A 576,716-nucleotide genomic window follows, 5' to 3' on the forward strand; every position below is an offset into this window, starting at 1 on the left:
TCAAGCCACAAGAGATGAAAAGAAATGATGATGCTATGGGACATAAAAGTATTTTGTTCTAATAGAGCTTGGAGATAAAGCAAAGTAAAATTCCATCTTCCCTTGCTAATAGTACATACTCATTTCAAACTCATTAAATAGCAAATATTAAATCATACATTTATTCAATTGAATTATTTTCACATGTAAAGTATGAGTATATATGCAACGTGGCATCATGATTCGTGGGTATATTATTTTAATTTTCTTCTATGTATTTCTTCCATTTAAAAAAGATATCCATGAAGTTTGTCATTCCTTGCTCCAAGAGATGTGTAAGGCCAAAAGCAATAACTAATTAAATATTATGCTGTCCTTTTATCTTTTAATGAGCATGAAAAAGTCTGTGTTGGTGATCTCCTGTCAAATGTCCTGTTTTCAGTCAGCAGAGTGATTAATTTTGTTATTTTTATTTAAAAAATGTGAACACATTTGGCATGCACTATTGAATTCATCAGTCTCCACTCCTGAAGGTCTTATACCCTGATGCCTCCCACGATAAAGTTCCTTCTGAAGATATTTGAGTTTCTGATCCCTGAGATTGAGGGAGCAATTGGGAAATGAGAGAAAAGCAGAGAGAGAGAGAGAGAGAGAGAGAGAGAGAGAGAGAGAGAGAGAGACCTAAGCCCTAAATGGGACTGCTGATCTGCAGATTACATGAGCTGTTATCTGTGATTTGTGCTGGGTGCTGGTTTGCATCATTCTAGGGAAGTGACAGGAGTTTGTGTATTGGGATGGAGAGGGAGAAGTAGGGTCTAGGAATGAAGTTAAGGCACTGCTGTGTAGAAGATTGAACTTCAGACACTAGTGCTCTCAGTCTAGGAAAACATTTCTATGGACCATTTAGCAGTGAATCCTGAAACATTGGACATTAAAGGATCATGCTGACTTGGATAATGATAAGTATGTAAAACTGTGGACATATGGAATTTAAGACTAGAGGCTCTTTTCATTTTCTGTATATCCTGTAAGCCTCCTAGAGTCACAAATATTTTGATTTAGAAAACTAAAATAATTTATTCATTTCTTATAATCCAATTTTCAAATAAATATTATATATGGTAAATATATTATTATATATTTATCCATAGAAATGTCAGTTCATGATATCTTCCTTCAAATAAGGGACTGCATTTCATGATATCCATGACCAGTGTTTATCGAAAGTCAGCTAGAATACTTCCAGTGACAGGAGCACACCACTTTGAGAGTCAGCCCATTCTCTTGTTGGAGTTCAAATGATTACGGAGGCACTCTACTTTGTTTTGAACTAAAATCTGCCTCTGAATAATTACCATCCATGGAAATTTCTTGTCATCTAAGCCACACAATTGACTATAGTCCCCATTTCCCATCACAGTACATCAAATATTTGAATTTACTTCTATGTTCCTTAGGTTTTACCTTATGTAATCTCATCCTTTCTTCATTCTTCATCATATCATACAGCTTTAACATCCTTCACTCTCAAGAACAATCTTATGTTTTATAGATACTTATAAGTCTCTTTCTTTAAAATGATGGCAAGAAAATGTAAATTAGACATTTCAATTTAATCCGCACACAGTAGAGTACAGTGGAACTAATGACTATTTAGATCTGACATTATTTTTCTGTTAATCCTGTTTTTTATTAAATTAGATTTGTTTTCCTACAAGCATATTACATTTTCAAAATCATGTGGAGCTTAATCATTTACTTTTTTGTTAGTTTTGTTTCCTTAATAGTGGTTAAGTCTTTCATGTCCTTTAACTTTGTAGTTGTTTCTCTGAGTATAACTAAAGTACGTCAAGTTTACAATTATTAATCTCAAAAAGCCGATTTGCTACATGGAACTAGCTTAACAATAATATTAACAGGATCCATCCTTTAGAATGCTGATTTTTCTAACTCATAGAAGAGCTTTCTAGCTCTTTTACAATTGTCTATGAGTCAACATTTAAGTAAGAATGCCTTCTAAAAGTTGTTTCTGAGTTCATTTTTAGTTGATATAATCTATCACAATCATCCCTGGTCTTTGAATCCCATCTGCTCTGATTGATCAGTGTTTGTGTCATGCTTATTATTAATTTTTTTTTTTTTTTGTATCATTTCTGTTTCATTTAAGGAACTGATTCAAAATTTTAATTTTAATTGGATGAGCCTAAGGAAAGAGTTCAGTAATACACTTCTAAAAACTGTATAGCAACAACATTTTTTTGACAGTCATATTTTTCTAATTATGAAAGCATCTCTGTAAAGTTTCTCATGCATGCCAGTTAATACTGAAATGTTCTCAAAGAAAAGAGCACACTTAAACTCATTCCTTAGACCTAAATTCAACTAAAATTTATATTTAATAAATTTTAACAAGACAAATTTTTGGTATGTTATACTTAATTCACTCATGCACATTCCATGTAATCACATCTTTCTTATGTTTTCAGAAATCATCTGTTTAATGTAATCTGGAATTTTACCAAAATGTATACTTGCATATATAAACATTTATATATGCAGAAGTTGAACAATCAAAAGTTCACAAATAATAAGCAGAAATTACTCAAGTGTGAGATTAATATTAACAATCAGTTTTTAATTACTAAGCTGTTGATGAAATTCTGGCCAGAAGTAGTCTTTCTAGGGTGTTTAACTCCATCCTTACTTTATATTATCTTGGCTGTAGGTCCTTAAACAACAAAATGCATTTCTACCTTTGTTTTATTGATGTGGATAAACAAGTGTCATGCCACTTATCTCAAATAAATTATTCCCAGAATATTTTATGACAGTTTAACACCCCTGGTATTTACCTGCACAGCAGTTAAGAACAGCAAACACATTCTGTTAGATACATTACCGTACTAAACAGAAAAAAACAACAACGAAGACAATAACAAAAAAAAAAACAACACAAGTAAATTCCTTATAGTAGAACAAAGCCTCATAGAAATGCTTGTTGGCATTAACATAGATATTTACTTGGAAGCCATAGGGTTTATGGGATGAGTTGAAACTAGTTTTGTACTGTAGTGTTAGCTACATGGGTGCCACATTCACAATTCAGTTCCTGGCCAATAGAATTTGTCAAATAGTGGGTTAATTTCATGACCTCCAGAGATCCACATTGCCCAAGAAAATGTTCTTACTATTTTCAATTATGACAGAAAACCTAAAATGCTTTTTCTTCCATGCTAAAATGTAAAACGTTTTCTCATTTCTATATGTATACATATTGGTATTATGATATTTTCACGTAAGTGTATGCATTTCTTTTATATAGAAGATTTATTCTTTGAAATAGTCATTAAACCCTGAGGTGTAAAAATCAAGAAGCAAAGGGAGAGCATACTGTAGAGTACACTTTTTCTCTTGAGAGCCTCAGATTTCCTTTGCTGTTTGGTTATACATCACATCATACCCAAAAATGAACTCAACAGGGATTAGAGACCTGACTCTAAGAGCTAAAACTATAAAATTCTTAGAAAAAAATGGGCGTAAATTTTCATGACCATGGGTTTAGCAATGACTTCTTAAGATATGACACTGAAAGTGTAAGACATAAATGATAAAAAATAAATAAATAAACTGTATTGCATACAAAGTAAAGTTTTGTGCTTCACACATTGTTGCCACGCAGCAGCCTACCCATCTGTCTCCTTGTACCTGCCCCCAAAGAAAGGAGAGTCTGTGAGAGGGATCCTTTCAGGGACTTTGCTACACCTTTGTGCTTGCACCTTATGTCTTCCTGTTTGGCCCCAGAAAGATGGCTGGTCAGCCAATGACGAGTAAGATTCCCCATGGGGGGGACAACTCAAGCCAGGCACAGTCAAATGGGGACTAATAGGGGAACCCATGGGGTTCATAGAGGTGGACACAGCCCCCCACTTTCCCCCAGCTAAGGAGAGCCTCTGCCTCTGTGGCTGCACTCCTTCCCAAAACCTGCAGAGGAAGAGATTCAATGATGTGCTCTCCATCTATTCATATGCATGTAGGTTTTGTCCCTTAGGGAAGTACAGACATCCTGAGACTTACAGTTCTGCTGCCTGTAGGCAAGGGTGATTGGCTTGAATCAGTTTTCTATTATGATGTATGGAATTCAGAGATCTTGAGATTGGCAAGCTTTATCTCCTTTACTTCCCCACCTAACTAATAAAAGCTAATGCATTGGCCCAATTAGGCATCCCAGCCCAGACTTCGAGAGGGTCCCTTGGCCCCTGCACTTAAACTCTATTCGTGGCTACTGTCTTTTCTTAACCCTGCGCTACCCTCCTCGCTCCCTACAACCCTCATCGTGCTGGACGTGACAATACATTATTATCAAGAAATGTGAAAAGACAACACAAAGGGGAGAAGCTATATGTCATATATCTGATAAAGGACTTGGGTTGAAGATTTATAAAGAATAATAAAAAGACCGAATAAAAATGGGCAAAAGCTTGAAATAGCTATTTCTCCAAACAAGATATCGAAATGGCCAGTAAGCACATGGAATGATGCTCAACATCATCAGTTATTAAGAAAATTCAAATTAAAACCATAATGAGATATTCCTTCAGACCTATATAGCATGCCTATAATCAAAAAGCAGACAATAACAAGGGTTATGCAGAACAACCAGAACCTTCATACATCGCTGGTGGGAATGAAAAATAGTACCACCACTCTAGATATAATTTTGCACCTTCTTAATACGTCACACAAAAATGTACAGTATGACCTAGCAATTCTAATTGTAGATATCTACCCCCCAAAACTATGAACATATCTGTGCATAAAAATGTGTATGTAAATGTCTACAGCACCAGTTTTTCGAAATAGCAAAAAACTGAAAACAGTCCAAATGGTCATCCACTTGACATGGACATACACAGACATTATACTAAAGTCTACATGTAGTATGATTTAATTTATAGAAAAGGTTCAGAAAGGCAAATACTTAGTTACAGAAAATAGATTGACATTTCTAGGGCTGGGAAGGTAAATAGGATTGGCATTGGGCATCTTTTTGAAATAATGAAATGATCTAAAACTGGATTGTGGTGATGGTTGTATAATTCTGTAAATTTATTTAAAAGCTTGAATTATACACTTAAAACGGAAGAGTTTCATTGTATGTAAATTATACCTCAATAAAATTGTTTAAAAAATTCACATCTTTAACATATTGAGAGCTTTCTCAAATCAAGAATAAAAATATGAATGTCCTACTGCAAATTCTAGTAGTCAGAATGGACAAAATATTTAGCCAATATGCATATAGAAACATTAATTCTCAGTAAGTTAATTAAAAGACACAATTCTATTTTATTTTACTTTCTATTTGCTCTTCTGTCAATAAACATAGAATTGGATATTTACAAGACTGTGGGGAAATAGCTCTAGCACAGGGGATGGCAAATGTTTTCTATAAAAGAAAATAGTAAATGACTAAATGATCTTATACAAAATACATATAATAAATAGTCTTTATCATAACTGCTCTGAAAGAAGCAAAAGCAATCTGTAAACAAATGAGTGTTGCTGTGTTCTAGCAGAACTTTATTTACAACAAATGATGGCAGGCCAGGTATGGCCCAGGGACAATAATTTGTTTGTAGGCACTTATTCTCACAAAAGAAACTCATGGAGATTTAAAAATGTTATTCCATGAGACAAATTAATGAAGTATCACAAGTTTTATTTGCCTCTTTTTAATACTTAAATTCCTCTTTATGTTTTTGTCCCAAGGGAAAATAAGCAGAGCAATCAGATATACAGATATATATGTGTGTATATATATATGTATATATATGTATACCTATTATATATATATACACATTAATCAATACATGTATACCATGAAACTCTATACATCTATATGAGTACTTATGCAATAAATATTTATTGGCATGGAAATATATAAATAAAATAATATATAAACATATATTAAAAATATAGTTGCATAGATTGTAATGATTCCATTTTGTGTAATTACATATGTATGTATCGATGAATGATTTATATACCTGTAGTGGCAAATATAGGAATATATGATTCCAATTTTTAATGGTATTCTTATTTGTTGGTATAATTCCAGATAATTAAATGTTTTAAATATTTTATTTCCTATGTTACTTCCTACAGTAAATACATACACCAGTGCTTAAAATGAAGTATTAAAATAAAAATCTGTATTGGCACATTTTCTTCAATGATTTAAAATATAATAATTTGTTCTTAATGATTTTGAAGTTTTACTTATTTGAAGTTTCTAGTTGATTAAACTTTTATGAATAACACTATGTCTTTACAAGAAAGTACTTGTCAACTATATGAAGTTCATAACACATTACTTCAAAATCAGTTAATTAAATATTCAAATTCATGTCTTAACTTAAATGTGACCGATTAGAAGCAATCAATTTTTAAAGCCATTTGAAAAGCCCTATTGGATCATTCTTTGTAAAAACTGACCTGGATCACTAAGTTATACTCTTTTAATTATAGCAACAACTATATTTCTGCTACACATTATTTTGTACAATCATTTATTAATTTCCCCCACTATCTTTCAAATGTCATTTGAACTGCCACATAAGCTGCAGAGTCTAAATCATTTTAATTGCTAAATTTCCTTCTCAGAACTACTTAAAAATAAAAAGGCAATTTAGGTAATTAATCTGTCAGTGAGAAAACAACATAGATAAAAGCCTTGATTAGCTAGAAGACACCTTATCAGACACTTCAGTTAACTATAATTTTGGGAACATAACTTCAGGAGGAAAAAAAAGGACAAATTTTAGATTTGGAAACAAATCAAAGCTTTGGAAAACAACTTGCTTTTTTGCCCTTAAAAGCAAAGCTTATCATTTAAATACGTTTTACTTCCTTTCCCAAGACTCAGTGAAAGATGACTTTAAACTCTCCTGCTCCTGCTACTACAGGTATTCAAAATTAATGCCTCCAGTTCTTAGCTTTGATCCTTGTCATCCCATGACTGTGCTTCCAAACTGTACCAGGTTCAGCACAGCATTGTTTCTTTCATTGTTTTCTCCTTTCCACTGTCAGTCGAAATAGAAAGGTAAACTGAGGGAAGCTCAAAATACCAGAAATTGAGTTCATTTGGGAATAGCACAGGAATTGCAATTTGGGAAATGATTGTGGTATCAAGCTACAGGCGAGCCCGTTGAGGGTTTAGGGTGGTTTTTTTCATGAGCAAGGAGTACAAAAAGAGGGAGGTCCAGCCAGAATGCTAGCCAGACATTCTTTGGCTTGAACATGGGGAGAGATTCTTGCTGGATATTAATTGGTCAGGAGATAAGTCTCAGTTTTTTCTAAATCAGGCATTTACCGGAAATCAGTCCCTCTGTTTTTAAGTTTCATTCGTCCGTGAGTGCATAGGTGGCATTCTCCATTTCATATCCTCCAGTTACATTTTAGATTGAAATTCTTTAACACACTTAAATTCTTTAACTATATAACTTGGCATCATCTCTTTCATCTTAAAAATTGTTCACTTCAAAACCAAAGTTCTCACACTATTCAACTACATGTGTCTTCTGTACTGAATTACCCAGCCTGTGTCGTTACTATCCTTTTCCCTGAAATCTGTTTTCTTTCCAACCATTGTTCTAAAATCTTTCTCAGGTCCCAAATGACTTCTCAACAACCACCTTCAGTGCAAAACTATGCTTTTTAATTAGAAAAATCTGTTTCTTCCAAGGAGATTTATATAAGCTCATGCAAACTGTTTCACCTTTCTGAGTCTTAGTTTTGTCATCTTTAAAGTAAGTTGTTATAGCTTTCATAGCTTTTTTGTAGACAAGTTTGAAAATTTAAGGCAGAAAAATGAATGTGAATCAGCTACTCAACAATTTGACATTATTAGAGCAGATATGGAATAAATAGTAAATATTATTTTAAATGTATTAGGTTTATTAGCATCTGAATGACTAGCATCTACTAAACACCTATACTATATTTTACCCATATTCTCAACTATGAATTTATCAAATTATGTCAAACCATTCTTGCAAGTAATCATTGAATTCACTGTGCCCCCCCCACATCATTTTTGAGGTTTCCCCCTCAAAAAAGCACGATTACTCCACAACCTTTCAAAAATTGTTTTATCTACTTAGTATAACATCCCACAATCTTTAGCACCGCACAGAGACATTTGTTACATGTTTTCAAAATAATAATCCTAAACCTTCACTTCAAAAAGTGTTCCATTGAAGTGGGCTACTATCAGTTTCTCGATTATGGCAGCCATCCTTTTCCATCCTCTTTGTCCATGCTGCCTGGAATCTGTTTTCTCCCCTCCCCCACTTCCTGCCTGTTTCAGGATTACATTTACATACTGTCTCAGCAATGAAGTCTCCCTGAACCCTCAGAGATTACTCTCTTTATAGTAACCACTGTAACTTGAATATATCTGATTTTGTGTTACAATGTTCTTCGACAAATGTTTAGCTCTCTCTGACCTTTTAAATGACACACTAACTGATGTATTGTCACAGTTGATTCATGGATGAGTCCACATTGGAGTCACTCAACAAATGTTCTTTGAGAGAAGGAATGAGTCATTTGATATTCTAGTTATTTCTAATGTGAATATGTGTTCTAAAACTATGATGCTGAAGTAATATATGGTGCTAAAAATATTTAATTTTTTTGTTGTTTATATGGTAGAGGAAGATTGCTTTAACCCCAACTTTTCATAGAAATCAGAAGATTGCATATTTTCAGAATTGAGTGAAAAACTGCAAACAGACATTGTTGTAATTGGCACAGTAAAAATATACAGTACTATGTAAAAAGTACTAGAAATGTATTACTTTCATTTTAGATGCTCCAAGAAATAGCCTACACTGATAATTTCCTAAATTTTTAATATGGATCTAAATAATTGGACAAAATTCTTTGGGTCCTCTTTTGTCTTTCCACAGTTTCTTAAGTTTAAAAAAGCTGTTTATTGACACTTAAAGTTTATGTGATGAGATTCCATGCTTGAAGTTATATAGGAATGAAAAGAACATCTCCCTCATAAGTCTTCTATGTTTCCCTGAAATCTTTCTGATGCTGTTGTTCTTTCTGAAGATCAGTTTATACAAGTTTTATTACCCACCAGGAAAATTGCATAAAATTACTAACTTCTCTTAAATGATCTTAGTTTATAATTTTGTTGTCATGGATGAGCCTTTATGAAATAGGAAATAAATGACAGAATGGAAACACAGAGGCCAAAGGAGATATACAAAACACTTTCTAGGACATTGAAATTAAGCTGTTACCTATGGGGATATCATGAGTGATTTCATAAACAGAGAAATAATATGATCAGATTAAGGAGATAATTCTAAATATGTGATACAAAACTTTTTGGAAGAGAGAGAGGGAACTAGGCAGCTTTATTGGCTTAAGGCTTTCACTGGAATTTCTCCAATTACTTTCTGTGACACCAATCTACTCACCTCACTCACCTTGCTGAAAACTCTCAGGGTCTCATTTTTGTTCTTAATATGAAGACAGATCTTAGTATAACATACATGGCTTCTTCTTTGAATTCCCACTCACTCATTTGAGCTAGTCTGGCATTATCTTTTCCTACCCATGATATCTCTATGCACAAAACCTTTCTGCCTCTTTTCTTAGAATGTTTGTGGGGACAGAGCCAGGAGTGCGGTTTCCAGGCTCTCGGCCTCATGTGGAAAGGTGCTCACTGTGGTAGTAAATGGCCATCAACTGTGATTGGATGGCCATCAGCTGTGGCTAGTTGGCCGTCAGCTGTAACCAGTGAGCCATTGGCCACTAACATAACTGCTAGCAGAAAATGGGGGCTAGCAAGAAGATGGTGGCTGAGCTTGGAAGCAGTGCAGTAAGGGTTGCGAACATTGTGGCTCCTGCTTCCTGTTTCTCCAACCCAACCACCAGCGAGAATATAGTAATGTGACTCCCCTACCTATGGCTCCATGGGTGTTCCTTTTTGGCCTCACCATATCTTGTGTTCTTATGCGGGGAGCGGGAGCAGAGACCTCCCCCCCCCCCCCCCCCCCCCCCCCCGCAGGCCTCCCCGTGTGACAGTGTTCTTCTTTGACTCCCCTCCTCCCCCTCACTCCTAACACTGCCCCAATCCTTAGAGTAGTTAAGTCTTCCTGTTCAGATGGCATAAAGGGCCACTCTAACCTCTTTAATCAGGTCAAAACCCCCTATCACAGATTTTCAAAAGCATCATCATCTCCCTTTCTCTTTCATAGTGCTTGCTGCAGGAACAATTTACATTTGTTTATATGGTTATTTGATCAATGTTTTTCTCTTCCAATCTCATTGTTACCTCCACTAGAACAGGGATTGTCTAAAAACTAGGATTGCCAGATTTAACTAAAGAAATTACAGGATGTCCAGTTAAATTTGGAATTCAGATAAACAGTAAATAATAAGGTGTGTGTGTGTGTGTGTGTGTGTGTGTATAAAATATCCTCAATGTTGCATGTTGCATGAGACATCTTTTGACAAAATTATTTAAATTATTTATTTGAAATTAAATTCAGCTTGGTGTCTTGCATTATATCTGAAAAACCTACTGGAAATGGAGCACATATTAGGTCTCAATGAATATAATGTGAGTGTATGAATGTGGCCTGGAATCAATTCATAGGACAATTGACACGCCACTATTTGCTTGATTCTAGTTTCTATTTTCCTCTACACATGTTTTGTTATATGTTGCCATTACTGATAGACTTAGTTTCCTCATAGTCTTTGGGATTTTACAAGAGTGATCTCAAAAGCTTGAATCTAGGGAAATTTACTTGGTTTTTAGTGACTTAACCTCCTTGGAGAGGTCATATGCTCTCTATATGCTTTCTATGACTGTCAATTATCTTACATCTAGCTGACTTCACCCATTTATAGTATATCCCTAGAAAGGGCTGTCTTACACAACAGAAATCTTATCCACAAAACACATGGCCTATACCTATTTCAAAGAACTAGTAAATGTTTGTGACTTGAAAAAAAATATGAGAGGACATTTTTAAAGTCAAAATTAACAAACGTGTAATTAAAATGACAAAAAAGTGAGTGTTTCAGTTTCATTAGTTTTTAAATTTAGCATTGATAAGAATGTCATTACATTTGAAAAGAATGTGCATGAAGAATGACTGCAGAGAAATCACAGTTCATTGTAAATTATAAAACACACGCAAAAATAGAAATAGCACTTCAATTTTTTCAATAAAATTTAAATTTAATGTGGTATATGAATTTATTTGATTTGTTTATATTGTGGAATGATACCTAAAAACTAGAGTGTCTATGAAGATCCTGAAGAGGATAGACTTGTGTCTAGAGGTCTGAACTTGAGAATTTTCAGAAACTTGTAGGAAATAAAGTTCAAAGAAAATACTTAGGAGTAAAGGTTATGAGCTCTGGCTACTAGTGCAGCCTTTATTTATGCCTTAAAGCGAACTGAACATTTTCATCACGCCTGATATAAAATTGTCCACTGAATTCTAGTTTCCCTAACTGGGTCTCTATTATCTCTTGCTCCTGAGTAAATTTATCAGTGGCCTGACCTAATATCCCAGTTTTATAAAACAAGTTGTTTATTCGTTTGTTGCTTATTTTTCCTGACTCAGACCCAAGTTTATTATTCCTGAAACACTGTCTCTCACTGAAAGATTTATATAATACTGAATATCTGCATATCAACTCTCTTTTAAAATATGTTTTATTCACAAACACATGGTAGGCACTCAATGAGTGTTTAATCAATGCATAAAGAATATGTTTTAATACTAAAGTCAGTCAACATTGATTTATATGATCTATTATTTTACATTGGTTCTTGGAAACCAATGACATGACTGCAATTATTGCCTATCATCTACTGTGCACTACCTACCAATGTGGATTTCCCTCAAGAAAACATCTGTAGACAGGTCAGTCACCTTGGTGTTAACTTCACACCACTAAGTTCCAGGTCTCTTCCATCTATACCTAAATGGGTCATGCCTGGCTGTGTCTCAAGATATGTCATATTCCATGGAACTGCTCTCCTGAAAACATTTTAAAATTATCCTTTCAGAGTCAACATAAGATAGCAGATGGATAATCTGCTTGAATGCAGCTGAGGTCATATATCATTAGACATCAGGGAAATTCTATATGTAACCAAACATCTGCATTTGCAAAATAGAGCTGAAAGCTTTCCAAAAAAATTCTCAAAGCCTAATTTCTTGCCAATTTAACATCTGAAAAAATGTAGAAAAGGTTATCGTAAAAAACAATGAGTGAATTTTTGAGCTGAAAGGGCCCTTAGAGATCAGCTTTTCCAACTCAGTAATTTCACAGATGGAAAAACAGAGCCAAGAGATGTTAAACATTTCACCGAACTTCACATAACTAGTTACTGATGAAAGTAGGATTGGAATGTACGTCTTTTGCCAGCGCTTTATTACTGTCCTGCCACCCTCAGCCTATTCAATTTATTAAATACTGTGGACATCATATATTGTAGACATTAAGGCTGCACTGTAGATGTGATACCAAAATTCCCAATCATTTTTAACACAGTTTCTGTAACCATATTGGAAAAATGGTAGTGAAACATATCTCTCATAGAAGCCCAGAGAATACTTTCTCCTGAAGGAAATAATATCAAGTTAAGATAACAAGATCTTTATAAAACAAATGTTTCCACTTGCATAATTAAATATATAGAGCTTCCCAGAAATGTGTTGGTGTGAGTTCACATTTGAATATTCCCTTTCCAGTTTAAAAGAAACATCCTATGAAATGAGGAAATGTGAAAAAGAGGTTCACCTCTCTCATTGCTGGAAATTAGGGTAGATCATTTTCTAAATGACAGAGCTATGAAGAATGTTTGATAGATACAGGTTAGAAGAGGTTCTAGAAAGACTGGTAAATAGTATGGCTTAAAGGGAAAGCAGGGAATATGATGCAGCACTGGGTGTTAGGTAAAATGGGGCAAGGACTGACAAATGGATTGGTGAATTTCATTACCTTCTGTTGTTCCAGTGGTTTTGAACATGGGTGTTCCAGTGTGGGAGCATTATTGATTGAAAGGTCCAATTGATAATTTGAGTTTGTGCCAGAGCTGCTAGAAATCTAGTAATGCTGAAAACAGTCCTGTATAACAAAGATCTGCCCCATATCCTGCATCCGTCTCACTTTGAACATTTTGTTGATTATTCATGTAGGTAAAACAGAATTATTAACAGATGATACTGGAACTTTAAGCCATTTTACCATAAATACAAAGTATTATTGAATAGTTTTAATACTCGATGAATTTTCCAGTAATGCCATTACTGTGTAGATCAAAAAAGGTTGTATCTTTCAGGGGAGGGAATGAGTCATGTCTCATTTGGGAAAACTATTTCTTGTGATATTTGGATGGCCTATGCCATATAATTGTTTCAGTCCACATTTCTAGCCATTGCATTTACTATGGCGCTACATTCAGATACAGTTAGGGCATAGTATTGTTTTTTTTAAATGTTTGTAGTCACAAATTTTGAATTCAAATAAGAATAATCTAGGGGAAGCATAAAATATTTGGTCATAAATGGGGCATTGTATGTGAACGGGTGAGCCACTGTTCTTCAGAACTAAACGGCATCAGTGTTGGCAAAGCTCAGAAGCCCAGCATTGGCCAAGGAACAAATTGTGTCCTCTTTGGTTCCAACAGCAACAACAGAGGAAAATGCTCTAGGCTCACATGCATACAGAGGCCAAGCAGGTGCTAGGGAGAGGTGACTTGGGCAAGTAGAAAACATTGGAAATGCTGTCCTATCACAGGGAGCCAACCACCCATCTACAGCTAATTGTTGCTATGAATTGTATTAATTCATTTTGGTGAAGACATTGATGCATCACCAAAATACCACATCAAGGAGGGTCTTGTGGCCCAGCTCTGTAGGTAGCTTTTAGCTATGAACCATTTCAAGCATTGCCTCAGTTTTAGACAGCTGCCTCCCCAATGTGATCCCACCTCAGGCAGTACATATGCAAAGCCTGTTTGAGGCAGAGTGTACATATGGAACTGTGTTTGGCCATTTTAGCTCTAGAGTATCGCATGGGGACACCTGAGGCTGTCATTGGGCTTAAATCTAACTTGCCTTGGATTCTTCCCTTCCACAGGTATTGATCCTAAGGGCACGCCCTAAATGACATTCTGACCAATAAAGTCAGAGTCTGCTTCCTAGAGCACCAAACTTGTGACATAAAGTGTTAGTATCACATGCTAATTTGAAGTGAACTGTCCTGATTTTTAACTATTGCCAGCTAACTTAAATACTCTTCCTATTAACACATCTGTAGGCTACATTTAGGTCACAGTTACAAAGACCATAATTCAGGATTTGCCCAAGGCAGTTGTCCCAGAATAAACATTAATAGAACCCCTTTTACTCTTGAATGTGCCCCAGCCTATATAACAAATGAATAGTATGATCACCCTTCTCTTAAACCATCAGCTTATCACTTCCGCTTGAGAAAAAGCTTCCTGAGGCAGCAGATCTCTACTAGGCTCAATTAGGTAAAATGTGTTAAATCAAAGAATGGGTCACTGATTGGCACAAACTGTTTAGAATATATTTATTCTTACAGCATGTTTGGCAGTCTGATGAAATTAGATGGAAAAGAAAAAGGCATTTCAGTGTCAAAATGATAGCCAAGCAAATCAAATCTGGCACAATGTTTTGCAAAAACCACTTTCTCAACAAAAGAAAGATCCGTATTTTGCTTTTGGGTTTTTTCATATTCTTGGCCTCTTCACAAGTCTATTCAGTCAACTCTAAATCCTTTAACTAAGCTGCTAACAAATCCCCCAGTTAGACATCTTAGATTAAGTGTCTAATAGTCCTTTAGTGTCCTGGAAACATACAAAAATGATTATATAGTAGACCTTAAAACAGATATAAACACAAAATGAAAAAAAAAATCAAAGAAAACACTTCATTGACTAAAATATAAATATTATAGACATTTTCATAAAACTATGTATAAATAAAAACAACTTATTTGATAATTAGTCAATCAGTCATTAACACAATTTGAAAAAAATTCCAATTCTTGATTCAGAGAACAAGTAAAACTGCAATGATGTAGTGTCTAGAAAACAATGGTGTTGACAGCACTTCATATCACAAAGTATGTGATGCAGATAAAGTAGAAATCAAAGCCAAATCTATACATTAAAAACATTTACTTTATTTTCTTTGAATAAGAATAAATGATCTAGAAAAAAGAATGAGAAAAAAAATAATGAGGAATTTATTTAAATATATGTAATTTGTGAGCTCAAGAGTTGCTTCTTTGAGAAAATAAAAATGAAAACACTCACATAATAGGAGCTACATATTGTAGATATTTGTGTGGGGGTGGTTTTGGGGAGTGTGTGCTTGCATGTGTATATATTTGTACATATATATATATTTGTGTATATGTGTGTATACATATATGTATACACACATATATTAGGAAAATTTATGTATATATGTATATATATATATATATACATACATACATAGTGGGACATTGAACTTAATCTAAGGCATGTTGAAGTAGCTGGCATGTAATTATGCTAGACTGTTAGGGGCAACTGATAAAGATTTATGAACACCAGAACATGAGACTAAGCCTGATAAAAAATTATGTGAAACAGGGTATCAGAGTAAGCTCAATGTAACTACTTTGTACAAATTCTATATCTGCTGTTTTACTAAAATTGGGATGATGCATGACAACTGAAGCTTTCATATAAATGGCGCTAAAAATCCCCTACAATTTTGTAGTTCTTTGCTGGCTACCTACATCCATTCAGGATATCTTGTGTAAATTAGCTAAGTTCTATATTAGCTAATAATATACTACAGTATATGTTTCAGACCATCTTGGCTGTATAAATATGCTGGTTCAAAATAATTTTTAGAAATTACCCTTTTGAAAATTTTATGTCAGTTTGATCTTCTCTCTACTGTTATTGTGAATTTTAGTAATTTGCTCTAAATAAGATTACCCATTTCAAAAAAAAATTAATTTTTTGGGGAAATTATACATGTCTTCCTCAATTTTTTCCCCCTCAATTTTCAATAGTATTAGCAATTACATTTATTTTTTTCTCTCTCTCTGTCACTTTCTCTCATTGGGGGAAAAAAATCAAAACTGAAAAGAAAGAAGCCAATTCATAAATATAGAGTTAGTTAATTTGCAAATTATTATTAGCTACCTAGCTAAGTTAATAAGTACCCAATAGGTATTTGCTATTACTAGGAAGAAACTTAGCATGAATCATATCAATATACTCGTATCAAAGAAGAAAAGCCATAATATTATCTTGACAGATGCTAAAATGTGGGCTTTATAACCATTGACATTTAGTCCTGATGAAGGCATTTCATAAAGGCTACCATGTACTAAACCAAATGTCTGCCAGACACCATGCAGAGCTTGAAATATATCGTCTCACTTAATTTGCAAAACAACTTTATTTGGGTGGTACTACAACACTGTGTACAGACAAGAACAGTAAGACTTAAAGAGGTGAATCCATTTATCCACACTTGCATAATAAATAATCTATTTGGCAAATAATTGGATAAGTAGAAATGGACCAGGAGACACGGATTGCTTTTCTTGCATTTTTATATACTTTTTTATCATTGGAAAATCTAAATCAAATTTATGAATTGCATATATATATATATATATATATATATATATATATATATATAATATCTAGGATCTACATAAACTGATATAAAAATCTTTATGGTCTAATATAAGTGAAGGAGCAAGAATATGTAAGTTATACCATTTGTGTAAAGAAAATCATTTTTAAAAGAAAATTGACTACTGAAATGTGAAGAAGTTTATGTATTGGAAAGACTACAGAGTATTATCTCATTTAATATTATTGCCATAAAATTTCTTTCAGCATTAAAGTCTTTTTTTTTTTAATTAAAGTTCATTTGGGTAACAATTGTTAGTAAAGTTACACAGATTTCAGGTGTAAAATTCTGTATTACATCATCTATAAATCCCATTGTGTGTTCACCACCCAGAGTCAGTTCTCCTTCCATCACCATGTATTTGATCCCCCTTACCCTGATCTTCCACCCCCCACCCCCCTTACCCTCTGATAACCGCTAAACTATTGTCTGTGTCTATGAGTTTTTGTTTCTCATTTGTTTGTCTTGTTCTTTTGTTGTTTTTGGTTTATATATCACATATCAGTGAAATCATACAGTTCTTTGCTTTTTCAGTCTGCCTTATTTCGCTTAGCATTATAATCTCAAGATCCATCCATGTTGTCACAAATGGTCCTATTTCATCTTTTCTTACTGCCGAATAGTATTCCATTGTGTATATATACCACAACTTCTTTATTCATTCGTCTATCAAAGGACATTTTGGTTGTTTCCATGTCTTGGCCACCGTAAATAAAGTTGCAATGAGCATTGGAGAACACTTGTCTTCATGTATAGATGTTTTCAGGGTTTTTTTTGTAGATACCCAGGAGAAGGATTGCTGGGTCATATGGTAATTCTATTTGTAATTTTTTGAGGAACATCCACACTGCCTTCCATAGCAGCTGCACAAATCTGCATTCCCACCAACAGTGTATGAGGGCTTCTTTGTCTCCACAGCCTCTCCAACACTTGTTACTATTTGTCTTGTTGATGATAGTCATTCTAACTGGGGTGAGGTGACATCTCATTATGGTTTTTATTTTCAGCATTAAAGATCATTGGCCCAAACTCTATCCCAGGTACAGTTGGAAGCCTTGCATCCTTTTGAATACCTAACAGGGTGTTTGGGGCCTTTTATTTCAACTGGTTACTTTAAGGCAGGATTGTAGCTTCTCCTCTATCCTAGAACTTTCTCATGTCCTTTGTCCTATACTTATTTTCTTATTTGCAAACCAAATATGAAAATAAAATGGTCCTTTTTGTTTGTTTTTTTTACTCAATATATCACACAATAATCTTGGTTTTAAAAAAGAGGTACTGAAAACTGTACTTCATCACAGTTAAGCATCTAATGCAAAATTAAATTTAGACATATTTAGATCTTCTTTTCTTAAAAGTAAATAACTATCTTTTCCATCAGGGAATTTGCAATTGTCATCTCTTCTAATTTGACTCAAGCTTCTTGTTATATAAATGAGCTCCCTCTACCCTCTTCAAATTCTTCTCTTCTAGTTTGTACATAAGTAACCCCCACAATTTATTCTTTTTTTTTTTCCTCAGAGACATTTATTCTTTGATTTATTTGAGTGCTACTCTAAGAAGAATCTTTCTAATTGAAATGACACACAAAATGTTTAGTCAACAAAAGACATCTTCTCTCTCAAGGAGAACTATGAGGCCATCTCAGATTTTTCTTCCCATATTTACATTAAAATAGCCTAATAAATAAATAGTTATTTCAAAAAATCACATTCTTGTCTCACAATATTTATATTATGTGGTAATTTCATTCAAGTACTATGGGTCCAAGATTATTTATTTATCTTTTTTTTTTTTTCACTAATACTCCACACTCAGGAAAGCCTGCTCTCACCAGACTTGTTAACCATTGGCAAGACATGATCTCTAATCACTTCAGTTTGCAGTAGTGTTAACTGAGACAGTTGAACTATAGGTATTCTAAAGATATTTTCAGCTTAAATGATGGAGGTTTCTTTTTACATGTACCTGGTAAGCAAGGGAAAATGAAAATAATTTACTTAACTAGTTACATTTATTTAATTTACTAATAAAGCTTTCTTTATGATTTGAACTATGAATCCCCAAGCCCATAAAAATTCAGTGCTAATTGTATTTTAAGAAGTTCCTTTTTACTTATTGCCACCCTGAGTTTTAATAAAAACAAGCTTTTAATTTTCAGGAGCATCTTTATAAGACACTTCTATTTGTAACAGTAATTCAAAAATTATATTTATCTGTGTGTTTTATATCTATATTTATATTATTTGTATTTATATTTATATTTATATACAGAGGGTGCCAAAAATTTATACACATTTAAGAAAGGAAAACTGTATTAAAATTGTAATACTCAATATATACCAATAACAAAAGATGAATACAAGTCACGTTTGACTTCTGCAATTACAAGATGTGCTCAAAGTGGTTACCATCAGTGTCAAGGCACTTCTGATTATGGCAAACTACTGCTTGAGCAATGCTGACCAAAGTGTCCACTTGTATACATTTTTTGGCACCCCCGGTATATATTTGCATCAAGTCTTGTGACTATAAAATCTAATCTACAGCTCTAAGTTGGGATTTATTTAGGGAGAGTTTAGATGATGGTGCCGTTTCATGAAATTGTGTGTCTCAGAGAACTCTTGGAGAAGAATTACAGTTCCTTGAACAAAAGTGAGATAGAAGAGTAAGAGAAAGTAAAAATAATTATTTAATAATTTCAAAAGAAAGACTATGGAGACTTTTATGGGATTAAATTAGGATTTTGAAAGTCACAAACAAAAAATACACTTTCAATAAGTTGTTTTTGTTCAAATACCAACATACATTGAAAAGAAAATGTAAAAAGAAAATGTACTGAAGAAGGATTAATAAATAAAAGCCATGCATTGAGAAAATTTCATTGAAATGGTAAAGATGAAGAAAGACAAAAGGAAAAATAACTGGAAACAAGAAAATACAGTATTTTATACTATTTTTTTCTACTGATTAACATTTTCACATGTCTATTTAATTAGAGGAGTCTAAATTCCTCCAACTAGCAGTATCATATTTTATGTACTCAAATTTGATCATACACTATCTTTTCAAAACAGAGCTTCCATTCCATCTTCCAAAGTTATATTGTTTAAATAGGATATACATTGCACCTCAAATCCCTTAGACACATAATTTTCTTGTTATGACATATTCTCAGACTTCACCTCTTTCAAAAAAAAAAATTCTTCTCAGATACAATGTACTTCCTTCCACTTTATAATAAAGATTCTGACTTCATTTTAATATTTGACTGCTGACAAATTTCAAATCCCTCTACTTCCCTTTCTTTTGCTGCCCTCCATTTGGGCAAACTGATAAGAAAACTCAGGTACTCCTTCCTCAGGAGGGCTGAAGTTCAAATCAATCAAGCCCCAGCCCATATGTGGAAACCAGCATCCCAATTTACCCCCACTTACAAAAAATCTAATCAGTCAAATCTCTATACTCTCTCAAGCCATTTATTGGATTTTCTTAGGGCCTGCCCAGCTCTCCCAAGAAAGACTCATTTTGTTGCCTCTTGGGATGTGTGGGTGACATCTTTAGTACTGACATTCAAACAGAATTTTGGGTGAGGGGGTCCATCTTGTTTCTATGTGGTGATTACAACACATCTTCATTTTTGAAATAAGACTTCACTGCTCCCATGGTTGAAACAAGTACAGAAGTTTCTTACCTAGTAATTTCCCCAGATGTATAGCCATGTTAGAAGAGAAACTTATTTTATAATAAGGAACAGATGGAATTGTTCATTTCCATATAGTCCCCTTTATTTTTTCTTAAATATTGAACATAATAATAATAAAAAAGTCCCCATCATGATGGCTATACTGACTAGGGAAGATGAATATCAGTTTAGCATATCAGTTTTGTTTCCACTTTCTGACTTGATGTGTGTCCTTCCAGGAGCAGTGTTTAGTTGTTTAATTTTTGTCCCCAGGTATATTTGAAATGGATTAGACAGATATACTAGTTACAAAAATCTAAAGCCATATTCTTTCCTAGATCCAAATTATCCATTTTTTCCATTCTCATCTTTATTTTTCCCAGGTGCAGGCTTAATTATGATTCACTGGAGGTTATACAATGATTCAAACGACCCTATAAAATTAATCTTAATAATATAATGTCAAAAACATTATGCCTCATATTTAATCATTATAAAAATTCTCCCATTTTAAATCCCTAGAAAGAAATTAAAGTAGAAAATAAGTAAAACTCCCTTAGAAACTAAAAACCAATGGAATCATCCTTGTTTTTTATTAGAGTTATCATCTTAACAAGATTACATCACAGGTCCAAATAAAGCAGTCTTTTCCTATGTCTGTTTCAGACTCAAAAACACAAGTGAAAGCACACACACACACACACACACACACACACACACACACACACACAACGTAGTCAAGAGAAATCTAGGGTTAAAAATATGACAAGTCAACATGTGGATAGAGTAATTTTACAACACTGAGAGGCCAATGCTCATCCCCTAGGGTAACATTATGTCAGTATGTCATGTTATTATTACTCTGGCAGGGTAACCCCAGGGAGATTGAGCAATGTCTGCATCTTAGGTAATGTCTTGGTTCAGAGAGCTCAGAGGACCTATGCCCTACCAGGTTCATCTGAGCACTAAATCTTTACAATAAATAAGTATGCTTCAATTATAAATCCAGTCCTTCCTAAAAACATTAGTTAGACTAAAATACATCCCAGTTTCCTAAGTTTGCCTTTCATTGTAATTCCTACAAATGCAAAATATAGGAGGCATCTTCAAAGGCTCCAAACTCCCTGCAAAAGTGTTCTCATCCAAGGAAGGTGCTTCCAGTTCTTTCAGAATCAATAGATGTAGCTTTACAGATACTGGTGCCATTTAAATCCTGCTAGGGTGATGAGACTAAAGCACTAAGGCCTTAAAAACAGTTAACACAGCACCAGTCAATTTAATCGTTTGATATGTTATTAGGAAATTCTCCATAAAAGTCTATAATAAAGTTCTATGTTTATTATGTTAAACATTTTGATAAACATATTATTTTCAACAATGTTAAATGAAATGAAGTTCATTTCTCCATAATAAAGTTTTATGTTTTCCAATATGCAAGCAAATGGACAATTTGGTCAACTTGAATTTCTTTTCAGAGTCCTTTCATAACCTTATTCATAAACTTGGCTCTTAAAATTTCCAGAAGTCAGCAATCTACATAGAGTTAACATAATTGAGTAGGCCATTTCAGTCATTCTCACTACTTAGATCACCAATACTACAAATTTACAGACTTAGTGCCTTATAGTCTTCCTTTTGTAGATGCAGTGCTTCTGTAGATCCTTTGGGTTTGTACATGAACCATAGTAGGCTTGGGTTACACAGATACTAGTTTTACCTTCAGCAATCTTTCTTAATAGCATCCTTATTTTGTTTCTAGTCAGGATATACACACTACAGTCCTTTTCTTTATTGTGTTGTCTTATTATGGAGTGAGTCAGTGCCTAGCTACCAGTGTTTCAGTGTTTCCAACATTACTGGGAGACTCTCCTCCTCCACAGCTATGACCATGGGTAGACTAGATCTATCTATGAGAACAGGATGTGATACTGCAAATCAGCATGCACTGTGTTGTGCAATTCTAACACAAAGGACCTATATTTTTTTGCTGAGAAAAATACCCTTTACTACTATTCCATTGAAACAAAGTTAGATAGGTTTCTTAAGAAAGTGTCAATGATAAGGAGTATCAGACAGTTTTGAATTCTTCTATTTTGATCGTTAGAATTGATGTGATTGCACTAATTTTTACTAATCAGGTTTATATCTAGTAATGAGACTCTCAAAATTGGGCTAGAGAAAACCTAGCATGAGGGAAAAAAAATGTACCTTTGTTACAGACTAGTTTGACTTCTTGGATATTTATGACAGTGCGGTTTAAGACCATAGGGGAAAAAAAATGATTCCAATGGGATTCTGATCTCCCCCAGACTTTGGGTCCCAAAGACCAAGAATGGTCATGAAACCTCTTTAGAGGTAATGTGAGTCACTAAACCCCAATTACAGGCAGTTTTCTTATAGTTTCTCAGACCCCTAGACTTTAACCATCTGCTCAAAATTTTTAAACCATTAAAAAGTTCCTCATATGCCATAGTTAAAAGTTAAATATTAAAAATATACAGTTTATTTTAAAACAGTTTTCTATTTTTATAATTTAATTGATTTTAAATGACTCTCAAATGATTTAATGGTGAAATAAAGTAGAATCATTTCACCAATACTTTTTAAAAAAATTGTTTTTCTAAATAATTATAGATACAGGATTTGACAGTATTATGTTACTTTCTAAAGACTGAAATATACACTTCACAACTTATAATTTTAAGCATTTACTTTCTTAGTCATCTTATTTTATTTCTAGAATAATCCTAAAAGAAAGACATTATAATTACTTATTTTTCATATGTACATATGAAGTTATGGCATCATACCATTATGATTATGTTTGTCCCATGAATTATCATGAAGAGTTATTTTAAATACAGATGCTGAACTTACTGATTAATGCTGATTATTTCATTTAGAATTTAAGTATTTTTCTTTTCTCTTTGTCTTGCCATCTGGTTATTCAAAGCTCTCAAAAAATGAGAATATGCAGAGACACAGGATACAAACTAGTTGGGGATATAAAACCAGTGGTATAGGATTTATTGGCACTGCTGTTTGATTTCTTTTAATGTTTTTTTTGTTTGTTTTTGGAAAGCTGGAGACAGATATATTGTTCAGAAAACCTGTGGCGGTTTTTAGAAATGTTATCAAAATCTTTGACATGCTTCTCATTGAGAAGTGGAATCTATGTCCTCTTTTTTAAATTCTCTCATGCAGTTTACAGCCTTTAGTAATAAATGTTGAGGAAATAACACTGAATGACTTCCTGCACTTGATCAAAGTAGACCATGCAACTTTTTTCTGGGTTTCCTGTATTGTCCATTCATGAGAAGCTCAGCCAAGGTTGCTCAGTAGGTAGAAAGTCCAACTACCTTAAGCCTGCCATGCTGAAACCACCTGTGTAGGCATTCCAGTTGGCAACATCAGCTAAGCTGACAACCAGCATCACTTAAGAACAATGAGATTGAGTCTGTTGGGTGGCATCAGCAGGAAAGATGCCAAGCAAGAACTGCCCAGCCTAGTCCTTCCCAAATTATTTTCCCACAAAATTATGCACAAAATCAAATTACCGTTTTAAGCCAGAAAGCTTTAGGGTTATTTGTTACATAGTAATGTTAGTCAGATCATCTGGATACCAACTCTGCTTCCTTTACCAAGATGAGGATGTGTCCATGTTTCAGCTGAATTTGATTCAAGAACCAATGCAAACATTTCAGTAATAGAAATGCACACAATGCATGTGTAAATTCTCTTTATAAAATGATCCTAACATCATTAAGAAAATTCGAGAAAAATACAGAAATTACCAAAAGGATATATTTAACTTTGCAGGTCCTCTCTCCTCTAGCTTGCACCTGTGGTCATACGAGAGGTCTTATTTGACCAGCTGAAAGAGAAGGAAAAAGTCTACATTTGATTTACTGATGTGGTCACTAAATATGTGGGTGCAAGTTGAATAGCAAAAATGGCTGCATTACATCCATATTTGTGGTGGCCCTGAAAGAGTGCATAGTGGAGAGAGAAGATGCGTATCAGTTGCAGCCCTCAGAACAGCTGCAACAAGAAAATGGTAGTTTATCCATGCACTTCTTTTATCTTTTAAACTTCTCTTCAGAAATTGGAGGCCTATAGGACCATAGAAAAGTTGCTTCCCAAACTTGTGCGGAGAAATAGTTTTGTGGGTCTCAAGTGCCATGAGAATGTGCTTCTCAGATCTGTGACTGCAGGGAAAGTAATTGTCAAGGGTTCCAGCCTATTCCTGGGCGATGAGGGACTCCTGTGATAGGCATTTTGGATCAAGGACTCACGATAGCCTTACCAAACCTTCTTTAGAACTGCACTGTAGTCCAAGTACTCTTTACAAATTATCCTCCAAGTCTTACAAAAACTTCATGTACTAGATAATATCATAATCATTTACTTTTAAGGACACCAAAAGCTTACTGATGTTAGGATCATTTTATAAGGTCACAAAGTTGGAAGTGGTGTTATAGCTGAATTTCCAACCAGAAAGTCTGATAATAGAGTTAAATACAAATTAGCTAAAATAGCATTTCCCCAATATGATTTTATTGAATCATGTATTATTTTATTTTATGTACCAAGAAAGCTAGAGTCTGGGCCTTAAGTGGAAGTTTAAACTGGGTGGAAGTTTAAATGTTTTATGGCAGTGCTTAATGCAAACAGGAAGCCTATTAGAAGTAACTTATTTATGCATGTTGTCAGTAACTAAACAGATGAATTCTGGTATATGCTATGATGAAATAGGCCATACTCCCATGCAGCAAACAATCATAGCTGTTTTAGAAAGAATATATTTAGAAGATATGTGTCAAGTATTTTCATTTTTGGACTGCATGTTTTAATTTGCATAGGAATGTTCAACCTCAATCAATAAATCAATCAGTTTTCAGTGATTCAACAAGCACCGAGTTCATAGTACTGTGCTGGTTAAGAAATCACATTAGCATGGCCACAAGCAATTAATTAGCCACATATAATGGACACTTCATAGCATGGCCACATTTATTTCTATGTAGATAGCTATAATGCATATACAGGTAACATTATATAGCATTTTTCTGGAGCACTGTCTTAATATTACCATCATCTAAAATAAATAATAAGATTAGCAAATCATTTTTAAGAGGCTTCTATAGATTTTAGCAATAAATGTTCTTTGTAATTTCTCTAGTAATAGTCTTTAAAATTTCTTTAGTAATAAATATTATTTGTTTATGTGTTTTATATAACTTTACAAATTTTAAGACATAGACTCAGAAATTATACTATCAACATATTTCCAGGGATATAAAAATCTGTACTTTGGGAAGAAGAAAAAGATGTATTCATATAAGTTTGACATATCATCCCCAGTAGCTAAGACACTCAAGGTTTCACGAGGAATTATTTAAAATTAAACTAATTGAAGGTTTTATTTTGCCTAGTATGCTAAGAAGATTAATGCAAGAAATTAAAATTCAGAGTTTTTTATTTTTATTTTTTTTGTTTCATTTTGTTTTTTTAATGAGAAATGACTTAAGGCAAATAGTTTTCATTTTTAACCGTGAACCCATAAATGAATCACGGGAAGAGGGGCACTGTTTTTTTCCTATGAGTGACCTACCACTAAGTACCAAAGTTTCGTCAATGTGCTTTCAAAATTGATACTATTTTCTTTCTTTTATTTTTAATTAAATTTATTAGAGTGACAATGGTTAGTAAAATTACATAGGTTTCAATACATCATCTATATATTGTATTATGTGTTCCTCACCCAGAGTTAGTTTTCCTTCCATTACCATATATAATATTTGATCCCCTTTACCCTCTTCTACTGTTACCCCTCTCCCTTTACCCTCTGGATACTATTTTCTTTATACATTGTTAGTTATACTAATGTTTTGTTTTGTTTTTTTTTACCTTTCTTCTTAAATATTTAATATGTCTGCCAGTTATGGGTAATCCAAGATGTATTTTTCCCTAAGCCTAATTTTTTTAAATGAGAAACATTTCTTTGAAAAGCCTATAAAGTATACACATGTAAATGTACTGTGGCAATTCTACAAAACTACTAGACATATGTTTCTCCAACAAAAACTTTTTTAAAACCAACAAAATTTATCTAATGATAAACATGAATTGTGATCTAAAATGAAAATAAAAATATAATCATTAATCATATGTTATTTAAAAGTCATGGGATATTAAAAATAGTGTTATAGTATTATTATTTCAAACAGAATTCCATAATAATACCTTTTAAATTAATATACATATAATTAGATGATTAAAATTATTAAACATAAGTATATATGAATAGTATTATTATTGTAATTTCAACATTGTCACTGTAAGTATAGCTTTGAGCTTCTTTCAGAAAGATGGAATTAAAAAATAATACTCAGGCACAACTTTTATTGCCTAATAGGAGGAAATATCAGATCACAAAGGAACAAAAACTTTTATCTTAGTGTTTAAAAAACATGGTCAAGGACTTGATTCTGCGGTTCTGGAATAGAAAAATATCCTCAAATATGTATTAAACAGCAGATTTTGATAGCACTCTTAGCTGTAAGTTGGGGCACAGTGACATAATAAATTTCAGTGTGTTCAATTTTGTAAGAAGAATCATGAATAAATCTAGAATAGAACTGGATTGCATGTACTTCAAACTGCCCTGCAAAAATATTTCTCTTAAACAGAATTTACATAAGAGAAAATAAATATTTTAGGGTTACATTATATTTTAAAGGCCTATCATTGCCAATAAAACTTATGTTATTAGGTTGGTGCAAAACTAATTGTGGTTTTTGCTATTATTTTTAACCTTTTAAACCACAATTGCTTTTGCACCAACCTAATATAATGTAAATATGCACATGAAAACATTTGGAAATCCCCAAAAACAGTTATGGGTAACTTTGTGATCAAAAATCAAGTACATCCTCAACTCCTACAAAAAAGATTTACTATTGAGCTACTAAAATATCATTATTTGCCTTTGATATTTTAGTCTACACAAAATTGAAGACATTGATTTATCACAGCATTAATTTGGATTAGATTTATCACAATTAAACCAGACTAACCTTTTCTAGAGAGACTAGGTAAACAACTTGTGAAAAATCACTATGATAGGGCAGCAAACAACTTTGATACTAGTTTGGCATGATATATATGTATCAGGGGTGCCAAAAAAAATGTATACAAGTGGACACTTTGGTCGATGTTGCTCAAGCAGTAGTTTGCCATAATCAGAAGTGTCTGGACGCTGATGGTAACCACTTTGAGCACCTCTTGTAATTGCAGAAGTCAAACGTGACTTGTATTTATCTTTTGTTATTGGAATATATTGAGTATTACAATTTTAATACAGTTTTCCTTTCTTAAAATATGTATACATTTTTGGCACACTTTGTATCTCTCTCTCTGGCTCCCTTTCTCTCTCTCTGGCTCTCTCTCTCTCTGGCTCTCTCTCTCTCTCTGTAGAGAGAGAGAGAGAGAGCCAGAGAGAGAGAGAGAGAGCCAGAGAGAGAGAGCCAGAGAGAGAGAGAGAGAGCCAGAGAGAGAGATGGTAGATAGATAGACAGACAGACAGACAGACAGACAGACAGATAGATAGATACCCTGTTTCCCTGAAGATAAGAACTAGCCGGACAATTAGCTCTAATGCATCTATTGGAGCAAAAATTAATATGAGACTCAGTCTTATTTTACTATAATATAAGACCAGGTCTTACATAATATAATATAATATAATATAATATAATATAATATAATATAATATAATATAATGTAATATAATACCAGGTCCTATATTAATTTTTGTTCCAAAAGATGCATTAGAGAGATTGTCTGGCTAGGTCTTATTTTTGGGGAAGCACGGTAGGTAGATAGATAGATAGATAGATAGATAGATAGATAGATAGACAGACAGATAGATAGGTAGAGATTATAGATGATGAGAGATAGTTTGGACTCTCAGGATTGGTTCTAGCAAAAAAACGTTTGGCCTGACTGATTTTTTCTTTCTCAGAAATAATGTGCATCTGAGGACATTTAAAAATCATGTACACAATATTTGTCATGGTAGGAAGCAATTTCTAAATGTAACTATAAGAAAATCAAGAACATGATTATGTAGAATTTTTTTTTTACTGAAGATCACCACCCTAGTGATATAGAACTTTCTTAAAAAAAATCTGTGAATGTCAAGTTTTTTAATACTGGGAGAAAAAATATTCTGTTGTGTCTCATGTAACATTTAGGTTGCCATTCACGGAACTGATTAAAAAGATGAAACCATCAAACAAACAAAACAAAACAAAACACGTGATCCTTAGTTTTAGGAAATGTATTAGGATTTGAAGATTTGATGGAGCATAAAGGTGTGAGATGCAAAGTCTAAGTGACTACCAAAACTTAGGTACTGAATAGGGGTGTGTGTGTGTGTGTGTGTGTGTGTGTGTATTCATGAATTCTATGAATGTATATATTCATTTTTCTGCTTTTTCCCTTTATAGTCTCTTGTTGAACACTAAGAAAGCATTTCTTTTTATCACAAGAGGGCTAACAAAGAATATTTCTCAATATTATCTCTATTACTTACTCCCTTCCGTATAATAAATGTTTGACAATTTTGCTCAAAAGTGACATAAACTTTTGAGTAAACTTTTATTCTGTGAGGACCGAGGTAAATGTTAGTTTTCAGCATGCTGTCTTATCCTAGATATTCGTAATTTGGGTTGTAAATATTTTCTTTTTTAATTAAAACTTTATTTATCTATTTATTTTCACTTTGGAAAGTATTTATATTCTCTGGGGTTGAGAGAAAGAAATTGAGTTAAAGGGTATTTATTCTGACACATTGTACTTGTATTTTAGAGTTTTTAATTAGGCAATTTTATCTATATTAAAAATCAGAGGCTTGCATATGGCAAAGGATACCATAAACTAAACTAAAAGACAAATCATAAACAAGGAGAAAATATTTGCCATATAAAGGGAAAAAATTTAAATCCCTTACGTACAAAGTAATCATAAAATATAATTTTAAAGCACACACACAGGTAATTCACAAAAGGGAAAATGAAAATGAATATTCAATCATGTATTCAATTAACCAAAATTCTCAAGTGCTTTCTCTGTAGCAAACTATTCTAGGTGCTTTCAAGATGGGATTTAAAAAGAAAAGTAGGGGTAGGGGTGGGGGTAGAAAGAGAGAAAGCTCTTGGATTCATGGAGTACTTACTGTTTATCAGGGAGGATTTAGGAAACAGACAATAAATAAACAATTGACTGTGTAGTGCTCTAAATGATAAATGTCTTGAAGTAAAATTGAATAGGGTGATAGGAACAGAGAGGGCAGAGGGGAGAAACATTGCTATTTTAAACAGTGTGACCAGATAAGACCATATTTATCAGGTGATATTAATTAGGGACCTGAAATAAGTGTGGGGGTGACCCATGTGGATGTCTGGCAGAAAGCAGAAGGAAGAAGAAATTCAGAGTCTCAAGGCGTGACCACGATTGCTTGTCCAATATGGCAGGAAAAGAATAAGCATATCGGGTAGAAATCATAGGTTTTGTCAGAGGTAGCTGAGCCCAGATCTTGTAGTGTTTTGCACACCATGGAAAGGCTTTGCTCTTGACTCTGAGTGCGATGAAAAGCCATTGGAGGATTTTGAGCTGTCATCATGCAGGTGACATTAAAATGCACGAAATTTTTTGAATAACCTGAAAGTGTGAGTATAGTAAAGAGGAGGTCTGAGGCCTGCCAACTATTAGAAGTCAGTGAGTGAAGGTGCTAGCAAAGGAGTTAAGAAGAAAGAAAGAGGAGTAATGTGGGAGAAACAGCAAAAGACACAGTTATGCCAAAATACCAAGCAAGAAAAGGGTTTCAGTGCGGAAATAGTTAAAATATTTCCAATTACTTTGATAGTTTAAGTAAGGTGAAGTCTGCTATGGAGTATGTGATTGGGCAATGTAGAAGTCATTGATGCCTTTCCCAATAGCTGTTTGAATGAAGTGTGAGAGTAAGAGCCTTTTGGGGTCAGGGGGGATTAAAGAGCATATACCAGGGGATCAAAGTGAATGAGGAGAGACTACTGTTTCAGGGAGGTTTGCTGTAAAAGGAAACAGGAATGAGAAGATTGCTAAAGGCGATATGATACGAATGGAGAGATTTTCTTAAGAAAGATAGTTGTTACTGTTTATATACAGATAGTCCCCATAGGTCCAATAGATATCACATAGAAAGGCAAAAAATGATGATGCAACAGACAGAGGGGAAAATTGTTAGATGAATATCCTTAGGAAGGCAAGGAGGGATGGGAGCTAATGTAAAAGTAGAAGGTTGGACTTAAAAAGGAGCAAAGTATATGTGTCAGCGTCCCTATAAGAAACAGATGACGTATTCAAAATAGAATGATTCAAGGAGGGCGTGTTCATATAGGTGTGAATATATGGAGACAACTGAAAAAATAGCTAAGCTGTTACCGACATCAGTGTAACAAATTTTGTACCGACAAAGTGACAAAATGAGGAAGGGAAATAGAGAATGCTGTCTAATGGAGAGGTGATCGATTCACAATGATCAATAAATCATAGTGAATACATGTATGGCCTCTGTTACTGCATTTAAAATGCATGCATTTGCTCTATATCAAGTTTTCTCAACCTTGTTTACACATTGAAATCACCTGGAAAGAAAACCTTTAAAAAAATCGATGCCTTGGGTGCTACCATCAGATTCTGATTTAATTGATCTGGTTCTGGCCAAGATGCAGGGATTTTTAAAAGCCGCCATGTATTTTTAACATGCAGCCAAGTTTGTGACCATCTGCAAGAAGCTTTGACCTTGAAGAACATCTATAATATTTTAGTCAAAAAGTAAATTGCATGTTAACTAATAAGTATAATTTGATTTAATATTCTTAAATTATAGAATAATAAATGCGATCAATGTATCTGTATATCACATATATATGATATATTGGTTAATGTGGGTGGAATGATGATGAAAGTGAAAGTAGAAGAGTTTTGGCTTTTGCTCTTTTTTGTCATTGGAATTAATATGTAATATGTATGTAGTTTGAAGGAAAATATGTAATACTATACAAATAAGTATATCAGATTGTATTAAAAAGGTAATAAAACAATTAACCAATAAAACACTCATTGACTAATGTCTTTTATTGGCTGTTTCTTTGAAAACATAAAATAGTTTGTTCAGTACATATTGATCTGTTTAGAAGGGTAACTGATCATTTCATAATCTTTGAATCTTCTTACTTCATCCTAAATATAACTATCTTTCTTCCCATTTCTGTTTATATTTTTAACAGTGTTTAGTTTGCTTTTAATTACTTCAAAGCAAAATTACATTGACTTTGCAGCCTGTATTCCATTCAACTTTACATTTTATTTCTACTTGGTATTTCAGTCTCATTTTTAATCTCTTTTAAAATGCGTATCTTTATGTTTTACTAAATTTTAATATAACAGAAAAGAGATGTATTCCATATTTCTATTTTTACTATTTCACATTTTCCTCTGTATTGAATATATTTTCCCTGTTTTCTACATTGCAACTTGATATGGCTTCATGTTGTACATACGGATGCACTTATGTGTGTGTTCATGTTTGTATGTGGGTATGTCTGTTTATTCATATTTGATTTAGTCTTAGCTAATGTTTCCTTAAAAGTATGTAAATTCTCCTTGGTTATCCTCAGTATTCCACTTCTCCTTTTTATGTTTCTCTTCTGAGAACTTCACCCTGAGCTCAGTTTGTGGAGCATTTGTATCTCTAGCTCAGTCATGGCTAACCAAAAAATTCTGTAACTGTGGCAATCCCAGCATACAGACCTCCTTCCTGGCTACTTTTTGTTTATTATGGTGTAGCCCTTCTGTCAAGGGCCAACTTTCAGATACTGTAACTTCCTACTTGGTCCATTGTCCATGCTAGCATCACAGCAGGCCCTGTGTCTTTCTTGATGTCACTGATCTCTTTGCTCTTTTCTTATTAGCCACGTACTGGGCCATCACAAATGACAAAACAGCCAAGGACTCCTAACCTGCTATGGCAAAATTCACTTGAAGTCATGTGGGTACAGGGTAGGATCCAGTGCTTCCTCCCCATATGTTCTGCCATTTTTAAGCCTTTTATTCATTTTGTTGCTGGAACATTTGTCTATTTGGGTCTCCCACTGAAGTTGATTGCCATCATCCTAGATTTGTTTCTCCAAAAGGTCAAGTTCTACAAGGAGTTTGACATTTACTTCCTGTCAAGGGCAGACCCTTAACATCTAATAACGATCTACTTTTTTAGCTATTAGGTTGGTGCAAAAGTAATTGCGGTTTAAAAGATTAAATAATTGCAAAAACCACAATTAATTTTGTGCCAACCTAATATAAACCCCTCTCTTATACAAAAGTACCACTGCTTTAAAATTCTACTCATCAATGATGTAAAACAAATTCTAAGTGGTGTGCTTAGTGCTTACTTCCAACTAAAGTCTTCACTCCTAAAATGTCACCTCCGTGATTCTTTAAACATACTTACTGGTCACAAAGTTTTACAGAGGAATGGAACTTATAAACCTGCCTTCATTATCTTTCTCAGTCTGGTTCAATGGCAACATATATCCTATCATTTCTGTGAGGGTTCTGTCATTTCTAATCCAATTTCATACTTTTTGATGTTTTACTACAATTATCCGCTTTTATATACCCTTGGATATTTCAATACAATACTGAAGGAAGGGATTGAGGAAAGCAGTATTACATATAGTATCATATAACTTGGAAGTTTAGAATTATCTTCACAAAATTAGGTTATTACTTTAAAATTCTAAATATGGATTATATTTTGAGACATTATTGAATCTTAAATCCTTGCTATATTCTTAGTTGAACATCTGCATTAAGTTGTTTATAGCCTGCTGGCTCTTTTCATAATTTGATTGCATATGAATTAACAACTCTATTCAGGTCACAACCAGAAGTAAACAGTTTTATTTTGATTTAATCACACTTCCTTAAATTGGGAAAGTGTTTTGGACTTACTTTTTACATTCAATAAAAGTTCTTCCTAATGCAGGCATTAGCTGAGAAATCGTGCCTATTTTAATACATTTCTATACTGACTGACTAATTTTATAGGTAGGGTAATGCTGCCACCACTTTTTCGGTGGCTTCATATAGCAGGAGCACTTTCGTCTTTGAGGAATGGACAATACAGTTTGTATGTTTGGGGGTGGCTTTCACACATATGAAAGTCACAAGGACAAAGAACCCTGCCAGCATAGTTTTACTATCACTTGGATCCTCATTATCATCTGTTCCTAACTGTAGAAGAATAAATAGAATGTGGAGAGGACACACTTGTAAATGGAATATCACAACAATTATACTCAGATTTCACTGACAAGGACAACTTCAAAGGACTGTTCATTGTCTTCTCACTGCAGAGCAGTAGTATCTTCACTAAAAAGCAAAGTCAAAATGAAAGCAAAATGATAATACATCTTAATATTATCATTAAGATATATCATAACTTACATACATCTGTATGTAAGTTATTTGATCATTGATGGCAGTAAGAGACTGCCATCTAAGAGGGTGAAATTTAACCACATCAAAGAAACCAGCATACTAGTTCTAGTATGCTCAGTAAAAATAAAACTGATCATGAAAAGAGAGTAGGAAGTATTCTGATAATGGAAGGTCTTGGTAAGAGAATGTGTATCTCATCACTCTTTTCATCTTGCACTTCTGAGGTGCTATGATTCTCAAAGAGAGATTATTCATGTCAGGAAAGAAGTATCCGTAATGACAACATTCATATCATGCTTCAAAGGGCAACTCTATTAAGAAGAAAATATCTTGAGTTCATTTAGTTCTTTCCTCTATTTCACAATCTAAATGACTGAGAAAAGTGTTCCTCATTTGACTAACCATTGTCACCCCAATACATTTTTATTAGGAAAAAAAGAGAAGTGAATCCTCAATTGGTTTCTATAATATCAATTATGAAAATGTTTCCTCAATATATCAAAAAATTCTTCAGAGTGTAAAAAGTGGTAGCCTCTAAATATTGGTACTCATATGTACTACATGCTCAATATAGATTTGACAGAATGAATCAAATATGGAGTTCAGTATTGTCCTACATTTGCAGATTTAAACAGAAGTGTGTCCACGTGGTGTTTAAGTGTTCCCTTGTTTTGAAAATGCCAGTGTTTATTAACTTAAAATATTTGTCATATGAAACTTATTTTTAATTTTTATATTATTATTATATTTTTGGAATACCTAGAGAACTAAAAAGATTAAAAACAGCTATTAAGAAGAGGAAAATAAGTTAACCTATAGAAATTTTTGTCAAATACACTATATTTTAATTAGATAAAATAAATTCTAATTCTAATTTAAATTTGCAACTGTTTTCTAGATTGCAAGCAATTTAACACTATTTTACTTCTAACAATCTTCCTCAGGGTATCTACATTTAAGAATTCCAAGTTTTAAAAAGTGATTTTTAAACTATTTCATTTAATTAAAGATACTCGCACAAGCAAACAAGACAAATTGAAAAATACAACTTCCTCCCACCAATTTTCCTGAACTAGAGACATCTTTTTTATTATTCTGAGATAATTTATACATATATAAATATATGTATGTTTTAAATGTGCCTTTTAAAAGAACAAGCTCATTCCTTCAAATGGCTCCATAATGTTCCATTCTATGAAGATACCACTAAATATTGAATAAGTTCTCCATTAATATGTTTTGTTTTGTTTTTGCCATTTTCAAACTTTGTGATTACAATGCAGATTAAATACTTCTTTTCAAAATGATCACTTTACACATATGCGTGGATATCTATAAAATAAATTTGTCAACAGTAAAATTTCTGAGACTAAGCGTTTATGCGTTTGGAAATTTTATTGTTGTATTGTTTTCTATCAAATGTTAAGTCTCAGAAATATAAAGATAAGTTAAATAAACTAGACACAAAAGAATACATATTCTTTCACTTTATTTATGTAATACTCAAAAGCAGAAAAACTTCTTACACCCGTCAGCAGAAAACGTAACGGTTAGCTTTGGGAAGGTTTGAAGGGGCTTGTTTGGGAGACAGCAAAATGGGGACTTCCCAGAGATTGGTAACGTTCTGTCTCTTGATTTGAGCGGTAGTTAAATGGCGCTGTTTCCTTGAGGACACATCGAAATCATACTTAAAATTCTTTTACTTTATTTGTGCTATACTTTGAAATGTTTATTAACGAGAAAATCATACAACATAATGAATTACATTAATTGATTAAGACAAAATTCTTTTTATATGCTTCAGAACCATTTTGTTTGTTTTATTGGGAACTGTATGTCAACCTTCTTGGCTGATATTTCTGTTATTTGTAACTTATTGGCTAGTTTATAGTATTTATATATTTTCAAGTTTATTTGAGATATAACTTACATAATGCTATGCATATTTAAAGTGTAAACTATGATAAGCTCCAAGAAATATATGCACTCATGAAAATTAGTTCTGTGCCTTTTATGTGGAGTCCTTTGAGTTTTCTACGTTTCTTCTGCTCCAGTCTTATGCCTTTTATTTCTTTTTCTTAGATTATTATACTGCTTAGGACTTCCAGTATTGTGTTGAATAAGGTTGGTGAGAGTGGACATTGTTTTATTTTATTAATCCCAATCTTAATGGAAACGAAATTCAGTAAAGTCAACATTAAATATGATGTTAGTAGTAGTTGTTACACTATTTGGTTTAAATGTCCTTTGTCAGACACTTCTATCCCTAGTTGGCAAAGAGTTTATTATCCTTTCTTTACTTTTTTTTCAATCATAAATGGATGTTGAATTTTGTCAATAATTTTTTTACAAATCTATGGAGAAAATCATAGAGCTTTACTTCTACTCTGTTAATATGGTGAATTACACTGATTGATTTTTGAATGTTGAACAATCTTTCCATTGCTGAAATAAACCCCACTTTTCATGCTGTGTTATTTTTTCTATATATAATTTGAAAGTTATTTAATAATACTTTGCTAAGGATTTTTGAATAACATTTGGTAAAATTTTCCAACGAGAACATATGGGGCTGGAAGTTTCTTTCTTGGGAAGCTTTTCATTAGACAATCAAAATTTTAATAGATATCTATTCTTCTGAGCTGATTATCTATTCTTCATGAGTGAACATTGACTGCATCTTTCAAGGAATTACTGGTTCATGTATTCTAAGCTGTAGACTTTATGGACAAGTTTTCTTTGTAGTATTTCCTTGTTACAATTTTAATATACTTGGGATTGTAGTGATATTTCCCCTTTCATTTGTAGTATTATACAGTTGTTTTAACTTTTCTAAGCAAATCAGCTTTTGGTTTGACTTTAACTTTTTGTTTTTAATTTCATTGATTTCTGCTCTAATTACTATTTTTTTTTTTTTTTTTTACTTTTGTATGCTTTGCTCTTCTTTGTCAATTTTTTTCTTTATACCATAGACTCAGGTTACAATATTGAGACCACATTTCTAATATAAAAATGTAATGCCACACATTTCCCCCTAAGCTCTACTCTAGTTGTATTCCATAAATTTTATTGTATTTTAAATTTCATTAATTTCAAAATATTGCTTTTCATTTGCCTTAAAAATTTATCTTTAACCTATGGGTATTTTAATGTGTATTCTGTCATATCCAGGTATTTGGGATTTTCCATGTTTTTGGTTTTTGATTTCTAATTTAATTCTGTTATGATACAAGAACATACTCTGTTCTTGTACCATAACGGAAGCTTCTATTCTTTTAAATTTCTTAAGTTTTGCTATATGGACTGGATTCTATCTTCATGTTATCTTGAAGAGAATGTTTGTGATTAATTAATTTATTTATTTATGTGTTTTCTATAAATGCCGATTAAGTATATAGTTTGATTTCATTTATTTGCAGATCAGTTGTGACAAATTGAATATGCTATGAAAGATATCAGTGTAGGAGTTATCAATGGAAGATGGAAATTTACTAGACGGTCTCATGAGGAAACTGGGTGATGAAGTGTTCTGTAGTATGAATGATTTTTGTTTATATGGGTCTATACATTTTCAAACTTACCAGTTTTCATACTCAAGATATGCACATTTGGCTGTTTTGCAAATTTGTCTGATTTTAAAAAGAAAAAAAAAGTTAAAGGAGACAAGTACAGGAGTTTTCTCAGACCTACTGAGGATAATATATATATATATATATATATATATATATATATATATATATATATATTTATGCATATATATATATATAATTATGCAGACTATATATATATATATATATATATATATATATATATATATATATATATATATATATAGTCTGCATAATTTTAAAAGGAATGGGATGATTTTTAACCTCTGTGTACTTATTAGTTGTTTAAATCTGTGGTAGCATAAGTCAGATGCTAAATAAATATCAATGTCACACTTCCTAGTTCTGTTTCAAGTTGAGCATCTCCTTTTCTAAAAATGTTATGACATGAATTCAAAGGAAAAAACAGTGTAATGTTGTCAAAATATAAAAAGGTTATCGGCATCCCATTGCTACTCTCAGGGTGTCACAGTGTAATAACGTAACCATGTTACATTAAAAAAAAAGAGTATTCTGATAATTACTTTTAGCATCAGAGAGTTATTTATTTGTTTTCTTTCTGACTTTACCTTGTAAGTTCTTTTGGATGATATATGGCAAGACAAATGTGATTTATATGGCATTATCTGTTCATCTCCCCATCTCTTAATCTATCATAAAATTTCATCTAGTTTACTCTTAATAATTCCTGATGGTTAAAAATAAAATTACATTTTAATGTTATTAGTTTAGGAACTGATGTTTATTAAGCATATGATATTTTGCTACCACTGTAGTAGCACTTTTTAATTTTATATCATTATAGCCTCACAACTTTATGAGAAGTTACTATTATTTCAAATTATAGATTATAAATTTGTGACTGGTGAAGGCTTAACTTTTCTATGCTTACACTGTTGGTAATTTGAGGGACTGATATTCAATGCTATGTCAGTAAGACTATCTTGTGTATGTTTCTATTACATTAGAGTGCTACAAAATATTCCCATTTTCATCTTTTACCAGTATACATTAATGGTATTTTTAATATTTATATTTACCTAGAACACAAAAATGGTTCCTTAATAACTATTAAAATCTCATTTCTCAGCAATCCTCTTCACTTTTATAAATCCCTTTATACACATTTACATATATTTGATTTTAAATAGTTCATTAGTATATAAAATACTCATATAATTACTTGGCTAGATTTTATACTGCAGAAAGTCCTGATTTTATTGTGTGCATAATGAATTTCAAGTTATAACTGAGGAATATTATGGACTCAATGTTGCATTTTAAAATTGCTTTCCTTCAAATTAAATAATCCCAGGTCTTCAAACAACTCTATTTTCAGGTTATCATAAGGCTATTTTTTAAAAAAACTTCAAGTACCTTATTAATATTTTGAGTATAATTTTAGTGAATCCACAAAATATGTGATTATTCAAAGCTAAAACACACAAGTTTTTAGTAAATTTATCTGTTCTATCTATACTCTTATCATAAATTAAATCAACTTAATTAGTTCTAAATTACTTTTTCTTTAATAAGATTTAATTTTTCAGTATAGAGCTAACATATTAATATGTTTTCAATGAAAGTTCTTATATCTAAGAAATAATTACTAGAACCAAGAAACTTTTTTTTCATTTTTTAAATTTGATTTCCTTGAAACAAGTGAATATACAGATTTAATCTATAGACATAATGTTTACTCCAAACTAAATAACATTAAGTTTGACTTTAAGTTTACTGTGTTATTGTGCAGTTGTTTTGACTTCCATATTCCTTAATGTGACTTTAAACCTTACAAAACCATGAATTTTAGGAACAGCTGATGATTTTATTCTTCATCGTATCTACTGAGCCAAACACATAGTATCATGTTTCCCCGAAAATGAGACCTAACCAGAAACTAAGCCCTAGCGTGATTTTTCAGGATGACATCCCCTGAACATAAGCCCTAATGCATCTTTTGGAACAAACGTTAATCTAAGACTGGGTCTTATTTTCGAGGAAAAACGGTGGGTACTTATCATTTCATGAATTTATAAATCTGTTGTACTTGAAGCAATGCTTACAAAGATCTAAAGTCGTATTTATCTGTTCAGCAATCTTGTTTTGTAGTGTATTATTCTATTACAATTACATATTTTACCCACCAAAGTTATACTTCATATCAAAAAAATAATAATAATAAGTTCACTATATTACTCTTGCCAATGTTTCTCCGGGCTTAAAAATCACTTGCAATTTGAATATACCTATATTCATGAGGATAGGTGGCTTGCAAAATTTTTCTAAAGCATATTCAATAAGCTGGCTTTATTTCCATGCATAATTTAAGTAGAAAGTATTTGTCTATTTGATGGTATCATGTAATTTTATGATATTTTAAGACTTTGCATCTAAGAAACAAAGCACTCCATGTATATATAAGACAACTGAAAAGATGGGTGAAGTAAATTCCCCAATTGCAAGTAAAAAAAATTTATAGTTCTCTCCACAAATAGTGGGTGCTTTGATAGTCCAACAATACATGGTGACACAAGACAATTCTCATATGACTACTTTGTTTTTAAATACTTAAAATATTAGGTAAAGAGTATTACTTGATAAGATCAAATAACTGAAAGCATAATAGGAAAAATTAAAATTTCACAGATATCTTTGTCTACCTGGTAAATAGCCACTAAAACATTTTTCTACTCTTCAATTATGTAATTAAACATGTTTATGGTAAATAGGAAATACTATCTATGTTTTCCTAACTAGTGATCACAAAATATTAAGTAAATATAATTTTGGTAGTGACATCCTTAAAAATATACAATAACTCAAGTAAGTATAAATTAATTTATAAAAAAGGATAGTTTTATATTTAATATAAGTTTATTTACACTATTTGCAGGAATGTTTTTTTCTTTAAATATAATTTAAATCAGTCATTTCTATTTTTTTGTGTAAATTTTTAATCTTGATCTAAGTTAAGTTTTACAGTCCGTAGCTAAAATTAAAATGTTTTCAATGCTTTGTAAATTCTATATGAAGGAGATGTAAGACTCAAACTTGAGTAAAATAAATGTAATTACAATTTCACAAATGTTCACTTAAATTAATTTTCTATGTCAATCAATATTAGCAATATATAATAAACATATGTGGTAAGTATAAGGAAACCATGCAACAAATAGTCCCTATAAATATATGAAGTCTTGAGAAATCATACCCATCTCTCAGAATACATATATTAGCCTGGAATTGTGAAGTTAAATAATATCTGGCAATATTAAGAGAAGAGTTAAGGTATAAAGGTGGTGTTGGTAGTCGTGTATGTGGTGGAGTTGGGGTTGGGGGTCAAATATGAAGGGAGTGGAATATCATTATCTGTATTGTACATAAGATACAGAATTAAGATGAAGTAATATTTTGCCTAATAGGCTTGTAGAACTAATTTTTCCTTGAATCCAATTCAATTTTTATTGCAAAATTTTTTTTTTCATTTAATTGCAGTTTCCTTCCAACACAGGGTTACAATTTCTTTCTCTACATTCCTGCACCCTTCCCACACAGCTTCAGGATATAGATTATACTTAGACCATTTATAAATAGTTAGATTTAATCAACAAGGTAAACATTCATATAGCAATTATTGCAAATTAGCCACTTTGATGTTAATCATTTCTGTTTGTGTTTCTCAGACTTCATTTTTTTATGTCTTTACCAGACATAGCTTTACTATCCTTATAAGACGCCAGCTTTTTGAGTCATGAACATCCGTTAAAAATAAAGGGGATCACCTTGAGCTCCAAAAATGCAAATCAACTGGAAAAACACCAGCTGGCCTTAATCTTTCAACATTGCAGTTTAGTCTGCCTCATGTCAGCAGGCTAGCAGGTATTCTTTTTATAGAAACAGGATTTAGCAAGTGTAGCTGCTGTTTCTTTCTTGTCAAAAGTGAATTTCTCCCTTCCCCAGCTGTATCTAAGCATACACACACACACACACACACACACACTAATTGCAAACAAATATACTTTTGGAGAATAACAGCATGTTAGTGAAAGTTACCAACTAGTATATATTAAAGACCTACTCTTTGATTTTGTAATAAAAATGTCTTAAAAGCCCAAATGTGATTTTCTGTCTTTTCAATAAATTATCAGTAGCAATAAGATACAATATAAAAACACAAAGACTTTGTTAATTATATACTGTTTCTTTAAAATAAGTGAATGCCAGGTAATGATCATGAAAGTTAACCTGAGGTTATGCTCTAGTTCAAAAATATTCAACTGCAATTCACTCTGGTAAAAAAAAAAACCTCAGTTTGTTCTGATTGTCTCCCTATCCATTTTTTTGTGTCCTTATTTTTAAACCTTATAATAAGTCACTGTCTTCCTTTCTATGTTACTGTGTCCCAAAAAAGAGGTAATATATGCAACCCAAAATAACCATTTCGTATAATAAGTAAAGGTTAAAACCATTTACATGGTGACTCACACAGACATCAAGTGCTGCGAATGTATCAGGCATGTGATAATGTCCACAATGTACCCGCACCTAAATTTGGGATATAAATTACTTTAATTTTTTCCCACGAAATGAGACACCATATGAAACTAAACACCACAGAACAACGAAACATATCTTTAACTACTTCTATTTTCTATTTATCCACTTATCTCCTTTTCCTTTGTTTATACCCTATGTTAAATCACCACGTCATAAATCAGATTGTTATACTGCTTCTTCCTCACTACCATTAATCTACAGTTGCCCCTTTTTACTTTGTAATAACTCCCATGAAATATTTTGACAGTTGGTCTCTGAATTTTGTGGGTTTTTTTTGTATGATAGAGATACGTTTTATCAGTGAAGATCCCTAAATACTTGATTTGTGCCAAGTCTGAGATGATGTGAAAATATTATATCTAAGCCCCCATTGTATGCCAGGTACTTTTCTAACTACAGTGGAAAGTACTGGGAAAACAGGCCAATTGGCGTGTGCTGTATTAGTTTTGCAACACTGTGTCCAATTAATGTGTTTCCTAGACATCAAAGAGCAAGCCCTTATATGCGAGGAAAAAAAGAACCTGTAACATAGGAGTCATTGTCTGTGAATATCCTACATTTGTTAATATTTCTAGTGAAGTTTAATCAAAAGAGGAAAATATGAAACAAAAGATACCCATAGTAAATTTCATTTGATTATAATATACCATATAGAAGTAGATCATGAAGAAGCATGCCAAAATATGAAAATTAGATGCCCCTATATTTTCTTTTTACTATCTTTTTAAATATGTGCAATGTTTTCATATTAGTTTGTTTGTAAAGTTTATGAAATATACCAAACAAAATATTAATTTTAAAGAGACATCTCTGTGGATTAGCATTTTTAATATATATTTAGATATCTTTTCCTTAGGAATTAAAACATTTTATGTGACTATAATTCCTTGAACATTTACCTAAACTTCCCCCCCCCCCAGTATAGTTATCACTTAAAGTATCTGTTAACTATTCATTAAAATTTTAAAACTTTGCTATATGCATATGTATTTATAAATATATGTACATACAAATCATTGTATAACGTCTCTACAATTTCATAAATAACAAATAGGAGACATGTCTTTTAGCTCAATATTCATCCAAAGAATTTTATATTTATTTATATTACATGTAGCTCTTTTTCACTAGTATTAAACGCTTTGTACACCAATATGTTAGAAAAAAAAGTTTACTTGTTTATTTACTACTAATCAATAATTAATTTGTTTATCCCCTCTGCAGTCATAAATAATACTGCAAGGAATATTTGTATATGGCTTCCTGTGTACATATAAAACATTATAGGAAATGTTTTTTAGTGGTGAACCCTCTGTCATAAACATCTGCAAATTTATTAGTTATTGCCAAATTGTCTCTCAATGTCTGTACAAAATTACATTCCCAATATAAATGTACGAGTCAAATTATCCTAAACTCTGAATTCTTGATGTTATACAATTCTATAAATGTTAATTTTGCTATTTAATTGGTGAGAAGCTATGCTTCATTTCATTTTAATTGCATTTCTCTGATTTTAGTAATTTTGAGTAGCTTTTCATGTTTTCATGTCTTTTAATTATCTTCTTCCACAAATTTTCTGTTTATATCATTTGCCCCGTTTCCTATTGATTACCTATTTTTCCTTTTTGGCCTTTCAGAAGTTATTTAATGTACAAAATAGTTATACTTTTAAAGGTTACATCTCACTTGTCTGGTCTCTATGGGTTTTCTTCTCATTTTGACATAAAGAAGCTTTTCCTTAAATTCTTATGTTGTTAAATATATCAATCTGTCCCTTTATGGTATGATGTTTTGAAACTCAACTAAATCATATTTCTTACCCTTGATATTATAAATAAATTGACGATGTATTTTTCTAAATTTTTTTTTTCTTTCATTTTTAGACCTTCAATCCATGTGCATTCTATACTTGTGTGCATGGCATGAAATAGGAACCTCAATTTTATCTTTTAATGGGAATAGCAATATCCTAGCAGCATATGTTGAATAGGCCATTTTCCCTACTAATCCACAATGCAAACGTATCTGTTGCTGGATTCTCTGTTTTGTTCCATGGATGTATGTATACATCTTTTTGTACTCACTCTTTGATAATTAGATATGTAGGTTTTCCTGGGACTACGTCTATCCTTATACGGTGTTTCCCCGAAAATAAGACCTGGCCAGACAATCATCTCTAATGCGTCTTTTGGAGCAAAAATTAAGACTTGGTATTATATTATATTATATTATATTATATTATATTATATTATATTATATTATATTTATTATATTATATTATTATTACATAAGACCCGGCCTTATAGTCAAGTAAGACTGGGTATTGTATTATATTATATTATATTATATATTATATTAAAGACTCGGTCTTATATTATAGTAAAATAACACTGGGTCTTATATGAATTTTTGCTCCAAAAGACGCATTAGAGCTGATTGTCCAGCTAGGTCTGATTTTTGGGGAAACACGGTACATTTCAGGTTTTTCTTACCACTTCCACAGATAATACACATTTTGATGAAATGGTAAGTCTGACATCACCTTATAAATTTATACATGTAGTTTATATATTTATTTAATTTTAGTGTGATTTTTTTCCAATTTGATTTATTTTATTAAAAACTGAGTTTTTTTATATACTATTCAATGGATGTGCAAAGTATATTTAACTATTTTTATTATTGGGAATGTATTGATTGTTTTTGTTTTCTATTATAAATAGCTTGAATTTTTATATATATGTCATTTTTGTTTAAATATACATATATAAAATGTATACATAATATATATTTTTGTATATATAACATATAAACAAAAAAACCAAGAAAGTTACTTATAATATAATTTTATATATGAATGTATAAGACTCTATCTGTCTATCTATCTATATACATATCCTATATATAAAATTATAGATATATAATTATTTACCTGTTACAGAATCTCCAAGTGGGACTATTAAGGCAAATGGTACATATATTTGATATATTCTGAAACAATTTCCTAATAGTTCTTGATATTTATAATACCACATACAACATATGTCAGTTTTAGATAAATTATATTGGCATTAATAATGAATTGACATATTAAAATTTTTTAACTTCGATGCATAATAGATAAGATATTGTGTGTATACCTACTCCACTCCCCTCAAGAGGACAAGTAATAGTCTCACACAGTAACTAGATCCTGCTCAAAGCCAAGGTTGCCTGGATAAGGTTGGATGTGGCTTCCCAAGACTGAGAGACCTAAAAAGAAAAAGATGAATATTCTGCTTTCCTGCTTTCTCCTTGCTCCCTTGCTGACACTCACATAAAACCAATAAAAATAAAAACAAAAAGGATGCTCTTTCCTGTCCAGAACTTTTATAAACACTTACTCTTATTTTTCCCTATCTTTTCCGTAAGAAAAAGAAAAGTCACTTTTTGCTTGTCAAATTAACAGATTTCATCTCACAGGACATTATGGTCTTTCAGGGCTCTTGACTATTTTTGGAAGCTCTTCCATTTCTCAGCATTGGGAAAACCATTATGTCCTGGTTCTCTTACTTCTCTGAGAGACTACAGCTTTCATGGTACATTATGGTACATTCTTCTTTCAGTATCCACCAATAAGTTTTTCAGGATTTTGTTCTCATTTCTCTTTTCTTCACATTCAAAGATTTTGCTGGCTTAAACTGCAATTTATATGCTAATGATTTTCAAATCTGTACCATTTGGTCTCCTATGTAAAATGGATTAGTGGACATAGCTACTTGAAAATAACAATAGTGACTCAAAATCAAACATGATTAAACTTTTAAAACTGCCTCAATGTCTTTTATAAGGCTTCTTATCTTATCATTCATTCTCTACCCCTGCCCCACCTCTAGTCACCATCTGCTCTGTTTATTCTACATTCCCAGATTGGTGAATGATTTAACATTTCACCTTGTCGCTCAAATCAGAAACTTGGAAGTCAGTCTCAATGATCATTTTATCCTGTATAGCTACATCCAATTAGTTACATTTCCTGTCATTTCTACATGTTAAATATCACTTCTGCTCTGACCAGCATCAGAGCAGAATAGTTAAAATTTTAGGTCATTTTTTCTCTTGTTTAATTATCTTAAGTTTTTTGTTTAATTTTTTATGCTCTTTCCTACCCATCCTAACTGTACATGTGCAATTCTCAAAAATTCCAACTTAATCACATTACATTTTCTCTGCCTGAAGTCATTTAATTAGTCCAAGCACACAGGTCCTTTATTACCTAATTCTTTATGACCTTTATATCATTTTCTCTAAATGCATCTTTATTCCAAATACATCATACAAAATGCCCAAATCCCTGACAGTTCAAAATCTTTGTTCTGGATTTTTTGCACATGGTTTACTCTGTTTAATATGCCCAATCTGATTTAATCCATCTCACTCATTCCTATTCTTCAAGACATGGTTAAAGCATCACTGTCCTGTAAACATTACTCGGAAACTTGTGTTCAATTATCCAATTTGCTTTTTAGCTTCTGTATTGGTCAGGGTTCTCTAGGGAAACAGAACCAATAGGATGTGTGTGTGTGTGTGTGTGTGTGTGTGTGTGTGCGTGTGTGTGTGTGTTATTGTGTGTGTAGATATAGATGGATGATACAGATAAAGATATAGGTATAGATATAGGTATAGATATAGATATATAGATTATAGATATTGATTTTAAGGAACTCAGTCATGTGATTTTGAAGGTGCAAGCCAAAATTTGAAGGGTTGGCCAGTAGGCTTGAGACACAGGGCAGAGTTGTTGTCTGAATCCGAAGCATTCTACTGGCAGAATTCCTTCTTCCTTGGGGACGGTCAATCTTTATTTTATTAAGGCCTTTAATTTATTGTATTAGGCCCATTCACATAATGCAGGATAGTCTGCTTTACTCAAAGACCATTGATTTAAATGTTAATCTCATCCAAAAACAGTTTCAAAGAAATATACAAAATAATGTTTGACCAAATATCTGGGCATCCTGGCCCAGCCGTGTTGACACAAAACCAACTATGCAAGTCCCCATTCTGTGCCTCTATTTTGTAAGTCTGTACAATCCTGGCTACTTTTATTCTTACTTTTAAATAAAAGAAGTCCGTAAGCATAGTATAACAATTAAATCATAAGGAAAGATTGATAATGAAAAGCAAGTCTTCTGTTCTTCCTTCTCTTCTTCCAGTCCAACTTCCAAGAGAAAATCACTTTTCTCTTTTCTGCTTGTAATACTACTGATAGTTAATTGCATATTATAAACAGTATTTTATATAGCTTTCTCTTGTTTGATCAACTTTAGATGTGGTCTCTTTGATTTCACACTTGGACTATCTTCAATAAAAATTGACCTCTCTCCAAAAATAATTTCAGATCCTCTTTATTTAATTTGTAATTAAAGCAATATGCTGGACTTTTATGAATTGGCTATTGTGATTATCTACCTTATAGGATGGAGATATTTGCACCTTTTTCTGTACTTCTCCTCTTCTTTATATCTTGCTATATCTATCAAATGTAATACTATTGTTGTACTGTCAAAATTTTATGGAGTCTGCATTCTTTTCTTTAAGCATAAAAAACAAACAACAACAAAAAAAAACTGTATGTAATTTCTATATCAGTATATCATCTATCCACATAGAAAGTCGGGCAGAAGTTATATTCTATTTGTGACTTAGCCTTAGAAGTCACATAGCATTACTTCTGTCATGTTCTAATAATAAATAGCGGGTCATTTTTACGACAGACCCACTTTTAAGGAAAAGGAAAGTATTCATCACCTTTTGAAGTGCAAATATCAAAAAATTACAGGCATATTTTCCAACCACTTATTCATTTACCATATTGTGAGTTTTATTATATGATAATATTTTAATTTGTGTCATAGAAATAACTGTTAATTTTCTTTCTAACAGCATTTCAGCATTTCCTCTATAGTAGAATTAACACATGAGGAAGAAAGATCCATTGCTATTGGCCATTCACATGCTCCTCCTCCAGAAGTCCGCTCCTTCATCTTCCAAGCTTGCTCTTTCCAGTCCCCCTACCAACCAGCAGAGTCTTTGGGCACTGCCTTTAGTCCCTAAATATCCTTTGAGTCATTTTCTCTCCACAGAAAGGAGATTAACCAGGTGTACTGACTAGAGCTGTAATCATATGGAGGAATAAGTCTTCTCAACAGTGTCTTTTAGTGTCACCACTGATTGTGTCCCTAAAGCAGTAATGGTCCATTTTCAGCTTGTACTTACATACCAAGCTGACACATTCATGACGTTTCATTCTTTATCAGCTAGTTATAGGATAACACTCATAAGGCCTTTTGTATGACTTGATTGAAGATATTAGTATAACAGTGATGGTGACATATGGTTTGTGTCAATGGTTAGTATAGTTTCCTTATGACCTCTAGATATGCTTGAGCCCAATGCTGAAAGTGACATCTACATTTCAAGATGGATTTGCTGTTGGGCCCACTTTATCTTATTATTTGCTAGATCTGGGTTGTTCCCAGCTCATGATGCTATTTCATCAGCAGCTCAGTATTCACTGGGACCCTATGCAAGTTGAAAGCTGCTTTGTGAATGGTGTAAAGTTCTTTGCTGCAGGGAGTATGACTTTGCTACCTTAGGGGGTGGCACTCAAATTTTCCCATTGAAGCTTTTTAGAGATTCCACGGCCTCTTTCTCTCCCACAAATACCTCTAGTAACTTGGGATCTCTTGAGTCATACGCCATAAGCATCAGTTTCTTGCACCTCAACCTGGACCTGCTGAGTCTGTCTCCAAATAAATATACCACAGTATAATCCCCAATAGCAGAATATACAGCCACAAGATATTATGCTTCTTTCTTTTTTCCTAGGATGTGAAAACTGTAATAAATTGTCCTTTACTTTGTGGGGAGTTTTCTAGCATGTTCCAGACCTTTGTAACCTAAAACATTTGCAAATGTGGGTGTCCCCAAGCCTTTTTAGTGTTAATCCCTCACCAGCTGGAGCTCATTTGTCTTACTGAGGCATCGACACTTGCCACTTGTTACTCTGTGCTTATCAGGTCCTATTAACAAGTATCAATATCGTGGAGCAGTATGATGTTCTGCACAACGTCCTCTTCTAGTCTGAGATTTTTATCACCTGCATTGTAACTGGGAAGTTCCGTTCCATAACTGAATCTCATATAGTCAACCCCAGCCTATCAATGACAGCCACAACTGAGATTCTCAGCGACAATTATGCACCATTCTCCCTCCTTTCCCAACCCCACTGGACTATTCCTTATTACCTTCCTCGAAAAAGTGTCCTCCAGGCCCCTAAAAGAGGCAGTGGCTGTTTCCTTGTGGTAAGTTGATTTTATTAAAAAAATAATTCCTGTACTTTCTATATGAGTATATCATATAGGCTGAACTCTCTTAGCCTAGTTAGCAGTCTGGGCTTCTCTACTTAATTTATTGTGGGCTATTGCTTTTCCAAGCTTACTAGGGCCTTCCCAGGATGACTCAGGGCTCTTACCCTATGACAAAGAAGAGTGTCCCATATGAGGAAACTCTCCTATATCCAGTTTTGTGAGAGTTTCAGATGGAGTCTGAAAATGTTTTGAGATAAAGTACACATTTTGTAAATAAGGTATAAAACTCTGTAGGTCCTGAATGTAAGAAAATGGTATGATACATATTATGGAAAGCAATAAATTAGGTGGTGGTTTGAAGAGATGTTAGCTAAAATTCAAAAAGTATATATTTCTTAGTTTACTTAATGATACTGATTTTTAGCTTATGACATATAGGCTTTTTATTCTAGTTTTTTAGGTCGCTACTTATTATTTTAGTATTAATTTAGTATCATTAAATAAAATTGATATTTTATTTTTCATTTCTCACTCAACTAAAGATTATTCTGCATTTATTAGAAAAACACATTCTGTTATCCAACCCCCCCAAAAAAGGAAGAGTCCTTATTGAATTGGTCGGTATCACCTAATTTTAGATATTATATACAGTCATGATGTAGCCTTTCCTAATAATGAAATTTAAGTTATGTATTCACAATAAAAGACTCCAAGAATAGATTGCCTTTGTTTTTTCTGTTTGTAAGGGCCCTGAATGTTGAGTCTTATTTAATTATCAAAGAGCCATTCATAGTGCATGGCTGGTAATGGCTCAGATAATAGAGTCTAGGATGTATGTATAACCAAGAAAATTATGCTTGTCCTCCTGATGTTTAATTATGCCATGATACCAATTTCTTCAATTATATTGTTCATACTAATAACTGAGTACTTAGGTGGCCATCATTAACTATTTAATAGTTTACTACTATTGTTATAAGGATTTAAGAAATAGAATAAACAATAGGTGGCTGGAGATCAACTAAAGAAGAGAAAATACATTAGAATTGGGGTGAAATTGCTAGCGTCAATCATATTGATGCAAATACTAAGTATGGAGATTAATTACCATAAGTCACATTCTTTTCTTTTTTCTTTACATTCATTCAGTATTTAAAAGTGTCATATATTACATGCCTCAGAGGCATTACATGCAAAATGTTTTATTATTTATTTATTATTCCATACAATAATTTGTATGGGAGTAATTTCAATCCTTATAAAAATAGGTGATATATATATATATATATATATATATATATATATATATATATATATATGCAATTTCATTTTTTCAATTTAATAGCATTTATTTTTAGGTCAGTTGTAGGTTTACAGAAAAATTTAGCATATGTATATTTTCCCCCAGGAATAAAGAGACTCACGTTATCAAATTGGCAAAAGCATCAAAGTCTTCCAATGAGGTGCACATTTTCTGCTCTGAGATATAAAGAGCTTGGAAGTCATTACTTCTATACTAACAACAGGAAAACGCTATGAAGATCAGTAACTTTTCTTGGACCCATCAGAGAAATGAGGGGGTGGATAACAGAATTTCTTTTTCTAATAAATACAGAATAATCTTTTTAATCTTTCTAATAAATGCCTACAACCTGAAATTCAAGGAGACCAGAAAATCCAGAATTGCAGCTCAGATCTGCTTATTGGGAGCAGGAGCCACTGGTGACATGAACTGGTAGAAACACTTAAATAGTAATTTTTGTGAATTGCTGGAGTCTGAGTATGGGCTAGCATGTGAAACAAAAACTCCCATGACTTGGAATCTTGGTGGGACCCTCAACACATTCATAGGATTTTCTCCCATCAACCCCACCATGTTCTTCTTGGAGTCAGGATCTGAGAAAAGTTTCCTGTGGCTCGGGCATAGGGAGAGGAAAAGTTGTAATTATAGTGATGTATGTCAGAGCCTTCCCCATAAAAACGGTCTACATTTCAGGGGAAAGAATTGGTGCAAGACACAGAATCCCTCTAAAGGGAAGTCAATAGGGAAGTCCAAAGTCAAGAGCTGAGGAAAAAGTAAGAATACTACAGAGATTCGAAGCCTCTGGAACCTATAGCTATAGCAAATATTAAACAGCTTGATTCCTAGACAAATTAACGTCAATCTTCACACTGGGTCCTATTTAACTCAGTATCTATTGTCCAATACCTGTCTGGCTTTCAACGAAAAAATTACTAGTCATGTCAAAAGGCAAGAAAACACACACACACACCAAAGAGATAAAGCAATCATTGAAACCAGAATTAGATATGACATAATGCTAGAATTATCCGACAGGTCATTTAAAATAACTGTGATTAATACACGTACGTAAAGGGATCTAATGGAAAAAGTGGGCAATACACAAAAACAGATGGGTAATGTAAGCAGTGAAATGGAAATTCTAAGAAAATGTCACAAAGGAATGCTAGAAATGTAAAACAAAGTCACTGAAAAAATAGAATATCTTTGACAGGCTCATCAACAGATTAAATATAGCTGAGGAATAAATGAGTGAACTTGACAATAGGTCAATAAAAGCTTCCCAAAATGAAATGCAAAGACTAAAATGAATGAAAAATAACAGAACAGAATATTTAAGAAATGTGCAATGATATAAAAATGTCTCACAATATGTAATTGGAATTAATTCACAAGAAAAGAGACTGAATTGATCAGAAGAAATCATTGAAGTAATAATGGCTGAACACTTCTGTAGTTAATGACAGACACAAAATCACAAATATAGGAAGCTCAGATAAGACCAAGCAGATTAAAGATCAAAACACACACACACACACACACACACACACACACACACACACACACACACACCGTAGGCATATAATGTACGAACTACTGAAAACCAAAAATAAAGAAAAAAATATTGACAAGAGATCCATAGTCCTAAATTTAATATTGAGAAATATTTTTTTACATTATTAAAACATATATTTTGTTAATTGATATTAAACATCATAGGTACAGATATAGATGTATTTCTGTGAAAGTAAAAAGCAAATATGCTTGTACATAGATATCCATAAAGAATTAAATCGAGAACAAGTAAATTTTGAGATTATAGTATATATTTATAGTGTATAGATTTTCCTGAAGAAGAAAGAGTCCTGGAAAATAAGTGTTTGAGAGATATGTGGATATGTGAGAATAATGAATACGCTATTCATGTTAATCAAATTTATTTTTCTCTTTATTAATAATATATCAAAATTATTTTAAAATTATATACATATATCTATGAATATATGTTCAGTGGAATTAGGACATGAATAAAAGTATCTAGTTTTAAATTTAAAAAAAAGGTTTATTCATATTTTCAACTCTTTACCTTATACTAATTTGAATGCTTAGAAATAAAAAATGTTATGTGATTTATAAACATTTTCCATCATAAAGAGGGCTTCTATTCTCATTAAAGAAATCAGTGATCTGTAGCAATATATACATTTCCAAATCTACAAATGCCTGATGACAGGGTATTAAACACATCAAATTTTAAGTTTATTAGGCACCTTTATCATCAACATTTTTCATTTCTTAATTTGTGATAATTAAATTTTGGTACTACTATTCTCATTCTCTAAGCTATTGAATACTTTTATAAATTCTGATTTCTTTTTCTTTTCTTGGTTTATCAGGATACCTTTCACCTTGTGTCGATAACATTTTGTTTCTGACCTTTCATTAGGAATACAGTACTTATGCCTAGCCTCATTCACTCACATATACATAATCCATTAAGTTTTCACCTGATATACTAGCTGATTGTGAGCCTCTAAAATACTTATAATTCTGGAAAGTATGTTAAGTTCCAACATATCCTTAAACATGGTTAGACTAGTGTGAAGAAAATATGTTAATGTCTCTCTGTTTTTGTTTTCTTTTATAAGACTATTTTATTAAAAGGCATTCTCTTTTTCTTGCATACATGGCGAAATAAAAAACTATTTAGATTCTTGAAATGTGGCAAATATCTTTCCCTAACAATAAATAAGCTATTTCTAACACATAATCAATCCTGTACAGACTTACATATATAGAAACAGAAATGATACTCTTTCTCGTATAGGGATGAGGGTTGATCCAATACAATATGAGCAGAATAAATCAACTTTCTGTAAGCAAAATCTCTAACAGATAATAAAACATATTAAATATCAATAAACTATTACATTTTTGTTAATTAAAATCCTTTAGAAATTCTTCCAGAGTAGGTAAACAATTTTGTGAATAACAGTATGTAGTTAAAATACATTCCTAAATATATGGACTATGATTATATAGTATTTCTATTCCTGTCATGACTGAGAATTACTTCTTCAATAAAAGGTATTGGTTTAGCTGACTAGATTTTTATTGTTTTTTTCGTTTTTTGTTTTTTTTTTTAAAAAGGACTTATCACCATTATTTATATTTGTCTGAGAGTGAGACATCAAAAATGACATATACACTTCCTTGGTTATCAGAGGGGAAGAATGGGAAAGGTGAGAAGCATGTGGGGATTAATTTCACAAAGTACAACAAGTAATACTTGGGAAAACTATTCAAACAAATTAATAATCCATTGACTAAGAGTCAAAAACTGTATCAAAACTATTTCCTTGAAAATGTACTTCAACAATTAATATAGTTCAGCTCCTACTCACCCATCCCAGCCATAGCAGCTCTATCTTCAAAATCCCCACTCTGATCTATCTCTCACTGTCTTTTAGGTCTTTTTAGCTTTCTATCACCAGTGAGTACATTCTGTATATTAAGTCCCTTATTTTGAAATAGCTGGTATGAGTTCTATGTTACTGATTGGATCCTGACTGATCTGTGGACTTTGAAGCATTTACAGTGGAGAAATTAGGCCTTTCTCCAGATGCGTAGATGGGGCCACATCTCACCATCTGGAGCACTGTTGACCTTCATAGGCAGACATGCTGAGTTTCCAAACTGCTCAGACATAAGGCAATTTCACCAGCAGAATCTGATCCCTAGTGAGGAGACATTAAGGAAAGTAAAATTCATCTATGGGACTCAGCAGCCACAGAGAGAAAGATCAAGTGTGCCACACGGAAGAGGTGGTTAATAAGAAATAAACTGCTAGAAGAGACAATGATGTTGCTCAGATATATATATATGAGAATTTAGGAGACTGCAGTAATGTATACACACATAAAAAGACTTTCTGATTCTCAAGCTCATGATTATGATCTATAAAAATTTAGTATTTAGCATGTTAGCTGATAGGGAAGAAGGTTATAGTTAACTTGAATTAGCAAGCTAGAAGACAAAGGGAGATTAATCAAAATACAGTGCAAGGGGAACACATGTACATTTAAAACAGATCTAGCACAATTAATATTGAGGTAATAGTAGTGTCAAAAACAGAGGAAATAACAAGTTAAGATAAGTAATATGATTTAAGTTGCTAACTGAATGAAATATAAAATGTTATTATTAAAATACTCAAAGAAATTTTCTTACATACAAAAAAAGATATTTGGATCTATAGAAAGCAAGTTTTCACCAATGTATAGACAAGATATATATACTCATAACTAGATATATGTATATATTGGGGTAATTCATAAATTCCAAGAACAAAAAGAGTGTTTTTTACAGCCACTTAGGAGTTCATAACAAGTTACATGAAAGAAAGAGACTGGCATTAGATGTTTTATTTCTAAATTAAAAGCTAAATAATAACGGGGAGAAAAAAGTCTTACAGAGACTAGTATAGCATTGTCAGAATCTCATACCCAGCTAAGATATTATTTATCCATCCAGACGAAAGAAATTTCTGTGGGTAAATATGAGGATACTAAAAATGTATATCCCTTATATCCTTTCTGAGAAAGATATTTTAGAAAAAATATCAGACTAGGTTGACGCAATCAAAAGGAAGCAAAATTTACTATTATTTATAGTTAACTTTAAATGGATTATATTAGTACCAAAGAGAATGTGTAATTGAAGAGATAAAAATGACTTATAAGGGGAATGAAAATGTTTCTTCTGTTATTTGTTAGTGTGCAGTGAGAATGGAGAAGTAAAAAGACTCAAAAGTTGTCATATTTTAAGACACTAGCAATGGAAGAATGGAAAAGTAAGTATAGCAGAAATCCCAAATTAAAAAAAAAAAAAATGAAAAGAATGCAAAAGGGGACAGATATAACATTGACCAAACAAACTAATAAAAGGTAAAATATATAAAATAAGTAAACATAAAGGTGGTAATATGAATAAAATCAAATGTATTAATTACTGCATCAAATGTACATGAGCTGAATTTTCCTAAGAAAAATAAAATAAAGATTATTGGAGAAGATATAAAAAATAAGTCTAATCTCAGAATTCACTGTTGCTTTTGTTGAATCTAGGGGATGGTTGTGAGAAAGACTGTGATGAGTGCTTGTAAATATTTTAAATCTTCTGAGGAGATAAAGTAGGATTTGGCAAGATTGAAAAGGAGGAAAATCGCAGCCTTCTTTGAATATGCTGAAACAATGTTTTCTCATTCCCAGCAGAATATCTGGGAAGACACTGATGTGGAAGGTGAATTTTAAGGTCACTTTCTCTATGATTCCCAAAGAACTAAATTCTTTTCTGGAGTAAGAACTAAGGAGTTTTAGATTCACCATGGGTGGATCTAAATCATTCAGAGCAAACTTCAGCAAGTTCCGCTTCAAGCTTAACCTAAATAAGCACAACCCACAAAGACTTTTCTCAATGACTGAATAAAGAAAGAAATGAAGTTGGGTTGACTTTTTAGCTCTATTAAACAAGTGGAGCTAGGCATAAATGGAGGTATTGAAACAGCACTGGCTGGGACAGATGGAGATTTGTTCCAGAAATTAAAATTCCTGACTTACCCTTTGTAGACTTTGGGAAAGCCAAATGGCCTCAGAATAAAATATTACATTGAAGGAATTCCAATATGCCTACCAATCAGCACTCACTCCCCTAATATGTCCCCAATATGCCATCCTTGGGTTCTCACAGAAAAACTGACTCTGGGGGGAAAAACAAAAACAAAAACAAAAAAACCTTTATATCAACACTGGAAAGTGGATTGCTCAGCATTAGAATGAAATATTTCTTCCCCACTAGGAACTTTGAAAATCGCATATCTCTTTACCATGCTTCTATGAAAAATGAAAATTCCATGATAAACTATACCCTGGGAAAGAATCTACAGGTTGTAATGCATAGGTAAGGGCTTACTGTTTCCCTGAAAATAAGACCTAGCTGGAACAATCAGCTCTAATGCAACTTTTGGAGTAAAAATTAGAATAAGACTTGGTTTTATTTTACTATAAGACCGGGTCTTATATAACACAATGTAAGACCCAGTCTTATATTACATAATATAATGTAATACCTGGTTTTATATTAGTTTTTGCTCCAAAAGATGCATTAGAACTCATTGTCTGGCTAGGTCTTATTTTGGGGAAAACAGGGTATTTAAAGAGTCTTATGGAATTGGAGAGCAATGAGTGAAGTTCTTATGGATGCACAAGAGCTTCAAAGACATTTATGTCTTCTTGTATCCCTCTGATATCAAAAAAGTTTAGCAACATTGGCGCAACAAGTTCGCAAACTTAATTGTCAGACCTCGTAAGAGGCTAATACGTAGCATAAGTTATTTTGGTGATTAGCAGCATCTGGAAAATGTGTAAATTTTCTTTACAGGAATATAAACTTAGTGGGGATAATGTGACATGATATTCTGAAGTGTTAATCTATACATATATTTTATTATGTGTTCCTATTCTCCTCCATCTCCTGCTGAAGCAAATGGTAAACTTCTTTACCCAGACAATCCAAAGGATCACCCAAAATGAAGGGAGGGAGGAAGAGAGGAGAAATAGGACACATGCTGGGGTCCTGAAGTAGATGATACTGAATCAGCAGATACCCAGAGAAATGGCTACACTGGAGCATAGTCACACTCACAATATTCTCATTTCCTATGTGTGGCATGAAAGGGGTAGGGAACTCAGTCCTAAAATGGAATGATAGATGTCTCTTCTGTTTATATTTGCAACCAATGAACAAAAGACCTTTGTTCTCACTCTATACCACCATTATCTTGGTGCCAACAAAATTCCCAGCGTCTAGAGGTAGGGGAGAAAAACACCATAAAAGAGATTGGTGTTTCCTCTAGCCTGGCAGGAGAGAAGCTTAAATCCAAAATCCAGTTGTTATAGTTAATAAATAATGTAACATTTCTTGCACACTTGATTCTTACAGACTGAGATTCATGTCCACTACACATAAGTATTTGAATATATTGGAGACAATATTGTGTTTAAAAATTTATGGAATGTTCAAATAAATTTATTGTGTAACATGCCCTGACAATATATTACTTTTTAAAAAGAAGAAATTATAGTATCCATATTATCTGACAAGAGTGCAATAAAGTAGAAATTATAAAAAACATTAACTAACTTACCTTCATATAAAGCTATTAATTTGTAAATTGTAATATGTATATATCAATTATCCTTTTATTATGAAGAAAATAACAAATGAAACATTAAATTATGTGAAAAAGACAAAAACTTCTACTAGTACTTATCCAAATATTTGAGAGACATACCAAAATAGTAAACAGAGCAAAAAATATAGCCCTCATTCCAGTTATTAAAAGATAAACAACAATATGTGAACGTGGTATCCTAGCATCTGTGGAAGGGTATAATCCTATTCCAAACAACCTAGTAAATCATCAATTTTCACCATATACTGACTCTGATTCATTTTCATGAAAGATTAATCAAAATGGTATTGTTAATTGGAATTGTTAATTTTATATGTCAACTTGTCTAGTCTAAGGCATATGCAGATAGGTGGTAAAACATTATTTCTGGGTTTGTCTGTGGTGGTGTTTAGAGAAGAGATTAGCATTTGAATCTGCAGACTGAGTAAAGATCACTCCCACCAATACAAGCGAGTATTGTCCAATCCTTTGAGGGCCTAAAGAACAAAAAGGCAGAGGAAGGGCAAATTTGCCCTCTGCTTTAGATGGGACATCCGTCTTCCCCTGCCCTTGGACGTTAGCACTCTTTGTTCTTGGGCCATTCTACTTGAAGCTGGACTTACATCTCACTGGCCCTCCCAATCCCCCCATTCTTGGGCCCTTGGACTTGGACTGAATTACACCACTGACTTTCCTTGTTCTTCAGCTTTCAGAAAACAGACTGTGGATCTCCATAATCCTAGCCAATTCCTATAATAAATTTCTGTGTAAATAAGATACTGGTTCTATTTATCTGGAGAACGCTGACTGAAAATTAGTGAGTCGATCCAAATACTCTAAAATTGTGGGGTTATCAGTATGTATACAATAACATATAATGAGATTTTTCTCTCACTGTTTCTCTCTTTCTTTTTTTTTTTTCAACCACTGAACTTTTGATATACTCATTAGAAATGCAGCCATTAAAGCTGGAGCCAGATGTTGACCAAACAAAGCACAAATTTCAAACACATCCTCCTTGTGCTAGCATTGTTCTCTGTCTGTGCTACTTTAAAGAAAGGGTGTATATTCTTCTCCTCATCTTTGTTGTTGCTTACCTCTTATGCATATATCAGCCTTATTATACCTTATCCCAATGCAAAACTCATGTCTCTATCCTCTTATACATTTTCTGAAAGTACTATAACATTTAATATTCCATTAAAAGACCAAATTCCATTTTATGGTGTTAAAATTTAAATGACTTCCCTATTCTTGCCATATTTTGTGATTAATATTGACAAAAACTTGGTATCCTAAATTTGATTTATCAATATACAATATTTACTCTAAACAAGCTAGTAAAGTTTGCATGACTTTCAACTGCATTTTACTATAATCAATTTTAATTTTACATTTTTAGAATCACCATTAAATTTATACAATTTATTTTTAGCCACTCTACAGGAAAGTTGCTCCATAATTTTAATATTGCTCCTGCATTTTTTTTCCTTCAACCATTTGATGCTGGTTAAAATTCACTTAGTCCCACTTTCTTTAGAGGGGAATAACATTAGGGTTTGAAATTTGACACTAGGTGTACATATTAGATTGTTTAAAGTGATATTTCGAAATTGCCTTGGTGATACCAGTGGCATTTTAGTTTTGTTTTTCTTTTTGAGTGTATGCTACTATTCACAACAACTCCACTCATAATAGCCCCAAACTAGAAACAACCAAATATCAAGATTAATTAACCTGTAAATGAATAAATATTCATTAACTTGTGGATAAAACAACACGGACCAAAATGGACTGCTAATCAGCAATGAAAAGTGATGAACTACTGCTGTGTCCAAAAATATTAGCATCTCAAAAGGATTGTGCTAATGAAAGCAGCCAGGCACAAAGACCACATACTATCTGATGCCATTTATGTGACACTCTAGAAAGTCCAAAATTATGGTGACAGTCATTGGATAGTGGTTGCAAATGGGAACATGAAAACTTTTTGGGTGATGGAATGTTCTATATTTTGTTCATGGTCCTTATTACATGACCATATACATTTGTAAAAACCTATTACACTGCATTTAAAATGGTTAAATACTGCATGTATATTATTCTTCAATAAATACAATTAAAAAATAAAGATAATAAGAAGCATGGAGGCCCCAATAATAGACCTGATTCCATCACTTGGAAGGGAAACTCACTTTAATTTTCTGAGCTTGAATTTTTTCTTTTGTAATATTTAGATAATACCTCCAATGTTAACTTTGTAGTTCTAAGTAGGCATTGTGATACAAACCCTAAAATACACAAATGCTATAGTCATTTTATTATATTCTAAATAATACAGTCTAATGCTTTCAGCTTTGTAAAAAGAAACCAAAATGGCTAAACAAATCGGTTTACTTATCTCACATGACAGGAAGTGCTAAGTGTGGTGGTATAGGCCTGGTATTCTTGTTCAAAGATGTTGCCTTTGAGGTAGACTCTGTCTCCTCCATCTTCATTAGAATCTTGGCTTTTGTCTTCATGCTTGTTACCTCATGGTCACAAGATGGCTCCTCCAAACCTGCGTATCATAGCCACCATTAAGTAAGAAGAAAGAGGAGGTGAAGAGGGAGAATGGCTTCTTCATCATAAGGTGTTGCCTTTCTATTAATATTTGGGAATTAAAGCCCTTCTTAATACTTTGCAGCAGATTTTCCCTCACCTTAGGTAATAACTGGTTTACCTGTGCACCACTGGGCCACTGGTGGCCCAGGGGAATGTAGTTGCCATGACTAGTTTGGATTAAGCACTCTTAAGGCCTTCTGTTTCTGAATTCAAGAGATGTCTGTGTATACCAGGAAATATAGGGCTTCTATTAGCAGGAAAGAAAGGAGATGGCTTTGGATAGACAGTGAGCTGGTATTTTCCCATGTACCTTTTGTTATTTCATGTGCATTGCTGTGTTCCCCAATGAGATTATAATAAATATCTTAAGAGAAAACCACACCAGAATTTTTCATAGGTCAGATCTCTTAACATATGCGTGGTGTTATGTACATGTTAAGAATTTTAGCTTTGTTTGTAAAGTCCTTTGTCCTAGATTTTCTTATTTGACTCTCACAGAAACCCTGTGAGGTAAGTATAAAGATTTTAGCCTCATTTTCCATGTGAGAAAGTTGAAGAGAGAGGTTAAAGCATTTCTAAGAAATGGTAGAATGCAAATTTTTAAAAAAAGAGACAGAATAGAAGCTCATTTGGCTTTAAAGCTAATGAGTATTCCAGGGCTTCATATTGCCTCACACTGTAGAAGCTGAGGAAAGACATTGACTGAAAGCTCAAAAGTTAAATTGATGCCTCCCCAAAAAGCAGCCACGAACTGGGGAGTTACTTGATGGCTCCAGCACTACTGGTAGTGCCATGCTAGTGTGAGTTGGCCAAAGGGAGAGTGCAGGAGCTCAGTGCATGTGGCAGTAAGGTCCTGTGGCATTCCACTGCCAGGGTTAGACACCCAACCAGCACACAGCAGACACAGGGAGAGTTTGAACTGGTGCCTCAAAACTTGACAGAAATGGAGGAGGAGCAGAAAGCCCAGAAAGCAGTGTAGAGCTGTTTGGGAGTCGGGGGTGGGGCAACCTGTCTTAGCTTATTTTTTAATTCAAAACAGGAACTTTTCTGACCGGAAATAATATAATGTGACAATTTTTCACCTTCAATTCCAAGATATTGATTCAAATCTATACAAAAATAACAACAAAAGAAATTTAAAGAAATTTGAAGAAAATTATTGATTTTTAAAAGCAAAATATAATGTAATAGAAAACCAGTACATGGTGGTCATGAAATGTGCCTCGGTGATCTCTGACTCCGTGCGACGAGTGTAATTGCCAAGGGCCCAGTTGCTCTTTGAAATCCCTAACCACTTTGCTGCTGAAGCCGAGCTTTGCAGGGGCCACTGCAAGCAAATGGCTGAGTTTGACCAGGGATACTAAGGCCTGTTCCTGAGGAAGTGGCACTACACTGAGGGGTGACTTTGGTTCAAGAACTCTCAGATAGCCTTGCTGAACCTTCCTCAGAATTGCACTGCTGTGTAAGGCATTCCCACCCAACCTTCCTTTCATTTTCTCCTTCACTTGAGATTAAAACTGCATGATGGTCTCAGGACTCTCCCAGACTCCCACCTCCTCCTATTTCCCCTTACAGGCTTGTTCCTAATGAATCTCTTGCACTGCAAACCCAGTATTGGCATCTGCTTCTCTGAGGACCCAAATAACACAAATATCAAATTGCTTCAGTACTACAGTTGCTGTACAAACGAACAAAAAATGTTTTGTAGGACCTATAAAATAAACACATATTTGGCAATTCTACAATTCTAGTCCAGGAAGAAAAAAAAAAGAACAATAAATGTAACAAAAAAGTACAGGTAATAAGAGAATTAAAAATAAGACTAGGAAAAATTTTATAACAATAAATTTAAACATTCATTTATTCATTCAGTTGTTACTGTGTTCTTCTCTCATTCATTCATTTCAGCCATAAGAGTTCTGACAATTAGGTTTGCAAACTTGTTGCAAAAATGTTGCTAACCTTTTTGGATGTCAGAAGGATTATTCATTATGAATTTGTACCAACTGGACAAACAGTTAACCAAGTTTACTATTTGGAAGTGCTGAAAAGGCTACGTGAAAAAGTTAGACAACCTGAACTTTTCACCAACAATTCATGGCTCTTGCATCATGACAATGCACCAGCTCACACAGCACTGACTGTGAGGGAGTTTTTAGCCAATAAACAAATAACTGTATTGGAACACTCTCCCTACTAACCTGATCTGGCCCCCTGTCACTTCTTTCATTACCTGAAGATAAAGGAAATATTGAAAGGAAGACATTTTGATGACATTCAGAACATCAAGAGTAATACGACAAGAACTCATGACCATTCCAGAAAAAGAGTTCCAAAATTGCTTTGAAGGGTGGACTAGGTGCTGGAATCGGTGCATAGCCACCCAAGGGGAGTACTACTTCGAAGATGTCCGTAGTGATATTCAGCAATGAGACATGTAGCTAGCACTTTTTCTAGGATGAGTTTGCGAACTTACTTGTCAGACCTCGTATATATGATATATATATACACACATATATACATATACACACACACATTTATATGACATATATACACACATATATAGCTTCCTATATATATAATTATGCTTATTATGTAATGTATATAATGACATATATAAATTGCTTGTTATGTCCCAAAGATTATCTTAAGCACAGGTTTAACAGCAGTAAGCAAAATAGACAAAAATCTCTGGCCTTGTAAATTTTATATTTCAGTATGGAAAGCAATCAATAAACATGATTAATCTGTATAATATTTTGCATGGCAAATAGTGGAAAAGGGTAAAATACAGTGGAGAAGGGATAAGATATGTTGGTGTGTGGGTGGGAGACAGTAGAAATTTCAGATAAGTGAGCTGAAAGGACTCATTGAGAAGATTATATTTAAGTATTGACATCAAGGAAAAGAGGGAATGGGCCCTGTAAATAGGAATTTATTGGGGAAAGTTCATTCACGGCAGAAAGAAAAGCAAAATGCCAAAAGCCTTCGGCAAAATCATGTCTTATGTTTGAGAAATAGCAAAGAAAAGAAGTGTCTTTGCTAGAGAAAACTGGAGGAGAATGAGTGTTAGAGGAGCTTAGGTCAGAAGGTTAATTGAATGTCAGATCATTTAGGTCTTGTAAATTGTAGGAAAATTTTGAAGAAAAACAACAACAAAAAAGAAGTGCTATGAAGTGATCTAGACTGCATAAAACCAGAGGCTAAACCAGGAAAAACAGTTAGCAAGCTATTCCAGTATTCTAAAAGAGATTAGGGTGGATTGTGGCAAATTGATAGCAATGCAGATTTTGATAACTCATCATATTCTTAATATAGTTTGGATTTAAAACTGACAGAGTCTGCCAATGATTTAGAAGTAAGGTATGAGAAAAATTAGAAAAATTAGATATATGTTCTTTCTTGAGTATGTAGACTCCTAGAATCATATTTAATGATTTGAACAATGAGAAAGAAAGAAGAAAATGGATGGTGGGTGGTGAGGGATAGGGGTGTTCTTCAGGAATTTAATTTTGGCTAGGGAAGTTTGAAATCAGTTTTAGATATCCAAGTGAAATTGTCAGTTAAACATCTAAGTACAATGTCTGAAGTCTACAGGAGATGCCTGGCTGAATATTATATTTGAGACATTTTCATTTCCATGCCAGGATAATAAAAGAAGCCGTCTTAACAACTAGAGACCATACAATTCCTCTTTCATGGAAGTATAGAACAACTTCAGTACCAAAACAAAATCACACCATTTAGGAAAGTCCATCAACACAAGCGCTGTTAATATATGGGAAATTAGGTTTCTTTTGCTCTCTCAGCCGAGAAATAAACATAATACATCAGACAATTCAGCGGTCCTTAACCAGGGATATGTTAGCCCACCCTTACCCTCAGAATTTTGACAATGTCTGGTGACAGTTTTGGTTGTCACAACTGAGGAAAGAGTGCTACTGGCATCTAGTAGCGTAGAGACCAAGGAAGCTGCTAAACATCCTACGATGTACAGAACAGACTTTCACAATGAAGAATTATCCAGCCCCAAGTGTCAATAGTGCCAACTTTGAAAAATCTTGGCACTTAATATATGAAAAGTTAAGAAAAAAACAACATCAATGTTCCTATGATTAGACTCTAAACATACTCAGTGTCTATCAAAAGAGGGACTATGTCCCTCAGGAGGAGGTATGAGTCACAGGATCCTAGACACAAAAGGTCTTTAAAAGCAAATGTTGAGTATGACTACCAATAAGGTCCAGAAGGAGAGGGCCTTGTCAATACACCTACTTCCTCTTGGTAAGGCCACCCATCTACAGAGAGGGAGTCAGTCAACTGTGTTATCCTGGATACACTCAGTTTATCTAACACACTTCCATTGTTCTGATTTCTTAGTCCTCAATTTATGTTTAGATTATGAATCGGTTTCTCATGGAGAATTGCTTACCATGGGAGAAAATACCCAGGTTTCCCGTCTCTGGTGACAGCTTAATTTATTAACCTAACCATACACATTGCTATTTGTATTATAATCTCTTATCCACACAACTTCACTTAATTAGGCAGGACATATTTTGACCTTGCTCTTATAAGAATTTCTGCCCTTATTTTGTGTCATTTTTTAAATGTTATTTTATAATCAACTGCAATATCTTGCATTGGTTAAAACAAGTCTGTCTTTGAAAAATACATCAACTCTCAAAGAGCTGAAAAAGTCACACTTCTGAAACTTTAATGCTAACATGAAAACTCTGGGACACACAAAATTCACCCGGGAAATAGATGTCACCATTTTGAGAGATTGGTAATTATTCTTTGATTTCACTGTGCCTTAACCCACGATTTTCCTTAAATTTCCACAAATATTTCTTTAAAAATCTATACTTTATTCATGTACTCTGTATAATACATGTTCTATCATGTGTATTCTACCATGGCTGCAGAGGAAACATTAATATGTTAGTAAATTTAAAATGCAAAAATATTAATGTGCACAGGTTATCTTTTCAGGAATTTTTCTCTGTTTATGAAAGTCATTTAAGATCCCTTGGCATTAATTGAGCTGTTAAATTTCTCAGAGGCATTTCAGTCAAAGCTGGTAATAATTTCACAGGTACATAATTATATTAAGCTTTTTCTCAACCGAGCATCTACAAGAGATGTGTTCTTTTTTGGGAAAATAGAAATAAAAAGGTGATGGCTCAACTAAGTTTTATTTCTTATTATTGTATAATTGCTCCTTAATCTTATCCTCAGCTAGTGGAAAAACCTATCTACTTAATTTTATTAATAAAGGATTTTGTGGTATCTGACCACATCTAATACATCTAATAAGAAGGTAGCATATAAATTTCCAAGCAATTTCAAGTGTGTATACCAAATATTAATTCAAGGATGTGAAGAAATTTATAATAATGCTCTAGAAACAGCTGGATCAACAAGCACTGTTTTTACCTATTATGTCAGCACCATGAAAATCAACATCGTTAAGTATTCAGTAGTTAAAAGAAGTGATTTCCCCAGCATTCATTTTCAAAACAAAATTCCAAAGCTGTTAAAAGTTGAACCAACCAGAAAACAGCAATAGTTTCTCATATGTCATTTAGATGAATGGTGGAAATACACACATAAAGGTCATTTTAAGTGTGTGAAGGCCAACACATTCATTTTCTCCCACAAATTAAAATTGTGTGAGAGCTCTATTGTGTAAAATTATATTTTTAAAGAGTATATTGTAATGGATCACTTATTTTTGTTTTTGTTCCCAACATCAGCTGGACAAACAAATGAAAAATGAAAACTGTTTGTACATAATAAATTCTTATGGATCAGATCCTAGAGATTCGAGTAATGGGAGTTAGCAGAGTACAGCACTAGGAATTCACTATTAGCACAGTGAGAAATTCAAGGCAAGCAGGTGCATCGTGGTAGGTAAACTTCACACCAACTAGTAGATACTTTTCTGAGCAGGGAGGACTTCTGCAGCATAACTCCTCCCCCGACATCAAACATCAGTCTCAGGGAGCAACCCCTCTCATCTTGGTTATAACACCTAGGAAAGTTGAAGGAAACTCTCATTATAAATTCGAGGGGAGCTTTACAGAGGCTCACCTCATGCCGCCATTTTGATCTGAAATCCTAATTTTCCAACCTCATTTTCCAATCTCTTTTTCTGTAGCTCACTATCTTTACTATCTTTTCTTCAACAATTTTTAGACCTTTTGGAAACAGACAACATATTGATTTCATGGATTTGTAATTTTTACTCTGCCCATTCTAGTTTATATCTTTTCTTGTCATCTTAAACTCAGTGATCAATCATATACTACTATTTACAGAGCAGTTCTCTCCATAAGCCCTAATATGCCCTGAGTAGAAACCAGCAGTGTGTTCTGAATCATAAACCAACATTAGCCTGATTGACACTACAAAACAGTTCCTATAGATTGACGGGATAACTGTAGAATTCCCTAGCAACTGAAACCTAAAAAAAAAAAAAAAAAAAAAAAAAACCATGATTGTGAAAATAAAGAGGATATGAAATTGCGTTAAACAGTATGGTAAAGACAAAGAGTACTGAGAGAACAGAGCATTTCCTCACTGGGGTTGGCCTAAACTAGTTGAGTTAGAAGGGAACTAGGAAATGATTAAGAAAGGGACCTGACAAAAATTTCATCCCACTTAATTTTGTAGGGTAGAATACAAAATTCAAATAAACATATTTAGATTTGAATACTGAATTCCATAAAGATACGGTGTGTTTTAATTATACCAATAACTGGCATCTGTTTAAAAATTAAAACTAAACTAAACAAACAAACAAACAAAAAACCATAAACAAACAAAGTGCTGGAAAGTGGTTTCAATTTACATAAATCTTAGGAAAAGTCATGCTAGTATAATTTCAGAAAAAAACAAACACGTGTCAACTGCATTCTAAAGTGATTAGGATTTTTAATTAATATTAAAATTTGTAAAGGGGAAAAATAACCAAGGAACAATAACAGCTTATAATAAAAACAGATTATATTAATATTTATTTGTACACAAAACTGCCAGAAGAAGTAAGCCATTGTAGGTAGCATATAATGCTTTTAAATTTCAATTTAATTTTAGCAATAAATATGCTATTAAAAAATTACATTTGATACCATGTAGGCTGATTTTTTTTTAACTCCATAACTTTTCCGAAGATTTCTTCAAATATAATACCCTCTCATTTATCTTCCTATACCAAGTGGGAGGTCCAAAAATTCTCCAATTTTATACCAAAGTACAAAGTACTGGGATGTACGACCCACGATCATTACTTCATAATTGGCAATGCAGTAAAAGAAAAAAAATGAGTAAAATATTTTCCTCTATATGTTAAAAAGTGTGCTAAATCATTTTTTAAATTTCAGCAATTATTATTTTTGGCTAGATTACTCTGGAGAGAATCATAGTTGCCCATTAGGTACCAACAAATATAGAAGTAGTAGGTAAGTTAAAAAAAAAAAGCCCCATCATTAGTGGAAGAAGAAAGCCTAATGAGAAATATGACCTGATTTTAGTTGATCTTAAGTTCCTTTTTTAAAGCCTTGCCACCTTGGACTGTGAATAATTAATAGCAAAAGTCTTCCTAAGCTTCTTCCTTCTAATGTCAGTAAGATGCTTGAATCAGTTAGTAGGAAGTGATTTCTTCTGTTTTGTTCATTTTTTAAATGCATCACCTAATCCAATTATTTTGTTTTCTAAGTTCGTGAGACGTCTTTTTTTAATCTTTCTGAAATTTCAATATTATTCTTGGTAAAACCACATAAAACTTAAATGAGTAAATAAGATCAATAGAATTATAAAAAAGTATTAAATGAATTAATGATTAGCCACCTTTGGGACTATTACTTATTTAATGGAAAGAAAAAAACAACAAAGATTGCTTCCGGGATGCTCAATGCCACAACACTTGTCATTCCAAGTAGCGGTCACACTTTTCAAAATATTGACTTTAAGTTTTGTGGTTTTCTTTAGTATTTTTTTTTCTTGATTATAGTGGGAAAATATTCAGTTTCAGTCTTACAAAAATTACAAGTGTAGTACAAAGAATTACTCTGTGCTCCTTATCTTGAGTTCCCAAATGCTAATATTTTTATTGTATTTACTCTCAAGGTAGATACATATATTTTTCTGAATCATTTGAAAGGAAATTGCAGATAAGAAGATAAGGTGCCTATTTATCCCTTTTGTTTTATTGTTGATTTCCTAAAATCAAGACACTTTAGTCCAGTTATCATAATCAGAAAATTAACATTTTAAGATAATAGTCTTCAGCATTTAATCAGATTTGACAGTTTGACAGTCATCCCAATAATATTCCTTACAGCAAAAGGAAATTCCAGATTAGGAGTTACATTTTGTTGTCATGCCTTTTTAGTCTCCTTTCTCTACAACAGTTTTTCTGTCTTTCTGTGTAATGAGATAGACTCCGAACAACACGTCAGTTATTTTGTAGAATCCCTTAGGCATGGTTTATTTTATGCTTTCTGATGATTAGACTATGCTGTTTTTCTTAAGTACCATATTCCTGATGTTGCATCCTTTTCTGTGCATCGTATTAGGAGGAACATGATTTTGATGTGTCCCTTATTGGTGATGGTCCAGCTTTGATCACTTAATTAAGCTGGTGTCTGCTACTTTTTTTCATTGTGATATTACTATTTTCCCATTGTAATTAAAATAATCTTGTGGTAGGATGCTTGTGGGGAGTGGGGAGCTTTGAGATTATGTAAATGTCTGTTTACTTTTCAAAATTGCACCACTACTTTTAGCATCCATTAATGGCTGTTGCCTAAATCAATTATAATTATGAGGACCAGATGATTCTAGGCTGAGGGCAGGAAGTGTAAAAGATACTCCTGGAATATCTTTGAAGTGACAGAAGGCAAGGTAGCCCTCAGAGATTAATTAGAACATGTCAAAGAACACAGAAGCCATTTAAAGAGACTCCACTGGCCAAATTTGGGACAATTTAGGCATCAAAAGAACTAACACTAGTAAATAACTATAATTCGACTAAATTCAGAATCAGTGAGACCATCCTGAAACAAATTAATTAAGACAAAGTTTTTCCTTACAGAAGACTCAATCAATAAATAGAGACAAAATGATGGAATTCAAAAATCACATTGTGATAAACGGTTTGATAAGGAGTAGCCTCAGTGCTAGGATTTCAGAGAAAGGGAGAAAATGCCATCGAAGTACCTAAAATCTGCAGATCTTGGCTTATGCAGCCACTGAAGGTGCATTTTGTGTACTTCACAATTTTTTAAAAAATAAATTTTGTACCAGATATAGATCTAACTTGGAATGCCATTCCTGGCATTGTTACAAGGTAGATACGGTGTAAACTTAAAAGCATGCAGAACAATAACCAGGAAGGCTGCTAATAGACTTCAATGAGAAGTCATTAAATATGAGAGTGAGCTTTTTTCCAATTTGCAAGATCTCACAAACCGACTAGAACTCTTAAAAGCATTATCATGCTCCTCCAGCTTGTGAGTTAATAAGAAAATATACAAGAGTAGAACTAGCCGTCTCTCATTCTATCCCCACAACGAGAAGGAGAACATTACTTCCATAGATAACAGGGATTCACTGGCCTTCACTGAGAACTCATTGGTTTTAAGGATCTAATCAAATTTACTAAAAACAGCAGTGTGTAGGACATAGGAGAGTTTCAGGTAGGTCTGCGTCTATATAAAAACAAAGCATATGCTTTGATCACCTGCTGCAAGGGTAAACAAAAGTATGTGTTCTTTGCTTGGAGAGACAAGTTTCTCATCTTTGCCATCTGCGTTTTAGAGAGACCGTCAGAGAAACTTTACTGCATTTTAAGAAATGAGTTTTGTCTGGCAGAAATGTACACTTACTAGCATGATGTAAAGCCAAGGAAACTCTAAATGCAGTTATGTGCACTGGGGTTGTTGGCACAGAAGAAGGGAGGAGAGACTGTGAATAGACCTTTGCCTCCCTTCTTGATCCAAAAGTTATAGGAAGCACTCGATATCAATGGTCTGATATTGGGCGGCAACTGAATATGGCATATATGGAATATGATTGAACCACACAGTGCCCAAAAAATGAAGTCAAGCAATTGATGAAAAGTGAATGACTGGCAGAAGTTAGTGGGCTAGGAACTAGAGGTATCATTGAATTAGAATGGTATAAAGAACTGCAAAAGAGGAAAACATTCTCCCTTTGTCAGGCTGTTCTTCCCTTTGCTGGTCACACTCTTGCCACAACATCTCCTTTCACCTCATCAAATACAACACAGCTTCCCCCGACTCAGGAAGCCTGCACATGCTTTCCTTTCTATTTGATATACTCCTCTCTTTATCATCCACTCATTTTCATCTTTGTACTTGCTTTACATCATTTAAACCTCAGCTCTAATATTCTGTCCTCTGGAATTCTTCTTTAACTAGATCAGATTTCATTAGAAGTAAGATTTAACTTAATACTTATAGCCATATATTGAATATAGTTGCAATTTAACATTTATCTGTCATTTCCTCAATTAATGGTTGCTCCCTCATTGTTGTATGAGTTCCAGGAGGTTAGGCAATATTTTATTATATTTTTTAGTTCCACTTTCTCAATATTCTCTAGGACCTAGGATATTGCCTGGCACAAAGTATATTCTAATTAATGGTTAATTGAACAAAACTTAGTGGGGGGATACTGAATGTGGATATCAAAAAGAAAAAAACACACACAAAAACTAACAAAAAAATCTGATGATGCATAGCCAGGAAAAGCACTCAAGAAAATAACCGCTAAAGCAATTTCATCTTTTTTCTGGATGATTCCTCTTATATCCAGGATATCTTTGAAGGAATCAAGTATGGAACATTGTTTTAAAAGCATGAACAAGAAGCACAGAAGTTTTAAAATTGTTTATAAGAAAACAATCCTTTATTACTAAAACACATTCTAAATTAATGTGTGTGTGTTACCTGTTTTAATATAACAATTTTAGGCAAGTATTTTAACTTCCTTTTTGATGAGATATTTCTGTTTCAGAAACACCAGAACATTTACCCAAAATCACAAGTAATATTGGTTCAGCAAAAACTCAAACCCATATCTTGCAAATGTATGTATTAGGTGCTAGATAAAGTGCACCAACATTTAGTTCATATAATTTGTTAATAGTACATTAGTGTATGGATCTTTTAATGATAACTTCTTGCTTAAATTGCACTTTATTTCACTCCCCTAAACATGCCAAAGGTAAACATAGCTAATCTTTTCACTTTGGTAGCAAAGGAAAATGAAAAAAATGCTAAATGTCCAGAGGTACTTTCATAACAAGTATCACCAATGATATTTGATTCACATATTATCACTAAAACCAGATTATATTTTAAATAATTAGTTTCTGACGTCACACTGAAATTTTAAAAAGAAATGTGAGATATCAGATTTTAGGGATTAAATAGTAAATAAAATAAATTAATTTTGATGTTTGCTAACTAAATTTTAATGTCATGCTTACTTACAATATGTGGGCATTCTACTATGTTCCTGATTATTTTATATCTTTATTCACTTAAGATGGGATACTAAATTATTTCAAATCTATTCCAGTGAAGGTATTTATTAAATGTTTATGTATAATGTATAATGACTAAGTCTTAAAAAAAATATATTTATGGAGGCTTGGTTGTTTCTTGGTAAGTCTATTATCTATTGAGGAAACAATATTTTGAAGAATCCAAGTGATTTTTAACAAACGAGCATTGTACTTATATAAGAGATCTGTTTTTCAGCAACTGACGAGTGCTGAATATTGGGAGAGAACTTTTCAGTTTTTAAAATAATTTATACACCTAGAAATGCTTTTTTTAATATTTATACAGAGGAAGAATTTTGAAATGACTTATAAAATATTCATTGTATCTCCAAATTTCATGCTTAGGAAAATTCCATTTTATCACTATGTAGTTAAAATGCATCCATTCTTTTCTATATTTACGCATTCAATTTATATTTTCCACATTTTTTTCTTAAGAAATCTGAGACATTAAGCCATCTCTTTGAGATATTCATACTATATTAAATTTCCATCTTCATAATTTATTAATACCCTACATTTGTATAATTCTCTTCACTTGCCCAGTGATTTCACCATATTTATCTCTTTTTAATCACAATAATTCAATTCGAAGTAGGGCAGAAACCTATTCCTCTTTACCTTTTAGGAAAGGAATACTTACAGAGATTAAGAGATTGTCCATGATCAGACAGGGAGTATCGTGGGAATCTTAACCTTGAATATAGTTCTTCTATTGAATCCAGGGATTTTGTCTGTTATCAGAGGCTCCTTCTTATTAAATTTTGTAAGGGCAAGTCTGCCTCACATCTTAAACTTGCAGAAATCCTTTTTATCCAAATAAGTTTTCAACTGTAATTCTATGATTAATTTAGAATCTAGTAGAGGTTATTTTATTGGAAATTTAGGTCTTTACATAATTAAGTCATTCACGTTATTTTTAAATGTCCAGGAAGTATAGAGGATAGAAAGAGTAAACATACTCAATCCATGTCCCCGATCATACAGGCATAGAAAAAAAATCGCTATAAGGAAAAGATATGCAGAGTACAGTGAGAACATGCAGAGCATCTCAGATTATCTAGGGAGTAAAGGGAGTCTTCTCCAGAGGTCTTTGATTGGATGGAGAGCTGTTCACCAGGTGGTTGTGCAGGATGATGAGGTCATCATAAATATAACAAACCACCTCTACAAAAGCATGAATGAATGGAAGGCCAAGGAAACAAATTTAGTTTAGTTTCATTGTGATTTAAAGGAGGATACATTGATAGTTTGTTGTATTTATTTTATATCATATATATAATTATGTTATTTTTCTCTCTCTCTTTAATTAGAAAGCACATTAAGGCTAAGGACTATATATTATCAATCTCTGTAATTTTCATGACACCTAATGCAGTTAAGTGCTTAATTAGTAAATGCTAAAGGAAGCAAGTGTTTAGGTTCATACTGATACAATAATGTGTTTATCTTTTCTGAATATATCTCCTCCAACTCTTCACTTATTTGAATTAACAAGTAAATTTTTATTTTTATTTTTGTGTTGTATTGATGTCCTATTTAAAGTGAGGTGTATTTATGTAAATATCCATACCATGGATAAGTGTGTAGATGATTTTATTTTTTCAATTTAAAATAATATAAATCTTTATTGAGTATCTGCCAGAGGGGAAAGAAATATGTAAGTTCCCAGAGGCATATGGAGATGAATAAATAAATGATAGCATTCTTGAGGAACTCTTCTGTCTGAAAATCCTCAAAATTGTCCATTATTTTGAATTTAAGCATGTTTAACAACTCAGTCAATACAAAGTTATGGTATGTAATTTGTCAATGTTGTAGCTGATTTTGTATCAATATAGTTAAATTTGAAAACTGAAGTAGAGATTAAGAAATCACTGTATATTTAAGTATGTTGTCAAGGTGGAAAAAAAGAGAAAAAACATCTCATTGAGACTGCATTTTTTAGCAGGAGCTGTGTGTGACAGAGATGGGGGCCCACATGAAATCTTGCTTTATTAGAATTTTTATATGTATTTGCTGTTCCCAAGCATTTTATATCATCTAAATCACTTACTAGAGTAAAACTGTGCATTAAAAAAATGACTGTGGGTGTAATTGGTTTCTTACACTAACTTACCTTTAATTTTGAATGCTAAACTGTCCATCCAAAACTACAGTTAGCAACCAGTAAAAGAGTTCTACTAGGAGAACCCCTTTAAGTGTCACTATAAAATTTTATTTTGCAAGATAATTGCTTACTTGAGTTGCCAAAAGCAATGCATTTTTCTAGGAAGGTTTCACAAACCTCTATATTCTTAACATGTTTATTTCTGTCATTTATAGTCAAAAGTTATAACTGTTTTCAAGTTTGCTATTACTTTGTTATTGTTAATGTTTTCAATCTGTAAGACTTCATTGAAACTTTTTCAGACTGGAAACATGATAGTATAGAGACAGTGGTCTGTCTCTAGGAAAAAGTTGCACTGCCAACAGTCTGCAAGAGTGAAATGTATTTTGATACCATATCAAGAATAGACATCTGTATCGGAGAAAGATACTCTTAAGGCCAGGATGATATCTACTAGGAAAGGATTTTAAGTAATAATTCTCTTCCCAGTGCCCATACTGGAGCCATAATGTTAAATTTCTTGAGAATGAGTTTGAAACATATACTTCCATTAACCCTCTATCTAATCATTGACTATTTTAATCATTGAGTATTTATATATGTCTTTATTAATTCTTCATAAATGTTTATTATTGAACATAAAAGAATATATAAATGCATATATGATTTAAAGAAGAATAAGAAAACTAAAACTTCCGTTCAGCACTCTATATGAGGAAGTACACATTATAAGTATTCTATATTCATTTATCTTATTTACCATGTGCCAGTCTCCATTTTCATCTCTTTTCTTCCTCCCCAGGAGTAGCAAAAATAACTTTCTGTTTATTATTCTTTTACTTTATTCAAAATGTTTCTCATACTTTCACATATACAGTATGTACTTTTTAATTTTTAACATACAAGTATGAAATAATTTAGTATTCTTTCACAATTTGCTTTTTTAGATTATTAAATTCCAACCCCTCTAAAGTGATGCCTGTACCTCACCTTTCATTTATTTTCACTGCTGTGGTGTAGTCCATTTTCACTGCTGTGGTATAGTACAAAAAACTCACAGTATTTTTATCTATTCTCCTGTCAATCGGCATTTGGATATTTGGGTGCTTAATGTTTGTTGCGATTATGAACAACAGAATCTGTTCTTTATATGTCTGGCATTACACAATCTCGTCATTAGCTGTTATATTCATCACAGATGTCACTATGAGTAAAAAAAAAAATACTTTATTAAAAATTATAGAAGCATTTTTGTCACCCGAAGAAGAAAGATGGCAATGGGAAGTCAATTCTTTATCAAACTGATAGCACATTAGTTAAGCATGTTAGAGTTTAATAAGTTTATTTTTAATTGGCTTTCTTCAAGGAATCACCACTGTGTATCAGTTTCTATTTTTCTTCTTGAGTTATAAATAAAACTAAAACCCATCTAAAGAAAGTGTTCTTAAAATGTCAGTCAGTGTTGAGCTTACCCCAGATTTCTTAAACTTTTGAGTGATTAACTATGAGCCTTGGATTTTGTAGTCACATTTCAAATGCATTAAAAAATAATAATAATAACCTTTATCTTACAAAACATTTTATTAGGCTGAATTCATATACCATCTCCTGATAATGGAAAATGATTCAATCTCTTTTCCTTCCTGAGTTTGTTTCTCCAACTATCTTTTCAAATTTGAGTCCCTAGTATTTATTCTAAATGCCCTAACCACTAGAGTGGTTTCATCGATCCTTTCAACAAATACTCATTAAATATCTTATATGCTAGATAACTAACATATGTAATATGCAAAGGATACACCTGAGAACAAAGAAGGCATGGTACCTGCAGTTGAGTATATATTTGAATTAGAGACTCACATACTATTCCAGCAATCATGCACATTGTAAATTCCATGACATAGAAGTACATAACAACCGTATAACAAGTGGCCTTATCTAGTGTGGGAGAATGGGAAAAACAAGAAATTAAACAGGAAGAGTATAAACAGTAAAAAGAGTACTTCAAAAAGTGGGAGCTATGTCAAGTGGGAATGAGTAGTGTAGTAGAAAGGACTAGAGGAACAAAAGCCAATGAAGCTGATGAAAGAGGTGTCTTTGTACTAGATAATAAATCCAAAGGTCTCCAGTCATAGTCCAGAGTGTTGCTACTATTTCCCCTGCTTCTGCTGCTCCTGCCCCTGACCTTGGGACCTGAACTACTGGTCCAACCCAGACTTCCTTGAGAGAGACCACGAACTAGGTCACTGCAAGCATGACTAAATTCAAAGTTATGCACCAGAGATTAAGTGCCTTTCTCACATTTAAAAAATATCTGGCAAATAAGAAATCTTAATCTCACTATTACCCATATTAACAACACATACTAGGTAGGCACAGGAACTTAGAACACATGTTTTGTTTCCCAAATGTCTAATCTTGTTTTTCTTGTTTTTAATAATTTTATCACTTTTAAATTGTCTTCAATTAATTTTTAACTGAGTCATCACAGAACATTTTGATTTGGAGAACATGCTTTATGAATGATTATGATATATTCTGCTCTTTTGAATCTATTGCCTTCCTATAGTTTCTTCTTCTTCTTCTTTTTTTTTTTTAACACGCTTACTTCTTTGAAATATTCTGTGAAATGATTTACCTTACTTATCAGGGATAGTGATGAGAATAATATGCCTATGTATATTTATACATTTTGTATGTCCGATAATGGAAGCTTAAATTTGCCTTGACAACAGAGACCACTATACACCTATGAATCATTTTAGTTTTGTAAATATGAGTCTGGGATCTACTCACTAACCTTTGGCAAATCCTGAACCTGGGGAATCCACTTATACATATTAAGATGTTTTTTTATTGTTTAATGAATATTTAATCATGTAATAAGCTGTTACCATTGAGGACACATACAAATCTACAAAGATTATTATATTGTTTTATACCACTAAACATGGAAGAGAAACCAGGGGTTGGGTCCCTGAACTTTGTTTTGAAAAGAGAGCAGCTATGGAGAAAAGATATTTTCCCAAATCATGGTGGAAGACTAATTTCTAAGAAGAGAGACATACAGTTAGAAAATTCCTGTGACTGGTACTTGTGATGGTCATTGAGGAAAATCTCGTATTTGTAAATTATGTTACACTTGAGAGGTAAACTTTAGAAAATAAACAAAGTCAGTGCCCATGCTCTGAGAAGCAAAGCAGTCAACAGTGATAGATTCTGAGATCATTTTTGTTAGGATATTGCAAAATAAATAAATAAATAAAGGTGACCAAAGAATTTGGAGACTCTTATGAAAAAAATTTGTACTACTGTATTATTTTGTGATCATTTTCTTTTCTATCCCTTCTCTATGTCTGGATTCACCCTTTACTACCCCAACCTTTCTCACACTTGCCTGGATCTATGAAAAAAAAGATAACTTCTGTGGAATTTCCCATTTTATTAAAATACAAATCAAGTTTCTAATTAAAATGTGCAACCAACACCATAATTCTATAGGCATTTTTCAGTTAAATTTTAATTATATTTAATTATAAAATTTCAAGTGTTTCCTCATGGGGCCATGCTACTTTTCATTATTAACTTGTTAAAGACGATGTTTAATAGTAATAAATCTTCCTACTCCCTTTGGCTCCTTAAGAGTAGCTTGAATGAAACAGCACTGGTTCCACCTGAAACTGACATTAATTCCATCTGCAGGGATCTCTAGTAATATGTACAAGTTTCTCAGAAACAAAAGCATCTCCTGTTTGGCTTCATATTTCTACACTGTCTTATTCTGTTAATGAGAAGGGAAGGAAGGAAGGAAGGAAGGAAGGAAGGAAGGAAGGAAGGAAGGAAGGAAGGAAGGAAGGAAGGAAGGAAGGGAGTAAGGGAGGGTGGGAGGGAGGGAGGGAGGGAGGGAGGGAGGGAGGGAGGGAGGGAGGAAGGAAGGCAGAAGGGCAGGAGGGAAGGAAAACTCTGGTTGACAGAAAATTCCTTAACAATATGTTTAATGTTTCTTTGAGAAACGCATTTAAAAAGATCTTTGAAAGTCAAGGCAGGAAGAAATGGTGGTACCATCCTTTTTATTTATCATCCATTCCGTACATTCCCTACTTCCTGGAGTCTGCAGTGCTTCCCATTTATGACTTGACCAGCAAATTGAATAGAAGATATATCAATTAAGTAGTCCAAAAGGGAAATTGCATAATATGAATAATAATTGTATTTTATGTAATCCTAAAATTAAATTTATCTATCTAGCTATCTGGCTACCAGTATCTATCTATCTAGCTAGATAACTAGCTATCTTCCTATTTTATAGATCTTAGAAACATGTTATAAAATCTTAAGATTTTATTTTAATGAATCTCCTGATTAGCCTTAGATCAGGGCTTATTGTTCTTGTTAATAACAGCAGCTTTTATAAATCTGAATCCAGTGAAATCCTATAGTACTTTTACTTTTTGTAATTTATGAATATTATGATTCTTTAGGGGGAGATTGCTTCTTTTTCTTTTCTCTACAGTGAAAATTTAAAACTGCTGGTACTGAATTTGCTCTGTTGCAGTTAAGGAGAAGAGTGGAATATGAGCTTTACTAGGTAAACACCTAACATGATAGAGCTCATTTTCTTATGAATTATGCCAAATGAATGGAAAAAATTAACTTAGAAAAAACATATGTCCAAAAAAGTAATGAATGTTTTTGCAAAATTGCTATGGCAAAAATCACTGATTTTCTCATTACACAGAAATAATAGAAATATGAGTAGAAATATTATACAAATATTTTCACATAAGATGCATTAAAGAGCTAAATAAAATATATTATATTTAATATGCCAGAAAAACTATTTTAAATAGAAAGTTAAACACTGCTTGTTTGATGTAAATATAAAAAAAATGCCTAAAAGAAGGATATGTCATCTTAGTGAAGTATAAAGAGCTCTACACTAATGCAAGAAATCTGATTCTGTTACCTAATTTATCCACTAAAGAGCCATGTGCTGTTCTGCAAAGCACATTCCGTCCACTGTGTTAGTTATGTCATCTGTGAGAATGACAAATGTTGCATTAAATGACATTTGAAGTCATATTCAATTCTAATATTGTGTTATTTGTGGAATCTTTTAGGTTTTATATATTGATATGTTTATAATATTTTTTACTTTTAATTACATTAAAAAGTACATAACAAAATTTTCATTTTAACCGTTAAGTGTGCAGTTTAGTCGTGTTAATTATATTCACATTGTTGTGTAACAGCTCACCAGAACTTTTATATCTTGCAAAACTGAAAATCTATATAAATTAAACAACAACTCTTCACTTCTTCCTTTTCTTAAGCCCTGATAATGGCTTATTCTTTTTTCTGTTTTCATGAATTTGGTTTACTATGATTACTTTATTTAACATAGCATAATGTCTTCAGAGTTCATCCATATTGTAACACATGACAGGATTTCCTTTCATTTTAAGGCTGAATAATACTCCGTTGTATGTATATACCATATTTTGTTTATCCGTTCATCTGACAGTGGACATTTGGTTTGCTTCTGCCTCTTGGCTTGTTGGGAATGATGCTATTATGAACACAATGTGCAAATAACTCTTCAAGACCCTGCTTTCAATTCTTTTGGATATACACCCAGAAGTGGAATTGCTGGGTCATATGGTAGTTCTATTTTTAATTTTTTGAGAAACTACCGTACTTTTTTTCATAGTGTTTGCAACATTATATGTACATTATATATTTTAAATTTATATTTAATTTATTGCCATCATCTGTATTATGGTTTTATTCCTTAACACCTAAAAATTTTAGAAGGAGAAATTCCATAAGCATTCTGGGTGGTCGTACCCAGAAATGACTAACGTTCCTCATAATATATCAAATCCTGTTACGAGGCATCTGTCTAGGAAAATTAACTGGGAAAGATATGAGAACTAATAAAGTTTCTTACCTTAGGTTTGCAGTTACTTATACAATCAGTGGAAATTATAAATTTCATTTTTCTATAATTTAATTACGTCTGGGTACATAACTATGGACGTAACAAAATAAAGGGGATTAAATATTCATTCCATGAATTGGGGAAGTGGGAACCAGATGGAGCTGAGCGTGATCTTTTGCCTTTCAAACTGTCTGTTTACAATCCTGAAAGAACGCTGTGTCTTTAGAAAATGAAGAGGGAGGTATCTATGCCTGTACATTCTAGGCTAAATGGTCCTGAGCTCCTCTGTCCCTTAATTGTTTACAAGTTGTGATAAGATGGATAGAAAAATCTGAGAAAGTGCCTTTTCCTTATTTGGTGCTACTATTCCAGTTCCAAATTCTCTCCAGGGACAGAGTTGCATGGTACAGTCCCTTGAGGGACTTCAGCTAAATTAATCTACTGACTAGAATCTGGATAAGAATGTGTGTTTTTAAAGCCCATGTTCCAGGAGGAATATGGTTTAAAGGGATGATGCCTTTTCTTTCTTTCTTTTCTTTCTTTCTTTCTTTCTTTCTTTCTTCCTTCCTTCCTTCCTTCCTTCCTTCCTTCCTTCCTTCCTTCCTTTCTTTCTTTCTTTCTTTCTTTCTTCCTTCCTTTCTTTTCTCCTGCTGTAAAGATGAGGTAAAGAATAAGTAAGACATATATTTATAATTCAAAATTGTATGGCGGTCTATACACTATGAAAAAATATGTACAATGGAAAGTTTATAAAGCATAGCTTTTTCAGTGCACATTCAATTCATTTTATAATTTTATTTAAATAACATATTGTCAAGAGTAAATATTTAAATAATATATTGTCAAGAGCTTATCGGTTTTTATGTACCTATATATTCACTCCATCAAAAATGATGCACTGTTATATATGTCAGGCATCGTTTTAAACCATAAGGAAACAGGACTAAAAGACACCTAGCTATCTAAAGAAGGTAGAAAAGACAAAATTGTACAGAAATTAAGAATGGACAACAAATATTACAATAGAATTGCTCAGATTTCCATGATTTCATGGAGCTAGAATACATACTTAAGGGCTTTGTGTGTCGCAGTAGTTTGAAGCCAACCATTTAAAGGTTTTAATTAGATATATTTAGGTTTATTTCAGAAAGACAGTTCTGGCAGTTCTTAGAGATTTGATTACAATGAGGTAAAATTGCAGAGATACTTGTTTGGAGACCACTGCAGTAATATAAGAAGTGATGACAGATTCAGTGTGAGAATGAGACAACAAATGTCAAATATATTCATGTGACCAAAATGGACATAAATAGTGATCATTATGGATGAGGAGAATAATACCAAGGGCAAATCAAGTATTCTTATAAATGTTTCTAAACAGCAAGAAATTGTCTCTCTATTTTCTGTGTCCAAGTTTCCACAGTTCCTTGTCTGTACTATTAAATTTACTTATCACAAAAGTCATTTCTGTTTGTAGACCCAAATTGCCAACAAAAATGAGTCTCTCAAGAGAAAGATGACAGTATATAAAACAACATGTAGCATAACTATTGGTAGAAGATATTCTTCTCATTACAAATATAACAACCACGTCTTAAATACCAAAGTGAAAAGGCCCTTTCATTTCTCTTTCTATTAGACTTCTCTGTGGCATTTAACATTACTGGTAATCTCCTTCTAGAATTTTCTCTTTTTTATCAGTCTCTGACCCCTAATAGTTATTCAATTATAAGAACCTCTCCACCCACCTCTTTTTTTTTCTTTCTTTCCAAATACCAATCTTTCCTCCTCTGTGATATGACTTTCACAATTTCAGGCAGTCTCCACTAAGATATTATTTCCTATATATTCTGTTTAGAGTTAATAAATATCAAGTTTATGTTCTTGAACCTCTTATTTTATTTTAGTCCTTTGTTTTCCCCTGTGTAATTTCAGGTCTACTCTCATCATTTCATTTTCTATTATTAGGCATAGACTAATGATTATTTTCTTAATAGTCTTATAACTTTTGAAACTAGTGTGTCTTTATAAATAAATTTTGGAAGTCTGTATCACAAACATTACTTATGTTCATTACATGTGACCATCAGCAAATGGCTGTTTCTCTACTGTGCCATGTGCAGTGTAGCACAGGAAATGGTTTTATTATTTCCTCAGATGGAATGATCTCTACCACGGAATTTCCCCCTCAGTGCATATGCTGAACTTGACTCATATACTGGTACCTATCAAAAACTGTTGCACTCAATCTCCTGCTTCATGATGTAGACATAAACCATTATGTATTTTGGGAAAGATCCTAGCATTGTTCCATGTCATGTTCAGGGCCATGATTTATGCAGAGAAACTTGCTGCAGAACATATGAAACTGGGATCGCAGTTCTGAACAATTTCAGTGTCTGGTATGGATAAACTCCTAAGAAATTTTCAACCAGGTCTATAGATCAGGTTTCAGTAAAGCACCCTGTTTATGCAGACATGGGATTGGGAATGTGATGTGAGGAAGGCATCATTGCCTTCACACAAATAATTTCTCTTAGGTACTGATTATCAGCAAAGGACTCCTCTACCCAGAATTTTAGGGTGTACTAGTATCCCATACTTCAACCTTAGAAAGCGCCCCTTAGGCCATCTTGCCCTCATAAAGCCCCCTTTTCCTCCATCATTCATAATATTCATGTTCTTTAGTTTGTGTTGACTCCTGAGGAGCATATATATATACATATATATACATATATATATGTATATATATATATATATATATATATATATCAAGTTTATGTTTTTGAACCTCTTAGAGATGTGTACACATTTTAAGAAAGGAAAAAACGGTATTAAAATTACGCTGGTGGTAACCACTTTGAGCACCTCTTGTAATTGCAGAAGTCAAATGTGACTTGTATTTATCTTTTGTTATCAGTATATATTGAGTATTCAATTTTAATAGTTTTTTTTTTCCTTTCTTAAAATATGTATACTTCTTTTGGCACCCTCTGTGTATACATATTCCACATAGGATTTCTTTCCATAGATCAATGAAGAATGTACTGGGTGTGCATATAGTCTGGCAACACAGGCAAGCATATTTTATCATTTACACATTCCAGATGACTTTGAGGGAAGTATGCAAATTTGTCAGACATTACAAATACTCTGTATATTATTGGAGAAGTGTCAAAGTAGCTTAATCTAGTGTAATAAAAATAACACAATTCAGAAAACAGAATCATGGAATGATAATCTCATCTGGAAAATACCTTAAAAATCAATCACTTATCAAATTGCCTGTATTTTTCCTAAATATCTCTATTAAATAGTTGTCTTGTTTGGTGTTGAGGAAATAAACCCCTTAAAATATATTAAATACAATAAGCCTTGCTATAATGTCTTCATTTGGTATTAATTTTTCTTTCTTGAGTTGCATAGAACAAATTAAATTTCACCCAATTATCGCTAAAGTTTTACAAGAGAACAAGTGTACTACCTAATAGGACTCCGATAATTAGTTCTGTATTTCTGTTTTGTTTTTAAAATGCTATAATGAGAGAATCCTCCAAATATCCATTGAGCTGCAGATATATCTATAGCAACTCCGTGTCTTATTCTTTCAATATCAAAAGTTTACATACCTCTTTACTCCTAATGTTGCTTATTTTTGATATTCTTTTTTGTGTTAACTGCACTTTCCAAATGTTTATTGATCGTATCAAATTTCAGCATTTAATTTTATTGATCTAGTCAACTCTTTGTGTGCATTTTGGTTTCTTTCCCATTTAGTTAACTTTATTACTTAAGCCTTTAAAAAAAATTTTATTAAGCAGTTACATAGCATTACATAGTCCTTGTATAGCACTGGCTCTGTGAGCCAATGATATCAGAGGTTTAGCAATATTAACACATTTAATCCTGCATCAGTTCTATGAATAAGATACTATCATTATTCCGTTTTTCTAAAAATGCAGAAACAGAGTCAAAATGAGGGACGTATCTTTCCCAATGTCTTACAGCTGGTGGAGCCTGAATTCAAATCTAGGTAGTGCAACCCTAGAATCCAGTATTAACCACTATGCTAGGCTGTGTCTTTTTCATTAAGTTTGGATTTTCATTATAACTAACACTACATTTTCTAATTAAATGCTTATTTCACCTAAAAATACAATTCCTTACTTTATAAAGACTGTATTAAGGCGATGCATTTTCTTCTGAACATCTCTTTGGCTACATCCATCATGACCTGGCATAGCTCTCAGTGTCCTCATTTATTACTGTCATTTTTGACTCAAGGACAATTTTGAAAGTTTTGTTTTTAATTTTGTGGTGTTTTTAATGTGATGTTTTTATTTTGTTGTTGTTGTTGTTGTTTTTAAAAATATTTGATATTTTTAAAACAGTTTTAAGTTCACAGCGAAATTGAAGGGAAGTTACGGATATTCTTCATATGCCCCGGCCCCCACACATGCATAGCCTCCCCAATTATCAACTTTCCTTATCAGAGTGGCGTACTTGTTATAACTGATGAACTTGCATTAGCACATAATAATCACCTAATATTTATAGTTTACCTTTGGGTTCACTCTGAGCGTTATACATTCTATGGGTTTAGACAAATGTATAATGATGTATATCTAAGGATGGAAGCAAGGGAAGTACAGAATGTCAGCCATGCACAGGACTAGAAAGCACATAATCCACAGGGAAGGTAGTAAGTTCTCCATAGGAGATTTTCATATAAAAAACATATTAATAAGTTAGTTATTTGGTATGTTTTAAAAATTAAAAAAATGAGAATGTTAGTGAAAAAATATTGAAAATTAAATGCACGAATCAACATAATTTTATTTTCAAAGAAAACAACAAAAAACTATTTCTAAAAAGAAATGCACAGCAATGAGGTATCACTACACATCTATCATAATAGCTAAGATAAAAAATACAATGGTAGTAAGGATGCCGAGAAACTGGATCACTCTACATTGCTGTTGGGAATGTAAATTAGTACAACTTTCTAACCGAGCAGTTTCTTAAAGCACTAAACATACCACTATGATGCAACCCAGCAATTACTTTTCTGGGCTTTTATGAAGATGAATAAAAACTTATATTCACAGAAAAACCCTGTACATAATGTTCATAGCAGCTTTATTTGTAGTGGCCAAAAAGTGGAACCCTGATGTGCTTCAACAGGTGATTAGTTAAACAAGTGTGGGACATATATACCAAGGACTACTACTACTCAGCAATAAAAAAGGATGAATTATTGATGTACACAACGTGGTGAATCTACAGGAAATTAGCTGAGTGAAAAAAGTCACTCTAAAATGTTAACCAACTGTATGATTCAATTTATATAATGTTTTGAAATGAAATGAAAAAGGAAAGAAAGGAAGGGAGGGAGGGAGGGAGGGAGGGAGGGAAGGAGGGAGGGAAGGAGAGAGAGAGAAAGAAGGGAGGGAGGGAGGGAGGGAGGGAGGGAGGGAGGGAGGGAGGGAAGGAAGGAAGGAAGGAAGGAAGGAAGGAAGGAAGGAAGGAAGGAAGGAAGGAGGAAACAGATTAGTAGTTGCCAGAGGTTAGAGCAGGGAACAGTAGAGGTGGGCTACAAGTTTAGAAATGGGTACAATTATAAAATGGCAATGCCAGGGATTCTTGTGGCATTGAAATTGTTAATTATCTTAACTATGGTAACGGAGCAGGAACCCACATATGTGATAAAAATCTATGGAAAATAACACACACAAATGAATACAAGTATAACTGGGGAAATCTGAATAAGATGGGTGAATTCTGTTCAGGTCAATATATTGTTTATGGTATTATATGAGAGTTTTGTAAAATGTTACCATTGAGGAAAAACTAGGCAAAGTATACATGGGATCTATCTGTATTAATTCTTACAGCTGCATGTGATCTACTATTTTCTTAATAAACATTTCAATTTAAAAATAAAAAAGAAATGTAGGCAGAGTTCACTGTCTCACTACTTAAAATATATTGCTATAATTGGGAAGAGTGAAGTATAAACTCTGTGTGTGTATGTGTGTGTGTGTGTGTGTGTGTGTGTGTGTCTGTGTAAGGGAGATACAAGTTATATAGCTTTATGTATTATATAGTAAGTTGAACAATAATATATAAAACTGAACAATAATTAAGGGATATATAATGATGTTTCATAGAAGTATGAAAGTAAATACTACCACTAATAGTTGAAGAAATTAAAAACTCCTATCCGTGGGAAAAGGAAATCTGGGATAGTGTTAAGAGAGGCAGAAGATAGCTATGTTCAATTTTAGTGTTTGTTGTGTTATTTTGATTTTAAAATTATATACACAAGTCATTGTACTTTGTTAATATTAAAAGTTGATCAGTGAAGACAATAAAAAGCTCATGTAAACATAGAATGAAAAAGCAGGTTGAAAAATCTGTTTTGAAGTAAATATCTGGATAGCACATATATACAGGTATGTAAAAATAAATTTATTATAAATATTAACTACTCGAACCTCTGAACAACTGCATTATAAACAGTTAATAACTAATCCATTTCATAATTACAATAAATAATACTTAGAATAAAAAAAAAACCCTTAGCTATGTCTTCTTGGTTTTGAATTCCTGGGTATATGCTTGTTCCTACTGTGTTTCCCCGAAAATAAGACCTAGCCAGACAATCAGCTCTAATGCATCTTTTGGAGCAAAAATTAATATAAGACCTGGTCTTATTTTACTATAAATAAGACTGGGTCATATATAATATAATGTAATACCGGGTCAATATAATAATATAATATAATATAATATAATATAATATAATATAATATAATAATATAATATAATACTGGGTCAATATAATATAATATAATATAATATGATATGATATAATATATACTATATGTAATATATATTATATTATAATATATACAATATAATATAATGTAATGTAGTATAATAGAATACCAGGTCTTATATAATATAATATATTATAAGACTGGGTCTTATATTAATTTTTGCTCCAAAAGATGCATTAGAGCTGATTGTCCATCTAGGTCTTATTTTCGGGGAAACACGGTAGACTCTTAACTTTCAAAAATTCTTATATAATTATTGACTTTGTTTTTACCAAAACAATATGTCTGTATTATAAATAAATGTAGATCCACACATTTGTAAACAATGTATTCCTAACATGTTTGAAAATAAAATAACCTTAAAGACAAACAATGGACTTCAATATTATGGGTTTGGGCAGGTTAAACACAGCAAGTTTCAAAATATTACTCCATTACTATCTCTGACTCCTGCATGGTCCACATTCCTCAGCTCCAGGAAACCCATTGTAGGTAATGAGTCAGGGATTATGTCTGTTTTGCTTATCATTACATCCCCAGGAACTATTTCCTGAAACATATGAGGTACCTAATAAATATTTATTGAAGGTTTAATAAGTTTCTATAGATAAAAGTGCTGTTTCTTCCTTTACTGTCATTTTAGAAAAACCTTTCCTATTCTAACTTTATAAATATATTCATGTGTATTTTATTTTTCAATTAATATTATTAATTTTATATTAACACCTTAACAAATCTAGAATTTGATATTGGTTTAGTATTTGAGATATAGCCGAGTACTCTTTTCCCAACAATGTAACTAGTATTTCTAGCACTACTTTTTGAAAAACTGCAATATCCCCACTAATTTCAAATGACACTCTTATGGTATATTAAAATAGCACAATTCATTATTTGCAATTTTGTAATTATTTTCGTGCATTTTCTAGTGTCAGTATCATTGTAGTTTTATGAAATGTTTTAATATAAGACAACTTCTGCTTTTTTCTTTAATTTTAAAAACTATTTAAATATGAATAAATGTTCAATGTCACAATTCAACTATACAAAAGAATGTAAAATGAAAAATTAAGGACTGAATTGTGTTTTTTATACAATTTTTTCCCACAGAATGCTTTCTGACTTGTTTTCTCTTTTATCCAATAATCATATTGGTACAATGTATATTATTATTAGCTTTTGCTAAGGTATATTTTTAGTATCTCTTTTTTTCCACCCTTTTGCATTATTTTATCTTGAATGAATCACTTACAAACAGAATGTAGTTGCATTTATTTTCTTCTACTAATACAAAGTTTTGTCTTTTAAAGAAACGTAGTTTTCTAAATGATAAAATTTGGACAATTAATGCTTTTGTATATTACCTTAACCTAAAACACATTCTATAATATTACCTTAACCTAAAACACATTCTGTAATTTTAAAAAAGTCACCTTATTTCTGTTATGTAAATTGTGACATCATTTCATCTTGTCTCCCAGCCTTTCTCTTTCTTGTCTTAGTATTTCTAAGAAAACTGACAGCTATGCAGAAATTACACCTTCTATTTCTTTCTCAGCATTCTTGAATGGATGTCATCCAGGCCAAGAGATTTGCAATATTATAGAGCAAGTAAGTGTTCTCTAAAACAAATCTTTTCTTAAAATCTCTCTAGGCTTCATATCACTTTTACCAATGTTGAGTCTGCCTTTTATTATCTTGGTAGCCATCTACCTGTGCAGAAAGAGCTGAATACTTGTATAAGTTTTTGCTCACATAGTAGCAATAAACCATTGTCATAAAGTAAAATGGGCTTTATTTCAGTATTTTTGTTTTACAGTAAACATAATTTAAAAGATCTTTTTATGTGCTTGCTTCGGCAGCACATATACTAAAAGATCTTTTTATGACCATTTAATACTTTTCACAGGGTAATTTCATACTAACTGCTTTGAAAAGCTCTTACAAGTTCATGTCTCTATTTGCTATAATTACTTTTGATTATCATGCTCTCTATTCTTTTACGTATTTTATTTCAGTAACTCAAATCTTCAGATACCCTTACTAGCTTGTTTTCTTTTCTCTTAGGATCATTTGGGTCTGTGTCTTCAGAATTTTATTCTGAAAACAATCCATTATTACCATTCATATTTTTCTGGGTGATAAACCCTGTAAATACTGAAACTTCAATAATTATTTGTGTTGTTATCGATCATATATATGTGTATATACATTTTTTTTTCTTTTGAAAGTTGTATGTTTGACCAGACTCAAGTAGCCAACTTTCACAATAATACATTTTAAGAGTTCAAACTGAATCTCTTCCAGACTTTCTGTCATTTCGACTTCACTGCCAGTCAGTTACTTTTTATTGGTTAGAATTAAGTACAGAATAGCAATTCCTCTCATCATTCTCTCTAGCTTCTAAGAGATTAAATTGACAGTAAAGCCAGCCAAGTATTTACCAGACCCAGCTTTTAACAAAATGAGTTTTGTGGAAGGTTTGGAAGATGAAATCCTACATTTTTATAGTATCCTCTGTTCCTTAAACTGAGTTTCTGTTTCTTTATCTGTAATATAAGATAGTAATACTTTTCCTTGCTAGTACATTTTATCAAGGCTAAATGAACTAAAGCATGTTGAAATGTGTTGAAATCTTTAAAAATGATCTAAAAATGTGCTATGGATTTTATGTTATTTTTACATTTTGAAAATGGTTTGTTTATTTGGACCACAAATCCTACAATGTCAGAACTATCTTAATTTCTTTCACCATGTGGAACATACCTAAATAGGTAGGTTATCAAATAAACAATTTGCTTTAGCATCTATCATACAATTAGACACACATAATTAGACCAATAATAAAGTTAATGGATCAATACACTGAATTAATATGAGCGATTCATTCAGGATTTATGGTTACTCTGTTTGTTAGGAACAATAAACATTTCTAAAGATATCCACCTCCTGATCCCCAGGACCTGTAAATACGTTAGGTTATGTGGCAAAGGGTAATAAGGTTGCAAATATTAAGTTTGCTTATCAGCTGAGCTTAAAATTGGGAGATTATCTGGAATATACAGGGAGACCTATTGTAATCACAAAGGTCCTTAAAAGTGGAAGAGGAAGGTAGGTGGAGTCAGAGTCTGAGAGATGTGATGCGATGCAAAGCGTTGCGATGCAAGAACAACTTGACCCACTTGCCACTAGTTGAAGGAAATTGGTCAGATGGAGGAAGATGACTATGAGCCGCAGAATATGAGTGAACTCTAGAAATTGAAAGAGGTCAGGAATTGGAGTTTCTCTTAGAACCTCCAGAAGAAATGTAGTCCTCACACCACCTGGATTTTAGCCCAATGAGATCCATTACAGATTTCTGACCTCCCAAACTGTAAGATAATTAATTTGTGTTGTTTTAAACCATGGCATTTGAGGTGTTTTGCTTCAGCAGTCATAGAAAACTGACACAATCTATACTAGTTTGTATTCTTTGCACCATTACAAAGTAAGCATATTTTTTTAAAAAAAGCACTGTTGACAAATACATGAATTGAGCAACCATGGTTGAGGGATTTGGAAACGTCTTTCACAGTTGTATTCTAAGTGCATTCACTTGGTAAAATGAACAAATGGGAGAGGCAAAACAATTGCTTACTGTATTTTCCGAAGCAGTTCCTTAAGATGATTCCTTTCTTGGCAATTCTCTTATTTATTGATATGAAGCACTTTATTCCTTTATGGACATCATAATCATTCAAAAGCTGAACATTCAAAGTAAGAAAATTCAAAACTTTTTCTTAATTAAGTAAATCTTTAAAGCATATTCTTTGATTATCACTACTAATAAACTAGAAGTCATAAAAAAGATTAAATCATAAAATGAATTAACATAAAATTAACATTGTCTTCATAAAATTGCATGCATAAATACATGCACAAGTGTACACACACACACACACACACACACACACACACACACACACACACGACACCCCAAAGATAAGTTGAGGTAGTTTCATGAAAGACAATATTTGATTATATATTGCAGAGATAAAGTTGCCAAGAAGTATGAGTTTTAATGCAATCAGATAAGCTTTCTTTGAAGACCAGAAAACATATTTTTAGAATAAATGTTTTCATCATTTAATTAATTTATAGTTTGTTGTTTCCTATATGTTTTTAAGGCACTCAGTTATACTGATGCTTTTAAAAGTTATCAAATATTTTGAGAGCATTTAAGTTGTTTGATGCATTTTTGTTAATTGACTAATAATCTGTTACCCTCAGTATACCATAAATTAAATTGAAGCAGGGTTCATAAGTGTCTGTCTTCATTTTTTTTCCTCTAGAGCCCAGGATTTTTGGTGGAGTAGGTGTCAATATATTCATTTAATGAAAAGTTTTTGTTGTAAAATGAGGTCCTACTTTACCACGGTCCCATATTTTCTGAACGTTCTGGATAGAAAATTTTCTATCTCACTAAAAAACACAAGGCTAAGTTTGTTCTATGTCAAATGACAAAACATTTAAAAATAATATTCTGTAGTTTCTTCTGGATGATATCTAAGATATGTATGTCAATCATCAGGAAAAAAATCCATATTTAATCTCTAAATTAAGGACTTCAGAGTGAATCACTGCATATAACAGGTTGTCATCTAATGCACAGATATGTAAGATTCCTAAGATTCTTAGGGCTCTAGGAACCAATTCAGCTTCTGGTGTCTTCTGTAAAAAAAAAAAAAAAAAAAGAGGAAAATATCTATTTTTAGATCACTAGGATTTGTACCCTTAAACTAAAATAATATTTTAAATTGATAAAATACCTTTTGAGATGTTAGGTTTTTAATGTATTTTCAAAAGTATTATAAATAAATTGGAAGGACAATTATGAATCAATGCAATTATATTTTTCATTGGAAGCTTAAAGTATATTTTGACCCCACAGACATTAAATAAATCCTTCAAGATGCTTATATTCAAATTACGTTACACTAAGAGAAAATGAAAATGGCAAAAAGGCATGCCCACATGGTGTGATTGCACTGTTAAAAAAGGACATTTTCATTTTGAAGCATCGTTACCACAGCAAAGTCTTTTCTAAATTCAAGGCAATCTATTGAGGAGCAGAAGAAATTAGAGAACAAAATAGCCTAAATATTTAAAAATGGAAGAATTTATTAATACAAATGGAATACCCCAAATATGTTTTTGTCTGTTACAATATTTAAATACTCCACATCTTTCCAGGGTCTGTGTATTGTATAATAATGTCAAAGTAGCCAGAGGAATAGTTCAAGAGAAAGAAAAATCCTAATTCAGCTTACTATTAGGTTGGTGCTAAAGTAATCACGGTTTAAAATGTTAAAAAATAATTGCAAACACTGCAATTACTTTTGCTCCAATCTAATAACACAACCAGTTTATGGCATTTTTACACAACTCATCTTTTTGACTAATGTCCTGTAAATAAGTGTAATTTATTTCCCCAAATTAATACTCAATTATAATTGATAAATGTAAATAATAATGTATGAACATATGTAGTAAAATAATGAAGAATACATCTGAAAATTTAAAGGAAACAGTGCACTTATCCTTCTGTTTATCAGACCAGAATTAGAGGAAGGTCATTCAAAAACAATAATTTACAAAAATTTACATTTAAATTTGGAGTAGTTTTTGAAGTATGTATGTTTTTAAAAAAATTATATAGAGAAATTCTTTAATTTTTAAAGAAATTGTGGAAGGTCTTACTATAGTGATCATATTGATAAATCTTCAACTAAAATGTGAGGTAATCTGATATTAATGTTGACTATCTTGTGATCATTGTTCAAGATGTGACATAATATATACTTAATTCTAATCTCAACTCTACTGCTATATAATTTTGCAGCCTGAGTATATTACTTCACTGGACTTATGTGTGAAATGAGGATAATTTTTATCCTATATATTTTTGGTGAAGATTTGAGAGAATATAAATTGCCTCAAATGGTATATGTAATGTAGCAGAATCATAGCATACATAAAATAGACACTTTATTGGTTAGATGTGACTCACTCAAAATTAAAGAATATCAATTCCATAACCAATAAGAATTTCATAGTGAAATAATGAAGAGACTTTTTTATTGAATAGAAAGGATCTTTCACACACACACACACACACACACACACACACACACACACACACACAGAACATGATACCATTTCAAGGGGCATCAGGCTTAGTAGTCCTTCAGTGAAATTCATCTAGATAAAGTATATCCTTAAATTCATTAGACATGAAAGTTTAAAGTTTATTTTTGGTGATCTACTTGGTAAACATAAAATGGGCCATTAATTTTGTTGTTGTTGTTGCTGTTGTTGTTTTAGGGAAAAAATACAAATAACTAACGGTTTCTAGCTTTAGAAATCATGGCAAATATTTCAACAGGAAACAGCCTTTCTATAAAAGTGGAATAAAATAATAATATTACTTTTTTTTTATCCCTAGAGCAATACAATTACCCAGATGCTCTTGGCCTAAACTCATTCTGAGAATTGCTTCATTGTTCAAAAGCAACATTTTGCTTTCTAACTGTCATGATTACTGAGGGTTTTGTTATTCAAATGTGAAATATAATTTTTTTTAAACATAAGAGCTTTGGCAGTTGGTTCATAATTTTGCATTGTTTCATGCCAATTCCATTTCATTATGTGAAAATTGTAACACTTACCTGTATGTCTCTTGGGATTTTAGAGTAAACTTGCTATATCGTACTGCAGTACATTTTTAGAAAATATTACTCCCTTTTAGTTTATAGTCCATTGCAGTTCAGAAAAAAAAATAAAATAAAACTAGAGGTTACAAGCAAAACACAGTGAAAAAATTAACTTTTACATTTGTTTATAGCCTGGGTCATTCTCTAATGCATTGGATTCAAATAGCCAAAGTTCTTATTAAATAATAATACTTAGGAATATTTTGAGAGCAGTTTAATGAGTAATTGAAGTATTGGGGGTGTGTAATTGTCATTCATATTAAGTTTATATATACAGTTTGTTTATAAATTCTAGAGAGATGGTAAACATGCCTAACACGCACACACACACGCACACACACTCACACACACGAGGGTGCCAAAAAAATGTATATACATTTTAAGAAAGGAAAAAAACTGTTTTAAAATTATGCTGGTGGTAACAACTTTGAGCATCTCTTGTAATTGCAGAAGTCAAACGTGATTTGTATTCATCTATTGTTATCAGTATATATTGAGTTTACAATTTTCACACAGCTTTTTTCTTTCTTAAAATGTGTATATATTTTTTGGCACCCTCTGTGTGTGTGTGTGTGTGTGTGTATACATATATATACGCACACATATATATATGTGTATATATATAATACACATATATATATGTGTGTATATATATATATATATAATAAAACATTATATATATAATTATAAAAAATATTTTATGGTGTCCTCATCAACATACATTCAGAATAATATGATTCCTAAGAGAAAATAAAAGATACATATAATTTGTTGATGATGTCTGTATCATTCTGCTAAGAATGCCATAACAAAATACTACAGACTGGGTAGTTTGAGTAACAGACATTTATCTATTTTCTTATAGTTGTGGAGGCCAACTTAAGTCAAAGTTAAGTCCAAGTTAAGGTCAAGGTTGGTTTCTGTTAAAGCCTCTCTGCCTGGTTTGTAGACAGCCATGTTCTCACTGTGTTGTCACATGGCCTCTTTTCTGTGCAGAGAGAGAGAGAGAGAGAGAGAGAGAGAGAGAGAGAGAGAGAGAGAGAGAGAGATTTTCGGTATCTCTTCCTCTCACTGTGTTGTCACATGGCCTCTTTTCTGTGCAGAGAGAGAGAGAGAGAGAGAGAGAGAGAGAGAGAGAGAGAGAGAGAGAGAGAGAGAGATTTGCGGTATCTCATCCTCTTCTTATAAGGATACTAGCCCTATTGAATTAGTGCCCCATCCTTATGACTTAATTTATTTAACCTTACTTACCTACATAAGCACCCTATCTCCATAAATAGTCCCATTAGGGGTTAGGGCTGCAAAATATGAATTTGGGGGTGGGCATAATTCACTCCATAACAGTGGCATATATTTTCATTTGTACATTTACTCAATTAATTTATTAAGGATGTACTATGAGCCAGGCACTCTGTTCAGTGCTATAAATAGCAGTAACCTACTTCCTCCTACATGGAACTTACAGTATATCCAAGAAGACTGTTGAATGTAATAAGTATTAAAGGGGGCAAATAATATAAAATTAAAATGTAAATAAGGGGGTCTAACTTAAAGTAAGTTAACACTAATGATAATCTCTGCTTTCATAAATCATCAGTCTAGAGGAGATAAAAAATGCTTTTTATACATAAATGTGATATATTTCATAATTTTTCAATTTGCATATTGTATGTATATGTAGTTCTCTCTTCAGTTGTAATGGTCACAGTAGTTGGTGGACCATGCAAATAGGCTTCAGCTCTTTAGTCTATACGAGAATTAACATTTGCTTAAATGTACAAGGTGCTTTAAATCACATTATACTGTTTGAGTTGCACAGAATATTATGCGGTGGCAGATGTAGGTGGTTTTCAAAAGAAGTAGGTCCACTTGAATAAAACTGGCTTAGGATAATTAAGTGACTTGTTAAAGATAAGTGGTAATGTAATTATTTAAATCTTTATTGATTAATAAAAATTTAGTTATATATTTGTTACATTATGCTGATTGTCTTAGTCTAATTTATTCTTTTCAGGGAACTGAGAGAAAAATTGTTAATATTGATGTTTTTTAAATATATTATCTCATATTTTCTGTACAGTTTTTGCACAATTTCTCATTTTGATTGAATTTCTTAGAGAAAATATATAAATAAAGAAACATATACATAAATAAATTTAAACTTAACACTAATACTAACTTCTTAATAGGGAAATAATTCCACCATGAACCCATCTGTTATTTGAAGGAAAATGAATCATCTAATTCCATTCTCATTAGATGTCTAAAACATATTCAAAATTACTTACAAGCATAGGGCATTACCATTTTGTTTCAGAGGGAAACTTACCACTAGAGCAGAATTCGAACAATTAAAATATTTAAATTATAATAAATACTATGGTAAACAAAGTATATGTGCCAAAGTGATATATAACAGAATTATCTCATAGGTTCTTTCAGTGGATTTAGGAGTTTCATATCTTAGAACGTTTACCAGGAATGATTAACATTTACCTAGGTGAAGAGGAAGTTAAAGATGGAATGATGGTTGTGTAAAGACCTAAGGGTAAGGGAAAACATAATATTAAAGCAACTGCAGTAAGTGCTGTATGGCTTACCTAAGTATTAAAAAAAAAAAAAAAAAAAGATGAGAATGATCAGAGACGGTACAGGAAGATGACAGTAGATAACACTTCCTGAGCACTGTGTGCCAGAGCTTCTTTTCTAAGACTTTTACACGGATTATCTCAGGTTTTCCACACAACAACCACAGAGATTTTTCAATAAATGTAATGTGCTCAACAACATATTATAGTTGGTAAGACCATGACACTGGAGACAGATGGCCTATCAATTATTAGCTGTGCAACTTTGGGGAAATTATTTAACCTCTCTGTGCCTTATTATCTTCATCTATAAAATGAGAATAATGACAGCACATCTATTTGATAGTTACAGTGTGAGGATTACATGAACTAACAGATGGAAAACATTTAGCTATTACCTGACATATAGTAAGAACAGAGTTCAATTATTAATGGTATTATTTTCCCCACTTTATATTTTCAGAAATTATGAGAGTGTTGTTTTTAAAATGTAAGTCAGAATAGTAATGTTCTCCTCAAAAACCTGGATTGGGTACCCAGCCACAAAGAGTAAGAATCAAATTCAGAGGCCGGAAAACATACCTCAGCTTTTACCATTCTTCTTCCTCTCTATCCATAACTTCACTGGCCATGTGGATATTCATCACACATCCCACTTCAGAACACTTATCCTCACTATTCTCTCTAACCAAAAAATGCTTCCTACAGATATACTCATAACTTGTACCTTTTTTTCTTTCAAGTTTTATGTGACAGAGATTTATATAAAACAACAAGGCCTCTCCAAATGAAGGGAATTCAACTAGACACACATGCAGCTTTATAACATATACAAATGATTTTCAATTTAAAGCTCTAGATATTCAAGGGGCATTTCCTTTCCAATTTAAGCAACTAGAAAACAGGAATATATATATGAAATAACTGTTCTCAGAAAATGGACAACAGAGCACAGGATTGTAATCCCTAGAAGAATAAATATAGTGACATGTGGACTATTATTACCATTGCTCTCTTCCAGAAGCAATTTTCAAACTGAAGGGGCAGGGAGAAATAATGCAATCAGAATTTAGCAGATTTTCTAAGTTCAGGAGACAGAGGTCAGAGTTTAAGACCTGACATGCCTGGAAAATGAGAGGAAGAATAACAAAGAGGAGGGACCTATACAGAGAAAGAAATCCTATAGATTTGCGCAGGGGCCCCCTTGAGTTTTTGCAGTACATGCCTAGGATGAAACTCTACTCATTTGGGCAAAAACAGACTAGAGAGTTGTAAACTTAAAAATTCCCAGAACTTATATAGGATAGAAGATGTTTGAGTTCCAACCACCCAGTGATCACAGGAGACAATCAGTACATCCCCAAAAGAACATTCCTTAAAATAGACTAAACTCTCCACGAAGTGGTGGATACATTAGAAAACTTTAACAAAGTTTTAGCAGGCCTGTAAAGGATCAAATTAATCCATGTATAACTTAACTGCCTATGATAACAGAATACAGCACTCTTTAAATGAAGACAACGAGATCTAACCAAGCAACAACATAACATCCGTAATACCTGTATTGGTCTCCTTGGGCTGCAATAACAAAATATCACAAACTGAGTGGTTTAAACAAGAAACATTTATTTTCTTGGAGATCTTGAGGCTAGAAGTCAATGGTCAAGTTGCCAACAGATTTGGTTTCTGATAATGGCTTTTTTCCTGGTTTATAGATGGACGCTTTCTTGCTGTGTCTTCACATGGCTTTTTCTCTATCTGTATGCAGAAAGCAAGGGAATTCTCTATTTCTTCTCATGACACCATCCTTTTGGATTATGGCCCCACCCTTATGAACTCATTTAATCTTAATTACCTCCCTAGAGGCCGTGTTTCAAAACACCATCACATTAGGGATTAAGACTTCAATGTAGTACCAATTTTGAGAGGACAAAATTCAGTCCCTAAAAATATTCAACATCTAACCAACCATGACAGCGGTCAACCTTTGAGCAGCAGCCAGCAAGGAATTCAGGTTCTCAGTTCACTAACTTGTGAGGAACTGAATCCTGTCAACAACCACATGCATGAATTTAGAAGTGAATCTTTTCACAGTGAGCCTTGTGACAATATCCCTAGATAACGCTTTGATTTCATTTTGGTGAGACATTAAAACAGTGTATCAGCTAGCTGTGCCCAGTCCTGATCTACAGAAACTGCAAGAAAATAAATGTTGTTTAAGAAATTATATTTTGGGAATTACAAGAAATTAAAAGAGAATCCCCCTTCTCTTGTGCTTCCTTCTGGTCACTCCCATCCAATGGTAACCACTCTCATGATCTCTTACCGTATAAACAAATGTCACTTCTTTTTATATTTTATAAAAATTGATTATACAGTGTGTATATTTATTTTGTATCTGGCTTATTACATTCCAATTGTGTTTAGAAAATATGTCCTAATGATTCATAAAGGTCATTCATATTCATTGGTGTGTAATAATCTACTGTGTGCATAGGACATAAAACGTTTATTGATCTTTTAATGGGACTTTGAGTACTTGATTTATTTATTTATTATTTATTTTTTGGACCTTGAAAACAGTGCTGTTATGAACATTTTAGTACATATAATTTTGTGAATAGGTATTACTTCTTATAGGTATATATTTTAGGAAAGCAATTTCTGGGATATAGAACATATACTTACCTTCCATATATATAGTCAGAGTGTATTTAAAAATTTACAGATCATTTTTTATTAGTTTCACGTGTAAAAAAACAGTGTAATAGTTAGATATTTCACCCCTCACAAAGTGATAACCCCCTCAATCTATTACCCCTCTGACATTGTACGTAGCTGCTATAATTCCACTGATTCTATTCCCTATGTTGTACTCCACATCCTGTGACTATATACAATTATAGTTGACATTCAATATTATTCAGCTTAACCTTCAGATGTACAGCACAGTGGTCACGCATCTACACCATCCATGACGTGGGCTCCCTAATAAGACAAGTGCCCATCTGACACCCAATAAATAATAGTTGTATTATAGTCTAAGAAACTAATTTTATAGAAGAAAAAACTGAGACCTATTGAATGTAAATATTCAAACTTTATTTAAGTATTTCAGTAAATTCTATGCTTGTATTTTTGTTGTTGTTTTGTTTTGTTTTAAATACACATGTAGTACCATATGACCCAGCAATTGTACTTTTGGGCATTTATCCCAGGAAAATGGTCACATATGTTCACACAAAAACCTGTACATGAATGTTCATATCAGCTTTATTCAAAATATTTCAAACTGACTGCACAGATATCCTTCAAAGGAGAGCAGCTTAACTATGTATGGCACATCCATACCATGGGATGCTGCTTAAAAGGAACAAACTATTGATACGACTTGAATGAATCTCAGGGAATTATACTGAGTGATAGAAAAGCCAACCCTATAAAGTTAAATACTGTCTGATTCCATTTGTGTAACATTCTTGAAACCACAAAATTATAGAAATGAAGAAAAAATTAGTGTTTACCATAGCTTAAGGAGTGGGTGAGGTAGGAAGAAAAGTGTCTCTCATTAGTAAAGGGCAACAGAAAGGACCCTTGCTCTGATGCAGATGTTCTCAGTCTTTCCTTTGTCAATGCCACCATCCTCTTGGTGATACCGTGCATTTTGCAAGATATTATCGTTAGAGGAAACTGGGTAAAAAATACACAGGGTCTCTCTGCACTGTGTTTTTCAACCGCATGTGAAAGTACAATTATGTCAAAACAAAAATTTAATTTAAAAAATGAGTATGGGTTCCAGTACTTAGCCTGTTGATTAGTGGAGAGTAAAGTTCAGATTTGATAAATGAATGGGCAATCAGATTCATGTTGCAAACCACTTAAAAATTGTCTGGAAACACAATTACATAATTTTCTTATTTTTAAATTTTCCCTTTCAATATTTTAGGAGGATTCTTCAAATAATTTTAGGTTTAAGAAAAGAACTAGAAGAATACAGAGGGAGAGCTGTATTATAAGCAACAGAGATTAGAAATCCTCCAAGAACAGGAAAATAATCTGTATAAAAATACACTATAAAATTATTTCTATTTGAGGAGCCACACCTCCCAAAAAAATTACTTTCACTAATTTAAATTCTATTCTCCCCCTTTACACTCCCCCAACCTGCACCACAGGGGAAAAGATATATCTAGAATCTCAGTGATAATAAAATAGCTGAAAATAAATTCTGAAAGCTTGTGGACTTTGGATTTCAGACCACTTTAAATTTTGTTTAAAAACACTGAAGACATTTTTACATTTATTTGGGTATTTATTTTATATTTATTCTTTATTATAATATCAGTATTTTTCATTACTTTCTCTTTTTATAAATCAGAAGTTCTTAACCATTTGGGGGAAGGGGTTATGGATTTCTCTGAAAGTCTTGCAAATCATGTGCCCCTTTCTTAGAATGTGTTTTTTTTTTTTTAATATATCAAATAAAATACATAGAATTACATATGGAAATCAATTTTATTGGAAGGTATTTAACCAAATGTTATAAAAACAAAATTATAACATAGAAAATTGTGAGCTTTAATGCATTCATTTATAAATCAACTCCACAAACTACCGTGATTTTATCATAATGAGAGTAAACGATATTTGTAGTATCTATAACAATTCTAACGTGATGTGAAATTATCCGTAATTTCTATTGGTGAACAGATAGCTCTAACACTACTGTTATGTGTTGTCTATATATATGATTTTTTAAAAGACTCAATTTAAGATTGAGTTAATAATGGAGGTAATATTCTCTTTTTTCAATCTAAGTCGATTAACTCTCTGAATTTTCTCTATGGATCCCATGGGAACCTGTAGTTTCCAGGTAAAAACCCCTATAAGATGTTTTGAGACTTCAAATTGTTCTTTACTCCAATGTTTCTGTTCCAATTAATTTTGAATCTGGGAAAAATATGTATAAGAATTATAATTATTTTAATGTTTGGTGTTTTAAAGGTGTCTCGGATGACATTTTCATGATTTGCTTTATTTTGGGGTCAGAGGAAACATTATATCCAATCTGAGCTCAAGTTTAGTAAATCTGATATACCCATTATCATTGTATGGTGAAGTTACATTGTCAAACTCAGTAGTTTAATTGTGATATCTCTCAGCAAAAACATAGAGAGCAGCATTCCTCTCCTGGATTTTTAGTTTCAAAAGCTTATTTCTTTAGAGTACTGAGAAGAGCTAGAATAAAGACCTGGGAGATTATATATTGGGGAAGAACAACTTCTTGTCAACTACCATCATCCCCCATCATATATACTTGCAATAGAAAAACAATCCATGGGTTAGAGGAGATGGGGAGATTCAAAAAGAAGTAATTGTTAAAACACTTGTGGATCCTTTTTTACTCCTGCTGGGTCTTGGGGTGAGTAGCATACATTCAAGACAGGTACACTAACATGAATAAGGTCTGAGGATCTAATGTAAAACATGGTGACTATAGTTGATAACAGTGTATTACATAATTGAAATTAGCTAAGGTAGTAGAACTTAACTGGAGGGGGCAGAATCCTTTTACAATGTATGTCAAGTCACCAGAATGTATACTTTAAATATCTTACAATTTTATATGTCAATTATAACTCAATAAAGATGAAATTTTTAAAAATATACGTATTTATAAGCTCTCAGAACAGAAACCCTTTTCCCATTTCACTAGTCAAATTCAGTCAAGACGACAAGACCCTAAAAGAAAATTGGCTACATCAGGTGTACAGGCAGAGGTGATTCCAAAATCTTTTCTGTGATCCAGCATGGTATAGGAACCAAAAGGGTTACAGTTTCCAAGAATAACGGAAAAAACATAATAAAATGACAGATAGAACCACTTGAGGAAATTTTTCCAATAGCCATGAGGATGACTAAGCAGCAATTTTTGGAGCCCATCGATATAATGATGGAAGTCTCTGCAACTGTCTTTACGGTCATTGAAATTGAAGACAAATAACAATTCACCACTCCTATCATGTACATCTCATCACTACTAGACAAGTCCCAGAGATCTCAATATAATTAAACTTATAGCCTTTGGGCCAAGTGAGCTTCAAAGTAAATCCAGTTGTAAAAAATAAAGAAAATTATACATCTTTTTTGCTGAGCTTTTGGACTGAGATGTATGCCCACTTTATAAGTAAAAGCTCATGTTTCAGGCTCTATCCTGCCAATTACTAACAGGAAATGAGTCTTTAGATAAAAATTTTAGTCCAAAGAGCAGGTATATTAACTTCTTCTCTGCCATCCAGAAAGCTAGGCCCTCGACAAATAAATTGAGGTAATATATGTGCAACCACTTTATATATAGGAAAGTACAGTGACAATGCAACTGTAATGTTTTTTCAAGTCTGTAAATTGTACTTTTTCTTTCAATTACTTACAGTGTATTGGAGACTGCTTGTAGTATGATGTAGAAATAAATTAAATGATTTCTGCCCTTAAGAAGTTTTCAGTCTACATAGAGATATGACATATGTACTCTCAATAGAATTTAATTGTAGAACAAGTTATTAAAGCATTAATTTCCAAGATACTTTATTCTGAGGGATGACAAGTCAATTTCAATGGACAAGATAGGATAGGAGCTGGCAATGCAGCTTAAGGGGAATTTGAATATGTGGAGTAGAAAAGGAAAGGAGCTTAGGTAATTCGAACTACATTAGCAAAGGCATCAAAGTTGGAGATAAGCATAGTCTATTTTAGGGCAGTGAGAAACCTGGTGTGTCTACATGAAATAGGTGAAATAAAATCATTAAAGGAAAACTAACATATTATTCCATATACAATCCAAAAGATGAGTTTAAAGAATAAAGAAACATTCAGCCACAAAAAGGAATGAAGTACTGATATATGCTACAATGTGGATGAACCTTAAAAACGTTATGCTAAGTGAAAGAAGATACAAAAGGTCATATGTTATTCCATTTTTCATGAAATATTCAGGACAAATAAATCCATAAAGACAGAAACAGATTAGTGGTTGCCAGGTGCCAGAAGGTGGAAATAGGGAGTAACTGCTTAACGAGTATGAGGTTTTATTTTGGGGTGATAAAAATGTTTTGGAACTAGATAGAAGCATTGGTTGCACAGTGTTGTAAAAGTACTAAATACCATTGATTTGTTCACTATGAAATGCCTGATATTATTTTATGTGAATTTCTCCTAAATAACAATAAAATGAAAAAAAGAACAAAAAATGAAGGAAGAAAAATTTCCAGAGTGGGCTAGTGAGCACTGTTATAGCAGAGTATTTAGAGGAACTGAATTCCATCCAAATCTCCTATCAAAAATGTTTGGGAAGTGGTTTCATAAACTAACGTGTCATATTCAGTGAATTCTAGCATTCCAATTGTACAAAAACACCTTTACTTGTCATCCCACTATTAGGTTAATTTCAACATATCTTTTAATAACTTAATATTTATCCAGAATTGCTCATTCTCAGAGTGTCTGTTATTACAGCCATTCTCCTAGAAAACAATACAATAAATGTGTCTCCCTTCTGCCAAATTCTGTCAATCACATTTTATTATTTATCCTTTCTTTTTGATGGCTTTTGTAGTTAGCACATCCTTCACTCTCATCTAGGACATCACCAGTTGACAATTCAAATAATCCTTCACTGGGTACTTCTCCAATGTTTCCAGTTACAAAATGTTTATTCATTGCAACTAGAATAATTTTGCTAAGAGTGCTATAAATTTGTTTCTCAGGTTAAAAAACAAAACAAAACAAAACAAAAAACATTGCAAAAGTAGACTAATTAGTGCACCCAGCTTCCTTGTTTCTTTCTGATGCGTAATCCTAACACAGAGCTTCCATCCTTAATGTCACTTCACAATTCAAGTTATCTCAAAACACCATGTTTAAGCTTTAAGCAATTTCAAAGAAAAAGTGTGTGGATTAAGATAGAAAAATAAGGACACTACCCAGTTGAGTCAGCTCTCTTTAGGAAACTCAAAAAATCTCAGATAGCACTTCTGCTTATAGCTCATTGGTCACAACTAAATGCAAGGGAGTCAAAGAAATAAAATCTTTTAGTCAGACAATCACTGCCCTGAATAAAATTGGAAATTTATAATTAAACTGAACTATAAAATGTCTATCAGGCGAGTGGTCAGCGATCTCTTCCTTTTGCATATTAAATAACATGTACATACTAAATAATTAAATATAGTATTTCATTTTATGCATTTTATATTTTATATCATGTATTATGTGTGTATGTGAAATATACCAGGCATTATGTCAGAAACTATAATTTTATTAAACAAATATTTGTTGACTGCCTACTGTGTTTCTGGCCTAGAGTAACAATGGAAAAGCAAAAGCAGACTGGTTTCTATTCTCAGGGAAACTTACAGTCATGTGAGGAAAAATTGTTTAATAAATGTATAAATAAGTATGCAAGTATAAATTAAGGAACGACTTTCTATGTGAGCATATAACAAAGAAATATAACATACACTCATCTGAGTAGAGCAGGTCCTGGAATAACATTTCATTCAACATCCCTTTGTTATAACATTGATGAGGGGAAAAAAAGAAAAAAGAAAAAAAAAAAAAAGAAGAAGAAAAGAAAATGAGTCCCAGCCAGGGTCACTGTCAGTGTGGAGTTTGCAAACTCTCCCCATGTGTATGTGGGTTTTCTCTAGGTACTCCAGTTTCCTCCCACACCCCCAAACATGTACATATTAGGTGAATTGGAGTGTCTACATTGTTTCAGTCTGAGTGAATATGCGTGTGAATGTGTGTGTGTGTGCACATGCACATCCTGTGGCAGAAGGACATTCTGTTCAGGGAGTCCTCACCTTGTGCCCTGAGATGACAGGATAGGCTCTGGCCACCCTTGACCCTGAACTGGAATAAGTGGGTTGAAAAATAATGATCTTACTTGTTTTTCTTAATCTTTCTTAAGTGTATGTATATCTCAAATTTACTTCAATGTTTGATATTAAAAAGGTTTTGGATCTTTATTTAAAAGTTTGGTCATATTTTTGTGACTAGAAAGATGCCATAGAAATTTAACTCTCGGTTATATCAATTCACCTACGGTAAAATTGGTTTCATTATATATCCTTTCATTTATAGTCACAGTTTCTAATAACCTATTCACAAATTTAAGTGACGACTTATTGTATTCACTGTGAAATTGACACTTGAGCTGACATGTGAAGGACAGTAGATGTTCAGTAAGTGGTGGGGATGTTTCTATGTAAAGAGGACAAAACAGAAAAAAAGAAAAAAACAGTGGAGGGAGGGAGTTATTAAATATAACTGGTGAGAGTGGAGTTAAAGGGCTAACAGTAGCAAGGTAAAGGAGGTTGGTGGGTAGACCATAACAGCATAAAAGGCCTTTCAACAGCGTTAAAGGAATATACAATTACCTAACAGGCACTGAGTGCCACCACTCCCTATGTCACACTTTATCGCTAATCCAGGGGCACTTTTTATAACTGCACACTCAGAATGCTTTTCTTGCTTCTGTATGTTCTTGCACTTCATGCTCCCCGTCCCTAGCCTGTTAAGCACTGACCACTCCCTCTCTGCAGACATGACTTGCCTAAACCACACACTTCTTTTTATGCAGCACACAGAGAACCTTCATGATGCCTTTCCTAACATCAACTGCATATCCTTAGTCATGGTTACAAAACTATCCTAAACTGTACATACTTCTACTTTAGTTTTGTTCCTTACTATTTTACATTTTTTGTTTTTGTATCTGCCTCCTGCACTAGACTTGAGCCTCTGGAAGCCAGGAATATGACTTACTCAAGTTTATTTCCCTTAGCATCCAGCAAAAAGGTTGGCACAGATAATACTCAATAAATACTTGATGAATGAATAAATGAATGAATATTGGTCATACTGATTTATTTTACTTTGTAAATCTAGTTCTAACATACTACATTATTGTACCAATCTGTCAGGGACTTCAAAATATCTGAGGAGAAAAATAGCATAAAATTGTACTTCTAAACTTCTAAATGTATTCTGTTTTAAGAACACAATTGAGATCGTTTTATGAAGCTGTTCTGACACTAAACTGAATCTCTTTAGCATGAATGAAAGCAAATTCTGCTTATCTTAGAAGCTGGATACTTAGGAATTTCTGCCAAATAAGTGCTTTGTTTATTAACCACCATTTATTAAAAACTATGTGTCCCTTAGACTATCTGACGTGGGGGAATTGTTCTTATCTACAGTGTGTATGTGCTGCAAAAGTAGATTCATTGAGAATTGAGATGACGGCAAACAAAACACCTTTATTTGGGGTTGTAGTAAATATGTTTACTTTGAAGGAACAGTTTTTGGTATAATTTCTATCTGCTTGTAATAGTATTTAAAAAGGTTCTGAAGTCAATTCTGTTATGGGGCGGGGAGTGGGGGGAGGGGGGATTTAAAACACCAAGCTAGTCTCTGTGACACAAGCTGAGTGTCCTATAATTTAACTCAGTAGTGACCCTATAATCTACCTGGAGATAGCATCGGATTCCATTGGATAAGTTTTCAGTCCTACAAGACTGTCTCCCTCCCCACTCCACATACCAGTCTCAAGCCCAGGTTGTTAACCTGTACTTCTGACCAACTGGCTACAGATTGGTAGTTCCCATGACCCCCTCCTTAGACTTCAGATGCCAGTCAAAAATCTACCTTGTTACCTGTACTTCTGATTAACTGACTATAAATCAGAGGTTCCCAAGATCTCCATCTTGCATTCAATTAATTTGCTAGAGCAGCTCACAGAACTCAGGGAAACATATTATTTACTATATCACTGGTTTATGATAAAAGTTATAACTAAGGAACAACCCAATGGAAGAGATGCATAGGGCAAGGTATGGGGAAAAGGCATGGAGCTTATATGACATTTCAGGGCATCTCTCTCGTCAAATCAGCAGGTACTCATGAACCTGGAAGCTCTCTGATCTTTTGGATTTTTACAGAGGATTCATTGCACAGGCATGATTAATTAAATCATTGACTGTTGGTGATTGATACAATCTGCACTCCCTCTCACCTCCCAGGAAGTTAGGAAGTGGAACTGAAACTTCTAACCATCTAATGACTTGGTTGGCTCCACTGGAAACAAGCCCCTATCCTTAAGTTTTCTAGGAGCGTCCCAAAAGTCACCTCATTATCATAACAAAGACACCTTTATCACACTCAACACAGGAAATTCCAAGGCAGTTTTGGAAGCTGTGAGACAGAAACTGGGATGAAGACTACTTACATATGAGAAACGTATTTTAGTCACCTGAATGGCTAATATATATTATGAATCATAATATTTCATATTGAAGTCTCATGCTAAACAGACTTTTTGCCATCACTCTGAAGGATAAAGTGTCTCTGAGAAGAGTGACACTTTTATGTGTGTCTGCTCCCTTCACCCCCAAAACTTGAGGACACTCCATATTTTTCCTCTTCCAGACTACTCAAGCTATTCTTTCCTCCAAGTCTTTCACTTTTTCTCAAGTTCTTGGATGGTTTGGCAACATTGTGCTACTGAGATACCTTGATCCTATGACTTTCTTTGAAGACTGAAATTGTTTCACAGGTTAAGCAGATAAATGTATATTATATATCAATAAATTCATGAACACCACATGTGGCCTAGAGCAGAGAAGGGAAGCAGGAGGAGAAAAAACAGTAACTTTTATCAAGTGATACTTCTTGGTTCTGAAGAGACATTTCCATTTGCATTATATAATTTTATCTTCTCTGCAAACCTAAAGAATAAGAAAGTGGGTATTATTATTTCCTGTTTACTTATCTGGAAAATGGGGATTTAATAATGCTAAACTCATATGGTCATTGTGCATTTAAATGACAGAGCATATGAATCATTTAGAATATTTCCTAAAATATAGTAAGTACCTAATAGATGTTGCTATTATTATATTTCCCATTCCAAAGAAATATCTTAAGGCTAAGAGATGTTTTTAATCTGTCCAAGTTAATAGGGGTTAAAGCGAGGATTTAAATTAATGCATTCGTCTCCAAACATAACACTTGTCTGCATGTTTTTCTCAAAAGAGAATGCCTTTTCTTATAAAGCTTTTGGAGGCACCTGCCTTTAAAATCAAATTTACTAATGATTTTTATAGGCAGAGCTGCCCATGATTTGGGGGAGGCTGGCTGGCAGCATTTGTATCTGATCAGGGCAATGCAGAGGAGATTGAATCCAAGAGCAGTAGATTTCAGCAATCAAGGTTAATGGAAATAATTTAGTTTGGACCACATTTTAATACTTGAATATCACAATTTGACTTTAATTAAAGCATCAGCTCAACTATAAACTATGACATATGCTTCCTCCCAAAAAAAACAGGCCCTTTGACAAAATATAGATAGCGTGATTCATTAAATTCCGTGATGAGGAGTTGGGATAAAATAGAGTTATCTATTTTAGAGGCAGGAATGAAGCATGATATTAGTGGGATGTAATAAAGAGTAGATAAAGGCTTATAAAGCTCTGTTTGATTTAGAACTTATTTTACCTTATCACCTTTGCCTGCATTTGTTATATGAAAAAACAACTGTGTGCTTATATTCTTTTTATTTTTTTAATGATCCCAATATACTCATACATTGTAACGTACCTGATGGAAAAGTACTCATTGAAAAGCAAATTGGTAATCCTATCATTTCTACAGGAAATATCAAACAGAGAGGGGAGTGAGTTATGGCAACAGCAAAATGGGAAATTATTCAGTTAGCTCTTATTATCATGTCTTTAACATTGACTATCAGAAAAGACACAGTTCTTAGACAAAAGGGATGACAGAGTGTGTGGTGGGAATAATGAATCAGTACTTCCAGTTCAGTGAAGAATATATTAATCAGCACTACAGCAGGGTATATAGTGTCTCTGGTGCAACAGATAAAAGTGAGCTTTAGGGGAAAAATATCCTATTATGTATTAGTATTATAATAATCAATTGCTGTACAAATTAGCTAATAATATGAATATATAGAGAATGTATAGAGAATGTTTTTGTTCTTTTAAGAAATAAATCTGTGAGAAGTATGTACTTGGAGAAAACTCCCTATAACTCTATGTTTAATGCTTTCTCTTGTACGATTATACATAAATATACATATATATATATATATATATATATATATATATATACATACATATATAATTTCAAAAATTAATTTTTTACAAATATAAACTTTAATTAAACACATACCACATCTTGTCATTTATAATGTAGTTTGATATATGACTGATTATTTTCAAACAGGTTTATAAAGATTCTTGGGTTTATAAAGATATTTATTTTGATGCCTTCCTTAGTTTGATGTAATTTTATAAGAATAAGAAAAAAGATAACCATTTCAGAGCTAACTGACAGCTTTATAGGACATGGTTAGCCATAGATTTTTGGTCAGGGTCTGGGACCTCGTTGCTTCTCTCCAGGGGATTTACGGTTTTTCAAAATGATGTTTGTAATTAGACAGAAACTTTGCTTAAATTTTCAAACTGGTATGTGCTAAATCATAGACTTTCTAAAATTGTCCATAGCTTTCACATAGGTCTATTAGATAGAAATGCTTTGTCTCCTCCTTAAATCATGATTTCTTTTAGACCTGATAAGTCAGCATTGTACAACCAACAGTACTCTCATAATGATCCTTTCATATGGAAACAACTGAAATGCCCATCAGTAGATGATCGGATAAAGAAATTGTGGTACATTTATGTAATGGAGTATTATTCTGCCATAAAAAAAGAATGAAATCTTAACCATTTGCAACAATATGGGTGGACCTCAAGAATATTATGCTAAGTGAAATAAGTCAGACTGAAAAAGACAAATACCATACCATCTCACTTATGTGTCGAATCTAAAGAACGGGATAAACGAGCAAACAAAATAGAAATAGACTCAGAGATAAAGAGAAAAAACTGATGGTTGCTAGATGGGAGGGGGCAGTTGGGAAATGGGAGAGAAGGTGAAGGGATTAGAAAGTAAGTAATCACAATTGGTAGTCACAAAATAGTCACAGGGATGTGAAATACACTATGGGGAATGTAATCCACAATGTAAATATTACATAAAATGCCAAATGGGTACTGGATTTATCAGGGGGATCACTTCATGGATTATGTAGATGCCTGACCACTGCGCTGTACACCTGAAGCTGAAATAGAATAATGTTGAATGTCAACTATAAATAAATAAATTATATATATATATATGGTGACGGGATATGGAGTACTATAGCACAGGGAAGATAGTCAATGGTATATAACAACTATATGCTATATTATACGATGTCAGAGGGGTAGTAGACTTGAGGGGGTGTTATCACTTTGAGAGGGGTGTAAATGTCTAATCATTATGTTGTTTTGAAAAAGAGTTATTCAAAATTGTGTTTGCCTAATCTGTATTTTACTATTGTTTGAAGCGCCATATACAGAATTATCTGCCAGATGATAAGGCTTTTATTCCTTGTGTCCAGGTCTCTGCTTAGGGTGTTTGGATGCATTATTGTTTAAAATGCTCCTTCTATCTGTGGTGTCACGACATTGCTAATTAGCTATTTGACTCCCTAGGAGGTTATAAAGTGTTGGAGAGGCTGTGAAGAAAAAGGAACCTTCATACACTGTTGGTGGGAATGCAGATTGGGAAGAAATTTTAAAAAGCTGGGTCATGTTGATAGACAGGAATTAAAGTCAATAATATAGCAAGAATCCCACATGCTGATAGATAAAGATAAAATGATTTAATGGAAAACCACATTAGATATATATAAAAGATATCCATGGAAGAGAGAACACAAATGAGTTTTGTAAACAAATCCCATAATACCAGAAATCAAGGAATCAATTCTCTTCACTAGAATTTAGGAAAAATGAAAAAATCAAGCACTAATGATATGCTACATTTTCCTGTATCAGATTTAAAAAAATTTAAAAATGAGAAAATTCTAACATGGAGGAACACAGTGAACATGTAGCTACCGTTTCTGCCTATGACAACATAAAAATTTGTCCATAATAGTGCTAAAATGTTAGTTTATAAACCACATTATTGTATCAATTCACTAATATTAAAAAAATTCATCTAAAAGAAATGATACCCTAAAATAAATCTGATATAGCATGGGATATATAAGTTAACTTATGATACTAGGACTGAGAGTTATTGAATTTATTCATTATGACATATTAGGTTATTGGTAAGCATATTGTGATGTCCTTGTTTGACAAAAGGGCTTAATTTCCTATTATTTGAAATGTCCAATGACCGAAAAGTAATGGTAAATTTTTCTGTAAAATATTATATTTATTCAGTTATTAAAATGTACCATAAAATATATATCATACAATTGACCTAAAATACTCACCAAAGTCAATGAGCAGATTTTATAAAATACTTTAGTCAGTATTAGTAAAATAATTAATAGAACAATAATCATTCATCAGTTTTCTCATGTTTAATACATTGAGCAATTTTACACAAAAATTTTGTACAGATATTTTGACGAAGTTCTATTTTTATTTTTTGTGAAGACTACTGATGTTGTTAAGGTTGTTCGTTTTCCAAAAATGGATAAATTTTAACACTAGTTAGCAGTTGGTAATGTAAGTCAAGAACACTGAAGTTTTTTGTCACATTCAGAGTATTAATTTCTCCTCCATCTGATAATAATTTTGCATGTAAAAAATAACACAAAACTATGTCAATTTGAAATAGCCACCCACACACCTTATGGAATTAAAATATTGTGTGGGTTTGAAATCATGAGTATGTTCAGTAAGCATGATCTCCAAAAGCATATTTTTCTTAAAAAAATATAATAATGACAGTTGTTTAAACCAAATGATTTGATATTTTAACGTCAGGAACTTGCTCAATAGTCTCTGGATCTTGGTGTATAGTGTTAACTAGAACATTTGGATTTGAAGAACATAACGTCTCATGGTAGTAAAATATAGTAACACAAAATTTTAGAATGAAGAGAGTACATAAAGTCCATTAAAAGCTATCTTTATTTTTTTGTAGCTTTGCATTGACGGATATTTTTAGGTGTATATTTTTGTTGTAGATGAAAAGACTATGTTCTCTACCAATTTAAACAGTACTTTACTAGCATATGGACTCAGTCTGAGATATAGGGTAAACATTTTCAGGATGCTTCTGAGAGCTAGTTTTCATATCTGAACAGACTTTTGGCACTGTACAAATGGGATATAAAGCATGTTTTACAATTTTACATAACTGACTGACACTTAAAACATGATAAAAATAAATTTGGGAATTTATTTCTCCCTTGCCATCCATTAAATGGGTAAAATTGTTTACAGAACATGCATGAGCCACTTGGAGCAATTTTCAGGATAATTTGCTTTTCAAATGCCCTTGAGTACTAACTGTTGCTTTTATATCTTGTTTAAAAGTAAAGGCAAGGGAGTAGTACTGTTATAAACATGTTCCATATTTTTCTCATTTGGATAATTTTCATACACAAAGCAATATTATAAGAAATAGAAAAAAAGGATTTCATTAACTGAAAATGAAATGTGTAACACTAAAAACAGAATGTTATGTAGTTGTTTAAACTTATTATCAGCATCTTAGTGTCCTTATTAAAATGTAATTCACCAGGTTTACACACTAACAACTAAATATGATTTATAATTTTTAAAAGATATTGATTACAATCTTCAGACATTTTAGAAATTTGTGATTCATACCATTATTTTGGAGAACTTAATGTCACTTTTTGTCTTATAAGAAGATAAATGGATTAAAACAGGAATTTTTAAAATTATTTTAATGTTTTTGAACTTGAATAAGTAGAAGTACCTTAATTTATTCCTCAATGACTACTTTTTCATCTATTTGAAATTATTGAGCATCAAGGTGTTTTTTAAAGGCAATCATTGAACATAGGACATATTTTTAGGTGGTATTTTCTAGATCCCTAGTACCTAATATGTTATATGACACTACCCACATTCAAATTCTGGATACATCATTGATGGATAGATACATAGCACACAGATGAGAAATGCTCAACTAATCAAGAGAAAGAAAACAAAAGATACTTTCACAGTAATTAAAGTGAATGTTCAAAGAGTACAAAAAAAGTGAAGATCTCTGGTCTACTTGTAAAGAGTTGGTTAAATATAATAAAATACTCACCATCTATATTAATGGTTGATAAGTCTTGAGAGGTCATTTTAGAGTCAATGTTATCAATTATTTTTAACTTTAATGAAATGTGTTCTGTTGGTTTACTTTTATTTTACATGAAGTTGGTGTTTTACTTTTTTATTGGATCTATTTAAATGTCATTAAATTTACTTTGATTTCTTTGTATTATTAAAGCTTTGTTCTTGAGTTGAAGAAAATTACTTAATTGTGTCATCTGTAAAATATTATCACCCAAATCACCAAATCGGCCCATTGACATAGAAAAACATACTTGCATATTTATCCAATGACTTGTTACTGTTTTGGAATCATTTGTCAAAGGAAAGCACGTAGTAGATGTTTGGTGAATGCTCTACCTTGGAAGAAGAGCCATAGGTAGCTTCAGATTCTGGTTTGTCTGCTGTTGAGCCACAGATTCAATTCAATTCAACTAACATTTGTTAAGCATTTACTATAGGGCAGACATTATGTACAGATTATATGGGAAACGCAAGGACGATGTGCATGCTGCTTTTGTATAGTTCACAAATCTTGTAGGCCATGTGGATGTGTAAACAATTAATTAAAATACTTTGCTGTAAGTGGAGTTTGTAATGAGAGGGAGGCTCTACACAGTGTGGTAAAGTACCCAGTTTCCCAGAGCTCAATTCCGGGCTGTACCATTTACTGGCTGTGTGACATTAGAAAAGTTACACTCTCACAACCTCAGTCTTTTGAGTAAAATAGGGATAATAAAAGTTTCCTCATAGAGATGTTGTGAGAACTAAATTAGACATCCACAGGCAAAGTTGCAAGCTCAATGACTGGTATACTCTGGAATACTGGGCTGCTTAATATCCAAACATTTGAGGATTATCTGATCGTCTTTACGTTATTGATTTTAGTTTTCTGTTACTATAATTATTTTAAATCTGTTGAGTAAATTTAGTCCCTTATGCAAATTCTTTCAAAGGAAAATTATGCGTATTTTGCAATTGTTTTCACAGCAACTTTATATACACATACACTCATACACATACACTCACAAACAGATATGCATATTTAATTAACTCAAGTTAATAACTGTGTTCTTCAAATTTATATCCTTATTTATTTAGTTTTTTACTCTTTCAAACACTGAACAATCTGTACAACTATGATTGTGTCTATTTCTTCTAAATCTTCGACCATGATTGTGTCTCTATTTCTTCTTTTCATTGTCAACTTTACTTTATTTTTTATATTTCAAAACTATGTTAGTAGGTACATCAAATTTTACTGGTGAAGAGATAAACATTGTTTAATAGCTGCATACCAGGGGATCAAGAATTATATTGAATTAATGTAGTTAGAAGAGATATCATATCACAGTTTACATTAATCTACTTTGATATCCAAGATGCATTCATTTTTGCCACTACTAAACATGGAAACAAGAAATTTAACATGTATTGTCACTGTGTGCCTTTCGAAAATTTAAATGCAGTACTATTTTCTGTCACTCCCTTAGGAATATTGTATTATTTATTGGTGTATTATTTGGTAAAGATGAGAAATTCAATTTTCTTCCACTTTGCTTTTTTAACCATAATAGCTTTTTCTCCATGTGTCAAAGAGTCAATGTAAAGATTCAATTTCTTATGATAGCTATCCCAACTGTACATTCAGAAATTGGAGAAATATTTTACTTCCATTGTCTCCCTAGTCATGCTGAAACTCAATCCTAGTTAAAGGCTGGACACAGTGAGGTATGGGAATATGTACAAGGAAAAACAGGCTTTTCCTTTTAAAATAACTATCTGAGGTGAATGGGATAAACCATCACCTTGTCATTTAACGTCAGAGGAGCTTCTTTCACAGAAAGCAAGGCTTTATCTTCTGGCAAGTACATATCCTCTGCAACCTATACTTTCCTGATAAATACAGAAAATTGTATATAAGGAACATAGAACTATGAATTTAACTGATGTAGTACTAAATATCTTTGAATTAAAAGAAATTAGAGAGATTCTTATATTGGGATACCTTCCTCTCATTCAAGTATGAGGCAGACACTAATTTGAAGCAGACATATTGTTCACTCTTTTATTCTCAGTGCTTGACATAAAATGAGACATAAGATAGTAAACATTTATGGAAAGAATGAATGAATGTTATGGCTCAAATGTTTTTGTTAGACACCATTTTATGTTTTTTAACAAATAGAACATTGTTTCCAAGGGAAAATGAATTTCAAGTTCTTAAGAAAAATTTTTTAAATGTACCTTTAAACACAAGCAACTAAAAAAGTTGAGAAGAAATTCATAATTAAGACCTTGAAGGTTTTAATTGAAAGGTAACTGAAAAATTACCTGATGAACACTATAGATTTCCAGTCCAGAAAATTATTTTAATCCTCTATACATAAAGTTATTTTTAAAATATACATTAAACATGCATTTTAAACTTATAATAACTTTCTATTTCAAATTTGTTACATCCAGAAATTACAATATACATAATTAATTTTAAATTTTGCTTGGGCATTCTTTTACTGGAATTGAGATATATTAGTACAGTAAGTCTATTATGTAATTTGCATATACCCTTCTAAAACATTAGAATGTAAGAGAGTTTCTTTTGTTTCTATCTAAAATTCTCCCCTTGAGGACTAGCTTGAAAAGAATGTGTCAGAAGCTATTGGTAAATTATTTTTGCCAGAAATATATCAGGAAAAAAATTCTTCTAGCAGGATGAAAATCATTACACAAGAAATCATTGCTCTTGAAAAAATGTTTTATTTTCTTTGGCTCATAGATAATTTGAAGGCCATACCAGAATTGTTTGGGATGGAATGCTTCCATACATTAGCTTATGGCAAAGAGTATTGGACAATGGGATTCTCCATATAAATAAAATAGATATTATCTCTATTCCCTATAGTCACAATAACCTCTCCACTCAATTTCATTACTTTAGGATTTGGTTCACAGTTTATTTTAAGGTTGTACTAATTTTTGTTTTTCTGGAAAGAAATTTTTAAAAGCCTAGAAAACCAATTACCCTAAATAGTTGTGCATGAACAGCTGTCAATCAAGTAATCAATGAACCAACTGAGAAGGTAAGGATTCAAAAGTTGAATTCAGTTCAAAGATCTGTAACAAAACACTAAAATTTGATTTACTAATTTTTATAGAACTTTAATAGCATTCTTTTTAAGTTCTAAATTTATACTACTTTTTATTGACAAAAAATATTTTGGATACACATTTAATTTATTAACCACATAATAGATTTATAAAATAATATAAAAATTTAGAGCTTTAAAGGAACTACTGAATTAATCTTATTCAATGCTTTTCTTTTACAAATAAAAAATCTAAGATCCAGTAAGTTTTCAGGACTTGACAAAATATTATTTGACAAGACCAAGAATTAACCTATGATTTCTTGATATTAGGACTCATGTCTGGATTCTTCAGGCATCAACTTAAAGGTCACAAAATTTAGAAATTATTCCCCGATTCCACAAATTACACTAATTGCTACAGACACATGATCTTTCATGTACCTATGTATCTACTACATTCAAAGTAATTGCCTAATTATCTATCTTTATCACAAGTTTATAAACTTGTAGAGCTGAAATTATCACTACCTTATACACTGTCTTATCCCTAAAACCATAAACCCGTTCACAAAACAGGAGTTTGTTAAATAATGTTTAAATGAATACATTCAATAAGAGATGGAAAAAAATCCAATTTACTAAGGTGGATTTTTAATAAACAAAAAATTTGAAACAACTGAAATATCAACTAGAGAAAGCCTAAATAAACTGTGGTACATCCATGCAATGTAATACTACTCTACAATAAAATAGAAAAGAACTAATATGCACAACAATATGAATAAGCCACTGATTCATTATTTTAAGTAAAATAATACAGCTATAAAATGTGACATGTTATATGATATCATTTACAACATTTCCTGAGAAGGCACAATTATAAGAACAGAAAACAGATCAATGGTTTTTAAAGGTTGCTGCTGGTGGTGGTGAGAGTGACCGAGAAAGGACAGGGAAAATTTTTGAATGTACAATTTTATGTTAGTAGTGATTATACTACTTTATTCATTTGGCAAAAGCTATGGAAGTGTACACACACAAAATTAGAGTAAATGTACTCTATGAATATTATCCCTCAGTGAAAGAAATGTAAAACAAAAGAAACATCTTTGTTATTTTACAATGTTTGTTTTAGAGGTCATAATAAAAAGATTATTTAATAATAATGATTATTAGCTACAAAATTTAAATAATATTGATTATTAGCTACAAAATATTGATTATTAGCTACAAAATCGATATTTACCGATGTGTTTTATTTATATAATTTGTTTTTATAGTGTATTATTCAGGGTTCAAAAGAAAACAAGAGAGAATCAGAAGAAAAGACATATTAAGAGATTCATTGCATGAAGTTGGCTTAAACAATTGTGGGGCTGGCTACACAAGTTCATAATCCAGAGAGCAGGCCATCAGGAAGGACAGAGTAGAACTCTCAGTTATGGGTTGAAGTTACTGTCTATAGGCAAAATTTATCAGGGAAGCCTCAGCTCTACTCTTAATGCTTTTCAACCGAAAGAATCAGGTCTACCAGATGACCTATAGACTCTAATCATGTGCACAAAATACCTTCACATCAATGTGTAGATTATTGTTTGAATAACTGAGAACTATAGACTAGCCAAGTTGACACATCAAAAGACGATAACAGCTTTAGCACTCCTTTGAAATTAATATAATGATTAAAGTAACAACCCTGTGTCCTAGAAAGAAAACTCTCGTTTATTTTATGCAGTTCTACTCTGGATTAGGAAATAATTCCAGAATTGTATTTTTTCCCCAATTCTAATCCATCATAATGTTGCACTTTCTCTCTGTTATTGCTAGGTATCTCCCCAAACCATTTAAACTCAAATAATGACTCTTTATCTTGACTAATTTACTCTCTGCTAAACATTGACCTTCTTGTGAAATTTGTGGTAAGATTCTTTTAGCATCATGTCTATTATAGCCTTAAGAATTTCCCAGTACCTATACGATGCAGAAAAAAAAGAATTTAATAATTGTTTATTTGTGTCCTTGATACTAACAAGTAAAATGTAATGGTTAAAATGTGTTATTATAAAACGATACCAGTGCTTATGGCTTCTAAGCTATTACAAAAATTCAACTGAGTAAATTTGAAGATCTAATTGACTTTATTAAATGATTCATGAGTCGGGCAGTATCCCATTTAACAAGTAAAAAGGAGCTCTGAGGAGCTGTACAAAATGAAAAACTTATACAAATAGAAGGAAAACAGGATAAAGACAGAGTAGATTACCTTATCTTCCTTTGGGAGATGGAAAGGGCCTATGTGGCAGATTACCTCATTGATGCTAACTAAAAAATTCCCGACTGACCTGTTAAGAGTGAATTCCTGGGGAAGGTCAAAATAGCCATTAGGTTAGGTACTAAGTATTGGTTTGGTGACATGGGCTTAGCATGAGTGACTCCATTTAGTGCCTGTTGTTTCTTTTTAATAAAACAAATGCAAGAAAGTTTCAGTCTCTTTTACCAAGGATATGTGCTAGAAGCTTTGTTCTTCTAGAATTCCACTTCAGAGGTGCTTATCTAATCCTAGGACTACTAGGCCACATAATTTATTAAAAACTACAAGTTCTAAACATACCTACAATAATAAAGAAAACTGGTCACTCCTCAAAAGGAATGTATCTCGTGTACAAACATTTTTGTAAATTTTTAATATCATGCTCATAAGTATTCTAGAATGTTTAAAGAGACAATTGTTTAGAACTAAACATGGTTTTATTACACTTTTTAAAGGTTAACATAAAAGTTCAATAAAATAGTAAACAGAAAATTAAATAAATTGTAAAACACATACAGGTTTATAAAAGCCAATATAATTTTTAATTTATTTGAAGGCTTGGATATGAGGATGCTGATAGAGTGTTCCCTCCCTAGATTCTATCAATAATAAGGAACAAGAAACAAACAAAAGAAAATTGAATTGCATATCTCTTTTTAGTAAACAATAAAAAGTTCAATAATTGAATCTTGAGAAGCACCAAAATACCAGGAAAAGAGTGTCCTGTTCTTGTTACAGTCATTAAACTCTTTTTCATTCCTCAGTAGATAAAATTCAAGAATGTTTTTATGATGTTTTTATAGATAGCAAAGGTTTAAGGACTCTACTAGTAATCTCAGTGTGGGAAAATGTTTGCATAACAGAACAAGTGAGGGGCATCTCAATTGGGGTGTCACTGGTTATAGTATCTTATGACTCTATTGTGTATTTCAACAAAAACATAAATTGATAATTTAAAAGTTAAAAAAATTGATTTTACCTGTTTAATATTCTGTAATGAATTGAGATGTTAAACAAAATATTCGATTAAAAAGCTTTCAAGAGGGATAACTGGCAAGAAGCCATGGGAGATGTGGATGCATATTTTGGCTTTTTGAAATCATGATCCTAAAATAATTTTATAAATTCCACTCTCTTCTAGAGTAAAAACGAGAATTTAGGGGAGAGGCAAAGAGTGAGAGGGTAGTTGGAAAAATTTAAGAAACTTCGTCTGAAAAATAATCTATCAATATATTTTCTATTATAATTTTATAGACTAATACTCCACAAAATTTCCATCAAAATGCTATTAATAACAAAGGGGAGTAAAGTGTACACTAAGGATCTGAGCAACACACCTTAAAATAATCAATTTGCCTGGGCTCACGTCTTATTTCTAATGTTTACTTTAATTTTTCCACTTCTTTAGTATGTGATATTCATCATGTTTTATTATAGAGTTTCACCAAACCTTCCAGCAAAATTTATACTCAAAGAAGATATGCCAATGTCATCCAATTGCTCTTCATATCCTTGGAGATATTCAAGCCCTTATTAAGGGGGGGAAGTCTTAGTGAAATTGTTTAATTTTGTGTGTATTTTCTTTTCTTCTTTGCAGCTGAACTTTTTATGTAAAATTATATATTCCATTACAGTATATGCTTTTGATGATTAGACTTTGGAAATTCCCATTGCAACAGAATGACTATTATCTAAAAATTGAGTCAAAAGACTTTAAAATTCAATGAAAATATGTACCATAACTCCTGTTCCGGATACTGTAAACATTTTTGCCATGCCCCAACTTATCCCCTTCAGCACAATACACATATCTTAGTCATTCAAGTACAATGGTATAGAATTGTAAAGTAAAAAACAGCAGATTTCTTGCTTCAGTTCCAATGTGTGAAGAGTGTGGAAGTTAGCATATCCATCTTTACAACAAGGTTAAGCTAAGAAAACTAAAAATGAAAAATAATACCTGACTTTTCTCAGACCAATCAGAGAAATGAGGTTGCAGGGCAAATTATCACCCTGAAAAATGGAGCAGGAGATGCATTCAGAGTCACAACTGAGATCTGCTTACCTGAAAAAACAAAAAACAAACAAAAAAAACACTCGAGCCATAAATTGGCAGTAACACTTAAATAGTAATTGTCACAGGCCACTGAAGTGTGACCGAGTGTAGACTAGCTTAAGAGTGGGAAACTTGTGGGGTCCTGCAGTCATAGGAAGGCCCTCATACTTTTATAGGCCTTATCTCCAATAATTCCACCAGTTTCTCAGGATGAGACTCTGAGAAAGATTTCCTTGTGGAACGAAAATGGGGAGCAAAAGAGTAGTAATTGTGAAACACACCCAGAGTCTTCTCTGTAACAAAAGCCCACTCTCTAAGGAAAAATAATTTACTAGAGCCCCCTGGAGAAGGGCATGTCTCCCACTGCAAGCCCCTCTACTCTTCTAACATTGCATAAGGAAGCATGGAATAGTCAGCAAGGATTAGGGTTACAAGAAACTATATTGGGAGCACTAGCAAAGGAGTAGGGGGAAAGAGAAACTAAACCTGTATCCCTAAAGAAACACTTGTGAAGGTCAGATCCCTGAGTCACAGGTTCACTAAAGATGGAGATTTAAATGAAAACTTATAGAAATCTTCTCTTCCTCCCCACCTTACCACCACACACCCACAATGAGTGCTCCAGCAGAAGAACAATAAATTATAGCTTTAAAAGCTGCAAGATGCAGACTTTCTGAGGAGGATTACTTAGGGAAGCCTAAAACGAGGAGGTGAGACAAAACCATGGACACTAGAGGAAGAGCGTCCCCATAGCAACCCGTAGCTACAGCAAACATTAAACACAGCCCAACTCCTAGCCGTTAACACAAATGCTAACACCAACGGCCTATTTACCTCAATTCCTATTAGCTGATATTACCTATCACTAGACATTATAACATGCCTGGATTTCAACAAAACAACAACAAAATCACAAAGCATGCCAAAAAGGCAAAAAAATAATACACACACTCCAAAGAAACAGCAATAATAAGACACAGACTCAGATATGACACAGATATTGGAATTACCAGGGGATTTAAAATAACTATGATATCACGACACCAAAAAAAATGGAAACTGTGTGAGGTGATGAATGTGTTAAATTAGCTTGATTATGGTAACCAACATATAGGTATATCAAATCATCACATTGTACATGTTAGTTATATACAGTTTTTATTTGTCAATTATATTTCAATAAATTTGAGAAAATTAAATAAAATAGCTATAACAAATATGTTAAAGTCTGTAGTGGAAAAATAGACATATGCTGGATGGGCAGTATAATTAGAGAGGTGGAAACACTAAGGAAAAACCAAAAGGAAATGATAGAAATGCAAAACACAAAAATGATGACTATCTCTAATGGGCTCATCAATAGACTAAACACAGCTCACAAAACAATGAGAGACCATGAAGATAGGTCAATAGAAATTTCTCAAACTAAAGTGCATATAGAAAAACACAATATAAGAATATATAGAACAGAACATCCAAGACCTGCAGGATTGTTTTATGAAAAAATATAACTATGTAATTGAAACACCAGAAAGAGAGCAAAGAGAGAAGAAAGCATAAGAAACATTTTAAGTAATAATGACTGAGAATTTTCAAAAATTAATGACACACATCAAGCCAAACTCCAGGTGAATGAAGTCCAAAGAACGTAACCAAGTAGAATATATACCAACCATCAACAGACTTAGGCATATTATATGAAAACTCCAGTAACCAAATGACAGGGGTTTTTGTTTTGTTTTGTTTTTTTAAAGAATCAGGGGATGGAGGACTCTTTTATAGAGGTACAAGAATAAGAATTATAGTGAACTTCTCATGAAAAATTAGGCAAGCAAAAAGAAAATGGAGTGAAAGACTGCTGATCTAGAATTCTATAAAGAGAAAAATTGTCCTTCAAAGTGAAAGAGAAACAAAAACCCTCTGAGACATACAAAAATTCATTGCCAACTGACCTTCTCTGCAAGAAATGGTAAAAAAAACCACAAAGTTTTCAGGCAGAGAAAAATGACATAGGTCAGAAGCAGGGATCTATATAAAGAAAGGAAGAATTTTACCATTGGATTTGTAATTAGTGGAAAAAATTTAGAAGGAAATATACTTAGTATAATGAGATAAGATAAAATGTAATCATAAAATGCTAGTTAAAATCAGAGAAGGAAATAAAAGAGGAAAAAATAAACAAGGAGTAAATGCAACAAAGGGAAAACACTAACAAAGATGTTAGCTATTAACCCAATTATATAAAAATAATTTAAATAGATTATCATTGCTTTAAAAAAGCAAGAATACACTACATATTGTCTAGAAGAAACCCACTTTAAGTATATAGTCTGGTACCTTGAAAGTAAAGAGATAAAGATGTAACATGATAACACAAATCAAAATAAAGCTAGTGTAGCTGTATTAATTTCAGACAAAGTAGACTTCAGAACAAGAAAAATTATCAGGGACAGAAAGGGGTGTTACATAATGATAAAAGACTCTATTATCCAAGAAGACAAAACAACCCTAAGCATATATGCAACTAACTTCAGAGTGTCAAAATATGTGAAACACATTGATAGAACTGAAAGGAGAAATAAACAAATCCACTCTTACAGTTGGAGACTTCAAAATCTTTCCTTCAGTAATTGATAGATCAAGCAGACAGAAAATCACTAAGAATGTAGACGAGTGGAACAGCACTATTAATCTACTTGAATTAATTGACATTTATGGAATAATCCTAGCTATTTGTCCAGTTGATTCGAAAACTTATGTCCACACAAAAACCTGCATAAGAATGTCTATAACAGCTTTATTTATAATTGACAAAAACTGGAAACAATCAAGATGACTTTCAGTGGGTTTATGGATAAACAAACAGTGATATATGCATACACACAATATTATTTTGTGGTAACAGGGAATGGCTATCAAGCCATGCAAAGACATGGATGAATCTAAAATGCATATTGCTAAGTGAAAGAAGCCAGTCTTAAAAGGCTATGTACTCTGTCATTCAATTTATCTGACATTCTGTAAAAGGTAAAACTACAGAGATAATAAACGGTGGTTTCCAGGGAATATGGGTGGGAGGAGACTTGAAATCATGAAGCAATAGAGATTTTTAGGAAGATGAAATCATTCTGTAAAATACTCTAATGTTGGGTACATGACAGTATTTGTCTCATAAAACTTTAAAGAACAAAGAATGAACCTTAATGTATGGAATTTATAAATCATTTAGGAGGTTGGAGATCCCAGGATGAAATGCCTAGTGTGACAAAGAAATATATTTGTATTATAAATGTATGAAAAATTCTCACTAAATCATGTGGGAAAATAGATGGTTACCTAAGTAATTTTGGAAATAAATTGAATCTCTAGGACTAAAGTCAAAATTAACTATACATAAACACTGTATTCTAGTTGATAAAGTTGTTTACCATTGGAGGAAGGGTCAACAATTCTGAAACAATTATATATGTATACTGGAATTGAACAATTAAGTAATGGGATGGCAAATAGTGGGCACTAGGTTTCTTATTGTTGGAGTGGGAGGTTACAAATAAGCAAAGAATTCCATGTAACAATGGATTAGAAATGGAGACACCAGCAAGAACTCATTTACTATAATATAGCTACCAATGGTTACACACACATTTATTCATAGACATTAGTATATACATGGGTTAGTATACATACCTATATGTCAGCTGAAAAGCCTAGAAGAAATGTCATTCCAGTAGCAATCGTCACACCTAGTGTCCAGGTCTTTCTTTCTAATAGCATCCTCTGATAAAAAGAACCAGGACTCTTGGAGTAATGGCTGATTTGGGCATTGCAGTAGCAAATATACAAGATAACCTTAGAACATTTTGAAGTGCAAGAATACAGGGAAGCACTAAAATACCTAACTAAATAAACCCCAGAACAGCACAGGTGTGTCAGAGGGACACAGGACCCACTGAAAGAGCTCCCAAGAGACTTTGGGGAAACAATTTGTATAATAGTATACATAAAGTAGTATTGCATTATAGCCAAAGTACAAAATGTATATCCATAAGTCCATACTCATATAAATGAATGCTTGAATAAATGAGAGAGAATAAATAAATCTTCCATGCCAAGGGACTGAAAATAATTTGTGTAGACACTCCCCCTTTAAGGAGATAGAACATAAATCCCCAGTCCTTAAGTGTGGGCTGTTCTTAGTGATTTTCTTCCAAAGAGCACACAATGGAAAGGGACCAAAAAAAAAAAAAAAAAAAAAAAAAGAGTAACTTTACAGTGGAAAAACCTAAGAAACACTACCTCAACCAGGTGATCAAGGTCAACATTAACAGTGAAAATTCATGTTGATAGAATATACTCTTGATGAAAAATGTGATGAGAATGTCAATTTTACCACTGTGGTCTTCCTCCCTCAAACCCATAATCCCAGTCCAATCATTAGAAATACATCAGACAAATAGTGATTTAAAATATTCTCCCAAACAACTGACCAGAATGATAAACTGACACAGCCAAGAGGAGGGTAAGAAGATGTGATAACTAAATGTAATATGGTATCCTGGATAGGATCCTGGAATAGTAAAAAGACACAAGGTTAAAATTAAGGCTATCTGGATAAAGTATAGACTTTAATTGATAAAAATGTATCAGTATCTATTCATTAATCATGACACGAAGACCATATACTGTAAGATGTTAATAATAAAAGAATTGGGTGTGTGATTTATAGGAAACTCTATGTTATCTTTGTAATTCTTCTATAAATTAAAATGTATTCTAAAATTAGAAAGTGTATTTAAAAATTATTACAGTTTTGTTTGCTTGTGAAAGTCATTAGTTTTTTTCCCCCCCCTTAAAATTTTAGATCACCAGGTTTGAGAACAGAGGAAGAAACATAAGTATACCCATTCTGAACTGTCAGTGCACGCAATATAGCAACACAGGGGAAAGTATACTCACATGTAGCATCAAACATACATTTCTCCGCCTTCCATCGAAGTGTGTTTATCTTAAAGAGCAGCTCAGAGTTAGGTCTTCAAAAAACAGCCCTATGTTGTCATTGTAATACAGCATAGTAATTGATATTCATAGTAATAACTCTAAAGTTATTAACCTAGCAATTTTTATTAGAATACTCTGTTTACTAAGTCAGTGAAGTATGTAATATAGTTAAAATTAATACGTTTTTAAAATTTTAAAGGTATTGAAAACTCACTTAACTAGAACACTTAAATCCCTAACAATGGCAGGTAAATTATTTCTTAACTGTATGGTAAATTATATGTCCTAAATTCCATAACAGCAACTAGGTTATATTTAAATGATGTTTCCATTAGCAAGTCTCTTAGGGATGAAGTTGCATTATACAAAAGTATATTCTTATTTGACCTTTTGCTGCAATATATTGCTTGATTCCTGATATCGAACTGTCTTATATCTCTGGGTTAATCAATGCGCTATTATACTCATGCATAAATTAATTTTTTTATTGCAACGTTGAATGAATGATACATTTTCTTCATATGGAAATATTATGTCAAAATGTTTTCTCCATTAAGCAAACAAAAACCTTTGAAGAGTTTATGTAGCATTGCAAAGGACAACTTGAGGAGAAAACTCACCTTCCTTCTTTTTAGAGTGATAGCTGAAAGATGTTTTAGATACTTTTACTTTTCATCCTGGAAATTTCAAAATATCATTCACCATTGTTTACTTATAGGTTAATTTATTAATTTAGTATGTCTCACGGGCAATCTGACTGTACATTTTTAACCCAAATCAAAGGTGCAAAATGGGGGTAAATCAATACTTCTTCACCTTTCGGTCAGCTTCATGATTCAGTATTTGGAGTATTTGCTAGTTTGAATCAATTTGTTCTTTATTGTTTTTGTTTTGTGTGTTTTAATGGGAAGTTAAAAGAGGATCCTGATATTAGCACTGCTAATATCCTAATGAGTATTCATTTTGTTCTGCCTTGACTATCCACATACTACTTTCTTCATTACTCTAGGAGGGAATTTTGTAGGAGACTGGCTGACTCTTCATTGGCCTATCTCTAGATCCTGTGTCCTTCCTTATCAGTTTCTTTTAGGACCTAGAAGCCATCCAGCTTGACATAGATCTTCTGGCTCAAGCATGATTTTTCTCCACAGCTTTTGCATCTATTACATTTGCATGAAAAATGCAAGTTGGATTGCAACTACCTGTTTTGTCCTAGTTGGACCCTTTCTCCTGCTCTTGACTCTGATTACTTTTGTGTTTTATTCTGTGAGTGTGTGAGCGTGTGTGTATATGTGTGTACTCATGTGTGCATGAGATCTGACACATTATTTTAATAGTTTTAATTTTATTTAAATTATCTTAGTTAATATCCTAGAATATTTCTATATGCTTCTTTATCTTTTCAATAAAGTATATGACAACTCAGCTATGTGCTATTCTAACATACTTCTTCATTAGTAATAGCATGGCTGTGCTGTATAACAGAATTAGACTAAGCCACAGTCACTAGTGTGTCATAACAGGTGGTTGTTTTTTTTTAATTACTTAAGTTGAAGAATTAAACTTATTTTGATTAAAGTATCTTAATCAGTACTACCTAATTCAGTACTACCTTTGGTCATTTGGACCAGTTTCTCAGCCCTTTAGCAATATTTTCCTTATGATTTTGATATTTTTCAAAGGTTCAACATTGCTTTTTTAAAAATCTCGTTGGTATGTCAGTTATTGCTGCCTCAGTTCAGAAAAAATCTGGATACCAATTTTAAAAGACAATAAAATAAACCAAAATAATACAAACACACAAAAATAATTGGACATTGTGATAAGTACTTTTTTGACTGAATGTTTTACTTTTAACTCATGGTAAATGAATATCTACACCTCTTAAGACATTCAATTGCATGAACTTTTTCAGTTCAGCAACAATTTCTCGATGATCCTTCTATATTTCTTAGATCAGTGGACTTTAAAATGAGCTTCTTAGAATGCTGAGCCTTTTATTTGGATAACTCTGGGTCCTAACTCCAAGCTTTAGTGGGGTCAGTTTATGTAGTATAAAGCTTCATTTGAACAAAATGTTTTGCAGCTAAAAATAACGCCTATATTATCATCCTGAAATTGACAAATAAACAGTGTAAACCAGAAACCAGACACTTGAAAAATACCTCAAGTATTTATTGAAAATATAATAGATCAGTCATTTAACCCATCAATCGTAACAGTTACTTGTAAAAATAACATTTCTATGCTTCAATATAACACAATCATATATGGGAAAATAAATCACATCCATCACACTCCATTCCACATGTATACCATTAGAGTGAACATACTAGCTATTTCTACACCAAATGAGGAAATCTTATGCTATGTAGTTCATCACATTTTACTCGAGAGCTTTGAAAATTTGTAGAAGCTTGCAAAGATCTAGCACCTTTATCTACCCATGATTATAAACCTGTGAGGCCTTTATTGCTTTTGCATTTTTAATAACACTGTAATAACTATGAGGAAAGAATCTCAGCTCCACTCAGCAGAGCAAAATTTTTTTGTCTAGCATCCCTGAATTCTGATATTGAGGCACTTTTACCTTTCCCTCCCTTCCCTTTCCCCCAAACCCATTATCATTCTAAATATCTGCATTCACCTAACTGGAAATTCCAGACCTATCTATTTTTCTATTCTAATGAATTTCTAGTCCTTGGATTCAGACCTCAAACAACTATGCCTTCCTAATTTTATGGATCAAATTTCCTGCATTTTCTGGATCTAGAATTTGACCTCTGATTACTTTTATTTGTGATATCTCATTGAATTTTCTTGTCTAAATAGTCTCCCAGCCATTGCATCCTTTGACCTACCTAATTCTATCATTACTTAGGACTTGCCATGAACATTCAATTTTATTTTTTGTACTGATAGCACAGTTAAGCATCCTATTTCCAATAATATACTCACTAACATTTTGTTCATTAGAAGCAGCTGGATAGAATTAAAAACTTAGAAAATTTGAAACTGAGACAATTCAGTACTTTTCATTTCTAGCATGTAAAAATCTTATCATGCTGGAAATATCCAAAATAATGCTTACAATGTAAAGTATTTTGGCTTCCATGAAATCAATTGATTTATGTAACCGGTGTATGTTGTTTTTCTTTTTGTAATTCTGTATTTTAGGGGTATTTCAGCTTTTCAATATATAAAATATGCCATCATCAGTGTCCTTAATTTTTCAATAGGATGAAAAATAAGGATATTACACTTATTTTATATATATTGACTGTGGTATAGCATCTTGTTGATTATACTTAGAATCAGATCATTTTGAGATAGAGTACTTTATGTGTAGAGAAATAATGAAGATAAATTTTATGCAAAAAGATATCTACATTCTTTTTTAACTGCCAGCATCCTTCATGTTATTAGCAGCAAATCTATGTTGTGTTTACTGTATGTAATAGTCAAAAGCTACCCCATCATATCATCAAACATGTAAGTGGCAAAGGTAGACTATTCTAATAGTAAAGTGACTCTTTTCAGAGATCCTTAAGATATTTCATTAAATTTTATTTTATGATCTATACATATGTATCATAAGATATATATTTATAATATATAAACTTTGCCACTAGAAACACAATATGATGTTCTATATAGGTGATACTCTGTTCCATTGGACAATTCATGTAACTATGGTTCCTGTTTCCTGAATTGGAACGTGAGCTTTATATTGTAGAGATCTGAATATTTTGTTAGAAGTATTTTGAGAGAAAAATATTGCAAAAACCTAGTGTAGAGTATTATGACTTGCAAACACAAGAAAACTACATTATCTGATCCTTTCACATATGAGGTATCTTCCGTTTCCTTAGGAGATTCCATGGTTTGGTTCAGTAATAGTAAAGATTTTATCTCCTCTTTAATTAAACTGCAAATTTCCATAACTTTAAAAGACGCAATGGAAATCATATGGGTCATTAGCTATTCCCAAAGTGATGTGTATAGAGAATGTCTCCATCTTCAAAGTATAAAAAAAAAAAAAAATAATTGTAATGATAGGAGTCAAAAATAGGTTTATTTTCCACACAATATTTATTAGAGACCATTTAAGTATTTTTTTCTAATAGTACTGTGTTCATACTGAATTCTAACAAATTATTAAGTGATCTGTTCCACAGAGTATAGAAGTTTTGTAAATTCTTGCTCTTTCTCTCAAGATTTCCAGACTCCCCCAAGTGGATATCTGAGAAATTTAGCCAAGTACCTCTAAATAACTCTGACTCTTCATGAGCTTTGATCAGTGCACACCAACTTTTTTTCTTTGTTTAAATTGAAGCATGGCATAAGGAAAATTTCCCTTATATGAATCTAGCACTCCCCTTTTCTATCCCTATAAGTTATCATTTACTCAAATAACTATTGCCCCTCATAAATATTTTTCCCTCTTTTCCTCTTTCAAAGAATAAAATCAAACAGGCAGATTCATTTAAGGATCATATTATGGTTTGTAGATCACTGCTACATAAAATTGTATATATGGGACATCATATATACGGAAAGTCTTGAAATCTTGACTTTCAAATTAACAAGACAAACACAGTTTACATACCAAAATGCAATTTGCTCTGATACAGGAGCATCAGAATGTCTGGAATCTGCTTTAACCAATTAAGCCATTCAAGACAAGAGGAAAATAAAGCCTTCAGCGAATTCATTGAAGGTACCATCTCCCAGGCTCCCACTGTCTGTTAATCGATCCTTTTAAGTGAGACTAATGAGTCGTATATGTACCTGATGGGATGCTCTCACCCTACAACCTCAGAGGAGTTAAAGTTACACCGAGAATCAGCTGGGTGAAAGGGAGGGCTGGAGGGCACCTCCAGGCCCACGTCTGCCTTGGCCCCTTAAAAACTATCCCCATGATCTGTCTTCAGGGAACTGAACGCCGCAGACCCCATTCCCTATTTTCCGTAAGGAGCCCATTAGTTCTTTAGCAGATTCTTCCATTCAGGTAGCTTCTAAGGCGAACGCTTTTGTTCGCTACCACTCACTGTAGTGGGGAAAGAACTGTAGAGAAATACAAAGCAAAATTGTGGCAGTAGCTTCTTTGCGACAAAGCATCCCTTTCCGTTCAGCTTTGGTAATTTAGAAGAGCCGAGGTTCTCAGGGGAGGTGGGTGAGGGGACCGCTAGGTCGAGGAACCCATAAACCAGGGGTCCCTGTTTTTTCCTTCTATTCACTTCCAGTCGCATCGCCACAACTCCCTCAACCCCTCTCAAAAAATATCAACACCAGCACTTATGATCTCTACGAATGGATGGTGGTGGTGTGTGTGTGGGGGGGGGGGCGTATTTTCTTTCTCTTAAGATTCTAAGCAGGACCCAGCCTCCAAACTAAAAATATATGGCAAATAAATAAAACAAAATAAGCCAAACCCAATGGGGTAACTATCTCGAGAGAGCAGTAGCTCTGGCACTTGCCAGGATACGCTGCAGTTGGAAACGGTTGGCTTTTGGTATTGAATTATTAATTTACTTATTCCCTCCTCGCCCCCTCCCCCAACCCCGATTGCCAAGCAAGAAATCTCTGCCTCTTCATTTTCCCCTCCGCCCCCACCTTATAGGAGTCTCCCACTTCTCGGCGGCCGGCCGTTCCGCCTCCCGCCAGCGGTGGCCTCGCATCCCTGGCCCTCTGCGGCCGCGGCGCTCCGCTGCGCTGCGCGGGGGGCGCCCGGCTCGGTGCGCGCTCCCATTCGCGCCCCGACCCGCGCGGCCGGGTCCCGGCGGCGGCGGCGGCGGCGGCGGCGGGGGGGGGGGGGGGGAGGACGGGGGGAGGCAGCGGGTGACAGATGTACTCCTCTGACAGCTCTCAGTATCAGCCCAGTGGCTCCCTGCCATTGGCTCAGTGCAATGGACCGGCAACGCCGCTCACTATAATAACACTCATGCCTGCCAGCAGCAGCAACTCCGAGTGCGGGCACCGAACGCGGGGGATGCTGCCGCCGCCGCCGTCACCGCCGCCGCTGCCGCTGCCGCTCGGGCGGCTCCTGCTGCCCGGCTCCGCTCGGCCGCCGCTCGGGCACTGACTCCCGCTCCGCTCCGTCCTGCCTGCCCGCCTGCCCGGCCGGCCCCCAGCCCGCAGAGCCCCAAGGCGAATTCGGAGAGAAACAGGCACTGAGAGAAAGCGCGGCGAGCATGCGGAGGCGGGGAAGCCCAGGCGCGCGCGGCACAGGGGTGTAGTGAGCCCGTGTCTGGAGGGCGTGCGAGCCAGGCGGCGTTCGCCTTCCCTCCGGGTCCCTAGCCCACCTCCCTCGGCTCCGGCGCGCTGCGGCTGCAGGCGCGGGGTGCATGGAAGCGGCGGCTGGGGTGGTGGAGGCGGCGGCTGCCCCATGGAGTGTTATTACATTGTCATCAGCTCCACGCATCTCAGCAACGGACACTTTCGCAACATCAAGGGAGTTTTCCGGGGCCCTCTCAGCAAGAACGGAAACAAAACTCTGGTAATCACTTCTCTCTCTCTCTCTTCTCTCTCTTCTCTCTTCCCTGTCTGTCTGTCTCCTTTCTAAAAGGGCATTTGGAGGATTGAGGTTGCGATGAGATTTTTGGAGGTGTCGCGATTCAATTTGGTTTATAATGTATTCATTTAATTATCTTGTGGGCGTAGGGTGAGAATTAGGTGTAGAAAAAGGCAGGAATCTTAGGAAAGCTGTACTCCCTGGCTGTGGTTGACACTTCAGTAACGCTCCGGACTCCACCTTACTCCATAATGCTGAAGATCACCACACTTTCTGCTTATTTGAAGCGAATTGTGTCAGTAGGACCTCTTTTTAAGGCAGAAAAAGAAAAGCCTTAACCCCAAGTGACCCCATAACATTTTTTTCAGTTTAGGAAGCTGAAGGTGAATGAGGATGTGAGTGCCTCTGATGGAAGCAGGGAACCATGTGGCTGGTGGTATGAAACAAGTGGCAGGATTGAGTGATGGGCTCGGAAGGAGTGTGTATTCTGGCTGTCTCCAGAAGGACTGGAAGCAAACTTGTCTGGTGAGAAGTTGTCAGTACTAAGCTTAATAGAGTGACTCCAGAACCCCATGTCGACCCCTTGTCGTTCACTCAAAAAATATTGGAAATAAGTGAGGGGCGATCATTGTGTTACGTTCAGAGGCACTAGGAAACAGGCTAGACAAACAGAACCCATGCAGTCGCTGGGAGGTTCTCTCTGGACCACAGAGCTTCATCTTTCAGCATCTTAGTAGAAAGAGCACTCCTGATTGGTGGGAGAAGATGTGTGGAGCATTGAGATAGTGCTGGATGATAGCTCTTACTTTTTCTTCCAAATCCCTTCTTACCTACAAAACCTCTCTGCAGAACTGACTCCCATGTATTGGTATCTCCTGAGAGGTATACACTTCAGTAAAGAGAAAAAAAAAAAAGAAATAGAGAAAGGCACATTAGGCTAAGTGCTGCAAGGAGAGTAAAGCCAGAATAAGGTGGTAATATGCAAATGTATTTATCACTAAATTCTGGATCTGTTAGCAAGCATCACCCCTTCCTACCCCCTTTTTTCCCCACAAAGTGGTTGCCTGTCCTGAGTGAGGAGAAGTTTAAGGACAGACTCAATTAATCCAAATGTAAATACAATATTCTTAATCTACTTTTCTTTATATATCTTAAAATATGATTCCACATACTTTTAAAAAATGTGCTGTGATGTTTTCCAAGAATGAAGTTTTCATCAGAAGTTTTAAGTGAATTCTGACATTGATATGCTGCATTTGATTGTTTTTTCCCCCCATGAATCTATTAGACCCCTCCTCTCTGCTCATTTAAGACTCAAAGAAGCAGAGTTAGTTTGTTGCTTTTATTATTGTTCTGGGTAAGATTGTTGTTGTTGTTGTTGTTGTTGAACAAAAGAAAGTGAAAATACTCTTCTGTGGTCTTCCTTACTGGAGTACTGTACCTCAGTACTCCAGTACTCCAGTACTTGGCCTACAGAGCAGTAGGCCAAGGCTAAGGGAATTATTGAGATTATTCTAGCTCGATTTATAAGACTCAACCATTAAGAAAGTAAATATTACTTTTTTGGGGGGTGGGACCTTCATTTTGAAGAAGTATACTCTGGTTTGTTTATTAATCAGATTTTACGTATGGGAAAATGCAAACTTATTGAACAATATCTCATCTCCGTAGTTATAATAATGGCGTAGGTGATAAAACCACACAATAGAGTTCATTATATATATACACATATATATGTATATACACATATATATACATATATATGTGTATATACATATACACATACATATATGTATGTGTATATATATATATATATATATATATATATATATATATATATATTGCCAGACCTCAACTTGTTAAAGTTTTGGTAATCTTTATACTTAAGTCAACCTTGGCTTTCTAACCATGGTTGAACTTGCTTATGCTGATTTGTTTCTTGTGTGTTTGAAATTGATTAGTTCTTTATCATTCATATTAACAAAGACTAGGTTAAAGCCTAGATTTGCCAGTGTAACTTTGGGATTAAAACGGGTGTTACAAAGGAACTGCCTTTATGAGATGAATAAATGTAAATATATACAAATGTCAGAAGGCACAAACTGAGATAAAAAGGTTTGGAAATAGTTCCTATCAGATTTCTCTTAGTTATAGTAAAAGAGCTTACCAGGGCTTCGGTTAATCCTTTTAAGTTAAATTCATAAACTGCCCAAGTTTGTATTTCCTATGTAAGAGATTTACAATGACAAAAATAATGTAGATTTTCATATATGGTCCAACTATATTTGAAACTATTACTTTAACAAGGTGATATATGTCATATGTTTGTTTCCTTTTGATGATTTTGTTCTTGAACAGAATGAGACTTGTGCCTATTCTTTTAAGTATAACAGAAGAGATTCTAAATATATTCTTTTTTTTTTTTTACTAAAAAACATTTATTCTTTACAGACATTTATAGTTACCTAAAAATGTATTCTCTATAGCACATAGGATTCCATGAGGACTTACTATAAGCTAAAAGTTACTACTATAAGCTGAAAACAGAAAACTGAACCTGAAACTTCTCAGAATTAGCAACCTTAATAAAAAACACAAAATAATCTTTAAAATGTATATTTGCTACATTTTGAATATTTTTGAGTAAGAATTTATGGTTTATCATGTTTTTATCCCAGTTTCATAGAATAATAATTATGACATCTTTTCTACCTCTTGTCTGATTTTGACACATTCTTGCTTTTTGAAATATGTATTAAATTAAAAGGATTTTAATATCTGCAGTATTTTTTTTTTTTTTCAGGAAAGCACAACTTAAAACACAAAACCATTCAGGGAAAAGGTATTTTGATTTTTCCAAAGAAGTTGCAATTACTTTCAATCACTGGATAACTAATGGATACCTTAAACATTTTAAAAGTTCAGATTTAAAAAAATGATTTTATAATCTTTAAAAAATCATTGAACTGATTTAAGATAACCTATAGTTGTGAACACAGTAATATTTCATGAATTAGAAGTTATTTGAGAATAAAATTACTTATAGAATAAAACACTGGTTACAATGACATTGATTAATTGCTTTAACCCTAAATCCAGAATGTAATCCTGCCACTCATATTGCGGAGACATTCAAAATGTGCAGTCCTTTCCATAGGTCCTATTAGACCACTCACACATAAAATTTTTAAAAAGTACTTCAAGTTTACTCCTGTTGTTAATCCTGACCCTATTCCTGAGATTTTAAATATATTTCTTTTGACAATTTTAACTGGAAATAAACAAATTTTCATTTTGAAATGTCTTACAAGCAAAGAGAAAGGTTCCTCTGCTTGTCATGTTTTCTGTTATAAATAGCATCATATCTGTGATGCAGCTTTAATTCCATGGAAAAATAAATACGCTATTATTTTATTAGTGCTCCTAAATATTTTGAATAAGTTATATGGTTGAATGGCGATAAATTGTTTACCTTTTATGTATATTCATTCTTTTTCCTTAGATTTTCCCAAACTACCATTGTGCATATAATTGTTTTTTGGATAAAGACATTTTGTTATACTTTTGTTTTGCAATTGGTCCACAAAATTAATTCGGCTTAATTTTATATTTTAAAACATTTAAATATATATTTAATACAATTTTTAATATATATTTAATCACTTTTAATATAGAATTTAGGGTTTTCCTTTGGAACTTTGGAAATCATTACTAATTTGTTCATTACATTCATTAGTTGGTCAGTATTTTTGTATCTCATAAGAGCATTATATCTGTTTTACTGACTATGGAATTCAAAAAGAATGAGTGATAGTTTTAAGTTTATACAGTGAGTCGATATTATAATGCAGATTTCCTGACTCCAGACTTCCTTCCTTTATAATTTATATGGAATCTGTAGGAATTTCTATGATAATATTCATATTGATAAAGAGATGGTATTGATGTCATCCATTGTTTAAAGACACTCTACTTGTCCACTTACTTCCAGGTATTTAGAAATAGTGCCATATTCACAGAATAATTTGAGTTCAAATTTATTTTATTTCTCATCCTTCAATATGCAAATATCAATAATTTCTCTCTGGCCTAAGCTCTGTTTCTATAGGCTGCCCTCCATTTCTAATATACTAAGTACCAGGTTTGGCAAGAAAAGAAGAATTAACTCATTAGTGAATTCTCAATATATTTGAATTCATTCAGATTTATTGAGACGCCTCGATTGGAAAGCACTATTCTAGGTTCCACAGGCTCTGCGCTGAGGATTATGCACTAAATAGTGTGGGTTAAGATGTATTCAGGGATGCTCCTGTTCATTTTGAGTGTGTTGAAAAAGTATTCACATATTTTGACATGTTTGCAGGGTTCTTGTCACTCAGAACATTTTCATATGTACTCATTTTGAAAAGTTTGAAAAAATTCTGAGTTTTTCCTTTGTATATATAGGAACTCACTAAAATTAGGAAGGTCTTTGAAATATACTATATGTCCTTTTGTTCTAATTATTATTATCTAATATGATATTATCATTCATGTCATTCCCTTACACATTTCTGTATCTCCTAGGGAATGTAATTTGAGAGATTTCTCCTCTCATTGAAGCCCATTTATGAGGCACATTTAAGACTTTGCATAAGACTAATGAGACCAGTTGCTGAATTAATGCTGATAAAAATTGTCATTGTTAGATTAATATCCTCAAGAAAGGTCAGGGGTGAGGGTGGATTAGAGTGATGTCTTAACACATTCTCAAACTTTCCCACTTTATAAACTTGTTCACATAATCAGTCGGTGTCTATTCTTTCAAGTTTCTTTTAAACTATTATACATTCAGTATTAAAAATCATGTCATGTGTCACTTTTGTGAACTTAAGGTATCATATATTCTTTGCTCTACTGTTTTTTATTGTCACAAAACTTCACAGTATGTGCATTTTCAGAACGCATTATTCAAGTAAGGAAAATAATAATTAAATCATTGGTGTGATGATCTACTTAAAAAATGTAAGCAGTATTTTAAGGCAAATGTTGTTAAGTGATACCCATTGTTCCAACACACCTTGTTAGTTCATCACATATTAATTAAGGTATTTTTGATAACTGAAATTCAAATAGTGACTAATGTTTTCACATCTCAGTTATTGATGACTACAACTACATTTTTATTGAAAATACAGACAGATCAGCAAAAGCTTTGGGGACCACCTAATCCAAAGGTTTCTTACGGTTGTATTCATGGTCAAATTCAGGCTGTTGAGGTATTTTGTTTAGTATGTACCATCTGTCAAAAGTTCAGAAATAACAGAAGTAAACCCAGTGAATTACTCAAGTAAAGTAAGACCGCAATTAATGTTGTCCAGAGGTTCTTGGAAACTGGGACTTAAAGCAAAACGACGTATAATGAAACCAATTTTACCACAGGTGAATTGATATAAATAGGAGCGGAGTTCCTATAGCGTATTTCTAGTCACAAAAATATCACCAAACTTCTAATTAAGGACTCAGAACACTTCTAATATTAAACATTGGAATACATGTGAGCTATACACGCATTTAAGAAAAATAAATAAAAGCAAGTAAGATCATTATTTTTCAGTCTGCTTCTTCCAGTTCAGGTCCCTGGGTGGCCATAGCCTATCCTGCCAGCTCAGGGCACAAGGCAGGAACCCACTCTGGACAGGATAGCCTTCCATAGCAGGGCACACTCACACACACACTCACACTCACTCAGACTGGGACGATTTACACATGCCAGTTAAATTAATGTGCACATATTTGGGATATGGGAGGAAACCAGAGAACCTGAAGAAAATCCATTCAGACATGGGGAGAATATGCAAACTCTGCACAGACAGTGGCCCTGGTGGGGAATTTATTTATTTATTTTTCTCATCAGTGTCATAATGAAATGACATTGAACGAAAGGATGTTATTCAAGGATCTGCTATAGTAATTAATAAAAGGTTATTGTGCGCACATCAAAAAGACAGTTTGCAAACTGGGAGTACTCAAACCAAAACATCGAATGAAGCTCAGGGGTATATTGTTATAAAGCACCTTATATAGTGAGAAAGCAGTGCCTTTATCCTTCACAGAGATTAGTTATAATATTAGAATTTTCAGTGGTTACCTGATCTCAGTCTTGGGAAACAGTTCACATTTTGCTTATGATTTCCAGAGTCATAAGCAAAAGTGAGCCAGGTCAAGCTAGTCTTGCAAAATAAGCTAAATTAAGCTTTGTTTATATGATTAAATTTGTTTTCTCTGCTCATGAGTTTTTTAAGGCTGGCCTCTGTTTGTTTTTTATTTTAACAATTCCCCCCCTTTTGGTCATTCTCTCAGCAAGCTAAGGTTATGAACAATCAGACTAGTATATCTAGGTTACCACCATTGACATATAGTCAGGCTGAAGAATCACACATTTGCTGTTTTCACTAGTTGTGTCATCAAACGGCAGGGACATGTAGTCATTGCCTTTATCATTATGTGGTTATTGTTGCTTTCATCCACTTGTCTGATCCTGATGGATACCATTTGGCTGCCGACAGTCATTTAAAACCCTCAAGAGTATACAATGCACTAGAGAGGTTAATATGATGACTATAAGAACAATAGCCAAGTATTGAGAAATTCCCCAGAGCAGATATTTGTAAGAGCCAAGACTTAACCAGTTAAATAACTCAAATGGGTTATAATCAGATTCAGGCTTTACCTTTCTAATTCAATCAATAATTTCTTTTGGATAATGTGTAATTCGGTTTCAATTTTATTTAAGTTATTTTCATAAGCACAACACGATTCGTTAGCAAACACATAGCCTCATGATTACTTAGGACAGGATGGACATGAATGAGGTTGTTTTGTTTCAGGAGGCTGTGTTGTAGGTGAGCTTCCACCTAAATTAGGCCTCTGTGTGGTGTGAGCAATCAGGTAATTTAATGAGAGGTATTCCTATGGAAACAAACAACAACAACAAAAAACAAAGGTTAATAGTTTGAGCAAAATATAAATTCAGTTTCTGAGTTTGGAGATCAGTCGAGAAAATTTCTGGACGTCAGGTTAGAAACAATTTCAGGTGGAATGAGGGCAAGTAGTGGCCATCAGACAGATTTTCTTTGTTTGTTATGTAACTGTCTTCGGTGATCTTTCTGAGTGGCTGCATTACAACAGGTATGAAGATGGTCCCACATACGAGCTATTGTGATGACTTCTCAAGTGTATATCAAGTTGTCTAGTGTTAGCTTGCATGGCCTCAAGAAAGGGTACTTTTCATAGTGACTCTAAGTCAAAATAGTGGGAGAAGATTGGAAATGTTAGTTTGGAGAATTCTAACCAAATATTAGAAGAAATTACAAGAATTTACGATTCAGTCCAGTTTTCAGATAGAAATCAAAACCTCACAGATGATTAATAGCACTAGAATCTGATAGCCATAAAGCTACATTATTAAAATATAATTTCCTCTTATAATCATCCCTATTTCTATCAAAGATAACTATAAAACGATTGACTTGTTTGCAAATTAAATCTAATTTTAATAAACTTGGCCTGATTATTTACATAAATGCAGCAAGAGTAGTAATTGACCATATAGGCTGTTTTAAATCTGCTTTGCTGGAACTTTTCATATGGAATCTCACATTGGACTTTCAAAAGCCTCTTGAAGCTATGAAGCAAAGCCAAGGACTTGTCTAATGTCCTGTTACAAGGAGAACAGATTCGTATTGAACTCATGCAAATACAAATATTATCATGAAAAATAAGAATATTTAATAAGAGTTTCTGAATTCTGGAGTGATCAAATAGAGATAAAGAGATAAATGTTTCGATCTTTGTGGCAAAAATATACTTTACCAAATTTCTGTGAGTTATAGATAGATTTAAAGAAAGGAGAAAGGGGGGTCCTTTAAATCTGGAATAAAACACAAAACATTAAATACAGCAATGTTTTAAATGAAGTCCTAAAAACTATAATTATCTTCATCAGTTGATTTAGTCTGTTGCAATTAATTTTTGTTGATCCGGATCTTTTGTTAGCAGTTTTATGAATTTATCAGTTTCCCATCAGAAATTTAGAACTTCTTACCCAGTTCACTGCTATGGTCTTACAGTTATCATAAACTTGCATTCTAGAGTACTTGTCAGGGTATTTTCCTTGAATCCCTTTGAAAATTAAGCATTTTTGCAGGAACAGTTTTGCAGAAGCATCAGAATAAAACAACTGAATACAAATGACAAAAGACTTAAAAAATTGGCTGGTTAAAGATCTGATTCTCGTTATAATGCCATTGACAAGGGAATTTGGTTATTTCTGTAACGTAGATTTTAAAATTGTGATTGATAACAGTATAACAGTACATATTTGTCCAGCAATTTCATATAAATATACCTTAGAGAAACTATAGCATCACTTATTTGACAATGCTTCCTATGAAACTTAAGCTATACACAAAGTTACATAGTTGTAAGAAACTTAGCTTTTTTAACAGAGAAGACTCAATTTGCTTAAATAATCAAAGACCCAGTAAAGACAAAGCAGAGAATCATTGTTTTCTAGGCAGATCACATTAAAGGTAAAGAAAAACCTTTGTTTATAACTTCGTATTAAGAGCAAAACAATAATTTTAGAAAACTTTGTTGTTTTAACAGAGATGAAACAAAATTCTAATTTTGCACCAGTATACTTTTGATATTAAAACATTTTTTTTAACTTAAATAAAACCATTCCAGTCTTAGCTTTACCACACATAAAATTCCTTTGTCAAGATTCCTTCTCCACATACCTTCTGCCACTTTGTATCTCCAATTAGGTTTTATCCTATTTTTTTTCCTTTCTTATTCAGGCACAATCATTTTACCTTTAGGACAGTATTACTTTTCTTTTATTTCCTTTTCTTTTCTTTCCTTTTCTTTTTTCTTTTTTTTTAATTTACCTAAACAGACAAACAAACATGTCTTTCATATCTTTCCTTATTTAAGACACATGTTCTATTTGCCTTATCTACATTTCAAATACAGTCATTTTCTTTCACCCTTATTGTTCTAATAGAGTCATAAAAAACTGTAACTCTCTTACAAATCAGCTTTGGCAAGGGTACTTCTACAGCAGCCTGTATTTAAAACAACAACAACAACAACAAAAAAAAAAACAGAAGAAAAACCAGCTTCCCTTTCTTTCTTCAGTCCCAGTGGCAGTTCTTTGGTTTTCTCTTGGGCCATTTACATTTTAAAGACGTGATAAGATTAGAGAGGCCTTCGAAAGGGGAGAGGGTGTAAAGTTGTTACTGGTGAAGAAGCAGATTTTACTTGTGCTGGCTGGGTGAGGAGAACGTTATGTAACACAATGTTTTTGTCTGTGTTCAAACATCATTGCGGAGAGTTTTTGTTTTTTGTTTCCCCCCGCCCCTCATTCCACCGAGCTCATAGACGACCTTGTAGACTGTGAAACTGTTCCTATTTGATAAAAGTACACTATGTCTTTCTCTTAGATCTAGATAAGTTCTCAGGAAGAACTTGCCAACAGGTCTCAGGGACTGCTTTTTTTCTTTCTCAGCAATGACCTGAGAATGGATGTTTGCAACTAGGAGGGAGACAAGACTTTCAGAAAAGAGAATTTCAAGGAAATGAGATCCAAAACTGGGGACTTTTAGGGATAAGGGAGGAAAGGAGGATGATCTAGAATGATCATGGTGGAATAAAGGGACATGTGCTCTAAACTGGCACATTAATATGAGGGAGATATAACGTTCACCCAGCTCTTGAGAGAGATACAGGGGGAACGATGTTTTCATGAGAGACAGACTTCAGTTGGGTCAAAAAGGTGAAGTGAAAAGTCTAAAGTTACAGGGGAGTCATTGATAATGGACATTTCTGAATTCAAGGAGATACAGTCCAAGAGTTTTAGGACATGTGGAAATACAGAGTTGTGGAATGAAAAAGGGCATAACATCATAGGAGACGGAAGTCTGGGGAATAAGGGAGAATTTGGGAGCTCAGGGCTTCTTGTGGCCACTGACATCATTGAGGATACAGGGTAGGATCCAACTGGTTACAGCAATCCCAAGGCAGATAGTTGCAGCAGGGAGTGGTGGAGGATGACAGAGCAGTAGGAGGCCTGTGGGAGCTCTCAGAGTTCTTGGGCTCACCTTTCACTCCTGTGAGACTGAGTTATGCTTGACCCTACTCTGGGCTTTAGAGCTTTCTTCTCATCCCTGCTGAAGTGTTACGGCAGAGGGCCATGGTTACCTCTAGTGTGCCGATTTCCTCCCATATTCAGCCAGTTAGGATTCAAAGTATTAACAATAACTCAAAGGTTAACCCATGCATATTGCCTTATTTATGCCCTTCAGACAGAAGATACATAAAGAATTCAGTGTGGAGTAAGTAAATTTTGTTTGGAGAGACTTTAGAAAACATCTGGAACTCTGGGAGTTGCCAAACATGTTAGATGGATTATGGAAAGCAGGAGAGTTTTGGGCAATAAGTCTCTGGGAAAGAAAAATTAATATAAGATCCAGTCTTATTTTAATATAAGACTGGGTATAATATAATATAATATAATATAATATAATATAATATAATACCGGGTCAACATTAATTTTTGCCCCAAAAGATGCATTAGAGCTGATGGTCGAGCTAGGTCTTATTTTCAGGGAAACACGGTGGTGGCTGAAAGCACAAACACTTAATAACTAGATGGATCTCATCTTAAATACTAGTTATACCTCTCTATCAGTAAATAGTGAGTAAAGCTGCTTGTAACAAGAACCCTAAATACCAACTCTGTACCTAAAATTGTATTTTACATAAGTTGTTAGTATAAGACAAATATGCAAGTAGATATTTTTTAACATTAAGTGGCTTAATAATGTCAAGGCTAAAGACTGAATTTATTTGCATTTTCCTACAGTTGTAAGGTAGTTACTGCTCCCACCATCACAATGACGTTCTAACTAAAATAGTTGAATAAGGAGAAAGTGCAAAAAGTTGATTATTTTCTTTAAGAAGTCCACCCAACAGTGTTTGCTTTGGCCAGAGCTGTGTCACAGGACTACTTCTAAGTGTATGGAAGGAAGGAAACATAATTAACCCAGGAACATTGCTAATCCCAATAAAATCAGTATGATGTTAGTAAGAAAGAGATGATTGATCAAAGAGAAATCTTCCGCAACTAGTCACTAGCTTTATGACCTTGGTCAAGTTTACGTCTCTCACTATCACTTATATTTTCTTTAAATGGAGATGATAATAAAACCTACCTAGGAGATAGGCCTGCAGATCAAATTAGATGAAGAATATAATTTCAACAAGGTTTGACACATAATAAACTCTCAGTTAATGGTGGTGGCTATTGACAATAGTTCATATTGGAACATTAATATCTGTGTTATAATCTCATTCTTTCAATTCAATGTGTATAAATGTATGTAATTTGGATATTAGTATTGAATAATATCGATATTTCCTATTTTATCTCAGATTACCTGTGGCACCTCTTACATTCTTATCCCAACCCCAAAATTCATAAAATCTCCTCCCTTAAATATGGAGTGTGCCCTTAATGTTCTAGAAGATAAATAAATGAAAATCCTATGACAACCTTCAGATATTAGCCATTCTTTTGACTCGTCAAGTTCATGGAAATATACTCTGTACTCCTAGAAGGCTAGCTCTTTAGGAAAGGTTAGAATTTCTTTTCACTTTCTTCAATGATAATATATGTATTCATAGCTGTGATTCCCTTGCACTGTCTTGGGTCACTGCAGTTCTGATGTTACACAATTAATATTTACACTAGGGGGCGGCATGACATTTTCTCTTGCTCTCATATAGACACATATAGTAAATAATCATGGATTAATACATTTGTCAAATATAGTTACAACAGTTTATTTTTGTTTTTGTTTTTGTTTTGTTTGTTTGTTTAACTAAAAGTCACTTCAGAATTTCACTGACCAGAAAGTCAATACGGAAACGCTACCTAGGTTTGGTGTATTTCATATTAATTTGTATACTTCACCAAGTAAATTGTTCTTGGCTATTCTCTACCTCAGTCACATGTGATATATGTAGTAAGATGAAGGTGACATAGAGTTGGTGTCCAAGTGTACTTTACTAGACTGTCATTCTTGGCTGTAAAAGTGTCAGTTTTCCTTATTAAGCTGATGTTTATAGATTCTTCTATCTTCAACCTAGTTTTACGATTCTTAATGCCCAATTTAATGTCATAGTTAATTTATAATTAATTTGATTGACATTTTCATGGGCTACATTATTAAGTAAAATAGAGGTAGATTGTGATGACCATTATTTATTGAAACAAAAATGGCTAAAACACCGAATAAAGAATATGTGAAATTGTGAAATCCAGCCCTATTTTCGTAATTGCCACAGGTGCTATCATAGGAAAATAGTTGCAAAATATCTGAGACTGAAATTTCTCAGTCTTATTAAAATTTAATGGAATTTCCTCCATAGAAATTGCGATTATATTTCTTAGGAGAAATGTGCAGATTGTATAAAATACTACAAATTGTTCCATTTGTGTTACTGTGAAATTATTGATGCAACATGAAAGACACAATTTTTATGGATTAAGACTTAAAGAAGCTGCTATTATGATACATGCTGTCACTAAAAAACTCACAAGGCAATTTTGCAAGTACAATGATATTAATAAAGTGTCAGTTGCAGCATATTACATATTGCTGTCCTGGAGAGCCACCTTTAAGACAATCTACAGTGCTGCCGTGTTTCCCCAAAAATAAGACCTAGCCAGACAATCAGTTCTAATGCATCTTTTGGAACAAAAATTAATATAAGACCTAGTCTTATTTTACTCTAAGACAGGGTCTTTAATATAATGTAATGTAATGTAATAATAAAATATAATATAATATAATATAATATAATAATATAATATCTGGTCTTATATTAATTTTTGCTCCAAAAGATGCATTAGAGGTGATTGTCTGGCTAAGTCTTATTTTCGGGGAAACATGGTACCATATTATTCCACAGTAAAGCGTTAATGAAGTAAATAATAGTAATAATAGTAATAAATCAAAACAAATTGATTCTTCTCTATATAGTGCGTAGCGTAGCTGTAAGCATAATTTGATGTTGTAAGAAAAAATTAGAGACTTAGGATGGTGTTTACTTATAATGTTAAGTTATTTTAATTAAAATACTAATCAATAATGCAACTCACACATAATCTGAGTAATTATTCGCCTTCCAGTCACTAAACATGCCAACTATTTTGACTCATTAATAAAGTACCAATACAATTTTGTCAACTATAAAACTATAGGTCATGTGAGAGATTCTTCTCTTTTCTCTCAATACCTTAAATAAAATAAATACAGTATCTATTCATTGGCACAGAAAAACTAGACATGCACCCACACAGCAAAGTCATGCATATTCTTTCTCTCTCTCTCCCCCTCATCTTTTTCCTCTCTCACTCCCTCTCTCCACATCTCTCTAACTCCCCTCTTACTACCACCCCTTTTCCTCCCACTGTAGTTTGGAAAGGCAGGAAGGATGTTGTTTTAATTTCATCCTGTTTGCATGTTTGTTTCTCAGGAAGTACACAAAATTCTAGTAGCAGTTTTGGCCAGGTCCAGAGATTAAAAAAAGGGAAAATTTGAAAAGTAATTAAGAATTGCCCCTCAGCCTCCAGATGGAATTTTGGGAAATCGGAATCAACTCAATGGCCAAAGTTCCACTGGATGGCCACAACCCTAGGAATTAAAACGAGAGAGAGAGAGAGAGAGAGAGAGAGAGAGAGAGAGAGAGAGAGAGAGAGAGAGAGAGAGAGAGACAAGAGGGAGGAATGGAGGATGGGAGGGAAGGTGGGTAAGTGGAAAGAAGAAAAGAAAGAAGTAGGGAGGAAGGGAGAGAAAGGAAAGGAAAGAAAGGAAGGGAGGGAGGGAAGAAGGAAGGAAGAAAGGAAGGAAGGGGCGGAGAGAAGATAATTCATTCTTAGGTAGTTAAGAAGAATTTAAATTAATATAATAAAATATATCAACTTAAGTAATTGGATGATGGTACATCCAGGTTTTGTTTGGGATAATCCCAGTTTAGGCTATTGTCCTAGAAAGCTTAATAATGGTATTGCTTTTAACTTTCAAAATTATTCTGATTTGGATGGTAATTTGTATGGTCATCCTGCTATATACACAAATCTTCACAGTGACAGGATCTGCCTGAAATGATTCTCTGTTCTCTATTGTAGCTGAAGTTTTGTGTTCTTTTAGGATTTGTAGATTCTTGTGAGAAAGCTCGCTATAGATGATGTCATTAAAATGATACGTGGCTATTTTTCAACCACCCTAAGCCCTATAATGTGCAGTGATAAAAGTAATGTAATTGTTCTTTTCTCCTCACCTTTTGGCAATTTGAGTTTAGCCGGATGGTGGAACAATGGATATTCAAAGTCAAGATGTTGCAAAGGCACAAGGTCAACCTGAGAGCATTTGAGGCAGCTGCAGCAGAGTTAAGAGTAGAAGGGACCCACCGTGAGTGTCCAGTGGCCATATACGAGCCAAGCCCTGTCAGTGAAAAGTTTCTGGGGCTGAAGGGCCCATTGCCTTGTTCCAAGCTGACTATTTTTGTGGCAGAATTTCATCCAAACACAGCCAGTTTGGGTTCCTCAACAAGCCTCACTCAACAGGGTCACCTTTGAATCTGTCAACTACTTAATACTCTTTCGATAAATGTATTTTATGCTTCATTTAATGAGTTAATTTTGGTTATTCTTAGCTGAAAAACGACTAGAATTAGGAGAACTTTAGAATTGTGATTTTGTTTTTTTTTCTCTAGGACATAAACATTTTGCTGGGTTTTACATCTAGTGAGTTTTGACAGTGTTTTACTTTCTCCTTTACTTCCCATCATTTAGCCTCTGGAACTACAGCGACTTAGGTTTGAATTCTAGCTATGTAAACTGGGCCAGTTATTTAACTCTCTTCGTTTCTGTTTCTTTATTCTAAACAAACAAACATTCAATTCATTTAGTTTCTGCTATGTACCATATGTATTTCAAACAAATTTTAAAAACTACTTGTATTTACTGCTGCAATGTCCTAAGATGGATATGTGTAAACAGGATTGCTGTGAGGATTAACTAATATAAGGGGATTCTCTACTTCAGTGGCTGGCACATAATCAAAGGTATTGTTATTTTTACCATTATTGATGTCTTAAAGAAGACTGTCCTTCCTCCTTCCAAAGCTGATACATGGGCTTGTGCTTCTCAGATGCCAAAGGAATAATACAAAGTATATGTGCTTTATAGAGTCCAGTGAAAAGTAGGCCAGGGAATTAATCATAAAATGTAGCACCTATGAGTAAATTACCTAGTTTATTTCATGTAGGAAAACTACATAGTTCTCTGTTATACAGATTCCAAACTAGATGATTGTAATTATTATGTGAGTATTTAGAAAATACAACATCCTGGACTTTACTTCACAGCTACTAAACCTTAATATCTCTGGGCAGGGTCCAAGAATCTAGCTTTAATAAGAGCCCTCAGGTGATTTTCACTGTTCTGTGATAAAACGTGTCTGACTTAGTTTCTTTTTTTTTTAATACATATTTATTAAATTACTCAATTATAGTTGACATACAGTACAATACTAGTTTCAGGTGTACAACACAGATGTACAACACAGATGTTAAATGTGATTAAACATTTGTATAACTTAGAAAGTGAGTTATATCCTGTTCTCTAGATTCCATGTATAAGTGAGATCATATGACGTTTGTCTTTCTCTGTTTGACTTATTCTACACAGCACAATACCCTCTTGGTCCATCCATGTTGTTGCAGATGGAAAAATTTAATTATTTTTTATGGCTGAGTAATATTCCATTGTATATATGTACCACCTTTTCTTTATCCATTCCTCCCTTGATGGACAGCCAGGTTGCCTCCACATCTTGGTATTGTAAATAATGCTTCAATGAGCATATGGATGTACATGTCCCTTTGAAGTAGTGTTTTGGGTTTCTTCAGATAAATACCCAGAAATGGAATTATTGGGTCCTTCTTTGACTCTTATTACAGCCTTTGTTTTAATGTCTATTTTGTTTGATACAAGTATTGCCACTTAGATTTTTTTTTTATTTGTTTCCATTTTCATGAAATATATTTTTCCCTCCTTTTACTTTTAACCTGTGTCTTTCGATCTGAAGTAAGTTTTTTGTAGGCAGCATAAGTGAGGGTTTTGTTTTCTTATCCATTCAGCTACCCTATGTCTTTTGATTGAAGCATTTAATTCATTTACATTTAAAATAATTGTTGATAAATATGTAGTTATTGCCATTTTATTATTCCTATTTTTGATCTTTATTTTTTTCTTCTTCTTCTTCTCGTAGAAGTCCCTTCAACATTCTTTGTAAGAGTGGTTTGGTGGTGACTAACTCCTTTAGCTTTTTCTTATATGGGAAGCATTTTAATCTGTCCTTTGATTCTTAATGATAGCTTTGCTGGATAGAATAATCTTGGTTGTGGGTCCTTGATTTTCATCACTTGGAATATTTTTGTGCCAATCCCTTCTGTCCTGCAAAGTTTCTGTTGAGAAATCAGCTGACAATCTTATGGGGGTTCCCTTGTAGGTATCTAATTGCTTTTCTCTTTGCTGATTTTAAGGTTCTCTCCTTGTCTATAACTTTTGGCATTTTAATTATAATATGCCTTGGTGTGGCCTCTTTGGGTTCATCTTGCTTGGGATTCTCTGTACTGCTAGGTCTTGGATGTCTTCACCAGGTTAGGAAAGTTTTCCATCATTGTTTCTTCAAATAGGTTTTCAGTTTTTTGCTCTCTCTCTTCTCCTTCTAGTAACCCCATGATGCACATGGTGGTATGCTTGATGTCCGAGAGGCCCTTTAAACTATCCTCATTTTTTTTTTTTTGGATTCTTTTTTCTTTTTACTGTTATGATTAAGTGTTTTCTGATATCTTATCTCCAAAATTGCTTATTCATGTTGTAAGCAGAAAATGTCTAGTTCTAGGTTCAGCTTATAAAACAATTTAGTTAATTTGGCCAATTTCCTTTTTAACTATGCTTTGGATATGTTTATTTATGTAGAGATTATGAGTAATAATGAATTTCATAATATTAATTTTCAATATGTGCTTTCAGAAAATCATTGGGTTGAACGACAAAGCAAATGGTTTAGATAAATATCAGGTAGTTTGGAAAATAATGAGATAAAGGTGAATAGTAGGTACTTTTATAAAAAGTATATCAATTATTTAATTTTGATCTCCTAGAGTTATAAATAAAATTATATCTGCGAATTATTGCTATTAAATCATGTGGTATCTTAATTACCTTTAGGGATTCATATTAAAGTATTTTATTTTTAAATTTTGTATAAGTATTATTAAATCATTGTTTGCATATGGGCAACTATCTTTTATCATTGTTTAGAATTTTTATTTATAACGTGATTATGATCCCATTGGAATCAATTCTACAATATAAATGTGTGATTGACTTAGTTATTTACTATAGTTTGATAAATCATCTAAATGTCTTTGAATAATTTTATTTAAATTATAGTTTCACACTATATTTTCAAATCCTAAGAATAAGAAAATCAACTTATGTACCTAAATTGTTTGATTATTGAAAATCAACTTATTTAATTAAATGCTCTTATTCTATCAGGTCCAGTGCTAAAACTTATATAAAGTATTTATTTTAATCATTTCAACAGGTCTTTAATTTGGTACTATTACAATTGCCATTTTACAAATAAGGAAACTTAGTTTTTAGAGGTTATATCTTATTCAATGACATCTATGGTGTTTTTAATTCATAGCTGTCTTGTGGACATTGTAGAGAATGGATATGAATACTAGGGCTTAACATATTTATGTCCATGTCTATTGCATTTTATTTAGCTTACAAATAGTGGACATTATGCATTCTCATATCCTAGAATAAATAGCTATGCCCAGGTTGGGGATTTAGAATTAGGGAATCTGTAAATGCATCCTTAAATATTTTCCCAAATATTATGTTATTCTTAAAAATATTTTTAATTTCATTTCTTTAAGTATATTTTTATTTTTGGTATCAAAGTCTGTATAGTTAATTAAAATGTGTCTTATTGCCCATTTGTTTGCTTATTAATAAAGTGTTCAATGAAGACACTTTCATGATTCTTTCTCTTTTTCATATGAACTGAAGAAGAGTTAATTAGATTAAGTAAGTTAAGTGTCAAATGGTATATTTCATGTATGCGGTCTTCTTTCGTGAATGTCTTTAGTTGCGCTGTCATGGCTGCCTCAATGTCCTGAATGTATTCAAAACGTTTACCTTCATTGGTCATTTTGACTTGGGGAAGGGCCAGAAGTTGCATAGTGCCAGATGTGGTGAATAAGGTACATGAGGACACACTGTATTGTTTTTTATTTGACAGATATTGCCATATACCAGAAGCTATGTGTGACACAGAGACTTTCTGTTGTGATCACAAAATATGGTGAATGCTGCTGCTGAGAGCCATCTAACAGAAAGGCAGGGATCGTCAATATGAGAAGTGGCATGTCGAACCTTAGTAACAGTATATGACAAGTTTCAACTTGTTCAGTGAAGTCAGTCAGGTGTGAGCTATGTTTGAGAGAAGGTGTGTTTTAAAGTGTGCTGTAAATCATCCTCCATCATGACAATGCTCCGTGCCACACATAGCTTCTGGGATATGACAATTTCTGTAAAATATAAACATTACGATGTATCCTCATCCACCTTATTCACTGGATCTGGCACCATGTGACTTCTGGCTCTTCCCCAAACTCAGAATGATTCAGGACATCAAGGTAGACACAACAGTGCAACTACAGACACAAAAGAGGACTTCCAGAACTGCTTCAGAAAGTGGCAAGAACAGTGGGATAAGTATGTTAGAAGCAAAGGGGAGTATTTTGAGAGGGATTAATGGCAATGTGTCTTTTACTACCGTGTTTCCCCCAAAATAAGACCTAACTGGAATATAAGCCCTAGCATGAATTTTCAGGATGACATCCCCTGAGCATAACCCCTAATGCATCTTTTGGAGCAAAAATTAGTATAAGATCCGGTCTTATTTTCGGGGGAACACTGTATAATTATTATTTTTTTTAATTAAACATTCACCATATTGTTTGATCATACCTTGTAGATTATATATTTCATCAAGATAGGAAAAAAAAGATTGTTCAGTGAAAGATGATATGATGTCAGTAAAATTCAGGGCTTAACAGATTTTTTTAAAGCATTTTCAATGTACTTTTTACATTTTTCTCGCAGCTTTTTGCAATCTTCTACTTATTATTAAGAGTAGCAAAAGTTTTCACACTCAAGCAGATAATGAATTACTTGCAAGTTGTGTATAGCTGAAAAAAACACCATCATTTTCTGGAATATATTATTTGGTTTTCCATTTATAGGAATAAGATAAGAGAAGCTGTCCGTTTTTCCAATCCCTCGGCTTTGCACAACACATTTGCAGAGGTTGGCTTTCAGCTTTAGATAGTTCATAATGTATAGGTTATCGTCCCATCATTCTCAGATGATTATTTTCAGTAAGAGTACAAGAAAATGAAAAGATATGAAGCCTTTTAATGAATTTTTTGCTGAGGTGCTGGAACTTCTCTATTTATTTATTTATTTATTTATTTATTTATTTATTTATTTATTTATTTTTTATTTTTTTCTAATTTCTGACTGCGCTGCAGAGGAGAGGAATGGTGGGGGAATGAAAGGGGAAATGAGAAAAGCACCTTATGATGTATGAACAGAAAGGAGCCTTTTATCAACCCTTCGGTGTGATTTGTAAAAAGCTTTCCACTTTCTGTTCTCAACAATGTTGTCCGAGACTAAAGTCTGTGTGCGTACTGTGTGTGTGTGTGTGTGTGTGTGTGTGTGTGTGTGTGTGTGTCTGATCGAGCTGAAAAACCACTAAGTGCAGTTAAAAGCTTCTGGGGCATTTGGGGTAAATAGGAACATTTTTAAGGATTAAGATTGTCTTTTATGCTGAGAAAATATAGGAAGTTTTTGAAGAAGAAGATAAAGGAAGTCAATATAATTTGTTGCAAATCGAAAGCTAGAAACAAAAACTGTATAGCTAAAAATAAAATTGATAATAAATATCCTTAAAGTGGAGATTCACAACATAATACCAAGCCCCTACATCACATTTCTTCTAAGTTCATATTTTTATATAAATATGTTCGTAATACAAAAAGCATCTGATATTTAATCAGGCAGCTATCATCAATACCTCCATTTTACTTATGAAGAACTGAAGATAATCTAAGGATCTTGCCAGAGATTATAAAATTTTATGAGTGTTCCAGCCTAGTTTTGTCTTAGGTTGTGTTTTAGTAACAACCACAATAAGTGGTAGCTATTTATATTATTTTTTTATAAATAATAATGCTATCAGCACTTTTGTTTTACAAAGAATAGCTGTAACGAAGATCAGTCATACAATGCAAATTTTAGATATTATTTACAAAATACATATTATACATTCTACCCTTAAAACAGTTTATGATTAAATCTATGCATAATAACAAAAATATATCAAATTAGAAATCAAATATATATTTCCAAAAAAAGTGTACAATTGTCACTAGGGAAATATGTGTAAGAACTTGTTTAAGTTTTAATTACTATATCACATAATTATATAGGTTTGTCAGAGAAGCAATAGTAAATACTTATTCCACTAAATAAATATGCAAATTATTAAAGACAGTTTGTATGGCAACATTTGAAAAATAGGAGTAATCACATTTAATGATAACTTAATTGTAGTGTTGCCTATAAATCCCTCATGTCTGTTTTGTGTGCCAAATATTGCATTATAATTTATTAAGTTTCTTCACTACAAATTAAAAGGAACAAATTGTGTGACAGAGAGTCCTACAAATATGAATAAAATATATTACTTTATTTTCTGCTAAAAATTTGCTAGTATTGCAAATTGATTCACCGAAGGGAGAAAGGTATAAGCAATAATTTTCACTAGAAGGAAGACTTTAGTAAATATAAGGTTGTGTTTTTGACAGTAGATAGGAAGCTCAGTGATTTGATTTTAATTTTACAATTATTTCTCATTAAAATTAGCAGAATGGACTCATGCAATTATTCATCGAATATGAATTAAGCAGGGTAGTAAATGATCTAGTAAGTCCCCCTTTCTCCTCTAGTACTTGCTTAGTCATCAGAGTGTACAATCACACCTATTCTCCTTGCTTGAGACTGTTGAAAGTCATCTTCAAGGAGAGTATAAAGTGACAGTAACTGGAGAGACAAGAAAAAATAATTTCAAATGGCAAGCAAAATGTACTAAATAAAATAAGAGCTTAATAGACATTCTGCAGAAAAGTGTTATAATTATTGGTAGGATAAAAACTGTCATAATTACTTGATTAGTTTCATCAGTTATAAACATGAACACTCAATATTTTTATAATTTCAGAATTCAAAGAAAAGGATAAATTATCTACCCTATCTATAATTATTCTCTACAATCATAGTAATTGTTTAATGAGAATATAGCTGTTGTTTATTTCACAATTATTTTAATTTTAAGGGTTTTATTTTTCTGTATGTTTAATTTCTGTAATAAAGAATAATTAACAGATAAATGGTACATACAGTAAGTAGGTGTATGAATGAATAGATAATGACATAGACAGGATGAATAGACATATATACATAGCCATTAATTTCTGCCAATTTTGAAATTTCAGAAAATTAGAAAGGAAACTACACACATGTATAAAATACTCTTGAAATTCTGTTATATTTCCTCAAACATTTTTTCATATCTAATTTTCTTACATATCGAATCATTTAGGGAAGTTACTTTTCAAATACAATATGTTCCCCCCTATTTTTATCAATACTGAAAGGTAACTGTTTTTCAGTATTTAGGTACTTAGGATCAAAATTTAGAAACTATAACAACTTTTTAATAAAATGCCTTATAAACTTTCATATTAATCCCAGTAATACATTATTTCCCATTATCAATATTTATATTAGTAATTATATAGGTGTGTATATTTGTTAAGATATATAGCTTTCATCTATATTTTGAGATGGACAAGTTGACATAATTAAAGAGCACTGGATTTAGAATTTGAAGACTTAGTTTACCCCTGTCTAATTATTCTGTCTATTTAACTAAGACTTAGTTTCACAATAATTATGTGTGATGCTTGACAAAATATATATTTGCTCTGTTGTACATATTATCATTTATTTTTATATTCCCGAAAAACATATTTATTGATTATCTCTGTGTATCAGATTATACACTGGGCACCATTAATACAATGGAAGGCAATGGATACTCAGTCCTTTTCTTCTAGAGTGGACAGTACCATACAGTGGTCTCCAAAGTGTGGTGCATGCACCCTAGAAAGCATTCAATATACTTTACTGGGAAAGTAATCTTTGTATGTATGAATATCTCATTTTAAAATGTTTTTATAATATTTTATGCTATATGGAAATGCATGTGTGTATTAGGCTATTAGTTTGAAATGCTTTTGTTAATAGGATTGTGCTATCACAAATTCAGAGACTGGATTAGTATAAGGGATAGAAGTCTAATGCAATGAAAAGTCTTATCATAGACAAAGACAATATAATTTCTAAAGAAGGGTTGAAATTTTGGGGAGCTCGAAGATTTTGAAACATCACATATTTGATGTACCTTGTAGTTTTGCAGTTAGGGATTGATTTCTACATATTATGTTCTAGACACATTTCCAAGAATTTTGTTTGAATTAACAAATTTTTCTCTTCATAGCAATCCTATTTGGAAGGTACTCTGATTATATTTAATTTTTAAGTGCCATTCAAATTCAAATAATCTGTCTCCAGAGGCAGAGCTCATATCTACCATACTAGCCTGTCTCTCACATGTCAAGTTCATTGATACAATGCGATGATAATGGCAGATCTGGGAATAAGTATAGTATAAAGCTTTAATCTACTTTTCATTATTTATATCTTTACATTGTGTCATAAGATAGGCTGTCTTTCTATTTCTGTGAAGTACATCTTTCCCCACAGTATTCATTTATAACTTTCTGATAAGATTCTTTAAAATGCTGTTTGAATAGTCATCAAAGGTTGTGTCAAACCGGAACCTTAAAATGTGCTGAGCACTGCATCAGGACCTGGAAAATGAACCCTATTGAGATAAATTCTCTGTGCCAATAGGAACCTCAACTTCACACTGAATATTAACATAATATTTTAAATTATATATGAAATGCTAAACAAAAACCTTGTGTACCTTCTGCAACAGAACTGCATTCTATTTATTAAAAGTGACTTATGTCATATATATTTTGGTATAGCAAACCATTATTTTAGGTTTTATTATGTCAGTTTTAATAAATTTTTAAGTTTTTTTTAGAAAGCACTGATAATTTTATTTCTATTTTATTTAAACCAAATATAAAGAAGCATGTAAGTGAATTAAGTAGTATGGTTTAGTCATTTATTCCAAATATTAATTCAGCACCTATTGTGGGTTAGGTGCTAGAAATGTAATAGTGATCCAAAGCACACCAATGCCCTGCCCTAGTGAAACTCGTGGCCTATCAGGGGAGGTAGGTGTTAATCAGGGAGTGTACTGTGATACGATTCTAAGGCTGCTGTAACACAGAAGCACAAACGGTGGCATAAGACAACAGAAATTTATTATCTCACAGTTTGAGACTAAAAGTCAGAAATCAAGGTATTGGCAGGGCCATGCTGCCTCTGAATCCTCTAGGGGAAAACCCTTCCTTGCTTCTTTAAGCTCCTGGTAGCCTCAGGCATTACTTGGCTTGTGGCAGCATAACTTTAATCTCTGCTTTCATCTCCACATGATATCTTCATTTCTGTGTCTGTATGTCTCTGTACCTTCACGTGTCATTCTCCCTGTGTGTCTCTACTTCTTTTCTTATAAAGACACAGGTCATATGGGATTAAAACCCCAATCTTTTCCAATTGACTTCAGCCTTCCAATTACATTTACAAACACAGTCTTTCCAAACAAGGTTATTCTGAGATACTGAGGGTTAGGACTTCAACATCTTTCTGGAGGACACAATTCAACCCATAATAAGCATTATTGCAAACTGTCTTAAGTGCCAGAAGGAAAGGGACGAACAGCTGAGAGCATGGATCTAATGTGGAATATAAGGAAGGCTGTGTAAATTATAAGTAGACAAAGGTGGAGGAAGGTGGAATTCAGTCAGAGAGAACAGAATGGGCACGTGCCTTTGGAGAGAGGAAGCTTAACATCTTTCGAACTGAAGGAACGCCAACATGACAAGAGGTTTTAGGGTACGTGAAGAATTGTAGAAATGAGGTTAGAGCGGTATGTAGATCCAAAAAATGAAAGATTTTGGTTTCCTTAAGGTGTACTGGACAAATGGTCTAATTGCATTTGGAAAATATAAGTTCAGCTCAGTATCAGGAAAGATGGGATAGGGAGTATGTAATAATGAATGCGGACATACCAACTAAGGGTCAATTGCAGTAGTCTAAGCTAGAGGTAGTTTAGACTAAAATAACGTGTACAGATTTAAGATAGGCTTTCAGATGAAATCAGCTGGATGTGTGATAAATAGTATGTGTGGAACAAAGTCAAACATGTGCCAAGAATACTACTAAATTTTTCTCTTGTAATATTATACAAGTGTGAGTACTATTCACTGGCAAAAGACTATGTTTCCCTGAAAATAAGACCTAGCCGGACAATCAGCTCTAATGCGTCTTTTGGAAAAAAAAATAATATAAAACCCGGTCTTATTTTACTATAGTATAAGATCGGGTCTTATATTAATTTTTTAAATTAATTATCTCTGTGTTCTGACACAGACAAGAAAGTAATAAGCAATAAAAATTAATATAAGTCTTATTTTACTATAATATAAGACCGGGTCTTATATTAATTTTTTCTCCAAAAGACGCATTAGAGCTGATTGTCCGGCTAGGTCTTATTTTCAGGGAAACACAGGAGGTGGTGAAAGTAAATATTGTATTTTTGGACATACTTAACATGTAGTGCTTTTCACAAATATTTCAGGCATGTAATTACATATACAGATTCAGAGGTCACAAATAAGGTATGGATTAGAAGATATATTTTAGTAGTCACTGGTCTTTCTTGCCTCCTTCCAGTTTTCTATGCTTTCTCAACTTTATCTGAAAACCAAGCCTAGGATTTAGAAAGAACTCATTATGTGTACTACTGAACAATCTCTGAACACAAAGCTAGACTTTTACTTCTTGAATGAAGTAAGTTCCATTTTCAGTGGAAAATATAATTCTGTTATTTCTTCCACTTGGAGTTTTAAATTTTCACTCGTATTTTTTTCCAGTAATTCTTAAATTAATTCTTTTCTCATTTCTTTTTCTCTTTAATTCTGAAGAAGAAATTTGATATCTATATACTTTTTTGCATGGACTTTTTTGCTGTGTCTGTAGAGATTGCCAGTGACATTCAGAAACAAATGCTCTTTAGGGGATGCTTTCAGATCTGTGATACTAAGTATATCCAAACAATTCAAAAACACTGGAAACAAAAGAACTAATTGAGGGTGTGTGTGAGTGTGTGTGTGTGTGTGTGTGTGTGTGTGTATACATGTGTATGTGTGTGTTTTTGTGTACTTTAAGATCAACTAAAAGTTATTCACTTTAAATTATTCTCTGGAAACTAATTTAAATAAATAACCGTAAAAGAAAACCAAAGAAGGAAAAGGATCTAGAACTGGGATCCATATTCTAAAGAAAATCTTTAGTAAATGGAAGGCCATTCAATTATTGTCTGTAAAGTAAACTAGAAAATGGCATTTGAAGAAGGCTTACTCACATGAGAAATATGTGATACTGCATTGACAAACCAGTAGTTGGAACAATCTATCCCCCTATCAACAGCAGTAACTATGCAAACTAAAAGCCATATGATACTAGGCAGACAAAAAAATCCATTCTCTTTATTTGCTGGAAAAATAACTAGTGAAAGTATGAGCAGAATTTACTTTGAGGTAGATTATTCTTTATTCTAGTTATGGAAGAGGTAATTAAAAATGTCTGAACATATCAGCTATTTCTTACTTGAAATCCATATAAAAGTGAGTATATAAGATTCCACCCTCTAAATTCAAAAGTAAATGAAAAGTTAATATGTATAAAATATTAAGATAATAAAATATTAAATTATGAAATATTAGAAACAAATTTTCTAGATTTAAAAACCTGACATGAAATAATAAACAAATGTGCATTTTACTTTCTGCATGAAAGAAAAACAAACTCTCAAATATAAAACAGAAACATTCCCTAACTATATAACTTTTGCTTTGGATAAAACTGTCATATTCAGAAGAACAGTTAACAGGATTTGGAAAAATATGGAAATTATTCAAGACTTCTCAGGTATTTTTTGTCATTCCACTAAATGTGTGTACATTTAAACAAGGACATGTGACCTTTTTCATATTTGCTGTTAGTTGTTCCAAGAAACATTTATTTTCTTGACTTGTATATTTCTCAGGATCAGATTAACAGTTATCAAAACCATATAAAGTTTTCATAATGTGTGGCAAATGTCAGTAATGAGATTATGAGTGACATTGTCTGGTGAATACGTTAAGTGAAAATCACTACTCAGATTACAACATTCTGCTATACTCCTAAATGTAAGTAAATAATATGATTTTAAGGGAAAATCATTATCAAGAGATACATATAGAACAGCTTTCAGAAATTAATATGTTTATTTGGACCATCAAATGGGCTGAGAATTCTTAGATATATCTAGTTGTTCCAAGTCTTACAAGCATGTCAGGATTGATTGATAAGGATAGTTAAAATGATGCTGGCCCACTGATCCATTTGAAATTATCAGTAAAGTTTTGGTCCCATTTTATTCAGCTGTTTTTCAATGCAATGTCGATTAAAAATAACTTAAGAATGGTTGTGCAACGATGTTAATGTAGTTAATGACTGTGAGTTATATATTTCAGAATGATTCAATTGGTAAACCATATATATGTGTATATATGAGGCCTAAAAGTATGTACTATTATTCTATAATCTAGCTATAAATACAATGCTTCTAGCCTTCTGTAAAAGTTTCTCATCTCTCTTTGGTGCAAATATAATCTTAACTCTCTAAATTCCAGTATTTCCATGAAAATGTACATGAATCTCTGCATGTGAGGGGTGTAGTAAGTCTGTATCACATTTTCTAAGAGCACCAGCAATGAATATGAAAGACTAAGTTCATGTGCCAACTTGGATTACTTACAATCTGGAGAAAATAAACACTTCATATATTTTTGAATTATTCATAACATAGGTTCCAGGTTGTAACTAAAAAATGCAGCTCCATCTGTAATGTTCTAACTTCTAGACTACTATAATTGATTTCTTTCCTTCTATGAGGGACCACTAATAGGACCATACTTTTTCTTCCAATTTATTGTTTGGAATTGATTTCTGTATGGTACTGACATTTATAACTGGGAAGCATAGCAGTTGATCTAAATAATGATAAGCAATGCTGCATTATAAAGTTTGAAATAATATATCATTATGGTGAATGGAGGTGGTTGGATTGCATGCAAACACATTCTGCCTATTGGATTTCAGTGTCACTTGTACCACTAGCGGTTGTTACTTCTGTGTTGGGAATGTTCTCCTATTGCTTCTGACCATTAAAACAAATGGGATACTTTGATTATACCAAAAAACACTCGTGGTATTAGCAAAACAATTTAATTTTTCATAATTCTGAATTTTTAATTCAAGGTCACCCAAATGAAAATGTTAAGGATCAAGCTGATAGGGGTGGGAGGACGGGCATAATAATAAACAAGTATTTGTCCTCTGCTAAACATCAATTCCAAAAATACAATGAGAGGAATATAATTTTAAAATTTACATTTTATAAAAAAGAGTTGGGTACTAGATTATACAAAAGTACTGAGCACTTTATTATTGCTTTTCTTTCTATTTTCCACAAAGAATCTTATGTGTTAACGTTCATTGTTAAAATTGTAATGACCTTACACATTAAAATTATTGTATAATGCAATTTTTACATTCAGATTGATAAAAAGCAGGTATCATTTGGATCTGTATTATCAAAATAATCTGGGGAAATGGCTTAGTATTTTTTATTACATAAATATTAATATAACATAAATAAGTTATTTATAATGAAAAATAGAAGGGAAATGGAGAAGTGGATAAATAACGAAATAAAAAGCTACTATTTTAAGATGAACAGATTTTCATAAACCTTGTTTCAAGCTATTTTAGATTTTATAGTATAGAGTTGAATGGAATAAATTTATATTTTATTTATTACTATGTTACCAATTAGTAATATATTCTGCCATTAATTTATATTTAGCAATATTGCTAGGATTTCACCATTAATATTCTGAGAGATAAATTTAAATTAAAAAAATTAAAGGCAATCTATTTTATTGAAATTTCAGAAAGCTAAACATCTACAGATGTTGAGGCTTTCTTACTGAATATTTCTTGGAAGGAAGGGTAATTTTCCAGTGTTTTGCTTATAATCTCTTTGTCTTGGTTGTTGTAATTAAGTTGCGTTTTTTCAGTGCATCTTGGGTATTGTACTGCCAGAATTGTGGATGGAGTTAAAAATGTCAATTTAATAAATTTCTACATGTCATTCTTCAGTTTTAAGCTCTATGAAAAACTGTGTAAAACAAAACAAAACAAAACAAAACAAAACAAAACAAAAACTGAAAGAATTTATACTTCTGGGATTTTTAAAGCTGTTTTGGATGTATACTACCTGATAGAAGAAGTTCAAATCCACAATATCATACTAAATTTAATGAGCTTGTAAAATAGCCATTTAAAGAAATATATACATTTTACCATAACTAATTATTTATGCATCTGAATTACATAGATATAGACTACCTGCAATGTTCAGAATATGTGCTCAACAAATAAGAAGCCATTATGTTTATCTATTCATGCTGTCCTCTTGACAGATTTTTGTAATGGTTGCAAATACAGAAGCAATGTCTGGAAATGAGAGCATAGACTCTAGCCTCTGGATCTAATTACTAAAATGAAATATTTTAAACAAATACACAATGTAGCATTAAGCAACTATTGTACCTTAAACTATTTTGGTAGAATGAAATTATAATACTAATAGGAGCTATTTTCCTTTCCTTCAAAATGATCATTTATGTAAATGAACTGTTCAATGTTATAAAAACTAAAATGAATATCAGCAGGAAAAAAACCTTTCAAACATTTATATATGTGTTACATAACATCAGAAATGGAGAATTAAAACTCATTAACAATAAATGCATAGTTCTTTAGTTAAAATTATAGCATCTCAGGTGGATTTTTCGTGTAATTTCTCGTAATGTCTAATTTAGCTCCAACTACAATGGATAAACATATTGTTAAACAAAATGCATGTTTTAAGATGGTGCTTAATGCTAGCAATCTAGTCTGGTATAATGCCAACAGCAGAGAAGGCTAAATAAGAAAATCATTAATTATGCTCTGTTTATCATTTTATTGTCAACTCTGATCATTAAGATGATCTGTCTTGACTACTCTCATTAGTACAGGAAAGTGAATCATAATACAATTGAATTTTATTCAGTATATCAAAATTTCATATTTGTACCTTTTCCAGAAAGAATAAATATGTTGACTTATTCATCCAGAATGAAAATGAATTTACATTTTATTTTAATTATGTATCTCTCTAATTAATTTGCTTTTGAGTAGCTGTTTTATTATACATAAATATTTTGTTACTTAAATTTCATATTTTTACTGAAAACTTTCATTTCCATGTTCCATTCTTCCCTGACCAAATTGTATTATTTTACAGTGATTTTCCCTTGAAATTAATTGTATCTACAATATGTCCACACGAACCAGTCTAATAATTAGTATGAGCTTGATCTTTGTTGGATATTATTGAATGTATCAACAAATACCATGTAAATTATGTGTGTATGAGGAGAGGGTAAATATGCTTTTCAAATAACTTGTCTTAAATATTGTAAATTTAAAAATGTCCCTGATTATTAAGCATCCTTCAAATTGCATTGGTAAAAGATTAAAAATGGATTTGATCTAGAAAGCTCTTCAAGTTAATATCTCAGCTAGGTCAAAAACCCAAGTCTTGAGAACTACCAGTGTTGGGATTCTTAATTCATTAAATCAATATGGTAGTGAAGTGACCTTCAACTTCACAGGAGAGTTGAGAGGGAATTAAAACATAGAAAGGAGAACTGGTTCATTCAATATTTATTCAACTTAGAGTTTCTCACATATACCTGTCACCTCTGGGAAAAAGTGATGAACACAAATATCCCTCTTCCTACCTATGGAGTCTGGATCTGCTGAACAGTTAATCCAAACAATTGCAAAAGCAAATATAGCATTACTGTTGTTATAAGAGCTCCATAAAAGAAGTTTTATGCTATGAGAGACTGTAAGAGGATCTCCTATAGCAGGGAGATCATAAAATTCTGTAGCATAAAATACCCCATTTCCCCTAAAATAAGACCTAGCTGGACAATCAGCTCTAATGCATCTTTTGGAGCAAAAATTAATATAAGACCCGGTATTATATTATTGTATTATATTGTTATTATATTATATTATATTATATTATATTATATTATATTATATTATATCATATCATATCATATCATATTATATTGCATTACATTACATTACATTATTTTACATTACATTATATTGTACCCAGTCTTATAGTAAAATAAGACCGGGTCTTATATTGATTTTTTTCCAAAGACGAATTAGAGCTGATTGTCCTGCTAGGTCTTATTTTTGGGTAAACACGATAGCAGAAGGATGAACTTAAGGTGAAGTAAGGGATTGGAGATGAGACATCACTGAAAGTCTTATATCAGAAAGAAAGCATGGTTTATTTGAGAAACTGAGTAAGACATAGGTGGCTGAAGTAAAGAAGGACAAACAGCCTTGTTTAATATGAAATCACCCCCGAGTAGGTTAAGAACCAGATATGCAAAACCATTACATATGACTACACAGAGTTTCACTTTCCCCTAAAAACATTGTGTTCAATGAAGCTATTCCTCAGTGGTTATGGGCATGTGTATGAAACAATTAAATTTTTATTTTTAAAAGTTTGTTCTGACTATGAAATGAACAGATAGTATTCAAAGTGTATATGGGTTAACTATATGTTAGGCTTGCAGTAGTTCAGACCCATAATAAGGGCAGTTTGAACTTCAGTAGAGATTTTCAAGATGGAGAGATCATGAATTCAAAGGGATGGCAGGGGTCATCATGACTTTGAGATAGCTAGGACTCGAGAGTAAAGCTGGGAAAGAAGTTAAGGATGATTTTCAATATTTCCTGTGGATAGCAGTGTCTCTTCCTGAGACAATCAACAGTGGGAGAGAACTAATTTGAGGTTACTTACGAGTATGTTGTAAACACATTGACTTGTCTCAAAATAATATTTTAATCTTTTTTATAGTGTTTGAAACTGGCAAAAGTAGTGGATTAAGTGCAAGGACCCAGAAAAAGCTTAAAAGTTTTCTTTTCCAGTCTGATTCCTGGACCTACAATTGCGTTTTTTGCAATATTCCCATACTAATTATGTTATGTCCATTTATATTTAGAGTGATTAGTGTTATAGTTGAACTAATTTCTATAATCTTATAATATGCGATCTTTTCATTCACCTTGTTCTGGTCTTCCTCCTACTCCTTCTTGCTTTCTTTTGAAATGGATGTTCTTTAAAATTATTTGTATATTATTATTTCTCTAATTATTTTGAAGTTATATATTTGTTTTTATTATTTTGTTTTTTCCAGGTACATTAGGCCATAATTTACTTAACACATACAAATTTAACTAATGGATTTCTTTCTTTTAAATAATAAAATGTTCTTAGAATTATTTAACTGTGCCTTCTACCCTCCATTATGGCCCTCATTTACATTGTCTGTTACTTCTTTCTAGAATTTAAGTTTTAACTTTCCCTTCCAAAATAGACATAAATGTTGCTTCATAATTGTTTAAATTTTTTACAGACAACTTTCACTATCTGTTGTCTCAAGATTTCTTCTTGCTTTTAATAGCTTCCTGAAATATACTACTTACAATTTACTTCAGTAAGTATCTTTATTTGATTAAAGTCAGTTTTTCCCCATTTTTGTCTGAAAATATCTTTGTATTTCTGTCATTCATGAAGATAATTTTGCTATGTCAAGAATTATTGATTGACAGTTATTTTTCTCATCCCATTGAAGATAATCCTTTAATGTCTTCTAACTTCTGTTGTTCCTAATGACAAATCCCTGGTCAGTTAATTACTTTTCTTTTGAAGCTACTTTGTGCTTTCTTATTGGCTTTTCTTTATATCTATTTTCCTCTGCTTTTCTGCTATTTCACTATGATATGTGTAGGTCAGGATTTCTCATTAATTATCCTGATTGGGAATGGGTGGACTCCCAGATCTGATTAGCATCTTTCAAAATTTTGGAAAGTATTCAACTATTATCTCTCTAAATATTGTCTGGCCATCCTTCTTACTAGTATTACCTTCCAGAGCTCTGTGTGGATGTGTATCAAGCCATTTCACTATTTTCTCCACATAGTGTGATCCCTCTTTATGTGGCTGGGCAGAAATATAAATAATTTCTTAGGACCAATTTCCCAGTTCACTGATTCTTTCAACAGTTATATCTAAACTACTGCTCCATCTATCTATTAAAAAATTCTCGTTATAATTTAAGATGTAGAAATTTCATTTGTTTTTTTTCTTTTTCAAATTTCTCTTTTATTTTTATAGAAAATATATTTTTATTAATTTATTTCTAATAATAACAATAGCTGAAATCTCTGCATTTCTATTTTTGCTGTTATGTTAGTTTTAATGTATTTTTTTCTTTGTGTGTGTGTGTGTGTGTGTGTGTGTGTGTGTGTGTAAAGATAGTTTTCTTTCTGTGTTAATTTCTTCCGTATTATAATGAGGTACTGATTTTTTTTTGAACTTCATTTGTGGTCATTTTTTATTCCCTGGATGGTTGAGGTTGAGTTCATATGTTGTTTGCTTCTGTCTACCAGTCGGGGACAATATTAAATTCTTTCAAATACCTTAATTTTGGAACATGACATGTAAAGTGAATTTTGGCATTTTTGGAATTTTGGCATTTTAAATGACACGTAGTTTTAATTTCCCCCATGATGCAATATCAAGACACATACTGGCAATATTCCAGGTTGTCAGTATCTTTTCAGGAGACAGTTTGAGAAGGGTTGGGCAATAACATTGTATTTTTTGTTCTCCCTTTTCTGTCAGCCCATGAGTTCCAGGTCTCTTGGGATTTTCTTGTTAGTTTCCACACCTTGGGTGCATCCTGTTCTAGTTCCTCTGTTTTGTAATTGACACAGTGTCAAATCTGTAGCTCAATTATTAAATGTTGTACAAACACTCAGTGAGAATGTTGGCAGTGTTACTTCCTAGATCTCTGGTTTCCAATTATTTTTGAGATCTTCAGTGTATTTATGTACATGGTAACTTATCAATGAATTTACTTTTTTCCTATTTTTGAAAAATATATTCAATGTTTTAGCTATATCTGTCAGTATTTAACATTAATCTCTAAATCTATATTTTCTTATGAAATAAATTATAAACTCCACAAAATATTTTCCCAGAATGTTCCTGAATCAGCTGTATCCTTGCATTTATTTATTTTATCAAATATAAAAATAAACTTTTCAAAATATGTAATGTAGACATTTTTATGAAAATACGATTTCAAAGTTTAATCCACTTTCTTGGTAAAATTGATTCCCTTTAAGAAATTATAAAATGATTTTTGAAGTTTTTTTATTTTTTTTCCTCCCAGGTGCAATGGAACATGTGAATTTAAAGAAATAATTTAAGCACTGACTTTTGAAATTTGGTCCTATATTTTATTCTTTTTACTATAATAATTTAAATTTCACGATCACTATGGCAACAAGGTTCTTACAAAATTTAAAAACATAAGCTACTGAAGCCGCCCACAATAGATAATACTCAACATCCAAAAAACATACTGCCGACTAAATTGTGAAGAATAAAATAAATAGAAAAACTAAACAATTAATCATATGCTAAATTGTATAATTTTCATAAAATATTTTTCTCATTGAAATATATATATATATATATATATATATATATATATATATATATATCTATCTATCTATCTATCTTATGGGAAAAAACTACAGGGAAAAACTATTTTTAAAATCTTTGATTTCTAATACATATCATTTAAATTAACAGTTTTATAATCTGTTAACATAATTATCTCAACTATAAGAACTTTTCAAAAGTGAACAATTAAAAATATTGCATTATAGGCGTATACATAGGTGTAGCATTAACTATATGAGCATACCTGAAAAAAAAACAAAAAAAACTATATCCCAGGGGTATCATTAAGTGACTTTTAACACACCTATTATTAAAATGTTAATTTAGCCATTGAAGTTGTATTCGTAAAGAATAGCAATCTGAACAATTATGTAATATTTATAATACAGTGTTAAGGAGAAAAAGCAACATTTAAAATTTAAAATATGCTTACATATGAACTGGCAAGAAGAAAAAAAGTGAAAATATTTATGCTGGTATTATGAGATCGTGTATGATTTTAAGTTCTGCTTTATGTATTATGATTCTGTTCTTGTAATCAAACAACCTTGATATAAGTTATGTCTAACTCAAGATAAACTTAATCAATATTTACTATTTTATTAAAATATCAATTTGCCATCTAGAACTGTAAACAGCTGTTGCAAATTGTTTCTCTGACAAGTTGTAAGATGGTATGGCAGAATTTGATATGTGGACCAGTTATCATTTCTAGAATAAGTTCTTCAAACCAACTCATAAAGACAAATTTCCAAAATTAAAGATCTAAGGAGATTTTCCTGCATTTTTCAAAACCTTAGGTGGAAACTTTGTAATAAACTAGATAGATTACCAAAAGGAAAGAAGTCAGGATACTGAGAGTTGTAAGATGGGTAAGTAAAAGAGAACAGTTGCATAAAGATATACAACAAGTACTTCAAAGTGTGGTTTTAATTTTATATGCCATGGAAATGGAAAACCTATTGGTGTTAATCATAATTGCTATAAACTAATATATAATATTAGCCAAAGTGTCAATATTAAATATAATAAATTCAGAGCATTAATTTCTAATCTGTCTATTGATAACAATTGCATTCAATATTCTGAAGTTACTTGTTAGACTAAACATAAAGTGCTTTTACTAAATATATATATTGTTTTGTGCACAGAAGGAAAAAAAATTGAGAGGGTATATATTATAATTATTTGTTCTGGTTTACTGCATGTTTATGATGTCCCCAGCTTTATGCTGGATGCCTAGGATAAAAGGATGATTTTTCTCTTATGGGATTTACAAGGAGAAATTAGTCACAAAATTGGAATAAACCATATATTTGACATAAAATAAATGTATTAAAAATATATTTTTAAGTAATCTCTGGCTAAAGTAATGACTGAAAAAGCAGTGTCGATCTTCTAGGACCCCAAGTAGTCTTTTCTGAATCATTTCTTTATTGCTTAGTGGTTCTTTCAGTCTCTCATTTTTACTTACCAGATCCCCTACCCTGCAGCAGGTTCCAGTGAACTCACACTGAAATATAAGTGACTGGTAATGACTGATATGTTACTTTCTTAAGGGATTTTTCTACTTCTTGATTTATAGTCTTTTACACCTAGATAAGATACTAGAGATAATTTATTCAACCTCTGTTCAGAAATTTGAATACTAAGATCCAGAGAGAGAGGCTGTGACCTGTCCAATATCACTAGCTATTAAGTCATGGAGTGATGACTCCTCCATTCTCTATTTTAATATAGGTGAGAAATCTAAGCTAAATACCTCACTTGGTTATTTACTAGAACCTATTGATGCCACTTCCCTCTAACCTCTTACTTTCTCAAAAGCGATTCTTTAGAAATATAAGAAAGCATAAGACACTGCTTGATGTGTTTTTTGGTTCCAGATTTAAAAAAAACACACGTGTGTGTGTGTGTGTGTGTGTGTGTGTGTGTGTGTCCAAAATGCTTTCATTTATGAAAGAACGGCTTTTAAATGGAATCTTACACAAAAGTAATATTAAAAGAAAATTCTAAAGATATGGAAACCCAAGGTTTAGTCTACTCATCTATCACTTTGAATGGAAGCTATGCAACTAATCATTCATTCATCGTTTTGAAAGTCCTCTTCCAATGTATTAGGCTGCTATATGCCTGAAGATCCGGAGGACTGGAATAAGGCTATCATGTCAACATAAAGTACTTTAAAGTTGGGTCATCAGAAAGAAAAATCTTTAAAATTTCCAAGAGCTATTGAAGACCTTGTAAAAGCATTCTTAGACATATTATACATAAGTGAAATAAGCCTTTTAAAAATATTATTAAAATTGATTAAAACATGAAAGAGAAGTATTATGTAGTATTTTTCATAGATTAAAGAACTATGAAATCTAGAGCTAAGAACATATATTTTTAATCTGTGAAAACATTCTAATAAATGATATGTTATTGAATTAAAGCATATTGAACTTTGTATAACTTTAGATAATTCTCAAAATAGTGCTGGATTTTATGTTAAAATATTGTATATGTTTTGTGAAATATTAGCAGCTACTCAATATCGTAAACCAGGGGTGTCAAAACTGCGGCCCACGGGCCAACTCTGGTCCGCAATCCATTGTTAATTGGCCCGCAGCAAATTCCAAAAATATATTTAGTTTACTTAAATAAACCAGGTGAGGCAATACGTACTTCACCTCGAGTGAGTGGCCCGGCTGTTTGTGTATTTTACCATATATGGCCCTTGGTAAAAAACGTTGAAAAAAGTTTTGACACCCCTGTCCTAAACCAACCTGTAAGCCTTGTATACTTCTGGATTTCTTTGAATTTAGTGTGTTTCCAGAGAGTGAAAACATTTTTTTGTTTGTTTGTTTTATGAGTTGGTCTGAAGAACATATTCTAGAAATGATAACTGGTCCACATGTCAAATTCTGCCATATCATTTTATAAATTTGTAAACTAAATGGGTCTACTGATCAAGCAGAACTCTCACCTGGGTATAGAATATCAGTTCTTTCATCTAGCAAATATCCCCAGGCTCTATAAGTGAATCTTTTGGGATTTTTTTCCTCAAAGTGAATTTCTAAAGAAAAGATAGTTGGGAAGCCCCTCATTAAGATTAATCTCTTTCCCATCAGGTGCTGGAAACCACACTTCCTTCCTCAGTTCTCCATTCAGATAAACTGGACAAAGAGAAAGGGGTAAATTGAGTTTGAATAATAAAATAAGTTAGTTGAAATAGTGGTTTTGAATGGATAAGTAGCCCTACATGTAGGTTATTCTTCAGATTATAGGATTCTTATGTGTTTTGTTGTTGTTGTTGTTCTGAGGACAAAATATCTTACTCAACACCTTGATATGAATCTTACAACTTAACGAGTCTATAATCACAAATGTACACAAAGATATTGGTATAAATCTATGCATTTTGGCATTTTTTTGTAAAAACAAAATAAGCAAAATAAAATAAAATCAAAACAACCTGAATGTTTAATATAAGGAAAAGAGTTGGAGTTATCTTTCCTCTAAAGTTAAACTTTGGATTTACCCATCCCCAATCTCCATTTGAATGAATCCCATCCAAGCTCTAAGACAGACTTTAGCAATGTGTTCATATAGCCATATGTTTGTGTAAAATTTGCAATACTAAGATATTTTAATTGCAGTTGGTTATTATACGCCTTTTCCTTTCAATGTATCTAAAATAGAAACTATCTTAGTATATCTGATATTTCTTGTGCTGTATGAAGTCTGGTGTTTCCAGGAAAAAAACAACATGGATGATCACCACTGACAGTGAAATGGACTGAGGAAAAAAAGTATTGAAGTTATAAAACTGATATTCCCCAAATTTCAAATTCTTCAGTAAGTCATTTGATAGATCACAAGAGTAAACTGCTTACAGAAATATGTAGTTCAATATAGCAATATATTACAAATTCATTTTAATTACTATTTTGTATGCCTTAATTTCTGATTAATTTTGTATATTTTAAATAATTATCCATCGTACCCAAATTCAGTTACAACAGAAGAGCCTTAACCTGGTAGAAGTGAGCACTTAATCTATGTGGTAGGTAAAATAACAGCCCCTCACAGATGCCCACTCATTAATCTCTGAAACCTGTGAATACATTTCCTTATATGGGAGAGTAACTTTGCACACGTGATTATGTTAAGGGTCTTCAGCTGGAATACATGAGTGGGCCCTATGTGATCAAAAGGGTTCTTATAGGAAAAGGAAACAGGAGAACCAGAGGCAGAGAAGGAGATGGAATAACAGAAGCAGATGAGAGAGAGAGAGAGAGAAAGAGAGAGAGAGAGAGAGAGAGAGAGAGAGAGAGAGAGAGAGATAACCTGTTTCCTCTAGAAAGCAAAACAAGACAGCAGAATGGATTCTCCCCTAAGCCTTTGGAAGGAACAGATCCCTACGAAGACCTTCATATAGCTAAATGAGACCTCTTTTGTACTTCTGACCTCCAGAATTATGAGATAATACACTTCTGTTGTTTTAAGCAAATAGTTTTTGGTAATTTGTTACAGCAGCAATAGGAAACTAATACAAACTGGAAGAGAATGTTTGTGGTATTTGTTAGCACTCAAGTTTCATTGATTGTTTACATTCTTCATGGAAAATTAATATCCATTTTTTCTGAAATTTTGCAATAGTAATTTTGTATACTTTTCCTTTGAAAAAGCTCTATAATCATAATACCTATAGAAAATTCAATATTTCATTTTATAGAAGAGTGGTTAAAATTCATAGCATTTTTCTTCTTCTTTGGAAATCATGAAATACAGCGTTCTGATTATCAAATAGAGGTTATTATTTTGGAAACTACTCTAGCAAAGACGTAGAGCTTTTGTAATTAATTTTCTACTTTAATTATATGTACCTGTTGAGAAATTATATACACATTCAACAAGACATTTTCTCCATTTTGTCAATATAAGCACTTTTTTTCATCTAAAACAACTGCATATTGTTTGTCTAACACTGGAAAGGATTTCATATGGAAATTTAGCTATTAAGTCAAGCCAGATGCTCCACTTCAAGAGTAAATAGTAGCTTGGGAGTAACATTATAATCCTGTCTACTTGTTTTTATTTAGAAGTCATTAAGCACTACAGCAAAGTAACTAGTTACCACTGTTGCAGAAACTAAAATCACCTTTCATAGAGTCAGGTATGGAGGATAACACAATAATAATAAATTTTATATTTGTATGACAAAAGTATTATTAAAGAAAGTAAAGATATAGATATAGATATAGATTCTCTACATTCTTACCTCATACTTTAGTATATTTGCTTAGTTAATAAATTGAGCTCAATGGGTATTCATTAATTGAACAATTCAGTATCTCATTCTTAATTGCTGAAACATTCTAACTGAATTAAATAATTACAGGTTTTATTATCTTTATCAAAATGCCTGGAGTAAAAATGTGTAAGAGTTTCTTACTGAGAATCATAATGCGATTTCATCCTTCTGCCCTGAATAACACTAGATGAGTTAGGAATATTTTATTATGAAAGAAAGTAACAGTGTGTTCAAAAAATGACAAAGGTGTGTGATAGGGACACAGTAGCCAGTTTGAAGGGACTCACACGATTAAACCTGAACCTCAGGTTTGAACCTCAAAACAAAGGACAGTATCAACAATAATGAATTAAAACCATTAAAAATGTTGAAATCAATGAATTCAGTCAGTCCCCAAATTCACAGAACATTGGGATCACCTGAGGATATTTAAAAACTAAGGATGCCCGTTTCTTACTCCCATTATGGTTTTATTGGTATCAGTAGCAGATTTCTTTTTTTTTCCTTAAAATTTACCATATAATTATAAGTAATTGGAAACAGATTCATAATATTTTTCTAGAATGCATGTTTTATCAATGTTGGTCCTACAAAAGGAAATTTTAGCTTTTTATAGCCTTTTCATCGATAAGATTAGGAAATTGATATCTTCGACATTTATATTATTTGAACAAGATCAAGCAAACGTTTGGGAGCAGGTGGAACATTTTCCTAATTCTGAAAAAATGACTTTTTCCAATAAACCAGGTTTTTCTACTTTGCCATAGTAGGCCTTGAGGCAGATTATATCTTCAAAGGCTCCAGGGAATTGATGGATAAGAAATCAGATGTACGCAATAATATGATTTCATATTATTATTATTGTATACATCTGATTGTTGAGAAATCAGATGTACGTAACAATATATGATAATAATAAGATAAATAATTTATCTTCTTCTCAATTCTTTCTTTCCCCTCATTTGTCCTCCTGTTTCTAGCACACAAGAGCCTTGAACTTTAAGTGTTCAAGGTATTTTTTTTAAATAATGCATTTCTATGACACTGGTTTGTGACTTCAAGGTCAATTTTATAAGAGATGATTCAACTCAAGTAAATTTCATTTTTTTATCTTCTCTGATTTCTTTTTTAATTTCACCTGCATTTACTAGAAATTATATCATGTTATTTCATATTGTATTCCTTAATTGATAACTGAAATTACCTTGTGTATATAAATGTATCAGAAAACTAGAGAGGTCTTGAGACATGAATGTGATAAATATTTGAATTTTCTCTATTTCCCGATTAAGTGCTTGGTCTAGGACAGAGCAGGAGATGAGCTCAAGGAGTGTGTGTGTGTGTGTGTGTGTGTGTGTGTGTGTGTGTGTGTGTGTTTCCCCAATCATAATGCAAACTGTTCCAAAGCAGTCTTTCCATTTCATCTATTCTTTGTTTCTATTATTTTTTCAATATCCATTTCTGTATTCAATTCATTTAATGCTTCTAATTATGAAGGCACTTTAATTACCAGTCTTTACTTTCCATGACTATCACGATTAAGTCCTTAAATATTTAGGACAGTTAAGATGTAAGGAAACAGCTTACATAAACAAATGGTATTTATTTCCTATGTATTACTTTTTTAGAAGTTATGATTCTTCAGATCACGTTCTTCCTGATGTATGCTACTGCTATTTGAATTCAATGGTGCTTTAAAATAATGTGTAACACCTTTTTAAATTGCTTCATAATAACGTAACCATGTGATTTCAATAGTTTCTGAAACAATATCAGTTTCTTTACCTGCAAGTTATTCAAGTATATCGTATTTCATTTTTAATTGCAGGGGATGGAGTTTCAAATTAAAATCTAGTTTTAGAACAAGGGGTATTTTTCACCTCAGAGAGCAATTTTAATATACTGTAGGTGGTTCTTTTAGAACTCATGATAATTATGTAATAAAAGAGAAGATAAAATGTGAAGTATTTCATAAAGTATTTTCCCCAACTTTGGAAGATATCCTAAGCAGAAGGAAACTAAGTACTATACTAAAAATATATATATAATGTTTACAATAACAACTTGATACTCTCTGGGGAAAGAGACTTAGGAGACCATTTTCAATAAAGTGTGAATAATTATATTTAAAACTTTTCCATATTGGCTGAAAAAGCTTATTTCTTTTTAATAACTAGTTAGCATTTTATTACCTTATTCCAAATATAAAAAATGGAATAATATAGTACTATCATCCAAAATGAGTTATGGTCAGGTTTCTAATGTGCTAGTAATTCTGTTTAAAGCAGGAATGGTAACAGTGCAATTTATGTTGTGTGCATTTCTAACTAGAATTAATATGTTATAAAATACTCTGCAGACATTATACATTGTTCTATTTTTGGAAAATAACATTTAATGGATTTCAGAATTATTGTACTTAACAATAATTACATGATTTAGCTTGAACTAACCATTTTAATATAACCTTTAAAAAGTTGTAACCAAAGGTTCTCTGGGACACAGTAGCCTGCGGGTGCAACAAAATCATAAAAGAGGGAGTCAAACAAATTTTCTAATCTAGTACTCACACAAAAATTTAAAAAAATCCTTACTCCTCCATCCTATTCTATATCATTGAGTTCTGGACCCCTTGGAAACTAAAGAATGGTGTCCTCGTTTTCTCCCACTTCCAATGAACGTCATGTGCATTCCTAGCCAGTTACTCTAGTGCATATTGGAAAGGGCCTATTAAGGATTTCTCTTGTCTAGAATTGACCACATAGATGTCCTGCATCCTACAGAACTTGTCATTGCTCCTGTTGCTGTGTGCTAATTATCATTCCCTGGCAGTCAAATGTTCCCTGATCCTTCCTGCACAACAACGTAGAACTGTGAGGTTTGCTCAGGTCTCACAGGGATTTGGCAACAAAACTCTTCCATCTTATTTATTATTTATCCTATCCCCACCACTGATGGATGTGAATTCATTGAGTTTTGATTAGGGAACAATCTGAATGGCAGGCCTGGTGCTTCAAAAATCACTCCATCTGGTGACAAGGAGATTTTTGTATATGGATCAATTTGCATCAGTGTTCTTTGGTCCACCCCTGACGCAAGTCATATACAAAGTTTTCAATAGCTGTGAAATTGAAGCATCCATTCTGGGTCCTTAGTTCACAGAGACATTGGTGGTTTACAAAATATGTTAGATCTATGGATATCTTTTTTATCGTTTCATGGGTATTTTTTAAGTCAGTACTGCAAACTTCGAACTTTGAAGTTCAAAAGAATTTCCATCATATTTTAGTTACATTTACATAACTGCTGAGTATATAAATTTGGTTACAATATAGAACTTATTAAATTTGATAAATATAACCTTAGGTGGCTTTTTTAGGTATTACCACTGAAGGTGGTTCATAAAAATCACCATTTACAATGTTCTGCCTCCATTTTTCTCATTCTTTTGTGACAAGGAAGATGGATACTTCAAAGGTATAAAAATGATGGTTATTTCTATCTTCATCTCATCATGCTGCTTACCATGCACCATTCATATTCCCAGAGTCAACATGCTCACGTTTACCTTCCTTTACTCATCTTCCTAAATCCTTAATCCCAGCAAGGCCAATTCAGAACAAGAAGATTTAATCATAGACACCTAATTCCACTTAAAGTTATTGTTTATACTGTTAAAATATGGACCATCTTAGAAAATGAATCTTAGTGGTAGCTTGAGTGATACTAAAATCATTATTTAAATTTTATATTTCAAAACGTGTTTCTCTTTAATAAATTCCATTTTTTGACAATATATTTCGATTATAATCAAATGTTATTTTTTTACAATACTAATGATCAAAGGAAATCTTTCATGATACTATTTGAAAATCTTATGTTATAGAAAATGGGCATTAAGAAACACTGGGGGTGATACATAATAATGTCACCTGCATTGCTTAACTTGAAAGATTGCACTTTTAATGGGACATTTGTATAGTTAGGATTATTAGAAGATGGTGTGTTTTAAGAGAAATCAGTTTCACACAATCGAGCCTCATCTTCTATGTTCTTCAAACAGTAAAACATGTGGATATGTTCATAGTATTGTGTTGTGTATGTGAAAACTGTACTGCTTGTTATTTCCTTGAGAGAAGATAGTCTAAATAGAACCCCTGCTTCTAGCCATTCCCAATTGAAAAATGTTCAACCTGGAATTCATATATATCCTCCAGTTTTCACTGTCACTATGAGAACTGAATTCAGGTTCTATGATGTAGCCTGCAGGTCTTCAATGATTTGGATGCTGCTTATCTCTTTAGCCCCGCTTTTTTCCTCCACTGTCTTCACACTTCACCTTGGCAAGATTGCAGTCACATTTTGTATGAATTTAAAAGAACTGATATTGCACTGCATCCCTGGGAAACAGATACTTATTGCAGTAAGTGACTACCCATGGGGCTTCAGCCATGACAGGTCCCCAAAGAACCCCCAAGGCTGAGGTGATAGAGTCAGCTATCCTTGATACCTAACCTAACCCTAGAGTGGTATGATGCTTCTCTAGATCTGTTGTGAAAAGACTTTTGGGAAGCTCTAGACCACAAGTTCATCAACAGTTTTTGTGGTTCTCTATATACTTCATGTTGTTCTTTTCCTTCATGCATTTGTTTATGCTCCTTTTTTCTCATTGAAACACTCACACAGCTTTATTTTTTACCTATTTGTTAACTATCTTTTAGGACTTAGCACAGATATCACCTTCTGTAGGAGGTCATTTTTAAACTTTTAGGATTTATGAGATGAACCGCCCCTGTAACACCACAATACACTTTGTAAAACTCTACCCTTCTTCTTCTTCTTCTCCTTCTTCTTCTTCTTCTTCTTCTTCTTCTTCTTCTTCTTCTTCTTCTTCTTCTTCTTCTTCTTCTTCTTCTTCTTCTCCTCCTCCTCCTCCTCCTCCTCCTCCTCCTCCTCCTCCTCCTCCTCCTCCTCCAAGTTTATCGGGGTGACAATTGTTAGTAAAATTACATTGGTTTCAGGTGTACAATTCTGTATTACATCATCTGTATACCACATTGTGTGTTCACCCCCCAGAATCAGTTCTCCTTCCATCACCATACATTTTATCCCTTTTACGCTACTGTTCCTAATATAAAGTTTTATGATTCTTCAATTTTCTTGCTCCATTGATTATTGATATTCTTGAGTACTGAGTATTTGTTGACTTTATTTTAGATTTCTAATAACTATTGAAATTACCAAAGAATGGTTTTTAACTGAAAGGATGAAAAAGAACAACGCAGGAGATATTTTATAAATAATTAAAAGTTGTCAGTTTTCACACATTTTAATTCATCTTTATCTTAAGTATGGAAATTGTTAGATTTTTATTTGGGGCAAGGATAGAAAAGTAGAGATCAAGATAACTTGGATAAGCATGGAAATTTGGCCTTGGTAATTTCATAGATCTGACCTCAAATATGTGTCAAAATACAAATGAAATGAACACAATTGTAGGAAGTGACATCATCAATATTTTCTACGAAAAACAGAAGAGACAAAAATCTTTATGTCATTATTAAAATTACATTTCTGCATAAAGTGTTTTGGCAGGATTTCCAGTTTCTTTAAAGTGACTTATTGGGTAGCTTCATTGGTGAATTTTAAAAGTATTTAAGAAATATTATCAACACCATACGATTTCTTTCATAAAATAAAGGAGAAGGAAATGCATCTCAACTTAGTTAGGCAGTATTTCCTTGATACCAAAATGAGGCAAGAGCAATATAAGACAACTATAGACCAATATCTCTCACAAACATAGCTACAACGTTTTAAACAAAGTGTTAGCAATTGAATACATCAATAAACAAAAATAATAATACATAGTGACCAAGTGATGGCTAAGTGGGGTATATTTTAGAAATGTAATATTGGTTTAACAAATAAAAATAATTTAATTCATTGTTTTAGAATAAGGGAGAGAAAAAAAACATGATCATCACAATAGATGTAGAAAAAGGTTTGGACAAAGCTCAAGATTCGTTTTTAGTGGCTTTAAACAAGCTAAAAGGGAAATTACTCATCCTGATAAAGGACATCTATGAACAATCCACAATTAACATAATACTTAACAGATGGAAAGCTGACTTATTTCCTCCTAAAGTGGGATATAAGAGAATATCCTCTCTTACTACTTCAGCTCACTATTGTACTACTTGGTAATATACAATATAAACAAGAGGTACATGGAACAACAGGCATAAATCTCAAATCATTATACTGACAAAAGCATTTAGAGACATAAGTATCATCTATAGTAACAGAAAGTAGATCAGTTTGTTGCCTTTGACCAGGGAGGGAATTGACTAGGGAGAGAAACAAAGGAACTTTTCAGGATTATGGAAATGTTTTATATTTTGATTGTCATCATCATTAAGCAGGTGTATACATTTATCAAAACATATAGACATGTATGCTTAAAACAAGTGCATTTTATTATATGTAAATTATACTTCAAAATGTTATTTTTAAAAAGGAAGTTCATTGTTTTATTATTGAATAGAAAATATTTATAAACATAGATATCACTGCATTTAATAACAATTTATTTCCGAAAGAACATACCCAATTTTTTAAATATTAAGTAATTGTAATTCTACCATGAAAACTTAATTCCAGCACATGTCTTTATATCTTTATAGTGTTTTACATTATGTTTCCTAGAATTTAATTGCAACATATGCAGAAAGGGAGAATGTTTTCCTTCATCATAGAGATAAGCTCTTTATGGTAGGTTTTTCTGCGTTTGTTGATTTCCTAGGATTAGAAATCATATATTCCATATGAATGTAAGTTAGATATTTTACCCCAACAGATGTGCCAGAATATTAACAGAATAAATCAGTCACAATTCTCTCTGATTGATCTCATAATCCAAGATAGCATCTCTTTTAACTCTTTATGTCTTCCTGTCTTACACACACACACACACACACACACACACACACACACACACACACATGCACCTCTCTCTCTCTCTCTCTCTCTCTCTCTCTCTCTCTCTCTGTCTTTCCCTCCCTCCCTCCCTCCCTCCCTCCCTCCCTCCCTCTCGATATACTTACCATTCATATGGTTAGGGATTCTCTTCCATTGCAGAGAGGCCTCAGAAAACCTACAAATTTCAATGTTTGCAGGCACTGCTGTTTCTGGTTGATGCTAAGATTAATTATATAATTTCATTCTAGTGTTTCCTATGGTACTGAACTGTTTTAATGGGTTTTCTAACTTCATTACTTGCTAAGAGAAACTGTGTTTCTTTTTATTTGTTCCTAGTTTGCTCTTAATCTGTCTTTACATGGCTATCATTTAATATTCCTGTCCTATACTCCAAAGCCTCTCCCCTTCATTCCTTTAACTTTCCTTTCAGTGGATAGTCTCTTATTTATTGAATCTTAGGCATATTAGCTGAGAATATGTTAGTATTCTCTATAACAGAAAATGATGCTTCATATTTACTTTCAAATACCCTTTTTAAAGTTTAAGTTTTGCTTTGCTCTTTAGGGCAACTTCTTCTTAAAATTAACAATAATAGTTTTCAAAATACATCACTTAGGATATAACGAGAAAGAGAACTGTAGAAGTCAGATAATGTACTTACTTCTTTCACCCTCTTTTTTTCTTTTTTTCCCTCTTTCTACGTTATCTTGTGTAGGCATATGGCAACTGGTTACTCAGTGAGCCAAGTTTCATTAGTAACTCTGGCAACATCCCCAACTCTTTCTCCCTACTACCCCAATCCTATACACACAATTTAGGCATGTTGTAGAAGCGCTCATGTGCCAAAAATGGAAGGAATCTGAAGAGCTCATACCCGAGAGCACACTCTCAATTCTTGTCCCTGTAGTCTTAAAAGCTAGATTCTTTGCATGGTAAAATCAAAATCTTTTAGAATGATGGCCTGTCCTGACTGAAAACATCACTTAAGACCCTATTGTTTATTTTCTTTAAGCATCGTATACTTATTTTCTTTTTTATTTATTTTCTTTCTATGATCAAGAACAGCAAACATATTAATGTGCAAGGAGTAATGATGTAAAAATAATAAAATCTGGGTCCTACTTCTGTTTTCTCACTTATTAGTCATATGATCTTGGTCAAGTCATCTAAACATTTTGAATTTCGGGTTTTTCTTTTATAAATGAGAATTAAATATTTTCTAGCCATCTTTTTCTCACAGTGAGTCAATGAAGAACATAAAACATATTCTTGATAAATTTACTTTGAATAACTAAAAAGAGATACATACGTCTTTAGGTACTATTACTTTTCTGATTTTACTTTATTTTTACAATGTATTTATGCTAAATAACTCAACTGTAATAAACATATTTTACTACAACTTCAAATAAAAGTATTAGTAAATTTCCTGGCTCTTTCATAGTGAAGAACATAAAAACAAGAAGAATTTATTTATTACTGATACTTCTAGTTTTAATATTACATATTGAGAAAGTTACTAATCTTATATAAAGTAAACATGCATGTTGAAACAAAAAATAAATAGCACAAAACGAAAAAGCATTGGGAAACTCAGTCTGGCAGGATGGCCTTATATAGTAGGTGTCCTATGGGGCCCAGTGCACAGTCTTCCTGGTCATGTGAGCTGGATGCTCCAGGACTGTCCCTTCTTTGGGTTGCTTATACCCATTTTTTTTGTAGTTGAGCTTTGATATTTATCAGCACATCAGTGGGTGAGATGGACCTTCAGGCTTACTGACTGTGAAGATTGGCTACGACCACAATGCAGGAGTTACTGTGTGGGGGCTGACCTCACGGAGGAGATTTGCCCCAACAGGTGCCTGCGGTGACCATATTTTTGGTATGCCATTTGTGGAGTTAATCAGGTAGTGCTCTGTTGTGGTCTGAAGCTGGCCATCAGGTATGATGGTTTTGGAGCCTCTTGGAATAGGCTTCTGTGCAGGTCAGGGTCAGCTGCTGCCTGTGCCTAGCTGTGGTCTACCTGATAGAAGGCACTAAGTGATCCTTGGTTGGTCATTTCCTTTGCTGGACATGGAGGCATATGGGAGAAGCCATGCTACAAATTTTGGCCAGCTTCCACCAGTACCCGCCCTGGAGAAGCTCAGGAAAAGGCCAAGGGCATCCAGAGGCCTGCCGCCTTCAGCCGGCTGCCTGTAGGACTCAACCACTAATAGAGGCTTGATCAGTATCCAGTTGGCTAAGGCAGGTTCTCAGGGAGTCACCAGGATGGGACACGTGGTATTCAGCAGTTAGTGCAGATTTAGATTTGATGACAATGCTGAGCCTGGGGTCATTCTGAACATTTAGAGCACACAGAGGCCAGCCACTGCCCACCTGAGGCCCATGAACCCCTAAGAGTCGTCTAAGAAAGACCAGCATGGACCAACCCTTGTTGCTCATTTGTCACTGATCAATGAAAAAGTCTCCAGCAGAGTGCAAGTTGGGTGGGTCGAAAATATTCATTTCTTAGATGTAGCTGTTTATAATTTTTAAAATAAAGTTCTAGGGGGAAAATAGTTTTTAAAAAGAGCATTACACTGAATTAAAAAAATGCTTACTATATTATAGGGGTGCAAAATCTAGGGAATGTTACAAACTATAACAAGGAGACAGTAACATAATTTCATAGAACATTTTTTTAACTTTTTAATTATTTTATTCGTTGGTGTTTGAGATATGAGATTTGATGAAATCCTTGATTGGTTAATTCCTAGGCATTTAAAATAAATTATTTATGAAAGAGGACCCTTTCTATGTTTTGTGAAATAGCATGTGTCTCCAGAATCTTTCTAAGCACTTTTCTCCTTCCTTTGTTTAGTATAGATTATCTTTTGATCTTCTCTCTTTCTACATTGTCCTTTCATGTTTCCTCATTATAGTGTAAATCAATGTAATGGCAATTGAAGTCATTTTGCTTGATTGTAGATTCAAACAACAGTTATGTGTTCTAATTTAATGGTCTATAAAATAAAGTAAAATTAAATATTTATATATACTAATTTCCTGAATACTTAAATGTGTATATTTTGTTCCCAAAATATAAGGCCATTTGGGATACAAGCAAAGACTACCCAAAGAATGACAAATAAAGCTGATTTCTTCAGTTTTTGCTATAGCTATTGGTTCAGATACCATTACTTTTTTTTTTTCTTTTGATAGAGAAACAAAGGGAAGAGGAGGGAAGAGTTGATGAAACTGAAAGGAGAGAGATTAGAAGAATAATGGGTATGTGGAGAGCAGTCGATAGGGAAGCAATTGAACAAGAAGAAGGAAGATTTACTAGGGAAAATAATTTGTTGTTGCTTAAAATTGTCAAATTGTGTTTTAGTGAAGGAAACTTTTTAATCAGAATTTCATTTGGAGGTCTCTACATACCACTTAAAACATGTTGCCCATTGGTTCCTGAGAAATCATACTCTCTTTCCTTTCTAAGGTGACTCTGAATAGAATATCCTAGTTCAAGTCAAATGCTTCCCAGAGTGGCCATAGAAGTTACTGTAGTATTATAATATACAAAATGTTGTAAAAAATCTGAAACATGTATCATGTGATTTGGGATTTAAATTAGTCAGCCTACTGACTATATATATTAGAGTTCTTTCTCTTTGAAAAATAAAAATAGTGCAAATAGTTCTTAAAATTTAGCAAGGTTGACAAAGGGTCGTTTCACATGGGTATTTGTTTTTCTCTCAGTTTGAAGTATTGGACTGTGAAGTTTTGATGCCTGTGTTTTTCTAGCTGTTACTTAAACATTTCCTGACATAATTTCTGCATAAGAAGAACATATGCCTATGCTAATTTGCTTTTATTTCAAGGCTAACTTAAATCATGGAATAGTTTATTGTAATGATAGGGAACAACGTCATTAAGCAAAAACAAAAAGTATGAGTTAGGTACAATGTAGACCTTTGCAATGGTTAATTCAAATATCTAAAAATGGAGAGAAAGGATAGAGATTGGAAAGAATAGGTATACCAAACAGAAGAAAGGTCAGAGTTTGATTGTTAAAGTCAGAAAGATCATGAGAACTCATGGCCATGATTGGATAAGGTCCACGAGTCTGATTACTGCCTGGGCAATTGTAAGTCACCTATCTTTGCAGCTCACTTACATACCTTTGCTGCTGGAAGATTAGTGTGCATATGTCACTCAGATATTGTATTTCTTACAAATGCACTTTATTTTAGTATCTCCTACTGTTAGCTTATTTTAAAACATACTTTTTAATTAATAGTAATAATATAGTCTGGAACTTTTAAAAAAATAAAATTCTCTTTTTTAAATGTATTCATAAAATCACCACAAAAATCACTACTGTTTATATGGTAAAATATTACTATTTTGCTATGCAGCATACATATTTTTTTCTTAAGTTGAAATCATGTTGTATAGAAAAATTGCATCTTCAAATAATATAATATTGTGAACATCTCCAATTACAGGCAATGATTTTTAGAAACAGGTCGTTAACAGTTATACAATATCTCTTAGCATTAGTGTACCATATTACTCATTCCTACACAGTTGTAGTTCAAGTCACTTTTCCTTTTCTTTAAATAATATTGTAGTAATTATTTTAATATTTTTCAGTTAGTTAGGAGGAGGTGATGGTTATTATTGCTGCTTTTGGGTTGTTGAAGTATAGTTTATTAGTACTGCACCTTTTACAATTCCTAGTTTGGCAGACATTAGTGTATTTCATGGGGAGGGAAATTATTGATTAATTTTATTTCATAGATACTTGAAAAGAAGGTTCATTTCCTGTGGGAATTAGAATTACACACACACACACACACACACACACACACACACACACACACACACACACAGTTCCATTATTCAAGTTACCGCTACACAGTTGTCTAATAACTTATTGAATGCTTAAGATAAATATTTTCTATAAATATTTATTATAGTAATTTATACATACGTGATGTGGTAAGCAGTACATTATAGTTTATTACCATGATAATCTATACGATTTTGTACATATTATTTATTATATAATTAAAAATTTTCCAGTTTAGTTTATGAACAGACTTCAACTAGTCAACCATTTTTGGTTAAACTCTTATTTAGCTAATAAACTAAGTAAGCCTATTATTTCATTGTGTTTAATTTAAGTCTCTTTAAAAATCCAATGTAAAGATCTCTTTATTTTCAGATAGCAGTTTTATGTGTTTTTATAAATTTACAAAACTGTTGTTTTTGCTCCTATTTTCCAGTTATTATTTAATTTTTGTATTTCTATTCATTAATTTGCCTTATAATATTTTCTTATTTGATTGTATTTATTTATTCAATATTTTCCTGATAGACAATTACTATCAGGAAAATGCTTTAAATAATCCTGATAGTAATTGTCTTGCAACTTTACAAGATATGGTTTAATCTATATTTCCCAATCATTTAAGTCACAAAGGAGATATCCTCAATTATCTCCTTGTATAGGTGAGAAGTATATTGTGCTTTTATCCCATCCCCTAAATTTCCCCTTCTTCCACCCAATAATCAATAATCTGGGGGTGGGGAGTCAAACCACTGTTTAAAAATTACCTTGTGTCTTTGATTACAGAATTTTTTTGACATTCTAAATTTTATATGTAAATTTTTAAAACATAATTTGTTATACTTATCTCTATTTTTAAGTATTCAAATACTGGCTGGGTGTTTTTTAAAAGAGTTTTGCAGGGAACACAGTATGTCTTTATAATTTTCCACTTCAAGTCTCTTTTTTGATCAGAAAATTATCTTCAATTGTGGTTTTGAACTTTGTTTTTATTCCAATTTGTGTGGCTTCTATAATTTTCTCATTATTTTTAATTCTTGTCTTTCTTCTACATCTCTACAGTTCTTCTAGTTGCATCTAGCTCTATTCTAATCCCAAATTATGTTTTAAATATTATCTGAGTCCCATTTCATCTTTTGTCTTCTTTTTCTCATTTGAGCCTTTTGTCTTCTATTTCTATGAGATCATGAGCTTTTCCTTTTTTTCAAGGGATTCAAAAGTTTTCTAAAATGAGCTCTTTCTATATTGAACACTTTCTAAGGACACTTATTTTCTCTAAACTAAATATGATTTTGTCTTTTGATACATATATTTTCAGAGTCTCGTATTTACCCATCTTGCCATGACAAAAGACTTAGCTGGTGTTTCTCAATAACATGAGACTTAGATGTTATAACCTCTTCTTTTTTAAAGTTTAAATCTTTATGTTTCATTTCATTTACTAATACATACAAATAATAGAAAACACAGAGGAAAAATATTTTAAATAATCAAACATCACAGAAAGATCTTTTATCAATAATTTATATGCTCAAATCCAGAAAAGAGAAGTCTGATGGAAAGGGTTTTTGTTTGTTTGCTTTGTTTTTAAAAGTACATCAGGAATTTTGGAGGTGGTAAAATATTTTCCCATTGGGAGAACTGGAATGTGTAACATACTCAAATATCTACTACCTACTCCTATCTTCAGTATCTTCCAGTGGCAAAAATGAATTACCAATAAAAGTTATCTCAATATTTCTAAGCAAGGAGACCACATTTTCTTCATGTAGTGCACACTTAAACTTACTAAGAACATACACGTTTTCTGGGGATAAAACTCATTGTGGGTGATGACACTAACATAAGAAATAGTCCTTTCCCAGAGAATATGTTATTCCCACCCTAGTTAATAAAATATGCTTCCAAATAAATATTAGACTTCAAAATTTAAAGTGAAACTTACATATCGATATTTTCTGGTGAGAAAACTAATTTTGAATGATGACACTAAAAGAAGTAATACTTTTCAATGTTATAAGATATCCCCACCCTAGTTATTAAAAATATTAAAAAGTTGTCAAGCAGGCCATCTTCACTATTGCTATCAGCATGCAGCAGCCCCTCAGGCTGGCATGCACTGGCCCTGCTGCCAGGATGCCCGAGGGGAAGGTCAACTCCACGCAGCAGGCAGAGAAGGGGGAGCCCAAAAGGAGGTCGGGGAGGTTGTCAGCTAAACCCGCTCCTGCAAAAGTGGAAAGGAAGCCCAACAAAATGCAGCAGGAAAGGATAAATCTGCAGACAAAAACAAACAAACAAACAAACAAACAAATAACAAAAAGGAAAAGGAGAAACAGTCCAAAGTGTCTCATCAAGAAACTAAAGACTTACTTGCAAAAAACGGAGAAACTGAAAACGAGGCGAGTCCAGACTCTTGATGAAGCAGGAGAGAAAGAAGCCACGTTTGACTAATATCACAGTGGTCACTCTCCCTTCATGTACAATCCAGAGGAAATTTTTTATCAAATATTTTGTAAATGCAGGTTTTTAAGTAGCTCTAGAAACATTTTTAAGAAATCATTTGCTTGTTTATGTTTTTGGTGCAACCAGAAAATAGTGGGATGCTGAATATGGGAGGCTTTGATTGTCTTCCATATCAGCTTAACATTCAATAGATGGGGGTGGTTTTTATATCCTATAATACGAAGAATACTAAATGGGAATTTGGAGTCAGTCGTGCATTTAATATGTCGTGAAGATTTTAAATTACCTCTATTCTCATGGTTTTGGTAAAATTGTTTTCTAAAGAAAACCACCCCTTGATCTTGGCTTTCCCTGTCAGGCTTCTGTGCACTCTGTGACATCTTTGGTCATGGTAGCCCATTTTTCCTAGTAATTTTGTCTATGTGCTGTGAAAGATTGAAAATTTGATTATGTAGTGCATATAATATTAAAATATGAATTAGTGGTACTTTTATGTAACAGCATATCAACATTTGAAGATATTGGTACTTGATATTCTATTAAGGAAAATTAAACTCCAAATTTTAAGTTGGAAAGTCACTGGAAAAGCTGTTTAGAATAGAATCACAAAGGTGCCTTTTAGTACGTGCGGGGAGAGGGGTTATCACTGTGTGAGGGATATAAATGATAAATGTCTAACTATTACATTGTTTTGTACACCTGAAACTAAAAAAAAAAAAAAAAAAAAAAAAAAAAGAAAGAATAGAATCACAACTACATGACATTTTAGGTTTTTTGGTGCGTAGGTTAACAATTGTGTATAAATTGAAATGTCTGTATACTTATCCTCAAAACAATAAAATCTCTATTATTAAAGTAAAACTATATAAAATAAATATTAAATTTCACAGCAGTAATGTCATAACACATGAAATGTAGTCATTCTTACAATATTACAAGTCATATACATCCCTTAATATGAAGCCTTTAATTTCACGCACACACACTCACAAATCTTAGATATTTTGCCTCAGATAAAGCACAAGTTTTTCTTTAGGCAGAACTACTCCTTTTATGTTTGTATTGAGTCGAAAGACACTTTAATCAGATGACTTTGATTTAGTTTTTATTATTTTTTTTTTGGTGTTATAACATCTTGAAGATGCAATTAGAGACAAAAGTATTGCTCTTTCTGATTTTCAATTTTTCAACTTAACATTCAGCTAATTTATATGGATATGCATGTGCAAATTACCATATACTTATCTAAAGGAGAAGACTCCCTACAATATTTTATGCCAATAATAAATTGAAATTTCAAATTATTTCCATTGTTCAATGTAAAGTTTCTTTCAGCCTGCTATTTTGCTTTTTGTTTTTTTTCCTGTTATATCCATATATATATATATATATATATATATATATATAATTTTTTAAAAATTTATTGGGGTGACAATTGTTAGTAAAATTACATAGATTTCAGGTGTACAATTCTGTATTACATCACCTATAAATCCCATTGTGTGTTCACCACCCATAGTCAGTTCTCCTTCCGTCACCATATCTTTGATCCCCCTTACCCTCATCTCCCACCCCCCGCCCCCCCTTACCCTCTGGTAACCACTAAACTATTGTCTATGTCTATGAGTTTTTGTTTCTTATTTGTTTGTCTTGTTCTTTTGTTGTTTTTTGTTTACATACCACATATCAGTGAAATCATATGGTTCTCTGCTTTTTCTGTCTGACTTATTTTCCTTAGCATTATACTCTCAAGATCCATCCATGTTGTCCCAAATGTTCCTATATCATCTTTTCTTACTGCCAAATAGTATTCCATTGTGTATATATACCACAACGTCTTTATCCATTCATTTATCGAAGGACATTTTGGTTGTTTCCATGTCTTGGCCACCATAAACAAAGCTACAATGAACATTGGAGCACACGTGTCTTTATGCATAAATGTTTTCAGATTTTTTGGGTAGATACCCAGGAGACGGATTGCTGGGTCATATGGTAATTGTATTCGTAATTTTTTGAGGAACCTCCACACTGCCTTCCATAACGGCTGCACCAGTCTGCATTCCCACCAACAGTGTATGAGGGTTCCTTTATCCACAGCCTCTCCAACACTTGTTACTATTTGTCTTGTTGATGATAGCCATTCTGACTGGGGTGAGGTGATATCTCATTGTGGTTTTTATTTGCATTTATCTCATGATTAGTGATGTTGAGCATTTTTTCATATGTCTATTTGCCATCTGTATGTCCTCTGTGGAGAAAATGTCTCTTCAGGTCCTCTGCCCATTTTTCAATTGGGTTGTTTGTTTTTTTGTTGTTGAGTTTCATGAGTTCCTTGTATATTTTGGATATTAGCCCCTCATCGGAGGCACTGTTTGCAAAAATCTTCTCCCATTCAGTTGGTTGCCTCTTTATTTTGTCCATAGTTTCTTTTGCTTTGCAGAAGCTTTTAAGTTTCATATAGTCCCATTTGTTTATTTTAGCTTTTACTTCCATTGCCTTTGAAGTCAAATTCATAAAATGCTCTTTGAACCCAAGGTCCATAAGTTTAGTACCTATGTTTTCTTCTACGCAGTTTATTGTGTCAGGTCTTACGCTTAAGTCTTTGATCCATTTTGAATTAATTTTGGTACATGGAGACAGATAGCAGTCCAGTTTCATTCTTTTGCACGTGGCTATCCAATTCTCCCAGCACCATTTATTGAAGAGGTTGTCTTTCCTCCATTGTATGTTTTTAGCTTCTTTGTCAAAAATTATCTGTCCATATTTATGTGGTTTTATTTCTGGGTTCTCAATTCTATTCCATTGGTCTATGTGTCTGTTTTTCTGCCAATACCATGCTGTTTTGTTTATTGTAGCCCTGTAGTACAAGCTAAAGTCAGGGAGTGTGATACCTCCAGTATTGGTCTTTTTTCTTAAGATTGCTTTGGCTATTCAGGGTCTTTTGTGTTTCCAAATAAATCTGATGATTTTTTGTTCTATTTCTTTAAAAAATGTCATTGGGATTTTGATGGGGATTGCATTAAATCTGGATATTGCTTTGGGTAATATGGCCATTTTAACTATGTTGATTCTTCCAATCCATGAGCACGGAATGTCTTTCCATTTCTTTATGTCTTCTTCAATTTTTTTTCAAAATGTCTTATAATTTTCAGCATATAGGTCTTTAACATCCTTGGTTAAGTTTATTCCTAGGTATTTTATTCTTTTTGCTGCAATTGCAAAAGGAATTGTTTTTTGTATTTCTTTTTGTGAGATTTCATTGTTAGTATATAGGAATGTAATGGACTTTTGTACGTTGATTTTGTAGCCAGCAACTTTACTGTATCCGTTGATTGTTTCTAATCTCTTTTTGGTAGAGTCTTTAGGGTTTTCTATATATAGCATCATGTCATTTTTAAAGAGTGACAATTTAACTTCTTCATTCCCAATTTGGATGCATTTTATTTCTTTCTCCTGCCTGATTGCTCTGGCAAGGACTTCCAACACTATGTTGAAAAGCAGAGGTAATAGGGGAGAGCCCTGTCATGTTCCTGAACGTAGAGCAAAGGGCTTCAGTTTTTCACCATTAATTAGCTGAGGGTTTCTCATATATGGCCTTTATTATGTTAAGGTATTTTCCTTCTATACCTATTTTATTAAGTGTTTTAATCATAAATGGATGTTGTATCTTGCCAAATGCTTTTTCTGAATCAATTGATATAATCATATGATTTTTGTCCTTTATTTTGTTTATGTGGTGTATCACATTGATGGATTTGCAGATGTTGAACCATCCTTGTGCCCCAGAGATGAAACCCACTTGGTCGTGATGAATAATCTTTTAATGCATTATTGTATTTGATTTGCTAGAATTTTGTTTAGGATTTTTGCATCTGTATTCATCAGAGATATTGGTCTGTAGTTTTCTTTTTTTGTGTTGTCCTTACCAGATTTTGGTATCAGGGTAATGTTGGCCTCATAAAACAAGTTAGGGAGTACTGTCTCTTCTTCAGTGTTTTGGAAGTGTGTGAGCAGGATTGGTATTAGATCCTCTTTGAAGGTTTGGTAGAATTCACTAGTGAAGCCATCTGGTTCCAGATTTTTGCTTTTGGGAAGGTTTTGGATGACTGATTCAATTTCCTTACTGGTGATCGGTCTGTTTAGATTATCCAGTTCTTCATGGTTCAGCCTAGGAAGGCTGTATGTTTCTAAGAACTTGTCCATTTCTTCTAGGTTATTGAATTTGGTGGCGTATAGTCCTTCATAGTATTCTTGGATGATCCTTTGTATTTCTGTGGTGTCCGTGATAACTTCCCCTTTTTTGTTTCTGATTTTGTTAATTAGTGTATTCTCTCTTTTTATCTTAGTGAGTCTAGCCAAGGGTTTGTCAATTTTGTTAATCTTTTCAAAGAACCAGCTCTTTGTCACATTAATTTTTTTCTATTGTCTTTTTGTTCTCTATTTCATTTAGTTCTGCTCTGATTTTTATTATTTCCTTTCTTCTGCTGACCATGGGTTTCGTTTGTTCTTCTTTTCCTAGTTCTTTAAGGTGTAACATGAGGTTATTTATTTGGGATTTTTCCTGTTTCTTGAGATAGGCCTGTAAGGATATAAATTTCCCTCTTAAACTGCTTTCGCTGCATCCCAAAAATTTTGGTAGGATGTATTTTCATTGTCATTTGTTTCTATGTATCTTTTGATCTCTCCTCTAATTTCTTCTTTGGCCTGGTCGTTCTTTAAAAGTATGTTGTTTAATCTCCATGTATTTGTGTTTTTTCCTGCTTTCTTGTTGCAGTTGATATCCAATTTCAAAGCCCTGTGATCAGAGTATATGCTTGGTATGATTTCAATCTTCTTAAATTTGCTGAGGCTGATTTTATATCCCAATATATGGTATATACTTGAGAATGTTCCATGTACACTAGAAATAAATGTTGATATGTGAGAATTTCCTGTCATTCTATCTTCAGTTTTCTGGTAAGACTGTGTCTCCATTGTTTCTTTGCCTTTTTGTCGTTGTCTATTATTTCTGTGTGGTGGTATTCTATGATGTTTCCCTCTGTTTCTTCTTTTATTACAGTATGTATTTTAGTTCTGGATTTTTCTTGAGTGGTTACCCTTAATTTTATGTAAAAGAAAGTTTGATATTTAGAGTATTCCATTTTCTTCAGCTCGCTTACTTTCTCCATTCCCATATTCCGGTTCAGGCCTTTTCTCTCCCCCTTTTTAGATTTTGGATGCCACAAATTGTCCCTGTTGATGGTGGTCGAATAGTCTCCTTTAGTATTTCTTGTAGTGCAAGTCATGAATTAAAAAATTCCCTCATCTTCTGTATGTCTGGAAAGGTCTTTATTCCTCCTTCATATCTAAAGGATATCTTTGCTGGATATATTATTCTTGGCTCATGATTTCTCTCTTTCAATAGTTTGAATATTTGGTTCCACTCCCTCTTGGCTTGTAAAGTTTCTGCTGAAAAATCTGATGATAATCTAATGGGCTTTCCTTTGTACGTCACTGTCTTCTTTTCCCTGGCTGCCTTGAGGATTCTTTCTTTGTGGTTGATTTTAGACAGCTTCAATACAATGTGCCTTGGAGAAGGCCTGTTGGGATTGAGGTAATTAGGGATTCTATTTGCTTCTTGGATTCGAGGATCCAGTTCTGTCCACAAGTTTGGGAAGTTCTCATCGACAATTTGTTTGAATATATTCTCTGTTCCCTTGTTCTTTCTTCTCCTTCTGCTATGCCCATTATTCTTATATTGCTCTTTCTGATGGAGTCAGAAAGTTCTTGTAGAGATCTTTCATTTCTTTTAAGTCTCGAGTCTCTTTCGTCTTCCATCCGTGTCATTTCCAAGTTTCTATCTTCGATGTCACAGATTCTTTCCTCCATCTGGTCAACTCTACTACCTAAGCTGGTTATTTCATTCTTGATTTCTTCTATTGAGTTCTTAATCTCCAGAAATTCTATTTGGTTCTTTTTTAAAATTTCAATCTCTTTCGTAAAATTCTCATGTGGTTCTTTGATTGTGTTTCTGAGTTCATTAAACTGCCTTTCTGTGTTTTCTTGCATCTCGTTGAGTTTTTTTCAGAACTGCAATCTTGAATTCTCTGTCATTTAAGTCACATATTTCCATATTTTTAAGTTCCTTATCTGGAGACGTTTCACTTTCTTTCTGAGCTGTCTTGTTGCCTTGGTTATTCATGGCAATTACTGATTTACTGTTTCTCTTCCTAGACATCTACAGGAGTGGCTTCTGCAACAGGTTGATAGGAAGAGGTCTTTCTTTTGTTTTCCAGAAGGTGTTGGTGGAATGTTTTATATTCTCTCCGACTGCAGCCTTTTATTCTCTCTCACACAGTAGTGCTATGTTTTCTCTGCACTATTCCAGCTTCTCACCCAATGGGGGGACTCCATGGGAGATGGGCTTCTCCTCTGTTGATAGTTCATCTGGGTCACAGGGCGCAGTGTCCATGTGGGTATGCGGAGAGCTTTTGAAGTTCCAAAGCTCTTCCGGCACCAGATTCAGAGCCCATATGTTTCAGCAGTTCTTTTTACTCCTGCTGGGATCCACCCAGATAGGTGGGGCCAGGGGCGGGGTCAGTTGTCAGAGGTGTCCCAGAGCAATGGCAGTGACCACCACCACAGCCGGTCCTGCTTCCACAGCTCCCTCCCCTTTGCCGGAACTAGTTGGGCTGCGAATCTGCATCTGTGGTCCACAGTTCTCAGAACAGCAAACATTCTGTCCTTTTGATCTGTGGGGACAGAGCCAGGAGTTCAGTTTCTAGGCTCTCGTCCTCATGTGCAAAGTTGCTGGCTCAGGTAGTAAAGGGCCATCAACTGTGATTGGATGGCCATCAGCTGTGGCTAGTTGGCCATCAGCTGTAACCAGTGTGCCATTGGCCACTAATATAACTGCTGTGGCTATGCTAGCAGAAAAGGGGGGCTAGCAAGAAGATGGTGGCTGAGTTAGCCAGAGCGGATTATGGTTAGCATGGTGGACTGCAGCTAGCAAGTGAGGTGGGTTGGCCGAGAGAAATGGACAGCAGGTTGCGGATCATGTGGCTCTTGCTGTCTGTGTGTCCAACCCAGCCGCCAGCAAGACTATAGTTGTGTGACTCCCCTATCTATGGCTCAGTGGTGTGACTGTTTGGCCTCACCATGTCCTGCATTTCTTATGTGGGGAGCGGGAGCTGAGACCCCACAGGCCGCCCTGCATGACATGATCTGACACTGCTACTGTTCCGCTTCTTGCACCGGGCAGGTGGGGGCAGGGCGAGCTCTTGGAAGGTAGGGAGGGGATGGCTAGTCTCAGTGCCTAAGGCTTCCGTTCTCTGCTCGGCAGTGAGGGCTTGAACTACTGTTTTCAGCCTTCGTCCCTTAGTCTTTTCTCCGAAGTCTCTGCCGTGATTGTTGGGTTCAGACGTATTATATGCTGTCCCCTCAGCCCTGTGGGCCATAAGTGGAGCCCTAGCAGTCCAAGTTCTTTTGTCTCCCACAGCTGCGGTAGTTCCAGGATGCAGCGAGCTCGGAGCACTGAGCTAGGTCTGTGTCCTGCGCCTGCGCGGCTCCGTCTCGGCACTTCTCCCTTGCCTCCTCCCCCGCTCGCGTGATTCGCCCACCTTTAGGTGAATGCAGTAGTGGGCCTCTTCTTGCCTGTCTGCTATGCAGGGAGTCCTTTGTGGAATTATAGTTGTTCGATTAGTTGTAAATTCCAGGAGAGATTTACAGAGGCTTACCTCACGCCACCATTTTGACGACATCTCCGCTATTTTGTTTTAATGATTACATGTCATTGCTAGAGTTTCTCTAGTTGCCACTCGAATTTAGAGTTTAAATGTCATTTTCATGCAGTTTTTAACTGATGTTTTCTTCCAGATTAATTTTACACACTAAAATCTACAACTGGGTAAACAAAACAAGAAATAAAAGGAGTCCTATGAAAATTTCTTAATATGTTTTAAATTCTATTAAGCAGAAGTACTTCATGATACAATTGAATTTTTCAGTTAATAGACACATTTTAGGGATACAAATCTAAACTAAGCTGCATCTTAGATTATTTACACATATTGCATCTCCGGATTGTTTTCATTTATCGTACCTTAATATATTACATTACGCTTTACTAAGTAGCCCTTTCTTATTTGTTTGTTTATTTCATTCATTCATTCATTCATTCATTCCTGGTTAGGACATAAAACTCCAAGAAAACTCTGGTATTACAACCAAAATGTTACAGAAATAATACTCTTAATAATTTACTATTTGAACTTCCAACTCATTTGTCACTGCCCTTTCACCAGACACCACCAGGAAAACATCAGTGCTTGAACAAGTATCCTTTATTGTTCACTGCAGCCCACTAAAGTGCCCCACCATGGGGAACTGAGGACCATATTGGTTAACATTGTTAGAACAACTTCTAATAGGATTTGGGCTAGTGTAAGGTGATTTGGGGAAGGTTTAAGGAAGTGGTCTTTGTTGTGACTTAAGAAGCAAGGGTGTTTTATGATTGACTATTTTAAATCTTATCAAGGAGGAGAGAAAACTAGAGCCAGGCTAAATCTGTAATTAGTAAAGCAGCATCATAGATTTATATTAGCCTGGATGGAGGGTGCTGAGCATTTTGGACAATGTTCATGACTCTATCTGTCTTCAGAAATGATTTTGCAGAGTGTTCTTTTGTTTCTTTTGACCTGTGTATAGGGTAATGTTGAGGAAAATTTGCCTTCATTGGTTGATGTGAGCTTTTGTGTATTAGTTTTTATCTGTTCCTGTATGTGAGGTGATTTCTGTGCTGTGATCATGGGTTGAGTAAATTCCCTTTCTGGTCTCATTCTCCCGAGCAGGGGAGATATGAGATAACGTTGCTGTTCTTTCCCCCATTGGTCTCATTCTCCTGAGCAGGGGAGATATGAGATGAGGTTGTTTTTCTATCTGTGCTGTGAGGTGATGGTTAGCTTAGGGTTAAATAAATTATTGATCAGGGGTTGCAAAAATTCCCTCTTTGTTCTGTCTCTTTCAACCACATCAGCAGATGAAGGGGAGAAGTAGCTAAGTTATGTCAGGATGACGTGACAGGCATGTTGCCAGGCTTTGGAAGACCATGGGCTGATGGTCCCAAGCAAGAACAGTAGATATTGCTCATCTGGGTGAATTACTCCTTCGGCTGGATGGGCAACATTCATACCAGTAAATGCCAGACCCTCCCGGAACTGGCCATTCCCGGAGGGGAAGGCAGGAACAAGAAACTTGGCTTTAAGGTACATCTGAGAAAACATATAAGACAGACCTCAGATGGCAGTATAATTATTATTTCATCATTTGGTCATTTGTCATTGGTGATTTTTCATCATTCTAACATTTTGAAGACTTCCAGCAACATACAGCTTACAACACCAGGGCGTGTCCTGACGTTCAGCCATGAACCTGGTGAGGGCTGGCTGGTTCCCAACCTCTCCAATGTTGTTCCCCACGGTTAGCCTTCTTGAGAACTTGTTAGCGTCTGGAAAACTTGTATGCAGTTTGCAGCTTACAACATCAGAAGGCGTCTTAACTTCTAACAACAACAACAATGACAACAACAACATTCTTCAGATTGTTAACACCTTGAAAACTTATATGCAGCTTGCAGCTTATAGCATCAGAAGACATCTTGACTTCTAACAGCAACAACAACAGCAACAGCAACAACATTCTTGAGAAGTAACAAACAGAAGTGTGGGAGACGCCTGAGTTTCCCTCAGCTACAGACCTGGCAAGGTTTTGACTTATTTGACTTTTCCAGTGTTGTTCTCCCCCAGTTTGGTGAGCTTTTGGCATTTACTGTAATAGTTACTATCCTATAGAGCTTATTACTGCTTTCGCATACTCTTTACTGATATTATTAGTGTATTTATTTATAAAGCCAAGTGATTTTTTATCAATAGTAAACATATGTTGCGATCTCTTAAACTTATATGTATATGTACTCCTTTGACATGACATTTTTATCAATGTATATAGTTTAGTCTTAACCATCTTTACTTTCTGACATTAACATATTCTATTAATTGCCTTTGTTTTTTGCTATTGCACATTGCTAAATAAATTGATTAGATATTAAATAAATTAATTAATTAGCCCCATTCCGCTCGTCATTACACTGTGAAAGTGACAGAGTGACCTTGTTCGGTAATGATGATTTTGAATTCTTTATGTTTAACAAGAGAATAGGAAGGCTGAGCTGTGAGTGCCAAGTTAGTTCCTAATGTCGGGGGCTGCTTTTCTCTTTCTCAGCTCAAACTCGTCAAGCTACAAAAGATATTACGTGTGTGTGTGTGTTTGTTCCCCAAAATTAAATTTCTTGATACAATTTTGGGGTGAGAAGTTTTGACTAAGGATAAGTCAGAAAAATTGCATTGAGACTTGAAGTTAAAAAGGAACAGAAAAATAAAATTAGGAAAATGAAACCCATTTATAGCTCAAACTCAAGGAAATATGTAAAGGACAAGAAAGAAAATGAAAACCTAAATATTTCTGTAAATAATTTTATTTACCCACAGAGATTTATAAGGAGAACTGAATTAATCCACTCACAATTTGATATGTAATTATTAAATAATTATATGCCTAAAAACAGATAAAATTATTGAAGTAATGCTTATTGAGTCCATGTATTATTTTGGTTATTTGAAAAATGCATCATCAACTAAATAGTATTGTTAAATATTTGCATGATATATGGATGATAATTCATTGTATCTAGGATACTTAATGTTTCATGTACTGTATTTTTAATTAAAGGAAATGTTAGTTAGAAGTTTATATCATTATTATACGTGCTGAGAGATTTTATCTTATCTGAAACTCCTGCTAAAATAACTTTAGCAGTTACATGAAAATACAGAGTAATAAATAAGTGTGTTTATGGAGTATCATTCTAAACTTGCATCATAATTCAGGGTCACAAAATACTCAATTACACGAAAAATTAAAAGATGGCTTTATGGTGGAAAGCTATGTTAGATATGTTATACCTTTTAACTATGGATCAGCCCTTAATTTAATCCACAAAGTCTCTTTAATGCATTCGTTTTTTCTTTCTTTTTTAATTTTTAAATTTGTCTTCAGTTACAGTTGATATTCAATATAATTTTATTTTAGTTTAAAGTATGTAGCATAGTAGTTAGACATTTATATTATTTATGTAGTACCTACCTGGCACTATACATAGTTGTTGCAATGTTATTGCGTATATTCTCTGGGCTGTACTTTACATCCTCATGACTATTTTGTAGCTACCAATTGGTATTTCTTAATCTCGTCACCTTTTTCCCTTCACCCACCACCCAAACTCCCCTTCCCTCTGACAACCATCACTTGTTCTTTGTATCTATGAGTCCATTTCCGTTTAGTTTGTTCTTTTATTTTGTTCTTTAAATTCCAAATATATGTGAAGTCATATGGTACTTGACTTTCTCAGCCTGACTTATTTTACTTAGCATAATACCCTCTAGGTCCATCCATGTTGTTGTAAATGGTAAGATTTCATTCTTTCGTATGGCCCAGTAATATTTCACTATATATGTGTACCACAGCTTTATCCAATCATGGTCTATTGATGGGCTCTTAGATTGCTTCCATATCTTGGCTATTGTAAATAGTGCTGCAGTGAATATAGAGGTGAATGTATCTTTTTTGAATCAGAGTTTTGGATTTCTTCAGGTAAATACCCAAAAATACAATTGCTATGTCATAAGGTAGTTTTGTTTCTAATGTTTTGAGAAACTTCCATGCTGTTTTCCATAGTGGCTGCACCAATTTGCAGTGCACTTCTGCAGTGCACTTCTGCAGTGCACTAGGGTTTCCTTTTCTCCACATCCTAGCAAACACTAGTTGTTCATTGATTTATTGATGATGGCCATTCTGACAGGTGTGAAGTGATATATCATTGTGGTTTTAATTTGCATTTCTCTGATGATTAGTGACATTGAGCATCTTTTCATATGTCTGTTGGCCATCTCTATGTCCTCTGTGGAGAAATGTCTATTCTGGTCCTCTGCCCATTTTTTAATTGGGTTTTTTGGTGTTGAGTTATATGAGTTCTTTGTACATTTTAGATATTAACCCCTTTTCAGGTGTTTCCTTGGCAAATATTTTCTCCCTTTCAGTAGATTGTCTTTATATTTTGTTGATGGTTTTCTTTGTTGTGCAAAATTTTTTAAGTTTTATGTAGCCCCATTTATTTTTTGCTTTTCTTTCCCTTGCCCGAGGTGATAGATCAGAAAAAAATATTACTAAAAGTAATGACAGAGAATTTACTGCCTGTATTTTCTTCTAGAAATTTCATAGTTTCACGTCTCACATTTATGTCTTTAATCCATTTTGAGTTTATTCTTGTATATAGTGTAAGAGAGTGGTCCAATTTCATTTTTTTGCATGTATGTGTCCAGTTTTCCTAACACCATTTATTGAATGGACTGTCTTTACCTTACTGTATAGTCTTGTCTCCTTTGCCATAGATTAAATGACCATAGAGGCATGGGATTATTTCTTGGCTCTCTATTCAGTTCCATCAATCTGTGTGTCTGTGTTTATGCAAGTACCATGCTGTTTTGATTGCTATAGGCTTGCAGTATATTATGATATCAGGTAGCATGATACCTCCAACTTTGTTCTTCTTTCTCAGAATTGCTGTGGCTATTCAGATATTTTGTGGTTCCAATATAAATTTGAATTATTCTGATTCTGAGAAAAATGTAATTGGTATTTTGATAGAGATTGCATTGAATCTATAGACATTTATTTGTATCTTACTCAGTTTTTTTCTTTAGTGTCTTATTGTTTTCTGAGTACAGGTCTTTACCTCTTTGATTGAATTTATTCTTAGATATACTTTCAGTACAACTGTAAATGGGATTATTTTCTTAATTTCTGTTTCTGATAATTTGTTATTGATGTGTAAAAATACAACAAACTTCTGAATATTACAATTTTGTATCCTGCTACTACACTGAATTCATTTATTGGCTCTAATAGTTTTTTGGTAGACTCTTTAGGGTTCTTTGTATATGGTATCATGTCATCTGCAAATACGGACAGTAAAGAAAGTAATTCTTCCTTTCTAATTTGGATGCCTTTTATTTCTTTTTCTTGTCTGATTGCTGTGGCTAGGAATTTCAATACTGTGTTGAATAAAAGTGTTGAAAGTTGTCATCCTTGTCTTGCTCCGGATATTAAGGAAAATAATTTTTTCAGCTTTCCATCATTGAATGTGATTTTAGTTGTGGGTTTGACTATATGGCCTCTATTATGTGTAGGTATGTTCCCTCTATTCCCACTTTACTGAGTATTTTTATCATAAATAGATTCTGTGTTTTGTCATATGCTTTTTCTGCATCTACTGATATGATCATATGATTTTTGTCCTTCATTTTGTTTATGTGGTATATCACATTAATTGATTTACAGATATTAAACCAACCTTGCATCCCAGGAATAAATCCCACTCAATCGTTGTGTATATTTTTAATGTATTGCTGAATTCACTTTGCTAATATTTTGTTGAGGATTTTTGTATTTATGTTCATCAGGGATATTGGCCTATAATTTCCTTTTTTTGTAATGTTTTTGTCTAGCTTTAGAATCAGAGTAATGGTGGCCTTGTAAAATGAGGTTCGGAGCCTTCCATCTTCTTGTGATTTTTTTGGAATAGCTTGAGAACGGTAGGTTTTAATTCTTCTTTGACTATTTGGTGAAATTCACCTGAGAAGCCATCTTTTCCAAGATTTTTGTTTGTTGGGAGCTTGTTGATTACTAATTCTATTTTGTTAGTAGTAACCAGTCTGTTCAGATTTTCTGTTTCTTATTGATTCAGGCTCGGAAGATTGCATGTTTCTAGAAATGTATCCATTTCTTCCAACTTATCCAATTTGTTGTCATATAATTGTTCATAATATTTTCTTATAATCCTTTGTATTTCTGTGGTGTACGTTGTCACTTCTCTTTCATTTGTAATTTTATTTAATTGGGTCCCCTCTCATTTTTTCTGGATGAGTCTGCTTAAAGGTTTATCAATTTTGTTTATCTTTCAAAGAACCAACTCTTGGTTACATTGAGCTTATGTATTTTACTTATTTCTGCTCTGAGTTGTATCTATAGCTATAGCTATAGCTATAGCTATACTACTCAGCAAAAGGATCAGAGCACGCAGAGGCCAGTTGCTGCCCTCCTAGGGCCTGCTAACCCTTGAGCATTTTCCACAAAAGACTGTAGCAAGTCCTGGGGCTGGCTTCTTGCCATATATATATATATATATATATATATATATATATATATATATATAAAATTCAGAGCAGAAATAAATAAAACATATATATATATATATATATATATATATATATATATATATAGTCTTCCACTTACTATGTGTTTTTTGCTATTCTTTTTCTTGTTCTTTCAGGTGTGAGATGGAATTGTTTATGTGATATTTTGTGTGTGTGTCTTTCAATCTGAAGTGGGTCTCTTGTACATAGCTAATATATGTGTTTTATTTCTCATCCAGTCAGCTACACTATGTCCTTTGATTGGAACATTTAATCCAGTTACATTTAAAGTGATTATTGATAAATATATACATACTGTCATTTTATTATTCATATTTGTGTTCTTCCTTTTTTTCTTTTCTGTCTTCTTTTCAAAGAAGTCCTTTAAAATTCTTGTAATATTGATTTGGTGGTTATGAACTCCATTAGCTCTTCTTTGTCTGGGAAGCTCTTTATCTCTCCTTCAATTTTAAATGATGGCCTGACTGCGTAGTGTAATCTTGGTTGTAGGTCCTGACTTTTTATCAGTTTGAGTATTTTATGTCAATCTTTTCTGGTCAGCAAAGTTTCTGTTGAAAAGCCAGCTGACAGTCTTCTGGGAGCTTCCTTGTAAGTAAGTAGTTGACATTCTCTTGCTGCTTTTTGTATTATCTGTTTGTCTTTAACCTTTGACATTTTAATTATATTTCTTGAAGTGGGCCTCTTTGAGTTCATCTTGTTTAATACTCTCTGTACTTTCTGGATTTTTATGTCTATCTTTTTCACCAAGTTAGAGAAGTTTTCAGTCATTATTCCTTCAGATATGTTCTCAATCCCTTGCTTTCTGACTTCTTCTAGTACCCATATAAATATGATGTGAATGCTAGTATGCTTCATTTAGTCCCAGAGGTCCCTTAAATTATTATCTTTTTAAATTATTTTTCTTTTTGCTGTTCTGATTGTGTGTTTTCTGCTATCTTGTCTTCCAAATCACTATTTCAGTCCTCTGCTTCATCTAATCTGGTGATTACTCCTAATGCAGTCTTCATTTCAGTTATTATATTGTTCCTTTTTTTTCTCTTCTTTTTTCTTTTCTTCTTCTTCTTCTTTTTTTTTTTTTTTGGTTTCTATTTCCTTTTTTATGCTTTCTGTCTCTTTTTTGAAGTTCCTTAAACATCCTTATTATAACCATTGTTTTGAACTCTGTATCTGGTATGTTGCTTGCTCCCATTTCGTTTAGTTTTTATTCTAGAGTTTTCTCCTGTTTTTTCATTTGAGACCTGTTTCTTTGGTTACTAATTTTGGCTGCTTCTCTGTGTTTGTTTCTATGTATTAGGTAGATCAATGTCTCCCAGTCTTGTGCAGGTGGGCTTATATAGTAGATGTCCTGTGGGGCCCAGTGACTCAGTCTCCCTGATCAACTGGGCCAGGTGCTCCAAAAGTGTCCCATGTGTGGCTGTGTGTGTCCCACTATTGTAGTTGAGCCTTGATTACTGTTGGCACATTGGTGGGTGGAATTGACCCTCAGGCTTCCTTACTGTGGGGATTGGCCACATCTATAGCTTACATACTACAATATGGGAGGCTTACCTCATGGAGCAGGATTTGTCCCAATGGACTCGAGTGCCTGCTGAAACTACCATTAGTGTCTGCCACTTGTGGGACTAATTGGGTTGTGCTTTGTTATGGTTTTAAGTTGGCATCCAGGTATCTTGGCTCTGTGGCTTCTTGGGAGGGTCTCTGGTGCAGACCCAAGTCAGCCACTGCCTGTGACTGGCCTGAGGCTACATGGTAGGAGCTATAAAATGATCTGTGGTTGGTGTCTGCCTCTGCTGGATCTGGAGGTACGTGGAAGAGGCTATGTACAACTGAGGACCACTGCCACCAGTACTGGGGCTGGAGTAGCTCCAAAAAACGCCCAGGGTACCTCAAGACCTGATTCTGCCTGCTATCTCCCATTAAGTCTCAGCCACCAGTAGAGCCTCATGCATTACGTGAGTTTGGTGAGGTGGTGTCTCAAGGAGTCACCATGGTGAGGCAAGTGGTGTTCACCAGATTCGTGTAGACCTAGACTGAAGCTACTCAGCAAAGGGATCAGAGCACACAGAGGCCAGTTGCTGCCCACCTGGGGCCTGCTAACCCTTGAGCATTTTCCAAAAAAGACTGTAGCAAGTGCTGGGGCCAGCTGCTTGCAGCAAAAGTGCCTCTGGTAGCACATGCATTGAGGCCACCTGTTTGCTGCTGAAAGAGCCTACTGGGATTTTTTTGGTGGGGCTAACTGCTGTTTGCAAGAAGTGCTTCTGGCATTATGTGAGTTGAATGGGGGTGTCAGTCCCACGGACTGACCAATGTGAATTGAGCGGAGTTTACTAGGCCAACGCAAATTCAGATTTGTCCATGTGGGGGGATGGCTCATCACAGGAAATATGGCACCTATCTATTGGCTGCACAGGAGAAGAGTTCTACACAGGATAACAGGTGAGTGTCCCTCCAGTCCTTGCCCTGAAGCTACATAACTCAGTCTCTCCCTGTTTGTTTCTGGTGCCTACTGAGTTGTTGTCCCTCTGACAGAGCCCAGGGTGAGTGTCTGTGAGTGAGTGAGTCTTGCACTAGTCCTTTAAGTGGATGTCTGGGTTTCCAGCAGCCTTCTATCTCATCCAGATGATTGTAATTTCCACTGTTTTACACAGCCATATGTTGGTGGCTCCTCTTCCTGGCACGAATACAATACTCTGAGCTTGGGACCCTGTCGTGGAGCTGGGGTCCCTCACTCCCCTCAGCGGGGATCTCTGTAACTCAGATATCCCTCCTGATTTTCACCTGCCATGCACAGGTGTGGAGCTAGGCAGTTTTGCGTCTCTGCCCCTCTTACCAGTTTCCATATGGCTTCTTCTTTACATCCTTAGTTATAGGACTTCTGTTGAGCTAGTCTTCAGATGGTTCTCCAGATTTATTGTTCTATAATTCAGTTGTTATTTTAACATGGTCATGGGAGGAGGCAAGCACAGCATTTATCTACTTCACCATCTTTCCCCACTCTCGAGAAATTTATTTTTCCTTTCAATTTACTTTTTGATCTTAAAATATTTGAAAATTTCAGGGGAAGGATTTAGAACACTATTTGTAGAAAAGTTATGTAATATGAAGTTTATTAATTTTCCAAACTTTTTAATTTGAATTACATGAGTAACATATTTGAACTACATGAGTAACAATGACCACTCACATAATTTAACTTAGATTCTCCAATCAGAAACACTTTACAACATTTGATTTATTTCTCTTCATCTATGTATGTACCATGTTCCCCTGAAAATAAGACCTAACCAGACAATCAGTTCTAATGTATCTTTTGGAGCAAAAATTAATGTAAGACTCGGTCTTATTTTACTATAAGACCAGGTCTTACATAATATGATATGATATGACATGATATGATATGATATAAAATATAGGGTCTTATATTAATTTTCGCTCCAAAAGACACATTAGAGCTGATTGTCCAGCTAGGTCTTATTTTTGGAAAACATGTTATTTCTGTATGTATTTCTGTGTGTATATAGGTAGAGTCATTTGAGATTACTTGAAACATCGTAATAGTTCACCCCTAAATTCTTCAACAGCTATGTCAAAAAACAAAGTCATACACCTAGAAACCGTAAATTAATACACTTAAGATATGTCATTAATATAATATTAATGCTAATGTACACACCATATTCATATTTTTTGCAATGGTCCCAAATTGTCTTTTGAATGCGCATTTTTATATTATATTGTTGTGCTTTGCTTCATTTTCCTTTTATCCAAATTCCAATGACAGAGTATACATTACATTTAGTTGTCATGTAGCATATATTTTAAAGCATTTTTTCAGATCCTTAATAATATTGTCTATATTTTTGTTTAATGTATTTCTTTCCCTCTTTGATACCAACACATGATAATACATATGGTCATAAAAGTCTCAAAAGTGAAGGAGGCTTTTCTTAAAATGATGGTATAATATTGTAATAGGTTAAAATACTAAAATACTTTATTACATATATGTTTATTCAATGCAGCATTAAATGAAGTTGTTTCCAGACAGGATTTCATGGGCACTGAGTCGCCAAGGAGAGATCCTGTCTTCATAAGGCTCTCTCGACTGAATGCCCGCTTGTTTCCCCATATTCACTGTATTTTCCCTCCTTATCTGTGCAGTATGACCTCCCAACTATTATCTCATAAAAATCTTGAAATTCTGATTTTGTTTTTAACAGACCACTTGCAACATTGTAAATTTTGGGGATTCTGGGGAGGAATGAAAACATAACAGTACAAAATCAATGTACTTTGCAATGTAACAATCTAGTTGGGGAGCATATGTAACTCATTTCTAATATGAGGTAAAATCTGGGTTTGTTGTCTTTGTTATGTGCTTGAATGGTGAATGTTGTTTCTTTTGCCTAGTGTTACCAAATTATTTAAAAATCTTTTTATAAAGCATATGTTTCCCATATGTTTTATATCTATTACCTGCCTAATTTGTGAAGACATTAATTTAGGTTTGAGAGAATGGTAGTGAAACAAACCAGAGCTAAATGTCAGTATTTGTGTCAATACCAGTATTTTAGTTTTAAAAGTATTCATATTTCATAAATTTTAAATACATCAATGGAAATAACCAGTGAAACCAACCTATGCCTTTCAAAGAAATATCTATACAAATATAAATCATTTAATTAAATATTCATTCATTACATATATTAAATAGTATAAATTAGAAATTATACAACATTAAAATAACAGTTGTTTAAAAATTAAAATAAATAAAATTGAAATCATTAAACATTATTTATATTTCTAATTATATTCCTGGGTATGAGTAAAAATATTTCCTGTTAATAATTTGCATCCTAAACTGCTTGGCATATTCATAAGGTAATTCTTAATTTTTTGCTCAAACTCTTCATAGTAACCTCATTCTTGATTGATTACTTGGAAGAAAAATTTTTCTAAATGTAAATACTTTGGAACTTAGAGTCAGCATGGTATACCAGAATTCTGGAATATTTCTAAACCTTTATCATAATATGCATATTTTTTAAAGCATGACCTAGTATTCAGTTAGTTTAACTTCTTTAAAATACAAACAATTTGAAGCTGTATCATATATTTCAGAGGGCTACATCAATACCTCTCACATGCAAACTCCTGCTATGGGAAAACAATTTAAAATACTAGAGGCAAAACATTTTCAGAGTTCTTAAAGATAATTCAAAAATTTTTAACAGATAGTAAGTAATAGATTTTAAGCAGTTACAGCAGTTCTAGATGACAAGAGTGATCATTTAGTTACGGAGACTTAAAATTGTTATTTTTATATAATATTGTATGATCATGCAGCTGCCCGTGGGTTTTCTAGAATGCTCCAGAAGCCTGCCTTTATGGAATATGTGATTTTTATGCCCCTACCGCAAGATTCTTTTGAGAAAAAAAATCCACTCGTAGCAGCTCACGTATAGAAAGAACTCTTAAAGATGGGAATTTGAATTTGGAGATATTGACTTGAATTACTAGATTCGTTTTCTTGTGCTGTATAATAAATTGCTACGCATTTATCAGTTTAAAACAACACAGATCTCACAGTTCTGTAGATTTGAAATCTGGCACAGGCATGGCTGGATTCTCACAGTGTCACAGGCAGGCATCAGAGCTGTTGGTCTCTTAATCTACAAGATCTAGGGAATAATCCACTTTCAGTCTCCTTCAGGTTGTTGGCTAAATTCAGTTCCTTGAGATTATGATAGGACCCGGGTCCCTGTGTCCTGCTGTCAGTCAGAGGCCATTCTGCTCCCGAAGGCTGCCTGCGCTTTTTATCACCAGGCCAGTCTTCATCTTCAATTCTGAAAAGGCACATTATTAGTCCTTCTCGTGCTTTGAATTTTAATGACTACCCCCTCTTCCACATCCTTTCTTTGGCTTCCTTTACGGCCTCCCTCTTCCACCATTAAAGGCTCATGTAATTAAATGCCCAGATAATCCAGGATAATCTCCCTATTTTAAGGTCAACTGGTTAGTGTACTTAATTACATCTGCAAAGTCCCTTTTGCAATGTAACATAAAATATAACCAGGGGAATAGCACCAAGAGGTGAAGATGACGGAGGCAAAATTTTGTCCACCACAGTTACTTTCCAAAGGAGATTTGTACGTTTAATACAAGATATTCATTTATTTTCACGTTTCCTTTACCCAATGCCAAGCATGCGTAGAGCAATTTCAGTGTATAAAGGAGGGTAACTGAATGTGAATGTACATTTTATTGATTGAAGATTTTAATGTTGTACATAATAAGTTGTTTGTTTGTTTTTTTCAAAATAGTCTTTTAAATTAGTATAACAACATATTTTTTTCTTCAGAAGTTTGGAAAATCGATTGATTCCAAAGCATACACAGAAGTAATAAGAAGTATGTTATACCTACAAGTACAATATCAAAATCTATTATACCAGATTCAGAATACATGTACCCTAACTTTTTAACCATTCAAATTCAATGGAAGCAACATGTACAAATAGCAAAATGAACAATTAATCAAATGAAAAATTATATCCATGCACTGACAATTTTAATTTTATGTTGTAATGCAATTGAACATTGTAGTAAAATAATTTTGTGGTAATTTTGTACTGCAATAGTTGTATGAATATGTTTTCTCTTGATGAGAAGAAATTCTAAATTTCCAAATTGAATGCTAGTGTCCCAGGCACATTAGCATAAAACTTAATTTGTGCTAATTAGCCAGAGGCAAGGGAGGGAAATTAACTTGACACACTAATTTTGCATTTACTGTAGTCTTATAATGTGCATGCGCATGGGGAATTTATTAAATATTCTTTTTGCGTCAATATCAGAATTTACTTCTTAGGGTATTTTAACTGGAAGAAAATATTTGTTGACAAAATATATTCCAGTGAAAACTGAAATGCAGAAAACTAGCCATTTAGAAAGTGATTCTATAAGATAATTGCATGGAACATAGATTTTGTTAACCAGCTGTACTATTTGGGTTTGATTTTAATAATGATGCATTTAACTTTCAAGTGTTGATAACATTGAGGGTCTAGGAAGGCAAATAATCCAAAGTAGCAGATAATTTGAAATCTTGTGTAATGTACATACCTTAAAATGCATAGTATGAGTAGGGAATCTAAAAGTTTGACTATAATATGAATTTTAGTGCTTGGATACTCTTGTTTCAACAAATGCTGCCTTTTAATACTATCTTATTGATTTATTTTATATTCATTAATTAATATGATTTTTAGGTGTTGAACAAATATTCTTATTTTTTTGACATTTAAAGATTGAGGTCTACAGTACTGATATTCACTAACTTTCAGTAACATTATTTCTTGGATTCAATGAACATTCAGCATTTATGAAACACCAGTGACTAATTAATGGTATTTTAGGACTCTATTCTTCCTTTGACTCAGTTAGCCAGTGTAAAATTTTATGTTAGGTAAAGCTTATCACACACATATTGACATATAATTTATTTAATCTGAAATTTTGGTTGAAGAGCTACTGTGTCCAAGGCGATAGAATAGAGTATTGTATGCACTCTAGGAGGATTACATAATGAAAATGGCCTTCAAACATTCTTGCACATATTAAATGGCCACTAAAGAGCTAAACTCAGCATTTATTTAAGTTAAATTGCTTCTTTTTTAAGTTTTTAGCTGTAACATTATATAAATTATGCAGTTAGCAAATCTATATAAATCTCAGTATTTCTATATGTAGTATGGTGATACATATGTTAATTAACATATCAGAGAATTATTGTGAGGATTAAACGAAATACTTTTCATGTGAAAATTCTTTAAAGTTTCTAAAAAGTTATTGTGTAATTTATACAACCAAAATAAAAAACACATATTGTTTGTTTCAAAATATTTTAAGTTTTTTTAAAAAACAGTATTTAAAAAAGGTCAAAGATCAAGCATTCTTAAACTCAGTACTCACTACTTTAAGGCAATTTTTTGGACTGTGTACTAGCTTTCAGTGTTATGTAGTTTAAAACAATTTAAGAGATAAAAGAATCAATTCTAGAAAACAGTTAGCTCAGGTTATCTCAGATGCAAATTAAAGATTAATTGAAATAGTTATGAGATCCCATAACAATTCAAAGATATTATTATTTATGTGTTTATAATAAATTATAAATAAAATACAATGACATTTTGCTTATTTTTTCTTACAATTGTATCTAAACAGAACATCAACCTTTAGTTAATTATGTAATTGAAATAGCATCATTACTTTTTCCACCCACTAATTTTCACAAGAAAACCTATGATTTTCTTCTTTTTCACAGTAAAAGCTTGGCAGGAAATTTAGTTGCTAGAAGCAACAGGAGCCACTCAGAATTTTTGAAGAATCATGAAATATGCTATTGTTTGGTGCTTAAAAAAGGAAAAATATTTATTTCAAGAGCTATTTGGAAAGTTATAATATTTGACTGCAATGGTCAAGATTGTACAAGATCGAACTTCAAATCACCTTCCTACTTGAAGTTGTCTATTTTTAAAACAGCTAGAGAGAACAAAGTATCTATAAACTCTGAGGATATTTCAGTAGGAATAATCAACACATTTTTAGTGTAATTTATTAACATTGTAATTACTATTGCCCTATAATTGAAGACCCTAGGGTTTATACTATGGAATTTGTCATTTGAGCTTCTTTCCTGGTCAGCAGAGTATCTAAGGGACACTATTCCCCACTTGGTACCAGTTCCCTGAAGAGACACCGAGCCTCATACCTAGTCTTCCGCTTGTACCTATTTTGTGATCCTTATGAGATATATCTCCTAGTACTTGCTAAAAAATGAAGATAATGACTATGCAACCCTTTTATTGTATGAAATCAGGATTATGAGATAAAGAATAAACTATATAAAACAATTAATGTAATGACAATCACGGCAGAGTCTCCAAATAAATGACAATTTCTATATTCACGCAGATACACTGGGTACAGTTTTGTTTTGTTTTTGTTTTTTTCTGGAAATTCAGTCACACAAGGTTTTGGGTCTTTATTGATTAGGTCACATATAAATTACTTCATACAAAAAAAAGGACTCTTCTTGAAGAAGTAGAAGATATGGGGTAGTTCTATGTTATCATCCAGTGCTTATGAACTGTTCTAAGTGCATAAATTGTCTCATTTAACACAGAAATTCTGTGAAGAATGTTCCATTGTTAATTGCAAACCTACTAGTCAGTGACAGAGAAAGTACTTAACCTAACACACACACACACACACACACACACACACACACACACACACACTCAGGAGATTTTAAATTTTCCTCTAAATTAGTTTAAACTTTTTAAGGAAAAAAAAAAAATGTTATATTCATATTTGAGTTAATTACATTTCTCTAGCAAATAAGAATAATTTCTAGGTCCAGTAAATTTTTCTTGCCTTCTACTATCTTCTAAGTTGTATCCTTTACTTATCTTAGTGATAGTCTATGGCTTTTAAACTATCTTACCCTTTGTTCATATGAAAATGTGTTTATTTTCCACTATATTTTGATGATCATTCAGCATGGTTAGAATTCTAGCTTAGCTTTTTGTTTTTACAAAGCATTATGATGATTTTATTGCATACTTTTCTGGCATTGTATTGCATGAAAAGTCTATCATCAGTTTATTTGCTATTTATTTTTAGATAAATGTCTTTTCTACATGATAGATTTATTTTTCCTCTCTATTCTTGTGTTGTATTATCAGCCCACTGCATTCACTTGTTCATTTGTCTTAATTTGCCTTAATAGCACATAGTGTACTTTTAATTTTAAATTAATCTAGAGTACCTCTGTCTTTATATTTCTGGAAAATCTTAATGTTTCCTCTTAAAAAAGGGCTTCCCTATCACTTCCTTTATTTTCTTCTTCTGGAACTTCATTCTCTATTTTAGTTCTCTAATTCTTGGGTAATGGCTATCTTAGATATTATAGACCATAAGTTATTTAAATGACTACATTTTATTTACTATGATTTAAACTTTTCACTTCTTAATCCATATCTGTTTACCAGAATTTAATATTTTCTTATTTTTATGGATGCTATACTTTATCTTTATACTTTATACTTTACATTTTTATTCCCTATCTACTTCACTATTATATTTGCCCCTCTTTATCCACTATTGTGGTGCCCATTGTGATCTCATTTAAGAAAATTAACCTGCATAGAGCCCATCAATGGTCCTACTTGTCCTCTGACTATGGACTGGGTTCAGCCATGGGAAGCCCCAGCCACACATGAATGGAAAGAAGGAGAGAGCAGCTGAAGTATTTATTGCTCTGGATACTTCCCAGATTGAGCAGAAGAGACTGGAGGTGTTCTCCAGAGATATTGGCTCTTTATCACAACTGAGATGACTGCTTTTTCATTGCATGACTCCTTTATTTCATATTGTGGTGACCACTGTTCCCTTTCATTACTTGGGGTCCAGAGTGAGAACAGATTTCTCCTGAAGTACAGAAGTAGCACTAGTGTTTTTGCTGTATCTTGACATTACTGGGCAATCAGTACCTTTAATAGACCTTCACAAATTACCTTAGTATCAGTGTGCCACTGACTCTACTGCTGATTGATTGGTAAGCCATCTCTCTGCAAGACTACTCCTTATCTCTTGCTTGATTCAGAAGCAATATCTCACTCATCTGCTGGTTCAGATCCACTAATCTCTTTTTCTCTTCCATATCTGTTAAATGAGATATTTAATTCAGTTTGTGAGATTTATTATGATGCACTATTATTCTTTTTTCTAAAATAATTTATCTATCATTGCAACATGCTTTGAGCAGGGCGTAGAGTGAATCAGTTGTTCATAAATGAAATTAAAATGTTATATTGACTAATGTCTTGGCTCCCTCTACTTATGCAATATTAAAGTTTCCAAGGCAGGGAAAACTTAAGATATTGCACTTGTAATAGGTGGGAAAAAATACCTTCAAGTTATTCAAGAAGCTATTAACATAAATGAAAGTTAAATAGGTATCTCCAAAAGCTAATGAAATGATAGCACTAGAACACCTAAAATGGTGTGGGAATAGCAGAGTTATAAAGATAAATATAGGCTACTTTTATAATATCCATAATTGTTGCATGTATTTTGTGTCCTAGGGTCCTAACAGATTCAGAACAGAAAACCAGATAAGTATATGGGAAACGAGAGTAATAGGACCATGGCTCCAGATTAACACAGAAATCTAGAGAGATCCTACAGAGATGATGGCTCATCAATCAGAAACTTTTAGAAAGGAAGAGAGGGAGGGAGGGAAGGGAGAAGGGGGTGGGAGGGGCGAGACGGAGGGAGGGAGGTGGGAGAGGGAGGGAGGAAAAGAAAGCAAAGGAGAACAATTTAAAGCCAACTTAATTCTCATGTTGGTACATTTCCACTCCCTCCCCTGTAAAAAGAAAGGCATTGCTTATGCTTAGTATTCAAATGCATTTGATAACTCATTTTTATGCTTTCTAATTAATCTACTGTGTTTCCCCCGAAAATAAGACCTAGCCGAACAATCAGCTCTAATGCATCTTTTGGAGCAAAAATTAATATTATATCATATCATATCATATCATATTATATACGAACCAGTCTTATATTACAGTAAAATAAGATCGAGTCTCATATTAATTTTTGCTCCAAAAGACTCATTAAAACTGATTGTCTGGCTAGGTCTTATTTTGGGGGAAACATGGTATGTCAGCCCCTTCCCAATGTTTAGAATCTCCATAGCTCCATTTGGCTTTTGTCTTTAATTTTGGTTGCTTTATCACAAATCAAGGTGCACATGTGCTATATCCTGATTCTTCAATTAACACAAAAGCTTTGCTTTGCTTAAATCTGATTTAGCTGTGATGAAACTTATGCAGAATAAACATTGTTTGTGAAAGCGACTAGTTTTCTAAGGCCTATGAGATGTGACAGTATTCTGTTTACTGATAAATTGCAGTGTAGCAGGAGCAATGCTACAATAAGTATTGATTTCTTTTGTGCATAGAACTCATTTTGCTACAGATTGTGAATTGCCTTCATGAGTTGACAATCCATTAAGAATTACGTTTGTGTTTCTTCATTATTGTGTTTTTTTGTTTTGTTTTGTTTTGTTTTTATGGCTTTATGCTTTATTACCTTTAAAACAGATTGCCAAAGAAAAATGAGTAAAGGGAAAACTTAGTGTAAGCACCACAATTGGGAGGAAAATAAATGACTTTATTAGGTAAAACTGAATTTCTGCCACTACCCCTAAGGACAGACTATAAAGAACTTAAAAGGATTCTATTAAAATATCTCATAGAAAAACAAGTAGTAGAATGACTTGAGTTCTATTCTAAAATCAATAGTTTTATTTTGACATATTGTAACCAACACAAAATACCCGTATCTTACCTGCTATTGACATTATTGTATTTTTATTCATTTCTTCAGGTCAGAGCTGATATTTTATACGTAAATGCAAATGGGACACCTTCAGTTTTAGCTCCCACTATTCTAAACTGCCAAGTCATATTTTTGTTATAAATTTGAAGATTTAAAACATTTTATCATTGTTTGTGTTTGTTCCCTTAATGTCTTTATATTGTTGCATCTCAGAGCAACAATTTGAAGTTAAAAAGGTAGTAAAATACTATATTGTCAAAATGTAGGATTTTTATGTCATATTACTCTTATTTTTCTTATTAGTTGACTTCATCTTTATCAGAAGGTGGTAAAAATACAATAATACTGGAGCACATGAGAAAAACACATATGTCAAATTAGCTTACAAAAGAAAATGCATCACTACAATGTATGAAGGTATGAAAATGAAGAAACAGAATTAGAAAACCATAGTGAAAAATGAAAACATAATTTTTTTGCAAAGTAACATAACATAAAGGAAGCAAGAGACTAAATTTGAAAGTAAAAATTAAAACTGCTTTGGAAATCATATGGATAATGGAGATTGTGGAAAATTTACTTTATGATGTGGACAAGTAATGAGAAGATTTCACTATATACAAGTGTAAGATAAAGGCTGTGGTGGAGGGTCAAGTAGAAGACAGGATAGAGATAGTAGAGAAAGTATGATAAATGTGGAGGAAAGAGAATGCTGATTCACCTTAAAAATTATGCGTTTTCCTTAGAGAGTAGAAGAACAGAAATACAACGTTCATTAAAAAAAAATTGTATGAAACCTTTCAAATCTAAAAAAAAACACCTCACAAACATCCAAGTGAGATGATAAAAAGTGCACACCGTTTAAAAAATAAAATCCCACACATTAGCAAATGTTTATATTATATGAATAAAGAAAAAACTTATAAATTTTTATCTATTGTTTACTGAGTCAATCATGAACATAAAATAATATTAGTGTCTTTACCCAACCATCTACCACTTGATAGCTAAAGGCACACAGTACATGCGCATACATGTGTAAGAATAGATAGAAAGATAATGCCCTAAGATGACAATTCTAGGAGAATATTGGGTTTCAAACTTATGTTTTATCAGCAAGATATTTTTGCTGCATAAAATCTTGACAGATAGAAGATAGGTAAATAAATAGATACATAGATACATAGATAGATGATAGATACATGAATTTATGTGTGTATACATGTATATATGTGTGTGTTCATGGAGAGAGATTATAGGTGTGTGTTTATATGCACACATACAGAGGGTGGCAAATAATGTATACACATTTTAAGAAAGGAAAAGCTATTAAAATTGTAATAATATATATTGATAACAAAAGATGAATACAAGTCACGTTTGACTTCTGCAGTTACAAGAGGTGCTCAAAGTGATTACCATCAACATCCAGACACTTCTTGTTATGACGAACTACTGCTTGAGCAATTTTGACCAAAGTGTCCATGTGTATACATTTTTTTGGCACCCCCGGTATATATATGATGCACGTCCATAAATATGTAATGAAAAATATCAATAGTATATTTATTTAAAAATCTATTTATACTATAGTATGATAATGATCATTATTATTTTAATTAAATTTAATAAAGTATATGCTTAATTGCAGTTTGAAAAATGCTATTATATGTTTTTAGCTGTATGAGGGGTTGCAAAGCAGTATAATAATTTCTGGAGATAAAATAGATGGCTGATCCTGAAATCACAATACCCAAACTGAGACCTTGGCTACACATCTTACCAGTTGTGTTGCCCTAGTAAGTTATTCAGTTTTCATTATTTTAGTATCCTCATATCTAATTAGGACCAGTAATCATACTCAGCTCATATAATTATTGTGAGAATTAAACATGATAATATGTAGATATGTAGCATATAGAAAGCACTGACCATGTATTTGTTGATATGGTTGCCTTAACTAATCTTGTTATCACTATTGCAGCTACTATCCATAATACTATTATGTCTATTGTCCTGCCTATTGTGTAACACTCTCAACTCAAGCAAATTTGTGTTGAAGGAACAAGAGTATGTCTGAAGCTAGTAATCCTAAATCTTACACACACACACACACACACACACACACACACACACACACACACACATCAGTTTACTTAAAAATACAAATGAGTCATTAGTAAAAAATAACTTAGGTAAAAATGTAGAAAAAAAAGACTTACTAATGACAAAGATGTATTACAGAAATATGAACACTTTTTTTTTTTTTTTTTTACAAAATCTGTGTTTATTTTATCCTTGTTTTGGCAATAAATATGATTTATGTTTGGACATACAGACACAGAAGCATCCAACTTTTTTTTTAGAAGAAATCACACGTATAAAACCTAGCATTATTCAATATTAAAATGAAATGTTTTATTCTATCTTGTTACATATATTTGAGAATAATACTTTTAAAGATGATAAAATGTGCCCCTGATTATAGAGCAAAAATTGTGATATCTACATTATTTTTTATATTATTTATATATTTTTTTAAATTTTAGATTACTACAGTCAGATACTATTGGGAATGTTTTTTACTTGTTTTAAGTCACTTTATCTTCACAGTAATCCTATTTAATAGTTATTATTTTTAAGCTTCATTTAATGGAAGAAGAAAGTGAGCACAGAGAGATTTAATAATATTTTGATTGTTTTATAGCTAGTAAGTAAAAATCCCAACACTACAGTTCACCTTGTTTTTAACATCTGTATTCTGCAATATTTTTCCTATCATTTATCTTGTCTTTGGATGAGATTATTTTCTCACTAAACAGGGTTAACAAAAACTGAAAACATAAAATTTTAACAGGTTAAGCAAATTATATATAATTATAATTTGCTTAACTAGTTAAAATTTTATATTTTTAGTTTAACCAGTTAAAATTTTATATTTTTAGTTTTTGTTAACCCTGTTTAGTGAGAAAAGAATCTCATCCAATGACAAGAGAAATATGTATATATAATTTGCTTAACCAATTGTTATATGTATAATAATTGTTCAGGTATTTATATTGTAGTCATCAAAACTTTAAGAATATTTATTAAAAATAGTTATTCACTATTCAATAAAGCAACAATACTGAAAAGACTGACAATGTGTTTATTAAGGGCTTCTACTCATACTACTTATACAATTACTTTCATAATAACCTAAAACTAATTGAATCCTGTTAACTCTAGCCATTAAAAAGATTTCTCATAAATCATTTAGTTTGTTAAATTAAAGCTGATATAAACCCATCCCCTGAGAATGTTTAGAACGTTAGTTTTAATGAAAATGTGCAGAGAAAAAGATATTGTTGCATTACTTTACAATGCCAATTATGTGAATTATGTAGTAAGAATAAATGTATTTTACTTCATGTTTTTCAACATTAAAGATCAAACATTGGCATACTTTTAAAGCGTTTACAAACATAAATACATATAATTAATTTTATTAAACATTATTTACTTAAACTTAGTTGGTTTGACAGAATTAGTAAGAATGTGATAAATCCGTAATAGTTGCTATTAAAGATCAGTTAGCTTTTCATAATGTAAGTAAAACCTTGTATGTTTATAGGTACACTCATTACACGCATAAATATAAGATGATAAAAATGAATGGCTTTGCCTAAACACTGGCTCTCTTAATGCAGTAAAACAGAAAAGAAAAAACAAACAAACATTTTTCTTTGTTATCACTAGGTATCTGAACTGATGATTTGGGTTACAACCAATAGAAATACAAAATCAATCTGGTTCAAACTACACATGATTTATCATCTCACATAACAGGAAATTTTTAAAGAACTATTTTTTAAGTGTTTTAATTACAGATGACATACAATATTATATTAGTTTCAGGTATAAAATATAGTGATTAGAAATTTATGAAACTTATGAAGTGATCACCTCAATAAATCTAGTACCCACTGACACCATACATAGTTATTACAATATTATTGGCTTTATTCCTTAAGCTATCATTTACATCTCCACAACTATGTTGCAACTACCAATTTATCCTTTTTAATCTCTTCCCCTTTTTCACCCATCCCCCCAAAGCCCCTCCTATCTGACAACCATCAAAATATTCTTTGTGTCTATGAGTTTAGTTCTGTTTTGTTTGTCCATTTATTTTAATTTTTGGATTCCGCATATAAGTGAAAGCATACGGTATTTGTCTCTCTCTTTCTGTCTAACTTATTAGACAATTAGAATAATACCCTCTAGGTCCATCCATGTTGTTGCAGATTTCATTTTTATGGCTGAGTAATATTCTGTTGTATATATGTCCCACTTCTTTTTTTATCCATTCACTTAGGTTGCTTCCATATCTTGGCTATTGTAAATAATGCTTCAATGAATATATGGATGCAAATGTCTTTTTAAATTTGTGTTTTGGATTTCTTTGGATAAATACCTAGAAATGGAATTGCTGGGTCCTTCTTTGTCTCTTATTACAGGCTTTGTTTTAAAGTCTATTTTATTTAGTATAAGTATTGCTACTCTAGCTTTTGTAGTTGTTTCCATTTAGATAAAATATCTTTTCCATCCCTTTCCTTGCAGTCTGTTTGTGTCTTTCAATCTGAAATGAGTCTTTTACAGACAGCGTATGTAAGAGTCTTGTTTTCTTATCCATTCAGCCACTCTGTCTTTTGTTTAGAGCATTTAATCCGTTTACATTGAAAGTAATTGTTGATAGATATGTAGTTATTGCCATTTTATTATTCATATTTTTTATCTCTTTTTCTTCTTGTTGTTAAATAAGTCCCTTTAACAGTTCTTATAATACTGGTTTGATGGTGATGAACTCCTTTAGCTTTATTTTGTCTGGGAAGCTCTTTATCTATTCTTTGATTCTAAATGATAGCTTTGCTGAGTAGATTAATCTTGGTTATATGTCCTGGCTTTTCATCACTTTGAATATTTTCTACCAATCCCTTCTGGCCTGCAAAATTTCTGTTGAGAAATCAGCTCATTATCTTATGGGAGCTCCTTTGTAGGTAACTAATTTCTTATCTCTTGCTGCTTTTAAGATTCTCTCTTTGTCTTTAACCTTTGGCATTTTAGTTATGCTGCGTCTTGGTGTGGGCCTCTTTGCGCTCATCTTGTCTGAGATTCTCTGTGCTTCCGGGCTTGTATATCTATTTCCTTAGCCAAGTTAAGGACATTTTCTGTCACTACTTCTTCAAATAGGTTTTCAATTCTTTGCTCTCTCTCTCTTCTCCTTCTGGTACCCCTGTGATGTGAATGTTGGTACACTTGTTGTCTCAGAGGCCCTTTAAATTATCCTCAATTTATTATTTTCTTCTTTTTTGCAGTTCTGATTATTTTCTGCTACCTTATCTTCTAAATCACTGATTTGTTCCACTGTTTCATCTAATCTACTGTTGATTCCCTCTAATGTAGTCTTCATTTCAGTTATTATAGTCTTTATTCCTGTCTGGTTGTTTTTTTTTGTTTGTTTGTTTTCTATCTCCATTTTTTATGTTTCCTATCTCTTTGTTGAAGTTCTCCCTGAGATGATTGAACATCCTAATGACTAGTGTTTGGGACTCTGTTTGTGGGTAGATTGCTTGTTTCTGTTTTCTTTAGTTCTTTTTCTGGAGTTTTGTTCTATTATTTCATTTGAGACATGTGTGTTTAGCTTTTCATTTTGGCTGCCTACTTGTGTTTGTTTCTATGTATTAGGGGGGATGCTATATCTCTCAGTCTTAGTACTGTGGCCTTCTGTAGTAGGTGTTCTGTGGGGCCCAGTGGCACCTGAGCTGGATGCCCCAGGTATGTCCCTTGTGGGTTTGTCTGTGCCCTCCTTTGAGCCTTGATTGCTGTTGGCATGTCAGTGGGAGGGATTGATCCTCAGACTGATTGGTTGTGAGGACTGGCCATGACGATAGCAGAGGAGCTCTTCTGCAGGGGCTGACCCTATGTAGCAGGATTTGCTTTAGCAGGACTCTGTTTCCTGCCAAATCTGCCCGTTGGGTGTTCCATTTGTGGATGCGGTTGGTTTGTGCTCTGGTGTGGTGTAAAGCTGGCACTGGGTGTGTTGGTGCGGGTCCTCTTAGCAGGGGTTCTTCTGTAGGCTAATGTCAGCAACTTCCTATGCCCTGCCCAGGGCCACTTGGAATGAGCTACAAAGTGATATGCAGATGGTTCCCACTTAGGCTGGGCTTAGAGGTGCCTCGGAAAGGCTAAGCTGTGAAATGAGGCCAGCTGCCACTAGTCCTGAGGTTTGAACTCAAGAGGTATAGAACACACTGCGGTCAGATGCTATTTGTTTGGAAAATTTGTGGCATTGGCCAAGACAGGCTGTTTGTTTGGAAAAGCCACTGTAAGCAGCTTAGGTGTGCTTGTAAGTCGGTTGGGTCAGGGCTGCAGGGAATCACCAAAGTGAGGTAAACAATGTTAGCCAGGTTGATAGAGACTCAGATATGGTGCCTGCCTGTACTTGCAGGCTGGATGGTAGAAGGGCTCAACAAAGAAACAATGGCATCCACCAGCTCCTCCATCCAGAAGAGAGCTGCCCCTCCAGCCCTTGCCCTGAAGCAAGACAATTCAGTTTCTCCCCCTATGTCCCTGGCACCTTTCAAGCTACCGCAGTGTTGGAGCTCAGAGTGAATGGGGCTGTCAGCAAGTAACTCCCTGCACAGGACCTTTAAGAGTAATGCCTGGAACTCCAGCCACCCTCAGTCTCACTCAGCAACAATCACTGCTGGCATTCACAGCCAGAAGTTACAGGGATTTCTCTTCCCAGCACTGGAACCCTGAGCTAGGTAGCCTGGTGTGGGTCTGGGACCCCTCATTCCTCAGGGGGGACCTCTGAAGACAAAACATTCCTTCTGATTTTTAACTGCCTCATGTGGATGTGGGGGGACCAGTCCATTCTGCATCTTCACCCCTCCTACCAGTCTTGAAGTGGTTTCTTATGTGTACTCTTAGTTCTTCTATTCTGCTAGAGTTGGTGGTTCTCAGTGATGTTTTTTCTCTAGTTTGGTTGTAATTTTGATGTGGTCATGGGAGAAGGCAGCATGGTGTTTACCTACTCTGCTATCCTTACAGGAAGGCTTTCCTCACATAACAGGAATTTTTGAGCTTAAAGGGATGTTTGATTAAAGAGATATCACAAATAACATAATTTTCTTCTGTTTTTCTAGCCCGCCATTCTTGATGTTGAGGATGATGATTGCAAACACAACACTTAAATAATATCTCAGAGACAAAGAAGAATTATCTCTTCTTCTTAGCAGCAGACTCACCCTCTCACTTGCACATTTTATTTGCCAGAGCTGGTTTTCAGAACCAATTCCTGGCAAGAGATATGGGGTTATCATGAGCAATGTACATGAAACACAATCATCTATATGGAAAAAATGTTAGGAATTAACTAAAATGCCAATAATGCTGAATGTATAAACAAACAAACACACAAATAGGGGGAAAATCCAAAATGGCTTATTGAGGTAGTAAATCTCTAGTGCATCTTGCAAAATTTAAACATTTTATCCACATTATTCTTGTTTCATTTCACGATTACTCTTAAAAATAATCTAGTTGTCTAAGGAATGTTAAAAATTATATTTTCTAGGTTTCAATATGCTAGATTAGTTACTGTTGTTCTATGCAAATTTTAGCTAAAGTTGTTAACTAAAATTTTATATTTGGGATTTCAGTACTCTTTATTACCTGTGCAGCATACTTGATGTTGAATGGAGGTCAACTGAATGTTAAACACCCAACAGGCATTTTGAACTTACATGTATGGTAATCTCTTTCCATAAATTACTGTATTTATTTATTTCCCTGACACTGCCGAAAGACTCTGACTTTTCAGACTATTGCAAACCATCATTTTTTTTTTTTTTTTTTTTTTTGCCCTTCAGCTTCAATGGTAGAAGAGTTCCTAACGCAGAGTTACTAAATGGAAAAATGCATACAAATAAGAGGCAAAGTAAAGGCAAAAAAAATAAAATTAATAAAATTGTGGAATACTAGATTTAGGAGCCTGGTTATACATCCAAGAATATATGACTATCAGTAAATACTTTAATAAATATATTATATAAACTATTCTATAAGTTTTTCTTTAATATAGAAAAGACCAATTCATTTAATTTGTGATACTGTCATTACTTGTATTATATGTGCCATTATTGTCTTCAGAAATACCGAATTGGGGCCTCATCATTGTCCTTTGCTCTAGATAACATCCCGTACTCATCAGCTTCTTTTGTGGCATGGGTAATTATTTTTTCTTGATAACCTTTCATTGACTGCCAGAAATGTCTATTAGCTTGATCTTCCCTTCCTTATGTAGTTAGCTACTCCTTTAAAGCATAAGTCTGGTCAGATGTAATGATAAGCAAGCAGATGGCTCTAGAGTGATTCTTTTTTGGTAAGGAGATGGCTTCCTCTGAAGATGTGGCTCTACAACTCTCCTGGCCCAAGGTATAATAAATGATTTGTGAGCTTGTACAAGATGCTTTTTAGTTCCATATTGAAGACAGAAAAAAATGGAACATAAACACTGATATTTAAGAATAAAGAACCTGCATTTCTATGAGAATACTTCATTTCCTGAGAGCAAGGGTAAGGAATATATGGGTAAGAAATTGAGTTTATATGAAGGAATAGAATATTGTTAATAACTGCCCAATTAATACACTTATGGGAAAACCGAAATTATAAAATTAAATTTATTTTGTTACAGGGTTAATGAAACTCCTTATGATTGTGTTAGGGACATTTACTCATGGCATATAACATCTATAGACCATTGTACATACGAAGACTGTAATTTATTTTATTAATGAATATTGTGTATTTGCATGATGAAGTGAATGATTATTGTGTATATCGCTGGAAGTGGTTGAAGGTCAATACCTAGTTGTATTTGATTTATTCAGCATTTATTATTATTTTTAAAGATTTATGGAGAGTCAAGTCAGGAGAAGAGGTAAGGCAATAGTGAATGTTGAAATATATCAATATGTTGTAATCTTTGAGGAAATGAAAATATGTATTGTGATTCATACTTGTTTAAAGGATTTATTACAATGACTAAAATTCACTACCTGTGTGTGAAAGGTAAAATTGTAATATTCAATGTATTAGAGATTACCAGGAGCTGGGAAGAATGGGAAATGGGGATAATTGAGGCTTAATGGTTAACAGTTCTGCTATGGCTAATAAAAATGTTTTGGAAATAGATAGTAGTGATGCTTGTATAACATTGTGAATGTAATGAATGTCATTGAACTATATACCTAAAAATAGCTAATATGGTATATATTTATGTTATACACACTTTACCACAATAAAAATTTTTCAGACAAGCATACCAAATATGAAGACACGTTTATGAACATATATTCAATAAGCACTTCTAAGTCACAGCATAAGTACAACATAAAATAAATAGTAGGATGAATCATGTACTCCCACTGGCCCCTCCACCCCCATTCGTCTCTGTTGAGGATGCTTAGCAGGGTTTGTATGCAAAGATTATGTACTGATGGGGTAATACTGTGTCTCTGTCTGTCTTTCTCTGTTTCTCAGTCTCTCTCCACAGTAAATTCAAAATATATTATAATATCTGATATACAGAATTCACATTTTTAACAATAAGCTGAAAGTTAGGATAACTTTGCCATTCTTGTTTATTCCAGTATTTTAACCTTTTTTGTTGTTGTTTTTTACATAATTCTGTGCTTTAAATTTTCCTTAGTACATTATGCTTCAAAACCATTTTTAATGTTTACTTGCCTAGGGGTATAAAATTGTTTTTGTTCTTTGGAAAAACTCATTTTAGTGGATAAAGCATCATGAACAATTAAATGAAATAATGATGCATCTTGGTGGTAAAAGGAACATTTTAAAAAGTTATAACACACTTAATGATACTTCTAACCACATTTTTAAAATCTCAATTTGAAGTACACTACGTCTGTCTCTTTTCAGAAAAATCAAAAGAAGATATGTATTATAGACTGAAGTGTATGTCTGATGCCATTAAAATACTTCTAATTTTTATGGAGATCTAGATATTTTCTCTCTAATAACTAACAAATGCATAGAATCACATAGATATGGATATGGATGTACACTCTATATATCATAATCAAATAGCTAGTAGCATTAAATAAACACTTGCATGCACTGATGGACATAAGGAATATGGCATCGATTGGGTAGTGTGCCATCCTCTCAAGCTTTGAACTGATTGCTGCTGTATAATGTTAATTATTTTGAAAGTCAAAGCATCTCTCACTTCAAAATATTTATATATTGAACAATACTCCAAATATGAGATTTCTCATTCAATTGTATTCCAGATGACTGGTTTTCAAATGGCATTCACCAAAAATATCTCCAATAAAATAAAAATAAAGTTGGAACTAACAGGTTGCTATTCAAGTTTTAGTTTTGCCCTTTAGTAATTATGTGGTCTTTGGAAATACATGCAGTCTCTAAGTAACTTCATCTATTGAACATGTACACTAATGGCATAACTAGAGTTGCTAAAGGAATTTAATAAGGGAATACATTTGGAAGCTGTTTGGTGAGTAATAACATATTTTAAGAAAATAGAGTAATTTAAAAAGTTTGGTCATAATACTGGAGCATTGGTTTAGGACAAGTTATATCACTACGTTCTAGAGAGAGGTGATTTAAACTTTACTATATTTGAATATGTAATATAATTAGGCACAATTAATGAGATTTTTATAAACATAAAATCTTTAGCTCATAATATAACCTGTTTATATTTAGAGTACTGCCTTTCCATATGACTTGCATAACAAAAACAGAATATGTGCAAGTGGCTCCTTATAATTTTTCTAACTTCTGTTTCTTCTCTTATATTCTGTATGCACTCTAGTATAAAACCCATGGCTATATGTAAATCAACATGTAAGAATAAGAGAATTAGACAGTTATGCATTAGATGGCATGATTTTTCTTTTTCTTGAATGTATATATAGAAGTAGAATATCCCAGATTTTTACAGAACAATTTTCCTTAAAACAATATCTATTTATAAAATATCTTTTAAAAATAATTAGAAATAAAACAAATGTATAAATTTTCTAATTAATAACATGAATTCTAAGAAGTATGAAATTTCATAAGCAATAGTGTATAGGAAGATCTTGAGTAAAAAGTAATGTTTTTCAGCCAACAATAATATAGCATTAGGTTAGGAGTGCCTCAGTAGAAAAATGTGGTGCCTTGGAAAAAAAAAAACTAAACCTACCATGAATTTATGAAGGATGAATGGTGACAGGACTATTGTGCATATGTGTATTTTTGGACCCAGAATTTGACTATCATAGAACTGTGTATTTTGTAAAGACATCAAGAAAGCTTGATTACGTAAGGTGATTGCCTGTACCTTTCTAGTCATCCATCAAATCATACATGCCCTGCATTTTACTCAGTTATAAGTCTTGTGTAATGACACATGAATAATTTGAAAAAAAAAAAAAAAAGAAGTGCTCTTTAATGAGTTTAAGTGAATTGGCAATAACCTGTTGAGTTAAGCTATAAGACTCCTTTTTAGTAAAATGTTTTAACTCAGAGGAGAAATTCTAATGATGGAAATGTCTTATGAAATTGTTGGCCACTAGGTGAAATACTACTCAAATTATGCCAGAGAAATAGTTTTTAGCACTCCTTTACTAAGCCATTCATTACATCAACAAATATTCACTAAATGTCAATTTTGTAAAATAACTGAAGTAGTCCTCTCTTACCTAACTTTCAATTAAGATGCACTGGTTAGTAATGTTATCACTAAAAGGGACCATCTACTGAAACCAACATATCTTTGGAAACATGTCCAATTTTACTGTGGGTGGTTTAGAAAAGTATCGCTCCTATGTTTTCTCTTGCATTTATACTTGTATAACCATGCATTTAGTGACTATAATCTTATAAGCTTTGTGTCAGCACTTTTGAAGAGATGGTCATATTTTATTTAGTGTAATTTTAACCAAATGATATTTAAGACCTATGTTAGTATGTACATATTTATGACAAAGGACAAGAGAAGAGATATTCACTCTGATATTTCAACTTGCTCAGCACAGATATCCTCAAAAGCTTTGCCTATCCCTTTCTATCAGAAGTACCACTGATAAATTAGAGAAAGACTACCAATGCTAGAATAAGCTAATGCACTACAGAATTCATGTTCTTTTTGTTATGAGCTAATCACTATGAGATATAAAATCATACACAAAAAAGATATATTCTAAGTGTTGATATTTAAATTACAGAATTAGATTGTATTTATTTTAAGTTCTCATTTGTGAAATGTCTCCTCTATTTAGACAAATTAGTTTACAAAAGTTAATCTATGAGGTGTGATCACAAACTACCGTGAATGTTTAAATTAAAAAAATGAAAAAAGTATAGTAAAAGACACATTGTCATTAATCCCCCCGGAATACTCCCAGTTGCTTTGACACAGTTATCCCATCATCCTTGCCACTTTCTGAAGCTGTTCTGGAAGTCCTCTTTCCTGCGTATCTTCAGTTGCGCTGTCATGGCTACTTTAGTGTCCTGAATTGATTCAAACGTTTTCCTTTCATTGTCATTTTGACTTTGGGGAAGAGCCAGAAGTCACATGAGCCGGATCTGGTAAATAAGGTGGATGAGGACACACTATAATATTTTTGACTGAAATTGCCATACCAGAAGCAATGCTTGACAAAGAGACTTTCTGTTGTGATCAACAAATGTGGTGAATGCCGCTGCCTAGTGCCATCAAATGAAAAGGCAGGGATCTTCAATACAGGATGTCGTGTGTCGAACCTTAGTAACAGTGTGTGTGAGAAGTTTCAACTTATTCAGTGCAGTCAATTGAGTGTGAGCTATGGTTGACGGAAGGTGTATTTTAAAGTGTGCCATAAATCATGGACCATGAACAACACATTAACAAGATTTGGCAAACAGTTTCATCTTCCATCATGACATGTTCCATGTCACACATCACTTCTGTTATATGACAATTTCTGTCAAATAAAGGCATCACGGTGTGTCCTCATCCACCTTATTCACCGGATCTGGCACCGTGTGACTTCGGGCTCTTCCCCAAAGTCAAAATGATTCAAGACATCGAGGCAGCCATAAGAGCACAACTAAAGACACTCAGGAAAGAGGACTTCCAGAACTGCTTCAGAAAGTGGCAAGAATACGGGATAAGTGTGTTTGAAGGGAGGGGGAGTATTTTGAGGGGATTAATGGTCATATGTCTTTTACTGTAATAATTTTTTTTATTTAAACATTCACCATATTGTTTGATCACACCTTGTACTCATAAACACATATATAAATGTATCTAACCACAAAGTTATACTTCCATGTGAAGTATTTTCTGTTTCTAAAATAAAATTCCAGTAGTTTGATTTGAATATAATATTGACATAAGCTTCCACTTTTAATCTGACTGCTATTTAAAATAACATTTATTCTTGTCTCAATATAGGTAAGAGGGTAGAGCATAATTAAAATCTGTATAGTTCTATTTTATTAGTTATTTTATTTTGGAGATGTATATTGCACATTTTTTTCTATATGTCTCTTTAAGAACTGTAAATGAGAGAACAGTTACCCTATACTGTTGGAAATGACAGTTGGAAGACATAGAACTGAGTAGAACACAGGGAAACGATCCATACTTTCTGATGGGAGAAACAGTGAGTGACATTTTAAAATATCCTCATTAAATAAACTGCACATAAACTGATTTGTAAGTGAAAGATAGTTTATAAAGGTAATAATAGATGTTACTTCCTGTAAAATGGCAATTGAACTATATAACCTACTAAAAGATTGTATATTTAATTTAGTATACCTTTATCTAGAAAAAATACTAGGCATAGAAATATATTTCAGGAAACAAAGCTGTCAAAAACAGTTATTCAACAATATGTCTCTCCGTACACATTAATTGGTGTGTGTGTGTGTGTGTGTGTGTGTAAATCCAGAGCACAGCAGTTTATAGCAGCAAGACTTCACACACACAGATTCAGCACTTAATTTTTATTAGAAAACCCTGTCTTCTCCCATGGTGTGAATGTGTCTGCCTTAGGACTAGCACCATGTGTTGAATTTATTACAATCTTTCATAGGATCCCAGGAGACTTTATTCACAGATGTAGATTTATTGCCAACCACCCATAACTGTCTGTTTGGCCTTTATTGTGAATACAAAGACTAGAAATTATCCAGTGGAAATCATTCATAGCAGTGTATTAAAAATAATAAGCATTCCTCCTAGTCGGTGATGATGGAAGTATACAGTTTCTCACACTTGACTTTGTTTTTGTGGCAGCCCCAGGGTTTATGTGTAGTATCATGTGTCCTTTCAATGTCTCACAGTAGAACCTGAGTTTTTGCAGCTTCAAAGAAAGCTGGGGGATGCTGGTACCATAGATCTGTCTTTTTTATTGATTTTCCCATAAGAGTATTTAATTATTCAGTGAAGGATCCATTTAACAATCCCATCTATTTTTAACCAATTAAGTTCACATTAAAGATTTACCAATACCATTCTAATAATAGCATGTTTCATGGCATTTAGCCAGCAAATACCCTGTACTGAGATTCTATATTGTATTGTGGATATAAAAATACTAAGTATGATTTCAGACAAATAACAAAAATATACATAGCTATTACCTTGTAATTGCCTTATGAAGAATGACTGCTTTAATTATTGAGGTGTTATAAAACTGTATGCCTTTTTGACATTCATTAAAATATTAATAAATTAAAATATTATTCCTATAGGAGTAGAATTCTTCAGATGTGATATTACAAGTCTGTAAAAAGTGTGCTCATATAAGATTAACGGAGGAAATGCAATAATAATTTACTGTGTAGTCAGAACACATATATTATTTCTGCTTAGCTGCCAAACATGTTTACTAAAATGTAGTCTTTTTATTTCTTCACATTATTATATTCCTTTTATTGCTGGAAGAAAAATCTAAGATTAAAACAATTCATTAGAATAAGGCATTTTCAACTATTTTTTAAAAGGGTCATAGAATTTAGGAGTTGGAAGATTTTTAAAAAACCATACACGAGTATTACATATACTTTATAAATAAATGAATGCCCGTAATGGCTGGTGAAGGTAACCTAATGTTAATAATATGACAGCTACATCTCAGACCTTTCTGTCTCTTAGTCCAGGGTTATTTCTACTTATGTTGTATTTTATAATGCAAAACTCATTATTTATCTGTTTTGTTGCCCTCAGATGCTGTTTTCTCTGAAGCCTAATTTCATAATAAATATTCATACAAGCAGGATATATTCCAATTGGCTCCTCTTACTTCCTATATACCCAGGAGGAAAATTCAACTTTAATTGCCTAATTGACTTCCAGTGGGTTTATACCTTAGCTCTGACATATATTTAGTTTTAACACAATAATTTATAATTTATAATTTAGTTATAACACAATAATTTTCATTTATGCCTATACATTGGTTTTTCTTATTTTTTTCTTCTTTCTTTTTTAAACTTGCATGTAGCTAGTGTTTCCCTATTGAAAAATTATTTTCCTATACCTCTTTGTCTTCTTTGGACTCCTGACTCTGCTACATGTGCTGTCAGCCTGGAGTCAATGGATGCCAACATAAAAAAATAGCAAAACAAAATAAGTAAAACTCTCAGGTGTTCAACTGTTATGAGGACAAATTCAATGATGGACCTAACTTTATCGTTATACACTGGAGTTACTAAAGTAAGATTCTGTTACAAACTGCAAATGTTATGAACATTTCAGTGTAAAATGGAGACTACTACAGTTATTTCACAAATGCTATTCTCTTGTCCATAATTAACTTCTTTTATCAGTTTACTGTTTACCATTCCAGAACTAATTTTTTGTATTATGCATATCTCCTGTATATTCATTACTATTGTTACTGTTACATAACATGCAGATATTATATACATATATATATATACTTACATAAATTAATCAGTATATATGTGCATATGTATAGTTTTGAAATATACATTTAATAACCTAACAGTATATGATTGACATTAACTAAGGTTGGCTTTCCTAGAAACAGAGTTTGATACAAGAATTCAAGTGCATATGACTTATTGAAGGAACGCTGTCAGGAATAGGATTATCAAATTTTGTAAAAAAAGAAATATGGTATTATACATCTATTGAAATATAAAGTGAATCGTTGTTTTAAACATATTGGGCATACTTATTATAAAGTAACATTTTTTTCCTGAAATTTAGATTTATCTCAGTCTTTTTTATTTATTTATTTTTTTAATATGATGACCCTAATCAGCAGAGAGGGTGTAAAGAAAGACAGGGCAAGGGAAGGAACTAGTCAAGGAAGTCAGTTGGATTCTACCTTCACCCTGATTCTGTGGAAAGCACTGATTCTATGGAAAGTAGGAATTATGCTATGAAGCTGGTCGCACATTTGTGCTAACCTTGTGTGCCAGCATCACCCGATCACTGGCTTCAGGTTATATGGGATCGGGGTGGAATTTGATGTGAAATAACCTCTTGGATGGGCAACTCCCATTCCAACAAGGGCAATTCTCTAGAGGGCATAGCTTTGAGACATTAGTGGGCAACAATCACATTAAATACAGACATGTTTATGTGCTCATGCATAAAAACCTACAAACATACCTCATCTACCTTTCAATGGAAATACCTAGGTTTATCCTATCAAACGGGTATAGATTATCAACATAACATAAGGAATGCCTTCTGATAGCAGGCATTTAGGGCATCTCATAATCAAAAGTTGGATTTAGGCTTGTTACTGTTTTTCATAGTATCACCTCTTTGTCTTTTAGAATTTGTAATAGTTTTACTAATAATTGAGACAGTTGGCAATCTCTGCTTATTATTCTTCCAAATTTTAGATTGCATGATGTGTTGACCAGAGTTAAATGAATAGTTTATTATCTGTTCCCAATAGTTATGTTTTCTATAAATCAGTTGCAATTTGTATATACACTATATACTGGAGTAACCAATTACATTATAATATCTATTGGGTTGTTATATTACTATTGATGAGGAAATTTCATTGCTGTACTTCTATAATACTGTTAATTTCAAAGGTATTATAGCTCTTACCAGAATATGATACATATATTGGTCTCTTACGCCAAACAACACCTTCCTGGTCAAACGACAAAATAATTGGTTTTGACGCAGCTGAAAGCAGGTCAAAGAATACTTTCCAGCAAAGGCAAGATTGTGTTAAGAAAAAAAAAAAGGGGGGGGAAGATCAAATGAATTATGCGTTCAGAAAAAATAAATTTCAAATGATGTAAAAAAACAAGGAATAGCACCAATTCAAGCTAGGATTGAAGCCTCGTGTATATAAAATCAAGTTTAGAATCTAGTGGAGTAAATCTACAAGACTTAGGGCAGGTTAGAAATAAATAATAAAAGTTCCAGGTTATATTAAAAAGTTTAGATATATCTGGGATTGCCTGTATTGAATTTCTGGAGTTTGCTTTAAAGAACCAAAGTTTTAGGGGATGCCACCTCACCCATATATAATGTGTTATAAAATACTTATTTAGGAAATGCAATATATTTCAGTATACTTCCCATCAAAATAAAATTTTTATATCATCAAATAAATCAATTAAATAATCTTTTAATAGTTTGACAATATAAGTTGATTATAAATTAACTTATGTTTCTTCATGGGAAACTAAAATACAAAAATATGCAGGAAGAAATCCACCCTTGGTTAATCACTCCAAGAAACAATTGTTAACCCTTTTTGTCTCTTTCTGTCTTCTTGTAGTGCATATCATTTTTACATAATTTCAATCAAATGGCTTATATAAAATTATATATGCTGATTAAAATATCTGTCCTGATTATAAATAAATATTTCTTTATTGCTAGTAATTTTTAAAATGTAGAAACCAATGAAATGAAGAAACCTAAAAGCCTAGAAAAACAATTGCTATTTGGGTATTTTTAGGTTGTTTATTATTCAACATTTTAAAAAACAGGGATTCTAGTAATTCAGTGTAAACATCATTAATATGAAATATTACTAATTTTTACAATGAGACAATGTTATGATGATCTCTTCATATGTGAAGGGGACAATGTATTTTAAATGAATTCTATTAAAGCAAGTCCTGATTTTAAAATCTAGTTATCATTTCAAGATTCAAGATTTAGAATTAAATAGCACATAATATTGATTTAAGAGGTCATCAACAAATCAATAGAACCTATGAGATTGGTGAAGGGAATAATGAAGCTCAAGGAAGCCATTTTAACATGAAGAAATGAGGAAGACAAAAGCAGCCGAGTCACCCCCAGGGTGTCATACCTTTGTTTCTGGTCATGGAATCTATATGAGATGATTACAAAATCCAAACAGATTCCTGAATATGATAATTAACAAGCACCACTTATGCTAAAAATGTTAGAAAATGTAGACTGCATTGCCAATTTTATAATTTTATCCAGTCAGATCATGTGTAAATCTAAATACAGAATTAAAATCATAGAATAATATATTTAATTTTTCATAAGAATGGAAAAAACACTAATCAAGATACAGTAATTCAAAGTACTAATACTTATCAAAACTGAGTGTTTAGCTGTCCTTCTAAAATTACATAATGTGAGAAGCTACCACCAGAAAAATGATTCAAACACATATTAAAATTGAGCAAGTATGCCTTTCATTCTATAATATTTTAAAAGTTAGTTTTCCATTTGAAAGAAGCTTTTAATTTAAGAGATAGAAGAGAGTGTAGAGATCATCTGTCTAGTTGGGTGACTTTTAAACTATCCTCAGTAGAGCACAGAAATTTCACAAAAAAGACATCAGAGTATGATGTTGATTTTCACTGGGTTTCTCTAGGTCCTTAGCTCCCGCTTGAACCAAAGCATGTCTACTTAATATCCCTTATGTATTAGACTTTTGTGTTGTATATTATTTTGGGGGAAAGGTTTTAGTTGCTTTAAAAAGGAGGTGAAAATTTCAGATTTAATTTGGGTCTATTTTATGTCATGTGTGCAAAATTTAGTTAGTCCAGTCAAATACACACACTGGTTTACTCAAAACCAAGACTACGTCTTCTAAAACTGCTAAGTCCTTTCAACTGCACACCTTCATTGTCTGTGTGGATTTGAAGACCTAAGTATAGTAAAAGTGATGGGATAATATTCTCTTTACCCTACCATATTAATGTATGTGGGATATATAGTCCAGTTTGGGGTACAGAGAATATGAAGAAGTCAACCATTATAGGTTAATATTTTTAAAATTTTCAAGTTAAATGTTAATCACCAAAATTCATTTCTGTAGATGGGGAAATTATAACCTTGGTAACTTCTCCTTTAAAGCTGAAAACTGTTTTAGTCATATTGCTCAAAAAGAAATATATCAGTACTGTCATTTAAACCATAAAATCACTCAGCAGCCTAAAAGTGAAAGTTCTTGTTGACTGAGTTAATCTCCTCTGCCTGAATCTTTGTACATTCGTCTGTTTTATGAAGGGAGGATTAAATAATTCTAAATCATCCTTTCCAGTATGTATTATTTAGGATGCTTTATACTGCCAGTGGCAGGAAATGCTCATTTATACTGGCTTAATCAATGAGGAAATTTATTACCACAAAACAGAAATTGCAAAGATATAGTAGATTCTGGGGTGTGTTGACTCAGCAGCTCAAATAGATGCCACATATGATCCAAATTTCTCTATTTGTCAGGCTCGGCAGCATTCTTGGCTAGTAACAAGATGTCTGAGAAAGTTCTTATGTGTCATATTCAGACCCAATAATGTCTATAGTTAGAAGAAAAAGTAAAAAAAAAAAAAAAAGAAGAAAAAGTAGATGTTCTTATGACTTTCTCATAGAAGATAAGAATGTTTTTGTAGGAACAATCCAGCTGACTTGGCATCAAGTCTGATAGATTAGAGTTGGCTCACATGAATATTCTTATACCAGTCAATAGCAAGGAAGAAGAACTGAGCCAACTATGGCCACTCTTGGGACTGTATATAGGTTCACTTTACCAAGAAACACATAATGGTGCATGAGGTGCATGATGGTGGACACCTGGATAAAATTGGGAATCTGTGACTAAAGAAAGAGCAGGGATGGATGATGATTAGGCAAATATCTGTGTCCACTACACAATGCTCACAAATATGGCTATATTTATAATCAGCAATTATGAATGGTAATGAGATCAGACAAAGTAAAACTAATCTGAATTTGAATAAAGTTCTCAAAATATCATTCTAGGCATTCCTACCCAAGCTTCTCTAACCATTTAAACCTTTGTTTTAAAAATAATGGAACAGACTTGCATCGGTAATACTAATCTGAATGCTTTCAATGAGTTAAATATTTAGGCATCATAATGCTTAATGATGCGTTGGTTAGAGAGAAAATTAAACATTGGATCCAAGTAACCAAATGACCACATCATATTGGCACAAAAAATGACCAAAGCTGTCACCAAAGCACAGACCTTTACTGTCTGTGTGGACTTGAACACTTGAGCCAACTCTTATGTTACCATGACTTAAGTAGTTTCAGCAGAGAAGCCTGTGTAACACTGAGCGGCCTCTTAGGATAATTAAAAATATAGTCCTGAAAATCAAGTTAATGTTTCCATGATCACCATACAAAATAATTGCACTGAGCAGACCAGATGAGAGCAGCTAAAATATAAAACAGAGAATTATAAACAAAGGTAGACAGCATTTACCGAATCCTTATTGTGTGGTGCCAAGCAATTTTCTTAGTGAACTAAACATCTGCAACAAATGTAGAAGGCAGGTGCTGTTTTAAGTGTTGTCATACTCATTTTATAGATGAGAAAATGAGTCAAAGAAGGGATAGGAAAGCCATGCAGTTAGTAAGTAGGAGAGCTGGTACTCCCACCCAAGCAATAGGACACCAGAGCCCACAAGTTGTAAATACTATGCTATGCTGCCTGTAACAGAAATGCAAGGAAGAAGTAATATGTAAGTTTAATATGAAGAACTGGCTTCATTTTGAGAAGAGAAAGGGACTTATGTACCCACTTAAGAAAGGATATGGCGAAACTGAATTATTTTATTACTCTAGACGATATAAAATGAACTTACATAAATTATTTTAAAATGTTAAATGATGACTATTTTCTGTTTGTAGGATAGTATGTGCTTATTTATTCAACTGAGAAATCTTTTAAAACCATGTTGCTTCAATTCATTCCCAGATTACATAGTTGTTGTAGAATATGAATATGGAAATGTATTTGATGTAATTTCATAAGAATAGCACCAGAATTCTAAAATCAAATTTATAAACTTATTTTAAAGCTGGGTCAATTTTTTTCCTGCTAAAAATAATGTCTAACGTTTTTATTAGATGCACAGTTGGCCTAACGAATACACAAGTGATGTTAAATATATGAATGATTGAATGAGTAAATAAATTTAACTTAATAGATTGGTAGAACAGACTTCTGTCAGTCCTCCAGTTTCACATTATATCTACGAAAAAATATTTTGTGTATTAAAACTATTTTTCAGGACACTTGGAGCTTATATAAGTCCATAATCATTCCAAGGTTATAGGCAGCGTATAATCAAAATCAAACACTGAGACTCATATGAAGTCCATTTCAAATTGATGACAAGCTAAAAAAAAAATAATGATTGTCAGAATAACGAGCAACATATGTTTGATATAGGTTTAAATCATGAAGGAAATACTTAAGAAATGACATCAGGACAGCCACAAGTTTCAACCTGTAAATTCATTCAAAAGCAGCCTTGAATAATATAAAGGCCATGTGAAGATAACAATTTCTAGAAAACAAAAATCAACAAAAAGACCAAACTGGTAGAAACTGCCTTTGGAAATGTATCATGTGTGAGAGGGTGGCAGTTCTCACTTCACGTGGGACATTGTCTAAACCAAGTTAGAACTGCACCAGCAAAGAACCTTTAAAAATTTCAAACAGTAGTTGAATATGTATATACAATTTGGAATACATACTTGGTCACTAAAGAGATAAAGAATGTTTTTGTCACGTTTGCCCTTTTGTATTGGCATAGGTATTAATGTGAAACAATGATTAAACTCTTATAATATAAATAGTTTTATAGTGAATAGAACACCAAGAGGCACAAAAAAGATGTTACAATAGAATACAACAATGGACATGCAAAGTTTCTAGGATAAAATTTTAGAGATTACCTAGGAATATACATTATAACACAATATAGAACAACAATGAAGTCTTTTTCATTCTGCTAAAATAAACGTCTGTTTCCTCTCAATAGCAAAACTTTTCCAAAGTAATTTGAATGTATGCTTTTTTCTTCAAATTATATTTTAGTCATTTTGTTGCCTGAAATCATTGGTAAGAGGGCAAATTAACACCGAGTTTGATTCAAATGAGATTAGCTGCTTTGCCTGCCAGTCCTTTCACTGATTTTATTGTGCCTTAGAAACATTTTATCCAAAGGAAAAAAAAGATTTAGTGCCACTAGATTTCTAGAATAATCAACTAGGCATCAGCAGCTTGATTTTCTTAGAAATCAGGTTCATTTTTTTTTTCTCCAACTTAATATCATAAAAATCTTAACGCAAATGAAATGTTATAAATTCATAGAACAGTCTCCCTGGGAAAAATGCTATTAGTGCCGAATTGCTAACCCCAAACAAATTACTGCAATTAGAGTTACCTGCATGGCATTATAAGGACACTGTACCTCACTAAAGTTATATGATCCAAGAATTTGTGTTCCGTACATTAATATTAAGACTCTCTGAGTGAATAAAGGGGAGTATATAATGATTATTCATTTGATAAGGCAATTTACTGTCAAAATGTGTTCTTCAGAGTTTAGACGTTTGTAAATCCTTAGTAATTATAGGTTTTTCGGAAATTCAACTATATTACTATCTTAAAATAAGAGCTACAAGGATAATCACTCTTTATGAGCTAGTCGGAAAATAACTTATTTTTAAAGAATCTTGAATTTTTCACTGCTGATATACACTTGCATAAATCCATATGTACCAATATGTTTTCATTGTAATCAGGAACTGCATGAGCCCTTAATCTGTGATAATTTTCTTTAGTAGCATTTGTTAAGTTCTGATTTGATAAGATAATTTGAATTAAGCTGCTTAGGAGCTGTTACATACCATAGAAATATGAATTTACAGTCAAGAAACTGAAGGAATGAAGAACAATTCAGAAGTACTACAGAAATCAAGATATGTCTAGGCTCCAGTGAGGATAAAGGAGAGTCAGAGCTCTCTAAAATTCATGTAATGTCTTCTCTCTATTTCTCTCTTGCTCTTTATCTATCCATACTTATCTTGCTCTTTATCTGTCTATATCTATCTATCTATCTATCTATCTATCTATCTATCTATCTATCTATCTATCAATCATCTATCATTTATCTGTCTATCTATAGAAAATGTTAATTTAAAAACCATTTAGATTGTTATTTTAAAAACAACTTTTCTTCTCTTATAGTACTTGGTAGCTTCTCAAATCTATGTCTTTGAAACTATAATTTCAAATTTGAAATTCTTAATAACTTGGATAGCGACCTAGAAGCAATTTCATCAAACTTTTCGGATGAAATTGTAGAATAGATGAGAGAATTAGAATCAAAGAATATCTCTAAAGACAAATAAAAAGTTCAAAATAATATGGTGAACTGTAACAAGAATAAATATAACGTTCAGTATGTTGCTTCTCTAAATCAGTTTTATGACTTTGGCTACCATAAATTCAATTTAAACAAACGGCATAATGAATATGATAAAAAATGGCTTTTTCTGGTTAGAAAACATTACCAAAATTTATAGAAGTCCAATCAAACAATTCATTCAGTCAACAAGTTTAGTACTTCCTGTGTGTGAGACAGGGACATATATGAATTTGTACACCACTTGCCCTTAATTAGCTTATACTTTACAGGAGACTAAAGAAATACCTATGATACAATGTAGTATGGCCATGATTGTGGTGTGATCTAGGCTGTAAGTAAAGAAGAACCCTGATTGGCAGAAATAAGAAATACCTCCTGGGACTGAGGACACCTAAAGTGTGTTTTAATAGTGCTTCCTGGCAGCATAATAAGATATATGAAAAAAAACAAAAAAACAAACAAGTGGGAAAGTACAGACGTCATTGATCATCAGAGCCCCAGTATAGAATGCTAAAGATGTTGACCTTTATTCTGTTAGTGATGGAAAGCCATTGTGATATTTAAGCTATGGAATGACATGTGTACATTTTAGAAAGATCACTTTCAAAACAGGGTAGAGCATGAAACAGAAAATGGAGCGACATTAGGCTTATTGAGGAGTCCTACATGAGAAGGCACTGGAAACAAGAGTTTCAGATCTAATTTATTGAAATATTTTATGCCGTCTTGTGTCTGTGTTGTAATATCACTTTTATTCATAGAAGAAAATGAACCAAGTCACTTCTGCTTCCAAGACCTAATCTTAAGTTTCAGACTAGTGCTTTTCAAACTATTTTTTAGTGGTTCCTGCTAAGTGCTACAAAGCTCACTTCAAGGAACAAGGAAAAGGCTGAGCTACTTGAGGGTTTACAGCTCAAAAACTATTTGTAACTGGATTAGATATATTAGGGAGTTCATGTAGTACCACACTGAAGCAAAGGGTTTAAATGACACTACACTGTACACACTTCAGAAATCTATCTATGTTGGTTCTAAAAGATGTAGGCTCTTATTCTGGTGTAAATTTGCATTCTGACAATGATTAGAAAATGCAACACAAAGTGTCTAATAGATCTGTATTTACCATCATTAGCATCCTTGTGATAATATGTATGTGTATATATATTTTATATTTTGGAGTAGAGTAGATGTTCTTTAGGAAGGTTTTCAGAGATTTTGTTTTGTTTTGTTTTAATTCTGTCACTTGCCAAGAGTAGGAGGTATATACTTTTGCACTGTTCCCCTGCTCCCACAAATTAGATACTGCCGTGGAGAAACAGAAAAGTTATAGAAATGTACAGAAATGTGTATTAGCTATACAAGTGACTTTTATGAGAAGTGTGTTTTATTGGCATGGTTCTCAACTAGAGACTGTACCATTCCTCATACAGCACTGGGAAATGGGAATGTTTGAGGTTTTCAATGTTTGGGGTAATGACACTTAGTGGAAAGGGCTGTGTATACTGAACATACTGCAATGCTCACGACATTTTCTCTCAACAAAGAATTGTCCCGCTTTGAGCATCAATAACATTAAGTAATGCTGGCATTTAGGTTGAAGCTGAAGGAGATATGACAATTGAAGCTAGTATTTATGGTGGAAGTTAGGCACATTTCGTATTTTAGCTCTTTACGCAGCCATCCCTTGGTATATGATTTTTCAAACTTACTCTTTCAGGTTCTGATTTTAAAGCTCAGTGTCACGTTAGTTCCTCTGGTTCTGCCATTTTAATTCTCTGACCCTGATTTCTGCATTCTTCTCTATTCCCCACCCTTTCTCCTGTGTTTGTGAAATCAGCCTGATGAAATGTATACTGATTAAACAGCAACTAGGGTCTTGAAACTTTGATATAGAAATTGTTCTGGTTCAAATAAAGACATCATCCTGTTTAGCAATAAATTTAATGTTACTTTGCTTCAAAACACATGCATATGTAAAAAAATTCAATACATTACACTGAATAGGAAAACTCAGAGAAACAAGCAATTTAGATAGTTAATGTTTGAGGTAGTTAATATTTGAATCACAGTTATTTGGCTTTTTTATGGGTTCATATCTATATACATTATTTAGCTGTTATATCTATGTGTATGTCTATATAGACATATGTATTTCAAAGGAACATTTTTAAGTAATGACAATTTTGTCTCTTCTTATTTTGCCAGCCAATTTTATAAGCATATTGATACATAACAGCTCAGTAAACATTGTTTGAGTCTCTGGGGTTTTTAATTGCCATGCTTATGTCTTAATATGCATATTAGAATATTCTGTCTGGTTTTTTTTTGTTTTTTTTTCACAGTTACTCCCATTTGATTATGAGCAATTAGACTGACACATAAACATTACGACTTATCATGATAGCTTCTTTTTCTTCCATGTTCATGAAAAGTTTACTACATAAATACTTGTAATTGGAAAATTATATTTACTATTAAAATCTGAGTGCTATTTATATTTTCTCAGAACACAATTATTGTGGGTAAATGTAGTTTTCTTATTGTCTTACTTACTGAGGAGAACCTGATATGAATGGGATGTGTTAATGTTAATGTCATTTAAAATGAACACAATCACAAACAGCATATTGCTGAATACTGTTACATAAAATATTCATAATGGGCTTACACACTGTAGCTATATTTAAAATCCAGTAGAATTAAAATCTTCCTGCATGAGATATATTAGGAGAAGAATTGCTTTCAAATAGGAGCTCTATAATTTGATCAGGTAGGCACTTAACTTATGGAAGGAAATGTCAAATTTAAAATAATGTTTATATAAAATCCAGAATAATGATTTTTGAAGATAAATTTGTTCAGCCTCAATAGAACTAGATAATCATCATGATGAAACTCAGAAACACAAACTTATTTCAAAAATCAGAGTTTTCAGTATAAACTACTTTTGTTTATTTCAAAGATGCAAAAAGTATTATGTATAATTTTCCACATTCAGGACCTTAAAAAGAGCTGTAGAGGTGACATCTCCAATTTTAACACATTTAAGATAAGATCATGGCTGGTAAGTGCATCCACAATAATTACTGGGATATAGAGCAGAGATTACACAGACTGAGTTTCAGGAAGGTTTCATAAAAGAGGTGGAAGTGAGCTCTTGAAGGATAGATAAAATTTCCGCAGGAGAAAGAGAGAGGAAGGACAACGAAAGCATAGATCAATATAGAGTATGTTGAAAAGATGCTCAAAATAATAGTTTAGGTTAAGTTCATGTGGAAAAGTAAATCAGAAATACAGACTGTTCTTAGTTTGTGAAATCCTTTGAATTAAAGAATTAAGGGGTTTGGGCTTTTGTTCATACAGTTTTTTGAAGAGAGAATGAAGAGTCCAAATTAATATCTTAGCCTGGGTTCCTAAGAAAAGAGAGCCTGAGGCATAAACTTAAATGCTATTATTTTCTTAGGGAGTACATCTCAAAGAACAAAAGTGAAGGACAAGGGACTGAAACAGGTAGGGGTGGGGGGGCTGGAGAAAGAGCTGGACTGAGCTGGTCACTTCTAAGGGTGACTGATGCTTGATCCTGAGGGGGTGCCCTGAGAAGCCATAAAAACTAGGTCAAGACTGTTTCTCATGGAGATAAAGGAGAAAGAATAATTTAACCACCTCTTCTCAAATTACGTGGTGGTTAAACTTTAACCCTATGAGTTGTTAATACACCAGTTCTTCTAGATTATAAATCGGGCAAACACTGAGGCAATCTTAAATCACACCTGTTTAAGGTTGATCAGAGACTAAAGAGAGCTGTAACTGGAAGCAGATGATGAATAGACAATAGGAAATTTCTGACATAATAATGTTTTAGAAAAACTGACATGACAGCCTAATACAAAAAAAAATAGTATTAGACCTTTTATTTTCTAATAATCCAGGTGAACATAACAAAGACCTTCATTAGTGTAGTAGTATTTGGAGTGAGAAGAAAAAATATGACCCGAATAAGGTGTTAAAAAAAACAAATTAGGGCCTAGCTGGTGAATGAATATGGGATGATAAGAGGTAACAAAAATGATATCACATTTTTTAGCCAGATTTTATGGTGATAACCTTCTCTTAGAAAATAATTTTTGTTGTTGACTTTTTTTCTGAGTAGACATTGATGTTAAATGTTTTAGACATACAGAATTCAAAATTCTGATTTCATCGGTAAAGATTTTCTAACCATGCATATAGAAAGTGTAGCTAAACAGATAATGTAGAATATATTCTCATTTCCACATTTAGTAAATATATTTTCTGCTTATCTCAGAGTAAAACTACAGTTACAACTTTAGTCATTTGTGCAGTAACCCAAGGGGTCAGAGGATGTCTTTTCTCCAAAAGAATAATGGCATTTATTATTTCTGTATTTCTGTTTCCCAGAAAACAAACGTAGGATTATGCTGCATGATGAAAAGTTCATTTCAGAGAGTTTCTATAGAATTTTTTTATATAAAAATAATTCCCCACCCCTCCATACACAATAACTATACATTTTGGCACATAAATATTTCATATGTTGGGGTAGGAAAAAATACGGTTCAGGGCTTATAAACAGGAAAGAATAGCTATTTTTGCAGAATGTTAACTAAGCACCAAAGTGATAACTGACATGACCTCTATCCCTGCCAGCATTTCCACTGTTCACGAGTCCACTGGACAATGACAGGATGACTGAGGAAAGAGGCAGACTGGTAGCCACAAAACAGGTCATCCTATCCTCTTGATTATTAAAATATCCCTATGCTGAGGTGATCCCTTGCAGAGTATTCATTTGGAACACCAATAGATTCACATTTTTTGCCCATTCAGAAAGATCTATCCATGTATCTGTTCCCCAGGCTTCCTTGTTTTCTTGTCAACTGGTCCAAGTGAACTTTGCCCAAGAGAGTGGGCAAAACAGTTTGCAGAGAGAAAGGTTCATTAAAGTGAAAGCTTGATGCACCAAGGGAACTCAGTTCCAAAGAGAATGGATGTGGCTCCCAAGGTTTACAAGCAGAGCAGTTTTATAGGCTCTTAGGATTGGGGACCACTGCCTCCTCTTTCCTTTTTCCCTTTCCAAAGTATGTTGAGGCAGGTCCTACGCCACACCTGCGCGGTATACCTACATGCTACTTCATGCATCACATGTCTCATTAGCATCTTAAATCTACACCTAAGGGTGTGTTTTTCACTATAGTAATGAGGAAAAGTTAACTAACTGTAGGACAGCTCTTTTAACTAATGTGCGTGTGTCACTTTAGTCCCTGGGTCTGCTGATCTCTCCTGTGATTACGGTTGTGTATGCTCATTGTTTCTTATTGGCCTGCGGATGTGGCTCAAGGTTGTGTTCCCCAGCTGCGGGCTCCAGCTACTTGACCACCCTATGTGACCACCACCAACTACACTCCAATCCATGATGTAGTGCTGCTGTGCATGGTCAACTGTACGGCCTCATGGGGCAGATAACTGAGCGTTAGGCTTTAGTAATACGTAGATGACTGAGAGTTACCTGGCCTGATATATCAATGACAGCCCAGGAAAACTTCTGACGACTATTTTTTGTGACACCTGACCAGTAGAACGGCTACATTTTAGGGCTAACTATTGGGCCACGCATTCTCGCAAAAAGTGTAATGAAATAATTTGGTTTGCATTCAATATTCCAATGTCTTTTGGATATCTTTCATTCACAATATCCAACTTTGTGTATGTTATTGAATCGTGTTTGAGCATTTGGAACTGTTGTGAAAATGTGTCCCATTACTGCTGAACATTTACTAATTTCCTTTACAAAATAGAAGTAGAACCACATGTATATCTTGGCAATGAGCTAGACATAATTTATGTATGTATTTCAATAGTTTTGGTAAATAATCTCAGTCTACCAAAAGTCATTGCATGCTTTCTTTTATATTAAAATTCTTTACCAGAAGTGCCAGGTTTATTAACTTTGTAGCATTAAACAGATTCAAGGCTCCTAATTATCTACTGCTTTAAAACACATGTTGGTTCACTAGAACTAACTCTGAAAATCTAAATATAGACCCAAGGAATGTAGATATGAAGATATATTAGTGTAATAGTTAATTTACTGTATAAACTGGCCTGGGCCAGGAGATGCACATTGTTCCTGGGTGTGCCTGTGAATGTGTTTCCTGAACAGATTAGCATTTGAATTAGTTGACTGAGTAAAGCAGAAGGCCCTCCACAATGTGGGTGGACATCGTGCAATTCCTTGAGAGCCTGAATAGAACAAAAAGGTAGAGGAAGATTGAGTTCTGTCTCTCTCTTGCTGATTGCTTGTGCTGGATGTCAATCTTCTGCCTTCAGCCCTCCTGTTCCCAGACCCTAAGACTTAAATTAGAATCTACTCCATTAGCTCTACAGTGCCCAGTCCTTCAAACTATATGACTGACTTTCCTGAGTCTCCAGTTTACAGATGGAAGATAGAGGGAACCCTCAGCTTCCATAATCATGTGAGCCAATACATATAATAAATCTATCTATCTATCTATCTATCTATCTACACATATATATGTACACATGGTCAACTGTTATGGCCCTGTGGGGCAGATAATCACACACACACACACACACACACACACACACACACACACACAAAGGGTGCCAAAAAAAGTATACAAGTGGACACTGGTCAACGTTGCTCAAACTATAGTTCACCATAATCAGAAGTGTCTGAACACTCATGGTAACCACTGCGAGCACCTCTTGAAATTGCAGAAGTCAAACGTGACTTGTATTCATCTTTTGTTCTCAGTATATATTATTACAATTTTAATAGTTTTCCTTTCTTAAAATGTGTACACATTTTTTGGCATCCTCTGTAGATATAGATATAGATATGTAGATATACATACATACATACATACATACATACATATATATCACATATATAACTATATATACACACATATATACACATATATTACATATATAACTACACATATTCACACTGTATGTCCCATTACTTCATTGCTTCTCTCTTTTTGCAGAAAACTAATACAATTGCGAATGTATTTAGACTGCATTAATATATTTTATTCATATAAAAATTAATTGCAAAATTATATATGTCTACTCTAAATATTGTTTTCTGTATTTTGACTGTTATTCTGAGGGTAGTCCTATAAATAAATAGAAATTTAAGAAGGCTGGTATTAGTTGAAGAAAGTTTTACATATTTAAAATAATTAAAAATGGTGCAAGTTATATATGAGTGTAGAGTTCACTATAACTAAAGGATGTAACTGATGGTCTTCTGTGAGAGACCAAAAATAATTATTAAGTTAAACTAAAAATAATTATTCTAATAGGTGAGTTTTTATAATAGATGATCTGTAAAGATGGTTTCCAGGTATGTAAAAGTTTATTGGTTTCTGAAGTGAACTTTTAAAAAAATTCTCTACTCTAAATATAAGCTTTATAGTATATGGCTCTCCTTTTGTTAGTTATTGTGTGTGTTGTTTTGCATAATTTAATGCCACCCAGATATAGTTTCATGATAGCCTAAACAACAACATAAAACAGCATATAAATTATAAGAATTATTTTTATTTTTATGTACATATAATTTATTTTATATAAATACGCAATAGTTATATGGCTTCATACTAGAAGTTCAATAACATATATTGGAGAAAATGAGACATCTGTGTCTAATTTATATTTGTCATTCCATTTTCTTATTCTGAGGAAGAATCCCTATATTTTTGCTTTCAAAGTGGTCTTCTTCGAATCTGAGGCAGTTGGTTCTGTGCCACCCGTTGGGAAACCACTTCTTCATTTTCTAAGCTTTTTTATTGTGACAAAGATTGCTATTTTCTTCATGAGCCATCTCTATGTCTGTCCTGGAAGCCACTTATGGGCAAGCCCTCCATACCCTCTATTGACTTTATATACATCTGGTTACCTCTATTATAACCCCTACTTGGTTAATATTAATAATTTGCTAAATTAAATTTTGTTCACTGCAATTTAAACTTAACTAGTAGTAGGATCATCCTACCTTTCAAGTCTCTCAATATTGCAGGAATCTCTCTTAATGAAACATCTTATCTCAGTATTGCAAAAATGCTGTCTCTCTTCTATGAATGAGAGTAGGTTGTATATGGCAACCTAATTAAACATGCAGTAGTAATTGTTGTATTTCATAGTTTTCCTTTTATGCCATAAGCTCCTCAAAACAGTGATTATGTCCCATATACCACTGTGTACCTTATAAAATCTACTTCTCATATTTGGATAATATTTTGAGGGGAAATAAAAGTGTTGTTATATTACGTTACGAGTGTAGTCCTAAAAACTGCATTGAAATTGTAATACTCAATTTATACTTGAAACAAGATGAATACAAGTCATGTTTGACTTCTGCAAGTACAAGAGGTGCTCAAAGTGGTTACCATCAGCGTAATTTTAACAGTTTTTTTCCTTTCTTAAATGCATATTTTTGGCAACCTCTGTATATACATATTTAGTACAAGACAATGAAAAATTGTCCTTGAGGCAAAAAAAGAGGAGATTATATGTCTTTTGAGATGGAAATTACATTTTTATTTGGGTTATTGAATATTCAAGTTAATGCACATCAGGAATTAAATAAGGTCATTTTGAGACTTTGTGGTGATGTGCAGATGATTACTAAAGAATAGGCTAAGAAATAAGATTTTATTTAGAAAATACTGGTGCAGAGATTTAATGGATTGTATCTTTAACAGTTATAAGTCATTCCACTGCATTTTAATTTTTTGACTCTAACTATCTCTGATTAACTAAAATCGCACATACATTACAGGGTGGTTTATTGTTAAATTGGGTTATCTGTTCTAAATAGTTGGCTTGTCTGACTTAAAATGTAAAAGCCATCCTGAAACCATCATATGACATTTTCCTACATCACTTACTGTTCACCTCACTTTGTCTGACAATCTCAAATCAGCAAAAACAGAATCACATACACATGTATAGACAGTTCCCTTGCTGCCAGCATTTAAATTTCTCCTTTTTTTATTTTAATGTTTGAAAATAATTATACATGCATTATTATTTATATATCTAGCAGCTACATTTCTAAGTTTTATAATTGTTACCAAATTTTGTTTCATTCTATATGTTAAAACACATTTAAATTTGATCAGAAAAAAACTAACACTGCCCATTTTCAAACATGACTTGTGAACTATTCCAAATAGGTGAGCAGATACATTCAGTAAAGAACCTTCTCCCCCCAAAATGGGTGATAAAGCCATTCACAGGTAACTGAATGGCTTCACATGCCATATATTTAATCAAACACAAACAGAACTTGCAAGTTCTACCAGGTATCTATTAGAATCTTTAGAGGAGGCCAACATGACTATAAACCCTTGTTTTGTGAGATCATTCATGTTTCATATTTCAGTCCATCTGAATCTGAATCTTTTTTTTTTTTTAATGTGGATTTTCTTCACGGCATTCTTGCAAAAGGATAGCTTACTCTGAAATACATTTATAAAGATGTTACTATTCTGTATAGTCTCAAAAACTTTAATCATTAAATAGATCTTAAAGATGCATGCATTTAAAATTTTTATTTCAAAGATGATGACATTGAAGCATAAAATATTTGTAACCCTGAGGAAAAAAAAAAAAGTGAATGTGAAGAGTTGGTTTGAAGCTGTAGTGTTGACGATGAGCACCAAAGAAATAATGAGGACCATTCAACTTTTATAGTAAGAAAACCCAGGTAAATATTTATTTATCAATAGGATTAAACCAAGGTTGGATATACTTCATAAAGAACATAAAGGAGATTTGATATTACCTGCTTTCCTTTTTCCCTTCTTTATACTAAAATCAAGGAAACATTAAAGATGAGTATTGGAAGGGGTCACAGTTACTAAATGTTTCTCTCTGGCTTTGGCATGCTTTCATATAAAAGTGGTAGGCAGATTAAGGACCTATTAAATAACCAATGCCATGTGGAAGTAGGCTTAGGAAAACTTTGGACATTTTTTAGCAACATTGCAAATGTCTCCAGAATCAAAGTTTTTCTAGATCCCAACAGTCAAAATAGATTGAAGCCTCAAATACTAATGCTTCTGCAAGACTGCATATTCTGTATGATGAGTGGATGAGTGAAATCTGGCAAACATATTTTTAGGTAATAGAGAGTAGGTGACACAAACAATAGTTGATAAGTACGTAAGCTGTTTAAAGTGTAGTTAACGTGTTCACCTCCATGAAAATATGTCAAAATTTGGACCTGAGATTTGTAGTTTTTTATAGTTACTAGAAAGAGGAATAAAATACATAAGTTCAATGCTTTTTAAAAGATAATTTCCTGAAATATTTATATTTCTATAAATTTATCAATATTTCACAGTTGTTTTGACTAATACTTAATTTTATTTATAAAAGAGAAATTGGGCATAGATTGGATTTGGACTGATAAACCATCAGAAGATTTTTTACATTGGTAGCTCTTACTGAATTGCTTTGCTTCCCAGATCCTAGTCACAGTGGGCCTTGAAAGAATACATGTTTTCAGCAGATGTTCAAATCTTGTTTTATGCCAGTTGAACTAAGGATATGAAAGTAACAATTGTGTGAACTAGCCCATCAAACTTCCACAATTCCTATAAGCTTTGTAACTTATAAGCAGTGAATCGTGTTTAATTTAAATCACTTTATTTTACATAAATATCAGAAAGTGTTAACATTTAGTTTTACTAAACAGAGATAGGATTATTTAGAAAACCAAAATAATATTATGACTCTATAATCACAAAACATTAAAATGAGGAATGTAACTATAACTTCATATACTTTATTATGTTAATGATTATTATTTCTTTTATGCATTTCCCCTAGGCAGTATTTTTACATTGTTGTGATGGTTTTGCAAATATTATTTTATATTCTGTTTTGTCCAACTAATAATTTAATATAACCATTTTAATCATGTTACTTTTTTTAAATAGTGCTATAATTTCTGAATAATCAATGTAATATTACATGATGCCTCATGATTTATGGATCAGTAAAATCATTAAAGATTACAATCAACAAAAATAAAAACTCATAATATTAAAAAGGCAGAATGACATAAAGATATCTGCTGTGATGTAAAGATATCATATAGTTTTAAAACATATCAGTTGATTCTTACATGGTGTGAAGATTGGAGCCACTCACTTTCAGTTGTTTATATTCTATTATATACTCTACAAAACTCACCCAGGAGCAGCAGATTTAAGAAAAATTGTGGTGGTGGTGGTGGTATGTGTGTGTGTGTGTGTGTGTGTGTGTGTGTGTGTGTGTATGTACATGAATGCAAAAATATTTAGAGATGTAGCTAGTATAAATTAAGAGAGAGGAATAATTGTTAAGTGACTTTTAAATGTCAGGTGTGGTCCTTTGTATTTTATATATGTTAATAAAATTTCTACTTTTCTAACTGTCTTCTTCTGACCATAGAATGGGGCACTCTGGAAGAGCCTATGTGAAAAACCTGTCATAATTCCTCTAAAATCATAACACACAAACCCAAAACAATGCAGTCATCTCCTCCTGAAAGGGTGTCACATATAAAGACAAACCAATCAGACATCATGAAATTTGAATAGCTGGTTATGGTAATTTGCTGAAAAATGGCAAAAGACAATCCTATTCACATAATACTATAAAGCTTCTTAAAATGAGATTTTGCATGTCTCTCTCAAGATCTTTCTTGTCCTTCTGCTGCCCTGAAATCATTCTATTTATCACTAAATTCTCGTTTCCTCCAAATATTATTCCCCCCATCTGCTTTATTTTATTTTTTGTGATAAGAACACTTAACATAAGATACCCTCATAGCAAAATTTTAATTATACAATAGATTATGGTTAACTTCAGTCACTGGTGTATAGTAGATCTCTATTATTTTGAGTATTCTGACCTTTCTCCACATCCCCTTCCTTCCTAGTCTATTTGTTATTGTTTTTACCAGTAACTCTGTCTTGCCTTTCCAAAATACTTTAGTCAAGCTACTTTCAGGGCGTCTCAGTGTTTGACCTCACCCAGTCTTCTGATTCGTCATAGTAAATGCCCAGGCACCAATCTGGCAAAGATAGAATTCTTCCTAGGGAATTATATGGAAGAGAAGAGAGAATATGTGAGAGTTCACACAAGTAAAATTTTGTTTTGCTGCTCTACGTACCAGGAAGTGGTAGAAACAAGCAATCACGTTACCTATTATATAAGGTGTCAAAGAAATTCCCTTTTTTTAAATAGCATTATATAATTACTCAAAATTATATGTATTATTTGATAAGTTGAGAAACTAGTCAGATATTAACAGTAAAAGTGGAGATGATTTTTCTAAATAGGGTTATTTATTTAGAAGGAAGGCAAGGGGTATTTATGAGAAAGGGAAGGGGAAAATTGCATAAATAGAAGGAAACGATTTCTATGGGTTTTAATAAGCTAAAAAAATAATTTCTGTAAGTGCAAATATGCCAACATCATGATCTTAATTTTAAAGAATGTCTTTAATTTTCGGAGCCACAGTCATAGTGTCTGCTTCCCTGTTATCTTTGTATACAGTTATTTGGAATACAATTCTGTTTTAGGTCCGGTCCAAAGGTGTTTTTGTTTGTTCGTTTGGTTGGTTGGTGGTTTTTGCCTAGTTTTAACATTCCAAAGGTTTTAGGAATAAGAACCACAAGGCAGTTTCTCTGGGATGACAACTCTGACTCCATTTTGAAGTGGTTCCTTTTATATAATTTTTTACAATAGTAAAAAGTGGCTGCTTTGGTCTGTGACACTTAACTTTATATTTCTGAGAAAAGAAATCAATTGTTAAAAAATCAATTTGACATCAAAATGCTGTGTGAAAATAAATCCAGGCTCACCACTGGTGTCCCAGTCATTCTATGTGTAAGTAATCTATTTGTGTCTACATCTGTAACAAATTATTTCAACACTGCATTATAATTAATACTTAGGACAATGTAAATGAGCCATTAGAGAAGTTATATTTTCTTTTGTGTATGCTTTATTTTAAATTACTGGAAACTACATGGTGCACACAGAAATTTTCGATCTCAAAAGTTTGTTTTAGGAATTTTGCGTTAAAATTGGTAATTTAGAAAATGTGAATGTATAGTAAAAACGACTGTGAATGTTTCCAAAAACTGAAGTTTGATTCTGAAGTTTCATATCTATAACTAAACGAACTGTATTTAATTTACCAATTATGTTTATAATTATTTCAAAATTGCCCCAAATTACCTTCACTGGACATAGAGAGTCATGATATTTTATTCAATGCTGATGTATGAAATGGTTAAATATATATTCTGAAAGTCAAATAATGAAATACTTCCACAATGGAAATTTACTACTTTTGATTTTCTGTAACTTCAATGTCACAAATAGCTGTATACAGATAATTAAGGTGAAATTCTGTTTTATCTTTTCTGGATATGATCATCAATTTTACATTGAAATTATATTTTACAAAAATAATTCTCCTAAAAAAGTTTCATCAGAGTGCTAAATTCTGGTATTGAGAACGATCATAAAATAGTTTTAAAACTGCTACGTGGTAATAGTATTTACCCTACAGGAAAGTTTAGGTTTCGTTTGCAGTGTGCAACCATTCAAAGCAGCCTAACTTTGCTAGGCTATTAAAGTAATCATCCAATTTAAGAACATATTACTGTGAAGACACAATCTGGCATAATACAGAATCTAGAGGGCAGGATTGGTTGTACTATGAATTTTAGAGAAAGTATAAAATAACATGGATAATCTGTTAAATAGCCCCGTACAATATTCAAAGTTATCCAAGCCCAGGAGGTAAAGTAGGTACATAAGCACATTCAAGAACATTTCTCAATTTTTAATAGAAACTCATTCTAAAATTATGTTTGAAGAAATCATACATTTAAGTGGAAAAAGGTCTACAAGATAAGAATTTTTAAAATCTGCATTTTCTGACACATATCACATACTTAGCAACATAACCAACTATTCCACTGTGATTGGCATATGAGCATATTCTCCAAATGGAAGAGAAGGGGAGCAGAATTAACTACTCAAAATATGCCTCTTTGGCATAAGGATTATCTTGGGCTGGTTATTTTTAAGGAACAGCAGACACAAGGGAGCAGTGCAGAAACAAAAATAGTCTAATATTGAACTGGCCAACCTGAAGTGCTTGGAGCTAGTGCTGTCAAAGACCCAACTTTCCCATGACATGTAGGTTACAGATTATATAGGGAAAAATCAGAAGACACTGAGGATTAAGCGTTTGGTTATTTTGGGAGCTGATTGGTCATAGGTGAGGTAAGGGTAATACATCATTTCTTCAGGTTGTGATGACAACTTTGAGGTCAGTTCTGGTATCCCTCTGTCTGGTTTCACGGAAAAGTAGCCAGGGGTTCGTTCCAACCTTAGGGCTCGGAGCTGAAAGATAACTTAAGTCTAGATGGATGTTTTCTTTAGCCTGCCAGAGGTCTGGAACTTGTGACCATTAGGTCCACGCTATTGTTTTCTGTTGCCTCAGGGTTACTGATTATCTGTGAGGAAAGGCTAGTTCTATGTGGGGTCTAGAGAGAAGGGGGAAAAATGATTTCTAAAGATATAGTCACAAATCAAATCTAATCAAAATTGTGAACTCTCAGTTTTAATAATACACCTCTCAACATTATGCTTTATATTTTTATTTGAAATCGTAAAAACCCTGATATATTTTAATGAGGATATTTCTGTAAGTAACTTGTTTACTTCAAATACATCTCACTTATTGCTTTCAGCTCACATGTTACTCTGTGAAATATACATTTGGATCACTATGAAAACAACAACTGCTTCCCATATGGTTAAGTGGCAATATTGTACAATGCATAGCAAATCCGCAATGATTAGCAATAATACTTGCAGTGTTTCCAAGAATATTTTGTTCACTAGGTTGGCTTGTAATGGTCATAAATTTGAGGATTTTTATGTTCAAGAAATTATTTGTTTTGCTTTTGTTGAAATGTTTGTAAGTGATAGATTAGATGAATGGATGGATGGATAGATATAATAGGTAGATGATAGATAGATAGATTTTAAAGTCTTTTTTTATACTGTAAAAACTTTAATTGGCATACTGTGTTGAAAAAGAACATAAATCACTATGTAATACTAGTAATTGACAGAATCCTTTTATAGTGTTGAACTTGTGAGGTTCAACATACCTTAGACAGTTGTTTTATATCCCTCATAATTTTTTGTTTATTCTTCCTGTTTTTAGCTTTACTTTTCCTCCTTACTCTCCATAATTATATATAAAGTAATTTTTTGCTAAACCAAGTACTAAGAAAAGGCTGTTATAATTTTTCATCAAGTGGCTTGCAGTAAAAGAAGCACATTAATGAAATTGTGTGCATAAATTCTTATAAGATGGAACAAGAAATGACTTAGACTTACACTTGCTACCTTATCTAAGTAAATGAAGTATATAGGCTATATGCATGTAATGCTCTATGGGAATTTATTTGAGTTTGAAGTGAAGAGAAAATTATAGTTTCTGCAATTTAAAAGAATATTTATGAGTTTGTAATCATGGTGTTTCTCCTAGAAAGTAGAAGGCATTGTGAATTTGATGGGATTATATAATAATGGAAATCAGGTAAATAATCAGAGTCTTCAAATACAGTACTACACAGAAGCAAGAGAAAACTTAGGAGGCTGTGTGTTTAATACAATTACATGAGAAACAAAAAAGTTCTAATGCTGATATCGGTTAACAAAGTTAACAATCACTGTGTCATTCAACAAACTCTTGCTAATACATACCCCATGCAGCTTTTATAAATATGAACAGGAAGTAATTCCACTCCTAATGGAGCTTGCTATCTACTGAAATGGACATGTAAATAATGAATTATAATATAATTTGAGCAGTATTGGAAATGTGTAGCTAGTACAGGGACACCACAGCTAAAGGAGGAGTGGAAGGATGGACTGGAGTTTTTCAGGCATATAAGAAGATAATTTTACAAGCAAGATTATCAATATTTGGAAAAGTTTAGTTAGAGAAATAAAATAGTGTGCTGGGTTTAGGGCACTAGGTTAATGTCTCAATTAGAAGATATGAGTATGTGAAACTGTCTCATTTCTCTTTTATGTAGAGAACTTTAAATATTTTATGGTTAGTAAAGTTACATGGGTTTCAAGTGTACAATTCTGTAATACATCATCTACATATCACATTGTGTGTTCACCACCCAGAGTCAGTTCTCCTTCCATCACCATATATTTGATCCCTTTTACCTTATCTACCCTTATCTACCACCTCCCTCCCCCACTTACCTTCTGGTAACTGCTAAACTATTGTTTGTGTCTTGAGCTTTTGTTTCTTCATTTGTTTGTCTTGTTCCTTTGTTGTTTTCAGTTTTATATACCACATATCAGTGAAATTATATGGTTCTCTACTTTTTCTGTCTGCTTACTAGTCATTGTCACTCCAATAAATTTTAATTTAAAAATATTTATTGAATACATGGAGTTATTCCTAGGGACATTTAGAATTATTTTTAAGAATTAAAACTTTCATCACCAAACATACCAGAGTTAGCTGCTAGGACTTTGGAATTAGACAGTTTTGCATTCCAATCCTAGTTTTGCCTGTTAAAAATAGAATGACCTTTCTTAATTTCACTTTCATTATTTTATAAAATGGGAATAGCAGTATTACCTGTAAAGTTGCTGTAAGTATATATAAAATGTGCCATTGGAACATGTAAAAATTAATAAATATTAAGATATAACTGTTATTGTTGTAAAGAACATATTGAAAACAATTTTAGGTCTGCAAGTTTCAGTATTATCTTCTATATTTTTTAAATAAAACTTAAATATGCTATGTTTATCATTATGTATAATAGATTTTTTCTTACAATGGAGAGTAAAATGAATAAATCTACTATGACTCTGACATCAATTTGAGTAAATTTCTCCTACCTCCATAATTTTCCACCTGCCCAACATTTTTTGGTTAGAATTTTTGGAAACTTTATTTGTATATATTTATAGATTCAAAGGAAGTTGCAAAATTAGTACAGAGAGTTCCTCTGTATCTTTCATCCATTTTTGCTAATTGATTGCATCTTCCATAACCATAGTACAATGTTAAAACCTGAATATGACAAAGATGTAAAGTATTGTAACTTCTGTGTCATTTTACCACATGGGTAAATATATGTAAACACCACCACAATCAACATATTATTCTATTACCAAAATGTCTCCCTCATACTACTTCTTTGTAATCATACCAACCGCCACCTCCACCCACCATCTCTAACCCCTGGCAACCAATAATGTATTTTCCATCTTTATAATGTATTTCAAGAATGTTATAAGTAAATTATATATTTTATGACCTTTTGATATATATATATATATATATATTTTTTTTTTTTTTCAGCTTATGTCTCTGAGATCTGTTGAACTTGTTGCCGTTCATCAATAGCTAATAGTTTTCTTTGCTGAGTAGTATTCCTTAGTCTGGATGTACCACAGTTAGCTTAACTATTCACCTGGGACATTTTGATTGTTTCCAGTTTGAGGTCTTTTACAGATGAAACTGCTATAAACAGTCATTTACATGTTTTTCTGTGGACATGACTTTCCGTTTCTTTGGATCAATGACCAGACGTACAATTATTAGGTTGTATGAAGTGTATACTTTTAGAGATTTAAAAATGTGCCAAACAATTTTCCAGGGTATATTATTTTACATTTCCACCAGCAATATATGAGAGTTTTTCCATATCCTCATGAATATTTCATATGGTCACGATTGATTTTTTTATTATTATTTTAACTGTTCTAATGGATCTTTAATGATATCTGATTGTGGTCTTAAAATATTCTCTATCAAAAGAAAATATTATTTTTCTTTGACGCAGATTTCTAAATAGGTAAGAAATGCTTTGTCTTTTTTAAATACTAATTTGGCATTTGGGAAAAAGAATTTTGCTATAAGTAATCATAGAACTGAAGGAATAGAACAAAAACAAAACAAAACAAAACAAAAAACATCTAGACTGAAACCAGACTTTTGGACTAGAGTTAAGAAATGTTCTACATTCCCATGAAAAAATAAATAATTTTATCAGTAGGTTTCAAGAATAGCAATGAAAAATAACTTCTAATGTGAATCTAAGAAAGTCAAATACATAGAAGCAGAAAGTAGAATAGCATTACCACGGGCAAGGAGGTGGGAGAAATGAGGAGATGCTGGTCAAAGGGTACAAAGTTGCAGTTATATAGGATGAGTAAGAATAGAGATCTAATGTAAATCATGATGAGATGACTATAAATAATTAATAGATACTGGAAATTTGCTAAGAGAATAGATTTCAGGTTCTCTCACCACACACAAAAAATGATAACTATGTGGAAAGATGGATATTGATATATAGCTGGACTATAGTAATCATTTCACAATCTATATGTATACCAAATAATTATGTTGAATACCTTAAATATACTATTTTTATTAAACAGTAATGATAATAAATCATGTCTGTTAGCCATCTTTCTGCAGAATAATTGTTTCAGTATAAAATGTGTTAATATAACGTAATAGCAGAAACAGGGAAAAATTCACAATTTAGGTTCTTTAGCATTACTAACATTCAGAAATAATGTGGAACTGGAAAATAGTTCCCTTGGTAATTTCACCAAAGGAAATTTTATCTATAACTGAAATAGCACAGAAAAACATAACATTTCCTTTGCATTTTCTTAAAAGGAACTTTTTTTTTTTTTTCAGAACATATGTTAGCATTTCATCTAGGGTCTTATTAAAAATGCCCTGGCATTTCTGCTTGTCTGAATAGAACTTTACTACTTCACACATCTTGAGTATTATAAAATAACACATTAACCTTTCTAACAGAGCTTGAGATGACACAAAAGATGTATTTTTCCAGGAGAATGTATTATTCATTAAGCAAATAATAGAAGCAATATGAAAGAATTGTCTGAGTACTAAAATTTAATCAAAGCAATTAAAGTCAAAGGTGTTAATATATTGCTAGACATATTAGTCATTAAGTATCATCGGACTTTTCCTTCGGGAATGAAATAGATTCCTATTTTAAGCATTCATCTGAACTTTCATCATGTCTCAATTTATTCCAAGTACTTGTACATAAGATATTTTTTAATTTTATGTTATTCTCCTATTGTGTCTATAATTGATAAATTATTTCTAATTCACTATTTTAGTACTACTTTACAGATTGTCTATAATAATATATCAGAGGAGATACTTTAAACATAAATAGAAATAATTTCATATACCATGACATTAATAACTATCAGGAAAAGTATTACATGCAAAGCTTTATGATTTTATAGTGGATACTTGAATACCAAATGCTATTTATGTAATTACACTAAAGACTTTTGCTTATAATCAAATATGATGACAAGACTTATAAGTTTATGAGTATCCTACAATGTGTCATATTTCACATTAGAGACTTTATATTCACAATCTCATTTGGTATTACTATTATTGGCATTTACAAATGAAACTCAGAAAATAACTTGACCAAGAACCTAAAACTAGTAAATGGAAAACACAATCTGTGAATTGAGAATGTATTAAAAATAACCTTGAGTGGTCATCAATTGTGGACAATAAATACTATAACAGAAAATAAAACAATATATGGCAGTCAGAATGCTCATTCCTAAAGTATGCTGGTTGAGCAAAGCTTTTGAATAGAGTCCTCAAATGAAATATTTAGTAGTTTAAAAAATATATATAAAATTAAGAAAGTATTTAAATATGCTGTTCTTATGGATAAGAAACACATGATACATGAAATCACCAGAAATAGAAATAACTCAACAAACTTTTTTGAATAACTAATATGAAGAGGAATCTATTACGCAAATATGAATAAAACATTCTGTAGGAATACACAAAATGTAAAGCTAATCTCCTATCTTAAGCTCTGCCATAGTTGGGTGCTTTGATTACAATGAATGGGAAAACTCAAATCACTAAATGATAGACTTCAGTCAATGCAATGCATATTATCGCTCCTATGCCCTATCAAACAAGTTCCCAGTAATACTCAGGAAATATCTATTCTGTTTCTACCTTTAAGCCTATGATGTCAGTATAGGTAATTAAGAAAGTGCAGACTGTTGATTTCCTGCCCCTGGCTGACTGGATTTTCTACTTAGAATTCCTAATAGGGTGGAACTAGATATTCTCAAATCATTATATTGTACAACTTAAAACTATACAATGTTGTATGTCTCCATAAAACTGAAAAAAGAAAAGTGCAAGGACTTTGCACCTGGAAATTGCTTCCAGTCTGATAAACTCCTTTCCATAGAAAGGTGATGTTCTAGATCCTTTAATGCAGAAGTCTGAACCATGTGAATAACTGTCATAACTCTTATTTCATTTGTGACATTGAGAAAAGTTTCTTCCTATTATGTGATAGAAACATAAAAAATAGACCAGTATAATACCAAAAAAAGGATTTGAGGAGGAGCATTTGAGTGGCTGATGTTTCCTTGGTACATCTGAATTCTCCGAAAGACATTAAGAGATCTTGATTAGTTTGCTTCAGAAAAATAAAAATAATCACAATGCATTAATCTCCTTTGCTTCCTTTTGGTAGAATATTAGTTCATGGAATTAGAGGATCTCAGACTAGTAAGGAATACCTGATATCCCATAAAAGATACATGAGTGTCTGTAAATAATGAAGCTGTCTTTAAAAAGGAATCCATGATTCTAAATAACAGTTCAATTCATCACTCAGCTTCTTGTTTTCGAAATCATTTTTAAAATATTTTCATTTCCTCAATGCTATCCTTTGTAAGCCAATGTACAAAGCCCAAGCAATCTAAGAATTGGGTTGCTCTGCAAATTATCAAATGCAAAACAGAAAAAAAATAGATGTATTCATCTGATGGAAATGAAATGCTTAAATGAATGTTGAATGTAGAATGTAGAAATCAGTTTGTTGGTGACACACTTTTTCCCCCTCAATTCTATGTATTTACATAGCACTTATTACTATAGTGTCTAGACATCTTTACAAATGTGTCATGCCAATATAAAACACTATATTCTCTGGCCAAGCCTATGGAAAACCATATGGCATACTGAGTTATTCACAAACAAACAGAAATAAATCACCCTGTGTGATCAGGCATTGGATATTATTATTAGATTATGATGATGTGACTTGTTCGTCTTAGGTATTAATGTAATTAAGATATGTCATGTAAATTACTAGCATTTATCCTGTGTCATAATGAAAGATTAATAAATAGTAACTAGTATTATTAGTGTAACTATCAGTATGGTTACCCTTGTTTGGCCAAATTCCCAAAAATCTTTGTATCAAGTTCAGCTACACTTTAGAAATTATTTTCTCACTCTTTAATTTTAAGAAGTTGTAATCTGGGAAGCTTAAATTGTTTTCTAGGTAATTGACTAGAAAGATAATTTTCCTTGACTTGGTTTCTTTAACATGCATTTTTTAAAAAATCATTCTTTTTCTTTCTCCTATAGGTAAAAAATCAGCCTATAAATACAATTCAAGTCATGGTCGATAAAAAGAATGTTTAGATTACCCACAAAAATAAATTTTATGACCTATACACATATTATTAGATAAATTTTCTAGTTCTCAGAGTTGAAGCAAAAAAATGAGATATGAAGATCAACGCTGGAGAAAGTACTCTTGAGGCAATCTTCAGATTAGTGCTAATTTGTATTTCTATTCCTAAGAATCTAAACCAAAAGGAGGAAGGAAGATAATGGGGATATGCATACATTTCACCAGTGGCAGGATTTGGACATGGTAAAGTGAAAAAGACTTAAAAAAAAAAAAAAAAAAAAAAAAGGTTGTATGCTTTTAGCCTCAACCACTACCCAGGCAGAGAACAGAGTGAAATAGATAAACAATCCTACTCTTCTGTGTCTTTGTAGTTCATCGCAATCTGGAAGTTGGAGCATGTACCAGATCTTGGCCAACTGATTACATGGGACTTTTCGTGTCTGTCAGTTCTGATGCTCAGTCTCTCCTCAGATTGATTCCAACACATGCACATGCCCCTTAATGTCTTAGCTACACCTTCAGCTTTGTATTGATTGCTTACAAGATGAAAACACAGCATAGAGCAACAGAAGTGATTCAGATGTGGCCATGAACTTATGAATTTTTTAGGATAGTGAAAGGGAGACAATCTTGCAAACTTCCCTTTCTTGATTATATATATTTATATATTTATATATTTATTTATTTATTTTATTCTTGCTATATTTGAACTTAAAATCACCATTCTCTTATGAACATATTTTCCTAAAAATACTTATATTCTAGTACTACAGTGTACTTAGTATTATACTTAGCATAAGTAATATGCTTATATATATGAAAGTAATAAGTATATAGTATAAAGTATGCTGATACTATTATGACTTATATAAGTAATATACTTAGTATTCTGGTATTTATTTGTATTTTTAACTCACTATTGATTAATTTGTTTTTTATTAAGATGCTTTTATTATTTACAAATCGTAAATTCTCTCTCTTCCCTTCTAATGTTTATGGCCAGGACCTGCAGTATTTTATTGAATAGTTGAGGTATAAATGAACACTTTTGTCTTTTACTCAGTTTTAAAGAAAATGTATTAAGCAATTGTTCGTTAAACCTAAGGTTTGTTATAGATGTTAGTATTACTTATATCAAATTAAGAAAAGTCCCATTTACCACTAGTTAGGTATTTTTTTAAATCATAAAATATTATACCTCGTCATATGAATTTTCTGTAACAATGATAAAATGTGTGTGTTTTCTTTTTTAATTTAGTAATGTTGTGAATTACAATGATAGTTATTTCTGATGTAGAACCTTATGCTGGTTTTAACCACATTTTTATATGATATTCACTCTAAACTAAAACAAATATATGCTTGGATTACCCCACTGTAGACTTTAATTAATAAATATGTCCATTGTTCGTTCTAATATTTATTTCAGATTTTATCGGTCCATGCCATACATAAGAACCAGAGTGTAGTAGGTATTTATTCACAAGACCTGGGCTTCCAGAGTAATGAAGTTCGTTTGTTTAGCCTAGATGAGTCGGCTCTTTGATGTGAATAAGTATTAACTGGATGAGGGACTAGAATTGTTTTTGAGAATAGCAAATATATTTTCTCAAAAACAACAAAATTAGATCCAAAGAGAAAAGGAAGGTAATGAAATGAAAGTTACAAAGGGTAAAAAAGCAATAGACATGAGGAAAGAAGGATAACATGAGTTTGAGATTTTGATGGATGACCATTACTTAGGATGAAGACTCTAAATTAAATGTGTAAGCATAGATTTATCTTCCTAGGTTGCCCAGGTTTGGGAGTAGTTGTGGCAGTTTTTAGGAATATGGGGAGCTAGAAATCCATGGACTACGTTGACATCAAATTATCTCCAATGTCCTTTTATAGGCAAATTTGATTACTTAAGTGTAATAGAATGGTTACCCTACTAAGGCATTGTCACATTGTAATAAATCAGAACATACTTCATTTGACAACCCCTCACCAACTTAACATTAATGTATTCTTTTTAGTCCTTTTACTTCAGTCACTTTTCTCTGTGTATCTAAAGTATGGGTGATTCCAAGGACCCTACCTTTGGCAAGTACTCCAAAGAATTATCAAAATTACAAGTGGAGTTGAAGAAGAGATTCAATCTAAGACTTCAATATAACTGTAACATTATTTACCCATGAAAAATTTAGAAAACACAATGTGGGAAACAGTGTGATAAAAAATTAAAAAACAGAAAGTTGAAGCAATACTTTTTAAAAATCACTATGAATAAAAGAGAGCCAAGTTTATTATAATTTTATGTATGTTCTGCAGATGCAGCATAAAGAGACAACTTCTACAGAGAAAGAACAATGAAAATAATTATTTAAAATTCAGTCAACACTTGTGTTATCAAAGCACTCTATTATCTTTAATGTGGAAATGCATTAATGAAAATTAGCAAACAATTCCTGTCTGACATTTTACACATGATTCTGCAATTTGATTATAGTATAAACAATAAGAATTTAGATCCAGTAAACTTTTTCATTGTTCTGAATAATTCAAAGTCTGAGATCTTATTTTAGCTAACATAAATAACATGGGAAATTGTGTATGAAAGTTTTTTATCACTTTAATTAGGTTAATTTGGTTCTTGATTGTATATACTACTTTTATAATTAATTATAGAATCAAGAAAAAAATAGCCATTTATTCATTCACCAAATAAGAATAACAATTTACTCTGTACTGTAGTTATATGTTGACTTGAAAGGCTTAGATACTAAGAATATTCACTATTAATTGCCTTATGTTGTGTGATTACCAAATAAAATGTACTATTCCATAACTGTTCTTTGCACCAGTATTGCCAAATATGGAAATACAATAGCCACTTTCCACCATTCAGTATCCCAATACTTCATCTCACTTACTTTACAGACTTTGTATGTTTTAGACTTTTTGTCTCTTCTATATGCCTCAGTCCTTTTTAAGTCAAACATAATCAAACAATTGCTCAAATGTGAAGAGCATTAGAGTCAGTGAAAACATTCTCCAGCATCCGTTGCCATATTCTAATATAATTTTCCTTAAAAAATTAACTCAGTTGTTGAATTAGTTGAAATAAGAGATGAAAGACAATTCTGTTCTAAGATATATCACTTTTTATTTTTTTGTATTTTAGCCAACAATCTGTAATAATTGTATTCATGTCTTGGGAAATGAATTCTGACATTCATTCAATATTTTTTATTGTCACTTTTTCAGGGGACTCATATCTCCGACACTGCTGCATTAGTGCCGTGATTACTAATCTTGAGTCAAATCATAAGTGACATTTTATATGTATTATATATTCTTTTTTTTTAATTAAAGTTTATTGGGGTGACAATGGTTAGTAAAGTTACATAGGTTTCAAATGTGCAGTTCTGTAATACATCATCTATATATCACATTATGTGTTCACCACCCAGAGTCAGTTCTCTTTTCATCACATATATTTGAGTAGCAAAGGAACAAGACAAACAAACAAAGAAACAAAAATGCATAGACACAGACAATAGTTTAGTGGTTAATAGAGGGTAAGTGGGGAGGGAGTTGGTAGATGAGGGTATTATATATTTTTAAAACTCACTTGGTTACCTCTTTTGTTTCCCAAGCATAACACCAAAGTTCTATTTTCTTTCTCAAAATTTCATTTCCTTATGATTAAGTGAAACCTCAGAAAACTTACTTTAAAGATGATACGTTTCAGAAACAGAATTGAGTCACATAGTCATTTGTTTATTAGGGCAAAAGAGAGGAGTTTATTTAAGTGTTAGTAGTTTTGTTTGGATATTTTAAACTTCATTTATACTTTATGTCTTATACTCTACTTGTTCCTAATTCAAGAATTTTTCTTAGGCGCAACATGAAATAACAACATTAAGTGGAAATGGGGAATTTCAACCCCAAAGACAGAGTAAAAATCATTTAACCATTTTAGTTGCTATACCTGTAAAATGGGCTTAATAACTTAATTCAGGAATATCTTGTAAGAATTAAATGACCAATGGATATAGTTAATAAATATTGGTTATAAGATTATAAATATGAGGACTAAAGTACTTTTAATATTTGCAAAATTAGCAAACAATCTACAATACCATCCTCACTCCTGAAACCAATTGCAAATTCAAGGATCCTGAAGACAACCACTTCTGACACAAAACACAACTTTTAGGTTCCCAAGACTACACTCAATTTCGACTTTTGCAAGAAGGACTCACTGAAAGCTTTTATGTTCACAGTTATAAATTATTTTAGTATAAAGATACAGATTAAAATCATCCAAAAGAAGAGATGAAAAGTAACATGCACACGGAGCTTCGGATGATCCTCCCCTACTAGTGTCTGAGACAAGGCTCACTTTCCCAGCACTCACAGGATACTGCCAGCCAGAGTAGCTCGCTGGAGCCTCAATGTCCAGTCCCTTTACTAGGGTTCTGTCCTGTAATCATGATTGACTACCCATGTGGCTAACTTTAGTCTCCAGCCCTCTGGAGGTGGAACTAATACTGCAGGACCCAAAATCTCCCTCATAAATCACATCATTAGATTATTTAACATGACCACAGGCCCCTAGCTAAACAAAGACACTTATCGGGCAAAATGGTCCAAGAATTTGGCAGTTACCTCCCAGGAGCTATAAGACAAAGGCCAGATCTTTCTTTGGGCAAGGAAAATTCTTCTTTTTTTTTAATACAATTTATTGGGGTGACAATGGTTAGTAAAGTTACATAGGTTTCAAGTGTACAATTCTATAATACATCATCTATATATCACATTGAGTGTTCACCACCCAGAGTCAGTTCTCCTTCAATCACCATATATTTGATCCCTTTTACCCTCATCTACCACCCTCCTTCCCCATTACCCTCTGGTAACCACTGAACTATTGTCTGTGTCTATGAGTTACTATACACTATTGAGGTTCTGAGTGCTAATCTCAGTATTTCAAAAGGAAATTCAAATATATAGACAGAGTAGAGGTAGTAATTGCAGCTGCCCATTCTGTTAAGTAGTTAATCATTACTGTTTATTATATAGGTTTTGCATTGAGGTAAACTTCTAACTTGTTTAGAAACAAAATGTTAATTGTGCATTAAAATAGCTTCTGCTTTGGTGCACAACTAGCTAGAATTTTATTTGCCCTCTGGATAGAAAGGCAAATTATAGATGAGTAATATATTTGCCAAATTCTACTTATTTATAATAAATGTTTTATCATTTTAATTTACGTGCTGTCTATTCTCATTTTTTTAGTGTGTCTAAATTAAGTTTTAGGTATTGATTTTTATCAATAAGATGCAACGTGCTTTTAAAAAATTGCACTGCTGGCATAAATGCAAAGTACTAATTTACATATCATTTTGAAAGACGTAACCTTTCTTTTTAATCATTTAGTCTCAGATATGGTGTGTAACTACACAACAAGTATTTTTGTGCATTCATTTTAATTGTTATGATAATAAGCTTAAAGAGATAAAAGCTGTTCTATTTCTTATTCTGCACTGTTAAACCTGTGCAAGTGTTTCAATTACCATAATTTTGAAAAATTTTACGGCTTAAAATTCTAAGGTAATGTATTCCTTTTCTTGTATTCAATTTCATTTTTTTGTATTCAGTCTAAAATACCTGACAGCTGGCTTTGAATATGTTTTACAGGTATTTGAAAAGAGTAAAGTGTTGGGTAGGACTGAAAAAAGGCTAGAACAAAGTTGGTTCTGACAACCTAACATATAATAAAAGAGAATAAGTTATTTTTGTGTATTACAATGGTACTTTGATAAAAATAGCATGAATCTGCAGTAAAACTACTTTGTTTTTTAAGTTGTTTTTTGTTTTTGTTTTTAATTTCATATTAATTTTAAATACCTCTGCACATGCTTGGTAACAACTAGGTCAATAATATTTACAAACATTTATTGATCAGAATATGTGAGGTCCTAGAAATCTAGTGGTAAAGACTGTAGATATAGTTTCCAACTTCTTGGATATAAGAATCTAATAGGAGCAGATCTCAAACAACCTGGTGAAAGTGAGCCACACTTTTTATACAAATTAAAAAAAATAAAATGCTATAGCTCCCAGGTTTAGATTCATGGGATATTACTCTCTGGCAATCTGTCTAATACTGAGTCTTTTTATGTTTGAAAGCTTTCCTCTTTCAGGCACTGACAATTTCTGGTATTTATCTTTGCCATCTAGTTTGGAGCAATGAGCTATGGCTGGCAGATGTTTTATTCTCATTCATTAATAAACATCCAACCTTAACATGACCTTGGTAGAACTTTATATAGCTGCCTTTTTTCCACTCTCCAAGATTACCAGAGTTAAACATTTTCCAATCTTCTCTAACTCAGTAAGCAGCAATATTATCCACCCAGTTGTTCAAGTCTAAAATCTCTAATTATTTTTTTATGTTTTTTTAAATTAAATTTATTGAGGGTAAAGGAGATCAAGTATGTTATTCTTAATGCTTCTCTTTCCATCAGTCAATACATACCCAATGAATCAGCAAATTTTCCTGAAATCATCTCTTTATTTATCTCTAACAGACATGGTGTTCCTGACTGACTTCTCTGTATGTTTTACAGCCAATGTCTCATTGAATTATGGCTGCTTAAAGTGTTAATTTTGATCTATGGAAAAAATTACAACTTACATTCTTTCTTCGTGATTTCCAAGTAACAGTTTAGCCAGGCCTATCTACCATTATCTTAAATTTTTTTCTTAAAGTACAGTAATATTTGAAATAGATGAAGAATGGAAAAAGTTAAGATAAAAGCAAAGAAACAAACTTTAAAATTCAAAATGAAATTTTATCCCTGGATTACAATGTATGGCACCATATTTACTAGGCTCAATAAATACAAAAGTTAAAAAGGAAAATGTTTCACAATTTTGAATTTGTGTACATAATACAAAATTATTTTTATATTTACATTATATTTATATATAAATATATTTTATATAAACATAATGTAAATATATAAATGTAATATATGATTAATATATATATATAAGTTTATAAATATATAATATATAAATATATATATAAATATAATGTAAATATATGATGTATAATTTATATATAATACATTTATAGATATACACGTATAATTTATATACATTGTATATAAATTATACATAAATATAATTTAAATATGTAAACATGTATATATTTAAATTATAGTTACATATATTATAGTTACATATAGTTACATATAAATATATAGTTACATATAAATATATATTACATATATGTTAAATAAAATATTAAAATGGGAGAAATGAGACTGCCAATCCGTAAAATATTAATATTTAAGAATTGCATATTATGTGTGTATCTCTCCTTAGCTTATTCTTACTGAGATTTCTTCTAATTTATGGTAGAACAAAATAGGAAATGCTACAAATTCGATAATGTTTGGAAGAACAATAGTAATAACATTCAAAAGGAGCATAAATTATAAAAGTAAGATGAAGAAAATTTAGTAGCAATAGAATTAGCTCCCTGGGAAGTCTTATAAGTAATGTGTGGTCACCATTGTATCAACACCTATATACTGTGTCTGTAGTATGGTATATAGAGATAATGTGCCAAGAATATAAATAGCCATGGTGAAACAGTCCCTATGGAACTCAGCTGCCAATACTAGTTTCAAAATTATATAGTAATATATAATCATAAGTAAATATTATAGTGAACCCTTTTAACGATACTTGAAGTAGTCACTAGTTAATGGTCAAAAGTAACATAAGCAGTGGACAACTTCTCTATTTCACCTTTACCACCTGCTAGTCAGGTGTGCTAAACAAATGTATTTTCCTCTCTGGTCTTCATTTTGTTTACTAATTAGGTCTAGACATGCCTGCCATTTGTCGCTCACAGCTTATTTTAAGGACCAAAACCAACCATATTAAAATTATTTTTGTTAAGTACACTGTAATTGCAAATGTAAAATATTATTATAGAATGTTTTCAAACACAGTAGTATGGTTTCCTCAGAAAAAGCCCAACAACCCTAGTAAGCATTAGTTTACAAGTGTGTATAAAATTGAATTAAGTAACTACAAATACAAAACTAACAGCTTATTCCCAACATTACCTATCCTCCAAACAATGTTCATATATATAGGCACAGTTATGTTTTAATAATCAACTACCAGTTTTTGTTTTGTTTTGTTTTGTTTAGGTAGATTTGCCCTATATAATCCCAAGCCCAAATAAACGTCTGAGAGAAGAAAAATTAAATTGTTAAATAGCTCAGTCAATACACTCAGAAAACCCTGTTTGATAATCTTACGTCTGCTATTTAATTGTTTTTTTTACTGTAGGTAAGTTACTTGCAAATATATTCAATAAAGATAATATCTTTTTTGCAGTGTTCTTTTAAGGTTTTTTTGAATTTTTATATAACATTTTATGTTACTTCATTGTTTCTGCTGCAGAAAAACATGCTTAGTATTTTATAGCTTTTTTTTTTGTAGTACAAAAGAGAGAATAAATAGATATAACATAAGATGCCTAGTATTTGCTCAAAAATAATACCTATTGATATATTACTATAAAATGTAAACCTCTCCAATCTGAGGTTGTGAACTAGATTAAAAGAAAAAGGAACCTTGATCCAAATGACAAGACTGGGTCAATCACATGGATGGCCACTCCACAAAGAAGAGTTTTGCCATACCATTTGCCATGTACACTAGTTAGAATTCTCAGTGAAGAACAATCTGAAGGTTCAATATTTTTTTAAAAAATCAAATATTTACTTGTTTTAATATTCTTACATCAATGTTCTACTGACATGCATTTCAAGAATGTAATTATCACCCTCCCTCAGGGATCATATTTAAACAAACTTATTTGTGTTGAGATATCAAGAACAAAAGCCTAAAATCTTACATGAAAAAAAATGTCCTCCAACCAAATGTAAAAACAGAACATAAACTCATGCATATTTAAATTTTGTTCTTTTTTTCTAGGCATTAGCAAATATCCCATTGTTAGAATATGTCATTTGCTTAGCACAGATGTGAAGCCAATGTAGAAACAAAATAAGTATTTAGATTATAACTCCTCATGGGCAAGATCATGTCTTGACCATGATTTTCCTTTATCTCTTAGCATTATATCTGGGACAGAATAGATAATGGACAGTGCTTATTGGTTAAATAAATCACGATAAGGAATAAAATCAATTTATATTATATAAAATATCAAATGGTGTATGAATTATTCAAAGCATATGTTAGTATTTTTTTCTGTCACAAATATAAGAAACTCTGACAATATTAAGTGAAAGTTTTGTTCTCATGCTTTTGAATCAGTTATTTTTCCTAGTAAAGATCCTGAATCAAAAAGAGTATATTTTTGACAAATTAACTCGAAAAGGTTTTCATTTTATTTTAGACAGGCCCACAAAAGATAGTTACTGAAAGGTTATCTGAGTAAACTGAAATCACTCTTCCAAGATCACACAGGAATCTATTTTTTATAGCCCTCAATATGTTTTCAGTACCTTTGCTCTTTAGTTAGCAATTTTTTTAAAGCCAGTTCAACAATACGCTATGTAAAAAATTTAGTTAGACTTTTCAAAGAGTAAAAAAGTTACACTGCCCAACCATTTCTGCGTCTGTGAAGAATTAAATACATAGAAAACTAAATACAAATACATATATGAAACGTTTGAATGAAGAAACAATTTTTAAGTGTATAAATGTTTCAGATAGAATAGTTTTCTCTCACCTTTTCAAATATATTTAAACAAGCATTTTTAATATGTATTTTAATGTTATGTTTAGGATTTACATATTTACATATGAAATGAGTTGATCATACTTTTTACATATTTATTGAACAACTTAATGTTCTTTTATCTAAAATAAGTAGAAATAGACAAAAGGGAATTTACTTTTAAATAGGTTTAAATTTAATATAATAAATTCTAATTTAAGAACAAAATATTTCCATGCCAGATGATGAGTGCCACTAGTATACTTAGGAATTGATCTACAACTGGATTCTGCTCGTTATTGATATCTACATTAAAAAATCATTTCTGTTATATTTTAACAGGCTAATATATAAGTATAGCTAACAATTTTAATTATTTATCATTAACCTTTGGAATAGATCAGCCGCTTTTTGGAAAGAAAAGCTTAATTGTCTAATTCATGGGTTTATGATATTTCTTATGTTTTGTTGGTTTCATAGATTCTACCGGTTAAGTAACACTGTGTTCAAATAAAACTTGTTGATTTTTCCATGTGTTTATCTTTCACTTGAGATTCTCATCCAATGGTTACATTAATACCAGGTGACTCTTGCAAAAGATTTAAGATCCGATACAAAAGTAAAAAGAAGTTCATTCTCACAATAGTCAAAAGAGTTTTATTGGGATTTTTATGAAGATAATGAATATTTATATAATTATTTAGTTCTGATATTATTTCTAATATATGATGGTACCTTGAAGAGTTCAGGTTTGGGGATTATTGAAGTTAGAGAGTATATAGAATGGGCTGTTCTTTCTTTTTATTAAATTTTTGTTTTATACTTGTTTGTATTGATTTTTTTCAGTTTTGTATTGTAAATTCCTAGATCACTGATAACTTTGCCTTATTAATTTAGTTAAAAGATTCTGTAAACAAATGTGGCTAAATGATAATGAAAATGATCCTATTCACAATTCAGCATGACATACCATGTTTCCCCAAAAATAAGACCTATCCAGACCATCAGCTCTAATGCATCTTTTGGAGCAAAAATTAATGTAAGACCCGGTCTTATTTTAATATTAGACAGGGTCTTATATAATATATAGTATAGTATAGTATAGTATAGTATGACATGATATGATATGATATGATATATGATATGATATGATATGATATGATATGATATATGATATGATATGATACCGGGTCTTATATTAACTTTTGCTCCAAAAGTGCATTAGAGCTGATGGTCTGGCTAGGTCTTATTTTCAGGGAAACATGGTAGCTGTATGGCCAGACTCACCTTAGCTGTCATTGAATAAATAATAGAAATTATTCAAGGCTTATAGTGAAGGAAAAAAAAAAAAAAACAATTATGTGTCCTATACTGTGTCCTGCTCTTTGCCAATCACTATATTATGTCTTATTTTGAAAAATTAATTGGGTTTTATTTGTGATAAATTGCCAGACACGATCAGGGAAGTGAATGCCCAGAGACAGTGATGTAAATCACATACAAGGTGATAATGGCCTAAGCTAGGGTCAAAAAGAGAGAGAGGACTACAATAGGAAGATTATCTGTCATTTTGGTTAGGTGGAGTGATGATTCCATGATACAGAAATCTGGGACAGAAGATTAGCTGATGATAATACAATGATTTGATTGGGGTTCTGATATTTGTTTTTATAGTTTTATACTTGTTTAATGTCAGATTGTCTTATTTTGAGGAAAATATTTTAAAATTTGATGCTAATTATAAGTTGGGGGAGTGAGGCTGGTGAAGTTTGTTTCTGAAGGCCATAGGCTGGAGGTCTCCTCTTGCCATGGCCTCCTAGAATGACAGCAGAATTTAAGCATAGCCATACATGTAATCTGGAAAACAATGCTGACCGGCGTATCATGAGTACACATATCACACAACTCTCTTAGTTCTATGCTATATCCACTCCTCTTATAAAATTACAGAAATTTCAGCTCTACATCACTTTTTAAAAACGTGGTGAAAGCAGCTAACTATTTTGATCTAGGGCTAAGATTGCCTTTCTTGGATAGCATATGATATTCTACCACTGCCACTCTGTATTCTCTGGTTGAAATCTAATACACAGCAGATAGGTGGCCTGGCATTCTGGTTTTACTTGTGGTGGTGAAAGCCTGTTGTGGGTTGTTCATGTGCTAACTCAGCAATGTTAGTAATTTCTCTTTCAATGTTCTCCTACATCAAATTTAGTAATCTCCAACCTTATTTTGACAGAAATTCCAAAAAGGAGAAGATACTTAGAGGTGATACTCACAAAGTCTTCATAAAGTAAGTGGGTCTTAAGCTACCATATGGAGGAAAGATATAATTTTATTCTTTTTCCTTGCTAAGTATTCTCGGACTAAGGTTGCCAGGTTATCAAATTAAAATACAGGATACCCAGTTAAATTTGAATTGTAGTTAAACATGTTTTTTTAGTGTAAGTGTATCCCAAATATTGTATGGACACATCACACGCACACTATATCCATGTTGATGTAGATCAATATTGATATAGATATCAATATAGGTATCAGATATATATTCTTATATGTAGATATAGATTTGAAAATGAAATTTAATTTAGTATACTGTATTTATCTGGCAACCTTCTTGGGACATAAACTTGATTGGTTTAAGACTGTCCTCAGTATTCATTATCATGTCCTATCCCCAGGATGTGCCCATGGCTTATCTAAGCAAAGTTAGGTACTCTTCTGCTCAACATTGAATAAACAACTTTGATGGATATTGGGGAGCTCAGTTGTAATGTTCCAACTTAGCATATTTATGCTTAGCGATACATTTTATTCACTTACAGGCCAATACCAACCAGGGAAAATGTGGGATTAAAAAATACTAATCTGTATAAAACTTTATAGTTGGAAAATTTTGTGTTTATATCTGAACTCACTTACATTGCCCTTTCGTTACTTTTTATCTTTCACGTGTCTAGTTCATTCCTCATGTCCATTGTCTCTATTCACATATCTATCATTCATGGTCACTTATTCATGGGTCTTTAGAAGAAATAAATTCAAAGCATTCCCTGTATCCATTATTCATTTTTCCTTTAAGTCTCGTTTTCCCTTAGTGTAATATCATAGAAGTAAGCTTTATTCGTGGAAATGCCAATAACAGCAATTAAGAAGAGAATTATCTGAGTGTTAAAGAGGACCTTTGATTTACGTTAGGACACATTTGAAAGATGAAATAAACTTAATCTTCGATGTTGCCTTCCTCACGCACAAAATGGCCCTTCCTTCTCTGGGTAATATGAACTATGATCTATGGTATCTGAGCATATTTGATGAAAGTCTAAACTGGAAGATATTGTTGACTATTAGAAAATATCCAGGCTTCTCCTTAGGATTTCCAATAAATTTTGGCTAACTCTATGAACTGAATGCTTGTCTCTGTCTGCTCGTCTCAATAGCTCAACAGAGCCTCACTGAACTGCAGTAGTGACCTAACTCTGCCCCTAAGGCAATCGTGTTCATATTTTATATTTCTCAGCATGTTTGTTATTTTGTACTGTGTTCTCCACATAGTTATGAGGCTATGGGATGAATCCTTATTCTTGGTATATTGTGCTTTTTTTTCTATCCTTGAATTTAAATGGTGGATTTTAGAAGGCGATAAAAATGAATTCATTACTTTTGTAGTGTTCTTAGAATTATGCTGAGAGACATAGTGCTGTGATTAACGGATTTATTGATAGATAGCTACAGATTTGTGGATCAAGTGAATCTTAACACACCTGATTCTTGGCAGAGAATATTTTAAAAGCACATATTAAAGTAAAATAACCGATTCTTGATGCATTTGGAAAAGATTTGTGTACTGCCTGGACTTTTTTTCTGTTAAAATGCATTTTTGATTAGCTGCTTTGTTCTAGAAAAGCCTATAATGCTTTAACAACCAGAATTTTTTTCTGAAGTCTATCCTTAGAGAGAGATTATATTTGAAACAGCAAGAAATTTTGTTGTTATAAAAATATTTACAATCTCATAGCATACAAATTATTAAATATTTAATAAAATGAGTTTGTTTTATTGTATTTAAACCTTACACAAAACAATGTAAACTTAAGCTCATCTTGACTATAGTCCTAGGCAAATGTAGTTCTGTGTTCTTATGAGTATTCATTTCTTACTCTTCCCTTCTAATTTGACAGTTTTTCATACTGTGATTTTTACTACTTCGTTGAAGCTGTGTACTCATTATATAATTACATATTTTGGTAAATTTATTTAAATTTTATATAATCACTGTTTCTGTGATTATAATATTTTGAATCTTCACTTATATCAGGTTGATATACTTGTAGAGTACTTTAACATATACTCTTGTCCCTTAAGATTTTCTTTATTTTTATTTTTAGTATAAATATCCCAGGTTTGTAGAGCAAATATCAATTCTTTTTGAAAAGACAGTATAATTTTTTTATATCTAATATCCATAAAGGAGTACTTAGGATAGAAAACAAAAGTATAATATTTATGGATTATTTTATGTGTACATTTTTGAATAATAGTCCAGGAAATGATTAAATGATTTAATATATATATATATATATATATATATATATATATATATGTAATGTATAATTGTATAAGGTATATATTTCTAACTTTTTATTTTTGCTGAACAAAATCCTCAATTTTCTTTTTGCTTTCATAATCAGTATGTTGAACACACTAGAGAAAACTAAGAAATTGGACAGCTTAGTGCCATGAAATTTATAAATTAAACTTAATTTTGGTCTTCAATCTTTCCTAACAGTCTTTTTATGTAAGTTTAATGAAAACCTCTCCAATTTCCTTCAAAGTCTAGTCTAAGCATTCAACAACCCTCAAGGCCCGTTCTTGCCCCCTTGTCCAGATCACCTTTCTTCTAATTTCATATGACCTCTTTCAATTTCAAGAAATATGCAATCCCATCATCTGAACACATGTTCATATTCTTAAACACTGTAAAAACAGCTTCCTACTCTCATAATTCATTGGCAAATTAGGAAAGTGATCTTCAGAGAATCATTAAAATTCATATCAATATCAACTCTAGGTTAAGTTCCCTGGTTCACAGATGAAACCAAATCGGAATCTTTCCACACACAGTCTGTATTTTTCCTTTTTCTTCACTCTACAAATACTACTCATCAAATCACCTCTTAAACACTTAAATTCCTTCATCATTTTCTTCCTGAATTATTGCAAGAGCCTCCACATTAGCCTCTCTGGTTCTTTGACATATCTGTTCCTCTCAAATTAGTAACTCCTATTACTGGTGATTTTTGACTGTGGCCTTTATTTAAAGACCAGATTATCTCATATTTTAGGTGTATTATGTTTTCCTCTTTTGGTTTTTCTAAATGTCCTATGTATTGTGGATCATGGTGACACTATAAAATCAAATGATTTGAAAGTTCTTGTCCAATAAGATATTTGTTAGAGTTTGAAGAATGAACATTAAACTTAAAGAAAAATCAGACTGTTCTGAAATTATCTTTAATTTGTGTAAGAAAATATTCTCCAGAAGATGCCCTGCTTATTCTTTCATCCTTGCCATGAGTGTTAGAGTGATTATTTGTAAAAGTGGGGGAAAAAATAAACAAAATAATCTAACATAAGCAGAATGAATTTGCAGATCTCTTTAGAGTGTGAATAAACACACAAGTGGGTCTTTCTGTTTGGGATTTCCATGATTTTCTTTAAGGGAATTATACAAACCTAACAACTTTTTGAAGACACCCCCCTGCTGTGTAGCTTTTTGTTTTAGTGGTTTACTATTTCAAACATTGCCAAGCCTGAAATACAATACTACTTAGCATTGTACAGAGAAAGTTAATATAATTGAGAATTTTAAAAGAAAGCACTGTAATGAGTCCTTTTAAACATTACTATGATGAAATTTGAAGCTTTTTTGCATATTGGAACATATTTCTGAGGGTTATCAAGGAATTGCATGGATACAAATATTATGTTTCAGTTAAATGTGTCAGTTTAATTTGCCTTTAATGCTGTGACACAAGGAATGAAAAATAACATATCATTTGAAACAGTAAATAAGATAATGGAAATGTGTTCTGATGATACAAAACAACTGATCACTAGTAACATTTTTATATCAAATTGATATACAAAAATAATAACTAATAGTATTTATTATTTACAAGTCACTATTTTAAGTGTTTTATATCAATTCACTACTTTAATCCTTCTAATAATCCTGTAGATACTGCAATTAACTCAGTTTTACAGGTAAGGAGACTAAGGCTTAAAGAGATTAATTTTTTCAATGTTACCTGTAAATGATAATGCTGGGAGTCCAAGCAGATTATCTTCCTTGTATCCATAAACTTAACCACAAAGTTACAAGTAATTATTTATTAATCTAATCTAATATTCTATGGAGAACATCTTCAAATAATGCTCTCATTCACTTAAACTGATTTTGAAAATTAAAAACATGGATTTACATTCACATGCCTATATGTTATAACATAAACAATGACATGGTATAATATATCATTTAAATAGAATATCATTTCTTCATTCTACTATATTTTATGGACCACAAACTAAATAACTACTTATATTTATAACTTTAAAAATAGAATTTAGGTAAAAGAAATTATGAACTTCACAAAGTTAAAAATATTTACTGTTTGACTTTTCAGCTTTTATATTTATGTGTATTTATACTTCATCTCTGCAAAAAAGTACAGTAAATATGTTACCTATGTATATAACAGATTTTAAAATATAAGCTATATGTATAATATATAATATAACATGTAATAATATATATGGGTATTGTACTCACAATAATCTTTGGAAATTAATTCTTTAAGAACAGTATTTGTTATTGAAAGTAAAATATGAACAACTAACTTTTAAAATGTTACATTATAAACTATAAAACGAATTGAAACATAGTATGCTAACTGCAATGTATCGTGGACTGAATCCTTACACAAAGAAAGGGCATTAGTGGAAAAACTGATGAAATCCAGATAAAGTCTGTAGTTAATAGCAATGTGCTAATACTAATGTTTATGAAAGTTCCTATTATTAAAGAAAACTTGTAACGAGTACATGAGTACTCTGCATACTACCTTTGAATCTTTTTTGTAAATATAAAATTATTCAAAAAAAATTAAAAGAAACAGAATGCATACAAATAATGAATCTTTCTATGGTTGGGGACATAAAAATATAAATAACTTGGTACAACAGGGATATTAAACAATTTTTAACTCATTTTCTATGAATAATATTGTATATCATATTAAACTGAAATTTAAAAAATCAGTGAATTATGAGTTAACATGCTACCAAAAATGAGTCACGTGTCTGTCCAAAATTTTGCATATATATCCTGTATAAGTTTTCATTGCGAGACATAGAATTTTCTATTGAGATAATATAGATGAACTAAATTAAATCTTGGATAATTTCACTTTGAAAAAAATGTCTGTATTGTGTCTCTACTCCATTGGAGAGTGTGTTAGAAAGGTATAATATTTGTTTTTACTTGTATGGCAGAGCTTAGGTAGGAATAAATTTTAAAGTGCTGTAAATTATACTGGCCAGACATTATGGCACTTCCATAGCATTGGGTCATACAAAGGTATCCCAAACCCCAACCTCCCTCTCCTGTCGCAACAAACAGAAAGACACACTCTGTCATGGGTTGGCTGCATTTGGCTGCATGCTTGGAACTGAGATGACTAGGGCTCAATGAATGCTTGAGCAAGGCCTTTAGAAGAGTTTATTTGCTGCTCTTTAGGTGTTTTTTTTAGTAGTTTTTCTGTCTCTCCACCCAGTATACCATATTAATTGCCTGACTTCAAACCCCATGGTCTTATCAAATGTATGAGACCCTTCCACTTTCTAAATTTCAGTGTTCTTATCTGTAAAGGGTTTAACTCACTGCATGGCACATGGCAAATTTGACAAGTGTTAGTTATTATTGTGAAATAAAGTTGCATTCAATTTACTTTTCTTTTAATCATATAATTAAAACCTTGTTTTTATTTGTGTTAATATCAGAGCAGTTAGGAAGCTTTAGCAAATGAAATGTTTTGAGTTTTGAGTTCTTACTGGAAATACTTTTCACACAAGTTAAATTAGATTTACTTCTCCAGCACATTTCACACAAGGTATGTTTGAAAGTCAAGAGATAAAGCTGGTTTGTGATTTCTATAGAAATTTTGCCAAACATAAAAGTGGGATAAAACCATTATGCATACAGACAAGCACAGTTAGGATATTTTCAGTCTGTCAAGTTTGCATTTTAAAAAATGTAGTAAGGCTTTGTGGAAAAAAATTGCTTTTCCCCAGTTTTGTTATCTCTTTCTTTGAATGTCAGGATACATTTGTAAATCAAATTGTGCTCAGCCAGATAATGCTTAAACCAGAAGCTTAAAGCTTTAAGGATGGTTTTTAGGCACTTGGATAGGTTAGTTTGATGTACAGAAAGTGATTAAAACAGCATTGCACATTTTCAAGGCAATACTGGAAACACAATTTACTACTGATAACCGTCTATGCAGCTACATGTTTTTAAATGCAATGGAAAAAATCAGTCTAGCAATTGTTTGAGTCCTTTATGTGCTACGCTTATGTGCCAAGCCTCTGTGCCAGAGGCTTGGAAGACAACTACTGGTAGGAAATAACAAATAACCAAACCAAACAAAAACAAGTTCTCAACTCTCCACAGTTCACCAGATATGTTTAAATAAATTTGGAGTAATATTTATAAATGTCATAATAAAAGTGTGTTTGTGCACAGAATGTATACAGTAGAAGTATCTGAGATTGCTCAAGGTTGTCGAGATCGTGTCTAACAACCAGAACGTTAGATGGACTCCAGGGATTGTATACTGATCCGACAGTGTTCCTGGCGACTCGTTAGTTATCTCAGGCTCCAGTGAGATAATGAGATTGAAATTAGGAGACTAAACTTTATCAGGAAGACTTCAATCCTTGCAACCCAATGGAAGCATATTCTGCAGTTATTATTAGGTTGGTGCCAAAGTAATTGCGGTTTCTGCAATTATTTTTAATCTTTTAAACCGCAACTACTTTGGCACCAACCTAATACTTTCCCCACACTGCTGATATACAGCTTAGATGCTGGAAAAAAGGAGGATCAGGATATTTCTGTCACATTCAGTGATATGTCTCTTTTTATTTTGTTCACATTGTCTCCTTTTCCTCTTTCTCTCTATTCTTACTGTGTCCAGACCTACAGCATTCTTAGTGCTGATCTCTCTGCATTGTATAACAATGTATAATGGAATATTTGCCCATGGTCTTCATTCATTCAACAAATTTTTATTGAGAGCCTACTATCCCTTGAGAATTGTTCTAAGAGCTAGGAATACAACAATATGAAAAATATACAAAAATGTTTATACTTCTGGATCTAAATGAAGACATCTTATAAGGTAACACATTTTACAAAGAAAGTCATGGAACACGGTCTGATTTTCCCCCCTCTCCCCTTGGCTGGTATTCTCTCTAATTCACAGGGTACCATTTACTCCTAACAAGTCTAAAGAACCTTAATTCCAAGAGCAATTAACTTATTCAATCATTTATTTATCTGCTTATTTTTTCACTTTTCAATTAGACATGTCTGCTTAAAGACATACCTATTTAAAGGCAGCACTATATATTTTTGAGTTGTTCAAAGTAGGCAGAGAAATAAGTGAGTTAAAAATGACTGCTCATAAAGCTATAATTTTAAAACATCTGTATTTAACTAAGATGTCAAGCAAGAATTATCAACAGTGAGGTTGAATGGGTTTAAAAACAGTAACAAACACTTCATAAAATTTTTTAAAAATTTTGAAAATGTTAGAAATTTCTGAATTCTAGAGTAATCAATAATTGATATAATTAATATGAGAAACTGGATATAGGCTGCACTAGAAAGTCAGAATATCTTGTTTTCATGTAGAGGAAAAAAGGCCAAGGCTAGTAAAACTTGGTAATCCAAGTAAAAATGCTTGCAGATACATAGTTGACAATTTCTCATAACTTAATATCACTATAAAGCAGAAAATGTAATAAAATTAAGAACTCATATTTTAAAAGTGTAATAATAAAGTTTCTTTTTATAGTTATGGTCATTTTTATTTCAAAAATGTTAACTATCCCAAAATAGTGTGATATTAAATAATAATTTAATTAAACTACAAATATAAGCATATTGTTTCTAACCAAAGTACAAATCACTAATATGTAGAATAGGTAAATTATAAAATTATATGTAACCAAGTTAAACAAGTTACAAGTAAAATGTAAAAAAAAAAAAAATCAGAAATTTGAAACATTATTACCTATGCATTAATTTTTCATAAATTATGACATTGATTTTAATTTCAACTTTCATATTTACAATCAAGAAATGTCAAGGTAATAATTTGGTACTATAATACAAAAATGGTTTTATTATATTATTACATTGTAAATTGTCTATTTATAGATGTTACATTTCTGATTGGCAATGGAGCTATATTTTTATAAATTGTGGTTGTGGTCCTTTCCTAAAAGAAGTGAGAAAATCATGCATATGGATCACACAGCTGAAACTAGTTCATAAAATTTATGATTCATTTTTAATATAATTGTTCCAAGGAAATTCCAAAGCTACTATAATAAATTGGTAAAATTTTTATTTAGGAAAAATAAAACTATCAAAAAAAAAAGTGTTCTTGCCTTAAGAAAACACCTATGACTTGAATTTTTTTTTCTTTTTTTTTTATAATTAAATTTATTGGGGTGACAATTGTTAGTAAAATTACATAGATTTCAGGTGTACAATTCTGTATTACATCATCTATAAATCCCATTGTGTGTTCATCACCCAGAGTTAGTTCTCCTTCCATCACCATATATTCGATCCCCCTTACCCTCATCTCCCACCCCCCACCTCCCACCCCCCTTACCCTCTGGCAACCACCAAACCATTGTCTGTGTCTATGAGTTTCTGTTTCTCATTTGTTTGTCTTGTTCTTTTGTTGCTTTTGGTTTATATACCACCTATCGGTTAAATCACATGGTTCTCTGCTTTTTCTGTCTGACTTATTTCGCTCAGCATTACACTCTCAAGATCCATCCATGTTGTCACAAATGTTCCTATATCATCTTTTCTTACCGCCGAATAGTATTCCATTGTGTATATATACCACAACTTCTTCATCCATTCATCTATCGAAGGACATTTTGGTTGTTTCCATGTCTTGGCCACCGTAAACAAAGCTGCAATGAACATTGGAGCACACGTGTCTTTATCTCTAAATGTTTTCAGATTTTTTGGGTAGATACCCAGGAGAGGGATTGCTGGGTCATATGGCAATTCTATTCGTTATTTTTTGAGGAACCTCCACACTGCCTTCCATAACGGCTGCACCAGTATGACTTGAATTTTATGTTGAAAATTCTTATAAATGCACAAGTGGTTTGGAGCCAGTTTTAGAGCTGTCATTGTTATCAATGCATTTATAACATAATGGTTTTATTTATGTCACTGCTTTTGAAAAATTATTGTAGAAAATTTTGAAATAATTTTCTACAATAATTTTGTGAATAGCCAATTTATCTCTTACCTCAGTGGCACGTAGAGAGCCGACTTGGTTGAACATGCATACGGGAGTAAATTGGAACGTGCTGCTGAGCCATACTACTCCCATTAGAGAAGGAGGCTGAAAGAAAAGACAATTCTTCTACCACCATCACTTATCCATACATTGATGAGAGTTTAAAATAGTGCCCACAATAAATAGTACCTGTAGGTCTTTGTGAATTTACCTGTTTCAAGCAGAGATATATATCCGTTGTAGTTTCTAACTGAAACATTACTTAGAAAAATCAATATAACACTTGCCTGTACAGTATTTGTCTGCAAAACAGACAAATTCTTCTTGTGCTGAATTTGTGCTGCATAACAAAATTCTTCTTGTAGAAATAAAATACCAGCATTTTCTAATTTAAAGAAAAGTGGGCCATTATATTTTCTCCTACATATGTAAATATATAATATGTCACTTAAAAAGGATTTCTACATATAAACTTGCTTAGTAACTTATTGTTAAGTTTGCTTTACTCAAATTCCTATGTTGGTAACCAAACCAAAATAATTCATTGGTAAATAATTATTTTTCTACGTAAATATCTAATCATCTTTTGGTGATAAGGTGGCTATTCAAGGTTTTGAATCTTAGTGGATAATGTATTTAAATTAACTTCCTGAAGTCTTTATGTAGAATCATTAGATCACTTAGATGGTGATTCCTAGATTCTAGGATTATCCACAGATAAACAATCATAAATATACTTAAAAGGTTTCTAAGATTATTTTTTAAGATAGGGTTTTTGATTAAGAAGCATACAAGTATTGATGAACAGGCTAATTGAAGCTTCAATTTTAAAGTGAGTATGTAACCTTGTCTATGAGTACTGGAGAATTAGTAAGTTTATCCACTAAATGCATTGTATAGTGACTATGAAATGCCTTCGTGTGAAATACCTTCACTTAATTGCTCTGGAAATTTAAATCTATTCACTAAAAACATACCCTATCTTAATGTCAGCCTTGCAAATATTTCTATGATTATAGTTACAGCACTTTTGAATAACTGGTGCAAAATAAAAAATAATGTAAGATAAGCCATGAAAGCTATTTGGAAATCGAAGAAGGTATAAAGTGAAGCTAAGCCTCTAGAACAGTATTTATAATCAAGAGCATGTGGAACAAAATGTGATTAGGCACAGGGTCCTAAGCAGGGCCTGAAAATGGGTTTTCACTGTAACTGCTATACATATCCTATAATTATAAGCCTTTTTTTTTTTCGTTTTTTAGTTAAGTGAAATAATAAAGTCAATTATACTTGCAATCTCAACGTTCACATACACCACACACACAAAATCAAAAGATGCAAGATCAGGTACTATGGTAACTGAAAGTGAGATAAATATAAAATTCATCATTATTTGATGCTTCCATGCCTTTCACTGTGTTTCCCCGAAAATGAGACCTAGATGGACAATCAGCTCTAATGTGTCTTTTGGAGCAAACATTAATGTAAGACCCGGTATTATATTACATTTATTATATTATATAATATTATATTACATTACATTACATTACATTATATTATATTACATTATATTACCTGGTCTTATATTATAAATATAGTAAAATAAGACCGGGTCTCATATTAATGTTTGCTCCAAAAGACACATTAGAGCTGGTTGTCGGTTACGTCTTATTTTAGGGGAAACATGGCATTATTTTATATGATTATTTTTATTGACTAACTAAATTTAAATAAATTATATTTCTGACTTCTTCCTGTTGGTCAGCCCACCATTATTTTTCTAAAATGAATAATGCCATAATTACATTGTCACTTTTCATGGAAAGATAATTGAAATATATATACCAGAAACTTAATAACATGCTTAAATAACCTAACAATAATTTGATATACACATTTTAAATTATATTGTAATTAAAATTTCTATATAAACAACTCTCTAAAAGACAATATTTTAACACAGATTATTCAATACATGTTCTATGGACTTTTAATTATTAATTTAGAAATTGCTTTTTAATAATTTACAAATATGGACTATAAGTGAGACATGATGTGTCATGTTAACATACTCATTCTACTTAGTTGTAACTCAAAATTCTGAAGTTCTACAGAAATCAGTATCTTTTGAAGATAAGAAGCAGAATATAAGGTCCATTTTGAAGTAACTTGACAGTTTTTCTTCCATCTCTGTCTAGAGGAAAATAGTCTAGGGGCTAGTAAACCTTCTTGGCAACATAAGTTTTTAAAAATATATAAAAGCTTGGATTCAATGAAGTTTGCTAAAGGCATTCTTTGAGAGATATATCATGCTCAAAGCAAAGTTTTATTGAATTCACCACTTGCATTTATTTATGGAGTCAATCCATAGTGAATTGCATAAAATATTCATACTTAATTCAGAACAATTATCTTTGTACTTTAAATAGTGACATAAATAATTATCACTTAATGTTAAATAATTTTTTACAAGTACTTTATTAATGAAATGCAAATCCAAACCATATTGAGATATCACATCATACCTATAGGATGGGCAATATAAAAAAAAAACACCAGAAAACAACAAGTATTGTTAAGGATATGGAATATTGGGACTCATGTGCATTGTTAGTGGAAATGTAAAATGATGAAACCTCTATGGTAAACAGTCTCCTCAAAAAATTGAAAATAGAATTGCTATATGATCCATCAATTTCACTTCTGTGTATATATCAAAAAAAATTCAAAATAACTGAAAAAAATATTTGCATACCTGTATTCATAGTAGTGTTATTCACAATAACCAAGAGGTGGAAGCATCTAGTAATGGACTGGATTGTGTTTCCCCAAAATTCATAGGCTGCAGCCCTACCCCTGATGTGACTGTATTGGAGACAGACCTTTAAATAGGTAATTAAGGTTAAATGAGGTTATAAGGATGGAGCCTTACTCCAGTACGACTTGTGTCCTTGTAAAAGAGGAAGAGACATCAAAAGTGTGTGCTTGGAGGGAAAAGGCCATGTGAGGACACAGTGAGAAAGTGGCAGTCTGCTAGCCAAGGAGAAGAGCCTCTGGAAAAACCACTGTGATAGTGCTCTGATTTTGAAAGACTTCCAGAGTCCAAAACTTGAGAGATAAATTTCTATTCTTCATGCCACCCAGTCTGCAGTATTTTGTGATAGCAGCCCTAATTGACTAATACACAACTAAAATGTCCTTTGACAAATGAATGGATAAACAAAATATGGTATGTACACATAATGGAATATTATTCACCCTTCAAAAGGAAGGAAGTTCTGACACACACTACAACATGGGTGAACCTTGAGGACATTATGCTAAGTGAAATAAAACAGTCACAAAAAGACAACTACTGTATGATTTTACTTATATGAGATATTATAGAATAGTTAAGTTTATAGAAAGGAAGTAGAGTGGTATTTGCTAGGGGCTAGAGGAAGGAATGGAGACCTGTTGTTTAAAGGGCATAGAATTTCAGTGTTGCAAGGTAAAGTGTTAATTAGTTGCACAACAATGTGAATATACTTAACACTACTGAATTGTAAAATGATAAGTTTCATGATGAGTACTTGCCACATTAAAAAAAAAACACCACTCATTTTATAGAATTGATCATTCTATAAGCTAAAGTAATTAAAATGTTTTTCACTTTTGCCTTTGAAATTTAAAAGTAAAATTATAATTTAAGTCTTAGCAGTCAAAAACAACTTAAGTGAAATGTAAAGAACCATAAGGAGTCTACCTTGTCCAAAAGGTCAAACCTTAAAGAAAATCAAAAGGAAAAAATGTGAATGGTAATTGTCAATAATCCAATTGTTGTAAATATATAAGGTACTTATCAGTGGTTTCAAATCTGTTCCCCATTAAAGCACCCTTTCAACTTCTTTTGTCATGCTTTATAGGCTGTTATATATCAGACAAACTTTTTTAAAATTTATTTTCTAGTAATCACAGCCATATTAATATTAAGTCAAATATAGAACTGGCACAAAGTCATCACTGTTACTACACAGTACATTTTAATCACAGCTAATATAAACCAGTGAATTCTATGAAACATTGAAAATACATCCTTTGAAGATCAGTAGTTGAGAATTTGGGGCACATGTAAAGGAAGGGGAAATTTAATTTCAAATAATAGTGGTTCTTAAATATTAGCATGCATTTGAATCATCTTGAGAGCTTATTAAAGCACAGATTACTGGACCAACCCCCTTAAGGTCTGGGGTGGGATCTGAAAACTGTATTTCTAAGAAGTTTCCAAATGATGCCGATATTGAGAGCCACTGTCATAGCAAATATGGAGGTATATTAAGGGGTAATTGTTCAGTTATGGAAACTGAGGCATATTTTATAGCATCAAAATACTATAGTTCTTGGACTGTTGTTATCTTTCTTATTTACACATGAAACTGGTAATTATAATGACGTTTTTTGGTTGTTATTTTTTGTTTTGTTTGTTTTTAAATTCAAGTTTATTGGAGTGACAATTGTTAGTAAAGTTACATAGGTTTCAGGTGTACAACTCTGTAGTACATCATTTATATATCGCATTGTGTGTTCACCATCCAGGGTCAATCCTCCTTCCATCACCCATATTTGATCCCTTTTACCCTCATTTACTATCCACCTTTCCACTTACTCTGTTAACCACTAAACTATTGTCTGTGTCTATGCGTTTTTGTTTCTTCATTTGTTTGTCTTGTTCCTTTGTTGTTTTCAGTTTTATATAGCACATGTCAGTGAAATCATATGGTTCTTGACTTTTTCTGTCTGACTTATTTCGTTTAGTGTAATAATTTCAAGATCCATCCATGTTGTCACAAATGGTATTATTTCATCTTTTCTTATGGCGGAATAGTATTCCATTGTGTATATATACCACAACTTCTTTATCTATTCATCTATCGAAGGACACTTCAAAGCTGCAATGAACATTGGAGCACATATCTTTATGGATCAATGTTTTCAGATTTTTTGGGTAAATACCCAGGAGAGGGATTGCCAGGTCATATGGTAATTCTGTTCTTAATTTTTTTGAGGAACCTCCACACTGCTTTCAAAAGCGGCTGCACCAATCTGCATTCCCACCAACAGCGTATGAGGGTTCCTTTTTCTCCACAGCCTCTCCAACACTTGTTGTTATTTGTCTTGATGATGATAGCCATTCTGACTAGTGTGAGGTGATATCTTATTGTGGTTTTTATTTGCATTTCTCTGATGATTAGTGATGTTGAGCATTTTTTCATATATCTAATGGCCATTTGTATGTCCTCTTTGGAGAAATGTCTCTTCAGGTCCTCTGCCCATTTTTCAATTAGATTGCTTGTTTTTGTCGTTGTTGTTGTTGTTGAGTTGTATGAAATGATTCCTAAATAAATATAAAAAAATATTGAATGCAGATTTGTTAACATGTAATAAATGTATCCTGTAGTCTATACCATCTTAATTGATGACCCTCTTTTAATTGCATGCTTATAAATACAAGAATCAAATAATGACTGTGTTTTACAGAATGAGGAAATATGCTGTATGTAGATTTGGCATATCAGATTTTGTTCTGATCATGCTTTTATGCAAATATTTATAGTATCTCCTAGTCTTCTGAAGTACTATTGTCTCTGCTTCCTGACCACTGAATGTTCCTTCAATTTGGTGTCTAGTAGGAAATTAACTAAACTATTTGCACACACTCTCCTTGTAAGGTTCTTGTCTTTTCGCTTTAAGGAATGAACACACTGCTGCTATTTGGTTTGAGGACTGTCTATCCAATTTTAAGACTAGGAAATCTGTAACCCAAATGATTGAGGATTTAAGAAAGATACAATAACAAAGTATGTGGAAGTTTTTATACTTACCTTTTCTTTCACATTTAAAACACAATTACTTTTCAAACACAAACTATCTAGAGTACTATAAAACTCATATTCTAGTATAATCTGATACACCATTGTTCTAAATTTTAAATTTTATTATATAGAATGGGTTATAGGATTTCCACAATTTGGTCAGAAATAACGTCAACAAACTTAGTTGCAATAGCACTAGTAGCCAAATACTGTTGTTCATCTCCTTTTAGATGTACTTTTTAAAAAGTGCATGGAGAAAGGAAATGACTTATTCACTGTATAATTAACTCCTTCACAAATATTTATGTTGTTTATGAAGCCACTGTATGAGATGCTGGTTGTATAGGTATAAATAAAACAGAGTTACTATCTCAGGAAGCACATACTGTTTTTAGTAGAGAAAGATAAATAATAAATAAGTAAGTTAACACAAAAAGCATCAGAGAATTAAAGTGGCATGATATGATAGCACGTTATTTAGTAGGAATTATCTATTATCGTTGTCAAATATCTAAAATTGAGACTATCTAAAAAAAAGTAGATAAAAACCTCAGATATTTGGACCTCCTGGTGAGAGAAGTGAGAACTATTGGAAGAAATTATATGACAGTGTCTAAAATTCTGAATCTATGAATACTCTATATTCTATGACCCCAGATCCAATCTGTGAGTATACTCAATAAAAATGTGTGTGGGTGTTTATGTGTATTACATCCAAAGACATGGACATAATGTTCAGAGCAGCATAACTCAAACACTGGAAACAACTCTCATTTAAATCAAGAATAAAAAAGATAAATTATGGTATATTCACACAGTGGAACACTGTACAGTAATGAATATGAACAAACCAATGCTACAACAAGATAATGACTCTTACAACCATGATTTTGAGCATTTGAAACCAGGCACTAAAGTATTTATTCTCTATGATTCCAGTTATGTAAATTTAAAATAGGCAGTACTATTTCAACATATTAGAAACAAAAGCTATTGGTTACGTTTAGGACTGTGGCTGTAGTTCATGGGAGGGGAAAAAATAGAATCCTCTCAGATAATGGTGTTATTAGTGATCTGTTGCTATATAACAAATCACCACAAACTTAGTATCTTAAAAAAACACATGTTAAAGATCACAGTTTCTGTGAATCCATGTCTGGGTGGGGTTTAGTTGGTTGTTTGCTTCAGAATGTCATCAGGTTGAAATTAAGGTATCAGCTAGACTGATTTCTCATTTTTAGAATCAACTGGGGAAAGTTCACTCTCAGCCTCACTCAAATTGGCTGTATTTGGTAATTTATGATTGTAGGACAGAGCCCCTCAGCTCTTACAGGCCACATTCAACTCCTTAGCATGTGGTCTTCTTCATAAGTTTACAAGATGGATGCTTGTTTCCTCAGGGCCAGTAGAAAAGTGAGAAAAATTCAATCAAGTTAGAGTCTTATGTAATATAATATAATATAATATAATATAATATAATATAATATAATGGCACCTCATCACCTTAGCCTTAATATGTAACCAGGTTATAAGAGTCACTTCTCATCAACTTTGTCATATTTTATTGGTTATAAGCAATACAAATGCCTCACTCCCTTTCCAAAGGAGGAGGGTTACCCTAAGGCATGAACACAATGAGACAAAGATCTTTGGGGGACATCTTAAGGTCTGTCTGCCACAATGGAATGTTTTATTTTTTGATTTTTTTGTTATTTTTCCATCATTGTATATAAATATAAGGTATTACAATTACTTTAGAACAAAGTTGTTTTTTTAAATAACAGCTTTATTGAGATTTAATTTCCATTATATTCATAGAATTGTGCAACCATACGTGTTTTCATTCCCACCAGCAATGTATAAGGGTTGGAATTTCTCCTCATGCTTGATGACATTTGTTATTATCTTTCTTTTTGATGCTAGCCATCCTAATGGGTGTGAAGTAGTATCCCATTATGGTTTCAATTTGCATTACCCTTATGGCTGATTTTTTTTTTTTTAACATGGATATGTTTACTAGGTGAAAATTCGTTGAGTTATACCCTGTGACTTAAGTACTTTTCTGCATATTATAAGTGATAGGTTATTTTAAAAAGTGTTACTGGTGCTACACTATGATGTGCAGAAAAATAGAAAACTACAATTCCTCAAACCCAGTCCATATGGACCCTAAGCAGTTATTTCAGTTTTTCTTGGCTGTGTCATCAATTCTCCTTCCAACCACCATTGGCATTATCTCATCTCTGCTGTGTGAATACCGATACAAATTGAAGTCTTGGTGAATCATTGCCCCTGGTCTCTATTCCAATTTATGTTCCACCAAAACAGAGAGAGGGAGGGAGAGAATATGAATGAATATATGCTGAATACCTTATACCTAATACATTATTACCTATCACATAGTAATAACCAAGTAACTGATTAAAACTAATAGCTATAAGAATGTATTATGAAATAGAAAGAGTAAGCAGAAAATACCATATTGGAGTTTAGTATTAAATGCTAACACAAAGTAAAAAGAAAAGTGGCAGAATTTAGGAAACCTTGATAATTCATTCCATAAGCATATATTGAATCTGGATAGAGAGCTCTGTCAATCAAAGTGAGCAAAACATTTACAAAGTCTACTGTCCTCCATAGTTATTTATTCAAAGATGTATATCCTATCTACTTCTCTGAAATCCTGCTTTTTTGAGGTAATTCGGGTATTAGGCAAATGTTAGGAAAGTAGTCCTCCTTTATTTTTAAGTAAATGCTATGGAGAATACACAAATTTTTATTCTATGGCTTTGTTGATTATGGCTAAACTGTTTTGTTGCTGATGAATCTTAAACATGCTAAAAATATACATAAACATCTACCACAAGGTAACCGGTAAACTATATAAGGCGGTGACAAATAATGACAAGGTTGGCAAATGAAAGCCATATATATAGCCTATATCTTACTCCTGTGAACATAAAGAAAGAACATATAATGTTACAATATACTTCTTTATTCTAGAGTATATAGGACCGTGTTTTGAAAATATTAATTTTTTTGTGGATGATTCTTAGGAGTAAAAGAAAAAAAAAATCTTACCAGGAAAGAAGTGGCAAAGTCAAACTTTTTAAGTATTTGTTTTATTGGTTCAGTCGGAGATTGTAAAAGAGAAATCTTCCCTCCTTAACATGTGCTTGGACTTGAGCGCTTCTATTCTTTACGCCATGGGTGGCAGAATGTATTTTCTTATGTTAATACCTCTTGCAAGGCCCATTTCTGCAGTTCGTGAAGGTAGTTTGTTTGCTTGTAAGATGAATAAACAGTACATATTATTGTATTATTTACAAAGCTTTTGAAGAAACACAAGTTCTATTTTTAATTTGCTTATTCAGAAATACTTGCTCTAAGGGCAGATCTTATGTCTGATCTCAGCAATATATTTTTGCCTTATTTGTGGTGGTGTTAATGAGAGAGGAAAGAGTCAGTGAGTGCAACGATGTGTGGAGCAAATCAAAGAGTGAGAAAGTTAAAGCCTCACAGTGTGTGCCTTCTGGATGTCAATAATATTATTAGTGATCCTTAAACCTGCCCTATATTCAAAAAGAAAAGTAGCTACTCACTATGAGGGAAGAGATTAGTTAGTCTCTCTCTTTTTCTCCTTAATGCCAGATTTTATTTTTTTTTACATTCTACATAAAATAAAATAAAAATTTCTATATTTGTTTTATAATTGACTTAATCCCTGTGAAACAATGATGTTGAGGTAATTACTTTAATCTTTATTTCTTACTATTTCTTTCTGACTTATTGTAAAAATATGTAAATATGTAAGTATGAGCATGTTTAGCATGTATAATTTCCTCAAAAATCTCTAAAATCATTTTTGATCTGTAATGAACTTCGAATATGTATTTGGGTAAAATTTCTAAAATATTTAAAGTTAAACTGAGAACTGAGAACTCACAGGATCTCTTAAAAATCATGTTATGATTATCTTAAAGAAGACAGGTTATCTACCCTGTTTGGAAAGACATGATGTGAAATCACAAAAACCACTAAGAAAGCAGACTCCTGGTTTTCATAAAATAGGGCCGTGTTAGTGATATTCATTCTCAAGCAAAGTCACAGCTTAGATACCGAGTACACGTTACTCTGTACGTTATTCTTAACTGCCTATTCTGAGGCTGTGGAGTGGAGCCTGACATTTCTGGGTTCTAAACTTCTACTTTAGAGAAAATAGTACTATCCTGTATGAATATCATAGTATCACGACACTTGGCGTTGATTTTGATAAATGCTTGTACAGGGATCTTTTTTTCTTTGGGATTTAAGATTTTTAGTCAAAAAACAAATTGTTCTTCAAATCCTCAGGCAACTTCCCTCAGGCTAGTCTCTATAATTTAATTGTCCACAGAAGCTTGGATTATTGGTATCTATAACTACATGGTGAAGGAGATGTACTGCTAAAGCATTTTCTAGCTATGAAGCAAGTTAAAATCGCACTAATTCTCATTACCGAATTTGAAGATTGGTAAATGGAGTGGAGCAATAGATGTTTGGATATGAGAGGAAATCTTAGCTTAGCTAGATATTACTATTTCATGGATGAGTCACCAAATGAAAAAATGGTAAAACTCTAACGATCCTTCGGGATAATTTTTCTTGGAAATATTACTACATTTCATCATAGTTATTAATGGTGTTTACAAAATGATAGAACTAGGATCATTCATTTTTCCACAAATATTTATTAAGCATCTTCTCTGTGCAAGGCACTAATTTCAACAACCTGAAAATACAATGTGAATAAGAGAGAAAAATTATTCATGCCTTTTGAAATAAGACAAATTTCAGAGACACAATTTCCAATGTCATAAAAGGAGCAAAAGTCACTTGAGGATTATCTAGATAAATGTAATTAGTTCATTCATTATTACTATTGATTAAAGGGCCCAAACTTAGTGATTTTGCATATTAATTTGTATATTGATCCAGATGGAACTGATAACCCCAGAGATACGGTCCTATTGGAAATTACCCAGTTATCCTAACATTGCCTAGCTTTGTTTGGACTGCTTTAACATGTTTCCCTGATTAGTTAATAAGTCGAAAAATTCTTTGACTTATAGTTATTTTATATTGGAGTTGGAGTCATAGTTTTAACTTTTAAAAAATTATATTTTGGTATGTGAGACACTTACCTAAAGTTCGGTTGCTGTAGTCAACAGTATCCATAGCTCCCTCCTTCTTGCTAATCTGGATATAAGAGAGAAAAGAGAACTGTGATCTAAGGATTATTCCAGCATGTTCATAGAAAATGTTGATCTTGACTCTGTTTTCATTTTCATTCCATTTGCTGACTGATGTCATGGTACATCCTCATAGCCTACAAGACACCTTAGACTGTGATAATCTGTGCTTCTACATTCTACACTAATCCAGTCACATAATAATCAACCGGACACACGGATGAACCAACTCAGAAATTTTAAAGTCATTTATCTGAATTTCCAATAATAGGTTTTTATCTTTCAGTGTCTCAGTTTAAGTTGCATCATACCTGTTTTTAAATATTAGATAGACTTCCAGACCTTAATTTTGTTTTCTTCCAGATTATTGACACTTACCCTTTCTATTGTGTGTGTGTGTATTTGTCTACATGGTTTAAATAATGCGATGAAGTATCTGAAATTTCTCACAATCATCTTAATTCTGTTGCACTTGTATCTTTACTCCATACCAGCCAATAAGACCCCAATCCTGAATGACTACTGTATTCACTTTCTCACATTCTGTATTACTAAGTAAAGGAATCTAAGCCCTATTTTAAAAACAAAATAAAAAATGTTTTAATAATTCATGTAACTATTGTTAAAAACTTGTTGGATTAGACTAGAATCCAAATAAGAGCCATGCATTTGTTATGTTTCTTAAGTCTCTTTTAATCTATTGTTTCACTCACTACCTTCCCTTTTTTTTGAGTTTATTTATTGAATAATTTTATAAAATGTATTTTATCTTTGAGTTGTTTGTCCTGTAAAGTTTCATGTAGCCTTTTTTCCTCTCTTTCTGGATGCATTCTATATTTCTATTGTATTGTTTCACATGGTCCTCTGTCTACTGTTGACAGAGGCAGTTAATATATGAAAGGCAGAATAAATGCAACATTCTTCCCCTCTATTTACCAGTTTCCACTGTAATGATTTGGTTCCCTTGCATCCTATCAAGGGGATGGTATTCTGTGTGTGTGTGTGTGTGTGTGTGTGTGTGTGTGTGTGTGTGTGTTTATCATTATGAACACATGAATTTATATGAATTATTTGAAATGTTTAAACCCACTGAAGTTTTTATGGTCTTATTTAACATCTTTGGCCATTTGGGAGCCTCTTCAAGATGGTTCCTTCGACATGACCCTAGTAGTATTTAATAGCTTTCCCACTTTTTGCTATTCTAATATATGAGTACTACAGACTTTCAGATTATTACTGGTGGAAATAATGTTTAGAGACCACAGTATGGGACCTTGGTAGTGAATCCTACTGGATATTTTTATAATTGTATCTAGGCCTTTGAATAGACAGAATTAGCAAACATGTTTTATTCGGTTTCTTTTTTAAAATTAAATATAATATAAATTCAAGCTGATAGCTCTAATTCAACTTAAGACCTACAGAATTTTTTATTTAACCTCACAAACTTAAATATTTAACATTAGGTATAAAACTCTCCTAAAGCTTCACAAATTAAAAAATGTAAATTTATAATAAAATTGGTTTTCTCTGATTTGGGGGAGGAGAATATCTAGTTCTAGTAAAAACTGATACTCAATTCTTTTTTTAAAATTCCCTTTGAAAAATAAATATTTTCAAAAACTCAGCCAGTCACTTCCTTAAAAAAATGATGTTGATGAGTTGGTTAAAATATTAGGTACAGTCTTTGGGTATATTTAGTGAGTATTAAAATATAATAGACTGAACAGCATGTTGCAGTGTATGTGATCATTCATTCATTTATGAAATTATAATCAAAATAGTGTGTTTTAATGGATTACGTTAGCTTCTCTGGTGTGACTTTCCCTTTCAGTTTAAGCTACATTCAAATAAAAAATGTGTACCCTTTGTTTCAGACTGATTCTAGCATTATTCCAAGCAACTATGTTAAAGCTCTCATGACTCCTGAGCATTCTCTTGTTTTGCCTTCATATAAAGTTTCTGACACACACTAATTAGTGGTGGGTTCTTTTTGTTACAGTGGTTTGTTACTTTTACATTACATAATTTTTCTCATTTTATAAATATTATTGATATTTATAAAGTTGTAATATTTATAAATATAATATTTATTAAATATAATATTCTAAAGTTAGTTATATAAATATTATATATAAATATGTTTAAATATAATATTTATAAATATAATATTCATAAAGTTAAAGTTATATAAATATAACTTTCAGGAGGCACTGTTCCAGATATTAGAAAATTGTACAGAAATCTAACCATATCCCACCTCTTGTTGGGCTTACATTGTAGCGATGAGAGACAGTCTACCAACAAACTAACACATGGTCATAAGATAAAATAAAGCAGGGTAAGGGAATGATAGGGACTAGGTTATGGGTTTTACTGGAGGGAATACCTGCTGTTTGTACTACCTTCATAATTCTGACACCATTTAAGAACATCTCAATTGGCAAGAATGTATGCTAGTAGCTAGGATCCCATCAGTTAATGTGAAACTCTAGCCCCAGAAATTTCCTTTTAAGGTATAACTTACTTCCAAGGCCACTCCAGGCTTTCTGTAGTAATATACTTCTATATACAGTCATTATCCAAACATTCCTTCAGTACCTGTAATGTGCTGGGTACTGGGATTGATGCTGAAGGCACAAAGGAAAACAATATAAACCTTGAACTGAAGCTCAGGGACTCAAAGGTTGGACAGAGAGTTTCACAAACTTGGCATTGTGCGTCTCAGCGTCCCAGGCCTACTGAATCAGCATCTTTGAGAAATGGGTCAAGTCTTCTATCATTTCAAAGTCCATAGGTTATTTTGGTGTGAAGTCGGAGTTAAGAATGAATGACCAAGAGAGAAATACAATAGTAAATTTCTATTTCAGCATCTACCAAAAAAATTTCATCAGTGTTTCTCATCTGTAGTCTTTCTGGCTACTCTAAGACATAATTTTCCTTTCTCCTGCTCTTCCCAAATTATCCTGGTGGTTTTTAGGTAACTAGAATGTCTTATTCTGAAACTGAAAGTGGAGATTGTATGGGCAGGCTTTCCAGGAGTGCACAGGGCAACCTGTGTGGCTCTGAAATTAAATGGGCCCTTCTTCTGGGATTACTGGGCCACACATCAGTTCTACTGCCACTCTGTTGTTTCAAGCATAAGGCTTAGTATTATAGCTATCTTTTTTTTTGTTATTGTTGTTGCTTTTGTTCTCCTTCTACTGAGAATTCTTCCACAAGTATGAGCCAGCATACCCCCTGACCCACGTGATGCCCATATTTTAATTCCAAGAACCTGTGACTATGTTAATTTACACAGCAAGGGTAAATGAAGGTAGCAGATGGAATTAGGTTGCTAATTTAGCTGACAATAAAATAGAGAGGTTAGCCTGTATTATCCAGGTGAGGTCAATGTAATTACAAGTGTCTTTAAAAAGGGGAAGAGGGAAAAGTCAGTGTCAGAGTGAGGTGAAGTGAGAAATACTTGAAAGAACCTTCACTGCTGGCTTCTAAGGAATATAACCACAGCCAAGGAATGCAGGAAGCCTCTAGAAGTTGGAAAAGTTAAGAAATGAGACTCTCTATTCTAGAGTCTCCAGAAAGGAGCCCAGCCCTGCAAAAACCTTGATTTTAGCCTGGTGAGACCCATTTTGGACTTCTGACTTCTAGAGTAGTAAATTAATAAATATGTGTTGTCTTGAGCCACTGAATGTGTGATAATTGGTTACCGCAGCAAACAGGAAATCATGCAGTCCCCAAGGTAGCAGGGTCTTAGTTCTGGGAAGCAGTTTTCAGTACAAATAAATTTTACAATCATTTTGTTTCCTATTGGATACAGTGGTTTCCCAGTCAAATAAGCCTCCCCATGCTCATGCTCTACCACACTAGACATTCCCAAATGTGGATATACTCACAGCCTAGGCTGTGACATATCCATTATATTACAAAATTTAATTTAATGCTGAGTAAGAATGGCCCAAGAAGGGTTTTCACAATGTGTCAAGTTTTAGAAGAACTGGTCATACTTTGTGCTACCTGAGCAAAAATTTCATGCCAAGAAGCAAATTGATACCATCAGAAGTATGAGCTAAGCAAAGTTGCTGACAAGACTAAAGCTAAATCACACTTGAAAGGATATAATACTGAGTGGAATTAGCAAATAATAGTTTACATAATGCATTTTAAAACTTTTTTTTTTTTTAATTTAACTAGATAGACTTAGATGATGATGACTTTGGAAATTATCTCTTTTTTACTGGTAGAAACGAGAAAGGAAGGACTCAAGTGAGTGGTTACTGGTTTCTTATTTATTTATTTTTCTTCCATTTGTGCCTGTGCTTATTGCCTTTCAGAGCAAACTTAAAGTTTAGTCACAGACAAATAGGGTTAAATGAAACAAAAGGAAAGTGAAAAATGATTCAAAATTCAGAGGTTAAACCAAAGCAAACTCTAGCCAAAATTTTGACCACAGAGTTTGTAGTAATGACAGAAGTGGGGCAAGAAAAACCTTGTTATAGTACAGAATTATGCCTTCCTCGTAATTCTAATAGCCTAGGTCTTAAGTCTTAGAAATGCTTTAACATTAAACAGTAAATTAAGTGCAAAGAGAATGTAATGACATGAGAACTAAATGGTTAGATACTTGTATTTCAATCACAGTTCTGTCTTTCACTCAAATATGAACTATCATTTACTATTTTGGTTTCCTTTCATTTTAAATTCCTCCCTAGAGAGGGCTCATTTTCTGAAATTTTGAAATTATAGTAGCCTATGTCCTTTTTAGATAATAGTAACAGCTGAGAGACATAAATTCCATGAAGTTTGGCTGGGAAGGTATTTTCTATGTGCTTGGCCTTCTCTTTATGAGAATTTGGAAATGGCCAATCACTCATCCTTGGAAAATAGCGAATGCCCTGCTCACAGATTAAATTTTAGATCTTCCCAATCAAAATATGCATTTTGATCCTTTTAGAACTCTAAGAATTTTAAGAAAACAGACACATTGTTACAGGATCTGAACCCATGCATTGATTGTGCACTAATTTATTTTAATAACTTGATAATACCACACTTGTTAAGTAGTCTTTGTGCTTTAAGGAAAAACTTTAAAATGTTCTTGGCATGCTGGCTATCTAAATTCCTGTGCGTACCACATTACACCTTGGCTATTTGGAGTGGAGAGATTTTCTGTTACTGACCCTACTTGCCCTGTCAAAGGAGGCTGGTCAGTGACTAACTGTTGAGAATCATACAAAGAGACTTAGCTCACTCTAACTTCTGCTTCCTTGCATCATCTTTAAGCAAGATAAAACATTTCCTGAAATTTTCCATTTTCATAATCAGATCAAAGAGATGAGAAACATGAAAAATTTGTGTATAAGTTTTCTAGGGCTGGCATAACAAAATAATATAGGCTGGAAAACTTGAACATCAGAAATTTATTTTCTCATAGTTTGGAGATTAAAAATCCAAGATCAAGGTGTCAGCAGTTCCCCCCCAAACCCTCAATCCCTAAGAATTTTTTCTTGGTGTGTAGATGACAGTCTTCTTCCTGTATCTTCACGTGTTCCTTCTGTACATGTTTTTGTTCCAATGCCCTCTTTTTGTAAGAAAATCAGTCATATTGGTTTAGGGACTACTCCAATGTTCTTATTTAACTTTAATTACTTCTTTAAAGGCCCTGACTCCAAATACACTTACAATCTACGGGAGCTATGGGAGTTGGAACCTCGACATATGAGTTTGGGGGGACACAATTTAGCTCATAACAGAGTTCTTTTACAATTAGCCTTTGACATTTACTGTTCCAATAAAAAGGTTTTCTTTTTGGGGCCGGCCCGGTGGCTCAGGCGGTTAGAGCTCCATGCTCCTAACTCCGAAGGCTGCCAGTTTGATTCCCACATGGGCCAGTGGGCTCTCAACCACAAGAGAATTGAACTCTTGCCAGTTCAATTCCTCAAGTCCCGCAAGAGATGGGGGGCAGTGCCCCCTGCACTAAGATTGAACACGGCACCTTGAGCTGAGCTGCCACTGAGCTCCCAATGGCTCAGTTGGTTGGAGCGCGTCCTCTCAACCACAAGGTTGACGGTTCGACTCCCATAGGGATGGTGGGCTGCGCCCCCTGCAACTAGCAATGGCAACTGGACCTGGAGCTGAGTGAACTGTGCCCTCCACAACTAAGACTGAAAGGACAACAACTTGACTTGGGAAAAAGTCCTGGAAGTAAGCACTGTTCCCCAATAAAGTCCCGTTCCCCTTTCCCAATAAAATCTTAAAAGAAAAGAAAAAAACGTTTTCTTTTTTTTTCCTGGACACTTTTCCTTCTCTGTATTCTTGGTCTCTGCAGTTTAGAATAAGTGTAAGTTTAATTTGCATTGATTACCTTGTAGACATCCTAGCAAGCTCCTCATCAACCGCATTCTAGTTTTTGTTCAGATTTGCAGTGCTGTCTTTTCCCCCAAGAATGATTTCAAACTTGTGCTCAAAACCTTTATAAGAATATATAAGATGGCTTATGTTATAAGATAGGCACCTCTTTATTCTATTTGTTAAATCTTCAGTAACTTAAAATATTAAAATCATGGAAATTAAAGATAATGCATTTCTAGAGAATATTTTTGGAAAAGAAAGAGAAATCTTATGATCCACTGAGTAACCATTACAAAATAAATTGTAAGTTTTGTTATTTTTCTTTCCCCTCCCATTTGGACCAAACAGGCCGGAGGAAATAAAATGTTACATAATGAGTGCACTTAAATGCAATAACCAGTCTCTTCCCCTCTCCATCTACTTTCTCTTTTTCAACTTCTGTGTTTCTCCTCTATGATTTTCTGATTTATTGCTAAATAGGAAGACTTGAGAACCTCAGGGAAGGCAGGTTCTGGTGAGGGCCCTCTTCCTGGCCCCCATCTTGCTGTACCCTCCCATGGTGGTAAAGAGATCTAATATCTCCTCTTCCTCTTATAAAGGCATTAGTAACATCATGAGGGCTCCACTTTCATGACCTAATCTAACCATATTACCTCCCAAAGGCCTGCCTCCAAATACAATCACAATGGCTTCAGCATATAAATTTTGGGGGACACAATCATTCAGTCCATAGCACTCTCAAATATCAACAAGTGACCTTCCAGCTTCATTATCCCCAATTTACCCTTTTCTTTATCTAAGTTTATCAGGAATATATTTCCTGAATAAGTAATATGCCATGAAATATTGGGTACATCAATCAGCATATATTAATAGTAATTTATTTAAAAAATCAAAATAACTTTTCAAATTTAAATTTTCTGTTATTAGTTTAAGTACTCTTAAGAGCAATTAATAAAACTAAGTACTATTGAAACAAAAACAGCACCTTTGGATAATGTAATGTGCCTTTAATAAGTATAACTTGTCACCCATTAAAACCATTTATCATTCACATCATTGGGTCTCATGATTTTATTGTGTAGGAGCAAAAGTTGTAATATTTTATTAAAATACCAAATGAAGTCGACTTTTTTGCTTTAAGTTCTATATTACTTTTGAATGGTCCTACTACATAGAAGCCGTTCATCATAAATATGGAAATATAATTTAAGCCTGGCTTAACTTGGTAAAAAAAAAGGTTGCAAAAGACATATATAAACATATATATATATATATATAGATATAGATATACATATACATACATAAATGCATATGTATGTGTATGTATACACATACAAATGTATGTATAGATTTATATGTATAAAACATAGATTCCATTTATAAATATATGCATATATGGATGTATCCAGACATCCATATATATTTACACACACATATTTGACTAGGATTTTGAAACTAGAATTCAGAAAAAAGAGTTGAGGCAACTCGACTCTTCTCAGACTAGGGTCACTTAGTCATCTGAATGAGCTAGAGTACTTTATGTAAGATAGAACCAGCAGAACTCAGAGTACGAATGATCAATACTTGTTATGTTAGGACCTAGCTGTGGTCAGAGGTAGCATGTATTGGGTTCAAAATGTATGAATATCAGCAAAGACATGGGATTTTAAATTAAGAAAAGACATGAAAAAACATCTGTGATTCCAAAGAAAATTCTAACTCTAAAGATATTAAAATAAATAATTCCTTAAAAAGTTCATGTACATTTTAACAATATTATTTTTTTTGCAATCTATGAATCTATGAACACAGGACAATGTTGAATTGTTTTGAAATTAATAAGACATTCTGTTTTTCAAAAAAAGGTTGTAGCCTTTATTTCAGTAAAGATAGTTCAAGTCTAAATATAAGAAGCTATTAGCAACTGAACTAAGGAGAGATAGACAAATATTTGAAATTGTGACATTTATTCACATTTGGGGCAGGATTTTAAAACAAAATCAAGTCAGTGATTTATTAAGCCAAGGAATTTGTTCTATCTGAAACATCTACAAAGTAAATGTCTGTTATAAAAAAAAAAAAAATGTTTTTGATCAATATATAGAAGTATATTGTATCAATAATTAGATTTTTTTATTTTAGTATTTATACATATCATTTACAATTCTACAGAGAATCATGAAACTGAACTAAGACTCTCAAAATGTTTAATCATCTCTGAACCAAACAAACATAGAAGATAAATTCACATCAAAGGGAATTAGAAAATGTCCACTTTCATTTTCTGGGCTATTTATAGCAAGACTAGTAATGACTAGTAATTATTTTGTGTATCCATCACTACTGACTTTAAAAAGCACTTAATAAATGGCATTGAATAAGTAAGTAGACAATTCCTGAGCAACTCAGAATAGAACAACAATAAGTTCTCCAACACAATACAGGAGAGAAAATGCTTGTAAAGCCACTGATGCTAGAAGAGTAGTCCCACTCTTTTATCCATTCAGAATCCCTTTTTCCTATAAGTTCATGTCTATAATAGGAGATCATTAATAGAACTATTGAAATTAAATATTGTTATACCTTAGAATGCATACAATTTTAGTGAAATAAACATGTGTTGTGTATTTCACTTGGATCAAAACATTTCAACATTTTTAAAGGAACATATTTTTTAATTATATTTTTCATAGGGATACTTTTAGTGATGGTTTAGTCAGTGCTACTAATTGATCATCATGATCAGAATGATGAACAAGAATTTTTTCAAGCAAGATAAAATAATAGGATAAATTGCCGTGACATATGTAATAATCATAGATATATTTTAATATATGTTAATAGGCAATATTTATCATCTTTATATCTTATGTATATATAGGGCAAAGTATTGTTCTTATTTATTTTGTTATTTTTGTTTCTGAAGCAGTATTAAAAAATAAACTTACTATAACTGAGCCTGAGTTCTAAGAGCTAAAGATATGTTTTATTCTCAATGAAAATTAAATTTGCCCTTAGGGTTTTTAGTGACTAAAAAGGAAATTAAATGTCAAATTAAATGTCAAATATATTAAAGTCTTTATTTAAATAGAACAGAAATTATATTGTTACGTTTGAATGAAATTCTAATGAATTATCAAAAGTCCTCAAGGAAACCGTATGTTAGCGTAGTCCCCCCTCTTATATGTGGTTTTGCTTTCTGAAGTTTCAGTTACCTGCAGTCAGCTGCAGTTCAAAAATATTAAATGGAAAATTCCAGAAATAAACAATTTGTAATTTTAAAATTGTGCACTGTTCTGAGTAGCGAGATGGTATCTTTAGCTGTCTGCTCAGATCTGCCCAGGACTTGAATCACCATGTTGGCCAGCAGATCCACACTGTACGCTACCCACCCTTTAGTCATTTAGCCTTCTCGGTTAACAGATCAGTTATCAGATATTTTGACAGAGAGGGAGAGAGAGAGAGAGACACCACATTCACTTATCTATTATTACTGTATATTGTTATGATTGTTCTGTTATTATTGTTAATCATTCACTGTGCCTAATTTATAAATTAAACTTTTTCATAGATATATATGTATAGAAAAAAAACACAAAAAACTATATACAGAGGGTGCCAAAAACATGTATATACATTTTTAAAAAGGAAATAAAAACTGTATTAAAATTGTAATACTCAACATATACTGAAAACAAAAGATGAATACAAATCATGTGTATACATTTTTTTGGCACTCCCGGTAGTTTTTGGAACTATCTGCAGTTTCAGGAACCCACTGGAGTCTTAGAACCTATCTCTGGTAGATAAAGGGGGACTACTATATATGTTTTGCTTTCAATGATGAGGAAACAGTAGTGTGAGTGGTACTATAACTAAAAATGTTACCTGTGTTCTTTCTAGATAGTCCCTGTCCAATTTAATATAAGCTTTACCCTGAATATCTTGAAAAATGTATGCTACATATGTACTATAGTAGATCTAAATCAGAGGCAAAGAAAACACTGTAACATTCACTGTAATCATATTACTATTCCTCTAGTGTAACAATAGAATGCTAGAAAATAAAATTGCAGGACACAAACCTCAGGTGTCAACTTGTCACCATGCTACACTTAAAGTAGTTATTAAAATCATTATGCTATCAACTCCTGAAGTTTGGATGCACCAAATATAGCAACCTGATCTAATTGCTTGCCATTTTATTTTGAGTGGAAGAAAGAAAAGGAGGGGGAAAATGGGATGGATAAAGCTGCATGTTTGAAAGATACTTATAAAGTTTCTAGCAAAATGCCATGAAAAATAATTCCAAGTGTGAATATTGGATATATGAAGACTTGTTTGTTAAACTTATTTTGTTTTATTGTATTACAATCAGCAAAAAAAGTACCTGATTACTTTCACACCTTGAAGCTCAGAAAATACTAAACAAAAAGTGCAAGACAGCCAACTTGATATTGTATAATATTTCTTTTTTTGTTGTTTTTTAAGATTTTATGGGGGAAGGGGAACAGGACTTCATTGGGGAACAGTGTGTACTTTCAGGCTGTTTTCCAAGCCAAGTTGTTGTCCTTTCAATCGTAGTTGTGGAGGGCACAGTTCAGCTCTAGGCCCAATTGCCGTTGTTAGTTGCAGGGGGAGCAGCCCACTATCCCTTGCGGGAGTTGAGGAATTGAACTGGCAACCTTGTGGTTGAGAGACCACTGGCCCATGTGGGAATCAAAACGGCAGCCTTCAGTGTTAGGAGCACAGAGCTCCAACTGCCTGAGCCACCAGTCCGGCCCGATATTGTATAATATTTCTACTTTTAAAAATTAAACAAAAAAATTCCACAGATTTTTTTTTTTTTCAATCTGTTTCAGTAATTGACTGATAAGTAGGATTGTCATTGTAGAGTATAACTCGTGTTGTTTGTAATTCAGTAAGTACCCAATATAGTGGTCTAGCCTAAGAAAAACATTATCATTCAGTTTTTCAGCTGCTCCTTTTGGCCTTGAATATTTGTGCAGAGATCAATACTACTTATGAGAAAGAGCACAAAATAGACATGAATTCAATGTTAGATTTAGAATACAGGTATACATGTGAAGTTATTATTGTATTTTATTTTTATAATTTTTCTTTTTATATTTTCATTTAAAATTGAACATTTATATTTTATAACTACACACACATTTATAGTTATATGTGAAAAATGCATCTCCTTTAAATTGCAGGATCATCAATTCACAGGTAACACACCTTAACTTTATGGGAAGAGGTTAAATCAATATTAACATTTACAGATAGTATGAGGCTATCGGGTTATCGGGTTGTTCATTATAGCTTCTTTACCCTTAATTTACTTAAATATTATAGAATTGTTAATAACGTGGATAAATATATATAAGAATGTATTATATACAATCTCTTATTTTTTACCATATTTTATAATATAGATTATATTTTTATTTTATAATATACATTCATTTAAATACATATTTTCCCCTGCTCATTGAAAGCTAAAACTATTGTTTTTAAAAAGACATTATATTTTTTGTCTAATTTTCACTAGTTGGAAGATTGATTTGATTTGTGCACAAATTCATATTATCATTATTATTATGTAAGCTCTTAGAATTCTAATTACCTTTGCAAAATGTAAACATAAACATTTTGGTTTTTTTGAGAACTCTCCCATTAAATTCCCCAGTGAATTAAAATAGTAAAATAGATTAAAGCAATCAATTATCACAAATGTCCAACTTGAGTCATTTGTTAGGTCAAACACATATTGCTTTTTGTCCATAGATCAAGAATGGTCAAACTATGGCTCATGAGCCAAGTCTAACCTGCCAACTGTTTTGGTAAATAGTGTTATTAAAGCACAGCCATACTCATTTGTCTCTGTAGTGCCTATGACTGCTTTTCCCCCGACAATAACAGTGTGGAGGAGTTGCAAAAAGTACCATATGGCTGTAAAGTCTAAATGCTTGCTATTTTTAGAGTCTGCCAGCTTCTGCTATAGATAATTATCATATCTGGTTGTAAGATTCATCTGGATTTTAGGTTATTAACAAGTCAATTATATATGTTCACAGCTGTTTCTTGCACTCAGTATACACATTCACATATGTAGTCACATAGTCACATCAACACAAACAAACGAACTGTGTTGTTTTTTTTAAATTTAACACTCAATCTAAGCAGTTATATAACAATTTCATCGTGATAACAACTATTATCGGTGTTTCTTGTAGAGTAGGAAATATTCTTATATCCATAAATTGGTCAAATATACTGAAAACCATTCAACTATGTAATTTCTACCAGAATAAGAAATGTAGAAATAGTATTTATATGCAAAAAATCTATGAACATGTGTCTCCATATGTAAAGGAAACTTTAAGTATCAGATGTTACTAGTGCTTTCTTTACAATATAATTCTTTCTTCATACAATATCATTTTTTCCAGACTTTTTCAAATTAGACAATAACAATAAGATACTGGATTAGCAGATAAATTTCTCAGTGATGGGCACTGAGGTGTTACAAATTTGCAGTAAAAAACCTGTTTGCACATTTGTCAGATGTTCGACTTTGGGATGGCATACTTTGAAAGTGGCAAATTAGGCTGACAATTAAATGCCAGGATTCAGCCAAGCCCATCAGGTATATAACATCAAAATTGTTGACAAGGAAATGACACATTAGCACCAGCTGCACTGCTTACCAATGACATGAGCTTCATTCCTTTAGTGTCAGCAGCCCCACAAAATTATTTACTTTCTCTGCTGTTCAAAAATCAGCCATTTAATTCAAGTTTTTAGTAAATTGAATCAAGAACAAATGATACCCATCTCTTTTCAGTTTTATGTTGAACAGGTCAAATCATAAATATATATACATATATCATGATACTCTAAATACCCAATCTACAATCAATTTCCTTTCCTTTCCATTTTATTTTACTACAATTTGTAGAGCATAATAACAAATGCACAGTAGTACCATGATTATATTAGAAATTAAATCTCCAAATTTAGTATAACTGAATATGTATAAAATCGCAGCCTCTACCTTAGTATTTTAATAATAAAACATTCTGCAACATAGCAATAAAAAAAATCGTTTCAGAAATTGGCTTTCTAGCTCTGCAGACTAGTTCAACAAATAGTTACAAAAAGCATTGCAAATAAGTAGTTATTCTTTTTAATGTTTTATTACATTTATTGATATAATATTGATGAATAACATTATACAAATTTCAGCTGCACAACTTTATAATATAATATCTGTATACTCCATTGTGTGATCTCTACCCAAAGTCTGTACTTTTAGAATGTATGAAAACACTATCACCCATCTCCCAGTCACCAGGAATTGCTGTAATTTGGGCTGAACTATCAATTGTTTTGTGTAATCTGAGTCATCCACAGTTTATACCCATATCTAAATAAAATGCGAATCAAGACCTCTGAATTCTAACAGTGCTAGTGGCAAACCATAAAATATTCTGATTCTTTAAGTGTATGTTTAGGAAGTTTGTTCTATATTCACTTTCATGCAGATTTGAATATTTAGCTACCTGTCCCCACAAGCTGCATAATATTCCTGAAAACGACTAATATCCAACTAGGAGGGAAAACAGCAGTGTGAGAGAACCATAGTAATATTCTAGCTCTGCTGACTAATTCTCTAACTACATACTGTCAGAGTTGAGAGTTTCTTTGAAATCTGATTAGAACCTAAGAGAGAAGAAAGCAGAGGGGACCTCTGGGTCATGAGGAAGAAGTCAAGTAAAGCAGAGACAATTATTTGCATTTTTTTTCCTTCCTTCATGGTAGTTCCAGCTAAAATGAAGATTAAAAGCTCAATAGAGGGCGGCCGGTTGGCTCAGTTGGTTAGAGCATGATGCTACTGGCACCAGAGTTTGCCGGTTCCATCCTCACATGGGCCAGTGTGGGCTGTGCCCTCCACAACTAGATTGAAACAACTCTTTGACTTGGAGCTGATGGGTACTGGAAAACCACGCTTAAAATAAATAAAAGTTTTTTAAAAAAAGAAGAAGCTCAATAGAGTGAAGGTTTTTAAAAAACGGTTTTCCTCCTCTTCTCTGACGGCTCTCTGTGACAGGTCTGACCGTAGAAGATCACTGAGGCAGAATGTGGAGGAAGAATACTCTTTAGGGAAGTACGTACAGTAGATAGTGGCCAGCAAAGCCTTCGGTTATAAGGAACAAAGGGAATAAAATTCCTAGCAGTATCATCCAAAAAGAGACAAGCCCATGATTCTACCTCCTGGAGGTGGGTGGTCCTTGGCATTCTAAGGCGTTTATTTTCTTTATAGGATAAAGAACTAAAACATGATTAATAAAAACGAAGATGATTATTGTTGATTATGAGGCTGTTGACCTCATTATATTTGAGGCTGTTTTGTTCCTGTAGTACAGTTTCATTCTCTGGAAAATGTAAGCAGTATTGCTTTATTATGTTTTCTGTCATTGGTGGCATAATCAACAAATAAATAGTTAATAAAAAATATTAACTTGAGTAAAATGAGGCACTAGTATTTATATAAAGCAACTCCATCTTGCCAATAATGTGTAAGTGAGCCCCAACATAAATATTCAATCATATAAACTGCATGTTTGTTTTATTGTGATGTGAGTAACATCAGTGAAATTGGTTGAAAGACTCAGAATTCTGAGAGTCAACTGCCAGGGAAGAATATCAGAAATCACATTATTGCTGTTTTTTATTATATTTCCATGTTTATTTTAACTAGGAATATTTTATTTTACAGATTATAGGTCACTGTAGTAGCTCGTATGAGAATAAAAAGAAAATGTGTAAGATTATCCTCTAACCTCCAGGTACTTATACAATCTATTTGGGAAATGATATGTTATTCATGGGAAGATAATTATGAGAAAACGTGTGACAAACCTGTCATATGCTCATTTTTCAATTATTCAATGAAGAATTCTTGGGAGAATTAGTCTTTGAGTTGGGTGCTGAAAATCTTGCAGAGCTTAAATTAATAGAAAATAGGGTGTTTCTGGAAGAAGACACATTGTGATATATTTTAGTTGAGAATCTGGCCACCTTAGATAAGATTTTGCCTAACTTGAGATTTTTTTTTATGAGTATAATAAAAAGTACCATGGCAAGAATTAAAGGGCTGATCAAAGATCTTTTTTATTCTGATTGAAATATGTTTATGAAATTAATGCAAAGATGTAATTTTAATTTGTCATTCATACATTTTATTTAGTCTTCTGTAAGGAATTTTTAAAGCAAGGTTTAATGTTATAGGACCCTTGTCTAACTCTACAGCTCTATTTCCCAGAATCCTCCACTTTCCCCTGTGCTAACCACTCAAAATATTTTACAGGTCCCAAAACATACTTCGACCTTTTTCCTGGTTATGCTTTTGTTTATTTCCTTCTTTTAGTGTCTACTATTGGTCCCACTAATATTGAATTTCCCTTTTCCAGATGCATTCAGTATATGCTTTACCTTATTTACCTCTATGTGTTTGAAACAATGTAAACTTTAATTATAGCATGTTATACACCCCTGTGATTATTGGTTAAGCTCAATGAGAAAGGTAGACTTTTTGGTCTTGTCCACTATTTTATGCCCAGCACCTAAAATAGTACCTGACTCATAGAAATTTCTCAAAAGTCTATCTATTGACTAAAGACTGTGACCTTCTGTTACCGAACTCAGGGTCAGCTGCTTGCTGCTCGTGAGCAATGATCAAGAGACGAGGGTTGGTAAAAAGAAAAGTAGGTTTATTTATTTAAAATTCTGGCATTCCTGGCATTCTGGGAAGATGGCAGACTGATGTCTCCAAGGCTGCCTTCTCCTTTCTTAGAATGGTCAAGGGGTTTTCCACCAGAGGAAGCAGGACAAAGGAAAGCCAGAGTTAGTCATGTGACTCCTTGTTGCTGTTCTAGGCCCAGTACCTAGAATGTCTCCGGGGTTCCGATTTGTTCTGAGATGGTTATCTCGACCAAATCATAGGGGTGACACATAAGTCATCTAATGGAAAATTGCAGTCCAGATCTACAGCCTGGTTGTTGGCCTTCAGATGTCTGAAGGCTGACTCAGTTTCTTTCAAGTCAGCATTCTGGCGATTGATCAGATTAACAAGGTTTGCATGTAGCCTCAAGGAAACACAGTTATTGAATCAGGTAGGAAAAGGAGAAAGAATAAAAAGAAAACTAAACAAATTATTAAATTTGGAAAGCACACCATCACCCTTATACTCCTTAAGGGTAGGGAGTGTGTTTTATTAATCTCACGAAAGCTAGAAAATGCCATACAGTGCCACAAATTTCTGTGTTTGGGGTTTGTCTCAGAAACATCATTAAGTCATTATGAAATGAATGAATGATTGGAAATACAAATCATTTAAAAGTACAACTTAACATTTTAACAGAAAGCTCACTAGCCTGAAAATTTAATTGTGAATCTCAGTGCTATTCTGACTCAAAATTGCTGTATTACACTTATCAAATCAGTGAAGTTATTTGGATGTCATTTTCTCATTTGTTAAATTAAGTGGCTGGACATTGTACAACTATATTACTTGTTAGAAGCTATTTTTACACGTTCACCCAATACATTCTTCAGCAAAACATTTGCTTCAAAGTTTGCTTCTTTACTCCACAAACACGTAATTCAACACCTAATTGTCTTCACATTATAGGAAATGAGGAAGTTGTCATGGAAAGGTCATTGAGGAGAATTTATTCAGCACAGCATGGCAGTTTTTGGCTTTCAAGTGCTGCCTAGGATATAATCACTTGTCTATTAGCTGAGAGGCCCTTCTAAACTTGAGTAGATTTTTCCTGACCTATTTAAAATCCATTTAAATTTCTGGCATTTTAGGGGGGACATAGGGACTTAATTTGACATATGTAAATGAATACCTTTCACCTAGGTAGTTACTCTTGCATATCTGTTGGTTTAATAAGGATGGCTTTGAACAATTCCTTTGTTTAGGTAGGATTTTGAGTATAAGGTATAATCTCGGCTATTGCTCTATCAAGGACCTGACATTTTTAAACTCCTGTAGCTCCTGTCTACACAAGGTACTTACTATCAAGAACTGACATTTATTAGTCTCAACTCTGAGCTCCACTTTGAGAGATATAGGAACTTCTTTTTAGAGGACTAAAATTATTCTTGAGGAAGAAATTAGCCAATCTAAATATGTAAAATTGTTAAGTATTTTGGCATAAAACTTAAGTGTGCTGATACGTGGCTACCAATTTGTAGAATTTGAAAATGAGGGGCACAATGCAGTCACTGTAAGAAGTGCAGAAATCTGTATTATCCACAGACTAAATAATTGTCTATGTTTATTTTTTAGATATGTATAGGTGCTTCTAAAATATAAAAATAACTTAGTTATTAAATCATAATAGATTTTTTCATCTAATATTTTCTCACACAATATATGATAAAAAAATAAAACTTTCATATAGAGTACAAAATGTTTGATATTCCTAAGTAGTCCTTATTTTAAAATATTGAGTTCTTGAGAAAAATAAATTATGATGGTATCTTACTTTGTTCATAAATGTATGCATGTTTTTATCTGTTAGTGTAAAACATAATTATAGATTATGAGATAATGGTAGTAACATTATCAATAAGAACAATCTAATATATTGATACTTGATTTTATTTTCACATTTCATGTTTTCTAAAATATTTCTAAAATATGAACACATTTAAAATCTGTTTATGGTAATTTATTATTTAATTTCTAATTTAAAAGCCATATTAATTTACTCATATGTTTTAAATTTGCTCGTGACAAGAATTTCAGGATACAGTGTTTTTTTGTTGTTGTTTATTTGTTTTCATGGACAGAAACCATAACAGGGTTTATTATATAAGATTAATCTACTAATCTTTTAAATAATCTACCATATAATACCAATACTCAACACTTTACCATGAATGGAATGCTGTCACATTGACTTCACCAAGATGAGAAAATGAAATGTAGGTGCATGTGAAAAAAAGCCAAAGCCTTATTTTGCTTTTTGTTGTGTCATGATAACATACTAGTTTATATCAGCTTGTAAATTTTTGTTGTTTTGGTACATTTAAACATTAAATGTCTTAAATCTCTAACATGTCATTTTAAAATATACAAGTAGAGTACATAAGCTGTCATTTGACAAATGCATGGTGAACACAAAGCCAGGAATATAACATCTTTCACCATCCCATTTTCCTCACTACTGATTCAAGGTCCCCTCAGGCAATAAAAGACTCTAGAGACTCCTTAATGGAATACAACCTCAGCCACAACTTCATTAGCATAAACAAAGAGCATGGCAATTGTTCCCAGATGGATTCAGCAAGTCACTAGGAAGCAATGATACTTTATTCCCCCAGGTGATTGTTTGATATTTCTTTTAACACCTAATTGCCTTTTACAAAGGGACTTGGGCTATCAGTCTTGCCTTATATTTGGAATATAGTTCTACCCTTGGAGGGTCAGCAACTATCATTTGGCACTTCTCCATCAGATAATTTCAAGACTTAAGAGAAGTGGCTTCTGCTTTTCAAGTACTTTTTAAGATTATGAAAGCATAATAATATAATGTTCCATATCTTAAATTGAGTTCAGAAATTTCTCTTTTTTGTGGCATTTATTTTCCAATTATTCAATTTCTAATACACCAGTGACTCAGCACAGTTGTATATTGGCACATGTGCTCCTTTTCCCATTCTTCTTGACTTCTTTAGAATTTGACCTCAAATTGATTAATGTATGCCAGGTGTAGATGTGCTCAAATCTATCTTATTTATCAATCAAGCCCTCCTTAGATCCCTGCATTGTTACCTATTACCAATCCTTTATTACTAAACTTTGAAAGTACTGTTTCCCTACGCTGTGTCCTGTTATTTATTTATTCTGCTTTTGTTTTTAAAATCTCCCCCTCAGTTTTCTACTCAGATGAGGAACAGCTTCATGGATACTTGAATCAACTTGAGTAACTACAAGTAGTTTCTTGTTATTGGATCATAAGATGTTAGTGTTTAGATGGGAAGTTGAGACCAGGAGGGGTGAGATTGTAAATAATCTTCATGATACACTAATGGTCTTAAAGGTTATCTTAAATATGTTTGATAATTGGCAGCCATAGCAGAAGAGTAATTAAGATTTGCATGTAAGAAAAGGCACTGTCAAGGTTGTGAATATTGTATTTGGTAAAAAAATGGGAACTTTAGTAGACCAATTAACCCAGGACAGAAGTGGAAAAGTGGCCACGGAAGTAAGGGAGGGAGAATAGGAAGTTGAATGAAGAGATGTTAAGTAGGTTAGATATATGAAATCAGATTTAAGAGGTAAGTGAAAGAGTAGTGGCAAGGATTACCTCTTGATTCCTACTTAGACTCTTGGGCAGATTTTGGTGGATTTTAATTTAAAAACCTGTTTTAGAAGATGGGATACATCTTTGGTGGAAGGAAGGTGATAAATTCTAGCTAGTGGAATTTATATTTAATAGTCCTATGGAAAATGCAAGTCTGAAAATTTAGCAAGCAACTGGATATATTTGTGCATTTAATAATACATTCATTGCTGCTTCAATTCTCCACTGTATTTCAGTTTATCCAAAAGCCACAGTAGTAGCTCTATTCATAAAGATTATTTGAGATAATCCAATTTGATACAAAGAAAGTGTGTGTGTTTGTGTGTGTGTGTGTGTGTGTGTGTGTGTGTGTGTTCTGTAGTACATATCAGAAGAGTACCTGTACTTTCAAAGGGCAAAATAATAGAAATAGTTATAAAAGTCCTGTGATCAGACAGCCATAATTCTCAAGTTTAGGAGTTTTGGACCTCCTGATGCTGATGTTAGTGGTTCCAGGACTTCACCCAGAACCACTGATATATCCCAGAACGATTGACATTTGTATAAAGCCAGTGATAATGTTAGTCTATAGCATGTGGTTTATTATTGGTGTTTATTAAATACTTTTTTCAAAATACGTGTATCATGCGCTAATGGTATATTTGTTGTAGACAAAGTATTTTTGTTCTTTTGTTATTAGATAAGTAGCCTTAGAATGAGAAAGGAAGGAAATATACTGTGTTTTCCCTCTAGAGCACTATTTTCTTGGTCTTCTGAATATATCTATTTTTGAATTCACTATTGGTGGAATATTTAAAGGGAAGGGGGTCCTTTCTTAAAAGCATGACTTTTATAAGACAAAACATGTTAAAAGTAGACTTGGAGTCATTGTTTAAAGATTGTTGCTTTTTGTATTTTCAAGATTTGTAATTGGAAAGTTAAGTTAGGTGTTAATAAAAAATTAGATAATTAACATATACATAACTGGAAACGTGTAAATCAATGCTAAAATTCTTACTACTGTGTTTCCCCGAAAATAAGACCTAGCCGGACCACCAGCTCTAATGCATCTTTTGGAGCAAAAATTAATATAAGACCCGGTATTACATTATATTATATTATGTTATATTATATTATATTATATTATATGATCTTAGCTTATATTATAGTAAAATAAGACTGGGTCTTATATTAATTTTTGCTCCAAAAGGTGCATTAGAGCTGATGGTCCAGCTAGGTCTTATTTTCAGGGAAACACGGTATTAAAATCATGCACAAGAGTATGGCATTAACAAATAAGCACTTGTTTAACCATTAAACAATTAAGTATATGCTTACCAAGAAAAAAAATTTAATTATCTTTTTCTTTTAATGCAGATTTCTACTTTTTATTAGATCCTCTACGATGAGCTTAAACCAATGGAAAAGATATCTGCTTAAATCTATTTATTATATCATTATTTTTTAAAGATTGTCAAAGTTTATGTTGCTGTCTAAAAGAAATGGAGAAATTAATTATGAGTACCACTAGAATATTATACACCCAATAAGTATGTTTGTTATATTGTTGTAATTAATGCTTAAATAGCAATTGCCTATATAGTAACATTTTCTGTATATTTTTAAAAGCATTCTCTACAATAAAAAAAAATCAGAAAATAAATTTTTAAAACAATGCAAAAAATTAGGTAGAATATTGCATTTCTGAAATTTATGGTCTTCACTGCATCCACTGGTAAAAAAAAATCACGTATTTCATCTTTTTATGGCTGAGTAATATTCAATTGTGTATATGTGGCCACATCTTCTTTATCCAATAATCAGTTAAGGACACTTAGGTTGTTTCCATGTCTTGACCACCATGAATAAAGCTGCAGTGAATATAGGGGTACCTATATCTTTATGAACAAGTGCTTTCAAATTTTGGGGATAGATATCTAGAACGGATTACTGGGTCATTATGGTAGCTCTATTCTTAATTTTTTGAGGAACCTCCATTCTGTTTTCCATAGAGGCTGCACCAATTTGCATTCCCACCAACAGTATACAAGGGTTCTGTTTTCTTCATATTTTCTTCAACATTTGTTATTTTTCATCTTAATGATAGCCGTTCTAACAGGTGTGAGGTGGTAGCTCATTGTGGTTTTCATTTGCATTTCTCTTATAGCTAGTGAAATTGACCATCTTTTCATATATCTGTTGATCAGCTGTATGTCTTCTTGGGAAAAGTGTCTTTTCAGGTCCTCAACCTATTTTTTAATTGGATTATTAGGTTTTTGTTGTTGAGTTCTTTATATATTTTGAGTTCTTTATATATTTTGGATATAAGCCCCTTATCAGAGGTACCATTCGCTGATATCAGCTCCTATTTAGTTGGTTGCATTTTTGTTTCGTTGATGATTTGTTCTGCTGTGCAAAACTTTTTTAGCTTGATGTAGTCCCTTTAATATATTTTTGCATTACTATACAGCCACAAAAAAGATGAAATATTGCCATTTGTGACAAGATGGAGGGATCTTGAGAGTATCATGTTAAGTGAAATCAGTCAGATGGAAAAGAACAGGAACCATATGATTTCACTCATATATGGGCTATAACACAAATTGCAACAAATTAACAAATAAAACTCAGAGACACAGCAGTATGGTGATTACCAGAGGGAAATAGAGTGGAGGGGAAGTTGTAGATCGTAAAAAGTATCAAATATATGGTGATGGAAGAAGACTAGACTTTGGATGGTGAGCACACGATGGAATATACATGTGGTGTATTATATAGTTGTACACCTAAAAATTATATTATTAGTCACTGTTACCCCAATAAATTTAAAATTTGTATAAATTGCCTTTCAAACATTATATTAAAATATTAAAGAGCATAACACATTTTTTATCCCTTTACAGGTATATTTTATGAGTAAAATATGATAATTTTAATTTAAATGTGAAGCTTCCACTGTTTTGAGATTACATTTTTATTGAACTCCTTACAAACACCAACAGACATGACTGGAATGTTCTCCCAGTGTGAAAACAGGATCTCCCCCACTTTGTGCCTGTCTGCTTCTGAATGTGTAGCAGCCTATAACTCAAAAAACAGGCAGAGATGAGACACATCTGGTTATAGTCAATGCCACCATGCAAATGAAATCTAAATTAAAATCTTATTAAATGAGAACGAAGTTATAGTATGTTTGCATTATGAATGCCACAGTGACAATTAATAATGCACATTACATTTGCTACAACTTTGACTCTACATATTTAAAGGGTTTACTTTGGATGGTCACTAAAATGTGAAGTGAGGTACTCAAGGTGAATTTAAAATTATAACTTAATAAAGTGTATTAAATCTTTATATATGAGAAAACATGGTGATATATAAATACTCGTGGTAAAAATACCAGAATAGGTGGTTTGACGTGCTTATTATGGTGATAAAGAGCAGTTTATAGATGAGAATGTGACTATGATTAGTTTCATTCTTTTCTTGCTAGGTGCAGGGGCATCCATTGGTGAACAAAAACAACAAAAATGTCACACTTTCTACTTTCTTGTACCTTGTAGTCCATTGAAGGAAACAGACTTAAGTACATAAATTAATGTACATATCAAACAGATTGATACCAGGGCTCTAAGAGAAAGGAACAACATATTATTAAATCTTAAAACGCTAACGATGTCATTATAAGGCTCCGTTGAGAAAGGGACTCTAGACTAGCTAGCTGAGTCATGTGAAGAGGAGGTTCAGTGGGATATCATACGCAGTGAATATTATATTCAAAGGTATGGCACCAGGTAGGAAGAGTAGGGGGTCAGTAGTGGGAGTTTATATAGTGAAATTTGTATTTCCAAACTAAATTAATGGATATGGTATAAATTGTGTGTGTGTGTGTGTGTGTGTGTGTGTGTGTGTGTGTGTGTATCCAGGCCTTATTTGTTGCTTTAATAACTAAGTGCTACCAATTTAATTCATTTCAAAACTATATATTTATTTGAACATATTTAACAGTTTCCTTTTTGAAAACTTTTATAACTTAGAAGATAGATAGGCATAGCTAGACATTATAGAATGAAATGAGCCTATTTAATGTGTTCTGTTTCCTGTTGTCCTATATGAAAAAGAATGTTTAAAGCTAGACTTTAAGATATTCTTATTATTCTGAGTAAACATCAAGTTTCTTTCCTTGTGAGGGAATGCATTTTCTTTTTAAATTATATGGGAATTAGTGAACCAAAATATTATTTTCTTTATATTTGTGGAATCCTTTAAAAAATTATCAAAATTGTTGCATTTCCTTGGCTTCCTTCCCATCTACTTCTTAAAACCACAAACAAAAAGGGACAATTGTGACACTGGTTTTCATTAACTGACTTTAAGGTAGGAGTTTTACTTTTATTTTTAATAGATCTTTGAAACTTTATTAATAAGCACTTGGAACTCCAGTTAATTATTTATTTGAAGTTCACCTATGAACTAAGAAAGTTCAGAAAAACTTCTAAAAAAACATTACATAAGCAAAGCCTGCTGTGATTGTTTATTCCTGTATTGTTTCGCACCAAATCCGTGTTTCTACTTGGCAACAGCATTAAAACAAATCTGTTGAAAAAAAATGACAAATGGCACTACATAGGAAATAATTAAGTCCCTGCCATCAACCCTTCAGGAGACTAGTTTAACTTTTTACTTACTCTTAACAAGTACACATGAAATCTTGTTAGTCATCTATTTTTTTGTACTACCCAGGAGGATTTAATCAATTCACCCAAGAAGATAAGAAAATATACTAGTTAAGATGTCTAAATATCTTTAAGCTGTTAAAAGTGATTGTCATACAGGGTGTCATGCGGGGTCTCTTGTCCCGCTCCCCACATAAGAACGCAGGATATGGTGAGGCCAAAAAGGAACACCCACGGAGCCATGGGTAGGGGAGTCATACCACTATAGTCTTGCTGACAGCTGGGTTGGAGACACAGGAAGCAGGAGCCACACTGTCTGCAACCTGCCGTCCTAACTACAATCCGCACTTGCCAACCCAGCCACCATCTTCTTGCTAGCCCCCATTTTTCTGCTAGCGTAGCCACAGCAGTTATATTAGTGGCCAATGGCTCACTGGTTACAGCTGATGGCCATTTACTACCTGAGCCAGCACTTTTCCACGTGAGGGCGAGAGCCTAGAAACTACACTCCTGGCTCTGTCCCCAAAGTGATATCTACAACAAAAGTCCTAATCAAGTATTCAACCTGAATGGTCAATGTGTTTGACTAAGAGTGAAGGATTTGTTTTATTAAAATATAGAAATTAAATGATCTAGTTTAAAATAATAGAAAATTGATAGGTCGGCCAGGAAAAGGAATGCACATGGTCAGGCAAGTTAAGGAAATTTTATTGAAAGGGAGAAAATTAAATCCAGCTGAGCAAAAATGGCTATAGCCCAGGCTGAATCTAGAGGCGATTGCAGGCCCGAGGGAGGTGGTGAGGAGGGATTTATAGTGTCTGTGCTGACAGGGTAGCATTGTTTGAACAGAAAATGCTGACTGCCTGTAAGCCCGTAGCTGTTTTGTGGCATTTTCTTTTTAAATTATATGGGAATTAGTGAACCAAGGTGTTGGCAGGTGTAGGCCAACACCTTTTCTTGTTTTCTTGCAGACATGGCCCTGTATGTAAGTCAAGGTCCCTGAGACCTTACATTCAGAGACCTAACATTAAGTCAATGTCTCTAACGTTCAGGGACCTAACAAAAATTAAATTATCTAGTTTATTATAAATGACATATGACTATATAATGTTTCATATTTGAAATAGATACTATATGTTAACTGTGAAAAGTCTAGTTGTATTTTATATAGAAAGGACTTTCCTACAGACACATAATACTCAATTTTTAATCAACGTGGAGGTACAATTTATACGCAATAATACATATTTTTTTAAAATTAAAGTTTATTGGGGTGACAATTGTTAGTAAAGTTACATAGATTTCAGGCATAATCCATATCTCACATTATGTGTTCACCACCCAGAGTTAATTCTCCTTCCAGCACCATATATTTGACCCTATTTACCCTCTTCTAGAACCCCCCGAAATAGTATTCCATTGTGCACATATAACACAACTTCTTTATTCATTCATCTATCAAAGGACACTTTGGTTGTTTCTATGTCTTGGCCACTGTAAATAATGCTGCAATGAACACTGGAGCACATACGTCTCTGGATAGATGCTTTCAGATGTTTTGGGTAGGTACCCAGGAGAGGGTTATATGGTAATTCTATTCTGAATTTTTAGAGGAACCTCCTCACTGCTTTCCATAGTGGCTGCACCAATCTGCGTTCACACCAACAGTGTATGAGGGCTCCTTTTTTCTCCATGGCCTCTCCAACACTTGTTACTATTTCTCTTGTTGATGATACCGTTCTAACTGGGGTGAGGTAATCTCATTATGGTTTTTATTTGCATTTCTTTGATGATTAGTGATGTTGAACATTTGTTCATATGTCTAGCCCATTTGTATGTCCTCTTTGGAGAAATGTCTCTTCAGGTCCTTTGCCCATCTTTTTTTTTTCTTTTTTTTTCCTTTGCCCAGTTTTTAATAGGATTGTTTGTTTTTTTTTGTTGGTGAGCTTTATGATTCCTTATATATTTCAGATATTAGCCCCTATTGGAGGTGTTGTTTGCAAAAACCTTCTCCCATTCGGTTGGTTGCCTCTTTATTTTGTCGATGGTTTCTTTTGCTGTGCAGAAACTGTTTAGTTTGATATAGTCCCATTCATTTATTTTAGCTTTTATTTCCCTTGTCTTTGGAGTCAAATTCATAAAATGCTCTTTGAACACAAGGTCCATAAGTTTAGTACCTATGTTTTCTTCCATACAGTTTGTCGTTTCAGGTCTTATATTTAGATTCATTTTGAATTAATTTTTGTACATGGTGACAGATAGCAGTCTATTTTCATTCTTTCGCACATGACTTTCCAATTCTCCTAGCACCATTTATTGAAGAGGGTGTCTTTTCTCCATTGAATGTTTTTGACTTCTTTGTCAAAAATTATCTATCCATATTTATGTGTGTTTAGTTCTGGGTTTTCAACTATATTCCATTGGTCTGTGTGTCAGTTTTTCTGCTTCTACCATACTGTTTTGATTATTGTTAACCTAGAGTACAAGCTAAAGTCAGGGAGTGTGATACCTCCAGCATTGTTCTTTTTTCTTAGGATTGCTTTGGCTATCCGGGGTCTTTTGTGGTTCCACACAAAACTGATGATTTTTCGTTCTGTTTCTTTAAAAAATTCCATTGAGATTTTGATGGGGATTGCATTAAATCTGTTTGTTGCTTTGGGTAATATGGCCATTTTAACTATGTTGATTCTTCCAATCCATGAGCACAGAATGTCTTTCCATTTCTTTGTGTCTTCCTCAATTTCTTTTAAAAATGTATTATAGTTTTCATTATATAGGTCTTTCACATCATTGGTTAAGTTTATTCCTAGGTATTTTATTCTTTTTGTTGCAATTTCAAAAAGAATTTTTTAAATATCTTTTTATGAGATTTCATTGTTGTATGTAGCAAAGCAACGGACTTTTGTATGTTAATTTTGTAGCCAGTAACTTGACTGTATTCGCTTATTGTTTCTAATAGCTTTTTGGTGGAGTCTTTAGGGTTTTCTGTATATAGCATCATGTCATCTGCAAAGAGTGACAATTTCACTTCTTCATTCCCAATTTGGATGCATTTATTTTTTTCTCTCACCTGTTTGCTTTGGCTAGGACTTCCAATAGTATGTTGAAAAGCAGAGGTGATAGGGGATAGCCCTGTCATGCTCCTGAACGTAGAGCAAAGAGCATCAGTTTTTCACTGTTAATTATGATGTTAGCTGAGGGTTTGTCATATATGGCCTTTATTATGTTAAGGTATTTTCCTTCTATACTTATTTTCTTAAGTGTTTTAATCATAAATGGATGTTGTATCCTGTCAAATGCTTTTACTGCATCTATAGATATAATCATATGATTTTTGTCCTCTACTTTGTTTACGTGATGTATCACATTGGTGGATTTGCATATTTTGAACCATCCTTGAGTCCCTGAGATGAACCCCACTTGGTCGTGATGAATAATCTTTTTAACACATTGTTGCATTCGATTTGCTAGAATTTTGTTTAGGATATTTGCATCTGTATTCATCAGATATATTGGTCTGTAGTTTTCTTTTTTTGTGTTGTCCTTGCCAGGTTTTGGTATCAGGGTAACGTTGGCCTCATAAAATGTGTTAGGGAGCATTGTCTCTTCTTCAATTTTTTGGAAGAGATTGAGTAGGACAGGTATTAGATCCTCTTTGAAGGTTTGGTGGAATTTAGTAGTGAAGCCATCTGGTCCCAGACTTTTGCTTTTGAGAAGATTTTAGATGACTGATTCAATTTCCTTACTGGTGATTGGTCTATTTAGATTTTCCAGTTCTTCATGGTTCAGCCTAGGAAGGCTATGTTTCTAAGAACTTGTCAGTTTCTTCTAGGTTATTGAATTTGGTGGCATATAGTCCTTTATAGTATTCTTGAATGATCCTTTGTATTACTGTGGCATCAGTCATAACTTTCCCTTTTTGATTTCTGATTTTGTTTGTTAGTATCTTTTCTCTTTTTATCTTAGTGAGTCTAGCCAATGGTTTGTCAATTTTATTAATCTTTTCAAAGAACCAGCTCTTTGTCTCATTAATTTTTTCTATTGTCTTTTTGTTCTCTATTTCATTCAGTTCTGCTCTGATTTTTATTATTTCCTTCCTTCTGCTGACTTTGGGTTTCATTTGTTCTTCTTTTTCTAGTTCTTTAAGGTGTAATGTGAGGTTATTTATCTGGGATTTTTCTTCTTTTTTGAGATAGGCTTGTAATGATATAAATTCCCCTCTTAAAACTGCCTTTGTTGCATCCAAAAATTTTGGTAAGATGTATTATCATTCTCATTTGTTTCTATGTGTCTTTTGATCTCTCCTTATTTCTTCTTTGACTCAGTCATTCTTTAAAAATATATTGTTTAAACTCCACATATTTGTGGTTTATCCTGCTTTCTTTTTGCAGTTTATATTCAATTTCAAAGCCTTGTGATCAGAGAATATGCTTGGTATGATTTCAATCTTCTTAAATTTGCTAAGGCTACTTTTATGTCCCAACATATGGTCTATCATTGAGAATGTTCCATGTGCACTAGAAAAGAATGTATAGTCTGATGTTCTAGGATGAAGTGCTCTATAAATGTCAATTATGTCCATTTCATCTAATGTGTCATTTAGGGCTGATATATCTTTATTTATTTCTGTTTGGAAGATCTATCCATAGCTGTGAATGATGTATTTAGGTCCCCTAATATAATTGTGTTTTGGTCAATTTTTCCCTTTAGTTCTGTTAGTAGTTGCTTGGTATATTTCGGTGCTCCCTGATTTGGGGCATAAATATCGGTGACTATTATATCTTCTTGTTGTATAGTCCCCTTTATCATTATGAAATGCCCATCTTTGTCTCTTGTTACCTTGTTTATCCTGAAGTCTGTTTCATCTGATATCATTATACGTACACCTACTTTTCTCTGGATACCATTTGCTTGGAGTGTCCATTTCCACCCTTTCACTTTGAGTCTATGTTTGTTCCTGTAGCTGAGATGTGTCTGTTGGAGACAGCATATGGTTGGGTTTAGTTTTTTGATCCAATCTGCTACTCTGTGCCTTTTTATTGGTTAGTTCAGTCCATTTACATTTAGGGTGATTATTGATATGTGAGGATTTCCTGTCATTCTAGCTTTGGTTTTCTGGTAAGACGGTGTCTCCATTATTTCTTTGCCTTTTTGTTGCTGTCTATTATTTCTGTGTGGTGGTATTCTATGAGTTTTCCCTCTGTTTCTTCTTTTATTACATTATATGTTTCAGTTCTGGATGTTTTTTGAGTTGTTACCATTAAGTTTATGTAAAAGAAAGTTTGATATTTAGAGTATTCCATTTTCTTCAGCATGCTTACTTTTTCCATTCCCATATTCCAATTCAGGCCTTACTTTCCCCCATTTTATCTTTTGGTTGTCACAAATTATCCCTATTGATCCTGGTCAAATAGCCCCCTTCAACATTTCTTGTAGTGCAGGTCGTGTGTTAGAAAATTCCCTCAGCTTCTGTATGTCTGGAAAGGTCTTTATTCCTCCTTCATATCTAAAGGACATCTTTGCTGGATATATCATTCTTGGCTCATAATTTCTCTCTTTCAATAGTTTGAAACTTTGATTCCACTCCCTCCTGGCTTGTAGAGTTTCTCCTGAAAAATCTGATGATAATCTAATGGGTTTTCCTTTGTAAGTTACCATCGTCTTTTCACTGGCTGCCTTGAGGATTCTTTCTTTGTCATTAATTTTTGACAGCTTTATTCAATGAGGCTTGGAGAAGGCCTGCTGGGATTGAGGTAATTGGGTGTCCTATTTGCTGCTTTTTTTGAGGATCCAGTTCTCTCCACAAGTTTGGGAAGTTCTCATTGACTATTTGTTTGAATATATTCTCTGTTCCCTTCTCTCTTTCTTCTCCTTCTGCTATGCCCATTATTCTTATATTGCTCTTTCTGATGGAGTCAGAAAGTTCTTGTAGAGTTTTTTCATTTCTTTTAAGTCTCAAGTCTCTCTCTTCTTCCATCTGGGTCATTTCCAGATTTCTATCTTTGATGTCACTGATTATTTCCTCCGTCTGGTGAACTCTACTACCTAAGCTGCCTGTTTCATTCTTCATTTCTTTTAATGAGTTCTTAATCTCCAGAAATTCTATTTGGTTCTTTTTTACAATTTCAATTTCTTTGGTAAAATGTTCATTTGTTCTTTGATTGTGTTTCTGAGTTCATTAAACTTTCTGTGTTTTCTTGCATCTCATTGAGTTTTTTCAGAACTGCAATCTTGAATTCTCTGTCATTCAAGTCACTTATTTCCATGTCTTTAAGTTTATTTTCTGGAGACTTTTCAATTTCTTTATGAGCTGTCTTGTTACCTTGGTTATCGTTGGCAATTTATGAATTATTATTTCTCTTCCTAAGCATCTACAGGAGTGGGTTCTGCCACAGGTTGATAGAAAGAGGTCTTTCTTTTGTTTTCCTATAGGTGTTGTTAATTTTTTATTTTCTCTCCAACTGCAGACTTTTATTCTCTCTCACACTGTAGTGTTATATTTTCTCTGCACTGTTCCGGCTTCTCACACAATGGGGGGATTCCCTGAAAGGTGGGCTTCTCATCTATGAACAGTTCACCTGGGTCACAGGGCACTGCTTCTGTGGGGGGATTTGGAGAGCTTCTGAAGTTTCAAAGCTCTTCCTGCACCAAATTCAGAGCCTGTGTATTTCAGTGGCTCCATTTACTCCTGTAGGGATCTGTCCAGATAGGTGGGGGCAGGGGCAGGGTGGGTTGTGAGTGGTGGCCCAGAGCAATGGCAGTGACCACCAGCACAGCCAGTCCTGCTTCCACAGCTCCCTCTCCTTCGCCGAACTAGTTGTGCTGCGAGTCCATGGCTGCAGGCCACAGTTCTCAGAACTGCCAAAATTCTGTTCTTTTGATCTGACACTGCTACTTCTCTGCTTCTTGCACTGGGAGGGTGTGAGTGGGATGAGCTCTGGGAAGATGGGGAGGGGGCGGCTAGTCTCTGTGCCTAAGCCTTCCATTCTCTGCTTGGCAGTGAGGGCTAAAACTTCCGCTTTCACCCTTCTTCCCTCAGTCTTTGCTCCGAGGTCTCTGCCATGAGCATTGGTTTCAGTGTGTTATATGCTTGATCCCTCAGGAAGAACTGTTGGCTACAAGCGGAGCCCTAGCAGTCCGAGTTCTTCCCTCTCCTGTGGCTACGGCAGCTCTGGAATGCAGTGAGCTCGGAACTCTAAGCTCTGGTCTGCTCCTGTGTCCATGGGACCCGCATTTCCACACTTGCCACTTCCCTCCTCCCCTGCTTGCCCAATTTGCCCACCTTTAGGTGATTTCAGTTACATGTCTCTTAGTTTTGCCTGTCTGCTGCACCTTGAGACCTTTGTGGATTATAGTTGTTCAATTTGTTATAAATTCCAGTGAAGATTTCAAGCGGCTCCCCTCATGCCACCATTTTTATGATGTAATTCAATAATACATATTTTAACTGTTTGTGACATTTGACAAATGCATACACCTGTGTGACTGTCACTCCAATTTTAATATAGAATATTAATCTCTCTCCAGGAAATTTACTCATATTCCTTTGCAGTCAGTCTTCCCACTGACTCCTAACCATCCACTTCACGCAACCAATAATTGGATTCGTTTTGCATGCTTTAGATGTTCATATGCTTAAATCAGATATTTACTAATATGTGCTCAACTGTCTTTTACTCAATATCATTTATGCCAGATTCATCCAGATTGTTTAGTAAGTTTGTAGTTTGTTCCTTTGTATGACTAAGTGATAGTCTACTCCATGAAAATGCTATGATAAATGTCTCCTGATAATGAATGTATAATAATCTGTGTGTGCACATTTTATACACACAAACGTACATAATTTGTGTATATACTTATATAAATTTGAGTATATACATGTTTAAATATATAAATATTTAAATTTCTCATTTTGTCTCAGTGACATTGTTTGGAAATTTCATTTCCCAAAAGAAAGTGAAATTCAAAATAATATTGATCAACAAATATACCTATGACAATGATTTGTTTCTTATTTGAATATAATTTTAACATGGTAACAAAAATTAAAAAATAAAGTTAAACAGAAGCTGATAATATTAGGCAAAAAATAAGGTCACCTTTTCATATCCCTATTTTATCTCCACAAACAATAACTCTCTACCCTTTCATTTGTTCATTATTAGATGATCACAATTCTAAATAGTATCTTACATAAGTAGGTCTTGATTTGTCAATTCTGCCTAAATTTTCCTTTATGGAAATAAGGAATTATGGCTTTTCTCCCAAATTTTTCACTATTTATTTCAGTATTTATACTTCAACTTTTGGTTACTTTTATATTTTTAAATACTATACTTTATTTTCCAATACATCAATTTTTACAGTTTCTCTTGACTTCATGCTGTGTAAAATGAGCAAATCAGGTCCATTCCACTTCTCCTTTTCTCTATTTGTCAGCTCCCATCAACTTTACTTGTACATATTTAGAATTTAATAGATATATGTCGTGTTCTGGAACTATTAGGTTGACGCAAAAGTGATTGCGGTTTAAAAGGTTAAAAAAAAAAAAATTGCAAACAATGCAATTACTTTTGCACCAACCTAATACAATAATGCCTTGCCCTCATTACTTACAATTTGAGTCTAAAAGTTTATTATCAATAAATTGCATTTATTTTTATTCTTATGGAAATATGTATTATTGAACGAAGCAGTGGACCTGTAAAATAGGAAATCCAATCTGAAGTCATTAAAACTGTGTTTCTTAAAGAAGAATGAAACAAATATTAGACTCAAATAAAATTTCCTTTTCTAAATTTTATTAATTGTACATCCTATACACTTAGCCATCACAATATACTTTGTACTGCCTAAAAAACAAAATTTAGTGATAGTAATTTTTTTCATAAAGGGATACTTGGTTGCAAAAATAATGGGTAGCCTGGAATTTGAAGTCATTAATTCTACAATAATTATGTATATAATTATATGATATATAGATATATTATAATTCTATATGTAACATATTTAGAATCTATCTAAACAGACATATTTTCTTCAGGGGTGAAGTCTGAGGATTTTTTTGACACGGTATTGGTTCCAAGTTTTAATTGTTACTACTGTGTTTCCCCGAAAATAAGACCTATCCCGAAAACAAGCCCCAGTTAAGATCGTCAGCCAGACAGACGCATTTAGTACATTATGACGATGTTCCAGAAAAGATGACATGACTATATTTGAATAAATGTAGATCGTTGTACATGAAAAAATAAGACATCCCCTGAAAATATGCCTTAATGCATCTTTTGGAGAAAAAATTAATATAAGACCCAGTCTTATTTGGGGGGAAATACGGTATAAGGCCTGGTCTTATTTTGAGGGAAACACAGTATGATTAATGATAGAACTTAATACATTGGTGTTTACCTGAATATTTTATCATTTTACTCAGATCTCCTTCCTTGTGAGGTGATTAAAGTAAGGAATATGTGTGCTGCAGTGATGTTGTAAAATGCTAAGATAGGACTGCTGTTTTATTTAGTAAGTAGTCACATAACTATGATCCATCTGGCAGTTTAGCAATGGTGAACTGAATTTAAAAAGAAAACTGTTAGTACCCACTTGAGAGTTCCTTGCAGTATCTAGTCACCAAAACTTTAATATCAATATTTCATGGTGAGTCACCTTCCATCTTCTCCTAAAGAACTAAATTGGTTGTTTAAAGAACTAAAAAGATTTCCATCAGAATAAAGCATTTTATAAGATGATGGAATCCAGCTTGGGTGGAGAAATGGCTATAATTTTTACCAAATACTACTGAAAAACTTACATGACACAATAAAATATAATTTTCTTTAAAAGTGGCCTCCATTGTAGGAATAAGTTAGGGGCTAAAGAAGCAAAAATACAGTTATTCTGCTAGAATAAAGCTCTGCAACAAAGTATATTTTATAATATCCAGAATATACTGAGAGAAAAAGTTGGTATATTTCATACGTTTTTGAAAGCTACTTTCAGAATGAAAAAGAGCTATAGAGGATATTTGGTTTTAAAAGTGAAGAGGAGAAAAGCCAGATTTTCCTTTAAAGGTGCAACACCAGCTATTTACAAACCTGGCTATTTGTGTATATATATTATTGACAAACTTGTAAACTTGTATTCAACTTAATGTTTAATATTAATGCTAATAATACCTATTTTTTTTATTTTCCGAATTACCATTAATTTTTAATTTTTTTTTTACTGTGCTATACTTTTAAAATTTTAGAATAAATATCACCTGATTATTTGATTTAATTGCTCTTTTTCTGGATGGAGCTGATTGTTGGTTGTGCTATCAAAAGTTTCAGACAAGAAATTGATGTTTTTGTGTTATTTTCAAGCCCTTTTGGAATAAAACAATAAAAATATTTGAAACATTAGACGTTTGAGTGATTTAAAATTTCCACTCAAATTAAATTTCAGTAGCATTGGTGTTACTTGAGAATTTCTTAGAAAGTGTTTATCTCAGGCCCCAGCCCAGACTTAATGAATCAGAATCTGCTCTTTGACAGGTGATCTGATGCACTGATACTGAATCAGTGTGATTCCGATTTGAAACACACCGATTGAAATAGTCTCCAGTTGGCTTTGTAGCTCCCACATCTAAAGAAAAGGAATATCTTTGTATGTGAAGTTGGCTTCATTAAACACAAAACAACATCACCACAATAGCGAAAAGATGCTTAGGGGATTGGAAAGAATATAGTTTTGGAAACAGTTTCACTTCCCACTGAAAATATTCCATCATTTTCAGATTTCGGGATAATTCTATGAATGTAAATGGAACCCTGAATTCCTTGCTGTAACATTTGATAATTCTTTCTAAACTTTTACCACTGACAGCTACACTTAACTGGAGAGAAACCTCAGTTTTTCAATCTTACCATACTAGAAAAATAAGCAGTTTCAAGAATACAAAGTCAATCAAGGATCCGTTATACTATGTAGGGCTGTTATGCAGCTTCTCTCATGTCAATGACCTATAAATACATCAAAGTGTATGGGGCTTTGCCAGTTAATTATGCAGTTTGTCTCTCTCTTATCCACATCACAGTCATGCATCCATTCCCCCAGTCTATAAGAAATTATTGAGAGTCTATTACATCTTTGTACTTGACCAGTGGGTGGTCTTGGATATCCAAAGATCTTCTGTTTTGGAAATTATTGACACAGCAGGACTTTGTTGTATGATTTTAAAAAATGCAAACTTATATGGCTCCTTTAGGATTTAACCCTATTTTAAGTATGTACAATACAAAAGATCAGTAGGAAAACTACAATTAGAACTTAGTTTAGAGAAATGTCAAATTCTTTCCTGAGGTTCTAATACCATGTTACTTGATGCTTCTTATGTCCAACAGAAATTTTTGTAATACTGAAAATATTCAATAAATGAGCTATTAAATACTATGACTGCTAACCATAGATGGCTGCTGAACACATAACATGTGGCTGGTGTGACTTCAGAAATGAATATTAACCTGAATATATTTTAATGAATTTAGGTTAAAATTTATATAGCCGTATGTGGCTACTCACTACTATATTTAACATGCAACTGTAGATATTGATGCCTTGTTGGTCTTGGATAATTTTTTTTTTATGTTCATCATCTGCTAATTAAATCATTTTTTAAGCAGAAATTCTTTATTTTGATATATTTCCAAATTTTTCACAAGGATCATGAAAATGATGGGATGTCCTTGTAAATGCATCATATCAAGAGGCACACGATGCTAGTTTGTCCCATCACTTCTTATGTTAACTTTGATTACATAGTAAAAGTGATGTCTACTAGGATTCTTTACTGTAAACTGTGTATGGTTCCCTTTGTAAGGATTTTGTGGGGAAATAGTTCAAGACCACCTAAAATCTTGTTTTTCATTAAACTTTCATCCACTTATTTTAATATCTATTAATAATTCTGGTCTGAATCAATTATTACTGTGATGTTTGTGAAATGGTGTTTTTCCTGATTCCAAAATCATTCTTCATTTAATGGTTTGCATCATACTATAAAAAAAGGCAATTTTCTTATCTACCATTTATTTACTCATTTACATATTTTTATTAATATGTATTCATTGATTTTCATTTTTATCCAATATTTTATATTAAATATCATTGTTATATTTGTTGCTAAACATGCCTAGAACTTGTCCAGCAGGTGACTCTTCAAGCTGGCTTCTATTTATTTCTGACATGTCCCTTAATTCTTTAGGCATTTCCTTACTGTCTTGGCCTATGATATTGCAGGCTCATCTTTCCTCTTCTATCCTTAGCTCTTGAATCAGCCATTATCCAATATGGTCTTGTACTTGCTATAAGAACACATAGCTGGGAGTTAGGTATGTTGTTTTCTACTGGAAGTCATTACTTCTAAGCCCTCTCAGTAACCTGAGCTAGAAAATGTATGTATCTAATACATTCTTCTCTCCCACCCTTCTGGTTCCCTCGCCTCCCCTCCCTTCCCTTTTTCTCTCTGGCTCTCATTCTAAGTTTATGCAAGTATTTTTAATTCTAGTCCAGTATCCAACAAAAGAGGATTCAGTCTAGTCTTCCCCATTTTCTTAATGGCTTTTTACATCATCTTCCCTATTTCTTTTGAAATAATCTGTAGAGTTTATCTGAGGCTTTAGGTGAAGGTGGCTATTTCCCCTGAGTTGTTGGCAAGGCTGAGGTTACCTGTGGCTTTTCTCTGGCAAATCTTTTTTCAATATATTCTTTGTGGATGGAGGGTATCCTATGAGACTTTCAATTGAGCATGCAAGAGCTGTGATTTCCACATGCACACCTTGCTTAGGGGTCAAGATTCATGTCCAAGTTCCTGAGGTATTGATAATACACTTATGGCAAAACTAGCTTTTGTGTGTTTATTTCTCCACTGGGTTCTACTTCACTTATTTTTCTGGCAATTTCTTACCGTCTTATCACTTCTATAGTGCTTTTGAGAGGAGGTTTTGATATTTTATCCAGCTTTTCTATTAATTTCTAGTGGGAGCATTGACCGCAATAATTTAATAATCTTATTCATAGAAATGAAGGATTTGACTTAATTCTCCTATATAATTTTTTATTATAAAAATATTCTATTTACATTAACTTGGTCTGTTTACATGAACTTATAAATTATATCCAAATGAAACTAGATTCATACACAATCCAAGACAATATTGGCTGTGCTTTAATTTTTATTTCATACAATAAAATGTCCATCAGCAGAACAAACTGATGCTTAAAAGCTATGTTATTTTAACAGACTCATTGAGATATACTTTATATGCAAGACACTGCATGCATTTACAGTTTACAATGAATAGTTTTTAATATATTCACAGACTTGTACAGCCATCACCACAATCTAATTTTAGAACTTTCAATTCACCTCCAAAAAAGAAATCATACGAGCAATCATTCCCGCCCACCACCTACTCTGGGACAGGCACCACAACCCACTTTCTTTCTCTATAGATTTACCTATTCTGGACTTTTCATGTAAATGAAATTGTACAATATGTTGGTTTTTGTGACTAGTTCATTTCACTTAGCATAATGTTTTCAAGGTTACCCATTTGTGCTACTGTGTGTTAGTACTTCATCCATTTTTATTGCTGAATAACGTTGCATAGTTGGGATATACTACATTTTGTTTCTCCACTCATCAGTTGATAGATGTTTGGGTTGTTTCCACTTTTGGCTATTATGAATAATGCTCCTATGGACATCTGTGTTTTTATGTGAATATATGTTTTCATTTATTTTGAGTGAAACTGCTGGGTCTTATGATAACTCTACTCATGTTTATCAATTTAAGAAACAGCCAAATTATTTTCCAAAGTTGTTGTACCGTTTCACACTCAAATTGGCAATATATGGTCTCCAATTTCTCCACTTCCTTTCTAACAAGGGTTACCTGTTTCTTTATTTGGTTAGTTAGTTTGTTGGTTGGTTTTTCCAATTATAATCACCAGACTGCGTATGAAGTGCTATATCATTTTGGTTTTGATTTGCGTTATCTAAGTGGCTTATGATTTAGGTAACTTTGCATGTGTGTGTTGGTTATTTGTATGTCTTCTTTAGAGAAATGTGTATTTAAATCTTTTGCCCATTTTTAATTGAATTATTTTTTTTTTTATTGAGTTGTAAAAGTTCTTCATATATTCTGGATACAAGTTCCTTATCAGATATATGATTTTCAAATATTTTCTCCTGGGGCCGGCCCGGTGGCTCAGGCAGTTAGAGCTCCGTGCTCCTAACTTCGAAGGCTGCTTGTTCGATTCCCACATGGGCCAGTGGGCTCTCAACCACAAGGTTGGCAACCTTTGCCAGTTCAATTCCTCGAGTCCCGCAAGGGATGGTGGTCTCTGCCCCCTGCAACTAAGATTGAACATGGCACCTTGAGCTAAGCTGCCTCCTGGATGGCTCAGTTGGTTGGAGCACGGGCTCTCAACCACAAGATTGCCAGTACAATTCCTCGACTCCCCGCAAGGGATGGTGGGCAGCGCCCCCTGCAACTAAAATTGAACACGGCACCTTGAGCTTGGCTGCCGCTGAGCTCCCGGATGGCTCAGTTGGTTGGAGCGTGTCCTCTCAATCACAAGGTTGCTGGTTCGACTCCCGCAAGGGATGGTGGGCTGTGCCCCCTGCAACTAGCAATGGCAACTGGACCTGGAGCTGAGCTGCGCCCTCCACAACTAAGACTGAAAGAACAACTTGAAGCTGAACAGCACCCTCCACAACTAAGATTAAAAGGACAACAACTTGACTTGGAAAAAAGTCCTGGAAGTACACACTGTTCCCCAATAAAGTCCTGTTCCCCTTCCCCAATAAAAGTCTTTAAAAAAATATATATTTTCTCCTGTTCTGTGGGTGCTTTTCTCATATTTTTATTTATAGTATCATTTGTATAATTAAGGTTTTCCTTTTTTATATTATGTTGATGTCCAACTTATGTGTTGTATTTTTTTTTTCTTGTTACTTGTGCTTTTGGTGTTTTAAGAAGAATTTGCTTAATTAAGGTCACAAAAATTTATTCCTATTTTCTTCTAAGAATTTTTTTTTATAATTTTAGCTCTTACATTATTTTCTATGATCCATTTTGAGTTAATAATTGTATATGATGTAAGAAAGAAGTCATACTTCACTTACTTGCATGTGAATATGTGGTAGTTTCATTTCTTGAACAGGCTATTTTTTTTCTTTTTTTTTATTGTTTCTTGAGCATTCTTGTTTTTATTATTAATTTCAGGTGTACAAAGCAACATAATAGTTAGACATTTACACTCCTCACAAAGTGATAACCTCCTTCCCCTAAGCTACTACCCTCTGACATCTTATATAACTATTACAATACCAGTGACTATCTTCCTTATGCTGTACTCCACATCACATGAATACACACACACACACACACACACACACACACACATATGTGTATATATGTATATATTTACTTATAGTTGACATACATTATTATTCTACTTCAGCTTCAGTTGTACAGTGCATTGGTCATGCATCTACACAGTCTATGAAGTGACCATTTGCAACAACATGGATGGACCTTGAGAACATTATACTAAGTGAAATATATCAGAATGAGAAAGACAAAATACCATATGATCTCACTTATATGTAGAATCTAAAGAACAGGATAAATGAGCAAACAAAACAGAAATAGACTAAGGGATATAGAAAAAAATGTTGGTTGCTAGATGGGAGGGGGGATGGGAGGGGGGAAAAGGTGAAGGGATTAGAAAGAGCAAATTAGTAGACACAATATGGTCATGGAGATATGAAATACAGAACTGGCAATATAATCAACAATGTTGAAAAGGCTATTTTTTTCCTCCACTGATTGCTTTTATACCCTTGTAAAAAATCAGTTGATCATAAGTAGAAGGATTTGTTTTAGACTCTCATTTCTATTACATGAATGTGTATGTATATTCTTATGATAGTATAACAATGTTTTAATTACTGTAGTTCCACAGGAAGTTTTGAAATGGTGATGTGCAATTCCTCCAATTTGACTTTTCTTTGTCAGCATTGTTTTGGTTCCTTAGGATCCCTTGCTTAGCTTTCCATTGTAGGATGAGCATCAAATTCTGCAAAATAGATAGGTGAGATTATGAGAGATATTATACTAAATCTGTAGATTAGGGATTATCCCCATTTTAACAATATTAAGTATCCCAATCCATAAACATGAGATGTATTATCATCCATTTAGATCTTCTTTCTTTCAATATTTTTTATAATTATTCATGTAAGAGTCTTTCATGTTTTGTTAAATTTATTCTTAAGCATTTCATTTTTTTAATGCTATTGTGGATGGAGTTGTTTTTTAATTTAATTTATGAAATGTTTCTGGGTAGTGTTTAGAAATACAGCTGATTTTGTGTTTTGATCTTATATTCTACAAACTTGCTGATTTGTGTAACAGTTTGCTTTGAGTGGATAGTTTAGGATTTTCTATATATAAAATCATGGTGTCTAAAATAGAGATAGTTTTACTTCCTCCTTTTCAATATACTTGCATTTTATTTCTTTTTATTGTCTAATTGCTTTGGCTAGAACTTCCAGTACAATAATCAAATAGAAGAGACAAGATTAGGCATCCCTGTTTGTTCATTATCTTGGGCAGGAAAGCATTAGGCATTTTACCAATCAGTAAGATGTTGGCTATGGGATTTGTGTAGATATTTTTTGTGACGTTCAGGAAATCTCCTTCTTGCTTTTTTTGAGGAATGTACTTATGATGAAAAAGTATTAAATTTTATTAAGTGCTTGTTCTGCATTTATTGAAATGATTATGTACTTTGGTCATTTATTTTATTAACCTGGTCTATTACATTGATTGTTTTTAGAATGTTAAACCAATCTTGCATTCCTGAAATATATCACAAACGGTCATGATGTCGCATATATTTTATATGTTGCTTGATTCTGTGTGCTTATAGTTTGTTGGGGAATTTTGTGTCTGTATTTCTAAGTAATATTGGTCAATACATTTTTTTTTTTTTTTTTTTTTTAACAGCGTCTTGTTCTCAATCAGAATAGTTCTGGACTCATAGAATGAGTTGGGAAGTTCTCACTTCTCTACTATTTTCTCAAAGAGTTTGTGAGGAGGTGATGTTAATTCATAAAATGGTGGTAGAATTTACCCATGGGACCATTTGAGCCTGAGTTGTTTTTTTTTTGGTTTGTTTTTTGGTTTTGTTTTTTTTTTTGTAGTTGTTGATGGTTTTTAAATTATTAACTAATCTTTTTACATGTTTTAGCTACATCCAAATTTTCTGTTTCTTCCTCAGTGAGTTGCAGCAGTTTGTGTCTTCACAGGATTTTTACATTTCAGCTAAATTATCTAATACATTGGTGTATAGTTGTTTACAGTATTACCTTATAAACTTTAATATTTCTGTAAACTCATTAATGAGATCTTCTCTTTTATTGCCGATTTTAGTGAGAAAGTACTTTATTGCTTTAAGTTTTATTAACTAAATACTTTCTGATGTAACATTTTAATTGTCGTGTTCTTTTTTTCACTATATTTAAAAAAAGATTTAGCAGTGTTTGGCCTGGGGCTTATAACAGACATTGTAAGTTAGAATCTACCTCTGGCTTATACTAACTTAATTTCAGTAAGATATAAAATGTTATTCCTATATCTCTATCTCATCCTCTCCTTTTTTATGCTTTTATTGTAATACATATTAGGTCTATATATATTAGAAACCCAAAAATGCATTGTTGGATTCATGCTGTATAGTTTTATATCCTTTACGTAAGCTGAGAGAAGAACAGACAAGTATATATTTAAAGTGTGTATTCTATTAATCTCACTTACTATAGCCTGTTCTTTTATATCTTCCTGTAGTTTTATCATTAAATGTAATTTTACTAATTCAGTGCAGCTTTTCCTCTGCAGCCTCCTCTGTGTGTTGTCAAATATGTAACATTTCTATGTGTCATAGACAAGCAATACAATTATATACATATTGGTTTACATAATTTCTTTTAAAATTAGCCAACAGAAGAAAGGTGAAGAAATATGCAATTATACTATATTTTATATTTAACTATATAATCACCTTTACTAATGTTTTTGTGTGTTTGGGGATGGAGATTTGAATTAGTATCTGGTACTACTTGTTTGTACACTGAAAAAGTGTTTTGTTTTTGTTTGTTTGTTTGTTTTAGTATTTCCTGTAAGTCATCTCTACTAGAAACAAATTCTCTGTTTCTTTACTTGGGGATATCCTAATTATGTGTTCTTTTTTGACAGATTATTTTGCAGGATGTGAGATATTTTGTTGTCTTTTTAAATTTTAATTTCAGTACTTTGAATATGACATCTCATTCATTACCTTCATCTAGTTTCCATTGTTTCTGGTGAGAAGTCAACTGTCACATTATTGGAGTTCTCTTTTAACAATTTATCTTTGCCTTTGGTTTTCAACATTTTGAATATATTATCTATATGTAGATTTCTTTTCTTTTATCCTACTTGGAGTTGGTAGATATTCTTGGATGTGTAATTCTTTTTTTTTTTTTAATCAAATTTAAGTTTTGTCATTATTTCTTTGAATATTTGTTCTACCATTTTTTCTCTTTCCTCCTGTTACTTTCATTATGCTTATGTCTGTGAGTTTAAAGCTGTCTCACATTTCTCTCAGACTCCATTAGTTTTGCTTTATTCTTTATTACTCTCTTTTTCAGATTATGTAATCTGTATTGGTTTAACTTCAGGTTCACTGATTCTTTCTTCTGATAAGTCCAGTTTATTACTGAATGCTTTTGAAGATTTTTTTTTTTTAAGTTTTGATTATTATACTGTCCAACTCAGAATTTCCAATTGTTCTTTTTTATGGTTCCTACCACTTTATTAGTATTTCCTATTGGATGAGACATTGTCATTATACCTTCCTTCAATTGCTTCAGCATGGTATCCTCTCATTCTTTGAATATGTAGTAATTGTTGCTTTGAATTCTTGTCTGTTAAATTCAATCTGGGCTTCCTAAGGCAGTTTCTATTGTTTGCTTTGTTACTCTGTATAGGTTACATTTTCCTGTTTCTTGTAATTTTCTGATGAAAAATAAACCTTTTTGAAAATATATTGTAGAAATTCTGGGTACTGATCCTTCCCCTGTTGTTTGCTTAGTTTTTGTTCATTTATTTAGTGACTTGGCTTGACTAGTTCAGTGAAGTCTATTTCCTCCATAGTGTGCATCATCTGATGTTGCAGTGGTGGTACCTAGGTTCTTTTTGACTACCGTTTTTTATGATTTCCCTGGTATGCCTTTACTGGTATCATAGCTAATTTTTAGACTCCTTGAAATGGTGAATGATTGCTCCAAGGTTTTCTACAATGCCCTGAGGCATAGATTGCTACATAGTCTAATAAAATTAAACCTTGTTCCCTTTGAAGAGATAGTCTTTGAGTCTTCGTTTGACTACAGATGGACCCTTCTTTTATAGGTTTCTTTTCTGGATTCTCTCTATTAAAACTCTAGCTGGTCTACCATTTGAAATTGTGACTATCATGCAAATACCAGCCTCCCCTTAATTATTTAGCACCAAAATATCCATTATTTGACAGTGTCCTTAGGTTTGAACTCCCCATACTCTGTTCCAAACTAAGCCTTTTACCTTAGGGAGCACTATGGAAATCTCTGTTCTTACAGCTTGCTCCCAACCCTGGGCAGAAACTCTGTGCCAATGCTCTGGAGTTGAAGGTGAAGAAAGTGGCCTGAATTTTTTTAGAGTGACATCCAAGATTTATGAGCAAGATGCTGGGCTGGGACAGTAGCTGCTAGTTTTCTAAGCTCATCTTGCCCTGCATGGAACATTTGCCTACAGGTGAACTGGTGCAAGTGTGATCAGGGTCCAGTAATCTTGACTTGCCCTCCCTGTGTAGAGCTTCCACCCTATGAGTGAGAGCTGGTTAGAGCTCTACTGCGCTTGTCTGGAATAGAGATTCTCTTACACAGGGCTGGAGGTGATAAAAATACTGGTGACTGCCTGGTCCTCGGGAGAAGCTAATACTCTAAACTGCATGCTGGGAATAGAGGGAGACCTATCTTCTTAGCCACACTATCTGAAATAGGCTTCTGTCACACTGAGATGGGAAGTGGGGCTCCTGGCTCAAATGCCATTTTTCTCCCTTACAGTCTCTTTTTCTTTCAGACAGAAAACATAACCTGATTTATAATTATTTTTATATCCTTGTAATTATGCTTATTTTCTTCTTTATTGTTCTTCCAACCCCACTAGATAGTAAGCTCCATGAAGACGAGAACCATATATCATTTTTTCTCCATTTGTTCACCATTTTCCTCAGTGAGAGGAAAATTCAAAATTCGGAGGATCAGACTGGTCAAAACGATGTCATTGCTATTTTCTTCATCACAAAGTAATACCAAGCAATATTTGTTAATAGCTGCACTGCTTCAAACCTCTAATGATTTGGGACCTCAAGCTCTCATTGCTGCTTGGAAAGCAAGAGCTGGCAAAAACAAAAGGTTACCTTTGACTCACAATTTAGTCCCTACAGTCAGTCAAAACAGGAGAAGTTCTGACCCTTCCATTACACAGGTCAGAAATTTTGAGTCTTTGATAACACAATCATAGCTCTCCCAACTCACTCGGGACATTCTGGGGAAAGTGTCCTGTTTTTCTAAAATGGAAACCTAGCAAATAAGGTAGCAAAATGACTAAACAAAAAGGACCTTTAACAGAAAATTTTCAGACATTTCATGTCTTCTTTCATATGTTATATATTCTAGCTCCTTGAAAAAGGCATAGTGATCTTGTTTACATTTCTTGAAATAGTTGATAAGGGGCACAGTTTATTGGTTCTTTCTGCCTCACATTAAAAGAAAAGCAATTACATGAAATTGTTGGAAAATATTTAGTGATAATACTGAGAACGAGACTAACTCATGGTAAATACCTATTTGTTTAGTGAATGAGTAACTGAGAACTCTTTGGAACTGTGTAACTAAAGAGACTATGACCTTGGAAAATCCTTTTACACCTCAGATTTAATGTCTTCCTCTTTAAAATAAAGAGATTTGTTCAGATAATAGTAATATCATTTACTGATATTTTGTCAAAAATTGCTTTCTGGATCCTTAACTCGATCAAAATGGCGACGTGAGGTGAGCCTCTGTAAAGCTCCCCTGGAATTTACAACTAATCGAACAACAATAACTCCACAAAGGACTCCCTGCACAGCAGACAGGCAAGACGAAGAGGTCCACTACTGAATTCACCTAAAGGTGGGCGAATCGCACGGACGGGGGAGGAGGGAAGGGAGAAGTGCGCGAAGAAGGAGCCGTGCGGGCACAGGACACAGACCTAGCTCAGTGCTCCGAGCTCGCTGCATCCTGGAACTACTGCAGCTGCGGGAGAGGGAAGAAATCAGACTGCTAGGGCTCCGCTTCCCACAGGGCTGAGGGCGCAGCATATAATAGGCTGAACCCAACGCTCATGGCAGACACCTCGGAAAAAAGACTGAGGGAGGAAGACTGAAAATGGTGGTTTAAGCCCTCACTGCCGAGCAGAGAATGGAAGCCTTAGGCACTGAGACTAGCCGCCCCCTCCCTACCCTCCCAGAGCTCGCCCCGCCCCCACCTGCCCGGTGCTAGAAGCGGAACAGTAGCAGTGTCAGATCAAAAGAACAGAATATTTGCTGTTCTGAGAACTGTGGACCACAGACACAGAGTCGCAGCCCAATTAGTTCTGGCAAAGGGGAGGGAGCTGTGGAAGCAGGACCAGCTGTGGTGGTGGCCGCCGCCATTGCTCTGGGCCACCTCTCACAACTCACCTCGCCCTTGGCCCCACCTATCTGGGCGGATCCCTGCAGGAGTAAACAGAAGTGCTGAAACATATGGGCTCTGAATCTGGTGCAGGAAGAGCTTTGGAACTTCAAAAGCTCTCCGTATACCCACATGGACACTGCGCCCTGTGACCCAGGCGAACTATTAACAGAGGAGAAGCCCATCTCCCAGGGAATCCCCCCATTGGGTGAGAAGCTGGAATAGTGCAGAGAAAACATAGCATGTGAGAGAGAAAAAAAAGGCTGCAGTCGGAGAGAAAATAAAACATTCTACCAACAAGTACTGGAAAACAAAAGAAAGACCTCTTCCTATCAACCTGTTGCAGAAGCCACTCCTGTAGATGTCTAGGAAGAGAAATAATAAATCAGTCATTTTCATGAATAACCAAGACAACAAGACAGCTCAAAAAGAAAGTAAAAAGTCTCCAGAAAAGGCACTTAAAGATTTGGAAATATGTGACTTAAATGACAGAGAATTCAAGATTGCACTTCTGAAAAAACTCAACCAGATGCATGAAAACACAGAAAGGCAGTTTATTGAACTCAGAAACACAATCAAGGAACAACATGAGCATTTTACGAAAGGGATTGAAATTTTAAAAAAGAACCAAATAGAATTTCTGGAGATTAAGAACTCAAGAATGAAATAACCAGCTTAGGTAGTAGAGTTGACCAGATGGAGAAAAGGCCACCAGCCCTTAAGTCTACCCCTGTTCACAAACCTGGGGGAGTTGCCCATACACACTTCCAGTTACAGATACTGGGAATAAGCCAGGACATCCAGAATGTAGAATTAGAGAGAAAAGTAATAAGTAGAGTTGAATGATAGTGGGGCTATTATGATTAAAATAAATCAGAGGTTATAGACTCTAATTCTATGGAACTTTTAGAAAAGTCTTCAAAGATTTGAAAAACTCATTCTTTATAAATTATCTTGACATAAATGTATCAAAATTGTCTTGTTAAAATCAATGTGGCTTTTAATCTTAGAATTAAACAAATATTTTTACCTATTGGTTTATGATACAGACTTCTCAACATCTCTTGCCTGAGCAATTTTACAAGTGTTTTGAGAATCTCTTCTTAATTGTACTAATAACCTCAATAACAGCAAACTCCTTACTAATGCATACATTTTGTGATCAGGCTTTTACCTGCCTCCCCATCCTTACTTTCACACACTCTGCCTAATATTAGGTTGGGACAAAAGTAATTGCAGTTTAAAAGGTTAAAAACAATTGCAAAAAATGCAATTACTTTTGCACCAACCTAATACTTTAAACCCTAAAAATAACACAATGTTTTTGTTCCCTGATCTCATCAAAATTTTCAAGCCTCTGTGACTATGTACATGGTGTCTCTTCTTGCTGGGAACCTGTTCAGACATTTCTTTTCTGCTTCTTTACAGCTCAGTTCAGTTGTCACCTTCTACAGAAGCCTCCCTTGACCCCTAAGTGTTCCAAAGAATCCTGTGAAATCTTTACCATATCACTTATGTTACTAGGTGGACAACATCTATTTATGTGACTGTCTATCTCTCTATCTCTTACGTTCCAGGAACCCTGCTTATTCCTCTTTGTAAACCCAGAATCTAGCACAGTGCTTGGTAAACAGTAGATCAAGCAAAGAACTGGGTGGTCCCCACTATGTCGTGAATAATGTAGCTTTGAGGTAAAACGTTACCTAATTTAGTCCCCAAGTTATGGCATGTTCTGTAGCCTTACTTTGACGTTTTAATTTTGTTATGGTTACACCACATATAATAGTGTATTTTCTTCTAGAAATGATATTTATTTCACATCTCACGTTGAATACAATTTTCATGTATTTTTCAGACTCCTCATTTTTCAATCTATGCATTGATATTAAAAATGTTAAAATAATTGGTGTCACATACTGATGCAATAAAAGATAGAATCCTAGTAGTGATTTGTTCCTAAATGAGAGAGAGAGAGAAAATACATAATGGGACATTTCTACAGGAGATTTAATGTTCTAAAATGTTGTAAACTGGAAAAACAAAAAAGTTATGAAGAAATTATATGTTGTAGTTCTCTCTTAGTATTTACTTAATTCTTAATTTTATTTCAACGCCATCTCTTCATTTTAATAAAGACTGGATATGAAAGCTTACTAAGCATAGTTTACAGGACGTGAAAGCATTTCTACATTTATAGGATGCCTGGCACATCCGACTCTGCTCTTTTCCACAGCAGTGGAGGCCTCCACAGTGGCTTTGGTCATGACAGGAGTTATTAGCCTTAGTATGATCACCAGAGCCCTTGGGAGACTGCGCTGGGAGGAACAGCAAGGAAAAAGCTGGTTACACAGTTAAGTGGGCAGAGAAGCCCTAGCAGCAGACATTTCTGGAGGCAAGACCTGGTAGCTGAGGAAAAAAACATGCTTGAGCACACATGAGATACTCCATGGGGGGTATGTGCAGTGAGTCAGGGCTACTAAATAGCAGGTAAGAGTTTAAGACAAAAATATTATTATTATCATTATCCCATTTTTAGCTCTAAAAAGTTTGGGCATTCATGGTTTGTGTTAATTTTTGTTATTATGACAGTGTCATCAGCTTCCATCATTATAGCACAGCATTGGAGCCAGACTGCCTGTGTTCAAATTCAGATTCTGATACCTATTAACTGCATAAGTTTGGTCGGTTTTACTTATCACATTGGGCATAATAGTGTTACTTTAAAATGACTTTTTAGTGATCCATATGGAATTTAAAATCGGACCCCTGTGTGAAATTACATATTCTCACATTTTAAAATGTTATTATAAATTTAAAATGTAGTTTCTGAGGTAAAATATTAATTCAGATCTGAGGATAATATATTTCTTTATCAACAGAATTACTCATAACAGACTCACTGTTTCATAAAACAGAGAAGTTAAAAATAGTATGACCTATCTATCAAAAATGACTATATCATATAATAATTTTGGCAGTATCAAAAGAAAAAAACATAGTTTCTAGAATTTAATATACATATTAAAAATGTGGGAACATGTAATGCACTAGAAAATGAATTTATAATATATTTGAGTAATATGTATTCTAACCTAGGATGTTCTATACATATAACTAACTCCACAGCATATATATATATATATATATATATATATATATATATATATATATATATATATATATCTCAAAATTATCCAGCTATCACATCTATCACAGAGTAAAGTTTATATACTCTGTGATAGATGTGATAGCTGGAGAATTTTGAGATTTTCCCATCTTGGAATAATTATCCTTCATCAGTTCTCAATGAACTATGTTTTAAGAAAAATGACCTGTCCTGAATTATTTGTTAACACAAAACAAAACAACAACAAAAAACTGAGTGAGGAACCCTAACCAACCTCTTCCACTGAGATTTGAGAGTACCTTGAACTTGTATCCTTGTCTGTCTACGCAGTTGTGACTGCAACCTAATGAGAGTCTTTGTAATATTCGGATGGTCTCTGGATAAACCTATTGTCTAATCTATGAAAAAACTAGGTCATATGAAAATTATGAGTAAATGAGACTTCAGTTTCAACTTTCTGTCATTCTCTGCATAAATTAGTTTAAAATCAAAATTTTTGGTTCTAATTCTCAGGATATAACATTTAAAACTGAATTGAAATTGATATTCTAAATTAGAAACATTGTTTTTTGTTTTTTTGTTTTATTTCAGGTATCAAATTCTGTGCCTCCTCTAAATCCTGTGTGTCCTAAAATGTATGGAATGAACATTTTTGTAAAAATCAAACCAAAAGTCTTTACTGACCCCTTTATATGTCAGGAAACCTAGCAACCAGTTCTTTCCTCAGCATATGCACACACACACACACACACACACACAACACACACACCACCTTGCAAACTATTGTTTTCTAAAGGAATTTATTTTTCCCAGTTATGTCTTATTCTGCTTCCTGTCTTCTGCATTAGCATTCTGAATTTTTTTCCTAACATCTAACAGCTCTCTTCTTTTCTGACCATCTGTCTATTAAACATAAACCTTGGTAAACTACTTTTTAGCATTGAATTGCCATTTCTTGATCCCATTCCTGGCTGAATTTTATTAAAGACTGGGAAAATTGAGAAGAATTTCAGCATAATGCTTGCTGCAAGTGAACAACTGAAAATGTAATGAGCTTTTCCCTTTCACAAAAGGTTTTCAGTTATCTTTGCCTCAATGATTTTTCTCTCTGTACATATTTTCTCTTTGAACCCTGTCATCTAATCATCTCAGTGGAATGTCTGCCCTATCTTTCATGTATTTTTTTTCAATATATTCCTGTATATTTCTTCCCAAGAGCCAAGGAAATGTGAAATTTCTCAGTTTATTCATTAAAGCAATTCATTGCTGACTTCCCACCCTAGCCCATTCTAGGAATGCAAAGGAAGGGGTGGTGGTAAAAGACACTTCTACTTTCACCACTGAGAATCCTAAGTCTAAGTAAATATTGTTATTTACCCAACAGAATTTCAATTCCATATTTTAAAATGATATTTTCTTAACTACAGTTTGATTAGTGTTTAATTACAGTACGTTTTATAAATGTTTTTAAATCATCATATTGTTTCTATTACCTAATTAAGAATATATGATACATTATGATACATCATGAATTTAACAACTTACAATGGCTAGGTAAAACTACCATCACTGATCTCCTTAGACTTAGTGTAGTTTTATTATAGCATTTGTATAACCTTATACAAACATTGTTATTTAAAAAGGCATTTTCCTGAAATATGCAGGGTGATCAACAATTATATATTTAAATGAAAAGACAGGATTAAATGTTTCGCATTATCATGTATTTAAATTTTAACTAAGTTCATATTTTAACAAAAGATGCTTTATTCTTAAAGTTTTCTTTTTTGTTTCCCTGTGTTCATTCTTGGCCAGTATTGATTCCTATGATAGAGAACAACACCAGGGTTAGAAGGTCGCTCAAAAAGAGCTAATTAAAAGTCAGACTCACTATTACATAGTAAACCATCTTGGACCAGTTATCCTAACCCGTCTAGCCTTGTTTTCATTATATGTAAAATGGGACTAATAATATTCACCTGAAGATTGATATTGCCAGGACTGAGATCATTTGAGTGTAGTGCTCATTTGTGGCAATCAATACATCTTAATGCCCTTTCCTTCCTCACTTGTCTTCTCCACCCAAATTTTAGTTGTAAGTTTTTCAAGTTAAAATGTTTCTTTGCAAAATATCCCTTTTCTCTTTGATACCTGAAACATATCATTATTTCCAAATGGGCTTTCCCTGCTGTGCTAACAATGTATCAAATACACAGACTATCACTCCCACTTGGAGTTGAAGACAAAGCAGAATTAACCACAGGGACAGAGCCTGCTGGCACAAATGCGGAAGGAGAGCAGGTCTCCATATACGGTTCCTCTTATTATGGAAACTGTGGTTGCCTTATGATCTTTGCAGGGTGTCTGGAAACTCCTGTGATGTGACACCTCCAGTGTCATGCTTGCTTTTTGAGAAAATGTTTTCTAAAAATGCATAAAGCTAAGAAGTTTTGAGGACTATTATTTTACCTCATTTTGTTCTCAGCAAGGCAGTTTCATTTTGTAGCCATGAAACAAAGAAGGAGGAAGGAAGGAGGGGAAGGAAGGAAGGAAGGAGGAAGGAAGGAAGGAAGGAAGGAGGAAGGAAGGAAGGAAGGAAGGAAGGAAGGAAGGAAGGAAGGAAGGAAGGAAGGAAAGAAGGAAGGAAAAAAGGAAGAAAGATGATTTAGGGACTGATAGAACTCATCTATAATTACAAATTTAATTTTATTGAAAACATTGAAATCTTTTTCATTTTATTGAAACCTGTATTTATGGATGTACATATATATGTATGTGTGTGTGTGTATATATATATATATATATATATATATATATATATATATATATGTATATCCCTTTTCCCTATGACCATCTTTTTGAGTAATATATGTATTTTGATATGCGAAACTTCTTACTTCGATTTTTAAAATGCAATATTAAAAAATATACAAATTTCTCATCTAATCCAAAAGATTCCATAGTAGCATCATGGCCTCCAAGTAGCCATTGTTGAATTTAGTCATCAACTATTCCAGTCCAAGTTACTTGAGGGAAACTGGCTGTCTCTATTGAATATCTATAACAAGCTTCAGGGTACTTTGATTTTTAAAATGTGTATTATGTCCTTCCCGTTTGTTATTATTAATGGTAAAATAGCAGTTCTGAACTTTTTAATCTATTGTATTATGCTATGTTTGAAAAATTTAACAATGAAAACAAAGAATAAGAACTGATACCATGTTTCCCCAAAAATAAGACCGGGTCTTATATTAATTTTTGCTCCAAAACATGCATTAGGGCAGATTTTCAGAGGATGTCTTATTTTTTTATGTACAACAATCTACATTTATTCAAATACAGTCATGTCATCTTCTTCTGGAACATTGCCATAATGTACTAAATGCGTCCATTGGGCTGACAATCTTAACTGGGGCTTATTTTCAGAGTAGGTCTTTTTTCAGGGAAACAGTATGTAGGAAAACATAATTGAATGAAAGTAAATCTGAGTAAAAGTCAGAAAATATTAAATGACTCATATCTAAGCTCTAGGAAATGTATCTTGTTAAAATATTTCAAGAACACAATTGCTTAGATTCAACAGAGTAGTCATCTCAGAATTGAGTAGCTAATATTCTTTCTTTTTAAAGGAAGATATTCAGAATATGCACTTTCTTACCTCCCAATCACTCACCATTGCAGAAGAATTTGACCTCTGTCTCCATCACTCAACTGGAACCAGTCTCTTCAGCAGGCTTCATTTCATCGGCCACAATCTCCTGTGGTGCTGCTGTCTCACATCTCCCAGTGCCTTTCCATCATCTCTGCTCTGGTTCCTGCTATTTGTATTAAGGATTTTGCCTTGTCCCACCTGCAAAATATTGTTGTAACTCGTCTCTTTGCTTCCAACCTTCCTTCTATCACTATTCCATTCTCTACCCTGTCGTCATATATGTTTCCTAAGTGCAAATCTGATTCACTTCCTTCCTTGCTTAAAAATCTTTACTGATTTGCCCATCAGTTTTTATAACATTCAGACTTCGGAGCATACATAGAGACATCTTCATAGTCTAACCTCTGCCTTACCTTTCATTGTCATCAGCAATGTCGTCCATCACCCTGTACCACAACATGCACCAAGTTCCCTAGCCACACCAAATGGCTTGCAATTTTTCAAAAGTCTGATATTTTGTGGTACTCTATATAATTACTTTTCCTATAGCATAAAATCTACTGCGCCCATTTTACACTTACTGTCACCTATTCAGTTTCAATAAATTAGCCTTTTTTTTTTTTACTGCTGATTTCCTCAACTGGAAAAATTTGCCTACCAATGTGCTCCTGTCATAGCCTTTTTATTTATTCATTTATTTATTTTTATTTTTTAAGATTTTTATTAACATATAGCTAACATACAATATTGTATTAGTTTCAGGTGTACTCAATAGTTATTCAACATTTATGTACCTAAAGAAGTGATCACCGTAAGTCCAGTAACCATCTGACATCATACTGTGCTATCACAATATTGACTATATTCCCCATGCTGTACATTATATCTCTATGACTGATTTGTTTTATAACTGGAAATTTAAACCTCTTATTCCCCTTCACCACCACTGTCTTTTAAAATTTTCCATTACAGTTGACATTCAATATTATTTTATATTAACTTTGGGTATGCAGCATGGTGGTTAGACAATTGTATAATTTAAGAAGTGATTCCCCTGACTAGTCTAGCACCCTCTTGGCACTATACATAGGTATTACCATATCATAACTACATTCCCTATGCTTTACATTACATCCCCATAACTATTTTGTAAGTGCCAATTTATACTTCTTAATCCCTCCCCCTATGTTCTCTGTATCTATGAGTTTGTTTCTGTTTTGTTTGTTTGTTTATTTGGTTCTTTAGATTCCACATATAATCAAAATCATACTGCATCTGTCTTTCACTGCCTGACATACTCCACTCAGCACAATGCCCTTTGTGTCCATCCATTCAGGTCCATCCCAGGGATGGACATGAAGGATATTGTGTCATAGCCTTTTTTAAGATCTAAATTATTATAACATCTATACATACCATTACAAACAAAATTGTCTTTCTTTTGCATTTCCAACATGATGGTGTTAATAGAAAATAGAAACTGTTTTATACATATTTGTGTTTCTAAGGTGTATATACTGTTTCCCCCAAAATAAGACCTAGCCGGACAATCAGCTCTAATGCGTCTTTTGGAGTAAAAATTAATATAAGACCCGATCTTAGAGTGAAATAAGACCAGGTCTTAATATAATATAATATAATATAATATAATATAATATAATATAATATAATATAATATAATACTGGGTCTTATATTAATTTTTGCTCCAAAAGACGCATTAGAGTTAATTGTCCAGCTAGGTCTTATTTTCAGGGGAAACAGGGTAATACTCCATAAATGATTGTTAAATGAATGGCCTTAATGCCCACTATCTGAAACATATATAATACCCACTACCTGAAACTGTTTTTTGCTGATCATGAAAGGCAGATATTTGTACCTGTGGGTGCATCGTTTCTTCTCTCTCTTGCAAATAAACCAATCAGTGAGTCATAACTTCATGTATAATTGACAGTGTAGATTTATATTACAGTATTACAAATATCCTTTAGAAAATTATTGTATAAAATGCATTAAATTTTGCATAGGTACTTAGATATAAAGGTTATAAGTATTAAGCCTCTAAATCCTAGCAAAAAAAAAAAATGTCCAGTTTTGGTATTACAAAAAAATGTTTTTCCACCCAATCAACTAATGCAAATGACCAAAAACATGGTTCAAGACTATAAACAATAAATGATATGTTCAACCTCCAAAATTATAGTTGTAGTTTGTGTATGAACTCCAAAATTATGGTTACAGTTTATTCATTCATTTATTGAACAAACAGTTTGTTTTAGGCACTCTTTTAGGCATTGGAGATACAGCAATAGACAAAGTAGATAAAAATCCCACCTTCATAGAGGTTATAGTGATAAAAGATTACAACAGATATATAATGTAACATCAAATACTGCATTATATATATATATATATAAAATTGTGTTTATAATATATAATAGAAAACATAATATGTGTAATAATTATATAAATATATATAATTATATAATATATATAATATATATAATTATATGTAATTATAATTATATATAATTACTATGCAATACATAATATATATGTGTACGAGGTCAGACAATTAAGTTTGCAAACTTTCTGTAACGCTGTTGCTAACCTTTTTTTGATGTCAGAGGGATTATTCGTTATGAATTTGTACCAACCAGACAAACAGTTAACAAAGTTTATTATTTGGAAGTACTGAAAAAATTAAACAACCTGAACTTTTCGCCAACAATTCATGGCTCTTGCATCACGACAATGCACCAACTCACACGGCACTTACTGTCTGTGAGAGAGTTTTTAGCCAGTAAACAAGTAACTGTATGGAACACCCTCCCAACTCACCTGATCTGGCCCCCAATGACTTCTTTCTTTACTCCAAGATAAAGGAAATACTGAAAGAAAGACATTTTGATGACATTCAGGACATCAAGGGTAATACAATAACAGCTCTGATGGCCATTCCAGAAAAAGAGTTCCAAAATTGCTTTGAAGGGTAGACTAGGCGCTGACTTCCCAAGGGGAGTACTTCGAAGGTAGCTGTAGTGATATTCAGCAATGAAGTATGTAGCACTTTTTCTAGGATGAATTGTCAGACCTAGTATAATACTTTATATATATAGTTTCTAGATGAGGAAGACAGCCAAGGGAAGGAGAACCCTAAAGGCAGAGGTGAAGATGCTTTAGGAAAATTTCCTTTTTCTACGAAGGGATCCTCCCAGAATCCATAGATCTTAGTGATATCATGCTCTGCCCTCCCTCCAAAGTCCCTGCCATGGGCCTTGTCAATGTAGCAGGTGCTCTTGGTGCCCCATCTCTAACCCATCAACAGTCATCATTTTCATGCACACAATCCTGGTTTCCCCTTAGTAGCACCTGAAATCCTATCCTGAGAACTTTGTCCAGGCACCAGTGATCAGTCCATCCTCGAGCATTAAGAAACCCAAAATTCCTGGTATAAATACCCTCTGGAAACTGCTATCAACCAATGCTTATATCGTGTTTCCCCGAAAATAAGACTTAACCGGACCACCAGCTCTAATGCATCTTTTGGAGCAAAAATAAATATAAGACCCGGTCTTATTTTAATATAATATAAGACCAGGTATAATGTAATGTAATGTAATGTAATATAATATAATATAATATAATATAATATAATATAATATAATATAATATAATATAATATAATAACATAACACTTGGTATAATATAATACAATATAATATAATAATACTGTATAATATAATGTAATATAAGTGTCTTCTTATATAAAACACGGTGTCTTCTGATTTGCATAGTTTCTGATGAAATACCTGTTGTGATTCTTATCCTTGTTTCTTAGGTGAGGACTTTTTTCTTCTGTTTTAAAATCTGAATTCAAAATTTTCTCTTTGTGTTTGGTTATCTGCTGTATAAATATAATATGCCTAGGTGTTTATTGTTGCTATATTGTTATTTATATTCTATTGGTGTTTTTGAGCTCCCTAAATCTGTAGTTTGGGGTTTGTTATTAATTTGGAAAATTTTTCAGCCATTATTATTTCCAATACTTTTTCCACTTTATTTTCTCTCTCTTCTCCTTCTGGTATTCCAAATATGTGTGTTATACCATTTAATAATATCTTATAGTTCTCGGAAGTTCTTCTGTTTTCTTTCTTCCTTTCTTCTTAGCATTTCAATTTGTAAGATTATGTTGAAATATCTTCAAATTCACGGATTCTTTCCTCAGCTGTATTATGTCTATTGATGGGTCGATTGAAGGAATTCTTTATGTCAGTTAAAGTGTTTTTTATTTCTATATTTTTCTTTTGATTATTTCTTATAATATCCATCTCTGTTTATATAACTCATATATTCTTGCATGTTTTCTACCTCATCCATTAGAGACATTAACACATTAATCATACTTATTTTGAAGTCCTTTTCTGATAATTCCAATATCTATGTAATATTTGAGAAACAAAGAACAAATTAAAAAAAAGAAATCTTTTTCTAGTGCTTTTTTCTCGTTAGACTTCTTCTTTTCCCTTAACCATTCAGAATGCTTTGTAATTTCTTAGTGAAAGCTGAATATAATAAGGTAACAGGAACTGAGGAAAAAAGACTTTCACTGTGAGTATTTCTGTTAATGTGTCTAGGTGTTGGGCTGTGTCTAATGTTTTCTATAGCTGTAAGTATGAGACGCTTAAATTTCCTCTAGTATCCTTGACTGTGTGTGTCCTTTTAACTTTGTGCTCCCTATATACACTGTCACAGGGAGAGGGTGTATTTGCAACTATTTCAGCTCTAATCCACTATTATTCTGGAGCCTTATAGCTGGGTTGGTAACATGTGGGGGGAAAAGATGCATTCTATAACCTTTCAGATAGATATTAATCATTTTGTGTCTGTGTCTCAGGGCTATGACTGTCATATGCATTTCTGCTGGGATATACCTGCCTTTTCTCTCTTTCCTCCAGGACTTAATCCATTTATATAACTTTGTCTCTATTTTTGACCCCTGTTGAGCCATGACCCCTGTTGACAGTGTTGTTCCAACAACTTGCATGAAACAGGAAGATTTAGGGAAAATAAATTACTTTCCTTGGCTAGAATAAGGTCTTTGAACTGAGATGTGAAAATACCAGGTCCCTCAGGAGTAAACCTTAGTTATAAAGGAAAATTTTGGTTTATTTCACAATAGTTATTCTTCCCATCCAACTTCCAGGGACACAAGTGACTCTCAGATTATTATCATGAGAATCTGGTGAGGTTCATGAAAGGAAAGCCTACAAAAATGTTTGGAGGCCCTTCTGAGATTGCAACCACCAAGGGTATCTGTTTCACACACTAGACCATAGTCAGCCTATAGTAATTTATCCAAGTTAACATTTAAGAGTTCCTGCCAGTTCATCGCTCCAGCAGTTTCTAAATCAAGTAAACAGTATAAGTTGCTTTATCATAGATAGATAGATAGATAGATAGATAGATAGATAGATAGATAGATAGATAGAGATAGAGATAGATATATAAATATATATTTAGAGCCTCTTTTATTATTGTTATTATTTTTATTTTACTATTATTAGTTTCAGATGTACAAAGCAATGCAATAGTTAAACATTTATACCCATCACAAAGTGATAACCTCCCTCCACCAATCTACTACCCCTCTGACATCGCACACAGCCATTACATTTCCACTGTCTCTATTCCTTATGCTGTACTCCACTTCTTTAATATATATATTAAATTATAGCTGACATTCATTATTGTTCAGCTTCAGCTTCAGGTGTACAGCGCAGTGATCAGGAACCTACACTGTCCCTGAAGTGGTCTCCCTAATAAGACAAGTGTCCATTGGATACCCTACAAAATCTTTACAACATTATTGATTATGTCCCCCAAATTGTCTTTTGTATCTCCTTGGCAATCTTATGGTTACCAATTAGTCGCTTTATCTTTGAATGTGCTTGTCTCTAGGTTTTGAAGTGGTATTTTACCCTGTGACCTCTATTCCATAATAGTTCTAAATAATAATAATAATACATTTTCATTTTTCATAGCTTGTTCTGGTTATAAATACAGGTGTGATGACTTTAAAACTCTGTATGTGTCAAGCTGTAACCAGAAATATTTATCAGCTTCCTGTTCTCTGTTACTTTCCCACTCTTTTCCCAGTGTTTCCTGAGATCTCAAATAAATCACTTAAAATCGACTCCAGTGTCTATTTCTGGGAGAACTCAAGCTAGGATAAAGAGTGGGACAATTTACTGAAACTGATCTGTTTTCATTTAGTTGACTGTTACAACTGAGACAGTAACATGTATGCATCAGATCATTATATACCTTTCTTTTTACTTTACAGAGGTTATTGCCTATAAATTTAAGAGATAGCTAAGCTGAAACAAGTTCCCTAAATTACTGCCACTTATATTCTACACTGGGACTCTTTGCAGAGTCTATTTATGTATAATTCCTATGTTGAAATTGTAAGATAGATAGATAGATAGATAGATAGATAGATAGATAGATAGATAGATAGATAGATAGATAGATAGATAGATAGATAGATATAGATAGACACTAGAGCCTTACATACCTTAGCTAGCATTCAGCTTTAGAATACCTGATATAATACTTTTCTGGTTTGCCTTGAAAGTGTGATACCCCGCAGCCTTACTTGATGCATAGGAAAACTACAGAGTAATGCTAAATTATAGCCAAATATTAACACATACTCCTCCTGACATCTTTCCAAACATGAAGGAAAAAGTCTAACTCAATCTTCTCGTACCTTCTCAAGTTATGCTAAATACTGGCTTAAGTTAACCAGATTGTCTAACAAGTACTAGTCACAGGCTAAGACTTTCTGTGGGATCCATGAACGGAAAAATAAATAGATTCCTCCAAAGAGGTTTCGTCTTGATGATGAGAATAATCTAGTGAGACAGACAGTACTGCACTCACTCTACTGCACTCTGACAGTTGTGGCTTGGGGATCAATCTTTTTTTTTTTTTTTTTTTTTTTTTTTACCTGAATAGGTTTTAAGGTTAGAAACTATACTATTAATATTTATCCAGTGTTTATCAGCTAAATAACCACACAATAGAAATAGTAAGACCTTTGAATGCACTCTCTTGCCTTGAAACTAATTCTGAAAGAGCTTATCAATTTTGAGAAACAACTTTACTTGCTCCAATACTCGTAAATATAGATATGAAGATACACTTCACCTTTGCCCTTAGCTTGCATTAGCTCACCAGGTTTGTCCATAAAGATGTGCTATTCAACACATGGCCTTTTCAGTATTCAGTCTCTGCCTTCACCTTTGATGGTGATGTGAATGAGTTTGCATTTCTGTGGAATCCTTTAAAAAGCCCTCACATTTAAATGTAAATTTTTATTATAACTCTGTTCAATACATCTGTGACTTTTGATAAAATTGTGACTTTCAGCGTATCTCTTAGTCTCCCTTCCATATACCTCCAAATCATCTTGTTATACATTCTTTAGCCTTTGAAGTAATAGAACCCAGCCTTTCAGAGCAGAATGCCATATATTTTGAGACAATAGTACAGCCTTTTATCACCCAGAAATGGTTGCCTTCTTGCTTAATAGAGAAAGGATTAAAACCACATAAAGAATAACATCAGTTTTCCCACATGCCTTCTTTAGTAGTCCAGCTCTTCCTTATAGTAAATATAGCATTCAGACTCCAGTGCCCAAAGATGTTCTGTTTTCTTCCTGAATAAACTTTCTCTTGTTTTACATTAAAAGGCAAGATAAAAGAAGGAAAGAAGACGGAGAATAAAAGCGTCTCTCTTTCCGAAGTATGATAAGGGAAGTCATTTTTTTAGGAAATAGCAGTTTAGCAGAGTTCTGCTAGAAGTGAATAAAAGTTTCCTGCGGATATCTGGTGTAAGAACATTGCAGGGAGAGTAAATAACAAGTCCAAGTGTCAAAGTGGGTGTATGGTTAAGAACGTTTCAGAAACATTAAGGAAATAGAAGTGACTAAATCAAAGTGAGATAAAGGAAAGAGAATAACAGAAGATGACAGAGATGTGGCCAGGTACCAGGTAGAGCAGGAATGTAGGTCATTGTAAGGATATTTATTCTAGTAATGACGGGGACTTTGAGAGAGTTTTGAATTTAAGAATAATATCATCTTAGATTATTCTATAAAATGTAGTTTGTCAGTAAGACATTCATAGAAAACACCAAAATACTTATAATCTTAGTCCAGTTTGTCTTGAAAGTCAAGCCCAGGATAAAAACTTCTATGTAAGCAGTTTATTTAGGAAGAGATCCTAGGAAACAGAAAAGTAGTACAGGTAAGAAAGGAAAACTAATACCAGGATATACTCTTTGCCACTATTACAGCTAACTCATACTCCAACTCACTGGGACAATCTATGGAATATTAAAAGTGTGTCTCAGAAATGCCTGTCTGACAAATAAAAGAGGAAACGTTTATCCTTGAGTTCCTACCCTCCACAGTGATCAAAGGTGGACTTATATGGTATTAATTCCTCAGCATTCCTGGCTTGTGTATTTCCTAGTGCAGTATCAGGAGTCAGAGAAGCCCCTGGACAGACAAGGAAAAACATCCCATCACAGACTGGGGCAAAATGCAATCAGATGTTACCGTGTTTCCCCCAAAATAAGACCAGGTCTTATATTAATTTTTGCTCCAAAAGATGCATTAGGGTATGTTTTCAGGGGATGTCTTATTTTTTCATGTACAACAATCTGCATTTATTCAAATATGGTCATGTCATTTTCTTCTGGAACATTGTCATAATGTACTAAATGTGTCCGTGTGGCTGATGATCTTAACCGGGGCTTATTTTCGGGGTAGGTCTTATTTTGGGGCAAACGGGAGACTGTCTCAAAACCAATAACTTAATGACTGAAGAAGAGATACGTCCCAGAAGATGTGCACTATTTTCTAGGAAGTGTAGATTATATATTTCCAAATTAAATGTCTTCTGTCTGGTTATTCTTCTATAAGAGAACAGTTTTGCCATCTCTTTTTTGATTAATGTTTTCATTATAATCAAAATGTAAAGGTTTTTTTTTCTTTCTCTATTTAAAGAACCTCTAATAAAATCTATGCTGCATATAAATCACAAGGATGCTTTTATTCTTAATGGAGTAATAGGAGGAGGGGGTAGAGACAGAAAGAGAGACAGAGAGAGCGAAAGAAGGAAATTTTCCAAAGTATTTTAAATGTCAATTACATAGTAGAAGTGTTCCTTTTCAGCACTGAAAATGATTTCATTTTAACATTGCCTAGTCTATTAATTTTAACTACTTTAAATACAGAACTTCTAGCCGAAAGATCAGAATTTAATATGTTTTTACAACTACTCTTTAGCAATGATAATTTGTATATGACATAACTTGGTATTAACTCTAGAGTTGTTTCCAAGTGACTGGGTACCACAATCCCTGTCCTCATGGCGCTCACATTCCTCAGGACAGTTTACTCCAGTATACCCAGTTGCATATGACTGCCTTTTAAGAGAGGCTGGCTATCTGTCATTTGATGCCATGTTATGCTTACGCAACCACGAGATGCTTTATTTTGATGTAGAAAATGTTCTCCCTTCAAAGTCCTACTTTGGTACTATTCATTTTTAATATAGAATGGGTGGAATGGCCCTGAACTGTGGCTAAACTGTTAGATTCTCTGTTTCATGTACTGACTTTTTTTTTTTTTTTTTTTTTAAGTTGCACTGCACAGTTGCTAACGTATGTTTAAAGATTCTTGACTTGGTAACTTTGGAGTTCTATGCTACTTTCCTGAAAGTAAGGTTTCAACCTTTACTGCTTTGAGATATATGTAAAATGTGATGGGTTTGGATGACCTGACAAGCTACAAGCAGCTGTCCCTCTCTTCTTTACTTTCTGCCATGTCACTCAGTGGGATGTTACAGAAATTGCATACATAGTTGAACAAAATAGCTTTGTTAGATAGAGGGGAGAAATGTGGTGTTGACATATATGAGGAGCTGTGCTCCTCTTTCATCTTATTCAGATGTGTTTTTTTTTATTTACCTTCTGCCATGGGATTGCTCTGTTGAATATGTGTTATTGTGCTTTATAATGTCAGTCAACACCTCTTCCAATGTTATCCACAATGGAGAAGTCTGAGAGGGGCCAGGGAACATTGGGGCACATTAGTCCAATGGCTGATTTTGTTTAAAAGCACTTTATTAAATGTATAATCAATGAAAATACATATGACTACTTTCCCTTATGATCCACATGCAGCAACCAGTCCTTCTAAGTCTACTAACATTTTTCAGCCTTGACTCCTTACTGCAGTTCATGTCGACATGAAAATTCCAGCCCAAACATGTTTCTTACTGTATAATCTATTGCAGCCTAAGCTCCCACTAGGCTATGTTTCTTTCAATATCTTAGAGGAAGATAGAAATAGAGAGAGAGAGAGCAAGAGAACAAATGGGTGTCAAAATGTTAATGGAGGAATATGAGTTCATTGTCATATTGTAATGTTTCTATACTTTGAACATTTTTTTTTTTTGTAATGTGAAGTATAATTTAAAATATTTCTGGAAAATAAATTTCAATAGGAGTAAAACAAAAAGGGAAAAGACGTATAGAATAAAAGAGACTAAGAAACATCAGATGATTCTAATGTGTGGGCCTTAGTTGAATCCTGTTTTGAACAAATTAGTTTAAAACATTAGACAATTGTAGTTATTTGAAGACACTCACTGAATTTTTGATGATAATGAGGAATGGTGTTTCTTTATTGTTTTTGTTCTTTTTAACTCTGATATTGCTTCATTGGTTTTGTGATGATTTTTTTTTTTAAGTTCTATTTTAGAGATACATACTGAAAGATTTGCAGATAGCATTATATGAACTTTAGAATTTCCTTAAAAATTATCCAGGACAGAGGAGAGGGTGTGAGATGGGTTACGATAAAATAAAACAAGGTTAGCCTGAAGCTGATCATTGTTAAAGCTGAGTAATGGATGTATGGGTGTTATTATATTTTCTCTGTGTGTGTGTGTGTGTGTGTGTGTATGTATATATATATATATATATATATATATATATATATATATATATATTTTATATATATATATATTTATTTATTTATTTATTTATTTATTTATTTATTTATTTATTTATTTATGTGCTTAAAAGTTTAAACATAAGGAAATGCTATGGACCAGATTATTCAGGTTCAGATATGGAGTGCACATTCCTATCTGTAATATGAGATGTCTAGAATATACATCTCTATAATTTTAATCAGGAGTGAATGAGTTAATGCATCCAAACTCTTTCTTACTTAGTAACTGACCCTAAACAAGCCCTGAATAAATGTTAGCTGTTATTTTTAGATTTGTTTTTCTCTTCAGATCTAGGCAGAGGCTAACATTTTTGAAAATGCAATTTACCTAAGAATCTCAGTTTGCTCTACTCAAAGATTTCCCACTTTTGTGAAAAAAGTAAGTAGGAAGCAATTATTGCTTCTCTGGAGGAATCTCAACCATAGGAAGGAAAAAAAGCAAAATACTTACACCATAGTAAACAATAACCAAATATTTAAAGAGAGGAAGTAGCTTAAATGTAATTATAATTAATGGGGAAAAACAACTAGTTTAAAAAGAAAATGCTGTTCAAGAATATTGTTTTGAGAGCTAATTCAGCTTTGAACCACAAATTATTGCCATTTTAATGTAACTCATGTAGACTGGAATTTTATCTCTACTTCACACATGTTAGCCATAAAATTATAGTACTTAATTTTTGTTTCAATTAAATTGGCTATTCCAGAAGTTATCATTTTAAAAATTTTATAAAAATTCAGTAAGCAGTTTATATCTATATGACTCATTTACAAATTTTTAAACTAACCTTTGTTACATTGAAAGTCATCAAAAATAATAGAAAATATTCCACAAATATGCTGAGAAATCGTAAGTTTATTAAATGGATGGAATCTTATGAACAAATTGAATGATTTTGCAATATATCACCTCTTGCTATGCAGTTGCTAAAACTAATAAAACTTAAGAATAGATCACTGTCTTTAAAGTGAGAAAGTGGACTATGTATTTATAGATTATGGCAAATGTATTATCCAGTACTTCAAGGCATACTGCAAGGTATACATACAAATTATGGTGAACATTATGATATGGGATGTGTACAAATATATAGAACAATAATTTAAGGCAAGTGTTTGTCATTCATTAAATTACAATTAGTAAACCACTCTTAAATTTTGTAGAACTAATTTAAACATTCAGACTATAAGTTCTTTCTAGTCTATATTTGGTGAAGGACAATTGTTACTGCAATAGAGAGGGCTGTGTCATTTCACACCACATCCCAGTGCCTGAGAGAGTTGAGTGTCTTAGAGTGGCATATATGAATCCTGAATAAGTAATTATTTTGAATTTTAAAGGACTAAATATGAGAGAATCTGTGATTAGAAACATAATATATTCTATGGTAATAATTGAAGTTTAGGTCTTCATATCAGCACTTCAGGGAAAGACTTGGACAGTGTTTCAATATGTAAAATTTATTCATATCTGGCAATGTTAACATTTAAGGAGGGATGAAATAGCAATTAAATTTAGATTTAAGAAAACCTAAAAGCCACAGTCAAACATTTTACTATTTTATGCTTTGTAAATGAAAGCTAATGGTAACTGACTACATTTTTCACCTTTTCTTGGGTTTGATTATATAGCCATCTTTATTTATGATGAAAGCAATCTGCTTATACAGTTTAACTTTTTCAGTTTAAGTAAAGAAATAGAAGACAAGAGTCTAATTTTTTAAAAACTACATAATATTTGAAAGTTCAACATAAATTGATATGAGTCAAAATGAAAACATTTGTCAAATGAAATCTAGTTGTGATGAATAAGATACTATATAGGTATTTAAGGAAATAAGCAAACAAAAATATCAAACTTGAATATCTGTGTATCTCTATGGACTGCATCATACAGGACACATTTTAGATGTTGTTCAGAATTTAGAAGTTTTAAGTTAACTAAGCAATTTCCAAAAATCTATAGTTGAATCACCATGGCTGTAAAATTTTCATTTTTTTGAATGCTAACAAAGCATAGGAAATTGTTCAAACAAAAGCCTCTGTTTCTTCCAATGTTTGCTTTTCTTCTCTGTATTTCTGCTATTCGTTTCATCATTTATTTTGTATTCTTCTGTTAATCTTTTGTTTTCTTTAACTCATAATTTCTTCTAATTTGGTTTGCTGGTATTTGCTTTATTGGTTTCTTTGTTAAATTCTGTTTCTAATTGTAATTATTATACTAGTTGACAACTATTAGAACAAAGTAAACTCGGGAGAGCTAATTGCTTCCTTCTTTGAATTTTTTTTTTTTTTTTTTTTCAGGACTATGCTGAGAAGGAGAACACAATAGCAAAAGCGCTAGAAGATCTGAAGGCCAATTTTTACTGTGAACTCTGTGACAAGCAGTACTATAAGCATCAGGAGTTTGACAATCACATCAATTCATATGACCATGCTCACAAACAGGTAAGAAAGAAATGTCCAAAAATAACAAAGACAACTATTAGAACAAAGTAAACTGTTATTTCTGATATTTTATGGTAATTTGAATTGTGTAGACTGTATGAAAATGATATTGGTGTTTATTTTTTCTTTGTTGTACAATTTTTAAAGATGTCATTCTAGGATGATGATTTGATGACCTATAGCAAAAGGCAGTTTTTGTTTTTTGTTTCTTGTTTTAAGTACCAAAGATAAAGTCTGAAATAACCAACTAGCACAAGGAAATACCATTCAATTACCTTTTAGTAATTGACAGTATTTTGAAAATTATATTCTATAGGTGTTGATCCTCTACATACTTCAAAAGTATTACATTTTAAATATTTTAATCAACTAATGATATTTATCAAATATAAATTAATTTATTCATAGCACTTTTTATAAAGCATTTGCCAATTTAAACTACTATAAATCATGAAAAAAACAGAATGGTTTGATATAGTAAAAATAACAGGGTTATTGGTTAAATAACTACTTAATATGTGTATATTTTAATATTTCCCTATCAATTATAAATCCAAGATTGATTTTTTTCAGCACTCTATGTAAAGACAAGTTTAAAATAAGGATGATGTCAGAGGTGAAGTTAATAACAGGGATTCCATTTTCTTATGTACTTTACATTTATCAATGCAACTTCATAGGTTGTTTAGCTAACTGGATACAATACAGCAGTAATTTATAAATATTTATCTTTTTAACCATACTCACAAAAATCATCCACATATCATTTTGATATTAAAAAAAGATACATATATTTTTATTAAATTTATTGGTGTGACATTGGTTAGTAAAATTGTATAGGTTTCAAGTGTACAGTTCTATTATATAATCCATCATCTATGTATTGCATTGTTTATTCACCCAGAGTCAGTTCTCCTTCCATCATCATATATTGGACCACTTTTACCCTCATCCACCATCCCCCTACTCCACTTACCTTCTGGTAACCACTAAACTGTGGTTTGTGTTTATGAGTTTTGTTTATCTTGTTTCTTTGTTGCTTTTACTTTTATCCCACATATGAATGAAGTCATATAATTCTCGACTTTTTCTGTCTGAATTATTTCACTTAGCATGATAATCATAAGATCCATCCATGTTGTTACAAATGGCGGTATTTCATCTTTTCTTATGACTGAGTTATCTTCCATTGTGTGTATGTACCATATCTTTATCCAATCATCTATCAAAGGACACTTCAGTTGTTGTTCTTGTCTTAGCCACTATGAGTAATGCTGGAATGAATATAGGGGTACATATAGTTTTGCAGGTAAATATTTTCAGTTTTTTGGGGTAGATACACAGAAGAGGAATTGCTGGGTTATATGGTAATTCTCTTCTTAATTTTTTGAGTAACCTCTATACTATTTTCCACAGTGACTGTGTGAGTTTACATTCCCATCAACAGTGTATGAGGGTTCCTTTTTCCCCACAAACTCTCCAATACTTGTTATTACTTGTCTCATTGATGATAGCCATTCTAACTGGTGGTATCTCATTGTGGTTTTGATTTGCCTTTCTCTAGTAGCTAGTGAAGTTAAATATTTTTTTCATATATGTGTTGGCCATTTGTATATCTTCTTGAGAGAACTGTCTATTTAGATCCTCTGCCCATTTTTTTGAACTGAATTGTTTGGGGGTTTTTGTTGTTGTTGTTGAGTTGTATGAGTTCCTTGTGTATTTTGAATATTAGACCCTTATCAGAGGCGTTGTTTGCGAATATCTTATTCCGTTCTGTTGGTTGCCTCCCTGCTTTGTCTATGGTTTCTTTTGCTGTGCAGAAGCCTTTTAGTTTAATATAGTCCCATTCATTTATTTTTGCTTTTACTTCCCTTGCTTTTGACGTCAAATTCATAAAATCCTCTTTGAACCCAAGGTCCATAAGTTTAATCTATGCTTTTTTTCTATGCAATTTATTGCTTCAGGTCTTACGTTTAGGTCTTTGATCCATTTTGAATTAATTTTGGTACATGGTGACCGATAACAATCTAGTTTCATTCTTTTGCACGTGGCTTTCCAATTCTCCCAGCACCAGTGTTTGAAGAGGCTGTCTTTTCTCCATTGTATGTTTTTGGCTCCTTTTAAAAATAATTTGCCCATATATATGTAGGTTTATATTTGGGCTCTCAATTCTATTCCCTTGATCTCGGTGTCTGTTTTTCTTCCAATATCATGCTATTTGGATTTTTGTCATTTTGTAGTATAAATTAAAGTCAGGGAGTGTGATACCTCCAGTCTTGTTCTTTTGTGTCAGGATTGTTTTGGCTGTTCAAAGTCGTCTGTGATTTCATACAAATCTGATGATTTCTTTGTTGTTCTATTTATTTTTAAAATGCCATTTGTATTTTCATGGGGATTTTTTACACTTTATTTATTTATTTATTTATTTATTTATTTATTTATTTATTTTGACATTCAAGATGATTTCATATTAATTTCAGGTGTATAGCATAGTGGTTAGACATTTACAAAACTTAAGAAGTGTTTCCCCTGACTAGTCTAGTACCCACCTGGCACTATGCATAGTTATTACCATATTATTGACTATGTTCTCTGTGCTTTACTTTACATTCCCATGACTATTTTGTAGTCACTATCAATTTGTACTTCTTAATCCCTTCACCTTTTTCACCCTGCCCCCAACCTCACTCCCATCTTTCACAAAATTATTGACTATATTCCTTATGCTACCCTACATCCTCATGACTACTGTGTAACAGCGAATTTGTACTTCTTAGTCCCTTCCTGTTCTTCACCCATTACCAACCCCTTCCCATCTGGCAACCATCAAAATATTTTCAGCATCCACAAATTTGTTTCTGTTTTATTTGTTTGTTTATTTTATTATTTATATTCCACATATAAGTGAAACCACATTGCATCTGTCTGACATACTCTACTCAGCACACTACACTTCACATCCATCTGTGCTGCCACAGATGGCAAGGACCCATTCCCTTCCATAGCTAAGCAATATTCCGTTGTATATATGTACCACCTCCTCTTTATCCTTCATCCTTTGACGGACACCCAGGCTGCCTCCATCTCTTGGCCATTGTAAACAGTGCTGCAATGAACATATGAATGCAGAATTCCCCTCAAAGCAGCATTTTGGGTTTCTTCAGATAAATACCCAGAAATGGGATTAAAATGGGATTACTGGGTCCTTCTTTGTCTCTTATTATAGCTTTTGTTTTAAAGTCTATTTTGTCTGGTATCAGTATTATCACCCAAGCTTTTTTGTTTGCATTTGTTTCCATTTTCATAAAATATAGTTTTTGCATTCCTTTACTTTCATTCTTCTGTGTGTGCCTTTGATCTGAAGTTTTTCTCCTGTCGGCAGCATATGTAAGGGTCTTGTTTTCTCCATTGAGCCATCCTATCTTTTGATTCGAACATTAAATCCATTTACACTTAAAGTAATTGTTGATAGATATGTAGATATTGCCATTTTATTATTCATAGTTTTGATCTTCTTTGTTTCCTTCTTCTTCTTAAAGAGGTCCCTCTAACATTTTTTGTAATATTGGTTTGGTGGTGATGAACTCCTTTAGCTTTTTCATATCTGGTAAGCTCTTTATCTGTTCTTCAATTCTAAATGATAGCTTTGCTGGGTAGAGTAATACAGGTTGTAGATCCATGCTTTTCATCACTTTTAATATTTTGTACCAATCCCTTCTGACCTGCAAAGTTTCTGTTGAGAAATCAGCTGACAGTCTTATGGGAGCTCCCTTTCAGGTAACTAAGTGCTTTTCTCTTTTTGCTTTTAAGATTTTCTATATCTGTAACCTATGGCATTTTAATTATGATGTACCTTCATGTGGGCCTCTTTTGGTTCATCTTGTTTGGGACTCTGCTATTCCTCGGCATGTATACCTATTTCCTTCACCAAGTCAGGGAAATTTTCCACCATTATTTCTTCAAATAGGTTTTCAATTCCTTGCTCTCTCTCTTCTCCTTCTGGTACTCCTATAATGTGAATGTTGGATGTCTGATGTTGTCCCAGGATGGATGTCTGATGGCTCCTTAAAAATCTCCTCATATTTTTGGATTCCTTTCTCTTTTTGTTGTTCTGAATTGGTGTTTTCTGCTATGTTATCTTCTAAATCGCTGGTTCAGTCTTCTGCTTCATCTAATCTACTGTGATTCCCTCTAATGTATTCTTCATTTCAATAGATAGATAGATAGATAGATAGATAGATAGATAGATAGATAGATAATTATTTCTGACTGGTTCTTTTTCATGTTTTCTGTCTTACTTTTATGTTTCCTTTCTTGTTATTGAAGTTCTCCCTGAGATCATTGAGCATCCTAATAACCAGGGTTTGGAACTCTGTATCTGCTAGATTGCTTGTCTCCATTTTATTTAGATTTTTTTTTTTTTTTTTTTGGATTTTTTTTTCTCCAGGAGCTTTGTTCTGTTTTATTATTTGGGACACTTTTTTTTTTTTTTTTTGTCTCCACATTTTGAATGCATCTCTCTCTTTGTTTCTATATATTATGTAGGGCTGCTGTGCCTCCTAGTCTTAGTAGTGTGACCTTATGTAGTAGCTGTCCTGTGGGACCCAGTGGTGAAGTCTTCTGGTCTCCAGGGCCGGGTGCTCCAGATGTGTTTCTTGTATGTGTTGTGTTTGCCCTCCTGTTGTATTTAAGCCTTGGTTGCAGTTTGTACTTCAATGGGAGGAATTAAGCCTCAGGCTGATTCATTTTGAGGACTGGCCATGACTACAGTGAAGTTGCTATGGTGCAGGAGTTGTCCCTACAGGGCAGGGTTTGCTCTAGCAGGGCTCTGGTACCTGTCAATGTTACAGTAGCGGAAAATGTTTAAAATCACATACTTAGCATATATATATATATATTTTATTTTTTTTTGAGGGAATGATATAAGCACATTTATCTGTGTAGCAAATGTATTTGAAGAGCTAAGAGACCCGAGTACCTCAGTCAGTCTCCATCATGAATGTCTGGTATGGGAGAAGCTTTCCATCTTTGCCTTCCCAGGGTTCCACTTCTGCATGCACAAATTGATAGTTTGGACTAAATGACTTTCATTGGCCTTCTGGATCTAAAGTTCAAGAGTTTTATATCATCAAATATAAAACATAGTTAAGGCCTGTATATTCATCATAAATAATCAATATGTATTTAATTCTCAATTCCCGTTTTCTAAGTGATTCTCTCATATAAAAACATTAGAACAGTTTCCAGTGAAGTTATGTCACTCTGAATTCTAATCATTGAGATTAAAAAAAATAAATAAAAAAAATGGAAAACTCAGCATGAGGTAAAAAGAAAAGATTTTCCTTTAAACCCTTTCACTGTTCATTTGCCCTTAAACTAAAGCTACACTGTGCCTGCCCTCTCCTCTGACAACCTATGGCAACTCAGAGTTATTTTCACTCTAAGAAATTTGTCACGCTGATGCTATGAAGAGATAGAAAAGGAATGATTGCCTTATTGCTGCTGCCCCTCAAACATTTTGATTTTTGCTTTAGCGGCTTCAGTGTGGCTGAAATTTCTCCCAAAAGGCACTAAAGTGACCTTCACCAACTAGTCAAGATTCAGTGCTTTATGGCATGCTGTTTTGTTCTGCTCCAGAGGGAGTCGGGATCAGGCCAGGTTGTTGGAATTTACTCTTCCTGCAGGAACTTGTATTGCCATAGAAATAGAGCAGATTTATTCTCAAATTGCAACATTCCTAATAATTTAAACTCATGTTCACTAATCTGATACTTGAGAAAGGAATCATTTCTTGATATGTGGGGATAAAATTTCATCTACAAGATAATATTTAAAGGTTAATAAGAAAATATGATATACAGGTAAAGCAATGCATGATACAATCCATTTCAAGTATCTTCCCTGCAATTTTTCTTGTGATGTGTACTTCAGCCTAATTGTACTCATTTTTAAAGCCATTTTGAGCATCAAAACCAGGAGGACTATACAATTTCCTCATATAGAAATTCCCTGACTGCCCATAAAATGACTGCTCCAAGAGAAACATGCATATATCTAGTTAGTCATAGAACTGTATTGTTTTGACATTTCAAATCCAAAGTCATGATTTGATAGAATTAAATTGAAAGTTCTGTCCATTCTTGAGTTTGAGCTGGACTCTGGACAAAAAAATCATTTCTAGTATCTGAACTTAATGTAATTTCCCTAAACTTTCCCCAGTGGACTGCAAGTCTCCTTCCTTTCCATCTTCTACCATCTGTTAGGTTGATGGCTGTCTATTGAACCAGTCACTCTTAAGGGTATGTGAAAAATACTATATCTTTAAGTGAAGCTCTCTACCTAAATATAATTATCCCAAAAAAATAGAAAAAGAAAAAAAAATAGACTACAGTAGAGAAATTCACCTAATATATAAATTATGCATTATAAGCCAATCAAAAAAAGTTCCTCTACTTCTTTGTGATTGTTACCACTAAAATATACACCAGTTTTGTAAAGCAACAATAACTATAAGGAAACTATTTTTATCCCAAGTGGTGTATCTTTATTTTTATTTTTATTGTAATGATTACTTCTTAACTCTTGAAAGTATATTCTTCCTGTAGGTTACATACTGACTTGGTTGGTGGCATCAATAAAATTGTATCCCTCTATTTTACTATTGTATTTTTATTATACTATGTTAATGATAATTTAATATATTTTATGAAACTATATCTATTTTGGGAAATAGTTTATTACAGATTTATTCTATACTTTCTACTACATAGATTGATTTATACTTTTTGAAAAATAATTTTGAGACAGATTCTGCGAATTACTCTTAATAAAATCAAATGTTTAAGGAGAAAATTGATGCATAAAAAATAAATATTTAAAATCTAAGTTTACATATGTGGGAAATTGGGAGCAGTACTTAGCTTTGAGCATCCTGAAAATTAAATTTTTATCTCCTTCTAATCAGATCAATAACCACACTTTAAATTGTCTGCTCTTTGGATTGTCTCATAATACACTTCAAGACTGTCCTGGCTTCTGTAGAAACTAGGACATCTGTTTTCTATGATATGGGGTGAACATGGTATAAAACAAAGAAACTTTCATTTCAGTTCAATATTCTAATTCCCAGGAAAGTTTTAAAACATAGTAATTTCAGATTCTGGTATCAGACCACGACATATGTCTTATGTTTGAAGCTTTCCAGGTGGTTATAATGTGAGGCCAGGGTCAAAAAGGAGAACGGAGATACCAAGGGTCGTAAGGTACTGTTTAAGTTGTTATCTGATGACATACTGCATGCTTCCATGATATAGAGGGATAACAAAAGTACATTTCTTAGTATTCCAGAACAATTGTTAAAGAGATATTGGAAAGAAGATGGAGTAAGAAGCAAAGACAATATAGACAGAAACAGTTAGGCATATGTATTCTTCTTTCTCCTCTCCAGGCAATGACCCCAGAGTGGGAGATGTCTTATAAAGATATGTTGAAAGTAGGGAGTCTGGAAAGAGAATGCCTTTTGGGCTGCCTGCTGTATACCAATATGAAACTCAGCCAATATCAAAATAAATTTGGCTGCAAAATGTGTTTAAGCAACAAGTTTTGCTGTTTGGTCTCCCCAAGAAGCTCTGTTTAAATATACAATGGATAGTGTCCAGAATTTCCCCTTGCCATTTTGGGGAAACTAAGACGGCAACTGATTTGAGAGCTGGTGATCTTGCCATGGAGAGGGAAAAGATGCAGGTAGATTATCTGAGCCAATGAGCAGAATGGAGGGTACGACTGGATTCAGAGATTCTATATTGACAGAATGAACACAGATGAATATTAGTCACCTAACGAGGGCTACCAAGTCCTCAACAAAGACAGAACAAATAGATAATGGGATACATCAGATGTTGACTTCAGAAATGGAGGCAGCAACATTACCTGTAGTTAGAGAACTAAAGTTCTATATATTTTATATAGGAAGCGTATGTAAGTCTTTTTCTGTCCTCCTACACTCCCAGGAACAAAGGAGATTTGGCAGGTGTAATGAGAGTAAATAGAAAATTAAAGATACTTAGCAGTTATTCCAGAAAACTTGTTATCAGTAAATTATCCATTAAAATGTGGGTTGGAATACTATTCATTTTCTATTACCCAGTGGGGAATGGCTCAAATAATTAGAAGGTAATTTATTTAGAAAATAAAGAAGCAAACTTGTCTTTTTACATCTTTCATATAATGTGTAGAAATGTTTCACCCAGCTATATATTTTACCAATGAGCGTTTTATTGTTAATTACACAAATGATTTTCTTTTTCTTTCTAAAGCTATGACAATCACCAAGCCCAATCATATTGCTAGGATATTCTAAATTACATCAAATTTGATCATAAATAAATAAAAAGTAAACAGTCTATGGACTAGTCACTTATTATGTTTTCCTGGCTACTTCAGTATGTACCTACATTTACATATAAAATGAACTACTACACTTAGAAATCACCAGCTAGTATTTAAAAAAAAACAAAAAACTCAGTTTCAATAGTTTGGATAATTTGTATAAGAATAAATTATGTCTGTATTTGTACAGGCAGACAATAATGCAGCATGTAGTACTAGAAAGAAAGAGTAAGATAATGATGGCAAAAAATGTATAGATGAATATATACTTCTGTATATGTGGTTATTATATATATTACAATTCATTTGCTTTCCTCTTTTGTCCAGGGAGATAAATATTTGCTGTTTTGGCAATTTGAGGTTGGAAGTGCTATAAATAGTTCTTATCTCTTTCGGCAGCTTTAAAAAAGGAGAATTATGGCAATCTTTAACTCACTGCATTTATGTAAGATTGGTTTCTTTATTGTGATCACACTCTCTGAAAGCAGAACAAGATGATGTTTGCAACCGCATCTCAAAGAAACATTTCCTTTTTTGAAATGTCTATTTTTCTTTACTACATATTTGGATCATCTGTACTTTTTAAAGTTGCTGAAAGTATGACACCTTAAAAAAAAAAATCTGGACGTTGGATAAGTCATAAAACTGGCAAACAAGTTATTGTGCAACCCAGTATCTACAGATCTTCATATATTGAAATCCTGTTGTATTGCTATAATTATTATTCTATGGACAGACAACTTCTGAGATGCCATATATGATTATCATAATATTATACAGACATAAAGATGACTCTGAGAGAAATGTTCATGTAAGAAAAGTAAGAAATAGGCTTAAAACAATATAGGTTATTTGTAGTTGTATCACAAATTTCTAGTAACTGCAAATGACTATGCCATGCATATGAAGTCACTCTTTTTATATTCCATAAGGTAAGGTTCAAGTCATTTTCTAACCCATTTTTTTCTAAGAACTTAATACAATTTTCTACAGATATTTAAAACCAGTCATTGAGTATTGTAACACTCCCATTTCCAATCTTCCTCCTTTTAATTTCAATATTATCTAATCTACTTGAAAATAACACATTTCTCTAATGATGATATTCTGTTTTTAGTAGTCGAGACTGATTTTTTTTTTTCAACACCTCCCTCTTCTGTGTTGCATATATCACCATGGCTTTGCCTTTTGTCTCTGGGTGTAATCAGTAGTAGTCAAAATCTTTTTCCTAGTGTGTAAAAAATTGTCCAAAGACAATTTTAAAATAGTTGATGCACCATAAAAACAATTCTGCATAGAATCTACATTGGTATATATCCATATACCATTATTTAATATTAAATTATGATAACTGGTACATAAAAATAATGAAATTCACTCTGAAAAGTAAAGCAGAATTTTCAAGAAATCTATACATAGATTCCCCACAACCTCCACCCTGTATTCTACCTCTCGTCTTCCTCTTCTTCCCATTTATTCAAGATCAAACATGTAAGAAATGTTACCATGTTACCCATGTACCCATGGCACATGTTATCTTAAAATGTGTGTACATTTTTTTGGCAGCCCTGGTATATCAGTGTATACTAAAGGTGCACACACAAAAAATCATGTTTGTGTAAATATTTTTGGTCTTGTATTTTTTGTGTTGCTTCTTATTCAGTCGCATACCTAAATACATTGCACCCAATAGGCACTATAATACATATGAAATATATTCCATTCAAAAATCTATCAAAATAAATATATTAATCCCAAAATCATTTTCTTCATACAGATTTCACTCTGTTGGAAACTGACATGATATGGTGCAGTATCTCATTCTTACTCCAGCTCAAATTTTACCTCAGTGTATTTGTAGCAATTTGGAAAATGCTGCCTACGTACTCTGTCATGGACAACTGCTTTTATTTGTAGGATAAACAGGGATATTTAATGGGGAAACAGTTGACACCTCTCTATTGATATTTCCCAAGGCAACCAAAGGTAAAGTCGGAATTGTTAGGCTGCTATTTTCCAAGAAGCATAATTCATGTCACAAAATCTGCTAACCAAATCCTCTACACAATATTAAAAACTGCTTTTCTCAGCAGATCAGTATACTTTTTAAATATAAAAATAAGTGACTGGGTTGTCTTATATCAACAAAGATGTGCGCTAAAAGCTTAGTACGAGTCTGATAAAAAGAAGATATGCTAGATGTTAGCCTCAACTTTTGTACCCCTAGTATTCCTGTAAGCTGAAGAAGCTTTTTAGCCCTTGAGTCCAAGGGAAATGTTATCATCAATGTTGCAATCCAAATGTGATTTCACAATTGGGGAAAGATAAAGAAAAAATAAGGCATTGTGTCAAAAAGTGTCAAGACAAAATGTTTTAAAGAAAATATCACACAATGTTTATTTAACTTATCATGCCCATAATGTTTTTATAGAGCAAAACAAAGAAATATAGCAAACAAAATTACAAAAATTTTATTGGGAAATGTCACATATAAATTAACATACGTACATATATGTGTATATGCATACAGATATATGTTACCTTTATTTCCTCAAAATGTAAAATCATGACCATCATAAAATGTCAAATGACATGTTCAAACATTTTATTCAGCTAATTAATTAGGAAAACAATAAGAAACTAAGATTTGTTCCAAGGATCATTTAAAGAATAATTATATAGTTTTTCAATATGTATCTCAAAAGTTTCTTCCAGTTATAAAGTAAATAAGCCATGGAGATGTAATGTACAGTATGGTGAGTATAACAAACAAACAAACAAACAAAGTTTCTTCTAATATTAATAATCTGGCATTAAGAGTTGAGAATTTTTTTTTCTTCTCTCATGTATCAGAGTACCTCTTACCTGGCTTTTAAAATAAAAGGTTGTCTTGTAAATATGTATATCGGATTTAGCTATCTTCCTATTCAGTCAAACTTTTTTTCACTCTGCAAATGATTTTCCCATTTCCTTTTGTAGATTCTTAATGTGAATAAAATATTATTTCCTTTGAACTTTAAAAATAACATCAAACTAAACAGAAACATAATTGCAATTAAAGTTAAGCAATTTTTCCAGATGCTCTATTTGTACCTGGTAGTGATGATGAGCTGAAAACACTGTTAAATTATTTGCAGAGGTCTGCAAAGTTTGAACATCTTGGTGAACCATTCATATGAATACTGAATTATTTAAATAAAAGCAAAAAGATCACACACAAAAAAATATGCAACTAGGTGCTCATTAAAACAGAAACAGTAATAAACAGCAAGATAAATTAATTCAAAAGGAATTTTACTGACTGTGTTCTCACCCAATACTAGTCTAAAAGCATACTTTTTATTCTGTGACTAATCTTTTCTAGAAGGCTCTCAGATAATTGAATTAAAACGATCCTGAACTAGGGGAAAGAAATGTGCTTGACATTTTCAATTCTAGCAAGAAACACCATGGGACTTTACTTACACCTTGATTTTCTTCTGTGTCCAGTTTTAAAGTGTTCAGTAATCTCATTATGAAAAAGGAAGTAAATCTAAAAGGCCGTCCATCTTCTGTTCAAGCCCTTAATAAGCATCCTCTTCATAAAATGAATTTGTTTTGCTGTGCACTTTAGTCTATGTCGATGTTAAATCTCTTCTTTTGAAGATGGAATTCTCTATTCTTTAGGAATGTAATAAAGTTAGATTAGAAATACACATTGCGGTAAAATACAAATGCATTGAGTTATTACTACTATGAACACATATGATTAAAATACTGGAATACTATAGTTTATCAAAAGCATAGGGACATTGTGCAATGCCACTTACAACATCTTATTAATTTTCATCCTTTCTGCAGATTTTGGGGTGTTTGAAGTCTTACCTAGTATACATCATTGCTAAAAATTTCAGGAATACAAGTACTCATGGAAAAGCAGACAGATGTCTGAGGCCACACACACAACTCCCCAAGTCTTCAATGTCCATATCAGATCTATCTATATTGCAGATTATATATGAGGTCTAAGTAACATGTGTGATTCATATCACTTACACATCAGAGGTCATTCAGGTCATGAAACATCTTCATGTTGTACTAGGATAGTGACAGAGCTTACCTGACATTTTCAGAGAGTCATACCCATAGATCAACAAATTTCTGCTTTGTTTACCACACTGGATTATTAGATATGTCCTGCTGAAAGCATTCTGTATTCAAGAACTCTGCTACTAGTAAATATTATGAATTGTTTGTCAAGTGGTCTGTTATTAGCATGTTTGTTAGGATATTTGCCTGAGTCACCTGTGTTCTTTTATTCTGAAAAACTGCCTTTTAGCCATATTTTATTGCCTAGACAAAACACCATTAATCAATGACAGTTTTAATTATTTTTTTACATATATATATATATATATATATATATATATTTTTTTTTTTTTTTTTGAAGGAGTTCAGATCTTTTAATCATGTATAAGTGTCTCTCGAAAGGATGATACAATTAAGTTCTGGGTTTCTTATTAATCTATTATTAATAATCATAATTGAGTGATAACAGTCTTGGCACTATTTCTAAGCAAGGGCTGATGGAGTGCTGGTTTCTGGTGTTAGTTCATTAGTATTGTTTGAAACTTAGAAATGGAACTCCATCTACCTTTACCATCTAGATTTTAAATGAGAGCCATTTTGTAGTTGAAGGTAAAAAAGACAGTACTATATAGGGATAATTAAATTACGTCCATATAATATCTTCCAGTTTACTTTTATTATATTTTGAATGTTTGCTCCTGACCATTTGAATATTTGAGTGTTGTTTTTTTTTAATGTAAAACAGGTCTTAAAGCTGTTAATACCCTGTTTCCCCAAAAATAAGACCTAGTCAGAAATCAGCTCTAATCAGCTCTAATTTGCTCTTTTGGAGCAAAAATTAATATAAGACCCTATATTATATTATATTATATCATATCATATCATATCATATCATATCATATCATATCATATCATATCATATCACATAAGACCAGGTCATATATTATAGTAAAATAAGACCGGGTCTTACATTAATTTTTGCTCCAAAAGACGCATTAGAGCTGATTGTCTGGCTAGGTCTTATTTTTGGGGAAACATGGTAGATATGCACAAATACAACATAAAGAATAGTCCAAAACATACATACATATATATATATATATTATATATATATATATATATATATATTATATATAATATATATAACATATATATATAATATTATTCTTATATCTCCACTCCTTTCTCAGATGCAAGAGGTAACCAAATTTAGCCAATTTTAAGTTATATTTATTAACATTATATATTTAAGTATTTAACATATATTATTATAAATTTGTTAATTTTAGACTTAACACTGATGTCCCAAATTGAAAGATGAAGAATTTAATATTTTTGTCTCCCACTTTCTTTCCCCAGCTACTTCTGATTTTTATTAAATAACTATTATCCATAGGTAACCTAGCAGTTTTCTTTATAACTTTAATTAATGTTTTATTCTTTATTTCTTGCTTCATCAACATTAGACATTATATATTGACCCACTGATATAAAATTTAAAAAAGAACTTAGTATGCCTGCATTTTAGCTTTCCCTTAGTTCATACTTTTATAAGTTAGACAATTTGAAATGTTAACAGAATTTATTCTGTTCAACAGCTGTAATTAAATCTTCAGTGTACTGTTTTTATGTTGAATCATTGTATGCCCAACACCAGTTTACATGTTGTTATGATTAAGTAGGTGTTTTTCACAGAACCAAATTAATAACTAAATATATAAGGAAAAGAATGTAATCTTGTTACTAAATCCTGCTGTTTGAAAAAGTCTACCCCTGCCTTCAAGTTTCAAAGGACTTTCTTTCAACTTCTTGTAAACTTTCTTTGATTCTTTTTGATAATACTCAACTGGCACTGATTCTTATGTTTCATGTTGTCCTTTCCTATGTATTTCTTTTTCTTTTACTGTGGTTTATGCTGAGATAAGGTAATATTTATGATAATCAGATAACAACAATTTTTTTGCTCTGGCATGTTAAAAATATTTTCTTTCTTTTAACATTTGCCTATGTATAGAATTCAGGATTCAAGTAATTTTCCCTCAGATGTTTGATTTGTAGCATTTTGTTTTGTTCCCTATCATTTCGTATTACTAACTATCTCAATTTCATTCTCACTTATTTATAAGTGATGTTATTTTTTTCTCAGGAAGGACCAGGATGATCAGTACAGAGAGCTGAATCTAGATTTGTTTCCAGTGTATCTTTTCCTTCAACTGGAGTGCAGACTCTGGGCTTTGCATTATTGATACAGTGTGGTTTTAGGCATGTTTCTACCAGGGGTGATTTTATGCTGAATATTTAGGTAGAAGAGATGGGCCTCTCCTTCACTGCTTAAGTAAGAGGATTTTGTTGTTGTTTTTTTGCTGGAAAAGATCCATTTATCTAGCTGTTCTGAGTCCAGTTTTAAAACTAATCTGAAAATCACATCAAGGCTGCTCATCATTGTTACATTTGTCAATCCACATTGCAGAGTCTCTGGATTTCCCTTTAGAATCACCACACTTATTTCAGTGTTCTGAGCTGCCAGTGTTCCTTATCTGTATTTCTTGTCAATCCAATCTTACTGACTTTCCATAATCCAGATTTCTTCAAATATTTAGGTCCACTTCTGTCTCATTTTCTTGGTTTAAAAAACAGTTCATTATTTTTATTTTTCTTAATTACATTTTGTCATTTATTGAATCACTGGAAAGAAAAGGAAGGATATTATTTGCTGCATCAGACATTTTCAATTCATTTGAAATTGATTTTCTACTAAAAGTTTCTTATAATATTATATGGGAGGGTTGTTACTCCAATTTTGTGTGATTATAGAATAAAATCCAAGTGTTTTAGCAGAATATTTATACTTTCTAATCCTTAAGAGAAATCTATTTCCTATTCAATATCATCTTTGCTTTATTCCTGTGGTAGATAGAATTCTAATATGGCCCACAAGATTCCAGGCCCCTGTATACACATCTTCTCCCAGTTACTTAATTATGGTTCTACCATGAACTGATTTTGCAAATGCAATTAAGATCCCAAATTAGTTTACTTTAAGATTATCTCATTAGGCTTGAACTAATCCCTTAAGCTCTTTAAAAACAGTTTTCTCTTGCTTGTCTAAGAAGTCAGAATTTTACAAAATGAGGGAGATTTGACACATGAGAAATTCTCAGTTGCTATCTGTGAAGATGGTGGGAGCTACATCAGAAGGAAGGCAGCATCCTGTAGTAGCTAAGAGAGGTCTCTGGCTGACAGCCAACAAGGAAACTGGCATCTCAGTCCTACAACCACAAAGGATTGAATTCTGCCCATTTAAATAAGAGTTCATTTGGGAGAAGATTTTCCCTAGAGTTTCTAGATACAAATTCAGTCTGACACTCTGATTTCAGCTTTGTCTACCCTGAGCAGAGGACACAGCCACTCTGTGCTTGACTTTTGACATCAGGACCCTTGCCTAATAAATGTATGTCACTTTAAACCATTTAGTTTGTGATGATGTTTTAAGCAGAAATGGATAACCAGTGAATTTATCTCACCGTTCTACATTTGTTATGTTAAACTCTAAACATTCCTTCTACATCCTCCAATCATTTTTTTCTGACTTGAAAACTACCTTTGATAACCTTTATTGTATATCTTAAGGGATGTTTTTTTCATTGTTGTTGTTTTGTTTTTGACAATTACCCAAAGCTTATTTATAATTCTTCATAAATCCCTTGTGGGAAACATGATACCTCCCTCTTCTGAAAAACTGCCACTTTGTATTCCATATATGATATATTTTATTCTGCCAAATTTGATGTTTCTGAGATTAGGAGATGTTCATTTATCCATCTCTTTGCTTCCATAATAACTTCAATAGTGTCTTATAAGTTGGAAATAAACAAATCATATGGTTGAATTAAATTGTGACACTACAGGGACACACACTGTAACAAGGTAAACATACTCCTTCAAATGGAGGAAAGATTTTAACAGAAAATATCATATCTTTGAATCTAAAATAAAGGAAGACTGACAGAGGTTTAGGCTGCATATTCAAATTATTGAAGGTTTAATCATCTAAACAATAAAAAAAGAAATAGCTATGTCATGTAACTATACAACTTTTTTTTTAGTTTGAGAAGCACTGTCATGTTTATTGTTTTGTTTTGATTTTCAAAAAATTTCTAAAAGGTAGGTGGTTCATATTTAATAGATGAGGACACAAGGACTTTATAATATGATTTATAAAGTCATACAGATAGCTGTTAATGAATTCTAGCCTCTTGATCAATTTTGTAACTTCAACCTAATCTTTTCTCAGAACATCTTGTACTCTCCTGTTATGGTAAGTTTCTGCTACAAAATGATTATGCCTTCGGTACGGTATTAGTTTCCTACTGCTGCTCTAAGAAATTACTACAAATTTACTGGCTTAAAACAACACAAATGATCTTACAGTTCTTCATGTCAGAAGTCCTAAAATTAAAGTGTCAGCAGGGCTGTGTTCCTTCTGGAGGCTCTAGGGGAGAATCTGTTTCCTTACTTTTTTCAGCTTTAAGAAGCTACCTTCATTCTTTGGGTCATAACCCTTTTTTGTATCTTCAAAGCTAGCAGCAGCAGCAGCAGGAGCAGGCTAGCTAGCGTCTTTAAATCTCTCTCTCCTCTGCTTCTGTCCTCACATCACTCTCTCTGACTCTGACTCTCCTGCTTGCTCTTCCCTCTTTCATTTTATAAAGATGTTTATGATTACATCTCACACATCTGGATAATCCAGGAAATTATCCCCCTTTCAAGGTCTTAACATTAATTACATCTGCAAAGTCCCTTTGCCATGCAAGTGACATATTTGCAGGTTGTGGGGATTGGGACATGAACATTTTAGGAAAATCATCATTCTATCTGCCACGGATACCGATGGTTAGAACTGTAGGATAGCTGTGTCATGTTTTATCTTGTATTAAGATTATCAGACTTAGAAAGACAACTTTTCACTAAAACCACAACAACTAAACAGTTCTATATATTACATTTAAAAAATGAAACAGTATAGAAAATTTATTTTATTGAAAGTATTCTGTTTACCTAGTACCATATATACTTCAAGTAAACAAATAGCATTTTACAGTGTTTCCATAATGACACAGAATTGGGTTCAACACAGACTGCAGCTTGCCACACTGTTGAGTTTAATGTGAATTATTTTTAAATAGATATAATAAAGGTCAGGTTAGTACTGGAGTCATAAAAATAAAGGCAAAAAAAAAATCACTAGCCTTTTTTCTGTGACTTTGAGCAAGTTTACAACTAATATCAGTTTTTAGAGGTGAAATGTCTCCACCACTTTTTTTCATACTCATAATAATTTGAAATTTTTATACTATAGTTCCTTTGGAAACTGCTCAAACTCTTAAATTGATTGCTATAAACTTATTTTTAATTAGGCCTTTTTAGTAACTCTTCTGTGGACAATTGTACCGTATAATCAGGAACAAGTCTTTTTTCAACAGAAAGTAACAATAAAGTAATACTGGCTCAATCCCAGGTGTTTTCATTAAAAACATGTAGCAAAACTGCTAGAGATAAATAAGGAAGACAAATTAATTCTTTTCTAATTAGCTATTGAGATGATTTATTTATAATGATTTATATAAAAATAGGCAAAAATAAAAGATTTATTACATGCATTTTTCGGTAAATTTATTTTTAACTTCTTAAAACATACAAGTATGGACCATTGCTGCAAAATAAATATATGAATAAAATTGACAGATTAACACAAATGAAATATGGTGTTGATTTTCTAAAACATACGATGTAAAGTGCATTATAAAATATCTTTGACCTTCAGAAATGCACTTGATATTTGTATGTTACAAAAATAAAATGTCATCACATATATCAATAAAGACATTTACTCACACATTAAACTGATTTATTTCAAAATGTTTCTGATATTTATTTTTTAAAACAATTATGCGACTTGATTAGTATTTTTGAAGAAAAGTTTATCTAGGTTTATAAGATAAAGCAACCTTTGATCAGTGAATTCAATCTCAAATGAGATCTATATACAATATATAGAATTCTACCATTTGAATTTAGGCTTATAAAAAAGGAGGAGAAAGAAACTGATCCTTATTGAGTGGTAGGAAACATATGTGATTATACATAGGTGTTGTTGTTTTTTTTCCAGTATACAAATGGGGAAAGGATCACTAAGGGTCACACAACAGCAAATTGTGGGGCCAAATGCCATTCCATGAAATATTCCCAAACTCATCATTTTTTTCATTATAAATACTGCCTTCCTATATATTTAATACCAGTGACATAAATCTACAGGAGAAACTAATGTTAAAAACATATCACAATAGAAATTGGACAATTTCCTGATATACCTTTAGTTCCAGTTTTATTTGTGACAATAATGTTCTCAACTAAAACTAAAAATCCAGCCTCCTGAAGAGATCCCACATTTTCTTAAGAAAAAAATCGTAGTAAATGAAGTCCCTTAACTATTTCTGGAGTTCTCAGGAGTCTTCTCAAAATCTTTAAGAAAGCTCTAGATATTGTTTCAACTTCGAGTATTGTAAATTACACTGGCGATAGGGCTGTCTTTCTCAAAGAGATTACAAAACTATATAAGTTAGCCTGATTTTTTTTCTAGATTGGATTATGCCAAGAGTCTGTATGATACTTGCAATTGTTCAAGTTTAAAGGAGTCCTCTGGAATCTACAATGCTTATTTATTAAAAAACAAAACTGTAATAGTTTTAATGCCAATGATTCTAAATAGATCGCATTCAACTAAATCAATGATTTAGCCAAAAAATTGTTCTTTTTTCCTTGTTCATATTTCTTTCCCCCTTTTATTTCTAGACGTTGCCAACTGGCAATTTTGCTTGATGGTCTTAAAGCAAACTCATTTTGTCTTAACTAATTAAAATAAATACTTGAATAAAATGGTTATTATATTAGAAAATATGGGAACATCAATGCATATTTTGTTTTTTAGGTGAAATTCACATAACAAAATTGACCACAATACAGTCAACAATTCAGTGGCAGTCAGTACATTCATAATGTTGTACAACATTATCTCTCTCTAGTTCAAAACCTTTTCATCACTCAAAGATAAACCCCCACGCCCTTTTAACAATCACTCCCCATTTCTTCCTATCCTAAACTCCAGACAGTTCTGCTTTCTATCTCTGTGTATTTTGCAGTTGTAGCTATTTCACATAAATGGAATCACACAAAATGTGACCTTTCATGTCTGGCTTCTTTCACTTAACATAGTGTTTTTTGAAGGGCATCCATGTTCTGCATTCCTTTTTATGGCTGAATAATATTCCATTGTATAGATACACCACAGTTTGTCTATTTATCATTGATGGACATTTGAGCTTTTCCACCTTTTGGCTAATATATCTAGGAATGGAATTGCTAGGTCACAGAGTAATTATACATTTAATTTGTGAATATCTGAAAAATTGATTCCAACAGCATCTGCACCACTTTATATTGCGAACAGCAATTAACATGGGTTCCAATTTCTTTACATCCTTACCAATATGCTACTTTCCTTTTTTTTTCTGTTTTTTTCAGCCATCCTAGTAAGTGTGAAATAGTATCTAATTGTGATTTTGATTTGCATTTCCGTGGTCTATACTGCCACACACACATTTTTGAATGATTATTCAATAATAGATTTACTTAGGAGGATACAGGCCCGCGTCTAACATCAGAGGTTTCCTCTTCAGCAAGAGTCCTCACATCTCCCCAGCAGTTTGGGGGCTCTTTCCTTTAGCATTCCAAGTTACAGTTTAGTTACAGAGAGAGGAGAGAAATCATATAGGTGTTTGGGGGAGCCACTATGGCTTAGAAGCCCCATCTCACAAATAGAAACTAAGAACTCTTGAAAAACTTTCCATGGACATAGCTTCCATGGTCCTCACAAGGGACAAACCTAGTTTCCACTGAGGGAAGTCACCAGCTATGGCTTCCCACAAAGTATTAATAAATCCTTCACATTCTTCCCAGTCCAAATGCAATTTGCCAAACAGGAGTTATTTTCAACCATAAGCAAAATTGCCTAATAACACAATTGACAATCCACCTTTATTACATGTCCAAGAAACAGAAGTATAAAGTTACACAGAGATTAAATTCCTCCACAGAGAAGGAGAAAATGTTTTCTAACCCTTTACTCACGATTTATTATATAGTAAATGACAAATCATTTGTAACTACATACATAAAAATATTTTTCACAGAAAAATAAAGAATAAAAGAATATATCTATATAATATAATGTTATATTTCCCACAGACTACTACTACTACATTCTCTATATATTATTTTCCCACTATACTTATACAATAGAGATGATGATAAAAATATTAACCAGCTCACAAATATGTCATGTTGTTAAAAATCACATACATAAAAATTCACCAGAATTTATTTTGTTCTTTTTATTGGGTATATTGATTTACTTGTGCATATTCAGAAAACTTGGAAATATTTTGAGTAATTCAGTTATTTCTTAGGCCATAGAATATGAACATATGATTGGACAATCAACATGATGGTAATTTTACTACAGTTTTAAAATGTATCTCATTTTTGTATTTCAAATTTAATTTAAAAAATCTCAAAGTAAACATACTAGTAAGAAAAAAAAGGTAAAATACCATATTGTGGAAAATAAAAGTATAGTTCTTTTAATTTTACATTACAAAAAGAAATGTTACCATTTTGTGTGTTTTCTGGCTTTTTTTATAGATGCAGGTTCATATGGTAATCTATAGATGTATTTTGTGACATTTATTTCTATAGATGCAGATATAGTTGATTATGTTATAAAAATATTAGCCCATTATTTTAATAGTACTATAATACAACAGTATCTCTAATATTTTATAACTTTTAGCATCATTGGTAGTAGCTACATAGTATTTCTTTATAAAATTGAACCATAATTCTTGAATATTCTTCAATTTCTGGCCACTCAAGTTGTTCACGTATTTTTTAAAAATACAAGTGTCAATATTTCTTATACTTCAGTTTCCATTGCTTTCCCTGTACTACCAAAGATCTTACTGAGATTTTTGTTAGCAAATTTTCAAAGCCTTCTATTGTATAAGAAAGTTAATCACTATCATCCTGTGCCAATTCAATTTGACAGGCATTCATGAGCACTTACAATGCATGGGACACTTCTGATTCAGCACTTAAGAAAATGAAGTGAATGGTCAGAAAATCAGTTTTAGACATAGCATACACAGATTGCAAAGACTTTTATATTAGAACTAGAATAAATTTTTGGCCCACAAAGAGAAACTTGAGTTAATGGAATCTAAAGAATGAGAGGCCTTGGGGAAAGATACTGTTCAGATCTGATATGCCATTAAGAGATTAGATGCTTTTAAAACTGCCATGAGAAAAGTCCAAATGGTACACATTCATGATAGTAATGGGAAAAGAAATTTTAAAAAGAGTCTTCCACAAGTTCACTCAGCATAATGTCATTGATTAAATAATGACTAGAAGGAAATTATACTTTGAAGTGTGATACCATTCACTTGAATATCTTAACCTTCTCTAAAGAAATACATTTGCTAACATTCTAATAGAATTCACTGCATACTGTCTTCCAAGAAAGCTAAATTGATTCAGGAAATAGAGATGGTGATTGAGTTGTAATTCTTTGAGGATATTACTTCTATACAAGATAGAGAGCATACTTCGATTTTTCAAAAGCCATTGAAAATAGTCCTTGATAGAAGCAACTCTTGGGAATTCAAAGGAAATTTTAAGCCTGTGGAAACAGTAATAGTGGATGATATATTAACTTACTTTGAAACACAAAACTAGGAACAGAAGTTTTGGAGAAATTTAAAACAGTAATGAATTTACTTGTAGTAGAGAAAACACTTAACAAGGCAATGCCTATTGTTCTAAACATTTATTTAATACCAACTAAATCCATCTTGAAAGGTGGCATGAAAACATTGATCTTAGAATGTAAAAACTAGAAGGAACTTTAACTTTAGATATCATCAGAATCTTTATCTCAGGAGACAGAGATCTAAGAATATGATGTATATTATCCCATCACATATCTATTAAGTGGATATATAAATTAAGATTACATTCAACTGCAAATAAGAGAAATCTCAAAGCTGGCTTCTTTTGTTTTCCACCCCAAATGACATAGGTAATCAGTCCTAGGATGATGCAGTAATTCAATGATTCTATTAGGGAACGGGAGTTCCATATTTTTATTTTTTTATTTTTTTTTTGCTAGCTTATCATCTAGGCCTTCTCTGCCAAGCTGATAGCCTTGCAATTGAAAGATGGCTGCTGTCCATCTAAGACTCACAATTACACATGGGTAGGAAGTGAACATCACGAATCATGGTTAAATTAAAAAAAAATTAAAAAAAAGGAATTTTTCTCTAATGAGACATTTCTTTTTTTTTTTTTTGAGGGATATCTTCCTCAGAAATATCTGCTTATACTTCAGTTAGTGAGTACTGTGGCACATACCTACTTTTTTTATAAGGAGTCTAGGATTTCTATTGTTTTAATTGAGTAACTTTTCTTCCCCCCAAAATTGGAATTCTATTAATGAATTAGAACTTGTAATTGATAATGTGAAGGCAATTTGCAGAGTTCGCCAAAAGCATCAGAACTAAACTACCCGTTGTCTGGTAAAACCTGTATTAATCAGGGTTCTCCAGAGAAACAATAAATAGGAGAGAGAGAAAAAAGAGAGCGAGAGATAGATAGATAGAGAGAGAGAGAGAGAGAGAGAGAGAGAGAGAGAGAGAGAGAGAGAAAGACAGAGATTGATTAATTGACTGATTTTAAGGAATTGGCTCACACAATTGTGAGAGCTGACAGGTCCAAAGTCTGCAGGGCAGGCCACCAAGCTGGAAACCCAGGAAATGACTGATGCGTTACATGCAAGTTCCCAAGACTGGAAGTATAATTCTTCCTGTGGGACTTTAGTCTTATCTCGTAAGGCCTTCAACTGATTGAATGAGGCCCACCCACATTGTGGAAGATAATCTGCTGTACTAGGACTTAATAAGTAAATCCGATCGCTCATCTAATTTAGATGTTAATATCTTATAAAAAATTTCTTTACTGTGGCATTTAGACAGGTGTTTGACTAAATATCTGGTTACTGTGGCATAGCCAGGTTGACACATATAATTAACCACCGTAAGTCCATCTCTTGTCAAGTTGGCACCTATAAACATTTCCTTAAACCATACTTAATCTTCAAATAAAGTCAATAATGATCCATATACTGCCTAACATGTTACATCTATCCTGTATAAAAGAAAAGATGCACTCATTCCCCCAAGAGGTTACAAAGTCTATAGGTGATATTAACTTTTATCCTTAATGTCCTATAACTTAAATACTATGCTGTAAAGTTAATATGTAAATACTATTATGTAATGCATTTTATGTTAAGATAAAGAAGAAAAAAGTTTTACATGTATATATAATTATATTCATATATTTATACATAATAAAATGTGGTAGAAATACCACTGACAATTACAATCCTCATTTCTGTAACTAGTCCCACGGTCAATGTTGGTATTTCTAACTAACTGCCTTGTTCCACTACCCATTTCCTTTTCCCTCAGCAACCACTGCAGCTGATTGTGGTTCTTTCCCTGGTGAGGTGATATAAACCTTCATTCCTGAAGGGTCTAGGCCATTAATAGTACTTCCTGATGTGGGTAGTTGTAGTCTTCCATTGACTATAGTCATAGAACTTGGTAATTCTAAGAAACACAAAAGAGATCTCCTGTATTCCAGACATAATCTTTTTTACCTCTATAGTGGAGGAGCAGTCCATTTTCTCCTTCGTACTCATAATCATTCATGTCATCCAGCACAGTAACTCCCTTCTTTACCTATTGACTCAGGGGCATAAGGAGCCCAAATCAGAAAAGTAGCAGATTTAACTGCCAGTTCATTGGAACCATTGATGTGTCTCCTGGTGGAATTATTGTTCCAGTTGGAAGTAAGAACTCTAAGCCAAAGAAAACATAAAGTGTGGGTACAGGAAGCAAAAAGTTTGCTAGTGGATCACTAGTGGGTAATAGTGAGTGGTGCCACCTCCATTTCCACCCCTTGATTTTTGAACCTTTCAATCCTAGTTATCAGAGAAATAGAACTATATATTGGACACTGATTCAGAGCAAATACAACCTCCTAGAGAATCTTGCTCGAGCCCTGCAAGGTATTGCCACCTAACTGAAGCTGTAACTGAGTCTTCAGAAGACCATTCCACTGTTCTATCAAACCAGTTACTTCAGAATGGTAGGGAACATAGTAAGACCAGAGAATTCCATAAGCATGCGCCTTTCGCCATACTTTATTTGCTGTGAAGTGAGTTCCTTGATCAGAAACTGTGCTGTGTAGAATATCGTGATGGCGGATAAGATATTCTGTAAATCCATGGAATGCAGTTTTAGCAGAAGCATTTTAGGGAGGGAAAGCAAGTCCATATCCAAAGTCAACTTCTATTCCAGGAAGACAAAACACTGCCCTTTTGATGAAGGAATCTGTCCAATGTAATCAACCTGTCTCCAGGTAACTGGCTGATCACCCCTGGGAATGGGGCCATACTAGGGGCTCAGTGTTGTTTTCCATTGCTGCCCAACTGGGCACTCAGCAGTGGCTATGACCAGGTTGTCCTTGGTGAGTGGAAGTCCATGTCGCTGACCCATGAATAAGGATCCAGTCTGGTTTCACCACTTGCATGTGACTCTGGACGAGTCTCTAAAATTTGCTTAGCTTCAGTTTTGTCTTCTCTAATATGGATAATAAAGCTAGCCTTGTTTGCCCATATGTTTATTTTCAAAGTAATGTATATAATATTGCTCAACAAATTTTAAGGAATGATACCAATTCTAAATAATGAAATACAATCCGGGCCAGCCGGTGGCTCAGGTGATTGGAGCTCCATTTGCCTAAATAATGAAATATAGATGGCTAATATGTATGTAAAATATTCCAGCTTTCCTAGAAAACATATGAATTATAGGCAAAACATTAATGATACATCACTTATTGATTATTAATTAAACATATTAACACTGATGCTACCGAACATTGGGCATGAGATCTACTCTCATATATTGTTGGTGGGGGTGCACAAATGTTGTAAAGTTATGAATAGCATTTTGGAAAACTTCAAAAAGTGTACATATATACCTTTTGTTCCAGTAATTCTGCTTCTAGTATGTGTACATATATACCTTTTGTTCCAGTAATTCTGCTTTTGTATGTAACTAGATGCATAAAATATAAGGACGTTCATGAAAGTTTTGTTTGCAATTGTAAAGCAATGTAATTTAGTTAAATGTTTAAGCACAAGCTAATGAGTTATCTAAATCTCTTTCTCCATCCCTCCTTTGCCACATTGATTACACCTTTGCCAGTATAACCTGAGGCCAGGATCATCATAACCTTCCCAACAATTCAATACTATGAGTTTTCTGAAACCATATTTGAGGATTAATGGCCCATGTTGTTCTTGTGACATTTTGGTTCTCTATAGACTAATAGAAGTAAATCAGAGGGAAAGTAAGGTAGGCCCTCTGAGATGGCATCATAACCAAAGAATATTAATTCTTTATGTTTGTCCATTCTCTACCTGCGTATTTCCTAATCACATATTGAATTATGTGGCAGTGCATATTATAATTTGTTTGGTAATACAGTAATGAGACCACATTGTTCCGCAAATTCCTTTTACCATTCTAGTTTTCTGACTCTTGCTGACTGGCATTCCTGCCTCGACATTTATCACTTAGAATTTCTTTTGAGTGATTCTCAATAAATTGTTGAGGAAGCTTTTGAAATAACATGGATATTTCCGTTAGCCTTGGAGGTATCTTGTATATTTATTTGTGTGGAAGTTTTCTTTCCATTTGGCATTCTCAAAAGAATTTACTTGGTTTCTATTATTTACTTTTCATAATCACTGTACTAGATATAAAATATGATGTAGGACTTTATTTTTGCTTCAGAAAAATACAAGAAAAGATATAAAGACTGATTGATTCTAGCCTGAAACTAACCAAACTATTTGGCCAGGTCTATAAGCTCTGCAACTGAATAGTTCCTAAATATTAGGCAAGCCCATTTACCTTGATATCAGAAAGTCTGTCACTGAGATAAGAGAATTATCTGTACAGAGAGGGAGATTGAGATCCATAGGAACACTTGCATGTAGCGTGGTGCTTCTTGACAACCCCTACAAAACCAAAACAACATTTACATTCTAAATATACACAGTTCTCCATACCAGCATTTAGGGGCTGATTCCAGCCATGTTAATCACTCAGTTATATCACAGATAACACAACAGCACTGGCATTTGATAACTGACAGACTCCTACATATTTAACTACTATGGAAATGGATTAATTTAAATCATAGTGGTCAATCTCAAACAGTAAATAGTGAAAGTCTTGGCATTTTTATATACTTGCTTTAGAAAAGAAGCTTGGATTTTGTTAGTAGCATTGTATCATAGTTTTAACTGAATATATATATATATATATATATATATATATATATATATATATAATAGAAGTTATATATAGGTAGCTGATAGATAGTAGATAGATAGATAAATAACTAGAAATTAACTTTTATCCTAAATATTTTATTAAAATAGTCAAGTCTGTCTTTCCTGTTTATTATCTCCAGTATCCCAAAAGACCTAGTAGGAAATAAATTATCTCAGTTTGTTAAAATATCACTATTTATAAATAAGAATGTAAAAAAAAAAATCTTTAAGCATTAGTTTTTTCCTTGGTGTTACAACTTTTATCTTGTTTCATTTTGCTTTGCACTTTGATCTACGTATTTAATTTAGAGAATTTAGCTTCTATTGCCTTTCAGATTCTCTGCTATCATTCTCCTAGCACCCAAACAATCTCATGATTGAATGTCTCTTTTTCACAACGGCAGGTAGTATTTTTCAGTAAAGATTATGCATACCCTTTAGCTCACCCAATTGCTCACATCAAATAAATCACCAATTCTGCTTTTTCTCCCCACTGCAATTGCCTTAAAAAAAAAAAAAAGCTTTTCATGTTTCTTACCAGGATCATTGTAATATCCTACTTATGGGTCTCCATGTCTTTAATCTTGTTCAGTGGCAAAATTTCATGTATAGTGATGCCAAAAGAATTTTGACAGAGTGAAAATTCTATAGTGGCATTGAATTATTTAAAGTCCTTCAATGTTTCCTCCAGTCACATTTCATACGATAAACAGGGATCCCATGATTTGGTTGGACTCTATAATTCATCAATTCTCTTCACTTCCACACCTACATTCTGTTCCACTATACTTCTTTACATGCAATTATTTTTTTAGAATTTACATGCTCCAAATTCCATATTTATACAAGACTGTTTGTTTTTGCTGAAATATCCTCCAATGCTCAAATTCAACCTTGATTCTTCATGCTCCTTTATATCCTTCACGACCCAGATCAGATGTAATTTTTCCCAGGTAGCCTTCCTTGGGATTTTGTTAGTCACCCAGTCTGTCTCCTATATGGCACAATAACAATACCTCAACCAGTTAGTTCTGTCACCTCTTCCTGTGCGTGTCCTCTCCCTAATCTGCAAAATGCTTATAAACATACACTCACATACTTGCCTACACATAGTCATAAACTAAACGCAGACATACACTAAATAAAGGTAAAAACATTTTCCTTAACTTTTTGTTTAAAATCTCAGCCACTTAGCAAATTGGCTGTTAACTAATTGTTTCTTGAATGAGTCTTATTACTGCAAAGATTTAGGAAAGAGCGACAACCAAGACTATGAATACCTAAAATTTAGAGTAAAACTTTCTTTCCCACTTATACTCTAATTTTAGATCTTTTTTATAATCAATTTAATGTAGATTATAAAATTGTAGCTACTTTTTATAGTTATGTCAAAGTAATGATGTCACAGAGTTTAACTTTCTATGAAATACTTGTACAATTTAGATATTTATGACTTGATCTTTAATCTAAATTCAACTCTGAATAAATCCCTTCTTCACAAATATGTCAATGCAAATGAGCAATTTCAAAGCATCTTTGCAATTTTTTAAAATAACTATTCTAAACTCTTTTAAAATAATTATACACACCTTATATTAATCCCATCAATTACAATATTAGATTTTATTTGAAGCTTAAGCTATAATACTATACAGGTGAAATCAAGCAGATAGAATCCAGGATCACCAGGAAGCTAATTTATTGCTTTAGCATCACTATATTTTTTTTGGAGGGGGGAGGGTAGGAAAATTCCTAATTTGAAGGCTCCAGTGATTCACACATAAATCAACAAATATTTACTAAGCAGTCATTTTATAAACAGGCATTGTTCTAAGCCCCAGCATACATCAGTGTATATGTATAAGGCATTTATTAAGACTTTGCTTCATAAAAATGTGATTAGTGTATGTTTTATTTTCTTGGAGTCCTACTCTTAGACTGTAACATGACAATTGCATAAGGACATGATCCTTCATGAGAAAACATAGTACTTTCATCATTTTTGACAACTGTACTCTGTCTCTGTGAAATGCTATAGTGAAAATATTTAGGGCAAGGGATCACTTTGGGGTCTCTGAAATCATGTCACAAACATGGCTACCAATTCTATTCGAGTTGACATGCTCTTTTTTCTAGCCTTCAAAGCCCCCAAATGAGCCCCTTTTTTATTAAAATGAAAAAATATACTCATTGTAAAAAGAATTTCCATAAAAACAATATTAATTTTCTTCCTAGATCTTGAATTAGTTGTGTAATGTGCCTGATATTTGCAGGGGGTTGGGGGAAGGTGGAGAGTTAAAATCACATTAGTATAGGTCATTTGCCTTATGGATTAACATGAAACATTTACACTTCTTAGAAAATAAGAAAAGGACCAGGTTATTTCGAACATAGAGCACATTAATAAATGATGAAATTTATTATATATAACTGAAATACACAAGCTAATTTCATTTATTTGAAAATTAGGGGTTTATAAGACTCCAATACTTTATCTGAATTAGGTGGAGAAACTTGGCAGGCAACAATCAATAAGCAGAAATGAAAGTTTTCAATTCCAATTTACCTAAGGCATGGGTATATCTTTTAATGTAGTGTAACAATATGCGTTAGCATTTTTGCAAGCCAAAAAGGCAAAAAATATATATATTTTTTTCTAAATTGATTGTCACAAATGTATTTTCCTTAGATGAGGTCAAAGATGATGTATTAGAAAATTCTCACAATTTAGTAACTTTAACACTGCTGTATACCCAAATACTATTAATAATTTCCATATTTTTTAATAGAGACTCAAAGAACTGAAACAAAGAGAATTTGCTCGAAATGTAGCATCTAAATCCAGGAAAGATGAAAGAAAACAGGAAAAGGCACTCCAACGCCTACATAAGCTGGCCGAGCTAAGAAAAGAAACTGTATGGTGAGTGTGCAATGAAATGTTAACTTTTCTGAAAATCTAATGATAAAAAAAATGGAAAAAAAGCATAGAAATAAAGGCCACAAATTTATTTATTTATGTACCCAAAATAAGAATCACATTTTCATTGCTTTCTGTGGATTTTAAACAGTAAATTGAATTTGAATTTTATGCAAACACATGTTTGATGCACATGTCAATTTAAAAAAAAAAAATTACTATAACTTTAATTTGTAAAAAAATAAATTTCACATTATTGTATTTAAGCTATCTTACTTGAAAGTTATTCTATTTCTTGCTGAAATTCAAAGCATTTGATTGAATAACTGACCAAAGCACCATCTTATGACCTTCGTTATAAATGGAGTTTTAAGAGGAAATTGCTTCTTTATATATATTATAAATTTTATTGGGAATATTGGGGGATGCTGTGTTTCTCCAGGGCCCATCAGCTCCAAGTAATTGTCCTTTAATCTAGTTGTGGAGGGCTCAACTCACTGGCCCATGTAGGAATTGAACCAGCAACCCTGTTGTTCAGAGCTCGCACTCTAACCAACTAAGCCACCCAAGGAAATTACTTTTTTAATTGCAAATTTGGAGAACATTCTTTTGAAGTTAATTTAAGAATATAAGAAAGGGGTCAGGAAGACCCTATACATTTCAGAGGCAGGTCAAAATTAGTTTCACTGTGAAAGAACTATAACTGGGCTATTTGATGTTCACAACTGTTACACTTTGACCTACTTCTAACAGAAAGCAATTATACTGTTACAATTTAGAACTTACAATTCAGGCCAGGGCCATGGTATGAAAAGAAGACCCCATTTAGAGTGTCCTTTCCTCTTCCTTCCAATAAACAGGCCTCTCTTCCTGTTGTCTATGGACAAGCTATTTTATATCAAATTGATTTTGCACAAAATAGTTTAGGGGATATTAATACATCAAAATATTGTTTGGGATACCAAATTGGAAAAAAATCAAAATAAAATTTAAGTGTATATGGAATCCTATATAGAACTATTAAAATAAAATATAACAGCTATTCAATTATATCAACTAGATATTTTTATTCTGAGTAGTAATAAATGAAAATTTATACAAGTACAAGTTTATGTTATAGAGAATCATAGGACCTATGTATTTTAATTTCCTATAAGTAGTATTTCAAAATATAAATTCTAATGTTTTAAAAGAAATAGAGTTAATAAGATATGCACAAAAGAAGCAATACTTCTTATCTAAATTACTTTCCTCAGTATATGGTACATATTTCACATTATACACACACGTTTTCACATGCACATAGACCACATACATACACACACATGATTTTTCCCATTAGTTTAGCGCCTCTAAAGATGTGCACCTAGGAAGTAGTGTTGTTTTTACTATCAAATAAGGCAATGAAACAGTTCATTGTGTTAGAGATTAAAGAAAATATTCAATTAAAAATTTTTGGCCAAATATAAATCATAAGAAACTAACTTTTTAAATAACATGGAAATTCTGCATAATATGATTCTGATATGTAGGTAGTTTCTTGTTTATGTACTGGAGAGTATATATAGTTCTTTTAATCATAACTCACTATTTGTGATACTGAAATTCCAAATAAATAGAAATCACATTTTAAGTAAATAGTCTTTATCTTAAATTTATCTGTTATTTACTGTATATTATGATACCATTTATAACTCCAGGGTAATTTTTAAATATTAGGAATAGCAATTCCAAAGACTCAAAGCTCACATCGAGCTAGTATTATCACTTTTTTATATAGCAGCATGCTACCTGGCCTGTATTAGACTTGCAGTGAACGTTGGTGAATTCCCAGCCCTTCTGAAGTCATGACTGAGGATTTTTCTTTAATTTCCTTCTTATTCATATAGTATAAATGATGTTAAGTATTTGTGAATTAAAAGTAATTTTTATTTTAGAGAATTCTACTATATTACAAAGTGTCACTGAAGAGGCCACAGGGTTAAAAAGTCTTGGTCAAGAAGCACTGGTGAGAGCATAGGAATATCCTCAGCATTGCTTTTCATAGTTATAAAAGTAACCTTATGACAACACCTCCAAGTTACCCCAAACAACATCAAATAACTAAATGAAATTGTGGCACTAAGGAAGGCAATCATATTATATGAAAGTAATTCTCTTACAAAGATTTTTTTTTAATTGAAGGAAAATCTTATAGTGACTTTTCTAAGATGAATGTGTTTGAATATTTTTTCCTCAGAACTGCCCTACCCAATATATACTTTTCTACTTTTTGTAGTGCTCCCGGAAGTGGCCCCATGTTCAAGTCAACAACTGTTACTGTTAGAGAAAACTGTAATGAAATTTCCCAAAGAGCTGTTGTGGATTCAGTTAATAACCAGGAAGATTTCAAATATACTTTGATTCATAGTGAAGAGAATGCTAAAGATGTCACCACTGTTGCTGCAGATCCAGAAAGTGCAAATAACGATACAAAAAATAATCAACTTGGAGATCAAGCCCAGGGAATTCACAGACACAAAACTGGCTTTTCTTTTGCATTTCCAAAGAAAGCATCCGTGAAGCTGGAATCCTCAGCTGCAGCCTTCTCTGAATACAATGATGATGTCTCTGTGGAAAAAGGATTTAGCAGAAAAAGTAGGTTTGTCCCTAGTGCTTGTCATCTTCAACTATCTTCACCAACAGATGTGCTTCTGAGTTCTGAGGAGAAAGCTGACTCTTTTCATCCACCAGAGGGAATGTGCACTGACAAAGAAACTGCCCAAACTCAAGAGATGAAAGAAGTTTCTATTGAAAAAGATACATTATTATTACCTTCATTTTGCCAGTTTCAACTCTCTTTATCTTCAGATGCAGGTAATTGTCAAAATTCAGTCCCATCAGCAGATCAAATACCACTGGAAGATGTTGTTATTAATGAAGACATACCTATGACTGGTAACAGTTGTGAGTTGTTAGGGAATAAATGCACCATTCTTGATATGGCTAATGAATGCATATCTTTGCAAGCTACCATAGAAGGAAATATTAAGGACACTGATGCACCCACAATTGAAGCTGAAAATCAAAACCATGATCCTGAAATGTTGGCCCCTTTAAAGTCTGAAGAGGATAATATAACCTTACATAAAAAAGCAGATTTCTATAAAAGACCAAGTGAGCCATTTGTACCTGTACTTAACAAAGATAGATCCACAGTTCTTCAGTGGCCATCAGAAATGCTGATTTTCACAACTACTCAACCATCAATATCCTACAGCTGTAATCCTCTCTGTTTTGACTTCAAATCCACTAAATTAAACAGCAGTCTCAATAAAAGTAAGTTGTCCTTAAATGATCTTTATTCTCAGCAGAAGGTAGAGGACGTGTGCGAGAGACCAGTTTTGGATTGCAAAGACACATCTATCGCCCGACTTGCAGATTATAAAATTGGAGGTAGCCTAAATGAATCCACCCAAGTCACTTCTCTTTTAGCTGATGATACACTCTCCAGTAGTTGTGATTCTGGAAAAAATGAGAATACAGGTCAGAGGTATAAAAATATTTCCTGCAAGATCAGAAAAACAAAAAAATATAATTTTATTAGAAAGCAAATAAAACAGGACTCTCTAGATGAAAAATACAGCAAAACAAGGTTGAAAGATACTCACGAACACTGCTTCCATAAAAGTAGAAGAAAGAAAAAGAGAAGAAAGTTATGTCGACATCATTATGGGGAGAAAACCAAAGAATCAAAAACTCACTTCAAAATGGAAACGAAAAATAGTTACACTGATACAACTAGGAAAAATCTACTGGAAACAATTTCAGAAAAGCAGTATTTAGCTGTGGAGCAATTATTGGACTCACATCAATTACCTGTTAAAAAGCCCAAGTCAGCATCTATATACTTAAGTGAAAATGAAGAAATGAATAAAACCTGGAACACTGAATGTAATAATCATAATGACAATATTAGTTCTAAAAACCACTGTACAAATAACTCAATTGTTTTAAATGGACAATCCAACCCAACAATGATGCATTCTGGGAAGCATAATTTAACATACTCCAGAACTTACTGTAGTTGTAAAGCCAAACTGTCCAGCTCCAGTCAGGATCACAGATGCCTCGTTCTTCAAAATGACATGAAACATGTGAGTCAGAATCAGGCTGTTAAAAGAGGTTATAATTCTCTCAATGATTCAGAAAGATTTCATCAAAAACGTAGACAACATTCATACTCTTATTCTTCAGATGAAAGTTTAAATCGACAAAACTATTCACCAGAAGAATTTTGGGGACCACCACGTACTTCTGCTCCCTTTAAGCCTAAAAGGAAACGGAGGAGAAAAAGAAGCAGATTCCACACCAGATTTCAAGCTTTAGAACTCAAAGAAAATACAGATTATCCCATGAGTGGAAATTCTCCCTTATGTCACCAGGATGAGTTAACAACTACAGACAAAAATGAGGAAATAAAACCAGAAGAAATTGTGAACGTTGAAAGGAACTCAGAACAAACAGAACAAGTAGAAAACAAACTGGCTGTACACCCTAGCAGTCCCCTTCCTCGTGGAGCTAGTAGTGAAACTGAGCATTTAGTCATGGAGACCACTGCTGGTGAATTGCCAGAGATTTCCAATGTACCCACCACATCTGTCTATGTAGCTAGTGCCCCAACAAAAGAAGACATTGACAATACCTTGTTGGAACACAAAGAAAGAAGTAAGAATATAAATATTAATGAAAAGCAAATTCCTTTCAAAGTGCCTAATATTGAAAGGAACTTCAGACAGTCACAACCTAAATCATACCTTTGCCATTATGAGCTGGCTGAAGCCCTTCCACAAGGAAAGGTGAATGAGGCATCAACTGAGTGGCTGCGTTTTAATTCAGGAATTCTTAACGCACCACCACGGCTACCATTCAAAGAAGCACATGTCAGTGGCCACACCTTTGTAACGACAGAGCAAATCCTGGCTCCACTGGCTTTACCAGAACAAGCATTGTTGATCCCAATAGAAAACCATGACAAATTCAAAAACCTACCCTGTGAGGTCTACCAGCACATCATACCGCCAAACATGCTGGCCAACAAGGTCAAATTCACTTTTCCTCCAGCTGCTCTCCCACCCCCCAGCATACCTCTGCAGCCTTTGTCTTTGCAGCAGCCCTTATGTTCTACCTCGGTAACCACCATCCACCACACTGTTCTGCAGCAGCACGCAGCAGCTGCTGCAGCTGCAGCCGCAGCCGCAGCTGCAGGAAACTTTAAAGTGCTTCAGCCTCACCAACAGTTTCTGTCCCAAGTCCCAGCTCTCACCAGAACACCGTTACCTCAAATCTCAGTAGGACCCGCAGGACCCAGTCTTTGTCCAGGGAATCAGCCAACTTTTGTTGCTCCTCCTCAGATGCCAATCATTCCAGCTTCGGTTCTTCATCCTAGCCACCTGGCTTTCCCGCCTTTACCCCATGCACTTTTTCCTTCACTGCTTTCCCCACACCCTGCTGTCATCCCACTACAGCCCCTCTTCTAGTCATCACCATGAACAGGAAAGAAAATATTCACGTGAAAACTACTGCTATATGCATAAATGCTCAGCTAAATGGATAATTGCCTATTTAAAGGTTGGAAAGAAACTAGCCAAAATATGGCCTCATTGATATGAAATCATTTACTGTAAGTCTAATGATGCAAATAAATACTTAGTTTCTGATATATAATATTATTAAGGCACTGAATAGTTTAAAAATCAATACAATATATGCTGTATATTAAAATGATGTCTTAAGTGTATGTATAATGTACATAAAATATATTTATAGTACTGTAATTTATGTTGTAAAGTATGCTCTTTGTTTTTTATTTAAACCTTTGTGTATTTGCACCTATTTAATGTTTAGACAAAGCTGATGGCACTATGTTTTGTACCATGTTCCTTGAAACTGTAAATTCAGTGAAAAATATCTCTTGCAATAAATTTTTGTTAAATATTTAAGTAAATCAAACTTCTGTTTTTTGTTGGTTTTATTGTTTGGGGACTGTATATTAACAATACGTTTTGGATCTATATTGTTTCTTCAATCCATTGGCATCTCTGAACCTCAGAGGCCCTGCAAAATATCTTTGGAGTTCTAGCAGTACTTAAACTATGATACCATCTTTCAGAATAAGTATAATAGATCCATTTGTTTTTGTGTTTGTTCTAATGTTGCTTATACTAAAAGTTTATTATATTACCTGAACAATTGACCCTCTAGTCAATAAACCATTGAAATTCATGTTAAAATAATGTCAGTATTTTGGGGGGGAAATAACTCAAAAATATGCAAAGTGCATAGTATTCTTTCAGGAACTGTAAAACTACTAGTAGGCAAGAAATGGCAAGAAATCAATATAAGTTCTTATAACATTTTTGTATGTAAGTTTCTTAAATGTATTATATTTATTTTCAATTGTTGCAGTAAATATACGTATATAAGAATGTTCGCATGGATTAAGGAATAGGTTTAATTGATAAATCACTATCCAGTATATAACATCTCCGGAAGAATGATATAGGCGTAAACATTATCTGTAGCTAGATATACTCTTAGTTGAGAATCTGGAAGTGGGAAGGAGAATAAATAAATAACTTTTCCTTCTGCAAATCTTTCTAGTAGTCATGTTTGTATAATATTCTAAATCACCCAGGAACAATTAGAAAGTCTCCACTATTCCAGATTCTGCTTTATTTTTAATGATCTCTGCATTATTGTTCACTCAAGTGCTTCTGTGTGTACTGAAGAATATAGTTATTCAATAAAACTAGGGAACACCACGCTTTTCCAAAGAGTTTTTCCATGTGTACCTGCCCCAGTCCATGCCCCTTGGTAAGACAAAGTCTACATGCCCAAAGAGAGGGTTCACCTCACCATGTGCAAATGATAAAGGATTAGAGCAGCGCAGCGATGAATACTGACACCAAGCCAGCTGAGTCCTTCTAAAGGGAGAACAACATTTAAGTGATGCTGGACTTTAGAAATGCTATTTCGTATGTCCACCATAGGAAATTGGTTACCCTAAATGATATTGAGTACAAATGTATGTTTCTGTATCAAAATAATCTGTATTTAATTATATTTTAAGTAGAAAAATAAGGGGGGGAAATCTAGGTCCTTTGCTTTATTGATTATGTGCCATAATAATCATTGATTTAAATGTTTTCCTTAAAAAATGGTTGTGAATGCCTCACCATACCATTCTGTGATTGACAAATAGAAGATAAGAATAATAAAGGCAGAAATTCCATTTTAAATGCTTTAAGATAACATGTTCCAAAAATGGGAACTAAAATTGGAATGAATGATTTTTCCCCCCAAGCAAAATGTTTGAAACTATCTTAGAAAATAAAATCGATGGGAATATGTACTGGGGAATGCTGACCCAGTTCGTTTTTTTATCTGTCAGTTCAGGATTGTTGCTTCTGCTTTTTATAATCAAACCAAGTATTTGACTTTAGAACACTTTTGTCATGTTCTTTCTGTCTTCTATCATCCCACTTGTTCACTTCTTCTTTCTTGTTCTTATTTTTTAATTTATTTTTCTCTTAACCTTTTCCTTCTTAATTTCTTTGTAGACATAATTTGTGTTCATGTGTCTCTTCTTTCTTCATGTTATCTATTTATTTGTTTTGTTTATTTATTTATTTTACTTCTATCACTCTCCTATATTTCTTTTGGTTAAATGATATGGTTAGGTATGCTTAGGTTTTTAGTTGCAACAGGATATACTGACTGGTAGGTATATGATAGAATCTGGAAAGTCTGAAGAGAAAATTTCTCAGTTAAGGCTAATTGAAACTTATTCTGATCGATAAATTGATTGGTTTTCATGGATACCAGTAGCTGGATAAGAAACAAATGTTATTTAAGTAAGCTAAAGGCATTCTGATTATGAACAACCCACCTAGATGTTTGACATCTTTGATAAGATATTGATAACACAGTTTGGGCATTTGTTATATGTTGGGGACTCAAAATGAATGTATAATGAGCCACTTGTTCATCTATTTTCATAACATCAACCTCAGAATTAAGGGAATCGGGCTGATGGGCTGAAGATCAACAATATGCAGAGCAATCAGACAAGTAGGTCAGGGTAGACATATCGAGCAACAGGGATGTCAGAGGACCACCAATCAAACTCATATTAATGGAAGCAGGAGTCAGGTCAGTGTAATAGTCATACTCTGGAAATAGGTTTGGGCACTGGTTGATGGCTTATCTCTAAGTTCTGGAGCTAAAATATCTGTCCTATCCACATGTAAATAATTCTACATCCTATATAAATGGGATATGTAAATAATTCTGACACTATCTCTTACCCAACATCTCCAAATCTCTAGTCTGCTAGTTACAGGCATTGTTGTAGCATTTGTTTATTGTAAAGATGAATGAATTGGAATATAGAATAAAACCTGAGCATAGAAAGTAACAAGTAACTGTAGCCAAGTAACAAAAGGATTCACATTGGATGACAATAAGGAAACTCATCCACAATTTCAACTATCATGTCTGTCCGTCTGCATCTTTCTCTCTCTGTCTCTTCCTCTCTCTTTCTCTGTTTCTCTTTATGAGTTGAAGACCTATGTTAAACTGTCAACAGAGCATCTCAATATGGAAATTTGCCAAATATTTTGAACTCAAAACTCAAGCTCAGGTGCCACTGGAACCCATTCTTTGTCCTATGCTTCTAAGCTCTGGGAATGCCATTATTAAACAAACAAAACTCTTATCCAAGTCAGAAGCCAGCGTGTTATGCCCACATCAAATCAATGAATCATTTTAGCTCAGTCCCTTAATTTTTTGTCAATTTTTTTCTGCCTGTACACTATATATTTCTAACCCTAGTAGTCCATAAGCTAAATTGGTGACTTGCTGTTATAATTAATGTCTCTTTCCCCAATCTCTGATTCCTACAATTCATCTTCCCCACTGCTGTCAGGGATACATTTTAAAAATGTAATCTTGTTATAACAACCCTATACTTTAAAACCTATTATGGGTTCTCAATTATTCTCAAGGTAAATATCAAAGTCTTTTGCATGTCATGGAAAATCTATGGTGAATTAGATGTCAGGCTCTCTACTCGGGACCATTCATTCCAGCACTCCTCTAGGCCAAACATTCTAATCTACTTAGTTATGATTATCTCGAGCTCATGTGATCATGTTCCATTATCCTGCAATGTCTTCCTCCCTATAGTTTTCTTCACTTGGGTAACTATTAATGTATCACAATTCGACTTGAGTGTCAGTCTCTTTTAAGGATTCTTTCCCAGGTCCCCTCTCTCCCCAGATAAATTAGCTTCCTCTCCTTTATCCTTACATGACGTGCTGTGCACACATTTTGTTATAAAGTATTCTCTGTGTTGAATATATTGTCTTGTTTGTCAAATTTACTATGTAGATTAAGAGCTCCTCGAGTTAATGTAGTATTGACACATAGTAAACACTCAATAAAAGTTTGTTGAATGGGAGAATAAAATGAATTGTAAATATGTAATTCTAAATTTATGCAGATGGTATTATAGAGTTTTAGAACTGTTATCCATTTTTACTTCAAAATGGTCCTAAATCAGTCTAAATAAAAATATAATTTGCCGAAATAATTAGGACTTCAAAACACCATGAACATGAAGAACTTATGTTCTTTAATTGAATTCTGAATCATAATCAAAAATCAAAACAAGACTTGAACCCTTTCTCCTGCCCTAAGAGATAGACACAAGCTTCACTGTATCTATCTCTACATCTATCATCTATCTATCATCTAACATATATCATCTCATCTTTCTATTAGTTCTGGTCACCAAACATTAACAAAGATAAAAATGAAATAGCAAACTTTGGATAGCTAAAGATAAGATTATGCATGTGTCAGAGACTAAACTAGATTTGAAGATAAAGAAATGAATAGAACACTTCTACTTAGATATTGAAGTCTAATAAGGGAGGCAGACATGCATGATATTATCTTTAGCTATCCAAAGTGTGCTATTTCATTATTAGTCTATAAAAATAGATTGAATTTGTATTCACTGTCTTCCCCCCACCCCGCTGTACTGCATTGTCCATTTCTCATTCTTGTTTCTACTTTTCTTTCCCCTCTGCTTATTTGCCTAGTTAAGCAGCTGTCCTTGGAGTGAAAGCATCCCCACCAGGGATGCTTTCCATTAAGCTGTTTACTTTCTCTCACAAATAAAACTAGATAAAGGTTTAAAGCTTACTTATATCATCAGCTTAGGCTCAAGGTCCTGCTTTAGAGGCAGCAGTAAAAAGGCTACTCAATTTGTTCTGAGGTATTGAGTATGACTGAAATCTAGCTCACCATCTGCCAGTCCTATGGATTGTGTTACCTTTCCCCAACCCAGCATGTGCTGGCTGCATTGGTATAGAGAAAGAGCTTACTTTTCCTTCACACAAAGACACCACTGCTCATGAAAGCATATGCCCAGAGCAAGATCCTTTTGTTTATTCATAGAGCCACCTTGTAGACTAGCACCCACCCTGAGCTTTCAACCCTTGGAAACAGGAGCTGTGGAATCTACTCGAACCTGGAAGTTCCTGGTAGAAAACTAAGAGTAAAACAATGTTTTCTTCACTTTTACTCTCCTAAAATCTTAGTTTTTAAATAACCTAGTTATTTTTATTGATTGCACATCTTGCAATATTTTGAATTTAGGCATTTATATATTTTACTTATATTTTCCTTATTTAGGATTTTGGTTTTAACTGCTGTATTTTAATTTTTTTATAAACTATTTCCTAACATTTTTATGGGATATAGTTTCTGTATATTTATTATCTTCACACTATTTGGAATATCACATTATATATTTTAGGTTTTTATAAAAAAATTGGTCTTGAGCACTCAAACCCTGCACACTTCAATTAACTATCAACAAACAAAGTCAGTGACAATACCAAAAAAAATTAAAAATAAAAAAGAGGTCTCATTTTTTTCAACTGCATTAATCATAATTTGTTGTTTAATATTGTTACCTTCCATATCATGTTTGTATTATCTCTAAGACTATTTTAATTCCTTCATTGAATAATAGCTTCATTTTATTCGTCAATATGTTTGTTGATGCTGTAAGCAGGAAGCATAAGTTATTTGAGAGGTGCTCTCATATTAAGTAAATAGATAAATAAATTTTCTCCTATTCTCTCCACAACTTAATTCCTAACACCAGCAACTATACCCAGAACTCTGAATTTCCTCGTACCCTTCAAGAACTAGGATTCAGTGAACTAGAGGTAAGATTCTAATGCTCATGTATGAAACAGTCCAGTTCCTCTTGCTTCACTGGCTTAATTCAACAACTGTATTTCTAACTAGAAAACCCTCCCATTGCATAACCTCTTTAGTTACCGTACTTAGCCCACCATTTGCTTTAGAACAAGACTAGATCTTAGGTTCCTTCCAAGCTTCCATCAACACTATGTTGTGTTCTGAAGAATTTTCCTGCTTCCTGGTGTTTGCCCCTTTTGTGTTGCCCCAGTTGATACAATCTCTTCTTGTCCAAACTTGCTATCTGGACATGGTGTCGTGCTCCTCCTAATTGTACTTACTGAAGCTAACCTCTGTACTTGAGTTAATTATGTCAATACTAAATGCTTATTGATTTACATTTTGCATTACCCGCTTTTGAACAAATTCCCATCGTATCTCTGGTTTGAACTTGCCCAAGTTATAACATTTTAGTCATGTAGAGTGAGTTGTAAAAATCTAACATTTCAGCTGCCTTAATAGCATATCCTATATTAAATTTCCCACATACTTTTGAAAACAATTAAATTTCAAATGAATGCTTTGAGTTTCAAATAATCTGCTTACCTTTTAAATCTAAATGATTTTACAAGTGGTTGTTACTTTAACTTATGTGTTAATAAGATATTAATCTTCTCATTACAATGATAAGCCTAATACTATTATAGGTTTTATTAAATGGCTTCCATCTCCAGAAGAGTTGTACTGAAGCAAAAATGATAGAAGTATTAATATGTTCTACTGATACGAGAAATCTATTTTCTGTCCTGAAATGCACCTGTCTTTGAGCATGAACAACGTGAAACCATACCATTTCTCAGGTAATGTAAAACATATGTAATATTTTAAATATATTTTAGACATTAACAATTTTAATTGCATTTGATATATCCAAGAATTGCCAATGTGCTTGCCTATCTGCTATGCTAATATATAACACTACTTTGACACTATCCTTTCCAATTCTTAAACAAGGATTTATTTGTGAAATTGAGAATCAGACTGTTTCTCTAGTATTTACATGATACAATATTATTCTCTCATATGGATAATATTTGCCTAAACATGCCAGCACAGAAAAGTCTCTACAGAAATGCATTTGTATACAGAGAACTATAGCCACAATTGGAAGTAACTATTAAAGCTCATTATGATTATACTGTCAAGTTAGAGTCCCCATCTATGTTAAAAACTAGTTTATGAATTTTGACTAAGAGTTTACAATCAGTAAAGATATGTTTTGAAATGACTATGAATATAGAGTGGACTATAAAACTGAATATAGATGGATTATAGAAATAAAACTCTAGCTACATGAAAAATAATACATTACAGTATACAAATTTAAATTGAATCCACCTACAAACTGTGACCCTGGAGCTTAGTGAGGTAAAGTGGATTTTTGTTTTTCTTTTTTAATCTCATGAGTTATTACTTGGAAGCTTAGAAGCTGCTTTATAATACCAAATGCTTTCCCCCTTCCCTCCCAGAGACCAGAGCTCATTATACTGCATTCTAGTAACTTCTTGGAACTATTAGACATTGTTCCTTTGACAATGCTTCTTTCTCTCTTTGCAGTCACAATCAAGAGGATGAGTGTTACACTGTTCCTATGGCACGCTGTCCCAAAATGCCTTCCAAGAAGAACATGTGTGTAACTTTCTGAATTGAAGGGTTGGGAACTCAGAGAGGACAGAGGGATTACAAGAAGAGAGTGTAAATGTTAAAAATCAGTCGCTGAATGTGACTTTCCCTGGTAATAAATTCAGCTATTCACAAAGAGGTAATATGTTAGTACTTAACCCAACTCACTTGCCCTCAGGTGTACTGCTTCCTTCTCAGAGTCCCTTCAAATCTTAATCTTATTTTGAGAGATACTGACTGCCATTTTTGTTTAAGCAAATAATAAATGTTCACAAGTCCCAATTATTCGTTTAGGATTAGCATTCAGGGAGGGCACTGGCAGACTGTTTTCTGCCGTCATCACTCCTAATCCCACCAGAGCTCAGAGCTTCAGGTGTTGGCATTCCAAGTCTGCAGGATGTGTTTGGTCTTTCCAGACATACATATAGTCTAATACAGAAAATAATTTCTTAACTGCTTGAAAACTCTAAGATGTCTTCCTTTTCCATGCCTTTGCTAAATCTCATGTTTCCTCAGGTCTTCCATGGAAAATGCTATGGTGACTATTCTAGTAAATTATAGAATAAATGCCTAGCCAAGGTTGTTTGTCCTCAGATTTGATCAGTAATGAGGTGAAGAAATAAACTATTTATGCCTGATAATACAATTTCAGGCTATAACTAACTATACTATTCTCATCTTTGAGACATTCCTTTAATACCTTGTGTGGGTAAATTTGTCTGTTATGATAACTTGTGTCTACTATGTTCCAGGGCTCTACTAGGCTCTGGAGAGAAAGAGATAGAAATAAAGCCTATCAATAATGAGTTTAGAGTCAAAAGGAGGAAATATATAAGTAAATAGGTAATTTTAATAAGACACGCTACATAATATAATATAACGCATACGATACATAATGTGTTATGAAGAGGATATGACACATTAAAGAAACAAAAGAGTAGAAGAGGGAATTTTGATTGGTGAGCTTGAGAATTAAGCTAGGCAAAAAGCAGATCATTAGGACTTTATATTTAGGGTGATAATCATTAACAGTTTTTAAACAGTGAGATGAATGACCTTTATCAGAATTGTAAATTAGGATTACACAAGGAAGAATGAAATAATATGTGTGAATTTGTCAGGAAGTATTGTGGAAGCCAGAAAAATAAAAGAAGTTTCAAGATGCATCAAGCAAATAGGTATAATGTTGGTTAAATAATCTAGAAGTTATATTATCCAGAGCTATTTGGGAGCTGACTTATGCAGAAAGTTTTGGAAGAGAATGAGAGAGGATGTAAAAACAAAATCTAAGTTTTAGGCCTGGGTAACTATGTTGATTTGGTCACTCACACATAATGGAAAGACAGATGAACAGGAGTGGAAGCAAGTTTGCAAATAACAGAAGCACTTTTAGGGGAATGAAATATTCAATTTTTGGATATATTACATTTGAGGCACCTAGAATATATCCAAGGAGAGCTGTCTAGCAAATGCATGAATATGTGATAAATATTCTCTTATGTTAAACATTCAGAAGTGGTCTGTTTTCAGTTGTTTGATTAAAGGGGAAAGCAAGCATTAAGGTGCATGCACGCTGACACAGACTTAGCACCATACATTAACCCAAAGCATCTTATTGTATATTACATTCACCAATATAGTGCTATAGGTACAAGGCCTTTCCTTTGGCTATTTGTTGTCTTATTGAAGTTATTGGCCATCTTTCCTTCTGTGGCCCACATTCAAAATAAATTATCTATGACTTCCAAACTTATTTATTTAAAGTGAACTTCCGAACAAGTAAAAAAAAACTTCATTCTTCATTTTTCTCCAGTCTTACTATGTTGCCAAACCCATACCACTTAATTTAGAATTTCTAAATTATGATATTTCACTGTGGTAGGAATAAACTCTACCTCCTTGCACTCATATTTCATCATTTTACTTAACATGGAATGAAATTACATAATCATGGTAATAAATGCAACATACACAAAGTGATTTGAGAACACATCTGAATCTTGGTAAGCAAATTATTAACAGATGTGAAGTCAAGTAAAATGGCATCCTACACAATCGCCGAATAGCTTCACATTATGCTTAGAGATTCAGTTTTATAAGAAATGAAGAACTTAATCATTCTAAGGTAGAAATGTAGATCATTTGAAAACTAAACTACTGCACATATATACAGCTCAAAAGTGACATATAATAGAGAAATTTATGTTAAAAATCTTCCTCCTAATCATTTTAATTAAAGTCATAGAAGGTTTGAAATTAGCTTCAGGGACAATGAATAAAGAGAGAAGTGGATCCTAACCAATATTTAAGCTTGGGAACACAAGAAAGAAATGATGGAGGACACAGAGAAATTTCGAAAGAGCTAGAGTATAAACTAGAGAATTATAGTACCATGAAAATAATGGCAAAAGGTAGTTTTAAGTAAAAGAGTATGTTAACAGTTGTCAATAGTGTTGGATGGTCAAGTAAATGAGAACTATGCATTTTTCGTTTAGTGACCTAAGTCATTTTTGTTTGTACTTTTTGATACAGTTATTTCTATAGAAGAGTGGGTCAGAAAGCCATATTGCCTTTAGATTAAGAGACAATTATGGGCAAGAAAGTATCAGCAAAAATTTTAGAATATCTATGAAGGGACAAAAAAAGATGAAACTATGGTTGTCAAGACTATAAAAAATACTTTTAAATTTTATAATGATGTCCAAAGCTACCATAAATACATGAAAATTTGATTAGATAGGAAACCAAGTATTAGTCAATTAATTATGTGCAACTTATATTCCTTACATACTAATTTAGAGATTTGAATGTATGTATGGAACATCCACTGAGCTCAAATTCTATAAAGTAGTTCAATGTTGATAATGATGATATCCAGTTAAAATGAAGGGAAAGGACGGGTTTCTAGTAAAACAAATATGACTTATTGAACCTTTTATTTTAGTATCATCATATATGTTACAGTTGAGTGTGAGAAATGTAAGGAAAAATCATTATATAAGAAAACCTGGGTAGACTAACATGCTATACCGTATGAAATATGACTGTGAGTGTTCCTAAATCTCAAATTTATTAGTTGAACAATTTTAGAAATAGGCTTAAGGAAATCAGAGCTTTTTAAAATGTTTAATATTTCAACTTTACACATGATATCTGTTCTTTTAAATTTTATAATGAATATAAATTTGAATGTATTGAATGTTTTATTTGATACATTAAGAATCAAACATTCCATATGCCTTATCATTTAACATGCTTCCACTCAGATTATATATTAGATTAAAAATCATTCACAATTTATTAGTTTCATAGTCAATTTCTTTTTAATTTTCAACTTTAAATTATATAACCTAATACATTTAGTAATATAATTTCATTTTCTCTTTTATTATTTTATCGACTGATCAAAATAATAGGACTAATGTCTATGGAATAATTGCGTATATTATTTTTTATAAAATAGAAGCTTTCCATGTTCCTTTGTGTCCTTACAGTTGTTTTGCTTTTTTCTTTATTTATTGAACTATAACAAGACATATTTATAATTTATAAAGTCCTTGTAATTGTTTTGTTTATTAAAAATAATATTAACTGTAAATAAATTGGGTTAGATGTGACATTCAACTCAGTATTTTGAACTTTCTAACTTTCCATCGAAAGGTGGCATCAGGACTGGACTGGACTGGAGGCTTTCTATTTCTTTTCTCATCTACACAGGCACTGTGAATAAATAAAGCCAAGGTCATGTGGAGAGTAGGAGAACAGGTATAAGAATCATTCATTCAGGTTTAATCATGGCATTTTAGTTAGTTGTTGATAATGCAAAGATATTACATCAAGAAATCTGCTCTGTGTCAGCCTGGTGAGTTAGAATTTAGCGAAATATCCATCTATATGCCTCTGGAAATATATGCTTTCTGTTGTAAAGTCTGATATTTGACACTTCAGAGTGGCTCATCTCAGTGGCCTCTACACACTGGAGGTACATCTATTGCAACATTTGCAGAAAAACTGAGAACCTCATTAGAGGCTTTCAAATATCATAGGTTAGGTAATCTATGTTTTCTAAGGATCAGTTCTTACACCCCCAACTGAAATATATCTATACTAGAAATACGGAAAAAAAAGAGGAAAAAAGGCAAAGAGATTGTAAAACAGAAAAGAAAAAGAACATTAGAATATTATAATGAATTTATAAGTATTTTCTAGTACATCATTATATGTTAGGATGAATTATCTATATTTTAAGTATTAATTGATTTTCATTTTTGCCTCATTTGACTTGCCATAGTTCAATTCTGTAATGCAATTGCAGTTGACTGAGCTGTACTGCAAACTTATTGAATGAAAACACATACGGATCTGGGTTCTCTATGAGCTTGACTCAACAGCTCCTACCTCTATGGACTGGATAATTCTTATATTTTTATTGACCCTAACGTTTGAGGAACACTGATTACAAAGTTACTCTTAGATGGATTATGTGTCTATAAGATAAAATGGCATCATTAGCATCTGGGAAGAATTATCCATGTATACGAGTTCTGACAATTAAGTTTACGAACTTGCCACCATGCACTTACATTGGCAGCACTAAACAAACAGCTTGGTAAGGTTTCATAATCTTGGTATATATCACTGTCTCACAGTTGTGTTCATGTCGACGTGTGGCGGTATCTTGATGAGTGGCGTTCATTATTGTTGTCGCATGTTTTTGTGTGCTGTCGCGAGAATGTCTGAGCTTGACTTAGAGCAACGAATAAACATTAAATTTTTTGTTAAACGACAAGAGTGGAAGTGAAATCAAGGACATGTTAGTCCAAGTTTATGGGGATAATGTCATGAAGAAAATGGCAGTGTACAAATGGATTAAACATTTTTCTGCGAGGAGAGAATGCGTCACTGATGAAGAGAGGTCAGGGTGGCCAGTAACAAATAGAACTGACAAAAACATTGCAAAAATTCATCAAATCGTGCATCAAAATTGTCGGCTGACTGTGAGAAGCGTAACAGACCAAGTAAACATTAATAGAGAAACAAGAAAATCTTAATTGAAAATCTTGGCATGAGAAAGGTGTGTACAAAAAAGGTCCTGAAGGACCTCTTGCAAGATGACACTGCACCAGCACATGTACTGTCTGTGAGGGAGTTTTTAGGCAGTAAACAAATACCTGTATTGGAACACCCTCCCTACTCACCTGATCTAGCCCCCAATGATTTCTTTCTTTACCCAAAGATAAAGGAAATATTGAAAGGAAAACATTTTTATTATATTCAGTACATCAAGGGTAATATGACAACAGCGCTGATGGCTATTCCAGAAAAAGAATTCCAATATTGCTTTGAAGGGTGGACCAGGTGCTGGCATTGGTGCATAGCTTCCCCAGGAGAGTACTTCGAAGGTGACCGTAGTGATATTCAGCAATGAGGTAAGTAGCACTTTTTCTAGGATGAGTTCGCGAACTCAATTGTCAGAGCTTTATATATGATCCCTGCTAAAACACTCCATGGATTGTATTCTTCAACTGTTAACTTTTTAACCAAAAGTGTCATGAAAATATTCTTATGGGCTTTTTTATTTCCAAATACTAAAAGTTGAGCTAGATTTCCTAAACTCTTTGAGGAAAGAGAGTCAGACAGGGAAGGGGGGAAGGAAACAGTTAGGGAGAAAAGGAGAGAGGAATAGAGAGGTTTTCATCTTTTTATCTTCCTCATAACTTACAGCATAGTATTTGAAGCACAGTCTTTTGGCGGAGATGGTTTCAGAACCGGGCTTGCCACTTACTGTCTATGGGACTTGGACAAGTAAATTTACCTCTCTGAACCTCTCTTTCTCCTAAGTAGCAAGGAATGATAATACCTACCTCATACTTTGTTATGAGGATGAAATTAAGTGCTTACAGAGTACTGGCATATAGTAGTAAGCACTCAAGTGGTAGCTATCATTTTCTTTCATCTTTCCTTTGCATGGTTAACGAGAAGCAGAATCTGAGAAGAATTTTTAAGAAAATGATTTACTTACAGAGTGCTATCAGAAGAAACTACGAAGATAACAGATAAAAATAGAAAAAGAAATAGAAGTCCAGGAGTATGTTATTGCCAGAAAGTTCCACAGAACGTAAATATAGCCAAATCCCTCAGGAAAACTTGGGTATGTAAACTCCACTTCAGTGTTTGTCTTGATTAGAAGCATAGTGAGCTTTCAATTCGAGCACCAATCAATTATTGTCTAAGAGCAGCTATCAGGAAATGTAAACTCTCAGCCTCTTTCAACTCAGCAAGTGTAGACAAAGTGACATCAGCATCCCAAAGGAAGTTCTCTGAAGAGAGTTGCTCGTGCAGACCCTTAGAAATAAAATTGCAAAGAAACCAGGGGAGTGGCACACACAAAGAGTAAAAGAAATTCCAGTATCTGCTACACTGGCTTTATTTTCTATTTTTCTTTTATAGGTTACTTCATTAGAATAATATAACACTCTTTTGTTTTCAAATTGGGTTTGTTTGACTTCTCTCCACCTCTAAAAGTTTCCAAAAATTATTCTACCCTACAAGGAGACCCTAAGAAAACATTTTAATAAGGTAGAAGGTGTTGAAAGACAATTCTCCATGTGTCTCTCAGATTTCTGCATGTCTTATAAGTGAAGCACTGTTTTTGGTTCTGAGTTATTTTTCAGATATGTTTAAATAGTGGACAATTTTGGAAAAGAATGATAGTTTCTCTCTATGGAGGAAAGAGTAAGCATGCTTACTGTCCATTATTAAAAAAAAAAAAAAAAAAATCAAGTCCTCTAAGTTCAGTATTCCTCTTCTTCATTGCAACCAACTATGTGTAGATGCATCTGGTCCTTTTTCACACCAACCTGTTGCAATTGGAACTCAGTGAACATGTGCCAAAATACTAATACTCAGGCTACTGCTACTGTTGTGAATAATAAGTATTGTTCTTCATCTCTAACCCAAGATTCTCATGTTTTCTACCAGAATCCATAAAACTGTGGTAGCCTAACTTGTTATGTTCCAAGTACATTATATCTCATACTCTTCACAGCTCTTGATTAGAGGGATTTCATGTAAAGTTGTTTATATCATTAATTGTCGATTTCATGTAAAGTTGTTTATATCATTAATTGTCGATTTATATCATTCTTGTTTATTTTAGTCACTTTCTTTAATAGTCCTTGCTCTCTTTTTCATGAATAAAGTAAGTAAGTACTAACTTAACATTTTTGAAGAAAAATAATTTCTATGTCTTAGGATACACTGTTTATTCACAACAGAAAAAAACCAAATTTATCTGTAGAATGTACCTTTTTTCTTTGTATGTTTATTGATAATGGGCATAATAATTCCAGCGTGTCAGAGAATGTTGAGGTTACAGCAAAGGCATTGATAAATATACATAAATAAGACTCTGGTGTCCTGCAGACATGTACCAACAAGGTGTGTACATATCCTCCTCTATATCCATCACCTTTGAAAATCATTGAGGAACCCTCATTTTCAAAATTCCAACAAAGACAACTAGAACAGAGACAGAAACTGAAAGAAAGGAGAAATAACACAAATAATAGTGAAAGAAAGGGCTAAAACCTTGTAAATTAAAATTCTCCCAACTGATGAACAAAAATAGTTTACATAGTTTGAAAGTTCCTTTACAGGCCAGTGACCACAAACCAACTTGTTTTCTTTATTCATTTTGTAGTACGGTAGACTATACTTTTATAGGGGGTGCGGGGGAACTAATTTGAGAATGGGTCAGGAACATAATTTTTATTTTCTAGCTAATACAATAACTAGGGACATGATCTTTAACAAAGAAATCTTTCTGTAATTTAGGGATTTTTCTCATGATTTAAAAGCTGAATTAAATTATTCTTAATTAAATGAATGACTATATTTTACAAGAAATTAGAGTATTTTTTTCTAAATTATATCTCCATCTGCCACTGTATGTCCTGGTTCTGGAACACTTAATAAGAAATTGTGATAATTCTCAAAATAGTATGCAATTTAAAATAATTGACTCAAGTTTTTTGAAAGAGAACATATATCTGGAATAATAACTAGTATATAATATATATTACATTCTGGCACTCTCAGGATTCAAAAGGTGGGGCATCTTAGATGTTTTATATACTGATTACCTGTACATAGTAGGTAGTAAGTGATTCTCTGTTAGTCTTTATAATTTATAAATATAAATAATTTATAAACTGTAAACATATAATTTAATAGTGGTTTAGTTCATTTGAAATACAAATATGCTTTCCAAAATTCTAATTTATAAACTTTGACCCAAAGAAATTTCATACCCTGATAGTCTCGACATAAAAATATATTGTGAATAAAAGGGAACAATAGCATTGGTCATAATCATTTAGAAAAATAAATCTTTATAAGAAAAGCAATACAGCCTTCTCTCTTTTTAGCCTCAGTCTCATGATGCTCTTAGAAAAGTGGAATGGATTTAATAATAGTGGTCTGCCTTTGCTATAAATCTCTGGCACCCCCAACTGAAATAGTGCAGAAATAATATGACTGAAAATCAGGTACAACTGTATGTCAACAAAAACACTGTTCTTTCTCTGGAGGCAAAATAGATGAGGAGATTAAAATACAGAGCACTACAGACATTGTAACTCTACAAAGTTGACAAGGTAGGGGTAAAAACATATTCATTATTGAGCTGGTTTTAAAACAAATTATAGAGATAAGACTATATTTCACACAATGCCAAAATGTAAGATAAACCAAAAATTATTATACGATGCTTCTGGATATCTACCGAATAGTCATTTTTTTTTTCTTTTCTTTTCTTTTCTTTTCTTTTCTTTTCTTTTCTTTTCTTTTTTTTTTTTTTAAGGTGGCCACTCCTTATCCATATAACCCTTGCTATATGAGATAATAAATCTTCCTTATTGTTTGTATCTTATGAAATTAAAGAGTTTTTATTTGTTTGTTTTGGCAAATTTCAGTTAAATGAAATCCTCCTTAATAGAGTTTGGCTGTATAATAAGGATATGGACATGTATGGAGTAAGTTAACATTAACTGAAGCTCACTAATTTTACATTATATTACATTAATATATTTAGCATTCTTACATTTTAAATTAGAATACAACCGAAAGAGGACAATAGAATGGTGATGCTGGGGTTCCCAAAGATAGAAAGAATTCTCTTCCTTCCTTTCTTTTCTTTCTTTCTTTCTTTCTTTCTTTCTTTCTTTCTTTCTTTCTTTCTTTCTTTCTTTCTTTCTTTCTTTCTTTTGACATTCAATATTATTTTATATTAATTTTAGAAGTGCAGGACAGTGGTTAGACATTAATCTAATTTATGAAAAGATCCCCCTGACTAGTACCCTGGCACTATACATAGTTATTACCATATTCTTGACTATATTCCCTATGCTTTACTTTACATCCCCATGACTATTTTGTGACTTAAAATTTGTACTTCTTCATCCATTCACTTTTTTTACCCTTCCCTCAACCCCCCTTCCATCTATCACCCCAAAAGATCTAGTACCCATCTGATACCATAGTTATTACAACATTATTGACTATATTCCTTATGCTATACCCTACATCCCCATGACTACTGTGTAACCACTAATTTGTATTTCTTAATCCCTTCCCCTTTTCACCCACACCCAAACCCCCTCCCATTTGGCAACCATCAAAATGTTCTCTGTATCTATGAGTGTTTTTCTGTTTTGTTTGTTTATTTTGTTCTCTAGATTCCACTTATAAATGAAATCATATGACATTTGACTTTTTCTGACTACTGTACTCAACACAAAACACCTTCTAGGTTCATCCATGTTGCTTCAGATTTAATTTTCTTACGGTTGTGTAATATTCATTGTTTATACATACCACCTCTTCTTTATCTATTCATCCATTCCGGGACACCAAGGTTGCTGTCATATCTTGGCTATTGTAAACAATGCTGCAATGAACATATGGATGACCACATCCCCTCAATGTAGCGTTTTGGATTTCTTTGGATAAATATCCAGAAGTGGGTTTACTAGGTCCTTCTTGTAATAGCCTTTTTTTTTTTTTTTTTTTTTTTTTTTTAAGTCTATTTTGTCTGGTACAAGTATGGCTACCCCAGCTTGTTTGTTTGTTTGTTTTCATTTTCATGAAATATCTTTTTCCATCCTTTTACTTTCATTCTGGGTGTGTCTTACAATCTGATGTGAGTATCTTGTAGTCAGAATATGTAACGGTCTTGTTTTCTTATCTATTCAGCCCCCTATCTTTCAATTATAGCATGTAATCCATTTACCTTGAAAGTAATTATTGATAGGTATGTAGTTATTTCCAATTTATTATGCATATTTATTTATTTATTTATTATTTATTTTTTTTTATCTTGAAATCCCTCTAGCATTCCTTCTAATAGTGGTTTGGTGGTGATGAAGTCCTTTAGCTTTTTCTTGTCTGGGAAGCTCTTTATTTGTCCTTCAATTCTAAATTGTAGCTTTGCTGGATAATCTTGATTGTAGGTCTTTACCTTACATTATTTTGATATATTTCCTGCCAATCCCTTCTGGTCTGCAGAGTTTATGTTGAGAATCAGCTGACAGTCTTATGGTACTTCCCGTGTAAGTAACTAACTGCTTTTCTCTTGCTGTTTTAAGATTTTCTTTGTCTTTAACTTTTGACAATTTAATTATGATGTGTCTTATTGTGGGCCTCTTTGGGTTCATAGTGTTTGTGACTGCACTTCCAGGGTTTGTATGCCTGTTTTCTTTGTCAGATTAAGGAAGTTTACCATCATTATTTCTTCAAATAGATTTCCAATTCCTTGTTCTCTCTCTTATCCTTCCGGTGCCCCTATGATGTGAATGTTGGTATGCTTGATATTGTACCAGAGGCTCCTTAAACTACCTCATTTTTTTGGATCCTTTTTGCTTTTTTCTCTTGTTATTGAGTATTTTCTGTTACCTTATCTTCTAAATTACTTATTTGGTCCTCTGCTCCATCTAATTTAGTGTTGATTCCCTGTAATGTGTTTTTCATTTCAATTGTTGTATTCTTTATTTCCAACTTTTTCTTTTTTATGTTTTTATCTCTATTTTTATGTTTCCTATCTCTTTGTTGAAGTTCTCCAGGATTATTGAGCATCCTAAAAACCAGTGTTTTGAATTCTTTATCTGATATCTCCATTTTGCTTATCTCCATTTTGTTTAGTTCTTTTTCTGGAGATTTTTTCTGTTCTTTTATTTGAGACATATTTCTTTGTCTGCCCATTTTGCTGTCTCTCTATGTTTGTTTCTATGTATTAGGTACAGCTACTATTTCTTTCAGTCTTAGTAGAGTGACCTTATGCAGTAGGTATTCTGTGGGGCCCAGTGATGCTGTCTCCCTGGTCAGCTGAGCCAGGTATTACAGGTGTGTCCCTTGTGTGGGTTGTATGTGCCCTCCTGTTGTAGGTGAACCTTGGTTGCTGTCTTTAACTCACCATGAAGGATTAACTCTCAGGCAGATTTGTTATGAGGACTGGCCATGGCTACAGTGGAGGAACTGTTGTGTAGGGACTGAACCTACCGACCAGGATTTGCTTTAGCAGGTCTCTGATACCTGCTCAGTCTGCATTTTGGGGATGTCATCTTTGGAGGCAGCCAGGTGATGCTCCAGCTTGGCCTGAAGCCAGCCACTAAGAATGCCAGATGCAGGGCCTCTTGGGAGGGGCCCCACAGCAGGCCAAGTTCAGCCTCAGCTTGTGCCCTGCCCAGGGTCACCTGGCATGAGTCACAATAAAATTTGCAGATGGCTGTCACCTGTGCTGTGCTTGGAGGTGCCACGAAAGGCCAATCTGTGAACTGAGGCCAGCTGCTGCTAATGCCAAGCTTTGAGCTGCTCAGCAAGAGGTATAGGACATACTGAAGCTAGATGAAGCTTGTTAGGGTTTTGTGAACCTTTGAGAGAGTTTAGGAAAATCCACAGCATGAGCCAAGAGAATCTATTCCAATGGAAAAGCCACTGAAAGTGGCTTTGGTGTGCCCAAAATTTAGGTGGGGCAGGGTCTTAGAATCACGAGGAGATGGCAAACAAATGGTGCCAGCCAGCTTGATGAAGTACATATGGAGGCCACCTGCATCGCACTTATGGAAGGGGAGGGCTCGTCAAGGAAACAATGGCCTCCATCAGCTTCTCCATCCAGGAGAAAGCTGTCCCAGGCCAGACAACTCAACTCCACCCCCATCCATTCACTATGTCCTTGTTGTCTTTCTAGCTGCTTCTCCACAGCTGGAGATCAGAGCCAGCGATTCCATCAGTGGGTGAATAAGTCCATGTGATATAGGATGTTCCTTAGCGAATGTGGGTTCAGAGTCTCATGGAGCCAAAGAATGGACACACAGACCAAGGAGAGGCAAAGAGTTGCACAAGAACCTAGTTTATTATAGCAAGCAAAAAGTTACAGCTCCCGAGTGGGATGCCCAATAGCTAAGGCAAAAAGCTTGTGTTTATATACCTTTATTTCTACCTGGGAGAGGGATGTTGGGATGTGGGTGCCTATGGATACAATATTTCCCAGACTTGCTCTACTGCTCAGCTTGGGGGAGACCATTGAAATAACTCAGTTGTCCCAGAGCATGATTGATGATATTGGTACCCTGGTACGGTGTGCTGATACAGTTGTCCTGGTACAGGTAAGTTCTGTTTTTTGTTCTGTTTTTGCTCAGTTTGCCAAGGAATCTCTAACTGACTGATTTCATACTAACTAACCTGCCTCAATTCTCCTTCTGAAGATGAAATCCTAACTGCTGTTAAGGAGTCGGGATGATAACCGCTCTGGATACTTTAGACTGAGGAAGGGTGTAGAGGAACCGCCAGGTAGGGCTTATCCAGAGGTCAATCCAACAATCTGAAGGACTCTGGTAGACGAGCAATTCCGGATGGGGATAATGTTGTTTCCCAGGCCATCATAACCATCTGAGGGCAAGTCTGCAAGCCGAGATATGTTGTAGGTAACAGCATGAAGTAATCCCTATAATAATGAATAAAAGAAAAAATAGAAAAGCTTCTTTAAGTCCTGCTAAGCTAGGAAATCAGGAAGTAAACAAGGATAGATCTATGCTGAAAAATCCTGTCCGCTGTTTAATGTTGGAAACTATGTTATGAATTTGTTGAATTGTATTTTCAATTAGCTGAGAATTGTCAGAAAGTTTGAAACAGCATAATCCTTTAAAATTGTCACATCCTTGATTATGTTTAAGGAGTAGGTAGTCTATGGCAGTTCTGTTTTTAAGAACTTCTTCTCTGACCTGTCCTAACTCTTGTCCCATAGCATGAAGTGCCTGTGGAGTAGCATTCAGGTCCTTTGCCATTGAGCAAGTTATGTGACTAATTTCTACATTTAGGGCAATGGTCATAGCAGGTACCACAAAAAGAGATAAGGATATATATTCAGCTGGCTGAATAAATGTACATCACTGTTGAAGCTAGAATCTAAAGTAAGTTCTCTGTGATGTTTACCTTGATGAACTTTTGGGGAAAGATAACAGTTAATCGTCCGAGAGAGCATGGTCCCCCAATACTATAAGCTGAAACATAAGACTAGGCAACCTTTCTGCAAATGAGAAACCATCCAGCTGGCAATTTGATATGGACGTTAGCATAACTCATTAAAATGGTGGAGCTACAATTTAGGCTATAAGTGGCTGAAAGACTAAATCATTGTCTGGAGCAGCCAGTAAAAACAACACATTGGTCAGCTGAAGTTACAGTTCTTACCTGTAAAGAAAACATTCCTCCATCCTTTTGGTTGCTGGTGGGACCCTAATTATAAATATCGGTGTAGGTTATGGGTTTATTAATAAATTGAAAGATGGTATAATTTTTTATATGATCTGAGGGGGTGCAAACTCCTACGAAACAGGAGGTGAAAGTTTGTTCTACATAAGGTCTTCTTCAAGGCAAAAGCTAGATACATTCATTACATGTTTGGCTAAGTAAATCCATACATTTTCATTTCTCTGGAATGGTATGGGGCTCTCTTGAGTCTCCTTTTGAAGCATCGTCAAGAGGAGAAACACTAGATAATAAAACATGATGTATTAAATGATAGTATCATCAAGGTCAGAAAATCTCCAAAGGCCAATTAAAATATAACTTAGGAAGGCAACACAGAATACTCTGATTCCTAGACCTATCCAGGACAAGTAATTGCATAAAGAAAGTGTTGAACCTAGGATGGCACACGTAAGTGAAATAAAAAATAAAAAAAAGAAGAAGAAGAAGAAGAAAGCCACTAGCAAGTAGGATAAAACCCACAAATATGCTTTTTTTGAAATCAAATTTGGTCATTGGACCACTTATCTGTGCAGCACAGAAGAAGTTTTAGGTACTCTAAAGGCTGGCAGGAATATGTAGGACTTGTATCTTCCTCTTCTGACTGTGGGAGTAAGTTTGTCCAGGGCTTGACTTGGGAGTAATGTATCCAGGAGTCAAATTCTGGGACTTTTACTGCTGTGGGGGTGGAGAGAATCACGGTGTAAGGTCCTTTCTATACTGGATTTAGCATTGGAGACAGACAGGGTAGAGATTTAATAATAACTTCATCTCTTGGGTTAAATAGGGTTTTTTTATCCATTTGAGGCTGACAATTGTTGGATGGCTTGTTGAAACTGTGCCAGAGAACTTGTATGTTGAGTTAGTTCTATAGTCTCACGATCAATTAGATTATTGGTTAGGAAAGGTCTACCATACAGCATTTCAAAAGGGCTTAGGCCATGCTTAATTGGAGTATTTCGAATATGAAGGAGAGCTATGAGGAGTAAAGTTATCCAACTTTGCCTAGTTTCTTATGATAATTTTCTAAGATGTCTTTTAATGATGTCATTGGCCTTCTCTACCTTACCAGAAGATTGTAGTCTCCAAGCACAGTGGAGATGATAGTCTATGCCCAGGCACCCTCAGTGACTGAGGATTTAAAAGAAGGCCCATTGTCACTTTGAAAAGAATTAGGGAAGTCAAATCTAGGTATAATTTCCGTAACTAAAATCTTAACTACTTCTATTGCCTTTTCTGTTCTACAAGGCAAGGCTTCAACCTAGTGGGTGAAGGTGTCTACCCACACTAAGAGATACTTATATCCCTTTGCCTTGGGCATATGGGTGATGTCTAATTGCCAATACCTCCTCTGGGCATTTGCCTTATCTTTGTATCCCTATGGGTGTCTGAAGGGGTTATTCTTCACAGGATGGCAGACTTCACAGGATGAAAGAACGTGTTGAATAGTCCTATGAAGATCTTTTCCTGTGAATGATTTTCGAGCCATTTGTAAAGTTTTGTCCCTTCCTAAGTGAAAGGTTTGGTAGAGAGTTTTCAAAACTTTCCATTGATTGGCAGCTGGGAGGTGTAAACGACCATCCTCTCCTTGTAACCAACCAGTGGGTTCGGCAGTATAACCTCTGGTCTTAGCCCAGCCTTGTTCTTCTTGAGTATATTGGGACTTAATTTGGATTACAGTTAAATCCCAAACTAGAGGAGCTAGTATAGGGTTGAGACCTACTTTGGCAGCATTTTTAGCTGCCTGATCTGTTAATCTATTGCCTTCAGAAATTTCATCACTCCCCTTTTGACATCCTTTGCAGTGTATGACTGCTATTTCCTGAGGAGAATATACCACCTGTAACAGTCGGTTCATCTCCTGGTGATATTTGATGGGTGATCCATTGGCTGTTAGGAAGCACCTATCTTTCCAAATACTGCCGTGGGCATGTAACACCAAAAAAGCATATTTTGAATCAGTATATATTGGCTCTTTTTCCCTTACTTAACTCTAATGTTCAGGTGAGACCTATTAGCTCAGCCAGTTGTGCACTGACTGGCTCCAGAGGGGAGGCTTGCATTTTCTAATGTTATGTAAAGTAACAATAGCATATCCAGCTCTCCGAATGTCATTTTCTATAAAAGAGCCCCCATCCATAAGAAGCATCCAATCTGGGTTGTCTAGGGGTATTTCTTGTAAATCATCTCTGGCGGGCATAGGTTTATAGTAAAACTTGTGGGCAGTTATGAGTTATTCCTTCCTCCGTCTCAGGGATTAAGAGTGGAGCAAGTACATATCTGAGTTGTAGGACCTTCTAATAAAAGCGCTTGATACCATATAAGGCAGCTATCTGTAAGCCAATGACTGTCATTAGCGTTTAATAGACTTTGAATATGGTGAGGGACATAAATAGTTAAGTCTTGCCCCATTGTAACCTTGGTTGCCTCGGAGACCAGAAGAGCAGCTACTGCTATTGCCCGAAGGCAAGCTGGCCAGCGTTTCTCGGGAAGTCCAGTTCCTTACTTAGATAGCCCACTAGTTGTTGTGAGGGCTATGCTTGGGCTGTGTTAGAACTCCTAAAGCCCTTCCTTTTCTCTCTGTTACGTATAAATGAAAGAATTTTCCTATGGACAGGCTTAGAGCTGGTGCATTTAAAAGAGCCTGTTTTAAAAGGCTGAAAGCCTGTTCTGTCTCTGGGCTCTAAAGTCTGAGTGTCTTTAATCAGTTGATAGGGCGGGCCATTTCTCCATATCCGAGGATCCACACATGGCAGTAGCCCGTGATGTCTAGGAACCCCCGTAGTTGTTTAAGGGTCTTAGGTAGGTGATACGTGGAGATGGGACGAATCCTGTCTTCTCCAAGGACCCTAGTCCCTTTAGATATAATTAGCCCAAGGTATTTGACAGACGTCTGACACATCTGGGCCTTAGCCTTGGAAATCTTGTAGCCCTTAGAGGCCAAAAAATTTAGAAGAGCAGTGGTGCCTCGGCTGATGAGGTATTCAGATGGAGCATGCAATAGGAGGTCATCAACATATTGTAAGAGCATACAACTGTCATAAAAGCCTGACAGGTCCTTAGAGAGGGTCTGTCCAAAGAGGTGAGGACTATCTCTAAATTGCTGGGGGAAGGACTATCCAGGTGAGCTGTGAAATCTGGCTTTTAGGGTCCTCAAATGCAAAGACATATTGTGAATCAGGGTGCACAGGTATGCAGAAAAAGGCATCCTTTAGATCTAAAACTGTGAACCATCTGGCAGTCTCAGGTATTGTGGAGCATGTAAGGATTTGGAACTATAGGGTATATAGGAATAACTGCCTCGTTGATGGCTCAGAGATCTTGAACAAATGTCCAATCCCCACTGGGTTTGGGAATTCCTAAGATGGGGGTATTGCAAGGACTACTGCATTCTCTAAGAAGGCCTTGTTGTTTGAGATTGGTAATGATTCGTATTAGTCCTTTCAGTGTTTCAGGTCTTAAGGGTATTGCCTCTGGTGAGAAAATAGAGTGGGGTCCTTAAGATGGATGTGTACCGGGGTGGCTGTTAAGACAACCAAACATCAGGGTTAATGTCGACTTCTATTACCAGGAGGACTTCCGGGGGCTAAGAGAACAATAATTCCCATTTCAGTCATAATGTCTCTTCCTAATAGTGGGGTACGGCTTTCTGGAATGATTAAGAAACAATGGGAGAACATTAGGTCACTCCATATGCAGCCTAAGGGATGAGAGAAATATTTAGTAATTGGCTTGCCCCTTACCCCTCAGACAGTAACATGTCGATTGGAGAGGGTCCCTGGATTGGAGAGGAGGACGGAGAAAATGGCTCCTGTGTCTAGAAGGAAAGCAGTGATTTTCCTTCTACTTCTAGGGTTACCCGGGGCTTGGGAATCCCGATAGCAAAATAGGGTGAGGGAGTCATTTGCAGAAGCCCCGGGTCCCATCAGTCCCAAGTGACGGTCCGGCTAGGCGAGGCTGGCCCCAGGGGTGGAGGCCTCTGGGGACTGTCTGACTTCCAGTGATCCCTCTGGCAAATGGGACAGGGTCGCAGAGGTCTCTGAATCGGCTCCAATAGCCATGGACTTTCCTTTCGCCAGTGACCAGACTGTCCACAATGGTGGCAGTCAGACTTTCCTCGGGTATCCTGTTGAGCTGTGGTCTATAAAGCAGCCGCTAATACCTCCGCCTTTTTTCTTATTTTCCTCTCCTTTTCCTGGGCTTCCTCCTGGTCGTGATTATAAAAGATAGTGTTGGCCACCTTGAGTAACTGAGCCAAGGTGCCTTCGGGACCAATAGCGAATTTCTGTAATTTCCTGCGGATATCTAGGGCAGCCTGAGTTATATATTTATCCTTTAGAAGGATTGCCGCTTCAAGGCAGTCTGGCCCAATAGGAGTGCATTTGATTAGGGCTTCCCTGAGTCTTTCTAAAAAGGCTGAGGGTTTTTCTTCCGAATCCTGGCTAATGATAGACTGTTTTGAATAATTGATGGGTCTAGTCCTAGTTCTCCTCAGACCCTCTAAAGTGCATGCCAGAAAGTGTTTTCTCTGCCGATTTCCCACAGCTGTATCAGGTTCTCACTGTGGATCTGCAGTAGGTACTGCTCGCTTTCCTGTAGGAAAAGGCTCCAGAGTGGGGTCTCATTCTGTTTGTTTATCATGATATGTTAGGAACTGATCATCTCCAAATTTTCAGGCTGCTTGTAATGCCTGCTTTTCAGAGTTAGTGAGAGTCTGATTTAATAGTAACATAACATCCTTCCAAGAAAGGTCAAAGACCTGGTGTCATGCAGGGAGACCTGTGGGGTCTCTGCTCCCGCTCCCCATACAAGAACGCAGGATATGGTGAGGCCAAAAAGGAACACCCACGGAGCCATAGGTAGGGGAGTCATACCACTATATTCTCTCTGGCGGCTGGGTTGGAGAAACAGGAAACAGGAGCCATACTATTCTCAACTGTCATTGCTCCGCTTGCAGGCTCAGCCACCATCTTCTTGCTAGCTCCCATTTTTTCTCTCTCTCTGCTAGCGTAGCCACAGCAGTTATATTAGTGGCCAATGGCTCACTGGTTACAGCTGACGGCCAAGTAGCCACAGCTGATGGCCATGCAATCACAGTTGACAGCCATTTACTACCTGAGCTAGCACCTGTCTATGTGAGGCCGAGAGCCTGGAAACTTCTTTCTGGGGCTCTGCCCCCACACCTGGGTTAGGTTCTGGAATGCTTCCATATATTTGTCAGGGTCATCTAAAAGCTTCCCTAGGCCCCCCTTTATTTGTCTGAGATCCTCTAAGGAGAAAGGGACTTGAACCCTGACAGGCCCAAATTCTCCTGGCATCTCCTGTAAGGGAAGGAGATCTGTTCTTAGTTGGAAGTGCCTTCGTACAGGAGTTCCCAGATATGGAGGGCAATAAGACGGAGCTGGGGTAGAAGCCGGCTCAGGAGGAAGAGTACGGTATAGAGCTTTGGGGTGTTCCTCTGGCTGAGGATCTGATGGGGGAGCCTCCTTAAAGGAACAGGGTCCCACTGGGGATTCCTTTGGAGGAGGGGGACAAGAGACTACAGCCACAATGACTGTGTCTATCTTAGTTTTGGCAAACATCTGGGTTATCTCTTAGAGCAAAGAAGGCCTGTACATAAGGAACTTCTGAACATTTGCCTTCCTGCCTGCAAAATAGATCTAATTTCATGATAGTATTATAGTTAGTACTTCCCTCAGAAGGCCAAGTTTCCCCATCTTCAAACTTGTATTGTGGCCAAACCTCAGAGCAAAAGAAAACCAGGCGCTGTTTCTTCAAAGTCTGAGGGTCAAATTTGCCCGAATGTTTCAAGATGCAATCAGGGGCTGAAGGCATGTGAAGGCTGATTGCTCATCTGGATGGGAGGAAGAACAGAAAGGCATCCTTTGCAATTCATCTCCCACCACCTTGTCTAGGGCATCCTCTAGCGGGCTGGACCACGGAGACCGCACGATTGATTCCGGCACATGTGGAGAGACACAGCGCCCCAGGGTTAATCGTGCTTACCAGGGATGCCTGGCCCGTGTTCCCAGTGGGCAACTTCCCAAGTCTGTGGATATCCCTGCCTAATTCTTTGGCACTGACCTATGGGCCAGTAAAGGCTGAGGCCAATAATGAGATGTTTTAAGGTAGAGGGGTGCATGCCTCGACTTGGGCATCACAAAAATTGGTGGCACAATCAACTTAATAATGGCCTTCTAAGTAAAAATATTTAAGAAGGGAGTATATGCTTAAGGCTTGTAAAGATGGCATATGGTCTGGGCAAGAAAAGGAGAGGGGTTTTGATTTCCAATAAGCGAGAGGAGGTAAAAAAAAAAAAGGAAACTGAAGCCCCAAACAATGTCAGACAAAGCTTCTTCTCTGAGGTAAAGTGTATCTGGAATATACCGCTTTTCTCCAAGGATCTTAGCAGATGGTTGGCACAAGCAAAGATGAAAAAGGAAAGCAGCAAAATATTCAGGGCCCCAGGGGTGCTGTCCCTGGTGCACTTGGGCTGCTAGACAGTTATCCAAGAATCGACAATTAAGAGAGACATCGCAGAAGCAGCAGGAGGGTTTAGGGTGTGAGTCAAAACATATCCATCTGTGCTGTAATGTTTGGAGAAGATCCCAATAAGAGGTTATGAGAGGGGAAGCTAAATGCCAGAAAATCTTATCCTGAGCAACAAAGGATGTCCTATAGAGACAGAGATCCATGTTCTTACCTTAAGGTATCTTGAGGCTGGTAGAGGGTGTAGAGGAAGTTTCACAGGGAAGAGACCCTGGACCAGCATTTCAAGAGCTGAGGAGAGATGATGACAAGATGAAAAAAAGCAGTATAGATGGAGGAGTCATGGCACCCTTACATGCGGATGGGCTGGGAAGGGATCAGAGAGACCTTTGGGACCCACCACAGAGTAGCTACAGCCAAGGTCCCTCAGTTGTCCACAAAGGCCCACAATCCTGGCCATGTGCCAGTATTCAGCTTCCTCACGAAAGAAAGAAAGAAGAAAGAAAGAAAGAAAGAAAGAAAGAAAGAAAGAAAGAAAGAAAGAAAGAAAGAAAGAAAGAAAGAAAGAAAGAAAGAAAGAAAGAAAGAAAGAAAACTGCAGAGGTGTAGGAGAAAGCAGCAGAGAGGGGGAGGGAGAGCCTTCAGATGGCACCCTTCCAGGCAGTACGGCTGGGAGAAGACCCAGGGAGCCTTTGGGGCCCCACCGCAGAGTAGCTGTGACTAAAGCCCCTCAATTGCTGCCAAGAGTCATTCACCCCAAATTTGCGCCGTTTTCGGGCTCCCTTCTTCACAAGAGACAAGGCAAGAGAAAAGCAGTCGGACTATGGCCAACGTTCCTCTAGCTCAGTGCCAGAGGGGATTGACCAGAGACCTTCTGCAAGGCCTGCCCTCCATGTCTTAAGGTTGGCAGCTGCACTATTCACTTTTAATTGGCTGATGCAGACCCATATTTGTGTGACAGGAGAGAGACAAAAATAATGAAAGCCCGTAAGTGGGTAAGTAGACAAGCACAGATAATATTTGCCTCTCCCAAATCCCAGACAAACCCCAGATGATGTAGGATATTCCTTAGTGAATGCCAGGTTCATAGTCTTGTGGAGCCAAAGAATGGATACACGGACCAAGGAGAGACAAAGAGTTGCACGGGAACCTAGTTTATTACAGCAAGCAAAATGTTACACCTCCCGAGTGGGATGCCCACTAGCTAAGGCAAAAAGCTCATGTTTATATACCTTTATTTCTCCCGGGAAGGGGATGTTGGGATGTGGGTACCTATGGATACAATGTTTCCCAGACTCACTCTACTGCTCATTTTGGGGGAGACCATTGAAACAACCCAGTTGCCCCAGAGCATGACTGATGATATTGTTGCCCTGGTATGGTTGCCTGGTACAGGTAAGTTCTGTTTATTGTTTTGTTTTTGCTCAGTCTACTAAGGAATTTCTAACTGCCTGATTTCATACTAACTAAACTGCCTTACATGTACAATCCCTTTAAGAGGAATGCCTGGGCTCCAGCCTCTTTCCATCTCATTTAGCCACAATCTCTGCTGTTTTTCACAACCAGAAATTATAGGGACTTTTCTCCCTGGCACTGTAACCCTGGGCTGGGGAGCCTGGTGTGGAGCTGAGACCCCTTGCTCTTTTAGGGGGGCCTCCACAGCCAAGATATCTCCCTATTTTTAATGGTCACACGCAGGTATGGGACTAACCCTATCTATGTTTCTGACTCTCCTACCAGTCTCGAGATGGCTTCTTTTTATGTCCTTAGTTGTATAGAGCTTCAGTTCAGCAAGAATTCAGGTGATTCTCAAAGATGGTTGTTTTGTAGTTTAGTTGTATTTTGATGTGGTCGTGAGAAGGTCAGCACAGCATTTACCTGCTCTGTCGTTTTGACTGGAACTCAATTTAGTTATTTTTAATAAAAGGACAGTTAAAAGGCAATTATCCAGCAGTTAACATTTAAATGTTTTCCCTTTTTTACTCTTTAAGACATGACTCTTTCTGTCTAATCTTTATATACATTTTTGGCTTCAAATTCAACGGGTATTCTTGCATTTGAAAGAGCTTTGACTAGGAGTATTTTGTGGAATTTACTTTGATGAACTACAAATATCCGTGTCATTGTGTTAGTTAGATCTATCACTGAGAATTATTTTAAAACAGTGATTTTTTTTTCATATACCTCTAAATTGAACTTCACCTCTAGTTTTATTAGGTTTTGATCAGAATGTGCTCTGCAACATAATCTATTTGGAATTTACTAAATGTGTCTTTGTGACAGTGTATTACCTTTAAATTAAATTTAATATTAAATTCAAGGCCTTTTACACAGATAATCAATTTCTAAAGCTCCGATGTACTCGCTGCTAGGCCAAGTCAAGCAAAACAATGTTAGAGAAGGTACAATATACAAAATGTGGGACTCATAACTCAACTTTTTCAGCTCTTTATGTTCGTCAACTAGAACTTTTCATGTAAATATTGTAAATATGAGAGATAAAAGGTGATGTTTTAAAAATATTTGTGTGTGCGTGTGTGTGTGTTCAATATATTTAGGAATCACGTTGTACATCTAAATAAATAACTTTTCTCTGATTATGGCTGAAATGTTAATCTTTTCCCTCTTCTCTGAATTACGCTTCCTCAGAGAGGACTCACTACTAATACTATAGGTAGGAGATCATTTTTTTTTTTTTTTTTGGTAGATAAAAACGTTGATAATTAAGTTTAAGCTGTTCATTGCCTACCTTTCTGTGAGCCACTTCTCAAGCACCGCATTAATAGTTGACCACTTAATGCTTGTGGCTTGGAATTTCTGACACCAAGTAGCATTTCATTACATGAACAGCTGGAGCCTGAATTGAAAGGCACCATAGGGACTAATTACCTGAAAAGATTTAAATAGCAAACACCTACAATCGTCTTCTCAGAAAGCAAAGCTCTGTTAACTCATATATAAAGCCTCTGTGTGCCTAAGACTAATATCTATTTGAAATTTAAATGTTTTAAAGTCTCTCCATTGTAATGCTGCTTGTGACGAACTCTATCCAGGCCAGCTGCCTCATTCACTATGTCTTATGCTGTGGTATTAGGACATTAACCTGTCTGGTATATTTCACATAGCAGATCTCAGGGACCCATGTCCCTGGAGACATCAGAGAAGCACATGCATTTCTTCATCACTGCTGTTGTGAGGCAAAAGGAAGTCATTTGAATGTATCTGACTAGATAATAATTAACAGTTATCAGCTATGTTTGAATAGAAGTGATTCCAGAGTCCCTGGGCTCCACAGGCTTTGTGAAGCTCCTGAAATTATAGGCAATATTTTGTGTGTATGTACATACATACGTACACTTTTTTCACAAGGAGTACATTCTCTTGAATTATACACATCCCAAAATATTAAAAAGCTTCAAAGTAAGTATTACTGACACATATTCTCCCCTCCCCCAAGTATTAAGGACCACTCACCTTTGTTGATGTAAGAAATGTCCAAACCTGTAGAGAACTTTAATGAATTTATTTGAGCCAAACTGACGACAATTGCCAAGAAGGAAAATCTGAATGAATTTAGAAAATGCTCTGGAGAATGGTAGTTTTGCAGCTTGTTTTATACAGTAGAATCAAAAGGGAAGTCCTAAGGAGGGTTACATGAAATCCACTGGTGGTAGACTGGGGGGGGTTAGAGGGTGGGGTGGGAGAAAGCAAAGCGGAGAAATCTCTGGGATTGTTTAAAAAGCAAAATGGAGAGAAACAACCCCAGTATTTCCTTTTTTCAAAATATATGACACTTAAAACTTGGGTACTACAGCTCTATGTTCTCCTTACTCCTGTAAACACCCCCCATATGGAGAGTCGCTGTCTTAATTAGTCACTGGTCCTAGACTGACAAACCCTCTGGTTTACCCAGGACTGAGTGGTTTCCTGGGACATGGAACTTACAGTGCTGAGAGAAATAAGTTTGAAAACTACTAAAATCCACTGACATTGAAAGTAAAAAATGATGATTTAAAAGAAAAATTATCTGGCTGCTGGCATATATTGCAATGTGTAGAAATACATATATCAAAACAGCAGTATTATGTAAAGGTGTTTTGGGTTTTTTTATGAAACTTCTAATTCATGGTTTTACCTGAGACTATTTCTAGCAATTATTTTGTGTCAGTATATCTCGTGATGTCCTTGTTTCATTGCGCCTATTGGTAATTTTCGTTCTATATTTTTATTCTCATCAGTCTGTCTACAGATATATCAAATTTACTGAACTTTTCAAAGAAGTAACATTTTATTTCATTGGTTATTTTTGTTCAGGATTTCATTTATTTTTATTGCTTTTTTTCTTTTCTTTTTTTTTTAGGGGGGGACGGGGAACAGGACTTTATTGGGGAACAGTGTGCACTTCCAGGACTTTTCTCCAAGTCAAGTTGTTGTCCTTTCAATCTTAGTTGTGAAAGGTTCTGTTCAGCTTCAAGTTGTTGTTCTTTCAGTCTTAGTTGTGGAGGGCTCAGCTCAGCTCCAGGTCCAGTTGCCGTTGCTAGTTGCAGGGGGCGCAGCCCACCACCCCTTGCGGGAGTCGAACCAGCAACCTTGTGGTTGAGAGGACGCGCTCCAACCAACTGAGCCATCCGGGAGCACAGCAGCAGCTCAGCTCAAGGTGCAGTGTTCAATTTTTAGTTGCAGGGGGCGCTGTCCACCATCCCTTGCGGGAGTCGAGGAATTGAACTGGCAACCTTGTGGTTGAGAGCCCGCGCTCCAACCAACAACTGAGCCATCCGGGAGGCAGCTCAGCTCAAGGTGCCGTGTTCAATCTTAGTTGCAGGGGGCAGAGCCCACCATCCCTTGCAGGACTCGAGGAATTGAACTGGCAACCTTGTGGTTGAGAGCCCACTGGCCCATGTGGGAATCAAACCGGCAGCCTTCGGAGTTAGGAGCATGGAGCTCTAACCGCCTGAGCCACCGGGCCGGCCCCAGGATTTCATTTATTGATGATTTTGTTATTTTCTGTTTAGATTATTTTGAGTTTAATCCTGTGTTTTTTTTCTAGATTATTCTTTTGAGCTTTCTTCATTTGTAATATATGTTGTGGCTGTTCGCTCGTGGGCTGTGAAAGAATTCACGAGTCAGATAGAAATATAGAAGATTTATTAAAGTAAGAGGAGAGTTGGCTGGGCAGAGTCTGCTGGTAACTACTGCAAACTACTGCCTCGAGTCTTTGGTTTTCCTGTAGTTGGGGGTGGAGGAAGGTGTGGTAAAGCTGATTATTTCAACCTTTGCATATATTATGCAGATTTAAGTTGGAGCCAGGAGAGTGGATCCCACACAGCACTAATATAACTGCTGTGGCTACACTAGCAAAAAATGGGGGCTAGCAAGAAGATGGTGGCTGAGCTAACAACAGCGGATTGCAGAGAGGCAGATGTCGCCAGAGAGAATATAGTGGTATGACTCCCCTACCTATGGCTCTGTGGGTGTTCCTTTTTGGCCTCACCATATCCTGCGTTCTTGTGTGGGGAGCGGGAGCAGAGAACCCGCCGGACGCCCCGCATGACAAATGGCGCAGCGAGCAGGGTACGGTGCCAGCCAAAGCTCCCCGAAGAGTGGTGGAGCAGTTTGTGTGTATGAACACTCAGTCTCTGGAAGACCAGAAGGAGCAGCTGGCGGAGAGATGGAGTCCCGTGGAGAGGTGGAAAGACGTGGACGGTTCCCCAACCAGCACAGGCCAGAGAAAGGAAAGGTCGTTGCAGCCCTGTGGGCTGGGAAGTTCCTGCTCAGGCAGCCCGGATATGGGACTTGTCCCAGGAGGAAAGGCTTGCTGAGTCCTCCATGGGAGATGCGGGTGAGGTCAAAGTCGTCCCTCACCCCCAGGACAGCCCTGGCGAATGACTATGGATTATGGGGAATTACCTTCCATCCCTAATTTAATGGACAGCTTGACTGTTTGTTTGGGAACATGCCACCATGTAGTGGAACTGGGGGATATTTGCTTTTGTGTCTTGACTGGCCGCCATTGGGAATATGTAAGCACCTTGATTGTGAGTCGCTGTTGTTCCAGCAGGGTACCCCGAGAGGCACAGAGAGAGTGGCAGTGCCCTGAGAAACCCTGGCTGTGTCCAGGATATTGCATTCACCTCCAGGCTCCTTGCACACGGCCCCTCGCGGAAGATGCTTGTCGCGTAGACTGTGAGGCGAGAGCCTGTAGGGGTGGAGTGTGGGGACAGAACCCCAAAAAGCAGTTTCCAGGCTTTCGGCCTCACATAGAAAGCTGTTGGCTCAGGTAGTAAATGGCCATCAACTGTGATTGGATGGCCATCAGCTGTGGCTAATTGGCCGTCAGCTGTAACCAGTGAGCCATTGGCCACTAATATAGCTGCTGTGGCTACGCTAGCAAAAAATGGGGGCTAGCAAGAAGATGGTGGCTGAGCTAACAACAGCGGATTGCAGAGAGGCGGATGCCACCAGAGAGAATATAGTGGTATGACTCCCCTACCTATGGCTCCGTGAGTGTTCCTTTTTGGCCTCACCATATCCTTCGTTCTTGGGTGGGGAGCAGGAGCAGAGAACCCGCTGGACGCCCCGCACGACAAATGGCGCAGCGAGCAGGGTCTCCCGCACGACACTGGCAATATATTCCATGTACTGAAGTTATAGTAACATAGCTTTTCCAGACGTTTTTGATTAATTTTGTATGCTATTCCATTTTTTATCTTGTAACTTTAACTTATCTATGTCTTTATGTATAAAGTGGATTTCATGTAGAAAGAATCTAGTTGGATCTTTTATAAATTCAATCTAGCAATCACTACTTTTAAATTGAGATATTGAGACCATTTACATTTAATATAATTATTTCTATGATTACATTTAATTTCCCATTTGTAATTATTTTCTAGTTGTTCTAATCTGCTCTTCATTCCTTATTCCTCAAACTGCTGTTGGATTGAGTATATTTTATTATTACATTGTATCTTCACTATTGGCTTTAGGATATATCTATTTTTCTAACTTTTATTTTAGGAGTTTCTCTAGATTTAGACTATGTATCTTAACTTATTAAGTTTTTTTTTTTTATAATATATCATATCATATGAATCTTAGAACAGTATTCTTCCAATTTCTCCCTCCTACCTTTGACCTATTGCAGCCCCACATTTTACTTTTATATGTTATACAGCCCCATACCTTGATAATTATTTTTGTCTTTAATAATAAATTACCTCTTACAGCAATTAAAAATAAGCAAAAATGACTTTTATATTTACCTTTATTTTTAACAATTCCAGAGCTTGTCATTTGTTTTTGTGGATGTGAGGATTTCTCTGGCATTGTTCCTGTGCTTAAAAAACTATTTTAACTAACACATTTTGAAGCACAGGTCTGCTAGAATTTAATTTTTACAGCTATTATTTATCTGGAAAACAATCTATTTTACTTTGTTATAAACATTTTCTCACTGGGTATAGATGATCTTTTTTTTTTTTCTTCTATTTGCACCATTTAAAGATATTGCAGTACTGTGAGCTCACATTGTTTCTGACAATAATGAAGTGGGAATATTTTTCTGTGAGTCCCCAAAAGATGTAAATTATGTGGATCTGCTGGCAGTTTCTAGGTGTGGGCTGGCATCGTGTCTCATGAAGCCAAAGAATGGACACACCAATCAGAAGAGGCATAAAGTTGTAAAGGAAGATAGTTTATTAGAGGCAGTAGAAGAGGTTGCAGGTCCCAAATGGGGGTGCCCGTAACTGAGGCAAAATAATTTTACTTTATACTTTCCCCTGCCTGCTTGGGGAATGGGGCTGGAGCCTTCTAATAGAATTCATATATTAGGTTTTTCCCTGTTTGCTCATCCTGAAGGGATTAATGAACCAACCCATTCCTATCTATCATATCTGCTCCTTTGTCCTGCCAGAAGGAATTTGAGATTATCTATTAACCTTGCGGCGTATTCTCATATCTCTGTCCTGGAGTAAAGGAGACATTCCAGGACCTCGAGTTTCAGAATATGGTTGCTTTTTGTTTATTCCATCAGGGACCCCTCTGTCTACACAGCCTACATACTAACTATCCTGTCTCAATCCCCCCTCTGAAGACGAAACCTTAACTTCTGTTAGGGAGTAGGGGTGATGATCACTCTGGCTACTTCAGGCTGACATGGTGACATTGAAAGAGACTGGCAGCTAGGGCTTGTCCAGAGGTCTATCTAAGGGTCCTCCATAGATGAACAAATCCAGGTGAGGATGTTGTTGTCTTGTAGGCCATTATAGCCAACCAGTGGGTAGTCTGTAAGCTGAGATGCATTGTAGGCAACAGCATGAGGTAATACCTATAACAATGGATGAAAGAAAAATGAGAAAAGTTTCCTTAAGTCCTGCTAAACTGGGAAGCCAGGAAGTAAGGAAGACAAAGAATCTTGTTTTTAGTTTAATATTGGAAAGTATATTACAAATTTGTTGAGTTTTATCTTTGATTAACTATGAATTATTAGGGAGATTGAAACAGCATAACCCTTTAAACTTTTTACATCTTTGATAGTGTTTGAGAAGTAGATAATCTATGGCAGCTCTGTTTTTGAGAACTGTATTTCTGACCTGTCCTAACTCTTGTCTCATGGCATAGACAGCCTGTGAGGTGGATTAAAGCACTGGTTGGAGCAGCCAGTGAAGCTAACACATTGATTAGCCGAGTTATGGCTCCTTTTTCTTTACTCAGTTCTAGTGTTTGGGTGAGAGCTGTTAACTCAGTTAGTTGTGTGCTGACCCCAGAGAGAAGGTTTGCATTTTCTAAGATATTATGTAGAGGAACTACAGCATATCCAGGCTTTTGTGTGATATTTTTTATAAAAGAGCTCTCATCAGTGAAGAGAGTCCAATCTGGGTTGTCTAGGAGTGTTTTTTTTTGTAAATCTGCTCTAGCAGTATAGGTTTGTATTAATATTTATTGGCAGTTAATTCTTCCTCCATCTCTGGGAGAAATGCGGCAGGATTAAGCGTGAAGCAGGTCTATATTTGGATTACAGGACTTTCTAATAAGAGGGCCTGATGCCACAGGAGGAGGCTATCAGTGAGCAAGTGACTATCATTAGCATTTAAAAGTCCTCGAATGTGATGGGGGACAAAGACGGTTAAGTCCTGTCCTGTCCCGAACTTGGTGGCTTCAGGAACCAGGAAGACAGCTATAGCTATGGCTGGAAGGCACGCTGGCCAGCTGCGTGCTACGAAGTCTAGTTCCTTACTTAAATAGTTCTAGAATCCTTTTTAAGTTTAATTTGTTTATTTTACATTTTCTTTTAGATATAGACCAATGATAAGAAACAGGCTGAGTAAAATGAACCCAAATCTATCTTTACAACGAAGTAGTTTTCAGAGGAAAAAGGTCCAGAGCGAGCAGTTGAGACAGAATAAATGGCTTCTATATTAATTAGGAAATTAATAGTCTTTCCTGCCGTGTCAGGGTCACCCACAGTTTTACCCTCTGTGAAGAGAATAGCTTGGGAGCCGCCAGGAACTTCAGGCCCAACAGTGATGACAGCCATTTTTGGGGAGTTGGTCCCTGCTCCCTTCAGAACAAGGGGTACTCTCTCCTTTAGTGCCCTTTAGTCTGTACAGGGGGCACAGCTGTTTTGGAGGACTAGGACACTCTTTATTCCAGTGCTCTGGGCTTCCATATCCAAAGCAATCTCCTTTATCTGGCGCTATCTCTCTGGGGCTTTAGGGTTGTCTTGAGGTAGATTCAGCCCTGGATTGTCTATAACTGTGGCCAAAAGTCTGGCCTGTCTCTGATCTCATCCTCTGGTTTCATTGTTCCTTTATTCCTCATTTTTCTGTCTTGGCTGTTAAAGACGTTTAAACAAATTCCTGGCTTTCTCTAGGATCTGAGCCTCTTAATCAGGGATGTAACAATGGGCCAGAACCATTAGAATTCCAAGCCAGTTAGGGGAAAATATTAGGCTAAGCTTCCTTATATTGGCCGATAGCTGATACCAAGGAAGGCACATGAGCTCTAGCAGTTCTAAAATATAGAAATTTACTTAACTTTTAGCAAAACTTAGTTTTTAGATTTAATTTTTGAATAACCAAGGACCTGATTGAGAAAATATAAAACATAGAAAATTATTTTGGTGACATATATAATCTTTGTTATTTTAGGTAGAAAACTTTTTTTCATATCAGTAGCAAACTTTATAGTCTAACAAACTTTATCTTAGTAGAGAGTCTAACAAACTTTATCTTAGTACAGAGAGAAAATTTGACTTTTATTTTGTACCAGCTTACTTTTGAGATTTAAATTTACTTAATTACATTTAGTTTAACTATATGTAAAACTCTCAAAACTTCTCACAAACCTTCTACAATTTTCCCAGTCTCTCTTAGTTGTCTCTTTTCACTCATTCAGAAATAACCATCTTTAGGACAAACTGTTTCAGTACCTTCGAAAATGTATTTCTATACCTTATACCTTCCTTGAAAACACACACCCTTTTCGTTCATGTTAGAATCCATAACCTTCAGAACCTTAATTTTTACTAACAATCAAAAGCAAGCAATTAGCACTTCCACTGGCAAATCCAGGAATATATTTGGCAACCTTCAAAAGCATAGGCTTTTGTCATAAAATATAAGATACATTTATTAACAGATCTTAATTTCTCTCTTAACATTCCTGTGACAAGAAGCTAGAAACAGATGAACTTAGACCTACCTAATAATTAATACCTCAGCATTATTTTTATTTTTCAAATACCTATTTTTCAAACACCTTCAATCTAAGCTATTTTCTTGACAAATTCTGTAACAGAGATAACATGACTTTAATACTCTGGGACTCCAATCCAAAGGTGATTTCCCTTATAATGAATCCCACTGTGAGTGGTTTCTACAGGACTTAGAATTAGAGCAGCAGAGTAAGGGGTCTGGCTTGAGAATTAGCTGCTTGGTTTTTAAAAGAGCCACTTTTTTCCTTCAGTTACGTCTCCTCAGGCATTCCTGTTCATAGGTGTATTAGGAGATGGGTGTTTGTTGAAGGGTCCTCCTCAGGAGAGGAGGAACCCCCTGGGGGTTCCTTTAGAGGGGTCTCTTTAGTGAGAGTCTCCTTAGAAGGAGTCTCCCTTAGGAGGAGTCCCCTTAAAAAGGGACTCATTAGGGGAAGGGAGGCAAGAGATCACAGCCAAAAGATCCGGGTCAACTCTATATTTCTTACAGAGATCTGGGTTGTCCCTCAGGGCAAAAAAAGTCTGAACATATGGAAAGTCTGACCATTTGCCCTCCTTTCCGCAAAACAGGTCTAGCTATATGATAGTATTATAATTAATACTTCCCTCAGAAGTCCAAGTCTCCCCATCTTCCAACGAGTATTTAGGCCAAACCTCTGAACAGAAGAAAACCAGGTGCTGCTTCTTTAAAGTCTGAGGGTCAAATTTGTCCCAATGTTTCAAGATGCAATTCAGGGGGGTGTAGGCGTGTGAGGGCTGATTGCCCATCTAAAAGGGGGGAAGAAGAGAAAGGCATCCCTTTGCAATTCATCTCCCACAACCTGCTCTGGGGCGTCCCCCAGACGCATGGGCCACAGACACTGTGGGTGGGGAGACACGCGTGCCAGGATTAGTCATGCTTACCTGGGTGGCCCAGCCCGTGCCTCTGGTGGGCATCCACCCAAATCCATGTGTGTGTGTGTCCCTGCCTGAATGTCTGGTGCTGACCCACAGGCCGAAAAAGGCTGTGGCCGATAATGAGGGGCCTTAAGGTAGCGGGGTGTATACCCCGACTCTGAGCATCACAAATATTGATGGCATGACTAATATAATAGTGGCCTTCTAAATAAAGATATTTAAGGAGAGAGTATAAACTCAAGGCTTATAGTGAAGGCATGTGGTCTGGGCAGAAAGGAGAGAGGGGATGTTTTGATTCCCAATAGGTAAGAGAGGGCAAAAAGAGGAAACAGAAACCCCAAAAGGCTTCAGATAAAGTTTCCTCAAGGTAAAGTGAGTCTGGAATATATCGCTCTTCTCTGTGGATTTTGTCAGATGGCTGACAAAAGCAGAGCTGTAAGAGGAAAATGGCGAGGTATCCGGGGCTCCATGCATGGAGTCCTCGATGAGTCTGAGCTGCCAGACAATTATTGAAGAATCGACAACAGGTGGAGAAATCACAAAACAACAGAGAGATTTGGGGTGAAGATCAGGACACTTCCATCTGCACTTTAAAGCTTGGAGGAGAATCCCAAGAGAATGTTATGAAGAGGGAATGTTAAATGCTAGTATATCTTATCCTGAGTGACAAGAGATGTCCTATAGAGGCAGAGATCCATGTTCTTATCTTAAGGTGTCTTGAGGTTGGCAGGAAGTGTTGAGAAGGCCCTGCAGGGAAGAGATCCTCAACCAGCATCTCAAAAGGTTAGAAGAGACAGTGACAGAATGAAAGAACAGCAAAGACAAAGGAGTCATCCTTCTGGCACCCTTATGGGCAGTCAGTCTGGGAAGGGACCAGAGGGACCTTCGGGGGCTCGGCACAGAGTGGCTACGGCCATAGTCCCCTCAGTTGTCCACAAAGGCCCACAATCCTGGCCACACGCCAGTATTCAGTCTCCTCGTGGAAAGGAAAAAGGCAGCAGAAGGAATGGGAGAAAGTAGCAGAGAGGGGGAGGGAAGCCTACAAATGGCACCCTTACAGGCAGTCGGGCTAGGGGAAGACTCATGGAGCCTTTGGGCCACACCGCAGAGCCGCCACATCAGAGTCCTGTAATTGCTGCCAAGGGCCATTCACCTCAACCACGTGTCATCTTTGGGTTTCAGTACACCGGAGAGAGAAAGCAAGAGAGAAGGCAGCTGGACTGTGGCCGACATTCCTCTGGCTCTGTGCTGGAGGTGGATCAACCAGAACCCTTCCTGCAAGACCTTTACTTCCGTGGCTTAAGGTCGGCAGTCACTTTTTTCGCATTTAAATAGCCAACAGAGGCCTACTGTTTGTCTGATAGAAAAAAGGAGACAAAAATGATGAAGGACCATAGGGTGGACAAGTAGAAAGGCACAGATAATATTTACCTCACCTTCAATCCCGGACATGAGCCCCCAAATGAAGTAGATGATGTTGGATCTGCCTACAGTTTCAGGGTGTGGGCCGGGATTGTGTCTTGTGAAGCCGAAGACTGGACACACGGACCAGGGAGAGGCAAAAAGTTGTAAAAGAGGATAGTTTATTAGAGGCAGCAGAAGAGGTTGCAGCTCCCTAGCACGAGGGGGTCCCGAATGAGGGTGCCGACTGGCTAAGGCAAAAGGCTCTTACTTTTATACTTTCCCCTGCCTGCTTGGGGAAGGGGGCTGGAGCCTTCTAATAGAATTAATCTATTAGGTTTTTCCTGTTTGCTCATCCTGAAGGGATTAATAAACCAACCCATTCCTATCTATTATATCTGCTCCTTTGTCTGGCCAGAAGGGGTTTGAGATTATCTATTAATCTTAAGGAGTATTCTCCTGTTCCTATTCCTATCCTGGAGTGAAGGAGACATTCCAGGACCTGGAGTTTCCGGATATGGCTGTTTTTTGTTTATTCCACCAGGGACCCCCTTGTCTACCTAGCAACATGCTAACTACCCTGTCTCAATAAGTCTTATATATTTGTTTCTTTGCTCATCTATAATTAATGTGTCTTTTTCTCTGGCTGCCTTCAAGAGTTTCTTCTTATGTTTTGCCTTCATCAATTTGAACATAATGTATCTACTTATGTATGTATTGTATGAATAGTTATTATTAACAATAGTAGTAGAAGTATTTATCTTGCATATCTGCACTACTTGGCTATGTGATTTTTTTTTAGTGTTTGTTCTCTTGGTATTCATTTGAGTATTTCCACTGACTTGTCCTTCAGGTGACCGATCATTTACTTAACTGTGTCAATTTTCCTAATGGGCCCATTCAAGCAATTCTTCATTTCTGATAGTATCATTTTCATTTCTAACATTATATTTCATGTCTAACCATGTCTGTTTAAATTCCCTCATGTTCACAAATGTCCATGCTTTCCACTAGACTCTAAGCATATTCATCCTAGTTATTTTAAAATTCATACTTTTAGTTTCAATATCGGGATTATCTCTGTGAGTCTATTAATTTGTTTTGTCTCTTGACAATGGATTTGTTTCATTTTCTGTTATCGTGTGTGTGTGTGTGTGTGTGTGTGTGTGTGTGTGTGTGTGTGTTTGGGTCTAATAAATTTTCATTGAATACTGGAAATATTATGTGGAGTAGAAGAGACTGAGGTAAACAGTATTTATACTTGGAAATATATATTTTTCTTTTCATGTATTAGCATGAGGGGTTGAATCAATCTTGTCAAGAGTTGAGCTGGGTCTAGGTTTTGTTTTTGCTCTTTTTCCTTCAATACAACACATGCTTCAAATTATTCTACTGATTGGTATTTAGATGGGAGGCTGGAATTCACAGGGCATGTCTTAATGTTTGTGCTCCATCCTCAGTTTTTAACTCTCTATGTGTGCTTGCCCAACAGAAGGGCTCTCTCTTAAAAAAAAAAACACGTAACTTCCCCCAGTGGTAGATTTTCTTGTAATTCAGTGCCTGCTAGATCTCTCCTGGTCTCTGGAGGCAGCAAAAGGGTTGCTTCTCTGTTGTCCTGTTCCAACCTGGTTAGGGTCTCCACTGTGGGATTTTCTCCATATTTTGGTAACTTTTCCTATGGCAGTTAGCCAAAATTCTGCCTTGTGTTTCTGCTGGATCTTGTCAGGAAACCGATTTTTTGATATAATATCCCTGGCTCAGAACTTTTTGCTCATCCTCCCCATGAGTAGAGATCTTTTTATCTATAACCTTCACCTATGCTCTGGAGGCGTCAGTATTTTCTCTTCCTCCCTTTGATGCTTAATGCTTCTAAGAGATGGTCCATTTCCTCTATAGGGTCCTGATCCTTATCCCTATCCCTGGTCCACTGAGGGTAGTGCTTCCTGGTTACCAGCTCTGTCCTTAATTCTCTCTGAGCATACCCTGGAGTTCTAAGGGAAAGGGATTGTAAATGGATGCAAACTCCCCTTTTATCTCAATCCCATGAGCTCTATATTGTAAAATTAGCCCACTTTTGGCCTTCAGGTACCTGTTAATATTTTAGTTTAGTTTATCCTATTTGCTTATATGTTGGCTCTCTCTTTCTTTCTTCCTCTGCCACAATTGAGAAAGTACAGGCATGCAATTTCTTCTTGTGGGAAGGAACTGTCCCTTCCTTGGATTTCAAATTATTTGGTTCTCTACAAACTTGGCTTTCTTATGGTTTCAAGAAAAATTTTTCTGGCTTATTTCTCATTTGTGGGGGTAGGGAGGATGCTCTTTCCAGCTAGCTACAAACTAGGCAGGAGTAGAACCATCCTTTTATTTATTTATTTTTCAAACACATTCACCCGTTCATCAATTCATTCAATAAATATAGTCCAACAAACCAGACTGTAGACTTAAAATTGACAGATTAACTATCCAGAATTGCCCTCTAGAGAAACACATTTAAGAAAGACATTTTAAATCTGTCTTTGCTACAACTCATCCTATGTTTCATAGCCATATTAAAAAATCTTAAAATTAAACTTTGCTCATGTAATTCACTGACTTAAAAAGGCATTATTAATTTCCAGTAACATCTAACCATTGATTTATTTGCCTACATTTTCAACTACCACCAAATTAGCTTTCTTCTTTATGCTTCCACAATCAAAATATGTCTCTGCATCTTCTTCTCTTCCAAAGACAGCTTTCAAATTTTCTTTACCAACTATTCCAGTTCTCGTCAGTATTGGTGCCTCTTGTAGCTTTCATAACACTAACATTCTGGACCATAAAACTTAGTGCATAATTATATAATGTATATATAATATATATTGAATATATGTATATTTTCTCTAGCTCTTGGCTTCATGAGGGGAAGGGAGGAAATACTCACTCCTCGTAATACTTTAATGTCTTCCATGTAGCTTAGTAAGTTAGTCTGGTCTCCTTTATATTCTTATTACAAACTAGAATACATTTGCACTAAATTTGTGAGCAGGTCAAAATATTCTTAGCAACTTTATTTGTATACATATAAAATGTATTTAAAATTCTGAGGGGAAAATGTGTATTTTCTGACAGCTGGGTATCAGATTAATATACTGTGCAAGCTTAAAGTTTCTAAAATAAGGGAAAATAACTTTATGGCAAGATTAATGCTTTTCCTTGCAGCTATATTAATTACTTTGGGGCTTGCTAAAGTGATTATGGTCACGAATGTTGTCATTTTAATATATACATAGATTATACTACACATAAGCATATTCATTTTGAAAATTTTAAGAAAAGACCTATTTATGTGGTGCTTGTCTCTATGTTATTTAAATGTTTGGATAATATAATTATGTTCCTTTTAATTACCATTGTGAAAATGGGAATAACTGAGATTTCTCTAATTTCTCTCTTTTGTAGAGTGATAACTCTCTCCAAGGAGAAGAATTTGAACATTTCTACAATGATACTAATTCTTTTTAAGGTCAGTCAGTGACAGGCTTTCTAGAGAAAAGTATAAGTCATTTATTTTTTCCCAGAAAATAATGATTCAGGAATAAATGGAAAGCTGAGGAAAAAACAGACTCCTAACAACTTTAAATTTGAATATAAGGACATATAGCAGACATATATATTTATGACTTTACTACCTTAATAGAAAAAAGGTATGTGAGGCTATTTCTATAGCACATATGTTGGGAGATTTGCAAATAGAATCAGCATCTGATATTATATCTTACCGAATGGGTCTCAATTGCGAGATTAATCAGTCTATTTTTTAAAACTTATTACTTTTAAAGAAGTTAAAATGGATTGTGAATGAGACAATTCATGAAATTACAATATTCACCCGAGTCTCCATTCTAGGCAAAGTGAGGGTGGGCTGACAAGAGGTAAGAGAGTATAAGAGCTCTATAATTGGGTACACTGGCTACTTTGTCTGCTCAGAGACCCAATACATCACTTTGACTAAGGCAGACTTGATTTATTGATGCATTATGACAGTTTTTAGCAGGTTTTCCCTTCCTAAAGCCTCTTAAATATTTATCTTCTGAGTAAGTTATAATTTTTCTTAAGGCCAAACATGCCTGCCTGTAAGTAAATTATTGTTAGTCTCAGAGAGTTCTTTCCTGTTTTTGTTCAAACATATGCCTAAATCCTTAAATTTCAGAATCCGACTACCTTACTTACAGCTAAACTCCAACATTTGTTATTTTTAGCAGATGCTCAGGGTAATATTTAATCTCATGTATACATTACAAACTCTTTGATTCCCAAGACAAGAATGGATGGTTGAATATTGTGGGGATAGGGAGCAATGTGGGAATGAAGTTGTGTGGGAAAATTGATCTTGATATCCTGTGGCAATAAGTGATTTTTAATTCATGTAAATAAGCCACTTCAGTTAATGCCTCAGATATGTACACTGAGGAAACAAAGGTCAGATGTCTCTAAATCTTTTTAAATACCTAAATATCACATCACACATATTAACAAATGGATTTTTTTGATTGAATAGTTTTTGTGTTAACTTTTATTTTGATGTTATCTAAACACATCTATGTTTTCTAGAAATTATAAGTAATAGGTAGAATTTAATAGTGACTCCTGGTGAGCTAAGATTTTTGCAACAAGAATTTTGAAGTGAATTCTCATTGATTAGTCCAATATTTCCTTTAATTTAAAAAATTCCACATTTCACCTCTCTCACTCTCTCTCTTTCTCCTCCTCCCACCCCCACCACCCTCTTTTCTTCAGCTCTTTAGGATTTAAAGGATAACATACACATCACTAAACAAATCAATCAGGAAATTCAATTGTTCAAGCTTTTTTCCCTTTTTTTACACAGAAGAATATTTTCCATAATGTTTGGTTCTTGTAGATAGTGATGGTAGAATCTGTTGGACTCCCTGTATGATTATCCAAATAACTTCACATAATTGCCAATTTCATGCCATCTTTACTTTACTCTCATATACTATCAATTTAAGTTTTTTGTTATTATTAATTGTATCAATGATTCCTTTTAACATATTTGCTATAGGACGAATACGTAACACACTAAATCCTAGAATAAAGAAAAAATTCTAATTTAGAATAAACTTCGAGCCCAACCATGGAAGTAAATAGTTGTATTTTCACAGATCAAATAATATTTCTTTGAAAACACATTGATAAATATATATAGAGAGACAGATATAATATAGGCATATAGATAAATATAAATACAGATATAGATATAGATGATATAGATATAGATAAGTAACAGTGAAAAGCTGAATCTGTCTTTGACTCCATCTTGTTTAAGTCTGCTTTGTTCCCATCATCTTCAGGCTAATGGCTTCTGCTTAGTTTTACATATAAACATGCTAATCATTAGAGGAATTCTGCTTAGAGCTTGAGTTTTTCAAAAACTGCCCCCCAACCCCCATTTTTCCCTTCCCTTAACATAAAAGAAGCCTGAACTCTGTACTTTCTTAATCTGGATTTGATGAACCACTAAGTCTCCCATCTTCTCAGTGGGCATCTTCTAGATCGATGAACCTTTCCTTACTCTAGACTCTGATGTTTTGAGTTTTGGCCTTTCAAAGAATTGGGCACATGGATTTTAGAATGGTAACAGATACAGATTAATATATAAATATAGATATAGGTATAGATATAGACCAAAATAAAATTATAGTTTATATCTTAGAGTTTAAAAATAGTAATGTTTTATTTTCCTAGGTGAAGTAATAATAATTATAGTCTTCAAAAACATCCTGTTGTAACAGAATGAAATGCTTATCTCCCTTTGACTTCATTTCGTTGAAGCCTGCTTAGTCTTACATACAGACATGAGGCATGCTAATCATTACAGGGATTCGGCTTGGGCTTGAGTTTTGCAAACACAGCCCTGCCACCCACCCATTTCCCCTTCCCTTGGAATAAAAGAAGCCTGAACTCTGTACTTTCTTAACACAAGTTCAAGGAACTCTTAAGGCTCCCATCTTTTCGGTCGGTGCCTTTGCAATAAAAAAACTGTTCCTTATTCCAAACTCTGACGTTTTGTGTTTTGGCCATTTGAAGCCTCAGGCACATTGACTTTCGACTGGTAACATTGTTATGAGCAGTTTTTTTGGGGAGGGACATATATAATACAATCCTTCTTTAATATACTACAGAATATCTTATATTGATAATTATTAAGGTGTAGAAGAGGATTTTATGATAATATTTTATTTGGCTTTAAAAAGTTCTTCTTAAATTAACTTAATTTTACTTCAGGTAGAGAAAACGGAAATGCTTTTTTGTCTTTATCTTTATTTTTTGTATTGAATAAATCTAAGTAGTTAGCAAATCAGATGCAGAAAACACAAAAACTAAACAAGAGATGTGCACATGTCCATTTGTTTCTTGTTGTTCAGAAACGTGTCAGCTTTTGTGTTCAGATATAGATTGTTTTGGTTTTACATAAAACCAATGGTTACTTCTGGGTTTCAACTACAAACACATCCATAATAATTATAAATCTGAGACTTACCAATTGGTAATATGTTCCCAAATTACATAGTTACATCCTGTAACACTCAGTAGAAGGGAAATGAGACAAGTGCATTTTTTGATAAAGTTAAATAGGCTTGGGAAAGAGTATATTTATGAAGTATGTCTATAAGGTTAACTTCTAAGGAAAACAGATACATACACCTATATGTTTAACATGATCAATCTATGCAGGTGAATAGGAACACCTTACAATTCTTCTCCAACCTCATTTAATAGTAGAGATTTAGTGATATACTTAAGGCACAATTGTTTCAATAAATAAACATCTATGTGCAGATATACTATTTGATTTAATCTCCCTATTAATGTAGTTGTTTCCCTTATATCCCTGTTTTTTTCATATATCCTTCAGTCTGATAGCCTTTAATAGTCTAGTAAGAACCTATATTCCTTTCTAAGGAAGTCAATTTAATAAAATAATGGAAAACTAAAATAATTGAAATAATGTTTGCCATTGACAACATTAATGTATGGAGATTAGGAACACCATAGCCCTGTTCTTAGTTTTGCATTGAAATTAATATTGGAGTGATTTATTCTTGCACATCTCTCCCCCTCAGGCAGTTTTGGTGATCGTGGTAGTGGTGGCAATTCCTACTAAGCATCTCCCCTTGTGTACATTCCCAGATGGGACTTCAGTTGTATCCCCATGATCAGCTGGCAAGTTTTACAAATGTTCCAGCCTGCTTCCAATGACAGCTTTATGTTGAGTTCAAGAACACATCACACTTCCCGTGATTTTCCAGCAACTTTGACAGCAAGTAACTTCCTCTCCCTTCCATTATTTGCTTTCAGTCCAATTTCATTGGCCACAGAAGAGCTAATTCTTGAACCATCAGTTTTGGCCCTCTGACTGTAGAGCCTCTCTGTCCAGGGACAATGCAGTGAATTTCTTTGACACCTAGTGCGCTACAACCGTATTCTCTCCAATGTGAACCATAGCCTCAGGGAGAACTCTCCTCTTCCAATTTTCCCTTATTTGGATACTCTCCCCCACCACCCCTGAGGTTCTTTTCTTTTCAGTTTATTTCTTCTTAGTCAATTCTCCATTATTCCAATACCTTATTAATAATTATTTTCACTAAAGTTTTCTTGCTCCAATGACTATGTGTCTTGTATTCTATGATTAGACCCAGACTTACGTGGAGACAGGAATCAAAAAAATTGTGCTAAAAAGATGAGTAAGTTTGCAGTTGTAATTGTATGATGCAATGATCAACAGTTGAGGTTCACTAATATGCATCAAACAGATGTAATAGCAAAAGGGGTGAAACTGAAATCACAGCCTTCTTACCTTACAGTGAGGAGAAATCCACCACTCTTTGTGAAACATGCTATTTAAGTTCTTCATCTTAGATCTAGGGAGAGTGAAAACAAAAATGTATTAGACGTTCTTGTTTCCACTCTCTATCCAACATTCTTTGGCCTGGTCTGATTAATTGTTTTAAATCATTGTTCCACTCACTGGGGCTGACAGACTCTGGAGGCTCTCTGGACTATCTCTACCTGGCGTGCAGTTGTATGCATGGTATTCCATGTCTTGAAATAATTTTTAGAAATACAAGCATAGGATTTGTCATCCCCTTGATGGCTGCTGAGAAAGAGAGAGAAAGAAATCCAAACATGAGACTTGAAACTTTTCATTCAATGGAATAAAAGTATATCTATTAGTACAAAGGCATTGGACTGAGTAGAACCAAAGGAGGAATGAGTGAGTAAGGTAGTTTTAATGCTTCCAAAAGGGTAATTTAAATGTTAGCTTCACTATTCAACCAAGTGCAGGCAGCAGGCATACCCCCAGTAGCTACATGGATGACAGAATACAAAGAGAGAAGACTGATGTCTAGGCCTCAGCAAAGGTGTTTTTACCCTGGATACATAGAAAGAAGACAGTTAAGAAAAGACACCCTATTAATATATACTGCCTTTGAAAAAAAAAATTCAAGACCTCTACCTTTTAAAAAATTGGTTCAACTTATGTGCTTGAGTCACAGTAATCAAGGTCATGGCTTCTTCACTACTCCTATTTTAAAATGGAGAGGCATTGCCTTTGATTTTTCACTAGGGATGAATTCAAGTAGAGGCAATTTATGAGGATTGGAGGAAGATAAAAGAGAAGACTTGAGTACGCCTTAAAAGACACTCATGTATTATGCGATCACATGATGACTAGCTGTAATTAGAACTTGTTATTTGTACTTTAGGATAAATTAGATTTGGCTTTTAACAAAACTGTCATTAAGTTACCAGTAAAGACTAATTCTAAATTTTCATTATTACATTTTTTAATAATACATGAAAACATTACAGTTTTTATTCATAATTTTTATAATATTTGGATAGATAACATTTTATTAATATATATTTTCAAATTTTCCTTTTAAATTAGAGAAGAAAACATTTTCATTTTACAACATGACATTTTTGTTGCAGATATTAAGACAATAATTACTTTTATTGAGAAATCTTAATGTTAATTTATATTTGTTTCCAAAGAGGATGAATCACAAAATTTCAGAATTATTTCATGCTTACAAATAATTTATTATATCATGCAATTACAATGGCAAAACAATTTGCCATCACTTGAGTTTCAATTTTGCTTTAATTCACAGATTTTTTTTTATTTGTTAGTCATGATTGAGACTAACCAACTACAATGAGCTATGTAAGAAATTGGAGCTTATTGTTCAGTTCAAAGTGTATATTTATATAGTTCTACCAATTTCTTGTTTATAAGAACCTACATTTATTTTTTTAGAACACCTTAATATTTTTTCTATGGGTGTTTTGCTTTAAAACTTGATTTTTTTATTCTAGGTGATTATTTTAAATGCTTTTGTATTTTTTCTACAGTGTTAGAATGCTTTTAAATCAGGCATTTATGAATAATCAAAAGTACTTTTATATTTAATATGAGGTGTAGGAGTCATTTTATATATAGGTATGTATATATATATATATATATATATATATATATATATATGTATATATATTAATTTGTTTATTTCACTTAAATTATTATCTAATGATATTTACTTTAAAATAATAAAATACATAGGTATGCTGTACTCCTGAAACTAATATAAAATAATATTGAATGTGAACTGTAATTAAAAAAAAAAAAAAGTTAAAAATGGGGAAAAGGAGAAGGGGAATAAAAGGTCTAAATTTCCAGGTATAAAACAAATAAGTCATTGGGATGTAATACACAGCATAGGGAATATAGTCAATAATATTGTAATAACGTTATACAGTGTCAGATGGTTATTATACTTATCGTGGTGATCACTTATTTAGTTATATAAATGTTGAATAACTATGGTGTTCACCTGAAACTTGCATAATATTGTATGTTAGCTATATTTTAATAAAAATACTTTAAAATAATAATTAGAAATAGTAATGCTGCATTATCTGTTAGTTAAACACTAATTTTTAATCCACAATTATTTATGTTTGTTGTCTGGAGGAGATATGATTAAAATTTATTTCAGTGAATTTTTCTGCACTATTTTTTTCTACCTTTTAGAGCTGTAAGTCTAAGAGCTATTTCTGCATATTACTGCTTTAGAAGATTCAGCTTTTTGATAACCACTTTCATAGTTATATTAAGTAATAACATAGAATTGAATAATCTAAATTATTCTCTCTTATGCTATAACACTTTTCAAGAAACTCATCATTCACTAAGCATCTCAGTTATGTAACATCTTCACAGGATTAAGAACTGTACTGACTTATTTAAATTGTTTCATAAATTAGCTCAAGTAAAAGATGATTTGTCGGGGCGGACGGGTGGCACAGTTGTTTAGAGCACGATCTCTGGGCAATGAGGCTGCTAGTTTGATTCCCACATGGGCCAGCGAGCTGTGCCCGCCGCAACTAGAATGAAGTCAATGAGCTGCTGTTCAGCTCCCGGGTGCCCAGATGACTCAATTGGTTGGAGCACGGGCTCTCAACCAAAAGGTTGCCGGTTGGACTCCTCAACTCCTGCAAGGGATGGTGGGGCTGCGACCCCTGCAACTAAGATTGAACATGGTACCTTGGGCTGAGCTGCCACTGAGCTCCCGGATGGCTCAGTTGGTTGGAGATCGGGCTCTCAACTACAAGGTTGCTGGTTGGACTCCTCAACTCCGCAAGGGATGGTGGGCTGTGCCCCCTGCAACTAACAACGGCAACTGGACCTGGAGCTGAGCTGCACCCTCCACAACTAAGATTGGAAGGACAACAACTAGACTTGGAAAAATCCTTGAAGTGCAAACTGTTCCCCAATAAAGTCCTGTTCCCCTTCCCCAATTAAAAAAAAAATGATTTGTGCGGAAAAACTCTTTTTTTTTTAAGTTCTACAAGTACAACAAACAAAAATCATTTCATTAAAATAAAACATTTATGGAGTACAGTTAAAAGAAATCATATCTAATTTATTAGTAAATTTCTGAGAACTACATTTGTGGCAAGTTTAATATATATCTTTATTTCTTGATATTATTTCCAGGCTTAGACCACCCCCTACTCTGAACCCCGTAGTCCACATTGGGTAAAATAAGATCTGCCACTTTGGCCTTGTCTCTCTTAAACTTAAAAGCAACTGTTATAAATTTTTAAAAATTATAGTAAAAGCAATCTTACTAGCAGATTCCAGAGTCCTGGTCTTAGTCTATCCAGAGTCCTGGTATTTCATGGTGTTACTACAATCATGAACCATTGATCAGTAATTTTCTAAAAACTAGATTGTAATAAAATGCATTAAAACACATATATTTCCCATGATAGCATTTATATTATAGAATGCCTCATGCTGCTTCAAAATTATTACTATGACATAAAATATTGTAGATGTTCATACCATATACAAACATCATATACATACTTTGGTTTCATATGTTGAATATAATGACCACATAATCTTTTTGTATAGCAAATGTGTAGAATCTCATCTCTGGATATCAAAAGGTCAGACACACAAAATACACAGCTAGATATTATTAAAAAGATTTTAGACCACAATCTCATATTTTATAAAACTATATATTGTTATTGTTGTTTGCTTGTTTTTAATCCACTGGCTACATATATAATGTGTTCATATACCTAAGCATCTGTTATATCTATTATTAGTACACCAAATGATGTACCAAACTTAAAAAAATGTAAAAATTGGGAAAACCCACCATTCCATTATTATTTGGTCTTGCGTATTATTAATAGAAATAACATTTTTGAGATTATAGTGCTAATCACTACTTCTGCTTTCTTTTAAAAAAAGATAAAGTCTACATTTAATTCGATAACATTATTTTAAATTGTAAATTTAACATGTAAAACAACTTGACTTTCAAGGTAACTCTTTAGGCACACCAGTCAACTAAAGAAAAAGCAAACAAATAGGTATTTCTAGAAAAAGAGGTTAAATTTAAATTGGCTAAAACTTAAGTCGAGCCAATAATACAAAAGAGAAAGAAACGATTGCATCATCTCAGTGATGAAGTAGAAATTAATGTAGTTATATTATGATAGGAGTCACTTAATCAAGTATTCACTGGTATATCTGTACTGGGTTTTGATGGTTAGCACCTCTTCTGATTGCTTGGTGTCCATGTTACCATGAAAGGAGACATTAAACATGCATAAGAGATGTCAAAATGAGAAAGAAAACACCATGACCTGTATGCTATTAAATGTGTTAACTGATGTAAAATGTAAAGTTTCTTAGAAAATAATAGAGAACTTGGACTTTTGTAGCATCAGTAAAAAAGTTAAATTATTAATACAAACCTTGCCACAAAGAAACCAAATAAAACATTCATTACTGCTTTGTTAGTTCTAACAAATATATAGAGGCAGATAATTATAATATTTCATAATAAATTTTTCAGAGAATGTAAAATAGGAAATAGTCTAAATAATTTTAAAACTACTATAATTATAATGTTTGATAAATCATAGAAAATCTTAAGCATCAGTATAGAACCAGCAAAATAAATTTTAAAATGCATAAAGATATATTATGATCATATTGGGTATTTTTCAAAGAATTCAAAGTTGTGTTAGGCGGAAGACAAGCATGAGCTACAGAAGAGGTGGGTGATAATGTTACTGGTGCTTTGCATGGCCCAGGTCCAACCAACACCCTGGGACTAATTTTGTGGTTAGAACATTCTGAAAAGAGGGAAGTAAAATCCATTTAGAATTACCTGGTTTTTGATGACTGTGCAGAGTGTTAAAGCTTACCCTTTGTTGAACCTTAACCTCATTATAATATAGTTACAATAAATTTGCATTGCGGTTTTACCCCCTACCCCCCACCTCTCCCTACCTTCTGTTTCTTGTGTATTATGGGTAAGAGCATTTGCAGAAAGGAATGGGTTATATAACCTACACATGTCAATCAAATGACCCAAGTCTGCATGTCACACGCAGGGCTGGCCTAGAGCCAACAATATACAACTCAAGTCGCAAACCCTTCAGTATCATTGTCTCTGGTGACTTGGCCCATTCGTCCCGAAGAACATATCCCAATACTTTCCCTACACTATACCCTCAGGTTTGCTGATCTGTAATGCTTTACTGCCTCTGAAAAAGGGCGGAGCTGTTAGTCTGGTAACAGTTGGGTCAACATTAAGTAATTCATAGAGTTTCAGATTAAAGTTTCCACATTTGCTTTATCTAGTAAGAAAGTTTAGTGATACACTGGATGTATAATCAAAATGAACAAGCCAATTTCATTACCATATACAAGAAGCAACCAATGGTTAGAAAATATATTTAGAAAAGATGCCTGTGGGGGATGATGTGATGTACTGCTCATACTCTTTTAGGAATGAAGCACTTCCTAAATAACTCAGATGGTGGGAGTTCTGCGGAAGATAGCCCCTGCTATTACTTCCTTTTACAGATTGCCTCAGTCAAACAAAAGCTACTTTTGCCAAGTTCACACCTCTTCCCAGGCTCCCCATATACAGCTAACTGATCAACAGGAGTATAAAAACTTCACCACATGAGCCCTGGTCTCCTGTTGACACACACCTTTCTGATACTTACAGCCCACCTCTCAGCAGGTCCACACGCCACAGGGCTTCAGACATTTTTCCCAGCATGGTTGTCTTCATTTCTTCGGAGACCTTTTGAAACTCTTGTTTCACAAAACTCAAAGACTCTTTAAATTGATATCTTCTCTTGACTTTGATAGGTGACATTTATCTTTCTAGTCAGACTTAAGCTTTGCCAGAGGAGGGATAAACACTTCTTCCTGAATTGGACCACTGTTTGTACTCTATCCACAGCTACTCACCTTCCTCTCTGATGAAGTGTGAAAGGCTAGGGTGTGGTCATCACTGAAAGAGATTACATTCTAGAAGTAAAATGATTCTGGCCTAAAGAATAGAAAAGAAAATATGGTTGGAAGATGTGCTGTTCTACATCAATACTGTAAAATTCTGGATGGTAAATTTAACAGGGCCAGGAAAGGAATTTTCATTCTCATTTTCCTACATTCTCTTGTTAAGATGTCCATTTGTGCTCATCACTAAGAAATCATAATAACATTTGAGAAAGTCATTGGAAACCAGTATTCATGATGGATGAAGCAGTGTCAAGAGTAGTGATATAATCAGCATAGGCATGAAATAAATGCCGAAAGGAACTGAAGAGACAAGAAGATATATAGTATAGTTTTAATGCAAACAGGTTCCCAGGATCCATGACATTATAAGTAATAACTGCATCAGTTCCCTTTGCTTATGATGGGAGACATACACATTAAACAATAAAGAATGTGAAGAGATTGTTTCTGGGTCTGAAGAGTAAAAGATAATTTTTGTATGATATAAAGAATCTTCACACACATTGAGAGAACAATAAACACTTAAATCTACATCAATAAACCACTGTACTTCAAATGAGTGCATGAATCCTATCATACATTTTTGTAAGAAATGTTTATACAAAGAGAAGCCCTGCAAAAAAAAAAAAAAAAATTGCCCGGGGATCTCATACCCAAGATTGACCCTGTATGATACTAGGTTGAGACACATTAAAAATAAAGAAAAATGATTTTTATGTTATATACTGCATAAAAAACTATTTTAAATGAATATATAATTCATATTTTTGGAGACAAAAAAGAATGCCTTTATAAATCTGAGACAAAAAATATTTTTTAAGAATAATATTAGTATGCACCACTTGTATGAGAATCACCCAGATGATCATTCCATTATGTATATTATTTTTTTAAAGTCTTTCTTGTCCTATATTCATTATGATGTTTGTATTGAAACTACAATATAGATCTTGCCTCTTTAGTTCCATTAGCATTCATTTAATACTAATCCTATATACATCATTACTCTTGGTACTGCATCACCCTCCATGAATAATGGTTCCCAATGACTCTCAAAAGTTATTACTGTGTTTTCTTAATGATGACTATAAATGCACAGGTTACCTTTCCAAATAATCAAAGGTTAATAAATATTATGCTGAGTATACAACATTAGATTATGTTGGTGCCCTATTCATATCTCATAATTATTTACTCTGTTTTATTTTGATTTGATTTTTGCAGGACCATATGACTACCAATTGTCAGCATTTATGCCTCTTTGCATAGGGTTTTCTCTTGGTGAAGGAGAATGCACCAGTTATGTGAGCCAGAAATTTTGGGAAATAGAAACTTTTCCCCCCATCAGCCCAACAAATGAGTAACAGGAGCTGGTGCATAATTCAGCAGCTCCGTTACTCTTCTGGGAGAATGATTCAGAGGTGTATGATCTGTATTACCACCCAGATGTTATAACTTGCTTGATAATGTACTCTTTGCTGGATTTTTTTTTTTTTTTTACTTCCTATATCAATTCTATCTAATAATTTAAGTCCATGTATTATTCTTTATCAATAGTTTTGTGCTATTTTATTGGGTTACTGTTAGCCCCTATCTTTTCGTCTCAGGCTCTGTTTCTGGGGAAACCATATATAAGACAGACAGTGTTATGTGTAGTCCTAAGAAGTAAAGCCTTAGAATTAAGTTCTGGAATTTGATCACTTTTTATCCAGATTAAAAAAAAAAAAGAAGACACTGTTATTAGTAGTAAGGCAGTGGTATTACCCTCTGGCATGGCAATTTGTAATGGGGTGCAGGCAAGAAAGGATGTGTTTTCTTATTTAGAATCTCTAACATTTGAGAGCTACAAGGGGAAATTCAATTATAACAAGGATAGAGGTGTTTTTGTTTTTGTTTTTTGCTCTTTACTGGCATTTCTGCCCTGTAAAGGGGGAGGGAGGACTCAATAAAATACAGGCTCTGGTCAGCCAATTATGACCTCAAAACACGGCATGAAGGTCAAGGCTTCTGTAGCAGAGACCTTCATCTTCTTCAGCTAGCTGGAGGGCAGACAGTTCAGAAAACTGGCCTAAAATCTGATTGTGAGAATTTGTTTGTTTGCAAACTCAGGAGCTTTCAGGTAAAATCTGAAATTTGCCCCTATACTTGGATGGCAAGGAAAGACTGAAGTAAGAGGGACACCCCTCAAGATTGGTAGATGACAAGTTTAATAAACACAGGGACTTCCATAGAGGATTGTCTTGGGTGGCTGCAAGACAAGTAGAACTCCACACCTGCCTGTGAGAAACTTATAAGTTTTTATATGGAGGCCTTAACTGGGTTTCCAGGTATTCAGTACAGGCAGTCTCAACAACACATTGCTCTCTCAAGGCCGTGCTCCTGAAAACACATCCCATTGTGTGAATGGTGGGCAAAATGCGCATTTCAAGCACAGCGCATGGGGTGGAAAGACTCCAATTGCCTGGGTCCAGCCTTACTTATTTCCCACTCAGGTCAACCAGCAGTCACATGTTCTCAATGACCTCTTCTAACAACATTAACAAAAAAAAAGCTGCATTTACAGGCCCAATATATCCTCTGTACAAAAGTAATGGCACTGACAGGGAAGGAATAGTACCTGAAAATAAAGACACCTCAGTGGATTTACTGAATCTTGAACTCCCAGGTTTCCATGAACACTTTAAACTGTCGTAAGTGCCTTTCTTTCTCTTTCTAGAGGATATCAAAGTACTTTTGATTGGAAACCATGAAAAAAGTAACATCTGAGGCAGATGACTTGTCCTCAATTTCTACCCTTAACTCCCATTGCTATTACTTCTAGAACTATGAGTAAGTCCATGTCTACTAAAACATGACAAGGACATGATAACCAGGGCATCAGACCTGTCAGGGATGAAGATCTGGGTTACCCTGTGAGGCACATGACAAAAATCGGCAGCTGATATAATGATGAGAAACATCTAGAATAGGTGGTGGAGGAGGGGGATGATAAATATCAATTGCATCCTCAGGACCAAAACAGCAGCACTTACTATAGCTTATTCTACTAAACCTCGTAATGCAAATCTGTTTTTTTTTAGATAATTCACTACCTAGCAGTCACCTTGGGAAATCAGTGATAACATGAAATTAATTTAATGTGGGCTCTGAATCTATCCGGGCAGTCTGAAGATTCTATCAGTACTTCACCTTTATCAACCTGACACATGATTTCCATGCACATCAGCTCAATTTTCAATTGCCAGTAACAGCATCTTTGGCAGAGGGCATATCAGTCAGGTTTCAACTAAAAAAGCAGAAGCAGAATCACTGTGTGTGTGTGTGTGTGTGTGTGTGTGTGTGTACATATATATGTTACATATATACATACATATATGTATATGTATATTACATATATATGCATATAGAGAGAGTATATATACATATACTCTAGCATTAGCTTGGTTTACAAAATTGTAGGAGTTGACGAAGCAAGGCTGAAATTCACAGGGCAGGCAGAGTCAGAAAGGGAAGAACATGGTCGGCTAGAACATGTGAGCAAGTGTCAAAGCTCTTGTACACAGGCAGAATTTCCTGTTTCAGAGAAGCCTCAGGCCCATGTGTAAAGTCTTTCAAATGATTCAGTCAGGACCAGCCATATTATGCAGGATAATCTTTACTTAAAGTCAACTAAGAGGCACTTTAATTACATCTATAAAATCTCTTACCAGCAGTACCTAGACTAATGTTTGACTGAATAACTGGGGACTGTAGTCTGGTCTAGTTGACATATCGAAAAAAGCCATAACAGAAGGCTTTCTCTACTGGAAGGAAGACACTGCCTACTTGTGGGCCAGGCTGCCAGAGCCAGGGAATTGATTGTCTCCTTCCCAGCAACCCTCAACCAATGATGAATGAATGCTGGTGGAAAGTACCGCAGCTCTCTAGCCCCACAGGCAGACTAATTCTGAGGTCCATATCCTACACTGGCTCTCAAAGATCCTGAGTGGGGTTACCTTCAAGCTGCCTACAGGTGTACTTGTTTGATAATTTACTCTTTACTGAAAATTGTGTCCTCACATTTCCTGTTCCTTTACTGGTTTCTCTTATGATCGTCTGCTAAATAAACTATTTTCACTGGAAACCTTGCCTTTGGGCTTATTCTGGGGGAGGGCAAATGAAGACATTAAGTAATATATTGAAATATATTACATTACTGTTTAACCACAGTCAAGAAAATACCATGTTTATTGTAAGTTTTCTTACATCATTATATTTAATTACTGTACCTTTCTTAAATGAAAAAAAGATAGTTCAACAATGTAGAGATAGCAAATAGGAAATTTTGAAAAGATTTTAAATCAGAATAATATAAATTACTAATGCAAACATAAACATGCTTTATTCTTTGTCCTTCCATGATTAAATTAATGAGGTGTCTGTACTTTTGCTGAACACCATTGATTTTTCCGAGCTGCTATGTTCTGAATATATTCTGAGTTTGAGAAGAATATATTTATTTATTAGAAAAAGAGAGAGCGTTGAAGGCTAAAAAGAACTTTTTACTGTAAATGCCATATTTACATATTTACATATTTACATGGCCAATTCAACTTATAAATTTCAACATATTTTTGCTATCCAAAGTACTGAATTAAGGATGAGGATAGAGTGAGAAGGAGTGCAAAGGGATGGGTAAGATGACTTGGCTGGCTAGTAAAAATTTGTTCCTTTTCTACTAATAAGTAAGATATTTCTCTAAACCCTTGAAACAACATATTATTCTTGATCTTTCAATATGTAATTTTAATCTGTAATGTGGATTTAATATCAGCTGCACCTTTACTAAAGCATTTTTAAATTGCTGAAGATTTCATTGCATTATAAAGACTTTGGTTCCTTAATCTTGAAATCTTGTCTACTTTCTATGAAAATTAGCCTCACATTCAATGTACTGCCTTCCGTTAATGTAAGGTATTGCTATGTATTAACTGAGGATTACAGAAAATTCAAGACTTCTTTTTAATTACACTTTCATTATTGTATCTGCTAAAGTAAAACTAAACTAGTACGACTGTAGGTAAGCATATTAAAATAGTGCATATTCAAGATTATTAAAATATTTCCAGCAAAATGTAGCAATTTCCCTGCATTTGCCTTAGTAAATTATGGGTTGCTCAATAGATTGTTTCAGGAGAGGAAATGAAACTTATTCTTGGAACAATTTAATTTGTTCATTAGATTAGTATTGTTCATGATGTGATGTTTAGAAATAAAAGCATATATTAAAGTTAGAGAAAAGATACCAAAAGCCAGTAATATAGATTTTTAAGACTTTTTAAGAAAACAACTGTATAGTCTTTGGAATCCTATGTAACTACTTATATGTCTATATACTTTTATTAGAACAACATCTGCTTCATGAAAATAATAACCTACATTTTGAAAATAATTCAATAGAACAATGTGTCTGAGATTCTTAAGGACAAGTGTGAAATTGTTTTATCTTTATTTTCTGGAGCTCTGAACAGATAACAGAGAATATAGAGAGCATCTGCTATAGGGGTAACTCCTGGAATACTTGTCAAATTGATTGTGTTCAGAAACAACTGAGACACAAAAGAAAGAGAGTTTTTAATCACATTGCATTTAGAATGTTGTTCATATCTAGAAACTATGTAATGTAGAACTAAATAGCTTTGCTGGACTATTTAGAAGTTTTAATTAACAGATGATTCTATTAGCTTATATATATTTGTCTCCAGGTGACTAAAAGGAATTTCCACCTAGGCTTTGTTTCCATATGTCAATAAATTTTTGAATAAGTAACACATTGATATATTAATTCTGATTTCATAAACTGACAGCCATGCCAAGGGCAGGAAAATAAACGGCATTCCACTACGTTACATTCTCCTTTAAAAAGTACATGGCTTTGTCTGTATGATTACACTATTTTCCAGTGACTGAAAATCATGGATATCTTATAAAAGGTAACTGATTTTCAGAGAACAATATGAGTGATTTAGGCACTATAAAATTCTTGATAAATTCAGTATACTCCATTTTTCAAGTATATGTATATTTTGTCAGCTTATACCATTGTCATTACTTCCTTCCATTGATTAGAACTCCCTCATATTACTGTTGGAAAATAGAGGCTCATAGACTATTAGAAGACACCTAAAGAGTGTTAAATTCCATAAGATGAACGCTTTTTGTTATTATTAAATTTGTTGCTGACTAAATGCTTGGAAAAAAGAAGTCAATATAGAAAGCCTGTAATAAATTAAAGATTATTAACTAATAGGTATGATTAGAAATCCCCTCAGGAATACAATAAATGTGAAGTATCCCAGATTGATGACAACAAGAAATACAATTAGCACTTTTTTTCCCCTCCATTCTTTCTTTACCTCGTGCTAGTTGGGACACAGTGATGAAGGCATCCGGAATACACCACTGTGACATAAAAAATATTTTAAGCTGACAACATTTGACAATCAACAGATGCAGAAAGAGGCTTTGTCTGAACACTATCTGCCTAAAAGCAGAGCCTTCCAAAAAAATTCAACGACCATAAATTTCCCTTCAAGGGAAATTGACTCCTATCACTGTGAAGGGGGAATCGGCACATTGATGAGAAATCACAGAAATAGACATGGTCACAGCAGCATCATACCTCCCATATAAGCTCCTAGATTTCCATTTGTCTTTCCTAAAATTCATTTGTTGTTCTCTATGTGACCTTCTCCCCTGTCCTTTCCCTATTAAGATAGTATATAAACTCTAAATTCTAGCCACTTTTATGAGCTACTTTATGAGTTTCCATGAACCTTTGAGAATAACCGTTGTCCTTTCTCCTGTTAATCTGTCTTTTATCCATTTAATTTCTGGCCCCAATCACTAATTTTAAGTGGATAGAAGAAAAGTTTTTCCTCCCTGACAATGACAATAAAATAATTAATCCTACATAAAACTCCGTTTCTGCATCTTTATTTTCCTCTCACTTCAGGGTCTTCCTATTTTCCAATTTAATGTGCATAAACACTGAGTTTTAACACTTTGCTTACTCATCATCCTAAAATCTGTCATAGCAATAATATCAAGAATTCTGAATTATGGATTTAAGTCATTTTGTGACATCTGCTAAGAGCTTGCTTTTCATTCACATCACCTGCAGTGACTAGGACTTAGTGGAAATGTGTTTCCATGCATTACTGCAGCAACCACAGTCAGTGACTGAGCATGCAAGTAATTAGAAGGGAAGATAAAGGTAATGACATTCACATGTGTTCTCCTCTAGGGCACATTCTCATCTTGACACAGATGTGAATGACTTGCAAGTATTTTATGGCTACTTGAATTTACATTTCTATTTTGTGTGTATACGCACAGGTTGATATATTCACTATTGGGACCAGAGCTGAAGCAAATGATTTCTAAAACATTATCAGATATTCCTGAATAGACACAATATTTAAAATATTATTCCCCATTACATTAATAATAAGCATATATCCTCTATTAATGTACATAGGCATTAACACAAGTAGCATAAGAAACAGACCTTCACAATTGTCTTAATCAATCTTCAAATTTATTATAAAAAAGATGTTTTCACCTGTGGCTAGATAATTTATACTTGCAACTCATCTGCAGTGATCACTGCCACATCATTGGCATTACAACTCACGATATAGTAGCATATTATATAAATGACAAGTAACTCAAATTCTGCTTGCAAATACATGCCTCATTTCTTCTGGCTAAGGAAAATGACACCAATTGAGAGCATAATCATAGTTGTACTTATTGCTTAAAGTGGTATTCTCTTCTACTTTTACATTTTCAGTGTGGCCAGGTGTGAAATTAACTGGTCAAACTACCTTGGAGGAAATACTTTTTTCTAATTCATATGTTAGTGGAGAGAAGGGAGAACAGAGCAATGATCTTAAGTGTTCCATTTGCAGCATATGTCTACAAAAATTCTTCATAGACAAATCTGATCAAATTCCTAATTAAAATTGTCTTGTGCTGAGAGTTTTCAGAAATCACCAAAATGATCATAAACTGCCACATTTCATTTTTTGTAACTGTTAGTAATAATAGCGATAGTTTAACCTAATAGGCCCTATATTCAGAAAGAACTCTAATTTTAAAGTAAACAGACATAAAGTTCAAATTTTCATTCATATAGTCTTAAATGTGGTAATAAATATAAAACAAGAGAAATGATTATCTTTCTATGAAAATGAATAGAACAACTGACATATGTAATTAGCATTTCTATTTCACAGATTCGTATATCAAAATTACTTGGAAGGTCCTCTTTTGAAAACTTGTCACCTCTTCGGTTGAGGAATAGAATAAGTTAATGATTTTCAAACTTAAATGTGCCTAAAAAAATTTACAAGTGCTTATTAAAATATAGATTGCTCAATCTATTCAGCAGGACTTGGGTGAGGGCCCAAGAACTTGCATTTCCAACCAGTTCCCAAGTGATGCTGAGATCTGAAGGTCTGAAGACAATTTGTGAACTACTGAGGTAGGGTATAACAAGTTTTACAGATGATTCTGATTCTACCAACACTCCCACAGTTAAACTTAACTTAGATTTATGAAAAACAGTAAGAAATGAGACAGTTATATACATATAACTTATCTAGTTTGAAAAATAATACATCTCAGAAACCTGTGGCCATTCTTACTAGGTCCTGAAGCATCTTGAGAGATATGAGTATAATTATGCAATCCCCATGGTATTTTTTAAAGAAATAAAACAAAAAAATCATCAGATTTATATGGAACCACAAAAGATCCTGAATAGCCAAAGCCATCCTAAGAAAAAAGAATATTGCTGGAGGTTTCACACTCCCTGACTTCAGCTTATACTACAGAGCAACAGTAATCAAAACAGCATGGTATTGGCAGAAAAACAGACACACCAGACCAATGGAATAGAATTGAGAACCCAGAAATAAACCCACATAAATATGGACAGATCATTTTCGACAAAGAAGCCAAAAACATACAATGGAGAAAAGACAGCCTCTTCAATAAATGGTGCTGGCAGAATTGAAAGCCACATGCAAAATAATGAAACTAGACTGCTATTTGTCACCACATACCAAAACTAATTCAAAACGGATCAAAATGAATCTAAACGTAAGACCTGAAACAATAAACTGTATGGAAGAAAACATAAGTACTAAACTTATGGACCTTGGGTTCAAAGAGCATTTTATGAATTTGACTCCAAAGGCAAAGGAAGTAAAAGCTAAAATAAATGAATGGGACTATATCAAACTAAAAAGCTTCTGCACAGCAAAAGAAACCATTGACAAAGAGGCAACCAGTCAAATGGGAGAAGGTTTTTGCAAACAATGTCTCAGAGAAGGGGCTAATATCGAAAACATATAAGGATTCATAAAACTCAACAATAAAAAAACAAACAATCCAATTTGAAAATGGGCAGAGCACATGAAGAGACATTTCTCCAAAGAGGACATACAAATGGCCAATAGACATCTGGAAAAATGCTCTGCATCACTAATCATCAGAGAAATGCAAATAAAAAAACACAATGAGATATCACCTCACACCAGTCAGAATGGCTATCAACAAGACAAATAGGAACAAGTGTTGGAGAGGCTGTGGAAAAAAAGGAACCCTCATACACTGTTGGTGGGAACGCAGATTGGTGCAGCCGTTATGGAAGGCAGTGGTGGAGGTTCTTCAGAAAATTAAGAACAGAATTACCATATGAACCATCAATCCCCCTTCTGGGTATCTACGTAAAAAATTGAAAAAATTTATCCACAAAGACATATGTGCTCCAATGTCCTTTGTAGCTTTATTTACAGTGGCCAAGACATGGAAACAGCCAAAGTCCTTCGATAGATGAATGGGTAAAGTAGCTGTGGTATGTATACACAATGGAATACTATTCTGCCATAAGAAAAGATGAAATAGTGCCATTTGCGACAACATAGATGGATCTTGAGATTATAATGCTAAGCAAAATAAGTCAGACAGAAAATAGAGAATCATATGATTTCACTGATATGTGATATATAAAACTGAAAACAACAAAAGAACAAGACAAATAAATGAAGAGACAAAAACTCATAGACACAGACAATAGTTTAGTGGTTACCAAAGGGAAAGCAGGTAGGGGAATGGGAGATGAGGGTAAAGGGGATCAAATATATGGTGATGGATAGAGAACTCATTCTGGGTGGTGAACATACAATGTGATATACAGATGATGTATTACGGGATTATACACCTGAAATCTATGTAACTTTACTAACAATTGTCACCCCAATAAACTTTAATAAAAAAAAAATGTTACTCCTGATGCTGTGTAAACTGACAAAACATATATTCATTTTGTTTACTATGTTATCAACTTAACAGATGATATTCATTTGTGGGTATCCAAGAGACCATAGATGAGCAAGTATGTATGTCTGAGAGTAGAACTTTAGTCTAAGAATGCTGAGGTTGTTATCTTTCTTGAATATCTGCACTTCAGTGTCAAATCAGGAACAATAAAGAGGTGAACAAAATCCTTTATAATAAGCAGCATTAAATAGAAAATCTGCAAATGATCTCACACTTTTCACCTATAGAAGAAAAAAGTTGTGTTTTTTTTAAATCTTGATATAAAGACCTCTTCATAAATGGAAGTGTCTTTGTCTTTGTTCACATAAGATACTTGATTGTGTTGAGAAAAAATTGAATAATATTATATATGTTATATAAAATTTGCAAAACAATTTTCAAAAATATATAACAATCTTGATTTTTATTGCTTGTATATTTGTCAATTATAAGTTTTATAAACAACAGAAAGACATGTATTGAGTATATATTTTAATGAAAATATATGTGACTTATTGAACATTTTTCAAGCTAGATCAAAATTAAAACTTTTCAACGTCTGCTTTTTATATATAAGGAAATCTGAGACCCACAAATACTAAGAAAATGTATCAGGTCCTTCTGTGAATTAGAGCAATCCTGAGACTAACACCTGCTTTAGGGCTCCCAAAGAAACATTTTTCCCATTGTTATATGAATGACTAAAAAGTAGTTTACGGACCTCTACTTTTGAGGTTTCTGTGACTCACAATTCAAAACAATCCATTTCGACATAAAGAATTAAATACAATGTACAGTTTTTCAATAAATTCAGAGTGATGGCCATGGATACAAAATGACTCGGGTCGTATCACAGCTCTGCCTAATGGTAGCTAGGTAATTTTCCACAATTTATTTTGTTTGTATGTAATCCATTCTCCTATCTGTTCAATGGGGACTTTAGAAGCAATTGCTTCGTGAAGCTGTAAGAGAATTAAATGAATATATGCATTAGAAATTTATACCACAGTGCCTGGAACAAATGAACATTCAATACATGTTATCTATCGTTATCATTTACTAATGGGCTAAATTTAACATTGTTATACCCATTTCATAGATTTGAAAACTAAAGGCTTATGATTAAATAATTTGCCCAAGGTAACACAACTAGTAATAACAGTGGCCAAAATTTGAACAATGAAGTAACTGACTTACAAAATTATGCTCCATCAACTATAAGATTATCTTCCCTACAATTTACTTCCAGCTATTTATACTGATCCAGGGAACCTAGCAAGCTCTAGCCGACCAGCTGTTCTAAGTGGATTTGCCTGGTTCATTTCCGAGATTGTGCTAGATGCAGAGGTTCAATGCCAGAAGCCACACAGAAATGGGGCTTTGTCACAGTAATATGAAATCCATTACGTTCTCTGCTCAACATCCAGATTAACATGTAGTATAAAGTCGACAATGTAGTATGTATTAAATGCAGAACTAGAAGGCTCTATGCAAAGGCATGTGAGAATTAATAGCATACTTCAATTTTACAACCACAAAACCAGCATAATTAGGGTGGCTAAAGGTTCACTTTTCCTAAATAGAAATTTCTATAATTGTATAGAATATTCCAGAAAGGTATTAAAATACAACCATTTCTGTCCCAGTGTATACATAACCATACCTTTAATAATGTATACTACCTGACTCATGTTAAAAAATAGAAGATACATTTTATACAGAGATTCTTACAGAGAGAAGTTTATGTTCTCTCTATAGAGAGAAGTTGATTATGTTACTGTATAATCTACAAAATTTTTATTATAGCCTTACCTGTAGTGTCAATATTTTGGAAATAATTGTCCACTAATAAGAAAATGACAGATATAAAAATCTATGTATTATAATTACCTGTAATATAGAAAATAAATGAACTAAAGCAAAATGTATCAATATTTATAAATTGCGTAAAGAAAATATTGAATAAAGAAAGCTAGTGAATTTGATACCATTCAACTAAAGTTTAGAATACCAAAAATATTATGAATTTTTATGGATATACAAATATATAAATAACATATAATAATATGCTTCTGAATAATAAATAACAGACTGCAAAATACTTTGTTTTTGTTCACTTTGGGAGGAAAAAGTGAAGTAGGAGGATAATAGAATATCTTTAATATAAACCAATATGAAGCAAATATACAAAATGTTAATATTAATTACATCTAGATATTTTATACTTGTATACTATTTTCTTTTTTTCTGTTTTTGTGTACTTTTCCAAAAACTTGTGATACTTCAAATAAAATATTAAATATGTTACTTACAACTTAGGTAATATATATCTACACTCAGATTTCTCAATAAATATTTTGGATATAATATTGTTTCAGTGATTTTTTAAAAAAAATGTGTCCTAATAAACTTTTTTCATAAGCTATCTCTGATTATTTTTGTTTCTAAAAAAGGTAAGAACAATTTTAAATGAATCCCCTAAAGAAATCCTGCATTTTCTTCAGGAGCCAGAATTTCTTTCAGTTTAAATTCCCCAGGTATTTTGTGTTTCCTAGTCATTTTTATAGCAGCAGTATTCATTATGTTGATCCCTGACCATGTTACAGCACAATTTTTTAGAGCAGTTTGTGTTGGCATGCAGGCAAACAAAAGAAAGAAATTCCCTCGGGCTCTTCTCTCTATTCCCTTTTGGTACAAGAAAATAAAAATTTCCCATTCTTTAATAAATAATTTTATTAGTACCATGTGGAAAGGGTATTAGATTGCTGTTTTAGCTCCAAAGGAGAGAATTAAGGACAATGGTTATAAGTTTCCATGGAAACATTTTTTGTTCATTATGTGAAAGAACTTTTTCCAGTTTTATGACGGAGATTGTAATTGGTTTTTATTTGAAGTAATCAAGTTTCTGTTATTATGAAAGAGATGGAATGACAGTTCCTCCACCAACCCTCACCTCCCCACACACTCATAAAAGTACACTTCTGGGGTGTCGTATACTATAATAGAAGTCGTTCCTGCATTGTGTCAGAACCTGGGCACAAAGATTTCTAAGGTACTTCTAAATATATCATTTATTTTACAAATACAAATGTTGGATACAAATGGAATAATTCATTTCCAGAAATATAAGATGAAATACTAATTGATAGGGCCTTTTTTGTATGTTCTTTGATTGTATTATAGAAAAATTCACTGTCATTTCTTATTTCTGTAAACATATTTTTCAAGTTTGTAGCTCTAAAAGATAGTATATCATTTATACCTGTTTTTTAAATAACCTCGATGATCTTTTTAAATTAATTGACAATCTATTACTTAAATTAATTAATATTCTGAAGAGCAATCTCTATTAATCAATTCTAAATCTGTTTGTTTCTAAGGACATGGAAGAAAGAGTACAACAAGGTTTTGGGGTTTTTATATTTGTTTGTTCATTTTTTTGCCTTCCCATGTCATTTGACAGCACGTATTTATCCTCCACGAGCCTTCATGTTTCTTTTAGAATGTGTTTATTTCTAGTCCACTTTGTATCTTGAATAATACCTTGTGTGGTATTTTTGTCAGGGTTTCACATGATTTCATAAGTGAGTGAATGAATTAAAAAATGGGTAATAAGCCAAATGTTATGAGCACAGAGACACCAGGTGGACTTCAAACCCCACATATACTATTATCCAGCTGGACATGGGCAAGTTACTTAAGTTCCTTAATCCTCAGTGTCCTTAACTAAACAGAACTAGTTTTGTGCCTACCGTAGAGAACTGTTGAGTGGATTAAATATGATTAATGAATAGATGGCCACTGAGTAGGTGAGATATAAAGTTTGGGGAATAAAACTTATCTCATTTTTTCTTGGCCATCCATATGGGCTCAAAAAAAAAAGTTCATTGAAAAGGTAGTAGGCTCTTAAGAGTTTAATATATTGACAGTACATAGCATAAAGAAAAAATGAAGACAGCAACAATCATACCTATACCTAATCTACATCCCATGGTCCTAACCTGAAATATCCTCCTGCCTGAATACCCTGTCTCTGGATAGATAGAGATAGTGATGTATACACGGCAATAGTGGTTCTCTGTGAATGTGGAATATAGAAGACACCACAGAGTCAAGTTGTGAACTGAAAACACCATCTGAACAAGCAAGGTGAGTCACCACATTGTGCAACCATGGACCAATCTATATATAATATTTGCTCTCCTTTATATTGTCAGAAGTTGAGGCCCGTTCCTCAACTTCCTAATTGTTTCATTTATCTTCAAGAGTGCTCTTTAGAAGCTGGAGAATGAATAAGAAGAGTATTTTTGTTTGTTCATTTCTATGGTTCTCCTCTTTCGTAAAACACAATCTAATATATTTATAGTAAAAAAGCAAATCATTCCTTTTCATGTACAGGCTTTTCACAACTTTCTTCTTTGAAAACACCACATTCCAGATTTTACCCAGAATCTTCATGATTTATACTTCTTCTCTTCCTACTAAATATTAATTAGTAACATTTTCCATTTAAAGACCTAACACATGAACAGTCAAGAAGACTAGCCTAGCATTATAGCTAAAACAAACAAAAAAATTCTCCTATTGAAATTGTTATGTTAAATTTATGAGTTTTACTATGCATATCAATACTAAGATTTACCTTTGGGCTTGATCCACAGTGACACAAAGTCCACATACAATAAGATCCTATAGCAAATCTTTTACTCAGACACAAAGTATGACATTATCCCTTTCTAGTGTCCTTGGAAATTACCAAGGCATGCTACCCCATTTCAACCAAATACCATCATCTTTTCCAGCTTATCCAAGTCTTGTTTGTATGTTCCTCATTTAAGATAGAGCTTAGCAAGGGCTTTATAGGTCTCTAATTCTTGGTCATTTAGTATCCTTCAGATTTAAAAGTCGTTACTAATACAATTATATAAATACTCTTGCTAGGACTGCCTATGTTTTTAAAAAATGATCACCGAAGAGCTTTTACTAACATAGCTCCCCCACCCCCAAGCCTTTGAAGAGGCTTAATTCAGCCCCTGTATCTCTAAGGGCTACAAATTCCTATACATTTCTTTTTCCTTTTCTTCCTCTTTCTTCCTCTTTCTTTCTTTTCTTTTCTTGTCTTTCTTTCTTTCTTCTTTCTTTTCTCTCTCTCTCTCTCTCTCTCTCTTTCTCTCTCTCTCTCTCTCTCTCTCTCTCTCTCTCTCCCCCCCCCTCCTTCCCTCCCTTCCTTTCTTATTCTTCTTTTTTTTTTTTATAGCACATTACTTTCCCTTTTTTAAAATTAAAGTTTATTGGGTTGATAATGGTTAGTAAAGTTACATAGGTTTCAAGTGTACAATTCTGTAATACATCACCTATATATCACATTGTGTATTCACCACCCAGAGTAAGTTCTCTTTCCATCACCATATATTTGACCCCATTTACCCTCATCTACCACCCACTTCCCCCTTACTCTCTGGTAACCACTGAACTGTTGTCTATGTCTATGATCCATCCATGTTGTCACAAATGGCACTATTTAATCTCTTCTTATGGCAGAATAGTATTCCATTGTGTATATATACCACATCTTCTTTATCCAATCATCTATCGAAGGACACTTTGGTTGTTTCTATGTCTTGGCCACCATAAATAAAGCTGCATAGAATAAAACATAGGTACTAAGCTTATGGACTTTGGATTTTATGAATTTGATGTCAAAGACAAGGGAAGTAAAAGCTAAAATAAATGAAAGGAACTATATGAACCTAAAAAGCTTCTGCACAGCAAAAGAAACCTTCAACAAAATAAAGAGGCACCCAAATAAACGGGTGATATTTGAAAATGACACCTCCAAATAGGGGCTAATATCCAAAATGTATAAGGAACTCATACAATTCAGCAACAACAACAATAACAAAACAATCCAATTAAAAAATGGGCAGAGGATCTGAAGAGGCATTTCTCCAAAGAGGACATACAGATGGTCAATAGACATATGAAAAGATGCTCAACATCATTAATCATCAGAGAAATGCAGATAAAAACCACAAATAGATATCACCTCAGACCAGCCAGAATGGCTATCATCAACGAGACTAATAACAAGTGTTGGAGAGGCTTGGAGAAAAAGGTGCCTTTATACACTGTTGGTAGGAATGTAGATTGGTGTAGCCGCTGTGGAAAGCAGTGTGGAAGTTCCCCCACACCAAAAAAAAAAAATCCCTACATATTCCAACATCTTAATTCCATGACTAAACCGTACACCTCAGATCCTAGTCTTTGCTGTATCCCATAGAATTTTCATGACATTAAGTCCAAGTTTAAATTCACTGATCTTTGGGCCTACAGCCTCATCAGCACATGTCTTGAACTAACACTGTATTGGTCTTGGGTCTCTCTTTCCTCTTTACCTCAGGTTCCCTCTCCTTCCATGACTTTGACACATATTCTCAATTTCACCTCATATAGTGTAAAATACATGCCTGTTTCAAAAAATAACTATGTAGACAGTTGTGGTTTAACAATATCAATTCTTGCTTAGCCAATATTCTTTTGCTTGGTTGGGTGCACAGAAACTATATAGTTCAATTAGTGCCTGCTGTCAGCTAAAGCAATTTCTTAATATAGCTTATTGATATATGAATGCATATTATATGCAAACATTATTAGCTGTCAATTTACCACCTACTGGTTGAAAGATGGTTAATATCTTATTGTCTATTTTGTAAAATTTCATTATGCCATTAACCTTTAACTCCTTCAGGCCACTAGGAAAAATTTCCTTAGTTAAATCACACTTGTAATAATGTTCTACAAATGAAAGTAGTGATTTTTAATATGCCTCAACAAAAGTTCACTAACAGTAAATTATTTCCTAATGCGTGTGCTTTGGAAATGTTTTTATAAGTATATACATAGAATACGTAAACACTGAATTTTAGATGAGGGTTTCTTCCTTCTGAACTGAAAATATTTAAATAAACTTTATATAAAACTTGATCTTTGAAATATTTCAGTACTTTATTTTATCTGTTAAGTAAAAATGCAAAAAGACAAAAAGTGAAAAAAAAAGCGCTGAGGTCTTCAATACTTACCTTAATTAAAAAAAAAAAAAAGGAAAGAAACCTCACTCTTGATTATTGTGACAGTTTTAAAATATTATATTTTGTAATGTATTAGTTATTGTGGTGAATAATCAACTTTCTAATACTATGTTGATAAGAACTCTATATGTATTATTTTGGTAAAATTGTTCTCTTTTATTAACTGCCTTGATTTTAGAAAATAGAATACGAATGTTTATGATGATGGCCATCAATGATTTTCCTCAGACATTGAAGTATTCATGTACCATTTTACAGCTGTGGAAATTACAGTGATATAAAGAATTAAAAAATTATAAAATCTTAAATTAAATATTCTAAGCCACATGAATGGATAAAGATTTATTAGAAAGTTTAGATTGATCAGAAAGTTTAATGGACTTTGGTTTCAAAAACAGCATAAGTGAAATTTTATTTACCATTCATTTAAAAAATTTTAACTCATATCTTTACAAAGAATATAGTTATTATGCCTTCTGTTCCTTCTTATACTAATCATTTTTTAATGACTTATATACAATAAGATAAAAGGACACCACCATTAGGAGCTTTAAATTATTATAGAAACATGATTTCGGAAAGGAAAATGATAAATAGATGACTTAAATTAACTATAATTCAATTTTCCTGAGTTTCACACTAATTCAATTTTTAATCATCCTATTTTCTTTATTAAAAAGTTAGGTTTAATACTAAACAAACTAGGTGAAAAGAAAAGCATAAAAGACAAAGACGTCTTTTATTCAGTGGTAACTACTTTTAAATGTATTTTCTGTATTTTGTGTATTTTTTTTTGACCCCTTATACTAAGGCAAATTATATACCATTAAATATATTGTTTTATAAGTGATCTTTCAAATATTAACAATATGTAATGAACCTTATCACATATTTGATGCTAACAAATGTATAATATGTGTGTATTTGGCTGTAATGAAATTACTTTCAATCCCTTTCTTGGTCTTTAGGTTATTTCTTATTTATCTCTATTGTCACAATATTTAGATAAGTCACAACATCAGTTGTTTACCTGCACCTTTGTATACCTCTACACTGATGTTCTAAAGATAAAGCTCAGATTTGGAAATGCAGGATGAAATAATTTGCACAGACTTCCAGATTCAGCCATGACATGTAAAAAGCTTTGAAGTTGTCACTCCCAATCTTAGCACAACAATAAAAAAAAACTTAGCACATTAAAAAATCAACAATTTTTCTTGGGTACCTCAGAAAACTGGGGTTGCAAAGCAGAGCACCAGTCTGAGAGACAGATAAATCTAGAGAGTTACAGCTGATATATTCTTACTTGTAGCAGAAACTGATAGAACCATAGACTGGTAAAACATTACGTATTAGTCAAAGACAAATTTCTGATGGCTGATTGTCGACTGGCATTAGAATGAGAAACTCCTGGGGATGTGATCTCATAATGAGAAGTATGGAGGGTGGGTGAGGAGGAAGGGGATAAGTCATATGGCATACTTTAATGGGTTTTATATCCAGGAACCATACCAAGTTTTCATGAAGAGCCAAAAAAACCTCCCTAATGATTGTGACAAGTAAAGAGGGAATGCAATTAAAATAGACTCAGAACATTCTCCATAAAAAAGCTAACTATCCAGGAAAACACAAAAATCAAGTTTATTAGTGCCTATCTGCCTATCTCACATAAAGGAAGAGAATTTTCCTGACTCCAGCTAGCTCCCACCTTAATTTCTCATCTAAGGAGAGAAAAAAAAAAGGGGGTGAAAAAAAAAAAAAAGCTAAGAAACACTTGTGAAGGTCACAACCAAGGAACACTTTCCCATTTAAAAAACATTATTTAATCAGAAGATTATAGAAAGCCCTCCTCTCCATACCTTATCACCCACAAAAAATAGAATCTAAATAAAACAATAGATTAAAGCCAAAAGTGCTGTAAAACTCAGATTCTAGGTCAGTTCTTCAATAAGACAAAACACATAGAAGAGGTGAAACCAAGAAGAGGAGAAAAATTTGAAGCCTTTGCCACCTGGAGCTACAAAAAACAAACAGCTAACTCTTAGCCATAGGAACATAAAACCCTGCACAAAGGCTCATTCCCCTGGGTTCCTGTTATCCAACACATCATGTTTGACTTACAAAAAAATGAAACAAAAGGAAAAAAAGCAAAACAAAAACCTATTAAAAGGCAAACACAGTCTGAAGAGATAGAGCATGTATCAGAACCAAAAAGAGATGGTATCAGTTTTGGAACTATCAGGTAGAGAATTGAAAATAATTATGAGTATGTTAAGACCTTTACTTAAAAAAGTAGAGAACATGCAAGAACAAATGGTAATGTAAGCAGAGAGATGGAAACTTTAAAAACATCAAAAGGAAATGCTAAGACACCAAACAAAATAAAACACTAACTGAAGTGAAAAAAATGTATTTTATGATCTCATCAGTACACTGGACATGGATGAGAAAAGAATCAGTGAACTTGAAGATATAGGAACTTCGGAAATAAAATGCAAGAAAATTATTTTCAAAATCCCAAGCACCCAAGAACTATGGGACAATTTCAAAAGGTATAACTTACACGTATTTGGAATACAAAGAGAAAACAGCACAGAAGAAATAGTTGAGTTCATAAAAGCCAAGAATTTTCCAAAATTAATGACAGGCACTGAACCACAGATCCAGGAAGCTCAGTGAACAAGGAACATGAATACCAAAAAACTATGCTAGGCATATCATATTCAAATTTCAGAATACAAAAGACAAAAAGAAAATCCTGGAAGAAAACAGAGGTTGACAAACAAACAAAAGCTTACCTAGAGAGCAGCAAAGATAAGAATTACATTGGACTTTATTTAAGGATATTTTTTTAAGAAAATCTTCAATAACTAAAGATTTTAAATGTTTATTTAGACCAGGTTCTTTTGATATTTTTGATAATGGTAACTTTATTAAATAGTGACGTTCTAAAAGTTATCATTACAAGGGACTCAAATTTTGGAGTAATTTTTGATTCCTTACTTTCTCTAACACACTGAAGTGAATCCGTCACAAACTCCTAATGGCCCAAGCTTTGAATGATTTCTAGAATCTGACTTATTTGAACTACCTCCTCTGCTAGCATCCTGGTCCATACTTTGCTCCCAAACTCACCCTGGTTCTAAGAATACTTCATACCCTATCGTCACAGTCTGATGGTGCTCAAAGTTCTGATAGCAATAGTGGCTATCAGAATGAGGGATTATCATTTAGAATGAGTTGATATTATGATAAAATCCTGACACAATACTCAGTGTTTTTACTTAATGCTTATTTAATATATGCATGGACATCTTAAAACTGCATGATTATATGGTATCACACACACACACACACATCGATGAGAACATGCCATTGATAATACCACAGTGTTACAGTAGTGGTTTTAATTGGATTTCTCTTTCTGTTTCCCATGTTTGTCACTTTTACCTTTTCCAGTGTTTTAGACAATTTCATTCCTTCCATTCAAAAAGTAATTATGGTACAATAAAACAGTATTTTGCTACAAACTTATGAATTTAAGACAATTTTAATAAAGATTACCTTGTTAATTATAAATTCTCAGCTTCATTTAGAGCTTCTCTCCCTATTTGATCCCTCTGTTATTTCTATGCACATGTGTTTTTCTGATATTTCTGTAATTTTATGAATGCAAATGTTCCAATGCCTGTCATTCTGATGTTAAAATTAGTGTAATCATCAACCTTTATAAAAATCCTTTTTTTCTTGGCATTCTACTGAATAATTTCCAATGACTTAAATGTTTGACTGACAGTAACTATGTAGAGCCATTTATTTATGAGTCATAAGATATTTAATGTCAGAAATTAGTAAAAATTCTAATGGTAGAAATATTATCTTATAGGTATATTTTTAATTAAATGTTTTTAATATTTCATACCCAGAAAACTTATATGGAATTATTTTTGATTATTTCATGTCATTAATTATAATGTATGCCAGTGAAGAATTTTCATGTTATCAATTAGCAGTTTTGACTACACTTTTATAGCTGATCATTGGTAAGCAAGAATATATATCACATGGCTATGTTCACATGTGGCAAAATAGGAAAGTAGAAAAGAACAATAGAAGATTTTCTAAGAATGTTTTAATTTGTGTAATAACTTCTCAAACTGGGCAACTTTCAAGACAGAGTTATGAAATGTCAAAAGTCTTCTAAGATGTTGGAATTTATTCAGTTAAGCCTGTCACCTAGTGCAAAAAACAAAAAACAACAACAACAAAAAACAACCCTACATTTTATACATTCCTAATAGTCACTCACAAATTTTCTCTTTAAATACCTTAATCAGTGACAAACTCACTCCCTCATAGGACAGTCTAGTCCATGTATTGACCCATACTGATTTGAAGAACCTTTTTTTTTTTTTTTTATAACAAGTTGTATATAGTTTCCTTCTCTTATTTTTTTATTTTCTTCCCCAGTACTAATATTTTCCTTTCCTTTTCTTTCCTTCCTCCCTCCCTCCCTCCCTCCCTTCTTTCCTTCCTTGTTTCCTTTCTTCCTTCCTTCCTTCCTTCCTTCCTTCCTTCCTTCCTTCCTTCCTTCCTTCCTTCCTTCCTTTCCTCCTTCTCCCCTCTCTCCCTTCCTTTTCTCCTTTTTTCTTTAATTCTATTTTCTTTTGTCTTTCACAAATATATGCCAAAAACTTCCCAGGTACTAGGCATCATGATAGGTGCTATAGATATTGTAATTAAAATAGAAACTCTCTTTCCAAGAACCTCAGGTAAAGAGAAAAGTGATTGGAAAAATACAGCTCATTTACAGATGTCAAGTGAGCACACTGGAAAGGCATGTAACTCAGTAAGGGAAAGGGAAACAGGAGAAATGAAAGTGTCTGTGCTAAAGCCTGAGCCGTACTCTGGAAGTATGTAGAATCTGAAGGAAAGCTATTCTAGGAACAGGATGCATCATGTGCAAAGACATTGAAGAAAGGTCCAAATATAGTTTCCAGATTTGATTGTAGCAATCAATATTGCATATTTCAATATTCAAATAGTCATATATGGCTAATGGTTAATGTATCGGACAGCACAGATATAGAGCATTTCTGTCATCATAGAAAGTGCTTTTTGACAGTTTGCCATAAAATTCATCATTGTAGTTGATTACCAATCAACTTCCTCAATGAAGTTTTGCTCTAATACCTAATAATCGTTCCATTTCATGGGGACTCATAATACATTAACCTTATTGCTTTTTTTATAATCCTCTACTTCCCTCATGCCATCTTTTTCTTTTATTACCAATTTAAACATTATGGTCAGTTACACTCACCCATTGAGTGTGCCCTCAACTTTCTTGTATCCACATATTGATTCTTTGCTTTCCATATTTGCTTGATAAAACCACAAATTGCAATTATTCAATTCTGCCTATATCTAAACTTGAACTATGTAGCTGACCAAGATAGAGAAAACTATACGAACATGCTAACTGCTTACACATTATTTTGTTATCAGTAATTTGAGGTGGATTTTCATGATGACACAATCATATTCTATTTCTCTAGAATAGAGAAACGTTGCCACTCTCTTGGATAACCATTATATATGTTCTCCAAATTTCCTTAAATCTCTATTTACATCTTGACTTATTTCACTCTGGAAATAAAAGTGATAAGAAAAGAACTTTGAATAGCTTCCTCTACCAGGTCTACGAACCCACTTGCATCTTAGTTTGACTTTCTCTTCTATTACTAATGAGGAACCATCTATGCTCAAAACCAATGCCAAACTTTTCACTTGGTTATTAGAGAAAGACCATTCTTCATCATTATCAAGGACTTGAAAAACATTCTCTTTTGAATCATCAACTTCCCTCTCCACCAGAGCTTTCGTATCATCACATAATAAACTCTCATACTTAAAATGAAAGTCCACTTGACTCCACCAGATTCTATAACTACAACTCTGTTTCTCAATTTTGTTTATAGAAACAAAACTTCAAAAGAATTTTCTATATTCCCACTTTTCAAATATTTTTTCTATTATCACCTGAACCCACTCTAAATAAACATTGACACTCTGTAAGACGCTGAAATTGTTCTTAACGTAATTAAAAATCTCCATATTTCTAAACCCAATTGTCAATTCACAATACTCTAGTCAGTAAACTACACAACAGCATTTGACACACTTGATTAATCTTTCTCTTTCCTTGAATTTTTTTTTTCTTTTATTACCTCTAGAATAAAATAATTTTCAAGTTTTCTTCTTATTTGTTGTTCCTTGGTCTTTTTTGCTGGTTCTTCTTCATCTCTCGGGCCTTTAAGCTCTGTACTACCCTTGGAATAAGTCATCAGGCCTCTTTTCTTCCCCTACTTTATCCATGACCTTGTTAAATTTCTTGGCTCTTAATGACATCTATACTCTAACAGCTTTCAAATTTATATCTCCATCCAAGAAGAATTTAACTGCTTACTTGATTTCTTTTTTGTATATCTGATAGGCATTTCGAACTTCAAGCCAGTTTCTCATTTTCCTCCCTAAAATCTGCTCTATTCATTATCTCTTGGATCTCTTATCCTAAGACTCTCCATTTTTTCTACCAGGTTGGCCACCTACTATTCTTTAAAAATGCCAGCATATTGTTGCCCTCTGGCTGGAATATACTTTATGTAGATTGGCACCATCTTGCTCTCTGACCTTTGTCTAGGTCTCTTCTCAAATGCCAGCATCTCAGTGAGACCACTCCCCAACCTTGCTATATTTTTCCTGATTTTGGTCTCCATAACATTTATCAATGTACAACCCATTTTTACTTTTTATTTAAAAAAAAAATGTTCTTGGAGAAGGAAATATAAACATTATGAGGCATATATACATTTCTCTATTTTGTCATCTGTATATGAAGAGTATGTATAGATATTCTTGGTTGAAATTTGGCTGATAGTAAGTGTCGCTGATTGGTCCACCAGAATGATTTTTTCTTTTTTCCTGGGCTCATAGTTGCTGAGTAGCCTACATTTTTTTTCTGTCTCTACTACATCCATGTTTAACTTATGTAAATTAATTTTATTCCTGAAACCAATATCCATGTATGTATGTTATATAACATACACAAGATGTATGTTATACACATAGGTAATGTGTATAGTTGCTAAAGACCAGAAAACAAAGATGTTAACATGTTGACTTTTGAGAATCAGTCAATTGTTAATGAATTATGCTATAGACAGGGAGACAGGGTATCTTACATTAGTCAGAAAAATAAGTTTTACTTTCACCCCTATTTCTTATATTCTGGCTGGGAGGAGCAGAACACAACTTTAGAAAAAGATAAAGAGGGGATCAATTTGATCTTCTTCACACACCTGCTTTCTAAAATTTAGGATATCTGAAATAAAAGGCACTCCTCCACTGCCAATATTTTCCAGGTTGCAGTTAGAAAATGGTAACTATAATGTACATAACACATCAATAGATGTAGGAACTGCAAGAGCTATGCTAGCATGGTGAACTTAGTCATAAGAGGGACCTGGTGCCAGGAGAGCAATTGAGAAGATCCTTAGGTCATCATGTACTCAAGAGGTTTGCTAGGTCAAAAGGTCATATAATAGGGGCAGATGGCAAAGACGTGGAGTGGTATGCATATCTGTGAAATGACCTCCACCAGAAGACTGCATGGGGCTCTTCTTATCTGACCTGCTCCAGACTGCCTCAGACCATTTTCTATTCATGGAAGAGGATGACATTGATACCAGATTACAGAGTATGAAATCGGACAAATACTTTCCAGATGCTGTGCTGCTGTCAGTCATGGGTACATAACTTCGCTTCCCACCCACTTCTCTGACTCCTGAATATAAAACCTGGAACATGAGGAAAAGAATAAAAATAGAAAATTTTAACTAGAGTGTGACTAATTTATACATCTCAAATTGATTCATTAATCACTGGATTAGACTAAATTAAACAGAAAGCAGTTATCTGTCAGACAGACTGGGGACTCAGAGTCAGAAATTAGAAGTCAGTTCTAAAAATAAACAACAGCCCATTTCTAAATATGAATTAGTGAATGAACAAGTTGTACCTATTTGAGACAACTGTAGGGAAAGTTTTTTAATAGAAATCAAGAAATAAGGTGATATTTGTAAGGTAGTTTGGGGTCAGATGAGATAAATATCTAATTCAGGAGAGAATTAATCATGTTTAACAGCTGATGAGAAAGATCCCATTGAGACAGATTTTGAATATTCAAGAGGAATTAAAATTATTTGTTATGGTTTCTGAGAGGCCATGAAAAACATTACAGAAAACATAGATTAAGTTATCATTATAGAAGATGGTAGGGTGGGTTTCAATATAGGCAGTTATGTAGGGTTGGTAGCCAAATTTGAGAGATTGCATATTTAGAGAAAATATTTCATTTTGTGGTGTCCAGGAAATATAGAAGTTACCCAAATCCATTTTAGGATAGTTAGGCTGTTTTACTAACAGCCTCTGAAATAATTTGCAGTTGATTTTCGTTACAATATCTTCCAGTATAAAAAAATAATAAATTGAGGGAAAGAATAATTAAAATATTATATAATTCAGTAGGGATATTTTTTTTATTTTTTTAGATTTTTTTAATTGGGGAAGGGGAACAGGACTTTATTGGGGAGCAGTGTGTACTTCCAGGCCTTTTTTCCAAGTCAAGTTATTGTCCTTTCAATCTTAGTTGTGGCGGGCGCAGCTCAGCTTCAGGTCCAGTTGCCGTTTTCTAGTTGCGGGGGGCACAGCCCACCATCCCTTGCGGGAGTCAAACTGGCAATCTTGTGGTTGAGAGCCCACTGGCCCATGTGGGAATAGAACCCGCAGCCTTGGGAGTTAGGAGCATGGAGCTCTAACCACCTGAGCCACCTGGCTGGCCCCCCAGTAGGGATATTTTTAAAGCATATGTATTTGTCATATTATATTTTTCATTATACATATGCAATGTGTGTACAATAAATGAATATTAGAAAGTTCTACAAATATAACGAAGGAAATATTAATCCATTTCATTTCTTGAATTGGGTGCAGGTTATACAAATGTATTTAGTTTGTCAATTTCTTAAGCTTTGTATTATGATAAGCGCACCTTTTAAAATGTATATTCACGTCAATAAAATGTTTAAACAATCGATACTAACTTCACAGTTCAAAACAGTTGCAATTAATATTTGGTATTATTTCTATGAATGTCTTATACTACAAATAGTAATCTTATCAGAGGCTGGCAAACTATAAATTGTAACCAAATCTGGTCATTGAGTGTTTGTGTCAATAAAATTTTATTGGAATGCAGTCACACCAGTTGTTTATGTATTATTTTGGCTAATTTTGTCACACAATAGCACAGTTGAGTAGTTGCAGAAGATATTGGTTGGCCCACAAAGATTAAAATATTTACCATCTGGCCTTTTACAGAAAAAGTCTGCCAACTCCTGCTATGCATTCAATTCTTTCTTTTTTTTCTTTTTTCTTAAATGGAATTTTGCCATGTGTATTTTCATAAATGTATTTAATTTGACTGCATCATCTTTTACCATATACAATTTATTTAGTTATTTCCCAAATTATTCAGGTAAAGTTGTTTTCAATTTTTATCTCTTTACGCATGAGCTTTGGTCAAAATTTTATAACATTGTTCTAGGAATAGATTCTGAGAAGGATAAGCATTTAAAACAAAGACCATAATCATATGAAGTTTCTGGGTATACATTACTAAATTGATTTCCACCTATATTGTACTTGTGTGTCTCCTATTAGCAATCATAAAAATATTTAGGAAGCGTCTTCATTGTTTTCATCAGTGAGTATTATTAAATATGAAGTGGTACATTAATTTAAAATGAATCTAAAGTAGAAAATTATGGAACTATAATATTTATGTAACTTATAATGTCCATTTTCCCAGAAATTGGGTAACCATGTATTATTTACTAATATTTGAAATTTGGTTCAGGCACTTACCTGGCCCATGATCATAGTTTTGCTTTATGTTCCATAAAACTACCATAAATATATTACCTATAAATTTCAGTTATATTTTCTCCCCAGTGGAGAATTAAAACTTGAATATATGTTTAAAGCAATCTTAGTTTTAGAATAATCTGAATTTTTAAAATTTTATTGTAAAGTGCTTTTACAATTCTTTTGATCAAACCTCACTCAACACCTTTAAAAAATCAAAAATATTTATTGAGTTTTCCCAAAATGTTCAACTCAGTTTTCATAGAAACAAAACTGACTTATCTCAGTTATAGAACATGACCTATATAATTAAGGTATATAGTTTGAAAGTATATTTCAATTAAAATCTACTGACTACTCATAAGTATACCACTTAATGAACAATTCTAGTGCTTAACCTGTCAACCATGATTATTCTGAATTCAGGGGTCACCATATATTATATTTTACAGTTGAAGTAGTAGGTTGTACATTGATGAATCTTTCATGTTGACTAAGTCATTTTGCCAAGTTTTTAACAAGGAAACAAGCAAACAAAAATATCTACCTCTGCTAAATTCAATTTAATTGTTTTTATAACCAAACATTAAATATTTTTGGATATTTATTAGTTGTTTATATGTATCTATTTATGCACTGTACCTATTTTTATTAAGGTCCTAACTTTTTATCATCAGTTTTATAATTAACTCTAAGCTGTTACATTTACCAAAGTTTAATATTTATATTTTGCTCTTTGAAAGTTTTCTACGTTGAATTTCCTTTAATCTAAAGATAGAATTACTATTATTCTGTATGGTATTAGAAATATTAAGATAAATACAATTGAATAATATTTTATCTGATATTATGACTACTAAAATTAGATATTAAAATTATAAATAATGTATCTTCCTTGAATTGTCTTGGTTATCATTATTGCATTACTCTTCTGTAGGTTTCACAATTTCTCCCAAAAGTAGCATATTTTCTATTTTATATTAGCTAAAATCTTCTGTTTTTAAGAGACAAATTTAACTTATCCACATTCATTCTGATTACTGATATATTTAAATTTAATATTGCTTACACATATATTTTAATTTTTCTAGATTCTTTTTTTAAAGTACATTTTTAGTGGATAATCTTTGTTCTATACATTGTTGCAACCTCGAGTGGTTGAAAGAAATGAGTATTATTTCTTCTCTTTCGTTAATTGTTTTTAACACTTTAAGACATGCATTTTAACTTTGTTTCTTTAACAACCTCTAGAATTGATCACTATGCATGTGTGTGTATATATATATATATATATGTATGCATGAATGTATGTATATGTATATATACATACAAATGTGTGTGTGTGCTTTCTCATTACGTGTAATGCTAGTCAAGAATATTAACAACCTTTTTAGAAATATATTTTCCCCTTTGCCCTGCTCATTTTCATTTTGAAATCATCTGGATTTTATTTCCTAATTATTACTTTTAAAAAGGTCAATTAAATGTAAGACCTGAAACCATAAAACCCCTAGAAGAAAATATAGGAAGAAAGTTTACAGACATTACCCAGAGTAAGATTTTTACTGATATATCCCCTCGGGCAAGGGAAGTAAAAGAAAAAATAAACATGTGGGATTACATCATACTAAAAAGATTTTTCACAGCAAAGGAAACCATCAATAAAACAAAAAGGGATCCTACTGAATGGGAGAAGATATTTGCCAATGACATATCCGATAAGGGGTTAATATCCAAAATTTATAAAAAACTCACTCAACTGAACTCCAAAAAAACAAACAACCCAATTGAAAAATGGGCAGAGGACATGAAGAGACATTTTTCTAAAAAGGACATACAGATGGCAAAGAGACATATGAAAAAATGCTCAACCTTACTGATCATTAGAGAAATGCAAGTAAAAACCACAATGAGATACCACCTCACCCCAGTCAAAATGGCTATCATCAATAAATCAACAAACAACAAGTGCTGGTGAGAATGTGGAGAAAAGGGAACCCTTGTGCACTGTTGGTGGGATTGCAGATTGGTGCAGCCACTGTGGAAAATTGTATGGAGGTATCTCAAAAATCTGAAAATGGAACTACCTTATGATCCAGCAATTTCACTCCTAGGTATCTATCTGGAGAAATCCAAAACTGTAATTCAAAAAAATTTATGCACTCCTGTATTTATTGCAGCACTATACACAATAGCCAAGACATGGAAACAACCGAAATGCCCATTGGTAGACGACTGGATTAAAAAACTGTGGTACATTTATACAATGGAGTATTACTCAGCCATAAAGAAGAAAGAAATCTTACCATTTGCAACAACATGAATGGACCTAGAAAACATTATGTTAAATGAAATAAGTCAGACAGGAAGTCAAATACCACATGATCTCACTTATATGTGGAATCTAAAGAAAAGAATAAATGAACGAACTAATCAGAAACAGTTTCGGAGACATAGAGGAAAAACTGAGGGTTGCTAGATGGGTGGGAGGGGTGGGGATAAGGGGGAAGGTGAGGGGATTAGAAAGCACAGTCAGTAACCACAAGACTGTCATGGGGTTACGAAAATTAAGTTGGGAATGTAATCAATAATGTTGTAAAGATCTTATAGGGTATCCGATGGACACTTGTCTCATTAGGGAGACTACCTCAGGGATGATGTAGATGCCTGATCACTGCACTGTACACCTGAAGCTGAAGCTGAACAATAATGGCTGTGTGCAATGTCAGAGGGATAGTGGATGGGAGGATGGGGGTTGACACAGTGTGAGGGATATAAATGATAAACGTCTAAGTATTACTTTGTTTTATGCACCTGAAACTAATAAAAATAAACAAATAATAATAAAAAATTTAGAAAATGGGCAGAGGACATGAAGAGACATTTTTCTAAAGAGGATATACAGATGGAAAACAGACACACCAAAAAATGCTCAACCTCACTAATCATTAGAGAAATGCAAATAAAAACCACAATGAGTTACCACCTCACCCCAGTCAAAATGGCTATTATCAGTAAATTAACAAACAATAAATGCTGGCAAGGATGTGGAAAAAAGGGAACCCTTGCGCACTGTTGGTGGGATTGCGGATTGGTGCAGCCACTGTGGAAATCAGAATGGCGGTGTCTCAAAAAACTAAAAATGGAACTACCTTATGACCCAGCAATTGCTTTCCTACATATCTATCCAGAGAAATCCAAAACTCTAATTCGAAAAACTTTATGCACCCCTATGTTTATTGCAGCACTATACACAATAGCCAAGGCATGGAAACAACAAAAATGCCCATCGGTAGACGACTGGATTAAGAAACTGGTATATTTATACAATGCAGTATTACGCAGCCATAAAGAAGAATGAAATCTTACTATTTGCAACAATATGGATGGACCTAGACAACACTATGTTAAGTGAAATGAGAAAGACAAATACCACATGGTCTCACTTATATGTGGAATCTAAAGAAAAGAATAAATGAACAAACTAATCAGAAACAGCCTCAGAGATATAGAGGAAAAACTGAGGGTTGCTAGATGAAAGGTGGGGTGAGGATGAGGGAGAAGGTGAGGGGTTTAGAAAGCATAATCGGTAACTAAAAGATTTCTACAGGGATATGAAAGTCACCTTGGGGAATATAATCAACAATGTTGTAAAGATTTTGAAAGGTATCTGATGATTACTTGTCTTATTGGGGAGACCACTTCAAGGATGCTGTAGATGCCTGGTCACTGCACTATATGTACACCTGAAGCTGAAGCTGAACAATAATGAATGTCAACTATAATTTTATATATATATATATATATATATATATATATATATATATATATATATGTATATATATATATATATATATAATTATATATACATATACATTATATAAATTATATATATATTATTTTTTACATAAAGTGGAGTACAGCATTGGGAATAGAGATAGTGGAAATATAATGGCTGTATGCAATGTCAGAGGGGAGGTAGATTGTGGGAGGGGATTATCACTTTTTGAGGGATTTAAATGAAGATGTCTAACTATTACATTGTTTTCTACACCTGAAACTAATAAAAAAAATAAAATTAAAAAAATGTCAACAAATAAGGCTCAACAAATTTTAGTTTATTTTCTCAAAATTATTTCTTATATCTCGGATTTTTTTATATTATCTTAAATATATTCTTTAATCATAATGTGTTAAGTTGAAAAATATCAAACAATGTTTGTTTGTTTTTTAAATTCATTTTTAAAAAATTTGTTGGGGTGACAATTGTTAGTAAAATTACATAGATTTCAGGTGTACAATTCTGTATCACATCATCTATAAATCCCATTGTGTGTTCACCACCCAGAGTCAGTTCTCCTTCCATCACCATATATTTGATCCCCCTTACCCTCATCTCCCACCCTCCACCCCTAAACTATTGTCTGTGTCTATGAGTTTCTGTTTCTCATTTGTTTGTCTTGTTCTTTTGTTGTTTTTGGTTTATATACCACATATCAGTGAAATCACATGGTTCTCTGCTTTTTCTGTATGACTTATTTCGCTCAGCATTACACTCGCAAGATCCATCAAACAATGTTTTTAAAACATGAAAATGGACCAATGTGTTTTTAGTTCAACAAAACTAATACATTGTGGTTAATTATATGTGTGTAATAAGCTGCATATATATGTGTGTTTTTCACATTTAGCTGTATTTTAAATACATATTTAGCTTATTTTAAAATAATACATGCAAAATGGCATATGCTTAAGAATAATAGTAAAATAACATTATTGCTCATATTTGTCAAATATATTACACTGAAGTTCTTGACTAAAATACCTACTCAAATGTAACAATTGGAGTTTCCATATTGTTTAAAACTCTCATAACTTCTCTAGATAAACTTGAAGAGTTTTGCATTTCTAATGCACTTGGGTATTATCATATATATTGTAGATTTAAAGAAAGAATCTAAGTCATACTTCAGTTCATAAAAGATTATGTAACCTCTTTTGAAATCTGAAGACATGATCAATATTGACTGGGAGTTAATCTGAATATATATCAACATTTAGTATTATCTTTAACTTGAATTCACATTAAGTCAAACATAGTACTGTTGATCTTATTCAAAAAACATGATAAAATACCCTCCTGTGAAAAATATTTGAGAAGTGCTATTTTAGTTTTCCTTTCCAGAGAGAAAAGCAAATTAAATACAGTTTAAATTACTCTTAGTTTTATTGAAAGTTAAGATCTGAAAGTTTCAGACTCAATGTCAAAAGCCCTCTCTTTTTACTTGATTGTAAAACTTAATAGTTCATACAGATACAATTTTTCCAAATATTTTTATTTTTATGAGAAAGAGATAAGAGAATATCAATTATGAGAATGGCCTAAATAAAAGATCAATGACATGGACAATTGAATCACAATACTACTGTTTTGGGAGCAGAATGCATGCATCATTAGAAATGACTTACATTAGAAAGTTAGAAATGTTCAACATACATAATGTGGTAGGCGCAGGGACATGTATGAGGTATGTGTAACTTTTGCTAAGGGTATCTTAGAGTGAGAGAAAAATTTCAATCAGTATCCATTCTGCACTGCTGAAAATATAAGCGAGGTCTTATCCATAAAACAGAGGAAATGTGCTTATGACCACCAGAAGTGTATGTAATTTCAACTGAGGCATAATGTGGTATAATAAACTAATTGATGAGCACAAAAGAGTACATATAAATAGCCCACAGATTCTTTATACTGTTGGAGTCTGGAAATGTGTGTAACTTATGTTCAGAGTTACAGGAACTTTGGTTAACTGATCTCTTTGCCATCCAAAGGCTTTTTTGTTAGAGGAATTTTCAAAGTCATTAGTACAAAGATGCAAGCAGACAAATTAACTTTTTATGATAGTGGCACTTGGCTAGTGTGCATATGATAAAAGGGCTTATAACACCATATTTGGAACCTAAATAACACATGCACAGTGCTTTTGATGTTTAACCGCTATTGAAAGTTTAATTATCCACACAATACGGAATTGGTATAGAGATTTCGGATAAATTCTAAATCATGTTCTCAGAATTCACTTTCAAAAAGGAAGACACTGATTATCCACTGGTGGTAATCAATTCGTTTGTGTTTTTGACACAATTTTGAATACAAGAATTTGAGCAACATAATTGAAGAAATTAAAAGATTCAATAGTACACAAAATAAGTCAGCATTAATTATAGTAAAATTGACTTCTAAAGTATAAAAACATATTTCACTGTCTATTAATACATCTAAGTTAATATACTATTATGTTTTTGGTTGTCCTTCAACATTTTTATGTCACTGTTTGAATTAAACTACTAAATTGCCTAACATACTTAATGTGAAACTGGGTTTCACATTGAGAAAGTCTGCCTTTCTTGAATAGGTGGAATTTCTAAATGATTGTGAACAAAGGAAATAATTACTAAAATCTAGTTGTGACGTTTCTTCCTCACATTTGCCTGTGCATTATTTTGGGAATTACTCTAAATTTCAGGGCAGGCAGCATTTCCAGTTTAAAGAGAGTGATTTGAAGTACAGTGATACATCTGTCCAGAAACATCCCAACCTTGGGTTTCTGAGTTTTATTCTGTTTAATATGTTTGAATTGTAAGAAAACTGTTATGAACGAAGTTTCAAAGGTTAGCTAGACTGGAAAGAAAGCCTGAAAGAAAGAGACAGGACTTGATGGTTTTAACTGAAGTGAGATTAAAAAAAAAAAAAAAAAGAGTCTCTAGCTTGAAATAATACAAGACAGTATAGAGGATTTATCATATGGGCATGGAAAAGGGAAGAGGGTGACAATGCATGCATAGAGAGATACTGCATATATTATACTTCTCAGTTTAGGATTATGCATCATGAGAATGCATACTATGTACAAAGAGAGATCCTTAGTCTAAGCCTGGGATTTCAAATTTGAGATTGCTTTAAGACTTCCACTCTGACTAATCTTGACTATATTTCTTTTTTTAATTTTTAATTCAAGCTTATCGGGCTGACAATTATTAGCAAAGTTACATAGATTTAAGGTGTACAATTCTGTAATACCTCATCTGTATATCACATTATGTGTTCACACCCAGAGTCAGTTCTCTTTCCATCACCATATATTTGATCCCCTTTACCCTCATTTACCACTCCCTCCCCCCTTACCCTTTGGTAACCACTAAACTATTGTCTGTGTCTATGAGTTTTGTTTCTTCACTTGTTTTTATTTCTTTTAAATGGAGGATACTGAAGTATTTCACATTAGAAAAACAGAACTTCACAAATTGCAAAACTAAAAATTTAAAGCTCTATCAAGATAATTAATGTTAATATTTGAGCTTATTTTATTTTTAAAATATTTATTCAATTTTTGGCATACTGATATTTCTTATAATGTAAGATTATTATGAAAACCGTATGCAATGAAAAACTTTCCTCACTCCATCCCTGCTCATAACCCCCATTATTACTTTTCTCCTGTGTTTTTTTGAAAGGGTTTAGCCATATATATAATTTTTCATATTTGACATATAAACAGTGGCTTGATATACTCAGTTCTTGAATTCACTTTTACCAATTAAACTATGGCTTACAGATATTTTTTATAAGTTCATGAGTTCTTTTCTCATTTCACTTAGCATAATGTCCTCCAGAATCATCCATTTTGTCAAAAATGGCAGGATTTCCTTCTTTTCTAACGCCAAATGGTATTCCATTATATATAAATACCACATTTCCTTTAATTATTCATCTATCGATGAACATTTCGTCCATGTCTTGGCAATAGTGACTAATGTTACAATGAACATGGGAATGCAGATAGCTCTTAGATATCCTGGTCTAATTTTTTTTGGGGGGTTGGGTGGGATATAAACCCAGAAGTGGGATCAGATGGTAGTTCTATGTTTACTTTTGTGAGGAAGCTCCATACTTTTTTCGTAGATGCTGCACCATTTTACATTTCCACCAACAGTGTACAAAGGTTTCCTTTTCTCCACATCTGTGCTAACACTTATATTTTTAAAAATCATCATCATCATTATCATCATCCTCCTAACAGATGTGAAGTGGTAACTCATTGTGGGTTTGATTTGCATTTCCCCAAAGAGTAGTGATGTTGAGCACCTTTTCATATACCCATTGGCCATTTGTATGTCTTTGGGGAAATGCCTGTTTAGGTCATTTGCCTATTCATCACTCAGGTTGTCATTTTGCTATTGAGTCGTAAGGATTTGCTTATTTGCTTCTTTTGTTAGTGGTATGGTATTCCTTTCTTGGTGGTAACAAAATGTATTTAACCTGTCCCATGTTTATTATTATTTTGGGGAAAATGATAAAATAAACATTTTACATATATAATTTCACACGTTAAAAATGGAACAATTTTCATTATGATGCAATATACAAGTCTAGAAAAACCTGGTGTTCTATAACATTGCCCATTGAAAGTAACACGCCTTATGGAAAAGACAGTTTTAAGTACCAACCACTCAAAAATTATTCAATTTCTTAACTAGAGTGTTAAAATTAAAAATAATCCAAAAAATATTGATACAATTTAAAAATTTCTTAAAACTAATTAATAAATTGAGAACTTTATTTATTAAAATACAGAAAAAGTTAGAAAATGGGGAGGAATATAAGAAAAAATTGAGGCTGTTCAGTTACTGAGGTGAAGATAAATGAGCAAAATCAGTAAGAACAGCAAATTAAAATTTAAAACAAGAGAGAGGATTCAGAGTGAATGGGCATTGCGTTTAGTATATTCTGTTTCTTTGGGGTTTGATGTGTTCAGCCATAAAGAGTATTTTGCACTCAGCTACTGGTTCTTAATTGCACAAAACTTTAACATGCTTGCATGTGAGCCACCATGATTTCTGCATTATACTGACTTTTTCTCAATATAAAATGAGTATAAGTAATTTTTGTTATGTTGGCCTACATTTTATCACAATAGACTGTAAAATTCATTTCTAGGAATTAGTAAAGGGTCCAAGGGCATAAGTGTTTGTAATTCTGATAGATAATGCCAAATTACTTTCTAATATGTTTTACCAAATTTTATTCCCTCCAGCAACATAAGAGAATGCTATTAGTTTAACCTTGAAAACAATGTATTATCAAATTTTTAACGCTTTTCTACTTTAGCTAGATGTAAAATACAAAATTCTCGAGTAATGCTGTCTTCCCTTGATAACATAGTAGATGTTACTCCATTAATTTCTGGTGATAAGTGATTCTGAGGATAAATCTGAGACACCTGACTGTTTCCTTTTGCTTAAGTGGTTTTATGCTTATACCTGCATAACTATCCAAAATGTATTTCTTTACAAGTGCTTCATTTGTTTATCTTTGAAATCCATTAATGGTGTGTTTTATTTCTCAATTTTGAGTATTCCGGATGTCTTTTCACAGGAAAAATATCATTTTAATATATAAATTCAAGGCTTTAATTTTAAAAAAAATCTAAATTATGTCTTTCTTTTGGCTTTCTTTTACCAAAAAGCATAATTAAAGCATATTCAGGATGACTTTTGGGTCTTTTTCTTATCTATTAATTTTTTGTAAAACGTCTTATAACATTTTTTAAAAAACGTTTTAATGTATTCTTTTATTCCCTTTTTTGAATCATTATGTGTCCCTCTCATTTTTTTTCAAAATAGCTATTGTCTTCCTTTGTTATTTCTAATTCTACATTCATTCTATGACTGTTTTGATATTTTTAAAAATCTTCTATAATTCTTCAAATACACATTTCATCTTTTATTTTTCTTGTAATTATCACTTTTAAACAGCTTTATTGAGGTATAATTGACATACAAAGAAATGCACATATTTGATGTATGCAATTTGAAGAGTTTGGACTCAAAAGCCTATGAAACCAAAACCACAATCAAGGCAATAGATGTACCCAACGCTTGCCAACATTGCGTCCCTTTGCATTGTTTGTTTTTTGGCAAGAACACTTATCTTGAGATCTACGCTCTTAATTTTTTTTGAAATGAACAATACCTTGCTGTTAATTATAGGCACTGTGCTATACAGATCTCTAGAACTTACTCATCTAGCATAACTGAAACTTTATACCTATTGAACAACAATCCCCAGCTTCACCCCCCACATCCCCAGCCTCTGTCAACCACGATTATATTCTTTGCTTCCATGAGTTTGACTATTATAGATACCTCTTTATGTCTTATAAATATAATTATGCAGTATTTGTTCTTCTGAGGGTGACTTATTTCACTTAGCATATGCTCTCCAGGTTCAACATGTTGTTGCAAAAGGCAGAATTTCCTTCTTTTTTTAAAGGCTGAATAATATTCCATTTTACATATATATATATATATGTAATGTTGAGCATCTTTTCATATATTTGTTTTTAATATATAGTGATGTTGAGCATCTTTTCATATATTTGTTCGCCATTCGTATGTCTTCTTTGGAGAAATGTCTATTTGAGTCATTTGCTCATTTTTTAAATTGATTATTTGCTGTTTTGCTAGTACCTTATAGAAGTTCCCTATATATTTTAGAAATTAACCCTTTATCAGATATATGGTTTACAAATATTTTCTCCTATTCCATAGGTTGACTTTTCATTCTTTTGATTGTTTCCTTTGTTGTGCAGAAGGCTTTTAGTTTGATATGTTCCACTTTAGCTTTGCTTTTGCTGCCTGTATTTTTGGTGTCATATCCAAGAAACCATTACCAAAGCCAATGTCAAGGTATTTTCCCCTAAGTTTCCTTCTAGGAATTTTACAGTTTCAAGTCTTACACCTAAGTCATTAATGAATTTTGAGTTTGTTTTATGTATGTGTAAGGTAGAAGTCCATTTTTTTTTTTTTTTTTGGTGCATGTGGATATCCAGTTTTTGCAACACAATTTATTGAAGAGACTATACTTTCTTGATTGTGTATTCTTGAAACGCTTGTGAAACATCAGTTAACTGTTTATTCATGGGTTTATTTCTGGACTCTCTGTTCAGATTTTCTGATGACTCATTATATAGTCTCTCTGTCCTTATATTTCTGTTTTGTGATCTTTTTATATACAAAATGGCAATTTATTAAACCTTTTCTATAAAATTTTGCTGAAGTATAATGCACATTCTGTAAAGCTTATTGCTTGAGGAATGTTTATAAGTTGTGTAGAAAAATATGTATGATTTAGATATACATTAGTAGCACCTAAGTAGTCTTCTTTGTACCTTTATTCCTCCTAAGCCCAAAGTAACCACATTCCTGACTTGTCATTGATTAATTTTGCTAAATATTATAGTATTTCTGTTTAGTAATGAATTATTTGGTTATACTATATTTTTTGAAGAATTATAATGTTGAAAAGTATTTTGTTTTCATTTTTTTGGATGTGATAAAGCTGCTATGAGTTTTTTTGTATACATCTTTAATGAATACACTTTCTCATTTTAGCAATTCTGGAATGTATATAATGCTACCTCATTGTGGACTAATATGTATATTTGCTCTGACTAATGTGTATTTATATACTTTTTCTAAGTGGATTTTTCATCTTATTTCTTATTCCCTATTGTGTTATATTTTTTCTTACTGACTTGAAGAATTCATTTTTATGTTCTGGGGCAATTTGTTCTGACTTGCAGATATTTTACCACAGACATCACCAGGCCCTCACATGAGATATTAGACACAGGGTGAAAGACTGGAGAAGGCCTCAATGATGGTGCAGATTTAGGAAAGTGTAGCAGCCTCTGCTGTAGAAAATTTATTAAGGTCTGCATGGATCCCTCTTACTACTCTCCCAATCACCCTGTGGATGAAAAGCCATCTTTTCCTCTCACATTTTCTGGGACAGTCTTTTGAGAATAAAGACAAATATCAGTGGAGGCCACATTAAAAGTCCAAAGAAAGTGATTTAAGTGATGTGAATTGAGGATTCCTGGAAGATAAATCTACCTAGGATATGACCCAATCTTGGTTTTTTTGACAGTCTCATTGCTTTTTAGTCCTTTGGGTTAATGCACTGAATGCTGTGTTAAATGAGAATATGTAATTTAGGAAGTGAATTGTGTGAAAATTGTTGCAAAGTGAGTTTAAAAGTAAAATAGAACAAAAAGCTGAGAAAAGGAGATAGGATTCACTTTTCAATTAAAAACAAACAAACAAATAAAAGTCTTTAATCTGAAATAACAAGGAATTATAGTGAAAGTATCATATTGGAGGAGAAAGTAGAGAAGGTAATGATGCACATATACCGGGGATGCAAAAAAAAAAAAAAAAAATGTATGTACATTTTAAGAGAGGGCCAATGTTGCTCAAGCAGTAGTTTGCCATAATCAGAGGTGTCTGGATGCTGATGGTAACCACTTTGAGCACCTCTTGTAATTGCAGAAGTCAAACATAACTTGTATTCATCTTTTGTTTTCGGTATATATTGAATATTACAATTTTAATAGTTTTCTTTCCTTTCTTAAAATGTGTATACTTTTTTTGGCACCCTCTGTACTTACTTTGAAGACCATTTAAAAAAATATCTGTAGTCTAGTAAGACTGTCTTAAACTTTAATCTATTTTCTGTTAACCTCTATTCTTCATAAATGGTCATATTCTCTGGGGGGAGCGAGGAAAGGCTGTGAAAAGATCCAGCGCACTTCAATGTGATTCTCTTTGTTAATTAATTTGGCTCCTCAACTCTTGACTTTCTTGGTTGTTCACTAATGACTTCAAATAGGTGGGGTTTTTTTGCTTCAAATTGTGCTTGTTTTTGTTTTATATTTTGTTTTTTGTGACTATTTTTGTAACTTATCAAGTCCTTTTATAGTTCCTGTTACAGTAAAGTGAATATGGTACCTTCCAATGTATATGGAAGCATAATTCTACTGATTTTTTTTTTTTTTTTTTGTATTCATGAGAAACATTTGGTTTTAATACTCATCTGTTAAATGGATATATTACTTATGGTAAACATCTTCATCTATTATAAGTCTCTTATGCTCCTTAGTCCACTTTTTTCATTATTGAATCTTTGCATGATTCTATGCTAAATCCTTTTATCATCATCTTTTACTAAATTAGTTTGATTTTTCTGAATTAGTTAGTTGTTAGGATATTCCAGTTTGGGAGGGGGTGTCATGGGGCATTATCCTAAGATGATTGGTTTTTGCAAAGCAAGGGGTCAATTATCTGAGGCCACAACTTTTGCTAATTTCTGCAAGTATGGTTTGTCTATGTTCTTGCATAACACGGTTTCCTACAATTGGAATCCCATCAAGTCCGTGGAGTGTAGGCAGAGCCCTGCTCATTCCACTTCCCAAATCAACTGATACAAAGGAGGTATGCATCTTTCCACTTCAGATAATGCATATTTTATTTAGTAAGTATATTACTTGCTGGCAGGTAATTTACTTTCTTTCTCTCTCTCTCTCTCTTTCTCTCACTCTCTCTCTCTTTCTTTGTTTCTTTCTTTTTTAATAGTCAGATCTTTATTTAAATTTTTCATCTGCCAACCTGGCATTTTCCAACTCACGTAGCAGAAACCTTCACAGGCTTCACAATCTTTTGCTTAGGTGCTGCCTTTGTGGGAGCCTTAGCAGCAGCCATTGCTCTTTTTATTAATAAATGCTTGCTTAGTCTCTTTTGCTTCCTTGGCAGCCCTGACAGCTTGTTCTTGTTAAGCCTTCCTAACTTCAGGTTTCTGATTCCTTTTGTCCATTGTATCAGCAAGAGATGCACCAGTGATGGATGACCCTCTGGAATTTGACTGCACAGCAGATTCTTTTTATTTGAATTTTCTTCCCACTGTCTCTTTTTGTGCTTTCTTTTGTAGAGGACAGTCCAGTTTATCTGTCGAGGATTCCTCTTGGAAAGGAACGCCGACTCACATTTTGCATTAAGATTTTGGAAAACCTTTCCACCTGTTCTGGTGTAGCGCCTCCGGGGTAGATCTTGTACCCACTAAAATGGCACAGCTCGACATTCATGGCTGCAGCTCCCAAGAAGAAGGAAAGATGGTCGCTGGTGGGTAATTTTCTGAGACCCACCACTGCATGGCATTTTCATCTAGAAGATTGCTTTATGAGGCTACATTTTTCCCACTACATAATTTTTAATGTGTTTTTCTTGGTTTTGCAATATTTGGTAGGATTTGCATGATTTTTGCAATTTTGGTTAATATGTATGTCTAAGTTACATAATAATATACTCTGTTATATTATACTAAGTTACATAATATATTCTGTTGAATTATTGAATCATTTTATAATTTAAAAAGGGAATGGTAAAATGACATTATGAGGAATAAATAGAAAATGTCAAAGATATGTTTTGAATTTTTGCTTTTACAAATAAAAATATTATCAGCATCATATTAAATAACTGGAAACAGCCACTTCTAAAAATTATATTTTAATATCCTCTTTTTATCAGATATCTGAATTTTCTTTCTTCGTATACCCGAGTACTAAACAATCTATTGATTTAATATATCTTTTATCAAACTCTTCATATTATATCACTTTCATTTGCTTGGTTCTATGTGTATCTTCATTTTGATAGATGCCTTGTCTCCGGAATTGTATATTGAACTTCTAAAAAATAAGATTATGTTTTATTGTTTTTCTCTTTCCTAAGATTCTACACATGATGATGATGTAGGAATATTGGCAAATTAAGCAACTAGCCATCAACCTTTACATTAGAAGTTTGCGCTAAAGAGCTCCAAGATTGTTCATATTGGCAATTTGGCTTCTTGGAGAAGACTGCAACGGTGATTATTTAAGTGAATCCTCTGTTTCTAACTGCTGGCGATTGCCATAATTGTTCTAAGCTGCAAGTCTGTAAACGCTGATAACTTTTCTATGTGACTCCAAAATTTGCTAATATTCAGTCCTCCTCATTATTTTTTCAGCTAACAGTAAAATTGCAAAATATTATTTTAATTTATATACATTAAATAAATTCTATCTTCTTTCAATAAACCCCTCTTTGTCTTCAAACAAGCTTTTAAAAGAGTGTCTTTTCAAGTCCAGAAAGAAGTGACTACACACAGTCCCAATGACTTTGCAAATGAGTTTGCTATTTAAGTGGAGTAATATTTAGATGGAGTAACTTATTCTCTGCCCAATAAAACAGCTATTTCTCCTAAATTCAGTAAACTATCACATGACAAAAAAGTTTTTTTTAAAGAAAACCCTATGACAAAATAGCTTGTGTCTAATGCTATTACGTATGTCAGATATCACAACAGAGATATTTTTAGCAAAATGGCCCCCATTTATATCAAGAAAACATGATAGATAAGGTCAGTGTCTATAAGTGTCAATAATGTAGCTAAATACTTAAGTCAATATGACTTACTATAAATACTGTTTGATAATAATATCAGTGTGAGATAGATATACTTTGGTTTTAACTGAAGATTCATCAGAAAATAAGCTTAGTTCTGTTGATGTTTACTTTCTCTAGTTAGTACAGTATGTTTTAAATATTTAAAAAAATACACTTATTTCAGAGTATATCGTAATCAGGATTTATTATGTAATCAAAAGTAACATTACTAAGAAGTAATCTAATTTAGTTCACTAAACTTTATAATCATGAAATGTAGCTAAAATCAGAACAAATCACTATTGAGGCCATGATGACATTTTTATCTTTAAGGCAATATGCCTTTTCATTTTGTTGGCAAGGTCAGGTTTGGCCTAGTAGTATAAAAATCATGCAACAGAATTATAATTTATGTTTGAATTTATTACCCCTTGAAGATAAAATGTTGCCTTTTTGTTTGGAACAGGAAACTCAGTTCTGGGTGTTCCATTAATATACTACTTTAAATAATCATTCCTTATGGAAATGAAAAAAAAATTGTATTAGAACATAATCCAATAAATAGTGGATTAGTGATGACACATCTTAAGAAAAGATTGACAGGCATTTGATTTTTTATGTCTGAAAATCCTGTCAACATCAGCATTTTTGGACTGTTCATAATCTCTGGGCTGCAGTCAGAGCCATCTGCCTGAGTGGCAAACTGCCTATTCATAAATTAGTTGGACCATTTCATCTGGGCAAAAATGCCAAAGAATAATAACTATAAAAGAGTAGATTATACATTTCACCACCTGCTGCTGCATCTATAGGAAATTCATATTCACCATTATATTGTTTTCACAGATAATGATGCTATCTAATCTACCTGAAGTTGGGCCCTAAAGAAAGGTGTGATGGGGCATTTTGAATTATCTAAGATCTTAAAATAATTTGCATAGCAATTGAGCTGAAAGTAATAGGCAAAGATGATTTGTGAAGCATAAGTCCAGAAGACATTAAAAGTAAGGTTATACATATAAAAGGACATTGACATGATGATCGTAGTTGTTATACAATGGTGATATCTTTACACATGGGACAACTCTAGTAATTTTAGTAAATATTTCAATAGTGAGACAGAGAAAAGTAAATGTATGTACGTGTGTGTATGTGCATTTCTTCAGGAAAATAGTGTGGGATTTCATATCAATAAGTTATTGAAAGTAGAGGGTAAGGGGGGTGGAGGGTGGGGGGTGGGAGATGAGGGTAAGGGGGATCGAATATATGGTGATGGAAGGAGAACTGACTCTGGGTGATGAACACACAATGGGATTTATAGATGATGTAATACAGAATTGTACACCTGAAATCAATGTAATTTTACTAACAATTGTCACCTCAATAAATTTAATTAAAAAAAAAAAAGAAAGTAAATCACTCCATTTAACTTCAATTAGATAAAAAGTTATGTAAATTAATGTATCTATAATTTATAATTTATTTTGTAATTCTAATGACTGCCTTGATGAACTCTCTCAAAAGATTATTGGTCTTTCATGTGTCTTCATAGTAAACAGGAATTAGTTCATCTTTTATCACAAATAGTATGTATACCAACATTCTATTAGAGTAATTTATTTTGTTTCCCAAGAATACATTTACTTTGCATAAGAAATAAACAGAAAAAAGTTTTATAACTTAACTTACTACATTAAATATTTTGGTTCTTATTTTATAATGGTCTCATGTTTTGGTTGTGAAAATACACTAAGCTTTGAACTTTCTCTGTTAATTTCCACATGCAGAAAGGATATTTAGTATTTTTCAAATCACCATATAGCTTCGGAAAGCATAAAAAATGTACCTAGCATAAATAATGCAGATTTGTAAAGTTGATTGTGAAGGAAGTATATACAGTTTTTGTGTATTCCCCAAATTCCTTCACTGTTAATTAAAAATTAGGTTGTCTATATGATGAATGATGTAATTGAGTATGAATGCTAATGGGAAGAAGCTAAGAGAGTAGACATACTTCTAATACATTATGTGGAATCCTGGCAGTAGGCCATAATGAAAGTGCTTCCCTCTTACTATTATGAGAGAACCAGTGCCCCTTCCATATCAATTCAATAGCTCCACTCTATCACCTCTGTTTTTCGTTGAATAGGATGTACTGCAAGGAAATAAAATATGTTAGCATTGCCGAGTCAGCAATTTGTGAGGCTCTACCTTTAAAAAAAATTAGATCCTTATCCTACCTGGAATGACCTAGAAGTTTTCATTTAATGAAATAATTAGCCTGAAACATGAAGCTAATAACTTAGGAGGGAAGGCTATGATTCATTCTTCAGACCCCTTTCCATCTAATACTTTTATTCTTGTTATACATGAAACTGTTCAGGTCATAATCATTTTAAGTTATAAGTGGTTGATAGTGAGCTCTACACACATACCCTATAAATATGCATCCTACATAGGGTTATATTAAAAGGTGGTTTTATTCTCTGGGTGTTATTGATAACTCACTGTTTTCCACATATTTAAAAAAAAAATACCTAATTTTTAAATTACCTAACCTACCTAAATTTTAAAGTATAGAGGAAACTAATGTAAATACTCAAAAATCCAATACTTCAAAGGAGAGATACAATTTTATGCATGGTAAAATGCGGAAATCACCAATAATAGGAGTATATCAAAATCTGTGGGATTCAGACGAAGGAAAGTAGATATTCAGCTAAAGGAAGGAAAAAAAGAAAATCTTCGAGGGGAAAATTTTGCATTTGATTTTGTCCTTGGATAATTGTTTGGATAAGAAAATAAGGCCTGCCTAAATGGAAGGTGAAAATGAACACCAGAAACTTCCAGCTATGGCTCACCAATAACTTAAGAACAGAGTCACAATAGAGAGAGACTCACTGTCACGCAGGGTGACATGCAGGATCTCTTCTGGGGTCTCTAGTTCCGCTCCCCAAATAAGAATGCAGGATATGGTGAGGCCGAAAAGGAACACCCACAGAGCCATAGATAGGGGAGTCATACCACTACAGTCTCGCTGGTGGCTGGGTTGGAGACACAGGAAGGAGGAGCTACACGATCCGCAACCCGCTGTACATTTTTCTCTGCTAACCAACCAACCCCATTTGCTAGCTACAATCTGCACTTGCTAGCTCAGCCACCATCTTCTTGCTAGCCCCCAACTTCTGCTAGCGTAGCCACGGCAGTTATATTTGTGGCCAATGCCTCACTGGTTACAGCTGACGGCCAACTAGCCACAGTTGATGGCCATCCAGTCACAGTTGATGGCCATTTACTAGCTGAGCCAGCACCTTTCTATGTGAGGCCGAGAGCCTGGAAACTGCTCTCTGGGGCTCTGTCCCCACACTCACTCTGGGACAAAGGAGTATATGGAAGACTGAACACTGAGGGTGAGCAGAAATATGAAGTCTGATCAATGAATATGGTGAATGCTGCTGCCGAGCACCATCCAGGTGATGTTAATTGTGTCTTTTGACTTTAATGGAATTGTGCAAGTTGAGATTGTACCCAGGAATACTACGGTGAACTCTGAATATTATAAGGGCTTATTAGAGTGTTTAAGAAACAATGTGCACAGAAAACAGCCTGAGAAATGGGCAAACAGTTTCATCCTCCACTATGACAACATTCCATGTCACACATCAGTTTTGGTATGGCAATTTCTGTAAAATAAAAAATATTATGGTGTGTTCCTCATCTACCTTTTTACTGAATCTGGCACCATGTAATGTCTGGCTCTTCCCCAAAGTCAAAATGACCATGAAAGGTAAACATTTGGAATTGATTTAGGACATTGAGGCAGCCACGATAGCACATCTGAAGACACTCACAAAAGAGGACTTTCAGAATTGCTTCAGAAAAATGTCAAGAATGATGGGATAAGTGTGTTCGAAGTCAGGGGGAGTATTTTGAGGGGGATTAATGGCAATGTGTCTTTTACTGTAATCATTTTTTTTTTTTAAATTAAGGTCACCATAGTTGTTGCTCACATCTTGGATTAATTTTAAAATAATTATTTTAGTGACCTTCACTGCACAAGGTAACTATAAAGGAGTTTTATGGTAGTGATACTGTGGGGACAGAGTCCCAGAGAGCAGTTCCCAGGCTCTCGGTCTCACGTGGAAAGGTGCTGGCTCAGGTAGTAAACAGCCATCAACTGTGATTGGATGGCCATCAGCTGTGGCTAGTTGGCCGTCAGCTGTAACCAGTGAGCCATTAGCCACTCATATAACTGCTGTGGCTATGCTAGCAGCAAAATGGGAGCTAGCAAGAAGATGGTGGCTGAGCTAGCAGATGGTGGCTGAGCTAGCAGATGGCGGAGTGTGGATTGCGGATCGTGTGGCTCCTGCTTCCTGTGTCTCCAACCCAGCCGCCAGAAAGAATACAGTGGTATGACTCCCCTATCTATGGCTCCATGGGTGTTCATTTTTTGCTTCACCATGTCCTGCGTTCTTATTTGGGGAGCGGGACTCGAGACCCTGCATGCCAACCTGCATGACACATGGCGCAGTGAGCAGGGTCTCCCACATGACAGATACATTGAAAATAACCATACCAATGAAAACAAAACAAAATCCAAACCCATCTCAATTCTGGATTAAGTTGACTAAATCCCCAATATCCATCTAGCAGAAAAAAGTATGCCTTTTTACAGGTATGAATGCTATTTTCTTCACTCTCTGCTGTCCTATGTACAGAATTCAATGTCTTGCACTCAAGTAAAATTATAAGAAACACACACACACACACACACACACACACACACACACAAACAGCCAACCCACTTTAAAGAGACAAAGTAAACAATAAAACCTGACTGAGAGATGCATCCAGAAGTTAGAAATACAATAATTTTAAGTAACTATTACAATGTGTGTCACGCGGGATGTCACAGGGGGGTCTCAGCTGCCGCTCCCCACATAAGAACGCAGGATATGGTGAGGCCACAAAGGAACACCCACGGATCCATAGGTAGGGGAATCATACCACTATAGTCTCACTGGTGGCTGGGTTGGAGACACAGGAAGCAGGAGCCACACTATCCGCAAACTGCCGTCCACTTCTCTCTGCCAACCAACCAACCCCACTTGCTAGCTGCAATCCACCCTGCTAACTGCAAATCGTGCTTGCTAGCTCAGCCACCATTTTCTTGCTAGCCCCCATTTGCTCCTAGCTTAGCCATGGCAGTTATATTAGTGGCCAATGGCTCACTGGTTACAGCTGACGGCCAACTAGCCAAAGCTGATGGCCATCCAATCACAGTTAATGGCTATTTACTACCCGAGCCAGCACCTTTCCACGTGAGGCCAAGAGCCTGGAAACTGTACTCCTAGCTCTGTCCCCACACTCCACCCCTACAGGGTCTCGCCTCACAATCTACATGACAAGCGTCTTCCATGAGGGGCCCTGTGCGAGGAGCCTAGAGGTGAATGCAATATCCTGGACACAGCCAGTCTTTCTGGGCACAGGCAGACTTCCTGGGCTTCTCAGGGTACCACCAGTCTTTCTGGGCACAGCCAGGGTTCTCAGGGTACCGCCAGTCTTTCTGGGCAGAGCCAGACTTCCAGGGCATAGCCAGGGTTTCTCAGGGTACCGTGCTGGAACAACAGTGGCTCACAGCCTACATGCTTACATACTCCGATGGCAACCAGTCGAGACACAAAAGCAAACATCTGCCAGTTCCACTACATGGTGGTAGAGTCCCAAGCAAACAGTCAAGGGGTCCATTAGATTAGGGATGGAAGCCCATAGTCCACAGTCATTCACCAGGGCTGCACATTAGCCTCACAATGTGTGTCTTCTCCACAGGGTTAGGGCTCCAAGTCCTCCCCAATCTGGGGGTGAGGGCCTCAGCAAGCACTTCCCAGCCCACAGGGCCACAACGACCATCGCTTTCTCTAGTCTATGCTGGTTGGGGAACCGTCCATGTCTTCCCACCCCTCCACAGGGGTCCAGCTCTCCGGCAGCTGTTCCTCCTTGTCTTCCTGAGACTGAGTGTTCATACGCACAAACTGCTCCACTGCCCTTCGGAGAGCATTGGCCGGCACCATACCCTGCTCGCTGTGCCATTTGTCACATGGGGTGGCCTGCGGGGTCTCAGCTCCCGCTCCCCACACAAGAACACAGGATATGGTGAGGCCAAAAAGGAACACCCACGGAGCCATAGGTGGGGTGTCATACCACTATAGTCTCACTGGAGGCTGGATTCACATGACATGCGACATGCTGTCCACTTTTCTGCCAACCGACCGACTCTCTGACTTCCCTCGACTCTCCTCAACTCCCCAACGTAGCCACAGCAGTTATATTAGTGGCCAATGGTTCAATCGTTACAGCTGATGGCCCACTAGCCACAGCTGACGGCCATCTACTACCCGAGCCAGCACCCCTCCATGTGAGGCCGAGAGCTTGGAAATTTCTCTCTGGGGCTCTGTCCCCTCAATGTGTAATATGTGACATATGAAATAAAGTTTCTAGCGGGAAATGTAGAAAATATGTGTAACTTGATGGGTACCTTCATAAAGTAATGGAAACAATAAAAGTTAAATACAAATGCTAGAAATTGATGCTATAGTAACAAAAATGAATAATTATTTTGAAAGACTCATAAGTGGTCTCATCACAGTTGAGGAAAAAATCAGGAAACTTTAAGGTAGGTCACGAGAAATTACCCATATTGAACTATACAGAGAAGGATTGTAGAAAAAAATAGAAAAATGTAAAATCTGTGTATCTATTAAAAAAAACATGTATGTGATTGGAATCCTAGAAGAAAAGAGAGAAAATAGGGAAGAAGAAACAGTTAAAAAATAATGACTGAGGATTTTCCAAAAATTATGAAAGGCGTCAAATTTCATATCCACAAATCACAGATTACAGTGTGCTGTAAACAAGATGAACAACACACACACACACACACACACACACACACACACACACACACACACTCCACTTTGATATTTCATACTTAAGCTGACAAAAAAGCAAACATATAGAGAAAGCATTGAAGGAACCCAGACAAAACAGACAGGTTACATACAGAGAAACACACACATAGATAAGAAACAAAGGAGGCTTATATTTTGAAACTGTGCAAGCCAGAAAACAGTGGAATGACCTCTTCAAAATACTGAAAGAAAAATAAAAAATCTCAATCCAGAATTCTACGATCAAAAATATCTTGAAAAATTAAGGCAGAAAAGACTTTCAGCTAAATGAAAATTGAGAAAATGTATTGCCAGCGGATCTGTGCTATAGGAAGATTAAAGAAAGAAAAAATTATACGAAGTAAAACTTGGATAGAAACAAAAATGAAGATCTCCAGACATGTTAAAATGTAAAATATTTGCAAAACTCCTAGCTGACATAAGCCTAGTAAAGTTAACACAATATGTCAAAGGGAAGCACACGGAAGAATAATGTGACACTGTTTCCATGCAGAGAAAAATACATCTCTCCTATAAAATTTCAACTGTAATTCATTGTTAGATTTAGCATGTATATTAGCATGTATGCTAGTTAAAAGATGAGTCTTCAAAGTTATACTAAGATTAAGAATGAATGAGAATAATAAAAAAAAAAAAACAACTAAGAGGGACTAGGACATAGGAGATGAACATATTTCAAGGAAACAAAATAGACAAAGCATAAAGAAAAGAAAGTAAGATAGAGAGAAAACAGCTAGTAAGGTACTTTGATTAGATTGAGTGAAAATAAGGAAATATAAAATCAAAAAAACATATTTTTACCAGTTTATGAGAAGTCTGAAAAACAGACTGACTAGTTTATACTTTATTCAGAAAGCAATCCAAACTCAGGGAAGCTTTTGAGTTTTGTGTTGTATAGGTGCATTTATGCTCTATTCATTTTAACTAAATGTATTTGACACTGAAGATATAAAATGAATAAGATAATGCAAGCACTTTCAATATATATGATATACCAAAAATACGTATCATTTTAATGAATAAATAGTCCCTCACCTATCAGGTAAACGGGGAGCAAAAGAGATAGTGACAAAATAATGTGATTAAATTGTATTTGTGGTTAATATTCATTGAAGAAATACATGTATCCCAGGGAGGAAGAGGGGAACAGTAGGGGCACTTGCTAGGAAAGACAAATTGAGAGAGATGAATTTGGTAATGAATTACTTAATTTTGTGTTAAAATGTGCAAAAGGCAATGGGATGTGATTTCGATGCCCAAGGAAGCAATCTGGATAGGACTTATAAATTTTGGAAGGGTAGCTAGCCATTTAGAGGAATGTAAAAACCCTATTATCATCCAGAAACTGTTTGGAGATTGAGAACTGCAGTGGAATTATGGTTTCAAAGTTAAGTCCAAATACAGAGAAATTGGATAGACATAATTGAAAATGTTTATGTGAGCAGTAATTAAAAATTTTTCCATAAAAATGGAAAAGGGATCAAAAAAGTAATAGATGTGAGAAATACTTCAGGAATCAAATGTGCTTAACTTGATGATAAATCAGTTAGTGCTTGTAAAATGTCTAATGAAATGAAATAGCTCTGTAGAGTCTTTTTCTAATAGTATATTTTGAATATTAAGTAAATTAGTGCAAAAGTAATATATATTACATATTAAATATACTTTTCAAAATAAACATATTATATATTAAAATTTTAAATTTGTAATGATTAATTATATTGTAAAATTTCATGCTACTAAGCTTTTCCCACTCAATGTATTACACATTTATAGTTTTCCTTATAAAATAAGTGGTTAAGCATATGTTCTTATATTAACTGCACACAAAAAACAGATAAGCACTTTTCTGCTAAATAAGTTTAAATAGCTCTCTCAAACGGTAATGTACATATAAATAATATAAAATCTTATTAAAATACAGACTGACAACATATCTGGGTAGAAGCTGAGATAATGCAATTCAAACACACAGAGGCTGCATTCTTGCTGTTTGTAAACCGTAGTTTAAGTAGCTAAACAGCATCAAAATAAATGGCAAGCAAATTCACTTTTTTAAAGCAGTGTGATTAAAGACATTTACCAAATGTGATGCAAACAGAGGCTTGACAAGAAGTCAAGAAGTCAAGAACAAGAAGTCTTGTTCATTAAATTTTGGCTTTTCTTGCTGCTCTCAGAAACCAGAAATCTCCAGATAAACACTCAGAGCTAGACTGAAAGTGAAGAAATACCAAATGGAGGAGAATTGAAATGCCTCATAAAATAGTCATCCAGCCAAATAACAAACACAGGAAGTTATCTTAGGTCATCCAGACACCAGCCAACATACAAGCTGCCTACAAGCTAATGAGAGAGCCTAGCAGAGGCCATCTAGGTTGTCTGAGAAAAGAGAAAAGAAAAAGAAAAAAAAAAGAAAAAAACAAACAATCCACAAAATTGTCAGCTAAATAAATTGTTGTGGTTTCAATGTATAAGCATTTGTGTGGTTTGTTACACAGTAATAGCTAAATAGAAAACTTACCCAAATTTCTGTAGGTGTTTCCACAGTGTACAAATAATGTTACATTAATAGTATCAATTAGATTTTTCTACCTCTTGATTCGTCAGTTTACATATGACCTGAGATTATACTAAAATCTCCCTTGCTATTTACTTTTGGGTTTATGGAAGATTATTCCTTTTTTTTCTTCCCCACTCCAATGATGTTCATGACCTTAGTCTCCTTCACCTTGTCAGTTGCCGATAAGGTCATTTAATGTGGAGGGAGGGTAAATATTGGTGACATATATAGTGCTCAATGTCAATGTCTCTACCTGTTGTGTTATCTCCTGATTCCCCAAAGTAAGTCCACTAGCATGCCAAGTGGTATTATTTTTCCGGGAATCCTGAATGAATTTCTCTCCAGTATCACACCACTGCCTCCCCTTTTATTGATTGATTGATTGATTGATTGATTGATTGATGTATTTATTTATTTATTTATTTATTTATTTATTTATTTATTGTGCTCTGTCATACTTATCAGTTTTTGAGGGGGACGCAATTCAGCTCATGACAAACATTCTGGTGTTTTCAAGGAGAATTGAATTACTGTCAGGTGGCACTTGCTTTCAGTATCAAGAACATCCTTTGCTTTTTCTTGTAAAATTGGGTCAGCTCACAGTGAATTTTTTTAGATTTTGCTGACCTGGAAATGTGTTTATTTTATTTGTGGAAGATGATTTCACATGTTGGTTCACTCACCTATGTCACTCTCAGAATCTCTGTTGTTTTTTTATTTTCCCCTAATTATTTTTTCCATTCTGCTTTTCAGGTTGAATAATCATTATTGACCTATATTTGTGTTCATTAATTCTTCTTTTGACCGCTCAAATCTACTATTAAGAACCTCCCAGAAATTTTGTTTTGGTTAGTATATTCTTCAACTCCAGAATGTCAATTTGGTCCTTATTATAATTTCCATCTCTTTACTGATATTCTCTATTTGATGAGTTAGTACAAACATGGCTTCCTTGAATTCTTTAAACATCGTGTTTCTTTGTTCCTTGAACACTGTTACAATACCTGTAGCTTCTTTAAACTCTTTTTCTACTAAGTTCAACATCTGGGTCTGTATTAAGGCCATTTCTATTGAGTGCCTTTTTCCTGAATGGGAGTCATAATTTACTGTTTCTTTTCATATCTTATAATTGTTTTGTTGAGAATTGGACATTTTAGAAAGCACATTGTAACAACTCTGAAAACGGATCCAACTCTTCTTTACTGGGGCTTGATGTTGCTTGCTAGCTGATTTATTTAGTGACTTGGATGGATTATTTTTGTGAACGTCATCTCCCTGATGGTGTGCACTCTATAATAACGCTCCTTGGAGGGTGTAGCCTGGGGCATGCACACATCTGCCTGATGACCAGGGATGACAGTGGTTCTAGACTGGGTTTCTTTGATCATATCTTTCCCTGATCTCCCTGTTAAACTTCTTGCTGGTCTGCTTTTATTGAACAACACTCGACCATTATTTTCCACTAATAGCTAGCTGTTGCTTCATTCTCTTTGACAACACCATGGAGCATAAATTGATCCATGGTCTGATCCAATATATTGGGGCCCTTTTGCAGCAGCAGGATGTTGCTACTCTATCAGCTGATTCCAGCTTTCTCTACCCCTATTTCTCTCTCTGTTAAATGTCTACCTGGTCAGTCATTTTGTTTGTTTGTTTGTTTTGTATTTGTATCATAGAACTACCAGCCCTCTCTTACTTGCCTCTAGTCATGAACTTCCCCATTTTCTGTTCCAAATAAAGACAGTCTTTTTAGATAGCCTGGACAGAACTTCAGGACCACTGCCCTAGAGCTGAGATAGAAGACAGAAACCTGCTTCTGTTGAGTGTCATTCTTGGTCTCTAAGCAAGTCACAGTCCAGGATGTTAGTTACTGGTTATCTTGGCTTGCTTCTCCCAATGTGAAACCTTCACTTAATGAGAAATCTGTAGGTGGAAAATGCAGGCCCAGAATTCTTAGACTGCTATTTAGTATACAGCATTTGCTCTATGAGTTATTTTGTTCAGGAAGTTTATTCTAACATATACATACTTGTATGTCTATATACCTCTTTGTATTTATTTGCATATCTTGTGAATTGCTTGGTCAAATATGTAATTATATAAGTTTTATGAGTTATTGACCAATTGCCTTAAAAAGATGTTAGCAGCTTATTCTTAGGAATATTAAAAGAATAATAGATATAAGAAAATCAGTTATTTTGACATAAGCGTGTGATTACTATGTTAGTTTTTTCATGATTCAGAGTGCTTATGGTGCACCTATTTTAGCTATCTAATCTAAAACCACAAAGTCAATTATGATGTTTCTTTTCAATATATGTAAGAAAATAAAGATAATCTATTATTTTCTGAATATTAAAAATATATTAAACATAGGGTTTTATTTATTTCAAACCCATTAACATATGCATTGACTTATCCTTTTAAATGTCCTCAGTAATGTTTTAGAAAGATATAGTCATTCATAGTGAATCAATATCAAATGTGAAATAACTGTGAAGAATAAGCAAATTTATGAAAAATTAGATAAACTACCATTAAATGAACAGTAATATCTCTGCTACAGATTTCTACAAAACACTTTAAAGTACATAATTTGGGTAATAATCCCAATTCATTGATTTTATTGAGTATCTTCAACCACTGCTAAGAGAATAGATGAATCATTTCTATGCCAGAATGAAATTCTTTAAATAAATTGTAGATGAATACACAAAAAGTCATTGAGTGGGAGAAAACTGATATCTGTAACCCTGTGATGTCTCACTCTCCCACAAACTCACATAAAAATCTAAAACTGAAACTATGATTGTGTAATATTTATTTAGGATTATCTTAATATAGTGAGAAATTCTATATATTTTTTTTATAATCCAAGAAACTAATCAAAGGAAAATAGAAAACTTACCTAAACAGCACATCTACTCTAATAAAATTGAGTGAAAAATAGGTAAAAAATATTGAAAAAAAGATATTCATTTTGAAAAGACCAACTTGTGGGAACATGTACATAAATGGATAAAACCATTTAGAAGTTTTATAAAAAGCCGTTGTTCATGCTGTTCCAGTCTCTGTTAATGATTTGTGTTAATAATTTTATTCTACCAAGATACTTTGACTTCATGGTTTAAAAATGATTTGCTTCCTTACAGTTCTGCCCTTATACGGAAGGATGTTATTTGGCTGTCTATATACACAATGGTTTGCATGACAGAAAATATACCTCTTTCTAACAGCTTAATTTCCTCCTCACCATAGGCCAGAGAACTTTGATTACAGAATAGTATTGAAAAGACCCATGAAAAGATTCACAAAAATTATTGAAAATGTCATAAATTATCAATATATACATACATACATGATTAAATTGGATAATTTAGATATTAACTAAAACCTTACTATTTTATTCTTTCTAGTTTTATGACTGATTTTACTTCCTTTTAAGACATCTCTGAATTTCTTGAAATCCTTATCTTGATCTAATTTCCCTTTAGTCTGTACAGCTTTTTTATAAAACTGAATCTCACATAATTTTATATAATCCAGGATACATTACTGAAGCTGGACTCTCTTTTCTAGTCCTACAACTCATATTTCTGCTTAGATATTTTGTTGCCATAAGCAGTCCATGTTTTAGTTTGTCATATGTAGGTAGCTTCCTAAGGGAGAAAGGAGTGAGTTTCTTTTGGACTAGAATTAGTAAGAGGCAAGAGGACACACAGGTGGTTTCATAACACTATGATTACCTCTCTTTTATACCATTGATCCAATTTTACTTCTATTAGATTTACATAAATATTTTTTTAAATATTTACTTCCTTTTTCAAAAAGTACAACTCTAGAAAATAAATGTCATCCACTGATAATTTGCACTATGTCTTATATAAAATAAGGAGCCAATAAGTTTAATGTTCACTCATTCTACATCTATTCTGTTTCTACCCTGTTATGCTTTATTTGCTAAGTTTTAGAAGATTTTTTTTCCTTCATTTAAGTAACAGCCTAATAAGGAAACAGATAAGTTTGTTGATAAACATAACAGAGGGTAGTTCATGCAACAATACTATAGCAGCCAGTGCCCTTTACATTCTGTACTGTCTAGAGAAAATCTAGACTTCCCCTCTAACTCATCCTAGAATTAAAGCTCTTGGTGTGGTTCAGTGATGTGAGAACTGCATTGTACCACCAAGCTAAAAGGAAGAATATTTAGTGGGATAAACCCAGTTGGCTTTAACATCTTTTTCTGATGTTTTTCATCTTGGAATTCATTATTCCTCTTGTATCTTATTCCACATATCTGATACAGTTAGAAGAACTGAGATCTTCTCTCACTTGAGAAGACTATACTAGTCGCCTTAGGCTGCCATAGGAAGATACCACAGATGGGTGACTTAAACAACACTTATTTTCTCAAAGTTCTGGAGCCCGGAATTCCAAGACCAAGGTTTCACAGAGTCAGTTTTTGGTGAGGCCTCTCTTTCTGGCTTGCAGATGGCCACCTTCTTACTGTGTCCTCACATAGCCTTTCCTCTGTGCTCACACACAAAGAGAGAGAAAGATCTTTGGTGTTTCTTCTTCTTCTTATAAGAACATGAGTCTTATTGGACTAGGACCCCACTCTTATGATCTTATTTAACCGAATTACCTCCTTAAAGGCCTATGTTCTAATATAATCAGATTTGGAGATCGGGCTTCAAAATATATGAACTTTGAGGGTTCACAAATTAGTCCATAACAAAGAATACGTATAAATCTTCTACCAGTGATGTGTGGTGACTAAGTTTCTTCTCATTGTCACCAGCATTTGGTGTCATGATTGCTTTTATATATTTTTTAAAATTTATTTTAGCCATTTTTATAGATATATGTGATGCTGTATAGTCCTGGTTTAAATTTGTATATATTTAATGACTAATGATGTTGAACAACTTTTCAGACTTTCTTTTGCTTTCTGCATATCCTCTTCAGGAAAATGTCTTCTTCTGACTTTCACCCATTTTCTAATGCTGAATTTTGAGAATTCTTTTTATGTTTTATATACACATTCTTCATCAGATATATAATTTGCAAAGACTTTTCTTCCAGTCCTGTAGTTTGTCTTTTCATCCTCTTCTCTGGGTCTTTCACAAGGCAAAGGTTTTCTCCTATTTTCATTATTTTAAGAAGTTTTATATAAGTACATAATTCTGGAAAATTGGTAATTCCTTTTTAAACAAAAGGAATATATCTATCTATATATAGATAGATAGATCTAGATCTAGATCTAGATCTAGATCTAGATCTAGATCTAGATATAGATATAGATATAGATATAGGTATATAGAAATAGATACAGATATATAGATACAGATATATAGACCTTAGAATCCCAGTTTGATACTAATTAGCTATGTGATGGTGGGCTAGCTACTGAAACCTGGTTAGCTTCAGATTCTGCATTTGTAACAAAAATGATAGCTTCATATTCCAATAATTAATTTATTTGTTCAACAAATGCTTATTGATCAAATGCTATGTGACCGGCATGTTATTATTGATATTTCCATAAAAGAAAGGCAGATGAATGTCAAGAGGATTTTTAACATGATACCTAAAAATTAGGTGGAAAAATATAAACTGCATATACACGTTCAAGTGCAATGGATATGTGAAAAGAGAATTAGAGGCTGCCATGGTAATATATAATGGGATTGTTGTGAGGATTAACATAAGAGATAATAACGTAGGTAAAGTTTACAGTACAATTCCAGGTCCATTCAAAATTGTCCATGATTAAATGTTACTGTGTGTGCTTTGGGGATAAATAGGAGAGTGTTGGGTCTGAATTTTTTTTAGTGATTCTTAGGTAGATGGAACCACAAGGGGTAACTGATTTACAAGGGGAAAGCTCTTAAAGGATAAAACACATTTTGATTATTCATATTTAATTTGAGACTATAATTTAAAGAATCTTACTTTACAAAATGAGATATATAAACCTGAAGAGAGAGAAAAATTACGATTTTTTTTAAAGAGGAAAATAAATTACAGTCATTATATGGTGGAAAACTAAAAAATAGCCATAAAATATTAATTTAAGCAAAAGGGATAGCAGGAAAAAAATGAGTTCAGGATAGACTATTAAGTTAGAAATTCTAAGTTTTATTGAAGTGGTTAAATATTTACATTTAAGAATGCTGCTGTGCCTCAAGTCCTGCAAGGAATGGTGGGCTGTGCCCCATGCAACTAGCAATGGCAACTGGACCTAGAGCTGAGCTGCGCCCTCCACACCTAAGACTGAAAGGACAACTTGAAGCTGAATGGCACCCTCCACAACTAAGATTGAAAGGACAACAACTTGATTTGGAAAAAAGTCCTGGAATTACACACTGTTCCCCAATAAAGTCCTGTTTTCCTTCCCCAATTAAAAAAAAAAAAAAAAAAAAAAAAAAAAAGAATGCTGCTGTGATTTTGTTGTTGTTATTGCAAAGCAATGATTTAAAAGGAGGCAGAGATCTGATGTTTCTTTTGGTTGTATAATGAAGAGTGAAGTTGCTCTCTAGAGTTCACTTAAGTTATCAAAATAACACATTTTAATGGAAGTTTTATCTAACTGCAAGGGTTTTGCAGAATCTGATAAGATAATCATTGTTGTTATTTTTTAAATCAATAATTCTTTTATTATAGTTTTATTCATACTGACAATCATTTTTTACTTGAATAGATAATTTTGGCTGGTCATAAAATTATTCAACTTATTTTTTTCTTATACATGCATCTACTGAGGAAATAAAAGAATGTAGGAAAATAGAAAATATTCAAATAACTTTTACTGCATTGTGTATTTTGGTTATATCTATCATTTATTTGCCTCGCACATAGGTATTTTTACCAAAGTATATTGATAAAATAGAAACTATTTTCAGAGATCTATAATTAGACAACAGAAAGAATATGTTATTTAAACTAACGTAGAAATTATTTAAATTTAGATTCAAAATGAAATAGTATTCACAAGTCATGTACGCCCATGCTTTGATTATTTCAGTTTTCTAGTTTGCCATACTCCTGAAGTACCAAGAACAGAGGATCAGGCACGAAAATAATGAATAACTAAAAACAAACTATATTTCACTGTAGAAAGTTAATAAAATGGAAAGTTAGGTTGTCTTGAATTATATAAAGATAAATGTCTGTAAATCATTTGAACCAAATGTTTATGCCTTGACTGCTTTCTTTCACATGTGGAAAAAATGACTTACATAGATCTAGATTCTCTTCAGGCAAAATAAAACCAGAGTGAAGAGTCAATATGTAAAGTGTCTCAGAATTATTTGGCACATCACTTAACCCTTCTACATTTTGTCCTCACACAGTTTCTTTTTAAACAACTGATCTGTTCCTTTTTGGAGTAGGGGAATCTTCTGATTAACATGCACTGGGGTACCACATGGTTGACCATCTGTGTGGGTCAGTTTTGAATCACTGATCAGGGCTTACATTGAGTTGAAATTTAGCCAAATAGCCAGCAACAATGACCTTCAAACCTGTCGTGGCTGACTGATGGGCAGCTCTAGGGAATTTAATTTGCTTTAGAGCTTATATCTCACATTCTTGTCTGATTTTTAAAATAAATGTATTTCTCCTATTGATCTTTGCTTTTCTGATACTTAAGTTTTGGAACTATATCTTTCAGGTTTCCAATATCAGACTCATCTAATAATATTCTCTGAAAATAAAAACTTAAGTAAATCAATGAATCCATCAAAAACCTTATATATTTATGCAATTTTGGTAAGAGAAATACTGTTTTCTTTTTCAGGTAAAGGAAATTAATCTATGTCTTGCTCCCTCTAACAGCAGCTGACGTACTCCAATTAATAACTAGGTACTTTTTATTATCTAGAATAGACAAAAACAAATAAAGTCAATTTATTTAGGAACTGGGATAGATGACCTTTAAAAAATGAATTCAATTTGGCAAAACATGCATATTTTAAAAGTAATCTAAAAACTAACATTTTCATATCCTTTATTTCCTTTCTAATTTTTCACATTTGAAAAATAGTTTTATAAAATTTCCTAAGGCATAACAAATCTAATTGTCTTTTCATGTTCCTGTAAAGACCGTTTTTATTTTTTATAAAATTGACGGGAAGATTTTCATGTCCCTAGATTTTCTATGTATGTAACCAAGATAAATTTGATATTGTCTAGTATCAGATTATTTGCATAAGAGGGGAGACGATTCTAACACTTTCTTATACTAGTGAGGTCATCAAAATCATCAAAAATCTCCCTTTTTCACCTCACTTTACTTTTCTCAATTTAAGATCTCTAGGATATGCTAGTAACACTTTGCGAGAGTTTCAGGAACAATAGCAATGCACTCAATAGATTCTCTTCCGGGAGAAGATTTTGCTTCAGATTGTAGGTGGTGCTATGGGTGTCCTCACCATGTGTTCTCATTCCTCAACCCAGAAGAAGGAGCAGCACCTACTGCTAGAACATGCTATTATCATGAAACAGACAATATAAGGAGCAAGAGGAGGAGACAATCATGCATTTTTAAAACTTGTGTTTGGTTATAACATATGTAATGTCCAGCTACATTTCATTAGACAAATGGTCCAGTATAAAAATCAATAAGGTAGGAAATATATTTCTCCTACGAGACACAGCAATGGATGAGGAAGCAAACAGTTGGATCAAATATAATCTACTAAAGACTTCTATTTTGATTACATATATTTGTTTCTCCTCCATAAAACTCAATATAGCATTCATTCATGGTATAAACTTTTAATAAACTAGGAATAGAGGGGAACTTTCTTAACTTAATAAAAATATTTACAAAGAACTTACAACTAGCATCATACTTAATAGAGAAACTTGAAGGATTGCTACTAAGATCAGATACAAGGCAAAGATATCCCCTTTCACAACTCTTTTTTAACATTGTATTGAAAATCTTGCTAATGCAATAAAACAAGAAAAGGAAATAAAAGCTACACAGATGGGAAGAAAGAAATAAAACTGTTCTTGTTCACAGGTGACATGATTATCTATTATATATAGAAAATCTAGGATTTCTCATGAAGATGGCAGATGCTGTGTTCCTCTCCTCTCACAATCACATTAAAATTACAATTGAATTACAGAACAGCCATCATTGAGAATTGCCTGAAGTCTAGCTAAACTGAAGTCCTACCTCTAAGGACATAGAGAAAAAGCCACATTGAGACTGTTAGGAGAGGCAGAGAGGTATAATAGGCTGGTCCCACACCTATGTGTGACCATTAAATTGGGAGAAATATCTCGGCTGTGGAATTTCCCTCTGGAGAAGCAAGGGATACTAGCCCTGCAGCAGGATCCCCATCCCAGGGTTTCAGTGCTGGAGGAAAATGTTCCCATAACTTCGGCTGTGAAAATGAGGGAAGATTGTGGCTTAGTGAAACAAGGGCAGCGACAGTCCTAGGCATTCCTCTTAAAGGGCCACACTCGGAGTCACTTACTGATGGACTCACTGACTCTGAGCTCCAGCACTGGAGCAGCAGCTTGAGATTCTATTTCATTATTCCTGAATAATTGGAAAACTATTGCTTTTGTATATTGATTGTATAGATGCTACCTTGTCAGGATCCCATATTAATTCCAATAATAATTTCAGCTGATTTTCTCCACCTTTCACATGTCCTTTCAGTCTGAACATCTTGCTTGTTAAGATAACATGTCATATCCTGACTCAACACCTTGGATTCTATCTTTGAAGAAACAAATGGTGAGAGTTGCCAAGTAATGATTAGTTTATGATCTAAGAGAAGTCATATACTACTAGCCATAAGTAGGCATCTTCATCATCACGTTGAATACCCAGACCAAGAGAATGAGCTGTCCAGGGGCAAAATGTGGGAGTTTAGGGAAAATGACAATTTGGTATTATGGCTTATGACTTTTCCTACTGCAACAGTGAAGTAAGTAAGCCTTTGAAAAAGCAAGTGTCCAGTATTTAGAATGCTCAATTAGATCAGCTAACATGGGCTAGATAACAAAGAGGATTGTAAAAAAATCTTTTTCTCAACAGTATGGAGGTATCTCAAAAATCTGAAAATGGAACTAGCTTATGACCCAGCAGTTGCACTCCTAGGTATCTATCCGGAGAAATCCAAAAGTCTAATTCGAAAAACTTTATGCACCCCTATGTTTATTGCAGCACTATACACAATGGCCAAGACATGGAAACAAACAAAATGCCCATTGGTAGACAAGTGGATTAAGAAACTGTGGTACATTTATACAATGGAGTATTACCCAGCCATAAAGAAGAATGAAATCTTAACCATTTGCAACAATATGGGTGGACCTAGAGAACATTATGCTAAGTGAAATAAGTCAGACAGCGAAAGACAAATACCATAGGATCTCACTTATATGTGGAATCTAAAGAAAAGAATAAATGAATGAACTAATTCAGAAACAGTCTCAGAGACATAGAGGAAAAACTAAGGGTTGCTAGATGGCGGGGGTGGGGGGGCGTGGTTAAGGAAGAAGTTGAGGGGATTAGAAAGCACAATCGGTAACCACAAGATTGCCACAAGTCAATTGCCACAAGGGATACAAAAGTCAATTTGGAGAATGTAATCAATAATATTGTAAAAATTAGGGTATCTGATGGACACTTATCTCATTAGGGAGACCACCTCAGGGATGATGTAGATGCCTGATCACTGCACTGTACACCTGAAGCTGAAGCTGAGCAATAACAAATGTCAACTACAATTATATATATATATATATATATATATATATATGAATATGTATATATATATATATATACACACACATATATTATACAATGGAGTATTACCCAGCCATAAAGAAGAATGAAATCTTAACCATTTACAACAATATGGGTGGACCTAGAGAACATATATATATATATATATATATATATATATATATATATATATATACACACATATATACATATATACATATATTTACAAGAATATATATGCATTTATATATATTTACAAGAATAACAAATGTCAACTACAATTTTATATATATATATTTACAAGAAGTGGAGAACAGCATTAGGAATAGAGGAAGTGGAAATGTAATGGCTGTATGCGATGTCATAGGGGTAGTAGATGGGGGGAGGGGGGTTATCACTGTGTGAGGGATATAAACGATAAATGTCTAACTATTACATTGTTTTGTACACCTGAAACTAATACAAAAAAATAAGACTTAAAAAACAAAAAAGCTGTTTCTCTTTCATTGGTTCCTTCTAACTCTTATACCAACTGCAATTCATATACTTCGAAAATAACTGCACCATTTTTTATACTCTAATAAAAAAGACTATAAATCTATTTAATTAAGTAAACATTCTCTAAAAATACATATATATATCCAATTGAAAAAATACCAATTGCAAATGGAATCTGAAAATACCTAATATATCTCTAATTTGTGCTTTTCATTTATTTTTTCACTTCTATTTACTGACAGTTTCATGTCAGATTTTCACTTTATTGTCCCTGATGTCCTAGCTTTCAATTGGGTAAGACTGTTGTCTCTGAAATATATAAATGTAATGTGCTCTCTGGTGCACTTTTCTTGTTCATGTTCCCAGATCTGCCCTTTACCAAAATAATGTTCTAAGTTATTGAAGCAAATAAGAAAAATTATCTGGTATTCACTCAAGCAGAAATATCTATTTTTTTCTGAAGGTTCTTACCCTTTTTCTTCATTCGTCATCTTTTCTACCTAGTACCACCGTATGAAAAAAACTTTTTTTCTTTAGAGTTTCATTTCCACTTCTTTGTTTCAGTACTATACCCTCACAGGGAATATGTACCGTGGGCTACCTGTGTTGAAAAGTGTGAATGCATGGATAATATACTATACAAAAAAACAAGAACATCATAGCAGACTGATGAGATTACATGTTTAGCAAAGTCTTTGGGGCATTTAGAGTTTATTTTCAATAAGAAGAGAGAAAAAATAACTAGTCAGTCTCATAATTAACCACTATTCAAAAATCAATTAAATGTTCTATCATGTACCTGGAGTAAATTGGGCATAATATAATCAGGGAGTAACAACAAATTTCATGCGCATATGAAAAAACATGGAATCAGAAGTCTGGTGATATTTGGAAACACAAAAACACTCGAGTTCTTGTTTTTCATTAATATTGTAGCATTGCCTTTTTGCGTATGCTCTCCTTTGGTAAAACAGGCACCTCCTCCAATGGCTCCTTTTTAGCGCCACTTCTTATACTATGTACAGTTTCCTGTCGTGCACTATAACAATTAAAAATATTTGCACATTTTATTTGTTTACTTCATTAGCCTTCCTTCAACCCTTAAAAAAAAGAAAAAAAAAAGAACAAAAGAAAGAAAAAAGGAAAGAAAAAATGATCTATGGGCAAAGACCTTAGTGTTTCCCCAGCTCTTAACAAAATGTCTGATGACAGGTCCATATTAATAATAACAACTAAAATTTGGTGGGTTGAAGAAAGAAGAAATTTATTTTGCATATATATATATATATATATATATATATATATATATATATATATATATATATATCTCCTGATAAGTTATTGAACACAATGCCATAGATTAGACCTTGTTTGTTTGTTTGTTTGTACTATTCATTGTTACTATGCGTGGATATTTCTAAAACATGAAAGCTATGTTGATTATTAGTTTTTAGTCTTGAACATGTACAAACAGTTTTCAAGTTCAAAATAAATCACTGTGTCGAGCTCTTACACTCTTGCATAAAGTTTATTTTGGAAAAAAGATTCTTTCCAGTGACAGTTCAAGTTCTAACATTACCAGTACTTTAAATGGACAACATTGTGAACATCCAAAAAACAGAAAGAAGAGAACAACATAAGAAATATGCCCAACAATACATTTTTAAATATCTTTGTCACTACATACTTAGCTTTTCTTTTCAATTCATATACCTGAAGTATAATAAAACACAAATAGAAAAGACAATTAACAGTAATAGAAAATTGTTCAAGTATTGCTTTGCCTCTGTGTGTGGGTAAAGTAGTAATAATCCTGGACTGTTCTCAAGTAGATGGACATCAGAAGAAAGAGCATCATGAGATTGAAAACTAAAGGCCTAGTGAAAAAGTGTCAGTGCTATTATTCTTCTTAGGAATGTGTACATTTATAAGGTTTTTAAAAAACATATTGCTATTTAAAATCTAAGCAGGTTGGTGTAACAATTAAGACTTGTTATTTAAAATCTAAGTGGGTTGGTGTAACAAATATGGTAAAAGAAATACATATAAATAATATAAAACAATCTCAGTTATGCAAAAAGTTGAAAAACTCTTTATAATAGATTACCATTTTTTAAAATGTACTTTTAAACACAATAAAAATAGGAAAATATTGATATTCCACTTTATAAATATGGTTTTTTTTATTGATGTACTCCCTGAATTTTTCAGAGAAGTTGAGCAAACACACAATGATTATTTTTTCTCCTATTGCATAATGAAAGAATTGCTTTGCCTATTCAAATTATGTGATCTCTTAATGTGCATACATTTTACTTTGGTATCAGTATTGATAGTCAGTGTTGAGAGTATTAGCCATGAATATACCCACACATACATCCTTTATCTTTCTGTTGCAAAGTACTCTGAAATCTCTTTACAGACATTATATGTCTTCATCTAGGCCTTACATATTGCTGGTAGATAGAAAGTTATTGCTTTGAATACGTGGAGCTTGTATTAGGTCACATTTGCTGACCTCTTCTATTAGTTAGAACTGTTTGTTTGTTGTTTGATGATTAATTCTATTGGCTTTCTGTGTAAACAAGCATATTATTTATAAATAATGAGTTTTAGCTCTTATTTTTACCTGATATTTATACTTTATTCCTTTTCTTATTTTATTGCATTATACAGAATATCTAATAAAATCTTGAATATATTCACTGTTAGTATATATTCTTAATTTTCATTTTAGTTGTTATTTTTATACATTGTTAATTTGGAAATTTTTGACCTACTTAGAACACAAATTTATGAAGATTATTTATTTTGAAAAATCAGTATATACCCATTGCTTATATTAGCTCTTCTCATATTTTAAGTGCACAAATATCTAGTAAGTGATTGACTAATTCAAGGAGACATGAATTAAGGAATCCTAAAGACAAATTTATTTAAGAAGCATGTTCTCCGTGAAGTTCTCTGTGTGGAATTAGTTTACTTAATTTCTCAATCTTACAAATTTTTATTAAGTGAGAATTTTATCTACCGTCATGATTTATCTAGTTTCTGTATCTTTGAGGAATTAGAAACATTGCTACCAAATCTTATGATATAGAGCTGACTTGAAATACATCTTGCAGTGGTGCTATCTTTCGTTCTTTTATCATAAAAAAAAGTGATTCAGAAACTGAAGAGTTATTTTATTATAATGTCATTAATATAGTTGACATTGATTTCCCAAACCTTTTTAGTTTTAATTTAATTGTTAATATAATTTTAAAAACATAGAAAGATAATAAAATGAAAGACTGTTTTCTGCATTCTAAATATCTCTTTATAACAGCAGATCCATCTCCGTAAGAATGTCATCAATCGTTTTCAAAATGAGCATAACAATAATCCCCAAAAGGAACACAGGTCAGGCTGCTGTGTGTATAGTAGGCATCATCTGTGCAAAGTCTTAGTGCCCTCAGGCAATGGCTTTTGGGAGAAGTTGTAAAAGCCAAGAGAAGCACATGGGCACAGTGACATGGTGACATGGTAACATAGTGTAGTTTTGATCTTGCATATGAAGGAATTAGTAATTTTCTCTAACCCAGTACAAAGAAGAGTGAGACATCCAATGTCCCCTTTTGACAGCTTGCTTTCCCCTCAGAGGCAAAAGATAATCAGGCTCATGGAGTTGTACATCTGTCCATCCTTGCCATTTTACAAATGAACATAAGTCATTGGGCTTATTTTCATAGAATTGGTGTGGAAAAATTGGATTGGTGCAAAGGAATACACGCAAATTTATATAGAGAAAAACAAACTATAATTTGCACTTCTGTCAACCAGAATCAGTTGGATTTTTTTCAGAAGTATTTATAAAACCCATTCTCTTTACCAGGCACTTTGTCACACACTATGCTATGTACTGCAAATAAGAAAGATTACGTGCCTTTGATAAGCAAACATGTATTTGGAAAAATAGCTAAGAAATAGATAATTTTAACAAAATAGTTTCAAGACTATGATAAAATGTCACAGGTATGCACAAAGAGCTATGAGAGAGAGTGAAGAGCTAACCTACCTAGCCTCAGGGTGGGTGTTCTGAGAACATACACTTACATACTCTTATAAGATAACTAAATGATAATACTAAGACAAATATTAGGGAAATGTAAAGCATGCATTGTAATTTAAACATTCCAAGATGCAGAGACAAGAAACAGTATGGTGTACTGAAATTCCATGTTACTAAAAGATAAAGTACATGTAGCAGGTAATAAACATGAGACAGAGGGGTAGGATGGCTTTAGATAAGGCAGAAAATTATAATTTGGAGGAAATGTTAAGAGTTAAGATTTATATTTTAATCAGATTCTATGATGGCAGCATAGCAGAATTTTAAGGTAGTCAAGAAGGGGAAATCAGCTAGGTGAGATTTTTTATTTTTCCGCTTGAAATGAGGCAGTGTGGAATGGAATAGAATGTCCTCACTTGGGTTTCTGCACACAATTCTAATTTGTGGAGGCGTTTTTCCTCCACACCACCAAACAGCAAGCAAGTCTAGAAGTCAGTTGGGTGTCCTATTATTCAACTCAACTGACATTAGCTACATGGAAATAGCATCAAATTCCACAGGTTATGGGTTCAGTCTCACAAGACCACCTACTCCTTCAGACACCAGTCAAAAGCCAGGTTGTTACCTGTTTCTGACCAACTGGCTATAAACCGACCCCCTCCTTGGATTTGATTAATTTGAAAGCCCAGTTCACAGAACTCAAGAAACCAGTTTACTCACTAGATTACAAGGTTATTATAAAGGATATCAAAAGATCAACAGCCAGATGAAGAGATACATATAGCAAGGTTCTAAACAAGGGAGCTTCTGCCCTTGTGGAGTTTGTGGCGTGGCATGTAGAATCATTTCTGTTTCCCAACCTAGAAACTCTGAATCCCTGTCCTTTTTGGTTTTTATGGAGGTTTCATTACATAGACTTGATTGATTATGTCATCTGTCATTGAGGATAGATTCAATCTGCGGCATCTTCCCTCCAGGGAAGTCTGGGATGGTATTTCAAGTTTCAACCCTCATTTTGTGGTTGGCCACCAGTCCCCAAAGTTATGTGGGGTCCAAAAGCCACCTCATTTACATAATAAAGGACACCTTTACAGCTCCCATCACTTAAAAAATTCCAAGGGTTTTAGGAGCTCTATGCCAGAAGCTAGAAAAATGACCAAATACATAATTTTTATTATAAATCACAATATCGCAGTCCTAATTAAAGAATGTTTAGCAATAAAATTGATGACAATTTGTGATTAGATGTAAAAGGTGTGAAAATGGAGAAAATAAAATAGCTCTCATTTAAGCACTTAAAGAAATGGCCTTTCTCCTCTCAGGGATAGGAAATACCTTACACATGTAGGGGCAAGAAAATCCTGGATAAAAAAGTGTACAATGTAGATGGCGTAGGGCTTCCAGAACGGCTGAATGAGGGGTTTGGTTAATATTAATCTTCTCCACCAAAAGCAGTGGTAAGACTGAATAAAGTTGTCAAAACAAACACTTCAAGACTTAACAAACTGAGAAGCATTGTTTATTCAAGAAAACCTGCTAAACCTTAGTAAGGTTAGGAATCCAAGGCATTTTAGCCAGGGACTGCTTTCATCCCCGCAAACTAGGGCAGGTGTAAGCACCAGCAGCTCTGCTGTACTACCAGATGGGCTAATTTTATTTGGAGTGTGGAAAAAATTTAGCCTGGGGCACTGTCAAAAACAATAAAGATCTCAGTGGCAAATAATTAGAGAAAGCTAATATGGGTAGCTTACGGTCATAGTACTGTTTGGGGCAAGCAACAGAAAGGCAGACCACCCAGAAGTTTAACATGGAGATCCAGCCTATGCGACAGCCAGAGGCCTTGCTAAAACCCCACTTTCTTTTGGTGGTCTTGAAGGTTGTCTGTAGGCATAAGGCTGAGCCTGCTCAGAAAAAATCAGAAGGTCCCCAGTAAAGTATTCACTCCTGACTGAACATGAGGCCTGTTGAATTCAGAAAGTAAAAAAAAAAAAAAAAAAAGCGAGGAGGGCAGAATTGTAAATTCCCTCAACTTAAGTGACACCGGAAGAAATAGAGGCTATAAACTAACATGGCCTTAACTTTCCCTCAGCTCAACTAAACATTAGACAGGCCTCTTTCTGCCCCTGACCTCACACACACTGTTGTGAAGATTGGAGAGAGTTTACCTTTCTTTTGGATAAGGCAAAGAGCAAACAGATGCGCTATGATCCCACCCATTCCAGCTCTTAACGGTATCTCACACTCATTGTTACAGTGGAGTTCAGTTCAAAATACACTTACTGCAATAATCTTCCTTACCTGTTTAACTCTGGTGAAATTTTTGCTTTGACACCATCCTCTCCAGAAATATACATTCCTATCTATAAATTTCCAATGAAATAGGAGGTAGCAAATTCTTCCAATTATTTCTATAAATCTAATAAGACACCCTGCTAAATATTTCACATCTCCAGATTCATACTCTCTGCCTCAATGACTGATCTATATGAACGATATATATCATCTGGCTCCTTGTGTTATGGCTTCTGATTGATATCAGTCAACATGTAGCCCCAGCATGCAATTGAAGGGGTGGATCAGTGTGAGAACAGGGTACTTGATCCCCTGGATTTATCCCTGTAAGTTTCCTTGGTTCGCTGTGTCATTTTTAAAGGGGTGATTCTCTTTGGTTTTTGATAACTCTACTTTCCTGTAACATCTTCAGTTCTCAATACAGTAGCAACTTGTGGTTCTCACATACACTTTCTAAACTTTTCTGAACAGTTCCTTTATTAAAGCTTCCTTGACTTATTCTAATTTAAGAGTGCCATCTGTTTCCTATAAAGATAATGACAGATATAATAGAAGTAGTGAAAGCACACTCTGCAAAAAGATAGCCTAGAGAAAAGTATACATTTAGAGCATGAGGTGGTAGGAAGTGATTCAAGAATAGTCTTCTGTAGTGTTTGAAATTATTTAATAAAATATAAGAATATTAAATCTAGAAATATAACATTTAAAGTATTATACCCCAAGATCAAACATGATTTGTTTGGTTCTAACTCTATTAACATAATTTAATATATTATAAGGAATGAAAGGGAAAAATGTGATAATTTAAATAAATATCAAAAGTCATTTAATTAATTTAAGATCACTAAATAAAAATATTTTCATAAAATAAGAATAGCATTAAGACATAGGCTTAGTTTTATTATAGTAATAAGTTAGGAATTTTTTTCCAACTCAATTAAATGCAGTGGAATACTTTTTGTGTTTTTAACATTTTGAAATTTAATATTATCAAAATCAAATGCTGACTAAGTCAGAATTGAGTTAAAGTAACAATCATGACAACTAAGAAATACACATAAAGTTTTAATTTTAGTTCACTCCAAAGTGAAGGAAAGATATTCAATTCACATGAAGTTTGATTCAATATCCAATTTAAATCTTCAATTTAATACTTTCCTTGGAATCTGGTATGAAACATTAAAATTTTAATCACTGTGTACGTCTGGTAAGTTCTCGTATTGGGGCTAGAGAGGTTATTTTTTATATTTGGTTAATGTTTATAAATAAAAAAGCAAGTAACAAATTCACAAATTTGTTTCTATGTTATTGTTTACAAAACTGATTTTGTGTTTAACTCAGCATGAAAATCTATTATGTACTTGAAAAATGAAAAGATATGGAATTCAAATATAAATATATTTATCGAGTATCATAATTGAGTTACAAGCTTTCACTTTCAAAACACAGCTCTCTTTGTAAATGTTGAGTGTGTATGTACTGTATATGCATATATTCATATGTATATGTAAATATATACACATTTAGTCACAGATACTATATATAACATAGACTTTATATTATTAACACAAATTACAATCTATTAAGCAAGATCTAAATTTATTTTGGTAAATTCTCCCTACTTTTTTCTCCTTAGAGTACAAATTTTCAGAATGATTTGGAAAACAATTTATTAATTGTTAAATAATTTATAACTATTATAAAAAATAATTTATTAGTTGTTGTAAAGATACTGTCTAGAAACTAGGTATATGTATATACTGTTACAATGAAAATCCCTCTGGATTTTAAAGACAAAACTCAATTCATTAATACAATTTATTAAAATAGGATATGTTTTGGTACATGTAAGTACTCCCATACAAACTTACTTTATGAGGTATGATAAAAAAAAAAAAAAGACGGTGAATGCTGCTGCCAAGTGCCATCCAACAGAAAGGCAGAGACCTTCAATATAGGAAGTGGCGTGTTGATCCTTAGTAACAGTGTGTGACAATTTTAACTTGTTTGGTATAGCCAGTTGGGGATGAGCTACAGTTGGGAGAAGGTGTGTTTTAAAGTGTGCCCTAAATCATGAATCATGAACAACGTATTAACATGAAATGGGCAAATAATTTCATCCTCCATCATGACAATGCTCCGTGTCACACATCCCTTCTGGTATGGTACTTTCTGTCAAATAAAAACATTACGGTGTGTCCTCATCCACCTTATTCATGGGATCTGGCACTGTGAGACTTCTGGCTCTTCCCCAAAGCCAAAATGATCACCAAAGGTAAATGTTTTGAATCAATTCAGGACATTGAGGCAACCACGACAGCACAACTAAAGACACTCACGAAAGAGGACTTCCAGAACTGCTTCAGGAAGCGGCAAGAACGATGAGATAATTGTGTTTGAAGCAAGGGGGAGTATTTTGAGGGGGATTAATGGCAATGTGCCTTTTACTGTAGTAATTTATTTTTTTTTAATTTAAACATTCATCGTATTGTTTTATCACACCTAATAAACCGAAAACAAATATTTCAATTAAATTATTATCCTGTGTGCATTTCATTTAATTTATATTTTAGAAAATCAAGTGATAGAGCTCTGAACTAAATAACTAATTTTCTTTTAAACATATGAAAAATAAGGCAAAAACATGGATTTTCTCATGTGAGTGCTTTCTTGTTTTTTCCTGTGTCCAGAATTTCTTGTTTTAGCATCTATTCATTCCTATCTGTAGACATATCGGGAAAAATGGTCTGTGGTGGGTTCTACAGAAGCAACCACTAGCAAGGAGCCGTTTGGAGTGTTAGAACTGAATGATTTCAGTGGAGAAAACTCGTGAAGATTACTATCCTCAAATGTTTTCAAAGACCCAATTTCTTCATCAAGTCAGAGAGAATCAGGTTTATTTATAAAAGCCACAATATTTTTTGTCTGTGAACTGAATGTTGGTGTGAGTTGACTCAGTTTTTCCTCACTCTGTTTCCCAAATGTGTTTGTACCTGTGTGATACTGGGATGTCTCTTCTCTCTCTCTCTCTCTCTCTCTCTCTCTCTCTCTCTCTCTCTCTCTCACACACACACACACACACACACACACACACACACACACACAGTGAGAGAGCAAGAGAGAGAGAGAGAGAGGTATTTGGTTTGTTATGAAAACCAGAAATTGGTCCATTTATTCATACAGGGAGAAAATCCACAACCTGAGATCTGTTTTTAAATGTTTATAATAAACTAGGATAATAAGTAGTAACAGCTCTCTTAATGAAAATATGTTATTAAATAAGATATAGACAGACCAGCAAACATAATATCTAAAATAACAGAAACACAGAATACCAAAATCTTTAAGTTATTTGAAAGGAATGGCTTTTATATCTTTATTGGAAATTATTAATCCATGTCATTAAAAAAGTGTGTTTTAAGTCTAGGAATGTGATAAATAGGTTGATTTACCATTATTTCCTAGACAGTCATTCTGGAAAACAAAATTATATAGGTAATTTTTATACTTCTCTAATTCTTGGAGTACATCACTGTAAGGCTATAGGAGAATATTTAAGACGAGTTATATATTCTTGTGACAAATTCTAGGAAAATTTATTTTATATGTTTATATGATATGGGGCTTTTATTTAAACTACCACAAAGTAAGAGGTAGCACTTTAATTTGCCTGTGTTGTTAAAATTAATAAATTATAGCTCCCATCCTTCATCAGCCTTCTTCTCTTTCGAGAAGAAAGGAAGTAGTTATTGTCCTGCTTGCCTTTTACTTAAATCCACTGGGATAAAGATATTTTAATGAGGACTCGAATTCAGGAAAGCTAGGCTAAACTTAACTCATTTGTAAATCTTTCTAGCATATAATTGTTTTACATGGTTTGATTAGTGTTTTTGCTAGTCATGATTAATTTGGTTATAATCAAGTAATGATATTGAAAAATTGCTTTATTATTTCTTTAGTTTAGCTATTCGAATGCTCCTGTCTATGTTGTTCTGTAACCACTCAGCTTAAAACCACAGGCAATCCTTGGACTTTCAGTGTCTCTGACTGAAAATATACTGGGGGTGCCAAAATAATGTATACACATTACACATTTTAAGAACAAAGAAAAAAACTGTATTAAATTTATGTTGATGGTAACCACTTTGAGCACCTTTTGTAATTGCAGAAGTCAAATGTGACTTTTATTCATCTTTTGTTATTGGTGTATATTGAGTATTACACTTTTAATAGTTTTTTTTTCCTTTCTTAAAATGTGTATACATTTTATGGCACCCTCTGTATAAATAATAATTACTTCCTTTATCATTTTTTTGAGAAGAGGAAGTATGAACGGCTATAAAGCCTCCCTTAATATACAGTATGCATATATTTTTATTAATACGTTCATGTGGAATGATATAACTCCACATATATCTGCTATATTAAGGCATTTGAAAATGTAAAACTAACTGTATGCACTGGACCACATTTCCTCAGCCTACATTATTTAAGAAAAATTTGTGTGGTAGACACAAAGATAGACCACACAAAGTTGGACCACTTCTAATAGTCATACTCTTGTATAATTCCTTGCACTTGAGTGTGAGTTGGACCTAGTGACTCCCTTTTAAAAAATAGAAAACAATAAAAGTGATAGGATGTCATTTCTTTGATTAGGTTACAAAAGATATTGATTTTGTCTTGCTTGTTGACTCTTTAATGTCTCTTTGATTTGGATGCTTTGAGGAAGCAGGCTGCCATATTGGAGAGGCTGTTATGGCAAGAAACTGGGAAGCCTGTAGCCATCACTCAGAAAGTGAGGTGTTTAGTTCAATAGCTCACAAGGAGTTGAATTCTATCAACAACCACGTGAGTCAGCTGGGAAGTGAATTATTTTCTGTTCAAGCTTTAAGATGACTGAATCCTTGGCTGACATCTTGATCATAGCCTTTCGAGAGACTCTTGAGCAGAGGACCCAGGTAAACTCTGTCCAGATTCCTAACCCCCAGCAGCTATGAGATAATAAGTGTGTGTGTTTTTTAAGATAAATGCTTCAGTTTCTCATCCTCCAGTGCAACAATTTTGAAACATGTTATTTGAGGTTTATCAGAGGGTCTACAGTGTGAGTGAAGGTTTTTTTTCTTATTACGTGACAGATAAATAAAACACCAGAGCCTCCAGGAAATACAGGGTATCGGGATATGTTGCATGGAGTAAACAGAGCAACAAACAGCAACAGTATAATTAATATTCTTGGATGGGAACTTAGCACTCTCTAGTATCTTACTGCAAAAAAAAAACACAGAAAGAAAGAAAAAGAGAGAGAAAGAGAGGAAGAAAGAAAGAAAACTGGTCATTTAAACTAAGAATTTACTGTGGGCTAATGCATTAAAATTTTTTTTTTATGCAACTCTACAATTTCACAAAGAAGACAATGGTTACATTCTCATGAATTTTGAAAGATCCTGGGAATCAACAGTCTTTTGCTCCAGATGATTCACGAAACTTCACACATATCACTGAAGATAGCACACATTTTACAACATGAGTGGCTTGTGTAAAATGAAAGGAATACTACAAAGTATTTTGACAGGTCACTTTTTTCATATTTATAAGTTTATATATTTCCTTCAGTCACATTATGGTCACTGTGTGTTTAAATATCAATACTCTGTGAATCTTACCCTGTTGTCCTCCCTCTCCCCACCTTGAAGAACTAATTTTCCATCTCTCAATTTCATTAACAGTCTCTTATACATCTTTAGAATAGCATTTAACTTATCGTGTTCTAATTATTTAAATATGTATATATTTCATTCTATATTATAAAAATCTTGAGGACAATACAATAATTTTATAGATGCAGTTTAAATTGGCACTTAGCACATGGCAAACATTGGTGTGAGACTGGGGTGGGGGCTCCTTACCCCTATATTTAGGGTTATAAATTGAGGACCATTGTGTAAAAAGAGAACCATGGCTACAACCTTACATTACACTCTCTTCACCACTCCCCAAAGCAAGAGAATGATTTACATGTTTCATGAGTTTTAGAGAAAGAACTTAAAATGCATGTCTCAATTCCATCTATTTTCTGTGTTTACACTTCTGCCTTCAGAGAACACATATTCTCAGCTTACTGGTATCAGCAAGTTAGGGATGGACTGCTTTGGAGAGACTTGCCATTACCAAACTATTCTTATACCTAGATGCATATGTCTTTCTATATTACAAAACTCATGTGCCTATATATAAAAGCTACATTCTCCTGTCAACCTTTTTAACAAAGTCAAGCTTTGTTAGTAATAAAGCTGATATTTTTACTCCACTCCTCTGGACTCAGGAAGGAAAAAAAAAAAGAAATTATTATTTATTAGTCCTATCCAATTACATTTAATTCCTTGGCCAAAAATATTGAAAAATAGCGACTAGAATTATAGAAGTAAAACATACATTATGTTGGCCAGAATACGTAATATTGTGATGGGTTCAAAGATACCTACAGTATCAAATCTGGGACCCAGGCACTCACGAATCATTTCATAATAAATATCAAAAATAAAAGGCAGACTTTGAAAAGGCTAAGAATAAGGAAGACAAAAAAAAAAAGGAAAGGGATATTCATTAAGGAGGGGAGAGAATATTTGTTTTACATATTCATTAAGATAATATGAAGCATACAGAAAAACTTAAAGGATAAAACACGTCTATGATAGCCAAAGGAAAGGGTGATGATAGTGAACCAGAACAGACTGCCCCCTGGAAAATACTGCTACACATTGCATACAATTCAAGAAAGATCAGCTTCTCATGAATAACCAATATTTCAGCATAGGGACCACATCAATTACAACTAAATCACAGAATAACCATTATTGAGAATCACTTGAAGCCTAGCTGAACTGAAGCCTTACAACTACAGACATACAGAAGAAGCTGCCTTGAGACTGGTAGGAGGGGCAGAGATGCAGAATGAGCTGGTTCCATACCTTCGTGTGACCATTAAAAATAGGGAAGGATATCTTGGTTGTGGAAGTCCTGTCCTGAGAAGTGAAGGATCCTAGCCCCTCCACAGCACAGGGTTTCAGTGCAGGGGAAAGAAGTCCCCATAATTTCTGGCTGTAAAAATCAGCAGAGATTGTGGCTAAGTGAGACAGAGGGTGGCTGCACTCTCAGGTGCTCCTCCTAAAGGGATGAAATTAATCACTGATGGATTCACTCCTTCTGAGCTCCAGAGCTGGTGCAGGAGCTCAAAAGGTGCTAGGGACATACAGAAAGAAACTGAAGTGTCACACTACAGAGTAAGGCCTGGAGAGGCATCTCGCAGTTGCAGGAGCTAGCAGAAGCCATTGTTTCTTTGTTGAGCCCTTCCCCGCCCAGCATGTGAATGCACACAGAAGCTGTATCTGAGTCTCCATCAAATTGGCTATCACCTTTCACCTACCCCACCCTAGTAATTTCCTGAGATCATGCCCCACCCCACTTTTGGGCATACCCAAGCCACTTCCAGGACTTTTCCATATAAACAGCCTGCTCATGCTGTGGATGTTCCTAAAATCTCTCAAAGATTCAAAAAACCCAAACAAGCAGCATCCTGTACATCTGGCTGAGAAGCCTGAATCCTGGCATTAGCAACACCCAGCCTTGGTTAATAGCTTGGCCTCTCAGGACACCTCCAAGCACAGTGCAGGTGGCAACCATCTCTGGATTGCTTTGTGGCTCATGCTAGGTAGGGCAGGGCACAGACTGCAGCTGAACTTGACCTTTAGCATGTCCCCGCCATGAAGCTCCAGGGCTGGCAGGCCCAGTGGCCACCTTTGGACTGGGCCAGTTCATCACATGGCTACCTCCAAGGATGACACACCCAAAGGGCACACTGGGCAGGCACTAGAGCACTGCTAAAGCAAACCCTGCTCTGTAGGGTCAGCCTCCGCACAACAGTTCCTCCATTGTAGTCATGGCCAGTCCTCCCAAGCAATCAGCCCAAGGGTCAATCCCTCCTACTGACCTGCAAACAATAATCAAGTCTCAACTACCACAGGAGGGCATACATAACCCACACAAGGGACACACCTGGAGCATCCAGCTCTGATGACCAAGGAGACTGTACCACTGGTCCCACAGGACACTTACCACATAAGACTACTGTACTTACTACATAAAACTAGGAGGTATACCAGCCTTATGTAGAAACAAACACATAGGGGCAGCCAAAACAGAAAGACAAAGAAATGTGTCATCCCACCCCCCCAAAAAAAAACCCAAAAAACAAAAAAACAGAACAAAGCTCCAGAAAAAGAACTGAACAAAATAGGGACAAGTAATCTACCAGACACAAAAGTTCCAAACACTGGTTATAGGAATGCTCAGTTACCTCAGGAAGAACTTCAACAAAGACATATGAAACATAAAAATAGAGACAGAAAGTATTAAAAAGAACCAGTCAGAAATAAAGAATATGTCTTGGCATAGAATTAACCCCTGGTCATTCGCAGAAAAAACATTTATGAGACTCTACAAGAGTATCCAGAGAAAAGATTTATTGAAAGTCAAAACAGGAAAGACACAGTTCTGTTTGGAACTTGCAGAAGTTTTGCCAGGGCAGTTTGAGAGGGAGAGCTGTGGAGACAGTGGGGTAAGAGAGAGATACTGACAGACGTTTGCCAGAGCAGTCTGACAGAGACAGCTGCAGAAACAGAGGGGTGATAGAAAGATATAGGCAAATGGAGTTGTGCCAGGGCAGAGTACAATGGGGGACAGCTGCACCGATGAGAATGGGTGCTGGGGCTTTATATTTCTCCATGCAGGATGTGGGGTGCTTGTCAGCTTTCAGGAGGCTGCTGTTACAATTGTCTTTTCCTGGGAATTGTCCTGTTTCCATCTATGGTGGGTGTCATCTTGCAGGCGATTGCGGTTGAAATTGGGAACCATCCTGTTCCTGTCTATGATGGGTGTTTGTTAGTGTGTAGGGGGTTGCCGCTGCTTTTGGGAACTGTTCTATTCCTACCTATGATGGATGTAAGGTGCTTGTCAACTTGTAGATGCAGTGCTAGCCAGGGGAGTCAGAGCCAAGCAGTTAATGTTTAACTCGTTCCTGTTAGCTCACAAGCCCACTCCTGTTACCTCTTTACTTGCTTCATCAGAATACATAACAGAAATGAAGAATATATTACAGAGAATCAACAGTACATTAGATGAAGCAGAAGACTGAATCAATGGTTTAGAAGATAAGGTAGCAGAAAACACCCAATCATAACAGCAAAAAGAAAAAGAATCCAAAAAACTGAGGAGAGTTTAAGGGGCCTCTAGGACAACATCAAGCATACCAATATTTACACAGTAGGGGTACCAAAGGGAGAACTGAGAGAGCAAGGAATTGAGAACCTATTTAAAGAAATAATGATGGAAAACTTCCCTAACCTAGTGAAGGAAATAAATATACAAGCCCAGGAAGTGCAGAGAGTACCAAACAAGATGAAACCAAAGAGGCCCACACCAAGACACATTATAATTAAACAGTTAAACACAAAGAAAGAATCTTAAAAGCAGCAAGAGAAAAGCAGTTAGTTACCTACAGGGGAGCTCCCATAAGACTGTTAGCTGATTTCTAAACAGAAACTTTGCAGGCCAGAGGGACTGACACAAAATATTCAAAGTGATGAAAAGCAGGGACCTAAACCACAAAGATATCATTTAGAATCAAAGGACTGATAAAGAGCTTTCCAGACAAGGAAAAGCTAAAGGAGTTCTCACAACACAACCAGTTTTAGAAGTAATGTTACAGGGACTTCATTAAGACAAAAAAATAAAATAAAAAATATAAATAATAATATGGCAATAACTATATATCTATCAACAATTAATTTTAATGTAAATTGGTTAAATCATACAACCAAAAGATAAAGTGGCTGTTGATTAAATCATACAATCAAAAGATAAAGTGGCTGAATGGATAAGAAAACAAGACCATTACATATTCTGTCTACAAGAAACTCACTTCAGATCAAAATACACACACTGACTGAAATTAAAGGGATGGGAAAAAGAAATTTCATAAAAATGGAAGCAAACAAACAAAAAGCTGTGGTAGCAATACCTATACCAGACAAAATAGACTTTAAAACAAAGCCTATAACAAGTGACAAAGAAGGACTCCCACTTGTAGGTAATTATTGGAAGAAACCCAAAATAAACTTTACAGGGACATGTGCATCCATATATTCATTACAGCATTGCTTACACTGGACAACATAATTTAGGTGTTGAAGGAAGAATGCCTTAAAGAGGAGGTGGAACATATATACAATGGAATGTTGCTTAGCCAGGGAAGGGAATGGATTCTTTCCATCTATGGCAGCATGGATGGATGTGAAGGGTATTGTGCTGAGTGTGGTATGTCAGACAGTGAAAGACAGATGCAACGTAATTTCACTTATATGTGGAATCTAAAGAACAACATAAACAATTAAACAAAACAGAAACAAACTCATAGATACAGAGAACATTTTGATGGTTGCCAAATGGGAGGGGGGTTGGGAAGGGGTGAAGAATGGGAAGGGGTTAAGAAGTACAAAGTAGCTGTTACAAAGTAGTTGTGGGGATGTAGGGTATAGCATAAGGAATATAGTCAATGATGCTATAATAACTATGTATGGTGTCAGATGGGTACTGATTTTTTGGGGTGGTAGATGGGAGGGGGCTTGGAAGAGACGGTAAAAAAGATGAAGGCATTAAGAAGTACAAATTGGTAGTTACAAAATAGTCAGAGGGATGTAAGGGAAAGCATAGGGAATATAGTCAATAATATTGTATTAATTAGGTATATTTTCAGGTGGGTGCCAGACTAGTCATGGGATCACTTCTTAAATTATATAAATGTTTAACCATAAATGTCTAACCAATATAAATGTTGTACATCTTAAATTAACATAAAATAATACTAAATGTCAACTGTAATTGAAAAATTTAAAAAGCAGGGGAAAGGTAAAAGGGAATAAGAAATTCAAATTTCCAGGTATAAAACAAGCCATGGGGATGTAACGCACAGCATGGGGAATATGGTCAATAATAACATATTATGGTGTCAGACGGTTGCTGGACTTATGGTGATCACTTCTTTAAGTATATAAATGTTGAACAACTATTGTGTACACCTGAAACTAATATAATTTTGTATGTTATTTATATTTTAATAAGTTTTTTAAATAAAAAAATAAGCTGAATCATAAGAAGAGAGTAAAATGGTTGTTGCTAGGGCATAGGGGTGGGGGAAAAGGGAAGAGATTGGTCAAGGGGTACAAATTTTTAGTTATAAAATGAATGAGTTTTAAGGATCTAATATATAACATGGTATCTATAATTCATAATGTGTTGTATAATTGAAAAATTTGCTAAGAGTACATTGTAAGTATTCTCATAAAAGAAAAACCAGTTAATTAAATGGTTGTGTTAATTAACTTGATTATGGGAATTATTTCACAATGTATATATCAAATAATCACATTATATACTTTAAATATATTACAATTATATATTCAATTATGCAGTACTTAAAAAGAAAAAATAAAACATGTCTATGATATAATAAATGAGTAAATTACAATGAGTATGTACAAAACAATATATACCTTAATTTTCACATTTCTTTCTCACAGAAGTTATACCACAACAGCTCTTCAAAAGCCCTATGTTTCTTTGATCTCCAGTTCTTAATACAAAATCACCACTTCCTGAATTATTCCTCCTTTAATCATTCTTGAAGCTTAGCTGTCACTTTGTCTGGGATTTCCTTAAGTCAAACCTACATATTTGTTAATGCTATTCCTATGGTAATCCAAGCCATACTACGTATAATTACCACATCAAAGCATTCATAACACTAAATTATAAATGTTTTTTTACTAGCCTATCTTCCACTTTAGATGCCTGTTCAGAATAGTGAATTCATCCATACTGCTTAAATTCATTTTCTAGCTGGATGATCTTAGGCCTGTTACCAAAAATCTCAGTTCCATTAGAGTCTTCATTTGTAATTTGCACATAATGTAAAAACCTACCTTTGGCAGTTAGAGTAAAGCATTAAATGAGCTAGTACACATAAAGAACTTTGAATAGTACCTAGAATCTGATACATGAACAATTGTATCACACAATATTATATCACCAATACTCACTAAATGGCATTCAATACACTTAATGTGTATTTGTGCAATGAGTTAATTAATCATTATGCATAGACAGAGTTTGGAAAAATACATGCAAAATATTGAAAATTATCATGTTTATATAGTAGAAACTCAACTGATGATATTCTGTTTTATTTTATATTTTTAGTTTAGTTTTTAACTATCTAATTTTTTTTGTTCTTTGTTTTTTTAGAATGATGTTTCTAATTTCCAAAGATACGAGAATTTTCTCTTTTCTTACTGATTTCTCCCTTAATTACATTATGACTAGAAAATATTTGGATAGTGTTTCAATCCTTTGAAATGTTTTAATTCTTGCCTTTATTCATTGTTTGTAAAAGCTTTGTGTGTAATGGAAAATAATGTGTTTTTTATAGTTGGTTATAGTGTTCAATAAACATCCATAAATCTAGTTTGTTAACTATATTGTTCAATCTTTTATATCTTTATTTTTAAACTTATTGGGTGACAATTGTTAGTAAAATTACATAGATTTCAGGTGTACAATTCTGTATTACATCATCTATAAATCCCATTGTGTGTTTACCACCCAGAGTCAGTTCTCCTTCCATCTCCATATATTTGATCCCCTTTACCCTCATCTCCCATCCCCCACCCCCCTTACCCTCTGGTAACCACTAAAATATTGTCTGTGTCTATGAGTTTTTGTTTCTCACTTGTTTGTCTTGTTATTTTGTTGTTTTTGGTTTACATACCACATATCAGTGAAATCATATGGTTCTCTGCTTTTTCTGTCTGACTTATTTCGCTTAGCATTATACTCTCAAGATCCATCCATGTTGTCACAAATGTTCCTATGTCATCTTTTCTTACCGCCGAATAGTATTCCATTGTGTATATATACCACAACTTCTTTATCCATTCATCTATCAAAGGACATTTTGGTTGTTTCCATGTTTTGGCCACCATAAACAAAGCTGCAATGAACATTGGAGCACACGTGTCTTTATGTATAAATGTTTTCAGATTTTTTGGGTAGATACCCAGGAGAGGGATTGCTAGGTCATATGGTAATTCTATTTGTAATTTTTTGAGGAACCTCCACACTGCCTTCCATAACGGTTACACCAGTCTGCATTCCCACCAACAGTGTATGAAGGTTCCTTTTTCTCCACAGCCTCTCCAACACTTGTTACTATTTGTCTTGTTGATGATAGCCATTCTGACTAGGGTGAGGTGATATCTCATTGTGGTTTTTATTTGCATTTCTCTGACGATCAGTGATGTTGAGCATTTTTTCATATGTCTATCTAAATTTGATACATTTTACATGTAATATTTCACAAGGGAAATTGTGCCCATTTAAACATTTAAAATATATGTATTTATTTATTTAAGCTACACTTGAGATATCATTATGAGTTCAATATTTTTTTTTGATATCCCAAGGTTGAAAACTTTTATCTTATAAATCACTTGTTATTTTGAATATGTTCTTCCTGTTGGGAGACCTTATGCCTTTCAAGAATTTTCAAATATTAGAATATATTTCCAATTTTTATAATTTCATTTTTACAACCAAATATTTTATCAATTCTAGGTAATAATTCATGGATGTTTAGGTTGTTTGTTTACTTTAAAATATGTGTAGTAATTGTTTTCAACTTTATCATTTTTTCTTGGCATAATTACCACACAGGTGCCAAATACCCTTTATCTACTTATAGTCTATACGACTAGAAAAATATGTATCTAAACTCCATAACCTGATGCATTTATTTCTTAGATATATTTCTCTCTCTCTTTTTTTTTATTTATTTTTCTTTCTTCTTCCCTTCTTGCTTTTACTTTCATTTCATCAGGAAGATATACAAAAGTTTCAATTTTGTGCTTAATGTCAAAGGTTCAAACTCATAGTCAAAACTGACAGAATTACAAGAACAAATATAATTATGACATACTCGTACATTTCTCAGTAATTGATGATCATAAATAATGAGAAGATATATTCAACACTTGACTAATACATACTTAGAATAACACACTCAACAGAATACTATACCCATGCAGAATGCACATATTTTCTCAAGAACATATGGAATATATACAACAGTTGACCATATGCTGAGTCACAATGTGGATCTCAACAAATTTCAAAGGTTTGAAGTTATATAGTTCTCTGACTACTTTGTACTTAACGTAAAAAAAAAAATCTATTTAAAAGATAACTGGAAAAGCTCATATGTTTGAAACTTAAGGCATATATCTTTGAGAAAAAGAGAATAAAAAAGGGGAACAAAAATTAGAAAAACTTTTGATTTAATGGAGGTGTTAACTAACGCTATTGTAGTAGTAGTCTTTTTGCACTCTATAAGTGTATCAAATCAACATGTTCTCAGCCTTAAATTTATACAATGTTATGTCAATTTATTTCAATAAATCTGGAAAAAATAATTTTAAAATAAAAAAGATAATGAAAATACAACATATCAAAACTCATGAAATGTAATTAAATCAGTACTTAAAGGAAATTTTATAGTTACACATTTATGTATTCAAAGAGAAAAAAGGCTCAAAATCAGTGATCTATGCAACTATCTCAAAAATGTAAAGATGAAAAAATGAAATTTGGTCTAAAAAAGTAGAAGAAAAAATTACAAATGTGAGTTAAATTTTAAAAAATATTTTAAAAACCTTCATTTAATGATCCAAAAATTTTACAGTAGGTTATTAAAAGATCTTTGAATTGGTATATCTCTGGAGAAACTGATCAAAATAAAAGGAGAAGGCACAAGTAACTATTATCAGGAATTTGAAATAATTATCATTATGAAAAATTATAATTATGTTATAAAATTATATTTTATAATGTAAATGTAATAATTTATATTATAAGGCATTATAAAGGTCATAAAATTATATTGATATAAAAGTTGGGGTTATCAAACAACACACAAAAAAGGAAAAGCAACATCTTCCACACAAAGAATTATTTGATCCTAAGAAAGTTCAATATCTTAAAGTTGGGGATAAATAAACGTGAAAAGCTTGTGAACTGCTAGCTTTATAAGTAACTAAGAAATACAAAAATTAATTGTTGAATAGTGTCTTCTATTTAACATTGTTAAACGCTTAATATAGGTCAATTTTCAAGTCAATAAAGTAACAGCATAAGATAAAAATGTTCAATTATTTCGTAACATTATTAAAATAACCATTCCTCTGACCTCTAGCCTTCACTCTTGGAAATTTCTCCTAAGAAGACAATGCAAAATGCTGCCCTCAATGTATGCTCAAAGATATTCAACCATACCCTATAATTGCTCAAACTAGCAATAATCCAAAAGTATAGAAAAAAGGACATGACTGAATAAATTAGGTAAATTCATACACTGAAACAGCATGCAGCCATTACGAATATGAAAAATCTAATTGCAAAATGAATCTTTTATGTAGAGAAAGTAAAGCAAGATATACATTATTTATAGTGTTGTCCTATGTACACAAATATATGCCTTTCAATTTCTATTTATTAATTTACATTAAATTTCATGCATTAAGAGCTATAAAATAAAACATAAAAAAACATGTACTAATAGTCTGTATGTGATGAGATTATAAGTGCTTCTAGTTTTATGTTTTCTCCCTGTATATTTTTTCTAATTAGCACATTTGTCCTTCTTGTTTTAATTGTCAATCGATAGATAAACATTAATAACCATAGGTAACAAATCTAGGATATAGAATTCGTTAAATAATAATGTTTTAACAAGATTTCTTTCAATTTGAGTTTGCTAAACATCACACACTATAAATTGCACTTATTGTTTGAAACTTCAGTAAAAAAAAACTATTTTGTCATACACAAAGCTTTCAAAAGCATATAGATATCAACACATAAAATACTGCATCTGCTCTTGTCCTGCAATACTCACATGTACTGAGGTTATTTTGGGTCACAGAGATTTTTAGTAGATAGAAAGTAATATACTCTGGGTACTAGGGTTGTGCATGGTCATGAATGTTCAGAGACAGCAGTGCGATCTGTTATCGGAGGATTACTAACTCCCACATAGTGCAAAATTCCACTGGACAGTGGAAAAAATTAGTGAATGAGCCAGTCACCATATGTAACGATTGTATAGTATTTAAAACCAGGGTTTTTGCTGTGTAGTTATTATTCACACAACATCACTGATTGTAATAGTTATTATTTAAAAAGTAGAATTGAGGCAACACAGAAATTTCCAACAGACCCAGATTGTCTTAAAAATAGTACATTTTCCCAAAAGCCAGCTGGCACCATTGGAGGTTATAGGATTTTAATAATACTCCTCCAAAGATTAACTAAAGTTTAGCTATAGAAACCACAAAATAAATCAACTTCTGACTTCAGTTGAACTGTTACTCATGCACAAGATTGAGCACTTAATGGAGAATATTTAATAACAATAAAATCTTGGAAAATAAAATATTATAGAATAGGTTTAATCTAAGATCTCCAAAGTATTTTTGTTCTTTTTTAAACTGAGGGAGATACTTATTTTATTATAGACATCAGTTTAAGCACAAAGTAATGTCATCTGGCAAAGTAGATTTCATTACTCAAACATCAAAATAATTGAAATTAACAGATTTAAAAAGTAATTAGAGCAGATGATCAATAAAGGCAGATTTCAGGAAGCCAGTCAAAATCTTAAATAAGGTCTGTTTAACATGTATATATTAAGTTTACTAACACCTACTATTTTGAAGTGTTCTCTCTTATCATAATAAAATACCAGGAGAAAATTTTAACGAAAACTACCTTAAATGAAATTTTTTAGCTTCAGAAAACTTTAACTTGTTTTATCCCAATATTTTTCTTCCCAGCTCCATGCAAACCTTAAACAAGCAGCTTCAAAACTCTAGCAGATGTGGAAACCAGTGGCCTACCAGAAACTGTGGGAGACAGATTGAGTTTGGAGTTCCACAAAATCGCTGTCCCAAGAGAATTAGAAGTTGAATACTATGAAGAAGTATAGGCCAAATGATCAGATAACATTCATTACACAAACAAAAAACTGAAAACTAAAACACATTCCTAGTGAGACACAAACTGCTGAAACTGATTAAGAAGAAGGAACAGAATATATGAATAGACCGATCACAGGTAAAGAAATTGAATTAGTAAATTTAAAATTTCCACAAAGGAAAGCCCAGGTCCAGATGGCTACAATGGTAAATTCCACTAAAAACGTAAAGAAAAATTAATCCAATTCTTCAGAAACTGTTCCATACAATAAAAGAGAAAATACCTCCTAACTCATTTTATGAGGCCAGTATTGCCTTGGTGCCAAAACCAGACATCTTAAGTAGATAATACCTGAAACAAATATTCTTTATGAATATAGACATAAATTTTTTTATCAAAATAATAGCAAAGTTAACCTAGTACATTTAAAAATACTATGCACTATGATCAATTGAACCCCAGGTATGCAAGGTTTGTTTCATAGTTAAAAATCATTCAATATAATGCAAGATATTAATAGATTAAGAGAAAAGGATATGATTATTTCAATATGCTGAAAGAACAATACCAGTTCATGATAAGAACACTCAATATGCTAGAAATAGAAGGGAACTTCTTCAACCTGATAAAGGGCATCTAGGAAACTGACAAATTGATCAACAAAATATGGTATTTGGCAATAAAAAGGAATGGTGTACTAACAATGATACATGTTTGAACCTTCCAAATATTATGCTAAGTAAAATGTCAATTTCAAATTAGCAATTATTGTATGATTTTATTATATGAAATTTTCATAATAGGCAAATCTATAGAGACAGAAAGTAGATCAATGGTTGCCAGAGACTGGGGTGGGGGGGGGGTTGTTAATACTAATGTAGTTTCTTTGGGTAATAAAATATTCTAAACATATAGATTTCAAGAAATTTAATACATGCTATCATAAATACATCACAATGAAAACATTTTATATATAATTATAGAACTTTTATTGTTAATTATCAATAAATTATTAATTTTACTTATAATAGAAATTCTTTTGTCTATAAACCCCTCTATTAACTCAGCAGAAAATGGCAAACAGTTTCCAAATTTGCCACTGTCCACTTACAAGTATTAAATAAGGAGATCTGCTGGTAAATCATAGTACTTTAGCATATCATATACTTAACATGTATTATATTAGATCGAATCAATTCTGTATTTTCAAAATTGTTTTGAATTTTTTGAAAATTAATATGCTTTTATTTTAACACACAACCTATTCTTTCAGACTTTTTCAAATTTACATTACATATTTAACTCAAAATAATATGTATGTTATCTAATTAAAAACATAATTCCAACACAGTGAGAATAATCTATAGTAGGAATTTAGTGGTACATAGCTACACATACTAATGTGTAGCTTATTTTCTACTATAATGGAAGATGTGCTTGTTCTGGGTGTCAGGTCCCTGGGAGATCTGAGTTTAACTCCTAGATTAACAATTTGCGTTCATGATCTGGTCGATATCAAGTACTCTCACTGTCATCTGTCTCTCAGGTTGTGAAATGAGAGGTGCAAGCTACATGATCACTAAGGCTGCTTTCAGGTCTAAATTCCTATTTTTCACATCTCTAGTTTGAAATTTCATTACTATTCTGTTAATACCACTGAACTTGGAGAACATCTATTTAAAAAAAAAATATATGACATTACATATAAAGCCTCCCAGAGCACCCTTGAATAAGAAAAATGATTCCTTTTGAAATTAAATAAAAATATTTCTTCCCTATACCCATTTAAGAAAGGAAACTAAATATTTATAACCAAGCTATTTTTCCCATGAAAGGGCAGAAGGTATATCAATGCATAGATTAGTAAACATGTTCTACTATTTCTACTTTAAACATTTTTTGTGCTATTTTAATCCCATCAAAGACAATTTATATAGTCTCTAACACCCATATATTCTATTTTTTAATATTTTTGTGTGCAATTGCTTCATTTTAGCTTTGTTCTATGGCAAATGACTGAGCATATTTTAGTACTTTTTTTATACTGATTACACAAATTTATAAACCATTGCAACATACCAGAGCTAATTTTAGGAGAATATAATCTAGGTAGTAAATGACTATTTAAATAAAAGACTATATGCATGTGGATATATTTAATAAAAATTTGCAGGATGTCATATAAAATGTAAATCTAAATTGTTTCAACATGTCTGTGAACAAAAGAGAATTAGACAGTTTACTCCTGCTAAATTAAAAGAATAACAGCTTTTTAAATTGGAAATAAAACAGCTTTGAAAGAAAGAAAAGAACATAAAATATCCTTGATACTAAATATGAATCACGCAAAGTGTGAAAAATCTCCAGTGTAAACAATATAATTAGAACAACAAATTTTAATTCTGTATACCAGTTACTTAGCTGAGGAAGAAACGATTCCGTGATTCACACTTTGCATTTTTACGTCTTTGAAATTCTACTTGTTCTTGCCCCTGGACAATGCTGCCATGTCTGTGAAGAGTGTCTCTAGTTCTTTACTTTGTTACATTACTGGTCAAGAAAAATCACACTTGTCAAATTTTCATTAAAATAAGTTACCGTGTTTCCCCGAAAATAAGACCTAGCCAAACCATCAGCTCTAATGCGTCTTTTGGAGCAAAAATTAATATAAGACCCAGTATTATATTATATTATATTATACCCGGTATTTTATTTTATTTTATATTATATTATATTATATTATATTATATTATATTATATTATATTATATTATATTATATTATATTATATTGCATTATATTACATTAATTATATTACATTATATATTATACCCGATCTTATATTCCATTAAAATAAAACCAGGTCTTATATTAATTTTTGCTCCAAAAGATGCATTAGACCTGATGGTCTGGCTAGGTCTTATTTTCAGGGAAACACGGTATAACCAATTTTTGACAATGTAAGTAAGCTCAAGTATTCATAAAAATAGCTTTTGCAAAAATAGCCAGCAGCAATGTAACCTGTGGGATAGCCCTGTTATACCACATGGTAAAATGAAGGATTAGAAGAAGATACTAGTCAGTCACCTATTTCCAATGTACCTCAGTTAAGAGGGATTTAAAGTTATAATGATGGTAGGGGCAAGATTTGATAATAGTTAATAAAAAATTAGTTTGTAGCTAAAGTTAAATTGCTAATCTGAATAAGCACTTTGATTTTTCTGATTTCTAAAAATGCTTAGTTTTTCCTAAAACCGTGCTTATATAACACTACTCAAAATTATATTGGATGTTAAAATTCAATCTAAACATCATAATATGTATAAATTAATATTTTCATAGCTAATAAAAGACACGAACCATAACTTTCAGTTTCTGAATTGAAAGATGATTGTTAATGTAAGTACTACTGAAGTACAAAGGATAAATTCAGCTAAGAAAGAAAATTTGAGAAGTTTATACCTCAATCAGGTTTTGATTTAAATTGAGGTATAATTTTGTACTGAGGACAGCAAGAGTACTTGATATTAAATCAAATGATACATGACATTTTCTAATTTTTACATTTGTGTTTAGTTTTTAAATTAATTTGAAAGCATCGACCAAACAACTGCATTGTTTGAATATATTTTTCATATTAAGTTCACTGTGTGCTAGAATCTAAATGAATATATTTTCTGCCATAAAAAGTATCACATGGACTAATATCCAAAATATACAAGGAACTCATACAACTCGCCAACAAAAAAACAAACAATCCAATTGAAAATGGTCACACGACCTAAAGAGACATTTCTCTAAAGAGGACATACAAATGGCAAATAGACATATGAAAAATTGCTCAATGTCACTAATCATCAGAGAAATGAAAATAAAAACCACAATGAAATATCACCTCACCCCAGTTAGAATGACTATCATCAACAAGACAAATAGTAACAAGTGTTGGAAAAGCTGTGGAGAAAAAGGAACCCTCATACACTGTTGGTGGGAATGCAGATTGGTGCGGCCACTGTGGAAGGCAGTGTGGACGTTCCACAAAAAATTATAAATAGAATTACCATATGACCCAGCAATCCCTCTCCTGGATATCTACCCAAAAAATCTGAAAACATTTATCCATAAAGACAAGTGTGCTCCAATGTTCATTGCAGCTTTATTTACGGTGGCCAAGATATGGAAACAACCAAAATGTCTCTCAATAGATGAATGGATAAAGAAGTTGTGTTATGTATACACAATGGAATCGTATTCAGTGGTAAGAAAAGATGAAATAGTGCCATTTGTGACAATATGGATAGATCTTGAGATTATAATGCTACGCGAAATAAATCAGACAGAAAAAGTAGAGAACCATATGATGTCACTGATATGTGGCATATAAACCAAAAACAACAAAAGAACAAGACAAACAAATGAAAACAAAAACTCATAGACTCAGACAACAGTTTAGTGGTTACTAAAGGGTAAGGGAGGTGGGGGATGGTCAATGAGGGCAAAGGGGATCAAATATGTGGTGATGGAAGGAGAACTGACTCTGGGTGGTGAACACACAATGTGATTTATAGATGATGTAATACAGAACTGTATACCTGAAATCTATGTAACTTTACTAACAATTGTCACCCCCATAAACTTTAATTTTAAAAAAAGAATATCAATATTCATTACTTTACAGAATATCTCATAGAAATAGAGTGAGACACAACTTAGAATATTCTATTTTCCAGTATGCCATAAGATATATCAAAATATCACAATGTATTGTGGTTCTTTAATCATTATATTTGTAATGGTGGTTTTGCTTTAAACTGTCAATTATCATACAGTTATACATGCGTATAATATGAGTAGAGAAAGTCTTCTTCTAGGTAACTTATTAAGAACCCTAGAAGAAATGAGAGCAGATTAATTAAATATATATTTACATACTTTTTTTCCTTAAATATATCAGTTCCTTAATAATTTTCACTAATTAAATCTTTTATTGTCCTAAATAATAAAAAAGAACCCTCATTATACAAGGGGAATTTTGTCCACTGGTTTATTGTCTGAGTAAAATTTGATTTATTTTCTCTTTTTTCATGGAAATATGCTTGATGTTTTTGAAAATATGGACAACAGGTTTTTATCTAGTTAGCAAATAAGAACATTTGATGAGAGAGAAAGAAGGAGGGAGAGAGAGAGAGAGAGAGAGAGAGAGAGAGAGAGAGAGAGAGAGAGAGAGAATGGGAAATTGGGAGAGAATATGAGAAAAGGGAACAGAAGAGAGTTGTGAAAGGTGAGGATTTTCTGACAGGGCCTGTGATACTTGGTAGTGGGGCAGAGAGGCTAAGCCTGCACTTAATGGATGCTGTGCAATATATAATCAATTTCTCACCTTACTCCTTGATACCATATTAGTGTTTTCCAATGGGCAACACACCAGAAGCCAAGAAAAGAAACTGTTTGACGCCACCCAAATAGAGCAGCCTCACACAGCCAGAGGGAAACTGAGTATGGACCACAGGAAAACGTTTGTACTATCTTCAGTTATTGTATAAATCTAAGCCTGTTCTAAACAAAAGTTTATTTTTCAAAAATTTTAACTTTCCATAATGTAACTGCTTTTCAAACTCTCTTGTGTAGCTGATTAAAGTTTGTCATTGTGAATTAATTTTTTATGTTCTTATTTGCCGCAAATATCTGATCATCATTTTTGATGTGATATTTTGTGTTAATACCAAATAGTCACACAATAGGGGTGTAGGGGAAATAATTTATTGACAATTGTATGAGTCTCTTTCCATGCCCAGATCCCTCCAAAAAGGTAAATCTAAATGTAGGCTTTTGCATAGGAAATGAGCAGGGTATTCTGATTAGCACAAATGCTTTTCTTCAGGAAGCATATGCAAATAGCAGGGAAATGAGTGCCCCCAAAACTTTAATTAATAAGGAGACAGCTTTGTGACTTGACTTATACACAATGGATTTTCTTTTGTATTCCATATCATTTTTGAAAATCAGACCTTATCTTAGTCTTGATAACAGTTCTTTCTCTCAGACTGTATAATTTCTCCAACATCTCTCTCTTTTTTTTTCTCCCCTGTGTTTTGCTTGCTTTAATTGGATATCTGTGAAGGGTACACATAGGCTTCACCCTATTTTTCAAGCAGTCCATTCATCCATTATCTCTTTATGATAACCTTAAGACTGACAATTCACTAGATTCTTGACAATGAGTTTCTTTGAGGCTCTCCTAGCAAGAAGCATTTCCCCTTTGTTTAGACCAATTTTGATTATAGTTTCTTTTGTCCTAATTTTATTTTTTTTAATCAAATGTCATCTGTTTCTTGTTTTCCAGGTGTTCTTGAAATGTTTTCATCTACCAGTAGAATACTTGCCTATTTTATTTTTTTAGTGCTGTTACGTTATAAAACTTTTGTTTTGTTCTCTGTTCAAATGGAATTCTTGTAAGGAGGGTCCGTGTACGACTCATACATGATGGTTTTGGTCAAGTTTTAAATAAGAAATCTCTACAAGAATCACTTGTGAAATTGCTTAAAATACTATTTATTTCTATCATAATATGATCTCTATGTAGAATTTCAATATTATTTGATTTAGAACAAGTTCTCCCAATCTGATCTATAATGCTGAGGAACAGAATCTGTTTCTAGAACAAATGGGTAGAGCTTGCAACAAAGCAAAACAAAAGAAAAACAATATTTTTATTTCAACATGAGCATTAAAATCTGAAGTTATGTGAATAGAAGAATACTGTCTTCAATAAATGTATCAATGAAATGTAAATATGAAAGTCCTGGAACTGTTTTATTCATTGAGACAGTTCACTTAATTTTGTCCACTTATGTGTCCTGTAGCAAAGCTTGAACCTGCATAAAACCTTTTCGCAAAGGTGAGAACTTTGGTTTGGATGATGTGGGAATGGCCATTAATAACTGATGCAACCAATGTGCATATACCGGGGGTGCCAAAAAACGTATACACATGAATTTTATTCATCTTTTGTTATTGGTATATATTGAGTATTACAATTTTAATGCATTTTTTTTTTCCTTTCTTAAAATGTGTATACATTTTTTGGTACCCTTTGGATATAACACTGAGGGTGAGAACGAGTTCAAAAACATCCTCCCCATCATTTGTTATCCTGTTTTATTTACTTTTACAATGAAATGGTCAATGGAAATGTCAAGCCTACGTGTCATTTACTAACTATTCCATGCTGACATTTTAGGTAAGCTACTTCACTGACTAATGTAAGAAATATACTTTAAAGGGAAAAATATCATTGTCACCCCAGTAAACTTTAATTTAAAAAAAGGGGGGGAGTATCTTATTACTCATCCAGTATTGCTTTAAATTATTTTCATTATAATATTTCTTAATATGTAGAAATACAAAACTATGATTAATTTACTTAATATGAACACATGAAATAATAATAAATATCAAAATAATGTAAATTTGATGTGACTGAGGGTGTTTTGCTGTAATTACATTTTTTGTATAGTATACAGAGGGTGCCAAAAAAATGTCTACAGATTTTAAGAAAGAAAAAAAACGTATTAAAATTACACTGCTGGTAACCACTTTGAGCACCTGCTGTAATTGCAGAAGTCAAATGTGACTTGTATTCATTCATCTTTTGTTATCAATATATATTCAGCATTACAATTTTAATACAGTTTTTTCCTTTCTTAAAATATGTACAGATTTTTTTGGCACCCTCTCTATATGACACTGATGTGTACAATGAGGTTTCTCGTGAGTTTTATATATCTATACTACTTGATAAGTTGTGCTCATTTAATTTTCTCACTATTTCTCTCTACTCAAAGCATTGCAAAACCAAAATCTTTGTTTAGCAATGCATGGATTCTTTTGGCTTTATTCATTTAGAACATATTATTAACATTAAAAAATCATTACTGTCTTTTTCTATTTATATTGCCACATATATTTTATGATGTAGACTATTGTGGTACTAATAAGACCAACATAACTGTAAATGAAAAAACAGCACAGCAACAGAAATTGCTTTGTAGCATTTGATTTAAATTGCTTATATGAATGAGTCAGAAAATATTCATGAGAATTTTTTGTATGATTATCTAAAATAAAACTACACATTTTACACACACACATATATTGTGTGTATGCATGTAATTGTGTACATATATATTTATGTGAAATATATATATACATATTTTGTTTGTTTGTCTGTCTGTTTGTTTGTTTGTTTGTTTCAAATATACCCTGAGAAACTTGGAAAACCTTCCTTATCTCTTCTCTAAATCATTGGAAGATTGTAGAATGGGTAATCAGAAGACCTTCCTATCCTGTGCAACTAGCAAAGTATAACATTTTTTAAAAGAGTTTCTTTCTAAAAAGAATCTTTATTAGCAGTTGAATCTCTATGAGTATATAGCAAAATGAATAATAAAATAACAATCTACAAAATATACTTGACCAAAGATGCAGAGGTCCCTATGCATAGTTACATATGTTGGTAATATTTGAAATATAACTCACATTAAAAAGAAACCATCAGAATTGCTTCATTAGCTTGAAAAATGTTCAGGTATTACATTTAAATTACCAAAGATCATAGATAAATCTATGATAGATTTATTCTATCAAAGATCATAGATAAATCATAGATAGATTTATTCTATCTTTATCTAAATGTTGTCAATTAAATGTGCCTCACCAGCAAAACAGCTTGATTGGTTTGTATTAATACTGGGACAGTATTAATTTTATGTCATCCAGAGCTATCTATAGTGATAGAATTAGGGGCAATTTCATTTTCATAATGAGATTTCTCCTAGGAGAGTTAAACAGAATGAAAGGCAAGCTAGGAGATTTAACATGAAAATATATTTTTAAAAATACCCCTGGGGAAAAATGTCATTCCTTCAGAAGTTTAAAATTAACAACAGTCAACATTTAGCTTCAGTGGTATCTCTTTTCTGCAGCTAATGCTTAAATATTGAAGGGTGGCACCCTAATATATGCCACTTTGACACAAGGATTATTTTGATCTACAGGCCCTTCAAAAACAGTGGGTACAAGAAATACACCCTGACCTCCACTTTCCTTCCTGAAAATAGAAGATAAAACTCCCACGTGAAAGATGCTTTTCCTATTCCAGGAGGAAGGAAACATTCTCATCACCAGAGAAGGGGAATAGGGACCAAGAGAAATCTGTACAGTCCTAGTTAAAATAACTCTTATCTTCCTTTACGCTCCCCATACATTTTAGTTACTTTCCTATAATTGCCTGTCTTTGTTCAACCTAGTATGAAAATTCATAGGCATAACTACTGATTTACATCTTCATTTTCTATGAGGGGGTCCCATGTACATGTAAATATCTGTACGCTTTTCTCCTTTTAATCTCTCTTATGTCAATTTACTTCTCAGGCCCAGTCAGAGACCCTAAAAGAGTAATGTTTTGCCTCTCCTACAATATTCAGGCAATTTTAATACCACAGATCAATAAAAATGATGGGCCTGTTATTCCCTTTATTAATTGGTCACTGTGCATGCTTTGAGATGACAATTACACATTTTTATTTTACATTAAGCAACATAGTGATTGGTTTAAAACTATTCGTATCTGTTAGCACATTGTACGCATTCCTTAAATACATATTATTTATTAGCTTATATTTTATTTTTTAATTATTTTTTTCAGTTACAGTTGACAATCAATATTATTTTGTTAGTTTCAGATACACAGCCTAGTAAGACATTTACATAGTTTATGTAGTGATCCCCCTGATTAGTTTAGTACACCCTGACTCTGTACATAGTTGTTGCAACATTGATTATATTCTCTATGCTATACTTTACATCCTTATGACTATTTTGTAACTACCAATTTGTATTTTTTAATCCCTTCACCTTTTCCATCCAGCTCCCCAAGCCCCCTCCCATCTGGCAACCATCAGTTTATTTTCTGTGTCTATGTGTCTGTTTCTATTTTATTTGTTCATTTATTTTGTTCTTTAGATTCCACATGTAAGTGAGATCATATCGTATATTGGTTTATATTTTATTCTTATTAGTCCAGCTTTGAATTGTAAGCACCATTTGAAAATTGTGATAAAACACAGTGATATCAACAAATCACAGAATAGTTAAAATCATAACAGAAATATTAGGCATAAGCTATCAAAACGTTTGTTTATTTGTGATCAAATGGACTTAGGGAATTTTTCATGTTAACTTCTAAAAATAATTTAGTACATTAAATTTAAAAATATGCAAATTTCATTAGAGGTGGAACAATAATAGGTAGATGGTGATGAGGAAGATAATGATGATTTTGTAGATAGATGATAGATTATGAATAAAAGCACAAGTAGCCATATGACTTTGTATATGTATAAAAGTAGAAAAACAAAGATGGATGTTAAGAGTAATAGCAGAACATAAGCAGCATTTGGTACTTGCAACTATGACAGAAAAAGAAGAAAAAAAATGCCCATAAGAATCTGAGCTCAAGTAAATACAAAAACATCTGAGAATTCTTGGCGATTGGCCAATCAGAATCACATTACTCTGCAAGGTAATATTGATCTTCAATCTATTGCAATCTGTCTTCCCACTCATTTTCTCCCTTCCTTCGAAGTATTTATGGACAAGACCATCAATGGCCTCTTTATTGCAAAACCTCCAAAACACTCCTTGCTTTCTCTCAGCAGCATTTGAAGTATTATCCACTCTCCTCTTGAGACAGACAAGTCATGCTGACTTGTGAAGTCAAACTGATTTTTTTCTAATTCTTCTCAATCTTTTTCACAATTTCTTTGCAGTGTCATTTTCCTCTTTTTAGTCATTATAGAATTCCTTAACTGTTTTGTCGTAAACTTTTTTTCCTTCTGCTCTAGTTTACCTACTCTTCATAGATGACATTATCCATTCGTAAGACTTCAATTATGTCCTCACAAGATTTCTCCTCTGAACATTTGTCTGACTTCCTGGAGTCAATTCCACTGGAATGTTTTGCAAGAACCTCAAATTTAAATGGAAAACAACTGAGGTTTTCAGCTTTTCTTCCAAAGTTGATGGTTCTCCTAAAATATAATCTCAAAGGGATAATCTCGTGCTCAAGCCAGAAACCTGGGTGCTATGCAAGTAGTCCTTCTTCTCTCTCACATACTTCCCCTCAAATCCAATCCATCACCAAGCCCCACAGTATTTACCTTTTAAGTTACTTTTAAATACATCTATCTCTCCTGATGGTGCAACTGTTAAGGCACTCAGAGAAATTTCACAGCTTCTAAGTTTCTCAGCTTTAATCTTTCTTCTCCAGAATCAATTTCCCTTATTGTGAGTACAGAAAACATTTTGTTTATGTTTCAAATGTTTTAAATATGTTCTTCAAGTACTTAATAACCTTTATTGATCTTGTTTGATTTTTTCACTCGTTTTTAGACATTATTTAATGCAATCCCTCTCATTTTAGTTAAAATAGTCTTTTCAAAAAATAATATTACAAATATTTGCCTTCCAACAGCATGACTATAGTGAAAATACCTTCACCATAAAAACATTCATGCATTGCTAAAACATGAATAATTCTTTTCTCATGACACTAGCAACAATGAAGTTATTTTTGCATGTGCTCTTCAAATTACTGTACTATGCATATTCATCTATTTGCCCAATAAAATATTGTCTAGTACCTACCATCTGCCAAGCTATGTTTTACCACTGGAGATAAGGTAATGCAGAAAGCACATAATGTCCTTAGTACTTGATATCTGCTATTCTAGTGGAAGGAGACAACAAAATGTGTAAACAAAAAGAAATACACCAACACACTAATCTCAGACAGTAAATTAGTGCTACAAAGGAACTTAATGATATAGCAGAATGACTTGATAAGTGGAGTGCTACAGAATGGGTGACTAGGGAAGGCCCCTCTGAATATATATGTAAGCAAAACAATACAAGGCCATGTGAAAGCCCAAACTTACTCAGTGGCTATTAATTAGAGCCCTGAAGCTCATAAAAAGTTGTTTGTATTTTTCTTTAGTTAGTTCACTTTTAATAAGAGAAATAACAAAATACATTTTTAAATGGGCATTCTTCAAAATATGTAAGGAATTGACTGATTGCAAAAGTACAGAAGAAACAGCAGAGAATCCAGTTAGATAGCTATTGTAGTAACCCATGTGACATAGACCAAGAAACTGGTAGTGGAGATGGAAGGAAAATAGGTTTGAGTTATATTTTGATAGAACTGAAAGGACTTATGGTTGCATTGGACATGTCAATTTAGTGAAAAAGTGGAATCGAGGTCTCATGACATTTTGCTTCAGCATTTGTGTTGATAGTGGAATCATCTGTTAAAATAGGAAGAACGTGGGGAGAAGCAGGTCTTAGGGAAGGCCCATCAAGTGTAAGGTATGATGAATGCTAATATTGAAAAATAAGTGGAGATATTAAGAAAGTAGCTAGAAAAAGTAGTTTGATACTTATAGTATAAGGCCTCATGAGATACATATTTTGAAGACACATATATAAAGATGAAGTTCTGGAGTATCCCAACATATACCTTTAGTTAGGAAATAAAGGATTCAGTGAGTAAAAAACAAGATAACAACAACAAAAGGAGAGAAAATATTGTCATGTCAACACATTTTTCTTTAAATGTGCTTTAAAAGAGATATAGTTCTAAATGAGGCAAAATAATGCTAAGATTAAGGAATATGCCAAAAGAAAAATACTCATAAAATTTTACATTATGGAAGCCTGTTGGATCTGATAGAATTCATTTTAATGGAGTGTTTGACAGGGAAGTAAATTGAGGCTAGATTAATACCTAAAGAGAGTTGAGGAAATAGCAATAGAGTTTTATCAGTCCTTGAAAATATGTAACTTGAGAGAAATTATTTTTATACATGGAGATGTGATGGTTCTAATTGAAGGGCGACGAAGTTATTAAATATTCAGTCATAAAAATAAAATAGTTTCAGGAACAGAGTTCTTGAAAAAGTAAGGGCAGATTTGATCCACAGCATAAGAATGAGTTTGGACCCAAGAGCATGATATGTTTGACCTATTATAAAAGCAGAAAGGTTATCCATTGTAACATTAAAGAAAAAAGATTATACAAGTAAGAAGGGAAGACATTTTGTAGATTTGGCATTATGTAACAGAGAAAGTTTCTGCCTGATAGCTTCCATTTCATTAAAATACTTAATATATGTAAAGCTCTTAGAACAGTGTCTGGCCCCGAGAAAGTATAATATGGGTTAGCTATTAATATTTCTCAACGAAGTATGAAGCAGTCATAGCTGAACATAAAGGGGAAGGTGGAAAAGTGTAAGAAGGAAACAATGTGAAATGACCATTATCAGGAAGCAACTTCTTTACTTCAAGTGTTCCCGCCTACCACCCCCCATCCACCTGCTGTGTGTAAACTACTACATTAGTGTGATTCCATTGGTCTTTTTCTAAGCCTTTTTCATTCTGCCCCTAGAGAGGTGGAAAAGCATATCTTACTGGCAAATTTTGAAATAATATCCTAGGAATATTTATAGTTTGGTTAAACCTGAGTTTTCTTTTGGCAGCAATCTCTTGAAGTGAGCAAGTTATCTCTTTCATTCTTCCATGACATGACATTAATTTAACTGAGTTAAATCGCCTTCAAAGTTAAGATCTGTCCTGGTCCATCACTACCCCACAATGGAATTTATTACGAGTTGATATACTTGCCTGTAAACATAAGCCATGCATGCCCCTCAACTCATACTTTAATCATTAACAATATTGATGATATAACTTCTGTCTATCACTTCTTTGTGTTAGTGGTCACTTGATCTAGAACAAAAACAAGGAACAAAGGAGGTCTTTAATTGGTCTCCTTAGAGACTACGTTTATCTGCCTAAAAAGTGTCTGTTGTGTGGTCCTGGGCAAATTAAATAATATATCTTTAAATCAATTTCCACATGAATCAAATATGGATCATAAGAGAACCGATCTCATGGGTAATTTTGAATGCTTATATTAATGAAACATGCTTTCAAGTTAGTAAGTGTTTTACAATGTACTTTCTATTTAATGAAAATCCATAATAACAGTTAACTCAAGGAAACCAAGAACCAAGGGCAGAAAAATAATAGCTCAGGAAATGGTTAGAGAAAGAGAGAATATTGTATATATTTAGAAAGTTTCAATCAGTGCATGGATATATTTAGACTCAGTTGGGAGATAATTCTTCAAATAGCCCATCAAAAATCAAAAGCTATTCTCTATTTCATTTCCCAAGTTATTTATAAGGAAGGTGACAAGTTAAATGTGGAAGGACTGAAAAGATTTTCAAAGCAAGCTGATAATTTAACACCATGAAAATGAAAAGATTGTCTGCTAGGGTCCAAATTGAATTCTATTGTGTTATTTGTTGACTTTGGTGCTAAATATTCATTGATGTAAACATTAATTCAACAGTATTATTAGCAGAGGTAGTTGACTTCCTTGCTGAAGGAGAAAGATTTAATTATAGTAATGACTGGAATAATGTTTGAATGGTAAGAAAGTGATCACCAAAAATGTAGGAAGTAAATTTGTTTTGATTTTGAGGTTTATTTTCCCTCCCATGTCCCTGGAAAACAAAGAGGTGACATGATAAGGATGGTACTTTAGACAGAGGAAAAAACAGATGAAAAAATATGGAGATAAAAGAAATGAAAACTATTTAGGAAATAGAATTAGTGTCACATGGGGTCAGTGTCAATAGGTAAAAATAAGTAAGCTGGAGATTTATTGTCCACAAGGAAGTTTTAATTTTATTATTAAGATGATAGATAACCAGAGTAAGATATTAAATAAAGGAGTGAAATGAAAAGATTTGTATTTTAGAAAGATTTTTTTTTTGGACAGGATACAGTGAAGGTCTGTAAAGTTCTTATTACCATAAATCAGACGAGAATTAAATGGAGCCTGATTTTGGTATATTGTCTTACTTTGCACGCTAGGAAAATAATACATTTCTACTTCCCATGTGACTTGCAGTGATTTCCTGTGAGCAAAGTTTACTTCCCTGGCCCACTAGCTGGCTTGACCATGTGACTTGCTTGGACCCATGAACTGTGAATGGAGTAACAGAGTGTTGTTTCCATGGAAATGCTTTAAGAGTCAGTGGGTATATCATCCTTTAATTCACTTCTCTCTCTCTCCAAGGTCCTAAACAGCAGCTGCTTCTTCAGCCTGGGTATCAGAATATGAAGATGTACACAGCAGAACCTATAAAGTCCACCAAGAACTGCTGACACTTAACATGAGAGAAAAAAAGTATTTTGTTGGAGGCCAATTAGATTTTGGGTTTCTTGTTACCTCCCTAGTATATTGACGAAATATATTTACTTATAACTGCATCAGAAAGAATTAATAAAAATGGGTTAAAAGAGATATAAGCAGGATGATAAAAAGTATTGAATGGCTAAGAAAAATTAAAGGTAATTCTTAGTCACCTGGGTAGATAATTAACCACCGTTGAAGTTCAGGCACTATAGTCTTTATCCTCAAAACAATGCTGCGATAAAAGCATTACATTTTCCCTCTTACAGGTGAAGCCTCTTCCACTCAGAGAGTCTGTCCTAGGGCAAACACCTCATTAGTAGGAAAACAAGGATGGGATTATCACACCCATTATTAATGAAAAAGGAAGAATATGTTTATGGATAATAATGAGCGGCAAAGTTAGGATTTTTTTTCAATTGCAAGAGAGAGACCTTCACTGTAAGTGATCTATGTCTCTAATATGTTCAAAGAATTAAATTATAGTCACCGTTAGAAGCATCTATAAGTTGCCACTTCTCCTTCTACATATCTTGGATCTGATACCTTTGGATGGTTTAATTTTCAAATAGTTTCCAATAATAGGTGACAATATGGCTGCCTACATTTTAGACATTATGATCACAGAAGAAGATAGGCAAATATTACTGGAAAGATGAAATAGCACCATTTGCGACAACATGGATGGATCTTGAGATTATTATGCTAAGCAAAATAAGTCAGACAGAAAATGTCAGGAACCATAGGATTTCACTGATATGTGGTATATAAAACTAAAAACAACAAAAGAACAAGACAAACAAATAAAGAAACAAAAACTCATAGACACAGACAATAGTTCAGTGGTTACTAGAGGGTAAGGGGGAGGGAGGTGGTAGATGAGGGTAAAGGGGATCAAATATATTATGATGGATAGAGAACTGACTCTGGGTGGTGAATACACAATGTGATATATAGATGATGTATTACAGAATTGTACACCTGAAATCTATGTAAATTTACTAACAATTGTCACCCCAATAAACTTTAATTTAAAAAAATCATAATAATTAAAAAAAAAAAAAAAGAAAGAAAAGACAGCCTCTTCAATAAATGTTGCTGGGACAATTAGAAAGCCATGTGCAAAAGAATGAAACTAGACTGCTATCTGTTGTCGTGTACCAAAATTAACTCAAAATGGATCAAAGACCTAAGCATAAGACCTGAAACAATAAACTGCCTAGAAGAAAACGTAGGGACTAAACTTACGGACCTTGCATTCAAAGAGGATTTTATGAATTTGACTCCAAAGGCAAGGAGAGTAAAAGCTGAAATAAATGAATGGGACTACATATCAAACAAAAAAGCTTCTGCACAGCAAAAGAAATCATCAACAAAACAAAGAGTCAACCAACGAAATGGGAGAAGATTTTTGAAAATAACACCTCCAATATGGGGCGAATATCCACATATGTAAAGAACTCATACAACTCAATAACAATAAAACAAACAATCCAATTTAAAAATGGCAGAAGACCTGAATAGACATTTCTCCAAAGAAGACATACAAATGGCCAATAATTTCTTACAAATTTTGAGCTTTATGCTGTATATCCAGTGACAGTTGGGTATATTGCCATCTATCTGCCAGAAGAAAGACCAACAGTGAAGCTATTGATTTTTCAATTACCGGCAGATAAACGGCAACTAAACATGTCTTTCAGTATATTTCTATAATATTTTTCAGTGAATTTTACTTATATTTAGATTTTCCCAATTATATTTACATATTCTTCATAATTTAAAAACTAATTGGAATAAATAATCATTGATTAATACATTACAAATTCATATATATTACACACCATGTTTGCTTGGATGAATATATCATTTAAATAAGTCTCCTTTTTATTAACATTCATCACATTGAGCTAGTGATGTCATAGGAATGGCAATAGCAAGGTGGTCTTGAGTTTTCCTCTGGAATATACCACAAATTGAACATCTATAAACCATCAAAGGACTCTCTGCTCATCACACAGAACACCTAAGAGACTCTGATGATGATTACTTAAAGGTGGATAAACTGGGCGAGCAGGGAAAGAGGGAAGGGAGCAGAGTGGAGATGCGGCCCGCATCTGTGGCTGCAGAGACACAGGGGGGCCCAGGATGAACATACACACAAGAGCCAGGACATGGGCTCTTTCTCTGCATCCCACAGCTGATCTCTCCTGCTGAGAGAGCAGCATATCCAGTGTGTGAGGCAGTAACCTCAGCTGAGACCTCCAGCGGGCCCTAGGTGGGACAAAAGAAGTAAACACCATACTTGGGCCCCTACCTCCACCCTTCCAGACACTTAAGCTGGACCCTGAACTGAGGAGTACTGTCAGATTACAGAGGAGCAATAGCGCTCAGAATCTGGGAGGACCAAGATTGCAGCTGCTGTGACCCAGGGAAGAGGCTGGGAAGAGTGTGACACTGCTGGGATGGGAAAGAGAAGACTCCTCCATCCCTAGCCCCCATTTTTTCTGGCCAGCCTAGGGCAGGGCAATCACAACTGCAGAGAAACACACAGGGGTCAGCAGTAGGTGGCAGAGCCACCTCCGGGGTTTCAGCAGCTCAGAAACCTCACACCCTCCACACACACACACACACACACACACACACCCATGGAAGAAGTGCCCTAAGAATCAGGACACCTGGGCACAGGGCTGGCTGTGGTACTCTAGTGCATTTACGTGCAGGCAAGAGGAGAAACACTGACTTTGTAAAAAGTACCATCCAGACCCCATAACCCCACTCATCTAGAACTGCAGTGTCAGGGTCAATATGGGCACCAGGTGACTGGCTCTGCCTGCACAATACGCAGAGGACTCTTTGGTACAACAGAGGACAACTGAAGATTACTTGGTGGGCTTAAGCCAAGACTGGTGCTGTTTTCTGTTTGTTTGTTTGTTTGTTTGTTTGATTTGTTTTGTTTTTGTATTTTTTATATTTTTGCCTGTGTTGAGTGTGGGTTATCTGTTGTTTTCACATGTGAGTGTATTTGATTTTTTCTTTGTTGTTGTTGTTGCTGTGCTTGGTGATTTGCTTTGTTCTGAAATTGCCCTACACTAGGGCCCAGCCCAACAGGCACAAGATTCAATACACCCAGAGGCCAACTCCAGACCAAACCAGAATATTACCGGGTTTGACTTATAAGTGACATACCCAGAGGGACTTCTCTACAGGCACAAGAGCCCATAGGGGCCAAACCTCATTTGTGAGGTCAACCCTCACACAACTGATCATACACTGTGGGCAGAGCCAAGTGTAACATCTAGTCAGCCTAGGAGACAATCCCACTTAATGACAAACCAAAAGCAATTAAGGCTAAATTTTAACAGGACAATACACACAACACAAAGGTCACCATTGGAGCACATGCACAGGAGAATAGGTGAGGACACATACTACATAAGATCACCCACCAAAAACCAAGAATCCTAGGGGTCTACCTAATACATTGAAGCAAACACAGAGAGTCAGCCAGAATGGGGGAAACAAAGAAACATGTCCCAAATAAAAGAACAGAAAAAACCTTCAGAATTAGAACAAAATGAAATAGAGGTAACCAACCTACCAGAGACAGAGTTCAGAACTCTGATGATAAGAATGTTTAAGGAACTTAGTGATGACATAAAGAAGAATAGAGAAATCATGATGAACAACCAGTTAGAACTAAAGAATACAATAATTGAAATAAAAAACACACTTGAAGGAATTACCAGCAGGCTAAATGAGGTAGAGGATCAAATCAGCGACTTAGAAGACAAGTTAGCAGAGATCACCCAAATGGAACAAAAAAAAGAAAAAAAGAATAAAAAAACAATGAAAATGGTTTAATAGACCTCTGGGATAACATCAAGTGCAACAACATGCACATCATAGGAATACCAGAAGGTGAAGAGAGGGAACAAGGGATAGAAAACATATTTGAAATAATAATGACCAATAACTTCCCTAACCTAGTGAAGGAAACTGACATACAAGCCCAGGAAGTGCAGAGAATTCCAACCAGGATGAACCCAAACAGGTCCACACCAAGATATATTATAGTAAAAGTGGCAATGGTTAAAGACTAAGAGAGAATCCTAAAAGCAGCAAGAGAAAGACAGCAGGTTACAAACAAGGGGATGCCTATAAGACTATCAAATGACTTTTCTTCAGAAACTTTGCAGGCCAGAATGGAGTGGCAGGAGGTACTCACAGTGATGAGAAGAAAAAAAAAGCCTACAACCTAGATTGCTTTATCTATCAAGGTTATCATTTAAAATTGAATGAGAGATAAAGCGCTTCCCAGAAAAGAATAAGCTAAAGGAATTCATTACCATCACGGCAGCATTGCAAGAAATATTAAAAGGGCTTCTGTAAGCATAAGAAAGATGAAAACAATCTAACTACAAATAAAAAAATGGCAAAAACTATGTACCTATCAATAATCACTTTAAACGTAAATGGATCAAATGTTCCAATCAAAAGACATCGGGTGGCAGAGTGGATAAGAAAGCAAGACCCTTGCATATGCTATATACAAGAGACTCACCTCAGATCAAAAGACACACACAGGTTGAAAGTGAAGGGTTGGAGTAAGATATTTCATGCAAATGAAAATGAGAAAAAATGTGGAGTAGCAATACTTATATCTGACAAAATAGACTTTAAAATGAAGAACATATTAAAGGACAAAGATGGGTACTACATAATAATAAAGGGATCGATTTGACAAGAGGACATAACCCTGGTAAACATCTATGCCCCCAACATAGGAGCACCTAAGTATATAAAACAGATATTGACTGACATAAAGACAGAGATCAACAGTAACACTATCATAGTAAGGGACTTCAACACACCTCTGACAACAAGGGACAGGTCCTCCAGATGGAAAATAAATATGGAAACAGCAATCTTAAATGACATCTTGGGCCAGTTGGATTTAATCAATATTTTCAGAGTATTTCACCACAGAGCTGCAGAATACACATTCTTCACAAGCACACATGGAACATTTTCCAAGATAGATCACATGATAGATCACAAAATAAGTCTTGATAAATTTAAGAAAATTGAAATCATACCAATTGCCTTCTCTGACCACAGTGCTATGAAATTAGAAATCAACTACAAGAAAAAAATCTGGAAGACACACAAATACATGGAGGCTGAATAACATGTTACTAAATAATGAATGGGTCAAAAATGAGATCAAGGAAGAAATCAAAAGATATCTCGAGACAAACGAAAATGAAAACATGACGACCCAAAATCTATGGGATGCCACGAAAGCAGTCCTAACAGGGAAATTCATAGTATTGCAGGTCTACCTAAAGAAACAAGAAACATCACTAATCAACAGTTTATCTTCACACTTAAGTGATCTGGAAAAAGTACAGCAAAATAAGCCCAAAGGGAGTACAAGGAAGGAGATAATGAAGATCAGAGTGGAAATAAATGAAATAGAGACCAAAAAAACAGTACAAAAGATTGATGACTCTAAGAGCTGATTTTTAGAGAAGATAAACAAAATCAGCAAATCTTAGGCAGACTCATCAAAAGAAAGAGAGAGAGGACCCAAATTAATAAAATCAGAAATGAAAGAGGAGAAGTTACAACAGACACCACAGAAATACAAAAAAATTTAAGAAATTTCTATGAGAAACTATATGGCCAAAAATTAGACAATCTGGAAGAAATGAACAATTTTCTAGAAGCATACAACCTTCCAAGGCTAACTCAAGAAGAAATGGAAAACCTGAATAGACTGATTACCACCAGGGAAATTGAATCAGTAATCAATAAGCTCCCAACAAACAAAAGCCCTGGACCAGATGGCTTTACAGGTGAATTTTACAAAACATTCAAAAAAGAATTATCACCTATTATCCTCAAATTATTCCAAAAAAATCCAGAAGGAGGGAAGGCTCCCAAACACTTTCTATGAGACCACTACCACCGTGATCCTAAAATCAGACATAGACATTACAAAAAGAAGAAAACTACAGGTCATTATCTCTAATGAACATAGATGCAAAAATCCTCAACAAAATATTAGTGAACAGAATTCAGCAATACATTGAAAAGATCATACACCATGAACAAGTGGGATTCATTACTGGTATGCAAGGGCAGTTCAACATCCGCAAAACAATTAACGTGATACACCACATTAACAAAATGAAAACTAAAAATTTATGATCATATCAATAGATGCAGAAAATGCATTTGACACAATCCAGCAGCCATTTATGATAAAAACTCTTAAGAAAGTGGGAATAGAAGGACCATATCTCAATCTAATAAAGGTCATATATGGTAAATCCACAGCTAACATCATATTCAATGGGGAAAAGCTAAAACCATTCCCCTTAAGATCAGAAACAAGGCAAGGTTGCTCACTTTCTCCACTTCTATTCGACATAGTGCTGCAAGTTCTAGCCACAGGAATCAGACAAGAAAAAGAAATAAAAGGCATCAAATTGGTAACGAGGAAATAAAATTGTCATTATATGCAGATGACATGATACTATATAGAGCGGACCCTAAAGACTCCATCAAGAAACTATTAGAACTAATAAATGAATTTAGTAAAGTAGCAGGATACAAAATTAATACTCAGAAATCAGTTGCATTTGTATATACCAATAATAAAATATCAGAAGGAGAAATTAAGAAAACAATCCCATTTACAATTGCTTCAAAGACTATAAAATACCTGGGAACAAATTAACCAAAGAAGTAAAAGATCTGTACTCAAAAAATTATAAGACACTGAAGACAGAAATTAAAGAAGATACAAATAGATGGAAACACATACCATGCTTATGCATAGGAAGAATTAATATTGTTAAAATGCCCATACAGCCAAAAGCAATATACAGATTCAACACAATTGCTATCAAACTACCAAGGACATTTTTCACAGAAATAGAACATATAATACTAAAATTTATATTGAACCATAAAATACCCTGCATAGTCTTGGCAATCTTGAGAAATAAGAACAAAGTGGGAGGTATCAAGCTATCTGACATCAAATTATACTACAAGTCTACAGTAATCAAAACAGCATGGTACCGGCATAAAAATAGACACACAGATCAATGAAACAGAATTGAGAGCCCAGAAATAAATCCTTGCCTATATGGTCATTCAATCTACAACGGAAGCAAGAATTTATGGTGGGGTAAAGACAGTCTATTCAATAAATGGTGCTGGGAAACCTGGACAGACACATGCAAAAAAATGAAGCTGGACCACCTCCTTACACCATATACAAAAATAAATTCAAAATGGATTAAAGACTTAAATGTAAGATCTGAAACCGTAAAACTCCTAGAATAAAAAATGGGAGTAAAGTTTACAGACAACCCAGAGTAAGATTTTTACTGATATATCCCCTCGGGCAAGGGAAGTAAGAGGAGAAAAAAAAAAAAAAAAAACATGTGGGATTACGTCAAACTAAAAAGTTTTCTCACAGCAAAGGAAATCATCAATAAAACAAAAAAGGATCCTACTGAATGGGAGAAGATATTTGCCAATGATATATCCGATAAGGAGTTAATATCCAAAATTTATAAAAAACTCACTCAACTCAACTCCAAAAAAACAAACAACCCATTTAAAAAATGAGCAGGGGACATGAAGAGACATTTTTCTAAAGAGGACATACACATGGCCAACAGACATATGAAAAAATGTTCAACCTCACTAATCATTAGAGAAATGCAAATAAAATCCACAATGAGATACCACCTCACCCCAGTCAAAATGTCTATCATCAATAAATCAACAAACAACAAGTGCTGGCAAGGATGTCGATAAAAAGGAACCCTTGTGCACTGTTGTGGGATTGTAGGTTGGTTCAGCCAGCATCGACAACAGTATGGAGGTATCTCAAAAAACTGAAAATGGAACTAGCTTATGATCCAGCAATTCCACTCCGAGGTGTTTATCTGGAGAAATCCAAAACTCTAATGGGAAAAAATTTATGGGCCCCTATGTTTATTGCAGCACTATACACAATTGCCAAGACATGGAAACAACCAAAATGCTCATTGGGAGACGACTGGATTAAGAAACTGTGGTACATTTATACAATGGAGTATTACGCAGCCATAAAGAAGAAAGAAATCTTACCATTTGCAACAATATGGATGGATCTAGAGAATATTATGTTAAGTGAAATAAGTCAGACAGAGAAAGACAAATACCATATGATCTCACTTATATGTGGAATCTAAAGAAAAGAATAAATGAACAAACTAATCAAAAATAGCCTCAGAGATACAGAGGAAAAACTGAGGGTTTCAAGATGAGAGGGGCGTGGGGATGAGGGAGAAGGCGAGGGGATTAGAAAGCACAATTGGTAACCACAAGATTGCCACCGGGATACTAAAGTCAGTTTGGAGAATATAGTCAATAATGTTGTAAAGATTTTGTAGGGTATCTGATAGACACTTGTCTTATTGGGGAGACCACTTCAGGGACAGTGTAGGTTCCTGATCACTGCACTGTACACCTGAAGCTGAAGCTGAACAATAATGCATGTCAACTATAATTTTATTTACATATATATGTAACATATATATTACTTATATATGTTACATATATTTACATATATATATATAGTTACAACGAGTACAACATTAGGAATAGAGACATAGAGACAGTGGAAATGTAACAGCTGTATGCGATGTCAGAGATGTAGTAGTTTGGGGGAGGGGGGCTATCACTTTGTGAGTGATATAAATGATAGATGTGTAACTATTACATTGTTTTGTATACCTGAAACTAATAAATAAAAATATTCATCACATTGTAGTCATTAAAATATCAAGCTATATCTTGACAATGAAACAGCAGGACCAGCACTTACATATCTAGGTTTCCTTCTTTACATTTATATTTTAATTTCAGGATGCGTTTGTTGTTGTGCCCTTAAGCATTCTGCAAATGAACATCAATTTAAAACAACTAAAAAGAGAGAAATAATTAAAAGCATCCAACACAAACAACCATATTCTTGCACTAATGAATGTATGTGATCATTATGTATAGACTCTTAGGTATTATAACAAGTACCATAAACATTTACAAACCAATTATTTTCAAAGAGTGGAATTTTTATTAATATTTTTCCTGAGAGTTTATGTGAATTATACTGTTCTAATTGAAGTTTTTTGTGGTTGCATTATTTTTTCGCTATTAAAGCTTTACGGGGAGACAGCAGAAAATGTTTAAGATGTTTATAAAATTCACTAACAAACTTCACATAAAAGGGTTACATTATAAGACTCAATAGCAGGATGTTCAACTAAAAAATAAGAGTTGGTAATATGATATCCCTTTGTAGGAGAAAAATAGGCAGCTTAGAATAATGTCTTTCCATAGTGAGACATTAGCAGCTTAACGAATATTAAATATATAAAAACTGAAATGTCATTGTTCAAACAAATAAAGTTCATATATACCAATGCCCATCAATTATTACAATTCATATTTAAGGAACTTGAGGGTAATTTTTTTTTTTTACCTTCTGAATTTTCTTTATAATTTTCTAGTGAATTACGAGTATTTGCTATGGTATTTCTATCAGAATTCAAATTACTAAGACAATAGTAAACTCTATTTTTCTTTGAATATCATTAGCATTACTTTTAGTAGTTAAAATTAAATTAAAACAGAATATCATTATTGATATGATAATAAAAATATAAATATTAAGACAAATTTGATGTAGATTATATTATAAACCAATGATGTTCTATTATGCCACACACAAAAAATAGCTGTGGTAAATAACACCAAAATTGAAAACTGTTTGGGAAACAAGAACTACCAGTTTGTTGCCTTACAACCTAACAGACCTATAAAGAAATATACCCATGTATATGCTCTATTTGATATTGATATATTTTAATATTTCCCTTTTAAAAATTTATGTGCATAGATATTAAAGATTGAGTCAGTGATGTTCAACAATAGGACTTTTATATATCTAGGATGGACTGATAAACTGCTATATTGAGCCAAAGAAGTTAATGTGACTGCAAATGTGGTGTCTCTTAGCAGAAGACTCACCCTGGGAAATAAACATCTAGGCCCTATGAGTAAATCAGTAATCCAACAATAGAAATTCTGGGAGAAAGGGGTATATAAGCAAAACTTTAAAATATTTTAAAAATAAGCCCAAAACTATAAACCCTTACCCACAAAAAAATATTAGGTTAGTACTACCTAAGAAGAAAAACAAAAAGTAAAGACACACTCTTATTTCACCGAGAACTAGCATATAACCTGGACACGATGATGCCATTGCCATCAATCGAGTGTGTATAGCAGTAGAGGGCAGTGAGTGGCTTAATTGTCCATTAAGAAATAGCAGTGGAGTATCTATTCCTGACGGAAGAATATAACAGGGAGGCAAGAGAGAGAGCGAACATGGGGGAGGTGAGGAGGGGTAGGGAGAGAGAAGAACAGAGAGAGGAGACAGAGCGAGAGTAGTCATCTAGACAAAAAACATCAGTGATGTTTAGAAAGAGAGAGTTGCACCTGTTGAGAGGAACTGCACAAGTGCCAAGCGGTCAATGGGAGACAGTAGAAGAGCAGAGCCCTCAAGGTAGATCAGAGGTATACAGGAGAGCAGCAGCAACGTTTAATAGAAAATGCAATTTTGTGTGAGCCAAAGTCCTTTGGGCATTCCTAGATTTTATTATTTTCCTTATGGCTGGGGTGGGTTGTGGTGGACATTGTAGAGGCTATTTATTTTACCTAAATATATTTGGGCTAAGACAATGAACTTTGAGCTAATAGAATTACTAATACTCAAATTGTACACAGAGCAAATAAAGTCCTGGGAAGCATGCATTATATTTAACTCCTAAAGAAAAGCAATATTGATTCTCTATCACTGTATATGGAATTGGGTCCCAAAGGTGTAGGAGAATCCTTAAATAATAGATTGGAATAACTTAAGAACATGTATAAAATCTCCAGAATGATTATCTTACAAAACAGTTATGATTGACATTTTGGCCTAACTGATTTTACTAATAGTTTGCCTATAGGCAACTGTCAGCAAAGACTCAAAATAGTATTTTTTAAATAGTGCACTGAAAGAAGAACACTTACAAAAATTATGGTTGCAATTGTTTCTTGAACTACTCTGTTTCCATATTAATATATATCACCCACAAAGACTCATTTACAAAGAGTGTCTTATTTTCAGCATCAAAAGTACATGTAAGATTTTCACAAGATACTTTGAATAGCCTCCAAGTTGTTTCTGGCAAAAAAGCATCTGAAATTAGAAAATCTTCTTTCATACATTTTGAGGTAAAATTGCACAAAATAAATGTAAAAATAACATATGGTGAGTAAAATGACTTGTTTTCACAATTAAGAGAAACTGCTTTGCTTCATTCTAAATGCATCCATAAAATTCTAAGAGCAATATGCATGTCTTTTTTTTCATCTTTTTGTTGCTCACAATGCTTACCGTGGAAACTGATATTAATTATAGGCTCTCTCAGTGTGAGTTGATTTTTCGCTCTTACTGATTTTTATAGATATAGGTACTGATATAGATGATATAGATAGATATTTATATTACATATTGCTATACTTAATAATAATATTGAGAGAAATAAAAGAGAAAAAAAAGCAAAACCTGAAGTAATACAGAGGCCAGGAAGTTTTGAGTCATGAACTATATAAAATCAAACAAACTTTTTAAAGAAGGACGAAAGGAAAACAAAATTCTGAAATGCTAATGACTTAGAGACTAGAAATACAAATAAATATAATGCCACAGGTCCATATATTATGTTACATGGTTTAACTTATTCTTCATAAACCATTCATCTATGATTTGCTTGATAAAGCAAATGCTACATTGTTAGAGAAAGAAATAATAAAAGACTCCCTAACAGTGGAGTGTGGTCAGATCAATAATTCCCAAGAACTCTCCACTGAATACTGAAGAACCTAGATCTATTTTTGTATATAGGATAAAGAAAGGAAATACACAGAGATAAATGTAGAACCCAAGAGAATAGAGATCCCTATTTCCAGCATCTTAGTAAATCCAGCTATGTGGGCCAAGACACTCTCTACAGAGTGTATTTTAATTGGAATCATGTTAAAAAGTTTACTTTGGGGATAGTTAACATCTTAAAGATATACAGTCTTTTTACTCATGAGCAAAAACGTGTGTCTGGTTTTAGTGAATACTCTATCGCAACTCATAATCTTTTGTATATCTTTAATATATATTTTCAAACAGTGTATTTAATGTAATTTTAAAGATGCTGTATGTTTCAGTAACATACCTACTATACTTGACTCTTACATAGAATCATTTTTAACACTTCATTCCATGTTAGAAAAATAAGTAATAGATTGTAGTAATTTACTACCGGTATGCTAAAAAATTTTATGTTTTTCACATTTAAAAAAACATTTCATACAATTTACAATGTTAAATCTATATTCTATAGAAGTTTCACAACATGGGACTCATACAGCTGAGAAATCAATTAAGAATGCTCTTCCAAATATCTAGTGAAGACACTGAGTATTTGAGTTACCTATTTAATTGAAAATACAGATCTATTTTGGTGGGCACTTGCCTTACATCTCTTTGTAAAACTATAAATGAACTTATGGTACAGAATTCCATTTTATAAATAGTCCACAATTTATGTATCATTCTACTGTTGAAGGATATTTGGTTTTCTTGAAAGTTTGGGTTGCAAAAATATAATGCTACTTTGAAATTATTACATCATGTATAATAAATATAATATATAATATAATATAATATAATATAATATAATATAATATAATATAATATAATATAATATAATACATATGATACACATCTAAGAGTAAAATTTCTGGGTTACATATAATGTTCATATTCCTCTTTAGTAGATATCATCAAAGAGTTTTCCAAATTGAATGTACTCTTTTATATGCTATCAGTAGTGAATAAGAATTTGAGCTACTTCAAATCTTTGCCAATACTTCATGTTATTGATTTTAAAACTTCAATAATTTCTTTGGGGATAAAACAGTATTACATTGTGGTTTTAATATGTATCTTCATGGTGAATAATGAGTTTAAATGTATTTTCATATGTTTGGATATTCTGATATACTCTTTGCAAGGTGTGTATTGAAGTCTATTTACACATTTCTCTTTCATATTCTCTATCTTTTTTTATTATTGAGGTTTAGAAGCTCTTTGTAAATTCTGGATGTAATATCTTTATCAGTTCTTTCTTAAAATCTTCCCCCATTTTGTGACTTAGGTTTTAGTCTAATGGGTATGCAATATATTCTAATCTTAGTACAATACAATTCAACTGTCCTTTACTGTTGGCAAATATTGTGTCTTGCTTACAAAAAGAAAAATACATTTCTACTCTAAGATTATGAAGATATATTCCTATTTTTTTCTCCTGGAAGCTTTATTATTTTGTCTTTCCAATTCATTATGACCTATTTTTAATTAATTTTGTATGTGCCATGGAAATCAAGGATAATTATTTCATTATACATAACCAGTAGTGTGAAAAAAGCTTTTTTTCCCATTGAGTTTCATTGGCATCTTTGTAATAAATTACGTGATCATATATACTTAAGACTATTTCTGGACTTTCAATTCTGTCATATTTGTTTGTCTATATTTGCACTAATATACACAGGTTACACCAAATCGCTTTTACTTAATCTCGATACCTGGTAACCTAAGTTCTCCAGCTTTTCTTTTTCTTTTTTTCTTTATATGTCCCATTGGATATTCTCTCCTCTGCCCTTTTGCACTTTGTAGCAACTTTTTTAGGCAGCGCCCGGTAAGCTGGAGCCTCTGCAGCTTCTAGAGAAGGCTTCTAGATCTATAGAGAAGGTAGTGGCAGTTGCCAATAGAATGGTGCGAACTCTTGATGGAGAGACACAGGCCAGGAAGCAAATCAGGCCACCACAGATATGTCTGTGAAATGTGGACTAAGGTGTAAACAAGTCTAGTGTAGTCTCAGGGATGCTGTACCTGCTAATAATAGTCACATGTCGCACGGAAACAAGATAATCTCAATTTTTCCCAGAGACAAGATGCAAGTCTAATCTTTCAAAATTGGAGTTCGTGTTAGAAAATTCAGTGTAGTCCCTTGGGCTGCAGTGTGAAGACCTCAGAGTGGAATATATGAGTGCAAGTCAAATAAATCTGCTAAAAAGCAAAAAAAAAACTTAGGGACATTGGGAAATTTTAGCAGGGACCATGTCTTACATGATGTAAACATTTTATGAATTGTGCCATGTATGATAATTGTATGGTAATTATTTTTGAAATAAAATCTTAACTGTTAGAAATACATTCTGAAGTATTTATAGTTAAAATAGTGTGTTTTATGGGTATTGCTTTATAATGCATCAGAATAACAAACAAATATATGGGGATGAGATACATGAAACAATATTAATTAAAATGTTGATAATTTTTTTAATGGGTAATAGCTATGTGGAGATTCATTATGTGTTTTTTTACTTTTGTATATTTTTTAAAAATGTTCATAATTTAATACAAAAATGCATGTTATTCCATTTGAAAAAATATTTACATTAATGAACACAAAACCCCCTTATATTTATCCTTTAAATGTAAATATGTAGAAGAGCTTTTTAGGTGTGTTAGAGCTATATAATTGAATTGGTGAGTTTTCCAGCAATAGGAAAGTCTGTGTTTACCTGCGTAACAGTTTACCAATTAGTAGTCATTATAAAAGGAAACTCAAACTCTCTAAAACATCTAAAATATGAAGTGACTCTATTGGCATCACTAGGCCAATAGCCTTATAGAAGATTATAAAAGAGTATAATAATAAAAAAATTATTAAAACAAATATATTTGAAATATTTTTGTTTAAATGTTTTCTTTCTGTTGTATTTTTCCAAAAATATTTAACTCTTACAATGCGGTACTATAAATATTTTAAAACATTCAACATGTACTCTAATGTCGTTATTACAAAAAAAAGGAAGTTTCTATCTCTCTCGTTGTTATATCTCATCTCTTAGAATTACTTCACATTAACTATTTATTTCATGATGAGGTACTTCATTGTTATTATATGGTTATGTATTCCTGGATTAATTTGTCTATGATAAAAATATTTTATACGACCTGTTTTCTTTGTTTTTCATTATAGAAGTGATTTTCTTTTATTTTTTTCATTATTATAGTATTAATGATAATTTATTGAGTATAAAAAGGAAAAATATCCCCATATAGATAATTTGTAATCCTAAAAGTTGGGTTTAAGGATGGGATTGGGTGCAAATATCTTATCACTTTCCTATCCTTATGTCAGAGGTTCAGAAATGATATGTAAACACAGGGGACAAAAGACAAATGAGAAGTGCCATTTTATTAATGTTTTGGCAGCATTCTAATAGATTGATGGGATTTTTAGCTCAATCCAAAATGCATAACCAGGACCTCCAATCGCCTTTCACTTGAAATTAAGATTGCCAACTCTGTAGAACAAGCTATGACTTGAAATAACCAATAAGTCTCACACAGAGACTAGAAGAGAGTTATATAGACTTACCGAACCTTGCTCAGAATGGCAAGTCTTGATATTACAGCATCTATTGCAGAAGGTAAAAGAACAACTGAGCATATTACATATACATAGGAAGTTGCACAAAAGGGGCTAGAGAGAGGATTTCTACATTTAAGACACAGTTAACCAGCCACTTGTTAAAATGTGCTGCCAATGAAATGCCTTATCTCCAAAAATACTGTGTTTCACTTGGTAATTTTAACTTTTTGTTATATATGCAATACCTTTGATTGCATATTCATCCCAATGGAGTTAATTAGCACCTAACTACTATTGCCTACCTCCTACACAAATCACATCTGTATTCTACTCTCTTGAGTCCTAGAGCTTATCCTGATTAGTAACTCAACCTTTACCATAATGTCCTTTCCAAAAAACTTTCCCTTCACATACTCCCCATCAATGACAGCAAATCAACAATTTATTGAATGCCCAAAGGCCTAGTCACTATTCTAGGTATTTAAAATGCTTAAAAAAAAAAGAGCAAAAGCAAATAAGCATTAAATATTTTTTGCTGTCATGTAGTTTAGATAGGGAAAATTGTCATTTGAGCAGAGAACTGAAGTATGTGACAGAGGTAGCCATTGGAATAGCGGGTGATGAGCCCTCCAGGCAATTGCTCAAGGATGAGGCCTGACCACAGAGCAGGACCAACCAGCATGGCTATAACAGAGTGAAAGAGATGCATTGTTGGAAACTAGGTATCTGCCAAGGGATGCAAGTCAGAAATCACCAAGAATGTATTGTAAATAATCAAGTTACCATTAAACTTTATTGGTTTCCTTAGTAGTTTACCTATTTCTGACATTGATTACCTAAAGACAGGCTGCTTCTCCTAAAAATGATGATCTGTTTGATTACTTTCAAAGCCTTTTCGGCTCCCTTGATGGCAAAACTCTCCAAAACTTACTGAATACTGACAATTCATGTTATTGTGTCTTTCTAAAATATATACTTTACCTTCTCCATCTTGTTCCCTCTAAGATAGCACTGTGCTTCTCTTTTTACAAATAAGTGTATTTCTATATATTAAAATTGGAAGTTTCTTTTTACATGATTATTTTTAGCATTCTATTTATCTTTTCTAAAAAGTTAATAATGAAGCATTTGTTCCTTGTAGATTGATATGTCCTTATATTGATGGTAAGTTAGATTTTTTTCTACTATATATAAAGAAATTTAAAACTCATCCCTTGTAGCCTTCTTTTATTAGATTTGCAGCTCGACCATTACTTCATCTATTTTTGCTCTTTATTTCATTGAGTTGGTCAATGATTTTAACCTTTATCTCTTCATTATTTGAAAGTTATTGACATTATCAATGAAACATAGGTTGTTATTACTTTTTATGTTGACCTTATTTAAATCTCACAATTCAGAGTGTTTTAAAATATATGAAGTCTTACATAGTTCTATAAAGATATTTTAGGTGTTTTGATAAAATTGAGAGCATTACAAAGCCTTTGTTCTCATGATGTGTTTCAGAGGATGTTTTTGATGAAAATATTCTCCTTTGGGAAAGGGGTGTTCCGAACAAGTTGCCTGAGAGCATGATGACTGAAAGGTCATAAAATACGACAACATTCCATACCATATGTTTCTTGTAGCTTGAAATGATTTGTGAGTCTTCAGATTTGGATGAATACTGACTTAGCTTCGCACATTCTTTAGGTTTTCAAACCTACCTTATTCATTTGTGGATGCCTTGCCTTACTGTCAGAGTTCTTGAACTAGATTTTTCCACATATTTTTAACACTGACCCAAGGCAGAATAAGACAAAGGATGACTGGGAATCAGAACATAGTGCTGTCTTGTGTATAACTTAGAGGCGATGTAGGTTTTCATCTGTGACAGTCACAGACATCTGTACTTATCCTGGTATGTGCCTTAGGGTATTGCAGGGAAAGGAGTAAGGCATAAGCTTTGTCAAAAACAACAATAACAACAACAAAATCCAAAACTTTTGGTGATAAGACCTTACTTGGTTGCCAACCTTGAGCATTATAATCTTTAATGCAATAGTTAGGCAGACTCCAATTAATCTAAATAGCTCTTTGTAATAAGGCCAAAATTTAAAGCCAAATTCAGCAATTCTCAAGGGATGCTTAATGACTCACAGGTGATGTTGCTAGGCAACCACTTCACCTTCTGATTCCACTGCTTTACCTAATACTCAGTTTGCTCTATTGTTACTGAATGTTAAAAGAGATGGAGAAGTGCAGTATAAAGCATTTATATTAAACCAAGTGAAAATAGAGAGTTAGGAAAAGAGACTTTAAAATTCAGTTCTGAATTGAAAGATATGTAAGCACGGTTTTAAACTTTTTTTTTCCTGGTTTGAGAGATTCTTTTTAGTGAACAGAAATTTAGGATGCAATTTCAATAAGAATGGAAAGATAATTTGAAGAAAAAAGTGTTATATTTGAAGTCAGAATGATTTAGAGCAGATGTGCTAGGCGGCAGGATCAAGGAGCTGTGCCATTGGACAGACCTAAGAGTTCCCACAGTTGTAGGTCCCTGCTATTTCAATAGAATTACCAAGGACAACAACTCCTAAAGATATTACTTCAAATTTTCTGAAACCCAATTACTGTTTCCATGCTGTCACTAAATTGCAATAATCGATTTTGACCTTAGATTTAGTATATGTGCTGCCGAAGCGAGCACATTGACCTTAGATTTAGAATCTTATAGTTTCCCTGCCAAGAATTTGATATTTCTTGTTTGAACTATGAATAGTTTACCCATGGCCATAGCCCTGATTTTGCTTTTATAACATACATAAAGTTCCAATACTATTTCAAAGCTGTTTCAACATGCCTTTTCACAAACCAGCTTTCCATTTTCCCATGTCTTCAAGGGAGTTACAATTCACATCATCCCAGTTTTTTTGAAGTGGCTTGATTGAAATGAGCTTCACCAAATATTTGATACTAAGAGGTATATCCATCCTCATGCTACACTAGTTGATAAATGCACTTGATTCCACCCCTAAATCCCTTCCCTCGGGATAGTTAAATCAGCAAATATAAAGGTGGGCATTGTATAAGATGAGCATCTCTTTTTTTGTGTTATAAAATTCACAAGTTATTAATATGTGTTCACTTATTTAGTGACTCAACAAATACAAATTGTCTACTGAATGCCAAATACCATCATCATTCCATGCAGAGTTTATTATCCACTGAGTATTAGTCTACATTTATTTATTATACCCTGGAAAGTTATGTGCCTACCCATTTCTTGTTGATCTTTAGAGTCTTTGTTTTTTAACCAAGATAAAAGATTAGTTTTCTGTGCTAACCAAGGCAAAATGGTGAATTAATGTGTAGGAGACTAAACTTCTAATTAATAGATTTACCAGAATATCCAATGTCTCTTTTAAATGTAAAACATTCTATGTTATGTCCATTGCACACTAAAGGTTTGTGGCTAGTAAGTTTACTAGATGCATATCTAAATACATTTACACCTACCAATCAAGATGTATGTTTACCAAAAATCAAAACCTACTTTTATTTACAATCTATTTCTACATATTGCGTTTAGTATTGACATTTTGTAGTTGGATAAAGCACACTTTAATGTAAAAAAAAAAGATTATATTTTCCTATGGGAAAAAATATGAAATAACTGGTGTAAGGTGATATCTTATTGTGGTTTTCATTTGCATTTCTCTGATGATTAGTGAGGTTGAGTATCTTTTCATATGTCTATTGGCCATTTCTATGTCCTCTTTGGAGAAAAGTCTATTTAGGTCCTCTGCCCATTTTTTAATTGTATTGTTTATTTGTTTTGTTGAATTGTATGAGTTCCTTATATATTTTGGATATTAGCCCCTATTGAAGGTGTTGTTTGCAAATATCTTCTCCCATTTGGTTGGTTGCCTTTTTATTTTGTTGATGGTTTCTTTAGCTGTGCAAAAGCTTTTTAGATTGATATAGAATGGCTATCATCAACAAGAAAAATAATAACAAATGTTGGAGAGGCTGTGGAGAAAAAGGAATCCTCATACACTGTTGGTAGGAATGGAGATTTGTGTAGCCACTATGGAAGGTGGTGTGGAGGTTCCTCAAAATTTAAGAATGGAATTACCATAAGACCTAGCAATACCTCTCCTGGGTATATACCCAAAAAAATCTGAAAACATTTATTCATAAAAATATATGTGCTCTGGTGTTCATTACAATTATTTTTACAGTGGCCAAGACATGGTAACAACAAAAGTGTCTTTTGATAGATGATTAAAGAAGAGGTGGTCTATATACACAATGGAATACTATTCTGCCATAAGAAAAGATGAAATAATGCCATTTGTGACAACATGGATGGATCTTGAGATTATTATGCTAAGTGAAATAAGTGAGACAGAAAAAGTAGAGAACCATATGATTTCACTGATATGTAGGATATAAAACTGAATGCAACAAAAGAACAAGACAAACAAGCAAAAACCATAGACAGACAATAGTTTAGTGGTTACTAGAGGATAAGGTGGGGATGGTAGATGAGGGTAAATGGGGTCAAATACATGATGATGGAAGGAGAACTGACTCTGGGTGGTGAACACACAATGTGATATATAGATGATATATTACAGAATTGTATAGTTGAAACCTATGTAATTTTACTAACCATAGTCACCCCAATAAATTTTAATTAAAAATTATGATTTATGATGTCATGTGCAATACCTATAAAAGACAAATCATAAATATCTAAAAAGAACCTGTAGTAGGATTGTTCCTCAAGTATCTCTGAATCCAAAATCTACATTAAAAAATAAGAGTGGTATCACTAAGACAATGGACACTGTGTGATTTATTTTTTGCTGAAAGTCTTCCATTAATATAAGGCATGGCATAGTGTTCATCTGTAAATTCTTATATTAGAATTGAAATTTAATTACAAGCAATAAACCAATGATTTTTAAACAATTTTTGTTAACCTGAACTATAAAAATCATCATTCTAAAAAGTACAATTGGTAGGAAAGTATATTTACAATTTAATTTTAAGTAGGCTGCTTAACACAATTTAAAAATAAACAAATAGTGGTCAAATAAATTTGAAACCCTACACTGGACATTCTCTTAGCTATGTACCATGCATATTAATTGTTATGAAGAGTTCTAAAATAAAGAAACTCATCAATTTTGCTTATAGCACAGTGTTCCACGTCACGTTTGACCATGGATCTTGGTTTTACATAGAAACTAATAACATCTCCAAAATTAGTGATTCTGAAACACAGTTTTAGAAGTGCTGAGCACAAAATGCCTTTTGTATTCATTTATAGATTTTAGTAGTCTATGTGAAATTCATCCACATCACTATGGACTACACACATAAGCTGTAAATAAAAATGTTTTACTGACGTAATGATTTGAAAGTCACCATACACTATTAAAAACACTCTTTACAAAATGAAAATCTCAAAACATCCAAGATTTCTCTGAATAAGTTACACACTGGGCAGCTATTTCATGAAGGACGTATATTTTTAAAGCCTGATTTTAAATACTTCGGTTTATTCTATTCTTCCGCTTTTTGGTTTAAAAAGTATAGTAAAAATAGTAGTGAGAGTAGAGAAAATACACTATGTATTGTTATTACAAGGTCTAAATCTGGGAAGATTTTATCGTAAAAAGGTATAACAATGAGGTTTTTTTGTTGTTGTTTTGTGGTGTGTTTTTTTTGTTTGTTTGTTTTTTCAATAGCCCAATTGCTTTAGATAGAATTTAGGATGTTAGGAGTAAATTTAGATGAGGCTTTACCATATAAAGCAATAAGAGAAGTATGCAGATCTATGTGTCAGACAGGGATCAAATCAACCACAATCATCAATCTTTTCACCCTTCTCTGCATGCAAATGTAATTAATAAATGTAATGTGCACCAGAATAAAGGCATGCCTTTCACACTATAAATATTACATTACCAGTATTCAACAAAGAGAATATAAATATGTCTACACTTATATTGGGCAGATCCAGGTTAATATAAAGTGCTTGTCAGAATATACATTCACTTGAACATAACTACAGCTGCCGTCACATAATTCATGTTCTTAATGCAGGACTTGGCACAGGTAGATTGTTTTGTTGAAGGAAGGGGGGTCAGAGCTTACATTCTAGGCAATAGCTTTTTGATAAATAGTCTGAAGTGAAATGCCCTTTGCATTATGGTGCATCATTTAAAAGTCCAGGAATGAACAGGCATCGTTACCAGCAAAATACATTGTAGATTTAAAAAATTTATTTGGCAATAAGCCCAATTAATAGGATTAGTCATATTAATGCACGGATTTTAGATTAAAGCTCATTTTCTGTATCCATGTATGCGTATATATGTGCATGTGTGCATACTACACACGTCCACATATTGCACATATATTCACGTAACTGATACTTCTTGCCTCACATTTAAGATTATAGTTTGGATAGAAATGTTAGAAGCACTATTTTTAGTGGCATTACTATAAGCTCTCAGCACTGTTAAATTTAATTAAAGGTAACTGAAGAAAAGTAATCAATATTGCAAATCACCTATGTATAAGAAGCCAGAAAAGATAAAAGAACCTCAGAGCTTCAGGAACAGAAGCATTTTCCTAAATGCAAGGCACTTTAGAGGTCTCAGAATAATGAGTCCATGGATTTAAGCTTTAGTTTTCCATCACCGATATGAATGATTTACTCGATAGGTGTCCGTTTCTTTCGATTTTCCTAGCAGGTGATTTATTCTTTCCTACATTTATAACTTTTCATTCCTCATAGGTACTGATTGTTCCACTCTTAGTTTCTGCTTTTTTTGTAACTTCAGCTTAAAATTGACAACCTGTCTTCTAGCTCATGCATGTTTTTACTTTCAATTCCTGCTAATATCTGATTAACTTTATATTTCTCAATCCATCTCCCTGAGAATGAAAAACTCTGATATTCCAACTATGTTTTCACAGGATACTAAATCACAATGACTAAACATCCCAATGCAGGTTGAGTCACCTGTCTCACCTATGTTCAATCATCTTTAATTGTAGGCTGGAGGTCCTGTGGCTTCTAGAGATGACCCCATATGTAGGTAATAAGCAAGTGGAGTGGAATCCCAGAGAACTCTTCATGGATTGTCGGGATTGATGATTAGCACGTGAACTCTAAAGTCTAATTATGTTCTGCTATAATTGCATTTTGAAGTTAATGCTTTAGTTTGTCTATACTTACTAAATAAAATATGGTGGCTTGCTATGGAAGTACACATCTGATGTTCCTTCTGCCAAATGCAGAATGTAATTTGCATTTGTAAGTCCCTTTACATATCTTATTATGAGCTATTATTTTTTTGTTGGTACTATAACATCTAAAATTTTTTTTATTTAATACTTACTAGATGTAGAATACTTATGAAGTATATATGTATAGGTTAAATGAATTAAAAACAAGTAGTATCTGTTTGTCTTTGAGCTTTTTTTTTTTTTTTTAAGTATTTGCTTCAAATCTGTTGGCTCTTGTGAGCCGTTCTCTGATTTTATTCCCTCTGTTTTACCTAAGAGGTGAGCAATATTCTGCATTGTTAACATTTAATATTTTCTCTTATTTTTCTTCACAGTTTTATCATATATTTCATATACAGACATAATAAATTATATTGTAGTATTTTGTTCTCTTTAAAGTTGTTTGGAATTATACTACATGTATATTTTTATACCTTGGTTTGCACTTAAAATTTTGTGTCTGAGATATATTTATGTTATTTGCATGTAGTTGTAGTTTATATATTTCCACTTCTGGTATTCCATGGGATGACTAAACTGAGAATTCTATCCATGTATTCTGATACTGATGGACATTTGGATAGGTTTCTGTGTTTTGCTATCACAAAGAGTTCTGCTATAAATAGTCTTGTATATATCTTTTCTTGGATACGTATAGGTTTTTCTGTAGGTTGCAAACCCTGAAGTGAAATTGCTAAGTTTTAAGTATGCACATTGTAAATTTACTATATAAAGTAAATTTCAAAATGTAACCAGAGGGAGGGCATTCATAAGGTAATAAATTACTTCCAAACTATGTAAATTAACCATGATTTTTCACATGCCATTTATTTTTGTTTGTTGTGCAATGCTGATAAAATATTTTATATTTCTGTAAATAAATGTGTTTTTTTTCTAGATTTATATTCATCCATGATTTTTATTTGACAAATTATGAATGCTACTATGACCTGACTGAATTTCATCTCACTTTGATGTGCATAAGCCCACATAAGGTCAACATTGAGTAGACAATTCAAAATTACTTGAAACAAAATATCATATAACATATTTTTATTACCCCCAAAAAAAGTCAATTTTTTTCTAGGCAGGCAAAGTTAATAATAATCTACTTAATGCATATATTCCTCATGTCCACTATATTCTCAAATTTATTAGACAGTTGCTATGCTTAATTCCCAGTAATTTCAGGTGGTAACTGGGAGAGAAAATTTTGTTTTTACCTTTCTTTATTGAGTTGATGGGTCAAACAGACACAATTCTCTGGATCTCAAATAGATTCAGCAAATTTATAACATCTGAGTATTCATCATTTAGCAAAGTCCTTAGATAATATCTAACCGTTAACAACCATTGGCATTTTGGCTCAATTGTTCCTATTCAAAGAATTTGTACATTTTTGAAGAAAATAAACTTGGTAACTGACCATAAATTTAGCTCTTAAAAGATTAAAATAATGGTTAAAATTTTGATGTAGAAACTATGTGATGGTTTTCTTTTCCTTTAAGTTTTAAATTTTCTTGTTTACACCAGAACAAAAATAATACATTGTTGTGAACCATATTACCAAAGAACAACTTGGCCATCTGGTTTTCTAGCAGATGGTAAATATTTAATAAGGGAATGCCCCATACAGTTCTAGTTATTAAATATAAGCCATTACATTTTTTCAACCTCTTCCCTGTTTATTCTCAGTGTTAGTGTCTAGGCAGTGTACTGTGACACAGACAGAAAGACAAATTTAATACTGTTATTTGCATGTAAAAAATCAAGAAGATGTGTTCCAGTGTGAGATCATTTCTTTAGCTAAACAAGATATTAAATGCATAGTGGCTTGACTTGGGAATTGGATTATTTTTCTTTGCATGTCAAAAACTTGTTCAAATATGATTCATTAGTTAAAAGGAACATGGCTAAATTCCAAATTATTATTATTTTTCTCTCTATCGTCAGCTAGTCTGGAACATGCTCACAATGAAGTGACCCATTTTAGGAATGCTCTATCCTTCTGAAAAATCATAAATTATGGTAAGATTTTTCTTAAACAAAAAAGATGTATTTCAGCATTTAAATCTCCAGTGCAACTAAGACAATGGTTTGTCTCACTTTTAAGTTCCATTTTAATAATGAATTGATAAATGCTGAAGAAACAAAGACTAGATCACACTCTTGATTGTGCTGAATCACCCGAAATAAGATTTCCCCAAGCATAAATGTCCATATAGGAGGCAGACTTCTATCTACTCTCCGAAAATTTAGTATATATGCAAACTGGATTTTTTTTTTTCTAATGCAGTGAACATCATTAAAATAGTTTTAACTACAGAAAACTGCAGGTGTTAAACAATGGCTAATAAAAAAGTGATAGTGTGACAAATTGGTTATTTCAAGTATATTGGGTAAAAATATTAGAGGAAGCATGAAGAGATTAAGTTAGGCTTTACTGATGACCAACCTCTGCTTCTTAGTGACTCACTGCACATGAATGTTTCCTTAGGGGGAAGATGATGGAGAAGACAAGATGACATTTTATGGTTTGTTTATTCTACAAGTAGATATTTTTATGTATATGTTTAAGTAAAATATATTTGACATAGGACATTGTATAAAGTTGTATAACATATTGACTTGATACGTTTATAGATTATAATACAACTGCCATTGTAGTGATAGTAAGCATCCTATCACATCATATAATTATCCTTTCTTTGTTCAGCAAGTGTTTTTTAATTGGTGTGTCTATCAGAAAGAACTTGTTTGTTTCTAGTACAGATTTCTCTAGGAAAATTCTATAAAATTGCTTCATCACAGCCAAAATATAAGGATTTTTTTTTTACTTGAGAAATGACAGTATGCTTTTTGCTGATGTATCTTATAATACTTCTTGCCTTGGAAAAATCTGTATGTTTTTAAACGTTTAATACCTCTACTTCAGAGTTACATTCCATAGAAACTGTGGAGTTTTTCAGCATAACATTTGCAGATTCTAATTTTCTTGAATAGGACCTAAGTGGAACTGTGTGTCATCTCATCTTGTCCATTCTCATCTTGTAACCTAGCACTTTGGGAGTGTATGCACCATATTAATTTTACTCCGTAATCTAATAAATTGTGCTCAAGAAAACATGTATCCACTGAGAGTGTTTACTTTTTATATAATTATAGTTTACTCTAAGTAATTATACTTAATGATATAGAAATAATATTTTATGACTTTCATTAGTATTTCATAAGTGCCATTACAAATGAATTAAACATGCCTTTGAAATAATGGAGTATTCATCTGAACTTCTTACAATGATGAATTGTTTGCAGATCACAAACTAATCAATCAAACCAACTTTTTAGGCCTTAGTAATTGACAACTACAACTTAGATTTATCATGTTTTTATAGGTTTTAGTTATTACTCTGAGTAGCAAATTAAGTTCAGAATCAATGTGCTTTTGACGTGGCGGGGATTCTATAAAAATAATCCTTTAGAGAAGACCACATATTTACTGCATTTTGCATACCTCTCCATTGAAAAAGAAATCTCCAATATCCCAAATTTTCCACATACAACAACATGTTAAGTCAAGATTTTCTTCTTTTACTTTCCCTTTTTCTTATGGTAAGTAAATATGACTCTAAAGTA

General features: G+C 33.4%; 1 protein-coding gene and 2 pseudogenes across 1 annotated transcript; 2 read left to right on the plus strand and 1 right to left on the minus strand.

The window, feature by feature from the left end:
* Positions 1-131,980: 131,980 nt before the first annotated feature.
* Positions 131,981-393,645, plus strand: ZNF804A (zinc finger protein 804A). The gene is made up of 4 exons (XM_019752851.3): positions 131,981-132,669; positions 357,551-357,694; positions 387,527-387,657; positions 389,933-393,645. The coding sequence occupies exons 1-4, from the start codon at positions 132,559-132,561 to the stop codon at positions 393,171-393,173; spliced, it is 3,627 nt and encodes a 1,208-aa protein (XP_019608410.3). The 5' UTR covers positions 131,981-132,558; the 3' UTR covers positions 393,174-393,645.
* LOC109458846 (non-histone chromosomal protein HMG-14 pseudogene) lies at positions 185,790-186,502 on the plus strand (annotated as a pseudogene).
* Positions 393,646-488,776: 95,131 nt separating the features above from the next.
* Positions 488,777-489,234, minus strand: LOC109458145 (large ribosomal subunit protein eL24 pseudogene; annotated as a pseudogene).
* Positions 489,235-576,716: the final 87,482 nt, after the last annotated feature.

The sequence above is a fragment of the Rhinolophus sinicus genome, chromosome 17 (assembly GCF_057876585.1).
Source record: "Rhinolophus sinicus isolate RSI-liver-muscle chromosome 17, RSI-T2T, whole genome shotgun sequence".
Taxonomy (NCBI): domain Eukaryota; kingdom Metazoa; phylum Chordata; class Mammalia; order Chiroptera; family Rhinolophidae; genus Rhinolophus; species Rhinolophus sinicus.

What these genes read in the sequence shown, in the direction of transcription:
- ZNF804A (XM_019752851.3), top strand. Translation starts at nt 132,559, where the DNA reads ATGGAGTGTTATTACATTGTCATCAGCTCCACGCATCTCAGCAACGGA. An exon ending in AGAACGGAAACAAAACTCTG is followed by an intron (nt 132,670 to 357,550) that starts GTAATCACTTCT and finishes TTTTTTTTTCAG; the next exon opens with GACTATGCTGAGAAGGAGAA. An exon ending in CTAAGAAAAGAAACTGTATG is followed by an intron (nt 387,658 to 389,932) that starts GTGAGTGTGCAA and finishes TACTTTTTGTAG; the next exon opens with TGCTCCCGGAAGTGGCCCCA.